The sequence below is a fragment of the Amphibalanus amphitrite genome, unplaced genomic scaffold, assembly GCF_019059575.1.
Source record: "Amphibalanus amphitrite isolate SeventyFive unplaced genomic scaffold, NRLGWU_Aamphi_draft 000144F_arrow, whole genome shotgun sequence".
NCBI lineage: Eukaryota > Metazoa > Arthropoda > Thecostraca > Balanomorpha > Balanidae > Amphibalanus > Amphibalanus amphitrite.
Genome location: NW_024881639.1, coordinates 283,678 through 817,045, shown reverse-complemented (window position 1 = coordinate 817,045; position 533,368 = coordinate 283,678). Strand labels below are relative to the sequence as shown.

General features: G+C 51.1%; 26 protein-coding genes, 2 long non-coding RNA genes and 1 other non-coding gene across 94 annotated transcripts; 17 read left to right on the top strand and 12 right to left on the bottom strand.

The window, feature by feature from the left end:
- Positions 1-667: 667 nt before the first annotated feature.
- On the bottom strand, positions 668-4,059 carry LOC122382659 (dehydrogenase/reductase SDR family member 11-like). 2 transcript variants are annotated; one of them, XM_043368296.1, is made up of 6 exons: positions 3,734-4,059; positions 2,576-2,716; positions 2,050-2,331; positions 1,799-1,948; positions 1,333-1,473; positions 668-1,038 (listed from the first exon to the last, which is right to left on the bottom strand). In XM_043368296.1, the coding sequence occupies exons 2-6, from the start codon at positions 2,705-2,707 to the stop codon at positions 997-999; spliced, it is 747 nt and encodes a 248-aa protein (XP_043224231.1). In that variant the 5' UTR covers positions 2,708-2,716; positions 3,734-4,059; the 3' UTR covers positions 668-996. The 2 variants fall into 2 exon arrangements, with proteins under 2 accessions (XP_043224231.1, XP_043224232.1); XM_043368297.1 differs by having other exon boundaries at positions 3,817-3,889.
- Positions 4,060-4,650: 591 nt separating this feature from the next.
- Positions 4,651-45,752, top strand: LOC122382657 (protein yippee-like 1). The gene is made up of 5 exons (XM_043368295.1): positions 4,651-4,881; positions 39,312-39,510; positions 40,587-40,630; positions 42,444-42,552; positions 43,380-45,752. The coding sequence occupies exons 2-5, from the start codon at positions 39,403-39,405 to the stop codon at positions 43,467-43,469; spliced, it is 351 nt and encodes a 116-aa protein (XP_043224230.1). The 5' UTR covers positions 4,651-4,881; positions 39,312-39,402; the 3' UTR covers positions 43,470-45,752.
- Positions 45,753-45,813: 61 nt separating this feature from the next.
- On the bottom strand, positions 45,814-58,399 carry LOC122382682. Its single transcript, XM_043368345.1, has 8 exons — positions 58,376-58,399; positions 56,762-56,829; positions 52,426-52,596; positions 51,822-51,916; positions 50,426-50,672; positions 47,786-49,865; positions 47,261-47,416; positions 45,814-46,078 (listed from the first exon to the last, which is right to left on the bottom strand). The coding sequence occupies exons 2-8, from the start codon at positions 56,810-56,812 to the stop codon at positions 45,990-45,992; spliced, it is 2,889 nt and encodes a 962-aa protein (XP_043224280.1). The 5' UTR covers positions 56,813-56,829; positions 58,376-58,399; the 3' UTR covers positions 45,814-45,989.
- A 14,947-nt stretch (positions 58,400-73,346) lies between these two features.
- LOC122382656 (vacuolar protein sorting-associated protein 29-like) lies at positions 73,347-82,229 on the top strand. 4 transcript variants are annotated; one of them, XM_043368291.1, is made up of 2 exons: positions 73,347-73,435; positions 81,114-82,229. In XM_043368291.1, the coding sequence occupies exon 2, from the start codon at positions 81,144-81,146 to the stop codon at positions 81,690-81,692; it is 549 nt and encodes a 182-aa protein (XP_043224226.1). In that variant the 5' UTR covers positions 73,347-73,435; positions 81,114-81,143; the 3' UTR covers positions 81,693-82,229. The 4 variants fall into 4 exon arrangements, with proteins under 4 accessions (XP_043224226.1, XP_043224229.1, XP_043224227.1 ...); XM_043368294.1 differs by having other exon boundaries at positions 73,383-73,451; XM_043368292.1 differs by having other exon boundaries at positions 73,394-73,478.
- Positions 82,230-83,251: 1,022 nt separating this feature from the next.
- On the top strand, positions 83,252-107,306 carry LOC122382655 (putative ferric-chelate reductase 1 homolog). The gene is made up of 11 exons (XM_043368289.1): positions 83,252-83,535; positions 88,336-88,704; positions 94,647-94,797; positions 95,696-96,022; positions 96,531-96,608; positions 102,852-103,085; positions 103,396-103,509; positions 103,708-103,855; positions 104,294-104,901; positions 105,140-105,268; positions 105,907-107,306. Exons 2-11 carry the CDS (start codon positions 88,520-88,522, stop codon positions 106,027-106,029), a joined length of 2,097 nt encoding a protein of 698 aa, XP_043224224.1. The 5' UTR covers positions 83,252-83,535; positions 88,336-88,519; the 3' UTR covers positions 106,030-107,306.
- A 1,512-nt stretch (positions 107,307-108,818) lies between these two features.
- On the top strand, positions 108,819-112,993 carry LOC122382654 (WD repeat-containing protein 18-like). Of its 3 annotated transcripts, none has more exons than XM_043368286.1 (2): positions 108,819-109,132; positions 111,240-112,993. In XM_043368286.1, exon 2 carries the CDS (start codon positions 111,316-111,318, stop codon positions 112,537-112,539), a length of 1,224 nt encoding a protein of 407 aa, XP_043224221.1. In that variant the 5' UTR covers positions 108,819-109,132; positions 111,240-111,315; the 3' UTR covers positions 112,540-112,993. The 3 variants fall into 3 exon arrangements, with proteins under 3 accessions (XP_043224221.1, XP_043224222.1, XP_043224223.1); XM_043368287.1 differs by lacking the exon at positions 108,819-109,132 and adding an exon at positions 109,143-109,313; XM_043368288.1 differs by lacking the exon at positions 108,819-109,132 and adding an exon at positions 109,362-109,606.
- A 575-nt stretch (positions 112,994-113,568) lies between these two features.
- Positions 113,569-155,936, bottom strand: LOC122382678. 3 transcript variants are annotated; one of them, XM_043368337.1, is made up of 8 exons: positions 155,617-155,936; positions 149,377-149,529; positions 129,492-129,641; positions 119,092-119,355; positions 117,150-117,375; positions 116,564-116,928; positions 115,979-116,202; positions 113,569-115,149 (listed from the first exon to the last, which is right to left on the bottom strand). In XM_043368337.1, the coding sequence occupies exons 2-8, from the start codon at positions 149,515-149,517 to the stop codon at positions 114,711-114,713; spliced, it is 1,809 nt and encodes a 602-aa protein (XP_043224272.1). In that variant the 5' UTR covers positions 149,518-149,529; positions 155,617-155,936; the 3' UTR covers positions 113,569-114,710. The 3 variants fall into 3 exon arrangements, with proteins under 3 accessions (XP_043224272.1, XP_043224271.1, XP_043224273.1); XM_043368336.1 differs by lacking the exon at positions 155,617-155,936 and adding an exon at positions 155,420-155,531; XM_043368338.1 differs by lacking the exons at positions 113,569-115,149; positions 155,617-155,936 and adding exons at positions 115,495-115,643; positions 155,420-155,531.
- LOC122382679 lies at positions 120,567-126,330 on the bottom strand. Its single transcript, XM_043368339.1, has 2 exons — positions 125,073-126,330; positions 120,567-120,638 (listed from the first exon to the last, which is right to left on the bottom strand). The coding sequence occupies exon 1, from the start codon at positions 126,018-126,020 to the stop codon at positions 125,100-125,102; it is 921 nt and encodes a 306-aa protein (XP_043224274.1). The 5' UTR covers positions 126,021-126,330; the 3' UTR covers positions 120,567-120,638; positions 125,073-125,099.
- A 13,713-nt stretch (positions 155,937-169,649) lies between the features above and the next one.
- LOC122382681 (E3 ubiquitin-protein ligase RNF220-like) lies at positions 169,650-214,392 on the top strand. Of its 4 annotated transcripts, XR_006256717.1 has the most exons (10): positions 169,753-169,965; positions 171,386-171,487; positions 179,007-179,394; positions 205,975-206,135; positions 211,458-211,607; positions 211,834-212,038; positions 212,437-212,518; positions 212,774-212,948; positions 213,276-214,071; positions 214,117-214,392. XR_006256717.1 is itself a non-coding variant. In XM_043368341.1 (9 exons), the coding sequence occupies exons 2-9, from the start codon at positions 171,386-171,388 to the stop codon at positions 213,345-213,347; spliced, it is 1,335 nt and encodes a 444-aa protein (XP_043224276.1). In that variant the 5' UTR covers positions 169,650-169,720; the 3' UTR covers positions 213,348-214,392. The 4 variants fall into 4 exon arrangements, 3 of the variants coding, with proteins under 3 accessions (XP_043224276.1, XP_043224278.1, XP_043224279.1); XM_043368341.1 differs by lacking the exon at positions 169,753-169,965 and adding an exon at positions 169,650-169,720 and having other exon boundaries at positions 213,276-214,392; XM_043368343.1 differs by having other exon boundaries at positions 169,740-169,965; positions 213,276-214,392.
- Positions 214,393-214,684: 292 nt separating this feature from the next.
- On the bottom strand, positions 214,685-225,438 carry LOC122382651 (protein SEC13 homolog). 4 transcript variants are annotated; one of them, XM_043368280.1, is made up of 9 exons: positions 225,150-225,271; positions 222,531-222,591; positions 218,412-218,456; positions 217,877-218,005; positions 217,185-217,457; positions 216,906-216,965; positions 216,453-216,577; positions 215,946-216,210; positions 214,685-215,489 (listed from the first exon to the last, which is right to left on the bottom strand). In XM_043368280.1, exons 2-9 carry the CDS (start codon positions 222,531-222,533, stop codon positions 215,376-215,378), a joined length of 1,014 nt encoding a protein of 337 aa, XP_043224215.1. In that variant the 5' UTR covers positions 222,534-222,591; positions 225,150-225,271; the 3' UTR covers positions 214,685-215,375. The 4 variants fall into 4 exon arrangements, with proteins under 4 accessions (XP_043224215.1, XP_043224216.1, XP_043224218.1 ...); XM_043368281.1 differs by having other exon boundaries at positions 222,531-222,603; positions 225,150-225,235; XM_043368283.1 differs by lacking the exon at positions 216,906-216,965 and having other exon boundaries at positions 225,150-225,438.
- On the top strand, positions 219,154-220,965 carry LOC122382653 (probable 28S ribosomal protein S16, mitochondrial). Its single transcript, XM_043368284.1, has 3 exons — positions 219,154-219,345; positions 220,428-220,593; positions 220,761-220,965. Exons 1-3 carry the CDS (start codon positions 219,259-219,261, stop codon positions 220,871-220,873), a joined length of 366 nt encoding a protein of 121 aa, XP_043224219.1. The 5' UTR covers positions 219,154-219,258; the 3' UTR covers positions 220,874-220,965.
- Positions 225,439-225,829: 391 nt separating the features above from the next.
- Positions 225,830-247,066, top strand: LOC122382648 (cyclin-G-associated kinase-like). Of its 3 annotated transcripts, none has more exons than XM_043368264.1 (24): positions 225,830-225,849; positions 226,377-226,523; positions 226,796-226,917; positions 227,390-227,504; positions 227,846-227,985; positions 228,348-228,473; positions 228,598-228,823; positions 229,150-229,296; positions 229,414-229,693; positions 230,345-230,460; positions 231,158-231,243; positions 231,989-232,111; positions 232,373-232,506; positions 233,488-233,604; positions 235,585-235,690; positions 235,922-236,079; positions 236,446-236,639; positions 236,980-237,140; positions 237,466-237,822; positions 238,099-238,312; positions 238,561-238,782; positions 239,162-239,325; positions 239,550-239,723; positions 245,770-247,066. In XM_043368264.1, the coding sequence occupies exons 2-24, from the start codon at positions 226,397-226,399 to the stop codon at positions 245,878-245,880; spliced, it is 3,720 nt and encodes a 1,239-aa protein (XP_043224199.1). In that variant the 5' UTR covers positions 225,830-225,849; positions 226,377-226,396; the 3' UTR covers positions 245,881-247,066. The 3 variants fall into 3 exon arrangements, with proteins under 3 accessions (XP_043224199.1, XP_043224200.1, XP_043224198.1); XM_043368265.1 differs by lacking the exon at positions 225,830-225,849 and adding an exon at positions 225,865-225,997; XM_043368263.1 differs by lacking the exon at positions 225,830-225,849 and adding an exon at positions 225,925-225,963.
- Positions 246,944-279,198, bottom strand: LOC122382649 (mediator of RNA polymerase II transcription subunit 28-like). Of its 13 annotated transcripts, none has more exons than XM_043368274.1 (5): positions 279,144-279,198; positions 249,257-249,359; positions 248,668-248,847; positions 248,261-248,410; positions 246,944-247,933 (listed from the first exon to the last, which is right to left on the bottom strand). In XM_043368274.1, the coding sequence occupies exons 2-5, from the start codon at positions 249,335-249,337 to the stop codon at positions 247,760-247,762; spliced, it is 585 nt and encodes a 194-aa protein (XP_043224209.1). In that variant the 5' UTR covers positions 249,338-249,359; positions 279,144-279,198; the 3' UTR covers positions 246,944-247,759. The 13 variants fall into 13 exon arrangements, with proteins under 13 accessions (XP_043224209.1, XP_043224210.1, XP_043224208.1 ...); XM_043368275.1 differs by lacking the exon at positions 279,144-279,198 and adding an exon at positions 255,949-256,049; XM_043368273.1 differs by lacking the exon at positions 279,144-279,198 and adding an exon at positions 254,540-254,578.
- On the top strand, positions 268,282-276,046 carry LOC122382650. Its single transcript, XR_006256716.1, has 3 exons — positions 268,282-268,881; positions 269,849-269,981; positions 275,374-276,046. It is a non-coding gene; the product is annotated as an uncharacterized LOC122382650 (long non-coding RNA).
- A 2,067-nt stretch (positions 279,199-281,265) lies between the features above and the next one.
- Positions 281,266-344,582, top strand: LOC122382646. Of its 2 annotated transcripts, XM_043368254.1 has the most exons (30): positions 281,266-281,528; positions 288,827-288,936; positions 289,663-289,863; positions 294,067-294,193; positions 301,318-301,535; positions 306,543-306,713; positions 308,215-308,382; positions 312,086-312,281; positions 313,128-313,216; positions 315,435-315,562; positions 321,336-321,491; positions 331,139-331,313; positions 331,497-331,665; positions 332,694-332,863; positions 333,385-333,493; positions 333,866-334,038; positions 334,484-334,648; positions 335,578-335,716; positions 335,923-336,179; positions 337,713-337,899; positions 338,324-338,487; positions 338,715-338,927; positions 339,192-339,446; positions 339,735-339,868; positions 341,616-341,808; positions 342,111-342,257; positions 342,608-342,722; positions 342,965-343,111; positions 343,488-343,638; positions 343,837-344,582. In XM_043368254.1, exons 1-30 carry the CDS (start codon positions 281,518-281,520, stop codon positions 343,996-343,998), a joined length of 4,800 nt encoding a protein of 1,599 aa, XP_043224189.1. In that variant the 5' UTR covers positions 281,266-281,517; the 3' UTR covers positions 343,999-344,582. The 2 variants fall into 2 exon arrangements, with proteins under 2 accessions (XP_043224189.1, XP_043224190.1); XM_043368255.1 differs by lacking the exon at positions 334,484-334,648.
- LOC122382647 (DNA-directed primase/polymerase protein-like) lies at positions 344,539-353,249 on the bottom strand. Of its 6 annotated transcripts, none has more exons than XM_043368256.1 (2): positions 353,033-353,249; positions 344,539-347,265 (listed from the first exon to the last, which is right to left on the bottom strand). In XM_043368256.1, the coding sequence occupies exon 2, from the start codon at positions 347,233-347,235 to the stop codon at positions 344,986-344,988; it is 2,250 nt and encodes a 749-aa protein (XP_043224191.1). In that variant the 5' UTR covers positions 347,236-347,265; positions 353,033-353,249; the 3' UTR covers positions 344,539-344,985. The 6 variants fall into 6 exon arrangements, with proteins under 6 accessions (XP_043224191.1, XP_043224193.1, XP_043224194.1 ...); XM_043368258.1 differs by having other exon boundaries at positions 353,128-353,166; XM_043368259.1 differs by having other exon boundaries at positions 353,135-353,158.
- Positions 353,250-353,635: 386 nt separating this feature from the next.
- LOC122382668 (DNA topoisomerase 2-binding protein 1-like) lies at positions 353,636-369,810 on the top strand. The gene is made up of 21 exons (XM_043368324.1): positions 353,636-353,678; positions 354,742-354,854; positions 354,988-355,133; positions 355,492-355,627; positions 355,932-356,039; positions 358,717-358,918; positions 359,199-359,296; positions 359,545-359,680; positions 360,056-360,184; positions 360,778-360,854; positions 361,661-361,791; positions 361,858-362,069; positions 362,265-362,476; positions 363,648-363,787; positions 364,037-364,592; positions 364,882-364,998; positions 365,332-365,488; positions 365,714-365,935; positions 367,925-368,328; positions 368,677-368,797; positions 369,092-369,810. The coding sequence occupies exons 2-21, from the start codon at positions 354,744-354,746 to the stop codon at positions 369,421-369,423; spliced, it is 3,747 nt and encodes a 1,248-aa protein (XP_043224259.1). The 5' UTR covers positions 353,636-353,678; positions 354,742-354,743; the 3' UTR covers positions 369,424-369,810.
- Positions 361,006-361,087, top strand: Trnas-cga. Its single transcript has one exon. It is a non-coding gene; the product is annotated as a tRNA-Ser (tRNA).
- A 690-nt stretch (positions 369,811-370,500) lies between the features above and the next one.
- Positions 370,501-382,302, top strand: LOC122382645 (glutathione S-transferase class-mu 26 kDa isozyme 47-like). The gene is made up of 3 exons (XM_043368253.1): positions 370,501-371,521; positions 380,995-381,195; positions 381,595-382,302. The coding sequence occupies exons 1-3, from the start codon at positions 371,417-371,419 to the stop codon at positions 381,952-381,954; spliced, it is 666 nt and encodes a 221-aa protein (XP_043224188.1). The 5' UTR covers positions 370,501-371,416; the 3' UTR covers positions 381,955-382,302.
- Positions 382,303-383,091: 789 nt separating this feature from the next.
- Positions 383,092-389,849, top strand: LOC122382644 (cell cycle checkpoint control protein RAD9A-like). 7 transcript variants are annotated; one of them, XM_043368249.1, is made up of 9 exons: positions 383,092-383,154; positions 385,649-385,705; positions 386,518-386,723; positions 386,998-387,162; positions 387,387-387,543; positions 387,940-388,111; positions 388,362-388,500; positions 388,830-388,953; positions 389,268-389,849. In XM_043368249.1, exons 2-9 carry the CDS (start codon positions 385,672-385,674, stop codon positions 389,483-389,485), a joined length of 1,215 nt encoding a protein of 404 aa, XP_043224184.1. In that variant the 5' UTR covers positions 383,092-383,154; positions 385,649-385,671; the 3' UTR covers positions 389,486-389,849. The 7 variants fall into 7 exon arrangements, with proteins under 7 accessions (XP_043224184.1, XP_043224180.1, XP_043224186.1 ...); XM_043368245.1 differs by having other exon boundaries at positions 383,114-383,154; positions 385,593-385,705; positions 388,809-388,953; XM_043368251.1 differs by having other exon boundaries at positions 383,125-383,333.
- LOC122382643 (ubiquitin conjugation factor E4 A-like) lies at positions 389,759-397,765 on the bottom strand. Its single transcript, XM_043368244.1, has 10 exons — positions 397,717-397,765; positions 395,036-396,357; positions 394,462-394,705; positions 393,878-394,178; positions 393,415-393,615; positions 392,951-393,089; positions 391,863-392,117; positions 391,176-391,338; positions 390,713-390,917; positions 389,759-390,381 (listed from the first exon to the last, which is right to left on the bottom strand). The coding sequence occupies exons 2-10, from the start codon at positions 396,350-396,352 to the stop codon at positions 390,240-390,242; spliced, it is 2,967 nt and encodes a 988-aa protein (XP_043224179.1). The 5' UTR covers positions 396,353-396,357; positions 397,717-397,765; the 3' UTR covers positions 389,759-390,239.
- A 329-nt stretch (positions 397,766-398,094) lies between these two features.
- Positions 398,095-412,305, top strand: LOC122382641. 2 transcript variants are annotated; one of them, XM_043368243.1, is made up of 10 exons: positions 398,095-398,135; positions 402,427-402,696; positions 402,955-403,150; positions 403,511-403,660; positions 403,865-404,062; positions 404,334-404,516; positions 404,800-404,907; positions 405,057-405,223; positions 409,902-410,061; positions 410,433-412,305. In XM_043368243.1, the coding sequence occupies exons 2-10, from the start codon at positions 402,461-402,463 to the stop codon at positions 411,864-411,866; spliced, it is 2,832 nt and encodes a 943-aa protein (XP_043224178.1). In that variant the 5' UTR covers positions 398,095-398,135; positions 402,427-402,460; the 3' UTR covers positions 411,867-412,305. The 2 variants fall into 2 exon arrangements, with proteins under 2 accessions (XP_043224178.1, XP_043224176.1); XM_043368241.1 differs by having other exon boundaries at positions 398,134-398,210.
- A 4,061-nt stretch (positions 412,306-416,366) lies between these two features.
- LOC122382667 (unconventional myosin-XIX-like) lies at positions 416,367-421,016 on the bottom strand. The gene is made up of 4 exons (XM_043368322.1): positions 420,871-421,016; positions 417,547-419,501; positions 417,001-417,131; positions 416,367-416,853 (listed from the first exon to the last, which is right to left on the bottom strand). Exons 2-4 carry the CDS (start codon positions 419,449-419,451, stop codon positions 416,367-416,369), a joined length of 2,523 nt encoding a protein of 840 aa, XP_043224257.1. The 5' UTR covers positions 419,452-419,501; positions 420,871-421,016.
- LOC122382639 (NADH dehydrogenase [ubiquinone] 1 alpha subcomplex assembly factor 3-like) lies at positions 420,867-430,834 on the top strand. 19 transcript variants are annotated; one of them, XM_043368229.1, is made up of 6 exons: positions 421,936-422,006; positions 428,110-428,359; positions 428,879-429,131; positions 429,430-429,574; positions 429,894-430,059; positions 430,200-430,834. In XM_043368229.1, exons 3-6 carry the CDS (start codon positions 429,073-429,075, stop codon positions 430,427-430,429), a joined length of 600 nt encoding a protein of 199 aa, XP_043224164.1. In that variant the 5' UTR covers positions 421,936-422,006; positions 428,110-428,359; positions 428,879-429,072; the 3' UTR covers positions 430,430-430,834. The 19 variants fall into 19 exon arrangements, 15 of the variants coding, with proteins under 15 accessions (XP_043224161.1, XP_043224164.1, XP_043224168.1 ...); XM_043368233.1 differs by having other exon boundaries at positions 421,937-422,006; positions 428,070-428,359; XM_043368236.1 differs by lacking the exon at positions 428,879-429,131 and adding an exon at positions 429,184-429,260 and having other exon boundaries at positions 421,937-422,092.
- A 76-nt stretch (positions 430,835-430,910) lies between these two features.
- On the bottom strand, positions 430,911-440,933 carry LOC122382638 (muskelin-like). Of its 2 annotated transcripts, none has more exons than XM_043368223.1 (15): positions 440,794-440,933; positions 439,507-439,580; positions 438,910-438,979; positions 438,494-438,636; positions 437,437-437,635; positions 436,669-436,968; positions 436,000-436,134; positions 435,321-435,434; positions 434,946-435,112; positions 434,459-434,630; positions 433,940-434,140; positions 433,282-433,361; positions 433,004-433,115; positions 432,520-432,659; positions 430,911-432,255 (listed from the first exon to the last, which is right to left on the bottom strand). In XM_043368223.1, the coding sequence occupies exons 2-15, from the start codon at positions 439,575-439,577 to the stop codon at positions 431,982-431,984; spliced, it is 2,178 nt and encodes a 725-aa protein (XP_043224158.1). In that variant the 5' UTR covers positions 439,578-439,580; positions 440,794-440,933; the 3' UTR covers positions 430,911-431,981. The 2 variants fall into 2 exon arrangements, with proteins under 2 accessions (XP_043224158.1, XP_043224159.1); XM_043368224.1 differs by having other exon boundaries at positions 440,854-440,927.
- A 270-nt stretch (positions 440,934-441,203) lies between these two features.
- On the top strand, positions 441,204-453,494 carry LOC122382637 (pre-rRNA-processing protein TSR1 homolog). Of its 2 annotated transcripts, none has more exons than XM_043368221.1 (14): positions 441,204-441,325; positions 446,044-446,159; positions 446,452-446,722; positions 447,003-447,219; positions 447,462-447,671; positions 448,004-448,225; positions 449,240-449,405; positions 449,571-449,792; positions 450,171-450,388; positions 450,760-451,020; positions 451,185-451,295; positions 451,709-451,821; positions 452,284-452,378; positions 452,542-453,494. In XM_043368221.1, the coding sequence occupies exons 2-14, from the start codon at positions 446,063-446,065 to the stop codon at positions 452,742-452,744; spliced, it is 2,406 nt and encodes an 801-aa protein (XP_043224156.1). In that variant the 5' UTR covers positions 441,204-441,325; positions 446,044-446,062; the 3' UTR covers positions 452,745-453,494. The 2 variants fall into 2 exon arrangements, with proteins under 2 accessions (XP_043224156.1, XP_043224157.1); XM_043368222.1 differs by lacking the exon at positions 441,204-441,325 and adding an exon at positions 445,699-445,782.
- A 205-nt stretch (positions 453,495-453,699) lies between these two features.
- Positions 453,700-460,699, bottom strand: LOC122382636. Its single transcript, XM_043368220.1, has 5 exons — positions 460,447-460,699; positions 456,634-457,509; positions 455,961-456,261; positions 455,412-455,673; positions 453,700-455,001 (listed from the first exon to the last, which is right to left on the bottom strand). The coding sequence occupies exons 1-5, from the start codon at positions 460,549-460,551 to the stop codon at positions 454,698-454,700; spliced, it is 1,848 nt and encodes a 615-aa protein (XP_043224155.1). The 5' UTR covers positions 460,552-460,699; the 3' UTR covers positions 453,700-454,697.
- Positions 460,700-466,588: 5,889 nt separating this feature from the next.
- On the bottom strand, positions 466,589-469,094 carry LOC122382635. 3 transcript variants are annotated; one of them, XR_006256711.1, is made up of 3 exons: positions 468,587-468,664; positions 467,837-468,065; positions 466,589-467,008 (listed from the first exon to the last, which is right to left on the bottom strand). It is a non-coding gene; the product is annotated as an uncharacterized LOC122382635 (long non-coding RNA). The 3 variants fall into 3 exon arrangements; XR_006256710.1 differs by having other exon boundaries at positions 468,569-468,660; XR_006256709.1 differs by having other exon boundaries at positions 467,837-469,094.
- Positions 469,095-469,422: 328 nt separating this feature from the next.
- On the top strand, positions 469,423-479,468 carry LOC122382633 (thiamin pyrophosphokinase 1-like). 3 transcript variants are annotated; one of them, XM_043368217.1, is made up of 2 exons: positions 469,423-469,467; positions 478,020-479,468. In XM_043368217.1, exon 2 carries the CDS (start codon positions 478,021-478,023, stop codon positions 478,786-478,788), a length of 768 nt encoding a protein of 255 aa, XP_043224152.1. In that variant the 5' UTR covers positions 469,423-469,467; position 478,020; the 3' UTR covers positions 478,789-479,468. The 3 variants fall into 3 exon arrangements, with proteins under 3 accessions (XP_043224152.1, XP_043224153.1, XP_043224151.1); XM_043368218.1 differs by having other exon boundaries at positions 469,424-469,705; XM_043368216.1 differs by lacking the exon at positions 469,423-469,467 and adding an exon at positions 475,988-477,535.
- Positions 479,469-533,368: the final 53,900 nt, after the last annotated feature.

The following is a 533,368-nucleotide window of genomic DNA, read 5'->3' as shown; positions in this document are numbered from 1 at the left end:
AACAATGCTTCATCAACGCTAGATAGTGAATATTATTGATGACGTCAATATAAAATTTATAGTTTTGCAACCGACCAAATCAATTCACCCAAAGTTTCTAATTCCCGAGTAAAATTACAAAAGAGAATAGAACGAATAGAACGAAGTTTAGCTTGCCGTGAACTGAGTCGTACGTAATCATAATTTGTCAATGATTTGTTCCACCGAGAGAAAGTCGAACGATAGCGGTAGAGAGAACGGTTGTGACCTGAAATTAAAACCATGTTTTAAGTTGGAGCAGCCTGACGACAATGCGGGCGGTGCGGCGCGGGAGGAGCTGTGTGGATCCAGTTCATCCTCCAGGATAATAATGTTCGATTCGACCGCTCGGTCTGATTAGCTTGCGGAGGGTGTGATAAATCCTGCTCTTGCTCCGTGACCTGCCACCAAATGTCATTGCCATACTAGCAAGAACTTGGGAGCTTGGCTGCTTTCCGCATCCCGCCCGGGCGCACGTTGCTCGAGGATCTCCAGGGTCGCAGACAACAAGGGCCGCTACGGGGCTAGGTGTCAGGCCGGTAGAGCCCGCAGACCAAAGTGGCGCCCCCTGCATGCCTGCAGTCCACCGGCAGCGTACCAGCGCGAGCGGATGATGGCACACACCCCTCCGGTATCCGAAACCGTTGCAGAATGCTAGTGTTTATATTTGGTGTTATTAGTGTGAATGCTGAATGCTGTCGCTCGATAGGGGCGATGGCCTGAGCCACATGCATTTCACCACTCATACCTGGCAATATATGACTGAAGAAGGTCTCAGGTCTGTCGAGGTCTGCACATGTATTTAAATCGCGTTCAACGGCGCCACAGCGCATAAGCTGTTCCGGCTGTGGCAGGAACGGAACAGTCGCGGTCGGCGGAGACGGGATGGCAGTTGACATCAGGAGCTAGGCACCGTTACAACACTGTGCCGTCCAGGCAGCTGCGCGAACCCGATCCGGTCTCTAGCAGCCTCTGAAGTTAGGTCCGCTGCGCTGTCGGTCGTAGGAGAATGTCGTGGACCTGAAATGACAGTAGACGATTCTATAGAGGCGACATCCTGTGACAGCATGGTATCGCAATTTATCAACAACGAGCTTGTGGCTGCTGGTCAAGGGTGATTATAGCGTTAACTCGATTAACTCGTTGCGTTATCGAGATAGAATTATTGCGAATATTTTCTGATTATTGAACATGAAATGACAAACTCAGCACCCCGTTGATGCAGGTCTGACGACGACCGCCGTCCTCCAGATCAAAGTGGACCGAGCTATTTCCTGGATGGACGAGGTGGTGGATAGCTGTTTGTCGTCTCACCTGGAGCTCAGGTGGGGTCGACAGGATGTACAGCACGGCGTCGGCGATGTTCTTCGCCTCGACGCCCAGCTCCATGACTCGACCCGGCTCGTTGTGTGCCCGGGCCGCTATCTCGGTCTGCACCAGACCCGGGGATATTTGCTGGGAAAAGAGCGTGTTACCGTTTAATATCGTAACAGTCGATATTATTGAAAATAGGGCAATGATAAATTAAAATGGATATGCATTTTTAACAGCAAATTTGCAAAACGTCAATTATGCAAATATGTGCACTCGCAAAGCGACATGTCATCCAGTTTTGTCGTCTAAGTTTGGACGGGTTTTAACTAGAGGAAGGGTCGAATCATCGTTTTAAAACGGTGTGCCGATGCTGTTAGATGGCCTGAGCTACGGGTAGGTTGGAGTCCAAACGCTAGTTTGAATGCATCGCCGCAAGAATGCAATTACTAATTAGGCCTGTACATACGGCCACGCGGATTTTGGTGGGCGGCTCGGCGGCGAGCTCCTGACGCAGTCCTTCGGTCAGCGCCGTCATCGCGTACTTGGAGGCCGCGTAAAAGTGCACGTCCGGGTTCGGGGGCACCCGGTGACCGGAGAGACTGCATATGTTGATCACCTGCCGGCGAACGGTGCGGTCAGGGTCATCAGAGCACAGTGGACGGGGGCAGTGCACCTCTGCACGGACACTGACGCGCTCTCCGCGGCGGCTCGGCTCACCTGTCCCTCGTCGACGTTACGGTCGCGCATGCTGCGGATGGCCAGCTGGGCGCAGTGCGCCACGGCCAGCACGTTGACGTTGAGGATGGTGCGCCACTTTTCCACGTCTCCGTTGAGCAGCGAGCCGGTGAAGTAGAGGCCGGCGTTGTTGACGCACACGTCGATGCCGCCGAACTGTTCGCGGACGGTGGCGAACAGCGTCTCGATCTGGTCCGAGTCGTTCAGGTCGCAGTGGAAGGCCACCAGGGAGCCGGCCTGGCCGGCCAGCTCCACGGACAGCGCCTGGGGGAGATCGGGCGCGCGTAATCCAACGGCTAACTCGGTGGAACGAAAAGTGATTGGACGGTACGTGGTTAATTCAAATTTAATTTGTTCATTCACGTAAAAAAATCACTTCGCAGAGAGTTCATCAGCTCGTGTTCACGGAGAGAGAGATCGTATTCATTTCCCTTAATAATAACAATGTTGTTTTAACGGTGTACAACCTTTAGTTAGGCATAGACAGTAAGCAGAAACGGGTCCGAACCTCGATTTGTTTGTCGTTTCTTGCGCAGCCGATGACGATCATACCATGTTTGACGAGCTCCCTACAGATGGCGGCACCGATACCGACGCTGGCACCGGTGACCAGCGCCACCCTTCCGGCCCACCGGTCCATCAGGTTACCCTGGGGGTCAGCACAGAGGTCACACAGGTCACCAGCGCCACCCTTCCGGCTCAGCAGTCAATCAGGTCACCCTGGGGGCCAGTGCAGATGTCACACAGGTCCCTTTCCATGACTCTGAACTCTGAAGGGTCAGGTGATGCCGTCACTCTAAAGGGTCAGTAAAAGGTCATTGTCACCAGCGCCACTCTTCCGTCCCACGTGGGACGCCTATTGTCCCAGGTCAGGTGACGCTTGGGTTCAGTAAAGGGTCGCCGGTCATCAGCGCCACATTTCCGGCCCAGGTCACTTTGGGGGTCAGTACAGAGGTCACAGGTCACTTCCCGACCCAACGCCCCATCGGGTCACCCTGCAGGTCAGGATAGGGCCGGGGGACAGGGGCGTCACCAGCGTCACCATTGCGGCCCATCGCTCCATCGGGTTGCCCTGAGGATCAGTAAAAGGTCACCGGTCAGCAGCGCCATCCTCCCGGCCCAGCGGTCCATCAGGGCATCTCCGAGGGTCATTACAGGGTCACACGGTTTCCGGCCCGTCGGTCCATCAGGTCACCCTGGAGGTCAGCACAGGGGTCACACAGGTCACCCTCCTGGCTCACTGCTCCATCAGGTCACGCTGGTGTCAGTAAAAGGTCACCGGTCACCAGCGTCACCGCCGGAAGCTCGGGTGACGATGGTGGTCTCTGACACAACATGTGAATGTACAACAATCTACTTCACAGTTCACAGCGTAGACAAGCTTACAGTATCATGCTTACGAAATCGAGCGATAAAAACGATAGCGACCGCGTACATCCGCAAAGGGCACTATTTCATCACTATCGAAGACGTTTGCCTCTTCGGCATTGTTTCCCCTATGAAACTTGTAAGAAGCTTCATTTGTCTAAGCATATCAAATAAGCACATTGAAACGGCGTCGCCACCGATGACTTTAAAATCAAATAAAATTCAAAAATATGTATAAATCGTCTGACGCCTAGTGTCGAACACCACGAGCTGATCCGTCGAACGAGCTCGGCCTCACCCGTCAGATGCGTCTCGCGTAGCTCCAATACTTTTGGCCCGGGACCCAACCGACCGGCGACGATCACCTGCGAAACTGCTCACCGCTACGTGTAAGCTAGCCTGCGCTGCTCACGCAGCCGTAGGCGCTGCCTGGCTCAGGGGCGTTGCTATGTGAACGCGATAACAAACAGTTGTTTTGCGCATTTAAGCAGACCACCAGCGGCTTATCATGTCAGGGTAAGCTGTGAGGTGATCTTTGAGTCAAAAGTAGGCGAACCAAGGGCATCCATCAGTGGTCGACGTGCATCCGATATGCGGGATCCGACCTGAACGTGCACCGCCACTGGACCGTACCCGATTGGGACACGCCCAGATAATAAACACTTGGACTTTTGTCGCTGACGGTAGATGTCACTAGGAGCCATGTTCTGGCTATCATCTCTAGATGTCGCTAGCTGTGACTGTCTTCTTCGATGACTGATAGATGTCGCTGGCGTATCGAAAACCTTAGTACTGATCGGTACTGATATATGTACTTCTCAGTTGTGAATTTTCCCCTTAAAGCCTGTTTATATTCAACATCTAGACAGCATTACAAAACTTATCTTGTTAATGGGACTTCTTTGGCCTAGTTTCCGACTTATCCTTGATGATCTTTTTCGCTCAAGGACACCTACCTCGAACAGCTGAGGGCTGTTCACGGGCCCTGTGTGCGGTGGACCGCACACAGCCTCCAAGCTCCGCCCACTTCGTCCCTACGTCACCCTTCCGTCACCGCACACAGCGACCGCTGTGGCCGGTCGGGACTGGCCACAGCGGACCGTCCACCGCACGCAGCCGTGACGTCAGAGCCGCCTACCCATCCCCTACCCCCACGCCTGCTGGACGCACCGTACACAGCGCACGCAGCAGTGTGCGGTGCCCGTGAACACCCCTATCAAAACAAAGGAGATCGTAGGAAAACATTGCGCAGTGGCGGCGTCGCGCAGAATGCGCATTTCGATTCAGAAGGGAACTGGCTCCCATAGAGTAGGGATGGGTTCTTAACTGATACTGCCAGTTTTGTAACATTGAAGATTCCATCAAGAAGAGTCTGAAGTAAATTGCAGATATTGGGACTGAGCAGTATCACGCTTGAACCGTGGAGGTGTGGGGCTCAATCGTTCGGTGAGTACCCATGCCAGTAATGCTTTCGTCTCTAACTTCGCTTTTTCTGTCTGTGTCTTCAAATGTGTTGTATCATCCAGATTCTGGCACTGTCACTGGTTTTTTTCTAAGCCGCCTTGAGCCAGTGCATGCGAGAAAATATGATCTTCGGTGTTGAATGGCAGCAGAGTTCCGCCATGATGGTTTTGGAGGTTACGACGGTTACGACTATGCCTACTCTGCGTAACGTTAATGCGAAGTGTGAAAATTTGGAAAGGCCTTTACACTATTCAGACAGTGGCCACCCAGTCATGGACCCGTGTCAGTGTGCGCGCGTGGTAGTCATGGCCAAGGTCATGGCACTTGTGAGTTGTGCATCGCCGTGTTTTCTCGCGAGCACGTGTACCGCGGACCAGAGGCGCATTCAGGTCACCGTGGAATGGAGGGCACCGTCATTAGATTGGATCGCCGCTCTTTTGGCAAACTATTATGCATTTAAATTTGTTGCCTGATAGGAAAAATGGACTGGCACCAACTCATGTTCCTCTGAATGACCCATTTTGAAGTTTGGGCTCCTCTGATCTGATCTTGCAGCCTTACTCAGACTTGACCTCAAGTTTTATGAAATTTGAGTTCTAATCACTTGTATGGGGGACTTTTTCTTGGCATGTTATGTGAACAGTGACTCCAAATAATGTGTCGCACAACCACAATACCCACCATATTCAACGGTCGGTTTGTGATGACCGGTGTCCTGACCTGACCTTGACTGTGACATTGACCGATGTATGGTGGGCCGCAAGCACACTTTCTTCGTAGGGTGCGTTGTGCATGAGATCCATGAGACGATGTTGTGACGAAGAGACCTGCAGATGCCAAAAATGATAAAACGTTTGATTTTGACTTTTGACCTGCCACGTGACCTTTACCTGACCCTTGACCTGCTTATTTATTGTTTGGTGAGTTTTTCTAGGTTAGGCAGGGGCAGACAGACCCCATTCCACGGAACTCGTTCTTTTGAACGCTCAAACAGGCTTGGGTTTGGTGACCTCAAGAAAATAAGTAAAGGCTGACCATAGTTACGACGACTTAACTTTTATTATGAAACTCATTTTGCATACACATTTTGACTGAAGGAAATCGGGCCCTCTGCTGGCAAGTTACGGCTGCTGACGCTCCACCATTTACGCTGTTTTTCAGCTAAGTAAATTTCATGTAAATCTCTGGAAAGTTTCCGTTCTCCACATTTGAATCTTATGTGGTTACACTTACAAATCTCATTGACGTTACGGTTCAGGGTTCTGGGCTGGAAAAAAAATCTTCTGCAGTTTGAAAGAAAATTGTACTTTCATGGGTGGCCGTGGGTTGTTTACATGTGACATGGATAAAATTACGTTTCTTGCATTGCTTCCTTATACACCATCATATCTACCAGCCAGCATAAGTATATCGGCCAGTGTATGTACTTTTAGAGATATTCCTCGTATGAGCTGAGCGGGCGCCTTCAGTGATCTGGAAGCCGCACAAAGCCGGTTGGGTCCGAGAACACCGGTCTGACGGGCGGCGGCTGACGTCGGCGGCGGCTCCGTCACGGCCGTATACTGCAGGCACAGACGGCGCCAGTCGCCGGCCGGACCCCGGCTCAAACACCGGGCACAAACGGCATCAGTTCCCGGCCGGATCCCGGTACAAACAGCGCCAGTCGCCGGCGGGACCCCGGTACAGACGGCGCCAGTCGCCGGCCGGACCCCGGTACAAACTACAAACACCGGGCACAAACGGCATCAGTTCCCGGCCGGATCCCGGTACAAACAGCGCCAGTCGCCGGCGGGACCCCGGTACAGACGGCGCCAGTCGCCGGCCGGACCCCGGCACAAACACAAACAGTCGCCGGCTGGATCCCGGCACAAACCGCCCCAGTCGCCGGCCGCCGGTACAGACGACTTGGACCGCAGTACAAGCAGCGCCAGTCGCCGGCCGGATCCCGGCACCAACAGCGCCAGTCGCCGGCCGCCGGTACAGACGACTTGGACCGCAGTACAAACCGCGCCAGTCGCCGGCCGCCGGTACAGACGACTTCGACCGCAGTACAAGCAGCGCCAGTCGCCGGCCGGATCCCGGCACCAACAGCGCCAGTCGCCGGCCGGATCCCGGTACAGACGACTTGGACCGCAGTACAAACAGCGCCAGTCGCCGGCCGGATCCCGGCCCGATGGGTCCTGGGGGCGGCGCTGGCCGTCGATGGGGATCGATGGTGGACGGTGGCGGGGCGGGGGGAGGGGGCAGAGCGTCCGATCGATGTGATCCGCTCGGCCGGGCCCACCGCCGGCCAGGTACGGCCCGACCGCCGCCGAGCCGCACAAAGACACATACCGGTCATCGATCGGCGGCCCCGCGCCGGCACCGCGCAGCTCGCCAGGTTTTGTCGCTGTGCCGGGACTGCGAGGTCGGCAGGACGCGCGGCCTTCCCCGTCACTCCGTCTGACTGCTGCTCCCCTCCCCGTCCCCGTGCTGGCTGACTCTTACAGCCTCCCCGTCAGGGAAGTGCGGCCCGCGGCTGGTATTCATGTTCGGCGTCATCAGTCCCCATCAGACGTGCCGTCTCGCCCGGCAGGAATTCCACTCAGGCCGTGCTGCCGACCGTGCCATTGTTTGTTTGCGGCTGGCCGCGCGCTGAATATTGCTGAACGATCGGTATTCCAATGGCCACCTGGGCTGGCGCTGTTGCAACGGGCGTGTCCTGCTGGCGATGTTCGTGAATATTACCGCGGTTCATTGTTCAAAAGTTCATTGCAAATAATTGGCAGTTTGTTTGCTCATCCCACCCATTCATGCCTACAGGTGGCATGTGAATTGTGAATGTTTCAGCGTTTTGTGTTGAACTCTGTAGGTAGGCTGTGGAGCGTCACTGGGCTGTTGGCGCATGAGCGCCGATTTCCATGGATGCTGTCTAGGATGGGGAGTTGAACTTGGAAAGAGCGATCGGCGAGCGTTAGCACCGTCGGCTATAGCAAAAGCAATCGCTAGCTGGCTGGGCATTGAGGGTGTGTCAACGTCCATGCCATTTGCGTCCATAAGCTTCGATAGCAAATCGGCCCAGCTGAATGGGACAGCCTTACGGCTTTTTTCAGAATTGGCGAATGTTTCGGGCCTTGCATCATTCCTTACTATAAGCTGCATGCCGGGTGCATTATGGCAGAGGATCATGCAAGCGACTCAGGCTTCATCTGACACCCGAGCTGCGGAATCCAATCTCCGGGATGTCGGAAGGTCCTGCTGCGGTCGCTTGGATCAAAGACATTCATTTTCATCTGGTGTAACCTAAGCCCGGACCATACCGTTCGCCCGGCGCTAGTGCGGGCAACAGATGGTCGCCTGCGCCGCTCTGCCGAGCTCGGCTCGCGGCGCGGCCCGCCGCTCCGAACGGTCACCAGGGGCGGAGTGGAGCGCCGACCGCGCAGCCGCCCGGCCGCCACTGCAGGACAAAGAGCCGGCCGGCCGGCCGGCAGCCCGGCCCGGCCCGTGCCGCTGCCGGGCACCGGACGACCAGCCTTTGTTTGGCACGGCCGGACGGAGCGGTCCGTGTCCGCCCGGTGACCTGGCCGGGCAGAGACAGAGCTCCTGAGGTCTTCACTTCTAAGAGGCGGGCCAGAGGGATAGTTGCCTGCTTTCTGACAAAGCTGTTGACGGTGCACAGAGGAATTGGCTGGCGTTGCAAAGACGAAGCTTTTTGTGCTTCCCGAGATTAAAAGATGCTTATAAAAGAGAGTTCCTCACAAGCGATTTTGAAAGAGTCGAATCTCCCGTTTTTGCGGGATTTCATAAATAACTCAACAAATAAAACCTCGCCAGAAATCCGGGAAACCATTAGCAACCAGCCCTCTAGGTCATAACAGTTTCATGCATCTCTCACAAATTGCTTTTACGTACTGGGTACTATTCTGGAAGGAGACATTTAAAGAAACAAAAGCATTAGGCTCCAGCATAAGCGCTGAGCAGTGCGGAGACTGTGCAGCTGGCGTGTAGCCGTTCACTGTCCGGTGCAGTGGTCATGCGGCCCTCCCCGCTCCCCGCTCCCCACTCTGCGGAGCCGCGGCCGGTCGTCAGTGTCCAGCGCCGGCTCTAAGGACGGCCGGGGGAAGTGGCGGGCCGGTCGGCAGTGTCGCCTGGATCAGACCCGGTTTCGGACCGGGCCGCGGCGAATGCGACTCCACCGTTGCTGTGGGAACCGGCTGCGCCGCTGGCGTGGCCGCCGGTGCATGTTGGACCGCCGTTGACCCTGTGTGACGACCGGGGACCGCCGGAGGGCCGGTGAACCCGACCCTGTTGATACGATGGATCCGGCTGGCAGCGCTCCGGGCAGCTGCCCATACCGACGGCGGGATGGAACGTACGGATGGGGCCACCAGAGCTTACATGTGTGATACAAACAACTCATAACTTCGACTTGCTTAAATGTATGCCGATGTTTTACACCAAATGCGTCAAGCTCGCAAGTGCCTACTGTGCTATTTTCTTATTCGCCTTGCCTCCAATATGCTTCATAGTTCAAGCAACCTTGGAATACGGTCGATAAGTGCTGGTTATTCTGGTCATTCTCTTCATCCTCCCATAATTCGGGAGCGTTATGTTTGCTGACTGTATTTGGCCGTGACGACGGCCTTGTCGACTGCCTTCCACCGTTACTCTGTCCACATTGCCTCAATTTATAACAGCCACACCGACATTGCTCCTAATTCTCACGGAGACTGGCCAGCTAGCCGCCAGTACCCACCAGGATCAGGTTTTGTTTCAGCGGAAATCCCTCCCGGCTGACTCGGTGTGGGCTCACAGCTGTTCGCCGTCCGGGCACCCCCTCTCCGTGGGGACGGCCAGTCGTGCCGGACAGTGGAGGCGCGGCCCGCCGCTCCCCCGGGCCGGATGGAGCGGCTGGCACCGTCTGGCCGGCCCATGACGGCGCTCGTGACCCGATTTCCGGTCCCCGACGGGCCGTCCGCGGCGGCGGAATAACAAGGCGCGGCCGGCGGCGGCCAGGTTTTGATGAGAACTCTGGGAACTGGCTGCCAGCCGGCGCCGGGACCTGCCGACGCCAGCCGAGCTGAGTGGATTCGGATGGCGCGACGTGCTCGCCCAGAAACGACGGCCGAGCGACCACAGAATCCTCTGATGTTGTCGGCAGAAAACTTGAAGACAAAGATAATCTCCCCGATATGTGCAATGTGTCGTGTTTCTGAGTCTGTGTTTCGGCAGATCTGTCTCTGTGTCTGTCCTAGTCACCCTCCCCAAATTAGAGTTGCTTTGTTTCACAATCTCGGTTGATCGCCAGGTCAAAGGTTACATGATGAAAGATTGCAGTGCAGGCTGCCACGGCTGCGCAACCATCTGCGTAGGGCGACGATCCGATCTTCGGATGGTGGGTATTTCGCGAATTAATAGTATTTCGCAGTTTCGGGAAGTAGGATCACAAACGAAGCATTGTATGTCTATTCTGTATGTGTAGGTCCGCCATTCGTAGTTCCATTATTTATGGTAATCGGCACTATCGGGGCAGTCTGCGGTCATGCAAATCGGTCGCGCTGATATGTTATGTTAGGTATGTAACAAGCCAGAAGTTATTTTGGGAAGTCGTCGTGCGGGCCGTCTCCCACGCCTTATAAATACAGTGGCGCCACAGTGTTGCTGCGTTTCCCGGGCGGGTTGGCGGGGTCGGGTTGGTTACCCAGCTGCCGCCGCGGAGCACTGTCCGACTCCGGACGGCGGGCCGTCGACCCGGGCCGGGCGGTGCCGGTCGCCGCGCGCCGAGCTGCCGACCGGTCACCGTGGCCGGTGCGGCGGAACGGGCCGGGCGGGAAGCGCGCCCCAGGCGGCGCTGCCTGCTGTTACCGGGCGCGGCCGGACGGCGCCGCAGCACCGCGATGGCAGCGCAAGAGGCGGGCCGAGCTACGCGCCGGTCCGGGGACGGAGACCGAGAGTGCAGAGACTGAGGGTTTCGCGGCTGGGCCGGCTGGGCAGCGGCTTTCTCTGGCCCGGCGCCGTTCGTCGGTCCGTTCTCTAAGCGGTTCTCCAATACCCGAACCGAAGGTGACCCCGCGACCTCTCTGACCTCCCCGACCCGGGAATCGGCCCCAGTCGCCCGTGGATGCTCGTGGCCAATTTATTCTCCCAGAGTTTGTTCTCTGAACCGAGGCCAACAAACTTCCGAGCCGGCTTGTCGCCGTCGCAGGCAGGCGCGCGCTTCATCGCCGACTGTGGCCCTCGGACGGACGTGCTCCGTCGGGGTCGTGTGATTGAGGCCGACTGCGGTCTACAGTAATTGTCCCCCGGATCGGCGCTCTGTCGTGCCCGACTCTGATGGGCGGTGGCGCCGAGGAACTCCTCGCGGTGTCAGTGAGCTGTTACGAGCTCTCCAGCTGTGACTGCGGCGGGCAGCCGGCCATAGCTGGCTCATGGATGGCCTCTGGCTCGTCTACGAGGTGCTATCAAAAAGTTCCGGGACTCTGCTGTTTTCGTTCGAACGGGTTGACGGGTGGCTACCTGCACATAGGGATATGGACTAGCATTCATTGGGACGTGTCGGTGCAAGTTTCGAAGCGCTACGATTATTCAGTCCTGTGCAACGCGTGTTTGAGTGACACCCTCCGGACGCCGTCCTGCGATGGAGACGATGGACCTGAAAATCGAGCAGAGATCGAACATCAAATTTTGTGTGAAACTTGGAAAAAACAGCCGCTGAGACACTTATTTTGTGAAGACAGATGTACGGTGACGATGCTTTAAGCAAAACAAGGTGCTATGAGTGGCATATGCAAGGTTCAGAAATGGAAGAACCTCACTGGAGGACGATGACAGACAAGGACGACCCTCAACATCTGTAACGCCTGAAAATGTTGAAGAAATCGGACGAATTGTGCGTCAGAATCGTCGGATAACTATCGAAGAGGTGGCTGACATCGCCAGAATCTTATTTGGATCCGCTCAGATCATCTTGACCTCTAATCTGAGCATGCGACGCATCGCCGCCAAATTCGTCCGAAGGCTTTTGACTGCGGATCAGAGGCAGGAACGTGTTGAGGTTTGTGAAGATCTGCTTCAACGTGTTCAGGAAGATCCACATGATGTCAAGGCTAATCACAGGGGACGAAAGATGAATTTTTGTCACAGCCGCTGTTTTTCCAAGCTTCACACAAAATTTGATGTTCGATCTCTGCTCGATTTTCAGGTCCATCGTCTCCATCGCAGGACGGCGTCCGGAGGGTGTCACTCAAACACGTGTTGCACAGGACTGAATCATCATAGCGCTTCGAAACTTGCACCGACACGTCCCAATGAATGCTAGTCCATATCCCTATGTGCAGGTAGCCACCCGTCAACCCGTTCGAACGAAAACAGCAGAGTCCCGGAACTTTTTGATAGCACCTCGTATAGGTGTCTCCTTCAGCGGCAACAGCAGCCAACAACCAACAATAGATATGATGCTTACCACAGACCATAGCCGGGGCTGGCAGTCCACTAGCTGCCAGCTGAGGGCTCTGACCTGACCGTCCGTCTTCTGTCTGCCGGGACTTGGCGAGCCACCGAAGTTGGGCGGCCTCCGGGACAATTTGACGCGTCCGTTCACGGATCGCTGCTGGGACTCTGACGATGGGATCGCCGGGCTTGACAGGCGTCTCCTGGCGCCTGTCGGTGCAGTTCCGGCGGGCGACAGGCGAGCGCCAAATCAGGATTACAGCCGAATAGCTCTGAGATGGGCCCGTCGGAGCGGCAGCGGAGCGCGGCCCGAGAAGGATCAGAACACGGTCGGGGCGCGTCCGCCGCACTGCCAACGGTACAGAGCCGCGCCCGGCCGGATCAACTCTCACGCGACGTGGGCCGGGCTGACAGGCCAAACCGTCGGGAAGATACGCTCACGCCCCGGCAGATGAGATAGACGTGTCTGATGAGATGGCGCCGCTCACGCGAGGTGACGCCCGCTCCGGGCGTCGTCCAATCGTCTCGGGTGAACCACGGAGCCGCGCCGTAATTGGTCCGTCCGTTGCATTAGCGCTGCTTCGTTCTGGGTCACCGCTGACGGCGGGTCGGCCAGAGATTCTCTCGGCTATTAGAATAGGCTGGTCTGGCCTGCCCGTCCTCTGGGGTCGGTCTCTGGCGGTCACCCTCTCGCCCTCTCTCCTACCGCGACCAGCTTCCGCCCGGCATTGCGAGGAGCAACGCTGTGCTGACGACCTATTGGGCAACGCCGGACGTCGGCCGCAGAGGGCACGGTGACTGCCGTGACCGCCGCGGTACAGCGGACGGACCGCCGCAGCTGCCCTTCAGCGGTGCACGGAGCCGGACCTCGCCGACCACCGCGCGGGCCTGCGCTGGATCAGACCGGCCTGAGCCCGCAGCGGGCTGATCCGCCGCTGTTTGTCCAGGGCCGGTCGGACACGCGGCCGCTCCCCGAGTCTGGAACGGTCCGCGGCCGCCGCGCCGTTAGCGGCCGGCTGTGCACGGGGGATGCCGCTTTATCCGCGGAGCGGCGCTCACTGTCCGTTCCGCCGCCTCCGCGCTCCTCATCCTCGGCTGGCCAAGTCGCGGAACGTGGCTACAGCGCGGCGAAATGCTGCCTCTGTGCCAACGACGCCCAACGGGCCAGCGCCCAACCGCCCGGACCCGCGGAGGTATCGGCAAACAACACATCGGCGCTCAGTGTGTTATGTGCCCGCCGAATGGCTGAGTGTGTGTTTGTGACATTGAGCCGGCGAGTACGGAGCGCTGTCGTTGTGTTTGTGGTGCCGATTGTCCGGCGGCCCGCCCAGCAACAGCCGGTCTGTCGGCGAGGCTCTGTTTTCCCGTCTGCAAAGTGCACGGCGCAGTGCACGATGCTGCACTGCACTCCGTGCAATGCCCCGGCGCTGTCAGCTCACTTGCGTCAGCGCTAGACTACATAATCGCCGCACTAAGTCCAGACATAACACCTTGCAACATTTGCTAACAGAGCGTGCGGTGCAAAGTGCACGATCGGCCTTCGGCCCAAGTTTGGTGCATTGGCTGCTTGCTTGTCCGGCTGCCCATCCGGCTGGCCGCCGGGCTTTAGGACATGTTTGGCTCTCGTGGCCTGCGGTGTTTTTACTATGGCTCATCTTGTACAAACGATTGAATGTGGCTTTTTCTTTGTTGACGCTGTCCCATCTCGGCATCCCAAGGCTACTGGTAATCAGCTGAATTTTTCAGATGTGGGATGGATATTGAGGCGAGGGCCCCCGTGAGCAATACAATGCCATTTTTGCTTCCCTTCAATCCTTCGACTTTTGGCGTTGATTTGGGTATTTTCCGGCATGATGCAGCCAAGATTCCGTCGCTGCTATTAGAACTGGGGGAAGGGGAGAGATGCCGGTCAGACTAATCCCGTTCCACGTTCCCAATCAAAACAGACGTGGTCGGCGCCGGTCCCGGATCTGGTCCGGCGCCGAGTGTTGACACTGCGGCAGCAGCGCGCCGCCGTGCTGGTGCCGTGCTGGGGTCACCGCGGTGCGGGCTGCGGCCGCAGCGCTGACGGAGCTCGGGGCCGGGCCGGGCCGCGCGGCCCACCGGCCGTCCTTGAACCGGCGCGGCCTCGCGCCGTGGGAAACGGAGACGGCACCGGCCCGCACCGCGGCCAGGCGCGGCCAAAGGACGGCTCTGTCGCTGATCAGGCGGCTGGCTAATTTCCCCCGTGCGCCCTCATGTTCCAGTGTATATTGTGGACGGTGGAGCTGCCACTCAGCTGAGGTGGCCTGGCTCTGCAGCTAGCCTCGGTAGCCGGCTGTGGTGGGGACGGGGGCTCAGGGACCGCCCAGCGCCGTGGTGCGCTGGACCGGGCAGTGCAGTGGTGCGCCGCTGGCGGCTGAGTGGCGCCGCTCGCTCCAAGCATTATTGGCGAGCTGGCGCGCTGCAGAACAATCTATACGGGGAGCGGCGCTGGCCGCCGGCCACGGCAGCTCTGGCCTTGGACCGAGCCAAACGCAGCTCACGCAGCTTGCCCTCCCCGGTCCCGATCCCGACTGGCGCCTCCCTACGTCACCCAGACAGAGAACCGCCGGCGCTGGCAGACCGCCACTCGATCGAACAACCAGCCATGCTTGATGTCTCATCGAGACTTTCAAAAAGGGCAGTGCCGGTAGTCTGGGTGTGTGACAGTCAACAGGACATGCCAGCTCTGTTTATTGAATGAGTCGTGTTGCTTGTATGATTGCGCCATGGACACTTCGCTTTATCCTGACTAAAGACGAGTAGTTTCGGCGTTATTCACTCGTAATCTAGCTGCGCTCTAAGCCAAGTCTAATCGTTCGCTCGTCCTAGCCAGGTGCAGAGGCGGACCGGGCCGCAGGTTTTTGTGTCACCTCGTGCTGCGTCGATATCGAGTGGGCCAGCACCGGTCGCGTTACAGCGTCAGGCGGTGCGTCTCACACAGCCCGCTGTGCCACACGGCAGCAGGCAACACCTGAGGAGGCAGCCTGCAGGTGACGGCCGGCCCTGAACCGCGCCCCGCCCCGCCCCGCCCCGCTCCGCCCCGCCCCGCCCCGCCCCGCCCGGGGGACACCGCTCTGCAACTGCGCGACTCGTCCGCCGCCGGCCGCCGGACAGAGGAGGGAGGGTGTAAATATTTGGTGTTGATAACGAGGTCAGGGATCGGCCTGCTATTGAGCCGGTCTGTCTGGGTGCTGATGACGCTTCACAGCTGGGTCGGGCGCTGATACGTCCCGGGCTGTCCCACTGAGTTCCCTCGTTTTCCTTTGACATGGCGGTGGACTTATCAGAACATTGTGCAACGGTTCCAGAATCGGTGTGGCGTACCCTGTGTCTATAGTTGAAGCGCCCGGCTGGCAGTTGGTGGGCTCGCTCAGTATCGCTGATGGGCTGGCACATTGGCCCGTGGGCGAAGTCCGGTGTCAGAAATAGTGCACCATCGATCACGGCGACTGACTGTCCGGGTCATTGTGGCGGACGGCGGCCGTGCTCCATCCGTGACCGGTCGTGCCTGATCCGTGACCGGCCGGGTCACTGATAGGGGCGGCCGTGTCCGACCCGTGACCGGCCGGGTCACTGGCAGAAGTGTCCGTGCTCGATCCGTGACCGATCCGTTCGTGCGCTCATTCTTTGCTATATATCACTCAAGGTGCATGCGTGATGTGCGTATATGCATACGCATCATTCAGGATGCGCAGTTGTGCAGTGCCTGCCATAGATAGTCGGGCCAACTTAATGAACACAATGGCCTGCTAAGAAGATTGGTGTCACGTTCAAGCGCCATCGTATGACGCATAGGCATTGTGACGGTCGATCTGTCTACCCCTACTCTATGCGTTGCCTGTTGCGCAGACGGACGAGCGAGCCGTTCAGTGGCGCGGGAACTTCTTCCAGACTGGGGGGGCTGAACCATAACAGAAATCAACCTAGGGTACCCCCAAATCTAGTTTTCTCACCGATTTTAGGCCACTTATTTTTCAGACTTTGGCCTTTTCAACAACAACAAAAAAATCACGAAAATATTTTCAAAAAGTGAGGTATTCCGTCTCAGCTGAGTGAAGAAACTACCGTTTTGGCAACCTGGAGTAAAGGTTTTAATCTGCCAAATGAGTTGCCGAGCCAGTGAAATAGGTGGATTTTTCACTTACATGCTTTCTTCCTTTGTGACCCACAAGTCACAACCCCTATTTGGGGAAGACAAGCTGCCCAACGGTTCCTGGCCTCATGAAACGTTGTGGGGTACCGCCCCCACGGCCGCAGAGTTGTGGGGGCAAGCTTCCCCCACTGCCCCCTCCTCCGGTTCCCGCGCCCAATGTATGAATCTATGAAATTATGTTGGTAGATTTCCTATTTCGATTCCTCCAGCTGGGGGGGGGGGGCTCAAATACATTACGAGCCCCCCAGCCGAAAAGCTGGGGGGGGGGGCTCAGCCCCCGCTAGCCCCCCCGGTTCCCGCGCCACTGGAGCCGTTTCTACATCATTGTTCGGTAGGGCAGACAGGCGAACCGACCAATCGCAGTTGCATAAGGGGTGTACGCCGCGTTCTAGTGCTCCACCCGTCTTATAACGTATTTCCCACACGAATAGGTATACGGGCGAGACTTCGAAGCGCAGTTGCTTACATTTTACAATTGACGTGGGAGCCTTTCGAACACCATATAGATTATAGGGCATAGTATGATGCAAAGACGGGTGAGCCTCCTAAACGCGATTCCCCACTGAATATCCGGGTTAACCGTCCCAGTGCCTGCCTTTTATGGCTGGCCGCGCATATGACACTGCCAGTGATGATGCCGACAAGCCATCAAAACACCATTGTCCTGCTGCTTACACCAAAAATGACTGGTATCCCGTGAAAAAGCAAGCACTGGGTCCGGTCAGTGCCCTCAACTGCGCAGTAGCCTCGTTTAGGTTCATCAGTTCTATGACGTTATACTGCACCAAAGCAGAAATAACCTTGTCTGATAAGCCGGCTGATTTTTCCTCATATTGCACGTGATGTAACCTTAGTTTGCATGGCGTTTTTACTGGGTACCCGGATCAGGATTGTGTGAAGTGGCGGTGCTGGCGTTGTCACCGCCGAGCTTTGTTTGTTTGTTTTGTTGGGTTAGGCCCTTTCGGTCGACAAGACCATTGCAGAGCCGGAAGGATGATAGGAATTAGGGGGAGACATTGGTCTGGGCAGGCACCCTAGTGAGTCGCCGGGGCTGAGCCCGTCCAGAGGACAGGCCACCCAGCCCCAAGGCACTCACTGCACCCGGCTACGGGGTGCGCTCCCTCAGGAGCAGCGGTGCCGCTCCAGGGGAGCAGCCCGCATGAGATAAAGTTGCCTGTCCAGCCCGGAAGGGGGTTGCGGCGTGGAGGAGAAGGATTTCTGTATCCTGAGGATAGAAGCACGGATAGGTGACCGCCGAGCAGTGTCCGCGATGCGCGGACCGCCGCGCCGGGAGCCGGTGATGCGCGGTCAGTGCGGATGGCCGCCGCTGTATGGGTTAGTTCGGAGAACGGTCCTTCCTGCCGGCAGCGGGAACTGCGCAGCCCGCAGCGGCCTCCGTCGGCCGATCGATGGGCGGCCGGCCAGCTCTGTCGACGGAGCGTCACTGGCGTCCCAGCTCGCCGTCACCGTACTGCGCAGTAGGAGGCGCCGCGGCACGTGGTGGGCCACCACACCATGCACCGCCACACCGCGCCGCGCCGCGCCGCCCAGCTGGGCGCACAGCTGAGCGGCCCAGCGGCGCGGCGTCCAGCCAGCGCGGCGGCCCGCCCGACGAACGGGTCTGTCCTGTGTACTCAGCTGGCGGAGCCGCGGTGACGGCACGTCGGTCACCGTCCCGGGAACCTAATGTGACCGTTCCAGCCGAGTCGGCGGCCCGCCGGTCATACCGCCCGACCCCGTCTTTGTGCGGCGGCGGCCGGGCCAGCTGGGCGGCGAGCGGCCGTCGCAGCTGGGCCGCCGGCGCCGGTCGCACGGCTTTGTTTGGGTCGACCCCGGACGGCCGCCCCCGCCCCAGCCGCGCCACGTGGTGAGGAGGAGCCCCACGCGGCGGCGGCGGCCGTCGGTCGGTCGGTCGGTGGCGGCGGAGGCCCACGTGACAGCCAATTTGGTCCGCGCGCCCATCTGTCTTTGGTCGGGATGGGAAGAGGTGCCTAATGGTCTTCCGTGGTCGCTCCCATCAGTTCCTGAATCATCTCAGCCCTGCGCCCGCTGAGAGAACATCCATTGGCCTACATAAGTCGGCCAGCGCCGGACAACTAATGCAGGCCAATGGCTGTCCCTTTTTTGTTATTGCGCATGAATTACGCGCCTATGTGAGCTTTCCTGCAACGTGACTACCTGATTGCCAGAGTTATATCAGTGGGTCGTTTCTAAATCTGCCGTCGTTCGTCACGTTTTTGGCGACAGCGAGTCGCAGGTGGGCGCGGCGCCGGCGGCCGAGTGGCCGTCCAAGGTGAATGTCAAGGTCAGAGGAGCCCCGCGGGCTGGCCGCCGGCCGGTGGGACTCGCCAGCACCGAGTCGGTCCCCGAGAGACCGCCGCGCCGGGCGGCAGGCGCGGCCAGCTAATGGGCCGATATTGCGCAGTTGCTCGGCCAAGCCTGGATCAGGTCCCCAATTCAAGCGGCGCGAGCCGTCGGCAGTCCGGCGCCGCGGCCCGATCCCCCCCCCCCCCCCACCCGTTCGTTGAGGGCCGACTGCGTCATGAGCGGCCGGCGCCGCGCCGTCGCGGTCTTTGTTGTGATCATACGTCATCGGGAAGCGGTCGGTCGGCCGTGTGGCGCGGCACGTGTCGCCACCGGCCGCGCGGGCGTTGTGTCATCGGCTCGGGGTAGTGTGGCTTGCCGACGCCGGCACGTGACCTGGTGACGCCGTCCGACGGATCGGGAGGAGTGCCGTCACTCCCGAGAAGGCGAGATGTTTCAGAGAGCGATCATCATAGAGAGCGATCATAGTAGCCAGTTCTGGTCTCATGCCCCAGGCGCAATTCTTTGAAATGTGGTGATCTGTTGCCCGGCATGCACCTTTGTCGCGCTACAACGATGCTGTGCTGCACGGCTCAACCTGTTTTCGGGCCGGGCCGTGCTTCAGACGAAAGAGACCCTTCGGCGGTCGGCCCAGCTCAGTTCCTCTCCGCTGACCTCAGCTGTTTATGACAATGGTTGGAGCCCCTGTTCTATTTGTGGAACGTTGCCGTATAGATATGCCATCCCATTCGTTGTTGACTCCTCTGTGACAGAGAGCTCTGTTCGTTCCGTCATCACAAAGCAGGGCACGTCTCGCGCCCTGCGATATCATGCAGCTCGGCGGCGGCCCTTCCCAGTTGCGCTGAGTCACACAACGGAGGACGGACATTGCCTGTCAGCGCCGGCCGCGCCTCTGTGTTATGATTGCGCCACCGGCCGGTCGCCCGGCAACGGCCGCCGATGCTGCCGACCCGGCGCGGCGGCCGGTCACGGTCGAGCCGCGCTGCTCCCCGACCCGCGGCCGCAGCGGGCGGTGGCCGCGATGGACCGACGTCCGGCCGATTTGTGGGCCCGTTCGGCCGCACCCGGTCGTCGTTTGTCGCTGATCGGGCGCCGCGGGCGCGCTGTGCCGCCGTTGGCATGCCGCTCAGCCTCGGCGACTGCCGACTGCGTCTGCACTCTGCAGGCGGTGCAGCTTCTCAGGGGGCGGCGCAGGCCAGCAGCTCGCAGCACCAGTGGCTCGCCTTGAACCCGACCGGACAGCGCGGTCAACGGTGACCATCAAAGGAGACGGCCGTATCGGCATCACGACCGCTCCAGAAATGGTCATGTTGGCTGAGTGTGATTGTTTGCCAGCCCTCATGGCACAGCTTGCAACGTGGCGGGCGTGAGGCGGGGGTGTAGGTATCTGACCCAGCCGGCCCTGACCCAGCGCAGCCGGCAGCCTTGTGTGTGTTCCGCTCTGGCTGTTCATGTTGGTACGGTGGACCAAACAGTGTCTGCTGCTGTGCGCCATGTCGTCAGTTCATACACAATACGGTGGGCCTGGCCGCAGGGCACAGGATGCCATCGGCGTCATATGGGGTCCAGCGATAAGGCCGCGACTGTATTATATACCAGCTCTGTCCGTCGGCGCCGTTTGCGGACCGGCGCTCGAGAAGTGACCCAGAGCGGGCGTTTTCCCTGGCTCCGTTGTTCCCCAGGCGCCGTCGGAGCGCGTGGAATCGGAGCCGGGCTGTGGAGCCGACTATTGACGCCCGGGGAGACCACGCGTGGAGAGTTGTGCGGTATGAGCTGGGAGGAGGGAAAAGGCGCTGTCTAGGAGAGGCGCTAGTGAGTACGAGCGGAAAGGTATTCATGATCAAAACGTTTGTGGAAGTCTGCTGTTGTGCATCGGATGACGCGGATGACTGCTAAATGTAAAATGTGCGTGGGTATTAAAGTTTTCAGCTATCCCTTTGTCCTAAATGCTGTGAAGCACTACCCACTGACAGCTTCATAAGCCCCGGTGCTTTGAAGATTTCTGACAAAGAGAATCATGTGGCAGACCATCCGTCAACCGGCTGGATAAATAAAGTAACAGTATGCTAATAAAGTTCGGGGAAGCGTTGATGGGCCCGGCGGTGAAATGTTGCTGGTTTTCACCGGCTCGCGGCGCGATGCTGCGTCGTTCCGCTGATAGCGAATGTAGGTCGTGTTTGGGCGGCTGCTCGGCTGTGTGTGTGTCGGCCGCACATGTCGATGCCGGTGACCCGTGTGGCCGGCACTGCGCCATGGCGTGTGGAAGTGACGCGGGGCGGCCGGCCGATACCGTATCGGGCGGCACGGCGCCACCTGGGGCCGCCGCCCGTCACGACCCGGCCCGGTCCGGGCTGCCTGCTGTCCTGTCCTGTATCAGCTGTCTGCTGCCGCGTCACGGCCCGATCTGGGCTGTCTGTTGCCCGTCTGGGCGGCCAACCGCTGCCCCGTCCCGCTGCCCCGTCCCGGCACGTCACGGCCCGGACTCTGCCGCTTGCCGTCCTATCACGACCCGGCCTTATACCGTCCGCTGCCGTGTCTCGGCCACCTGCTATCCCGTCGAGACTTATACAGTTATCGCCGCCTGCCGACTGCCCCGCGACTCGACCCACCCACTGTCTGTCACCTCCCAGCAGTCCTGCTGACCAGGCCCGGCGCTGGACTCCGCCCGTAGCGCCCACGCGTCTTGTGCGTGAGCCGTGCCGGCGCGCCGCAGACGGGTCATATATGGCATCGGCTGCCTGCACGCTGCATACAGAACTAGCCGAACCGACAGGCCACCCGGTGCTGCTGTCCAGCCCCACCCATATGATGATTCGCCCGTGCTGAGTGCTGGGGTTGGCCCGCTTCTAGTATGCTCGTTCGGGTAGCGGTTAACTTTCGCCCTGGTCGTGGTTACCTGGCCGCGACATGCGGACCGTCTAGATTTGGGGTCTGATTTCAGCGTTGACTGGTGGGTGCCGTGACCCGTTCCGCAACCTCTCGAGGTTGGGGGGGGGGGGGCAGTCTGGGCCAACCACCCTAACCCGCCAGCAGTATGTCTGAGACCGAGGGAGCGGCGGGTTTTCTGAGTCGGTGAGACTGACAACCTTTGTTCTGTATAAGGTATGAAAATAGAGGAAAATGGTAAAGTACCGTGTCAAGATTTGCTACCTTTTTGTTTCATCATCGATGTTCAAATATAGTTCATTGTATTCAAAAACTCCATGATGTCACCAAAAATATTAGCTTATTTCGCCGTCGCGTTGCACGGCCTGTGTGGATTCTGACCTGAAAATTGGCAGCCCCGCCACTCTTCCGAGCAGCCGTCAGAGTCGCACGGCGCCGTAGTTCATGACAGCCGGGCGGGCCGTGGTTTTGAGGTCACTGACCGCTCACGTGCCGCCGCTGCCAGCTCGGTCCGATACGGGCCGCTTCTACGCACAAGGCGGCCGGTGGGCGCGGCGCGGCGCAGCTCGTCGACCGCCTATAAATAGACCACCGGCGCGGCGCCGCCGCCGAGGTCCGCTTCCAGCCGACTCAACGGCGGCGGCGGCAGCCGCGGACGCCTGATTGAGGCCCTGTTTGGTATGGGGCGCGGGCGACTGGGACGGGCGCACGGGGCTGTTTTTTGTTGGTCCTCGGAGGCCCAGTGACCCCGCTTTATCCCGGTCGATCAGGGCCGATCGGATGGAGTGCCGCCGTTTTTAGTGTCTCTCCTCGGAGTCGTCCGTTGGTCGGCTGCGGTGGAGATGTGATGGACGTGAGAGAAGGACGTGCTCCCTGGCGCAGGGATGTCGAGCGCCACGCCCCTGGGGGCGATAAGTAATACCCGGCCAACGAACGGTCGTGATCAATGTTCATGAGCTCCAATGCAGCGAGACGGAGCGGGCGTGCGCAGAAGGCGGTGCCTACTGCGCAGTTATCCGAGCCGGCAGTGTCCTGTTCGACATGCTCTGTGCCGTGACGACGGTCGCAGCTCCGGGAAAGCGGCGGAAAACGACGGTGGTTACCATTTACGTACCGGCTCAGCGAGCCCCGGCCGTCGGCGGCGGCGGAGTTTCCCCGGCGGGCGGCCGCCGTGACGGCTCCGCAGCCGCAGCGCAGCTCCGGCTGAGGAGTAGGCTCCGCAGCGCGGCTCCGGCGGTGAGACGGCTCCAAACCGCAGCTGCGCTTTGGAGCCGCGGCTGTGCGCAGCCTCGGCGCGGCGGTGAGACGGTTTCCCATTACGCAGCGCGGTTCAGCGAGCTTTGTGCTAGCGCCGTTTACCTACCTGTACTGAGGACGGGACCGGACCCGCCGGCCAGCCTGAGCCTGGCTTACAGTGCCACGCCGGAGAGCGATGACTGGTGTGACCTGGCCTCAGTGACGTTGTCATACCATCCCTGCAGCCCATTAGCGTCGCCACGGGGGGGCAAGCGGGGCAGCTTGCCCCCCCAACCTCGGACCGGGCACCCCCTGAGATCGATACAGATCCGATGAGATTTTGGAGTCGGGAAAAAAATGGGGGTACCTTTCTGAAAATGCCTGTGAGGTCAGACTCGATTGGAGCGTGCAGTTCAAACCAGAGTCTGACTCGCAGTCGCCAAAATCTTCAAGACTCCGAGTCCAGAGTCAGACTCGGAAATGTCAATGCTGTGATTCATTACATGTTCCTAGTTCGTTCTTTATTTTATTTTACAGCTGATTTTCATAAGTTTTGGAGTGCTGACACAATTTTCGTTCAAAGCGTGAAACGAAATCTTCGGGGCCTTTCTCAACTCAGGCGACAGACTTTGCCAACCCCAAGCCGGCATCTGAGGGGTCACAGCTCACGTGTCCCTCTGAGGTCCGCAACACATGTTTATTATGTCCCTACGTAGGGTCCTTAGGGATTCGACACAGACCCCGAGGGTTCACACTGCTATCCGAGGGCTCCAGGCTCACCCTGGGCCTAGTCTCTTAGTGCCCGCCGCCCACAATGGCTTCTGAGGGCCCCACCTTGGGCTCGATAAGCCCTAAAGCACCACGTACAGTAGGTCTATTAAAAAAGTCCCCAGCACCAGTGGGCGCTGCCTTCGCTGAGCCGAACCCCCGTCTGCCTGTCCCATATCGCGCCGCGCTCAGGTCAGGTAGGGTCAGCGGGACCGCTCGGTCCGGCCCGCGGGCGGTGGACGGGCGGCCGGTAACGCTTTCCGCCAGCCAGCTGTAGAATCCAACAAACGGGACGGCCACCGCTCAGCGCAGTGAAACCGGTGTTAAAGAATGGCAGTAGATGTTCATGGCCACAATGATTATGAGATAGTCATTGTTAGCTCGTGCCCCACAGGAATGCCTAGACTCTCACGCCCTGTTGGAGGGGAAATGGGGATTGAGCATCATTCTTATAACTCAGCTTTGGGCATTTAATTGGCATTCGAAGTAGCGCCAAAAGAAGCAAAAATAAGAAAAAAAATACTTCAGCCAATTTTGGATCGGGTCATAGGCATAGCCAGAGGTCATGTCACTAGAGGTCATCGATGATAAAATTTTGCTTAGACAGGGTGCGTTGCGCGCACCGGTGCATTAGGTTTCCAATTTCCATGGGAACATTAACAGACTCGGAAGCTCGCAACGCTAGCGTGGAGCCGAATTCATATCAACCGCCGCAATAATGCAGCAGCGCAGCGCAGCGTGCTGCAGCGCGGGGCCGTGAAACACCACCCAGGGCTATCCATGTGTCAGGGCAATCCAACCCACGTGATGGGCTCGGCCCCAGCGGAGCATGAGGTCCAGGACTCCCGCCCAGGCCCCCTGTCTCCCCCTAATTCCTGTCACCCTTCCTACTCTGAAATCGACCGAAAGAGCCTAACCTAACACAACAATCGGCTCGTTTACCGCTATGTCTGACTCTGAATAATATTGCCAGATTTAATTAAGGTCAACGGCTTAGCATGTAAATAACAACAACTGCCACCATCGGTATTATGAGAAAACCAATTGCTTTTCCACAAACACTTAAAAGTTTTTAGCTTAAAACTTGCATGAAATTAATTTTACCAGCCTCGTGTTCCTCTTATCAAAACGCTTCGAATGAATCAAAAGTTGATCTTTAAAGGTCATTTGAAAAATTTGGCCTATGTTCAAAGACATGACCTGACCAGAAATGGTCATAATGCATAGCAGGATATTAGATCCGTATCGTGGAACTTTACAAACACTTCAGATGATTTCATAACTTAAGCATGTCTATCAAAAATAATTATTACATGGCTCATATGTAAGCTGGGTGCGTGAACATGCTTATGAGTATGTTGAACGCAACTGATAATGTTTTGCTGGCCACAATTTCTATATTTAATTTATCCTCCCGGATTTCATATTTTTGTTAATGACACCTTGACGATGTCGAGAAAAAACGCTTAGGAGATTTAACAGCCTGAGATGCATTCAGTATAAGGAAGGTTCAAAGGTGCTAGATTCCTTCCGTCCTCGCTATCCTCAGGAAAAACCAATCTGCATCGCCCCTAGTCTTCATGCTTCCCTCTCTGAACTGGAAGTCACCTCACCAGCCAACCTGTAGTGATGTCGGATCCATTCCAGGACACATAATCCTCTACGGGTGACCGTTTGGGAGACGGCTGGACCGTCCCGACAGGGCAATCGTCCCACGGGAACAGTCTCGCTTCCGCAGATCACTGTCGCTGGCTCGCACAACCCAATTACTACACCAGAGCATAGTTATGTCGTAGCTCTGCAAGGGCCTTTTCAGACCGAAAAAGATGGCCCCCAACAAAACAAACAATTTCCTCATTCGGTATTGTATCTAATCAAGCACCACATGTTTTCAGTGTTTATTATGCGTTCCGTCCAAAAAAGCGCAGTTCAATTTTCTCCCATTGACTTGAGTGATCTCAAAATTGACCCGGCCTTTCTGTCAACAATGTCAAACTTGCAAAGTAAACGTTTCAAATACATATACCTACTGTTGCCCATTTAAATCGCTGAAAGTTCTGAAACGATCGGTTAGTGGGTGTATTTAGATATGATGAGCACATGAACTTTCCTTGAGGTAAGGTCACTTGACGTGACGTGTTATGACCCTGAATTGAAAGACTTGGGCGGGAAAAAATGGGCCATTTGAAATCTTAAAATGCTAGATTTTAACAATAATTGCAAGCACTATCCCGGCCAAATTGTGAGTGAGAAGGGAGCGATTTCCCGACCCCATGTTTAGCTCCTATAATTGAGCTAGCTGCTAGAGCCTCGCGGAAAAAAAACGAGCGCTTGCATCGTTACGTGACGCAGCGACTAGTACCCCATTTTAAAATATCAGTGACCTCTTAGGGCAGGTCAAGGGCCCCAAGGCATTTGATCGGTTTTTGGTAAATAACTAAACGCATTATCGTCATTTCGATACAATCGTGTTTTCTGTTCTCAGACGCGTCGATTTATATGCTTTTTTGTTTAGGTGAAGCAATTTAGGATGTTTACCTCAGGTTAATGTCATGTTAGGGCAACGTAGGTCACGAAGCTGTTGAAAGGAGGACATGTTGCATAACATTTGATTCGGCAAGTCTTGCAAAGTCCATTGATGGCTGTCCCGACTGGCTAGCTCATTTTGATCGGGAGTTATTGACGAAGCACTCCTATGACCCTAGTGACGTCATAAATGACGTCACGCAAGGTGAACAATGCAAAAGTGAAGCATAAGACCTTGCCAAGAATGTATGAAGCCACGATTTCATGTGCTTGAGGTATAGTTTCAGATCATTTTCGACGCCAAATTAACAGTTTCCAGTTTCCACAATTCCCCATTATGCTTATATGACACTAAGTGCATTGCGGATCACATCATTTTATAACCGACAACCGTGCAGAGGTTTACTTAAGACGTCATAGTTGAGTGATCTGACCTGAAAACGTGGTTGATGTCAAGTGATCCGGCTTGAATCAAATGTAAGGCATATGAAATGTCAGCATTCTATCATCAGTGTGCTTTGAGCTACCGCAAAAAAAAATACATGGCCGCCACTTCTTCTCGGCCGGCGAGGGTTAAACCTCGCTTCGAATTATTGCAGATGATTATGCGACCGAAAACAAAGCATTTATCTGTGTCTAGAACGGCCGCTGACTTATTGGACAAGATCCCCAATCTTAATTCGCTATATGGTAATAAAATAATCGGTATGTGATACATATAGACATATAGTTAAGGCCTGGCTACAATATGCGTTTTCTGCGTGCGTTTTTGCAGGTTTGCGTGTTTTGCGTAATATCGTTCTAGGAAAAAAGTTATAAACAATATAATTTTTACTTTGGTTATATACAAAACCTAATATAACTCTTATGTAACTAAAATTTAAGGTGAAAAACATCACAAAAACGTAATATCGTTCTTTTTTCTAGAACGATATCACGCAAAACACGCAAACACGCAAAAAACGCACGAAGAAAACGCATAGTGTAGCCAGGCCTTTATACCCCTCGATTTGCCCTCGCGCTAAGTCTATTATAATCATCACTGACGTTTTTTTATCCGAGATGATGTCGCCGCTAAACGGGTTGTTTTGTTTGCTTGCTTGCGTTGAATGGCCATTACGGATTATTGAAGGATTATGATAAAATAGGAATGGGGCAAGGGAGGATATGCACTGCAGTTGTTTAATTTAGATCACAAAGGCATCATTTCCGGCATCGTGCAGAGTCATTATCTTCCCCTCCTCTGCACTGCGGCATCTCTGCGCCCCACACACGGCGTCCTCGCTCCACAGCCGGCCACCGCCAACTGACCCACTCGCCGGGCGCCGCGACCTGACCCGTGTCGCTGCCGTGGCCTGCGCAATAGAGTCGGGGCTGGAATCCGGGGGTTCGGCCGGCCGGCCGCCTCTGGAGCGGGGGACTTTTTTAGTAGACCTACTGTACACGTAAATATTTGAGGTGACCCACGTCGATCTCCGGGATCCTAAGCAGGCTTCTGAGAGTCAGCACTGACCCTGAGTGGCCTGAAATGGCCTGGAAGTCACAAACCTATCTCTAAGGGATCCCTTGCCGCTATGCCGTGCGTAACTTTTGGTTCCGTTTAACAGTTTTTGTTCCCGTTTGCAGCGCTTCCCTTCACACGAAAAACGAGAAACTTTTGTTCACACTCGAGTGAACAAAACATTTTTCTCTCACTGGAGCAAAGATGAATTACTTCCGATTCACACTTCCGACATTCACTCTCCGCCGAATGCCCAACTTAGCTACGATCGGCGGCTGGGATAAGCCCTATGCATTTCACGTAAAACCTCTGCATGCATGCGTGAATGGAGGTTTTAGCAGGGTGATCCGATTAAATGGAGCGTTTTTCACCTCTTAAAGGGACCCTCCCACCTTCAAAAAAGTTAATGAATTGGCATAAAAGCAGGGATGCGGAGCCGGAGCCGGAGTCGGAGCCGGAGCCGCCGGAGCCGGCATATTTTGCCCGGAGCCGGAGCCGGAGCCGGAGCCGTGAAACAATATAGCCCGGAGCCGGAGCCGGAGCCGGAGCCGCCAAAAAAGGGGGCGACTCCGGCTCCTTTTTATTTTTTGAAGAGGAAAAAAATAATTGACCTAGTTCGGTTTGACAGTACAAGGCAGTAAAACATATGGTACTTACGTCATGGGCCATCAAGTGAATGAAAAAATCCGAATATCCCCAGTATCCCACAGTACGCAAACAACTTCCTGTTTGCTCTTCCCCCCCCCCCCCCCCCACGTCTACTGCATCCCCAGAACATGAGGACCAGTCATCAGGTGACGGCCATTGTTTTCAAACCAGTGCAGTGGACTGCGACTCCCAGCACCGTCTCATCCCACACACCCCCCTACCCTCACCCCCCAATGCAGCCGAGACGGGTGTCAGCTTCCGATGGTTCACTGAACTCCGATTCGCGGCGACTGCGTTTCCAATGCCATCGCTTCCTAGCCCTTTGTTCTGCCAGTTCTCTCCGAGGTGCGTTTGCGCGGGGACGCGGTGAGCCGGTCATGGCAAAGAGTAACGCGTATAACCAATCCAATTTTTCTTCCACCCGTATTTAATTGATTGCGTAGGGGATGTACTGAGTCGGAGCCGGAGCCGCCGGAGCCGGAGCCGCCGGAGCCGGACCATTTTACTCGGAGCCGGAGCCGGAGCCGGAGCCGCCATAACATTTCACCCGGAGCCGGAGCCGGAGCCGGAGCCGATTTTTTTCTCCGGAGCCGGAGCCGGAGCCGGAGCCGTCTGAAATTTCCACGGCTCCGCATCCCTGCATAAAAGTGATGTAGCGTGAATCACAAAGAGCGAAAATGAACATCTACCAAATTTTACCGGAAAATATTCACCCGTTTTCGAGATATAAGACTTTTATTTTTGTTTACTTTTTGGGAAATCCGCTGTTTCTATGACGTCACATAAAGGTTTTCTTTGCGTCGGCATTTGGAAGCAATAGTTTGGTATCAAAGTGCGACAAATATTGCGCGAATGATGCGTTTATCTTATCAAGGTCAATATATGATGGCCAATAAAGCAGGACAATTCTTATGGCATTTCTTCGTCTGCAAATCTTCGTCAGGGCATTTATTCGTACCTATCGCATTACTTTGTCTCGCACCAGGGTATATGAAAATCGGCTCGCATTTCTTCTTCAACGCAAATATATGCAAGAGTAAGCATTGAGGGACAAATAAATGCACCGACGAAGATTTGTAGACGAAGAAATGCGGACGAAAAATTGTGCTACGAAGAAATGTCATGCGAGGATTCGTTCGGGTACCATGACATTTATGTGATTTCAAAGTCAAGGTTCACAGCTGATCTGCTAAATCAAGCCAAGAATCCAAACTATAAAAAAACTATAAATATTTGTTTGTCTGTCACAGAGGTCTCAAGCAATATAAGGTTGACATATGTTGAATCAAAAATCTACTGCCACAACTCACATCTCCTGCCTTAGTTTATCATTGTTGTTTTAACTTGCTTTCAAGACAGTGGCGGCGCCACGAATTTTCGCCTGTGGGGGCAAAATTGAAGTGACCCGACTGTTGTCTGATACGCCGATCTGCAAAATCCATGAGCATCGCGGGCCCGGAAGAGGGGGGGGGGGGGCGTTTTCGCCTCCCCTGGCGAATATTTCCGATACCTCACGAACGCTTAGGGATAGAAAGACGGAACTTGCTGTACCTTGTCTCCCATTAATTTGACATCTTTTGAAGCAAAGCAAAATTGGACCTAGCCTCCTTGATAACGTCTCAGGGCCGATTTTTCTATACTCCTGCACGGCAAACTTCGGCGTCAGCAGACGTGAACTTCAACCAGATGCCCAAAATAGAGCTTTAGAGATAAATCTTTGATTAAGTTCAGCGTTATGAGGAAAATCATTGTTAATACTATATGAGTCATTTGACCTTATCCTCAATCCTAAGTAAACTGTTATGGCAAAAATGTATTGTATTTTTTGCCATTACAGTTTACTTAGGGGAAGATGGGGGAACACCGCCCACCCCGATATCAGAAATATAAAAAGGTCAAGGGCGACAGTTGACTGTCTTTTGGCAGCGTGACGACAACAGAAGTGCAGGTATGGGCAGTGCACCGCATTGGTTTCGGTGATTTGCGAGAAATTCTTAATTTTACCTTTCGTGAATGCGTTTTATACTTTTTCTAGGATAATCAACAGAAGAAAACTGATCTTATTTGACAGACTTTAGTCCTTAAGTAGTATGTTATGCCGTAATTGGGACTCATCGAAGCATTACGTGCTCCTGCTCGAGCGAAATTTTTGTCGTGCTGCCATATTAAAGGATTTTTTTTAGAAAATGCAGACACTTGGGTAACACCACCCACTTGGGAAATTCGGTATTTAAAAGCACATTGTGATACCTAACCCAGGAGTGGCGCATTTCAAATAAAGAAAGAACGTTGTTGCTATGTTTTCTTTTCAGAGGATTATGAAAAATTTCGAGAAAATGAAATTTTTGAACTTTAAGTCGTCTAGTTGTATAAATGAGTACTATATTTCCCCAGCGATATAATAGTCGTTTCCACTGTATTTTAGAAATCTTCTAAAACGCCTCGAAATTTACGATAAGAAGAACAACTTATAGTCCAGCAATCTACAAATTTCGTTGCCTGCTGAACTCGGGCGGTGTTACCCAACGGTCGGTGTTACCCCGAAAAATATAGAGATTTGCTAAATGTGGAATAATGCAATAATGAACGACACTTCAAGAAAACGAATTGGTTGGTATGCATGTACAATTGATGCGACAATCTAATGAAACTGAGAGATTGATCATTTGGCCAGAAATTACGTGACTAGACCCTAAAAGGTAAAGGGGGTCGGTGTTCCTCCATCTTCCCCTAAAGGATTGAGGATAAGGTCAAATGACTCATACAGTATTAACTTTATAGATAAGGCAAATTAGTAAGTACGAGCACGGTTGTGTAGCATTTGACCTAGAAAAAGTACTTTGCCTTTATTAACGTTGTTAGTCAAGGGGGGAGAGCTACCCCCAGGCTGCGGTGGTTGGGATTACCCCCCGGGCCCGGCCGGGAGGGTCGCGAACAAATAAAACTATAAAACTAGATTGCGAGACACAAACCTGTGAACACATAGTCAGTACCTATAGTTCTCTCTTTCCCGTAGTACGTATATGTGCGATTCTCTCACACGCGATTGATACCTTTACCAGAATAAGCTCCATTAGGGCGACCCACATACATTTCTAGATAACCCGAACAATGAACATACATACCTATCACATTTTGTCATACCTCCCTGAGCTCAGTCTCAGTCTAAGGGTTCCCAAAAGAGGGTGATCTCTTCTCTGGCCGACTTTTGACAAACTGCCTCTCAACCTCCACGAGGTCAAGCTCGAGGGGCGAGGGCAGCCTTCTGGTGAATGAAAATGAGTAGGAGAATGAGTGGGAGTAGGAGATATGCGACGGGCGGTCCGAGAACGAACGTTCTGCTGATGCACTTGATACGGGGACCGTCAAAAACAGGCGTACTATTATAACCGCCTATCATGAATGTTGCACCGGTCTTCTGTTCCCTTGTGAACATCAGCCAAATTTTGTGGGGGCAAAAACATAGTCTTGCCCCCACGGCCTCCTGCCAGTGGGGGCAGTCTGCCCCCACTGCCCCCACGGTGGCGCCGCCCTTGCGTGGGGGCAAGACTATGTTTTTGCCCCCACAAAATTTGGCTGATGTTCACAAGGGAACAGAAGACCGGTGCAACATTCATGATAGGCGGTTATAATAGTACGCCTGTTTTTGACGGTCCCCGTATCAAGTGCATCAGCAGAACGTTCGTTCTCGGACCGCCCGTCGCATATCTCCTACTCCCACTCATTCTCCTACTCATTTTCATTCACCAGAAGGCTGCCCTCGCCCCTCGAGCTTGACCTCGTGGAGGTTGAGAGGCAGTTTGTCAAAAGTCGGCCAGAGAAGAGATCACCCTCTTTTGGGAACCCTTAGACTGAGACTGAGCTCAGGGAGGTATGACAAAATGTGATAGGTATGTATGTTCATTGTTCGGGTTATCTAGAAATGTATGTGGGTCGCCCTAATGGAGCTTATTCTGGTAAAGGTATCAATCGCGTGTGAGAGAATCGCACATATACGTACTACGGGAAAGAGAGAACTATAGGTACTGACTATGTGTTCACAGGTTTGTGTCTCGCAATCTAGTTTTATAGTTTTATTTGTTCGCGACCCTCCCGGCCGGGCCCGGGGGGTAATCCCAACCACCGCAGCCTGGGGGTAGCTCTCCCCCCTTGACTAACAACGTTAATAAAGGCAAAGTACTTTTTCTAGGTCAAATGCTACACAACCGTGCTCGTACTTACTAATTTGCCTTATCTATAAAGTTAATACTGTATGAGTCATTTGACCTTATCCTCAATCCTTTAGGGGAAGATGGAGGAACACCGACCCCCTTTACCTTTTAGGGTCTAGTCACGTAATTTCTGGCCAAATGATCAATCTCTCAGTTTCATTAGATTGTCGCATCAATTGTACATGCATACCAACCAATTCGTTTTCTTGAAGTGTCGTTCATTATTGCATTATTCCACATTTAGCAAATCTCTATATTTTTCGGGGTAACACCGACCGTTGGGTAACACCGCCCGAGTTCAGCAGGCAACGAAATTTGTAGATTGCTGGACTATAAGTTGTTCTTCTTATCGTAAATTTCGAGGCGTTTTAGAAGATTTCTAAAATACAGTGGAAACGACTATTATATCGCTGGGGAAATATAGTACTCATTTATACAACTAGACGACTTAAAGTTCAAAAATTTCATTTTCTCGAAATTTTTCATAATCCTCTGAAAAGAAAACATAGCAACAACGTTCTTTCTTTATTTGAAATGCGCCACTCCTGGGTTAGGTATCACAATGTGCTTTTAAATACCGAATTTCCCAAGTGGGTGGTGTTACCCAAGTGTCTGCATTTTCTAAAAAAAATCCTTTAATATGGCAGCACGACAAAAATTTCGCTCGAGCAGGAGCACGTAATGCTTCGATGAGTCCCAATTACGGCATAACATACTACTTAAGGACTAAAGTCTGTCAAATAAGATCAGTTTTCTTCTGTTGATTATCCTAGAAAAAGTATAAAACGCATTCACGAAAGGTAAAATTAAGAATTTCTCGCAAATCACCGAAACCAATGCGGTGCACTGCCCATACCTGCACTTCTGTTGTCGTCACGCTGCCAAAAGACAGTCAACTGTCGCCCTTGACCTTTTTATATTTCTGATATCGGGGTGGGCGGTGTTCCCCCATCTTCCCCTAAGTAAACTGTAATGGCAAAAAATACAATACATTTTTGCCATAACAGTTTACTTAGGATTGAGGATAAGGTCAAATGACTCATATAGTATTAACAATGATTTTCCTCATAACGCTGAACTTAATCAAAGATTTATCTCTAAAGCTCTATTTTGGGCATCTGGTTGAAGTTCACGTCTGCTGACGCCGAAGTTTGCCGTGCAGGAGTATAGAAAAATCGGCCCTGAGACGTTATCAAGGAGGCTAGGTCCAATTTTGCTTTGCTTCAAAAGATGTCAAATTAATGGGAGACAAGGTACAGCAAGTTCCGTCTTTCTATCCCTAAGCGTTCGTGAGGTATCGGAAATATTCGCCAGGGGAGGCGAAAACGCCCCCCCCCCCCTCTTCCGGGCCCGCGATGCTCATGGATTTTGCAGATCGGCGTATCAGACAACAGTCGGGTCACTTCAATTTTGCCCCCACAGGCGAAAATTCGTGGCGCCGCCACTGCCCCCACGGCCTCCTGCCAGTGGGGGCAGTCTGCCCCCACTGCCCCCACGGTGGCGCCGCCCTTGTTTCAAGAGAAACAGAAGCCAGTATCTGATATCACTTCAGATGATTGTTTCAAGATCTGAGTTCAAATGGAAATAAAAGCAAGATCAAGATGAAACAGGGATTATTGCTGTTAAAGTTGTTTGGCCATGATACAACAATCACATAAATCATTAGCCAAATCAAATACTGGTTGGTTTGCCAAGATGTTTGTTGTCTGTCGTCTGTCGAGCTGCTATGAACACTGAACGCTCTCACTCTTACTTTAAAGAGAGTAGTTTAAGTTGAATGGTAGTGAGCTGTAATTAGACAAAGCAGCTATTCAGTGCTCACATCAAGCCAGGCTAGGAAATGGCATCAACTGTGGTGGGAGGAAGCAGGTTCGGCAGCCCTATGTTGTAAACTTCTGTTATGTCTTGTGTTTGATCAACTGATGTTTTCTGCTCTGTTTTGTGCAGTGATAGTAGCAGGTAACTGCATGCTTGTCAAATTATGTGAATAAACGAATTCATAACATTGCATTTTTCTCTCCATGCAAGGAACAAGTAAGATGTTGTAGAAAATGTAATAGAGGGCTGCATTGCTGATTTTGCACTTTATCAGAGCTTTATTTAGAATTGCTTTCCTGAAAGCTACACACAGGCCACAGTGCTGAAATTCACAATGTCATAGCTTTTGGCAGAAAAAAGAAAAGACTTACCTAGGTAAAATTGGCTGAAAGTATGGCAGAGCAGGTCTTGATGCGTATGCCCATCCGTGTGCTTGCCGAAGCCGAACTGACTGCAACACATTTAACTCTGACCCACCATGGTGGCTGGCATATCCTGAACTTTCACCACTCTAAACAAGACAACTTTCAGCCCTCAGCATTGTATTAAAACACTGTACAAAACACTCAAAATTTGTTTCAGTGCCATCCACGGACAACATCAGTCGCCATTCACCAGGCCAGTAAAAACAGAATAGATAATAGCTTCAAACCCATGTAGTCAGAGTTACTAGGTCTGCACCTCAAAACAAAATCCAGGTGACATTCACCACGCCAGTAAAAAACAGGTACTTAGGTAACGTAACAGCTTCAAATCTGGTAACATGTTGGTCGGACTTTACACTACAATATTTACATGGAATAATATGATACCAAACAATAGTGCAACCATTCTGGACAACAAAAGTGTATGATAAAATTAATTTAGAATACTCTGGCAGCATGATTTACGAGCACAGGGAGGTGTTACCTACCAGCCTTCTCAATGCTCGTAAAACCAACATTGTAGTTTTGATTTTACCTTACATGATAACACACTTAGCTGCAATGGCACATTTAATTTAATACTGTGAAAAGACCAGTTATAACCACTTCACAAGCACAATTGCACCTCATGCCGACATCCTTTTCCAAAGACAGTCAGCAGCGTCTTTCGTCAAAACTGGAAGATAAATCCCCTTTCAACTGTTAACATCAAAAATATTTCTTCATGGTGTGACTGTGATCTCCATGTGGAAACCTTGCAGGAAAAGAATTAATGTCAATTGTCAGCTCTTCAAATTTCTTTGGACTTCAACTTGCAGTACCATATCCAGTTTGCTTTGATATTTTGTTTTTTATTCCATGTTGAAGTTGAACACCAAGCTCCAGATATAGCAGGCAGCTTGATCATCTTCGGCCTTGGTATAATATCAGTCCAAGTTCCAGTGGTGGGTATCTTCTAATATTCAAATTAAAATGAAAAGCAATAGGCTTTCTCAGCGCCGACGACGGATTTCACGTTGATAAAAAAGGGAGCTCAAGGTCAGCAAAACTCGGGTTCAAGGAATGGCGGGCGTTGAAATGACTGCTGACGTCATCAAAAAACCGCTAATGGTTAAGAGATAGGGACTAAGCTGGTCCCACCCTGCAAGTAAAGGGAAGAAATTTCTTGAACACCATAAAGCTGCGGGGGTTGCGACCAGGATAAATGGTGGTTTCTGAGCCTGGCCGCAAACTTGGCTATCTCAACTCAAAACTAATGTTAAGGTGGGATGGTCCCTTTAATGGGTAATGATCATGAGCGCCGAGCGTCTGCACAGGGACCCTGTGCAGTGCGTCGGCAATCGCAGCCACTATAATTCTACCAGTCGTATTGTTATTAAATTTCAAAATTTCGATTTTTTACTGTAAAGAATTACATGTCATAGCTAGAAGGAAACTTTTTTCACCATCGGATTCCTCGCACCATTGCGCGTCGAATGATATGTAAAACGAGTGAGTAAAGACTGGGGAAAGGCAAGTTTTGACACCAAAGTTGATTTTGCCCCCCCAACCGAAAATCTCTGGCGACGCCTATGCTGCAGCCAACCGGAGCGGAATCGTGTCACGGTATGACCTGTCGTCCTCTCCATCTCCACGTCTCCATCGTCACAATGTAGACGAGAAAGAATGCAGCATCGCAGTGCTAAAGTAATGCTGTCATTACACGGGACTGGCAATAGACGGGGTCTCCTGCTGGCTGGTATGATACGGCGTCCCTGACGGCCTCAGTTGGTCAGCACTCAGCTGACATGCTGACCCGGCACGACGATACGGCGTCCCTGGCGGCTTCAGTTGTCAGCCGACCTTATGACCCGGCACGGTGACCCAGGTGGGGTACTGGGTGTCAGCCCAGATCAGCAGGCGAGATCGTGTCGCGCCGACCGGTCGCTCTCGGTGTCCGTCTGGTATCCGCGCGGTAGCTGTCCGGTGTCCGCCTGGTGCCCGCCTGGTCTGATCACGGTCCGCTCCCGGTGTCAGACCGCTCCGGTGTCCGCTCCCGGTGTCAGACCGTTCCGGTGTCCGCCCGGTGTCAGACCGGTGTCCGGCCAGTGTTCACCCGGTGTCCTCCCTGGTTCAGATCAGACCGGTGTTCGCCCGGTGTCAGACTGGTGTCTGCGCGGTGTCCACTCGGTGTCAGACCGGTGTCCGGCCGGTGTCGGACCGTTCCGGTGTCCGCTCGGTGTCGGACCGGTGTCCTCCCTGGTTCAGATCAGACCGGTGTCCGGCCGGCGTCAGACCGTTCCGGCGCCCGGTGTCGGGCCGGCCGACACCAGCTGCGCCGCAGCGCGCCGTCGGCGGTTGCGACGCCAACGGCCGCGCCGCTGCCACCATGAAGCTAAATCAGTCGGCTGTGGCAACTGTTGCGACCGTTGACCCGCTCCAGTCAAGGCTGCTAGAGGGCGACGCAGTTGATGGCTGATAAACATTTACGTTGGAGCTCGCTATCGGTGAAGATCGTGTCCGAAATGTTATTGTGTCACGTGGCGAAGCGTGCTTACGACGCGTGCGATGGGAGCTGGTGTGATCGGGCGCTCTCCGCACCCCTGCCAAACAGCCGACCTGGAGCCGAATAATATTGATATTAGCTTTTGAGCTCCTGGCGCTCGGCGCCCCGGTGGCGCTGCTGCGTCGCGGGAACTGCGAGTGAGTTCTAGTCCTGCCGGCGCTGTCACGACCGCTGCGTAGATCTGATGAGAATTCTTGCTGCACGACTACCAAAACTCGCCAGCTCGAATGACGTGCTACTGGCGCGGAGCCTTATTGCGTTCCTTCTTGGAATTCAGAGGATCTAGCCTACACGAGCTATGAATGTTTGTCAAGGGCGACTATTACTCCTAATAAAATCGACAAGACTGCTCGTATAAGGACGTTTGATGCGTGTCAGCGATGTTCCTGTTCCACGCAGTACATGCAATAACTTTTCAGCTTCCTAAACCATACCTATAGTTTTTTTTTTACCGACTCATACTAGCCCATGTGCAACTTAAAATATTTGGGTGAATGAAAACTATGAAAACTAATGATGGTTCCGGACCTGAAGATTATCGCCTAGGTATACCCACGGTAGATAAAGTAAATAATTTCGCTTCATATATCGCTGGTTAAGTGATCTGCAGATCGCTGACACAAATGCTCTTTGGACGACCGACCGCGGCGAAGTTGCATCATTTACCGGCTGTATTGGCGGTCGACCTTCACGTACCGTGATGTCGCAATCAGAGGCGGCGCTGACGGCGCAGCTCGTGCCCCGGAGAGGGATTCTGATGGACGGTCGGCCGCGGCTGCCCATGAACGGCCGCCGGCACTCACTGCGTCGTACTCGACGGTTGCGTCAGTCGTCAGCGGTCGGCAGCTCGGCCTGTGCGCCGCAGCGCACTGAGCCTGCTCTCGTGCTCTCACCGCCGTGGCTCACACTCCCCAGTCGTTCTCTTTGGGGTAGTCCGGTCGGCTGCCCCCTGCACATCTCCAATGTCGAACTGCCGTCCCTCCCAAGATCCCCTCATTCCTCGACCGGACTGACGGCCGTTGATCGGTTCCTCCGACCCTCGAACCATGCCTCCACTCTGCCGCCTCGCCCCGCTGACGACGACTGCTCTCTGTCCAGCGGCACGGAGAAGCTGGGCTGCAACTTTGACATGTACCATTCATCGTCCGCTCGTTTGAAAGGGATGGGCTAGGCCTGCCAAAGCTACGATTTTTATGTCGAACAAATATCAGATACAGAAAGCAGACAGCAACTAGAGAGCACAGTGCACACAGTGAGCACACCCTATTTTACCCATGATTGTTTCTAAACTCTACCATTTGCTACTCCTTTATGTAGGTAAAGCAAGTTAGTTAAGTCAGAGTTAAGTTGCTCCTGCCTGGAAGCAACCATTGCTCGGCTTTCTTCATTGATCTTTTTTTCTTCTTCTTCTTCTACCCGTGTCTGCAGTTGCACCGGCGTATTTATGCCATTCGTCATCCTGAAGTGCCGCACTGAAAGTGTCCTTCATTGTCTGTCTCTCCTCCCGTTTGATTTTTGTCCCACTGCGGTAAACGGTTCGCCTTGGCCCTATTCGCTGTGTGTGTGTGTCAGGGTGCATAGCTCAGCTGTTCAAAGTGGGTGTGGTGTGCTCCAGGGTACGGGCATCAGTTGTCCGCTATGTGGGTGTGTTCCGGGATGCGGGGCTGCGCCAGTGCCGGAGCTGCCTCCCTCCCTCGGTGCGGGCTCGGTCGTCGGCTGCGGGCGCCGCGCGACGGTCGGGGGCGGAGCGGCGCGGCGCCGCCGTCAGCTGATCGGTGCGCGCTGCGCCGCTCCGTCCCGGCCGCCGCCGCCGTCTCCGCCGCTCGGCAGTGTTGTGCTGCTGGCGGCCGAGGACGGACGCCCCACCGCGCTGGCTGCGCCGGCCGCTGACAGCCCCCGGTGACCACCTTTGCTGCAGCACGTGCAACCCGTGTGAATGGGTGGTCGGAGCGTGCGGCCGACCGACGTCGTGCGCACTTGACCGCAGCGAGCCGGCCGCGCGCCGGACCATGGTCAGAATGAAGACGTTCCAGGCGTACCTGCCCAGCTGCCATCGCACCTACTCGTGCATCCACTGCCGCGCGCACCTGGCCAACCACGACGAGCTCATATCCAAGGTGAGCGGGCCGACCGGCCGGCCGGCGCGGCGGGCTTGCAGCCCGTGCCGGCGACTCGGCGGGCTAAAGGCGATTACGGGGCCGGCCAGTTGAGCTGCGGGTCAGAGAGCCAAGTGGACGATGGGCGAGCGCTGAGCTCACGCCTTGGACGTGCATGTGTTTGATCTCAAAGCAAAACAGTCGTAAACAGCGCTTGACTTCATGACCTAAATTGTGACGGGAGATGTTTATTTTTTGCTGCTGGCCAAACGTTCCACGTTATGTTTACCTGGGAGGTGACGACACGGTCGAAATCGCTCCGACGAGCGGCCCGCGAATCAGTAAAACTGCACGGCCTACTGCTGATTGTGACCGGCCGCCCCGGCCCCGGGCCTTTCGTCGTTAGACCGCTTCGGGTTCTGCGAAGCTCTCTGACCCGCAGCTCGCGAACTTCTTTGTCCGCCTTTCGAGGCAACCATAAACCGAAAATTGCGCGGTAAATCGCTGACGGCTGTCGGCCGTGTGATTTTGTTGCCGCTCAGCGGTAGGTTTGAGTCGCCTTTGTCCGTCGGGCGGCGGGGACATGCTGGTCGGGGGATTGGCAGAGGCGGTAGCCGGAACCGAGTGGGATCGGCTGTGCCTTTCTGGGTGTTGGGAGACCGGTGCAGGTACTACGGCCGTGCTGGATATAAATGAAGGGAACGGGAGGACTAGTTCGTGCTGGGGCTGACCTGTTTTGCACCGTATCATCAGGGCACTGCCGCAGTGTTGCGGAACCGTCATCAAAAGTTTTTGCCGGATACTGCCTTTGTAGCTATGAAATGTCGAGCCTTTGTTATCGAGTTTCTTATCGCTGTGTTATTTTGGCGCCCTCGCACGTACTATGTGTGTGGATATCATCAGGGCACTGCCGCAGTGTTGCGGAACCGTCATCAAAAGTTTTTGCCGGATACTGCCTTTGTAGCTATGAAATGTCGAGCCTTTGTTATCGAGTTTCTTATCGCTGTGTTATTTTGGCGCCCTCGCACGTACTATGTGTGTGGACCGCGAACCGTGCCGTATGCCATGTAGTCTGACCCCCTTCTCTCGTGTTTCAGTCGTTCCAGGGAAGCCAGGGCCGCGCCTACCTGTTCAACTCTGTGTAAGTACTGGGGGACGGCTGTTGGCGGCCTCTGGGGTCCGCCTCAGTCCGTGGCGGGCACGTGTGCTGTCACCACGCGGCCGCGACGGTGACTCAGGCCCAGCTGGGAGTGGGACCGTACCGCCGCCCCACCGACTACCCCTCAGCCGCGGCCGTTCCGGTGCTGCCCTCTGCGGGCCGGTCCGGTGCCGGTTGCCACCGCGCTCGGGCAGCGCCCCCTGCCGGCCGGGCCACCGACCTCAGCCGGCTGTGTGTTTGGAGCCGGTGGCCGGTGTGTTGTTCCTGGCGGGGGATCAGGCGGCAGACGGTGGAGCACGCCGCGCACGTGCCACCACCCGGGCGGCCGCCAGCGATCCCCACCCACTCGGCGGGTGACGCCGCACAAACATCGCCGCTCAGTGGGCGCGCAGAACCGAGCCGTCCCTTTTGGGGCCGCTGGCATCCCGTTTGATCCGTGGAAGCAATGATGTAGCTCTCTTCGTTTCAGTTTCAGCCACAATTCGCTCTTCCCAAATATCCCTATTTCCATTGTACTCAACATCCACGCTTGAGTCATTCCTCCGACGGCGTTGCTGCAGGCGCTGTCTTGCAGTGTCTCTTTCACAGTCTGTTCAGCTGACCCCACTGGTTGCCGGACAGCCTGCTGGCCCTTGAGGGGCAGAGGGGAAACATTTGTGTTCAGAAACCTCCCAGCGGCGCCATTGTCATGCAGCAGTGTTCCTAAGCGCACAAACGGCCCATGCGATTGATCATGCATGAATCCTGGCTAACGAGAACGCTTTGATATGCGCCGTAGCATGTAGAATTCATCATCTCGAGCGCATTATTCAGCCGATTCCAGCAGCGAGCAGACCATTGGAGGTCATCGTTACGCTGCTCGGGCCATCTGGTGATTGTACGGAAGTCAAAATTGTGTGGGAGATCAGGGAGGGTCGAAGGAAGAAAGGAGAAGAGAAAGAGAAGGGAGGGAGGGAGGTATATAGAGGAGGAGAATGAGAAGGAGGGAGACAGACGGGCTGGGTTTGAGATTGCGCTATGGCCGGCGACCGCCTGCCCTTCGCCTCTCGGTACCGGTTGACATTGCTGTATTGATCTGTAACCTCTCGGCCTGCCTCCGTCCCGTCCGGGCGGCGGCGGCGGCGGCGGCGGGGGCGGCTCTCGGTCGCATCCAGCCGTCATCAGTATTGATCGGAGAGTTACATCAGCAGGAAGGAGCGGTCGGCACCGGGCCAGAACTGGCGATCGCCGAGGTTTTGTGACCTAACGCTGTGGCTTCCCCAGCTCCGCCGCCGCTCCCCGGTTCCGAGACTCCGTCGCTCCGCCGTTCCCCGGCACCGATACTCCGTGCTGCCGCCGAGCGCTGGAGAGTCAGTACTAATCACTGCTCCGCCCCAGGCCTGGAGGTTTTGCCGACGCCCGGCCACGAATGCGCCACTTGTATTGAACCTCTCTGAGTCAGCAGCGGACGCCGACTGCACTGCAGCGATAGGCCATGGTGGAGGCCATTGTTTTGTACGATGTGGTTGGAGGCCAGTATTTTGTGTGAACTTGCCAAGAGTTGCGGCTTTATTCCTCAACAAATGGCATTCAGAGTATAGTGCATTACGTCACGCCTTTCAATTCATTGTTTGTGATGACATCATAAGGATAGGGTCATTTGATGCTCTCCCTCCCAGTCCTTATCAGCTCTGTATCCAGTGCCACCTGTTTGAAAACTGTCCCTCCGCGCTACCCTGTGCCCTGCCTCAGTGTGCTGTGTGTCGGATCTGTGCGGTGACCGGTGCTGTGACCTCCCTGTCCCGTCCGTCCTCAGGGTGAACGTGAGCTGCGGCCAGGCCGAGCGGCGCGTGCTGCTCACCGGTCTGCACGCCGTGGCCGACATCTTCTGCGAGTGCTGCAAGACAAACCTCGGCTGGAAATACGTGAGTGTCGGCCGGCCGAGCGGGACTGATTGGAGGGCAGTGGTTTTTCGGTGTGTGCGTGTGTGTGTGTGTGGGGGGGGGGTGGTTGGTCCCGTTGCAGCTGCGCCGAACGGTGTTGTGGCGAGAGGTTGGGCAGGCGCGGCGGTAGCAGCTGCCGGTGTCCTGTACCGCTCTTTGTCCAGCTCCTGGCGGCGTGTGTGGTTAGTGAGTCGGCTCCCGCTCCCCCACCCTGTTTGTCTGTTGGCTCACTGACGTGCCAGTCAGCATGTTGTGTGCCGTGTCCGTGCGTTGGTCCCCTCCTGCTGTCGGTGGGGAGGTCCTGGCCGCTCCGGCACCGCCCGGTGGCGGGACACTGACGCACCCCCGTCTGCGTCTCTGTCGCCGGGAGCCGGCTCGGTCGGCGGCCGGCGGCCTCTGTTTTGCAGCGCAGTGAGTCCGATCAATGCCCGCAGGCTGTGTGTCCACGCAGTCTCTCTGCCGTCCGGTGCGACCGACGTCGAGCGGCTGTGTGAGGGGAGGGGGGCAGGGAGGGGTGCGTGGGTGCGTGTGTGGAGGACAAAGGCGACCCGGGGTGACCCGACTCTGCCCGAACGCCTGGCTCTGTCCCTGTGGCGTGTGGCTTGTGCGGAGTACTCTAATGCAGTGCTGCCATGTACCGCGTGTTGTACAGCGTATACGTTGTGCCCCGTATTGAGTGTGGTGTACCCTGACACCATATGCCGTGTGACTGCTAACAAAGGCGATGGATAGCTCTCGGCGAAGCAACGGTCGAAGCGTGACCCCTCAGGGCTTGGAGCGGAGCATGACTCACCGTCCACCTGTTGCAGGAGCAAGCGTTCGAGACCAGCCAAAAGTACAAGGAGGGCAAGTTTATCATCGAGCTGGCGCACATGATCAAGGACAACGGCTGGGAATGACGGCCGCCGGGTCCGCCGGGCCCCTGATCTCTGCGCCGCCGCCGCCGCCGCCGGCCCGCCGGGTCCGGCCGGCCCGGGCCACCCGCCGGCCGCGCCCCCCGAGCGCCACTCCGCGCCGATCTCTCGAAGCTTCACTCCTTGTACTTATGGACAGGTGGCAATGCCGGCCGGCCGGGCTCGCTCTCCGCGCCGGCCGCCCGTGGTGTGATTGTTGGTGATTTGTGTTCGCTTTAGGCGTAGAATCAGGCTGTTTTGCCGCGCAGGTGCGACCGTTCGTGTAGACAGTTCAGTTTTCTGTTGTCCGCGATTTGTCGGCTTTCAACCAATTTGCGCGCGTCATTCTTTCACTTTAAGTGCATACCAAAGACAATCCGCGACCGTGGCGTACTGAGACAGGCAATAAGTGTTTCGTTTAATCCGGGATCTGTTATGTTTGTGCATGATCTAGTCTTTCATCCGGCTTAACCAGGGGCCCGCACTGAGCGGGCCGGCGCGGCGCCGCCTCCAGCTAGCTGTGAGTCGAGCCCCACCTGTCGCTACTAGGCCGCCGCGTCAGGGACGCGCGCGCCGCCCGGACGCAGCAGCTCGCACGGCCCGGCGCCAGCTTGCCACCGCGCTAACAGATCGTAGAGCGGGCGCGGCTATTTTTGTAGGTTGGAGCGTGTCACATTCCGCAGTGTATAAGTACGTGCCCCGCTGTCTGTCCCCGGGTGCCGCTGGCGGCCGGTGGTGGTTCTCCCCGTGTCTGGCCGTCGGTTCCCCGTCTCCCCTCTCCGCGTGCCCTGACCGTCCCTGCCTCCTGTCCCGCTGGTCGCGCCGCGAGCCGCAGTCCACTGACCGTCCGAACCCAGCGGTCGGCTCGTCCAGCGCCCCCGCGGGCCGACCCCCGTCGACTGACGCGTGCCCGTATCAGTGTCAACGAAAATGTACCATGCAACTGGCCTTGATCCTTCTAGCAGCGCGGTTTCTCCGATGGATTAGAGGACTTACCTAAATAGGTCTTTGAGCGTTTAAAAATTGTGCTGTTCGCTGTTTGTATAGGCCCGCGCATTATTGGGGATAGTATGCACCGTGATAACATATTGTAAACCAGTTCTCGGCATTCATTCAGTCTCGTTAATGCGGTCTGAAAAAGTCGCAACCTGTTACGTTTGGGACGTCATGTCATGGCTGTTCAAACGGGGATCGGATTTGCTACTGTTGACGGGATGACTCGAAGTAGTTTTAACCACTGGCGATTGATGTGGACGTTTTTGAGACGTCTTCCTCGCTGCTGCGTGTACCGGCGGACATCCGGATGTGACTTGGGACGTTCTGCAATATCTGACGGCGTGACCCTCAGAGGTAACAGAGCGTCCTGAGCGGGACGCGAGTTTCCGCCGGTCTAGGGCGGATCGGAATAGCGCTCTCGACCCCTGACGCCGCTTCTTTGGTCCTGTCGGCGTCGGATGTTACTTTGATGGAGATGCGAGGTTGGAACGTGAATACCTGTTACTGTGAGGTGCAGGGCACCCATAGTTTGTACCTGACATACAGATCTACGTAGCGTCAGGCTACGAAGCACTGCATGTCAGACGTACTAAGTGTGAGGTGCCCTGGATTTCGCACTTGCACTGTTTGGTGTCGAGCTCGCATCTCCGCTGAAGTAAGGACGTTCGAAGGGCCAGAGTGGCGGCGTCCGGCGCCGAAACCACCACTGGATCCCGGGGTGCTAACTCGGTCCAACCGGGTGGCAGTCTCTCCGGGGGTCGCGCACTGGCGCATGGAAGATACCATCAATGGTCACAATGATACTACCATCTCAGCGTGGTTTCCCTTCGCGTTTGTTGGTCAACAGTGGTAACAGTCTTCTCATTTTGAACAGCCATTGAATTACCCCAGCTTTGCATCAGTACCAGCCCGTGCAAGGAACAACTGCCAGGCAACACTTGTATCTGAATTAGTGTTTCTACTAAAGTGACTAACCAGCAATCTCGTCGGCGCCCCTGGCTCCTATCTCCTTGCGTTGTCCTGTCCTATTCCGGGTCCTGACCGCGCAATCCCTATACGCGCCTCATATTCATCTGTACATAGTCGTTTTATACGTGATCTGCGCGGAACAACCGGACGCGTACCGCCGCCGCCGCCGTCAGAGACTGAAGTACCGACCCAGCAGCCGCGCGCCCGGCCGCTCCGCGGGCGGCCGTGTGCCGCCGCGCATTGTGTGTGTATATGGTGTACGTATATGTATGTATATGTGTGTTTTCACCGGGCACCCAGAAATACACGGAGGAACACAGTAAATACTGGCTCTCACTCCGCGCAGAGGACGTCCGGCGGCCATCGTACACACAGAGACAGCGTAACTGGTGATCACTGCATATATTGGTCATGGTCGTCCTGGACTGGACCTGCCATGCTGGAATAGCTCATCTCACAGGGCGCCTCGGCCCGAACACGGAATGCACACACGATGGCCACCATTCACAGCCACTTTCCCGCTCTCAATTGCGTCTTTTTGTCGCACCGCTGGCGGACCGACTAGTCTTCGATCTGCTCGAAGTGCGTGGCCACCCACTGATATGGCTCGCCCGGGCCGGCCGGTATACACTCGAACGACACGTCCGCTCCTGAGGGAGGACAAATACACGGTCAGCCTGGTCCCTCGAACGACACATCTGCTCCTGGGGGAGGACAATGGTCTCACTGACAGGGCGTCAGTGAGACCGCTCGAACGACACGTCGGCTCCTGGGGCAGGACAATTACACAGGGCGTCAGTGAGACCACTCGAACGACACGTCTGCTCCTGAGGGAGGACAAATACACAGGGTCAGCCTGGTCCGTCGAACGACACGTCCGCTACTGGGGGAGAACAAACACTAGGGTCAGCCTGGTCCCTCGAACGACACGTAGGCTCCTGAGGGAGGGCAAACACTGGGGTCAGCCTGGTCGCTCGGAACGACACATCTGCTCCTGGGGCAGGACAATTACACAGGGCGTCAGTGAGACCGCTCGAACGACACGTCGGCTCCTGAGGGAGAACAAACACTGGGGTCAGTGTGATCCCTCAAACGACACGTCGGCTCCTGAGGAGAAAAATTATCAGATCGCATGAACGACACGTCGGGTCCGAGGACGGACACGCAGAGCGTATCAGACCGCTCGGCTGCCGGACCAGGGACGGGGAGGGTCTCTGACGCTGGAGCCGACCCTGGCCTACCGCGCAGCGCCCTGATGACCGGACACCCTGCCGAGCCGGCTGAGGGCAGGGTTGCGGTGGGGTGGAGACCAACTGCGCCATTTGCCGCCCTGCAGTGAGCCCTGATCGATCAGCGGGGCCGCCGCAGGGCGACCCGTCAGCAGGCGCCGCTCATAGCGCCGACACTACCGAACACTCGTGACCCGGCCCATCCCATACTAGGTGTTTGTGCTCGGCGCGCCAGGCCGGCCGTCCAAACGGGGTCCTGCTCCTGGGCGCCCAGCCAAACTCAGCGGCCAATCGCTACACCCACTGTTACACACTCACCGCTTCCTTCAGTGTTACACCACTGCTAAACTTCACGCACACTCACTGAGACACTGGGTGACACGTCCGCTCATACATTCCAGAACCACTGCTAAACCCACTGCTAGGTACACCAACATTAACTTCTGCACTCACTGCTACATTTACTGCATCACCAGCTGCAGCTACCCTAGAAGTTACATCACTGCACTACACCCACTTCTACACTCACCACTTAACTCACCACACTCGCTGAAACACTAACCGCCACACACACCGCTAAGCGGCACCCACTCCTGCACTCACCGGGCGTGTAGCAGTCGGTGAGGTCGAGCGTGTCCATGCGCGCGCCGAGCCAGTAGCAGACGGCGCGGTCGAACATCACCTGCTCGATGGTGCCGTCGTGGTCCCACTCGGCCAGACCCTGCGACTCGTCCACGAACGCCAGGATCTGGCCCTTCCCTGGGGAAGAGCCAAACGTGACGGAGGTTAGACCAACGGGCAGGAACCACCATGAAGTGATCACTTCAGCGGGACGGAATAAAACTAAGAACCGAGCATTAGTGTTGGCCTTGCATTAGAAGTTCATCTTTGATCAGGAAATACATCAGTTCAACACTAAAGAACCTTGAAGAATAGCACCATCACATAACTGGCAACATTATACGATGTTAATCCTCATTATGTGAGAGAAAGCAATCCAATCAACAGTAAACAATCAACACACGAACGAACAGAAAAAAATGAGTTGTGCCAGACCCTCCAGCTGAGCCTGTCTACCCTCACAGAGCAGCCCGCCCTCTGCCGGCCGGGCGCCGTGTCCGATCTCACCTGACACTGGTTCGACGGGCGGCGGCGGTGACCGGTCGCCGCCGTCGGCCGGCCCCGTCTCCAGCCGGTCCAGCTCGTCGTCCAGGCTGCCCTCCGTGCCGCTCTCCGAGCGCTGCACGTCGTCCCCGAGCTGGACGGCCGCCAGCCGGTCCGACACAGAGTCCAGTCCCGGCGCCTGGCCTGGGAGCCCGCCCGCAGCGCCGTGCCGCAGCTCCAGACTCTCCAGCGTCGGCGAGCTCTCTGGCTGCTGCGCCGGGGCCGGCGGCGGCGGTGGCGGCGCCGGCGCCGGGTCCACCTTGAAGGCGGCGGCGGCCGCCTCCCAGTCGGCGTCCGGCACCGAGCGCTTCTGCTGCGCGCTGGGCGCCGGCGGCACGGCGGAGGTCGGCAGCGGACCACCGCGCACCATCCGCTCCAGGCTCTCCTGGTCGACCGAGAGCGGCGCCATGGCCGGGGGCGGCAGCCGGCCGCCGAACAGCAGCTGCTGAGGCGCCAACGGCTGGTGCGCCAGGTGCGGGTGGCCCAGCGCCAGGCCGGGCGGCCAGTAGGCCGGCTGCCCGGCCGGGTACCCGTAGAAGGCGGGGGGCAGCGGCGGCGCCGGCAGCAGGCCGTCCCTGTGCGGCACCGGCGGGGTGCCCAGCAGCGAGGACGAGGCCGCCGCCTGCTGCCGGCTGTAGTTGGCCGAGGCCGCGGCGGCCAGCGCCGCTGGAGACAGACCGGGCGGGTTGGCCGGCCGCGGCGCCGACAGGCCCGGCGGCGAGCGTCCCTGCGCGCGCGCCGCTGACGCGGGGGTGCCGTGCGGGAGGCCGGCAGGGGACCACGAGGCCAGCGGGTCGGGCGTGGGGAGCAGCGGCGACCGCCGCGGCTCCGGGTCCGGCAGCAGCGGCGGCCGGGCCGGGTCGGCCGCGCTCGGGCGCGCCGCCCGGCTCGGGCTCGACACGGGCCCGGGCTGCTCCGGCGAGGCTTCGCTGAGCGGCCGAGACGGACCGGAGCTGGCCGACCCGGCCGGCGCCGCCCGGCCCAGCAGCTCGTCACCGTCGTCGTCCGGTTCCACCTCCTCGTCCCACTCGGCGTTACCGTCCACGGCCGCCATCCAGTCCGCCCCGGCGCCGGCGTCACTGCCGCCGCCCGCGCCGCCGTCCATACCCGTATCGAACGCGTCCAGCTCGGCCACCATGGAGGCGCGCAGTCTGGGCGTCTGTTTGTCGGCGCGAGGGCCGCGGTCGCCGCCGCCCAGGTGGGGCCTGGCCATGAGCGGTGGTACGGTCCCCGTAGCCATCGGTACCGCCCAGCCGTCCCCGCCGGCACTGGGCGGCGCCGCCGGCAGCTCAAAGTCGTCCAGGTCATCGATACGCGACTTGGCCGACTTGGATTTCTTCTGTTTCTTAACGACGGAGGCCTCCGTGCGCTTCTGGCTGGCCTCAACGGTGGGCATTTCGCCGCGCCAGACGCATGTGCAGCGCCAGTCGGCCCCGCGCGGCGCCGAGCCGGGCACCGCGTTAAAGTGCACCCGCTGACCGGACTCCAGTGTGTCCGAGAGCCGCCCAGCGCACGGACGGCCGTTAATGAACACCTCCTCGTCGGAGAACCAGGCCACCTCGCGGCGGCCGGCCAGCACAAAGTGCAGCAGGCCCTCTGCGGCCAGTACGTCCTTGACGGTGCCGATCTTTTCGTAGAGGTGTCCGCTCTGCGAGTAGCCGGCCTCCCTGCCGACCTGCTGCGTCGTCTCCAGCCGGACGGCCTCCATCACCCACCAGCCGCAGCGGTCAGTGCCGTTCGGCTTGTCGTACTCGTGGCACGTGAAGCGAACCTGGTCGCCGCGGCTCAGCACCTTGGTCAGGTCACGCCGCTCGGCTGCCGTCGCCTTCTCGGGGAATGTGTATTTGCCGGTGAGCAGGAGGGCGCGCTCCCGCTGGCCGTGGTAGTCGAAAGTCAGCACCGCCTTGTAATTTACTACCAAGTCGACGCGGCCGACAATCGCCTTGAGCGTAGTGCGTAAGATAAACTCGCCGCGCTCGCCGCCCGGCAGTTCACAGTCCTCGTCCTCATAGTAGGAGTCCTCCGAGGCGGCAGGGAACCACACCTGACAGGGAGGGAGAGCAACGGTCAGAACCGGTCCGAGCTCACACAGAAACAACAACCAGCCGAGGGAGGAACGGAACTGAGTAAGCTCATCTTGGACAGAACGGCCAGAATCAGACACACGCTGGGAACCGGAGAACACATCGCATTGCCAGCCAGGAAACCACAGGAGCTTACTCGGAAGCAGCTCAGTCAAACAGCGTGAGTCAGTGATTGTTACGGCCAAGACAATATTCTATCGGTACCATATTAGCTCTTCAGCTAGCCAGAGGCTGCGGTCGGTCAAGGAGCGAAACAAGAAGTGTACAAGGTGCAGGCCAGAGCCAGACCGGTCACGGTAATTCACTGGCCGCAGTCATGCTCGGGAATAAAATCAGAGGTCTGGGAGCAGGGTGGTTGGTCGTGGTTTATCTAGGAGGAAACGGGTCAGTCAGGGTGTGCTGTGCGGCGGTCGCCGTACCTGTTAGGCCAGCCAGTGGCCGAAGTTAGCCCCGGGGAGGGAAGCAGAGCGGTTTGGGAGGGGGAGGTCAGTCAGGGTGAGCTGTGCGGCGGGCGCCTTACCTTATCGGCCAGCCAGTGGCAGTTGGCAGCGGTTGTGGTGGGTCGGCAGTCAAACACCACCGTGTCGCCCACGTCCAGGTGGTTTGAGATGGGCTCGGCGGCCGGCAGTGGCGCGCCGTCTGGCTGCACGGCCGCCCGGCCCAGCGCGCACCGCTCGCGACAGCCGGCCGGCGTGACGAACAGCAGCACGCCCGAGTCTGTGCCGACCTCGGCCACCATACCGGTGACCGCCGACAGCGGGCCAGACCTGACACAGACAGACGACAGACAGGTCAGCAGACGGGAGAGTCTGTGCCGACCTCGGCCACCATACCGGTGACCGCCGACAGCGGGCCAGACCTGACACAGACAGACGACAGACAGGTCAGCAGACGGGAGAGTCTGTGCCGACCTCGGCCACCATACCAGTGACCGCCGACAGCGGGCCAGACCTGGCCGGACAGAGACAGACAGGTCAGCAGACGGGCGAGTCTGTGCCGACCTCGGCCACCATACCAGTGACCGCCGACGGCGGGCCAGACCTGGCCGGACAGAGACAGACAGGTCAGCAGACGGGCGAGTCGGGCCCGACCTGACACAGACAGACGGATCAGCCGACAGCGGGCCCGACTTGACACAGACAGACATCAGCGGGTCGGACGTCCTGACACAGACAGACATCAGCGGGCCGGACGTCCTGACACAGACAGACATCAGCGGGTCGGACGTCCTGACACAGGCAGACAGACAGATCAGTAGACAGCGGGCCCGACTTGACACAGACAGACATCAGCGGGCCGGACGTCCTGACACAGACAGACAGACAGGTCAGTAGACAGCTGAGCGGACCTGCCACAGACAGACAGGTCGGCAGACGGGTGAGCCGGACATGACGCACATACAAACAGAGAGTCAAGAGGGACACATCAGTCGACAACAAGGACCTGTCACAGACAAACAGGCATATAGACAGATAGCACAAAGCATCATGTCAAGTTATTACGTTACGCTTCATTACAATTGCATCGTGATAAGTTTTGACAAGCACGACAGTCAAACAAGTTCGTGTGCAAATACAACATGTCATTCGGTTTAGACAACTTTGTAATTACATGCCTGGAAAAATAATTCGGGCAACTGATTCACAGCAAACTGTACTGTGTAAACATGCTCTAGCCCTCACGTAGCCCGGAGTTTATCGGGGATATCTCTGAACACCAGACACACAGCTGTCACGCCGTGGAGAACTCTCCCAGCCGTGACATGGCGCGTCGGTTATTCCAGCATCACGATCGAGTACCATCTGCCGTGTGCTCTGCATTCCCCGGCTTACGGAGGCCTCTTACAGAAGTGTGCTCACTGCTCAGTCAGTGGCAACAGTACTAGGGGGATGATACGGGTCACCACTGCGACTGACCTGGGCGCCGACTCGAGTTTTCCCCTCCAGGCGAAGGCCACCAGCCATTGTGCGTTTACAGTCTTGTTATCCACCGGCGTCATATCACAGAAAAGCTGAAAACAGCCACAGTCAAAGTTCAGTATACACTATACATTGGGTACAATCGTTTTGGGGACAACAGTACGCTCACGAGGACGATAAACCATATTTGACCTGTCTCGCTAAAACACTCAGTATGCTTGCTCACTCAATGTCACCTCCTAATTGAGCTGCGCTACGAGAGATAACGAATAGCCAACCTCAAACAGACACCACTTGCGGGCAAAAGGCGTTCATATAATCAAGACATTGAGTGTGTTGCGAACCCTCTCACAAATCACTCTCATAAAGCTGTCAGGGCAATGGGGGGACCGGCAAAAGTCCGCAATCATCGGACAACAGACCGTGGTTGATCCGTGTCAGCTGCTTGCACGCCATATCTCCCTTATCGACAGCGCTCACTCCGGATGATTCAGGCGGTTATCGGAGCCGGCGTTCCCCACACACCCAGCCGAGCTCCGCCCGACAGCCGGTGAAGGCGTCCCGAGCGAGGGGTATATGGGGTGTGGGGTGCGGGACTGACCTTCTCACCACAGACGGGCGGCCGCAGGTGCGCGCACGGCCCCTCCTCCGAGTAGAGCCGGTCCAGCGGCAGCACGGCCCGCTGTGTGGCGCCGCGCAGTGTGAAGCTGACCACGCAGCGGCTCTGGTCGCCCTCTATCACCTGACATTGCCGACCGTCTGCCCTGGACGCCTGCGGAGAGATGTGGGGGTCAGCAGGAGCCGCGGCGCTCATACACTATCAGCTATGCAGCCTCCCGGCCACCAAGGAGCCGGCAGCTGCCAGAGTCAAATGTTGACCTGTAGAGGTCAGTCGGAGCCGCGGAGCTACATAATACATTAGAGCCTCCTCCTCCGCCGGCCGCCGGGAGTAGGGGTTGGTCCACCATACGGTGTAGCCTGTCACCGGGACACGGTACGGGTAACAGGCCATAGGCTAATTCAACTCCAAGCTTTAGCTAGGGGCTTATCATGGTAATATTCATCGAGCAGAAAAAAACGTCTGTGAAACATGCGCCAACCCTTTAGTCTCTGATAAGCTGAAACAACAGCAAAATAGCCGGACATTTTTATGTTATAGCGGTATCAAAAGCCTTAATTTTTTTTATCGAAACCAATTCGCATCTCACCATTTCAGCAGAAACGGTAATAACTAGTAATAAACATTTGAACATTTGAACTTGAGCATTTGAGCATTGACCCTGGTTCAAATTTGGCGAGGACGACACAAACGAAGGTCATCCGTGATCCGTGAGTGGAGAGCATCACATTGACTTAAAACCCATGAGCTGAGCCAAGCATAAAGAGTTATACTCCACTACCGGGGGGGAGGGGGGGGGGATAGGAGCATGACGCCAAGCAGACTGCGATTAATCACTTTTCTTTTCTAAACTTCATCAGTCACCGGAGGCTTACAGCCAGATGTGAACCTCAAAAGCTCAATACGACTTGTCAAATTGACCGAGCATTTGTATCATGATAAGCACCTATCAAAACGCAAAGACGTGTCATCGCACAAAAACAAGTGTGTCCAGAAGAGGGTCATAAAAATTACATCCCTTGCCGTTCAACAAAGTTCGCCCTTGACCCCTCTAAAGCAAAAAGGATACAAAACTAGCATGGAGCCGCTTCTATGTGAAAAACGAGCGTGGATCACCGAGCCGAGCAGACACAAGCCAGTCATAAACGTGTGACAAAGGGCGCACAGGTGGCAAGCGACAGTCGCGGCTATGGGCCACGATAACGGCGGCTGAGTTTCACGGCACTATCCACCAAGGTCGCGGTGGCAACTTGCACGACCAGCCGCCGGCGTTCGTCACGGGGGGAACCTGGACCAGCCCTAAGCAGACGGTGCCAGCCGGGTGGCGGGGGAGCGCTCGGGTATTTACCGCCGTACTACCGCGACAGCGCCCAAGGCCGAAATCCGACACCCGTCCGCAGATTGTCCGATGGCGGCTGGCGCCTACCAGTCGACTCGAGACTGGCCCCGTCCCCAGGGGAGACAATAGCATCCACAACAGCCTCGTCCCAAACCCGCTGCACTGAGATCGCTGCCACCACGCCGGCGCGGCGCGGACGCTTCAGAAATGCTAAGCAGACCTCGGGCAGTGGCGGGAATTCAGGGCTGTGGATTCAGAGTCGGCGTCGGTCGGAGTCGACGGCTCTGCCCGGAGTTGGAGTCGGAGTCGGTAAAATCCTACCGACTCGGACCCCGGAGTCGGAGTCGAAACTGTATGGCTCAAATTCATGCCCTAGACCGGTTGCTTGACGATATTACGTTACATTGAGACGGGTTACACAGCACATTGGGTGGACGCGTTTCGTCTAAATGACTTTTTCGACACCCTCTCGGAAATTAAAACAATACAAACACACAAGAATAAAACTAGCACAGCAGTCTCACACTCTGTTGAAATACAGCATGCTAAGAATGCGCATTACTACAAATGATAACCTTCGATAAAAACTATTTGTCGGTACACAGCTACTGTTACATAATCATCGACGAGAATGAAAATAGCACACCTATAACGACTCGAACGGTAAGTTTTTTAAGTCAAGTTTTTAATGCTGAACACTGCTGCTGATTTTGCCCACTTCATAATCAAATTAATCAGCAGCATCAGCATTAAATCAGCAGCAGTGTTTAGCATTAAAAACTTGACTTAAAAAAACTTACCGTTCGAGTCGTTATAAGTGTGCTATTTTCATTCTCGTCGATGATTATGTAACAGTAGCTGTGTACCGACAAATAGTTTTTATCGAAGGTTATCATTTGTAGTAATGCGCATTCTTAGCATGCTGTATTTCAACAGAGTGTGAGACTGCTGTGCTAGTTTTATTCTTGTGTGTTTGTATTGTTTTAATTTCCGAGAGGGTGTCGAAAAAGTCATTTAGACGAAACGCGTCCACCCAATGTGCTGTGTAACCCGTCTCAATACATATATTTGTCTATTACTACTCAACATATTACGTTACGTTCGTTGAACTTTCAAAATAAGATTCTGTCGACGCTTAAGCCTACCCCTGTTTTGTACGAGCGTTTTCCGTGAAAGGGCAGAAGACGGAGCCTGCATTTACCTACTACTGCATATTATTTGAAAGGCATAATACATTTTGCAATGGAAGGCCTTGGAACGCGTCGATTCATTTCAGACAAGAAAGAAAGATCTCCGGCACGAACTTTACTTGTCATTTTATGGACTTTAAGAGCAATGTCCGGAGTCGGAGCTGGAGTCCCAATTTGGAGTCGGAGTCGATTTTGGAAGTCGGACTCGGAGTCGGAGTCACCAACAAATCTATCGACTCCGTACCGTAGCCCCTGGGCAGGATGCCACTTACTCGTACAGCAAATACACCAGTGTACTTAATTTAAATCCACAACGCAGCTTTCATACCTACACAAGTCGCAACTTTATGCAATGAACGGACCAACAACTGTGCAACACTTGGTTCATCAACACCATGGCCCATTTGGATTATGCCGTGAGCTCGACGTAAAGTAAAATTTCATATCATTCTACATGCTTCATTGAGAGAAATATGATGCTGGTAAAATGTTTCCCATAGCTGGAAAAGTTGCCGCAGAGAAACAGCATCTGCATAAATCGGTCAATTTTGCATTGTTGTTTATACTGTTAACAGTTTGAGCCTCTGTTGATTAAAACACTTGACCTGATGTGATGTCTGATCTGCTAGCAAAGTAGGGAAAGGACGTTTAATCAGCTGTCGATTGCTTTTCTCACGCCCTCTAAGTTCCTTTAGTTCGGCGGCCACCATGTTGGATATTGGTCTCAGTCGCAAAATCTCAACATTTGATCTTTGATGACCCTAAGTGACCAAAGCCGAAAGAACCGACTTGAATGAAAAATTACACGAATACTTCCAAGTTCCAACAGTGGTCGGTTAGAGCTATCAGCACTCTATCCGTAGAGTGCGGTAGGTAGTGCTATAGAGTGCTGTAGAGTGCTCTTCACATGCGTTTGTCTTCCTTACGTTTTCCGGATGCCCAGGTGAAGCCAAATAAGCCACCCCCACCTACGCCGTGCTATCAGCACTCTCCGTAGAGTGCGGTAGGTAGTGCTATAGAGTGCTGTAGAGTGCTCTTCACATGCGTTTGTCTTCCTTACGTTTTCCGGATGCCCAGGTGAAGCCAAATAAGCCACCCCCACCTACGCCGTGCTATCAGCACTCTCCGTAGAGTGCGGTAGGTAGTGCTATAGAGTGCTGTAGAGTGCTCTTCACATGCGTTTGTCTTCCTTACGTTTTCCGGATGCCCAGGTGAAGCCAAATAAGCCACCCCCACCTACGCCGTGCTATCAGCACTCTCTCCGTAGAGTGCGGTAGGTAGTGCTATAGAGTGCTGTAGAGTGCTCTTCACATGCGTTTGTCTTCCTTACGTTTTCCGGATGCCCAGGTGAAGCCAAATAAGCCACCCGCACCTACGCCGTGCTATCAGCACTCTCTCCGTAAAGTGCGGTAGGTAGTGCTATAGAGTGCTGTAGAGTGCTCTTCACATGCGTTTGTCTTTCCTACGTTTTCCGGATGCCCAGGTGAAGCCAAATAAGCCACCCCCACCTACGCCGTCAACGTGGCGCAGTTAAGTGATAGGTGCCCCACGCCACGCGGGTTTTGGATGAGGAACACACGCTGGAACACACCGAGACCGTTCATTGGAACACACACGGAGCCACCGAGCCGCTAACAATGGGTGGTAATAATGGTTACGTGACACGGTGCGCAGTGTTGTAACCACAAACGTGGATACGGTACCAGTGGCACCGACTGCAGAAGCACAGTTGAGCGCGGCCCGAAACGCCGTAACAAAACAGGCGTAGGATAAAATGCATCGGACTTACCTTGGACTTCGCCTTGGCTTGGGGATGGTTCAGTCCCGGAATGTATGACATGTTCCCGAGCAGCAAATCTGACGAATGGCAGAAAATGTCACATGATTACACAGTCGAAATTATCATAAACCATCAATAATTCACAACTTTACATTGCATTGCAGATGAATCAGAACTCATCCAATTATATGCTTAACCCTCGCCCTAGCAGGACATTTTTCATAATGCGGCCTGGCACGGGGGGAGGGGTCGATGCGACCCCCCACCCCCCCAGCGTTTCGAACTAAGCGTCGTAGCGCTTAGCAACGAAGACCAGTCGATTGCTCTCAAAGAGTGCTCACGATTGGTGGTAATTTTTTGACCCTGGGTCAATATTTGACCCAGTTATGGCATGTCAAAGGTCAAATTTTTGGGGAAAAGCTAGAATTTTCCAAGTTACTTAGCCAATATTGGTGAAACTATGAAAGATAGCGACATGAAACTTTCACGACCGTGTTTCTCAACGAATTAGCAGCAAAATGATGTATAGTTGACCGCATTTCAGTCATTACTGGCGTGATGTAGTCCGCAGGAACACGGGGGTCACACCCGCCGCCGGCGAGGACGGTCCTAAATGACCTGGATGGACCTCGTAAAGGTCAAGGAACAGTTTTGAAGGCATTTAGGTGAAAATTAAACCACAGATTCAGATTCAAGACCTCAAGAAACCCCACTAAACACAGCTCATATCACAAAGGTCATCGTGTGAACATGTGAGGTCATTGACCTTGGTTGACTTTTGCAGTTTTGAAAGGTCACTTAGTGATCTTTCCCAAAATTTGCCAGTTAGGGTGGGAAACGACGTCCAAGTCAAAATAATTTTCCACTCTCACCTCCAACTTTCCAGGGCGATTTTTCACTCCGTGAATTAAGAGCATCTGCGGACTGCGTGTACGTTTTACCTCCCTCCATATTTGATTCAATCATCTTATAAGGCAGCTCCCGCATCCTCGAACATTCATAAATTCATTGTTGATCCCTATTTTCAACTCTTTTCAGTGCCTTTCTGACTGGCAATCTTCCACTCTCAGCCCTCTTTGCAGTGACGAATATTCCCCTCCGTCGTCTCCGGCACCCAAGCCAACATACAATTTTGGGACACTCCGTCACTATTCAATATAAAGATTCATGTCCTGTCAAAATCTGACATCAATCCACGAAACAGTTTTGTTCTTGTCAATGAGGTCACGCACAGTTACGCGGAATGTACGATTGAGACCGTTTGAGGTTGTAACTAATTATGACGTCATAGCTCGGTGACCTGACATGACCCAAAAATAATTTTTACCAAAAGTTGCGCAAAGGATGCCCCATAGGCTATTGTAAATTTCAGCACGATCTGACTAATGGTTCGGCGCCCACCACAAAAAAAAACCTCAGGGGGTCGCATCGACCCCCTGAGTGCGACCCCCTGAGGCCACCTTGCCAGGGTTCAAACAATGTTCTGCACCTACGTTATCAGCAATAATTGAATGTTTTTGCACTAGTACGCTCATTCTCCATTCTCCTTTTCTCAGACTGTTACGCATTTGCATATATACCCAGTATATACCTGCCTCTCCGCAGCGCTAATATTGATCTCACCGTACAAACTCCGAAACGCCACGCGCCTACGCGCCCACCCACTTTCCAGCGCAACAAAGAGTGCACAAAAACAAGTACATCATTCAACGTGATGGGTCTGAAAATCGTTGACGTCATTATCCTTACACAACTTTTCCTGCATTATGAAACGGAAAGAAAAGCAGAAAAGCAGTAACACTTTTGAGTGCATTGAAAATGGTATCATTATTATAAAAACAGTCAATAGCCTTTGTCGCACAAAAAATATGCGATTAGAATAGAATGAAGAGAATATTTTCCTTCACTCTTATTGGTGAATGTGAATGACGACATACATCGAAACTTCACCTCAAATAAATGAGGCAAAAGCGGCAAACCCTGCGCGTGTGTTTTGTTTTGATGATAATAATAGGCGCGGAGGGCAAGGGGATTTCACAGGGGGGCGACACGATGTAACGGAAGTTAGCAGGGATTCAGCAGGGGTTCAGCAGGGATTCAGCAGGGATCGACGGCCCCTACGATTTCGCTGAATTTTGGTGGAGAGGTGCAGAATGGTGTCCTCTATCGAAAATCCTAGTGCCAAAATGCGGGGAATCCATCAGGGGGGCAACAAATCCCAAAAAAACAGTATGCCCTCAGGGCACAATCGACGAACTTTGAAAACCCTACTTCTAGCCGTCAAAACAGCTAAAAATGCACGTCATTCGAAAGAGGACAAAATTTTACGTACAACGGTACCAAATTTAGGGGGCTAGCGCCCCCCTGAACCGAACAAAACAGCTTCAAATATATGGGCCCGGGAGTATGCCCTCGGGACATAAATAAACGTTTTCAACAATTTCAGGCCTATAACATCGACAAAATCCAGCAATATGCACATCATTGGAAAGAGCGTAATTTCCCAAACAAAAAACCCAAGTACCATTTTTCGATGGGGCCCATCTGGGGCCCACGGGACCCAATTGAAATTTGGGGCCCAATGGGGCGGCCCCTACGATTTTCTTCAAAATTTGCACAGACACTCTCCTGGGCCCCCTCTTCAATCTGGCTGAAGAAACCTACCGGGGAATCCAAAGGAAGGGGCCCAAAGAGGGCCCCAAAGAGGCCCTTTCTAAGTATTGCCCCTAATTTCGCGACCAACCCCGGCAATATGCACATCATTAAAAAGAGCGTAATTTCCCAAACAAAAAACCCAAGTACCATTTTTCGATGGGGCCCACCTGGGGCCCACGGGACCCAATTGAAATTTGGGGCCCAATTGGGCGGCCCCTACGATTTTCTTCAAAATTTGCACAGACACTCTCCTGGGCCCCCTCTTCAATCTGGCTGAAGAAACCTACCGGGGAATCCAAAGGAAGGGGCCCAAAGAGGGCCCCAAAGAGGCCCTTTCTAAGTATTGCCCCTAATTTCGCGACCAACCCCGGCAATATGCACATCATTGGAAAGAGCGTAATTTCCAAAACAAAAAACCCAAGTAACATTTTTCGATAGGGCCCACCTGGGGCCCATGGGACCCAATTGAAATTTGGGGCCCAATGGGGCGGCCCCTTCGATTTTCTTCAAAATTTGCACAGACACTCTCCAGGGCCCCCTCTTCAATCTGGCTGAAGAAACCTACCGGGGAATCCAAAGGAAGGGGCCCAAAGAGGGCCCCAAGTAGGCCCTTTCTAAGTATTGCCCCTAATTTCGCGACCAACCCCGGCAATATGCACATCATTGGAAAGAACGTAATTTCCCAAACAAAAAACCCAAGTAACATTTTTCGATGGTGCCCACCTGGGGCCCACGGGACCCAATTGAAATTTGGGGCCCAATGGGGCGGCCCCTACGATTTTCTTCAAAATTTGCACAGACACTCTCCTGGCCCCCCTCTTCAATCTGGCTGAAGAAACCTACCGGGGAATCCAAAGGAAGGGGCCCAAAGAGGGCCCCAAAGAGGCCCTTTCTAAGTATTGCCCCTTATTTCGCGACCAACCCCGGCAATATGCACATCATTGGAAAGAGCGTAATTTCCCAAACAAAAAACCCAAGTAACATTTTTCGATGGGGCCCAACTGGGGCCCACGGGACCCAATTGAAATTTGGGGCCCAATGGGGCGGCCCCTACGATTTTCTTCAAAATTTGCACAGACACTCTCCTGGGCCCCCTCTTCAATCTGGCTGAAGAAACCTACCGGGGAATCCAAAGGAAGGGGCCCAAAGAGGGCCCCAAAGAGGCCCTTTCTAAGTATTGCCCCTAATTTCGCGACCAACCCCGGCAATATGCACATCATTGGAAAGAGCGTAATTTCCCAAACAAAAAACCCAAGTACCATTTTTCGATGGGGCCCACCTGGGGCCCACGGGACCCAATTGAAATTTGGGGCCCAATGGGGCGGCCCCTACGATTTTCTTCAAAATTTGCACAGACACTCTCCTGGGCCCCCTCTTCAATCTGGATGAAGAAACCTACCGGGGAATCCAAAGGAAGGGGCCCAAAGAGGGCCCCAAAGAGGCCCTTTCTAAGTATTGCCCCTAATTTCGCGACCAACCCCGGCAATATGCACATCATTGGAAAGAACGTAATAAAAAACCCAAGTAACATTTTTCGATGGGGCCCAACTGGGGCCCACGGGACCCAATTGAAATTTGGGGCCCAATGGGGCGGCCCCTACGATTTTCTTCAAAATTTGCACAGACACTCTCCTGGGCCCCCTCTTCAATCTGGCTGAAGAAACCTACCGGGGAATCCAAAGGAAGGGGCCCAAAGAGGGCCCCAAAGAGGCCTTTTCTAAGTATTGCCCCTAATTTCGCGACCAACCCCGGCAATATGCACATCATTGGAAAAAGCGTAATTTCCCAAACAAAAAACCCAAGTAACATTTTTCGATGGGGCCCACCTGGGGCCCACGGGACCCAATTGAAATTTGGGGCCCAATGGGGCGGCCCCTACGATTTTCTTCAAAATTTGCACAGACACTCTCCTGGACCCCTTCTTTAATCTGGCTGAAGAAACCTACCGGGGAATCCAAAGGAAGGGGCCCAAAGAGGGCCCCAAAGAGGCCCTTTCTAAGTATTGCCCCTAATTTCGCGACCAACCCCGGCAATATGCACATCATTGGAAAGAGCGTAATTTCCTAAACAAAAAAACCAAGTAACATTTTTCGATGGGGCCCACCTGGGGCCCACGGGACCCAATTGAAATTTGGGGCCCAATGGGGCGGCCCCTACGATTTTCTTCAAAATTTGCACAGACACTCTCCTGGGCCCCCTCTTCAATCTGGCTGAAGAAACCTACCGGGGAATCCAAAGGAAGGGGCCCAAAGAGGGCCCCAAAGAGGCCCTTTCTAAGTATTGCCCCTAATTTCGCGACCAACCCCGGCAATATGCACATCATTGGAAAGAGCGTAATTTCCCAAACAAAAAACCCAAGTAACATTTTTCGATGGGGCCCAACTGGGGCCCACGGGACCCAATTGAAATTTGGGGCCCAATAGGGCGGCCCCTACGATTTTCTTCAAAATTTGCACAGACACTCTCCTGGGCCCCCTCTTCAATCTGGCTGAAGAAACCTACCGGGGAATCCAAAGGAAGGGGCCCAAAGAGGCCCTTTCTAAGTATTGCCCCTAATTTCGCGACCAACCCCGGCAATATGCACATCATTGGAAAGAGCGTAATTTCCCAAACAAAAAACCCAATACCATTTTTCGATGGGGCCCACCCGGGGCCCACGGGACCCAATTGAAATTTGGGGCCCAATGGGGCGGCCCCTACGATTTTCTTCAAAATTTGCACAGACACTCTCCTGGGCCCCCTCTTCAATCTGGCTGAAGAAACCTACCGGGGAATCCAAAGGAAGGGGCCCAAAGAGGGCCCCAAAGAGGCCCTTTCTAAGTATTGCCCCTAATTTCGCGACCAACCCCGGCAATATGCACATCATTGGAAAGAGCGTAATTTCCCAAACAAAAAACCCAAGTAACATTTTTCGATGGGGCCCAACTGGGGCCCACGGGACCCAATTGAAATTTGGGGCCCAATGGGGCGGCCCCTACGATTTTCTTCAAAATTTGCACAGACACTCTCCTGGGCCCCCTCTTCAATCTGGCTGAAGAAACCTACCGGGGAATCCAAAGGAAGGGGCCCAAAGAGGGCCCCAAAGAGGCCCTTTCTAAGTATTGCCCCTAATTTCGCGACCAACCCCGGCAATATGCACATCATTGGAAAGAGCGTAATTTCCCAAACAAAAAACCCAAGTACTATTTTTCGATTGGGCCCACCTGGGGCCCACGGGACCCAATTGAAATTTGGGGCCCAATGGGGCGGCCCCTACGATTTTCTTCAAAATTTGCACAGACACTCTCCTGGACCCCTTCTTTAATCTGGCTGAAGAAACCTACCGGGGAATCCAAAGGAAGGGGCCCAAAGAGGGCCCCAAAGAGGCCCTTTCTAAGTATTGCCCCTAATTTCGCGACCAACCCGGGCAATATGCACATCATTGGAAAGAGCGTAATTTCCTAAACAAAAAACCCAAGTAACATTTTTCGATGGGGCCCACCTGGGGCCCACGGGACCCAATTGAAATTTGGGGCCCAATGGGGCGGCCCCTACGATTTTCTTCAAAATTTGCACAGACACTCTCCTGGGCCCCCTCTTCAATCTGGCTGAAGAAACCTACCGGGGAATCCAAAGGAAGGGGCCCAAAGAGGGCCCCAAAGAGGCCCTTTCTAAGTATTGCCCCTAATTTCGCGACCAACCCCGGCAATATGCACATCATTGGAAAGAGCGTAATTTCCCAAACAAAAAACCCAAGTACCATTTTTCGATGGGGCCCACCTGGGGCCCACGGGACCCAATTGAAATTTGGGGCCCAATGGGGCGGCCCCTACGATTTTCTTCAAAATTTGCACAGACACTCTCCTGGGCCCCCTCTTCAATCTGGCTGAAGAAACCTACCGGGGAATCCAAAGGAAGGGGCCCAAAGAGGGCCCCAAAGAGGCCCTTTCTAAGTATTGCCCCTAATTTCGCGACCAACCCCGGCAATATGCAAATCATTGGAAAGAGCGTAATTTCCCAAACAAAAACCCAAGTACCATTTTTCGATGGGGCCCACCTGGGGCCCACGGGACCCATTTGAAATTTGGGGCCCAATGGGGCGGCCCCTACGATTTTCTTCAAAATTTGCACAGACACTCTCCTGGGCCCCCTCTTCAATCTGGCTGAAGAAACCTACCGGGGAATCCAAAGGAAGGGGCCCAACGAGGGCCCCAAAAAGGCCCTTTCTAAGTATTGCCCCTAATTTCGCGACCATATTCTCTTTGGGGCCCTCTTTGGGCCCCTTCCTTTGGATTCCCCGGTAGGTTTCTTCAGCCAGATTAAAGAAGGGGCCCAGGAGAGTGTCTGTGCAAATTTTGAAGAAAATCGTAGGGGCCGCCCCATTGGGCCCCAAATTTCAATTGGGTCCCGTGGGCCCCAGGTGGGCCCCATCGAAAAATGTTACTTGGGTTTTTTGTTTGGGAAAATACGCTCTTTCCAATGATGTGCATATTGCCGGGGTTGGTCGCGAAATTAGGGGCAATACTTAGAAAGGGCCTCTTTGGGGCCCTCTTTGGGCCCCTTCCTTTGGATTCCCCGGTAGGTTTCTTCAGCCAGATTGAAGAGGGGGCCCAGGAGAGTGTCTGTGCAAATTTTGAAGAAAATCGTAGGGGCCGCCCAATTGGGCCCCAAATTTCAATTGGGTCCCGTGGGCCCCAGGTGGGCCCAATCGAAAAATAGTACTTAAGTTTTTTGTTTGGGAAATTACGCTCTTTCCAATGATGTGCATATTGCCGGGGTTGGTCGCGAAATTAGGGGCAATACTTAGAAAGGGCCTCTTTGGGGCCCTCTTTGGGCCCCTTCCTTTGGATTCCCCGGTAGGTTTCTTCAGCCAGATTGAAGAGGGGGCCCAGGAGAGTGTCTGTGCAAATTTTGAAGAAAATCGTAGGGGCCGCCCCATTGGGCCCCAAATTTCAATTGGGTCCCGTGGGCCCCAGGTGGGCCCCATCGAAAAATGGTACTTGGGTTTTTTGTTTGGGAAATTACGCTCTTTCCAATGATGTGCATATTGCCGGGGTCGGTTGCGAAATTAGGGGCAATACTTAGAAAGGGCCTCTTTGGGGCCCTCTTTGGGCCCCTTCCTTTGGATTCCCCGGTAGGTTTCTTCAGCCAGATTGAAAAGGGGGCCCAGGAGAGTGTCTGTGCAAATTTTGAAGAAAATCGTAGGGGCCGCCCCATTGGGCCCCAAATTTCAATTGGGTCCCGTGGGCCCCAGGTGGGCCCCATCGAAAAATGGTACTTGGGTTTTTTGTTTGGGAAATTACGCTTTTTCCAATGATGTGCATATTGCCGGGGTTGGTCGCGAAATTAGGGGCAATACTTAGAAAGGGCCTCTTTGGGGCCCTCTTTGGGCCTCTTCCTTTGGATTCCCCGGTAGGTTTCTTCAGCCAGATTGAAGAGGGGGCCCAGGAGAGTGTCTGTGCAAATTTTGAAGAAAATCGTAGGGGCCGCCCCATTGGGCCCCAAATTTCAATTGGGTCCCGTGGGCCCCAGGTGGGCCCAATCGAAAAATGGTACTTGGGTTTTTTGTTTGGGAAATTACGCTCTTTCCAATGATGTGCATATTGCCGGGGTTGGTCGCGAAATTAGGGGCAATACTTAGAAAGGGCCTTTTGGGGCCCTCTTTGGGCCCCTTCCTTTGGATTCCCCGGTAGGTTTCTTCAGCCAGATTAAAGAAGGGGCCCAGGAGAGTGTCTGTGCAAATTTTGAAGAAAATCGTAGGGGCCGCCCCATTTGGCCCCAAATTTCAATTGGGTCCCGTGGGCCCCAGGTGGGCCCCATCGAAAAATAGTACTTGGGTTTTTTTGTTATGGAAATTACGCTCTTTCCAATGATGTGCATATTGCCGGGGTTGGTCGCGAAATTAGGGGCAATACTTAGAAAGGGCCTCTTTGGGGCCCTCTTTGGGCCCCTTCCTTTGGATTCCCCGGTAGGTTTCTTCAGCCAGATTGAAGAGGGGGCCCAGGAGAGTGTCTGTGCAAATTTTGAAGAAAATCGTAGGGGCCGCCCCATTGGGCCCCAAATTTCAATTGGGTCCCGTTGGCCCCAGGTGGGCCCCATCGAAAAATGTTACTTGGCTTTTTTGTTTGGGAAATTACGCTCTTTCCAATGATGTGCATATTGCCGGGGTTGGTCGCGAAATTAGGGGCAATACTTAGAAAGGGCATCTTTGGGGCCCTCTTTGGGCCCCTTCCTTTGGATTCCCCGGTAGGTTTCTTCAGCCAGATTGAAGAGGGGGCCCAGGAGAGTGTCTGTGCAAATTTTGAAGAAAATCGTAGGGGCCGCCCCATTGGGCCCCAAATTTCAATTGGGTCCCGTGGGCCCCAGGTGGGCCCCATCGAAAAATGGTACTTGGGTTTTTTGTTTGGGAAATTACGCTCTTTCCAATGATGTGCATTTTGCCGGGGTTGGTCGCGAAATTAGGGGCAATACTTAGAAAGGGCCTCTTTGGGGCCCTCTTTGGGCCCCTTCCTTTTGATTTCCCGGTAGGTTTCTTGAGCCAGATTGAAGAGGGGGCCCAGGAGAGTGCCTGTGCAAATTTTGAAGAAAATCGTAGGGGCCGCCCCATTGGGCCCCAAATTTCAATTGGGTCCCGTGGGCCCCAGGTGGGCCCCATCGAAAAATGGTACTTGGGTTTTTTGTTTGGGAAATTACGCTCTTTCTAATGATGTGCATATTGCCGGGGTTGGTCGCGAAATTAGGGGCAATACTTAGAAAGGGCCTCTTTGGGGCCCTCTTTGGGCCCCTTCCTTTGGATTCCCCGGTAGGTTTCTTCAGCCAGATTGAAGAGGGGGCCCAGGAGAGTGTCTGTGCAAATTTTGAAGAAAATCGTAGGGGCCGCCCCATTGGGCCCCAAATTTCAATTGGGTCCCGTGGGCCCCAGGTGGGCCCCATCGAAAAATGGTACTTGGGTTTTTTGTTTGGGAAATTACGCTCTTTCCAATGATGTGTATTTTGCCGGGGTTGGTCGCGAAATTAGGGGCAATACTTAGAAAGGGCCTCTTTGGCAGTGGTCGATAAAACTTCCAACGTGCCAACGCTCGTTGGAGCAAGATATTAGCAATGCTTGGAAGAGCTGGAGACAGTCCGCCCGTCTACATGGATGCTTCCTTACGGGCCTAAAATACAGCATTGACTTATGACTTTCTAATCGTCCAGTGCTGTTATCGGCTGCTCGGTACCGCGTGGCACTCCTGGTCACCCTTCGGTCACCCCTCGCTGGGTTGGGCCAGTCGGCTATTTTTATCCTCTTTCCGGCTAGGCCACCCGCTAAGCTCCCGCCGTGCCGCGCCGTCTGCGAGGGACCTGACCCTTCTGCCGGCAGAGGTTTCTCCAGGTGTCTCCAAGGAGCCATCGTAGCGCTAAGGGTGTGCTCCGCATACACATACATTGATTTTCGCCCTTACTAGCAGGGCCGCTGGCACGCGTTGGCAGCGCCCCGCGGGCATTTTTTCGCTTAGGGTCATTTTGTGGTAAGGAGGATCAGAAAATCACCCTTCCAACTTTCTCCAGGCCTGGGTGTTTTATCGAGCGCGCCTGAAAACGCACAGTGGACCGAAATCACACTTCAATTGCGTTACTTCATAATAGGTAATACGATCAAAAGTGTGCTCTTTTCTCAATCAATAAGGACAAGTGCGTTAAAGGACACATATAAACTTTCAAATTAAAAGCTTTAAAATGCTAAATTTCAACATTTCTACGCTGATGATAATCGTTAGTTGTTTCAGACTTTGGCATGAAAACGTAGGCATTCAGATCCACCATGTGACCGGTCACCGTATGCAGTAGTGTGATGGTGGGAGTTTGGGAGTCAAGGCCGTGTGGGGAGAAGGTGAGGAGATACCGGTGTGCCGACGCGGCGGATGGCAGTGATTAGACAGTTGTGCATGCATTGTTCATCTAGCATATCATTTGCTTGGGCGAATTTATAGGCATGGCGCCTGTTTATTCGTCTAATTCAAAGGAAACTGGAAAGGTGTGAGTACCAATACTGGTCGTACTTTTCATAGTCTCAAAGAGAGCCTGAAGAAACACACGGAAGGATTAGGTACATAAGGACCGGCCTATTCGGAAAGAAAAATGCTAGCGCCTAGCGTCGGCATTGTTGGGCACTGGCCAATATCAGTCTGGGACACAACCATCAGGTAAGAACGACGTTTAAATTATCGCTGGTTGTGTACGTGCATTCTTGCATTGTTGCGTTTTCTAATGGTGGTCATATACATTATGCAAGTTAGTGTAGTTTTGATGTTTGTATGCTGCTCCAGAACGTTTCGGTACCCAAGTAGATATCTTGGTCGAAACGACACCATCATATAGGAATTAGTCACGGCTTAATTAACCCTCGCACTTAGAGAGGTGGGGCCTGAGGGGCGTGTCGAAAGCCCCCCCCCCCCTCGTTTTTTCGCGAATAACTCGCGCAAACAGTGGCTGATCGCGACAAAACTTACAACATCTACGAGTGAATTCATTTTGTACACATACCATAAATATTTCATGACCATGACCCAAATGACCCAATGTACCGGTTTTTACCTTGGGATTTGACCTGAGGTCACAGGAGCTCAGTGCTCCCAGGACACGTGTCAAATGAATGCTTCAAATTGTGTCTGATATTTGGTAGCGCTACGTTCCACGGCACTCACGTCGAAAAGCTCTTCATTCGGTTTCGGCTCAATACTCGTATGTCCAATTCTAACCTGACCTTGTACCGATTTGTACCGGCTTTTGTGACCTGGGCCCGATTTCACCAAGTGAATATATTCCATTACGGCGGCGTACATATTCACTTTTGGCATATTATGACATATTCAGTTTCACCAAACTCCGTACAGGGATACTTATTCAAGACAAAGACAAAGTATGACTGCATAAGTCCGTCGTTTTTTGGCATACTATTACATTTGAGGTACCTCTGGTACGCCGATCTGCTTTTTCAACAGCTGTTTGCCGAGTTTGCTGGCATTGAAAGTATGCTACTTTTTGTGGCATACTTTGAGAAACAGCTTGGCATACATCAATTTTTTTGTATGATAATGTTACAAATTTAATGACTTCGTCGATACAACGTATGATAAAAACATGCCACAGGCTACGCAAAAAGTTTTTGATGTCATAATGGTTATTTCTTGCTGGATATATAGGGTATCGTGTGTCAGGGCTTATATTGAAATTAAACCCCAGAACAGCTATTTTTATAAGGCTTATCTCATCGTGGCATCACTGCGATTAAAATCACCCCATCATGCAGAAACACAAAAGGGAATTCCTTTTTTTATTCGCATTCCCGATTACATTGAGTTTTCCACTAAAAAAAAACGACAGTTCACATTGTATTTTGATAACACAAAAGCCAAAAGCGTTTCAAATCTTTCTCACCGTGATTATTACACCGTGCTCTTTATACAGCGTTTTACCGAAGAGGAAGTAAATAACTGGCGAGGGCGAGAGGAAGGACTGAAGTCCAGTCCAGCAACGCCTTGATTGACATGCCCAGCATGTTGCATCACAAGTCACAACGCATTCGTTTACATTCGTTTTCATCGCCCACTTTTGCTATTTCTTTGCAGTACCCATATGCTGTCCAATGTCCATATTTTTTTTTGTGTGTGTTGTGGCCAAATGATTCAATTTATCACCGGCTTCCCGCTTCCGTTCAGGTTCAGTCTGCCGAATGATTCCGAAATATTCTCCATATTTGAAGTCGTCGGTAGACCCTTCGATTATTTAAAAACTTGATTCAAGTTATATTTCAGATAACTTGTCGGCTAGTCGGCCGTGCTCCTTGTTATCGTCAGTGATCGGTAGTTAGACATAAGATAGGTGCCTCAAGTAATGCCATTTCTTGTTCGACTTTATTTATAGGTATTTGCTTTGAACCACTCCAGAATTGCGTAGAAGATGTGAACAAATATTGAAGCAATATCTAATGAGAAGTAACTTGGAGGAAAAAATTAATATCAATTCAAAATCCAATAAAACCCACACACGCCAGTAACGTCAACTGTGCCGCGCGGCTTGCTGCCGATTGTTTACATTTTTGGCTTTGGAATGTCATGCTCCCAGCAAAAATCAAGAGAAGCAATATTTGTTTAGGTACTTCCTCTTGTATGATCAGCAAATTTAATTCTTATTAGCGTAGCTAGAAATTTTTTCCATAATATTGTATATCTGAGCATTTAAGCTCGTCGACTTTAAATACGGAAAAATATAGTGACTGCATGTCTCCGACAAGAAAAGATATATGCATGCGCGCCGGTGGCTCCTAAAGTACGTAAAGCGGGCGTATTGAATATATTCCTGTGGCGAAACCGAATAGTATTATCGTCGTACTTTGTCGGTGTACTTTTCCAAAGTACACCAAGAATATATTCACTTGGTGAAATCGGGCCCTGGTGTCCTGTCCTGAAATGACTGACACCTGAAATTTTCAGGATATGTGGCAAAAGGCTCATTCCCAGACGTTGTGCCAAATTTTGCGGCGCTACGCGACACCACCTTTTACGCTATTCGCGAAAAAAAAAACTTTAGGGAGGCTGCATCCCCCCCGCCAGGCGAGGGCTAAGCTGGAGACAGTGATGAGACTAAGATGTTCGTTGGAGCAGCTCCAAGCATTTTATCGACCTCTGCTCTTTGGGGCCCCATTTTGGGCCCCTTCCTTTGGATTCCCCGGTAGGTTTCTTGAGCCAGATTGAAGAGGGGGCCCAGGAGAGTGTCTGTGCAAATTTTGAAGAAAATCGTAGGGGCCGCCCCATTGGGCCCCAAATTTCAATTGGGTCCCGTGGGCTTCAGGTGGGCCCCATCGAAAAATGGTACTTGGGTTTTTTGTTTGGGAAATTACGCTCTTTCCAATGATGTGCATATTGCCGGGGTTGGTCGCGAAATTAGGGGCAATACTTAGAAAGGGCCTCTTTGGGGCCCTCTTTGGGCCCCTTCCTTTGGATTCCCCGGTAGGTTTCTTCAGCCAGATTGAAGAGGGGGCCCAGGAGAGTGTCTGTGCAAATTTTGAAGAAAATCGTAGGGGCCGCCCCATTGGGCCCTAAATTTCAATTGGGTCCCGTGGGCCCCAGGTGGGCCCCATCGAAAAATGTTACTTGGGTTTTTTGTTTGGGAAATTACGCTCTTTCCAATGATGTGCATATTGCCGGGGTTGGTTGCGAAATTAGGGGCAATACTTAGAAAGGGCCTCTTTGGGGCCCTCTTTGGGCCCCTTCCTTTGGATTCCCCGGTAGGTTTCTTGAGCCAGATTGAAGAGGGGGCCCAGGAGAGTGTCTGTGCAAATTTTGAAGAAAATCGTAGGGGCCGCCCCATTGGGCCCCAAATTTCAATTGGGTCCCGTAGGCCCCAGGTGGGCCCCATCGAAAAATGGTACTTGGGTTTTTTGTTTGGGAAATTACGCTCTTTCCAATGATGTGCATATTGCCGGGGTTGGTCGCGAAATTAGGGGCAATACTTAGAAAGGGCCTCTTTGGGGCCCTCTTTGGGCCCCTTCCTTTGGATTCCCCGGTAGGTTTCTTCAGCCAGATTGAAGAGGGGGCCCAGGAGAGTGTCTGTGCAAATTTTGAAGAAAATCGTAGGGGCCGCCTAATTGGGCCCCAAATTTCAATTGGGTCCCGTGGGCCCCAGGTGGGCCCCATCGAAAAATGGTACTTGGGTTTTTTGTTTGGGAAATTACGCTCTTTCCAATGATGTGCATTTTGCCGGGGTTGGTCGCGAAATTAGGGGCAATACTTAGAAAGGGCCTCTTTGGGGCCCTCTTTGGGCCCCTTCCTTTGGATTCCCCGGTAGCGTTCTTCAGCCAGATTGAAGAGGGGGCCCAGGAGAGTGTCTGTGCAAATTTTGAAGAAAATCGTAGGGGCCGTCCCATTGGGCCCCAAATTTCAATTGGGTCCCGTGGGCCCCAGGTGGGCCCCATCGAAAAATGGTACTTGGGTTTTTTGTTTCGGAAATTACGCTCTTTCCAATGATGTGCATATTGCTGGATTTTGTCGATATTATAGGCCTGGAATTGTTGAAAACGTTTATTTATGTCCCGAGGGCATACTCCCGGGCCCATATATTTGAAGTTGTTTTGTTCGGTTCAGGGGGGCGCTAGCCCCCTAAATTTGGCACCGTTGTACGTAAAATTTTGTCCTCTTTCGAATGACGTGCTTTTTTAGCTGTTTTGACGGCTAGAAGTAGGGTTTTCAAAGTTCGTCGATTGTGCCCTGAGGGCATACTGTTTTTTGGGATTTGTGGCCCCCCTGATGGATTCCCCGCATTTTGGCACTAGGATTTTCGATAGAGGACACCATTCTGCACCTCTCCACCAAAATTCAGCGAAATCGTAGGGGCCGTCGATCCCTGCTGAATCCCTGCTGAACCCCTGCTGAATCCCTGCTAACTTCCGTTACATGGCGACACGGCTATTCGCGCAATGTATTCATTTATGGGCCGCGCGGGGCCTCGCGATGACGCGGCTGGAGGCAACTGCTCAGCGCGCTAGGATACTTCTGGCGGGGCCGGGCGATGAACGGTGTGCAATGAATGGGTTATGGTCGGGCAGACAGAGATGAGGCATTGAATTTGAATTGACATCAGCAATCGGGTGGGGAAGGAGAACGTTTCTAATCGAGCTTGGGATGGGGAAAGCCGAAAATATCACGATCGGCTCATAGCTCCGACAGGGCCGGGTGCTGTACCATGTGTAGTATATTTAGGCGGGCAGACAGAGATGAGTTATTGGATTTAAATTCACCTTACCATCGGTTTCTGGTGAGGTTTGAAGACGTCTTTAATCAAGCTCGGAGTGGGGCAACGGCCACTGGCGGATCCAGGGGAAGGCATTTGGGGCAAATGTCTTCCCCAACAACCAGGGCAGCGCCCGAAATCGATTTTCGAGAATAAATGAAAACTTCAAAACTTTTCTGAGGAAATGTTGGTTAATCACACCGCAAAGCAGTGCGCAAGGAATCGAAATCCGAGTTTTTTAAATTAATTCCGAGAAACCTTTATGGGGTAAGCCCCCGCAGTGTCCAATACCGCTTCCTGGATCCGCCAGTTGTGAATAAGTCACGGTCGATACCGAGCTTCGGCGGGACCAGGCGCTGTACACGTTGTTCTTTGAATGAAGAGGTGGACAGACACCTAGCCCCACATCCTACTGTTATGCCCGTGCTTCTGTGGGTGAAGCACTAAAGCATCACGGAATCCCAGAGGACCTGCGAGTCGACGAGGTGGCCGCTTTGGCCGCCGGGTACTGCAGCTCCCTGGAGTTGCCTGGGACCGATGGCAAAACAACAGCTCCGGCGGTGCCCCTATGGGCCGTAGTAATTAGTGAATTCCCGTAATGTAAAGATCATATCCTCAATGATCTCCATTACCATTTTATATTCCTAAACAATATGACAGACCAATTATGCTTGCCTACGTTCAGGCATTACCTCTGATGGTCAAAAGCCCAGTACAACATGTGTTGTCTGTCAAACAACAATCGACGACGGGATCCCTTCTCATCATCTCTTAAGCCATCGGTTGTCAATTCACCCACCCCGTTTCCCTAAAAATAGACGGTCAGATTCGGCCTGGGTCCTTACGACCCCTCTAAATTCGCCAGAAACGGGATCGGATCGCCGTTATTGCACCAGTCTTAGTGTCTTAAATACTATGACAGGCGACAGCTTCGACCACGGACGTCGGACGGGGTGATCGTTCCACGAATGTACGCACCATCCAGGCCTAGGATGCATCGAGGTTTAAAAGGATGCAGTCTGTAGATCAATCAACAAACAATGGTGGTATGCAACCACTTTAAAATATCTCCCTGGCTCCCGCAACGTTCCAACGCCCCTCCGTTATGCATTCGCCCTGTGTGTCCGCCGAGCCGGCTTGCCTCCAATGACGTCATCGGCCGGCCGGCGGCGTTCAAGGTCAAACGGCTGGTGTCCTTACCTGGAGTTCTATAGCCTTGGGATTTCATTACTCAAGGCTGGTTTTTGGGATTACTTAGCAAGGCCTTACTTATAGGAGGTAATTCAAATCGCAGGTGATAGCATTTCTGGATATTTCGTATGTATAGGTATAAAGTTTTTTTCTCGAATTCACGAATAAGTGCTGGGACAGGATGTTAGGTACCTTAGCACGGATGGTACACCCATTTCATTTTATTATTGCACTTCTTGTTGTTTGTAGTGTAGCGTCACACGAAGATTTTCCGTATTGTCATGTTTTGGAGCTAATGTTGGCCCTAACTTTTGATTTATTCATGTCACAATTAGAATTTTCAACCTGTTCGCTTGTAATTAGTGGCTATTTTAATTTATTTCAGTAGAATTTTGACCAATTTTTGTTGGCTTGCATTGGGCAATACTGCCGGTATTGGTAAGCCTGGGGTCCCAGGAAGATGCCAGATTGGGACGATGGAGATATATAGACCAAAACAAACCTAACCTGACCTGACAACCTTACCTACAGGGTGTCCCAGAATTGAGCGAATATTTATTTCCTGGCTAAAAGTATGATTGCGCTCGATTTTAGTTAGATACAAGCATTATACTTTTATAAGACATACCTTGGCTATCGAGCTTTGAGACTGTGTTTTTGGTGACCGGTCACAACTCGAGTCAATTATTATCCAGAGTCATGAAAGAGTAGTCCCTTTTCGTTTTCAGCCTCAGCAAACAAAATGCAATCATGGTGAACATTAGCGTCGCCACGGGGGGGGGGGCAAGCGGGGCAGCTTGCCCCCCCCCCAACCTCGGACCGGGCACCCCCTGAGATCGATACAGATCCGATGAGATTTTGGAGTCGGGGAAAAATGGGGGTACCTTTCTGAGAATGCCTGTGAGGTCAGACTCGGTTGAAGCGTGCAGTTCAAACCAGAGTCTGACTCACAGTCGCCAAAATCTTCAAGACTCCGAGTCCAGACTCGGAAATGTCAATGCTGTGATTCATTCCATGTTCCTAGTTCGTTCTTTATTACATTTTACAGCTGATTTTCATAAGTTTTGGAATGCTGACACAATTTTCGTTCAAAGCGTGAAACGAACTCTTCGGGGCCTTTCTCAACTCTCGTCAAATGTCTGCGACAGGCTCAAGTACCGTACAAGTGTCGCAGGGCTCATGAGGTTGCTTTAAACTAAGGCTCCTAAGGAGCTCCACTGAGCCCTAAAGAAGCTTTCAGAGGGCCCAAACCGGCCTCTGAAAGTCCCACTGGTGTCCATGTTCTCTGAGGGCCCATACAGGGATCTTTGAGCGTTCAAACATTTATGAGAACCTTAACTGGCCTCTGATAGTTCAGCCAAACTTTTGAGGCGACAGACTTTGCTAACCCCAAGCCGGCATCTGAGGGGTCACAGCTCACGTGTCCCTTTGAGGTCCGCAACACATGTTTATTATGTCCCTACGTAGGGTCCTTAGGGATTCGACACAGACCCCAAGGGTTAACACTGTTATCTGAGGGCTCCAGGCTCACCCTGGGCCTAGTCTCTTAGCGCCCGCCGCCCACACTGGCTTCTGAGGGCCCCACCTTGGGCTCGGAAAGCCCTAAAGCACCACGTACACGTAAATATTTGAGGTGACCCACGCCGATCTCCGGGATCCTAAGCATGCTTCTGAGAGTCAGCACTGACCCTGAGTGGCCTGAAATGGCCTGGAAGTCCCAAACCTATCTCTAAGGGATCCCTTGCCGCTATGCCGTGCGTAACTTTTGGTTCCGTAGAACAGTTTTTGTTCGCATTTGCAGCGCTTCCCTTCACACGAAAAACGAGAAACTTTTGTTCACACTCGAGTGAACAAAACACTTCCTCTCACTGGAGCAAAGATGAATTTCTTCCGATTCACACTTCCGACATTCACTCTCCGCCGAATGCCCAACTTAGCTACGATCGGCGGCTGGGATAAGTCCTATGCATTTTACGTAAAACCTCTGCATGCATGCGTGAATGGAGGTTTTAGCAGGGTGATCCGATTAAATGGAGCATTTTTCACCTTTTTCTGGGTAATGATCATGAGCGTCGAGCGTCTGCACAGGGTCAGGGGCCCTCTGCAGTGCGTCGGCAATCGCAGCCACTATATACTATAATTCTACCAGTCGTTTTTGTCATGAAATTTCAAAATTTCGAATTTTTCTGTAAAAAAATTACATGTCATAGCTAGGAGGAAACCTTTGTCACCATCGGATTCCTCGCACCATTGCGCATCGAATGATATGTAAAACGAGTGAGTAAAGGCTGGGGAAAGGCAAGTTTTAACACAAAAGTTGATTTTGCCCCCCCCCCCCCCAACCGAAAATCTCTGGCGACGCCTATGATGGTGAATAAAGTGCAATTCTGAAGTTTGTAAACAGACCTTCGGCATGGAGTTCGCTAGAGAGCTCCAGTAGCTCATTTGCAAGCAGGCAGGGGTGAGCAAACCGCAGTTACATCAGTGAGCGAAGCCAGAGAGAGCAAGAGATAACCTGATTGACAAGCCTGGGTGAGACCAAAAAGGAGCATGCACCAGTCGTCAAGCGGGTTGTTGCCATATCATGGACAACAAACGCCACCCATCTACCCAAAAACAAGCTAAACGACAGATCAGGGTTAGCTACGAAACATCAGTCTACTTTTGACCACTATCTTCGACAAAATTTTGGAAGTCGGGGCCCCTCATCTGAAAAATATGCCAAAACTAACGGAATGACAGCGCAAATCGCTACAAAGCAGCCATAAATCATAACATATGCAACAAAAAAAAAACTGAATGGAAACCCACTTTGTGGTCTTACGAAGGTATTCTGCCCTTTGAAGCGACACAAAAAAAAGTTGTGTGTGGACGTCAGATGTTGACAACGCCCCAACAGCCGAGACGGCCAGACACTCGTCGAAAATCAAAGTGTGAGACATTTTGAGCCACGGTGCGCTCCTTCAGCTTCACGTGATGCCTCAAAGACGACCTTTAACACAGATTGCTACTGCGGTAATATTCAAGCATTACAAAAACTGGTTGTCGTGAACTGAATGGCCATAAACGGGTTTGTTCTGGAAACCAAATCTGTTGGAAGCCAAAGGTCACGCCATGTTCAGGCATGGAGGTTCTCCACTTCAGATGTAAAAAAACAGCGCAACAGAGGTGTAGGCAGAATTTTTGGTTTTGGGAGAGAATGCCTTATTGCCTGGGAACAGTTTGGATGCAAAGTTAATCGAAAATATTTATAGTGTCCACCGGCAAGAGGTCAATGAAAACCGTCTTACAACCAGTTCGGGAGACCCGTAAAACAACTGAAGCCAGCATCGTCTGGCATTTAGCTACAATTGTCGGCTAATGTTGTAGCTAGCTCGTGTCTATTGCATGTGCCATTTCGAAGCTACCCTTATTGGCTATATCGGACGATTAAAAGAAAAAAAGTGAAATTATTTTTCCCCTTATCTTATGCGCTGAGTAACAGTGTTCGGTCAATTTTGGGACATGCTGTACAACCTACAAACCTACAAACCTACAAGCTACCCTACAAACCTATACAAACCTACAAACCTACAACCTCATTACGGAGCGAGCGAAGCGAGCGGAGTCTCATACTGAGTATGAGCCTCTCATTACGGAGCGAGCGAAGCGAGCGTAGTCTTTCCTTAGATTAAAGGGACCCTCCCACCTTCAAAAAAGCTTATGAATTGGCATGAAAGTGATGTCGCTCGGTTCAGAAAGAGCGAAAACGAATATCTACCAAATTTCACCGAAAAATATTCACCGGTTTTCAAGATATTAGACTTTTACTTTTGTTTACTTTTTTGGGATCTCCGCTGTTTCTAGCGATTTTATTTTAGAAGTGCGGCGTTTGCGGCAGATGTTGCGCGCAAATAGCATATACCACCGCGTGCTACAAAACGTTTTAGTCAAACATTTGAAAATCGTTAGATATTTGCGCTGACGTCACACATTCAGAGGGGTATTCCTAAGCATTAGCCCCTCTGAATCAAAATGCTGCAATTTTGAAATTCAATATTTCCGATTTAAGGCATTTCTCGATGTTGTGAGTGCCGAAACCGGTAATTGTGAGCCAGGGACCCCATTTTGGCTATCTCAACTCAAATCTAATGTTAAGGTGGGAGGGTCCCTTTAACGGAAATTTCTGAGTATGAGCGGCCGGCCGGCCGGCCGTGCGGACGCTTTTGCGAGGCTTATATCTCAGCAACCACTTGACCGATTTACACGGGGTAATTTTTGTAGGGTAGCTTCATTCCTTCTACCAAGTATTGGACTATTCCCGATGCATGTGGGTGACCCCTTATGCACGTGCCACGCGCAAAACGAAGAGGTGTCAGTTTTGCAATTGTTGCAATATCTCGGTAACTACTTGGCCGATTGCGCTGAAAGTTGGCATGTAGGTAGGCACTATTGGTGCCAATCGGAATTTCTTTTCTTGGAATTCCAATTTTTGTCCAATTCCAATTTGGAATTTGGACGGAATTCTTAACATTTTTTGGAAATTAATCGGAACACAAGGCCTTTAAAATTTAAAATTTTAAAACGGAGGCCTTTAAAACGCTTTTAAACACTTTTAAAATTTACGCAAAAAATGCAAAAAACGCTAAAAATTGGAATAGCCCCCGCTTTGGACAAAATTGGAAATTTACTTGGCAATTTCTTGGAATTGGATCGGAATTGGAATTGAAATTTCATGAAATTGGCACCACTAGTAGGCACCCTCTAGGCACTGCATATCCATGTGCCAGAGTTGGGGTGCTGCTGCACGTGCAGGGGTCGTTTCCAGATCTCGAGAACGGCTGGACCGATGGCGCTCAAATTTGGTACACGGTTAGGGACCAGTTAGTAGGGTGCCGTGCACAAGTCAGTTGGGACCCATTCTGCACGTGCGCACGTGCAGGGTGCCGCTTCCAGATCTCGAGAACGGCTGGGCCGATTGTGCTCAAATTTGGCACATCGCTAGAGACCCGTTAGTAGGGTGCCGTGCACAAGTCGGTTGGAGGTACCCCTCGAAATTTCGCACGTGCAAGGCTCGCCCTCTCGCTCGCTCCGTTAGTCGCCGCAAAAGGCGCTATACTGGTCTGAGTATGATGAGAAAATCCTGAGTATGAGCGGCCGGCCGGCCGGCCGGCCGTGGGGACGCTCTTCAAAAGCTAATATCTTAGGAACGGGACATCCTATTGACAAGCGGTCTTCTTTACTGAATGTCACTTGGACGTAAAAGTTCTGTGGTGTGATGGCCACCATGCGTTCTTGCCAACCACCGCACGTGGCGCGTGGTAAAGTTGGACATTTTTTAAGAACCCCCAAAATTGCAACCTCAATAACGGCACAACGGTTGGGCCGATTGAATTGAAACTCGGTACACAGTTAGGTCTCCATCAGATAATTCATCTGCATGTGTTAAGGGTGGGGTGCTACAGCACGTGCGCACGTGCAGGGGGCGCTCCCAGATCTCGAGAACGGCTGGGCCGATTGCGCTCAAATTTGGTACACGGTTGGGGACCAGTTAGTAGGGTGCCGTGCAAAAGTCAGTTTGGACCCCGCTTGCACGTGTGCACGTGCAGTGTGCCGCTTCCAGATCTCGAGAACGGCTAGGCCGATTGCGCTGAAATTTGGCACATCGCTAAAGACCGGTTGGTAGGGTGCAGTGCACAAGTTAGTTGGAGGTACCCCCTCGCAATTTCGCACGTGCAAGGCCCATCCTCTCGCTCGCTCCGTTGGTCGCCCAAAATGCGTTTTACTGGTATCATAAATCATTATGTTCCAGATACCGTTGATTACAGTCATATTACCGTTGATTACCGTTGCCAGATACCATTGACCTACAACGGTATCTGGCATCTTCCTGGGACGCCAGGCTTATTTATATCATACTGCCTAGGTACTTCGCTAATGCAAATCTTTGCCCTTTATCCTTGCTGTTGTAAAATTTAAAATTTCCACAATAGGGTTGGGGTGGAACTACAGTTATCGTAGCAGTAGTTCTATCTTGCTATCATAGCTATCATAGCCACTCCTACACTATCTCTAGCTATGACATGTCAGATTAGGTATGGCTAGGTTAGGTTAGGTTCAGCTATGTTATGTTCATTTCCTTTTTCTGGTTTAAAAATTGTCATACAATAATTTGTCAGCGACGAAGGTTTGTCCTGTAACTCGAGGGAAACCCTACTGGAATCCTATTTTATTTCCTATTTCCTATTTTAATATGAGGTGCTGATGACCTAAATAGTCCAGCCCCAAGCTCAGAAGCATTTGCATCATTGCATAATCATCATTATCATCATCATGACTTGCAGCCATTGCACTTTGCAGCAGGTTCAATGGTCATAACAATCTAAGGTATACCTATGCCTTGATTTATCTACACTTAACCCGCGCCCCGTTGGGCTCTGCCGAGCAACGCGCCCGGTTGGGGGGGGGGGCCATTTTGGCCCCCCCCCCCCCTAAGATCTCGAGAACCACGCAACATAGCGACAAGCGGTAAACGGCGTTGGATAGCCCCAACGGGGAACTACCTTGTGACCCAATTTTATTGACCTAGGTCAAACCGATGACGTCACAGGTCAGGTCAAAGGTCCAATTTTCACCGTTTACAGGCACTTCAAGAAATGCGTTGTAAAATCGAGTAAAATGCATTTCATTGAAAATCATCGATGGGGAAATGCTCTTCAAACACATATTTTGCTATTTGAGGTCACTGATACCAGGTCAGGTCACAGAGGTCAGGTCACGGGGGGGTCACAATATGAAAGTGTCGTGTGATACATGTTTTATGGTCCATTTTACATGACAAATGCGATTATATGTGTCAGGCAGCCTTTGGGGCCAGCTTAGATCACGTTTTGGTCAAGGTCAGGTCAAGGTCAGGTCAAGGTCAGGTCAAATTAGGTCAAATTTTAAAGTTAATATTTTTGCATAAAATGGGTATCGAATCGATGCAGCTCGTCACGGGGAGTTCAATGGTGGTCTTTGTTTTGCCGTACGTGGTCTAGAATTGCTAAAAATTGAATTCAAAAATTTGACGTCATCATTTTTGAACAGTTTTTTCGCTATAACTTGGCCAAAAAACGAGATATCGATCTGAAATTTGGTATGTATATAGAAGAGCGCCGGTACTATCACATATATTCCGGTTTTTTTCGAAATTCGGAAAAATATTGGATTTTTTCAAAGTTTTTCTAAAAAAATCAATTTTTGAATTTTTTTTTTGGTCAAAAACCAAAAATTTTGAAAATCCGAGATAGCAGTTTTGTAGCGCCGCTTTTTGTCTACTAGACCATGTAAAGAACTTTGAAATTGCTTGATAACTGTAGATTTGGTGAGCGTTTCAAGATTGCATGTTTTTTGCTCATTTTTGCTCGAACATGACCTCAGTTTGACCTCAATAACTCCTGACCTAAGGTGACCTAAGACTTGAAATTTGGTGTGAAGGTGTCAAATTGATGCCCGGGAAGGTACTGAATATTTGGCGGCGCTGCGCGCCGCCGTTTTCTTGCTATTCAGGAAAAACCACAGGGGGGGCCAAAATGGCCCCCCCCCAACGGGGCGAGGGTTAAATCAGAACATTTTCATTAACCACTACTTTTTTGTGTCAATTTTGGCTGAAGAATCCATAAAATTTTAGACAATGCCACACAAAACTAATGCACATCTGAAACAAGCTGAACACACATGCAAGTATTGACTCGGGCTGCACAGGGCACCGAGTAGAGTGATATGACAGTTTGTATTCCTGCAGCGCTCGGCGTCGCCGCAACCATCTCTCACGATGCTCGTCCTGGTACTGGGTGACCTGCACATCCCCCACCGCTCCAACGGACTGCCGGCCAAGTTCAAGAAGCTGCTGGTTCCCGGTCGGATCCAGCACATCCTCTGCACAGGCAACCTGTGCACCAAGGAGACACTCGACTACCTGAAGACGCTCTCGACCGACGTGCACATCGTGCGAGGCGACTTCGACGACAACATCTCGTACCCGGAGCAGAAGGTGGTGAACGTGGGCCAGTTCCGCATCGGTCTCTGCCACGGCCACCAGGTGGTGCCCTGGGGCGACACGGAGGCGCTGGCCCAGGTGCAGCGTCAGCTCGACGTCGACATTCTCATATCGGGGCACACGCACAAGTTCGAGGCGTTCGAGCATGAGAACAAGTTCTACATCAACCCGGGCTCGGCGACGGGCGCGTGGCACCCGCTCGACAGCAGCGTGGAGTCGTGTTTTGTGCTGATGGACATCCAGTCGGGCACTGTGGTCACCTACGTCTACCAGATGGTCGGTGACGAGGTCAAGGTCGAGCGTATCGAGTACAAGAAGAACTGAGCCGCCCGGCGATCGGCAGATGCTGTGGGAGACGGTGCTGCCAGCCGGCTCTAGCGCCGTTGGCAGTGTGTGGAGGACAGAGAATGGGTGGTATCGGCCGGTTGTTTTGATGCGAAACCCGTGTTGCAGATGCAGGGCGTGATGGGTGTCCGTGAAGTTGCAGTCACCTGAGTCCATTAAATGGTTGGGAAATGTGCTGCTTGCTACGTCCGTTTTTTGTTGTGAATCCACCTTGCATGTCCTAACGTTTCGGTTCCATGACCTTATTCAAACACGATCTGAACGTAGGTAACATTATGTCCAAGACTGTTTCGGTTGTTGAGGGCTAAAAAATGTGCGAACTTTGCTTATACAGCTGTATTGTGTATTACTTCTTGAACATTTGTTTAGCATGCTGAAGGAGTTTGTTTCGTTTACATGCTGTATTTTGCTGCGATCAGTTATGTATTTATTGTAACTGGGTGATAAGAGATATCGCTTAGCATGCACTATATTCCAATATTAGATGTCAAATATATCAAAATGTATACTATGCGACGGTATTATCTTAAATCTGATACGTAGTGCGTTATCCATATGTGCACTCTATCCCAATCGTAGATCACTATGCAAGCGGAAGTGCCGAACGCCGGGGCTGTTGTAACAGAAACCCGCCTTAGGAAGCCATTAGTCTCATGTGTTCCTGGCGGCATTCAGCATGGCGATTTTGCCAACGGGTAAGTGATGTCCTACTGCGCCTTGTGTAGACGCTCAGAAGACCATACTATAATCCGAAGCTGCTGTCAGGCTACAAGACGTTTTTTATGGTTAACCTTTTATTTCGGGTCCCCGTGCGGCACAATATCTTGGCCAGATGAGCTGACAGCGACTTGTATGCTGATTTCGATTGAGAGTCGGATGCCTAGCCTCGGCGTAACCACGCGGTGTCGACCAACGAATCGGTGACAGCCTCTTGAGTACACATGTGTCACATTTGACACCCAGGGCCGGCGTTACCCCTGTTGACGCCTGATATCACTGTCATTTGACGCCCGGTATAAATTGTTGTCGGTTGACGCTAATGCCACCTGTTGACGGTTGACGCCCGAGGCCGCCTGTGGAATAGTTGACGTTAAATCACCTGTAGGTTGACGACCGATGTCACCTGTTGACAGTTGTCCCAGAAGTCACCTGTTTACTGGTAAGCGCTATCGCCTGTCGTCTGTTGACGTCTCCTTTGTATGAATTTGTTTTTTTTATTGAAACCGTTATCCATATCTGGGAATCCCCTCCGACAATACTGTCTCGTTTGTTTGATTTCAACGCATGTCTTGTTACTGAAACGGTCGCCTGCACAGATGTTTCCTATACATATCTTTTTTAAGCTCAAATGTATCGACCCCTCCCTGACCTCAGTTTAAGTCAGGTGCCTACGCTACTGGTGCTTATATCCTAGCTCCTAACGCGGTGCTCATTTGTTCCCCAGTGTTGCCGTGGGGTCCTTACGTCCTTACCGACTGGCACGGCGTCCAGTCATCCTGGCGGCGCGTACCAGCTGCTGCGAGGCGGCTGCGTGGCGCACTCTCGCGGAGCGGCGGCGGCCGGCCGGCCCCGCCTCCGCGCGGCCCGCGCCTGGAGCCGCCTGGAGCCGCCGGCCGCGTCGTCTCGGCCACCGCGCGCAGAACGGAGCCGGTCGTCGCGAGGGGAGGACGCGCTCGCGGTGCTCGGAAGTGAACTTGGTTACCCGTTGGTGGTACCGGGTCAGCGTTCAGACGAGAGTGCGCTGTGCAACGAAGACGTCGGTAGCGGAATCTGCGACCGGACGCCACTGGAGCAGGAGCAAGGAGTGCACGGAGAAGCAGAGGTGAGTGTGGAATGTGGGAGAAAGCGGCCCGACTGGTTTGAGCCGCCTGGCCGGGCCCCGACCTCAGCCCGGCTGGAAGATGGCCTCCACCGGCACCGCCACGGGAGTGCCGGCTTCTAAACAGCTGGTGTGTAAGGATGGTCCAGCTGTTTGTGGTAATTGTAGGGCCGAGTGGGATGATTTCTGGCGAGCTATCTGCGATTATGGTCCAAAGTTTGCCGGATGGTTGGTGTTAGTTGCTCATAGTTGGTAGTGGCCGAGCATTCATCTATATCTTAGATAGATCCCTCAACGGTATGAATTGTTTTACACCTTCTGGCGCGGACTTTTTTGCTGCGTCCCACTCTCATACCTCGGCGAATCCTCTTCAAGGTCACACGCAGGAATGCGGCGCGTGGTGGCGTCCCCTCGAGTCGTGGATCGTGGCTCGGCGGGCGTTCGGCCGCGGCCCTGCCACCTGGGGCCGCCCCCGGCTGCCGGGCTGCAGCGTGTCCTCTTTTCACGTCCGAACTCAACGCCGTTGAAAGATGTGAATACTTATTTTTCGTTACCGGCAGATAGGCGACATTGCCTGGATGTTGACTCATCTCCATCGAGATGATTCGGCTGTCTCGCGAGGTGCGGTACCAAAGTAGCGGTCAAAACTCCCTATGACTCATAGCGTATGACAATTCTTGGCATTATGAACAGCTCATACGATTGGTGGTGTATGTGGCTCTGCTTCGCTCAGATTTCTGCCCTCTGATTGAGCCGAGAAAGAAAAGAAAAAAGGAAAGAAGGCCGAGAGGTGCTACGAACTATCTCAGCGTCGCCAACCCAATCAAAAGCATTTGAGATCTCTCCATTCGCTAAAGTTCCGGTTCGGGGTCATTAAGGCCTGCAGGCGTAGATTTGCCTCCAAGCCTTAGCACACCGAGTGCATATTTTTTGTGCCTCCTAGACTTATTCCAGCCAGGGAAGGCTCAGCGACGTTTCTCTTCTCTTGCGGCTCCACCAGTTTCCCGTTCCTCCCTTGGTCGCCTACAGCTCGGTGCAGCTGGACGGCGGCCGTGTGCGTCGGTCGATCGGAAGTGCGCCGCGCCGCGCCGGCGGACCAGGACAGTCCAGCGCTGCGCCGCCGCTCGGGCTGACTCACTCGCCGCGAGTTTCTCCGGCCCGGATTCCGGCGCGCCGCCGCGGCAGGACTCGGCCAGCGCCTATCGCAGACACACATCCGCGGGGCTGCCCGAGCGCCGGGCCCTACTTCCGCGCCGCAGGTTTTGGAGTTTGGGTGAAGGCAAACGTGAGTCAGCATGGCGGAGTTTTTCTTCTTCTGGACTCGAGACGAGGCTGCGGCGCTGCTGTCTGTGTTATCACCGTGACGCACATCACCTGAGTCATGGTTTGCTGAGTCAACATGACGCCCAGAGAGCGGAGAAAGAGGGAGAGCCTTGGAGGCGCGTGGTGCGTCCTTGGTTCCACCTTGCGCTCCCACTCACGGACGCTGGCGCTATTTATGCGGCCTCGCATCGGCTGAGGGCTTATTTTCTCGGTTTGGGCATTAACCTGCGCTCGTTAACCTTTGCGGGCATTGTTACGCCAACCAGCTATGACGATGCACTTGATTTGCTCCGCGTGCTTTTTGAAAGAAAACGGAAGGTGTTAATAAAGCTTAACGTTTTCGTCCACTGCCTATGACACAGTTTTGCTTTTTAGTACTCGTATCTAGAAGGTTCTCTCTTTTGACACACTTGTTTTATTAAAACGACGCTATGGGCGCAAAATGACCTAAGTAGTCGGCGCGTCCTAAAGCCCCAATTAACAAACAAACAAACACAGTATGACAGGCATGCTTAATTATGTACAGCGGGAATTCGCAGTTTTGACGGGAACACTCATCCGAAGTCCGCCGCCGATGTCCGTAGCCATCAGGCACGTGTTGCTCTGCTGTGAATCGTCCATCGCTGCGGTGGGCGGCCCCCGCGGCGGTCGACTACATTCAGCGCACCTATTGGAGCCCCAGGTGGGCGCGTCTGAGAGACGGACGCCCGGTGGCCATCCCGCCTTCCGGAGTACGTCCTGAGCGGCTCCCGGCCAGTGAGAGTGTGTCGCCGGCCTGGCGGGGGCGGCACCGGCCGCTGAGCGGCGCGTGATCCGCCGCCCCCGGCCCCGCTGCCCGGTCAGAGAGGAGGCTTTCTCCGACCCTCGGCCGGCGCGGCGGGGCTGAACGCCGCCGCCCGTGCAGCAGGCGTCCGCCGAGGGCGGGATTTGTGCCGGCCACCGGCCGCCGAGGGCGTTTGAGAAGCCTGGACCGGAGACGTGTTGGGTGAAGCCAGTGACTCGCAATGGACATGTCCTGAACTCAGCTGCTAATCGCTCTATACAGACAGATATCGCTCATACGTGAAGTGGTGCAAGCCAACGGGTTCTAAGATCGGTCGTAGAACTTTCCAACTTATTGTCAATTTATCTGCATCGAGAATTGTGGTGTTTTTTCTTCTCTTGCATGCTCTTCTCTGAATCGTGCTGCGGCGTCACGAAGATGTCTCGTCCAGCTGGCCCTCGGGGCGATCCCGTTGGTCCTGCGGCTGTTTCGCCGCGGGGTTTGCGGCGCCGCGGTCGGATCGTCGAACAAACACCGGCAGATGGCGTGACCGACCGCCAGATGGGCGCTCATCCACGGTCCGGTGGCCTGCCTACCTGCCCGTACCGCACCGGTCGGCGGCGGGGAGACATCCAACGACGTGACGGGTCCATTCGCAGCCGATAAAATAGCACACGTTTCGCCTTTATCGGCAAACGTAACCCGTTAGCTATACCGGTTCAATCGAGTGTTCTGGCATTGTTACAACTGTTACAAGTGTTCGAGGTTCCTTGAGTCTGAGGGCGTGATATCGGTTGAGGCCAACATTTCTATTGTTGGTTCAGCGCTTGGTTCGGCTCTGAAGCCGGCATTGAACCACCACCTGCCGCCTGGCGAACTGTGACTGAGTCTGTGCCGCCGACTTCAGGTTTCCGGTGCCGGCTCGGCCGACTTCCGCTGTCGGTGGCCAGTGAAGGTCGGCTGCTCGAGCGGAGACAGATGCAGAAGGCCGGTCTGGAGACGGTGGTTCCGGACCGTCAGATCCGGCCCCGTGCTGCAATAAAACATTTCCTCGTCGCCGTGGCACTGTCCGCGGTAATGACAGTCACGCTTCCGACCGTCTAATCCGATTTCAGAAATTTCTCTGCAATCTGGAGTGCACTCACTGGTTTCGTTAGTTCGCCGTAATATCCTCTAGTCACTCTCTCTCCGGAGAGTCGACTCTCGCGTCATTTCCGCCTTTGTGTGGCCTGCACGCCGGGGAAACAGCGATCTGTCTGGCGCGGCTCGGGGGCTGCTTAACTTTTCCGCCTTCGGCTGCTGCCGGTTTACGACATTGGCAGGAACTGTTGGCTAAGAATATTCGTGACGTTTGAAGCGTTTGTAAGTATGACCCACGACTTCACAGCGTGCATGTCCTCTTGTGCAGTAGGTATATCCGAAACCGTAATGTCACACTGCGATTGTTACGTGATCCGTGCGATGTTACGCCCTGGAGGCTGCGGAATCGATAAATGCCAAAACAATAATTTAGCCGACGCCATTCTCTCGCTAGCCTTTTTTTCGCCCGGGTCTCCCCGTTGGCTTTTCTGGAGCCTGTATCCGTTAGAGCTAGCAGTCGTAATACCGGCCACCACGGAGCTGCAAGCTGTGTGACTGTCGTCCATCTGTCCCGTAATCGTGACCTGCGACTTTGCCATAGCTGTGTAGTGTTAGGTGCCGACTGTCCATGCCGTTTATTTTGCCAGACCGATGACCTTGGTGTGTACGTTTGTGTGTGTATTCAGTAGAGTTGGGTGGTGATTTTACACTGCTGAGAGTACTGTGTGCCCATGGACGTGGTGTGGTAAAGTGCACTGCGCAGTGAGTAGTGCTCCTTCAGTTACGATGGCTTCATTAGGTTCATGTTATATGGCAGTGCCTGATCCTTTGATCGCTACAAAGGATCCCCTCGTCCGGTTACCGGTTTCCAGTGTTTTATCACCCTTCTTCAGTGTCCTGTCTGCGATGTCCGGTCTGCCGGTCGTCCTGTCGCCTGGGCGTGTGCACTCCCTGTTGCCCGATATTCACTGCTCAGGCTCCTTTGTCAAATTGTCCCCTGGTCCGTCGTCCTATCTCGTGCCGTCGGCGGCTGGTGAGTATCCGGTCGCGTGCCGGCTGCTCGAGTAATCTTGGGCTGCTCGGGCCGGACGTGTGGACACTGGACAGCACGACAGCGTCTGGGCCCGATGGGAACCAGCACTGCCGGCTGACAGTGGCTAGTAGTCGGGCGCACACGGGACGCGATCTAGGCCAGCCGCGCTGTGGTCCGGCCGGCGGTACCGGCCGGCCGGCCGTGCGCCGTACCTGCCTGCCGAGTCGCCGCCGTTTTCCTGAATACCGGAGATAGGGATCGCTGGGGCCGGCGCTTAGTGCGGCACGGTGACAGGCCATGGACTCAGTCGGGTGACTGCTCTCGGCTATCTGTTCTCTTGTGTCAGATCGGTCGGCTATACTGGTCTTGGGGCAGCAGAGAACAGACATCCGGTTCCCCATCCCTCTCCATCCACCCGCACCGCGCTGGTCATCCATCGCTCGCGATATTCGGGCCCCTTACCGCCAATAGGTTGACCCTTTTGCTTGTTTGCATGCTCACTGCGCAGCTGTCTGCCGATGCCGCGTCAGGTATGCTGTGTGGGTGGGTGTGTTCATCTGTACAGTCGTCGTCCGACCTCTGACCCGTCACGCCCCGTTCTCAGGTCTGCCTCGGAGGTTAGCTCGTCACCGGCTCTCCAGCGGCGCAGTTGGCAGACGGTGCCGGTGCCGACTCTGACGGAGAGGGAGCGCCTCTCGCGGTCCGGGTGAGCAGCGGCGCGCGGCGCACCCCACCCGGCCACTGACCGCCCCACACAGAGCCTGCGGAGAGCGCGGCCAGCACCGACCATGCGCGGCCGAGTGGCGCGCCTTCTGGCGCTGGCGGCGGCGCTGGCCGTCTGCGGCGCCTACCAGCGCGGGGCGCCGTCCACCGCCTGCGGCGAGATGACCCCGGGCCACGGCCCGCCCGCCCAGCCGACGCCCATGCCCTACAACATCACACTCTCCAGCACGGTCATCAAGGCGGGAAGGAGGTGAGTCATGCGGCCGACCCCGCGCTATTCGTGTTTGGGAACTGCGGCGTGCGACTCCGGCTGTGTTTGGCAGCCAGGACACGGTATACGTGTTTGTGTTGGGTTTTGTGTTAACCTTGCAAAATGTCCTGTGCAACGTCTCATTTGGTGGTAACTACTTATTTGTATGCGTATTTATAATGTATCTGTGACTAATTTATCCGTGACACATTCTTGATGGTGTAAGGAATGGCAGCGTCCACACGCACAACTGATTTTCCGCCTAACTTTTCCACTTCTATGGCATGCACTAGTTGTAACACTACCCCTCGGATTAATTGATTTACCTGCTGTTTTTCCTGTAATGCGTACCTATCCGTGGGAGAATCAAGAGCGCCTCGTGGCGGCTCGGTGTGATTACGGCCGTGTAGGTAGGTCGCTGCCGCTGCCTCCGCTGCCGCTCCCAGCGCCGTGAGTGTGTGTGTAATGGATGTCGCTCCGCCGCGTCCCCATTCCGAGCTGAGCCGGTGCCCAGTGCCGGCGGCCGCCGCGACGGCAAGGTGAAAGGCCGCCATTGCCGCCACTGCCGCCGCCGCTGCGCGCGCGACACGACGGTGCGGCCCACGCCAACCGCCGGTTTTCCTTGCTGCTGCTACGCTTGAGCGGTCGGGGCCGCCGTACCGCCGAGCGGCCGGGCAGCCGCCGATTTTTGGCTAGCTGCACTGTGTTATTGTCGGGAAGCTCGATGTGGCCGGGTAGCTTTCCCTCTTTCTATCAAGAATATCTGATTGTGGAGCTTAAGCATGCAGTGCTGTCTAGCTTACCGTTTTCGGGCGCCTGATAGTGGATGACGCGATAGCTGATAAAAGAATGCACGGTGCAGCAGTGTCCTGCGGCGGCTGCTTTTATTGACCTTCCAATGGAAGCCGAGATACCGATAAATTGGCTGTTTATATAATAGATGCAATCTTAAGTTGCGGACTTCAATCTTATCTGGGTGTGCATAACGGTACGTTAGGCGCATACCTTCACGGCACTGCATACCTTTGCCAGCGCACAATGCACAGGAGCGTGCTGTGAACTTGAGTCCCACGCTCTGCCCGTGTCGAGGTCGTTTGTCGGCGGGGGCGGAGAGGGCGCACCGACACAGGGTCACGGTTGACACGCTCTCCGGCGCCACTCATCCCGGGCAGCCGGCGCCCGCTGAGCGCTGATGACGGCCCGCTGAGCGCTGATGACGGCCGAGGTACCGCGTGACCGGCCGTCACGGCGTGGTCGCACGGGCCGTTGACGGCGCGGCACGCTCCCAGAGCTGCTGATTATGGTAGCCGCCCGGTGGCGGGCGCGGCCGGCCGGTCTGGCCCGTCTCCCCCAGATGGGACAAGGTCGGAGCCAATGAACCCGGGTCACAGCGGGCTGCGGCCGGGCCGGCCCGGGGTCTGAAGCGGGTCAGGGTCGCCGATGCGTGAAACACTGCCGGCGGAGCCCGGCTTCTGTCTCGCAGGTCGGCGGAATCCGTGACGGCGGACTGGCGAAAGCCGCAGCGGCGGACTGGCCGGTAGGTCGGCACCGGCCCACCCCATCCGTGCGGCTTTAGGTCGAATGGCCGTTGCTCTGCTACTGCAGCGCGGTGCGCGCTACGGACAGCTGCACTGTGTGTGACGACAACTGAGCGTCTGTAGCGGCAGCCGAACGAAATACCTGGCATGCTTACTACATTGTTACGTGACCTCTGCAATGTGTTGAGGCCAGGAAAGAGCCGTGGGTCCCTCCTACCTATAAGTAAAGTAATCTTGCCTCCTACCCAGTGCCGTCAGTCGCTGGTAAGAGGGAGCGTTGCCCGGCGTGTCGGTTTGGAGCGGTCTCCGCTCAGTAATACCTCACATCCGGTATCAACTCTCCATAATGGCCGACAGTGAACCCGGTCTCAGCTCGGAGACCGCTCAGGGAATGTGGGCGTCGAATGGGCGGCTGGCCGTGTTCGGACCTAACTCTCAGCCCGCTTACTGAGGTGTGTCAGAGTCTGTCGGCGGTCTGCTGATGGCTGTGGCGCCCACCAAAGCCGACTCACCGGTACTGTTATCCCCGCCGCGGTTCGTCTGACATCTCAGGTAGCCTTGGCTGCCGGTGACTCGCCGGCTGTGCCGGGCGGTGACGGCAGCGGCCGATTTGTGGTGGTGACGTGAGCGGCGCTGACGCCACCTGGCGAGCTGCTGCCGCCCAATGTCGGGTTTTACTGCCCCCAATACAAGGCTATATAAACCAGGTAGAACGTTCCCGACGAAAAAGTGGTGACAAGCGATAATTAGTAGCCGCGACCCTCACTTGTTCAAAACTATATCCGCAAGCAGCATTTACAGGCTAGCGGAAATCGACCAATCGGCGTTCGGCAATACTCGACGCTGATTGGCCCGATGCTCGTGACGAAATTGCGGGGGACTGTAGCTATTCCCCTATGGCGTTTAATAGACTTACGGCTTTTGAAGGGGATTTATACCAGTTTTTGTTGGGTTTGAGGCCATTTTTGAGCTTGGATATTCTTTCTGTGACTTTTGACTGTGTAATAACGACATTTAATCATGACATTCTATATACTACCGGTGTCACATCGGCCAAAAAGACCGTAAGTACATGGGATAGACGGACCACTGCTGATGGGGCCACACATGTCGGCGTGTGGTCATCGGAGGTCCGTGAGGGTTCGACATAGACCCTTCATGGGTCGGTATAGGCCCGGTGGGTCCAGTGTGCAAGCCTATCGGGGGCCGGTGCTGACCCAACAGGGCCCAGTGGCATATAATGTAAGGCTGTCTAGGCCGACGTTGAGGGCTCATGGGGACCATATAGGACCAATAGGGACCACATCAGTCAATCAGGGGCCATTTAGGCCAATAAAGGCACTTCAGGGGACTTGAAAAGGTCATTCAAGAGCTGTGGTGGGCCCATGAGGGGACGGCATTGGTCCAGCAGGTGCAGTCAGGGGATGTTGTACGGGTTTCTCAGTGGCCCATTTGGGCATATCAGTGACCAATTTGGACCCAGCAGAGGGCTTTGTAGACCTATCAGGGGCTGGTGATGGTTCATCAGGGGCCAGCGTTAGTCCATCGGGGCACGGCATATGCCCATCAGAGGTAATTGCGAGCCCACGCTGAACAATGATGGCCCTTCAACGGCCCCTAATGGATCTACATTGACCCATGGGCCATGATGTGTCATGTATGCCCCTATGACAGGCCTACTCAGACCCCTGATGTACATTCCCGGCCTCTGATGACCCTATACTGAATGCTAAAGGGGCTCTAAGTTTCTCCAATAACCCTTCGTCAACCCATTATTACCATACGCTGGCACTAGGGGCCCCACATCAGCCGCAGGGCAGTCCGTGCCATGACAGCATGTCTTTTCGGCCGATATTACATCGGTAATATTTATTAAAATCATGATTTTATGGTGTCATTATATAGCTAACAGTCATAAGAAATATATTTCAACTCGAAAACAGCTCCAAACAGCATATAATTTTAAAGAAACTCCTCCGAAATCCAAAAGCCTATTCGGGTCCATAGAGAATAACTGCGGTCCCCCGCAATTTCGTCACGAGCGTCGGACCAATCAGCGTCGAGTACTGCCGAGCGCTGATTGGTGAATTTTCCGCTAGCGTGTAAGTACTGCTCGCGGAACAAGAGTTCGTCGACAATCCTCCACAAACGTCTGTCACCATTTTTCGTAATGCTAAACAGCCGGAGCGTACCCCCCTGCCCCAATAGCGGCGCTCAGTACCACTACCCACTCAGAGGCAATGTCTATACAGCCTGACGGTGGACACTGGAAAACTTGGTCCACTCCGCCTTAGGATGTCAGTCGGTAGAGATGAGTCCACGCGCGTAATGGCCGTCCCTGTACCATCTGGGTCAGGTCGCCTGAGACGGACACCGTGGTGCCCCCGTAATGTATTCATCAGATGCGCTCGGACGGATCACGTGCCACCGAGCGCCGTTACCAGAACGGGTCACCTAATAGCGGCCGCTCGGGGTGGGTTCATCTGCCGCGGCACTGGCGCACACCGTCGAGTGATACATGTGCGAATAGAGCCGGTTTGGAGTCGTGTCTCGGTTGGACTCGCGGTCCGTTCTTCGCTCACGGTGCGCCTGGACTAGTTATTTCGTAGTGGACACCTAACCCGTCTGAACCAATACCCGGTTCGAACCCATGGCTCGGTTCGGTTTTGCAGTTGCAGGCCAATAGTCTGGTCTGGTGGCTCGATCAGTCCTCGTCGCCTGGTCTGGAATGAGATCGCCGGTCTGTCTAGTGTCTGCACTTGTGGTCGGTCTGGACTCGGCTGGTCACACGACTGTGGTCACCAGCACGTGACGCCGGGCCCGTCTGTTCTCTGTATAAATAGGGCAGCCGTGGCTGCTGCCCGTGCCGCCACACGCCGTCTGTAGCGCACGTCCAGACGCCGCGCCAGGCCGGCCGCACCGAGTTCACTCAGATCGTCCACGGTATAAAATGCGCTGATGTCAGGCCGCTCCCACTGGCTATGCCTGTGCGCCGCTGGTTTCGCTATGTTTTGCAGTTTGCACAATGAACCGAGCCTAGCCATGTGGTTAGGTAAACTGACCGGGTTATGACAGGCTGGAGCTTTGAAATTTTAACAGCGCGATCCGATCATTCCTTAGCCATGGCTGGATTCCGTCCGTTTAAAGAGTGGATTTTTCTCGTGGTTGAGCGAGTTCGGAGAACAGGGTAAAGCTGAGAGATCTGGAGGTGGTGGGTGGCCGCGTCACGGCCCGGTCTGCTCTCACGGCACTTACGGGACCGAGCGAACGCCTGTTTGTCCTGGTGTGACGCAGTGCGGCCGAGTTTTCTCGTGAACCACGAATAATTGAACAATGGACAATTGGCGCTGATCAGCGGTCACGAGGGCGATTGTGGCAGCGATCGGCGGGTCACCGCTGCTCGTAGCGGCACTCGATGGCGATGTCAATGTTTTCCCGCCTCGCGTCGGCGGTGCTACCGCTAGGCGAATGTTGACATCTGTTCCTGTCACTTACTTTGTCTAACTGTGTGCAGAACCCCTGTTTTTTTTTACGAAGACGGCTATGTCGCCTGATCGATTGGTCGCCGTGGAAGCACGCAGTTCGGTGATCTAGTTCAGCTCGCGTGCGGTGCTTTACGCGCACCCGGGCCTAAAAGTCTGAATTGGTCACGGCCATGCTGTAGGGAAAAGTGTGATATCATGTTCATAATGTTCGGTGCATAGTCACGCAACGTGAGAGTGCATAGGACGATACGGTCAGTGACAGTGGCGAAACCATCATGGTTCCCAGGCCCGGTGCCCCAACCAGTACCGAATAAGACACTTAAAACTATCAAAATATTGCAGCAGTGCCTGATAAGTGTGTCATGCCTCGATGCCGCGTCTGATTGTATCTGTGAGGTCCTTTGAGATCCGACTGCGAGATTCAGTGACGGTTAGTGCGAGATTGGGCGACTGCGCTCATCTGAGCTGGGTAGAGAGTGGATGGATATCCCGGGGGCCATGTCGAGCTGGTGGAGAGTGAATGGCGACTCTGATGACCGATTAACTCAAGGCGAGTGTTGCGCGCTGCAGTGAGAGTGGACGCAGCCGGGCAGCACTAATGGCTGGCTCGTGTGATCATGAGCCTTTCACGGCAGGGGAGGCAACATCCGGCAGGTCGCAAGACGCAGCCCGCGGCGTGGTCATTCGGACCGCAAAATCAGCCACTGGCTCAGTCAGGGGATTAGCCACTGAATGTTTCCGTTTGCAATCGAAAGCTGCCATTCACTGTACATGTCGAAAACTACGCTGGAATTTATTGGTTGGACAGGAAGACATCTCGGCGTCTCATCATCTTGCTCTGAACTGAGAACACCCGTTCTGGCCGCGTCCACCTGTCGTTACTCGTGTCTGACTCGCCGTTTGTCTCCGCGTGTTCCAGGATGACGATCACGATCAGCCGCGGTAACCAGCTGCCGTTCAAGGGGTTCTTCGCGCAGGTGCGCTACGCCGACGATCCGGACTCGTCGCCGGCGCTGGGTCGGTTCATGACCCGGCAGCACACCACCGTCAGCTGCCAGCCCGGCGAGGAGGTGAGCCGCCGACCGCGGCCTGCGAGGACTCGGGGCTGAGGGACGGTACTTAGGGACGGCATTGAGGGACGGACTGCGGGCCGGGCTGAGGGCTGGTCTGAGGGCCAGTACTGATGGCATGACTGCGGTCCTGTAAGTAGCAGTGCTGGCACGACTAGGCTGTGGTGCTCGCTGTGCGGTGACAGAGTAAAAATGCGTCAAACGACAGACAGATTGATGTGTTACGTGTTGTCCGAGCGCGCTCAGTACATGACAAAAATGCACCGCAATGGCAGGTCAGACAGACAGACAGACTATGTGTTACGTGTTGTCCGAGCGCGCTCAGTACATGATAAAAACGCACTGCAGGTTGCAGGTCAGGATGTAAGTACTTGGTATCCGGGAGCGCTCCCTGATCTGATCGTAAAGCTGATAGTCGATGTGGAGCTGAACGGTGTAAAAGTTTTCGGGGATGGGGGGCAGCAGCCTTGTAAGAAGGATTCACTTTCACGGCTGGGTGCGACCTTTCGTCAGGTTAACGAGCCTAGCACGCCTCCTGGGCGTTCTGTTATCTTCTAAATGGTCCGCCATTTCCTGGTCTCTCTTTAAAATGTCACTCCCGTCATTCCCCACTGCCGGACCATGAAGCTCTGTTGTTCTCTGGTTCCCGCGTTTCTGTCTTGTTCGAATCGTTTGTAAATGTCGCTATCACTGACCTCGGCCTTTACAATCCGAATTCCCGCCTGCCTTTCCCTCTCGCCACACCAGGTAACTTCTTGCGTCAAATTGTGGAAGACTACGTGGGCATTTGGACGGGCTTTGCTCACGCATTCCATCCGTCTCGCCACCCCTTCCCTTTGACCGTTCACCCGAGTCTTAAGTGTGCTCACACCGGTGCTCTTTTCGTTCGTGCCCGCAGAACGGCATCAGCCACGCGGACAACAAGGTGAAGGAGTCGGTGACGCTGCTGTGGCTCTCGCCGCCCGATCTGGACCGGGACGTCCTGTTCCGCGTCTCCGTCGTCCAGGAGTACAGCACGTTCTGGGTGGGACACGACACGCCGGTGATCCGTGTGCTGCGCGAGGCGCGGCCCGAGGAGCCGGCGGTCGAGGTGCCGCCCGTGCCGACCCGGAGTCCTGTCCCGGCACCGACCCAGCCGGCGCCGACACCGACCGAGCCGGCCCCCACCGCGCCGCCGGCCCCGGCCCCCACCGCGCCAGAACAGGACCTGCAGCAGGAGGACCGGGTGAGTGGTGGCCGGTGACGTCATAGACCATGTCTGACTTCACTGATCTCTGCCGACGGGATGTTAGTTCTGTTGGTGGGGCTTCACCTGAGCTAGCCGCGGGCTGTATGGTTCGTGTCTGCCAGTGGGATAATGTTATACGTGCCCGCCCTTAGATCCCCGCCTTGCGTGATTCACACTGAATGAGAATGTCCGATGAGTCATCCTTTGTAGTTTTCTACAAAGCGACGACGAGAAAATGAATGTGAATCAACTTGCGTGCTCACAATCACCGGCGGCTTACGAACCGGTTTGCTTTGTCATGTTGATCATGTCGTGTTTCTTTTACCGTGTTTCGTGTTATGTTATTGCTACATAACTATTTTTCGACGCCAGAAGAATGTCTGGTTTCTCCGATTTACGTCATTTATGGACTGCTGTTTTCTCCGATATAGTACATTCGCGGACTGTCTGTTTTCACTACGTCCGTGTTCTTTTGGACACTCCCTGACGTGCACCGACCTTTCAGAGGGTGGAGGAGTCGGCCGCTGTGCCCACCGTGCCCGCCGAACCCGCTGAAGAGAACACGTCCGCGCCCTGCACTGAGGTACGTCCCGCTCACACCAGGGGCAGCCGACTGGGAGCTGCTGATGTCCCGACAGGCGCCTGCGTCACTCCAATGTTGTAGCTGTGAACCGAGTGTGCTGTATCGGTGCGTCTGGTGTGCGACTGTGTGCTGTCCGTGCGCTGGTAATTGTGTCCGTGCTGGTAGAGCTATCAGCGTTCGGACGCCGGCGTCTCGCTCTGCTGCTCCCCCTGACGTGTCATGTCTCGGCGTGTCACGCCGTGCCATGTCGTGTCAGTGGCATGCTGCACGCTCCCGTTCTGTCTACCGGACACCGGAGCTGTGTCACCGTCCCGGCCACTGCCCCCTCCCGGGTCCCGACTGCTTCCGGCCCGCACTGCGCCGAGAGGGCCGCTCACAAAATATCCTTACTTTTTTCTTAAAAAGTACCTACACCATGTTTGATGGTCAAGTGTAGTTGCTATTCCAGTTTCGGATAAGGCACCCTGCTAAGTGCAAACGCTAGATCCTTTTTTTTTTACTGGAACCTGAACTTCACTATGTGTTTTGTTGCCCAGTGACGGGCCCAAAGAAAATACGTCACACCTCACACCATGTTTGATGGTCGGACATTTTCCGTGCCCACTCCCTGTGCAATGTGCACGTCCGACTATGCACCGCGGCCGGGCAGTCCAATGTCCATGACCTGGCACGTGCCGTTAGGCAGCCCCACCTCCTACTCGAGCTGCGGTCACGGCGGCAGCCGACCACCGGCACCTGACCGTAACAGCCGCCAACGCGCGCCGACTGCGGACACCTCGGCCGCCCGGGGTCTCCAAAGCCCGGGGTCTCCAAAGCCCGGGGTCTCCAAAGCCCGGGGTCTCCAAAGCCCGGGGTCTCCAAAGCCCGGGGTCTCCAAAGCCCTGCAGGATGGCGTGTCGGCGATCGTAGGCTGATTTTCAAACTCCGGGCAAATTTGTTGTCCCAGTCAAGTGACTGTTCTAAATTGTTGTGTTGCCTCTTCACTGTGGCCTCGTGAGAGGCGGGCGGCCGAAAACAATCACCGGAACTGCCGGACATGTATTCTGGCCGCCGCACAACAAGATGCCAAAAACCCACGTGACCAACGCCTACGCCGCCATTACCGGAAGTCCACCCCGGACTTAGTAGTGGGCCGATGCCGTGACTAAACACAAGACGAGAGGGCGGTGAGCATTCTTACAATTATAGTGCCTATCAAATAAGAAACTAAGCACGACTACAACGCGTGGGCATGAAACGTCTACATTTTACAAATCACATTGGCGCCGGTTCGGAATTTGCAATCAGCTGACACGACTTGGGTCTTCCCTAAAAATAACAAAGCAACCTCGCACAATTCTGGCGCAGCTGATACGAACACTGAACAGCGCAACTAAATTCACGACACAACACCACCCCTCTCTTTGAGGGAAAACACACCCTATGAAAACACCCAGGCACAGGTACGGTGCTGAGCTAAACTGTACACGCGCAAACTCGCCTAACCTACGGCGAGAAACGCTTCCGCGGCCTACGCACCCTACGGCTGCGGCGCGGGGCCGCATGCTCGTCAGAGGCGGCACCGACTGGCGCCGCTGGGACAGGACTGGTACCCCTGGGCGGCTCGGGACACACATCATCGGTAGGAGCGGGGTCCACGGTCACAGGGGCTGGGTCAGTAGGCTCGGGCTCGCCCCCGACTGGGTAAAAGGTCACCGGCACCTCGCGATCAGCTTCCCCCGGGCGGCCCGGTACCAGGCGCCTGGCATGCACCCGCTCACCTGTGGCCAGCCTGTAGCTGACCGGACCGGTCCTGCGGCTCACCTGCACAGAGCGCTGCCCCTCGACCCGGCCCGTCCCGGGCTTCCGTACTCGCACCCAGTCGCCAGCTTCCCATCGCGGGGCGGCCGTGGCGGTGCGGTCATACCGGGCCCTGTAGGTCTCCTGGTACGACTGGTGATGCTGCCGGACAGCTCGATCCTCGGCAGCACGGCCGGACGGGGTCACATCGGACGGGGTCACATCGAGAATCGTCCGCGCCTCCCGCCCCCTCATCAAAACAAAGGGCGACACTCCGGTCGCCGGGTGGACCGTGACCCGGTACTCACCCAGGAACTTTCTGACAAACGTCGAGCGCGGCTCCCTCGCCAAGCGAGCCGACTGGATGGCTTCCTTAACCGTCCGGTTCAGCCGCTCGACCATGCCGTTGGTCTGCGGCGAATAGGGCGAACTAAACGTCTGTTTGACGTCCATGCGACCCAAAAACTCGGCGAGTCGGCCCGACCGGAACGCAGGGCCGTTATCTGACAGTAGCTCCAGCGGCACACCTTCGCGAGCGAACACTGTCTCCAGGAACTGGCAGATACTGTCTGCCGTCGCGTCCTGGCAGAGCGCGACCTCCGGCCACCGGCTGTACATATCGACGAGCACAATGCCGTAGCGCTCAGACGACGAACCTCTCATGGGACCGATCACGTCCACCATGAGGCGCTGCCACGGTCCATCTGGGAGTGGGATGGGCTGGAGGGGCGGCCTCTCCCTCCGCACGTGCCCATCGTGCTGAGAGCAGACCTCACAGCTCTTCAGCAGGTCACGCACCTGCCGGTCCAGGCGCGGCCACCAGAAACGCTCACGAAGCCGCTGTTTTGTGCGGACCACCCCCTGGTGGCCCGCGTGCGCGTTAGTCAGAACGCGCTCGCGCAGCGCCGCTGGCACCACCAGCCGGTCACCGCGGAGCAGCAGCTGGCCGTGTACGGACAGCTCGTCCCGTACCTGAAAGAAACCAGCTGCTCGGGGGTCAACGTCCCTCTGGCGGGGCCACTGCCCGGACACGTACCCACGGACGACGCTGAGACACTCGTCGGCCGCCGAGGCGTCACTGAGCTCCTCCTCAGAGATGGCTGCTGCCACCGTCAGAGCTGCAATCTGGAGATCGTCATCATCCGGCCACCAGGTCTCGGCTACCGGCAGCCGTGACAGGCCGTCGGCCACGGTGTTCCGCTCCGAGCGGACGTACTCAACGTCGAAAGAAAACTCGAGCAGGCGGGCCTCCCACCGCGCGACACGCCGGCCGACGCGCGTGGAACCCTTGGGACCGAAAATGGTACACAGAGCCTGATGATCCGTGCGCAGAGTGAATTTCCGCCCCCAGAGATAGTGGCGAAACTTCTCACAGGCCCACACCACGGCCAGCGCCTCCTTCTCCACAGTGGAGTAGTTACGCTCGGCCGGAGAGAACGACTTAGACGCGTACGCGATGACCCTGGGCGACCCCGAGGCGTCGATCTGCGTCACACACGCGCCTGCTCCGACGTCGCTGGCGTCGGTCGTCAGCACCGTGGCGAGCGCGGGGTCGAACATACCCAGCGCCGGTGACTGACGGATGGCGTCCTTGACGCGCTGGACGGCGCTGGACAGCGCCGGCGACCACTCGAACTTGTCAGCGCGCAGCGCAGCTCGCAGCGGCTCGACCAGGTCCGAGTACCGCGGCATGAAACGGGCGTGGTAGCCCGTGGCTCCCAGGAAGGCGCGGAGGCCCTTCTCGTCCTGTGGCTCTGGAGCCTCCAGCAGCGGACTGATCCGCCCTGGGTCGATCTGCACACCGGCCGCTGAGATCCTGTAACCGAGGAAATCAATGTCACGGCAGCCGGTGGCACTCTTGGACCAGTTCACTTTCACACGGTGGTCCTCCAACCGCCGCAGCACCTGCTTCAGGCGAGCGTCATGCTCCGCCTGGGACGGTGCGTGGATGATGATGTCGTCGAGGTACACCTCCACCCCGGGGATGCCCTCCAGCATCGACGTCATCACCCTCTGAAAACAAGGGCCGGCACTCGCCAGACCAAAGTTTACCCGGCGGAACCGGTACAAACCCTTGTGGCTGACAAACGTGGTCAGGTTCTGGCTGTCGGGATGCAGCTCCAGCTGGTGGTACGCGTCCTTCAGGTCCAGCCTGGAGAACATCAGCGAACCACGGAGCCGATCGAGAACGTCCTCAATCCTCGGGAGAGGATGACCATCCGTGATGACCGCCTGGTTCACCCTCCTCATGTCAACGCAGAGGCGGATGGCACCGTCCCGTTTCCTGCCAACGACCAGTGGTGAGATCCAGGGAGACGCGCTCACCTTCTCAATCACGCCCTGGGCCTCCAGCTCATCAATCCGGGCACTCACTGCGTCCAGCACAGCCAAAGGCAGGCGGCGCAGTGGCTGGCGCACTGGTGGTACCCCTGGGTCAACTGTCACTCGGTGCTGGTACCCAAGGATAGCGGGTTGGGCCCCCGGAGAGGCTGGTAGCTCGTCAGGAGGGCTGGTGGGTTGGGCAGGCTCAGGAGAGGACACACAGGTGGGGTTGGTGGACACACTGCACACACGGTTGCCCACAATACAAACATCAAACACTTCCATCAGGTCAAGGCCCATCAGAGCGCGTCCTGACGGCACAACATACACTTTGACCAACTCGGTTTTCCCCCGGCATGACACATGAACACTTTTCACCCCCAGCACATTTAGCACGCTCCCCCCGTAGGCACAAAGGCTCTCCTCGGCTGCCCCGAGATCACCCTGCACCGAGTCCCTCGGCAGGATGGAAACTGGAGACCCTGAGTCCACAGTGAAAGTTACCTTGAGCCCCTCTACCTCAGCATCAAGGGTCAGCGGCACGGCACTAGCCCCAACAGCTAGCACCTGGACACTAGAAACCACACTAGCACCGCAGTGCTGGGCAAAGTGGTTGGTCTTACCGCACTTGGAGCACTTCCTACCGAACGCTGGGCAGCTGCGGTCACCTCTGCGATGTCCAGGGCGCCCGCAGCCCCAGCACTCAGGGCCTGCTGTCTGCTGCTGTGGTTGCTGCCGTCTCGGCTGCTGCTGCCTCCCCTGCGGAAGCTGCTGCCGTCCTTCCTGCTGCTGGGCTGGGACCGGGCCGGAGCGTCGGCGTCTGGACCCCCCTCGCTGAAACTTCTGTGGCTGCAGGGCCTGGACAGGCACAGGCACGGCTGGTCCCTCGATCACCCTTGCTTCTCGTTCAGCAGACTCCAGGGTGTCGGCCAGAGTCAGGGTCTTCTCCAGAGTCAGACCTGACCCTTCCATGAGAAGCCGCTGCCTCAGCTTAGAGCTCACGGTCTTCTCAATCACCTGGTCCCTGATAAACTCGTCCATCTGGGCACCGTACTCACACGTGCTGGCCAACTGGCGCAGCACGGAGACCCACTGGCTGGTGGTCTCACCTGGTTGCTGCCCCCGGCTGCGAAAGCGGTAGCGCTCAACACAAACATTCTGTTTGGGAGCGAAATGGGCCTCGAGGCGGCGCAGGCACCATTGGAAGTCGTCCTCGCTTTCCAGCTTCTCCATGGGTGGCAGATTCTCAAACACCCGCTGCCCCTCCGTCCCTAGACAAGTCAGGAGGACAGCTTGGCGACGTGCGGGAGGGAAAGCGTCACCTCCGACCGCACACAAAAAGTTCTCAAACATCCTGACCCACCGAGGCCAGGGAATCGCCGGCTCAGCTCCAGCGGTGGGCAAAAACGGCGCGGGAGCCGCCGCGAAATCCATGGTGAAAAATCACTGTTCGAAGTCCTCAGTCGCCACTTTGTTGTGTTGCCTCTTCACTGTGGCCTCGTGAGAGGCGGGCGGCCGAAAACAATCACCGGAACTGCCGGACATGTATTCTGGCCGCCGCACAACAAGATGCCAAAAACCCACGTGACCAACGCCTACGCCGCCATTACCGGAAGTCCACCCCGGACTTAGTAGTGGGCCGATGCCGTGACTAAACACAAGACGAGAGGGCGGTGAGCATTCTTACAATTATAGTGCCTATCAAATAAGAAACTAAGCACGACTACAACGCGTGGGCATGAAACGTCTACATTTTACAAATCACATTGGCGCCGGTTCGGAATTTGCAATCAGCTGACACGACTTGGGTCTTCCCTAAAAATAACAAAGCAACCTCGCACAATTCTGGCGCAGCTGATACGAACACTGAACAGCGCAACTAAATTCACGACACAACATAAATAATTATGAAATTCGACACTGCACAATACTGACAAGCATAAATTGAGTGAGTAGGTAAATCAACGAACATAAAAATGCACATAGCAGAGGATTATCCGCTGATCGGTACTGGCTGCGAGTTGGAATGCTTGCCGTGTCCCATCAGCCCCTAACAACATTGTGAGTCTGTGGCCCTTTTTAAAATCCCCGTGCACTGAAGATCCGCTGTTATGTAACTCCCGCTGCTATTTTCCTGCGCAGGACTGTGACGGCGCCGCGGCTGACGGGGACGGCGGCGCTCTGGCGTCCGTGTACGACGGCTGCGGCCGCTCGGTCGGCTGTTTCGCCGACGCTGACGGCTGCGTGGAGTCGCGCAGCTGCGAGGTGCTGGTGACGTACGCGCTGCGCCCGGACGGCCGCTACCAGCTGCAGCTGTACGGCGGCCACCAGGCGCCCGGCTACCTGGCTGTCGGCTTCTCCACAGACCAGTTCATGGTGAGCGCGCCCGCACCGACATCTGACGGCGGACAGAGCAAGCTCAGTGCTGGCGGGGACTGGCGGGCAGGCGGCAGAATACCGGTGTATATCTGCGGTCTGTGGTACAGGAATTGGGGGTTTGCCATTACCATCCTGGCTAATTTACTGCAGTTATCGCGGGGATGAGATGAAGATGCCATCTGGCTCCCATGTTACCTCCGTGTGGTTTCATGGCATTCTAAGTACGATGATACTGACGGCTATCCGCCGCAGGTACCGACGTCGTGAGCTGCCTTTGACCTCGCCCTATTTTCTCTCCCCTCGTCAGGGAGACGATGATGTGATCTACTGCTCCGACGACGGCGCGGGCGGCTTCGCGGTCAAACACGCCTACAACAACGCCGTGCCGAAGCGGGCCGTGGTCGTCGAACCGGAGTCCGAGGTGAGCTTTTGTCCGAGCGCGCCACGGGCTTGGGGCGACAGTATAGCCTACGGCATTTCGGCGGTGGCTCAATGGTGAAACGCTCAACTCGTTCACTGCATTCATTAGGATTGTGAATTTGTTGTTCGTGAAATTTATGCGTGCTTGCCCCGTGTCGGGCCGATTTTTCATGTTATTAAACTCTCGCCCATTCTTCAGGAGGGCGACCTGGTGTCTGACGTGCGCACCGAGTACCGTGACGGCTTCCTGCGCTGCGAGTTCTCCCACGCGGCGCGGTTCACGGTGGACCGCCGGCCGGTGGATCTGTCCTCCTCGGACCTGCACCTGATGGTGGCCAGCGGGCCAGGTCAGTACGGGGAGAGTTGGCGCAGGCTGGATCAGTACTGGAGCGACCAGCGGTCCAGGCTAGTAAGTCGGTGCGGGCTGGGTCAGTATCGGAGCGACCAGCGGACCAGGTCAGTTATAGCAGGGTGGTCAGTGCGGGCTGGGTCAGTACGGGGAGAGTTAGCGCGGTTAGGTCAGTACCGGAGTGGCCTGTGGGTGATCTCTGCTGCCGTCCTTTTCCACGCCTTCATCATCTGGTGTTGGCAAGCGGTTTACGAACTCCTCTGTCAGGACCCTTATGCTTTGATTATGGACAAGGTGTTTTCGTGAGTGCTAAAAGCAGACCTGTTTTAGTCACGTCTGCACCCGAATCACATTCGCCTGTTATGCCTCGGCTGCAGGTCCCGTTGAGTGTTGGTGTGCCCGTCTCTAACCCCTGCCGTGTCGTGTCCCTCCGCAGCGCACGCGGGCGGTCCGGGCTACCACTCTGTGCGCCGGGCCAGCGGCGGCCCGGTGCAGCTGCAGTCGCGGGCGGCCGCCGCCGGCCAGAGCAGCCTGCTGTTCCGGCTCCACGGAGCGCTCATGATCGGCGCCTGGATCGGCACCGCCAGCACGGGCATGCTGCTGGCGCGCTACTACAAACAGACGTGGGCGGGCCGCAAGCTGGCCGGCCTGGACCTGTGGTTCCAGGGCCACCGGACGCTGATGATGCTGACCGTGCTGCTGGCCATCGGCGGCCTGGTGTGCATCGTGCTGCAGCTGGGCGGCTGGACGAGCACGCCGCTGCTGGGCGCGCCCGGCGCCAGCCCGCACCCGCTGCTGGGCGTGTTGTGCGTGGCGCTGGCGCTGCTGCAGCCGCTGATGGCCATGTGCCGGTGCCACCCGGGCGCGCCGCGCCGCGCCATCTTCAACTGGCTGCACTGGATGGTCGGCTCGGCGGCGCACATCCTCGGCGTGGCGGCCGTGTTCTTTGCCGTCGAGCTGCCGGCCGCCAAGCTGCCCGACTGGACCTACTGGGTGCTGGCCGCCTTCGTGGTGTTCCACGTGCTCACCCACTTCATCCTCTCGGTGAGTAGACGGAGTGGACAGAGATGAGTGGGCGGTGCGACGGGCGCACTGGGAGTCACCAGTTACGTGCTATGTCTAATCATTTCATCAGGGGGATTGTCTTAGCCGCTGATCTGCGTAAAAGCTGTCGCACAAATAGTGTGAAAGGACTGCATCAGCTAATGATGGCCCATCTTGTGTTTCCTGCTGATTTGTCTGGGGTCACTCATGACGTCTAATTTAACCCTCTGTTTTCCAGCTGGCGCAGTGCTGCTCGGACCGCGCGATGAGGAGCGACAAGGGTCGCGGCGGAGAGGCGTACAATATGCGCGACATGGGCATGAACAGCTACCACGTCTACCAGGCCGACCGGCCGCAGGAGGCACCCGTGAGTGAACCTGGCTGACGCCACAGCACAAGTGTAGGATGTTGTATTCCGAAATCATATCACTGATGGGTGATATAGGGGTCTAGGGGCTACGATGCCGCCTCAGTTCAGTTTACCGCATTAGCGATACCGTTAAAGGGTCTGGGCTTAACGTGGCCATGCTCTATAATCTTGCGCGATGGTTCGGGGTGGAAAGGGTCAAAGCTGGGTGAATATTGAGTTTGGCCATATTCACAAAGCGCTGGGTGTGCCGTGGCTAGTCCAGTAGCAGTATGTGCTGTGACAGTTATACGGCACCAACTCCAGTTTCGCGGAGTTTCAGAGACATTTCCGGCGCCAAGCGATATTCTCTGCTCGTAAACGCTACAGTAGGTGGAATTGTTGACACTTGACGGCACGTAACATAAGGAACGTTTTGCATTGCGTTCCCACGTGTTATTGCCATTCTCACGGGTTTGTTCACCTCTGTTGCATTCGAAGCCGGGCAGTCCCACATAATATCTTATGTTCGACTTATAGCAACTCCGTATCCGTGTCTCCGTCCGTGTCTCTGTTCGTCTGATAGCGTAACCCTGTGTCTCCGCTTGTCTGACAGCGTCTCTGTTCGTCTACTGATGTGACCTCTCGTCCTGCCGCAGGGCTCCACGCTGCGCCGCACCGTGCTCGGCATCTACATCGTCATCAACATGCTGTTCGTGGCGCTGCTGGTGTGCATGGTGGTGCTGGCGCCGGCCGACAAGTGGCTGGACGCCATCATGTAGGTGGCGCACCCACCATCGTCAGCCGGAGTTCAGCGGATGTCACCCGGCGGCAGAGTCTCAGTGTTTGAGACGGACGGGTATACCGGGAACCGCTCCGCGCTGCCACACACGAACTGCTGAAAGGCTGCCGTCCGGCTGACTGGCTGTGTCAGTGGACAGAGCGCGTGTCGCCGAGGACCGTCCGAGCGGCTGTGGGGGACGCTCGGACCACTCAGCTTAGTGTCGCCGCCACTATCCAGTCCAGCAGTGGCCCATGGACCTGTCACCGGACGGTGGTGTCGGTGCCGGGCGCTAATGTCGGCACAGTGCGGTGCGAACGCTGTGTGTGAGCCGGTCGCACGGACCGCAGCTCCCGTGTACGCCGCGCCGTGCGCCCTGCGGTGACGTGAACGGGGTGGACTGACTGACGCCACCTGCGCCCGACTGGGTACAGTGCCGCCAGCGCTGGCTGGCTGGAAAAGTGCTCGATAGTCGGCGGCATTTGTGTCGGGATCGCCTAGTGACGGACTAGCCTCTGGATTTGGTGACTGTCGCTAGACGGAGTAACCCTCTATTTGGTGGAGCGTCACTTTCAGCGAGATCCCCGTCAGCCGTGGCGGGGCCCGCGGCCATCGGCCTGTTCACGCCCCAATCATACTCATCTTGACGGTGGGGTCATCAGACGGCCCGAAACGAACAGTCCATGATCTGATTCGGGTTCGTACAACGTATTTTTATTAATTGGCTACAAGTAATCGAGTACAAGTGTTGTACTGGAAGTTCTATAATGTATTTACACTGGTATTTTTACAAAGCAGCGTTACAAATGTGATCATAAGATGGATGATTCCCCGGTAGTGACAACATGTAGTGACTGGCCGATAGAGCAACCGTACAGTAACCTTTCTCGTGATTCGTATGTCGGGATCGTTGACTTACCAGCGCAGGACTGTAAAGAATGTGAATATCATGCGCGATTTAAGCCGATTTATGTAAGCTCGTCTTGTGTATGTATGATATGTACGATAACTTAAAGTGTGGTGCGCTGCGAGCTTCCGTTCGTTTCCGATGCTCAGCATTCCATGGTAACTTTGCCGTCCATCGTATTCCGCTGCGAGGTGCCGGCGCGCGAGTCGGCCTCGCCCGTCACCTGTTCAAGGAGATGGTATTCCAGCTGCTTGTTAGAGCGATATTTTTCACTGGTTTTACCGGGTTTGTAAATGTGTACTTAAAAGTTTCTATGAATATTTTTACAGATGTTTCCTATGTACCAACAAATACATCGGTTTTACAGATAACCCCACTGTATTACAAAATCGTTGTCACTCTAGCGGCAGAGTTGCGTAATGCAGAAAGTGGTCCGGAGAAAATGCATTTGTTATCGTTGAAAGACAGGTGGAGTGAATAAGGTTGTGGCTACTGGCTCGAGTTGAGGTCAGTGTATATGTGACCAAGGCTTATGCCTCCCTACGCTCATAAGGTGCCTACTTCCTGATGCGGACAGTAGGTAGGCTTTTAGCCCAGCGACCGGGACACTGAACTTTGACCTCCCCGAAATTACGAGACGGTGGCGAACTTCAATCATTACCGAAACCCGGCCGGGCGGCTGCACGTTCCCGAAAGTTCAGCTTATCGATTCAACCTTTTCACACTCGGACGCACCCGGTGGCTCTCGGAGGGCGGGGACCGGGTTGGTCGAAGGAAGGGGTGGTCAAGTCAGGTAGGGCAGGCCGTCTCCAGGCCACAGGGTGGCGAGAGGTGGCGGCACGGCGGCCGGCGGCGCCGGCCCCGGCAGACGGCGGTACCGGCGGCCACTGCTGTCGGTCCGCAGCACGGACCGCCGCCGGGCCGGGACGGCGACCAGCGCCGAGTGCAGCAGGCTGCTGTAGAGGAAGTCCATGCTCTGCGCCTGCGCCGCCCCGCGCCGGCCGCCGCACCTGTCCGGAGAGCCGCACGGTTACCTGCACTGGGCGGCACTGGAGACGGACATGAACCGGCGCATCAGGGGTTTTGCGCTTAGCATCAGACGGACGCTACGCAAAGGACTGCTGGTTACTTACCAAGCTTATCTGGCTACTTACCTTACCTGGTTACTTACTCAGACAGAGCTGTTAGTTTACGAACATTAGAGCTTACAACTCGAGGAAACGCAGCAGTCAGCACTCTCGCTATCAAATAATCGATTTTTCAGACAACCACTAAGCGCGAAGGCACAACTATTGTAATCAGCGATCTTACGTACCTCGGGGGCGTGCAGCCTGCACGAGCAGGGCACAGCGAGTGACACTGGAGTGGTGTCACAGCTACCAAAGGACGACAACAAGCTGCATCCTTCAGCGCCGAATGTGCAGGATGCGCTACATTGGCTCAATCGAAGTCAGCCAGTGAAACCACGCAGTTTAAATGGGCCGAAAGGGCTAAGAGCGCACAAACTTCACTGGCACCGAGGATTGGTGCTCGTCGGTGTATCACAATTCACAGTGGTGAGCGGTAGACAAAACCAATAGGCAACAATAGTAATAAGATGGTCTTACTACTCTCTGCCCATCTGCACCCGGTTGATAAAAACACAGCCGGGACAACGACAACTGCTATTGTAGCAAATCTTGTTGAAAAAACTTCCAAAAATACCTGTGTTATACTGCCCAGAAAATTTATTTGACTCATAATTATCTTGCAATTCGTTATATTTTGCAACATTCCTTACATGTAAACTTCACAATTACAAATTAGCTACTTCGTATTAAAAAAAAGATAAGATGCTACCTGCGCAGCTATGACATTCACGAAGCAGCTATTTATGTTTGAAAGCGTTTTTTGCTGCTTATTTTTGGAGAGATGACTTAAAGCAGCGTAGTTGATTGCACAGTTGGTGGCTAAGAGCGCCCACAAGCGAAAAAAGAATACATATAAGAAAGTTTCATCCATTGTGAGGAAAAAGGAATGCAATATTTGTGCGAATGCGGTGAATGCGTAGTACACGTGGGTCGTTTTATGTCGGTTCGGATGCAGTTATTTTTTAATGGGCTCAATGAGTCGTGACTTACATTTGCTGAACAGTATTAGCAATTAGATTTAAAATTTGTAGTTTTTTATCTGAATGCTGAAGCCTGAACCGAGTCAGGTGAGATCAGTGGAGCGAAGAATGAGTGGCCATGAATTGTTTTTGCTTTGATGTTTTGATCTTTTGTTTGTTTTTCCTTTATTTTCTCCTCTAAGTGACATGGGATACAAGACTGAGACTCAGATTTCTTGTGGGACTTAACTGATCTTTTTTGTGTTTCTGAGATATCTTGATATGTGAAGTTTGTGATTCCCCGTTCCCAGGATTGTGTATGCTAGCTTGGCAATTAGGTAGCAAGTGGTGGGTTCATGGACATGGACTGAATGTGTCTGTTATCTTAATATCCTTGACTGAATAGATTTTACTTGCAATGTAGCCAACTCTCCTTGTCCTGATTCCCTCTCAATTGAACTTGCGAAACCTGCTTTGCTTTCGCACGAAGCCTTCCTAGTTCCTTGAAGGATGACACCAATAAATGTTCACAATGAAGTGCTCTTTCAAATTATACATGAATCTAATATCATTCTTTAAAAGGTGAGAGTTTTACTCAGCAGGTACTAGTACTGGGCTCAGGTACTGTCAATGAAACCAAGTAGCTTAGTCTTTAGGGCTGAATTGTTTTACATTCATACATTAATTTCATCTGTGAAGATTGAAGAGCATTTTGTAACCTTTTCAAGAAATCACAAATCACAATAGTTCAGTCGGGCGCACTGTGGTATCTCCGATTCATTTATGGAGACGTTTCTATTATTGGAAACGTTTCCAATTTTGACTACTCTTCTGTTCCAAAAATGGAAACGCTCGTTCCATAAATAGAAACGCTAACATCTCCGCTCATATTTTCTTGCCAAGGGTGGCTGGATTCGATGTATAACAACTGTTTCGCGTAAAACAAGCTCAGATACACCAAAAGCACTTGTCTTCTTGCATGGAAAGCTGTCGTATGCATTAAAATTCACGTCTTTAAAATGCTCCTGAATCGTATCCATTTATGGAGACTTAGTTTCCAAAAATGGAAACGCCGATGTTCCAAAAATAGAAACGCTGAAGTTCAAATGTGTGCAAACTTAGCTTAAATGTGTTCTTAAAATTCACATGCAACTAAAAATTTGATGTTTTGGGACTGGTTTAGCATCTCGGCTCTCGGCAGTTACCTTGGACGTCGGGATCGATAATAATACCTTACGCGCCGCAACTTGAGCACATTCAAAAGTCAACTAAAACTAAGATTTCCCAGAAACTACTGGACAGATGTGGTCCAAAGTGGGCAATACATAAAGCGTAGATATCATTTCAATATATAAAATTAATATCAATGTTACACATGAGCTAGAATGAAAAAATTCATCGTCAGAATACAACGGTATTTGGTGTGACGACGGTGCAGACCTTATTTCCATCCTGCTTTTTACGTATTTGCACGGAGATTTACGTTGATCCAAGCCTACGATCATACTCAGCACATTTGAAATATCATAAAATGCCCACTTAAGTCTCCAAATAGGGCTTTGCAACAACTTTCATGCGATTTAATCAAAGATTGACGACCACCAGGCCGCTGGTACACCGGAAAACGCAGCGTGAAAATGAATGAAAAAATGAAGTTCCCGGTGATCTGGTTGTTCCAATCAATGGGTCAGTCTTTCAGTAGTCTGTTAAAAACGTTATTTTTTGTTCAAAACATTCATAAATGTTATTATTTTCGATTAGAAAAACGTGTGAATTTTTTATCACGTCAACATGTTATAAGCATCGCCTCGTTCGTCAACTTTCGGTTTTCTGATCGGAAAGTCGGAGAACAGGAACATAAACTAGAATGCTGGCTGTCGATTGGTGGCATCCTGCGCATGCCAAATTGCACCAATCAATGCCCAGTTTGCTTTAAAGGTAGCGATGCACACAGCGTCTCCATTTATGGAACAGATCGTTTCTATTTTTGGAAACGGCGTATCCATTTTTGGAACATTGTTCCAAAAATGGAAACGTTTCCATAAATGGATCGGAAATACCACAGTGTGCCCGACTGAGTTGGTAAGATGTAGTAACTTACACTCTAAGTAAGTCTTTTTCCACATGGGAGCAACTGTTCAAAACTCATGCAAATAGTTGTTGGAAAGAAAGATGACATGTTTTATCAGCTGATAAAGTTTCTCTTCTCTCCCAGCCCTCAGAGTGCTGCCAGTCGGTGCTGAGGACGGATCGGACCGCTGCCTTCTGAGCCGCGCCCTCTGCGCCCCGTCATGTCGCAGCTGGAGCTGCTGCTCACGGCCGATGCCGAGTCGCCGGCGCACAACACGGTCGCCTGGGACCCGGCCACCGGCACCCAAGTGGCGGCGTTCCGCGGCGGCCACGCCGCTGCCGGCACCCTCTGTTCGCTGGCGGGCCACTCGCTGGCAGCCGCCGAGCGCGGCCGGCCCGGCGTCCAGCTGTGGCGGCTGGCGCGCCGCGACGCCGTCCACCAGCGGCTCAGCACACCCGGCCCCGTGACCGCCCTGGCCGCCGACCCGGCCGCCACGTGGCTGGCGCTGGCCGTGGCCGAGCGCGTGTTCGTGTACGAGCTGTCGAGCGGCCGGCTGCTGGCGGTGCTGAGCCGCCACTACCAGACGGTCACCGCGCTCCGGTTCACTGACGACGGCTCGCACTTTGTGTCGGCGGCCGACGACGGTCTGGCGGCCGTGTGGCCGGTGGCCGGCTGCGCGGACCCGGAGTCGGCGCGCCATGGCCAGCCGCTGCACGTCTGGGCCCACCACTCGCTGCCCATTACCGGCCTGCACGTGGGCGGCGGCGGACCGCGCGCGCGCGTGCTCACCTGCTCTCGGGACCAGACGTGCAAGGTGTACCAGCTGTCGAGCGGCGAGCTGCTGCTCTCCGTATCGTTCGATGTCGGCCTGACTTCGGTGGCGCTCGGACCGGCCGAGACACGTGTGTTCTGTGGCACCGCCGGCGGCGCCGTGCTCTCGTTCTCGCTGACCGAGCCGCCGCGCTCGCTGGAGCAGCACGTGCCGACAGCAGCGGCGGCGGCACTGACGGGCCACACGGGCCGCGTCACGTGCCTGGCCGTGACGCGTGACGGCCGCACGCTCGTGTCGGGCTCGGACGACCAGACTGTGCGGCTGTGGCACGTGGCCAGCGGCCAGTGTGTGCGCACGCTGCCGCAGCGCGGCGCCGTCACCAACGTGGCGCTGGTCGGGTGGCCGGCCGCGCTGCGAGACGCCGGCGCCGCGCCGCCGCCGCTGCACGTGGGCCAGCTGCAGCGCGCCCAGCCGGACTCGGGGCCGCTGGAGCTGGAGCTGGTGCTGCGCGACCGTCCGGCACTGCTGGAGTCGCCCGCCGACGGTGAGGATGACGGCGGCCGAGCTGACCGGGACGACACCATCGAACAGCTGCGCAGACAGATCGCCGCCTGCGAGGACGTCAACGCGAGCATGTACCAGTTCATGGTGGACAAGGTGATGAAGGTGTAGCCGTCCCGAACGCTAGACGATACAGCGTGCAGTGTTTGTGGGACGGGTTTTTGATCGGTGCGGCGCCAAAGTCCAGTGACTCTGTCACTCCAACGATGCTGCTGGAGGCATGTTGTGCTGTCCATCATTCCGGTGTTCCTGAGCGTGTTCCAGCGAAGGCTGCTGGCTGGAGGAACCAGACTTTTGGAGGTGTTCTTTCCATGTTTCTTGGAAGCATCCATGATTGATGACGTTCGAAGCCAGCATCCAAGGAGGTTGAATAACTCAACTGTGCGGTGCGATACATCACGCGCTTCTTGCAAAAGAGACGTGACTGCAAATGTTGTCCATCCCAAGGAGCTTATCGCCCGGGGAGTGTACGTCTTCTACGTGTATAAAATCTTATGACGTGTATGCGCTGACTCGCTTTGACGTTAAATAAATGTCAGGTCCTTTTCGACCACACTCAACAGAATGGCGTCTGCCATGTAATGTCGACCGCTATCATCAGACCATCACCGACCCGTCAACCAAAATGGTCGGTATTTAACGAAAAAACTGCTTATTTCAACCGATGAACTACCGTTGATATAGACCGTAGAGAAGATGTCGACCCTCAAAATCACTGTTTTGAATTTGTAGCTGCTGTGAATAGCAAGCAACGGTTTTACTGGTCAACGATGCAGTCATAGATTGTTTCCGCTAAACGCAACTGCGGATGACGCGTTGCAACTGTTTTTGATAGTTCCTGGACAGCCCTTGACCAGCACATTCCTGTTAGTTTAGTTCCGCAGAAGTACACTATTTAGACCCGTCCCTGCTGACGTCCAGCCCACGAACTCATTAGCCGGCAGTGCCGAGCGGCTCGTAGTTCCTCTTAGCACAAAAATAACGCAAATGACTTCAGTGTCAGCGAAAACAGTGACCTACTCCCCGCTCCCTCCACCCTAACGCGATAGCGGCGCATTTCGAGGGAGGAGGGGAGGAAACAGACGACCCTTTCCCTGTCCCAATCCCCGACAAGCATAGTGTGCCCGACCAGACACCATCTATAGATACCGTCATGTATTTCATACTTAACTTAGGTCGACCGTGGGTATCGCCGAGCCAACCGGCGGCCGGCGGTGCGCGCAGAGCCGTGCACGATTTGATCGAGGCCTCCGCTCACTTCTCCCAGTCCATCTCACGCACGCTCTCACCACAGTCACAAAGTTTCCCACACGCTCACTGCGCCGGACCCGGGAGAAGGCCCGCCGGTCCGGGCTACCGCCGAACACAACACTGTACAACAGGTTCTCGGCCCTCAGCGGCCGGTCACACACCAAACACAGACCGCCGCCACACATGGATCGTACAAAACAAAGGCCGGTGGTTCGTTTGAAAGCAATCAGGAGTATATACGGGTGTAAATAACGAACTGCTCGGCTTTGTGGACGACGCGCGGCCGAGTGAACTCAACCAAAATATCAGACGTCTACCTAGAGGCCGGACAGCCAGAATAACAGTGTACGCGAGAACAGCTAGCCCAACGAACCTTAACGCACCGATCGACATTAATACTGTTTGACAGAGTAGAATTGTGAATATAAATACAGGGGGCGAGGCGGACAGAGGCGGGCCGCCGCCCCCTCGCCGGCCGGTCGAGGGGCGGCGGCGGCCGGCCCGGGCGGGCGGACGGGAGGCGGCCGGCCGGCCGGCCCGCCGGCGGCCTCCGTGGCCCAAGACACGACAGTAAGGCACTAGGGGTCTGACGGCGGCGGCTGGCAGGTCGCCGGCGCCGCGCCCGTCCGCCCGCCCGTCCACCCGCCTCTGGCAGTGTCTGCCAGTCGCGGTACGTGCCGACGACAGACACCGCCCACCCTCGCCCACACAATCCCAGTCACAGGTGCATGGCGGTAGAAGCGGGCGTGCAGTTCTATGTACAAAAGGTGATAGCGTCCGAATGCCTATGTACAATCGGTTATCGTTCCGCGTCGGATCCGCGGGCCGACTTTCGGCCAACCTCTCTCCAGTCTCTCCAGTCCACCAGCAACACGCGTGTCAAATAAACGGCGATCAAAAGCCCGGGGAGGCAGCCCTCCATTCCTACCGAGACTGGAAGCAACATAAAAATATACCAAGCTATCTTAAAAACGTGTACCAAAGTGGAATATGTTGGGGCGCCTGGGCCGTGTGGCGCGGCGGCGGGCGGCCTACTCGGCGCCGGCCTCTGAGCTGCCGTTGGCCGGCGCCGTGGCGGCGTCCTGGCCGGCCGGCGGCGGCGGCTCGGTGCCGGCCGGCGCCGCCGCCGGCTGCTCGGCCGCCGCCGGCTCCGCCTCGGCCGGCGTCGAGTCGCCGCTGCCGTTCTCGACCCGCGCGCGCTTGTCACTGGGCTCGGCGGCGGGGGCGTCCAGGCTGGGCCGCTTGGTGAGCAGGCCGGACGGCGGCCCGTCCTCCAGCCCCGTGCTGGCCACCGACGAGCTGTTGACGGCGCCGTGCATGTCCATCAGGTTCAGCTGGTACTGCAGCACGTAGTAGTCGACGCCGAGCTTCTCGGCCGCCTCGTTGATGGAGACCTCGCCGCCGTTGACGCGCCGCAGCAGCTCCATGGTCTGCGGCTCCTCCCACAGACTACCGGCGCCGATGCGGCGGCTGTGTGCAGAGCGACACACAGTCAGGGGGCGGCGTGGGCTAACGTGTGGCCGGCTACACGACAGGCACGGGCGAAATGCAGCAAATGGCAAAATAATGTCCGCGCAAAATACGTCCTGAAGGAAACGTTTATTACATTTACATGATTTATAGCACTACGCAAATAGACTTTCAAGATCAGCCAGCAACATAAAAAGGCCCAAAGACCCTCTTATCAACACAGCGACAAAGGACAGAGATCTCAGGACTTGCTTAACCAGTATTTAGATCCCATAACTCTTAGGTTGGGAGGCTTCTTTAATTAACTCTCGCGAAAGTTTGGCATAACCTCATATCGTAGGAGGGGTAATATGGCCGTGGGATGGAAGTAGCTCCCCAGGTTATCTACCGGCTGTCAGCGCTGGTCGATCGTGGTCGCCGGCTGCTCACTCGCTGGTTCGGGGCTCGATGGAGGAGAAGGTACAGGAGACTGGGCTGGGCTCGAGGAATTGGAACTGAAAGAGGAGAGATTGATGGTATGTAGCCTCCACTGACTCAATCATTCAAACATACCACGTTAAAATTATCTGAGACGGCGTGCATGAATGAAGAGGATTCAGGGTATCATAAATATTTCTGTTTAAAAAAGCAAGACCGGTAGCCTGGTCGAAAACATGGATCCAAAAAGAAAGGAACATAAAAAACAATTATGGGCTAGCGTTTAAACAATCATGGGCTGGCGTTATTCAGCATCAAAATCGACAGGTCCATCATATAAAACCCAAAGGAATCAATCTGGGATTCTAGCACTGAAGGTTAACAGGCGACCACAGTCCGCGGCGGCACTCACCTCTGTTTCCAGTTGGCCTTGAGATAGCCGTAGTTTTCGCGGTAGCGGCCGTACAGCGTGCCGTACGACACGCCCAGCAGCTCTGCGCCGAACTTCATCTCGATCGACTTGTCTCGGATGGCCTCCATCACGGACTTAGTGGCGTCCAGCTCCCAGAACGAGGGCCGCGAGCCGCCGCTGTTGACGTACTCGTTCATCTGCACAATGTTACCGAACTCGGACGCCTGCAGAACACACGCAAACACGAGCAAACGTCAGGTCAGGTCAGGTCGGAATGAACGGCTCGGCCCGTTGGCCGGGCAGTGCAGGAAGGCGCTGAAAAGTCCTGTCGGGGAGAGTTGAAGAGATGTGAAGTTTTTCGCGTTCACAAGGCCCACCAGATTAAGAACTGACAACAGATACAGAATTTCGTCCATCCTAGCAAAATATAGCGTGCACCGCTCAAGCACCGCTCAGATTACTTTCACTTGTCTCAGTCACACATGAAACCATAGTGACAACATTGCAGCAGCAGCAGCAGCCAGACAACACATTCCGGTTATTGGATACACTCCCAGAACCTCAGTTTGCCCCCGGCCAGCTCACCTTCTCGGAGAGGCGGGCGTCGCCGCCGGCGCGGCCCTTGACGGGCGTGGCCGGCGTGCCGACCAGCTGCTGCTCGCCGGCGGCGGGCGCCCCGGTCGGCGGCGTGCTCTGCGCGGCGGCGGCGGCCGCGCCCTGCGCCTGGGCGCGCGCCATCGGCGAGTCCGAGAGCAGGCCGTGCGCCTCCCGGTAGCGCCCGTAGATGGTGTTGTACGACACGCCCAGCAGCTCGGCGCCCGTCTTCAGGTCGATCTTGCGGTCGCGGATCGACATCAGCACGTACTTGGTCGTGTCCTGTTTCCAGAAGCTGTCCTTGATCGGCGAGGTGAGCATAAACTCCTCCAGCTTGGGAATGTTCTCGAAGCCTTCTGTAACGCGCACAATGTGGGAAGCGCCGGTCAGATGAGCAGGGACTGGACAGCGGTCACGGGCGAATTCAGAGCCGTCAACGGCCAGCTGCAGTGCGGTACATTTTCAGCCTGCAGTCTTTGAGACCAAATAGGAACGACATAGGCGGCGCGGCCGGTCGGTATCTCGCGGCGCGGGGCCCCGCTCGGCCGCGGCCGTCGGTCGCTGGGCGACCACTCACCGGGCACCTCCTTGTGCTCGCCGCGGCCGCTGGAGCCGCCGCTGGACGCGCCGCCGTTGCTGTTGCCGTCGTCCAGACCAGCGTTGCCGGCCACGCACGAGATGACGGGGTTGAAGTCGGGCGCCGGCCGCGTCTCCAGCATCTGGCCGCCCCAGGTCTTGGGCATGGCCAGCGGCGAGCCGATCATGGCCATCATGGGCTGCGGCACGATGGCCCGCTGCCGCACCTAGCCAGCACACAGACAAACAGTCAAGGATCGAGCAGCACTCTTAGAAGCACAACACGCCAGCGACCAACCCACTGCGTACACTAACAGCAGCAAAATGTTATGACACTGTAATGTTATACCTAAATGACCAAAGAATAAATATATAACCAAATATAGCAAACTAATCAAACAATGCGGCAGCCGGATAAGGGCTTATTCGCCTGCGCTTAAGCTGCTAGCAATGTGGCGTTCTAAGCCACGCGAAAATTCTATTCAAATAAAAGTCAATTTTATTCGCGATTGGCTGGCTGGTGAGGCCCACTGCTCAGGACCTGATTCTCGTCGGCCATACATCGCCCGACGAGAATTCCGGCAGCATGCCGGACAGATCTGAGCAGGACGAGACTCTCGGCGGCGGGCGCGCACAGAGTAAACACCGCCAGAGCTGGGGTACCTCCGACCAGGGGAAACTATCCAAATGAACACAGTCTGTTTACTCATCTGCGTACATTATAGCAACGCGTCCTTAGCAATTTCCACACGGGTTTCCCGCACAATATGGCGACGGCCGCAGCCCGCGGCTGGCCTACCCAGCATCCACTACCCAGCCTCCTACATATCAACTATTTTTCATAAAAACTGTGGCATCCCCGCCGACCATTTGATAAACAAAATAAAATAAACCGCTGCCGAGATCAATAGCACCGTGCCTTGTGGCCACCTACAGCCAATATGACTGATGCATTTTCTTTTTACCTTCGTATTTTCAGCTTCCAGTCACGATCCAAACTAAATAAAGCTAAGAGGCATCGAGCGGATGCAAGACAGGCAGAGAGCAAAGCTTTTAACACAGCGAAGTGCGCCATTTTATCGAGTAGCGCCGTCTCAGGTATGGGAACACAATCATTCAAGGCTGCCGAGTCGATGGATTTTCGGTGACTCCGACTCGCACTCAGACTCCGGCTTCTAAAAATCGACCCAGCTCCCACTCCATTTCCGACTAAGGGCATCTCTTTAAATCCACATCATGATAGTTACGTTCACGTCGAAGATGCTTTTTCTCTTGTCAGTTGCCTAAAACAATCCCTTGTACGCCCAAAGACCTTACATTGCAAATATACTTTATAAATAACAAAGTGAACTAGAAGCAGGTTCTGGCCCAGCCCTAGTCTTCTGTTTACGCTCAAAGTGCTCGTCCAAAACAGGAGCATGGTATTAGCGTCGACAAAATATGTCTTTGAAGGGTGAAGGAACGCAATATCTCCAAGCAAACAGGCGTACAGCAATATTTTGCTCCATGCAATATTAACTCTGACTTCCGAGTCGGAGTACGTAAGATTTTGGAGACACCGACTCATGTTCAAGGCTGAACTATCGACTCCGAATAACTCCGAATCCGAATCCACGGTCCCGACTATAATGATAGGCCTTGTTCAGTGGCCTTAAGGTTGCTCATTTTTTTTTTTTAGCCTAGGATTGACGGTTCACATCTAAAGTGTAGACTGCCATCGCATCATATCAGGTTGGCGGCCTCCCGCAATGGTTGGCGTGGAACACTTTTATGCCTTGTTTTTCCGCACCCCGTGGTCTGACCCGACCCACAAGGAGCGTCACATGGCGGCCGGGGCCATGGCCATGTATGGAGGGCGATCGGGCTCGATTCAGACGTTCCAAACACCACAAAAAGCGCGTCGCATCCCGTCCTGTTGGGGCCGGCGGCGGCGCGGCACTGACCTGCTTCTGTAGTTCGGACGAGTCGGCTATAGTTGGCGCCACCATCGAGAGCGGGATCGACTGGGGCACGGCGGCGCCGGCCGGGTGCTGCGCGAACTGCGGGTGCGGCTGGGGTGGCTGCGGCTGCGGCGGCGCCGGCTGCGGCGGCTGCACGGGCGGGCCCTGCGGCACCGGCGGCGCCTGGCCCTCCGAGCCGGTGCTCACCTCAGCCAGGCCCTTCACCTTCAGCGTCTCGGCGGTGCGGATCAGCGAGGGCAGCTGCTCCTGGGGACGCGGGCACCGGAGGCCGGCGTCAGACCTCATACGCACACACACGCACGCACCATGGCACGGCACACTGATCATCACTGTGAGCGCCCTCGGCCGTCAAAACTCCGGCGTAAGCCGGAGTGTCACCCTGATGAGTCCAACCAAAGCCTCCGTCTAGCCACTCCGTCACTTTACAGCGCGCTATTAGACCTACACAAACAAAAGACGTAGAAAGGCATGGTTGTATGCAAAGCCCCCCGGCGGAAATACGACTAAACCCGTTATATCGACATAGGTGGGTTTAAAACGTTCCCATCCGGCGCTGACCTAAAATGACCCTACGGCCACGGTGCCTACATTACATAGTTAGATGAGCTCAGTCAACACCAAAAGGAGTGATCCGCACCGGCAGCGATCCAGCAATCCTTTTGGAGCTTTCTTAAGCCAGTTGGGCTGAACCAAAAGACCAAAGCTCAATGCATCAAGATTTTTGGCGAACCAACCAAGACAAAGAACAAAGGCATCCTCAGGATACATGGCATATATATATGTTCTAGTAATCTTGGGCATATCCACCAATAACAGCGGGCCATCATTTATTATTGTCACTTGCACGGGCCGATCACTAGGCGATTACCGTCATTTAGGAGGGCGGCTCAAACTCTGTATTGCCCTCAAAATTAAAGCTGTCGGGCCAATAATGGTCATTATCCGCCCGACAGGTCATTAGCGCCCGACAGCTCAAATATGTTCAAATATATACAGTGGCGGCGCCACGAATTTTCGCCAGTGGGGGCAAGCTTGAGGTGACTACTGTTGTATAACACCCCGATCTGCAGAATTCAGGAGCACCTTGCCCCTAGCCGTTGACATCCAAAATTGTCCAGATGAAGGAAAATTTATGGCAAATAAAGGAATTTCATTGCCATCATCACATCACCACCGCTTTGCATTGGAGTTTTGTAGCCTTGTTTGCATCATCACATCCTATCCTATCGGGAATATTGCACAGGTCTTGTTCCCTTTCCAACTTCAGCCAAGTTTTGTGAGGGCAAAACCATAGTCTTGCCCCCACGGCCTCCTGTCAGTGGGGGCAGTCTGCCCCCACTGCCCCCACGGTGGCGCCGCCCTTGAATATATATTCTCATACGAATACCACAAATTATTTTAATGAAAATTGCGGTTATTGCAACTGAAAGAAGTAGGCGGTTCTGTACAAACAGTTGTTGATTTATATTTTATTTACAATACTTGTCATAGACCGATGCACGACCGATTGCACATTTGATGCGTTTTAGCTATGGGGGCATTCCATGTCAACCGGGACAGCCAAAATCGGCCACCTCTTTGATTTTGTTCAAACTTGGTATACTTGTTGGCTATTGGGTAAAACCTCTGAGGGTCAAAGGATTTTGTCATATGCCCTCGGGCTACAGAGATACAAGCCGCTAAACTTCTGCTTTTTTAGCAGAATTGGACGTGTATTGCAATCTTGAAAGATCTATAGCTTCAACATTTTTGAAGCTATTAATTTCAAACAAACTGAAACGTGTACATAAGGAGTTATGCTATTTAAATTCGGCAGTTTTAACATTTTTTGTTGATTCTGAATTTATTTTATTTTGAATTAATTTCTTAAAATCTAATTTCTGAAAAATGGGTACCCTTCGATTTTGCTCAAATTTAGATATTATCTTCCACCACACGTAAGGCATACGTGCTGAGAAAATTAGAGTGGGCCAACGATAACTTTGGATGATATAGCAACAAGTAGTGCAACGTAGCACGGGCGATGGAAGGGGCGGATTTCGCAAACCCCACCTGTTTTTCGCCAATAACTCACGCCATAATTATTATATTAACGTCAAACTTTCAGCATCTGTCCAGAATTGAATTGCAAATCCTCCCGTGCAAACAATAGGTAAATCGGTCCACAACTTTTCTAGTAATAGCGGTGTAAAGTCAAACATCTTGCCGGAGCTGGCCGGAGCGGCGCGGCGGCCCAGTCGGGGAAACTATGGTAAAATCTGCTATTTTTAGCAGTCTGCTATTTTTAGCAGAAATCTGCTAAAAATGGGTACGCATGTGACGTCATCGTACCCAAATATAGCAGATTTGGGTACGGCCCCCGACAAAAGCAGATCTGCACCCTAATTGAAGCAACACTGTAAAAAAAATCTTACAAGCCCCTTGTAGGAAAACCGCTGGCGCAAAAATGAGCATGCAGCGACGTGTAAAAATCGCCTCATATTTAGCTAGTAAGAGGGTACAAGCTTGTTTCGTTAGTAAATGACAAGCCCACGCCTCATAAACCGAGCGCCCCCGTGTCAGCCCCTCGTTTCGTTATTCGGTACCTCGTTTGAAAACGAGGGCAAAACCAGCAGATCGGTATGCCGATTAGGCTCCTTAGCAGGACTCGCCTGGTAACCCAACCAGCTAGCGCCTGCTATTGCTGCCCAGTAGTAATACTAGCTCAATTGCGTCACCCCCTTCCTCCCCCTCCTTCTCCCCAGCCGCCCCTCCGACTGGTGGACGACCCGGCCAACGACAGCCACGACAGCGTGCCAGCCACGTTACAAAAAAAAAAAAACATACACAAAAATAACGTTTATTACTTATTAGCATACGATACAAAATATCTAAAGATATACATATTACAATATCATAGCGGAGTGGTGCAAAAGCTGATTCGAGTCACCACCAATAACATTCACAAAATAATACGGTTGCATGAGACACGATCGGGCACTTCCACGGGCTTTGACGCAACGGCACTTACAACAGGCGAGTGAGCAAGTTGATCCTGCCATGTCAGGTACATTGTGCACTGTGCAGTCCATCAAATATTTGCCATACTTTGCAGATTCAAGCAAGTTTTTTTTTCTGGGCGAGGCTTACCAACAGAAATATCGCTGGCTTCCGGTATACCTTCATGCCTCAGTCTCCCACAACTTTAAGCAACTCTGCAAACAGAAAAGAAAATTAACTGCTGATTTTAAAATATCAGTGAGGATGGCTTTATTATCTATATCAACTGACTTTTGTATAAGATAAATCAATGTGAGGCAATATGTGTAGCTTACACATTTGGAAAAAAAGGCTAGACAGCAACTGAAAGAAAGTCCGTCTTCCAACAGTCGGAATTCAAACGAAACAGTGGCCCACAACGGTCAAGGGGTGAATTCTATGACGCAACATGTGTTCAGAATATTACAAAATAAATAAAATGTCCCCCATTGCTACGTAAATATCATACAATATAACGTACCTTCGAAATATCCCAGCCCGAGAACTTCACAACGCACCGTGCCACAACACAACCGCACCAACCGCCGGCAGCCGCAGAACTGAACAATGGCGGCCGGAAATGACGGCCCCGCGCCGGAAGTGAAGGACGCGTTTTAGAAGCAGTCTCAGACTCGTCGCTGCTCACCGTAGCAGGGATTTATGAGGCACTACCGAATCAAAGTCGTTTCGCCTCATTCGGCAACACGAAAACCCTACCAGGACTAGTCCGATGATGAGTTTCCGACTAGGTGGCGTGTGCGCAGGATTATATTTAAAGCACGTGCAGGGCGGTGCCTCATTAGCCGACATAATAATAATATGACACGATAATGAAACACGCATGTAACTAGCATGCAACAAGCTTCTGGCGGATTTAATTATGAGACTATGCGTAGTTTTCCGACACAGCGCGAAATCTGTTGATAAGCAGGAAGGGGTGTTAGGGAAGCATTTAAGTTATTAGGTTACCGTTTGTAACCAATTGTTTCACGAGGCCACTCTTTAACTAACAACCCTCAGGCTGATAATGTCCCTATATATAACAGCAAGGTACAATGGACGACCGTGTAACCCACCCCTTGTCATAGAATTGGCTCGTGACATTTTTTTACAGTGAAATGCGCATCAAATGCCTGGCAGATTCATGATGAGAATAGTGCTGAGAATGTCCTCTGATATTTTTGTTCAGATCCGACTATTTTCAAATAATGAATTTGAAAATAGTCGGATCTGAACAAAAATAGCAGAGAACACTCTCAGCACTATTCTCATCATGAATCTGCCAGGCATTTGATGCGCATTTGCTTCAATTAGGGTGCAGATCTGCTTTTGTATGGGGCCGTACCCAAATCTGCTATATTTGGGTACGATGACGTCACATGCGTACCCATTTTTAGCAGATTTCTGCTAAAAATAGCAGACTGCTAAAAATAGCAGATTTTACCATAGTTTCCCCGACTGGGCCGGCGCCGGCCGTTGCCGCCTGAATGGTAGACTGAGCCGGCGCGGGACGGTTCCGTCTTTGCACTGCGGAAGACTTTTTCTTACCGCTATGCTCGATTCGTGTCAAATTTTGTGTTAAGGCTTAAAAATGTACAGGCAATCTAATAGTCAAATAAATACGAAAATCAACTGGTAAAAATTGAATTATTAGGGTGCAAACACAATCTGTGACTGAAACGTTTCCCGCGTCGGCCGATCGCCGCCTTTGCCGGCGACATCTTACTCTTAGCAGGCCACTAACTGCCAAATTTATGGTTAGATTAAACAGAGATTCTCATAACACTACAAATGTCGTATAAAGGAAGAAATAGGAAAATCGGCCAGTAACTCTTAGAGCTAGGGGCGTATAAACGCAAAATAGTCACTATAGCAAATTTCATCACGATTAACCTCATTTGATCTTGAAGATATTGATCTAGGGTCATGAAATTGGCACACGATAAAGTTCCAATCCCAACCGCCCACCTACAATTCAAATTCCGTTTTTTTATACCTTTTTTTGGCTAAACCGGGCCTTTCTCCCCTAGCGCTGGGAGAGTCAGGCGTATTTCCTTTTTGCAACCAAAGAGAGGCGCTGCCCGGAGAATGCACAATTGCATCATTAAAAAAAAAAACTGGCTTACATCTCCGCGATGACCAGCTATCTTCGTGGCGTAGTAGTTAGTGTGCCGAGTGTACCCACCTCGTAATCTAAAGGTGGCTGGCTCGTGGCCCGTCAGCCTCAAATGATTTAACACGCATTCGTTTTTTAAGTAGCATCTGGCCAGCCGGCAAATGTGAGGGCAAATGTTCGTATCTAAGTAGCATTTGGCCAGTCGGCAACTGCCGTGAGGGCTGTACATATTTACGCGTGTTAGATTAGGTCAGGTCACGTCAGGTCAGGCTAGGTTTGCTTTGGTTTGGGGCAGAAAGAAGCATCTCCGAGTAGCGCCTCTCCTTGGTTGCTAAAACGAAACACGCGAGTGCCAGACATTACGAAGTCCAAAAGACAGATACGTAGACGTCGGCCCATTCTAGATTTTTTATATGATGTAGCTAATGTATAGGAGAATAAAATATGTAAAAATCAGCAAAATCGAAGGGTACCCATTTTTCAGAAAATCAAAATTTATATTTTGAATTTTAATTTAGTTCATTAATTAGCTAATTACGTCAATATCGTTATCCTCAAATTAAAGCCTGATCTATTCCCTCCATTTCACACTTTGTCTCATGGTGATATGTCTAAAAATTCAATGGTTATGACGCTTTAAAGATGATAATGTGCCTTCTCTAAGTCAATGTTTGATGACGTGTATCTCGGAAACGTGACGTCATATCTTGACAAAAACATGTCTCCTTTCTTTTCACATATAGATGAGTAGTTTCACAAAGTTTCGCAAAAATCGGAGGAGGTGAGGTTCAAAATGGTCATTTTTTGTCTCACTTGACGTGGAATGCCCCTATGTAATCGTACGGCGTACCTATCCTTACGCGTGAAAGTTCACATTGATAACGCAAGACCCGTTGAACGTTGCATTCGGGAGCAGTGACGACAGAGCTGTTCTCGCCGTTACCAGTTGCTGGCTTTGACGTACTTCCGATGGGTCAGGCACCCGATGTTCCTGTTCGTTCATGTTCAACCAGTCATCCACTTCCATCCCACCGATGGTCAGATTAAAGTTGGGCTTTTCTTCGCACAACCGTCGTGAGGTAGCAGGCCCTCCGTTCTGTATCACCGTGGCGCTGCACCCTGGGACTACACTTGCGGCTGTGTCGGATTGCCTAGTCATCGTTTGTGCCAATATCTCAGAGCAACGCCTTTTTTGAGGAACTGTCATGTCGTCAATGTAATGTGAAAGGCTTGCGGTCCTTTTGTGTTTTGTTACTTTAACGATATCTTCAGCTGCCACTCCAGCTTGATGCAATGTCGTGACGGTGGTGGCACGAACGCTATGACATGTATAGCGTTGTGATAGCTTAGCGCTATCAGCTATCCTCTGCATGATTGTTGACAGGCTGTTCTTCCCCATTGCTTCGTTTCTGAACCAACATTCATCTTGCGTCCATGCTCTCTTTGGTGTTTGGAACAGCCTATCACTATCATGATTGATCTTTTGCTGGTACATCTTGAAAACTTCTACACCAGGCCCGTACATCCTCTGATCAGAAAAGTCTACATCTCCCTGCTTGCTTCCACCCTGATGGTTTTTTGTTGCTTCAGTTTTCGAAATAGTGACATATTCCTTTCCGTCTGGGTCTTCTCTGACGACGAAATGATCTTTCCTCATCTGAGCCCAACCTTCTCGACCTCTTCTCCCGAAGAAAAAGCAGAGATAGAACCATGTAGCCTGCAGGAGGATGGTTGGATTTGACGCGAAATCCGAGAGGTAGTCACCCAAGCGCTTCATATCGTCCTCTGTGATAGCAGCCTTATGCTGAGGCTTGGGGTTGCCTGCCTTTACGTACAGTTTGCAGCGAGCGTCAAAAATGTTGTTTGCTGCAATAAACTCTCTATCGGTTATGATGTTGATCGGTCTGCTATGTGGAGCGCTGGTCAGGCAGCGATGGATGGCCGCACGAATGCAGGTCAGTGTACTGGGCGTTAGAGTTTCCCCCGCTTTCTTCGCCTTCACTTCAGCGTAGAACCTTCTTAGTAAACTACACAGTTCTTCATGAGTAACTGTTCCAAAATCGCATGCACGGTCTCTCAATGCAAGCCATTCATTAACCCGCGCACCGACGGGGGTCTGCGCCAACTTAGTACCGACGGGGGGGGGGGGCGGATGACCGCCCCCCCCCTGAGATCTCGAGAACGAAGCAAGATAGCGACAAGCGGTAAACGGCATCGGATACGCACGGTCAAGATCTACAATTTTTACTAAGGTCATTTTCAGGTCAGGTCAAAGATGACGTCACAGGGGTCGAAAAAGTCAAAATGGCGGCGCTAAATATGGAGAGAGTTTTTCCCGAATAACTTTAGAATTAGTCAAGATAGGAACGAACTAAGGGCATCATCGTGATCCTCTCGTCAATCCGCATCGAATGATATATATGTTGACCTCGAAAGGTCAAGGTCAAAAGTTGACCTCAGGTCACGTGACCTCGAGGTCATCATGTATATCATTCGATGCGTCTTGACGAGCTGAACACAATGAGACCATCCACGCGTCTGTATCTTGTTCCTGTACGGAGTTATTGGCCAAAAACCTTTGGTGACCTTTGATGACGTCACATGACCTCACAGCTGCCCAACAGCAAAACAGACCTCAAGGTAGTGAAGGTTGATCGTATATGAAGTCATGTATGGTATATGGGGCCATTCCGACCCGTTTTAGTGGTAAAAACAGGGAGTTGATTTTTCCCCCATTGACTTATAATGGGGAGGTCGCGAAATTGACCTGACCTTAGGTCACCGATATCAAAATTCCGAGATATACAAATTGTAGCTACTAATGACCTAATAACATCCTGCGACTTTCAAAGGCCTCCGACATCTACTGTAGCTCTGGCACGGTGACAAAGTTGCAAAAAAGTGACTTGAGGTTGGGTCATTCAAAGTGACCTGGTGACCTGACCTTGAAAGGTAGGAGGTTCAAACTTGCACACCATGTGTAAAATTGATAAGGGAATAGTCATACCAAATTTCGCGGCGCTACGCGCCGCGGTTTTTCCGCTATTTGCGAAAAACCTCAGGGGGGGGCGGATATCCGCCCCCCCCGTCGGTGCGCGGGTTAAATTTCTTCATCCCATACTGAGTGGCCTTCGATGTGTTGTCAGGTACAACACTTCTTTCCAGCTCTATTAATTCACGCTCCGTTATTTCGCTATCCATCTGGCGTTTCCACGCGCAAAGGAGACAGAGCTATTATTACCTCAGAAGCTAAACCGAAAATGATGCACCGTTCGCTCTGACCTGCCTTATATACTCTAGTGGTGAGTGCTCGCCCTAAATTCCCGAAAAGTCACGTGCTTAACAATAACAGTATTTTACATTCTCGCGCACTACGAACTTGCTGACCGACCTCCAGAAGATTTGACTACAGCGACTACAGCAAGCTATTGAGAAAATGGTTAATTATGAACTAGATAAGTGACAATAATACAAATAACGTGACTTTTGTCGGGCGATATGAGTTTTGAACGGCCCTTCACCATTATCAGAAGCCCTTCATGATACTTAGCGTCCCTCGCTACGCTCGGGCCGCTCAGCATCATGTCGGGCTTCTGATAATGGTGTCGGGCCGTTCAAAACTCATATCGCCCTCCAAAGTCACGTTATTGTACTATTATATAGCTTCATCTAAAGTTCATAGGCCCAGTTACGACAAACATAAGTTTGGATTCATGAGGTTACGACCCGCCGTTTCGGCTGCCAGTGCTCAGTTACTGCGCAGTAGCTGAGGTAATTTTGCTCATGGCCGACAGCCAAGCATATCATGATAGATATTTCAACCGTGACATACCTACCTAACAAAACTTGCAATGAGTTCCAGATAAGAGAAAGGAAAAATCGTATTAGCATCAGTTACCTTATGTGTTACCATTCTATACGTTTTCAAATTAATATTGCTCTTGGAATTCATGTCACTTTTATTCCTGCATTGATAAACGGGAATATTGGAGGATTAAAAATATTAAAACAAGGAAAATCTATTTTCTTCAGATTGTAACGACAGATAATTATCGAGGAGCCATTTATGTTGCAGAGTTTTCACATGACGGTTTCAAGGCTGCAGTCGCGATGCGTCATACAAAAATACGAAAACATCACTCCAACGAGTTGATACCAAAATGGCTGCCATTTGAGCGGCAAACGGGTCTATCGGCCCAAGTCTGTAAAAAAGAAAACACTTCCTCATCAATTCGGTGCCACTTGCCAAATGCCGAGAAAAAAAGAAAACAACAGTCAGGTATTTCCGCTCCAAGAAACTAGATAAGGAAAATAAAGTTACCCGTCCATCGGGTCGCCGCCCAGAGAACTTTCTCGAGCCGCGCAGCTTTACCCCACAATGGCCGACGGCGGCGGCCAAATACATTATTTCTGCAGCCGAGCGGCGGGGCAACGGCCGCCCCGCCGACCTTCAGCCTCTCCGCCAAAACTTCTAAATCAATTTGCGGCGCCGCGATGGCGGGCCGGCCGGCCGCCGCGCCGCCAGCGCCACCGCCGCCCTAGCCGATCATCATTTTCCGTCCAAATCGGCGGCTCGGCGGCGCGGCCCGCCGTCGCGGAGGTACGGCCGGCCGGCCGGCAGGTCAGCCGCCGCGCCCGCCAGCCAGGCCGGCCGCCCAGTGCAAACTCGCTGGCACCGCGCCAAAATTGCACCCCGCCAAACCAGCGCAACGCTCGATTTGCATCAGCCGCGGAATAATCACGAAAATCGGCCCGGCACAACGACCGCATATTAGATGATGCAGACGCCACTTACGGCGCTTCATAAAGTCGTGCAACATTTTACGGCGCGGCTCCATTCCTAGCGTCAAAAAAGCCTGGGGAGGCGACTTCGTGCAGGGCCGGGTGCCCGACGGAGAGTCGGCGGCGGCCGGCCGGCGGGCACAGAAAGGAGCCGGGATGGGTCAGCCAGGGGAGAGACAAGAACGGACACAGCTCAGCTCAGCTCAGCTCACGGAGCGACATGAAAGGGGCTGTCTTTCCGGCTCAGCCAACGAAGGCACAGCAGGATGGGCCAACCGTCGGAGACAGGAAGGTACCCAGCAAAGCTGAAGGACAGTCAGAAAAGTTCGAACTTAATAAATTGGGTGTATCAGGCATCAGCCGACAAAGAGAAAAGGGATTGAATTGCATCGTCAAACGAAGTAACACAGGAAAGGGCCGGGGCGAGTCCGGCGCCTCGCCGGCCGCCGGCAGTATGTTGACCCACCTGGGATATGTTGATCTCGCCCTGGTACATGAACTCCACAATGGCCTTGATGTCCTCATATTTGATATCCTTGAGGATGACCAGCGGCGCCTTGTCCGGGTGCATGGTGAAGAGGTGCTCGAAGTAGGAGCTGCAGGCGGACAGAACCAGCTGCGGACGGCGCGAGGCGGGCGGCGTCAGACGTGGGGCGAAGCGACCCACATCGCATTCAGTTCAGTCACATACACAAATATAAAAGCTATATAGACATAGGCATAGACATAGACAAAGACATAGACAGACAGACAGACAGACGGACAGACAGACAGACAGACAGACAGACAAACAGACAGACAGACAGACAGGCAGGCAGACAGATAGACATACATACATACATACATACATACATACATACATACAGACAGACAGACAGACAGACAGACAGACAGACAGACAGACAGACAGACAGACAGACAGACAGACAGACAGACAGACAGACAGACAGACAGACAGACAGACAGAGATGGAATTCGTTGTCGGTGCAGCCAGTGCACATTGCAAAACTTGTCAACAGGCAATATGACAAACAAGAAACTGAGCACGGACTCCGTTGGTTATATGTCGCAGCAAAAATATTTCCGAAATAGAACAGAACGTAAATAGCAGTCAGTAACCTTAACTAAGTGGTGCATCTGTTGCAAGCAACAAATGACTGTGCATAAGATCGGATCACGTCGCGTCAGACATCAGTACGTCTAATGAAGGTCGATATAGCCTTGAACAGTGTTCACAACGTTTCTAGCACACAAGCGTCTCAGAAACCCTGCTGTTGCACTTCTCGCTTTATCTCGCTTTTATTGACTGACTGGACTGTTTCTTTTTCATACGAGTAAAAATGAGTTAGTGTTTGAATTATCCAGAGGCCAACTTCGGCTCATTCTTTATTCTTTGCTTCATAACAAAAAAGACACAATAGGCGCAGCATTTTTTAGTTTAATCAGAAGAAAAAAATGGCAAATAAGATATACGAAAACAACATTCCAAACATCATAAGTCATACAAGAAACTAATTTATGAGAAAAATCTTGCGAGAAAACCGTTAAGCAATGAGCCAATAATTCAGCCCCGCATAGTGCACACAGATCGTGAGTATCGCTATCGGACGGTCACGCAGGTCTTCTAGCTCGCTCTGAAGTAGGTCGAACTTCAGAGCGCCCCCGAGGGAGAGCCTTTAATCACATAGGTATGTCTGATGTACAATCGTCAGACATATGTGATTGTATGTATGCTTCAAAGGACTATCCGACTGAACTGACGTTTCGGCTCCTACGCCGTGTCCCTCTCTCCTTCAGGCAGTCATTTCCACGACTTGAATTCACACTGGCCACTACCAGAGGTTGTCCTTGGGATAAGCACCTCCCCAGAGGACCTTGTACTATTCTCTTTTCCACTCTCATGCAAGAAAAAGATTGCATGGTATGAAAGGTATGACCAATATCAAATACACTGCCTTTATCCACAGGTTGTTTTGATTTATGACCAGTAACATATTACCCAATTGTTACCTTCAAACCCCTTCCCCTTCAAACACCGCAACAATGAAGATTAAACACCAGTCCTTGTCGGTTCGCTTTAATTTTGGTATGGCAGTCACGCAAAGAAGGGGTCTTAGAACTTCAACTTCAACAATATCAGTAGCGGCGGAACACCTTCAATTAAGGGGGGGGGGGGCACTGCCGACTTTTGGTCCCATTCTTTCCATGCAACGCCCATAGGGCTAATGTTAAAATGCTTAAATCAAGGGGCACGGTGCCCCCGTGCCCTCCCCGTTCCGCCGCCTATGAACAATATGCCATCTTTCTTGGTGCTAAACTCAAGCTATTCGGTACTTCATAAAAAAGAGCATGTATTACTTTTACGTACTTACTACTTAACACACCAATATGGAGATCCAAAGGCTAAAAAGCGACTATGAAGCAAGCCCACTTTCCTATATTGCTATTTAAATATAGGCATGCACCTGCATGATGCAGGCCAGTTCATTTTTTGGGATTATTTCTTTAAAAAAAAAACACACATTGGCGCAAAGGCAAACCGGCCCTCCCTGTGTGCCACATTTTATAAATCACAAGTCGTGGGCCGTTTTCTCGGCTGGTATTTTCTTTACGCCGGCGGTTATTTTTCGCGTGGGAGATGAAACTCCTGGCTGATTTTCAGGCCAAAAATAGCTGCAGCCGGCGATTTTCACCCGACTATGAGGTTTGAGCGCAAGTAAGCCAAAACACTGCTGCTGCTCTTGCCCTTGCTGTTAGCCTATAGCTGCTCCTGGCAGAAGACAATTGGTTAGAAAATTACGCGAATTTGGAGCGGCATCCACAAAAGAAGTGCAGCCTATCACCCGGATGGAGATATCGAATTCGAGCTCGACAAGGACAAACACGATTCTGCTAATTCAAATTTATGACTGATTTATGGCGCCTACATTATTTGCCATTACCACTTCCATGCACAGCACAGCGCTGTGTGAAATAAAGATTTTCCTGATTCAGAAACTGGCATGCATATAGTCCAGCTTAGTCGTAAAGTGACATTTTCCTGGACAGAAATTATAGGATATCGAGATAAAAGATCACCACACAGACATAGCCTTGATAGTGCGAACCACTTTTGGTGTTCGTTTGCCTGTCTAGGGCGGAGCGGCGGGGTCTGGCTGCTCGCTGCGGCCTCTGTGGCTGGTATTGGCTGACCCCGGGCACAGCAGGACTCCGGCCACAGCACACAGGCTACCAAACGGCGGTCAACGAGTGCCACGGGACGATACCACATATCAGCCACATTCCGAGTCAGTCGGAGCACCCCACAATTACAAGCTCGACAGTGACAAAAGGACCCACTCTAAGAGCACTACCTATAACGGAATCACGTTTTACCTTAGCTTTCCTAAATAGGCATAATGGGAAAAAAAATATTCAAGTGTGCCTTTGATAAAAGGCGTTAACATAAAAGAGCATGTCGCTGTAACGAAGCCCCACAGGAAGTGGTGTTTGCCGCAAACTTTGTGTAGCCGGATGTAGCGCGCGACGCGGCCGGCGGCGCAGTACAGGTTTGGGGATCGGCTGCCCGGCCGAGGCGCTAATGCCCCGGCCATCCGGCAGTGACCGCGCCGCGCCGCGTCCAGAACACGCCGGCAGCATCACACTGACCCATCAAATCCAGTACTGGAGTGAAGTATTTATATATGTACATGGATACAAGTACATGGATACATATATTACATATAATTTATTTAATAATTTAGCTAATATATTACTCCGAAAAAAAAAATCAATCGAGGTGAAGTCATCAATGAAGAAACATTTAGGCACGATATCCATCATCACAAAATAACAAATGATATAAAGAGCAGACAAAGCGTCGAAGGAGCGCCAGCGCCCAGTCCCTTCGACCAGACAAATATGGGAATCTTGAAAAGCTTATTGCAGACATATCTGCAATTGTTAATATTAAATTAAGCTTGCTCTTTGTGCGCACGCTAGACGTTCCAACTGGTATGGCAAGCGATAATAATGATCAAAGGTGACGCAATACGAAAGCCCGCACAATGGCCGAATGCAGGACCGGCTGACGCCAGTTCACCACACAAAAAAAAAAAAAAACGTTAGGAAAAGATACATGGTTTGTAAGAAACCAGACACCAAAAGCGCACATTAAATTTTGGTATCAGGCACTGCTCTTTCCTGTTCCTGCAAAGTCAAGGAAAAAGATTAAGCTTTTCAGTTTTGCCGGTTCAAAACACGAGACATTCTGCTGAATTAGTGAAGCAAAGCCGACCTTACAGCAATCAAACTAGATATCATCAATGACCTCGCTAGAAAAAAAATCAGGCGAGTTTCACGTCGCTGAGACACCGAGACTGCCTTTGTTGCAGTAAGTCGCAATGAAAAGAAACAAAGCTCAACTTCATCAATTCAAATGAGGTGACAATTTGCCTGGAAAAGGACTGGTAATGATACCCCATGTTCGTTATAATTGTTCGTTTAGTTGCGCTCCGCGAGATCAGAAGGATCATAATGTCCGATCGATCGTTCGTCGGCACTTGCAAGAGAGCCTACAGGAAATGTTCGGAATGAAGTTTAATAGCAAAAATAATTGGATATATTCTTCATAATGCTGGCTGAGCCTCCGCCTGGTCTCGATCGAGCGCTGTTGACGCTGCGTCGTTCGGGGGCAGCGCAGCGTCGTTCGAGCCCTCACGGGAACGGCCGGGAGTGGGACCCGTCCCGTCTCAACCCTCCTGGCACAAGGGGGCAGGGTCCATACAGCACACACGTGCGCCGGCGCGGAGCGGCGTCTGATAGTACTCGCCATACCTCGATACAACGAACAGCTGCATTCAACCTTCAGAGCACAACCCCAGTCGGGCCTTACGACTTACGAGAGATATCAGAATCCTTTGTCTGACAGACTGCCCAAAGCTTTCCATATAACTAAAGATGCATTGATAAGCTGACCACAGGTACAGCCCACCGCTAAAGTAATGTAGGGTTTTACCAATCTCAACGGTTGGCTTTGACTGACGATTGTTTAATGCGGAGTGATTTAAAAGAAGATGTCAATAGCTGAAGTTGCAGCTGCAAGGGTGACGATACCTATAAGCTACATTCAAAGTTTCATTGTAGTCTGGCTAATCGTTCCTAAGCTTCAGAAGCAGAACATACCCATGACTGAAACCCCACATTACTTCTGCTGTGGACTGTACCTGTGTCACCAACAAAGACGTTCAACGGGTCTCATAGTCTCCGACTCGAGTCGGTCTAAAGGGAACTGTTATCATGCAGTCGAGCAGGCTAGACAGAGGTGGCATAGCGGCCGCCATCCATATTGACAGGAAGCCTATAGCGCGAGTCAGTCCGGCGATCTTTGGCATAATTCCCGATGGTGATGTGGCAGAACCAAGTGGGACCCACGGTCGGTAGACTAAATATCTTCCCTCCGTACGCAGCATCAGAGGATAGGTAAACGCAGCAGACATGTGCTTGGATCCGGAAAAATGGATCTGAGATCGGATCCCATGGATCCCGATCCGAGATCCATTCAGATCATAGATCCAACCCCTCAATTTTGTCGAGAGATCTACTGGGATCATAGATCTGACCCTTCAATTTTGTCGCTAGATCCACTCGGATCATAGATCTGGCTCCCCAATTTTGTCGTGAGATCCATTGGGATCATAGCTCATAGGTGCCCAAAATGTTAACAACTTTCTTTCATAAGAAGTTATGAATACCAAAGTATGGTTAGAAACAAACAATCTTATACAAAGACCATATTAGTAAAGGCATCCAGTTACATTATACATAATACAAAATAAAGAAGGCTCATGACGGTCACAACTTGAGAGAATTGAGTGACATGAAGATTGTTCACAGTTCACATACCAACAGAAAAGTTTGCATTAACAATTAACATAGAGGTAAGTCAAAGTAATGACTAATGAACAATACATAACTAGGTACCTACCACATCACAATTCATGTTAGAATCTACATAATGATATTGATAAGACAATCTCATTGATCTTGCATTAGACAACCATGAGGCTTTCCAGTTTCCAGCTACCACAATTGATTGATAAACAATGAAAGATGATACTGACACATGTAGCTTGGTTAGGTAAAGGTATTTCAATCTTGATCTATTGAAAGAAATATTTGATAAAATAAACTGAGATAAACAAAAGTATAAAAATATTCAACAGCCTGCGGAAGCGATGGGAAGCGAAATATCAATTGTAATGGCCTTGGATATTTACTAGTGGTGTCAATCGGTTACCGAAAATTTCGGTTACCGAAAATATATGCTGACCGATTTGGTAATCGGTCGGTCAGGCCCCCCAAAAATCGGACACTTTCGGTCACCCTGCCAGTGAAACCATTTTCTAAAAGAGAGAGTATTCCAGTTTTGTCTAGTTAAAATGAAATTTATTGGGATGTTAACGATAAAGTTGCAAAAATTCCCCCAGATGCCAAATGCCACATTTTGGCATCTTCATTAGCCATCCCACCCAGCAGCAGGGCTGCGGAGTCGGAGTCGGAGTCGGAGTCGGAGTCGGTCGGAGTCGACAGTTGTGACCGGAGTCGGAGTCGGAGTCGATATTGGAAACCCCAGCCGGAGTCGGAGTCGGAGTCACCGAAAATCTGTCGACTCCGCAGCCCTGCCAGGTGTGCGGAGTCGGAGTCCGGAGTTGGAGTCGATCGGAGTCGACATTTCTGCCCGGAGTCGGAGTCGGAGTCGGAGTTGGTTTTTGAAAGCCGGAGTCGGAGTCGGAGTCGGAGTCACCGTAAATCCATCGACTCCGCAGCCCTGCCCAGCAGGCAGCAGCCACCCATTGTCCAACCACAACTACAAGCAGCCAAGCAGGCTGATTTTGACTCAGGTCTCAGTTGACCTCACAAGTACACACAATTTTGAAACTCTATTCCAGTCTAACTGTTAAAATTTCACCTGTAATCAAAGAAGTATTGCCTACAAAAAAATCATCATACAGTCATCAAAAATGCAAGGACAAAAATAACTTGAATTACTGAAATGTGTTTCTGAAGACTGGACAGTTAGTACTTTGCACTTAGCAGTGATCACATTTACATTTCACAGGTGTTCTACTATTCCACATTCTCCTTAAATATTGCAGGTACCAACCAAATGTTTGAAATCTAGATGACCACAACATACATTACAAACATAGGAATCTTGACAAAAACTACATATTCGGCCCATGTCCGATTTCTGGAATCTTCTCCACATTCCAAACACAAGGAAGGATTTCGAAACAGATGCGCCATAACAGAGACTTTAAACCAGCTGATTAACCCCGCGTTCGATGTCTCTCGGACGACGAAGATTCTACGTCGTCCGACCAATCCCGTTCAAGGTTAGCGGGGGCTCGGCTGCGGTTATGGAACGTGATTGGCCGGACGGCGTAGAATCTTCGCCGTCCGAGAGACATCGAACGCGGGGTAAGTTGCTGCAAAAAAAAGTTTTGGATCGTTACATGCTGCCTCGTGAATTATTTTATTGATGTAAATGATCCAACACGATATTGAATTCTAATGAAATCAACATTGTGAGTGTAATTCACTACAGGAAAATTAATTTCCCCTCAATAATTCGACCAAAAGGGCATATAAATAAATATTACGTCATCATCATACATCCTTTCGTTAGGGAAGAGAGGATCTTAAAAGTCAATCCTTGGTTCTTCTATTACTTTTTGCGCCACTGTATTAATCAAGATACCTATAAGAAACAGGTAGATCCGATGTTTGAAAGTAAAGCCCCAGTCACAAATTTGACGCACCTGTGACATTTCCTGACACCCACGTGACTATTGTATTAACTTTTGTGTTTTGCGATGTTTTGACCTTATTTAACCCGCGCGGGGCTGGGGTCTCCAGCCGAACGCGCGGGGCTGGGGGGGGGGGGTAAATTTTACCCCCCCCCCCCTGTTATCTCCCAAACTAATGGTCCGATTTGGAAAATTCAAACGCCAATCGAAAGCTCTCATCACGAACTACTAAAAACATGTACTTAATTTAAAGTTTGAGGTCAAGGTCAAGGTCAGGTCAAGGGTACAAATTGCAAGTTTCTACAGTATCGGCCTTGCACCGTAGTTGCCGAAGAATGGAGTCATGGACTGAGACTGATCGCCCAAAACGTGTTCTTAGGCTACCAAGACAATATTCGTTGCATACAATATCATTCAGAGGTCAAGGTCAAGGTCAGGTCAGGTCAGGTCAGGTCACCAAAAAACAAAATATAGAAAAGGGCATGTGCGACACATGTTTTATGGGTCATTTTACTCATAGAATTCAATAGGCACACTCAATAAGTGATATGGACCACCTCTGGATGAATTTCAGGTCGAGGTCAGGTCAAGGTCAGGTCAAGTGAGGTCAAATTTTGAAGTTGGTTGTTAAGGCCTAAAAAGGTGTCTATCTGATGCAGTTTTTCACGGCGAATCGAATGGTGCTATTTTTGTTTCCGTACGAGGTCTAGAACTTCCAAAAAAGTCATTTTTCAAAAATTTTGTGTGTCGTGACGTCATAAAATTTTGAATAACTCCCACATTTTTGAACCGATTCTTCTAAAATTTGGTATGTAGGTGCACATAGACCACTTCTCTGACATATATTCCGGTTTTTTCGCTAGACTCAAAATTTTGGATTTTATAATGATTTTCCCAAAAAAGTCAGTTTTTTGAAAAAATTTAGGCCAAAATCCAAAATTTTCAAAAAACCGAGATAGCCATTTGATAGACAAAGTAAAATTACGTATAACCTTTTTTGTCACGTCTTGATTCCTTTAAAAATGAAGATGTTAGCGGCGTTTGAACTTTTGCCGTTTTTGAGGCGAAAATGGCGAACATGACGTCACTAAAACGTCAATTTCTCAAAAATTTTCCGACGGATTTCGCTCAAATTTTCAGGGAACGTGTCAAATTGATGTAAGAAAAGGTACTGAAAGTTTGGCGGCGCTGCGCGCCGCCGTTTTTGAGATATCGCAAAAATTCGCGAGGGGGGGTAAAATTTACCCCCCCCCCAGCCCCGCGCGGGTTGAAGTACTGAAAGCTCAAAATGTATGATTTATGTTGTTTAAAGCAGCATATTAATAATTATGTTTGTAAATTATCGCTAAGCTGCTTATAGCAGGTCACGTGATTGCTACCAGATTATGTGCTCAGAAAGCATCTTTTCAACTTCGATTTTGAACAATTTTTACCTCCTTTGAGGCCAAATGATGGACGGTTTGAGGCACACGATGAAATGCTGAATATATTGATGCCAAAATTTGTTCGTTTTTTGCATTTTTAGACTAGTATATCCTGGCTCAAACTTTGACCAGTTTGTGTGTAAACCCTATGGTGAAGGGAAAACTTCACGCCCAGCAGGCGTCCTTACAGTGCTGCAAAATCGTGTTTGGTGGGGGTCGGTATTAATTTTGTTTGCATATTTTTTTCTTGTAAAGATAAGATTAACAAGAGATAAGACAAAGTGCCTGTTTAATGAATTTTCATTTCATTTTTGGGACAAAATTCAAGCTCGGAGCTACCTAATACCTGCCTTTTCAGCTGGATTTTCAGTGTCAAATTCTTTGTAGAGTATCTCAGACCACATCTCAAGACTCAAGGCAAGTTTCCAAGCAGTTTTGATGTGTTTTGTGGTGTTTTGATTCCGCCTTTTCTCCTAGGGAATGTTGTCATGAACATACATATTACCAACCATTTGACTTACTAATTGATCTTGCTTTTGCAACATGAATGAGCATTCTTCCTTACATAGACCACAGTAGATTCTTGACAATTCTAATTAACCAAATCTGTGAAATGCTGAGGTCCATGTGTTGCTACCCTCAGCAATGTATTGTAACTTCTACCACAAAATGTATTTTGCAGTGGCTAAGAATTGACTGAACTTGGACTGAAATGCCATTTCGCATTATTTTCCATCAGAATTTACCAAATATTTTAATTTTGGGGTAGAGTAATAGCAAATAGAATTTCGGTCAAATTTCGGTCAAATTTTGGCTTGGGATGTTATCGGTCGGTATTCGGTCGGAAATTTTTCCCAAATTTTGGTTTCGGTCGGTATCGGTCAGACATTTTTTGGAAAATGACATCACTAATATTTACCGTAAAATGATTATTCAGTATCTAAATTGAACTCGTGACGTCATTTCAAATAACAAATGAGCAAGGCGTTCTACCTTCGAGTATAATGAAAATAAATAAAAAATCAAACTGGGAATTCAAAAGTCTGGAGCTTTTTTTTAAAGAATGTTCATTTTTTCTGCCTCACATAATTTTACGATACGATTGTTTGTGAATATCATCTTTGTAGCGTTGAATTTAATGACGTAAACGTAAGCTGAAACGGTATTATATGGCCCTGAGCGGTGTGCGCCTTGCATCTTTATTTTATTCACTTTTTAAAAGAATAACAATATCTTACGTCATTAGTTTAAAGGGCCTATTACGGGGAATCTTTTGGAATCATTACGGTCTGGGTCAAATTAAGATTTTTCATTGGTCAAACGATAATGACGTAATAAAACCATATTACCAAAACGTGAGCTGTGAATTTCGTTTGTCTTTTTTTGGGAGGCTCTCTCATAACAAAAGCACAGATGTCACCACACGTGGCACGACGCCAAAAGTGGCCAAAAGTATGTAATCTGAAGAAGTTGATGCCATTTTTGAACTTTTAATTTTATTAGGAAAGTATTAGAGGTTGGTTGCTATTCTTACTAAATCGAAATTGTGTTGCACATACTAATAGCTCATATGAACATTCTGGATTGGGATTGGTCTGGCAGAAGTGGACTGCTGGATTATTTTTAACAAAACTGACCTATTTGGCTTCCAGGTTTGATTTCCTAACATCTGTCCATAGGCGGCAGAACAGGGGGGGGGGTGGCACCAGGGTACAGTGCCCCCCATAGATTTTGGCATTTTAGCATTAGCCCTACTGGCGTTGCAGAAAGAATGGGACCAAAATGAAAATCTGCAGTGCCCTGCTGCCACTGCATCTGTCTGTACTGTTTGTTCTTTGAATTAAAGTGGCTGTAGCTTGTTGATAAGATTGTCATCAGTGCTGTCATGAAAAAGTTACAATTGGTCACAAAAGTAGCAATATGCATGTTCTTGGTTTATTTTAAATGTAGTACAAACGTTGTTTATTTAAATTCAAATTTAATGATGATACCTAATGATCACAAGTGGTCTTAACCAATAACCATGTCCACAAGTGATAATTCTCAATTGTATTGCACTGTAAGGTGTACAATTATGTAGGATAAGGGTTTCATTGGCTACATGTTGTCGTGAGATCCATACAGATCATAGGTCCTCCACAAATTTTTGCCCGCTGGATCCACAGAGATCATAGATCCGACCCCTAAATTTTGTCGAGAGATCCATTCAGATCATAGATCCAACCCCTGAATTTTGTCGAGAGATCCACTCGGATCATAGATCCAACCCCTCTATTTTGTCGAGAGATCCACTGAGATCATAGATCCAGCTCTCGGATCCAAGCACATGTCTGAAACGCAGCATCGGTTTCTTCCAGTGGCGGATCCAGGGGGGGGGCTGCGGGGGCTGGCAGCCCCCACCCAAGGAAAACTGGCGCCACTGCGCCGAAGGCGCAGTGGCGCCAATTTTCAATTCGCAACTCATCGGAGTGCCGCATACTAGGACTAGGATGCAAAAATCAGTCGAATAACGTCGTTTCAGTACGCTCCGCACCGATATTTCCAATCGTGTGGTGTCACTGTACATACTGATCCTGGGCGCCTCTTGTCAGGGCCACTGGGCGCCAATATTTCAGCGCCAATATGATGCGACTATGGCGCCCATCCGGGGCGTGGCGCCCAATAATGACCTGCAGCCCCTCCCCAGTGAAAATCCTGGATCCGCCACTGGTTTCTTCATCTTTTTCACCAAACAAGTGCTCGAGCATCTGAAGCATTGGTGAAACGCTTCTCCCTGGCATGGCGAGAGCGGTACCGGCAAGCGACACCAAGGGTCCGACAAGAAATGTCTGGATCCGCCTCACAACAAGGCATCTACAATGCACCCCAGCGTGAGCGTGCCGGTCGGTCATTTACGGCTGGAGCGCGGCTACGCCCCTCTTCACACGGAGCCAACGCTACGAACCAGCGACGGTTCCAATGAGAACCGTCGTCATGTAGACTTCGGTATATGTAGTAGGACAGCCTGATCATAAAATGACTAATTTAACACTCGTCTATTACCCTTCCGAAGCCAGGGGTCCGAGGACGATATTCAGCTTTATGTAGCCTTTCATTGCCAAGGTATTCCCCAGGAAGCTGTCCCAGCACTTGTTACAAATTCAATGGTAAAACGGAGCGCAACATTCATGCCTCATCCACTAAAACATGTCATTGCGAACACTACTAGGGACCGGCAGCGCTCGTGCGTTGCCTTGAACTAGAATTGGAGCTGATGCATTGTTGGGGGGGGGGGGGGGTGAGGGCGGCTGTTTGACTTTAGACTGCACATAAAAAACTATTAGACAGACATGTGCACGGATCCGAGAGCTGGATCTATGATCTCAGTGGATCTCTCGACAAAATAGAGGGGTTGGATCTATGATCCGAGTGGATCTCTCGACAAAATTCAGGGGTTGGATCTATGATCTGAATGGATCTCTCGACAAAATTTAGGGGTCGGATCTATGATCTCTGTGGATCCAGCGGGCAAAAATTTGTGGAGGACCTATGATCTGTATGGATCTCACGACAACATGTAGCCAATGAAACCCTTATCCTACATAATTGTACACCTTACAGTGCAATACAATTGAGAATTATCACTTGTGGACATGGTTATTGGTTAATAAGACCACTTGTGATCATTAGGTATCATCATTAAATTTGAATTTAAATCAACAACATTTGTACTACATTTAAAATAAACCAAGAACATGCACATTGCTACTTTTTGTGACCGATTGTAACTTTTTCATGACAGCACTGATGACAATCCTATCAACAAGCTATAGCCACTTTAATTCAATGAACAAACAGTACAGACAGATGGAGTGGCAGCGGGGCACTGCAGATTTTCATTTTGGTCCCATTCTTTCCATGCAACGCCAGTAGTGCTAATGTTAAAATGCCAAAATCCATGGGGGGGGGGGCACTGTACCCTGGTGCCACCTATGGACCCTGTTCCGCCACCTATGGACAGATGTTAGGAAATCAAACCTGGAAGCCAAATAGGTCAGTTTTGTTAAAAATAATCCAGCAATCCACTTCTGCCAGGTATGTAATCCCTATCCAGAATGTTCGTATGAGCTATTAGTATGTGCAACACAATTTCGATTTAGTAAGAATGGCAACCAACCTCTTATACTTTCCTAATAAAATTACAAGTTCAAAAATGGCATCAACTTCTTCAGATTACCTACTTTTGGCATCGCGCCAAGGCCATCGTGCCACGTGTGGTGCCATGCTGTGCTTTTGTTATGAGAGAGGCTCCCAAAAAAAGACAAACGAAATTCACAGCTCACGTTTTGGTAATATTGTTTTATTACGTCATTATCGTTTGACCAATGAAAAATCTCAATTTGACTAAAAGCGTAATGATTCCGAAAGATTCCCCGTAATAGGCCCTCCAAACTAATGACGTAAGATATTGTGATTCTTTTGAAAAGTGAATAAAATAAAGATGCAAGGCGCACAACGCATGTAATACCGTTTCAGCTTACGTTTACGTCATCAAATTCAACGCTACAAAGATGATATTCACAAACAATCGTATCGTAAAATTATGAGAGGCAGAAAAATGAACGTTCTTTTGAATAAAACTCCAGACTTATGAATTTCCAGTTTGATTTTTTATTTATTTTCATTACACTCGAATGTGGAACGCTTAGGTCATTTATTATTTGAAATGACGTCACGAGTTCGATTTAGGTACTGAATAATCATTTTACGGTAAATATCCAAGGCCATTACAATTGATATTTCGCTTCCCATAGCTTCCGCAGGCTGTTGAATATTTTTATACTTTTGTTTATATCTCAGTTTATTTTATCAAATATTTCTTTCAATAGATTGAAATACCTTTACCTAACCAAGCCACATGTGTCAGTATCATCTTTTATTGTTTATCAATCAATTGTGTTAGCTGGAAACTGGAAAGCCTCATGGGTTGTCTAATGCAAGATTATCTTATCAATATCATTATGTAGATTCTAACATGAATTGTGATGTGGTAGGTAGCTAGTAATGTATTGTTCTTTAGTCATTACTTTGACTTACCTCTATGTTAATTGTTAATGCAAACTTTTCTGTTGGTATGTGAACAATCTTCATGTCACTCAATTCTCTCAAGTTGTGATCATCATGAGCCTCCTTTATTTTGTATTCTGTATAATGTAACTAGATGCCTTTACTAATATGGCCTTTGTATAAGATTGTTTGTTTCTAACCATACTTTGGTATTCATAACATCTTATGAAAGAAAGTTGTTAACATTTTGAGCACCTATGAGCTATGATCCCAATGGATCTCACGACAAAATTGGGGAGCCAGATCTATGATCCGAGTGGATCTAGCGACAAAATTGAAGGGTCAGATCTATGATCCCAGTAGATCTCTCGACAAAATTGAGGGGTTGGATCTATGATCTGAATGGATCTCGGATCGGGATCCATGGGATCGGATCTCAGATCCATTTTTCCGGATCCAAGCACATGTCTGCTATTAGAGCTTTAGTAGCTTGACGTTTCCTGAAAGTAGAAGACCCCCTGACAAAGCAGAGGATCTCTGATCCCCATTCCACCTTCGACGCGTGCCAAGCACATACCGAAGGGTATGGCATAACCAAACGAACAGGGTGCAACGCATTATGCGTATAAAGTGCAATTTTACGATTGAGTGGTCCAGGCCTTTGGCTTCCGAACCTGATTACCAATTCAACTGTTTCAAGGGGTACACATTGGGTTGACGGGCGCGCACTATGCACCCTTACCTGCCATTTATAAATCACCTTTTAACGATTAGCATGCTCCATCTATGCATAAAATTTCCTGTCGCTAACTCTATATTAACCCTCGCCCGTAAACGGCGATCTGCCACCTTCGCCCATGCAGGGGGGGGGGGGTTGGTGCGACCCCCCCCCCCTTGGCGTTTGAAAACGGAGCGTCGTAGAGCTTAGCGGAAAATACCAACGGATTGCTCTCGCCGAGATCTCGCGATTGGTGGTATATTTTTTGGTCCTAGGTCAACATTTGACCTACTTTTGACCGGTCAAAGGTCAAATTTTCGGAAAAATAGACTTTTTCAACTTTCCGCGGCGATTGCGGCAAAACGGTGGGAGATATCGACTTGAAACCTTCACTATCGTGTTTCTTGATCAATTCTCTATCGTTTGATATGTATTTCGTTTCCCTAGCTCTAAAAATGGCGCGTTGGGAGCGCCGGAAGTCGGCAAGGTCACAGTCGGCGGCAGAAATTCGAAAAATCAAAATTTAAATTTTTGAAATCTGATTGTATTTTTGGATTTGGGAGGTCCATTTGTTCCCTATAGAAGCTAATATTGCTGCATATTCCCATTGAGGTGACAAGAATTAGCAAAATAGTGGTTCGGGCGCTTTACAAAAATAGTACCGGACGCTGTTCCTCTTGTGACGTCATAGCTCCGTGACCTGACCTGACCCGGTCAAGTTTCTTATACCATAAGATAGCCAATACTTGCCCCAACATGCATGGGAAGTTTCATCACGATCCATCAACCGATGTCCGTACCACCGGCAGGAAACCTCGGGCGTTGGCACTCAGTTTGTGAAAATCCGGCCGGAGGCTGTTCCCTTTGTGACGTCATAACTCCGTGACCTGACATGACCCGGTCAAATTTTTTTTTATCAAAAGATGCGCAAGGTTTGCCCCATAAGGTACCCAAAATTTGGCGGCGCTGCGCGCCGCCGTTTTTGCACTATTTCCGAAAAGCCTCAGGGGGGGGGGGGGGTTGCACCAACCCCCCCCCCCCCCCTACATGGGCGAGGGTTAACCAAAACGATACGAACGTTTGTAAAAAAAAGAAGTTTTCCGTCCAAAGCTGATAATCTCTCACCCTACCAGCTACGTCATTAGAAAATTCTAGCACCATTACAAAAATGGATCTGACCCGACGGCATTCCGAGGTGCAATTCCGTTTCCCATATCCAGTGCGCCAATTTGCAGCTCCCGGTCCGGATGGTCGGTCTGAGATAACGCCCAGCTGGTTAGAGACACCACCATGCCCACGACAGAGAGACACCTTCGTGACGGGATGTCAGCAACAGCAGCTGAAAAGGGCGCCGCTCGCATACAACAACGGGCCCAGTCTGAGACCACATCTGTCGGAGGAGACGAGCGGGCGCGGTCCGATAACGTGCCACCGATGACCTACGCTCAGCAGTGCAGCAGTACCCCGGGAACACGAACCAGATACTGCAGATACCACAGCAGCCCAATGTCGTGATGATTACATTAATCTGCCAATTAAACAGGCAGATGCATACGAAATGTCCAGTAAAATAAGACACTTCAATCAAGATTAAATGAAAAGTCCTGCTTGAAGCTCTTTGTGGAGAACACCTTTGTTTTCACTTTTTGACGTAAGAAGACGTGTGGTGCCATTTGAAGTTGAGAAAGAGAAGTGGGAAAAGTCAGAAATTGGTAATGTCCCGTGTTGCTGAGAATTGTGACGCTGAAGGATTACGTGACCTTTGCTGGCTAATATCATTTTACAGTCTGCAAAAACATTAAAAAGGTTCAAAAGGCGAAATGACTTGAAGGATGATGCGAGCAAATCAAATATTCTTATCTGGTCCATAGGTAGCATGAATCATAGATAACATGAATCATGTTTCTATGCATGAACCCATGTCTAGTCAAAAGAAGAGAATCCTGAATATCGAAATATTTTGCTAAAATATACAACTCAGGTTTGCTTTTTAATAGAAAAACATAGCTAGCGAATACCCTTTTATAATAGCTATTGAACACAAACCTCACATTGTTTTAAACAAACTGAAACAACACTTAACATAAATACGTGTGTTGGGTGAGATTTCCATTATTTGGATACGTGCGCTATTAATTACACTATGCAACAGTCATTTTGTTCCTGAGTAACGACCAATTTTTTTGGACTCATTGGGTCCCATTATAACCGAAATGGGCATTTGTTTTGATCTGAAAATGCTTTTCCGGTTTTCAGAGACGATTTTCGATTTTTGGCCCCGAAATTCGGTTTTTGGCCCACTGTGTCCGGTGTAATTGAGTAAGGACGCCATTTAATTGCGTCCCAGAAAAGCTATTTCTGGCACCTAAAAGCTGACTCGCCCCAAAATTGGTCCTCAGCACCTATTTGGTGGATACCAGCACCAATCATGGAAAATGACCTTAATTAGCTGTTTCTGGCACCTATTCATCGGTACGCCTTACTCTTTTTTCTGAATCTGGCACCTAAATGCTGAGCGTAGCACCAATCTAGTAGAAAAATGAGCTACTGGCTGGTAGAATCATGTTGTTCTGGTATAATGACCCCTGGAGTCTAGCCTAAAGGTTGCCAGTGCAGCTACACTCTAAGACAGCCCCGTAGTGATCTCAGCATTGTATATGACGTTTAAGTAAGCAAATAATATTGATTTGTTCGAAAAAAACAATGTCATTTAAATGTTTAAAAGTATTTATTTGTAATGCTTAAAAGGAAACATTTTTGTGAGTAATTGTCTCGATTTTCACCATTAAAACGGGTATTGTATTTTTTGACGTCATCAAATAGCTCCAAAAAAGAAATGTAATGTTTTCATTCCGTTCAAGGCCGCTGAAGAAACGCGAGATCTTGCGTGGGACATTGTCCGTTGTTTGCCGCGCAGAGTTGTGCCGTGGTTGTGCCTTTTTTCATCCGTTTCTTACTTATGTGTGCATGAAGCTTTGATTTTGTTTTTGGTTATTGTGTGGCCGGTCAGTCAAACGCCCCTGTAGAAACCGGAGGCTGCGTTTGATCGAGATGGAGTCAGACGATGATTGCAGAAAGCTATTGAAAAGAGGGCCAGTTGCGTGGCATGTCTGTTCAGAGTTGACATTTTGCTTTACTCCAGTTTATGACCTGAGAGCCTGGCTGGAAGTGACGGATCCAAACTTTTCACGTTAAAATGGCTGAGGGTGCAATAATCTCTACATAGCGGGCTGGTATAGGAGCGTCTTGCCATGCTGCACCATAGCTGGCTAGTGATTCTCTTTTGGCTAGAAATGGCATTAATCATTATCTCCACTGGCGAAAATGGCACTTGACATCACCGAATGCAACGTTCATGTTTGTTAGGATACATAAAATCAGGAAGATTACGCGAATTAGGTAGGCAAACGTGGAATAAAATAGGTGCTGGATGTTTTGGTTTTGGTGCTGAATCAGCAAACAGCAAATACGGAGTTCAACTAGACGATCTGGCAACTTTAGGCTGTGTGGAAGCAATTAGGTGCCAGATTCAGATATTAGGGTCGAGTAAGCATTTTGGGGCTGATCAGCAATTAGGTGCCAGAAACAGCTTTTTAGGGACCAGAAACAAATATTCCCCATTGAGTAATCGACTCGCGGTAACTTTCATCGCCCTTCCTATGCCACAAGCTTTCGAATGATATCCGGTTTTGCATATTTGCGTGTAAAAATAACGTCATAAATCTATGTTAAAGTAAGAAAATATTGAAATTTTGTAAAAATTTGACATTTTTTCGATTTCATTTCAAAATAGAGAAAAAACTAAAGGCCCTATCCAAATTCTGAGCCCAGTTCCTTGAAGAGCATTCAATTTCCGTTCGGAAGGTACTATTTTAGTGCATTTTATCGGTTTACTGTGGCGTCCAGATTGAGTCACTTGAAAAACGGGCCCCCAACAGATCAAGATTCTGAGCGACAGGACTGCTCAAAAGTAAGTTCCTGCGTGTGACCCGAGGTCACAAGGGGTCAACAAAATGACCTCAGTTGACCCCTCGTTGATCCTATGGCGTTAACATACGTTATCAGGTTAATGCTATGTGATATGACTAAGGATATGTGTTTAGGTTAACTCAATCTGGACGCCACAGGAATCCGATAAAATGCACTAAAAAGGTACCTTCCGAACGGAAATTGAATGCTCTTCAAGGAACTGGGCTCAGAATTTGGATGGGGCCTTTAGTTTTTCCTCTATTTTGAAATGAAATCGAAAACAATGTCAAATTTTTACAAAATTTCAACATTTTCTTACTTTAACATAGATTTATGACGTTATTTTTGCACGCAAATATGCAAAACCAGATATCATTCGAAAGCTTGTGGCATAGGAAAGGCGATGAAAGTTACCGCGAGTCGATTACTCAATTGCATCGGACACGGTGGGCCAAAAACCGAATTTCGGGGCCAAAAATCGAAAATCGTCTCTGAAAACCGGAAAAGCATTTTCAGATCAAAACTAATGCCCATTTCGGTTATAATAGGACCCAATGAATAAGAAAAATTCGGTCGCTTTCCAGGAACAGAAAATTTTTCATTTTTTGTTGCATAGTGTTATCATAATTGCATCTACCAAACGGTAATTATGCATTCAAAGACAATCCAAAACGCACCCTAGTCTCGCCACACCGCGAACTGCCCGGCATATTAAAGATCATCGTATCTCGTTTCCAGTTATGTTCCGGCGAGCGGGCTCCAGGGCCGACCAGAGCGCGTTCCGAGCCACATCGCCGCCGCGCGAACACGTTCAGAGAAACACTTTGACGCCAATGTCCAGGGTGTGCGGCTCCGAGCACAACTTTATCCTACATACACTCACCACCAGGAAACGAGTCCGGTCGACCCACGACGATCGAGACAAGTACGTTGTGACAGACAGTATAGCAATGTACTAGAGGTGTACTTTTGTGAAATATCTCAAGTGACTGTCACTTTGTATGGCATTATTATGTAAATTATTCAATCAATAGCGCAAGGATTTAGAGAGTTCAACTTCTCGAGAGCAAATATAAGCAAATAGCGATATAGTTAGTCTGCATATGTGCAATCCCGGCATGGACACGCCGAGCGCCACTGACGGACTGGGCAGCGCACTCCCCTCCCTTCCCCCGCCCACGGTGCTAGCCGCAGTGGCACGCCCCCACAACACAGTCGGCTCCCGCCCAGTGGGCCGCATCATCGGCGCGCCGCCGTGGGAACCGGCCAGGGCGCGCAAAAACCGTCCCCAATCGCGGCGAGCGGCGCGCCGGCTGCACGGCCGGTGTCATTACCCGGCGCTGACCGTACGCTGGGGGCGGCTGCAGACGACAGTCGGCGAGATGGCCCGGCCCGGGGACTGACCTTGTGCGCCTGCAGGGCATGACCCTCGCAGGCCAGCGTGACGTCCGTGAAGATCTCGTTGCGCAGCAGGCGGGCGAACACGCGCTGCAGGTTGGTCTGGTGGTTGTTCCATTTCAGACAGTACTGCTGCTGGCTGTTCATGGCGGCACCGCCCTGCCGAGACACGGAGACCACCGGCCGCGTCAGTCCGCGCCCACAGACGCTCGCACGGCTGCCTTATTGCACACGGAGCAGGACGGCTATCTGTTCAGCATCGGAGCCGGCAGAGCGGCTAGGCGCCGCACCGTAACTCACAGCGGTGCCAGTGCCGGCGGCGGCAGGCGCTCCGCTCACTGCACGCCGTTTCACACGTGTCTGCCGCCGCCACTGCCGCCGCGCCGGCCACCTTCCGGCCGGTGAGCAGCCGGCCTCCCACCGCCACCGCCCGCCGCGCCGGCCCGGCTCCGCCGCGGCGGAATTCTTGGCGCGCCGCCAGCATCGAAATTTTATATCAAACTTTCGAATTGAGTGGGGAGCGGCCCCATTACCCGGGAGAGCCAATAACAGTTCGGCTAGGCGGCGATATCGATTGGTGACGACGTGACGTCAGAATAATGAGAAACTTTTGGCGAGCGGGTCGGCGCGGCGGCAGCAATGCGCGCCGGCCCGGCAGCCCGGCCGACGACACGGCAGTCGGGGCGCAAACGCCGCCGTGCCGCGCCGGCCGGGCGCCTCTTTGTTTGGGAACGAGGCCGAGGAAACCTTCGGGCGGAAATAATATCGCCAACAAACGAGTAGGTACCGTGAAGTCAGGTACTCAACTCAGAAAGAGAACAATTTTGGCTTCCAATAAACAAAAGGAACTACACTAAAGCAATGAATAATGCAACCACCTAAATGCTGCAAAACGTGCACATTGCACAAATCATTGATTATCGAAAGCCCTGGTCGTTTGAGGTGCCAGCTAAGCAGAAAATATTCCGTGTCCCAAAAATTATCGTTATCGGCCGAGTGGTCGGTGCCAATTTTGCGGAAGCCGAGAAATAAAATCATTAGGACGCAAGAAGAAAGAAAATGCCAGAAATACAAATTGCAAAATCATCTCTGAGACTGAAATTTTAAATTTATAACAATTATTTACTTCTAAGTTCTAAAAAATACATGCCGAAGTGTGCTATAAAAATGATATTTTTCAGGACAGTATCAGACGAGTAATAAAAGGGGTATTTAAATATTTTTTCCTCAAAACAAAGTATTTTTTCAAAACCGAGAGAGGAGAGCAAGACAGACAGGATTTGTAGTTTTAGGCAAGTCCATAACACATCTTTTCTGCACATGCCAAATTTTCATTAGCAGGCCATTAAAGGTCAAGTCCCGCCAGGTGATCAACAACAAAGTCTAAACACCCGCCGTAGCTAAACCACAAGAACGATCGCTAGCGAACCTTCCGTGACTGATAACGGTGACACGATATGGATCAAATAGACATCGCGGATTTCTTTCATAATGGCAACTAGGGCCAGGTCCATTTAGTGACCTTTCTATGTCAAATCCTTGTGTCAAGATAGAAAAGGGATCTGCGCCTCTAACTGACGTAGTTCACACGAGACCAACTTAATCATCACTTATCGAAAAGCATGGAATACTGAACACAAAAATTTCGTCTATGACAAATTAAAGTCATCCACAGTTTTCGATAATATCTTTTGATACACAAACCAGGGCGAAAATGCTACATGATCTTTTTACGGCCAGAAAAGTAAGAAACTAAGCATCAAGTTAAATTTGCAAGTTGACCTTTTAACATCAAAATATACCTGTTCATAAATACCTACATTTGCAAAAGAGCTCTAAAAAGGCACGACTGTTTTTACGATACCTACTCTAAGTCTGTCATTTAACGACCTATGACCCAATTCGTCCCAGAGAATAAGACAAAATATCCTTCTTGATGACCTATTGTGACCTAACTAGCCCTTCCCCGTATTGGTGTTTTGCCAACCGATAGCGTATAAGGAGTGTGTGTGTGGGGGGGCGGGGGGGTCCGTCCCAAGATCCTTACGTCCGTCTGACCCCTAGCCGTTCCTCCCCTGATCGAGCTGGGGCCTAGCGAAAAAACGAGCGTGTTATTCGTGACGAGAGGAAGCCGATGATAACCAATTTCAAACCACACTTGCCTGAGCCTCCAGTCGAACGCCACAGACATGGGGAGGGGGTTAACAGTTAACACTCCCCCCCCCCCCCCCCCGAGATTCTTCGAAACTAAGCATCGTAGCGAGATGGCATTGGAAAGGTCTCACCAAGACACATGAGAAGCTATCTTGAAAATGGGGATTTGATGTCACGTGATGTGTCTATAGTGTCTATTTGCAAATCCATCACACATTATGCCTTGTAGGTACAGAGTTAAAAAGTCATCCTGCTTCCGGCTAAAACATAAATCGGCAAAAAAAAAAACGAGAAAAAAACGAGAAACTGACACGTCACAACTTTAACATACGATGCAAAATTGATGCAGGAGAAGCTATGGTGAACTTCAGGGCCATTGTGTGATTAGTGCTTGGCGCATTGTATTTGTAACCTATCCCGGGAAGTCGGTAGGGGGCGTGAACCCTCACCCGTATTGGTGTTTTGCCAGCGACTAACGTATAGACGGGAGGGCGGTCTGTTGGACCCCTTGCCATTTGGCCCCTGATCGAGCTAGAGCTTCACGAAAAAAACGAGCGTGTTGCCCGTGACGAGAGGAGGCCGATAATATCTCATTTAAAGGTCTTAGGTCATTGATTGACCTTCCAGGTCGGGTCAAAGACCTTAAAGTCAGGAAAATTAGGACCTGCTAGAACTTTGTAGTAAGGTTGTCACAAGGTTCTTTTCAGGGTGCTGATAACAAATTTCGTGTCAGATTTGATCACAGATGATGTCTTCATGCATTTAGGCCCAGACGGGTCATGTCAGGTCAGGCCAACCAGCAGGCGTCCAGCCGTTTATCCATAATAGGTGTCTACCACCAATGAAAGCTTCGTAACATACTACGAAGGCACCAAAACTACTTCTGGTTGGCGAATTTGAAATCAGCAGAAACGTGTAAAACTCAAAAAAGTGAACCAAGGCCATCAAGGGAACTGACCTTGACATGACCTTCAAGTGACCTTAACACCATTTCAGATGTTTGAAGGTTTACAACCACAAGACTGGAAACGTGCACATAATGTGAGCTGGCATATGCCAAATTGCAATTCTGGCCAAACATGGTCTCAAGAATCAGGTCTTAGGTCAAAGGTTATTTGGGTCAGGATCATGAAATTTTCAGGATATGTTTAAAATTGATCAAATCGAGGGTACTGAAAGTTTCATCAGGATCAACTGCTTTTGGCGCAAGTTATTTGCGAAAAACCAAGAGGATCCATTCGACCCCCTGATAAGTGTGAGGGTTAAATGCCCTCCCCTCAGTTACAACAGTTAACCCTCAACAGTGGGTTACAGTCCTGGGTCATTGGCTAACCTTACAGGTCAGGCAATGACACAAAAGTTGGGAGAATCAAAGCCTGCTAGACAATTTTAATGTGAGGTTGACTTGTTACCTACCAATTATTTTGGAGTCCTGATTTCAAATTTTATATTAGTTCTGCTCAAAGATGATATATTCATGCATTTGGGGTAGGTCAGGTCAGGTCAGGTCAGATCAGATCAGGCCAGGTCAGGTCAGGTCATGCAGCAGACATCCCACCAGCTATCAAAAGTAGATGTAAACCACCTTTGACAGATTTGTAACAGGATGCATAGGCACTAAAAACTACTTCTCAAATGATCAAATGAGTGCTCAATAGTCAATACGAAACCAGCTAAAAAAAATCTACCCCACACCTTTGTACAATTAAATTATATGACACCAGACCTTAAAGTAAACTTAACACCCTTGATAATGTATAGCACAAACATCAGTTTGCATGTTGGTATGCTTCTAATCACAAAGTCTTAATTAACCACAGATAATGCGCTCAGATATATGCTGAATCATGATCGGCCTGCTATGGTCTCAAGAAACAGGTCACAGATCAAAGGTAATTTGAGTCAGTCATTAAATTTCAAGGGCAAGTGTAAAAATGTACCTAGCTAGGGAAAATTATGATAGTTTTGTCCCTAACTTCTTCTTTTTGTACTGATAATTTCCAAGGAAAAAGGGTGTTAGCGTGAGAGTTGGCCCATCACCAAACATAATTTTGACCATAAGCTGTAAACTGGATTCACCTTCTCTATGACAGATTTAAATATAAAAAATGAATAGCAAAACACCAAACTTTGACAAACTTACCCCCAAAAAATAGTTTTCAATGCATTAGCTAATAGGGGAGCTACACAGCAATGTAATGTAATGAGCCAGTTACATAAAGGTATATGGGGAGTCAAAAATTCAAACTACACCTAAAAATGAAGCAAAATTTGGATAGATAATTGTAGAAGGGTAGGCTTCTAGATGTCCATAAGTAGGGTTTAGGTAAGTAGGTTGGGATTTAGTTAAGTTATATCAAGTTAGGTTTTGAAAATGAGAAGGTCTAATTTAATAGCCCTGTTAGTGTACCTATCAATGTAACTTGTTGTTTTTGTTCCTGTATTCTGCCACCCTTCATAGGTAGGTGGGCAAATGTCCTGCACAAACCTAGAAATAGTGTCCTCATATTACGGCATTTAGGAATTGATCATATTACCGTAAAACGGGGTGTTAAGGGACACTTTTGAGGTGTTTTGTTATATAACTCAAGAAGGGTTGGAGATAGAAGCATCAAATTGTCAGCATTTTATGTGGAATTTGGTGCTTTACATGCCTGCTACATTAAAGTTTTAAAAATATATACATGCATATTATTTTTATTATTTTTCATCACTGTCCCTTAGCACCCCAATGTGGGGTGTTAAGGGACACCTATATTATTCCAAGAAATGGTCATCAAATGCCCACAATTGGGGTGTGGAAGGGCACACAATTTATTTATTGAAATGTTTTGCATATTCTGTCACAAAACAAGTCAGGTTCATTCACCACTAATGACCTTTTTAGCCAGTTACGTGTAATGCAGTTTACGCTTGTGGAAAATGTGCTAATTATAAGGTAAACATAACCAAAAAGTAATCTTCTGTCATCAATAAAAACCCATGTTGAAGCTAGTCACTTGTCATTATGTTGCCCTCTTTGTTTTAGCCTTTTTATGATGACATCACATTTACCTACATCAGTCTCCATTGACCCATCATTGTAAAAGAGAGTGCTGAGATGTTTTGTTACATAACTAAAGATGTGTTAGAGATGTGTTTTCCATGCCTACTTAATTAAATTATATTTAGATATTATTTTTTATTTTTTCTTCCCTGTCCCTTAGCACCCCACATCCACCTCAAAATATGTGTGTATCCGGAAAAGAGGAAGAGGATGATGAATGAATGGGTGGATTTGCCCAAGTTTTTCAGGAAACATGTGCAATACATGTGACAATACACCTATGCATTCATTTTCCCTGTACACCCACTGGTTTATGTGGTACACACAGAGTTTTGGAGATGTTTCAATTTTGTGAAAATGTAGCGTGATTTTCAAATCCATTTTTGAACCAAATCACTTGCATGAAAAACCATACCATTTTCTCCTATGGTTAAGAGCAAAACAGTGTCAACTACCACACTGAAGTTTTTATTGAGCCTTCTCAAATTAGGAAGTTAATATGACTCAAAGTTTTTCCCATGCAACTGTCCCTTAACACCCCACTGTCCCTTAACACCCCATTTTACGGTAATATTGTACATTTTACTTGTCATATTATTAAACGTGATCATCCGTTTAAGCATTTTCACATAAGTGGACATGCTATTTGGAACACAGAAGTACATTAACAAAATTTCCAATTGAAAGGTATACCTAGCTCCGTACTTTCACCATTACAGCATACAACTAGCAGCAACACGCAAGTGAAACAACCAAAATGCTAACACCAACCAAATTATGTCTAAAATGAAGTTCACATAAAATGAAGACAGTTGTTGCTAGGAGAAAAATCATGCACAAACTAATTACCATCACATCAACTACAGTGATCTTGAGTTTAAATACAGCATATTGCATGGAAGAAAGTTACAGCTTTCCATTCCGCGTCACGAATGCCGCAACTTCGAAATTCCGAACTTTCTGTCCAAATTTTGGTTTGACGATATCCTGACGCCGGTAAGCAAAGAAAGCACACGCAGTGACGAACAAAATATAAAATGTCTCACCTTTTGGACGCTGCACTTCGAATATCCGACACAAAGCGCCTCACCCCTTTCCCATCCAACTCCGCATCAAAAATGGCGTTTCGAAAATTTTCTGCGTGATGGCGCTAGTGAGGGTTTTTTGCAAAATCTTTCGAAGGAGCGATACTAGGCGTAGACAGAAATGGAATTTTACTTCTAAAGACAACGAAAGTTGACTTGTAAATAGATATATTTGTGGTTGGATTTACTGTTCGTAGTTTGGCATCATCATAAAGTAACAATCATACATCATATTTTATTATAATTTTGCGTAGAAGAGGAGAGTAGGCCCCCCTTGGGTCTCCCAAATAAATCCGCCATTGACAAAACATTGACCGAAAGGAGAACTCGTTTAGTTCGGTTTTCTTCCTTACGTTTCCTTAAAAACAAGGTATTTGCAGTAAATTCATCGTAAAATAAACATTCCACAATATTTTTTTATTTTCTTGTTCGTCTTTTCTTTTCTTACTTTTATACAATAAAGAAGAACATATTCAATCCGTAATTTTCTGCTGCATACCCTGGCGTATTTACAAATTGCAACCGAGCTCCGCCGTGGGGTAAGGTGGGCAGGGGTTTTCGCACTACGGCTGCGGTTGAACTACCGTCTGTGGTAGAAACTTCAGGACGATGGCGCGTTTCATACGAAATGTGGCGCAATGTTTTTACGCGCCCTAACCCATAACAACGCTGTGAATTCTTGAAGTGGGAGTGTTTCAATAACAATTTGTGGATTATTTGAGTTTCTTTATATAAACATAGAATAATATTATGAAACATTGTGTGGAAACTGCAAATACTGATATGATCAATTACTTAGTTTGGGAATTGATACACATTTTGTAGAGATTTGTCTGGCAAATGGTGTAACAAACCTCAAGCCTATCATGATCTGAAGCTGTTGTAACAAATCAAAATTGCTTTGATGTTACATAGTACCTTGTTGGAAAGACTGGAGCATCGTTCAAGATGATGTGTAAAAATTCAAGATTTGTGGGAAAGCTTGTGACTGAAGAACGAAAACAGTTCTATATGATGGCTCAATCAAACATGGAAATGGATGACAAAAGTAGAGTTTCAACATTCCAGCATGTGAGAATAACTTCAGAAATTCATAATTCTTGTAGTATTGCATTCTTCTTATGTACAGTTATAGGTTTTGTTAGGGTATTTGAAATTCATTGTGTCAGTTGAGAAATAGATGGATTGCGGACAAATTTTAGAATCATTGCATGGTAGCTAGGTATAAGGTACTTGTTCGGTAAAAGGGTATGTGATGAATGCCATGGGAAGGTTTTTTATGATTTAATATATGGTCGTTGTTGTACCTACAAAAATGCAAGCTTACTAGCAACTAGTTTCTGAATCAAATCGAAAGTGTTTGCCATGAATGTAAATATGTACCTGCAAAGTATGTCAATAAATTTGTGTGATGTTGACCAGAGAGCTTTATCATCTGGGCATTTATGTCGCTTCTTAGTTCTTAGTTCTTACATTAGGTGTTAAGCATAGTAATTACGGATGAACTTTGTGCCAATATCTTCAATGCACAATGTATGTAGCATGTCTACAACCCTCACTGATCCTGCTATAGCTATAGGCATTTGGCACCAGCAAGACCAAGGGCATGAACTTCACAATTGCTCAACCTTTTGTCATGCACCACCAGTCACTTTTTTACTTAAGGTGCACATAGCAGTGCACACAACAATGTACAGAGGGCCTACACAAAAACAACATGATTAGACATTAGTGTGCACTATGCACAGGATTGTACCCTGATTATTTGAATATTTTGACCACTCAACAGTCAACAGTCAGGAGATAATTATTCAATATTACATTTATTATACATCACTTGTCAAACAAGAGCATGATGACACACATTTTGACAAGCAATCATGGTAGTATTCCAATAAGTTGGACAGTCATCTCCCTGGGTGTCATTTTTCCAGGAAGGTACCTCTGCAGGTGTTGTGGTAGGCTAGGTTGAATTGGGTCAAGTTAGGCGAAGTAAGGTCAGGTGGTTAGGACCCGGTCAGACCGTAAGGGCTGGTCAGGTTGATTTTAATCTTTCATTCTAATTTGACATAGATAGGTATCTATTACCTATGTTTTTGCTCCAGCCTGAATTTCATTAGGTAATGAGTTAATTTTGCTTTGTTTTTATCTGTCTTGTTTTGTGTTTTTGTCCCTTATAATTTGCCCCATAGGCAAGGGTGGAGCTTTTCCAGAGAAGGTGGTGGAGCATGATTGGAGGCGCTCAACCAGACGGCATAGGAGGGCACGGTTTCTGAACGCGCACTGATGCCTGATTCAAGCCACGCTGTCTTCATGCGTGGCGGCGCGCTACTTAAAAGTCCCTATAAGAACGGGAAGTGATGCCGATAGAACCTTCAATCATTCTGGGCTAAACGCTTATGACTTGGAAAAAGTCGCGATCCCAATTCAATCGAAAACCTGTGGGCTCTTGTTTAGCAGGAGGTGTATGAAGAGCCACCCGCCATAAGCACTGCTCAACCGCAGGCACAGGTTTAGACGGCGTTGGTCCGCATCAAAGCCAGTGTGCTGGAGAATCCATTGGTTGAAATGCTCCAGAACATTCGCCACTGTGTGGGTTCCTCATTTCCTCTCTGACTGTCCTTTGAAACCACTCCAAAGATATGCAGAAACCAACGAGGTGAGTAAACGAGGTCAGTAAACTGTGTTTTTTATGAAAGGTGGCTACAAGCTCAGTTAAAAGAAAAAGTACCAGATTGTTTTGTTTTTTTACAGCGGGAAGCAAGGTGTCCGGATAATTTCGTTACACCCCCTGTGATGTTCAAATGGTTGCTAAATTCGAAATCAGCTCCAAAAACTAGCCTAGAAACATGTAAAACTCAAAAAAGTGAACCGAGGTCATCAAAGATCATTGAGCTGACCTGACCTTCAGGTGACCTTGACACCCACCCTAATGCATGGGACCAGCATCATATCACATGTCTCAACGCTTGAAACCACGTGAAGACTGCAACCGCGCGGCTAATGCGAGCCGACATACGCCGAATCGCGATTCGGGCCAAACATGGTCTCGAGAAATAGGTCACAGGTCAGAGGTCATTTGGGTCAGGGTCATGAAATTTTCAGGGTAGGTGAAAAATTTATAAAATCGGGGGTATTGAAAGTTTCGTCGCGATCGGACGGTTTTTATGCGAGTTACTCACGAAAAACCGATAAAGCGTACCCAAAAAGGCAGAAATATGCACATGCGATATCCTATACTGCGAAAAAAAGGTGCATCATTTTTGAACGTCGCCGACAAATTGTAATTACCCTAAGCTCAGGCAGATGTATGGTAGAAAATCCCCCAAGTGAAATACACTACGGCGGAAATAAAATACCCTACGGCGGAGCTCGGTTGCAATTTGTAAATACGCCATACCCTGTATTACGTAGAGATGGGAAGGCGAAGTACTGGATAAACCCAGTACTTTATTACATATTTGATTTTATAACTCAAATGAATTTATCACAAACTTGCATGTGATGACGTGAGCAACATAACAATACGATTTGATAAATAAATTATTTTTTGTTTCTCATATAAAAACTCCCTTCACAAGGTGCTTATAGTTTTTCTAGAAGCTGGAATAAAGGTTCTGTGATGCCAGATGACTAATACAGCGCTAGGAAATTATATGTGATCCTGTATATGTGTATGTACATGCACACACATTACGAATTCAGTACCTACAGATAGCAAGTAATCTACTGAGTCTGTAATTATATATTACATCACAGAATAAGAGGAAGAAGACAGTGCCAAAACTTCTAAATCGATACTTACAGCTTCTGCCTAATGCCTATTATGCCAAAGGTGGAGATCTCGGGGGGGTCAGGACCCCCCTGAATTTCAGGGGGCTGTAGGTACTACTAACTACGCATAATAATTATGCGTAGTACCTACAGCCACTCAAGGGCAGAACGATGGCGTTTATTCGTCCAGTCATAACGAATGGCCTCATAGAGATGAATTTGAAAAATATTGGTCATCAACCATGACTCTTGATTTTGACATACACATTACATAGGTGTCGCTTGATATGAAATTCATTGCTGATGCTAGTCTAATCGCCCCGCTGTATGTGGAAGACTTGTGATGTCAATACATAATACAATATCTGAAATACAATAGGTTATACCAACCTAGTCTACAGCTTACCAGATTAGATTGTAATTCTGATATTAGATATATAAATTCGCCTTGTATGCTAGTTTCAGGTAGCGAGATGGGTGTCTCGAGCCCGTAACCCGTTGGCTCTGACGGAGAAGCGGCATTTTCTTACTCCATGAGTTGTATAGAGACGGGTTGTATAGAGACGTAGGACGGACTCGGTGGTGCAGCCCTGCCTGCCCCGTCACCGGTGCCAGCCGGTAGGGACGTCGGCATCGGGGTGTGTCGAGACTGCGGACTCTTTGGTGCAATAACCCGGTTAGAGCGATATTGCTGGCTGGTGAGCAGTAGCAGCGGAACACCTTCAATTAAAGGGGGGCACTGCTGACTTTTGGTCCCATTCTTTCCTGATGCAACGCAACGCCCATAGGGCTAATGTTAAAATGCCAAAATCAAAGGGGGGTACGGTGCCCCGGTGCCCTCCCCGTTCCGCCGCCTATGCTGGTGAGACAGGCGGAGATGGGGCTGACTCTAAAATGTGGACTTTCGGTGGTAAACTGTGGCGTGGTGCCGAATAGCGAGACCCCGGTCATCGCTGGAAGAACGGGAGTGTGGTGATTTGTCCCAAGCATTGATGACTATACACAGCGTCGCTCTGTGTGACCCGTGAACCGCGATGGTCATATGAGGCTTGACCTCGACAATGCTGTCTGACACCTGTACAATCCCAGCGGCCAGCTGGGAAGCCTGGCCGGCTGCTGGACGTCGATGCACGCGGCGAAGGTTCAAGGTAGGATGGTACAGGAACACGGCTGTATCCGGCTAAGTTTATACGTCCCGACGGTTAGTCTTCGTCTGTGTGGCGGTGTTTTGAGCCGCCCGTGCCGGGTAGTTCTGCGCCAGAGGTCGAGAGGCAGGAAGTGAATTCCTTTGACGCAGCCATCCACCCAGCATAGGTGGACGGCTGCGTGACGGCATCGCGCGCGCCCACCGGAACGTCGTCTCCTGTCCATGGTAGGAAAGCGTGGGCTGAAACGACTTTTGCAAGCGCTAGCAGCGACGCGAGTGGATTCTCTGTTTACAGTCTGCACGACCTTCTGTTTCCCAGCCAGCAAAATTGATCTGGGACGTATCTGGTTTTCAATTCTGGCTAGCTCCGGCCGAAGTACGGGCAAGGTATGGAGCTCTACTGGCCAGGCTCCGTCAGCTCGGAGCTGACACAAGATCCCGGAGTTCACCCGTACCATAACCGGTGTTAGCGAGCAAATTACGCCTTTCCATGGATATCTTGTCGAAGACAACCGGCGCTCGGAGCGCGGCGGCCGGTCCGCCGCGCCGCGCCGCGCACACATGTGTCATCCGGCCCCTGTCCTGGTTAGTGGTTCTCAATTCTCATGCCCACGTGTTGTGCTACCACGAGGGCTGAGACAAGACGGGGGCCCGACAGTCTTCAACGTGGCTCCGCCGGTGCGACACGGCGCCGGTGTATACCTACGACGTGGCCGATGCGGCCTGACGACTGCGAGTCTTCGACGCGACTCCGCCGGTGCGAGGCCGCGCCGGTGTACGACGTGGCCAACGCGGCCTGACAACGTGTGACGGATGTATAGGCGTATCGATTCAACCGTTTGCTTGATAATCGAGAATAAACTTATACCTATATGAACAATAGCTTTATGGTCTTCCGGGTGACGAAAGAGAACGAGAACGAGAACGAGTGAACGATCACGAATGTAAATGAACATTTCTGGTCCTCCCGGCCGGATAACGCACCGAACGGTGGAACTGTACGATTCTGGCGAACAACCGGACTTATGCCGTTTCAGCGCCGTGCCGTACCTCAACCGTGCTTCGACTACAGCCAGAACAGCTAAGAGGCAGCCGGACCCGGCCGCAGCACGCGGTACAGGGAGCCGGACTTGAGCCGGACTTGGCGGTCCGAAACCATACCAACTCCGGAGCGCTACGGCAAAGACTGGCTAACCGAAATAGAGCCATATCGACCCAAACCCGTTTTCCGACGGCGTTCCGTTTAGGTATGTAGGTACATCGGCCCAAATCTGGCGTGTCGGAGCTGCCGAGGAAAAATTCTGCCTCAACTGCCGAGGCAATTGAGCCGAAGCAATTGCTGGCTGGGTGGGTGTTGCTAGTTGCTACCAGTCATACCGAGTCGCACCTCCCCTCGGCCTGTGGATCTCGGAGTCTCCCAGGCCATTAGTAGGACCTGCATACAAAATACGAATTATTTCGTCGGCGTAGTCCTGTACCTATGGCTCCGTCTGCGCCCACACCCCTGTTGGCACGATGCGGCTCTTGTACCTTCTCAAACTGAAGCCATGCCTTGCCTATCAGGCGTGCGACGTGCTGCCGGATATAGGCTCTCCGGGGTCTTTTACGGTGATTGGAGAGGCCGCACTGTCGCGAACAACCTCTCTGGATCCACCAATAGCTGGAATCGCGCTTGTTTTTTCCTGTAGTGACTCCTACGAGTTTATAATGAATAAATGTAAATAGTAATTCATTCATGCCAGGGCGTATTATAAGGGATCTTCACTGGGTCGGCAATCACAATTAGGGGCGGCATTTTGCACTCATAGGGGCGGCACTTGGCATCTGAGGGGGGCGGCATACCTACTGATATTTAATGACCAAAAAAGTCATGTTCGACGGTTCTTTTATAAATCTTTCTAAGTAATGATTTCAGATTCAACCTAAGCTCAGCGGTATTACGTTTATTTTTCCGGGATATAGTATTTCTCTCATCATAATGCGATAAATGAACTATAATTTGACTACAAAAAATAATTTTAGAATTCTAACTGAGGTCAAGTTCATGACCTCACCAGAAATAAAACATGTTGCATACCAGTCGATCCGTATCGTCAGCTTAAAATATTCACGGTGTTTTATGGCTCTATCTAGAACAGTGGTCAGCAGGTCGCACGAGTGGTGCCCACTTTATGGGCGCTGGACGGGGCCATTACCCCCACTTGTCATACCCAATTGCTTACACGGCAAGGGTCGCTGATATTCGGCCATATCCTTTGACGCCTCTATTTTTCTGCATAGGTATAAATAAAATGCAACACAATTAACTCTCTTTTTTATGGAGAGGGAGAGCGGGTGGAGTAAGGATGAACTCGTACATTTTTTATTTGTTAATTACTCGCGTAATGTACAGCGTATTGCAACGATACGTTCATCCCTCCCCCCCCCCCACCAAGTAAATGAATGTTATACCTAACTACTCAAACATTTTCGTGACCCCAGTGACATTGTCATTGAGTTTTTGAAATTTGAATGACCTTCACTCGGTAACTTCTCTCCGGCTCGGCCGGCGGACAAAACGCAAGCGAACAGGGGCGTCGCCACGGATTTTTGAGTGGGGGGGTCGGGTTTCTAGTCTTCACCCGATGGGTAGGGGTGTTTTTTTTGCCACACTTCCCAGTTTTGTGCGTGCGTATGTGTGTGTGTGTGCGTGTGTAAAAAATCGGCGCGCAGCGCCGCCAAATTTGGTATAACCTATTAGGTAGGTATACCTACCTATACATCACTTGCGTAAAAATTATCACTGGTCACTTAAGGTCACGTCGCCATGTCAAGTTCAGTTATACGGTATACCTCTATAAAAACTTTCCCCTCTCGCCATTCTTGTAGCTTTTCTCCCATAACTTCGAAATTTGGTACACTGTATACTGTATAGGTACCTAATGTATGGGGTTATACGTGTCAGCAATTCATGATTCTAACTGAGGATTTACATCTATGATCTGAAGGCAGGTCAAATACGTGACCTCATCATTAGAAAATAATGAGAAATTAGAAAAAGCACGAATGCCTCCTGCTTTGAAAAAGTTCGACAGAAACGCAAAATACCTTTGGAGCCATGACAAATCAGCTCATCATTGCCAGGGACAGGGTGCAACTTATGGCGAGTGATGACTCGAAAGGTCATTAGTGGAAATGTCCATCGATGGCCACCAGCATTTTTTCCTACAACTTTTGACGAAGACGCGGTAGAGCGATGACAGCACCTGGAAGGTGTTCACTGTTCAGCTCAACAACACGGATCCATTCATATGCAGCAGGAGGTCCTTTTTCGATCAGGACATAACGTTGACCTGAGGTCGTTTTAACGTTAATTCTGAATGGTCAAATTTTAACTCATGTGACGCGTCTCAAAGAGATCAAGACGGTGGTGACAAGACAACATATGTACAGCCCTCAGCAGACTGCGTGGTAGGTATTCTTTATTCGACAAAACCGATAATAACTCAAAGGCTATGCTATCAGTCGGTCAGAACTCACTGCAAATAGATGCGCCATGCTCCACTCCTTCGATTAGGTCTATCACTTAACAAGGTAAACGCCTTGTGTGGCAACAAAATGCAAAAGTTTGTTTTGGGGGCAAATATAAACTTTTGGGTTTTGTTGCCGAACTAGATGGAAAATGAATACGGCGATGATGTCAATTTAAGGTGCGGAGTCTCGCGCGTCTTGCTGTCACGATTTCCGAATGACCAATAGCATAGTATTCGCGTTATGCTCGTTTTTGTCGAAAAAAGAATACCTACCACGCAGTTTGCAGAGGGCTGTACATACCATACAAATTCACGGAATCGAAAGTTATTGCAAAGCAGATGTTTCGACAGAATCTGTCCAGTTAGCTGTTTGCCTTCTTATGGGCCAAACATAGACCTGAGATGAAATCTAACGCGAAGCTAGCGAAAGAGCGTTAAAAGAGCTATCGAATAGTTTTCTGCTTCACTGTAGCCCTTCTATTGGTGGTTTCCCAGTCGCTAACGTATAACGTATACTAAACTAACGCTGAGGCATGCTTTCGACCCCTGATCGATCTACAGGTTTGCGGATAAAAGAGCATGCTGCCCGTGACGAGAGAAAGCCGATGATACCCATTTACAAGTTTTCGGGTCATCTCAGGACTCAGGTCATCGCCAATAAGTAGAGAAACTCGGGACCTGCTAGAACTTAACGAATGTAAGTTGTGATGGTTTTTCGAGGTTCTGATTACGAATGTTATCTTAGTTTTGAACGAAGATGATGACTCCATGCATTTGGGGTAGATCAGGTCAGGTCAGATCGACCAGTACCTAATAGTGGATGACCACCACCGATTGCTTCCTAGCATGTTTTATGAATAAGCAACACAACTACTTCTTAAATGTTCAGATGGGCGCTAAGTTCAAAATCAGCTCCAAAAACTACCCTATCAATTAAAAGCACGTTATGAAAAAGTGAACTAAGGTCATCTTTATTTGAATCAGGGATATCGATTTATTTTAAGTAGGTGATTTAACTCGAGCGCACCGGAAGTTGCAATCGGCTCCTTTTTGCGCGACTTCTTTGCGAAAGCCCGAGACGGTTCCATCTGACTCTCTTTCCCCTACATGTGCACTGTACAGCTAGTTGTGACGGTAGCCATGGGGCTGAGGCTAGTTTGTAGTTTTGTAGTTAGGTACTGATCCGACGAATCGACTGCGACCATTTTTTTAAAACGATCAGACGAACGCTCGGGGCAGTTTTGGCGCGTCCAATCCTTTGAGGGATAAAAAGGTACTAGGATGGGGGCTACTTAAAAACATTGTTGTGCTGGTGTTCCCCGCCCACAGCTAACTGACCTTTAGGTAATTGGCTAATTGGCTTTAGGGAGCTCTTGAAGTGATTTTGAATCTGATGTATTTGTTGGTGTTGCTGACTCCTGCTTCACTGACATAAAAGCTAAAAAAGCATATACTCAGCATCGCAAAAAGTGGGGGGGTCGACACCCCCAGTTTTCACGAGTGGGGGGGTCACGACCCCCCCGACCCCCCCGTCGGCGACGCCCCTGCAAGCGAAGACAATGCGGGGAGTCCGGTGCGGAACAGGCAAATGCTCACCATAGATATACCGACTGAACGATCCCTTTATAACTTCAGCGATTGATAAGACAAACAGTGTGTAACTGTATATATAAAATGTAAGTCTCGAAATTGCGATGTCTTTGACCTGACCAAAGGTAAGGACAATTTTGCGACCCTTTCATTAGGTATAATGAAATGGGAGGAAATCAGGGCATGTGCCTCTTTTTATAGGTAGACAAATGTCAAAGTTAACGAATTTAAACATAACATAAGAAAACAATTAAAAATGACACACTTAATCGGAAAATTGCCACCCACGACCCCTCGTTATGTCCTTGAGGATAATGTCAGGTCATGGAAGGCCTCCAGCAGTTTTTTTTTTCAATAACTTCTGATAGAGACATGCGATATGCCTGAGCGATGAAAACACCTTAGATGATTTCAGTTTGGCGATACAAATCGACTGATATGCAACATGACCTTTACCAGTCAGGTCATACCCTGGACCTGAGCGCTAATTTCCCAAATGACATTTGAATGTCAAATAATAGTTCATTCGACGCATCTCGACGAGAGGAGCACAGTACTAAAAAAAAAAACAATGTCATAACTTTCGTGAGTCAATAATTATTACAGTAGAAAGGTTCCTCATTAAAACAGCTCAGTAGAGGGGCGGAGGGGGTCCACTGTCCCCTCGAACCCTCCCCGGCTCGGCACGGGTTAAACAAGTTGTGCTCTGGAGGTTAAGCCGTTGATGTTAGGTCAAGTCTGATGACTTTATAGGAATGTTGAAGAGCTATCGAATGCGCTTTTTCGCGGTGCTGTAGTTCTGTTCTTCCCCGAGTTATGCGCCAGTTTGTCAATAAATGTTGAAACAGACAACATTTCACCCACATTTCACCTTTGATGACCTCTGGTTACCTGATATTTGACATTTGACTTGACCTAACCAAAGTACGGTTAACCAACTAACCCAAGTAGTTTTTGACACTTTTTCGAATGCCGCTTACCGCGTGTCGCTAAGTGGCCCAGTAGCCAAGTTATAGGGGTCGGGCGGGGGGTTCAAACAGCCTCAGCCCGGCGTCGGTTAACCCTCGCCCAAGGCCCTATATACCCTCGCCCGCACATGCCATTTTCCCATCCTAGAACGCACATGGGGGTGGTTGCCACCCCCCCCCCCTCGCCATTTCGTTCCTGTTGGAGATAGAGTTTAGCGGTAAAGACCAAAAAGATTCTTTGGGAAGAGACGAATCCAATGATACCCAGTTTTACCTTCTCAGGTCAGTCATTGATCTTCCAGGTCAGGTCAAACTAAAAAATGTTGCTGTTTTGGGTCACCGCTGGATATCAAGTGCGCTGCTTATCATATACCGATGACGATGCTGTTTTCTGGTGCCAAGCCAGCTAGAACCTCTTTGTCACACTACCCGACCAGATTTTTGCTGCTGAGGTCATTTCAGGTCAAGTTAGGTCAAGGTCAATTATATGTGTTTGTATGTCTGTGTGTGTCTGTGTGTATACTGATGTGTGCACCGATTGTTTTTGTGTCCATATTACACGAAATCATGATCTGAGAAGCTTTTACCAAAAATGCAGTCAAAAAAAAAAAATCACAAGAAGTAAATTCAGCTTGCCTAAAACGCAATTATCTTAGATGACCTAGGTTGACCTTGACCCTGACCTTGACACCTGTACCTCGTCGAACAACATGTTCCATGATAGGTGGGAGGTAAGACTGGCAAAAAAGACCGAAATCAAGGTGTCAAAAGCTCACAAGGCCCATGGCAAACGCAAGATGTTGAGAATTGGCCATTTGGGTCATGACATGACCTGAAAAACAAGGTCATATCTCCGAAACCAAAAATCACAGAAACTTGAAATTTTCAGTGGACCTCAAGAAAGGATAGAGGAGCAGCTATACGAAAAAATCAGCCTTCTAGCTCTAAAAATGTTTAGTGCAGAGCAGAAAGACTACCTGGGGGGGTGGCAACCCCCCCCCCCCATGTGCGGGCGAGGGTTAAGGGAAGGCACTATCATTTTGGGGGCGCAGCAGATATGCTAAGGGACGACAACATCATTTCGAGACGCGTCACCAATTTTTTTTAGGGCACTTTAACCACTTTGAGGGGCACCGTCGACACTGTGAGGAGCGCAATTATCTCGTTGAGCGTTGAGGGGTGGCACCATTACATTGAAGGGCGCCATGTGAGCAGTGATGTGGGGCAAAATGACAATGAGGAGCGCCTCCGATACTTAAAGAAGAGATGCCACCATTACTCGGGGGGGGGGGCAACATCACTTTTATTTTGAGGACGCCACCCACATTGTAAGGGGCGGCACTGTAACTTTAAGGAACGCCGCGGATACTTTAAGGGGCGGCTCCATCATATGGAGGGGCGCTACAGATCGTTAATGGACGGCAATAGGTATGATAGTTATTTAGGGACTCCGACACTTCGAAGGGCGCCACCGTTTGTTTGAGGGTGACATCATCACTTTGAGGGGCACCACCGATATTGTTCGGGGCGCCACCGACATTATAAGGGGCGCCACCGACACTGCCAGGAGCACTTTGACCGGCGTTACTATCACATTTAAGGGCGCCGTGAGCACATTGGGGGCGGCACCATGACGTGGAGGGGCGTTACGGAAGTTTTGAGGGGCGGCAACATGACATTGAGGAGCGCCTCCGACACTTCGAGGGACACCAGCATTTCTTTGAGGGGCGGCACCTTGACTTTTGAGGAGACACCACCGACACTGTAAGGGGCGGCACCATCACTTTGAGGGGCGCCACGGATGGTTTGAGAAGCGGCACCATTATGTATATGGAGGGGTGCTATAGAAAGTAAGAGGGCGGCAACATTGTATTGATGAGTTCCTCCAAAACTTTGAAGGGCGCCACAGACACTGTCAGGGGTGGCACCAGCACTTTTAGGGGCGGCAGCATCATTTTGAGGGGCGCCAACGACTCGTTGACAGGAGACACCATCACATTTAGGGGCGCCACTGGCACTTTGAGGGAGGCACCATCACATTGAGGGGCGCCACCGATACTGAAAGGGGCGGCATCATCTTCTTGAGGGGCGGCATCATCTGCTTGAGGGGCAGCTCCATCACAATGAGGGGCTATGTGGATACCTAGAGGGGCGGCACCATTATATTGGTGGGTTCCTCTGACACTTCGAAGAGCGTCACTGACACTATAAAGGGGCGGCACTAACACTTTTAGGGGCGGCAGCATCATTTTGAGGGGCGCCACCGACTCGTTGGCGGGCAGCACCATCACATTCAGGAGCGGCATCATCTTCTTGAGGGGCGGCATCATCTTCTTGAGGGGCGGCATCATCTTCTGGAGGGGCGGCATCATCTGCTTGAGGGGCGGCGCCAACACTTTAAGGGGCGGCAGCATCATTTTGAGGGGCGCCACCGACTCGTTGGCGGGCAGCACCATCACATTCAGGGGCGCCAACGGCACTTTGAGGGCGGCACCATCACATTGAGGGGCGCCACCGATACTGAAAGGGGCGGCATCATCTTCTTGAGGGGCGGTATCATCACATTGAGGGGCTCCACAGATGCTTAGAAGGGCGGCACCATTACATTGAGTGGGGCTACTAACATATTTAGGGGCGGCACTGTCACATTGAGTTGCGGGATCATCACTTTCTATAGACGGCTGCTTCACTTTAAGAGGCGGCATTATCATTTCGGAGGGCAGCAGCCTCACTATGAATGACGGCACCTAGCCTGCATGTGCGTGCTGCATCCTAGAGGGGGCGGCAACTGGGTCGGCAAACGGCTGTCACTGGGTCGGCATTCTCCGTGACTGGGTCGGCAATTGCCGACCCAGTTAACATGTTAAAATACGCCCTGATTCATGCGAATTGTACAAGGAGACTAACGCGAAACGGGAGCCATTTCACCCGCTAAAGTGCCCACTCTAAAATGTATACTATCTACTAGGTGATTCTAGTTGTATTCTAATCTGGCATCTGTTTATACTCTCCTCGCGCCGGCCACCGTGACCTCGAAGCTCCGCCCGATGTAAACAATAGGACATGGAGGATGGGTGAGTGAGTGCCGGCGGTCAGTCGTTGGGGAGTCGTGGTGGTGGGAGTATGCTGCTGGTATCATTTTGAAAGTTGGTCTTCTAAGACATGTTATCGTGGTTGCAGTAGATGCTAGCGAACTGCCTGTAATCAGATACCGGTCTGGCGAACATATGCGTCATTTTTGTCTCATGTAGTATTTCTAGCATTTCGCTAAGTCGTTTAATCTGAAATGCAAAATAATCTAACAAACGCATCTGGAAGGGTAAGCATTTCAATCCTTTGGTGATAAAAGCATGCGGTTCAGGTTGGAATAGCCAGTCAGTGCACCGTAACATGGTTGAAACAGGATGTCTTCTGTTGCGACTTGCAGGTACCTACCTAGTCCGAGTTTGCCATTTTTATTTCATCAATATTCAAGTGATATCCTCATTCAGCTGAGACTGATTCTAAACTAAGGGTGAAGTAGCAAAGTTTCTCCTTGTAGCATCAGCATCAGTGTGTTACTGAACTCTTAGTATTGATCAATTGAGATGTTAAGATTGTTTGGAAAAAGAATCTTTTGGATATTAGGTATGAGTTTTTGATTTTATACTTTTATAGATTTTTCTTACTCATAGGTACTAATTTATTATTAATAGACATATATTTTTCATGCAAATGGCTGTAGGGCTAGGAGAAAAATATATAACTTACCTACAGTTTGTACTGTCAAAAACCTCAACATATTCAGGTCATTGTCATGGGTTGGAGTCTTGTCACCTAGGTACCAGTCTGAGTCTTTGTTGGAAATTATTTTGACATGCTGTGCTTTAGCCACTTGATGATTAGTCTCTTCTTTTTCAAGCATCTTTCAAACTAAATTTGACTGAGTGGCCTACTGCTAGTTGAGTTTTCATGCAGTACTGAAGCAGGACATTTGGTATGGAGCTTCTAAGGATATCGTAAAGTAGGGAGAGTTGCTGGTTTCCCTAGCACTTCTATGGATTCAAGGTTATAAGAATCTCTGGTTTCCATTCGGAATGTACAGCCACAGTGGCTAAAGAGATCAACAGGGTGGTTACAGGTGATTGTTAGATATTTTGCAGAATATGATTGGATGAGCTTGCAATGGCCTGCATGCACCAGTGAGATTGCTTTGCCCTGGGTGTCCTGGACAGGCAATTTCGACCCTTAGTAGCATGGTGCTGGTGTAAATCACCCTGGTGTTCAGGCAGTACTTGAGCTGGGGGCTTCCAGCTGTTGTTTATTGCTGTAGATGAGGGGGAAAGGATACCCCAAATTTTGATTCTATGTCTTCTGGGAATAATTCTGATTATTGGGGAAGCCCCAGGTTTAACCTTGGGGAAGGTGCTTTCTAACTTGATCCTCATCATGTGAGTGGTTGCTGAAATGAGAAAAATACCAGGTGAAAAATCTTCCTTCAAGGACCCTGGTGTTTGCTTGCTCGAAATTGATATAAGCTGAAAGAACTATTCTTACCTATCACTGTAAAAAATGGCATGAAAGACACAGTGGCCTAATCTTTCCTGAGAATGTAGTGCTGCCCAAAGCGAACTGCCATTTAGGGTGGTGCTCTAATATTGGTGGCTCAGTGACCTAGCCTGGGCACTCAGGGCAGTGACCTGCCCCGGCCGCGCAGTGACCTAACGCCGGCGGCGCAGTGACGTTCCCCCGTGCCGCAGATGGAGAACCCGTACCTGACCACGCCGGCGCTGCTGGGCCTGTCGCAGCACACGGCCGGATTCTCGGAGGCCCTGAGAATGTCCCGCACCTTCGCCCCTCAGGTGAGAACTCAGGAGTGCAAGGGGCGTCGGAGAGTTAACGCTGAGAATGCCTCGCATTTTTGCCTCTCAGGTGTAGGAGTGCAGTCTAGTGCGCTCCAGGGCGTATTTTAACATGTTAACTGGGTCGGCAATTGCCGACCCAGTCACGGAGAATGCCGACCCAGTGACAGCCGTTTGCCGACCCAGTTGCCGCCCCCTCTAGGATGCAGCACGCACATGCAGGCTAGGTGCCGTCATTCATAGTGAGGCTGCTGCCCTCCGAAATGATAATGCCGCCTCTTAAAGTGAAGCAGCCGTCTATAGAAAGTGATGATCCCGCAACTCAATGTGACAGTGCCGCCCCTAAATATGTTAGTAGCCCCACTCAATGTAATGGTGCCGCCCTTCTAAGCATCTGTGGAGCCCCTCAATGTGATGATACCGCCCCTCAAGAAGATGATGCCGCCCCTTTCAGTATCGGTGGCGCCCCTCAATGTGATGGTGCCGCCCTCAAAGTGCCGTTGGCGCCCCTGAATGTGATGGTGCTGCCCGCCAACGAGTCGGTGGCGCCCCTCAAAATGATGCTGCCGCCCCTTAAAGTGTTGGCGCCGCCCCTCAAGCAGATGATGCCGCCCCTCCAGAAGATGATGCCGCCCCTCAAGAAGATGATGCCGCCCCTCAAGAAGATGATGCCGCTCCTGAATGTGATGGTGCTGCCCGCCAACGAGTCGGTGGCGCCCCTCAAAATGATGCTGCCGCCCCTAAAAGTGTTAGTGCCGCCCCTTTATAGTGTCAGTGACGCTCTTCGAAGTGTCAGAGGAACCCACCAATATAATGGTGCCGCCCCTCTAGGTATCCACATAGCCCCTCATTGTGATGGAGCTGCCCCTCAAGCAGATGATGCCGCCCCTCAAGAAGATGATGCCGCCCCTTTCAGTATCGGTGGCGCCCCTCAATGTGATGGTGCCTCCCTCAAAGTGCCAGTGGCGCCCCTAAATGTGATGGTGTCTCCTGTCAACGAGTCGTTGGCGCCCCTCAAAATGATGCTGCCGCCCCTAAAAGTGCTGGTGCCACCCCTGACAGTGTCTGTGGCGCCCTTCAAAGTTTTGGAGGAACTCATCAATACAATGTTGCCGCCCTCTTACTTTCTATAGCACCCCTCCATATACATAATGGTGCCGCTTCTCAAACCATCCGTGGCGCCCCTCAAAGTGATGGTGCCGCCCCTTACAGTGTCGGTGGTGTCTCCTCAAAAGTCAAGGTGCCGCCCCTCAAAGAAATGCTGGTGTCCCTCGAAGTGTCGGAGGCGCTCCTCAATGTCATGTTGCCGCCCCTCAAAACTTCCGTAACGCCCCTCCACGTCATGGTGCCGCCCCCAATGTGCTCACGGCGCCCTTAAATGTGATAGTAACGCCGGTCAAAGTGCTCCTGGCAGTGTCGGTGGCGCCCCTTATAATGTCGGTGGCGCCCCGAACAATATCGGTGGTGCCCCTCAAAGTGATGATGTCACCCTCAAACAAACGGTGGCGCCCTTCGAAGTGTCGGAGTCCCTAAATAACTATCATACCTATTGCCGTCCATTAACGATCTGTAGCGCCCCTCCATATGATGGAGCCGCCCCTTAAAGTATCCGCGGCGTTCCTTAAAGTTACAGTGCCGCCCCTTACAATGTGGGTGGCGTCCTCAAAATAAAAGTGATGTTGCCCCCCCCCCCGAGTAATGGTGGCATCTCTTCTTTAAGTATCGGAGGCGCTCCTCATTGTCATTTTGCCCCACATCACTGCTCACATGGCGCCCTTCAATGTAATGGTGCCACCCCTCAACGCTCAACGAGATAATTGCGCTCCTCACAGTGTCGACGGTGCCCCTCAAAGTGGTTAAAGTGCCCTAAAAAAAATTGGTGACGCGTCTCGAAATGATGTTGTCGTCCCTTAGCATATCTGCTGCGCCCCCAAAATGATAGTGCCTTCCCTTAACCCTCGCCCGCACATGGGGGGGGGGGTTGCCACCCCCCCAGGTAGTCTTTCTGCTCTGCACTAAACATTTTTAGAGCTAGAAGGCTGATTTTTTCGTATAGCTGCTCCTCTATCCTTTCTTGAGGTCCACTGAAAATTTCAAGTTTCTGTGATTTTTGGTTTCGGAGATATGACCTTGTTTTTCAGGTCATGTCATGACCCAAATGGCCAATTCTCAACATCTTGCGTTTGCCATGGGCCTTGTGAGCTTTTGACACCTTGATTTCGGTCTTTTTTGCCAGTCTTACCTCCCACCTATCATGGAACATGTTGTTCGACGAGGTACAGGTGTCAAGGTCAGGGTCAAGGTCAACCTAGGTCATCTAAGATAATTGCGTTTTAGGCAAGCTGAATTTACTTCTTGTGATTTTTTTTTTTGACTGCATTTTTGGTAAAAGCTTCTCAGATCATGATTTCGTGTAATATGGACACAAAAACAATCGGTGCACACATCAGTATACACACAGACACACACAGACATACAAACACATATAATTGACCTTGACCTAACTTGACCTGAAATGACCTCAGCAGCAAAAATCTGGTCGGGTAGTGTGACAAAGAGGTTCTAGCTGGCTTGGCACCAGAAAACAGCATCGTCATCGGTATATGATAAGCAGCGCACTTGATATCCAGCGGTGACCCAAAACAGCAACATTTTTTAGTTTGACCTGACCTGGAAGATCAATGACTGACCTGAGAAGGTAAAACTGGGTATCATTGGATTCGTCTCTTCCCAAAGAATCTTTTTGGTCTTTACCGCTAAACTCTATCTCCAACAGGAACGAAATGGCGAGGGGGGGGGGTGGCAACCACCCCCATGTGCGTTCTAGGATGGGAAAATGGCATGTGCGGGCGAGGGTATATAGGGCCTTGGGCGAGGGTTAACCGACGCCGGGCTGAGGCTGTTTGAACCCCCCGCCCGACCCCTATAACTTGGCTACTGGGCCACTTAGCGACACGCGGTAAGCGGCATTCGAAAAAGTGTCAAAAACTACTTGGGTTAGTTGGTTAACCGTACTTTGGTTAGGTCAAGTCAAATGTCAAATATCAGGTAACCAGAGGTCATCAAAGGTGAAATGTGGGTGAAATGTTGTCTGTTTCAACATTTATTGACAAACTGGCGCATAACTCGGGGAAGAACAGAACTACAGCACCGCGAAAAAGCGCATTCGATAGCTCTTCAACATTCCTATAAAGTCATCAGACTTGACCTAACATCAACGGCTTAACCTCCAGAGCACAACTTGTTTAACCCGTGCCGAGCCGGGGAGGGTTCGAGGGGACAGTGGACCCCCTCCGCCCCTCTACTGAGCTGTTTTAATGAGGAACCTTTCTACTGTAATAATTATTGACTCACGAAAGTTATGACATTGTTTTTTTTTTAGTACTGTGCTCCTCTCGTCGAGATGCGTCGAATGAACTATTATTTGACATTCAAATGTCATTTGGGAAATTAGCGCTCAGGTCCAGGGTATGACCTGACTGGTAAAGGTCATGTTGCATATCAGTCGATTTGTATCGCCAAACTGAAATCATCTAAGGTGTTTTCATCGCTCAGGCATATCGCATGTCTCTATCAGAAGTTATTGAAAAAAAAAACTGCTGGAGGCCTTCCATGACCTGACATTATCCTCAAGGACATAACGAGGGGTCGTGGGTGGCAATTTTCCGATTAAGTGTGTCATTTTTAATTGTTTTCTTATGTTATGTTTAAATTCGTTAACTTTGACATTTGTCTACCTATAAAAAGAGGCACATGCCCTGATTTCCTCCCATTTCATTATACCTAATGAAAGGGTCGCAAAATTGTCCTTACCTTTGGTCAGGTCAAAGACATCGCAATTTCGAGACTTACATTTTATATATACAGTTACACACTGTTTGTCTTATCAATCGCTGAAGTTATAAAGGGATCGTTCAGTCGGTATATCTATGGTGAGCATTTGCCTGTTCCGCACCGGACTCCCCGCATTGTCTTCGCTTGCAGGGGCGTCGCCGACGGGGGGGTCGGGGGGGTCGTGACCCCCCCACTCGTGAAAACTGGGGGTGTCGACCCCCCCACTTTTTGCGATGCTGAGTATATGCTTTTTTAGCTTTTATGTCAGTGAAGCAGGAGTCAGCAACACCAACAAATACATCAGATTCAAAATCACTTCAAGAGCTCCCTAAAGCCAATTAGCCAATTACCTAAAGGTCAGTTAGCTGTGGGCGGGGAACACCAGCACAACAATGTTTTTAAGTAGCCCCCATCCTAGTACCTTTTTATCCCTCAAAGGATTGGACGCGCCAAAACTGCCCCGAGCGTTCGTCTGATCGTTTTAAAAAAATGGTCGCAGTCGATTCGTCGGATCAGTACCTAACTACAAAACTACAAACTAGCCTCAGCCCCATGGCTACCGTCACAACTAGCTGTACAGTGCACATGTAGGGGAAAGAGAGTCAGATGGAACCGTCTCGGGCTTTCGCAAAGAAGTCGCGCAAAAAGGAGCCGATTGCAACTTCCGGTGCGCTCGAGTTAAATCACCTACTTAAAATAAATCGATATCCCTGATTCAAATAAAGATGACCTTAGTTCACTTTTTCATAACGTGCTTTTAATTGATAGGGTAGTTTTTGGAGCTGATTTTGAACTTAGCGCCCATCTGAACATTTAAGAAGTAGTTGTGTTGCTTATTCATAAAACATGCTAGGAAGCAATCGGTGGTGGTCATCCACTATTAGGTACTGGTCGATCTGACCTGACCTGATCTACCCCAAATGCATGGAGTCATCATCTTCGTTCAAAACTAAGATAACATTCGTAATCAGAACCTCGAAAAACCATCACAACTTACATTCGTTAAGTTCTAGCAGGTCCCGAGTTTCTCTACTTATTGGCGATGACCTGAGTCCTGAGATGACCCGAAAACTTGTAAATGGGTATCATCGGCTTTCTCTCGTCACGGGCAGCATGCTCTTTTATCCGCAAACCTGTAGATCGATCAGGGGTCGAAAGCATGCCTCAGCGTTAGTTTAGTATACGTTATACGTTAGCGACTGGGAAACCACCAATAGAAGGGCTACAGTGAAGCAGAAAACTATTCGATAGCTCTTTTAACGCTCTTTCGCTAGCTTCGCGTTAGATTTCATCTCAGGTCTATGTTTGGCCCATAAGAAGGCAAACAGCTAACTGGACAGATTCTGTCGAAACATCTGCTTTGCAATAACTTTCGATTCCGTGAATTTGTATGGTATGTACAGCCCTCTGCAAACTGCGTGGTAGGTATTCTTTTTTCGACAAAAACGAGCATAACGCGAATACTATGCTATTGGTCATTCGGAAATCGTGACAGCAAGACGCGCGAGACTCCGCACCTTAAATTGACATCATCGCCGTATTCATTTTCCATCTAGTTCGGCAACAAAACCCAAAAGTTTATATTTGCCCCCAAAACAAACTTTTGCATTTTGTTGCCACACAAGGCGTTTACCTTGTTAAGTGATAGACCTAATCGAAGGAGTGGAGCATGGCGCATCTATTTGCAGTGAGTTCTGACCGACTGATAGCATAGCCTTTGAGTTATTATCGGTTTTGTCGAATAAAGAATACCTACCACGCAGTCTGCTGAGGGCTGTACATATGTTGTCTTGTCACCACCGTCTTGATCTCTTTGAGACGCGTCACATGAGTTAAAATTTGACCATTCAGAATTAACGTTAAAACGACCTCAGGTCAACGTTATGTCCTGATCGAAAAAGGACCTCCTGCTGCATATGAATGGATCCGTGTTGTTGAGCTGAACAGTGAACACCTTCCAGGTGCTGTCATCGCTCTACCGCGTCTTCGTCAAAAGTTGTAGGAAAAAATGCTGGTGGCCATCGATGGACATTTCCACTAATGACCTTTCGAGTCATCACTCGCCATAAGTTGCACCCTGTCCCTGGCAATGATGAGCTGATTTGTCATGGCTCCAAAGGTATTTTGCGTTTCTGTCGAACTTTTTCAAAGCAGGAGGCATTCGTGCTTTTTCTAATTTCTCATTATTTTCTAATGATGAGGTCACGTATTTGACCTGCCTTCAGATCATAGATGTAAATCCTCAGTTAGAATCATGAATTGCTGACACGTATAACCCCATACATTAGGTACCTATACAGTATACAGTGTACCAAATTTCGAAGTTATGGGAGAAAAGCTACAAGAATGGCGAGAGGGGAAAGTTTTTATAGAGGTATACCGTATAACTGAACTTGACATGGCGACGTGACCTTAAGTGACCAGTGATAATTTTTACGCAAGTGATGTATAGGTAGGTATACCTACCTAATAGGTTATACCAAATTTGGCGGCGCTGCGCGCCGATTTTTTACACACGCACACACACACACATACGCACGCACAAAACTGGGAAGTGTGGCAAAAAAAACACCCCTACCCATCGGGTGAAGACTAGAAACCCGACCCCCCCACTCAAAAATCCGTGGCGACGCCCCTGTTCGCTTGCGTTTTGTCCGCCGGCCGAGCCGGAGAGAAGTTACCGAGTGAAGGTCATTCAAATTTCAAAAACTCAATGACAATGTCACTGGGGTCACGAAAATGTTTGAGTAGTTAGGTATAACATTCATTTACTTGGTGGGGGGGGGGGGGGGGGGAGGGATGAACGTATCGTTGCAATACGCTGTACATTACGCGAGTAATTAACAAATAAAAAATGTACGAGTTCATCCTTACTCCACCCGCTCTCCCTCTCCATAAAAAAGAGAGTTAATTGTGTTGCATTTTATTTATACCTATGCAGAAAAATAGAGGCGTCAAAGGATATGGCCGAATATCAGCGACCCTTGCCGTGTAAGCAATTGGGTATGACAAGTGGGGGTAATGGCCCCGTCCAGCGCCCATAAAGTGGGCACCACTCGTGCGACCTGCTGACCACTGTTCTAGATAGAGCCATAAAACACCGTGAATATTTTAAGCTGACGATACGGATCGACTGGTATGCAACATGTTTTATTTCTGGTGAGGTCATGAACTTGACCTCAGTTAGAATTCTAAAATTATTTTTTGTAGTCAAATTATAGTTCATTTATCGCATTATGATGAGAGAAATACTATATCCCGGAAAAATAAACGTAATACCGCTGAGCTTAGGTTGAATCTGAAATCATTACTTAGAAAGATTTATAAAAGAACCGTCGAACATGACTTTTTTGGTCATTAAATATCAGTAGGTATGCCGCCCCCCTCAGATGCCAAGTGCCGCCCCTATGAGTGCAAAATGCCGCCCCTAATTGTGATTGCCGACCCAGTGAAGATCCCTTATAATACGCCCTGGTGCGCTCGAAGAAGTGATGCGTTGACGTGCACGCCCGAAGATTAGCCGGTCTTTTGTACTACATTATCCGTATGCTGTGTGGTTTTGCCCAGCCATCCTACATCGCGTAAAAAAAGTGGAGAATGAGAGTCCCCGGCAGGCGGCTGGCAGTAATGAGTAGGAGCGTCCCCCCCCCCCCAGGAGACTGACCCTGCCCCTCCACCCCGGCAGGCGGCTGACAGCAAGGAGTACGGCGGCGGCGCGTTCGGCGGCGGCCCGCTGGCGCTGCGCTCCTCGTTCGACTTTCCCTCGCTGTCCGGTCCTCTGTTCCTGGGCTCGCCGTTCCTGCCGGCCGGCATGGACCCGCGCCTGCCGTTCGCCGGCTCGGCCTTCCACCCGGTGACCTCTGCAGCCGCCGCGGCCGCCGCCGCCGCAGCCGCAGCCGCGCCGTTCGACAGGAAGTTCTTTTCGCCGGCGAAACGGGACCCGAAGCCGGAGCCGACGGGCGAGTACGGCGAGGTGTCGTCGACGGCGACGGCGGCGCGCCGGCCGGCCGACGACGAGGAGCGTGCCAGCACGGCGTCGGACCGCTCCAGCCCCGAGGAGGCCAGGGCCAGGAGTGAGTACCGCGGCATCCGGAGGGATGGGTCAGCAGAGCCTAGAGGGGGACGGGGCCCGTCCTTGGCTGGGTGGGTGTGTTCGGTGGGTGTCTGCTGTGTGCTCGTTGAAGGTGATGCCTGCTTGCAACGGTTTTGCGTGACTGGCCAGTGGTCAGCGTTTATGTGCTGTATGTGTGTCGTGTCCCTGTGCCATAAATGGGGCTGGCTATGCGTGGACGAGCTGCATGGGTCAGGCGACCTCCATCCGGCATTCGACCATGACCAGCCTACCGTCAATGTCTCCTGGACTGTCGTGGGTCTGGCGATTGCCCACCGACATTGGGAAGCAGCGGCGTTTCTGGCCACGGTTCGGGTGGACAGCGGATTCGCGACTCGGGTGGGCAACAGATTAGTCAGCTGGATCGCGAGAGGCCAGGCTGCGATCCGCCCGACTTACAAGTCAGACGGGACGCGACGGAATTTAACTTTATTGCGTGATATTTTAAGGTACCTACGTTCTTTTCGGTAGTTGAACGCAACTGCATTTCAAGCGGCGGTAGCTGGCTCATTACCAATTTTATGTGATTATCATCGTTTTAAGGACACCATTAGCTGATGAGCCATTGCCAAATCTGCATTTTTATTTCACTTATTGGCCATTTCGTACGTTTTATGAATAATTGAACCGCTAAACTACTTTTCAAGCTCAAAACCTTCCCTGCGAATCAAACAGCAATACCACGATTTTTTTTTGTGAATTCCCAATTGTCATCATAGTAATTGAAATAGAAGAAAGCAGTAAGCTTTTCATCAGTGAAATTCTGCTACGGAAAAGTGTGCAAGCTACATCGCACATTTAGTTAGCGATGTTTCGGTCATGTAGCTCTGTTATCGGTCACCACCACCACCAACAAACTGCCCCCGTCGCCAGTGTGCCTTGTCCGCCCGTTTGTGGGCCTCTGGCCGGCGGGGCTCACGGGGCAGTTTCCAGTGGGTGCTGGTCAATGGGTCTCGGCGGGCTTGGGACCCGCTGCCTCCGAGACGGACCGAGAGGTCGAGTCTTCTGGTCCCGGAGTCAATACTGAGCAGCCTTCCTGGAATCTAGTCTGTCAGTCGCTAGCCAGCCCTCACAATGTCTCGCTCGGGACCGCTCGGGAGACGACCAAGGACTGCCACCGGGGCACCTTGAGCTCCGGCGGGTGCGTGGTGTAATGGGTCGTGCTTGTGCGTCCTGGTACGCTCCTCGAGGTCCCATCCGTGTGATGGATCTCCCGCTGAGCTCTGCTGGCTGAACTGCGGTATCCTGTCGAATGGTCAGTCTAGGTTCTACCCTATGTCTTTCTTACTACAGTTACCTGTCTCTCACAGTTCCTGTCATTTGGTGTAGCATTCCTTCAGTTGCCGACCACATTCCGCTGCTCTGTCAAGAACCATCTCCATTCAATCAGCCGCCGGCAATGCAGCCCTGAGCCGACATTTCGGGTGATAGCATTCGCCGTTAGCGGCTCTCAGCCGGTGCTAGTCCGTTGTCAGGCGCTGTCCCCAACCGTCAGCTAGCCTGCTATCCGTAACTCAGCCCGTCAGTATACAATTGATCGTTGGGTGCCCTGTGATTATCAGTCTTTCAGGTTCTGTCAGTTTGTCAGGCTCTGCACCAGCTCGTCATCCCATACCAACCTTCATCAGCTCGTCATCCCACATCAGCCCGTCGGCCTCCAGTCCCTGTCCGCCTCCATCGGCCCAGTCCGCCTCCATCGGCCTCCGTCAGCCTCCGTCCGTCTCTGTGGGCCTCCGTCTGCCTCTGTGGGCCTGTCACTGTCTGGCCGGGTGGCGCCCGCATCTCTAATACGGCACGGCGGGGGCGGTAATTGGCGCTGTCCACGCGCCGCGCCCGCCGCCGACGATGAATACCGCGCCGCGTTCGACACGGCCGTCATCGGCGCCGGCGCCGGCCCGGGCGTCCCGGCGGACCCGGGAGGCGCCCCGCCACACGGCCAATTATCGCCGCGCACCACAAAAAGGCGGCGCGCGCCGATAGCGCTGCGCTAAGCCGCCGACGCGCTAACGACTGGCGGCTTTCAGCGGCGTGAATCGGCCGGCTTTGCGGCCGGTGTCATCGCGCGATCGGCCGCGCCGGACGGCTCACCGGGATCACGGGCCGCCGAGCCGGCGGCGCCGCGCGACCCGGCTCCCCAGCGGCGATATAGTCCGGCGGCCAGACGCTATCGCGCATTACCATACTAATGGGCCGGCGGCGGTCCGCGCCGCGCCGGCCGGCCGCCGTAAACTGCGTCGGCACCGACAGGCCGCCGTCGGCCACGCGCCGCGCTGAGCCGCACGGGGAGCGCCGCCGCCGACGCGGGGTTATCTGCGACCCCGGCTGGTCGGGCCGGGTCCCGCCCCGCACACGGGACCTCCGCAGGCTGGCTCAGGCAGTGGTGCGAGTGATAGGTGTGAGGGGGAAGTGACTCGGGGCTCCAGTAGGCAATGACTGCGACACAATGCGCAGTCGAATGATTTTTGTTGGACCAGCCAATTGCATTGCAGACACTTTGAATCACGAGTACTTTCCCAAAGTTATACATTAAAATGACTTCACTCGACATTTCCGCTTTCATGTTGTCAACATTCTAGCAGTTAACCTTGCTGTTGACTATGCGATGGTAAGGAACACTGTTGACCATTTTAACTAGTAGGTACCGGGTGTTCACTAAAAAATGGGACAAATTTGTTTCGTGTGTATTTCGTGAAAAAATCACGCCAGTGAAACAAGTTCAGCACCACTACATTATCCTTCTTCTCCTCTTTCGAACTCTACAGCTCTCGAAGGCCTGTGTTCCCCTTGTCTGCCACAAAGCGGATCTTTGTCCGCGTGCGCCTCCATAGCTTTTGGCACGTGTCCGCCGTAATGGCAGCCATTTGGCGGCGGATTCGCTTGGTCAGCTGTTTCTTGGTCTCTGCTTCATAACCACCAGCGTACACACGTGACTTCAGGAGAGCCCAAAGTCGTTCGATGGGGCGGATTTGTGGTGCCGCTGGTGGGTTATCCTCCTTAGCCACAACAGGTATTTTCAGCTCTTCGAGGGTGGCAAGGACGTCCTTCTGGTAGTGCGCCGGAGCGAGATCTGGCCAGAAAATAACCTTTTTACCACGGTAGTTGGCATCTACAAACTCCTTGAGCCTCGGTAGGCATTGGGTGCGGTAGACGTAGGCGTTCATTGCGCCACTCTCCATGATGAAGGGCTTGCTCAGCCCGTGTTCAGAAAAGGCCACCCAAACCATGACTTTTGGCGTGAACTTCTCCACTGTGGCGAACCGCACACCATCCCCGGCTCCAGATGCATCATCTGTATAAAATCCAACATTTCCCGGCTGACTGTGACCTTTCATAGGGAAATATGACTCATCGTCCATGATAATTTGAGTTTTGTTGGTGGGCTTCATAGCGCTCCTTCGAAGCTTGCCACACCTGGTCTTCTGCTTTATTTTTTGGTCCTCTGTGGCCGCCGGAACACGCTTTCGACGTCTGTAGCGTAACTTCGTCTTAGTGCTAAGTATTTTGCTGATGTAGCTGAGGCTTACACCAAACTTCCGTGCAGCCTTTCGCTGTGAGGCGCCGATGTGTTCCTTCATGTACCTTTGTAGGTTTAAGATCTCTTTTGGGGTCATTTTTTTCGCCTTCCGACCACTTCCCGGCTTCCTGCTAAGGGAGTCCCCTGTATCAAGCTTTTCCATGACGCGATACAGTGTTGTTTTCGAAATTCCCATCTTTTGGAAGTGTTTGTAAGTAAATGACTTCCCTTTGGACCAGTGCTCTTTATAAAAGGTGCCAATGAGCTCCCTTCGCTGTCTGCCTGTTAACCCGTCCATTTTGTCTGGGGGCTGATCAAAAATGAATTCAAGCGCGGTCATGTGTTAAAAATGTTGTATTTTCCACGTGCACTAAAATGCAGTAATCTATCCAGACGCACTTTCAACTGACAGCGCACAGAATATTGTCCCATTTTTTAGTGAACACCCTATATATTCGTTGATAGCCAAGCTATCAAAGCTAAAGCCAAGAAACCATGCCGTATTATATCGTCTTCAGATTTCATACCTGATGCGATTGCCTTTCTGTTCAGTTACGAACTGCGCCAGGCCGTTATCTTTGCTCTCCGACGGATTATGGTTACGGTTATGCGGCCTCCGACCCGCCCATTTCTGCCGTCAGAGCGCGCCTCTCGATCACGGCGCGATGCTCCGGTATCGCCCCGTCAACTGTGTATCCGTGGCCCTCGGCGGCCCGTATCTCCCGCGGCCTGTCGCCGAGCCCGATTAAACCGTATCCCGGTGACGGACGATGATGTGTTATTGCGTCGGCCGTCTGCCGGCAGCTGCCGCCGATCGGCCCGCTATGCATACTGCTGTGAATACACGGCTCCGTATATCGGCCACAACGAGCGGCCGGAACGGCACCGAGCAAATTGGCAACGGCGCTCGGATTGTGTCTGAGGAGGAGTTGTGGCACCGCCTGTCAGAACGGGTGTCATAGCGGCGCGATTTATCGCGATTGGCCGCCGCGCCCGCGTATTCGGCCGGCGCGGGGTTGTGCGTGATGGCCGCTCCCCCGGCGCGGACAAAGTGGCCGCCAGTTATTGGCATACCGCTGTCAGTGGCGACCGCCGCCGACCGACGGCCGGGGGCCGATAAATGGATAGCCGACGACAAACGCCGGCCACTCTGAATAACAGCCCCGCTGATGCTCGCTAACATCCTATTCATCCGGTGGATTTGTGACTATAATGTAATGTCATGGCTGGCGGGAAGGGCTTGTGACGGCCGATTCTTTGCATTTAGATATGACGTTATGGCTGCTCTTTATATTTCCTTTTAGATGGAGTGGCTTTGCTGGTGCCGTTTTGATAATCCAGCTATGTATTTGCTGTGCGTAACTGCAGCGAGTATATTTTCTTTTTAAACGCATCCATTCAGCCGTGGCTCTCCTTGCTCGAGGGCTTTATCGCCTTGGCCCCTGCCAGCCGAGCAAGAAATCCTGTAAAAGAATCGGCTTCAGTAATGAGTGAGAATTTAATTAACTGACAACTGTTTCCCGATTTTTTAATGGCCAAGGGGAGGCGCCAGGGAAGTTTTGTCATTTTTGTTGTCGGCGGCTGAGGAGCGACTTCAGCTAATCTGTTCTCGGAAGGAGATTGGGAAGGGTGGCGGAGACAGGTCCAGATAGTTTGCCGGGACTGCTGGCTAGTCGGAGGAGGGCCGAACGATCCCAATTCTGATTGGGGCTAGGGTGAGTTTAGGCGTGGAGGCGCGTCTTCAATCCTCAGTCTCACATTAGTTGATGCCTGGTAGCGGGATGCTAGATAGAGACTTTTATTCTTTTATTTTTTTAGGTCTTTTATTATTGACGTTTTGTTGTTTTCGCCCCAGAGTATATTTGAATGCCATCACCCATTCACATCAGCCTCGGTCCGCTGCCGATCGCCTCCTGTCCGTGTAGGAGCGTCACAAATCGGTGGGATCACCATCAGCAGAGGTCGTCCGAATCTCCTCACATTGGCTGACCCCAGCAGCGCGTCGCTGGCTATGACCGGGCGGCTCTGCAGTTTGCAGGTCAATCGGCTCGGCGGTGGCACGTCGCCCACCACTGCCATAGCTTCATATAAGCCCTGGAGCTGCTTGGGTAGGGCTGGAGCTGGAATTGGAGCTGATCCTGAGATTGGAGGACTTATCGGTGGCGTGACGGCCTGGTTGGGCCAAACCTGCCCTAGACACGGTGACGCTTCACCACCTGCCAGCCGACCGACGCGACGCTGCCGCTCCCACCACGCACACCCGGCCGGCCGGCCTGCGGTTTTATCGACTTTTGATTCGTGTTTGCGTGTCGCTGGCGAATGAAGACCTGTTTGCGCCATCCATTCACATGGAGCGCCTCGTCACATGATAAACTGCGCCTCTGAAGGCGCACTCGGCCCGGCTGTATGGCCCCGCCGCTAATCCCGCGGTGAGGCGACTGATCCGACTGCTCGGTCTCCGCCGCTCTTCAGGCGGTGCTGACTTGGAGACCGGTCGAGACAGCGGGACGGAAAAGTCAGAATTCACAGCAAGCTTACGTTCTGCTCACAGGCAAATGTGTAAGGAGTTTTGGTCATACAGAACGGACTCGGGAGGCTGTTGCGTTGAGTTTATTCAGCGACACTGCCGACACAGTCGATCCCTTCAATCAGTGTCCTCTGAACAGATGGGGTTGAGACCTTTGTGTCCGGTCCCACACTCCACCGTTTCATGGATGGGATGGCTGCGGCTCCGTCGGACCGCAGTCGGTACCGCATTGATCCCGGTCAGCAGATGTGACCGGAGCCGGGCGGCTGGGCGGGTCCGGCGGCCATTGGAGCGACTCTGACCGCGCACCGACGGAGCACCGCCCACCCGCCCCCGCCCCCGCCCGGCGGCCACGCCCCATACCCACTGCATCCGGCGGGGCAGCGGACGGCGCAGGTCGAGCCGCGGCTACCAAATGTCGGCGGAATGAGCCTCGGGCAGACTGGACCCGAATGTGCTCACGGTTCAGTCTTCAAAAGAGGGTCGTTCCTAGTCGAACGGAAATGTGTTTGAATCCAACTGTGAGGAGCGGGTCATCTCACCAAGCTGCTCAATTCATACATCATCCGTCGAATTTCACCAACCGCTGGTCACTAGAGACATGATACCGCCGATCCGTCGAGGCTGATCACTGATCGCAGGGAGACACTGATATGAATGAAGCGAAACTTATTCAGCTTATGGTCAGGGGAGCTATGGTTGGTCATCGGCTAGAGGTCCGAAACGTTTATCCTGCAGGTGAAAGCACACGCTCTTTCCCTTTCACTATAGTCACTTGTACATTTCAAGGCAGTAGTATATAGTATTCGTTTTAATACATGGTGAGCAGAAATAAATGTTTTGGACGTTGTGGTTATGTAGCGGCTTAGCCGTGTTCTGATCTGCGCCGTGTCAGCGTTAGCACAGTGTATGTACAGCCCTCAGCAGACTGTGTGGTAGGTGTTCTTTATTCGACAAAACCGATAATACCTAACTCAAATGCTATGATATCAGTCGGTCGGAACTCACTACAAATAGATGCGCCATGCTCCACTCCTTCGATTGGGTCTATCACTAAACAAAGTATACGCCTTGTGTGGCAACAAAATGCAAAAGTTTGTTTTGGGGGCAAATATGCACTTTTCGGTTTTGTTGCCAAACTGGATGGAAAATGAATACGATGATAATGCCAATCTAGGGTACGGAGTCTCGCGCGTCTTGCTGTTACGATTTCTGAGTGACCGATAGCATAGTATTCGCGTTATTCTCGGTTTTGTCCAAAAAAGAATACCTACCACGCAGTTTGCAGAGGGCTGTACGCTGTCACACCGGACAGTGGTTTTGAGCTGTGTAACCGTTCTATGACCTGTCGGCGGCAGTGGGTCCGTTCCCCGCCGTCTGACTCGGTGGCGGCCCGACCCAGGTCTGACCCGGGTTCCTTCGGTGGCCCGGGTCAGACCGAGGCGGACCGCTCCTTCGGTGGCCCGGGTCAGACCGAGGCTCCTTCGTTGCGGGCGGCCGCCCCCGACCGCTCTTTATCAGCGGTTTCTTGTTAATTGGCACGCGGCCGGCGGCGCGATGCGATCTGGCGGCGGCGGCGGCGGGTGCCGACAGCGGCCGATGGCGTCCGTCGGGGGTGGTCTGGTGCGGCGCGCCCCTGTTTGTTGTATTTCCCGGCGGCGTTATTGGGCGGCCACCGGGCGGTGGCGGCCGGCGCGCCGGGGAGCCGCCCGTCTCAATGACGGCCCCCCGCCGACACCACGCAGAGATATTATTGGTCCATAAACTTATCTTGTTAGGGCGGCGGCCGCCCCGCTGCGGCGCCAGCGCGTGTTTTATTGGTCTGATCCGTCAGCGCGAGACGCGCCGGCCCGGGACAAGCTCCCCGCGGTCGGCGGTCCGGCCGGGCGGTCCGGATCGGTCGGCCCACTGGCACCCTTTCTCGGCGACGAGCCGACTCCGGCCTCTTCCCGTTCTCGGCCACCTCTCCGGCTCGCCCATCCCCCAGTTCCCAGCCCCCCCCCCCCCTCTGACATTGCAGGTGGTCCGAGGGAGGGGCATCCGTCCGGTCCGCGGCACAACTGATTAGCGGCCCGACCAGCCGCCGGCCGCTCCCGGTTTGCTTTGCAATTAGTGCGCTCCAATTTGAGTGGCGGGCACGTGCATGACGCGTGCGGCTGCCGTCGCCCCGCAGCATTTCTGTGAAACGCCGCCGACAGCAAACACATCCAACACCACTTACAGCGGTGATGAGTTTCGGCGTGCGGCACGATAGGGCGGTGGCCGTTTTGGAACCGCGCCGCTCAAACGGTGCCGCTATCGGCGGGGCGCGATCCGGCTCCGGTCACTGCGATGGGTGCCGGACGCTGATTGTTTTAGATAGGCGGCACTCCCGTCTGCCATCTGGACATTGCCAGTAGTCGTATCTGTGCTTATTTCTGTCACATCGTCCCTCGCTCCGTGTGTGCGCTGATGCTGAGCTAAATTTGAACACACACGCTTCTTCAATGTTTACAGCGACAATCTGTTGTTGAAGTATTGCTAATTCTCATTTGCTATGTTTGTTTTTACGGTCAGCGGTTGTCAGATAACTTCACCGAACATCGGATAAGCCAACCAAACCATTTCGAGCCAAAAATTGTTTTGCGTTTTTGACGCTCTTTCCAAGCTGAGGGACTCAGATGTAGGAATGACGAATCATGATACAAATTTAGAACTTTGGTTGAGGTGCCCATTAGGCCATAACAGAGGCAACACTGTATTAGTTTCATTCCATTAAAAAAATGAACATAATCGACTATTGGGATTATCAGTTGCAATAAGAGAATGTACCTACCATCACCTATTTCGTAGTTGGTGACAGTTTAAATCGCTGATAATCATGTACTTGATAACTTCGCGGGATAAACCAGTAATCCTTTTTGCATTATAGCCATTTCTTTCCGCTAATTTCGCACATTGTTTTCCATCTCTTCTCGCGCTGACCTCTCGGTGGTGCTGGAGTCCACTGCGGCAGGCCTCCCGCTCCCGGTTGGCTGGTCGTGCCGCAATGGAATAGATCGGAGGAGGTGCACCGCTCACCGGAGATGGACGGGAGGACAGCTCAGCTCCCGGTGGGTGCTGCCTTGTGCTGTCCCCGCCCCAGCCGGTCGCGCGCCTCCCTCACCCCTATAGTGTGCCCAGAGCTGTCTCGCCGTGTCTTCGCGCCGTCTTGTAGCGTTTTATCCCATTCCGCGTCGTCGACAGGCCGGTATGGAGCCCTTTCCGTGCCATCGAACCGTTGGCTCGCAGGTATTCGCTGCTTCGACGGCGTTCTGATCCGCGGGAATGTCTCCTCGACGCTCTCCCTCCCCCCCCCCCCACCGCTGCTCGTCCCACGCGACTCCGTTTTTAAGCCGGCTCATAAAAGTGTTCTAGCTTGGCTGGAAAATTCTAATCATCGCGTGAAACCATGCTTAAAAAATTGAAATGTGCCGGCGGTGTCGTTTTAATAGTGGGCTCGGGAGCGGTCTGGCTTTGAATCAATTAGTGAGGCTCGTCGAGCCGCGGCTGGTGCCGCGTCTCTTGGTCGGGCGGTGGGCAGAGGCTGAGAAAAAACGGCCCGTCCCGCCGCCGGGCCCACCGCGGCCGCTTACCGGATCAGATGGAAATTGTTCAAGTTGCGAGGAAAATAAAATTTAGATAGGATGTAATTTGATGAGAAGTGGCTGGAACAAAGAAGTTAGGCCGAGTTGAGGCGCTGGGATTGGAGTGGTGACAGCAGAATATGGCCTGTTGACGGGGCGAGACGCCGCCGCCGCCGCCCGTCAGCGATCACATTTATCTTGGTCGCAGGCGTGTTTTTACACTCGTCGGAAAGCTTTCTGTTTTTATCTGAGTGTCGATGGAAATGTGTCGCCGCGGGCTGTTGGCTGAGAGGCGCACAGGGAGGCGCGCGCGGTAAGTTGTATTAATGGCCGGCCGCCGAGCCGAGGTGACGGATGCTACTGACATTCTCCGGCCGTGATCGCTGCGCCACAGATCCTGGCCCAGTGCTGCCTCTGTCCGCCGCGATCTTTTTGTCGAGAGGCGCTCCCCTCTGGAGAGCTACCGAATTCAGCCATGATAGCCGGCGCCGAGCGTTTTACACCCGCCGTTTATGGCCCATAACTGACTACTCAAATGTTAAGAGCTTCAATTTTAACTTGATAATTCGCGGCCGAATATTTATACGCTCTGTAAATCAGTGGGACCGACAATGGCACCGCTGCGGCGCGGAGGAGTTGTGTCGTGGACGCTGCTGCCGCACCACCGCCGGTTTACGAGCCGCGCTGCAGACGCTCTGCTGGTGTCCAGGTTCGGACAGAGGCCGGCCGACACTGGCGCCGTCCCGCTGAGGTGTGAGTCTGGTGCCGGGATGGCTGTATGCAGTACTGGAGTGGGTTTACAGCGTCCTGCTCCGGTCAATGGAGGTGGCTACCTCGGACCATAGGCGACTTGGAGATACGACAATGACAAATGTGCGGGCCGCGCTGAGTCACTCCTGCTCCTCCTCGTTGGACGGAGGCACTGCGTCTTTTTTGGGCCTTGCGATAGTGCACACTGCACATCTTTCTGGATGCCGTGAAAGTGCAGCATCTTTCTCAAGTTTCAACCTGGCGGCGGCATAGCATCTTTGCACAGATCCCGTTGTGCTCAAGTGTGCATTCAGGTGCGCCTTTTATGTGTTCAATAAGAGACCGCAGTTTCAAATCCAACTATTTTCCCCCGTTGCTCCACTATCGGCCTGCCACCCTCCCGCCCGCTGTGGGTCAGACCGCGGCCGTCCCCTCACCCCGCGCCCCGGGGCCAGCCGGCGTCTCCAGGCGGCTCTGCGGTCGACAAGCTGCTGTAATCGACAGCTTTGCGCCGCGCTCTGGCCGGTGATCCGGCAATTTGCATCGGCTCAGCGGCGGCGCGCACCATCTGATCCAATTACAGCGGTGTCGGGACGGAGGCGTTTTATCACGGCGGCTTAGGCGGCGGCCGGGACCCAGGTGCCGTCGGCTCCGGCGGTGATTTGTCCGGATGGAGCAGCAGCGGAGGCGGCGGGGGCCGGCCCGGCACCGATCCGGACGACAGCCATCAGCCATATCAGTTCCCTCGGATTGTCCCCTCTCTGCCGCCGCTGGAGTGGCAGTGTTCGGTGATCAGTGGGAAGGAAAGGGAAGGTGACGAGAGATTTGAGATCGGGCTGGAGCGGCAAAGTGACGCTTTCCCGGATTTATCAAATCATCGCTGTTGAAGCGATATGCGTGAGAAACATGACTCGTTTGTTGTCAGCTGCCAGGCAAACCTGACAGACAGCAAGGGCTGTCTGGTCCTTTGGGAGCCTCGGCTCTCGCCATACTCCTTGGCCGATGTTCCCGGGGAGATCTTGGCGGCCGCCCCATCAGCCGTGTCTGTCGCCGAAGACACACGGACAGTGTACACTTTTGGCTCGTTAGCGTCAGAAACGACGGACCGATGAGCTGTGCCAGCAGCCAGCTGACCGATCGACGCATCATAGAAACCAGTATTTTGATCCTAGCCCGTCGGGCGTCGGAAAGTGTGATGGAATTAGTTAGTGATGTTTAGCTGCAGTGACAAACACATCGCATTTGACGTGTTTTGACGATCTCTAGGCGACCATTTCCACTCCTCGTCATATTGCCTGCTCAGTTTGTCTCTCTGCATTTGTAATGCCTTAGTGTCGCTTTCCTGTGTCTTCTGGCGCCCTGTCCCCTCCTTGCGGCGCTGCCCGTCGGCCACCGTCTGTCTCCTGGCCTGAGGAGTGTTTGATGGAGACGGACGACCCCCGGCCGAGATGAGGTGACCGCCGTGTCCTCTCCGACTCCGCCCCCGGCGTAATGAAGTGTCAGGTGCGGCCGGCGGCCGGAGCCGCCCGCTGCCGGACGCGCTGATGACGCGGGGTCGGTGGACGCCCAAAGTCACCGATAGGTCCTCACCGGAACGAATATTGGGCGGAGCATGGAAGTGTGGTAAGGTAGGGCTTCACCATACCAAATTCGCAATATTTATGCGAAGGAAGTTATCATGAAATGACAATCGCATGAACTGATGGGGATACTGTTTAAAGATCTGCGACAGTGTCTTGGCTGGCCGATTTTTGAGCTCGGCGTAAACGCATAGCCTCCGTTGCATTGAAGACTTAGTTAAATATAAAGTATTGCGAAACTCAAACACTTTCGTACATTGGGGTGCCAACTTTCGGGTTGACATGATTTATATCTGCTCACAACTGGTATAGGTACCTTGAATCATCCAGATATTATTTGTGCTAGCAAACAAGTCCAATCTGGCCTCATGGGTGGATGTTCAATTTGGTTCTTGTCGTGACATGGGTTGTTTGCGTACGTTCCGTGTCATCCCCGCGTTTCAGGGAATATTGTCAGTCTGGATGTTGAGAGCATTGCAAACAGTGTATCGTAATGAACAGGGTCTGCTATCTGGTGTCCCACCTGGCGCCGGTACGTGGAGGATTGATCAATGATCACAGATCACGTACCTACTGGTGGCGTACCCGGCTGGCCGCGGTACCCTGGGGATTGGTCTATGGTTATCGATCAGTAGTTGGGTACCCGGTGGGCCGCGGTACGCCACGGGCGCCGATCATCCCTGGTGGCTGGTCAGCTACACTCACTGGTCGGGGTACAGTCGCTCCCAGCAGTTGCAGCACCCCGCGGATTCCACTGAGTTCCGTCAGGGTACTGGTCCATGGCTGTCCGCTGTCGGCTGTCGGACACGCCCGCCAGTCCGGATGGCGTGTCCGCGCCGGCCGTGTCCGCGCCGGCCCTCTGTGTGTACTGTGTACCGGGCAGCGCGCGGCGCACTGTGATTATGGTGAGCCGGCTGGATAGTGGATACACAGCCGCTGTTGACCGGACGCTGTCATATGCCAGCTCATCAGCGACGCCCCCAGCCTGAAGCAATACACCTATCGGCCGGCGGGCGCGACACAGCCGATTAGGTGGACGTCGCTTTATGACCTGCTCCGCCGGCGGCCAGCGGCAACAGGTGCGGCCGAGTTTGGCCAGCCAGATAGCCGCCAGGTTATTAGTATGTGGCCGGGAGGCCGCACTGACTGCGCGGATAACATCCGGTCTCCGGTGTGATTTGGGCCGACTCTGAATGTTCAGGCACCGCCGTTGGTGGAGGGGGCAATACGCTAGTCCCCGGTCAGTTGGACAGAAAACAACATAAGTCACGAGCTACGAAATTGTTGGTTGCTGTTCTGTTCGTAACTATTTTTTTTTGGACGCCATTTAATTGCGTCCCAGAAAAGCTATTTCTGGCACCTAAAAGCTGACTCGCCCCAAAATTGGTCCTCAGCACCTATTTGGTGGATACCAGCACCAATCATGGAAAATGACCTTAATTAGCTGTTTCTGGCACCTATTCAACGGTACGCCTTACTCTTTTTTCTGAATCTGGCACCTAAATGCTGAGCGTAGCACCAATCTAGGAGAAAAATGAACTGCTGGCTGGTAGAATCATGTTGTTCTGGTATAATGACCCCTGGAGTCTAGCCTAAAGGTTGCCAGTGCAGCTACACTCTAAGACAGCCCCCTAGTGATCTCAGCATTGTGTATGACGTTTAAGTAAGCAAATAATATTGATTTGTTTGAAAAAAACAATGTCATTTAAATATTTAAAAGTATTTACTTCTAATGCTTAAAGGGAAACATTTTTGTGAGTAATTGTCTCGATTTTGACCATTAAAACGGGTATTGTATTTTTTGACGTCATCAAATAGCTCCAAAAAAGAAATGTAATGTTTTCATTCCGTTCAAGGCCGCTGAAGAAACGCGGGATCTTGCGTGGGACATTGTCCGTTGTTTGCCGCGCAGAGTTGTGCCGTGGTTGTGCCTTTTTCATCCGTTTCTTACTTATGTCATATGTGTGCATGAAGCTTTGATTTCGTTTTTGGTTATTGTGTCGCCGGTCAGTCAAACGCCCCTGTAGAAACCGGACGCTGCGTTTGATCGAGATGGAGTCAGACGATGATTGCAGAAAGCTAATAATATTGAAAAGAGGGCCGGTTGCGTGGCATGTCTGTTCAGAGTTGACATTTTGCTTTACTCCAGTTTATGACCTGAGAGCCTGGCTGGAAGTGACGGATCCAAACTTTTCACGTTAAAATGGCTGAGGGTGCAATAATCTCTAGTCTCTACATAGCGGGCTGGTATAGGAGCGTCTTGCTATGCTGCACCATAGCTGGCTAGTGATTCTATTTTGGCTAGAAATAAGAAATGGCATTGATCATTATCTCCACTGGCGAAAATGGCACTTGACATCACCGAATGCAACGTTCATGTTGTTAGGATACATAAATCAGGAAGATTACGCGAATTAGGTAGGCAAACGTGGAATAAAATAGGTGCTGGATGTTTTGGTTTTGGTGCTGAATCAGCAAACAGCAAATACGGAGTTAAACTAGACGAATCTGGCAACTTTAGGCTGTGTGGAAGCAATTAGGTGCCAGATTCAGATATTAGGGTCGAATAAGCATTTTGGGGCTGATCAGCAATTAGGTGCCAGAAACAGCTTTTTAGGGACCAGAAACAAATATTCCCCTTTTTTTTATCATGCAACGGGACCTAAATGACCATGGACAGAAAACCGTCAGATATTACCGGATAATTGACCAGCCTATCACCCGGCAATTGGAATCGACCTGGTCATCCAGTCAGCAGAGCGCAATGGAACATCCCCTCTCTGATGATAGACTGTCCCATGGTTTTTGGATACTATTGGAAGGGCTGTGGGCAGCACTCGCCCCGAGTGGACGTGGTGGTCGGACTCGGTGTCTACTGTCCACTGACTGCAGGCCACACTAAGTCACAAAACACCGGCTCGGCTCGCCGTTCCCTTGTTGATCAGACCGCGCTCTGCTGTCGGTCGGATACCAAAGCACTGCGGCTCGGCGACCGCTCGCTATTCTTTCGCGACTTTAGGAACGGACCAAGCACCAGCGGCGCCCATTCGCCGGCTTTAATATGGGACAGTTAGCGAGTTAGGGGCGGCGTGTGCGGCATTCCTCTGTGCCGCGCCCGTTTCATCGTCCTCGACTGCGGCTCGTAAACATGGGACGGCCGCCGGGAAGGGTAGCTGCCGGATCCGGGTGGCTACTGGGTGTCTGCTGAACCCGGCAGCGGGTCGCGCGAGCAGCCTTTGCAGCGGGATTGGGCACGGGCCTGGAGGATACAATGGAGTCGTCTCTGGACACTGCCCGAGGTGCAGTTAGGTGTCGGCTTCTGTTTCGGTGCGCCGTGCTCATATTCGAGGGCCAGACCTCCGCCTGTTCTTTCGTCACATGCATGACATGTCTGCAGTGTGCGGCTGTCGCGCTGACACCCACGCTATGCTGGGGCCCTGGGGTGGTCCGGATGTGAAGTTACCTCATACACCATCCCGCCGTTAAAGAACTCTACGTTCGGCGAGGAGTCGGGCTGGTCCCGGACGGCTGTTGAACCCTTTTGTGATGACGAGTGACGAGTGTGTCGACGGGACCACCGCGCCGTCCGACCGGATCCGCTCCCACACCGGGCTCCAGGGACCGCCGGACCTGCCCAGGTGTGTGTGACCGGCCTGTGGCGGCGGCGGCAGGGTGTCGCCGCGCGGCGGGGGGTTCCGGCCGCCGCGCTGTCTGCCCCGCCGTCACCCTGCGCCGGGCGGCCGGTCCCCGGTCCGGTCGGCCGTCCATTGTACCCCTCCGGCCGGCAAACAGGGCAGTGGAGCGGCGCGCGGCGCCCATTGTGCGCCGGCCGGCGATGGCCGCCGCTGACCGCCGATCGGTCACGCCGACACGGTCAGCGCCGGCCGTGATTAGTCAGTGGTCGGCGGCCGGAACTAACCGACAGCTGCCCGCCGGCCGGACACTGGTCACCGGCCGACGCCGCCGCGCTGACAGCTGCTCGGTCAAAGGCCACTGGACCGCGCCGAGGGAACGAGGACCGCCCGTTGTCAGCCTGTCAACTGCCGGCGGGGGGCAACTCGACAAGGGCACTGGAGGACTACTCGGTATTGATTTCGGCATGGCAGTTGCCATGACAATGATTATTTGTCGTCAATCATGGCTCAAATGTTCCGTCAACTTTAGGAGCTATGTCCTTGGGAGATTCATACCAGTTATGATGGGACCTAGGATGGATAGCTTACAATAAGAACAGTTTTTAAGCCTCAAACGAAAGTGGCACTTTTCAGCTGTATTTTGTTTTCCTCTGGTAACAGTTCCGAGGCTGACGTTTGACCAACCCTGCTGTGCTGTGTATTTGCCCGTGACTTCGCGCTTGACTGCCTTCCTTTGGGCCTCTCCCCGCCTTGTAAAGGAGCCGCAACTAATCTGGTCGCTGATTCCGCTCGGTCCGGCCGGCACCCCTGTGCTGGTGGCCCGGTCAGCCGCACCCGGTGGCAGCGGAGGGGGTGGGGAGTCGGTGCTGGTGGCAGTGCCGTGCCGTGTCACTGGTGTCGGCGGGCTGGTGCTGGTGGTGCCGGGCGCTGGTTCCGGTGCCGTGTCACTGGTGCGGTGTCGGACCGCGCCGCGCTGACTCCGGGGACGCCACATTCCGGCGCCTTTGTGCGGCCTCCTGGCCCGGCCGACACCCCTGTGTCTGCGATTAGCCGGCAGTCAGTTGACCCGGCCGGTGCACATAATACGTTTATGGACAGGTCGAGCCGACTGGCTTTGTCGCTGCGTGTTTGCCGCCGGCCGGCGAGCCAAAGGATTAGGACGGCCGGGCCGGTCCTCTGCGCGCCTTTATGTGCCGCCGACTGCGGCCGGTGGTCCCCCCAGTCCGCCCGGCTCCCCGGCCGTCAGTCACTGAGTCAGACGGCTCCGGCCGCTCTCAGGGCCGTGGGTGGTATCGGAACTTCACTGGACGGTAGGCGAGAGCTCTTCTCGGTGTTCAAGATGAGCCAGCATGGACGGACATCACGCATAAGACGACCTCCCAGTAGTAATGACAATATCATACTGTGTATATTGTAGGCTGCACTAGTCTACGGTCCCAATTTTAGCCGAAGAAGGGTCGGTTCTATGACCACTCCTGCCTTTACGTTACCGTACTTGCATTCGTGTCTGTCATTGCAAAAGATGTGCGGAAGGGATGGACAACACGTTAACTTCTGTTCCATGTGACCTTAAAACGAGCTTGGAGGATCATCTATCCAACTTCTAACTTCTAACTATGTTGGAGCTTTAGTGGGCCAGTTCTTGAACGTTTGAAAATGCATTTGTCATTCCTCTACCATGCGTGCCGCCGTTCCATTATTGGTTCTGAGGAATCTCTTTTTGCCTCTCCTGAGCTTATACGATGCAATATAACTAATGCAGTAGGGTTGAATGGTTTTCTTTTCGAGGAAATTTTCAGGGTGTGAGCGGCAGTGCCGGCTCTAATGTCAGTTTGTCCAGCATTGTTCAGCAGTTCGGACCGCTCCGAAATGAGAGATGGCTGTCTGGAGGTACAGCTTTGTTTGCGGACGGTGGTATGTGTGGCGGGCGTGATGGACTGAGCCTGCGGACAATGGCGACCCGGGTCGGTATCTCGGTGTCTGGCCGGGGAACACCTGTTCCCGCCGCGTCTCGCCGGCCGCTCGCCGGTGTGGGGGGCGGAGCTGACGGTGTCGTCGCCGAGACCCGCCTGCTGACGGATCACCGGGGCCGGTGAAAGCTACCCTCCGCGCCGCGTGGAGCCGCCGACACCCCCGCCGGACCCCGCTCCTTGAGATCGGGTAGCTCAAGTGGAAAGGTATTTCCTGGTCAGGGACAGGGAGCGTCCAGTGATGATATGTGTAGTTTGTGGTAGGAAAGGTTCCAATCCGCCGGCCCGCTGCTGGGTCCATGTGAAGGTCCGACCGATGACCACCGTACCGGACGGTGTCGTCAAGGTCGATGTCGCATTGAATAGAGGGTCTGTTGAACTTAAAACTGCTCGATAAGTATTTGCTCGAGAAGGCAGAATGCACTCAACTATGAGATGTGCTGGGTTGTCGTCTTTACCGCATTTCTGGGGAAGGTTTCCCTATGCCCTCTAGTCGGTAATGTTCGTGGCTCGTGCTAACGTCCGGTATCTTCGCGCGATACAAAGTCAATATCTCCTTAAGAATACTCGTATATTTACGCTGTCTTGTTTTACGCAGTTTGACATTTTATGACCTTGTTATAACAACTCATAAGTTTTGCATCGAGTTTTTTTTTTATTGAACATCATCTTCAGTATTACAAAATATACAAAGCAGTTTCAAGCGAACATACATCACTGACAGCACTTGGTATGTACAGTCTGTCTTAAAAGTACCGCGCAAAGTGACGGTGGATCCATCAAGCCTGACCGAGGAAGGGCCTGCTATAATTTGAAAGTCATCGAACCAATTGACTTGGGAATGGACGAGGACGTCCATTGCTTCGGTGACTCAAATTTAGCCGGCCCTTCCTCGGTCAGGCATAATGGATCCACCGTCACTTTGCGCGGTACTTTTAAGACAGACTGTACATACAGTCTGTCTTAAAAGTACCGCGCAAAGTGAGGGTGGATCCATCAAGCCTGACCAAGGAAAGGCCTGCTATAATTTGAAAGTCACCGAACCAATTGACCTGAGGAATGGACGAGGATGTCAATTACTTCGGTGACTCAAATTTAGCAGCCCTTCCTCGGTCAGGCTTGATGGATCCACCCTCACTTTGCGCGGTACTTTTAAGACAGACTGTACATACAGTCTGTCACTATCACTGTACATACAGTCTGTCTTAAAAGTACCGCGCAAAGTGACGGTGGATCCATCAACCCTGACCGAGAAAGGGCCTGCTATAATTTGAAAGTCACTGAACCAAACATACATCACACTCGCGACCAACCTCGATATAGTACGGTCTGGGACGGAGCCGTTGGCCCCCGCCCGCGCCGCCTCGCACCCACGTGCGTCTTTCACGCGAGGCGGCGCCCCCTGACCACCGGCTCACCCCACGGGCCACAGGCGGTCCGAGGGATGCCTCGGAGGCGGGCCTGTGGCCCGCCCCACGGGCCACAGGCAGTTTTGCATCGAGTATAATGATTTCCTTTCAAACTATTTATTTTTGACGAATCTATTTTTCAATCGACAACGGTTAGATGAACAAAAATATTTTCAAACTTTTTCTCGTGCATCCATTTGTTTGTGTTTACAAATCTGAGGCATATTCACTTTCACCCTGTTGTTCCCTGCTCTGTGTGAATCGGCTTCACTAAATTGATTCACCACAGTGATACTTGCCCGCTTGGGTACTCCTGTAATGTGATGTGAAACTCGTTGCATGTCTTAGTTGTCCAGAATCTTAGACGTTTGGCTTATTTACGAAATGATTAAGGATGCCGTCACGGTGACTTGTGTGAAAAGTCCGTCTACAGTCTAAGCTGCTGAAAGTCTGACTGAAGTTGCTTCTGCTCTTTGCATCGTAGCGTGGGCATCGTCCTATTGTGTATTTACCATTTCTTTCCATAGATGGCAGTAGTAGTCCGCGCCTGAAGTTAGGCTGTGCCGCAGTGCTCGAATCCGGCTACTGCCGCTAGAATGGCTATCATTGTAACGACTCGATTCTGCTATCGAGGGCTCAAGCTTCCTGAATCATTGCGGTCGTCTAGAGCCCAACCAATGTTCTGGAGGTGTGTGGGATGGACTTTTCGTTCAACAGCGTTGATCTCCGACTGGAGCGGGGTATTTGAAGGTTCCGGGAGGACCGGAGTCATATCAGTGCCGCCTGACAGGCTGTGGGGAGGTCGGGGTGAAGGGGGCCGCCAATAGTTTCCGACTCGGGAACAGTCGGCCACAGCGGTCGGCCGGTCGGTCGACGACGGGTCAGCGCGCGCCGCCCCGGCCGCCGCCGCCATTCGCCGCCGCCGCCGGCCGGCCCCGCCCACACCGCCCGGGCGGACCAACCAGCGGCCGCGCCGCCGACAACGCCCGAATTAGATAATAGACGAGCCGGCCGACCGCGCCGCCACCGCCGCCGTCCGGCCTCGGCTGATTGGGACGACAGCCGATCTGCTTGACTTGCTCTCGGCCAGGATTATATTCAATTGCCGACTCGACTTCTAATGGCCAGCCATTGATACCATTATATAAAGGCGAATCTATCATCGGCCGGACTAAGTGCTTGTAATGGTTTCAGCAGCGGCCGGTCCCGGCGTTTTAACGCTGCTTTGGTGGAGATAAATGATGGAAGCGCCGGCGGACAAGTGACAGATGCCGTCGACAAATTAATGGGAAACTCGTCTGGAAAATAGCGCTGCCGTGCGCTGTAATTCAATCGCGGCGCGGTATCGGCGCCGGAGTGGGCGGCCGGCGCGATGGCATCTGCAGACCCGCCGCCTGCGGTGGGGCCGAGCAAAGGCGGCGAGGGACGGCCGTGGCGGGATGGGAATCGAGACGCCAGAGGACGGAAAGTGGTGGGCCAAAACATGGCTCGAGAGGATTTAGCAAACGCCTGAAGACTGGCAGCAAAGCGATTCAGTCTTACCTATGTATGAGATGAAGGTCACGCGAAGAGTCATTAATCAAACGCACAACCGAAATTGATCTTGTAAGCCTTATGACAAAAAATATGTCGTTTTTGTTAATTTTTTTGTTTGTTTGTTTCGGTTTTTCCCATGTCTATTGAACTGTCCACCATGTAAAACACAGCGGAACGGGTATGCGAGAGTATCCCTTCCGGCCCAGTTAGCATCCAACCGTTTGATTCATATATATGATAAGTATATTTTCAATGTATGTGTTCAATTTTCATGAGTTTCCTTCATTTCCGATTTTTATGTGTTCAGTTTTTATTCATCGTTTCCTTTCAGCATGTCCGATACTTTACCGTTATTCGGAACCACTGCATGGTTCGATGAGTCGTTGAAAGCACCCTGGTGGTACACTCGGGGGCAGATTGATGTTCCACCACTCCCTACCCATCGGGCTCCCATGGCTCCCGCACTGGCTGCTGTCAGTGGCAGGACTGGCAGCACTGGCATTGGCAGGCAGTGCTGAGCAGTGCTGAGGGCAGGCAACATTGGCAGCAGCCACTGCTGATCCATGGGAGCCCGATGGGTAGGGAGTGGTGGAACATCAATCTGCCCCCGAGTGTACTCTGGTGAACAAAAGTGGCAGCTGAGGCCCTGAAGGGGTCGGTTCTTCGAGAGTCAAAACTCAGTGAGGCTCAGAAACACCATTGCGGCCCCCATTCAAATCCATGGTCGGCTGCAGAGTGTCCGTGACACCAGCTGCCGTCATTGGGGTGGAGGCACCGATGGCGACGGCCGAATGGAATGGAGACACTCCATAGGGAAACTCGGTCATCAACTCTTCACTCGGACCGGATCCACCGACTGGCACTTGGGGCTTACGGAACTGACTTTGTACTGCTCACTGCTTACGTGGCTAGCTCGCGGTACTCGCTTAGAACTCGCTCTCGCGGTACTCGCTCTCGCTTGGTGCTCATAGCTCATAGCTTTGCTTTTTGTCGGATGTTATATCATCATCTCAGCAGAGATATCCGGCTGCTTCCCGACGTTCTAACAGCCCTGCAGCAGCAAATACAGGCATCTGCACCCCGTCCCTGGTGATGTCTACCGGTTCGTAGCAGTTGTCTACGCCGGCCCGCGGCAGATAGCCTGTGAGCCGGCGCGGCGCCGCTCCGGTCCTAATTGGCCGGCCGATGAGTAACGAGCCCGGTGCCGGCCGGTCCTGTTTTATCACCGGCCGACGCGCCACCATTTGTCTCGGCCGCCGCATCGATTGTCGACACCGGCCGGCGCGCCGCTTTGTCCGGTGGCGGCGTTTCCGGCGCGGTGGCGGCGTGAAATGTGCCGCTGACGCGCCACTGTGCGCCGCTGAGCGATCACTGGAGAAGTGGGCCACGGTGACGGCCGCTGGGTCTTGAGACACTCTGGTGGCTGACTCCGGTGACCGACCGGTGTCGAGGCGCAGCGCGGAGTCTGATGAGCCACGGCGGGCTGCGACACCACCGCTGGAGAACGTGACTGGTGTACCGCGCACCAGAGATAAATGGATACATGAAGTGGCTCGTTTTTCAAAGCGATAACCTCGTCGACACCATGTCGTGCTGGACACGTTGCTGCGGAGAGGCAACTAACGGCTTGTTGAACAACTCGGTTGAACGGGAGGTTGAACGGATTTAGTTGGCGAAACACAAACAATATCTAGAGAAACATCTGCCTTATTGCCGTCAGCACTCAGCGCTGATCATTTTAAATTTCAATCGCATCAGATATTTATGTACTTAACTGTCTGTGTATTTTCATAAGTTACGGCAAGACAACAGGGCACAAGCTTCACGAGCCACACATGTTTTAAGCTTGTTTTCGATCGCAAATGTTTATCTGCCATTCTTTTTCTCGCCTTATCAGCGCAATTGTCATTTTCCATGGCTGCCCTGTTATGTTGGCTGCCGAATCCACAGCGGCCTTCGAAAAGCCACACTACCTCTCTGGCGCCTTTCTGGGTAGCCATTCATACTGCACCCAGCATCACTGCCGTCCGCTGCAGCCCACGTCGCCGCCGCCCGTTCGAGCCCTCGCTGCCGCCGTGGGCCCCTGGCGCCGGCAGCGCCCGGCGGCGGGCTCGGCGGCGGCTCGAGAGGCCGTTTTGTCGCGGCATTCAGCAGGCGGCGCTAATGGCCTCGGCTGACATTCAGCGCCGGGTCCATTTAATGCCGTTTATCGAGTAGAATGGTAATTTATTGTGGCATTGAGCGGCGCGGCCGGCGGCTCACCTGGCGGTGACTGCAGCCGGGCCCCGTGTGACTGACTGCCAGTGTGCGCGCCCGGACAGTGACGGCGCTGTGACTCTGGCGGCAGCTGCACGGACGCCGCATTCACCGGACGCGCACAATGGAGCCGCACAAGGTGTCGACGGGACGGGACCGAGGCTGTCGGCGGGCCAGGGTAGCACGCCGGGGACGGTCCCATAGTCAGAGGCCGCGGCCAGGACCTGCTTAGAGAACGGGCCCGTCAACTTCACAGGGAAAGTCAAGTCGTGTCTGGCCGCAAACCAAGCAACAGCGAGTGAAATCAATGGATGAAGTACATGTTGATGGTGATGAAAATGAATTGAATTGGTGAAGAAAATGAATTGATGGTGAAGAAAACGTAGCACCCTGCCCATCCACCAGCGCTTCAATATCTTCAGCCTTACCTATTTTCCAAGGGACTTTTTGCGCTATGTAGGGCGCCACGCTCGCTCTTCTGCCCCATTTTTTCCGCCACATTCTTTGCTCTCCCCCTTCTCTCTGTCACTCTCCCAATTTGTCACTCCTCTTTCTCACTCAACGGCTCTAGTCTCCACATTCTGGAATCGCCGCTGACAGTTTCGGTGACGATCCAGGACGTCACCTTGGAGAGGTGGTGAGCTCCATTACGCCTCTTATGGCACCTGCCAGGAGCGTAGCTGCTCGAGCTGGTGCATATGGTTGATCAGCCGCCGTAGGATGGGTGATTGCCATCTGGAAGGAAGGTACTACCATTCACGGCCCGGCATGAGGGAGGCCTCACTGGATGGATGTCAATCCCTTTCATATGCATATTGATAACGACTCTTTCATCGCGTTTATTTGTGCCGCTTAAACGATTGGCCTTTTTCAGCTGGCATTCTCATCGGTGCCATCGACACCGGCTAATTGTTTGTCTGCTGTTTTTGTTATTATGCACAGGCGACCAAGTGGCACTCTCCACAGGATGGTGAGTTGTGCGAACGTCTCTGTGATTCGCCCCTGTGTGACGCGACCAGAGGCCATCAGGACCGCTGTACCGTCTCCGTGACTCGACTCTGACCGGTGTATCTCGACTGCGACGCATCTCTGGCTGTGACGGCCGTGACGCCTGCTGGGGCGGCGCCGCGCCGTGACAGTCTTTACCGATCGTTCGTCCCGCTGACGGAGCCCGTCTGGGACGGCGGAGGGCGGCGAGATGGGGTGGAGACGGCGGGGAGGGCGGTGATTGCGGCCGACCGATTGCCGCTCGCCTTTTTACCGCGCCGCCTGCCGACTTAATTCGCGCTCAGCGCCACTTGTTACCACCACATCATCAATTGGCACCTATGACAAATTGTGTGGAAGCCGATATGAGGTGGCACCATCTGCTGTTCGGGGCGCCGGAGACGCTGAGGGGCGGCAGAGAGGCTGCGGGCGGACGGACGGAGCGGCCGCAGCGGCGGACGACACAGCGGGACTCCGACACGCTGATTGTAATTACCGACACAGCCAGGGCCTTGGCGCATCATTCAATCATTCACGGTCTCTTCACTTCTGTTTTTGTAGAAAATAGTTTTTTCTGTGCTTTGTTTCCTCAAAACCAGTCGCTGTTTGTTAGACCACGAAAGGCACTTGCGGTCAAACACATCAATATGGGTTGTTCTTGAGTCTTGGTGGTTGGCTATTTTATTTTGATTGTTGAATGTGGGGACTTACAGTTGGCTCTGTTCCGGAAACAGGCATTCTCTTATGAAGCCATTCCGGGAAACTGAATCATCTCGGTGCGCAGCGGCTGCCGGCCGCACGGGTCACTGAGGACCGCTGTTTCTGTGAAGCTCGGCGGCAGCTCGGCCGGCAGCTCGGCCGGCAGATACGGCCTGTCGGCTCCCACCAGCGGCCGTCGGTCAGCGGTTTAATAAGGCCACTGATGGTCGGCTGGGCGGACCCCGCCGGCCCACTGACGGCTCTGACGGACGACCCTGGGACGTCGGCCGGCTGGGGACTCGGCCGAGGCCCGCCCGAGCAGCTCGGCGCGCACTTTTATTAAATTCTTTACGAGCGGCCGCCTTTGAGAAGGTGCGGCGCGCGGCGCGGCGGCGTGTGTGATGTATGGCCGCGGCGCGGCCGGCAGGCGGCGCGCCTCTCAATGGCAGCGCTGATGCCGGCGATCATTTGCTGGGGCCCGGAGCGGGCCCGCCGCGCGCTGATACACGGCATTACACGGCGTTACGGGGCGCGCGCTGCCAGACATCCATTCGGGGGCGCCGCGACACGATGAGATGGGCCTCAATTTGAGCTGCGTCCCGACCCGGCAGGCGCTCGTTTGTTTGAGGCTGTGGAGGCGACACTCGGATTGTTTCGTCGCTCAGCACCCCGCGCACCCGCTCAAACAAATGTTTATCCGTCGCTCTGTGTCGTGTGTTTGTCTTTCCGTTCGCCGGTGTGTGCCCTCCTTGTCAGGAGTGTCAGCAGATGGAGGTGCTGATCGCGCCAACGCTGCAAAGGTAGCTGTGTTTAGCTTAATTTTCGCACTTGTGAGTCCTTTGTGTAAAACGCACTTCATAGACAAGCGACTGCTCTTGTCTAGTCTATGATTACCGGTGTCTGCTGTTCGTATATTATCGTTTATCTCAGTAGTGAACTTTCAAGTGATCCAACACTCTGCCTGTGATTCTTTCAGTAATCTCAAACTAGCGGGTATGGGCGTCATTCATCGTCGCCTGCCTGAATAGTGGCCACCCTGCGCTCTCCGTCCGACCGTGCGCTCCCCGTGTCTGCCTACAGAGCGGGCGCTGTCACTGGCTTCCCATCAAACCCTGTACTCTATGTGCTCCCCGTCTTACCATGCTGCTCCCCGTGTCTGCCTACAGAGTGGGCGCTGTCACTGGCTTCCCCATCAAACCCTGTACTCACTGTGCTTTTCATTCATTCATTCATTCATTCAGTGTATTTTGGTAACCACGAACAAAAAATATCGGCGAAAATAATCGCGGATCGGCGCAAAAGCAAAATGCTTAAATCAAAGCGCCTTTCCCACAAAACATAAGCACAAAAAACACACAAAAAAGGAAATATTAACACGAAAATTAAGTGCAAAGTAAAACCACCTGGCCACAGGTCACGACGGCCCCGCCAACAGCCCGCCGAGCAGCCCTCCGGACATAGTCCTTTGTGTAAAACGCACTTCATAGACTGCTCTCCGTCTTACCATGCTGCTCCCCGTGTCTGCCTACAGAGCGGGCGCTGTCACTGGCTTCCCCATCAAACCCTGTACTCACTGTGCTCTCCGTCCGACCACGCTGCTCCCCGTGTCTGCCTACAGAGCGGGCGCTGTCACTGGCTTCCCCATCAAACCCTGTACTCACTGTGCTCTCCGTCCGACCATGCTGCTCCCCGTGTCTGCCTACAGAGCGGGCGCTGTCACTGGCTTCCCCATCAAACCCTGTACTCACTGCTCTCCGTCTGACCATGCTGCTCCCCGTGTCTGCCTACAAAGCGGGCGCTGTCACTGACAGTGGCTTCCCCATCAAACCCTGTACTCACTGTGCTCCCCGTCTGACCATGCCGCTCCCGGTGTCTGCCTACACAGCGGGCGCTGTCGCTGGCTTCCCCATCAAACCCTTTACTGACTGTGCTCCCCGTCTTACCATGCTGCTCCCCGTGTCTGCCTTCAGAGCGGGCGCCGTCCCCGGTGTCTTCGTTTAACTCTGTACTTTCTCTGTTCCCCGTCTGAGTCCTACAGAGTCTGACTCCCTGTGCTCCCCGTGTCTGCCTGCAGAGCGGGCGCCGTCGCCGGTGGACCCATCCAGCTGCCCGATCTGCTGCGAGGCGCTGCGGCCTGGAGAGGTGGCCAGCCACTGCCGCGCAGAGCTGGAGCGACTGCTGCAACAGACCATCGGCGCCCGAGAGCGACACGACCGTGACGGACTCGGCTGGGAGGTAAGGTGCGGGGCGAGCGACACGACCGTGACGGCCTCGGCTGGGAGGTAGGTCTGAGAGACGAGCGACACGATTGTCACGGCCTCGGCTGGGAGGTGGGTGCGGGGCGAGCGACACGACCGTGACGGCCTCGGCTGGGAGGTAGGCGCGGGACGAGCCATACGGCCCCTCGGCTGGGGGGTGGGTGCGGGACGAACAACTGGGCCCCTCGGCTGGGAGGTAGGCGCGGGACGAGCCATACAGCCCCTCGGCTGGGAGGTGGGTGCGGGACGAACAACTCGGCCCCTCGGCTGGGAGGTAGGCGCGGGACGAGCCATACAGCCCCTCGGCTGGGAGGTGGGTGCGGGACGAACAACTCGGCCCCTCGGCTGGGAGGTAGGCGCGGGACGAGCCACACGGCCCCTCGGCTGGGAGGTGGGTGCGGGACGAACAACTCGGCCCCTCGGCTGGGAGGTAGGCGCGGGACGAGCCATACGGCCCCTCGGCTGGGAGGTGGGTGCGGGACGAACAACTCGGCCCCTCGGCTGGGAGGTAGGTCTGAGAGACGAGCGACACGGCCGCGACGGCCTCGGCTGGGAGGTAGGTCACCGGTCGGATATTGTTGCCCGTCAGTGGTCACAGGTCATCGGTTACCGGTCACAGCTCAGTGTGTCCAGTGTCCACCATACCTACTGTTGGTCGGAGATGTGGAACACCGCGCCCTCTCATTGACTGGCGACTTCATGTTTGTAGCTGATATCAATATATTTTATTTACTGACAGTACGTAACAATAATCAATCAACGCTCGGGTAATAAAGCTCTGAAGTGGTTTACAACAAAGATCAAAACAAAGATGTCCCATCGTGAAATCCGCTTTGCTCAACTGACGGGTGAATCAGTAGCCTCGTCTTTGATGCAATTGATTGAACGTAACGGAGGCTGAGGAGTGAGCCAGGACCGTTATTAACCTTCCGAATAAGACATTATGGTTTAAATGGTACTGTTTGCTTCTTTAGGGCGCGCGCTTGTTTCCATACATTTATTTCCTGTGATATTATCGGCGTTGTGAACATGTTTGTTCTCGTCGTTAGTTCCGGCCGCCGCGTGACCTCTCCCCCGCCCGCCGCCCGCCGCTCGCCTCTCGCTGCCGACACGGGCCCGCCGCCGGCCGCCCTCTGACATGTTTGCCGGCCTGTTGTCTCGTCAGCCGGCGGGCCGCAGGCAATCTTCGCGACACGATTTAAGCGAAACTGTTTAAAAGAAATCTCCTGGCAACTTGGCGACTCATTCTTTTAATCGCGCTATCCAATCTAAGCAAAAACCCGGACGCAGCCGGCGTTTTCTGTCGCGGAGAATCCCTTTGACATCGCAAAATAAGGCAAGCATAAAAGCGGACGCACCGTCTAACTGGTGCTTTTAATTAAAAAGAGCCGGGATCACGGACTCTGCCCTAACTAACAATTTCCCTCGTTTAATTGGAGCGTAATTGAAAGAACTTTGGAGAATTAGGGGATGATTATGAGTTTGTTTTCCGGAGCTTGCCAAATGAGCGTCAACCGAGGTGTAAAAGTCTGTGTTGGTGTAATGCCTCCTTCGAACCCTCCATTCCATGAATGCTTGGCCGGAGGGAGGCGTCGACATCCAACGTTTTAATGAGGCTGAACCGAGCGGTGGCTGGTGGGCGAAAGGGTTCGGTGCGGACCCGACACCCTTCAGAAAATCGGTGTGACGTTGAGAAAATCGGTGTTATGGTGAGAATAGAGGTAGTCGTTCTGTTTAGCAAGTGCCTTTTCCCTAAGCATTGACATGAAGCGTATGATGAGATCCGTGCTCAATGTGCTGCGTCCGTACTACGGTACTACATATCCAATTTGCAACTTTGGTCATGGCTCGAGCTGGTCGAGCTGCTATGACGGATTCCCTGCATCGCGCACACCGGTGATTTGGCGGCGCTATCGCTTTACAGCCCGGCCCCGTGTTTGTATACCTGTTGAAGCACACGTCCTCTGTTCCACACAGCTGTGTGCGTTGCCAGCGGTCGCTGATTGTGTTATACGTCGCCTAGTATCACATCTGTCCTGGCCATAAAGTGTCCGCATCTGCAGGACGACCGCTCGTAAAGCACCGGCGGACACTGTGGAGCTGCAGGTTTTACGGTCTCTCGGACACGGCCTGTCGCTGTTCCTGTCACCAGCGACGCCAGAAACGCCGCCCCGCCCCTGTCTGCCCATTGAGCGCAGTATCGCACCTTGCAGGCCGCCGCTGGGCGGTGAATAGGGAATGTCTGGCCGTTCAGTTCCCAGGTCCATAGCTCAGGAGGACGTGTCGGGTGGGGAGCTGGTGGAGGTTTATCACCGCCACTCTCTGTGTTCGAATACTTCAGCGCGGACGGCACCGACTAAAGGGTCACGGCGTGCGCCTATGTCGTTAAATGTGTATGCAATGCTGGGTTGACGCGGGAACGTCTCCGAACCGCGAACGCCATGGCATATTGGTGAAATTTCCTGCGACCGCCACATGAGACTGTCAGCGCACAACTTACGATGCACTAGCCTTTATTTTCAAAGCTATCTGCGCTTCTGAACCTGCGCTGCTTTCGGCTCCAACTTATGTTCTGCTTGTCCTCAACAGCCGGTGATTTGTTGTCATTGCTCCGTACCCTGAGCCCGTGCCCTGTGCGCGGTGAGTCCGTATCCCGTACCTCTGCGCCGTACGGTGCCAGCCGCCGGCCGCGGGTCCGTGCCACTCGATTACTCGCAAACACGTGCCGGGTAATGGTAATGGTTTTATTGAATTAAAGCCCGATTGTCGCCCGTGTTAATCTCGGCGGTCAAATGTGCCACTTTACGACGGCCCGGTGCATTTGGCTGGAGCCTTTCAATCGATTTTATTGTTTTATGGTTTTATGGCTGGCGGCTGGGCCGGCCGCTCAAATGGGTCCCCGTGTGCTCACCATCGGCCGGCCGACCGCTTTTAAAGACTAACAAGGGGATAAAGAGTTCCAAACACAATAACACTAAACCAATCAAACGCGGCCGCCTATAATTGTCGGCACTTCGTTATATCTTAACCATCTGCTCTGGGAAAGGCTGGCGGCTGGCGGCCGGCTCGGCTCGGCTCGGGCTGGCGTGGCGCTGGCCCGATGGCGGAGCGTCCTACCCCGGGGGTGTGTAACACGTGTCACCTGCAGTGGCGGGCTGGTAGGAGCGGGGAGAGATAAACTACACGGCGCCGGCGAGCCGTCAACACCTGCCGCCGGCCCCGCCCGCGGTCCGACGGGGCGGGCAGGCGCACCTGGCCGGCTCCCGACTCGGGGAGTCACAGCACATCCTGACTCTGGACCCACGATGTCCGACTCTAGGACTGTCCGCGGATCCAGAGATGCTGGATAGCGGCGGTTAGTGTATGTGATTGGCTCATTCGTCTTCGCCATCGCCACTCGATCAATGCATTTATCCGGACGGTAATGGGAATCAGCCACTCACGCTGCGATTTCATTTGAAGTCGTGCCGCCGCCTGGCCGGGAGGCTGAGGGCCGGTGGTCGAGCCGCCGCGCTGTGCGTGCTCTCTGTCCTCTGCGGTTTGTTGGGGTGCACCTTCCGGCCTCCACCTGATACTAACCGATCGGCCCGCTCCGGGCGCCGGAAACTGGGTGTGCCCCGCCGCCGGGCCGGTCTCCGACCTGGCCCGTAACCCCATCCGGTCTGCAGGAAACGCCGACTGCGTTTTACCGGGGCGGGAGCTGCGTATGAGAGAACGGGTGGCCTTTTTGTGCCGGTTTCTGTGGGAGTTTGATGCGGAAATACGCGACCTAGCTGAACTCTGCCTTGTTTTGTATGCTCCGAGCTTAGCTGACTCGGTTGTCAAAAGTGTTCTTTATTCCGTCATTGTGCTGAAATTGAAAGGCTTTTTGAGAAAGTTACTGCGTTATCTCACATATTGAAATTTTGAAAGTGTCACATTGCGATCATTTTTGCTATGGAGAATCTTGCCGTTTATTCGACTTCAGTGTCGAATACCGCATATATTTGAACTGTGAAGTCGTTGAATCGCCGGCAACTGTTATCAAAGTTTTTGATTGATAGGTATTACTTGTAGAATGCTTTCTGTTTCTGATAGTATTTTGCTCTCAGATAACTTTCATTTACTCCTTTATGCTTCTGGGATTAAAACGCTGAAATTCGGATAAATGATGATTTGGTGCATCATATTTGCGTCTGTTTTGCGTTGTTTAGAACCCCATATTCCCTTCAGCAAACGCAACTCATTGTGCTAAAAGATGATGTAAGATCATCTGGGCAGTATTGTTATTTCTCTGGTGCCCCAGGCGTGTAATTTGCCTGCGCCCGTGACCGTGCCGGGCTGGCGGCCGATTATTTACCGCGCTCCCTCTCTTTCATTGCACTCGAACCGGCCCCGTCCCCGGCGCGGCCAGGTGATATCGGACCGCTATTGTCAGCGCCCGGCCGGCTATTGGGAGAGTAAATCGGCCCCGGGCGACCAGTTGAGACGGACCCGACTGGCGGCCAATACAGACGCCACAGGCCGGACGGGCGCAGCCAATACAGCCCCATCAGGCCAGCCAGCTACCAGGCCGGACTGCACATCGATGGAGCGGGCTGACGAAAGATGAGCAGCAAATCACTGAGGATGCATGGCGCTCTTGGCATGACGGCCATGCTGCCGTGGGGTTGATGGTTAGGTACAACGCCTATCCAGACCCCTCTGATAAGAGTGGCGGCTCGCGGAGGCTGGCTGACCTCGACCAGCCGAGTTCCTGCGGTCGCTTGGGCTGTTTTCAAACAGCAACTCTATAAACCCGGTCAGAGACAGCTCAATGCCACTGCGGGTAGATGCGGGCGGCTTACGGAGGCGACACTGTGTAAAGGCGCTGTTTTATGATGCCGCCCGGATTTGGTGCGCGTGGCTGATAACAGACCATTCAGCGATGAGCGACTTCACGAGTTTGGAATGTCCTCTTCGATAGTTCAAGCTCTGGTGTTGCCTGCGCCACATCAAACAAGAAACAGACTCCAATTCAAATTCAAACAGCACATATTTCGATATTTGATTGCGGTGAGATGACTCTTGTTTGCTCACATTTCGGAAAAGCATGCTTCGAACAAACATTCTTACCTGCCAATCGACGTCTTGTCCGACCACCCTACCTTGCCGTCCATCGTCATTCGTTCGTTACGAACCTTTGTAAGGGGTTGCGGTTCTGCTGCCTGTGATGATCGCAGTATTGGCGTCTATGCTGACCAGTATGAACCCGTTGTTGACCCCGATACTGACCCTGTCGTTAACCCTGGCTGACCCGTGTGACCTATGTGCCCGGCAGACATACCACCGGGTGCGCAGTAACCGGCAGCTGCGACTCCGCTGTAAGATGCGCAAACGCCGCGGCGAGGACCCGAGCGACTGCGGCGGCGGCTGCGGGCCGGACCGCGCCGACCAGCAGCACTCGACCCGGCTGGCGCCACCGGCCAAGGTAACGTCCGACGAGACACGCCAGGCGGCCTACTGGGCACACCACTATTTTTCGTCAGCCTGCTGTAGTATGATGACTGGCGGTCTCGATATTTTTGACTTACATATGCCTTGGCTTGTTTTATAGTCATGCTTCAGTTAATTGCTGTTTAGGGTCGTTTTCTGTCCGTCTGCGTCTGGCTGTGTCTCAGTACCCCGGCCTCTAACCGTGCCTTCCCTCCCCGCAGCGCCCTGCCACGGCGCTGGGCGGCGCCGCGGTCCCGGCCAGCCCCGGGAAGCCGGCGCCGGCCGTCGCGCCCGACGATGACGAGGAGGTGGATGTGCTGGGAGACGCCGACTGTAACGGCGGCGCCCCGGCCGGCGGCGGTGGGCCGGCGGCCGACTGGCGGCGGCCCAGGGACGACTCGGGCGCCACAGACCTGCGGACCACCGGTCAGTGAGGGACCAACCGAGGGGAGGGGGCGCCACAGACCTGCGGACCACCGGTCAGTGAGGTGACCTACCGAGGGGAGGGGGCGCCACCGACCTGCGGACCACCGGTCAGTGAGGGGACCTACCGAGGGGAGGGGGCGCCACCGACCTGCGTATGACTGGTCAGTGAGGGAAGCAGCGGGGATAGTGGAGCTTCAGGGCGGTGTGCTGGAGCTGGGATGATGCGACTTTCTGGGAGTTAAGACTGAGCTGCTGAACGTTTTGAGTCAACAACGCCGTGTCCCGGGCCAGGCCTATGGACATAGTGGCCCGCTCCAGTCCTGGGTGCGATGATTATCTGACTCACCTACTGAGTGAGTTAGCGAGTTACTGACTTTCTGACCCTTGTCTCTGCCCAGGTGTGGACGTGGCGGCCCGCGCCAGCCCCGTGTATGAGGACGGTGTGCCGGACACCACAGCAGAGAAGGGCTCCGCGACCAGGTCAGTCGTAAAACATTTCTGGACAGCACTTCTCTCTTCAGTACCGGCGCTGTGTGACCCGTCCAGCTAAACTTAACTTGTTCTGTGGTGTTGCCGTTCTTACTTGGCTGGCGTTACCTTTTTTGTGACAAAGCCTCTCAGTCCCAATAACAGGGACAGCTACAATATCAAGCCTCATAGCTTTGACGGGTTCCCCTCAGCCCCTTCCCCCTGCCGACAGTGCCCTGACCTTCCCTGTATGTGTGTGTATTTCAGTGACCCGTCGGCGCCACTGGCCGCTGAGCTGGAGCGGCTGCGCGCCCAGCTGGCGGCGCTGGAGCACGAGACGAGCCGGTACCGGTGCGGCGTGTGCAGTCGCGCCTTCCGCCAGCCGCTGGTCTCCACACACTGCTGGCACGTGCACTGCACGCCCTGCTGGAACGCCGCGCTGGTCAGTACGGGTGCGGCGCCGCGCAGAAGGGTTCCCAGCTCAGCGGCTTCACCGCTACTTAAGTGTTAGTCGTCGTAACAAGTAATCTTTATGGTCGTGACCAGACTGTTGGTGGACTTAACATCAAGGGAAGGACGGAAGTCTTAAAAGCTGGATTACTGACTTATAACGCACTTTGCCAAATGTTAAACGGATAAAAAATAATCGTTGACTTAGGATGGTGAGTTAAGCTCGCCGAAGTAATGGCAGAAGCTTTTTTCTCCCTGGCTCGCCCTGTGTGTCATGCGTGCCTGTCTTTGCGCTGACCACCCCTCCTCTCCGTTTCAGGGCGCCGACCGGCGGTGTCCTCAGTGCAGTGTCCACGTGGACGCCGACGACTTGAACGCCATACATGTCTAGCTTCCTAGTCCCGATGGCCACGTGCGGCACCATCACGTGCCGGGCGCGCACGTGCATACGAGCTGATGTTGTAGACCCTTTACATACACTTGACTGATGTGTGTGAGCACATAGACACACATGCGCACATGATCGTTTGTCGGGTCCGTTAGATTTCCCTATTTGTCCAAATCGCACGGTGCCAAGATATTGTTCAGGGCAACACATCCAGACCACCCCGAACTCTGTAGCAGCCCGGGACGCCAGTCTGGTTTCGCCGCACACAGGTGTGCTGGCGTGCGGCGGTTCCGATCGCGGGTCGACAGGGTGTCGCCCGCCGGCCGCCATTCCGACGAGTGGGGGGCGGACTTCGTCCGCCTCTGACGGGGTTCTCGCCGCCCCATGTCGTTCCCCAGGAGCTTCTCACACTGTTACACTGTATGTGCTAGGTCTGGACTCGTGTAAAGTCGCCGGTGTTATATCCAGTCACTCGCAGTGTCACTGCGGCCGTTCGTGGTACACGTGTACCCTGCGCTGTTGCCACTGATGCGGCCAGTATCGGCAGTGAGTCACACGAGGCGCGGGCCGCCGGAGAATATACTGCACAGTACCGTGCCGTGCTGCTCGGCAGCTCAGGCGTAGTAGCCGAGTCCGCGCTGTGCTGTCTTATCTGGCTGGTCTGGTGCAGCTCCAGGCGCGGCGGGTGCGCCGGGCGCGCCGCTGGAATGGTCAGTATGGGAGCGAGGTATGAGCGCAGGCTCCCCTGTTGTGTGGTCAGTATGGGAGCGAGGTATTGGCGCGGGCTCCCCTGTTGTGTGGTCAGTATGGGAGCCAGGTATGAGCCGCCGCAGGACTCCCCTGTTGTGTGTTGATGTTACCCGCCGCAGCGGGCTGATCCTATTCGTGCCAAAGACAGTTGTTCTGTGCAGTGGTCCGTTTGAGAGCGTGTGTGCGTGTGCGGCCTCCATAAAGAGCTCACCATTCCCGTGCTACTTGGCGTTGTGCGTGCGTGGTGTATGTGTGCTTAATGTACAAAGTAATCCAGAATACTACGGTACAACCCTGACGCTGAGTCTGGATGGGCGGTGCGGGGAGAACTGGGGTCAGTTGGCGCTTGGGGAGGGTCACAGGCGGGCTGAGCGTGCTGAACCAGATGCCGCAGTCAGGGGGAGGAGGTTGGATACGATTGAACTAAAGGCTGGGCGACTCGAGCATCGTAGTGACACCGATGAATTAGGAGCCTTTGATCTGATTGAGAATTGAGCCGTTCTAAAAGTTAAAGCGGCCATAATTCGACTGATTGGCCGATTGTAGAAAAATCCTGTTCGCTAATCGCTACCTAGACCACACAAATGGAATCCGTTTTGTATACACCTTTATTACCATCGTAACAAGCTGTCTACGCTATTTACCGCGGCGATTCTTTTGGACACAACTCCCGTTCAAAATAAGATCCCAATAGCAGCACACCGGTCACCGGCGTGGCGCTCCGCACGGAGATACATCCCAGATCACATCCGCTCCTCACCGGGCCGCGAGGCGTCCTCGGGTACCCGGCCGGTGTTATTCTCAGACGCCCACCGCCCACCGTACTCTCCCAGTGGCAGCTCGTTCCGAGCGCCAGCAGCGGTGCGGCAGGGTCGGGCGAGACGGAACTGAGGCACTGCCGAGAACACATTTCAGAGAATGTATGGTAGGTATCACCAGGATCGGCGCCGCCAGATATACTCTATGCTATAGCGCCGTCACACACGTCAGCACGCGACACCGGCCACTCTAAATGTGAACTATGACATCATCGCACGACGCACGTCAGTGCCTGACGTCATCGACCAGCCTCAGGATGGGATGTATTGACATCTCCATTCTCCAGTCATGACAGGGGCTCGCCGCTGCAGTCACCATCAGTCAGTCTTTTGACGTCACAGGCTGCACCGTGTGACGTTATATCCCACACCATGGCGTCACCGATCCGCATCGTGTGATGTGACATCACATTCCGCATCACGCGACGTCACCAGTCCTTCAGATGGCAGTTGTTGCGGAGTCTTAGAGTGTCTTGGTACCGGCGTCGCCCGGCATGCTGCCCGCCTGGCCCTTGCCCAGGTTGACCTCGTTCAGGCAAACCCACTTGCCCTCCAGAGTCTCCTTCCACAGGCTCGCCTGAGGACAAAGAGACGACGGGTCAGAGCACTGGGGACTGAGGGGGCGCCAGCTGAGACCACTGGGGACCGAGAGAACGAGTCAGAGCAATGTGGACCGAAAGAACGAGTTATAGCACTGCAGATGGAGAACATGGGTCAGGACAACGCGGAAATAGGGGACACGGGTCAGAGCACTGGACGGGCGGAACGGATGTAAATTGTAACTAATATAGACCGGTAAGAGTACAGGCTATCTGCGATCGTTCAATACATGCATCACACATGCTCATGAAAGTAATAAAGTGCAATCGAGAGCTCCCTCCCAGCCCGCTCCTCTCATAGATCCACCAGTCTCCGGACGGACGGCCCCCACCCCACCACCCGTCGGTAACCTAGCCGCAAACACCTCCACCCGGCCGTCGGTACCTTGTTCGGTACCGTTGTTACCCCTGGCCCGCTGTCCGTCGGCCCGTACCTTGTTGTCGCCGCCGCTGACGGCCAGGATGTTGCCGGTGACGGCCCAGCTGACGTGCCAGATGACGTCGCTGAAGGTGGGCAGCTCGTGCGGCGTCCAGGCCGTGCCCGTGCCGTCGTTGGACCAGATGATGACGCGCCGGTCCTGCGAGCAGCTGGCGATCAGCTGCCGTTTGAGGCCCACCGAGGGCGCCCAAGCCACGTCGCGCACCCAGTCCGAGTGGGCGTCCAGTTTGGCCTCCTCCACCCACTGGTCGTCCTCCTCCCTGGCAGAGAGCGGACACACAGACCGGTCAGCACGCCCTAGGCCCGCGCACGGATACATCGGCCAGTGGGCGACAGGCCCTCAGTCCTCACCCGTACTTAGACAAATGAAAGGGAACACACTCTGTTGACCACTCTAAACAGTGCTGTTGTATATTCTAAAATAAGGAATTTTAGGTAAAAAAAGCGAAATGTCACTCAGGCTTGTGCACATCTAGCATTCGGGAGCATGAACGAATCGTACCTCCAGATTTTGACGAGGTTGTCGCAGCCGCCGGAGACGAATCGTTTGGTGACCTTCTGCGGCTGGCCCTCCAGGACGCTGCCGGCCGACACCTCGGGCGCCCAGCTGACGGCGTTACAGCCGATCTGAGGAGGATGGAGTCGGGTGTGACCGGTCAGTCTACAGTGGCGGCAGTGCTCGACGGCGGGTCAGCCGCCTTCGACCGCACCATGTCAGGGAGCCGCGTTTATTGGATATGTTATACCAAACAGTACGATTATTCAGTAACTATCTGGTACATTGCAAGGCATCCTCCAATGGCAAGGTAACGCCCCTAGGCACACAAAAACTTGTTGACTGGGAAGACATTCACAAAAATGCGTGATAAGTATCATGTGCAACATTATCTGTCAATCACGGAATCGTGAGCTTGGCAGTGGGAAGCTGATAACGAATGCAAATATCAGGACGAACCTGATTGGATTGAGAAGGCTGACTCCTCCCAGCACTCGTAGTGAAAGGAATTGAGGATCTCTGAAACCAGGATCGACCGTTTTCAGGCAGGATGTGCCAACGGAGAGACAGCGCACGAGCAGAGCTGATATCAACCTCCATAGAGCACATGCTTACTAAACTTATTCAAATAATGGCTTATTGCGTTTCCAGTGTCCGGCCGCCTCAAATACCCTCAGACCTCTAGCCATCTACTTGTTCCTCCTCCCCCCCCCCCCATGCAATCCATTCGAGACACACCGTGTGGGCGTTGTTGATCTTCTTGAAGTCCCAGGTGCCGGCGGCCGTGTAGGAGACGACGGACACGGAGCCGTCCGAGCTGCAGCAGACCAGCACCAGGCCCAGCTCGTACGGAGCCCAGCACACAGAGTTCACCGACGAGTCGTGGCTGGCGTGCTCGTGCAGCTTGCTCCAGCGGCCGCCCGTCTCCTTCCAGATGATGACGCGGCGGTCGTAGGAGCACGACGCAAGAATCGGCCCGTACATGGGGTGCGCCCAGGCCACCTGCCACACCTGGCGGCGCCGACATACGGATAGATGGTCAGAGGGCTGTCGCAAGACGCGGACAGCCGCGGGTCAAGGGGTGTCACACCGGAGTAAGTACAATATCGCCGCCATTTGGGAGCACCCTTGAGTCGCGTTTCCAACCTCTCTAAATCATCCCCACACTTCACGGCTCTGCATCTACCCATTCACACTGACGCCCCACCCCACTGACCGGTCCCTGGCTCCCTGGTGCCAGCCACTGACCGGCCCCCGGTACCGCCGCGCACGACAGGCCCTGAAGCTCGATACCGACCGGCCCCTGGTGCCCGCCATTGACCGGTGCCTGGTGCCCGCCATTGACCGGTGCCTGGTGCCCGCCACTGACCGGTTCCTGGTGCCACCCCGTGCCACTGACCGGCCCCTGGTGCCCGCCCCGTGCCACTGACCGGTCCCTGGTGTTCGCGCAGCTCGGCCTCCAGCGTCTGACTGCCGTTCCGCACGCTGAACACGCGCACTGTGGCGTCCGATGAGCACGTGGCCAGACGCGTGCCGTAGAAGTCGATCTGCGCGTCATGCTGAGGAAGCAGAGCGTTTGTTGGTCAGCGAGGCAACATTCGAAACATTCGTATTCGTAACGAGGCAACATTCGTTACGGAATTTGCGAGTTAAATAATGGCTACTAAATCAAACGCTAACGACATTGGTTATTACTGAGCGTTTACAAACCGTTTTACCAGCAGAAAAAATAACCGACTGCCGGATTTTTTTTTTTTTGGCCTTTAGACCGCTTCACATACGGAGCGTAAACGCGCTTGGCACGTAAGCGAATAGGGCTTTACCGTTTACGCTCCGTATGTGCAGCGGTCTATAGTAAAAAAAAAATCCGACAGACGGCTATTTTTCTGTTGGAACGGGTCTCTGCACGACTTATTGCAGCACAAGAAGTTAGCGAGGAGAGGAGTTCAGTTTCCTCGTACTTACAATCATGTCTTCATGTCCGGTATCAACGGTACTGATGAGAGACACCTGGAAAACAAAGTCATGTGTCATTTTTGTCCAAGCGCGTTCCCAAAACCACTACACCTCACCGATCTCACATATGGAGACTGCCGAGGTCAGGTTAGGTCAGGTCAGATTAGATCTTTTTTAGCGTGAATACTTACCACTTCTGTCTTTACTCCTTACGTACTTACTCGCTTCCGTACTTTTGCGTACCCATTTTTGACGTAGGTACAGTCCACAGCATAATTTGCGGTTTCAGTCCTGGGTATGTTCTGCTCCTGACGCTTAGGAATGATTAGCCAGACCACCCGCAGGTGCTTGGTGGAACTCATTAGTCATAGGTAAATGTCACGATACAGTGAACAGTCCAGGGAGTGGGAGTCCGGTGCAATGAATCTCAGTATCCGTGCAAGAGGCCTCCACCAGCATAGGTGGCGCTTCACAGCACATGAGGATAAACGCGAGGTAGATGGCGTTAGAAGGCGCAGTAAATAGCTCGTTAGCCTGTAGTCGCATTTCTCCATATTTAATTGTTTTTAAGCATGCCATTCGATAACATAATTATTTTTTAGGTTATCTATTTTTAAGGAAATATGGCCAAACGGACATCAAGCAGAGCTGCTTCATGAAACAGCGGGACCAGCAAGAACAAGTACCAATCTTATCATCTTGCCCACCACTATCATTGACCATGTATACATACATGGCGCTTTAGAGACAATTATTGGAGGAGTGAAAAACGTTGGCCGTTCTTGTTTGCCTGGGATAAAAAGAATATTACAAACTTTCGGGCTCTATTTTGTGTAATTTTAGGCTCTTAATTAACATGGGAAGAAGCAAAGCAGCACTTGCCATACGGTTTGGCTACCACGGTTGTGCGAATCGACCATTCTTCCACATTCAGCTTCAGAAGGTAGGTTGGCAAATTCATCAGTAAACATCAACATCTTACATCGATTGAAAATCAATGTCTGAAAGCATTAAAGGGACTATCCCACCTTCTAAAATGTTGTTAAAACCAGTCAAATTGTGCCCGACTTTATAGATTGGATGACCAGGAACACGGTTCTGGCATTTTTCATTAAACATCTTAGGCTTCCCATATTCCAAACACAAACTTTCAAATATGTGACGATAAATATGTGACTTTTTTTTTGCTATACACAGCTTATGTTTTGCAAATGTTAGGCAGACTTGTTAAGAACTGGATACCATCAGCTGGCTGGCCAGCTGACAACATATGATAGACGTATATAAATATAAGCATTGTACTAGATGGACATACACAAAAATAGCACTAAAAGGGAAATTAATGGATAGATATTTAGTCTTTTATATCTAGCATTGATATATGCCAAGCTTTGCTAGCGCCATCATACGGCGCTAGCTGGCAAATAATCCTTTTAATAGTATGGCCCATCTGAGGGACTCACTTATAACCTTTTTAATGTGATGTTCATTTGTTAATATATTGATCATCAGAACTTAGCTTCCATTTTGATATAGCACACTGACACTGCTTTTGATGACTTAACTTTTTATTTTGTGCCTCATCTATCTTGTATATTAAATCTAATCTAAGGATCATAATTGTTGTGATAACTGCAAGTTCGAACATCCAGAAGTGTAGTACCTACCTAATGCATTGATTCATAAATGCTCTGTGCCACTAGATCCTGTGGGAGAACAGCTTCCTACGTTCTGCAGTGCAACAGTTGATGAATAATCTTTAAATGGGCTGTGAACCAGCCTTAACTGATTGCAATAAATACAGCTGGTACCCAAATCTATAGCCAGCACCTCCCACTCATTAAACATCCACACAAAATCATTTTGGAATTTTCTGAAGAAGCTCAAATAATTTTGATGCATCAGTATCATCTGAACAAAATTATCTTTCGAATCTGCCTGTGCCTTCATATTTTCCTTCGCTTTATGGAGTATCAACGCCAGGTCAGTTCCCCAATGTGACAGTGTTTCCCGGGCTGTGCACAGAAGCGTCAGGACCGCGCCGGGCCTGTGATTGAGCAGCTCGGCGTGTACGATCCGATGCCCAACATCAACAACGAGCGCCTCGTGTCCATCAACTTCGACCGCGTGCGCCACTGGCTCGGTCAGAACAAGACGGTCGAGATCACGCCTGCCGTGCAACAGCTATTCGGTGAGAGCCCGGTCGGGGAGTCGTGGTCACAGCCACGAAACTAATGAAACATGAAAACTGCATTATGGAAGAATGAAGATACCGTTACATCTTGATGCTTTAGATTAGCCGTCAAACATTTCAAACACTGGTATCACGAACGCAGCTAACTTGTGTTTCCGTTGCAGGGCTCGTCGGTTTCTTCCCGGTCCACCCCAGATCCTACATACAGGCGTGGAGAAACAGGCGTGAACAAGAAACGGCAAAACAAGAAGCAGAAAGCGGAGAGGTGAAAGGCTGAACATTTTCATTTGATAACAGCCATTGGGTACTTGTGTAGTGAACTGTCATCTATTGAAATGTTAAATGACCAAATATATCTTGTGATTGAAACTCATTCCATTTCCGTTCAAAACGCATAATTTTTACCTCTTTGTGCCATTCTTGCACACGCACAGCTCTTAACAAGCCAAAATACAAACGGACCATAAGCTGACACTTCCTTCTCATTTAACAACAGTATCAACAGTCTAGTGCAATAATTACTGGCTATCTACATTTGATTTGCTTCCCCCTCCCCCCCCCAAAAAAAAACACACACACACACAAACCTGCTTACAGAAGTGTTTTTGGGTCCTTGGAAAAGCATTAAATCGCATAACACATGCTAGCTTAACATCAACAACTATTGTGCACTGGCCCCTAGAAAGGCCTCTAAAGACTTTTTACAAAACTCAAGACTCAAAAGACTTTTTGGGTATCATATAAGTGTTACCTTGAACCATAAAATAAGTGCAATGACACATTCCTTTGAGTCACCTAATTTCATTACGGAGCGAGCGAAGCGAGCGGAGTCTTTCCTTAGATTAACGGAAATTTCTGAGTATGAGCGGCCGGCCGGCCGTGCGGACGCTTTTGCGAGGCTTATATCTCAGCAACCACTTGACCGATTTACATGCGGTAGGTAATTTTTGTAGGGTAGCTTCATTCCTTCTACCAAGTATTGGACTATTCCCAATGCATGTGGGTGACCCCTTATGCACGTGCCATGTGCAAAACGAAGAGGTGTCAGTTTTGCAATTGTTGCAATATCTCGGTAACTACTTGGCCGATTGCGCTTAAAGTTGGCATGTAGGTAGGCACCCACTAGGCACTGCATATCCATGTGCCAGAGTTGGGGTGCTGCTGCACGTGCGCACGTGCAGGAGTCGTTTCCAAATCTCGAGAACGGCTCGACCGATTGCGCTCAAATTTGGTACACAGTTAGGGACCGGTTAGTAGGGTGCCGTGCACAAGTCAGTTGGACCCATTTGCACGTGCGCACGTGCAGGGTGCCGCTTCCAGATCTCGAGAACGGCTGGGCCGATTGTGCCCAAATTTGGCACATCGCTAGAGACCGGTTAGTAGGGTGCCGTGCACAAGTCAGTTGGAGGTACCCCCTCGAAATTCCGCACGTGCAAGGCTCACCCTCTCGCTCGCTCCGTTAGTCGCCCCAAAAGGCGTTATACTGGTTAGGTACAGTCCACAGCAGAAGTAATGTGGGGTTTCAGTAATGGGTATGTTCTGCTTCTGAAGCTTAGGAACGATTAGCCAGACTACAATGAAACTTTGAATGTAGCTTATGTGTATCGTCACCCTTGCAGCTGCAACTTTAGCTACTGACATCTTCTTTTCGATCACTCCGCATTAAACAAACGCCAGTCAAAGCCAACCGTTGACATTGGTAAAACCCTACATTACTTTAGCGGTGGGCTGTACCTACTTAATTCTACTCGTATCAGTTATAGTCGATAACAAAATAGCCCAAAACCTGTGGAAATCAATATCAGGCGTCTACGTAATGATGCTGCTGGATACATACCGGTGTATGAAGCAAACACCAACTATCATACATCACTTGGTAAGAAAAATAACACTACAGACCACAACATTTATATTTCATCCCAAAGGTAACTTACCATTGTTGCTTATATTGAAGTGTAGGTCCAGCTATCTTGAAATGTTCTATTTCTTCAGAATCTGTAACCAGACCTTGATATCAGGTATGAGGTACACTGTAAACAATGTACACAAGGTATGCTTAACTGAGACGGCAATACCAGAAGATAAGCGTTGTTATGTCTACTTAAAATCAACATTAACTTTGATTAGACTTTGAACATGGCACAATCCTTTAGCACTGGTTAATTGGGTACTTACTACTTTCATCAAACTAGTTTGGCTGCTGGTTTAACATTTTATCTTATCCTTATTACCTAAAAAGGAACAGTTGATCCAATTTACAAGGACCACAGACACAGACATCCTGAAATTCATTGAAGTAAAGTAACCATATGGAAAGCCGGTAATTTCTCACCAATATTTCATGTTGATTTACATGCCCAAAATTATATGACATTGATGGGCAAATTTTGCTGACACCAATCTTCATTAGTTATGATTTTATGTAAAACTTCTGCATTGGGTCAAATTGAGGCTATGACGTGCCAGATTAGGTTTGGCCAGGTTAAGTTAAGTAATGCTAAGATTATTTCATTTATTCTGGTTGATAACAATCATGCAAAGAATTATCCAGATAAACATTTGTCCAGGAATCGTAATATCAAGACCGTAGTTTCGTGCAACTTTGACCACCAAGGGCAACTTTGGCCCACTCCTGGAAAACTTATTTGTTTCGCTGTAAGGTATTACACTGAAGGGAAAGTGGGGTAAGCCAGTCAGGGTAGGCTTCCCTGACCGTTTCACCCACTTTCCCTAAGTGTAAAAAGTTATGGGCAAAATAAATTAGTTTTCCAGGCGTGGGCCAAAGTTGCCCTTGACCAGTCTGCAAACTATGGCAATTTCGACGAGATCTCGACGGTGGGGGCTTGTTCGGCTAGTGCGGAATTGGTGCGGTGCGGAAAGTTGATTTTGGCTTGGTGCGGTGTGTATTTAGTGTAGTGCTGTGCGGAATTGGCTTAGTGACTGACATGACAGACCATACGAGATAGATTAAGAAAATTGAAGAAAAAAACATTGTTGGAGCTTCGACGTGTACTTCAGTGTGCTCTCGGGTCTATTTGAGTGTGCGGTGGTCAGAACGGACTGTGCCAGCACTGGTGGTCCCATCAATCACGTGGGTCGCTCGCAAGTTCGCACTCTTCACTTTGTTACAACACGAAACGCACCACTCGGCTCTGAGAGGCGCCGGCGGTAGAGTGAGAGAGATGAGCAGGGCGATGGGACTGGGAGGGACTCGGAGATGTGCACGGCCGATGGCATGGCTACATCACCGCTCCACCGCTTCATAGGGTGACAGGGTCCATGCGAATGATGTATCGGGTATGCTCCGTGTTCGACGCAGCTAATAAGTTGCATCGAAAGAATCTAAGGTTGTTGCATTCCGCAGCATTCGTAAACGAGATGCGCTCGGCTCATGTGAGAGTTTAGCATTGTCCCTCGGTGGTAGGGCGAAATGCACATGGCTGATGGCACTATCAGGCTTTGAGGACCACCACTTTGCCGCGGCTAAGTGGTCAAATCCACTGTGAATGACTTGCCAATCAGATTTGTTGTACGATACAAATGTTGACCCAACGAAAGACGCCGAAAATGTATTCATGAGATGATTCCATGTTTAGCCATTAATATCTTTATTTTTATAACTGGGTATATGTTGCCTGTCCCGTAGCTCAGTAATTGGTAGAGCATTGGACTCCCGGTAGTGAGAGCCCGGGTTCGAGACGCTCCGGCGCTCGATATTTGAGACTCCTGACGGGATGGTCTGTGGTTGGTGGGAGTAGCCGCAGCCAGTTGAAGTCAGTTGAGACTTGAGTGGGACAGGCCGTGTCCGGCTTTGAAGGGCACGTTAAACTTTGGCATATAAATTCTCCCGATACCCGGAATTGCGCGATCGGATGGTAGGGGTCGGGGTCTACACAAGAAGCTCTGCTTAGCGTGGGCTCCGGCTCTGTCAATCCGTTCATTCAAACATTCGAGCTAAATTTATAAGAAAAAATGTTGTCAAGCCATTTAGCTACATGGTGTTGTCACTAAATGGGGCCATCATGGTACATCGCACGATAATCACCTTGAAAGAATCATCAGGGGCGGGTACTGAATGAAGTTCTTGTATTGGTATGGCAATGCTTTTTGTTTGAATTGTGTGGTACATAGGTATTTCTCATTTTGTTTCCATAGAACCGAGAGGGCAGGCTTGCGGCTCATGTCACTAATTGAGGTCAGTGCACATGTTAACTGGTAATTTTTTGGTATGGTGCGGTTTATGTATTCTTTGAAGGTTTTGGTGCGGCTTATCTGGTTCTGGTTCTTTCTGAAGGGTTGGTGCAGATTTTGAACTTGAGCCAGTGCGCCTCATCAACCTATGAACCATACTTTGCAGTATGGGCCCTTAGTGGTCAAAGTAGCACGAAACTACAGCATCAATAGAACATGATGCATGACATGTCAACATGTTATGCATCATGATGTGTCTGATGCATGCATCAACTTGTTCCCATATCAATATTAGCATGCCATTTTGAACGTCTGAAACGACGGCAACGGAAAAAAAAACATTCAGTACTAATTAGACTTACCTGAATAAATGGGCGTGACCCGAACCCAAGCATTCAAACCGAAAAATCTAGCCAATATTTGGACCTATTGCTTTATCAGCCGGTGGCCTGTGATGATAAACGGACTCGTGGCTAGTGTTTTTGTAAATGCGGCAAAATATCGCGCCAAAAATGTATAGGTCGGTTTTAGTTCCACGTAGCGAGGAAAAATATAAAAATATTTTGATTTTCAATTGATACTTCTCCACAAAATTTGTTTTAGTGCCAGATAAAAAATTAAAAATGTTGCGTTTGGCTACTGATAAATAAATCATCAAGCTTTGGAGGGCATCACGTGGTGTCCAATCGAAATATTGCGTAATAATTCGCTCGAATTCTGTAGCCAGCTGACAACTTTGGACGAATGCGCTACCACTTATTTATGCATTACGGGTACCCCTATTGTTTGTGTACTCGTCACTCAGCTGTTGTGGGATGGGGGCAGGGGGGTGTCACTACTTTGCTTCGCCATAGGTCCAGTACTGATGTCATTGGTTTCGGACCCGGTGACGTCAGTGCTGGCTACATCCGGGAACTTCTTGCACTTGGTTCTCATTAGAGGTGGCCATATTGTTTTGTCCCGTGACGACACATTTGCGTCACTGAGTCCGAAACTGGCTGTAAACAAATCGCTCAGTGTCGCTACCTCCTATATATGGCCTTGGATGGGGGTTTTGTGTTGGTGTGGATTTATATTGATATTGTGCGGGGATTAATTGATGAACTTATATAGTCTTGAATTGATGTGCTTAGGAATTGCTTAGGAAGAACTTGGGCTTAAAATTATTGAAGTTGTGTATACCTTTCTGGCTCCTTCATGTTCACACTGGGTAAATTCGGCTTTCATTTTTGTTTTGGCACTCATGTGCAAGGCTGTACGTTTTATATGCCAGTGATTGGTGTAAAGTCGAACTCTTCCTCAGCTGAAAGTCAGAGTCCATGCCTATGCTAATTGCTATTAGCTATTGTTTGCTTTGTCCACAAGTGTCTGACTGGATATTTTTTGTGCACAAGTTTTCATTTTTCAAACAGTTCTCATGAGCTGAACCATTAAGTCATTAGATATTAAACCAACTTTTCTTGACAAATCAAATTTGTCAAATTTGATTCATTTTTTGAAATACAAAAGGGTATTTCAAAAAATGAAATACCCTTTTGGTTTGTGACTTGTGTTCCATCATCTGCTAATTAATTTTCTTTTTCCTTCAGGCATTTTGTAATTGCTAATAATGTCTATGTTCAAGTCAGCCTTAAATTATTTCAATGATTCTAGTACAGTGCAAAACAATGAATTTGTTGGGCAAGTCGTGGAACTTGGGAACGCCAAGATGCGTGTTAAGAAGCAGATTGGAGAAGGTAAGTGGGAGACTTACCTTCATGCTTAGACATCTGTTGAGTTGTCCATTTACCACCTGCTGTGCTGTGCATTTTATGTACAGCTTTTAGGAAAGGCAGACTCCTGGCCTTGGTCTTAATCAATGTGTTTTACATGAATCTTGAATGGCTATGCTATTTAACTTTTGACAATTAGTAGACTGTGATATGCCTTTCATGATAACTGAAATTGCCTGTTTAAATTCCAAATGATCTGATACATGTTGCAACTTCTTTTCACATTTTCATTTCAGGTGGATTTGCTTTTGTTTATGTCGCTCAAGAAGTAACCAGTGGGAAATATTTTGCCCTGAAGCGCCTGCTCAGCTCTGATGCTGATGTAGACAAGGTTATAAGACAAGAGATTGGGTTACTTGTATCCTTGTGAGTGTTGACAGTATAAGCAAATTTAGGCCTTTAAGTGGTTGGTTGCAGTTGTATGTTTTCATTGATGTTCAGTTATTTTGATCAGATCAGGTTCAGTTACTTTCGTCAGTGATTAAGTAATGTCCTGGCTCAGCATGTGTAGGTAAAATGTCAAATGTCATCAGGTAGCTTTTCTGTTTTCAACATCATAAATGGACAAGAACTTGATGAGTGGTCTAGTTACTCAGCTTCTGAGTGCTAAGTGGGTAGCTAGACCAATGTGAAATAAGTTTTAAGAATGATTGAGTGAACAGTTTGCTGAACAGTTACTGGCTTTGTCAGGACTATGCTGTTTCCTATCATGTTGACAGTTTGTAAGCATTGTCTGGCTAGGACTTGCATAAAACTCTAGGTATGTTTTGTGAAAGTTACTTCAATCATGTTGTATATGCCAAGTCCAATTTCCTTAGCAGTATGCTCAGAAAAAGCTGTCAGGCCATCCCAACATCATCCGCTACCTGACTGCTGCTGCCATCGACAAGTCTCAGTCTGGCCATGGCCGGAATGAGTATCTGGTTGTCACAGAACTCTGCACAGGTTTGTGTTGCCTTATCTGTCTGAAAATTATTTTTGCCCATTCCTGGATTCTGCAAGCATTATCTTACTCAGTGTTTGTGTTTGGAATTTGATACTTAATTGGGAAAGACACTTAAATGTTCTTTTTATTTCGATTTATAGTTACATGATTATTATACTAATAAAATTGAGGAACTGATTGTATTTTCGGTGGCCTAGTTACTGTTGTAGCTGCAATTCTGCTCTGTGATGTTGGCTGGTTTAAGGCTAATGTCCCCTGGTTCCCTGAAAGTGTCATTTATTGTGTGGTGCTTATGTTGTGTTTACCCTTCCTTCTTGGCACACTCCGGCTGCCTCTGCAGGTGGCAACATGGTGGACGTGCTGCGCCTGGCGGGCCGCGCTCTGCCCGCCGACCAGGTCTGCCAGATCATGTACCAGACGTGCAAGGCCGTCCAGCACCTGCACAGCCAGGAGCCGTGCGTGCTGCACCGCGACCTGAAGGTCGGTCGATCGGGGAGCACGGGGAGCTGCTACAGCACCGGGATGTCGTGAATCTGATGTCTGATAATATGCTATAACTGGCCTTAGTTAATAGCTTAATTGGGACTCTCATTCACAAGAAATTGTGCGGGTTGGAGCTTTCGAATTGTATTACAATTTTTCGTCAGCGTGTCGTAACCGATCTCGGGGTTATCGGCCTCAAAATGACCACTGGCCATAATTGTTTGGGGTGTTAGCAACAAAGAGTTGTGTGTTTAAGTGGTGTGATCTGTCTCTATATTGCGTGTTCATTTGCTCTAACTCTGGATCTGTCTCTATATTGCGTGTTCATTTGCTCTAACTCTGGATTGCTGCTACCTCAGATCGAGAACCTGCTGATCGGCGACGACGGTCTGATCAAGCTGTGCGACTTTGGCTCGGCCACCACTCAGATGCACTACCCGGACCCGTCTTGGTCGGCCATCCAGCGCTCTCTGCTGGAAGACGAGGTAATGGCGTCGTCATCCCGGCAATGCCTGCTGTCAGAGGACGGTCCTGTTCCCTCCCCTACCCCGCCTGTCGTACCGTCTCGCCGCTTCGCCCGGCACTGACCCTCCCCTCGGCGCCCGGCAGATGGCCAAGCACACGACACCGATGTACCGGGCGCCCGAGATGCTCGACACGTGGAACAACCACCGGATCGACACGCAGGCCGACATCTGGGCGCTGGGCTGCGTACTCTACCTGCTCTGCTACAACCGGCACCCCTTCGAGGACTCGGCCAAGCTGCGCATCATCAACGGCAACTACACCATACCGGAGGGCGACACCAAGTACCAGCACTTCCACCAGCTGATCCGTGAGCTGCCACTTCATCTCCGCACTCCAGCTGATCAGCTGATCGGCCATACGCTGTATGAAAGAACAGTACCGCCTTTAGTGGGAATTCAATGAATGAATGGCGAATTCGGCTGATATCAAGGGATGCATTTTTGTTTCGTTTGAATTTGATACGATTCCATGAAATTTTAATTCACCTCAATCAAATGCTGATGCCACTGTAAATGAGAAAATGTTACTGAAATCTTGTGCATCGTTGGAAGTTGGAACCACACATTTTTTAGCTTTCCTGATGTGTTATCGTCGTTGAATCAGTCGAGCATTGACCATGTTTTCGGACGGCAGGCGGGATGCTGAAGGTGGACCCGGGCGAGCGTATGACGATCTCGGACGTTCTGGAGCGACTGGTGGCCATCGGAGAGTCGTTCGACCTGCCGCTCAAGGAGCCGCTTCACCTGAAAGGCGCCAAAATCGACACATCCGGCGGTCCCGGTGAGAGCCGCGCCCACACATGGGTTTGATTCTATTTTTAATTGAGCTGTAATCGTTTTCATTCATATGTGGATTATAATTGTTACGCATTATTCTGAATATTTCCTGTTCTATCAGGTGGAGCGGGCGCTGCGGGGGCCCCGGTCCAGGGCAGCCCCCAGTCGGCGCGGGCCGCGCCCGCCCCGCCGCGGCCTGCCCAGCAGAGCGCGCCGCAGGGCTCTCCGGCCCGGCCGCCGCCCCCGCAGCAGCAGCAACAGGCGCCGCCGGCCGCCGCCGGCGCCTCTGCCGGGTCCTCCGGCCAGGCCGCCGGACTGTTCTCGTCGCTCCGCGGTGGCGCCGGCAACCTGTTCAAAAACATCGTCGACACCTCCAAGAATGTCATGCAAACAGTGCAATCGTAAGTGAGGCTGGTGTTGGGAATACATCTGGATGAATGACCATCTTTGAACATATATGAACACGTCCTGAAAGGGGTTTAAAAAGCACCCCATCTTGTTTCTTATTCTTAATATCCTTGTTGGATTGTGTGATGGTTTTAATGTGTTTTAATTTTTAATGAAGTCTCATGTTATGTATTAGTAGCAATTGAGGACCGGATACCGGTTTGCTGTCTTTTACGGAATGGTATGCAGGGTGTCGTTTCGTTCGTTTTTTTTCCGCCAGTGAGCGGAATGTGCGGCGGGCGGGGAACTTTCCTGGTTGGCTGGGACACGGTCGTGTTCAAGGTCGCCCGCTGATCGTGATCCCCGCCCCGGCAGTGGGGGGTGGTGTGGGGCCCCGATGATTACGGAGAATTATCCCGAGATATCAGAGTCTCAGCCTGATAGCGATCTGCAGTTGGCTGTTAAGTGCAATAGCACGTCGGCAGTATCGTGTCTTGTATTTGCCCCTAGTGAGTCACTTGTTGCTAACCGTTGCTGGGACGTATCGATTTCAACTGCAGCGATTGAATGTCAGAGTCAGCGTAGTCACATATTCCATATATGTATGTCTGTTGATTGATAACCGTGACATCTTCACTACTTTATCGTGTGTATCTGTGTGCCAGGTCGATGGGTAACCGTGACCTGGACATCAGCTACATCACGTCTCGGCTGATCGTGATGTCGTACCCCGCCGAGGGCATCGAGTCCGCCTACCGGAATCACCTGGATGATGTGAGGGGTGAGTGAGCCGAATGGACGGCGGCATTACTGAGCAATAGTGCCGGAGGGCGGCTGTTCCAGAACGCTACTGCCGGACGCTGGCCGTTCGCTAGTGTCTCGCGGCGGCTGTTCCTTGAGTACAGTAGTGCCGGATGACGGCTGTGCCAGTACGTTAGTACCGGACGGCGGTTGTAGTCAGCCGAGGTGGGTGGTAGCACTGTCGGAGTTCTGGTCGGTTTCAGCGATAGTCCTCTGCAGTTTCACCCTCTCGGACGGGGGGCACTGGAGTGCGGTAAAATGTAACGGGGCGGAAAGTGAAATGATGAGATTGGGTGTGATTGTCTTGGCTGACCTGGCTGGTAATGTGTGTCGTTTTCTGAACAATGGTTCACTTGTGACAGTGCGTCGTCTTTGTTTGTCGTCCCTCTGGCTTTCCGATAAACATCGCATTTTCCTTTGTGATCTAGGTACTTGCTTATCTTAAATGTGTTTCCCTTTTATCACTTAGCGTTAAATTTGCATGGTATCCTGCAACCGTCCATGTGCGTGTGTGTGTGTGACGTGTGTGCTCGTCGTGGCCGACCCATGACGGCTAGGTGAACTGTACCTGGTGTCCGGTCTCCCGTCCGTGTATGTACCGTACGTGTGACCTGTGTGTGTGTGCCCTCCGCGACCGACCCACTGACGCGCCTCGCCTCTGTGCCGGCCGCCGGCAGCGCTGCTCGACAGCCGACACCCGGGCCACTACTGTGTTTACAACATATCGGGACGCACCTACAACCCGGCCAAATTCCCCACCAAGGTAACCGGAGAGTGCGGGCCGCTGGGGCACGGCGGGCAGCGGACCGGTGTAGTGTGTGTGAGAGGGGAGGGGGTGTTGCGTTCTGTTTAAAAGAGAGCAGTGAGATAATGGCGGCGCGCATGTAACCTCAGATCAGAATAGATAGAGGCCCTACAGTAGCTAACAGTCAAACAGTTTCACTGATGATAGATTGCATCAGTCCTTTCCTGAGTGTTATCGGCTTCTTGGCTGTTATCCTTTCGTTTTGCCATTAATTGATGCGTCTGGCATTGCAGTTCATCGCTTAAAATTACTTTGCGCGGTTTTGACGCCAACTATAATTGTGGTAGGTTATGTTGAGCCTGCGTTTTAAATTACACAATCTCGTATCTACTGTGGCCCCTGGTCTTCATCCGATCAATGTGGGGAGTCTGGGCTGCTCTCATAAATCACGGCATGGTCGGCTGGCTGTTCTCGATGACGGGGCTGTAACGGTTCGTGATCTGACGCTGGACATTTTTCATTTCCACCGCTAGTCGCGACTGATTTATTAGAGGTCGTTGGGTTAGAATCCGATGCGACCGATGGATGGTTGCGAGTTGGGACAGATGGGACGGATTCAGGGGCAGCCTGAGGTAGGGTTGCCACCTGATGTACCTGCTTTGTGTCGATGTGGGGCATCATCGTGTCTCCACTCTCCAGCGCGTTACCTGCTGCACTTCCTTGTCCCCAGTGGTACCACCCGACATGATTTCTGTGCCCACAGGTGGTGGACAAGACGTGCCACCCGGGCCGGGCACCCACCATCTTCGCTCTGTACTGGCTTTGCCAGGACATGTACGCCTACCTCAGCAAGGACACGCGCAACGTCTGCGCAGTGCACTGCATCGTAAGGACGCCGACGCCTCAGTTTCAGTCTGTTGTCCCTCATAAATGCCAGAAAGCAACCGTTCCATTAGCAACATGACTGCTTAAGGTCATTGGGGCCGGGCAGCAACCCCGACGAACCGGTAGATCGGCGAACTTTGCGCCATAACCGGACGCCATTTGCCGCCGGCCCGGGTCGTCCGGGAAATATTGACGTTTGTCGCGGTCCCGTGGACCCGCCCCGCGGCGCCGACCGTGACGCCCCGTCCGTGTCTGTCCCCAGGACGGCAAAGCGACGTCAGCCACCCTGCTCTCCTCCCTGCTCATGTTCTGCCAGTTCTTTACGTCGCCCGAGCAGGGTCTGAACCTGTTCGCCGTGAAGCGGTGTCCGCCCGGCCTGACGCCCTCCCAAATCAGGTCAGTGACGCGTACGCTGCACAGGCATGCTTGAGTTGTGGGCGAATCATCCTCTGCTATAATTCACCATCTAGTTAAATTTCTAGTCTTGTTGATCATCTTCGATGTGTTTTATTAGTTTTGTTTTGTGATGAAATTATTTATATTGTATGAATAAATAAACATGTTAAAGGGACCCTCCCACCTTCAAAAAAGTTAATGAATTGGCATGAAAGTGATGTCGCTCGGTTCAGAAAGAGCAAAAACGAATATCTACCAAATTTCATCGAAAAATATTCACCGGTTTTCAAGATATTAGACTTTTACTTTTGTTTACTTTTTGGGATCGCCGCTGTTCCTAGCGACTTTATTTGAAAGTGCGGCATTTGTTGCGCGCAAAGCAGCATATACCACCGCGTGCTACAAAACGTTTTAGTCAAACATTTAACGGACGTGCGAAAGCCTGATGACGTCATCAGATTCCCGTAATGGTTAAGAGATAGGGACCACGCTGGTCCCACCCTGCAAGTAAAGGGAAGAAGTTTCTTGAACACCATAAAGCTGCGGGGGTTGCGACCAGGATAAATGGTGGTTTCTGAGCCTGGCCGCAAACTTGGCTATCTCAACTCAAAACTAATGTTAAGGTGGGAGGGTCCCTTTAACCCGAGCCCGGCACTTCGCCTCATTACTGTTGCGCTCGAGGGTAAGCAATTCATATCATGTCGCGACTTTTGCATGATTAAATGCGGGATTCATAATACCATGAAGCAGTGTTGTGTTCGTAACAAGGCCACGTGTTACAAGTGTTAGAATCAAATCATGCAAATTATGCAAATAGCTAGCTCAGCCATTGGAATTGCAATTTCTGTTCCTCGGGTCTGGTCGACGAGCGCAATATCTATGTGAGTACGATTTCACGCCGACGCGTCCTCGGCAGTTGCCCGAGGCGCCCACTTCGTCTGCCGTTCTAATTCGCACCCCTGCCCCGCCAATCGACGGCAGGTACCTGGGCTACATGCGCCGTATGGTGGTCGGGCCGGAGCCCAAGGTGCCGCACCTCCAGCCCGTGACGCTCACCTCCATCACGCTGCAGCCGGTGCCGCTCTTCACAAAACTCAGGTCAGTGCTCAGATGCAGTATTCGCCAGCCGCCGTCAGGCTGATAAGCGGTCTCCGGCGGCCGCGATACGGTGATAGGTGTTTTTCATTCGTAACCTCGATTTCACTTTCAAATTCATTCGTTTCTTCATTCGTTTCTCAATTTGCTTATTCTTAGTTTAATTCGTTCGGCCGATTCGCTGGCCCGCGTGCCGATCGGTTTAGTCGTTTCTCGCGGTTCTCTTTCTGCCGTGGTCTCTGGGGCGCGGGTTGTCGTGGCGCGTGTGCCGCCGATCAGTCGGCGCGCCGGTCCGTCCAGCCTGACGCGGCCGCGCCGCTCAGGCTCCCCGCTCTGGCCTGGCCGCAGCCGCGTCCTGGGCGCCTTCTGGTCCAGTGTCGAGGGCCACCCGTTCGAGTACATGGGTCCGGCGCTGTACGAGGAGATGACCTATGCCGAGCAGATGCATTCGTGAGTGCGCCGCCTCTCCCGCTCTGTCCCGCCTCCTCCGCCCCTCTCTGGGGCGTAGTCTGCCGTGCCGTGCCGTGCTGTGAGCCCCGTCCGCCCTGCCAGCCTCGCCGCCTCGTTCGCAGCAGAGCCGGCCTGAGTGCTAGTCCTGTCCACAGCAGCTGGGCGCGCCCCGCCGCGCCCGCCGTGCTAGCAGCGCTAGATCCCCGTGTGCACCCTGTGGCGTTTGGGGATTGTGGAGTGGAGCTGGTGGTTCGCACCTGGGTGGGGTGCGCACTGCGTTCGCTCTGGGACACCCGTTGCTGGGGTGATGCTGGATCTCAATGGTGTTTTAGCACCGGTGGCGAAGCCCTCTGCAGGGTTAAGACCACGTCATGTCATTTGAATATATCCTGTTGAAATGTCCAGCTTTTCTGCGTGGGTCGCTGTTTGTCGTTGAATTTATCACTGTCGACTGTCGACTCGAGGTTATCAACATCATAAGAATTAATTCATGCATTTACATTTGACCACTCAAAATCGCAAGGCAAGCGGCACGGCCCCGGTTCAGATACTACAAGTGTATTAGCTTTGAAAACAAGTTATTCGTTACAGTCTTGCTAATAGCTTTATTAGCAAGACATGGAGGAAAAATTATGTGCTAGTATCACCTCAATAACCAAGCCAATTACTATATCACCATCTATTACAGAGCGGCCAGATCGCTTCAGCGATATCATCCGATTAAGTTTTTCAAATCCTTGATCGTCTAAAAGGGGATGTCTCTGGTCCTCCTTCCGCCTCAGTTCGGTACACCCGGTCATGTTGGGACTATTTCCAGTCTGCAAGTGTTGTGTGTGTTGTTTTGTGTTAACACGTCGGTCAGATGACTGGAACACTCATTATTCAGCCAGCAGTTGATAACAACTGGCTTGGGGTCTTTCTGGCATGGTCGTATCGTACCATACCTATTTGGGGGATATTGTGTTAGCTTGCGGTACCCTGGTAAGAGACACCAGTTTGAGAGGCTCCCCGCTCCGGGTACATACTTTCGACAGCACAGATAAAACACGACTAACACTCTAACAATATTTGTCTTTGGTTACTTACGATGCAAAGCCAAGTCCAGTTATATAGTGCCTTAGTATTATCTTGTATTTTTCGGTGTTGAGTTTTACAAATAAATACCTATATTTATATAAAGTGACAATCCCAGTTATTCATAGCTCCTTGAAAACGTCCTTTCGTTTGCTTGTTCTTGCTTGAAGCGCTTGTTGCCAGTTCCATCCTAAACATTGCTTCTGCAGCCAGTATTTTTCTTTCTCTTTTCGTCGTCTCTGCAACTTTGTGACTCCATTTGCAAAATAGCGCTAGACCATCGCGTTTTCCCACATGCTTCTGGTATGTTTAAGGGTTTTCAGATGTATAGTATCTGACAATATTTTGAGACGATCGGTTTCTGCTGTGGGTAAATGTCCTGAGCCAGAGCCCGGTGTGGAGCCCCCGGTCCGTCGGCCTGTGCCGGTCGTCCCTCTGACTGCTTTCGCTGCTCCGCAGGGACGGCTGCCGTCCGTACGTGGAGATCTGGCAGGGAGGTGAGATCATCGTCAGCACGCTGCAGGACTACGAGAACCTGCGCCACTTCAACCCGGCAGACAGAAAGGTGAGGTTTGGGGCAGCGCCGGACGACGAGGGAGGCACCAGGTGACGACTGAGGCGGCCGGCCGGTTCGGTATCGTCCTCCGTCTCCATTTCTTGCCAGTAGTAGCCCCAGTAGTTTCTGTACTCAGTACACTCTGTACCGAACAGGTCGTGCTGCCGGTCAACTTCAGCCTGTGTGCCGCGCTGTCGCCTGTATGAGTCCTCTGTACTCAAAACGCTCTGTGCCGGACAGGTGGTGCTGCCCGTCAACCTCAGCCTGTGCGGCGATGTGACGGTGGTGGTGTACCACGCGCGCCGCGTCATGGGCCGCGTCACGGGCGTGCGCATCGCCCAGCTGCAGTTCCACACCGGCTTCGTGGACGAGGAGGAGACCAGCATCCGGTTCGCCAGGTGAGCCGTGGTTGGTGCGTTAGAGTGAAACGGCGAGGCAGCGCTGAACACCTGTCACCGAAGAATGTTTGTGTTGGCTGTCGTACTTGCTAATCATGTCTGGTTTGCTGGGAGAGGGATATACTTCTAGACATGGTAGAAGTATCGTTTGTGTCATTACAGTGTGACAGTGACTTAAATAGTGGCCTAAACGAACTTATGTAATGCCTGCACAGATGCTTCATTTCGCTGCTAAAATTAAGTGGAGCAATGTTCAGTTCATGGCTATCGTCCAGTGAAGACGCTTTTCGGCAGACCCTCCGCCTCACCCCTACCCGGCCGCCTCCCCCGTATCTGTGCGTCTGACGGCTCCCGCCCCCGCCGCAGGTGTGAGCTGGACGACGTGACCGAGCCGGACCGGTACCCGCCGCAATTCGTCACCACCGTCAATGTGTTCGTCTCGGACACGGAGAAACAGGCGCGCTTCCCGCTACCCTGGAGCGGCGCCCGGCCGGCCGACAACACGCCCGACGTGCTGTTCGCCAACCGCACGGAAATGGAGGAGACCCTGGACAGATTCGGTCAGTGGCGCAGCCTCCGGGAACGTATTTCGTTTGGGGTTTCGTACATGAATGTACAAGGTTTTTTATGTAAACGCAACACAACTGAGCTCAGCGATGACCGCAATATAGTTCTTTACCTTTAGGGAATTACTCATATACTGACGTTAGTTTGTCATGGTCATGAGGTAGTTCGAAAAAATGAGTCCACGTTCTTGTTAGACCTAGTGGAATATGGACTGGAGTACACCTGCTGGAGACTTGGCCTGTTGTTTTTACTGAAGTGTGGCGCTGAAGATTCGGATGCATTAGCGCTGACCGCTCTGAGCAGTTGCTGATTGTGTCCCCGTTCTCCTGACAGCCGATGTTCGTGAGATGGCGCTGGGCCGGCCGGCGCGGCCTCCACCCCCGGCCCGTCCGCCGCCGCCGGGCACAGCCGCCGCGCCCTCTTCCAGTCCGGGCCCGCAGCGGAGGCCGCCGGCCGACATCATATCCGGCCTCAACTGGCAGAAACCGGAGCAGGTACGAAGCGCTGGATCACTTATCGCTCCTCATCTCCAGCCTTAGCTGGCAGAAACCCGAACAGGTAAACGGAGCGCTCTCTGATCCTTAACTACTCATCCCGTCTTCAGCCTCAGCTAGTGAAAAGCTAAGCAGTTGTACTTTCGTCTGTGTGATGTCCATCCTTATCTGCCACACCGCACATTCAGTTTAGCGTGTCTGCCGTTGTGTTAGAAGTGAAGGGAGCTAGTCTGACAGTGTTTCCGATCGCGCCCGGCAGGGCGGGGCAGGCTGTGTTGTGGCGTCAGTAGCTGAGTGTGACATTGTTTCCGATCCGGCCCGGCAGGTGGCAGCGCCGACAGAGCTATCGGACGACGAGGAGCCTCCAGAGCTGCCACCGCGGAGCCGGCCCCCCGAGCAGGCGCTGCTCGACCTGGGCACCTCCACCGACGGCGCCGCCCCCGCCCCCGCCCAGACCGAACAGCTCAGCCAGGGCATCGACCTGCTGGGTCTGGGAGAGACAGCTCCGGCAGCGGCCGGCACCGCCCAGCCGCCGCCGCCGTCCAATGTGGACCTGCTGTTCGGCGGCGGCCCGCCCGCCGCCGCCGCCGCCCCCGCTCCGGCCGCTCCGACCACCTCCTCCAACATGTTCGATCCGTTCGGACTCAACACGCCGGCACCCAACCTGGCGCCGCCCGCGCAGGTAAGGACAAGTTACCAGAAGCACGCCAAATCAGTGTCTAACGATATTTTGACTTTGCTAGCGTCTTAGCATGCAAGTCTAGTATGTTTTGCCGCTGAGAATTGTACAGCAGCTACCGGCTAGCGGACTCTGATATGGATGGTCTGCTTGTGTGCTACGCCACCATTAGATGTAAAATGGTTCTGTCACGCTCTTGCACGGGCCGTCAACCCAACATTTGGCTCTGCCACGCCGACTGCTATCCCTGCTAACCGGTCCTCCTCTCGCGTCCGTCAGGCGTCTCCGCTGCACCAGTCGTCGAGCACGGGCAACTTCCGTCAGCAGGCGGCCGCCGACGGTGACCTGATGGGCGACTGGGGCAGCACGCTGACGGCGCCGGCCGCCAGCGCCATGCACCGGAACGCGTCGCAGCCGAACCTGCGCACGGCCGCCGGCCAGCCGCCACTCCAGCAGCAGCAGTCGCCCGTCCGGGACCCGTTCGCCGATCTCGGTCAGTGGACGGGGGACGGAGAGCACGGGGCGGGACGGGGAAACTACAGGTGTAGTTAGGGGGTGGGGTTGTGTCTTGCGCTTGCGGCAAGCTAGAACATCTTGTTTAAAGTAGTTTTTATTGACCTTCGGTCATGCTGATAGCTGGACTTCCCTCTCCTCGGTAATTATTATTTTGTGTCACCCGTCTATGCATGTATTCTGTCCCATCACTTGCCACCTGACCTGTTGCGTGATCCGTGCGCCCAGGTAACCTGGGCGGAGCGCGCGGCCCAACGCCCACCTGGGGTCAGCCGTCGCCGGCGGGCTCGCCACACCACGCGGCCCGTCCACCGCGGCCGGCCGGGACGGCCACCAACGGCCAGCCGGGCGGCTGGGCCGGGGCTCAGCAGCCGCAGCAGCCGGCCGCCGGGCCCGCCCGACCCAACTACTCGCGCAGCGCCTTCGACGCGGCGAACAAACCCGACGACGGTCAGTGGAGGGATGGAGGATATCGGGAGGGAGCGGCTAGGGTCAGAGAGAGAGGTTAGCCGAGTCGCCGCGCCGGCCGACGCTCGCCGAAGACATGATACTGCAGGGTCGGGTGGCGAGTGCTCGGCGCCGACTGGCGGGCCGGCGACGGCCAGGGCTAGTTCTCAGGTGGGGCAGGAGCGGAGTTGCTGTGTTGAATAGACGGGCATTACGCGAGTATGGTTTACTCCCTAAGCTGAACCGGCTGACACGATGTGACTATCTGAATTCTGTGGTTTTTACACCAGCTGCAGCAAGTGTGCAGTGTGTGCCATTCGCTCCGCGTTCCCCGGGCTGTGAGCGGCGGCGCCTTTTGACGGCGACGTTCTGTTCTGTGCAGCGACCGGGACCGGCGGGCGGCAGAAGGTCTCGGCCGACACCTTCGGGGACCTGCTCGGCTCCCAGGGGTTCAACTTCACACCCAAACAGGACGCCGGCCCAAAGACCATCAACGAAATGAAGAAGGCCGACATGGCCAAGGAGATGGACCCCGACAAGCTGAAGGTGCGTGTGATCGGGAGGGATATTAGGAGTTGTTACACTCACTGTTTTGGTTCTAAATGTATACGGTTATCCGTGCTTTTGACTGTCGGTGAACATGGGTGTGGGGGACGGGGGTATATTTTTTCCACGTGATTGAGATTTGTGAATCACTTTTGTAGTGGGTCCGTCGGATACCGTGTTCTGAGCACCCATCCAATATCTGACGGTCACTGCTCTGCTCTCAGATTGTGAACTGGACCGAGGGCAAGCAGCGCAACATCCGCGCGCTGCTGTGCAGCATGCACAAGGTGATCTGGGACGGCTGCCGGTGGCAGGAGTGCCAGATGAACCAGCTCGTCACGCCCACGCACGTCAAAAAGATGTACCGCAAGGCCTGTCTGGCGGTACATCCAGACAAGGTGAGAGGGGGCTGGCAGTCGTGACGAGGCGAGGGACGTTGGTGCCACAAAGACAGTGTGGCGGTTCAGAATCCGTGTGCAGTTCGCACTCATGGTGCGCGTATGAGATATAATGTCACTGGTCGTATGTTCTGATAGCGGAAACGAGTGTCACAAAGAGCCCGACTAGGCCGTATTGAAACGGGAGCAGCTGGATCAGCTGCAGCAGAGGGAGATGCACGGCTGGCTGGTGTTCAGCGGACCGGCGACCGCCCGAGTACCACGCTCCAGCAGAGGCGAGGACACAGCCCGCCAACTCCGAGACTTGATCCAGAGCCTCATGAACTATGACCTGGACATGAGTCAGATCGGAGAGGTGCAGCGCGATGAACGTCAGATCCGAGTGCACTTCACCACAGTGGCAGCTGGTTCGGACAGATTCTTCCTAGTGCGCAACAAGACGAGACTGAGAGGCACGGGCCTCTACATCAGGGAGCGCCTCACCCCATTCAGGCAGTGGCTGTTCAACGAGCTGATGAAGCTGAAGCGGAACAGCCTGATTAGCACGGTGTTCACCAGGGAGGGCACCGTGTTCGTAGTCACCAGCCAGCACGACCGGCCGCGTCCGGTGAGGTCGGAGGCTGCGCTGGAGCGGCTGTGGAGGCACCTGGCCGAACAGTCTGCCAACCAGAGGATCGAGGCATCACATTCACCACGTCAGTCTCCGCGGGTCTCACCGGGAGCGGCTGAGGCGACACCTGCGGTGGAAGGTGGAGACTCGGCTGACCCAGGGGGAGCGGCAGTGGCGCGTCTCGGAGACTCAGCCCCGCGATCAGCGGCACGGCGGCGAACGCTGAGCCGCAGCCCGCAGGATGTCAACACAGAGCGGCGGCAGCACATGTACGCAGACGGTGGCGGCAGAGAAATCGGAGAAGAGCGGACCTGGACGCAAGTCGTTTCTGCTCCGTTGGACCGTGGTCTCCCGGCCGCGGCGACTCTCCCGGCGGTTTCCGCCGCCGCGGAGACCGGCCCGGATCCGGCGGCGATCGGCTCCACCGCCACGGGAGCTGGCTCCGACGCCGCGGCGGGGACCGGTCCTCAGCCTGGTGTTTCCGAGAGTGACGGCGGCTGCGGTACCGGTGACAGCGCAACTTCTGCACCGGACAAAGGTAGAGGTCGAGCGGCCGCTGGCGGGGGGACTTCGGCGGGTCGGGTGGGAGGTAGCCGCGATGTGATGGCGTCGGCGTCTGGGGCACGTCACCGCTTCGGTGGCGATATTCGCAAATTCGTGCGAGGGGGACACAGTAAAGTAGACTAGAGGGGGAGCGAGTAGAGGTAAACGTGCAAAAGTCGCAGTTATGCAGGTGTACATACCGACTAAGGAGGGAACCAGTGGCGATATGGCATGTAGTGTCACTGACCAAACAACTGTATGCCACGATGTGCCGCGCTTTAGATATAAGGTACTCAGCGCAGTAAACGTGTGTTGCGTGTGCATAAGTGCGCGCGTTAGCTATGATGTATTGTTAAGATTGTGTATACGAGTGAACATTAGAAAAGTGCAAATGTATGGTGGCATGTATGGCGTGGGTATGAGTGCTTATACCAAGAGAAAAAGTTTATGTATAGGTAGGAGAGGAGCGGTGGTAACAAAAAAACTAAAAAAAGAAAGAAAAAACTAAGATGCTAAACGTTATAACATTTAACGTTAACGGTTTGGCCAGTAACGATGCAATGGTGCCCAAAAGGCGTAAAGTATTCACTTGGCTGAAGGCTCAGCGTTGCGATGTGGCTTTATTACAGGAGACGCACTGTTCTGATTCGATGCAGCACATTCTGTCGCATGAATGGGGTGGAGATAGTTACTTCTCTAACGGTACTAGTAACAGTAGGGGTGTTTGCATACTCATGCGGCGAGGTCTTGATCTTGAGATAAAAGAAATTCGAAGAGATGATCAGGGCAGAGCCCTATTCATTAAGGGGATATTTGAAGGCAAATCGATTTTGATCGGAAATATTTATTGTCCAAACACAGACGAGATCGAATCAATCATGCTCGCGAACAACTGGTTGACTGAAATGCAGGTGGATAATATAGTTATTGCAGGAGATTTCAATGTAACGTTAGATCCCAATCTGGACCGAGATGGGCAAAATCAGAGAACGGTCCGAGACTACTGTCGGCTAAGAAGTAGAGCTCTGAGAGAGACTTTAGATGAGTTCAGTCTTGTTGATATATGGCGCAAACTGCATCCTACTGCCGCGCAATTTACATTTTCAAGGGGGTCTTCTAGATCTCGATTAGATTATTTTTTTATATCAGAAAATTTATGTTTGCCAGAAGCGCATGTTAAATGCAGCATATTGCCACCTTTCCTAGCTGATCATCGGGCTGTGCAGCTGACAGTTTGCCCCATGAGTCAAACCAGAGGTCCAGGGTATTGGAAATTTAATAATTCGTTACTGACAGACGAAGCTTTTGTCGACGAGACAAGCGTTTTCATTCGAGAAGCCTTAAGAGAGAACGATACAAATGAAATATCCCGTACGCTTCTTTTTGATACAGTGCTTTGCATGACACGTGGTAAGGTAATTCAGTACGCGTCACGGAAGAAACGACTAAGAGAGGAACGACTGAAAAGGCTAGAAAATATAATTTCTGTTAAAAGTGATGCAAACGAAAATGATGAGCAACTGCAAGGAGCTATAGAAGAGAGGAACGAGATAATAGAGCTTAGAACAAAAGCGAACATGTTCAGATGCAAAGTCAATTGGGCAGCGTATGCCGAAAAGAGCTCGGCTTATTTCTTTTCACTAGAACAACGTAAAGCGAGGTCACGCTCTATACCATCTTTGTTCTTACATCATGTAAGAGATACTGGAGAACTGTCTGACAGCGCAGATCAGATATTGAACGAATGCACCGCCTTTTATGGCAAGCTTTATAAACGTGTGCCGAGGCCAGAAAGAGAAACCGTTTCTTTTTTAGAGTCGATCGATGCAATTACGGAAGCACAAAGAGAGGAATGTGACATGCGGTTTACAGAGGCGGAGTTGACGGCTGCGCTCTCCTCTATGAAGTTAAATACAGCGCCTGGTCCTTGCGGTTGGACAGTTGAATTTTTTTAAAACTTTTTGGGACATTTTCTGTCCGTTGCTGCTCGCGCTGATAGCTGAAATTTATGAACGCGGTACATTACCAGACTCTTTTTCCGGAAGTATAATAACGCTAATCCCAAAGAAAGGCAAAGATAAAAGGTGTGTGGAAAACTTAAGGCCAATAAGCTTACTGCCAGTACCGTACAAAATTCTTGCAAAAGCTATGGCGCTACGCTTAAAGAAAGTAATAGGTGACTTGATCCACTCTGACCAGACTGGGTTCATGAAAGGACGCTATATCGGAGAAAACATAAGACTGATTATGGATTTAATGGAATATGCAAAAAGAAAGAAAATTAAAGCGTTGCTAATGCAATGTTATTTTTTGAAGGCCTATGATTCTATAAGCTGGGACTATTTGAATGAAGTAATTCGAGCGTATGGATTTGGAGAAACTTTTCAAAGATGGATAGCTATGATTTATCCAACCACTTCGTATAGTAACAGTAGAGTAAACGTGAACAACTTTCTATCATCGAATTTTCAAATAGAGCGCGGTATAAGACAAGGATGCCCTTTGAGCTGCTTGATATGGTTGTTGTGCATCGAACCGCTTTTGAGAAAAATCCGTGCAGCTGAGCGGATTAAAGGGATAACAACTTCCGGAAGAGAAATAAAATTGTCGGCATATGCAGACGATCTAACTCTTATCTTAGATGGATCGGAAAGCTCCTTAAGGCATGCAGTAAATGTGTTGAATGAATTCAGAGTGGTCTCAGGTCTACAGCTTAATATGGGAAAGACGATCTGTTCATGGATGGGTGTTACAAGGCATCGGGGTGCCCCGATTTGTCAGGAGTTAAATCTGAAATGGTTAAAAATAGGAGAGCCTTTAGAACTGCTAGGTGTCAAAATACTTCCCGATAGTCAAAGTACAAGAGATATAAATTATAGTTGTAAGCTTGAAGAAATAGAGAAGGCCATGTCCCCATGGGTACAAAGGAGTCTAACGCCACTTGGCAGAGTATTTCTAGTGAAATCACTCTTGCTCTCTAAATTTGTTCACGTTTTCGCTGTAATTGAGAATCCTGATAAGGCCTACATAAGAAAGTTGGAATCGTTGTTATTTAAATTCATATGGGGAAAGAAGGATAAAATAAAACGTGGAATAGCAAAGAGACAGTTCTTAGAAGGTGGCATTGGGGCGCCAGACGTTGAATCGTTCGCAAACGCACTTAAAGTAGCATGGATCAAAGGTTGGTTGGACCCGAAAGAATCGAGCTGGAAATTATTTGTAAATGAGTACCTTCAGGTCAGCGACAGGTTAAATATCTTTCAATGTAACATTGGCGTCTTGCAAATCCGACGGAGACATCTCCCGATGTTCTGGGACCAGGCACTGTCAGCATGGGCCCAGATACTACAGAGCAGTGGTGAAACAGACGAGATTATGACACAGGTTTTGTTTTTAAATCGGAACTTAAACATTGAATCATCATTTACGAACTATCAATTGCGAGTAATGAAGGCATTGCAGATCACACAGGTAAAACATTTGTATAACTTTCCGTCAAAGAAGTGGTTTACTGCACTAGAACTAAAACAGAAATGGAGTGGTTTGGACACAATGACGTGTAACTCACTGGTCAGCAAGATACCATCGGAATGGCGATCGGTGCAACGATGCTCTGAACCTGCGTCAGATGCTCATATAACATTGGAAAGGTTATTCAACGTAGAAAGTACTACGAAATGGGCTTATATAATTTTAGTAAAACCTAAACTAAATGAAACGTGTTCATGCGAACGTAAATGGGTTGCAGAACTTGGTTTGGCTCCGGACTGGAGACAGATAACGAAATATCTAACCGAAAGTACAAAGAATATTGATCTAAGATGGCTGCAATTTCGCATCTTGCACAGAATATTGCCAACGAGAAAAATGTTAAAGATGTTCGGAATGGTCGAAGATGACCAGTGCGTGTTTTGTAAACGAGCTGTAGAAACAGCATCACATTTATTTGTACATTGCCCAAAAGTTGAGGCTTTTTGGGATGAAGTATGGAGAGCGTTTAAAAGAGGAAACCGGTCATATAACAATATGGAGCTATCTCCTCGTAAGATATTGTTTGGTGTTGATTCAAACAAACATTATGGTTTAAACCTATTGCTATTACTGGCCAAATCTTTTATATGGAAACAAAGTAAAAAAGGAAGTGATGTAACGGTGTGGTTGTTTTTGATTCATTTGCAGACGTTTTTTAATGTGCAGGTAGGTGTACATAGACTAAACGATAAAGCCGAAGAGTTTAGCACACTCTGGTGTGCTACGGCAAAAACCATTGGAGTGCTGTCTGGGCGATCGTGAAGAAGCGATCAATGATGTATCTGTATCAGTGGAAAAAGATGTGCGCGAAACAAGCCCCCGCCCCTATGACCCATCCGGGCCAACCCGGGACTGGCCCCTACTGTGAGGGGCCGGTCGGCCGGCCGGGCGTGCGGAGCGCCGACCTAGACGGGTCGACGTTTCGCTCGCCCGGTCGGCGGTTAGGGGGCACCGCCCGGGGTTGCTTGCCGGGCGGTGCGGGCGGGGGCTGGCGGCCCGCCTGGAGCGCCGGGGAGGTAGCCATCAGATCTCCCCGGCTGGGGAAGCATCCCCCAGCTCTCCCCAGGGCCGTGGACGGCACCGTCCCGGCCTGGCCAGGCGGGTCGCCGATGGTGACCACAACAATGTTTCATGCCGGTGTTTTTATGCGAATTATGTAAATAAAACTGTGGAAAAAAAAACGGGATTGGGTGACACAGACGCAGGACTGACAACGCAATAAACGCAATCGTTGAGAGTTCACTGAAGGTTGGCATGTTATGTTAGGAGGCTATCCTTCATTGTACAATACCGCTGGCTTTGTTGCCTATCACATCCATATGTTAATGGCAACACTGTATTCACAGCCGTTTTTTTTTACAGCAAACTGGCTCGGAGAACGAGAAGATGGCCAAGCTGATATTTATGGAGCTGAACGACGCGTACTCCGAGTTTGAGAACGACGAGACGCAGCAGAATCTGTTCGGCCACTAGTCGGCGCCGCCGCCGGCCGCCGCAGTGGTGCGTAGAGCGTAGTGCAGTGTAGCGGGCCGCCGAGTGGCCTTCGGGCCCCCGGCGCGCTCATTTTGTGATATACGAGCGTCATCTCTCAGTCATTATCGTTGTTTTAGAGATTGTTTCTGACCATTGCCGAGGTTGTTATGTATGGGTGTGCGCGGCGCGGCGGGGCGGGCCTGTACCAGCGGCAGTATTCACTATACTCCAGAGCAGTCGCCACCATCATTCCAGCCTGTGTCCGAGCCGCGACTGAGGGCAGGCCGGTCGGGTCCACTAACTGCAGGGGAGAGACCCACCCATCTGAGGGGAGGACCCACCCCGTCTGCAGGGGGAGGGCCCACTCTGTCAGCGGGGAGGCCGGTCGCGCCGCAGGCGGTTCCTCGCGTGGTCAGCTCTGTTAATCGATGGGTAGTTGATGGCCGTGTTGTCGACTCGGAGACGTGGTTATTTGTTTTATATAGATTATTTACCGTGTGTAGCGTGGTGCCGTAGCGAGCTGTGTAGCGCCGCGGCCCAACAGATGTGCGTTTATCCGTCGGCAACTCCAGCAATTCCATTGTGTTGTAGCGAGTGCAGGGGCGGCCGAGAAACACGGAGCTTGTGCGGGTTGTGTTACCTCGTTGGAGGTCACTGAACTGATCAGACCCCTGACCATCGACGCCCAGAGAACCCCTTCACGGGACCCGGGACGGAATCGCGCCCCCCCCCCCCTCTCCTCGGCAGCAGCTGCTATGCACGACGCCAGTCGCCAGCAGTGAGCGCAGGCGCTGCATATCCGCGTATACGGGGCACAGAGAGTGACCGTTGCTGGTCCAGTCACAATAATCGTCTGTCGCCACGGCGATCGGAGTTGTGGCTATGTGGGAGTGAAAGGCGGTGTGCGGACGGACGAATGTTGTACGTGACGAGCGGACGGCGTGCGGTGTGGATGTGACGTGCGGCGCAGCTCCGCCAGCTATGCTCTCGCTGAACGGCTTCAGTGCTGTCCCTCACCGTCTCTGTGAACTCGCCTGGCGCGGCGCAACTCCCAATAACGGCACACGGCGTCGGTGACCTGTATTTGGCGCAGCCGTCGCCGGTAGCTAGCGTCTCTATCTCTGTGTGGTATGTAGACAGTGGCCCATCCTTGTGACACGTCCCTGAAATATACCGTATGAGCAGCGCACGCCTCTCGCCACACACCTGGCGCCGGGGCCCGGCCACCAGCGCGAGCGGGCCGGCGTGGTCCGGGCGCTCCTACCGAAGAAATTGTCAGCGACGACCTTCAGTAATCACTGCACTGATGGGACATTATTGGTGGCGACACCGCCGCTCGGTCGTCCAGGCGTCACCTGGCTGCCGGACGGTACAGCTGCCAGGCGGTGTGGGCGGATCGTCATGTCCTGTCAGTCGAGCGTCTCCGCCCACTCCGTGCCACCTCCAATGCTGGAAGGCTGACGGGGAACACTGCCACGGCAGACAGAAGAGCTGTCCAGTGTCCATGTCTTCTGACTGGTGATGAAGCCGGTGGAATGTAGCTCAGAACACTGCAACTCACTGCATTGCAGTCTCACATGCGCACAAGTGAAATCACAGATCACACTGTCGACGGGCCGACAGTCACGGCCCGTCAGCGGGGACCCCGGTTCGACTTTGGGCTTAGTCACTGTAAGCTTCACCACAGTGCGATAGCGTGTTGGCTGTGAACTGTATGGGCAGGCAGACGGTGAGATCATGTCAGTCCTGCCGCCCTCAGCCACATTCAAGTATCCGGAGTCCATGGTGTTTGGACGTCGACCCAATACAGGGCCTGGCCCAGTACAGTTCATATCACTCTCTCCCCCCGCCTCGCAGCGGTCCCTGCCCTCGGCGGCCACTAGGCGATGTTGGAGGTGGTCTTCTCCAGGTAGGCGAGGTGTCCGTGCAGAGGGCCGCCCTGGTGGCCGGGGAACGGCGGCGCCGGGCCGCGCGCCATGTAGCCGCCCGGTCCCATTGGACGGTACTGCTGCAGTCCCGGCGGTAGGCCCGCAGAGCCCGGCGTCGGCACACGCTGGGAAAACGGGAACGGTCGTCAGCCGGGATAAAACAGCGACGCAGACAACGCCGGAAACATTGACGCCGAGTTCAACAAAAGATGTCACATTATATTGCCGAAACGATCAAAAGCGGGAAAAGACATGTTGGTACTACAGGTATTTTGGGAACTCACAACACAGATAAATCAAACGAGTTATTAGTCGTCAATCAGGTCAGTACCGGTTTAAAAGCACATCGGACCCAGTCCCGCCCCGCCGGCCCGCTGCCACCCTCCCCGCCTGCCCCGCTAGTGCCCTCCCCCGCCGGCCCCGCTGGTGCCCTGCCCGCCGTCCGTATCTACCTGGCCGTCCTGCAGCTGCGGGGGCAGGTCGGCCGGCCCGCGCGGGTGCTGCACCTCTGCCAGAGTGCTCTTCCAGAAGGCGATCTTATCCTGGGTCTTCTTGATGAGCTCGTCCTTCCGTGCCAGCTCGGCCTTCAGGTCCAACGTGTCCTGAGCAGTACGGAGAGAGGAAGGTGACGCGGGGCCACAAACAACAGCGAGCCCTGACCGGCCATACGGCTAGAGGGGCGCACACAGGGTCACAAACGGGGCAGTCAGCTCACCCTAACCGATAGCTGGCGAGGAACGATTAGCCAGGGCAATAAAATGGCATCATGCCCCGACATGCGGTACGGCGCAGGTGACGGCGCACGGGGTCGCGATGGGATGTGCTCCTACCCGCTCGCGCCCCACCCCTCCCTGCTCACCTCCTTGATGATCCAGTCAGGCCGGTGAGCCGAGAGCAGCAGCCTCTTCTGCAGGAAACTCTGGTCCACCTGGCGAGCGCAGTCCATGAACTGCAGCACGGACGCCTCCGCGTGCGAGCGGATGTCCTCCCGGTCCTGGGTATTGAAGTTATCCTCCTTGATGAGGATGCTGAAGCAATTCTAAAAAGAGGCATAAGTGTTACAAATAGCCACATTACTCATCATATGCAAGCACACGCAGTACTCGTGTATATTGGGTGTCAAAACTTCCTTAGCTATGAAATATGTAGCAACATAAATTGAAACTCAAAGGAAACTAGCTTCCCTCCATCATGGTGCCATGTACGAATCTCGTAAACAATTACCATGTTTAACAGCTGTCAAACAGAAAATATTACCCTTCTTATAGACTTGAACATAATGTCAAAATGATTATAAAACAAAGTGAAATGAAGTGTGTACATTGCAATATACATTATACACCCATGTATGAAAAATGAAAATCTCATGCCTTGTTGGTGAAACAAGTACAACTCAACAGTATCACATAAAAATGATAAAACAACCATTAGAAAAGCATGAAGTTCACCTGGAAAGCTGCTTCCAAGTTGTCTATAAGCATATTTGGGCCATTGGCTGAAGAACTCGTCCCATTCTCTGAAGAAGCCATTTGTATATTGCTTCAGTTTTAACTGTGAAAAAGAAATATCATAATTCATGCAACATTTGTAGCTAGACCCGCACGAATCAACATACAAATGTCATTTTAAAAAGTTTACTTTGTTTTATCATTGACTAAAAGCACAGAAGATGAATAATTGTTAATGACTGAAATATCTAACACACTGAAGCCATCAGATGATATTATCTGTTCTAGAGTAAATATAAGAATAAAGATCCATTCCATTCCAGCAGGCCTACACACTTCACAGTCCTCAAAATTCCATGTATGAGGGTAGTTGAGAGCACCCTTCACTTTGACAATCACCCCCTGAAATTGGGAAGTTCAATAGAATTATGATTCTAATTTACCATCTGCCAAAACTGAAACCAGTCATGTTAAACACATGTAGGTAATTAAGCAGGCATAAATTTTAGAGTTCCATTCAGTCACGGTCGAAGGGCACCCAGTTTTCATAATGCTCCACCTATGTTTCTTCAGGAGGGATGTTATGTGGATGGAGGTTTGATCACCAAGACCAATGGTAAGTTGTTCCTTTTTTCCTTAATTCTGAGAGAAATGCAACATTATATCACCAGCCTGGGTGAATAAACCTCAAACCTGGGTCCACAGTCAACAAACCAATGGATGAATGAATGAATGAGTTGGACTATTTAAACACAACACGCATAAATAAATCACGGAAAAAAATGTGAAAATCAGTTGTATTGTTTTCACTACACAAATCAATCTTAAAGTATATCCGAAAATAGTGATTATTTGTGCTTAAAAAGTACCTAGCTAAAAAAAAACTAAGTAAGCCGTAGCAGTCGGGGAAACTATGGTAAAATCTGCTATTTTTAGCAGTCTGCTATTTTTAGCAGAAATCTGCTAAAAATGGGTACGCATGTGACGTCATCGTACCCAAATATAGCAGATTTGGGTACGGCCCCATACAAAAGCAGATCTGCACCCTAATTGAAGCAAATGCGCATCAAATGCCTGGCAGATTCATGATTAGAATAGTGCTGAGAATGTCCTCTGATATTTTTGTTCAGATCCGACTATTTTCAAATAATGAATTTGAAAATTTGTTCAGATCCGACTATTTTCAAATAATGAATTTGAAAATAGTCGGATCTGAACAAAAATAGCAGAGATCACTCTCAGCACTATTCTCATCATGAATCTGCCAGGCATTTGATGCGCATTTGCTTCAATTAGGGTGCAGATCTGCTTTTGTATGGGGCCGTACCCAAATCTGCTATATTTGGGTACGATGACGTCACATGCGTACCCATTTTTAGCAGATTTCTGCTAAAAATAGCAGACTGCTAAAAATAGCAGATTTTACCATAGTTTCCCCGACTGGTAGGGGTCGTGGGGCACAAACAGGCATAAAACGGAAAACGATTTCGAGAGTATGTAAAGCACTATAAACAGTAGGAAGTTCTCATGTCTCTGATGACAAGCAAGAACTACATAATATTCGATAAACCAGTTTATTACTATTTGTTTTCCATGAAAAATAATGATTAACAAAGTCAAAGTGAAGAGCCCGGAAGAGAGCCACACGCCATATATGTATTTCCTGCGCCCATAGATATAAAGACTAGATAGGGCACCCCCATGTCGGGAGCGACTCGCGAATACGTAGCAGCGGCCGCCATGTTGGTGAGGGCGAGAATCTGCGGCGCTGTGTAAACACTATGGGAGGAGGGGGGTGTTTGGGACAGATTTTGTGGCATTTTTCGACCGAAAAGTGTTAATCTTTTTTACCTATGGCATTCTTTGGAATGAGTAGATTGTGAAACAAGGGCAGAAACATGTGTATTTTTAGTAATGTAATTACATCAGCCCTAGACATATAGCCCTGAAGACGCTGATAAAGGATATGCGGCACCGAAGGTAGATGCAATTGGCATGCTAATTTAAGATTAAATTCGTTTCCCATTATCGCTACCATACTTTATATCAGGGATGCGGAGCCGGAGCCGGAGTCGGAGCCGGAGCCGCCGGAGCCGGCATATTTTGCCCGGAGCCGGAGCCGGAGCCGGAGCCGTGAAACAATATAGCCTGGAGCCGGAGCCGGAGCCGGAGCCGCCAAAAAAGGGGGCGACTCCGGCTCCTTTTTATTTTTTGAAGAAGAAAAAATAATTGACCTAGTTCGGTTTGACAGTACAAGGCAGTAAAACATATCGTACTATTGGTCTCCATATAAGTGCCCAGGCGACCTGTAGTTTTGATGCGGTGAATACCCTCACCCTCGCCGCAATGCGAGTGGGGGTGGCGCTGGCTGGGAGGAGGGGTGCACTCGGCCCGAGTTGTGGCGAGGGTAAGGTTATTCACCGCATCAAAACTACAGGTCGCCTGGGCCCTTATCTTGAGACCAATAGTACGTCATGGGCCATCAAGTGAATGAAAAAGCCGAATATCCCCAGTATCCCACAGTACGCAATCAACTTCCTGTCTGCTCCTCCCCCCCCCCTCACGTCTACTGCATCCCCAGAACATGAGGACCGGTCATCAGGTGACGGCCATTGTTTTGAAGCCAGTGCAGTGGACTGCGACTCCCAGCACCGTCTCTTCCCACCCCCACCCCCCACCCCCCACCCCCCAATGCAGCCGAGATGGGTGTTAGCTTACGATGGTTCAGTGAACTCCGATTCGCGGCGACTGCGTTTCCAATGCCATCGCTTCCTAGTCCCTTGTTCTGCCAGTTCTCTCCGAGGTGCGTTTGCGCGGGGACGCGGTGAGCCGGTCATGGCAAGAGTAGGTAACGCGTATGCCGTATAACCAATCCAATTTTTCTTCCACCCGTATTTAATTGATTGCATAGGGGATGTACTGAGTCGGAGCCGGAGCCGCCGGAGCCGGAGCCGCCGGAGCCGGACCATTTTACTCGGAGCCGGAGCCGGAGCCGGAGCCGCCATAACATTTCACCCGGAGCCGGAGCCGGAGCCGGAGCCGATTTTTTTCTCCGGAGCCGGAGCCGGAGCCGGAGCCGTTTGAAATTTCCACGGCTCCGCATCCCTGCTTTATATCTATGTATGCAGTATGCAATGGACAATGATCGACAATAAGTGCAATTTTAGCCCTCACCCGTTCGTAGTTTGTCAGCGTCTTACGAGTAGGGGAAGCCAGGGTGAACGGAGTGAACTCCAGCCGTTCGCCCCTCGACGGAGCAAGAACGGAAAAAAATAGGTATGCTGTCCGCGATGTGAGTAAACCAGTGATACCAAATTTCAGGGTACTAGGTCAACGGGTGAACTCAGAGGTCAGGTCAAACACTGGAAATCGAACCAGTAAAGTCACTGGAGTTTGAGATCTTTCGCTATAAAATCGACCAAAACGCGTGAACTGTCGGCGAAATGGGTTACATCATTCCCAATCAACCTCATCTCGAAATCTAGCGAACCGGGTCACATAAGGTCATACAAGGTCAGCGACCTTAGATGACCTCGGATGGCCTTGACACATGGCGGGTCATGTGAAGTGTATTTATGGGCGCCGATCTCGAATCCCGTGTCAATCTTACTTTAAAAAATGATTTGCGGGCACAAATCCGCAAACATAATTAAGGATTACGAATAAAATGAGCAAGATGCTCCGAAAACTGCCCATATGAAGCGCAGCCTTGACCTCGAGGCAAATGCACGTATTGTTTTTTACATGTACTTTGGAGCCTATAATGGTGGCCATGCTGTCAATTCATTTGTTTAGTGTCACTGACTGCTTAAGCAATAGACAGTTCCCTAGTAAATAGGCAATGTTCTGTATGATAGTTTTTAGGCCTTACCATTCACTGATCCTTGCACCATGCTTTTGGCATTAGGTCATGTTTGCTACAGCTTCTCATAAAATTGAAATTGGTTTCTTTATTGAAGCTGTCTCCAAGACCTTTCATTCCATAAACCACCCATGTAAACAACTAGTTGTGTAAAACACTGCAAATAAAAATAAAAATTTGATATTGATACAGGGTGATACAGATCAAAAATGAATCACATAAAGTCAACCCCCAGGAAAAAACATTACAAGTTAGCATGTAAAATTGAAAGGTGTGTATAGAAAATGTGAAGAGAAGAAGCAGTTTAACCCAAGTGATGTTACGACAAGTTAACGTAAGTGGCTTTTATCATGTTGGTGCACACTGGTTTAAACCGGGGTGGCTTAAATTAGTTTATGCCAGCCGGTTTAATCCATGGATTAAACCGGTTTAAACCGGCTGCTGGCATAAATTTGCCAACCCTGGTTAGGTTAGTAGGTGAGGTTAGGTCAAGTAAGATTATGATTTTTATCTTCCTTGGACTTCATATTTACTTGTTAGCACTTAGCATTGATGGTAACGCCAGATTTACTAATACCCTATTTACTGATACTGATAACAGGTGAGCCAAAAGAGCATGAAGTGTAGTTTAAGCTTTACAATGTGAAAACTAATTAGGTAATGACAATCTGAGTTTAGGTGCTCCAACTAACGCACATTTTTACGTCACCCCTGTGCTGTTCATTATTGGGATCAAATGTGCGACACGGTTCACTGGTGCAGATATCACGACGTCTGGCATTTTCACTATCTATCAGCTCTGGTTGAGGGTGAGCGTGGTATGCCACTGCACTCTGAACCCAGAGCGGATAAGAGCCCCCGAGGCATCTGGCATAGTGCATGGATTTTTCGTTTGGCACTGAACTACTATTTAATACTAACTGATGACATTAAGTAAAGTACTTATTTAAAACCTATAATCATAAAACCTTCTTACTTCATAAATATTGTCCATTGAAGGCAACAGTAGAAAGTGAGCAGGCAAAGCAAGTGTAGGTAATGAGTCTGCTTTCCGCTGCCAATGTTCTGGTACCTATCTAGGTAAGCTTTCTTTGTGAAAAATCATATGACTGATGCTCTATCCATGCAAGAATAATTAAAGGATTGTGGTGTGCACAAAAAAAAAACATGGGAACCGAATTAAATCTAAAACAGGCATGCCAAGCAAATCTACCTTTGGTGCCGCCTATTCTTCATCAGCGTCAACAGTGCAACATGTCTAAGGCTAACGTAGCCAAATTACAATAGATAAGCATATTTCAGCACTTGTTCCACAATCTACACATTCCAAAGAATGCCGTGAGCAAAAAAGATTAGCACTTTTCGGTCGAAAAATACCACAAAATCAGTCTCAAATACCCCCCTCCTCCCGTAGTGTTTACACAGCGCCGCAGATTCCCGCCCTCACAAACATGGCGGCCAGTCGCACGCGGCCCCCGCCGAAGTTAGTTGGTAGCACTGCTGCTCCACGGCGTACATTTCCTACCAGCCCATAGGGTTTACATGTTAAATGGCCTGTTTTCGGCGAGCGATATCTCGGTCAACCTTTGAAGGAATCAATGGTTCTTAGTCTCAAATGATAGATCGATGAATTTTCTTTCGACAATTCTTCTACCATTTTTCACGAAACCCAGCCGATCTTCTACGGCGTACAGGGTAAAGATTTCTCTGCACGCCAGCACCCGCGATCCGCCTCTCCGATCGTCGGCGCGCGGTCCTCGGTAGCGCAGTCGGTAGCGTATCGGGCTACGGATCCGAGGGTCGTGAGTTCGAATCCTGGAAGCGCCGCGTGATTTTGGCTATTACTGTATGCCTGGCCTATTCAAATACATTAGCCAGAGGGGTGTGGTAATAACTGGTGTAAGCAAATTGACCACGGTCAAAAATGCATTACCAGAATGCACTTAAGCCAACATTTTGGGATGGTCTCGTTCCTAAGTCGGATAAGAACTTCGGTCCAGAAAACGAATTTATCGTTGGCATACAGTAAAATACATACCAAACTCGGCCGGTGATAAATTTTCAAGACCTCAGTCCTTACTGATTTTTGAACTCGGCCTTCGGCCTCGTTCAAAAATCCAGTAAGGACCTCGGTCTTGAAAATTTATTTACACCGACCTCGTTCAGTATTATATAGAATTGAATGATGTAGATTCTTGATTGTTTGCATAATCAATTATTAATAGTTAATTGAATGTATCTGCCCACTAATCGGCCCCTTAAACCTGTTATTTAAGAAATTTAAGAAATGAATGTCACGTGCGCGTCACGACTGCCAACCATAAGCGCTACCATATTCTAGTTTGAATTAACTTTTTGCTAGTCCCGACCACATATAGTAAGTTTTCTAGTAGTTATACTAGAAATTCCTACCAAAGTTCGTCCTACCCTTCACTCAATATACCCTGAGTCGCACGCACTAAAACACTGCCAATGTCCCATCTAGTATTTTATATCTATGCCTGCGCCATTCTGATATGCAATATGGTAGCAAAAATATTGAAGAATTTTTATCTGGTGAAGGAATTTGCATATCAGAACCTTTGCATTTCGGTGGTCCTTTATGTAAGGAATCTTGAGTCAAATCCTCCTCCATGTCACCAACCACCCCTGTTCCCGGCTGGAAGGGCACAGGGCAACCCGTCCCATGCGAATAGCTCCCATAGGAGCAGGCCTGTAACCGGGTGCGGTGACTGTCAGGGGGATGGGTCATAAAGATCTTAGAGATCTTGGGATGGGTGGCCACTGGCCTCAGGCCTGTCCTCGTGATGGGATTAGCCCGACGACTCACCAGGGTGCCCGCCTCGACCAATGTCTCTCCATAATTCCTATCATCCTCCCGGCTCTGAGATGGTCTTGTTAAAACGACTAAAGAGCCACGTCTGTCAAGACAGCCTCAGATTCAGATTCACTTTCAGAATCACATTCGGACCCCCTTAGATTTTCATACAAACTGGTCCATGGGTACAGTTTTGGACGCTGATTCCAATGGTGAAGTCTGTTTTTCGCCACATATTATACTTTGGCCCCTAGAGGCATTCAAAGTTTTTTTGGGGCGAAGGGGGACCCCCTTAGATTTTCATAAAAACTGGTCCATGGGTACAGTTTTGGACGCTGATTCCAACGGTGAAGTCTGTTTTTCGCCACATATTATACTTTGGCCCCTAGAGGCATTCAAAGTTTTTTGGGGGAAGGGGGACCCCCTTAGATTTTCATAAAAACTGGTCCATGTGTACAGTTTTGGACGCTGATTCCCATGGTGAAGTCTGTTTTTCGCCACATATTATACTTTGGCCCCTAGAGGCATTCAAAGTTTTTTGGGGCGAAGGGGGACCCCCTTAGATTTTCATAAAAACTGGTTCATGGGTACAGTTTTGGACGCTGATTCCAACTGTGAAGTCTGTTTTTCGCCACATATTATACTTTGGACCCTAGAGGCATTCAAAGTTTTTTTGGGGCGAAGGGGGACCCCCTTAGATTTTCATAAAAACTGGTCCATGGTTACAGTTTTGGACGCTGATTCCAATGGTGAAGTCTGTTTTTCGCCACATATTATACTTTGGCCCCTAGAGGCATTCAAAGTTTTTTTGGGGGCGAAGGGGGACCCCCTTAGATTTTCATAAAAACTGGTCCATGGGTACAGTTTTGGACGCTGATTCCAATGGTGAAGTCTGTTTACGCCGCATATTATACTTTGGCCTCTAGAAGGCATTCAAAGTTTTTTTGGGGCGAAGGGGGACCCCCTTAGATTTTCATGAAAACTGGTCCATGTGTACAGTTTTTGACGCTGATTCCAACGGTGAAGTCTGTTTTTCGCCACATATTATACTTTGACCCCTAGAGGCATTCAACGTTTTTTGGGGGAAGGGGGACCCCCTTAGATTTTCATAAAAACTGGTCCATGTGTACAGTTTTGGACGCTGATTCCCATGGTGAAGTCTGTTTTTCGCCACATATTATACTTTGGCCCCTAGAGGCATTCAGATTCACTTTCAGAATCACATTCGGACCCCCTTAGATTTTCATACAAACTGGTCCATGGGTACAGTTTTGGACGCTGATTCCAATGGTGAAGTCTGTTTTTCGCCACATATTACACTTTGGCCCCTAGAGGCATTCAAAGTTTTTTGGGGAAGGGGGACCCCCTTAGATTTTCATAAAAACTGGTCCATGTGTACAGTTTTGGACGCTGATTCCCATGGTGAAGGGTGGGACTAAATGCTTACTTCGAAATCTAAGCTGCGTTGCGGCATTGGCGGTTATGTGCGGCGTGTATGCCGCATGATTAGTAAGCGGCGACCACTAAATTAAAGACTCAAACGCTCCGACCGGTTCTCAATGAATAACACTGCATACCAAAAAATGCCAACTGCTCTCGTCATAAGATATTTAGCTTTAAATAACTAGGTTATCTATATCATCATTTTGAACCAAATTAATACTTTCAACTTAAACCCGCGCCCCGCTGGGGGGGGCAGAATCTGCCCCCCCCCTCCCGTTTTTCGCCAATAACTTCTAAACGCGTTACGCCAGCGACGTCAAACTTTCAGTACCTTATCATACATCAATTTGACACGTTCCCTGAAAATTTGAGCGAAATCCGTCGGAAAATTTTTGAGAAATTGACGTTTTAGTGACGTCATGTTCGCCATTTTCGCCTCAAAAATGGCAAAATTTCAAACGCCGCTAACATCTTCATTTTTAAAGGAATCAAGACGTAACAAAAAAGGTTATACGTGATTCTACTTTGTCTATCAAATGGCTATCTCGGTATTTTGAAAATTTTGGATTTTGGCCCAAATTTTTTCAAAAAACTGACTTTTTTGGGAAAATATTTATAAAATCCAAAATTTTAAGTGTATCGAAAAAACCGGAATATATGTCAAAGAAGTGGTCTATGTGCACCTACATACCAATTTTTAGAAGAATCGGTTCAAAAATGTGGGAGTTATTCAAAATTTTATGACGTCACGACAGACAAAAATTTTGAAAAATGATTTTTTTGGAAGTTCTGGACCTCTTACGGAAACAAAAATAGCACCATTCGATTCGCCGTGAAAAACTGCATCAGATAGCCACCTTTTTAGGCCTTAACAACCAACTTCAAAATTTGACCTCACTTGACCTGACCTTGACCTGACCTCGACCTGAAATTCATCCAGAGGTGGTCCATATCACTTATTGAGTGCGCCTATTGAATTCTATGAGTAAAATGACCCATAAAACATGTGTCGCACATGCCCTTTTCTATATTTTGTTTTTGGTGACCTGACATGACCTGACCTGACCTTGACCTTGACCTTTGAATGACATTGTATGCAACGAATATTGCCTTGGTAGTCTAAGAACACGTTTTGGGCAATCAGTCTCACTCCATTCTTCGGCAACTACGGTGCAAGGCCGATACTGTAGAAACTTGCATCTTGTACCCTTGACCTGACCTTGACCTGACCTCTGACCTACTTAAGCAAAAAAATTTGGGCTCTTAAGATCCGCCTTGTTGAGAGCTTTCGATTGCCGTTTTCCCCGTCTTTCTACGACCATCGGTTCGGAAGTTAGACAGGGGGGGGCAGAATCTGCCCCCCCCAGCAGGGCGCGTATGGCTGAATAGCCCAGCGGGGCGCGGGTTAACTCACTCATTCCTTCCTTTGTTGGCTCCAAACAGTCTTTCGATTGTCTGGAAATCGTATGCTAAATCCCGTACCTGTATGCGACTGGTGCATATAAAGGCCGATAAAAGAATTTGAATAGGCTCTGGCATGCGATTTCCTGGCTACCCAAAAAAGGCTGTTTCAGTCTTGCTAGCAAAACATGACCTCGCCCGCACAGGAGGGAGGGGGGGGGTTGATGCAACCCCCCTAAGATTTTTCGCGAATAACTCGCTTAAAAAGCGGCTGATCGCGACGAAACTTTCAGTACCCTCGCATTGATCAATTTAACACCCACCCTGAAAATTTCATGACCCTGACCAAAATGACCTTTGACCTGTGACCTACTTTTCAAGACCATGTTTGGCCGGAATCGCGATTCGGCGTATGTCGGCTCGCATTAGCCGCGCGTTTGCAAGCTTTTCGTGGTTTCAAACGTTCAAACATGTGATTTGATGTTGGTCCCATGCACAAGGGTGGATGTCAAGGTCACCTGAAGGTCAGGTCAGGTCATTGACCTATGGTGACCTCGGTTCACTTTTTCGAGTTTTACATGTTTTTATGCTAGTTTTTAGAGCTGATTTCGAATTTAGCAACCATTTGAACATTTACGAAATAGTGTTGGTGCATTCGTTACATGTTACGAAGCTGCAGAAGCGGTGACACGTATTACGAATACCCATCACGACCCCTACCGGTTGACCTGACCTGACCTGACCCGATGCTGGTCTAAATGCTTAAAGACATCGTCTCCGATCAAAACTAACACGATATTCGTGATCAGCACCCCGGAAAACCCCATGGCAGCCACACTACGACGTTCTAACAGGTCCCAATTTTCCCGCCTTTTGGGTCATTGACCTGACCTGGAAGGTCAACCGATGACCTAGGACCTTAAAATTGGTTATCATCGGCTTCCTCTCGTCACGGGCAACACGCTGGTTTTTTTCCGCGAAGCTCTAGCTTGATCAGGAGCGAAACGGCAAGGGGTTATACCTTATACGTTCGCGGCTGGAAAAAAAACACCAATACGGGCGAGGATTAACTCACAGTCCGAACTCCGGACAAGTTCGGTCTTGTTTGTGAATTTGTCGGAGCATCACCTAAATCTAGTGGAGAGTTGATGGAGGGAAACTAGGCTTTTAAAGAGGGAAGGGAGTCGGTGACGGTCAGGGGCACTACAAGCAGAGCAGTCATAAGCTGGTGACAGGGCTGACATACCATGTTTTGATAGCATGAATGAAACAGACTTTTTGGGTAGCCAGGAAATCGCATGTGAGAGCCTATTGAAATTCTTACATCGGCCTTTATATGCACCAGTCGTATACAGGTGCGGGATTTGGCATACGATTTCCAGACAATCGAAAGACTGTTTGGAGCCAACGAAGGAAGGAATGAGTGAGTACTAAGTTGAAAGCATTAATTTGGTTCAAAATGATGATGCAGATAACTTAGTTATTTAAATCTAAATATCTTATGACGAGAGCGATTGGCATTTTTGGTATGCAGTGTTATTCATTGAAAACAGGTTGGAGCGTTTAAGTTTTTAATTTAGTGGTCGCCGCTTACTAATCATGCGGCATACACGCCGCACATAACCGCCAATGCCGCAACGCAGCTTAGATTTCGAAGTAAGCATTTAGTCTCACCCCATGGTGAAGTCTGTTTTTCGCCACATATTATCAGTGGCGGCGGAAGCAGGGGGGCAAGGGGGGCAGCTGCACCCTAAAGCTATGGAAAGGGGCGCCTCGAAAATCTGTAGAGGAGGCAGGAAGTTAAGAGGTGCGGCAGCCATAAAGCTGAGCAGTGCGACACCGCAACTGATAAAGGCACTTGTGACACGAAGAGGGTGGCAAAGACGTGGGAAAAGTATCTTTTGATATGCTGAAGAGTGGAGGGCATCCTTATCTGAAACAAAGGCAGATGCTGCCGACCCTGTCGAATATAATCTTGCCAGGCGATAAAGGCTAGGAGGGCGCAGCCACTCGAGAAGCGCGCCATGCGGAAGAGGGGCGCCTGCATGCGAAAGAGGGGCGCCTGTGTGTGGGACGAAAAAGAAACATTTATGGAGACGTCTTTGAAGGCGAAAGCCTCCGAACACCAACACGAACATATGAGGGCTTATAGCATTGCAGGCTCCATGCGACAAAAAGGGGCGCCTGATGGCCGATATGCGAGAGGAAATTAGTTTGTGTAACATTTATCGGGGGCGGTTTGCCGTTTACAACATATGAATGTTAAGGGAGGTCCGAGATTGGGGCCTGTAAAATTGCACTGTCCGTATGGGCGGTTACACCCCTAGTGCTAGGGCGTATTTTGCGTTTTTTTTTTTTTTACTGGGGAGATGATTATGACCAGGAATAGCACTCTGCAAACTTCTATGGGCGTCTGCATAGGGGCGAAACTGATTTTCCAGTGCAGGGACGGCCATCGGCATTGTGGGGCGGCATTCATTCCACTGGGGCGTCTGCCAGTGTTGAAGGGCGGTATTCATTTCAATGGGGCGCCCGTTGGTGTTGATGGGCGACATGTATCACCTGGGGCGCCTATCGGAGATTGGGGCGGCATTAATTTCACTGAGGCGCCTATCGGCGTTGACGGGTGGTATTTATCCATCCGGGGCGCTTATCGGTGGTATAGGCCGGCATTCGCTTCACTGAGGTGCCTATCGGTGTTTTAAGGCGGCAGTAAATCCACTGGTGTCTGGGGCGCCTACCGGCGTCGAAAGGCGACATTCATAATTCATTTCACTGGGAGGCATATTGGTGTTGATGTATAACATTCATTCTCCTGGGGCGCCCGGCAATGAGGGGGCGGCATTTATTCCGTTCCCCTGGGATGGGCCCCTATCGGTGTGGAGGCGTCGCCGTCGTATTAGTTTGAAATCGGGGCTCCTCTGGGTGGTAATAGATGCATTCATTTCGCTGGGACACCTACCAGCGTTGATTGCCTGTATTCATTCATTTCGGGCTCCTATCGGTGTTGAAAGGCGGCATTTATTTCACTGGGGCGTCACAAACCTGCTACTCCCACCATAAACCTCAGCCTATTCACTTCACGTTAGCAGTAACTATAGAAGTCTCTTAGGCGGCGTTCGATGTCTCCCGGACGGCAAAGATTCTTTGCCGTCCGGCCAATAACGTCCAAGGTCAGCGGGGGCTCGGCTGCGGTTATGAAACGTGATTGGCCGGACGGCGTAGAATCTTCGCCGTCCGAGAGACATCGAACGCGGGGTTAGTCTCGGCATAGAGTCTCGGGTATCATTGCGTCGCGTCGGAGCGATTAGAAACCGGGTTCTAAAGATAGAAATTTCGCAGCTCTAACCAACTTGCCGGGAGGACGGATGCAACTTAAACGCAATTTAAATGAGTGTTTGTTGTTTTTTTTAGCGCCGAATGATGTTTCATTAAGAAATAGTCTCTTCACTGTTTGTGTTACTACAACCGTGTATATGGTAAGGGGCGCCCAGCGGGAAGGGGCGCTTCAATATCGTTTGCACCCCTATCCTAGAATACCTTCCGCCGCCACTGCATATTATACTTTGGCCCCTAGAGGCATTCAACGTTTTTTGGGGCGAAGGGGGACCCCCTTAGATTTTCATAAAAACTGGTCCATGTGTAGGGGAGAGTGGGGTGGGTTGTATCAGTTTTTACTCCGAGACCCATAACCTCGTAACTATCCGTGATAAACTCATTATTTCCATACTATCCCCTTCCTTGATTCTTCTGCTTTTTTGTGCAAAGTAACTTTTCCGCTACCTCTACCAGTTTTTCTTCTACGGTCTGCCGAATAGAACAATGTTTTTGATACAACTTGCCCCATGGCTTGGGTGAGTTGTATCACATGGTGGGGTAATTTGTATCACTATTTCACGTTTCAGGGAGTGTGCTTGCTACTGGTTTTGAACATTACAACAACATTAAATGGGGTTAATACAATGTATAGGTATGCTCAAAGGCTTCACTTTATTAGACCAAACTTAGGTCAATGCAATCCGAACGAAACATCAACAGACTAGACGCAAAAGTGGCCCGTTAAGAGCAAAGAAGCCAACACATTGTGCCGAAATGGAACGAGCATTGACTAGCTACCTACAAACGCGAGCCAGGGCCTAGCTTTCGCGATCAAAAGCAACATACCCATACATACATACATACATACATACATACATGATACATGTTACAACATACCCCACCCGGCTCTGATACAACATGTACCTAGCCGCCATTTTGGAAAAACATCCTCGTGCTTAAAAAAAACAGCGGACAGCTGGAGAAATCCGTTTTCACTCACGCAGCCTTAGAACCTACCCTCACCACCGCTACGGAGATTTTTCAAATTCGTGCACATCTAAATGCCCAAAACACACATTTTCTTGCAACTTATTTTTTTAGAATGACATTAAAAAAACATAAAATCGGCTCTCACCTCGAGACGCGTCCACTCAGCCACAAGACAGAACAGGGAAAGATGGCGCCCGGAAAACCTCGTCGGCTGGTCGTGTCGCGAGCGCCATCCATTGGATAAGTTTGGCACAATTCGCCCTGATACAACTTGGACATGATACAACTCTCCCCGCTCTCCCCTACAGTTTTGGACGCTGATTCCAACGGTGAAGTCTGTTTTTCGCCACATATTATACTTTGGCCCCTAGAGGCATTCAAAGTTTTTTTGGGGGAAGGGGGACCCCCTTAGATTTTCATAAAAACTGGTCCATGGGTACAGTTTTGGACGCTGATTCCAACGATGAAGTCTGTTTTTCGCCACATATTATACTTTGGCCCCTAGAGGCATTCAAAGTTTTTTTGGGGAAGGGGGACCCCCTTAGATTTTCATAAAAACTGGTCCATGTGTACAGTTTTGGACGCTGCTTCCAATGGTGAAGTCTGTTTTTCGCCACATATTATACTTTGGCCCCTAGAGGCATTCAAAGTTTTTAAGGGCGAAGGGGGACCCCCTTAGATTTTCATAAAAACTGGTCCATGGGTACAGTTTTGGACGCTGATTCCAATGGTGAAGTCTGTTTTTCGCCACATATTATACTTTGGCCCCTAGAGGCATTCAAAGTTTTTTTGGGGCGAAGGGGGACCCCCTTAGATTTTCATAAAACTGGTCCATGGGTACAGTTTTGGACGCTGATTCCAACGGTGAAGTCTGTTTTTCACCACATATTATACTTTGGCCCCTAGAGGCATTCAAAGTTTTTTTGGGGGGAAGGGGGACCCCCTTAGATTTTTATAAAAACTAGTCCATGTTTACAGTTTTGGACGCTGATTCCAATGGTGAAATCTGTTCTTCGCCACACATTATACTTTGGCCCCTAGAGGCATCCAAAGTTTTTTTAGGGGAAGGGGGACCCCCTTAGATTTTTATAAAAACTAGTCCATGTGTACAGTTTTGGACGCTGATTCCAAAGGTGAAGTCTGTTTTTCGCCACATATTATACTTTGGCCCCTAGAGGCATTCAAAGTTTTTTGGGGGGAAGGGGGACCCCCTTAGATTTTTATAAAAACTAGTCCATGTGTACAGTTTTGGACGCTGATTCCAATGGTGAAGTCTGTTCTTCGCCACATATTATTCTTTGGCCCCTAGAGGCATCCAAAGTTTTTTTCAGGGGAAGGGGGACCCCCTTAGATTTTCTTAAAAACTGGTCCATGTTTACAGTTTTGGACGCTGATTCCAATGGTGAAGTCTGTTTTTCGCCACATATTATACTTTGGCCCCTAGAGGCATTCAAAGTTTTTTGGGGAGGGGGACCCCCTTAGATTTTCATAAAAACTGGTCCATGGGTACAGTTTTGGACGCTGATTCCAACGGTGAAGTCTGTTTTTCGCCACATATTATACTTTGGCCCCTAGAGGCATTCAAAGTTTTTTTGGGGGAGGGGGACCCCCTTAGATTTTCATAAAAACTGGTCCATGGGTACAGTTTTGGACGCTGATTCCAACGGTGAAGTCTGTTTTTCGCCACATATTATACTTTGGCCCCTAGAGGCATTCAAAGTTTTTTTGGGGGAGGGGACCCCCTTAGATTTTCATAAAAACTGGTCCATGGGTACAGTTTTGGACGCTGATTCCAACGGTGAAGTCTGTTTTTCGCCACATATTATACTTTGGCCCCTAGAGGCATTCAAAGTTGTTTGGGGGAAGGGGGACCCCCTTAGATTTTCATAAAAACTGGTCCATGTGTACAGTTTTGGACGCTGATTCCAATGGTGAAGTCTGTTTTTCGCCACATATTATACTTTGGCCCCTAGAGGCATTCAAAGTTTTTTGGGGCGAAGGGGGTCCCCCTTAGATTTTCATAAAAACTGGTCCATGGGTACAGTTTTTGGACGCTGATTCCAATGGTGAAGTCTGTTTTTCGCCACATATTATACTTTGGCCCCTAGAGGCATTCAAAGTTTTTTTGGGGCGAAGGGGTACCCCCTTAGATTTTCATAAAAACTGGTCCATGGTTACAGTTTTGGACGCTGATTCCAACGGTGAAGTCTGTTTTTCGCCACATATTATACTTTGGCCCCTAGAGGCATCCAAAGTTTTTTTTCAGGGGAAGGGGGACCCCCTTAGATTTTCATAAAAACTGGTCCATGTGTACAGTTTTGGACGCTGATTCCAATGGTGAAGTCTGTTCTTCGCCACACATTATACTTTAGCCCCTAGAGGCATCCAAAGTTTTTTTTTTAGGGGAAGGGGGACCCCCTTAGATTTTTATAAAAACTAGTCCATGTGTACAGTTTTGGACGCTGATTCCAATGGTGAAGTCTGTTCTTCGCCACATATTATAATTTGGCCCCTAGAGGCTTTCAAAGTTTTTTTGGGGGAAGGGGGACCCCCTTAGATTTTCATAAAAACTGGTCCATGTGTACAGTTTTGGACGCTGATTCCAATGGTGAAGTCTGTTCTTCGCCACATATTTTACTTTGGCCCCTAGAGGCATCCAAAGTTTTTTTTTTGCGAAGCGAAGTAGTTTTGGTGCCTTCGTAACATGTTACGAAGCTGTCAGAGGCGGATGACAGGTACTACGAATACCCGTCATGACCCCTACCGGTTGACCTGACCTGACCTGACCCGACCTGACCCGACCTAGTCTAAACGCTTACCGACATCATCTGTGATCAAAACTAACACGATATTTGTGATCAGCACCCCGGAAAACCCTTGAGCGGCCACGCTTTACGACTTTCTAACAGGTCCCGATATGCCCGATTTTGGGGTCATTGACCTGACCCGGAAGGTCAACCGATGACCTAGGACCTTAAAATAGGGTATCATTGGCTTCCTCTCGTGACGGGCAACACGCTCGTTTTTTCCGCAAAGCTCTAGCTCCATCAGGGGCCAAACGCGAGGGCCCCCCCTTGTGCCGTCGAAGGACTCAAGATGGCCCGTGCCGGCGAGGGTTAATTAATTTTACACCTATCCTAAAAATTTTTATGAAAAAGTTTTTATGAAAATCTAAGGGGGTCGGAATGTGATTCTGAAAGTGAATCTGTTCAGTGGCGGATCTAGGATTTGAGTTTAGGGGGGGGGGGCAAACATTGCGCCGCCAGGCAAGTCGGCGAGAATTTCAAATGTCCACACTGAAAACACTTTGGAAGAACGTTAAGAACGTACAGGGGTATTTAGACCCCTGTGGGGTAAAATGTTATGCCACCGTTTTTCAGAACCCCCATGGTTCTTCACGTAGACGGCTTTGCATTCTCATGAAAAGAACCCACACGATTCTTCCAAAGACTCTTATGAGGTTTAGGGTTTATAATAAGAGCGTTCCTAGCACATAGATAAGAACCCCAAAGGGTCTGTGAAGAAGTCCCTGAGGTTTATAGGGAAACCACCCTGTGTTCTGAATATCGGTTGTAGAACCCTTTCAGTTCTATTGCAATACCGCAAAATCCCCGTTCATTCGTCTATTAAACCTCCCATGCAATTGCATGGCTATCGACCTGCGCCGTCACATCTGCTGCGCAAACACAGTATTTGATACACCTTAAAATGTATTATCCTTCCTCTTTACTCTGAGCAATCAGCCTGCAAGTCTCCAGTCAGGAGCAACCAGCCCGCAACCAGCCCATGCGATCAGCCCGCAACCAGCCCGCATTCAGCCTGCGATCAGCCCGCAATCAGCCTGCAAGAACGCTTTCCCCTCGGCCGTGTCACTTGCCTTACACATCCAAGCCAAAGAACTCCAGAGCCTTTCGGGCATGGTTAATTATTCAGGTTGATTCCTTCACGCTCAGGGTTGCTTTCTGTACAAATATGAACACATTTTTAGCTTTAGAAAAATGGATGTTTTCCCAAACACAATATGCGGTATCGCCCATGTCAGCAGCCGGGTGGCGATATCGCATTCTCCCAAATCACATACAGTTTCTCCTTGGCCACCACCAGCTTCAAGCCAGCGTTTTCGACGATGTCGACGTCTCCGCGCGCCAGGACGCTCTCCTCAGACTCCAGGGCCTCAATCAGAGCGGAGATGGCCTCGTCCCCTAGAATGAAGAGTCGGGCGGATGCGTTATTCAACAGACAGGGAGTAAAGAAACTTAGATTGACTTCAGAGACCATGAGCCTACTCCAAAAATAAAATAATGCACTTAACATATAAAGTGCAGCTAGATATAATATTGCACTTATCAGCAAGAACATATGTTTATTAAAATCAGCCAAATTTATACCTAAATCAGTTGACCCCAAAATGGCAAGCTGATTCTATTCCTGATTTGTGTTCATTTGGAAGATTTGTCTAAATACCACATGCATAATTTAAGCTATGGGGCATTTATACAACATATAAATACTTACTGCATTGATTGGTCTTGCATATGAATTTTCTTCATCCAATGCATTCATCCATGCATTTGGAGAGCGTTGTGATATTGCTTATCATTGTCAATCACAAGTAATGTAAATAATACACAACACTTGACAAGCCAAAAATTAACCTTATTTCAGTTCTTTAATATTCGATTACTTGCCATTCACCCAATCTTGCACCAGCCGCTCGGCACTGCACAAAGCGTGATCCAACTTGGATCCAACGCGATCGAAAAATGGCGATCGCTTCCGGTGGACGCTAGAACGTGGTACCGCGGACGTGGTCTTGATGAAAGCCATTACACTGATTAAGCCACAACCCATTCTTCTTAAACCCGATGCTAGTTCCTGTAAAACCTTTAAAGGGTTTATCTTTCGCGCGCTTTGTGTGACGTAATATCACGTGACTATAGGGAGAACCAAGAAGAACCGGTGTTGGTCGAGTTGAAGCCCCCTGGGGCCGCTAAGACTGCACGCGAAGAAGCAGCACGTGTCTTCGGTCTATGTGAAACACTGTGTGTGTTCTTCATGAACCAGACGTTCTGCTTCGCCTCTAAGCCAGTTTACCCTAATACCCAAAAAACCTAAGTGTGGAATATTTTAAGATGTTTTTGCATTACGTTCTTTCAACTTGTTTTCAGTGCACACTGAAAGAAAAGTACACCTTGGTGGTATTTTTGGGTGATATTTGTAACCACTTAACACCACTTTCCAGACTATTTGTACCACCCTTAGCCGAAAATTCAGAGTTAAAAGATGACTAGGTGCATTTTTTACTCAACTTAGGTGTAATCCATCCAGTACTTTAGGGTTTTCTTGCAACTATGGTGTAATTTCAAGTTCTTATGTTTTTTACACCTCAGCTTATTGGTAGTAAAATTATTACCCAAGTGCATTTTTAATCCCATGCGGATAATAAATGGCTAGTTGGTAGCATAAATTTACACTTGCGTGGTTCAGCTGATTATCGCAAAACCTAAATGGAGTAAATTTACACTGTGGACTTGATAAGCGAGGGATTTTTAGGTGTGGTTTTATGCTACATGGTTATTTCAGTCTTCAGTGTTGTATTTTTACAGCTCGGGGCGTTATTTTACTATGGTGTTCCACGTGGCCAATTTATACCGCCATTTTGTACCGCCATTTTACCGTTTGTGTCGAAACTTTGAACTGGATGGATACATGGTGAAGCGTGGGGTGGCGTGCAGGTGAAGCGTGCAGTGTCTACTGGACGACCAAGACCGCGGCAAGCAGTGAACAACAAAGGTAAGACTTAAAATGTATCTTTTGGCCAGGATATTGCCTTATATTAAAGGGACTATTCCACCTTTAACATGGGGTTTGAGTTGAGATAGCCAAGTTTGCGGCGAGGTTCAGAAACCACTATCTAGGTATCTAAGGTTGCAACCCCCGCGGCCTCTTGGTGTTGAAGAAATTCGTTCCCTTCATTTGAAAATGGGCTTGTACAAGGCCCTATCTTCAACATAGAGCGACCGTTAGTGTGACGTCACCTCGTTTAGTCATTCTGATTTAAATGGGTTTGTTCGTTGAAAAATCGCTTAAAACTTGGTCTGAACTTTGTTGTGGTGCCTACAGAGTAAAAAGAATCAGATTTATGACAGTAATGTGGCCTGGGGAAGGAGGTAATTTTGGGCTGTGACGTCACATATTTGAAAGTTTGTGTTTGGAATATGGGAAGCCTAAGATGTTTAATGAAAAATAAATGCCAGAACCGTGTTCCTGGTCATCCAATCTATAAAGTCGGGCACAATTTAACTGGTTTTAACAACATTTTAGAAGGTGGGATAGTCCCTTTAACCCATTTTTGGTCACAGTGAAAGTGACTTGCTGGTCAGACTGACCATTATCAATTTACAGCCAAAAAATGTGATATAAATAGTTTTCCTTCTATTTTTCGCTGACAGCTGGGGTCTTTCTTACCACCTGGGGCCTCCTGTGAATAGCCGATGGTATCTGTGTCTGACCAGTGACCACTAGGGCCCCTCGGCCCTCTGACTCCTCAAAAGAGATGATGCCCTCTAGATCGGAGGCCTTTTGTAGGTAGGAGCCAGCCACACAGGAATTAAGTTAAAATCATGCTCAGCAGGTGGTCACCTGAGCTCGTTCGATGCGACACCAGAGTTTCCCGGCTCCTATAAGATCCCATTTTAGCGACGCTACTGGTGATTGCACGCTCTATATTTGCCTAATATTTGTTTTCCTTCCATTTCAGTTGTGGCACGATCTGACCCTGATTATGGGGACTCGTGAGGAGCCAGAAGAGCTAAAGGAAAAAGTTACGAACATCCAGCAAGTGTGTGAGCAGTATGCGGCCAACGTCCTCCCTGATACGCCAATCACCGACGGTGAGTTTCGATCACTTATCACGCGCACCGACGGGGGGCGGATTCTGCCCCCCCCCCCTGAGGTTTTTCGCAAATAGCGGGAACGCGAAATTTGGTACGACTATTCTCTCATCAATTTTACACATGGTGTGCAAGTTTGAACCTCCTAACTTTTTTTAAGGTCAGGTCACCAGGTCACTTTGAATGACCCAGCCTCAAGTCACTTTTTTGCAATTTTGTCACCGTGCCAGAGCTACAGTAGATGTCGGAGGCCTTTGAAAGTCGCAGGATGTTATAAGGTCATTAGTAGCTACAATTTTTTTATCTCATAATTTTGATATCGATGACCTAAGGTCAGGTCAATTTCTCGACCTCCCCATTATTAGTCAATGGGGGAAAAATCAACTCCCTGTTTTTACCACTAAAACGGGTCGGAATGGCCCCATAAACCATACATGACCTCATATACGATCAACCTTCACTACCTTGAGGTCTGTTTTGCAGTTGGGCAGCTGTAAGGTCATGTGACGTCATCAAAGGTCACCAGCGGTTTTTTGACAATAACTCCGTACAGGAACAAGATACAGCCGCGCGGATGGTCTCATTGTGCTCAGCTCGTCAAGGCGCATCGAATGATATGCATGATGACCTCGAGATCACGTGACCTGAGGTCAACCTTTGACCTTGACCTTTTGAGGTCAACATATATATCATTCGATGCGGATTGACGAGAGGATCACGATGCTGCCCTTAGTTTGTTCCTATATTGACTAGTTCGAAAGTTATTCGAGAAAAACTCTCTCTATACCTAGCGCCGCTATTTTGACTTTTTTGACCCCTGTGACGTCATCTTTGACCTGACCTGAAAATGACCTTAGTAAAAATTGTAGACCTTGTCCGTGCGTATCCCTTGCCGCTTACCTCTTGTCGCTATCTTGCTTCGTTCTCGAGATCTCAGGGGGGGGGGGGGCAGTCATCCGCCCCCCCCCCCCGTCGGTACGAAGTTGGCGCAGACCCCCGTCGGTGCGCGGGTTATGGTATTGTGATCGTGAGAGGGCGCTATTTTTTTTTTTACATTTTCAGATGTAGCAGGCCAATCTACGCGCCCCCCCCCCCCCGTCCAATTTGTAATCTGTGCTGATAGCTCCTCGGACCGCAAGGCATGCGCCAATCTGATCGATGATTTTTCTCAGAATGTCCGAGGACCGACGAATATCTGTTGACTGTTTATACAACTGTGGGCTTTGATTTCTGGTAGCCACAGCTATAAGGTCTATTGTAAATAATCATTGAGTTTTATTCACGATCGATGGCAACACAAGTCAAATTCCTAAAACCAGACGTTTCGGCCACAGGGTGCCTTCGTCAGTGGATACTAGTGATTAATTAACCCTCGCCCGCACATGGGGGGGGGGGGGTGGTTGCCACCCCCCCCCCCCCAGGTAGTCTTTCTGCTCTGCACTCAACATTTTTAAAGGTAGAGGGCTGATTTTTCGTATGGCTGCTCCTCTATCCTTTCTTGATGTCCACTGAAAATTTGAAGTTTCTGTGACTTTTGGTTTCGGAGATATGACCTTGTTTTTCAGGTCATGTCATGACCCAAATGGCTAATTCTCAACATCTTGCGTTTGCCATGGGCCTTGTGAGCTTTTGACACCCTGATTTCGGCCTTTTTTGCCAGTATTACCTCCCACCTATCATGGAACATGTTGTTCGACGATGTACAGGGGTCAAGGTCAGGGTCAAGGTCAACCTAGGTCATTTAACCCGCGCCCCGTAGGGCTACCGGCGGACCCTACCACCCGTAGGGGGGGGGGGCCGTATCGGCCCCCCCCTAAGATCTCGGAAAGTTACCGGCCGATTTTCAAAATTCAAACGGCCTTCGATAGCCCCACCCGGGAACTACCTTGTGACCAAATTTCATTGACCTAGGTCAAACCGATGACGTCACAGGTCAGGTCAAAGGTCAGATTTTCACCGTTCACAGGCAATTCAAGAAATGTGCTGTGAAAGCGAGTAAATTGGTAATTTATTGAAAACCATCGATGGTACATTGTTCGTCAAACACATACTTTGCTATCTGAGGTCACTGATACCAGGTCAGGTCACAGCGAGGTCAGGTCACGGGGGTCACAATATGAATGTGTCGTGTGATGCATGTTTTATGGTCCATTTTACATGACAAATGCGATTATGTGGGTTAGGCAGCCTTTGGGGCCAGCCTAGGTCACGTTTTTGTGAAGGTCAGGTCAAGGTCAGGTCAAATTAGGTCAAATTTCAAAGTTGATATTTTTTGCATAAAATGGGTATCGATTCGATGCAGCTCGTCACGGGGAGTCTAATGGTGGTCTTCGTTTTGCTCTACGAGTTCTAGAATTGCCAAAAATTGAGTTTGAAAATTTGACGTCATCATTTTTGAACAGTTTTTTCGCTATAACTTGGCCAAAAAACGAGGTATCGATCTGAAATTTGGTATGTAGATAGAAGACGGTAGGCACTATCACATATATTCCGGCTTTTTCGAAACTCAAAAAACTTTTTGGATTTTCGGCGAATATATCCAAAAAAATGCTTTTTTGATTTTTGGGGGTCAAAACTCAAAAATTTCAAAAATTCGAGATAGCAGTTTTGTAGCCCTGTCAATTCTACACCTTTTATGTCTTGATCATTTTTCTGTATCTTCAAAGCTGTAGTCCTGACAGGTCTTCTCGCGAAGGTCTTTTTTCGGTCGAAAATGACAGAACATGACGTCACTCTGACGTCATTTGTGGCCAACCTATCATAGCCTCTGGAAAAATTTTTGGTCACAATGTGTAAAATTGATGCCCGGAGGGGTCCTGAAAGTTTGGTGGCGATATCTCCAGCCGTTTAGGAGATATCGACCGAAAAGGACAGGGGGGGGCCGTTTCGGCCCCCCCCCCTACGGGGCGCGGGCTAAGATAATTGCGTTTTAGGCAAGCGGAATTTACTTTTTGTGAATTTTTTTGACTGCATTTTTGGTAAAAGCTTCTCAGATCATGATTTTGTGTAATATGGACCCAAAAACAATCGGTGCACACATCAGTATACACACAGACACACACAGACATACAAACACATATAATTGACCTTGACCTAACTTGACCTGAAATGACCTCAGCAGCAAAATTCTGGTCGGGTAGTGTGACAAAGAGGTTTTAGCTGGCTTGGCACCAGAAAACACCATCGTCATCGGCATTTGATAAGCAGCGCACTTGATATCCAACGGTGACCCAAAACAGCAACATTTTTTAGTTTGACCTGACCTGGAAGGTCAATGACTGACCTGAGAAGGTAAAACTGGGTATCGTTGGATTCGTCTCTTCCCAAAGAATCTTTTTGGTCTTTACCGCTAAGCTCTATCTCCAACAGGAACGAAATGGCGCGGGGGGTGGCAACCACCCCCCATGTGCGTTCTAGGATGGGAAAATGGCATGTGCGGGCGAGGGTTAAATTAAAAACACAGTATCAAAAACAATCGGTATAAATCGTTTGAAGTCGACACATCGGGCACAGGTTTCGAAATGCATTCTTTGATTCAACCGAGAACGGCATTCATCACGCTATTGTTCTTGTCGCGTTCTTTTGATATGCTGAAAATTAAATTATATAATGAATGTACCTACAGGTCACAATGTCAATGTCGGAACGTTTAATTCGCTCGCCTTTTCTCAGAGTCTTTCAAAGTTCGCCAATCACCTTTCGTTTAGAAATCGTTTAAGATTTTTTTCCTAGTGCCAACATTGCAGCCGCTTTTGCCCAGGTGAAGAATCCAGGTTTTTCGTTCACTGTATCTTGGAAACAGATGTGAGCTGCTTCCAGAGCTTTTCTCACCGATTTTGACATGCCTTTTTCAATGACATGAGCACTATTCCAGTTTGGTAAATTTTGACATTTTTCGATATGAAGGACGAGTGCGTTCGATCTATTGTGGTTCCGAACATCGCGTTTGTGACTCGACACACGACTGAAGGAACACAAACGCGATGTCCGGAACCACAATAGATCGAACGCACTCGTCCTTCATATCGAAAAATGTGACTCGACACACGATTGAAGGAACACAAACGCGATGTCCGGAACCACAATAGATCGAACGCACTCGTCCTTCATATCGAAAAATGTCAAAATTTACCAAACTGGAACTGGAAAATTTGTAATGTTCGTGAGCTTTCCAAACTTTTCTCATATCATCCATTTTCGTGATCCAGACTCGGAAATGGGTTCAGCTTTTCAAAATTGGGGGCGAAGAAGCTCACTCTATTCACGGAACTGCTGCAAACTTGTTTGTTGAAAAAGTGTCATTTTTTCAACAAGAAGTTTTGAAATATATTACAAATAACGTTGTGGGGCAGGTTAGTGTACGCACTGCCTGGGGGCACATTCGTGCATATTTTTTTAGTTTTTGCGATTTATGACTTTATCTGTAATAGGTTTCACTATAATGACGCTCGCCTGACTCAGTCTCGGCTGCTTGCGACGTCGTGACGAGTAGTTCACGCGAACTTGGCGAGGTCACGGAGGCCGGCACATTCTTGTTGGCCACCCCATTCTGTCTACATATGTTGTGCAATGCATTCTTGTCGAAAGGAATCAAGTGAAATGACCCCCTGCCAATTTCCTTTGGTAAATTTCTGGTAATGCCCGGTAATTTCTCGAACTTTGCACTTGCAGGATGCACGGAAGTGCCCCATCCCTTGCACGAATGTGCCCCATAGGTGGGGCAGTTTCGTGCAAACGTTCAGCTAAAAGTCATTTTTTTCTAATAGAAGCAATAATTTTAGAGGATAACTTTTAAAGAGGAAAAATATCATGCAATAGTTCCTTTCCATACTATAATCAACAATTTTGCCATTGCACTAACCAAAGAAAAGATATATGGATTTATCTATTTTTTGCACGAATGTGCCCCACTCTCCCCTACTTTCTCATCCTACCTACGTATAACGCACATGGGGGAACGGTCAACGGTGGTTGCGGAATGCGGGGTCATTGGTTACTTTATGTCCCTCTTTACAGACAAGTTACCAGCGTTGGCATTGTGGCCTTTCTCTGGTCCCGGCGAAATTAGTACACTATGTTCATTCATGACTTGAAGATGCGTAATTATAATTAAAACTTTATGTGATTTATCATTTTGATTCTATCCGTATACAAATATCTGAGATGTATCTTTACTCAATAGTAAAAGTAATGTTACGTATTGCATCCTGAACCGGTGAATACATGCAGACAATTTATATCTCACTCAGTTGCACCACGGAAGGGCAGCGAGCCGCGCTCCTGACGGGTCCCGAAGGGCTGAGGCTTCAACGGGAGTAACCATACAATAATGTTTATTCTCCTGGCTCCGCTGTGTCGGGAAATCATTGTTAATTTATTTTCCTCTTCACAGGTGACGAACTGGTGGCGCTACCCGCCTACGGGCGCGGGGCGACGCTGGACGATCTGAAGAACGAGCAGAGCTCCGTGAGTGTTCAGTCGTCCCGCCTCAACGTTCAGAGAGCGAGTTCGAGCTGCCACAGTCGAAGGTCGGTGAAGTTGCCACAATCCTTGCAACTCATGCCGTGTTTTATCTTCCGTTCTGTTGACCATGCAAGTGCCTCTTCGAGGTGCTCTACAAGAAGGCCCTAAACATCTATTTCACTAAGTAAAGCATCGTAGAAGATAGTGTGCTCCCTGGCTGAGTAGAGTGCAAGATGCGCGTGCGAGAGTACTGGCAATTGCGGTACGCCACTCTTGTCATGTCGGCAGCTCAGATCTAGCACAGACCCACAGACGAAGAGTGTATACTGTATACTGCGTGGTCTGCGTGCGTTTCATGTTTCAAAGTTTTTCATGTTTAAGCGCCAAGAGTACAAAGTACAGGGTGGCGCACGGAAAACCCCCGAATTGAAACTTTAATACCTTCCATGATTATTAACCAAATTTGATGATATTTTCACACAATGTACATACGTAGATACACGTTTGGGATGATATTCATCCAAGTTTTAGACAAATGCATTCACGCTCAGCTGAGTTGTGCACCTTAACGTGACCACTATCGTTTTTCAGTACTTTCTCGAGGCGCTCGCGGTACGCCAGCGCTGCTTTCTAGCGCATCTCGACGGTGATCTCTGCGAAGGCGGCTCTGAGCCGACCGTGTAACTCCGGAATGTTCGCTGTCTGCGTCAAGTATGCCTACGACTTCACAAACCCCCACATGAAAAAATCACACGCGGGGTGAGGTCGGGCTAGCGCAGTGGCCAGGGCAAATTGGGCGAGTGCGGTGGCCAGGGCAGTTTGGGCGAAGCCCAACCTCACCCCGCGCGTGAATTTTTTCATGTGGGGGTCTGTGAAGTCGTATGCATACTTGACGCAGACGGCGAACATTCCGAAGTTACACGGTCGGCTCAGAGCCGCCTTCGCAGAGATCACCGTCGAGATGCGCTAGAAAGCAGCGCTGGCGTACCGCGAGCGCCTCGAGAAAGTACTGAAAAACGATAGGAGTCACGTCGAGGTGCACAGCACAACTGAGCTGAACGTGAATGGATTTATCTAAAACTTGGAAGAATGTCTTCCCAAACGTGTATCACATTGTATGAAAATATTCAATTTGGCTAACTATGCTGGAAGCTAACTGGGCTAACTATCCCTTAGCCAATTCAAGTTTCAAATCGGGTATTTTACGTGCGCACTGCGCAACCCCATGTACATATAGAACAAAGTGATTGGGTGGTTTGTTTGTGATCAAAGTGTCTGTGATATAACGTAATCAAACTCATCGAGATCGAAGCCAGTGATTGTACTGTGATTGAACTATGATCAATACATGATATGTGTTAAACATGATATTTCTTAATTACTATTTGCATTATTAGCAGTCACGTTTTATTGCACCGACTGGCAGACATCACTGTTTTATTTATTGTACATAATTTCGGATCCCTCGTACCGCGCGTTCACAATGCGTATCCTGCCCATAGCGTATCTGACATCTCATGGTTACACGATACTATCCGAAATGGTCATCGCATGCCATCCGTTTGACTTCATCATGAATTTTGGTTCAAAGTATGTATAAGCAGACGATATACCATTACATTGCAGCCTAGACATAGAAATACACCAGAGGGTAAACTGAAACAGTAGCGTATATTTAACTCGGGGTAATTTTACTCCAAGCCTTTTCAGTCATAGAATTATCTTTTTGAGTTTTTGTTTCAACGTGAATTATAATGTGATTTATTTTTACTCCTTCAACTTTTTTTTACTCTGGTGTATTTATGCTATTTACTTTTTTTTACACTCAGAAGCAGGGGGTGAAATGCGATTTGATATTATTACACTGGGAGTGCAATATTACTCTCGTAAATCGCATGCTTTATTCGCCTTTACTCCCCTACACCGGGGGTGTAAAATAATTCCTTAGGGTTGGACTTTTAGGCACCGTACTTTTACTCCAGAGTGGGTGTATTTTTAAGCTCATGGGAGTTATTTGACAACACCCGGTGGTAAAAATAGTCGCTAATCGCCCATGTTAAAGCAGTTTACACGGGGGAGTAGAATGATCACTTAGGGTTGGAGATTTAGGCACCGTAAAATTATTCCAATTTTGGGTGTACTTTTCTTTCAGTGCAGTCTTAGGAACAAAAAAAAAACGAGCTACCCCTATTTTTCTCCTCGGATTTCGGGAATTACTATTTTTTTTATTTTTTACATTTTTGTTAGTCCGGCCAAGCCAGGGCAGCGCAAAAAAAAATTGCAGCCACCCTGACTCCGGGAGATAGTTAGAGAATAGCTCACCGGCGCTATGGACGGTCCGTCCTCTACCTCCCGCATCACCTCGGCAAGACCTCGTCCGAAAGGTCCGCCCGCGCCGGTTCTCAAGGGCTTCTGTATCCGGAGACCGATAAGGGTGGCAGCAGCAGGTTCATGTGTAAATGCCCACGAGTACGACCAAAGGCCACATCAGCGTACGTACCTGCGATACTATACGCAGTCAGGGTTGCCACGTAGTTAAACGTATTAACAGTTGTTTCCGGTAATAGAAAATGAGATCAGTCGATTAAGAATCCCAACAAGAAATAGACGAACAGCGCATTTGTTTTCGGTCCTGCATTTATTGATGCAATTACAATGAACATTCCTTAACTTTGGGACTAAACTTCGCGAGCTAGCAAAATTATACAATAAGTGTTACTTTCGAGAGGAGATAAACGATGCTTCTACAGACTACATAGGACCACAGCGCAACAGCCAACGGAATCACACTGAACAGCGTTAAGTTCCCACAACATACTGAGCTTCTCGAACACCTCGCAAACCAAAAGCTCTGACTGAGCCCTTCTGTGTTTGTCCCCGTTACACGGCCTTTACACTGCCGAATTTTGGTACACGAGTGTGCACGAATATGCAAGTCATCCTATGTCGCGGACCGATTCGGGATCTTTCTTCCACGGTCTTGGCATTTCGCAGACCAGTCGGTGTCCACCGCGCGACTTTTACGGTTCGTCACGACCGCCACGAATATTTCATGAAAAATGAAAATTTCGTGGCCGTTCGCCGAATTTATAATAAACGAACATGATCGCCAAACAGTCGCCGAGTCGCCGCCGACATGTCGCTGCGTGCGTCGACTTGTTGCCAAGGTATCGCCGACTATTCGCAACAGATTCGCCATTCATTCGCGATGTTCGCCGAATCATGGATCAGCTTCGACCCGCGCACGATTAGGGGGGCCCCCCACCCGTTTTCTGCAAATCGGGCTCTGTCGGCGAACTGTTCGCCTCTGTCGGTAAACTGTTCGCCGATTTCCTACACGACGTGATTCGGCGACAGGGTCGTGGCCAAAATTCGGCAGTGTAACACGGCCTTTAGATAACGGTATGGCTCATGAAAAAGCCGCGATTGGTAATCTTCTTTACGTTATTCCTCTCAGAAACCTATCTCGCACTTGTTCTCAAAGGCACGCAGTACACCGTTCTTTCTGGCCATCACTGAGTGACACAGCGGCAGTAGCTCAACCATATCGTTCAGTGGAAATGCTAGGTACTAATGGATATTTAGACCCACCAATATTTTTTCAGCTCCTACGACCTACACCCATGCTATCTAGCAATAAAATATTATGCAAACACTTCTTATATACCCATGCAAACCCACCACTGTCCAACCGCTCACCAGTTGTGGTGACCCCTGACCCCACTGGCGTCTGGCGGTCTGCTGTTGACGGTTTGTTTACTTGGTTCAAGGTTTCAATAAATCGCGTTATTTTTTTTTTTTTTTTTTGGTAGCAGTAGCAGTAGTAGCACTGCTGATGGATGATGGACTGACATTCATGGGGCGGAGGACTTTTTATCAGCTCACAACTTAATATCACGAATATGACAACCTTCTAGTCCTCCATTTATTTCACATTTTCTTTTCAAACACCATATTTTTAGTATTCAAGTTGTAGTTTTTTAGGGGGGGGCAAAAAGATATGTTTGCCCAGAGGTTTTCCGTTTAGGGGGGGCAATTGCCCATTTTGCCCCAACGTAGATCCGCCACTGAATCTGTTGCCTCTAGGGGCCAAAGTATAATATGTGGCGAAAAACAGACTTCTTCGTTGGAATCAGCGTCCAAAACTGTACATATGGACCAGTTTTTATGAAAATCTAAGGGGGTCCCCCTTCGCCCCAAAAAAACTTTGAATGCCTCTAGGGGCCAAAGTATAATATGTGGCGAAAAACAAACTTCACCATTGGAATCAGCGTCCAAAACTGTACCCATGGACCAGTTTTTATGAAAATCTAAGGGGGTCCCCCTTCGCCCCAAAAAACTTTGAATGTCTCTAGGGGCCAAAGTATAATATGTGGCGAAAAACAGACTTCACCATTGGAATCAGCGTCCAAAACTGTACACATGGACCAGTTTTTATGAAAATCTAAGGGGGTCCCCCTTCCCCAAAAAAACTTTGAATGCCTCTAGGGGCCAAAGTATAATATGTGGCGAAAAACAGACTTCACCGTTGGAATCAGCGTCCAAAACTGTACCCATGGACCAGTTTTTTTGAAAATCTAAGGGGGTCCCCCTTCGCCCCAAAAAAACTTTGAATGCCTCTAGGGGCCAAAGTATAATATGTGGCGAAAAACAGACTTCACCATTGGAATCAGCGTCCAAAACTGTACCCATGGACCAGTTTTTATGAAAATCTAAGGGGGTCCGAATGTGATTCTGAAAGTGAATCTGAATCTGAGGCTGTTTTGACAGACGTTAAAGAGCCTAGCCCAACAAAACAAAAACAAATAAACCATAAGACAATTACGTTGCGTATTCGTCCAAACCGACTCTTATTGGTACCCGAGTTATGCATTTAGGATGGCCGATGGCGTTGTAATAAAGCTGTCCCCGGACAGTAAAGGTGCATATTGCACCTTGCATCTTGTCAAATATCTGGCATCGTCAAGAACGGTTTATTGCTGCACCTAATTGTTGATGCAGAGAAATGCGTTTCGAATATCACAGCTAGACGGATGAAGAACCGGGAAAAGAAAAGGCAGAGCGTCGTACTGACTGCCAAATGAGGCATCGCTAATTGACACGAATGACCTGCATTCGCCCATGTCAGAAAAGCTCTACGGAAGTTGAAGCCCCAACGAGCTCGTTTCACGGGCCTCAGCTATGTGAGTGTGGTCGATGATCTCCAAGGAGAAGGGAGCCCCATGGCCCGCGCACAGTGAGAGCGATGAAAAGGGCGGGCACTGCAGTGCAGTGCCCCGACCCACGCCCGGCCCGGCCACCAGCCCGGACGGACGACGGACGGCTCGCCAGCCTGGGGGGGGGGGGGGGGGAGGGGGCAAGGGCGGGGATAGACATCCACCCAGCTGAGGAGGGGGGGGGGGGGGGGGGGCAGTAACAGACTGGGGAGAGCGGTCGGCATGTCCGCCAGCCCATATCTGCCACTGAGTTAACGTGTAGGTACAGTAGCGTATACCCGTCCTGGCGGCACGCATTGGCAGATGCAGCCCTCTCGGCAGCGTATGGTAGTGTCAGTGGGAAAACGGGTAGATACCGATACATATAAATATGAGGAACGGCGCAATTAATCACACTGCCATGATATGTCACCATTTCACCAAACAGAGTCCGTTTACGAGCGAAATGGAGTGCCGACAGGCGACACTGCTCCTCGGTCAGTACCCGAGAAAAGAAACCCGACCACAGGAGCAGTCCGCAGGTGTAATGTTACCACGGCGGCTGGGTGCCCGGGGCGCCCCTGTCGGCGGCCGGTCGAACCGCGCCGGCTGCGGCCCGGCAGATGACTCCGGGACAGCCGCCGGGGGTCGCTCGCCTCGCCACCCAGGCCGGCCCGGTGAAAGCGAGGCTGCCGAGACTCTCCAGTGGTAGCCGCCAGTCGCCGCCGAGTCATTCGCCGTCGGACAGTCGGGCCGCACGCAGCGCAGAGCGAGCGGGCAGTGTCGTGACGGAGGACAGTGTGGCAGACACGCGAGACCGATCTAGCGCGAGACTCCTGATCGCAGTGGCGCACGTCGCCACTAGAAACGCAGCTGGGATGGCGGAGCGGTAAGTTGAATCGTGACGGAGCAGTGGTTCGTGAGCGATAAGCCAATGTTTGTATTGCCACTTTTGTTCTCTATCAAAGTTTGGTCGTTACAGATGATGCAATACTGCATCTAAATTTGTATTCTTCCCCTGGCTCTGTGATCAGACGTGTGCCTGCGTTGCCAAACATCGACTACTTTCATTTGCACCGGCTGACATTGAACTCGGATGGTTTATCCGCCGGGTACCGTGGGCACTTCTCTCGGCCCTCACAGCGCAGTGTCGTGATCGGCTTATTCGGCACGCGCTAAGAGCCGGAGCTATGCAGGCGTCTTACTTTCGTCTGCAGGCCCGTACCACGTCTGAGGGCGCAAGTGCTGTCTATAGTCGTATACTGTAAGGCGTCTGTAGGCATAGGTATATTTTATCTGCAATCGTACGATATAGGTACAGCCCACCGCTAAAGTAATGTAGGGTTTTACCAATCTCAACGGTTGGCTTTGACTGGCGATTGTTTAATGCGGAGTGATCGAAAAGAAGATGTCAGTAGCTAAAGTTGCAGCTGCAAGGGTGACGATACACATAAGCTACATTCAAAGTTTCACTGTAGTCTGGCTAATCGTTCCTAAGCTTCAGAAGCAGAACATACCAATGACTGAAGTCTGAAACCCCACATTACTTCTGCTGTGGACTGTACCATCTGCAATTGCACCGCATGGTCAATGGTCATACTGCACCGTACCGTGTCATCTGCAGTTGCAGGTACTTCACCATAATGATAAAATGTCCTTGAATTATCCCTAGCTGTTACCATCTTCAGATAGACTGTATACAGCCTAAAGGCGTACCATAGCGTACCATAACGTATGCCGTCTGCAGGTGTATTGCATACCGGCTGCAGGTGTATTGCATACCGGCTGCAGGTGGATTACGTACCGGCTGCAGGTGGATTTATATGCCTGCCGTCTGCAGGCGTACCTTATAACGTCTGCATGCATGTAAATATAATATACCTTGTGAAGGCGTATCGTATACCGTATGCGGATGTAGCATACACCGTCTGTAGGTGCACCGTATACGGTATATCGTGAACAAAGGTGTCTTATAATGCATTACGATGTAATGCATAGTTTGATAATCCACGAAGTTTATATTTAGGTGCGAAATTGATATTTATATTGATATATGTATTGATCGGTGACCAAACCCCGAAAGAGTTTAAAGAAGCTATATGCATTTATATGCATTTTCTCCAGTTATTAAATGTTTCAATTAGCATGATACCATCGGCAATATGGACATTTTGCATACCTAGGTATATTTTAAAATGATTAATCTAAAACGAATATGCCTCAGAAGTCAGAACTTGATTACGGTGGATTTTTTTTAAACGTTCCTTACTTGACATAAGACTATCGTACCTAATATAGGTGTCTGCTATCTGATCAATTCCACCTGCTACCTTTGTAAATTTAAAAGCTTGATTAAATAAAACGCCAATTGCAAATACAGACTTAAAACCTATTCAAATCATTGGTGATCATATTTGAAAACGCATGCCTATAACAACCGATTGTCTGTTTGCTTTCAAGACTGGCGACATATTTTCCCTTTTGTCATAATTGGCATGCTTATAACATACAGCTGTATAATGTATATTTAGTCCTGCTGGAATCACAATCAACGTTTTAGTTTTTAATCACGTTTATAGTGTTATATAATTTAATAACGTTTATAATTCATAATGTTTTATTTTCGTTTCCTATTTGTAACACATGTGCAATATTTGTCGTGGAACGCTTTGAATGGCAGCTCATGACAATAGCACCCATGTATGGTTATCAGCTTTAGATAATTTGCAGCTATTATCTTCTTTCCGACGACCATCGATACGACTGTTGCCACGCACGACACAATTATTCTAGCACATGTTGCCACTATAAACCATGTTACGCTATTGGTAGGCTCGACGTTGCGCAGCCAGCCGTTTCGCACTCTGGCTCTGTGAGTCGCTTTTTCATTGTCGAAAAGACGCCGGCGCGAACAGAGACAGTCGATTGCTCTTCACGCCAGCAGGAGAGCCTCTGGGAACACGTTGCGTAAAAGACGCTGAGGAACGATCGGTAATGGCTTGGTACAGCTGACGCTTGTGGGTCGGTCTTAGCCGCGCGGGCGTAACAGACAGGATATAGGACCTGAGCAGTGCGTCGATGTTCACGGGTGCGTGGTCTTGGCGGACGCCGGTCACCACGAGAGGAAGATTGAGCAGCTTTCACGCACCGACTATTTATATTAGATGGATGACTACTAATGGGAAGTGTATGACAGGGTGTCATCACATTAGAGCCAGGGAAGAACAAGCATCGCTTCCACGGGTGGAGAATTGTGCTGGACTGGGGGTGCTCGAGCTCTCCCAATTCCACGCCGGCCACGCCGGCTTGGCTTTGGAGCCGCGGCCGGGCGGCGCGGGTCAAGGTCACCGCTAGGCGGCGGCGGATTTGCTGCGCCCGAGCACCCCCAGCTGGTCACAATTCTCCACCTATGATCGCTTCAGAAGTTTTGTATTGCTGGCCCCAGTGAGTAAAAAGTTACATTCTGCTGAAATTTCTATGAATTGAGAATACTAAAGTCAATTTTCCTGCTTGCGTATTTTTCCAAAACAATGATGGTGAAGTCCTCCAGAGCATAGATTGCTCCGGTTAGCTATGTGAAGCATAGTACGAATAGCTCTCTACGTGAGCGATAATTGATGTTGTTTCGCCTGTCAGACGTCAAATGCCATTGTTCGTCGCGCTGCGTTGCAGTCCCGTCTTCACACCGTGGAACCAGTCATCTTCGCGGTAAAATCTGTGCGCAAGGCCGTGGTGGGTCGGCCGCACTCCCAATGAGCCGTTAGTGCACGGGGAGGCGTGCACAGCTGAGACGAGGGGCGCCGTCGAGGAGTCCATAGGGCGCCGTGGCGGCTCAAACCGGTCTCATAGGTGATACAAACTGAAATTTCCGGCGTGGTCAGTGCTGCCGTAACTGAGCAGAAATTGCGGTGTCATTTGTCCACAGCTGAACAAAGGGCACGAAGCTAAGTTTGCGGAAGATCCGAGAACCCAACCCAACCGTTATCACTATCACACCCTTGGCCATGAGACGGCAATGGACGCATGGCGGCTGCGAGAATACTGCGCCGCACGTCTCTGGTGTAATGCGGCACAGCCTACCTATGCTCTCTTTTCTTCCGAGTGAAACTGGTGGCGGGCAACGCCCACCTTGGTTCCCATTTTCACTTCAGCAAGAGGTTCGTCAGCTAATGAGGTAAATGCATCCTATCTTTTGAAGGTGGAGTGACTGCGTCCCATGGCATGACACGTCACCTATGTACACCCAATCTCCCTTCCCGAAGGACTGCGTCATTGCATCCTCATTAGCGCACTGCACAGCACAGAACGTGCCGCTTGAGCGTGCCGTGACGTGCGCCATAGGCTGTCAGGATTCGGGACACGCCACTTACTCATCACCTCTGTAGATTACGGGCTTAGAACAACATAAATATAACAAGCGTTTTTGTGAAATATTTATTTAAAATTATATTGACGCGTAACATATATTGATAACTGAATCGTTTATGAAACTTACCGTTAGCCGAAGCTAAACTTACGAGTATGCTCGTAAGCAGGCGGCACCAACCGAAATGCCATTTATTTTTTAAGTCGAATGAAAGGTTTACTTGATTTGATTTACTTATCAATGGAGATACTTAGGTAGGTAGGTGACCTACACTAAGCCGTCTGGTGTCTTTATTCTGCTAATCAATTCTGTTTAGACTTCATTACGTTTAGTGAGTGTTTAAAGTCCGATTTTTTTAAGGCCTGTCTGATCACTTAAAGTGCACAAGTAAGTAAGACACAAATCGAGCTATTGCAATGAACGGAGAGTCAATGAATAGTGACATAGAAAAGCTTTACGGCCTTGCGTGGCATGGCATCAAGGCAGTTGATGGAATTTTTTAACGCTTTGAGCTAGTTCCTGGCTAAATAAACCAAACGTTCATATATGTAGAAACGCAAACAACCGGAACCATACAACATATACATCAACACAACATCTAAAGGTTTATCCAACGTTTGAGTAGGTATCCAGCCACCATTTAATTCTTTCGCACCTCGCTATCGCATTTGCTTGACGTGACCGGCCTCTTCCAGGCCTCTTGTAGATCCCAGCATCACACAAGTATCATATAGACTGCACTAGTGAGGCCATTAGGCACGGCAAGTTATGTATCCATGGAGCCGAGGAGCATCGGACCGGGGACAGGGAGATATGAGCTGAAGACCCGGCGGGCTCCGCTGAGACCCGGGCCGAGCCGGGGATTCATGTGCGGCCTCCCGCCCGACTATTTGTACCGTCGGCTCTAATCTGTTTACTGTAGCCGGGGTGGGCGTCGGAGGCACAGTGCCAAGGTCTCTCGCTCGACCCTGCAGCGGCATTGTGCCGGCCCTCTCTGGAACAAAAGCCGGACAGACGGCTGGTGTCCACCGCTGCCGCTGAGCCGGGCCGGGACGAGCCCCTTCTGTGCGGCGCGGCGGCCAGACAGCCGTGACCGGTGGGACGCGGCCGGTCGGCCTACATCGGCTGTCGTGACCCGACCCGCCGCAGAGAGAGGGGAGAGGCACGGAGAGTCGAGAGTCACGGCTGTCACAGCAGCCGGCGCGGGCCGTGGCGCGTCACTCGGCTGGACACCCTGACACACTGACCTGGGAGGGCCGGCCGGCCGGCGCACCGGCGCCGGCTGCTGGGGCGGATCAAACGCGAGACGGTAACGCACCGGTCCGCCGTCACTCACATTGAATGAACGACCCAGTCCAAATCAACTTCAACACCCTCTTCAAGCACAGCTGAGATAACTGTTGGTTCCCTTGCTCGAGCTTTGCCTTTGGATGAAAATCCGCCAAGCAAAAATATCATTGGCTCATAACAGCATTCCCTCGTCAGACTGGCTCTCCAGAACTCCACTGATCTTGCATTCATCCGGGGAAGTAGCAGCGACACCGTGCCTTTGCTGTTTATCTCTGGTGTTATTTTCCTGTGCACCGCTGCAGTTTCCAGACTCCATTGCGATAGTTTCCTGTGCTATGCTGCAGTCTCCGGTCCCTGCTGCATGGCCTGCCCTCGACATCCACATGAGCCATCTTTCTGTGCTACATTGTAGTCTCCTGGCTTATCTCACATCTGCGCTAGTGAGCTGATAATTAGCTATCGGTTTTCCTTTTACTTCAAAGTGTTGTCCCGAGTGGATTATTGATTAATTGTGATAGGTATGGTGCAAGGACAAGCAATTGCCAGCAGCTCAGTATATACCTAACTCCTGCCTAGAAGTTACTACATGCTAGAGGTCTATCAGATGCACAAACCCCAGACTGGATATATGTAATTGGACGCTGCACAAGCACATACATACGCCTGGCCGATAATGTGCAGTGTTCTCAAAGTGCCTACGATACAATGCAATCTGACCGACGCCCGCCATCCCCGGTTATCTCCGGACTGAGGAGCGAAAGTACTGCGATGCGCCTGGTCACGGCTCAGTGGCGCCGAGACGTCAGCTGACCCGTTTATAGTCACCGTCACCAGCCACCAGCCTGTCCGGGAAGAGGCACAGCCGGTCCTCTCGCTCGACCGACTCCGACTCCTCCCCCGGAGAGAGTCAGTGACTCGGAACCGGGCGCCCCAATTCAGCAGTAGCGAGACAGAGGGACGATTAGTTAGCTCTCAGATACGGCCGGACGATGGCCTCCGAGCTTAAATCGGCACACCCACCGGACGGCTGATGTCGTCACGCTTATGTGCCGCATTATTTCTGCGCAATTATCTGCCATAAACTATCTTCAGGAATGAAGTAACAACGCTCTGATATATTGCCATTCTGTTGTTAATACTTTATGCATCGCTGCATGAGCTTAACTAGGTGAGGGCGAGCTGCTATTTCGGAATCACTAGGGTGCACACTGAAACAAAACTGATTATTATTGACCAGTATCGTATATTATAACCTAATAATTGTGCCTCCGTAGGCATGACATTATTCTATGATTATCACTCAAGCTAATGTACTGAAGCCACTTTACATTACTAATGGATTGTCGAAACTCTGAAAGTGATGCCGAGACTGCTTGTCATGGTTCGCTGGCTGTCGTGTGAAGTGTTCCCTAATTTAGAGCTGTGCGAGTACGCTTTGTGTTCACTGTTAAATTAACGTTTAATGAGTCTTTAAGCGAAAATCCACCAACGTACTCTACACATTGTTCGGAAAGTTAATTAAAGCCAGGTAAGACGTTATGGCTTTTGGGCATGTCACTTCATTCTCAATTAGTAAGCGTGCTTATGACATACATTATTTGAAACTGCCTAACTGGTATTGTATTTCCGTTTACACAAGGCTGGGGCTACGTAATTGAAGAACGTTCTCATATTCATTTAAAACCATGAAGTGACGAAAAAATTGCTTTACTTGCGCTTTTAATGCACCTCTTAAGCGTGTTACCTGAAAAATATAGCACACAAATATAAGGACCAAATTATATCGGCTCGTCCTAGATACATTTTTTTTTTCTTGGCCATCGTATCTATCTGGGCTTGAGCCTTGGGCTTGAGCCTTGAGCCTCGTATGTTCTTGTGAAAATTTTGGTATCACCGCCAACTGTGAGTTCCTCGCATCAGCAGATGGTCTCTTGCCTATGGCTCTCCATCCGTGCGGCCTGCAGGACCGGTCAGGCGACACCCCAGCTCCATGTGACCTTGGTGCAGACTCCAGACTGGGAGTCACGTGACCTCGGTACCCGTTGACCGATTCGTATTCGGTACTGAGCTTGTTGTCACTTGCCCAAGTGTCATCAGAATTGGCAAACTGCACTGCGCCGCCGCATTTCACACTGCAATCTACCCGTAAAGTCAGAGTCCGTCCTGCGCCCGAACGAATCACCAGAAACGTTCCGCAAATTCAGCGGCTTCCTCATGCTGACAGAACTCCAAAAATTACCGCTAAAAGCATACCAGTAAGCTGTTCAATGCACGCCGTGTCGGGAAAACCATCTCAGATATTATAGGGAGACCGGGCGCAGCGAATGCCGGAACAAACAAAAGGGAAAGCCGAGGAAAGCATCCGGCTGAGGTGTCACAGCAGCGTTCCGCTCCGGCAACGCGTCCATTGTTGGTGCGTCACGACCGTTACGTGACGGTCTGCCGTGACTGTGGCACGTGTCTGACGTCCGGCCGACTGATGTTACGGTGACTGATGAGGCCGCCACTGACTGACTGGTGTGACGCCGCAGGCGAGGATGCCGGTACCTGGCGCCGCTGCTGCTGCTGGCCGCCGTGTCAACGGTGACTGCCATCGACCTGGTGGACGTCGGAGAAGCTGGCAGAGTCGTCATCGACTCGGGTAAGTCATCAACCTTCCTGTTCGTCGGACTCCGTAGGGCTGGTGGAATTGGAGATGAATCAGTGGCGAAGGAGTGAAAGGGTCAACCGCTTCACGCCCGTTGTGATGCATTTATTCTCACGGCCTTGTCGGTATTCTCCCAGCATGACATGTGTGCGGTGTGATGGTTTGCTCCAATGCGCCGTGTGCGTCCCTGGGTCGGCTGTGCCCAATGTAGTTTTTGGTCAGCATGACCGGCCAAAGCAATGCGCATATGCATGCCTCAAGTGTCACTGGCTGCCACAATGATTTCGCTCGTCTGTGATTGTGAGATATGTCCACTGACCGAAATGGCCGGTCACAGCGGCCTGGCCACGGCCACAGGCTACCGTCACTCGGGCATGTCCGTGTAATCGACCAGAGAAAATATCGGTCACCGCGTCACCGCGCTCCACAATGTATTCAAACTTCAAAACATGAAAACCCCGATTGATGAAACATCTGCCGGTAGATCGCCGCTGGACATCTCAACTCAGCTGTCTCACATTTTATAATTATATTTTGTAACTTTATTTAAAAGACGTACCGTTAAAATCAAATTAATCTACCACCACAAGCAGAGACACTACTCGTACCTACATTGCAAACACAAATTAGGTATAAGTGCATTTAGGGTTAAGAATGACGTCGACTCTCTTGCTTGACCCTCTGCAGCTGTCTGACCATTGGAACGTGCTCTCCCCGCAGGCAAGTCTGTGCGGCTGCACAAGCGGCAGGCGGTGCGCACCGGGCCGCTCCGGCCGGCCGTCGAGATCCCGCCGATCCCGGCCGGGCCGCGGTTCACCATGCCGCACATCTCGTTCCGCGAGCTCTCCCGGGACGTGGCCGACGCCGTGGCCGCCGTCGACCAGCGCTTCGACGTCATCGAGCCGGCCATCTACAACAGCGGTACGTCAAAGAGGGGTTGGGTCGTCTGTACATACCTCAGCGGTGGGCCTCAGCATAGGGTCCCATGGCGGGGTGAGTTTTAGCGACGGTCATGTAGAGGGGATGGTGGGTTGAAGCCATTAAATCTGCCGGAGGCTGACATCCGGCGTCTTTTTCACAAACTTTTTATTTGCGATCCATGTTGTGCAGTGAAATAACCGTAAGCCGTGAGCTATGTTTAATGAATAACAAGGAATTTACGAGGAGAGAGATGTTAGTGGTGAAGGTGAGCTCGCATATAACGGTGGCTAAGCACGCACCTGACATTCGGCGCAAAAGACCCGAACGTGTTTCAAAATTTTGGTGATGTATCACACATCAAGTACATATCGTCTAAATTGCCATCCATCTGTGTCCGTCGGATGCACTTATTGGAAAGTGAATACAATTGAAATCGTGGGTAAGATTACACAGCAGCTCTACTCTAGCGACGCACGAAACCGATCGATTTCCGAACAATAACAGCTTCGACGGCCGATTAAGTTATCATCGGTCTCACCACCACACCACAGAACAATCAGTTCTCGTTATATATCGACACAACGTCCAATGGTGCGTGGGCCTCCCATTGTTCGGATTTCAGTGTGAAAACGCCCGCCATGAAGCGGGCCGTAAAATTGATGGTTTCGACTCCGGCTGGTGGGAGGTCGGGGGGGGGGGGAGAGATGGAGTGCCCGCGCTCCGGGCCCAGACACTCGAAACCTGGCTCTCTTGGCCCGGCGGCACCGGTAGGCGGGCGCCGACACCGTGCGATTTGGGGTGAGCCATGAGATGTTTTATTTAGTAGGCGGCATGCGTTCGGAGATTCCTCCCAAGGCCGTTACCATGCTGACGGCCTGATGATGACGGGTGGTGACTGTCGTTTCAGTACGCTTTTCATTTCAGCATTCAGCACATGACTGAACGTTAATTTTTATATTTTTGATAGCAGTTGTACCTTGATCAAATGGCATCGTCTATCTGTGGACGGTTCGTTGCAACAGAAGCGCATCTCATATCTGTCAGGTCGCATGCTGTTATAATTTCGTTTTTAATCCATAATGGGATTCCAAAAACAAGAATAAAAAAGTGTTTACCGTGCCTGTCCAGCCAGTTCACAGAACGGTGCCAGTCAGTGCCCACTTATAAGCTAATGTCAGCAACGTTGAGCTGGACAGAAAAACCTGCACAGTCATCCGTCTATCATCAAAAACCTTCCATGATGTAACTACTCTAGCATTGCCGGCGCTGCCATCGCAGTCACGAACCTGAGCATTGTCTGCGGAATGATAGCGGTATACGTGAGAGGACGGGCGGGTCAGGCGCCCGTGCGGTTTGAGGGGGGAGGGGTGATGGGGGAGGATCCGGTCCGCGATGGTCGGTGGAACGTCCCGCTCTTGGCACCACCCCACACGTGAGAGGGGCGTTGTATGGCGGTGCGGCCAGCCTTGGCGGGTCGGCCCACTCCCTGTTACTCGGGGGGGGGGGGGGGATAACAGACCATCGAGTCGCCGGACGGAGCGGGTTAATGCTCCGCGTAACGTATTACACCTGTGTGCGGCTCTGCAGCCGCGGGCGTCCAAGTTAGGTACTTCATCTCGAACAAACGTGCAATTCAAGGCCCAGTGGGCGTCGCCCTCACTGATCCAAATTGTTATTTCCCTTAAACGAGACATTGAATTCGTCCCATGGAGCATGCCTGTTCCTTATTTATGTCTACAGCCGAATTGCCTGCTTGTAGTGAATGCACGAGTTAGTGCGCCATTAAACTAGTTACGTGCAGCATTTCAATGAACTTGTTCGTGACTTGAGCGGAAAACTTAATCGACAAATGGCACGTTTAGGCCAGCGGCAATGTTGTCCAACTCATCGCCGTGTTGTTTTTCCTTCACCCGACTCTTCAGTTCGTGCCGTTAGTTGCAAGTGGCCAGCTCTCGGGCGTTATTGACGGCTCTCGGGCCGTGGTGACGGCGCCGCGCCGGGAACATCTGCGGTCGGTCCGGCGGCTCAGCGGTACTTTCACCGTCCCCGGCGGCTCGTCTCCGAGCTGAGCCGGCGGGCTGTCGGGCCGGCGACAGCCGTCCCGTGGGGATTCGCGCCCCCAAATTCCGCCACCCCACCGCACTGCTCGTCAGACGGACAGACTGCGGTCCAGCCACTCGGTCCGGCGCGGCGGTAACGGGCGGCTGGCGCGGCTGGTCCCAGCAGCACGGCCGGCCAGCGGCTGGGGGACAGCGCGGCCGGCCAGCGGCTGGGGGACAGCGCGGCCGGTCAGCGGCTGGGGGACAGCGCGGCCGGCCAGCGGCTGGGGGACAGCGCGGCCGGCCAGCGGCTGGGGGACAGCGCGGCCGGCCAGCGGCTGGGGGACAGCGCGGCCGACCAGCGGCTGGGGGACAGCGCGGCCGGCCAGCGGCTGGGGGACAGCGCGGCCGGTCAGCGGCTGGGGGACAGCGCGGCCGGTCAGCGGCTGGGCCGAGCAGCACGGCCGGCCAGCGGCTGGGGGACAGCACGGCCGGTCAGCGGCTGGGCCGAGCAGCACGGCCGGCCAGCGGCTGGGGGACAGCGCGGCCGGCCAGCGGCTGGGGGACAGCGCGGCCGGCCAGCGGCTGGGGGACAGCGCGGCCGACCCCCGCTCGGAGGCAGACGGGCTCATCTGCCGAGCAGCAGCCCTGGCCGCCGCGCCGTCGGCAGCAAGGCCGCCCGGACCGGCTCCAGAGCCGTCTGCCGACTGCCGGCGGGGTGGCTGAGCGCGGCTGGCGGCTCGGCAGGCGCGGCGCCCTCCGCCGCCGCTGGGATCGGACGCGCCGCGATCACGGCGGCCCCGCGCGCCGTGCCGCAACTGGGTTACAGCCGCTGCACGGCCGATACCAACACAATTATTTGGAGCGTCGGTTGCACAACGCGGGGGCGGCGGCGCGGCGGCGTCCCGGCCGGCCGACTGAGCGCGGACGGTGATTCCCGACCTTGGCCGGCACCGATTACCGCCATGGAGAGCCATTCGGTATCGCCGGACGTCAGGAGCCACTTAGCTGGCAGCCTTGCAGGCGGCAGCGGCTGTCGTCGCTACCCACAGAGCGGTCCTTTACCGCGCCCCGTGTGGCCAAATCAGGGCACCTGCTCTGATTTGATGATCTCGGAGATATGAAAATTGCTCGGCGCTACCAGACACGGGGTCGGAGATTCGGACGTGTACTCGGGCCGTGGGAACTGGGAGGGGCGGTCAGCGCAGAATGCAAATGACCGGGACCTGCTGGCCAGCGTCTCAATGGACCCCGGTGACCTGTTTTAATCACATATAACCATTGCCAGCTGCCGGAGAGGCTCCTGCTGACCCCATAACTCAGCACCCGCGCCCGCGCGCCTCTAATTGCGATATAAAACCAAAGTAACCCGCCCGTATCAGTAAGGCGAGCTCTCGCACCTGGGCCGCACGGGCCGTGGGAGACCGGGCGGAGCCTCCCCTAGGGCTGGCCAGCTCTGATACTGCTGATATGCCCCATTTCAGCCCAGATTTGCAATGCATGTATGACGGTGGCCTAATTATTCATCTGAACCAGTTGAGACTCAGTATATGTAAAGCTAGGACCAAATCTAATAATAAACTTTTACGACGGGAGGGCGCCGATACCATGCTTTTCAGAACAAAGGCCTATAGTTTCCCTTGGCGTTAGTTTCTTGCACGACTCTCCCTAACGAACTTTCACACCATCTCTGGGTCGTTGACATTCTTGGGCATGCATCGTTTCTTGAGCCAGACATCGTTCGCTATGTGCCCTCACCGCAGACTAGCGCGATGGGTCGTCGTCGGCTCTCCGCGGGCTCACGGTCTCTCTTCCGCGAGATTGACTCTCCTCCCCACCGACTGCGCCGAGTGCCTCTCTCTGACGTTGGTCCCCATCCCGCTGACTACACCGAGTGGTGCTCCCCGAGGGTGGCATCCAGCCCCTCCCCGCGCCCACGGCGCCGGGTATGGCTGGCTCTACTCCGCTGGAGTGGTGCCCCTCCCCCCCCGCCGACTACGCCGGGTATGGCTGGCTCTACTCCGCGGGAGTGGTGCCCCCCCCCCCCTCCCCCCCCGCCGACTGCGCCGGGTATGGCTGGCTCTACTCTGCGGGAGTGGTGCCCCCCCCCCCTCCCCCGCCGACTGCGCCGGGTCATGACCCGTCGCGGTGTGCCCGTTTCCAGGATCGCGGCTGGTGCCCGGAACGCCCGCCTGGTTCATGGCTGCCTCGCACAAGATCAAGGTGGTCGCCAAGAACATCTCCCGCATCGCCTACATCGCCGAGGAGGCCACCAAACACCTCGCCGAAAAGTAAGTCAAGATCTAGAAACACTTGCTATCGTGTCTCCTTATCCAGTATTTGATTGTTAATTGGCAAAAGCAGCGATATCCGTAAAAAGGTGAGATATCGAAAACTTAGATAAAGAACCTAAATATAACCAACTTCAACAGTAACGAGGAAAGATTATAAGATGTGACTCAAATTTCTGTATTGACCCGTTTACGTTTCGAGTTCCACAATTTGTACGGTACCGGTATCAACACCTCCTTCCGTACCTAAAAAAAGCAAAGCAATTAAGCATGGAGCAAATGCTTACAAAAAATGATCGGCGAAATGTGAAGACGTCCCTTTAGTTCAACTTGCAGCTAGAAGGTTCAGAAGACCGACATCTTACATACCGAAGTACCGTCGGGAGCTTGCTATCGAGTAAGGCACTCAGCCAACCCTTTGTTCCTATGGTGCGATTTATGTGTGGCGGCTCCACATGACGCTATTTTCAGCCAGCGTGCACGGTGGGCCCTTTGTTGACACCATCTGCCTCTGTATTACCCCACGGTCGGTTAGTGCGGGAGCCAGCCAGCAGCCTAAACCATCGCAGAAGACAAGTGGACCCATTCGCTGTTTGTGCGATCCGACAGCGTCAGAGGGGTACGCACAACTGCACAAAGACCGGCATTGAGTTACGAAATATTTCCGATCACAATTATTCGTCCGTCCCAATTTCGGTCAGCGCCAACTTCATAAAATCGCCCTGGGTTCATAGATTCATTAGATGGGTCAGATGTGCAATCAAACGTACTCCTAAATTAGGTACGTGAGAACTGAGAATCGAGTGTGCTAATCTAGCAATTTGGCCTAATAGGATTTCCATTTTCGTCCACCAGCGAAAAACATTTATATACCTATGCATAATATTGCTCCGTATTTAGGTATATCGCCGATGAAGCTAAATCGTATAACTATGTTTGTCATTATCGCGCACAATCGCGCGATCTTTTATAGTTTCAGCGGTCAATACTCCTTGCCATCACTATTCAAATAATATTGATCACACGATCGGTCACTACATGTTAGATTCGCGACCCTTACATGTTTGCCTATTTGGCCGATTCAGAATAATTCCATGATTGTAATTCTTTTGGAGATAGATTCGGACGGGTCTAGGAGAATAAGTTAAGCATCGTCACATTAGTTGTGTCCTAATAATTAAACTCTCAAAATTGAGCCAGTTCCGTTGACTGTTGTCGTATGACCCATTTGTAGCTGGAAGTCGTGTCGCCCCACACTCCCGGCGCCGCCTCCGTAATTGTCACATCTCGGCCGGTCGTGTCAGTGGCGGCGGGATGACCAGTTCAATGTCACGCGCTGACCTCCGCCGCACTGCCCCAGATGTCGACTCCCCTAATGAGGGTGTCCGGTCGGCCTCTGCCCCTGGCACGGCCCTCCCCGGCCTGCCGAGGCACCGGCCAATGTGACGTAACACCGCCCGGCCCTCGTACCCAGAGAGCACCACCCTGCATCCGCGCGCTCTTGCAGACGCGGCTTTCTTCGATTTGGCGGCCTTGGAGCGGCGCTCGGCCATTGTGGCGATTGCGGCGCAGCGCGGCCGTGACATGGCACGCCCCGGGCGGCGGGACCCGGCGGGCGGGCGGGCGGGCGCGTCCGGGGGCTCCCGCCCTGCCGGCTCGCCCCGCCCGCCCCGCCCGCGCCTTCCATTGAGAAACAGTCCTGAAGGCAGCCGGCGCAGTGCAGAGATGATTTGTACGGCCTCTGCAGCGGTAATGGAGGACACTCCTCTCCCGGCCGGCTGGGTCAGTGGGCCGAACCGGCCACAGCTGTCGGCCGCGCCGGCGCACGTTTCGTAAATGGACCGGCCGGCGCGGGGCGCCAGATGTTGGTTCGCGGCGACATTGCCCCAGCGCGACAGGCGCGCAATGACGACGCTGGCCACTCGCTGCCACTACCCTTGAGCCGGAATTCGCAACGCTGTACGGCGGTCCGCAGTTCGACAACAGATTGCCGCCGCCGTGGCCTTGGTGTCGCCGAGACTGGGCGAGCCTCTCCCGCCGCAGCGAGGCGGACAAAGCCGACAGCAGGTGACAGCCGGTGGCTGCCACCCGGCTGGATGCCGTCTCAGAGCCGACTACCGTCCGGGCGGTGGTCAGATGCCGGCCTCAGGGCTCCGGTAAGCTCCCGGCTGCGTCGGATGCCTTCGACAGCGCGGTCTCGAGTGATGAGACGGCCGCCTCCTTGGCCGCGGATTTATTCTCGGACGACAGACACCAGTCCCCCACCGAGCAGCGCGACTCGCCTTGGAGTATCGATCATCCGAGAGTGACAGGCACACCTCGGTGGTGAATCGCTCCGTTTCTGAGCACACAACTTGGTTAATGTCTTCCCACTTCCTCGGCCTCTAAAGAAGTGGCGCCGTCGGCGAGTCTTACGACCGCCGTGATACCGGGTTCCGGGAGCTGAGTGCTTACAAACCTCTCCCTGGCGTTCAGTTTCGCTGACTAGACAAAACTGCCCAGTGTCCCTTCTTATCAGGACGATGTGAGTGACCCTTGCCATTTAACGGACGATAACGAGAAAAAAACTGAACCCAGTTTCTTTTAAACGGCCTAAACAAACTTACCACATACTGAAATATCCCGACATGTTATATAACATTCGACAACCTGTGATCCACTATAGATCCGAGCATCGTTTACTTTTTATATGTAATTTTAAGTTTGATTGTGACACTTTGCTTCATGTTTTCTAATGTTTGACGATTATTTTACTAGATCTATAAAACACAATAGAAAACAAAATCAAAATTCCACGGCTTCAACCGTTGAACCGTTGAAACAAACTTTGGGTTACATAACATAACATTGAGTTACATTTGAGTTGAGTTATAAAGAGCAAACGATGCTCGGATCTATCGCTGATCGCACTTTACATACAATTGGTTGCAATAAACTGCTAAACGTCATTTTCAAAGTGGCGAAATGGCACTTCTCTATTCCACATGTAGGCAAGTATATACCGAGCCCGCTGAGCACGAGCACGGTGCCGTAGGCCACGGCACCCTCTGTCCTGGCAGGCCGTCCGTGACATCACGTGCTGGCCAACGGTAGCGTCCCGGTGTACCCGAGGACAGCCGAGTAGGATGTATGCACCGGCCGGCCTTGTCTCGCCGCCGCACAGCCATCTCTTCATCTCCAGCGGCGGTCACGTCCAGTTCCACTCATGACACCTTTTTGCGTCTCTCACCCCTCTCCCGCTACGCATCGTCCAGCGATCTCATGGCTCCGCCTCTCTCACCGGAGGGGAGCTTCGTCGGCTCGGAACAGCCCCGCCATACCCCGCGGAGTGCGGATGATCGGCTCTCTTAGCCCCCCTCCCCCTCCCCGCCGCCGGCGGGGCCGCGGTGTCGGCTGACGGACGGCGCCGTTAGCCGGAGACGTCCCCCGGCCGTTTTTGCCGCCGCGCCGCGCCGCGCTCGCCGTGTTTTGCCGCCGCTCAGAGTTTGTCTCCGCTTACCGAGCCGTGTCAGGTATTCGGGCCGCGAGCTGCCGGCGCCCCAGCCGCGACCTGTGCACCTTGAGCGCGCGCCGCCGACCGATCTGGGACGGCCGGAGCGCTCTGACCTCGACACCGCCAGGTCGACCCGCCGTGCAGCCGTAAATACGAGCACCAACTGCAGAGCTGTTGATGTAATTTGGCCTCTCGGAGGCGCGGCTAAATAGCGGCGAGTTTAGCCTGCTCAGCCCCGGGCGGCCCCAAAGGAAAGCTCCGGTGGGAGCTGGGTCATAAACGGACAGCAGCTCGGGCGAATCAGCCGAGATGGCAGAAAACACGAAAGCAATGTGACTGGAGCACGGCTGCCGGTCCAGACTGCAAATACAGCAAATGACAGGCATTTCAAGGAGGTACAACACATATACATAAATACACTAAAGAAACAGTCCATATGATCTCACTCTGATATATGACACTGACAGTCAGTGTCATATATCTGTATCTATATCTGTAACTGACACTGTCAGTCAGTTACATAGTTATTTATCCCGTCCCGTCCTGTTTCGGGGCAGGGAATTCCCGCATCCCCTGGGTCACTCTCGTACTCACCGTGCTATCGTCCACCGCCGGAGAGACGGAGATCAAGAGATGGCTGTCCGTCGACGGGGGCAAGGCCGGCCGGTACATCCTATGGCTGTCCTCGGGTCAGCTGCCGTCGGTCAGCACGTGATGATACGGACGGCCCCGGCCTGACGGACAGAGCGAGCCTCACGGCACGGTGGTCGCAGGGCTCTGCAGTATGGCGGAGCACGGAGGAAGCAGGACGATCACTGTGTGAAGCCGGTACTGCTGCGCTGGGCTGAAAAAAGAAATATCCAAAGCGCACCATTGTATTGGTTCGTATCACGCATTCAATTTTGTTAGGGGAAGCCGGGGGAAGCCCGGGCGCGGGGGAAGCCCGGCCACCCCGTTTCCGGCTAAATTATTCACAATAAAATGCTCAACTGTTTGTCATTTCAGCGTGGCAGCTAAGGTAACGCCAGCAAAAAGTTGAGGCTAACAAAAATTGCATATTGTTAAAGTTATAGCGCAAAAATGATATTTTAAGGGTTTTTAGCTAAAAAGTGAGATATGTTGCACTGTTAATGTTATACCATACAGTACTAATATTTATACGAATGTTATGTAAGGACCGTTTAAGTGTTTGTAGTGAGGGGTGACGAGGCAGGCTGGCTTAAGTATGACATTTTTTCGAATATCGCTGCTCTAAAATAAAAATTAGCACATTGGGGTAACCCCGGGCGAGTGGCCAAGCTTACCCCCAACCGAGAGCAATGCCACTAAACCACTGTTTTCCATGAGATAATAGGTACTGAGCAGGATTGGTTTACACCTAGATCAAAGATAAATTTCGAAAATAAACATGTTATCATAGACAAAGCCAGTCATGTCACTTAAGGTCAACTAGGGTCAAACTACGTTTTTGCAGATAACGCGACAGACAATGAAGCTAGAGCTTCAAAAATGGTGTCGTTGTGTTCTTCTTCATCAGCCGAGTCGAATGATATGCAATATGATGCATTAAGGTAAAAAGAAAAATAAATTTTCAGGAATTTTGAAATACACATTTTTTGTCAACTTTGCATCACGATTTTCATCGACCTGTACGGTATATGTGGTAGACCCTAGCTAAAATACCAGTAGTGACATAAACTCTAAGATGTCCAGAGCTAATCAGTACCTTAATATTTCACTTTCCGTTAATGTTTGGAAGACACATAATGGTTTCATCAACTCGTTGTAAAGCGCTTGGGAGGTGGCCGGCGTTACCCCTATGCCGTGCTTACCCCAGAAAAATCAACACTTTTTTAAAACTCGATTTTCTCAACCTTATACTTATTCCACGAAACCGAATTTTTGGGAAAACACGGCCAATGAACTTAGCTAGCTAACAGGATATCAACATTTTATACAGCACGTATGGTATGTAATAAAAATGAAAAAGAGCTTACTATGCCGGGCTTCCCCCGGCTTCCCCTATATAATTCGCGTAACAAAATTTAATTCAATTTTTATGGCCGAAGATGGTGCGCAATCGAGGGCATGATTAACAAATATGGGTTGGTTGCATCATTATGTTGCATCAAGTGTTTGCATCGAGCGATCCGAAAGACGGTGATAATTTTTTTAATGGCATGGCTCGCCGACCATTATTCTACGGTGTGAGACTTTCTACCATTGTCGATAAGTAAAAATAACTACAAAAGAGTACCGTTTCACCTTGCGTCGTGGCTGCTCTCATATGCATGTGCAGAATTAATGACGTGCGAGGCGTGAATCGGACCAGCTGTAACCTTGTCAGAGGAAGAAACATGGGTAGATGAGATAGTGAACTCAGCAGGGGCATGACACCGGATAATTTACTGCCCGGTCACAAGCGGCGCTGGATCCCATAGCGCATCTGATTGCAGAATAATGGTCCTCATTGAAATCGCCTCTGTGACCTCAACGCCGGCATATCAGCCCGTTCGTTCTGCGGCCAGGCAATGTCATCAAGAAAAGACTACGTTGAAGTTTAATAATAAGGGAAACTTTTCAACTGTTCATGATCAAGATAAAAATGTAAAGACTTTAAATGTAAGCTCTCCGTTCGCTTCAGTGCATCAATCAATTTGAGAAGAAAGCAAAAATCTCTAATTTATATGACATAAATGAAGAAGTGGGGTCGATAAGAGGAAAATAAAAATGAACTAATGTCATAGGATTATTATACGTATACAAACGAATTACACATATGATATCAGGGGCCGTATTCACGTCGACTTCGTAAGTCGATTTTCTTTCGTAAGTATAATTTGGTATTCACGTCGACACTTCTTAAGTTTTTATCGACGGAGTTCACGTGATTAAAAAAATTTACTTAAGAAGTAGGTCAAACTTAAGAAAATTCTTACGAAAATGATCGACGTGAATACGGCCCCTGGCCATACGTGTAATCTATGTAATAAAATTCCGTCCTGTGCCTCTGCTGGTTGTTCTATTGATCCGTCCGCCCTCCCGCATCAGAGCGTAACCTCATCTTCCAGGTGAAGTGCATTCCACAGTCTTCCAGTGATACTAATAAGCCGTCGCCCTCAACCCCGGTACCGTGACTCGGCGTTCACAGCGTGCCTGTCTCGAGGAGAGGCCATTTCACCTCGAAAACCGACCTCAATCGTACACAAAACATCTCCACCCTCCCGGCACATTCTTGGTCCAGGCCGACCTCGAGACCATTACTATGGCCCTGGCTGTCTCGCGATCAATGAATAGTGCTTCAGATATGTCAGTGACTCAAAAAAGCGCTCGAATTATAAGTTATAAAATAAAAACAGAACCATGACAAGGATTTTCATCAGCATGATTTATGAACGCTTTACTGCGACTTAATTTAAAGCATGAATGCCATACATTTCCTGAAGTTCATCTCTGCGACCTTCAGGATACGATCTTCCTGTATGTAAATTACGGCAAGGTGCAATTAAGGTACTTCCTATATATGCAGCCCACCATCTTACACCGTTACAATACATCCCGTCAGACCGCCCGGCTCCGTTTCCTGATCACCGGCGACTTACCTTGGCCGTTCTCACCCGTTCTCCCGCAGGCACAAGCTGGACAAGGACCAGATCACCTACGGACTGCCCACCGCTGACGTGCGCGGCACCGTGCTCGGCGACTCCTGCCCCGTCGAGGTCGACTTCCCCTGCCAGCCGCGCAAGTACCGCGCCTTCAACGGCTACTGCAACAACGTGCAGAACCCCAAGTGGGGCAACTCCAACACCCGCTACCTGCGCTTCCTGCCGGCCGCCTATGGATCGGACGGTGAGTACCAAAACCGCCAGTCATTGTCACAGCGCACAGGGATACTCGGTGACACCTCAGGCCCTCCGCGGTCCGGGCCAGCCCGTCTGCTGTCTGCCTCCGCGAACGGATTTAGACGGGAAGTTGATCCGATTCGCGGCGGCGGACCTTGGCTCCGCTGCCAAGTGATGCATCGGCCGGCGTTTTTACCGGTCGTGCTTACTCACTGAGTGGCCGGGAGCGGGTATTGTGCCAAATCTAAACGAGCCTTTAGCGGCACCGAAGGGCAGCGTCCGGCCATTGTCGGCCGGAACCGGAGTCGGTCTGGCCCGATATCGTTCCGAACGGCCCTGGGCGCCGGCACGCGGCCGCGGCTCCCTCCCCAGAGCGCTGCATTAGCCCACGAGGGACAGCCGGGCGTGAGCGATCGGTGGACGGGTAACATCAATCACCATCGAGTGCTGGTCCTATTGGAGAGACCAGTCGGGACAAGTGTGGAGAGCCGCCCAGGGTCCCCACGATGGTGACATTTGAACGACATATTTTAGCAGTTTGTGCCGAACTCTATCACAGCTGCTGAGCGCCTGCTTTTCTATGTCGTGGTTGGTTCAGATGTGGACCCATTCAGATGCTGCGAGGCGCCGGGTCGTGACCGAACATCACGTCCGGCGTCACGGCTCTGCCGGCCGGCCGTGGACCGATCACGGAGCGCCCGTGACGGCGCACGACCGACCCGGCGTGACCGAGGAAGGCCGACCGAACCGACCGCCGACGGCCAGCCGGTGACGGCAACAACTTCATGGATGGGTCTGGTCCATATAGTTGCTGAAGTAGATGATGCATAGTCCAAGTATGCCTAACCTGAAAATGCCTAGCCGAGCAAAGAATCGTTGGATGCAGATAACAGAAAGCAATGGCGAAGTTAAAAGACAGAAGTGGTGGGTTGGATTTAGGCTATAATCTTGTGAATTTGAGCGGACTGAAATTTGCTAGTGGTCAGAGATCAAGTACTATTCGTGAATTCTGTGTGTGTAGTTTTGAAGCCTTGCTAAAAGCAGGAGCTCAGCGAATAAAAGCTGACGGTCGGCGCTCCGAAAAGTGCATGGGGGTCAGACAACTCTGCTTGACTGTCACGTTCTACATATATCGCATGACGACCGGGTCGATGAGCTAAACACGTCAATTAACTGAATTTCGGCTGCGGAGTTTCGGGCGGTAACGGGGACCAATTGCAGTCTGAGGCGCGGTGCAGGTTCCAGGGTCGGCCCCTGTGACTCAGCTGACGTCAGATGCGGCCAGACCGGTCGGTGGCGGTCAGACAGTTTAGTCCGCCCCGCCACCGTCCATGAACGGTCATCAGCCGCCCATTCCAGTCTCTCAGCCGGCCATTCCGTCCGCTCGTCCGGCCATTCCGCCGGCTCTTTGACTGCACCTGTACGTACTCCGGCAGAGCTGCCGTCCATTCTGGCGGCGTTTTAAGGTCTCCCATCCCTGTGGCGAGTCCAACCGAGCGATAGCCACACAGACAGATAAACGGACACGGTTGCGAAATTGACTTCATCGCCCCGGAGACCGTGAAGCTATGCAGCTGACCCCGCCGTCCAGCGGTAATCCAACTGGGTCATACACGGCGAGCGACGTCGGGAGAACGACTCTCGTTAACCTGATGAACTCCAAATGGTAATCTCGCGAGAGTTTCCACAAAACAGGACCAAACGGCTGTGCGCGCGCTGTAGACACGACCTTGGCAAATCGAGACGCATACGGCCAGTGAACGGAAAAATCGTGATCAAAACCACTCCCAAACATGAGAACGGCGGCGGGCGTGCGCGACGGCCTTTCAAAACGAGAAAATAATTACAAAATGCAAATGCGACCTTGCCGGGCCATCGAGGCGTGGGTGTCGCAACGGATAATGGCGCTCTCCAGCGGTGCCTGCCAGGACTCCTGCCACGCTGAGTGGAGGCAGTATGTTGCTACGGCACTGGGTGGCCCGGTCAGACCGGCGCCCAGTGGCGTCCGGCGCCGGGAGGTGAACTGGCCACCTCTCTGAACAACTTGACTGGCTTAGCAGGAGGAAGCCGCCATCATAGGACTGACATAGTCAGAAAACGTGCTGAGACAAGGAGATGGGCTTATGAAGAGAGCAAAGCAGTCGCATAGACGACGAACGGATGAAGAGACGGTCGGAACAGGCGGGAGCACCCTGCAGAAGCTGGGGCGAAAGACATTTGCAAGAATACAGAAACGCGGACTGATGGGACGGGCGGATAGAGCTACCTAAACGGACGGACGGAGACGAACGGACGGCCGCTGGAGATGTGTGGAGCCGGTTGGAGCGCCCACCGCCCCGCGGACCGGTCCGCCCATATCGGCCCGGCCCGACTCACTGCCCTCCCACGGCCGGCGGTGACGTCACGGGCCGGAGCGCGGTGTCGGCAGCCAGGCTCAACTCCGTCGGCAGCCACTGTGTGTGTCGGATCACGGGATGGGGGATCGTATCAGCGCTGGCCGCTGCTCCCCACTCCCCAGCGACGGAGAGGTACCTACGTGCATCGACTCTCGGCAGCCGTCAGCTAATGGAACAATAAGCTGAGGGAGCAGTGGATGACGGAGCTTTAGCCAGGCAGTCTGCTAGATAATCAGAAAATCCAATTCATTAGATGAAAGGGTTATAAGATCCACAGTTCCACGTTGGTCCGGTTTCGAGTTGAGAAAAAGCTCGGTCGGCGAGCAGAAACGGCTTCATCGGCGCTCGACGCCGCCGATCAGATAGCTCCGTTATGAAAAGCCACTTCGTCATACAGAGTGGGTGGAATATGTAGCAGAGCGACTGAAAAACTCCCTTTCAATAGCACAGCCAATGCACTGTAGCGATCACTTGTAATGGGCTCTGATCAAATCAACAAGACAAGAACTAACGGAAAAGGCAATACGGTACCTTACATGATGTAAGCGTTCCAAACACATAGTTCCAACATTAAAAAACTGTATCGGCACAAAAGTGACGCATCGTAGTACGAGTACTTAATGATAATTAAAAAAAAAAAACATTAATACCCCGTGTATTGAGAAGCACATCAAGAAACTCAATCGATCAGTCAAATCTCGATATCAAATGCGTTATTTTTGTGATTTTCTTACCTTCTTGTATAGGTACATACTTGGCAGCCAGGGATGCGGAGCCGTGGAAATTTCAAACGGCTCCGGCTCCGGCTCCGGCTCCGGAGAAAAAAATCGGCTCCGGCTCCGGCTCCGGCTCCGGGTGAAATGTTATGGCGGCTCCGGCTCCGGCTCCGGCTCCGAGTAAAATGGTCCGGCTCCGGCGGCTCCGGCGGCTCCGGCTCCGGCGGCTCCGGCTCCGACTCAGTACATCCCCTATGCAATCAATTAAATACGGGTGGAAGAAAAATTGGATTGGTTATACGCATTACCTACTCTTGCCATGACCGGCTCACCGCGTCCCCGCGCAAACGCACCTCGGAGAGAACTGGCAGAACAAAGGACTAGGAAGCGATGGCATTGGAAACTCAGTCGCCGCGAATCGGAGTTCACTGAACCATCGTAAGCTGACACCCATCTAGGCTGCATTGGGGGGTGGGGTGGGGGGTGGGAAGAGACGGTGCTGGGAGTCTCAGTCCACTGCACTGGCTTCAAAACAATGGCCGTCACCTGATGACCGGTCCTCATGTTCTGGGGATGCAGTAGACGTGAGGGGGGGGGGGAGGAGCAGACAGGAAGTTGATTGTGTACTGTGGGATACTGGGGATATTCGGCTTTTTCATTCACTTGATGGCCCATGACGTACTATTGGTCTCAAGATAAGGGCCCAGGCGACCTGTAGTTTTGATGCGGTGAATACCCTTACCCTCGCCACAACTCGGGCCGAGTGCACCCCTCCTCCCAGCCAGCGCCACCCCCACTCGCATTGTGGCGAGGGTGAGGGTATTCACCGCATCAAAACTACAGGTCGCCTGGGCACTTATATTGAGACCAATAGTACGATATGTTTTACTGCCTTGTACTGTCAAACCGAACTAGGTCAATTATTTTTTCCTCTTCAAAAAATAAAAAGGAGCCGGAGTCGCCCCCTTTTTTGGCGGCTCCGGCTCCGGCTCCGGCTCCGGCTCCGGGCTATATTGTTTCACGGCTCCGGCTCCGGCTCCGGGCAAAATATGCCGGCTCCGGCGGCTCCGGCTCCGGCTCCGGCTCCGCATCCCTGTTGGCAGCAGATTAATATCAATCTAGGTACAAAAAAAAACAATCGTCTGTAATAAAGAAGCCTTTTTAAATGTCGCACAGCATACCACAATGCGTCCATTATCTATCATGGACAATGGTGTTTGAAAGCTGATTGTTTTTAGCCTAAGTGTGGTCCGCGCGACGCACCCATTCATCCGCGTTCGTTTATCAATTATCGGTCGCACGAGATCGTGCGTTCTGAATCATTGTTCGTGCCGCCTATGACCGGTCTTTGCAGCGTTTGACCTCTCCCCCAAATGTCTCGGTAGTGACCTCATTAATCTGGCGATGAATGCGTGACACATGCTTAATGCGTCTCCTGTGACCCCCTGGCCTCGGAGTGAGCGTTGTCCCGCGTAATATACGTCTAGCTTGTACGCTTCTTCATTAGTTAGGTACTGATATGCTTTTGAGTAGTTTTTTTTTTTAACATCACACCTAAGCAGGATGGAATTATCTATAATGAACAATTAACCAAGTCACATGTCTCCTCTGGTGTCTCTGTCACGCATCTTCGACATTCTAACGTCTCATGTGTCTCCACCGTTTTAACTGCAGTCCCCTGTGCCACGCTATTTTTATATCACTAGTCACCGCGTGTCTCCGCCAGGCATCTCCGTGCCGCGCCAGGCCCAAGCGACCTACCTTTGCCTCCTGTGGCTCCACTATTCTAACCTCCCTGTGTGTCTCCGCCAGGTATCTCCGTGCCGCGCCAGGCGCGCAGCGGCCAGTTCTAACCTCCCGTGTCTCCGCCTCCATTCTAACCTTCCTGTGTGTCTCCGCCAGGTATCTCCGTGCCGCGCCAGGCACGCAGCGGCCAGTTCCTGCCGTCGGCCCGCTCGGTCACGCTGGCCGTCCACCGCGACGGCAAGACCACCCACCGGCACATGAACGTGATGGCGGCCGTCTTCGGCGAGTTCATCTACCACGACCTCTCGCACACGCCGCAGATGGCAGGTCAGTCCCGCTGGGCGGGTCAGGTCAGAGGTCACATCAGGACCAACTGGGTGGGGAGAGGAGTCGGATGAATAGCTAGGACCAGGAGTTTCTAGTCATGTCGTATCAGGCTGGTTTTGATTTTTGACTAAAAACCGAAAGTCGCTGACTGATTGGGTCCGATCATTATCCGATGGATCGAGCTACCAGTGATTGAAGTAAGACATGAATTTAGACAACAAATAGGTAAATAAAACAAATAAGATAAACAACGAATTCAATAGACAGCAAATACTTGAAAACGGTCCATTAACTTTTCTCAGTCAGCGCGGCTGAAACTTGAAAGATATAGTTACCTATCTTAGTATAAAGGGACTTCGTCCACTATTTAAAGCCATAATTAACCCGTTTGCAAGGCTCGCTTGGATTGAAACATTATTGCACTTATCAGGTGTTAGGAAAATTCCACCGGCTGTGAAATGCGTAGAATGTCCGAGAAGTTTAACAGGTTAGGTGGCTTACTAAATCGTCTTAACTTCATTGAGATCGTAAAGGCCCATGCTTGGCAGTTACTGCGAAGGTTGACTGCCGTGATGTGAACATGTTTTAGCACACACGCATAAACACACCTACTGGACAACCATCAAGAGGTCTTAAAATTGCAATACAATTTGATTGGGAAAATGTGTGCACGCTTATGAAATTACCTAATGCACGCGCAGTTTGGTTTCGTTTTCACATGGCCACGGTTGGTCTAAATTCAGAGCACATCGGGGCGCCGCAGGGAAATGCGGCCGTATCGCGGGTGACGGCTGCCGCGGCCGAGATGTCAACACCTCATCTGCGGTGCCGTTTCGGTTTGGCCGCTTGTCCGTGTCACAGGCCGCGATGGATACATCACGCACTGTATGCAGACAATGTCACACCGAGGCATGAATATGCCGGCGGCTTTACGAGCGCGGCGCTGGGGACGCGGACGCCGGTTTCGTGGCGCGCGGCCACCCGGTTTGTGGAGGCGCGTTGCGTCAGTCGGCGTGGGAACCGCCGCGCGTCGACCGATCGCCGCCCGGCCCGTGGCGCAACCGTGACGTGCCGCCCGGTATTTGATACGGCCGCCTCCCGATTCACGGCACCTTCCAATCCTATTTACCAACAGTATAACAAGGCACAATCATACCAACTCGAGCCTGGAGGGGGCAATTTTCAGTGTTTATGCTGCCACTAATGTGCACCGCCTCGATTACGGCATTATGGTAATCATATGATAAACAGCAAACTAAGTACCCTGCCGAGTGTTATATCAAGGCTGTCAAGGATGCTTTGGAACCATTCGAGTCTCATCTTCCCACTTTAACTTACCGAAGACAGCGTTGTTAATCAGCAATCATGTTTTTCCTACAGAAAAACACTGTTTTCAAGCCTGAGCACATGCCCAAGCCGCATGCCCATTTCGGTCGTGACCTCCGAGGCGCGCCCTGACCCGCTGACCTGAGGTCAACTCTCACCTCGGCCCTGCCGACAGGTTTCATCGGTCAGCGTCTGAAGTGCTGCGACGTGGAGCTGGCCAACTTCCACCCGGAGTGCTACCCGATCCTGATCTCGGAGAACGACCCGTTCTACGGGCGGCTGAAGCAGCGCTGCCAGGAGTACGTGCGCTCCGGGGTGGCGCCCCGCACCGGCTGCACGCTCGGTACGTCACCAGGTGACAGTTACGTCACGTCACCCCATGTCAGAGTCACCTGTCCACACGTCATAGAAACACAGAGCCTTATCTACACTGGATGCCCAGAATCTACATTACGTGAGAAACGTGCGTGTCTCGAGCCCATAAACAGGACGCTGGTCAGCGTGCTGGAGTCTCATTTCTCTCAGTGAGAGATACTGATCAAAATCCCCACCATGCATTCAATTGGTACATACTTTAATTTTATCTCCTGTCTCCAATACTAAGCTTTTAGCTTTTTGTCATAGACGATAAATGGTCTGTTTATCAATGTCCTAATCTGTACTAAATTTCCCGGGTAATTTTAATTAAGCATATGTAGGTCGTCGTAGAGGCGCACATTATCTCGATAGTGGATATCGGCTAAGCTCAGTCATGCATCGTAAAAGTAATCCGTCAGAGTAACCGAGCCGCGACCGGCACATTCAAATATCTGTCATCTGAAGTCGAACACATGATGGACGCACGCCGGCTGCACATAATCACCGTCCCAGGATGAATCCGGGGCACATAACTCAGCGCTGCTATAGGACGGCGGCCAGTTCATAGAGAGCGTCACCGGCCCGTGGCGGCCGCCCGGTGACCGTGGCAGCCCAATCACCGGCCGCTCCCACACACCCCCCTAATTGGGAGGTGATGCGGCGGCACGGTTACGGCACCGCCGCCGTCGCTTCCGTTCCGCTTCACTTGGACAATGATTGGTTTATCGCAACCTGCCAGCGGCGGCGGCCGAGGGGCGCTATTCCGTGACCGCAGTGCCGGTGACTCCGCCGCCGCCGGCGACACAGTCACACGCACTCTCTCCCACTCTCTTCTTCTCTCTCTCTCTCTCTCTCTCTCTCTCTCTCTCTCTCTCTCTCTCTCTCTCTTTCTCTCTCTCTCTCTCTCTCTCTCTCTCTCTCTCTCTCTCTCTCTCTCTCTCTCTCTCTCTCTCTCTCTCTCTCTCTCTCTCTATCCTCTTGCCCACACGACCTTTTCCATATGTCTTTGTCCTCTCTGATGCCTTGACTCTGCCTCACTATTCTGTCTTCATGCATTAATAATGTGCATACCTATGCATTAGAGCACTTCATGGGCCGGATAAATCCGTTATCCACGGATAAATCCGTGGACCGGATAGGATTGGATCCCAAATTTGGAAAAATAGAACGGATCTGGGCGGGCCGGATTTGGGAATTGAATGTTGAACACGGATCAGAACGGATAAAATTGTAGCATTCAACATTCGCGTCAAGAATTAACTTAACTTGTTAAGCAGCAGCAGAAGTATTAATTGATTTACATGAAATTTCTAAGCATACCTATGTGAGTCATGATAGTCTGTAAGGTATGTGGCAGCACCAACCATTTTTTTTTTAAATATAGGTCACAACATAAAATGGTAGTCGTAAAGCAGGCGTCACATTTCTTTTTCCAACCAAGGGGTGGCATCCTATCCGCCATGGCTCGCTGGTTGCTGAATAAGATACGAATCATGTAAAAATATGTGTTAATAACTCACTTGTCCTGAGAACAGTCACCATATAATATGTATAAAAACGATAACGCCTTCTCTTGAATTTTTCAATCTTCCAGGCAGGAACAGACACAAGAAGAGGGCTGTTCACGGGCCCTGTGTGCGGTCGGACCGCACACAGCCTCCAAGCTACGCCCACTGCGTCCCTACGTCAGCCTTCCGTCACCGCACACAGCGATCGCTGTGGCCGGTCGGGACTGGCCACAGCGGACCGTCCACCGCACGCAGCCGTGACGTCAGAACCGCCTACCCATCCCCTACCCCCACGCCTGCTGGACGCACCGCACACAGCGCACGCAGCAGTGTGCGGTGCCCGTGAACACCCCTAAGGTTATCAATCTCCAAGTATCTATGATGTGGGCACCGAATAGCCTGTCTAAAACAGCCCACTATCACTAAACACCGGTTTCGAAACAGATGCGCCATAACAGATGCTTTTAACCAGCTGAGTAAAACGCTGCAAAAAAAGGTTTTAACTTAACGCAATGCCTCGTGGATGATTTTTTTTAAACAAAAATGATTCAACATGACATCAAATTATTATGTAATTGACATTTTCAGTGTAAATCACGCCAAGAAATTTATTTCCTGCTCCGAAATTCAACTTAAAGGGTAATCGAATCGATATTACGTCATCAGCTTACCTATTTCATCAAGGGAGAGCGGATCTTAAAAAGTCAATCCTTGCTTGCTTTTTTGCGCCACTATCGTCAATTTTGTCTGTGTATTGTTGTCGTCTGGTTTAACTTATTTTTATTTCATTTTGGGACCAAAGTCAGGCTCAGGGCTATTTAATACCTACCTTTTCAGCTGTGTCTTCAGTGTCAACTTCTTTGTAGAGTACCTATCTCAGACCAAGATACCTTCTCAGACCACATCCCAAGGCTAGTTTCCAAACAATGTGTTTTGTGGTGTTTTGATTCTGCCTTTTCCCATATAGAATGTTGTCAATTTCATGAACATTTATTTATTAATTGTATTATACCTATTACCTACCATTTGACTTACTAATTGTTTGTGGTTTTGCTATATGAATGAGTGCTCTTCCTTTTATAGACCACAGTAGATTCTCGACAATTATAATGATAGCCAACCTTATGAAGTGCTAAGGTCCATGTGTTACCCCTACCCTTAGCAATGCAGCTTATACCACAAAATGTATTTTGCAGTGGCTAAGATTGCTGTTATTACAATTTGATAGCCTCTTAGTGTCCAAAGTTTGAATCTTATGGCGATATGCTGATAGTCTCACAACCGGTTTTTGATTAAATGGATGATTATGGATATTTTTTGGATGTATGGCTGAGATACGGGCCATGGGCGGGCCGGATTTGGAAATTCAAAGAAAGATGGATAATGGGCGGATCTGGATATGACTTGCCGGATATGGGCCGGGCCGGATCCTGAAAAGCCTATCCGTGAAGTGCTCTACTATGCATACCGCGTACTCCTATTCGTAAGGGATGGACCGGAAACTTTGATCTTATTCTTTGTACTCCCGCCAAACATCTTCCAAACTGGACAGTGGAATAGTCTTTAGAAGCACCAGACACTGAAGCTAATTGATTGCACATTCGGCATAGGGACCTGATGACGGCCACAATTTGTCATCCTCAAAACGTCATTGAAAACTGCAACGCAGCACGCAACAATACATGACCTTAGCTCCACCGATAACATCCCTGCCCCGCAGGGGAAAATTAAGAGTTACAGGTGCTGTGTGTACTGTATGTAGGTATACTACAGCACGGAGCCTGTTACGGACTTGGTTACGGACAAACGGGAGACTGCATTGTGACGTGTAAAGATATCCGAGAGACTGCAGCGGTGCATGTAAAGACATCCCGAGACTGCAGCGGAGCATGTGCCGCTATCACGCAGCGTTGTTCCCTATGCGAGTATCTCGCCCGGGGCAGTCGTCTCGGCGCCGGGCTGCCGTCGAGGCCGCGGCACGAAGCGGCACCATTGTCATTCCGCCGCCTCTCCCTCGGCCCCGGCTGCCCCTCCCCGTCCGCGGCCGATAGAGACAGCACCGTGGTGGTGCCGCCGGCGACCGCCCGGTGTCATCACGGAGCCATTGGCCAACCGTGGCCGATCGGCCGGCTCTGTGGTCGGCCCGGCCGTGACGGCACCGTCCCCTGTCCCTGTCACCAGGACCCCGCGAGCAGATCAACCAGGTGACCTCGTTCCTGGACGGATCGGTCATCTACGGCAGCAGCAAGGAGGAGAACGACGAGATCCGCCAGTTCAAGAAGGGCCAGCTGAAGATGCAGCAGGGCCCATCCGGGTCCAAGGGCCTACTGTCGGCCGACCCCACCCAGCTCGACTGCAAGGCGCACCCGTCCCTCAGGTGAGGGGAGCCAGGAGATGGGCCCCTGCTGCACCCGAGCGCAGCCGGCCGCACTCTCAGCTTCAGTGTAAAACACCTCCAGAATGAGCAGTAACTGTACCTCTCGATCAGGATACATAGGTATTTCCCTACAGAAAGTACCAACATGAAGTCGTTTGTTACCACAATAGCCGACTTTGCGCTACTTTGTCTACCTTTATTTATGGTGGGTAGGTCTTTGGAATTCCATATATAGACAAGTAGAACGGCCATTAACCGTGTCATTTCGTAGAGGTTCAGTCATTATCTTCATGCTACCAGGGCTGAATGAGCTTACGCTTCCAAAAATGGAGACTGGGAAGGGTGGAATGCATGCCATCTGCACCTAGTTCGTGAGCGTCAAACATTGCCAGTGAGCAAAAATGAGTGACAGCATGCTAGGACCGAGCTCGCCACAAACATTTAATACGTGACTGCGGCACAATGGAGCGGTTTCTTCAAATCGCATTCCTCAGCGGAACGTGCCACGGTTCATATTTACCGCGAAAAGTCGGCAATACCGACGATAAGTGGCAGTGCTTTACAAGTTTCATTGCAACTAGCTAGTATGAACTATCTCAAATATGTGTCATATGTGTCATTAATCTAGAAATCAGGTGAGTGAGGTGAATCACGCTGCGATCAACAGGCGCAAATAAATTAATCCGTCAACAACAGCTATGGTCGTGATATGAAGATGATATGAACTTGTTCCTGCTTTCAAAGTACTCGACATGACAGCTGAATTTATGAGACTATGAACGTTTTATGCAAGTTTTATGCACGTTTAGATCCCCTCACACTGACCGTGTCCCATTCTGTCGACAGCTGCTTCCGCTCCGGAGATGTGCGAGTGAATGAGCACGCCGCCCTGGCCACCATGCACACCCTGTTCGCCCGCGAGCACAACCGAGTTGGTGAGTAAAACTGCCGCACTTGCACCAGAGCAGCCGCCGTAACGCTGTCAAATGCACTCCGCCGGACGGCAGCAGCCTGAACTGATTATTATATTGTCCCCAGTCCCCCTGGATGTCAAAGGTACGTTTCGTTCTCCAAAAATCAGAGCGGCACGTACACTGTAAGGTATTCAATTGGCAGTTGGTTTATACCAAAATTTGAAGTCCGGTTCGGCAAGGACCGACGCTTCCAGTTTCAAGGCTAGCAAAGAAATGAGAAAACGTTTATCTCTAGGCCATTCCCCCGTCAGCTATGCGATGCATTGTTCACATTAGTAAGAGACAGCGTGAACCCACCCAGCGGGGTTCCTGTCAGTGCACACACGTCAGACACTAGACAGTGCAGCGGGCGACCTATAAATGGCACGCCACAGACCAGCACACTCGTGGTTTCTTGGCAATGGGATGGGCTTACGAGCTGAACACTCCTCGAGCCCACTAATCTGAAGGATCATCACCTTATCTGTGTCGGCATGACGGCGGTGCGTGCCTATGGACCGTACCCGATTATATGTCTCCGTTTAATTCATGCGGTATTCTGCAGTATCTCTGTGGCGATCTCCGCCGCTCGGTGATGTATCGTCGAGTACGTGACGAAGGTACGGGATCGTGCGCGGTGTGGTCCAAGGCCAGCATGGCCAGACGGACATTATTCATGCGCGGGCAGTTTGCAGTCAGCCCACTTCTCGTCACTTCCTACACTCGATGCTTAAAAGCTGCGTAAATGGGATATCAATACAGATGAATTGAAGAGCTACAGTATGTCTTATTGAATCAAACAAATTTAACAGAGCCAATCCCGCGCGTCTCCAAGGACAACTGGACATCCTCTCCACCTTTCAAGGCCACCGTCCGAAGGGCTTCTATTTAGGATCTTGACAAGTGATTTATCAGCTGGATTTACTTCTATCACACACAGCAAAAGCGCTACTTTATCCACTCAGAGTCCAGCTAGCTTGTTTGTGACCACGGGTGATCACTGTGAAGATGTGCTGCAAACTGCTCGGGAGAAGTGTCAGGATGCTGTTGGCTTACTGGTAACCGGCAGGACCGCTGAAGGGTCCGTCATTGGTTAGTGTCCCTCTCCTCCCCTCCCCCCCCCACCGGCTGGTGGCTAGCAAGTAGCCGCCCCTCCTCCCCTCCCCACGCGGGAAGGCCACTCTCGGCCGGTGAATCTCCGCACCGGGGGAGTGGAGAGGAGCAGAGGGAGACGGCCGTGCCGGGTGGCAGGGTGCGTCCCGTAACGTACCGACAGACCCTGACCCAGCCGCCAGGACCACGTCACAGCGATCTATGGGCAGAGATAAGATCGAGTTGCACGCCGCCAGCGCGGCCGGCCGGGTAAAACGGCGCGGCGATCCGCCTCAGGTCGCCGCTCGGTGCCAGGAAATGGCTCCGCGGTCAGCTCTATCACGGAAGTGGGTCGGGTGCCGTTCACTGGAATCAGCTGCAGATTGGTCATGAGATTGAAGTTGGAAGGAATAAGCAAAATGCTTCAATGCCAGACTTGCTTCAAGCCTTCAAAGACATTCATTTTGTTCATTACATATCATTGATTGAAGAACCAGTTATACATGAACGACTAAGATTATTATCAAAGCTCCATGACGGGTCAGACATGACTGCAGTGACTTCTCAAAACCGACATTTATTGCTGACGCCAGAACAAGCCCAGCTATAAAACCTTGTCTGTGTTTGGCCATCGCGGTTTGGTTGCTGCCCACTAACCACAGTCAAGTCACTGTCTTTTGGTATTACGGATTCTACGACGCTACACAGTAGTGGATGAAAAGTCTTGTTTGTTTTAATATCAGATTACTCAACGTTCGTCTGCCCTTTTCCAAACAACCGAATTCAAGCTAGGGGCTAGGTAGGCACTGGTTCGCACCTATGAGGTCCGTCCGGGATTAGGCTTGTTGCCAATTAGGTAGGCAAAATGGTGTCGGTAGATAGCTATTATAGGAAATATTTGTTTTGAATATGTACTTGAACAGCAATGGCATTTCCATAAATCTTTGTCTGCCCATCAAAAGTACGCTTTGTTGTGAAAACGTCATTGAAAGAAAGTGCCTGTTATATAACGTACCCCGCCGGCCGACTCCGTGCCGGTGGTCTGCAGGACCGAGCGGCTCCCCACCGCAGCTCTCCCCGGTCTGACACCGGTCTGCCGTGCTCACAGCGCTGGCGCTGGCCGAGATGAACCGCCACTGGACCGACGAGCAGCTGTTCCAGGAGGCGCGCCGTGTGGTGGGCGCCGAGCTGCAGCACATCACCTACAACGAGTTCCTGCCCGTCGTCCTCGGCAGCGTGAGTGTACAGCGGGGGATGAGATGGGATAAAGGACGAGGAGGGAGGGCATGGGAAGGGACGGGATGGACACTGGACAGGGTGGAGCACGAAATGCTGGAAGTTGAAATGGGTTTGCGCAATGCACCGCGCAACGCGAGGTGCATCGGAATGAGGTAAGAAGCGACAAAACTGAGAATGACCGCATGGCTTTTCATAAAACTGTTAGAATTAAACGAGGCACTTATAGAAAGGGAATGTGTCAAAATCATGAATTATAATCGGTGTTCTTTCTTCTCTGGAAGGTGTTGTTATGCATCAGACTATCAAACTTGACACCGCAGCCGGCAGCCGTGTAGTACCTATGTATGGTATGAAGCGGTTTATTTCAACGCGGCCCCCTGGTGCAGTGGGTTAGGCGTTAGCTCTCAGCCACACTCGGCATGTCTTCCCCACGCTATCAGATATGTCGTCAGGAAATGCCTGCAGTCAGCTGTGAAGGCATGCCGACTTCAACATGAACTGCGCTGTTTTCCCTGAAAGGGAGATGGAATCTAGGCATAGGCAAATAAATTGCAGCATACTGCAGGGACGGCACGGATGGTGTTGAAGGGAAGACGGGCGGGATACCTCACCATGAATCACGGACGGTGTCACTGTCACAAAACGCCTGTAGGTAATGCAGTCAAGAGAGAGTGTTCAAGGAATGACCGAAAACAATGGTCGTTTCCGTACCCTCAACCACCTGCGCTGCCCATATCAGAATTCAGAACCACCTGCCTGTATCAGTTTCACGAGAAAATATGCGCACCTGACATACCGTGATGAATGGTTCACCTGGGCGCCGTTTCGCGAAGACGTCATTTATTTTAGGCAAGCGAAAGCTGTGGTTTCAATTCTCTCTCGACTTCGTCCGACTGCCAGAGGAAGTATTGCGATCCTCACTGTTACCCACTATAAAATGTCTAATTTGATAAAGATGACTCGGGCTCCCTGGAATCGGGCGTCTCACGTCCCATACCTCTTCACCTGGTTAGGTCCTCCCGGCGGTATGTCGGCACCCAACGATTCACGCTGCCAGTGATAAAATGACACCCCCGCTCACCGTCCGCCACCCTTTGTGAAAGGGAATCGAGGATGCGGTTATCACCCATCCTTGGAATCAGCCACAATGAGCTGTTTTGTCAGCGGCGCGCTGCCGCTCGGACAGTAATGATAGGTCGTCCCCTTTCGACCGCGACCTTGCCCGGTCGTTCCCGTCTGATTTGATTTTACATAACACAGTCAGTTTTTGTGCCATCACAGACAGACGTACGACCACAATCGTCATAAAGGCGCCTCGTGTTTGTTCAGAGATGCCGTCGGTTGCCGAGTCGAGCTGAGTCTCAGGACCAGCGGCACTACCGGACTCCGGTAAAAACCTCCGCTCAGTCCACCAAGGCCGAGCGCGCCTCGCCGCCCGCCGGCTTTCCCGGAATAGGAGAAGAGCGCCACCGGCCGACGAATTAACGGCGTAGTGGGAGAGAGGAAGGGAGGGAAAAGAGAGACAGAAGAAAGACTGAGAGGAGATGAGGAGAAGAAGAAACGAAACTCAAGCGTTACAGTAGCAGCATGGTTGTGCCGGGACAGCCAGAAAGAGACTATTAACTAACGTTACAATGGAGACGAGTGAAGTAATTACGATGAGGGTTTGGTAGGGAGCACATGTAAAGCGGGTATCTCCCCCAGACAGATAAAATTCACGATTGTTAGGGTTTGTGACATAATTGTGGTAAAATATTTATACAAGCAAGCAAACCAATGGCAATAATCCCTTCTCGATCGGAGAGCTCCTCATTTCTATTTAAAGGGACCCTCCCACCTTCAAAAAAGTTAATGAATTGGCATGAAAGTAATGTCGCTCGGTTCAGAAAGAGCAAAAACGAATATCTACCAAATTTCATCGAAAAATATTCACCGGTTTTCAAGATATTAGACTTTTACTTTTGTTTACTTTTTGGGATCTCCGCTGTTCCTAGCGACTTTATTTGAAAGTGCGGCATTTGTTGCGCGCAAAGCAGCATATACCACCGCGTGCTACCAAACGTTTTAGTAAAAGATTTAAAATCGTTAGATCTCCGCTGACGTCACAAATTCTAAGGGGGCATACCAATGCATTAGCCCCTTAGAATCCGAAAACTGCAAGTTTGAAATTCGATATCTCCGAATTAAAGCATTTTTCGATGTTGTGAGTGCCCAAACCGGTATTTTCAGGCCATGGCCACCAATTTGGCTATCTCAACTCAAATCTAATGTTAAGGTGGGAGGGTCCCTTTAACCTTAGACGCCCGGTGGCTGTATGGCTCCCGACTCAATGCACTCCCGCTGTGTGCTGTGACCCGTTCTCGCCGGCTGGGGCAGCACCATAAGACGATAAACACGCTGTACCGCAGCCGCGCTGCCGGCGCAACAACAAACATCTCCGCGGCAGCCGCGGGCCGGCCGGCCGGCCGCGTCAAGGCTGGGCTGCCGAGCCGCCCCCGCCTCGTGCATCCCGGGGAGCCGTAACCAAACCGGCCCCAGCCGCTGGAAGTGGCGCCCACCAGCGGCCCTTTGTTCAGCCACTGTCACTTCCTTTTTGTAGCTGCGTTTAAGTTAACACCCGTGTGCATGCAATGTTTTTGGAGCCCCTTCTAGTGCTGACAGTGAACTGCTAAGTGCGAACAGCTTATAATGGCGACTAAATCACATCGCCACGCGGAACAGCCGCTACCTACTTGTTAGCTTATTACGATGCTGAACAACAGCTTCTCTGTTGTTCGACTTTATCGTCAGATAAAGGACGGGAGGAATAACGATGTCATTACACACTCTCTAAAGGCTATCTGAAGCGGTCAGGTAAGCAAATCACAGGGCGTGACGGCCGGAACTCATTAGACAGTGCGGATAATCCCGATCTGTGGTACTACACAGCATCACCGTGTCCTAAATGCGATCTCCGCCCATCTGCCAGCTCGGAGTCTGTGTTCACCTGGGGAAAATTGGTCCTTTAATGACGCGGACAAGTGCTTTAATAGGACACCGGACACCTGCCGCCGCTCCCGCTGCGTATCCAGGCCCGAATCAACCACAATCAGCCATCAGGCGGGCCACTTTCTCGGGCCGTGGGCCCATTGTCGGCCGGGCTGCGGCAGTTTTCCGGCGCGCTGGCCCATAGGGTGGTGGCCGAGTTTTCTCCGGACCGTGATGGAACCGATGGCGGTGGTGTCGCGCCGAGCTGATCAGTGGGCCGGCGCGCCGGGGACAGCCCCGGAGTCCCGGGTGGCCGCCCACGGGCCGGCCGAGCCGACACAGTTTCACCCCTTCCACGCAGCAGGACGGAAAGAGTCCGACACAGAATGGACCGCTGTGACAAAATTGGGCGGCACGATGTCATGATGCTGACACTTTTTCGGTGAAGGACTGTGCTCCATGGTGACCAGAAAAAACCAGTGTCGTAATCATCGGGCATAGGGGAGAGTGGGGTAAGATGCCCAGGGTGGGAAAGACGCCTCTAGCGGCGAAACAACCCCCTCTAGCGGCGAAACAAAGAATCGGACCTGGAGATTAATGTTCTTAGCGTAAAGCGGAAGCCTGCCTTGTTGGGTCCGTATCAAAGCGTCCAAGACCGCAGCACCCAAAGTACGCAACATCCAAAACCGCAGCGTCCAAAGTACGCAACGTCCAAAATACGTCCAAAATCGGGTTTATAGGGGGCAATCACAAAGTCCAAAACCGAAACATCCAAAACCGCAACGTCCAAAAACGTATCATCCAAAAAACGCAACATCCAAAGACGCAACATCCAAAGTACGTAACCTCCAAAACCACAACGTCCAAGACCACGACATCCAAGGCACGCAACATCCAAAACCAACCTAACCTAACCTAACCTAACCTAACCTAACCTAACCTAACCTACTGATTTTTGCCTATCCCTAACCCAACCTAACCTAACCTAACCTAACCTAACCTAACCTAACCTAACCTACTGACTTATGCCTACCGGGGATAAGGAAACCTAACCTAACCTAGCCTAACCTAACCTAACGGTTTTGGATGTTGCGTACTTTGGATGTTGCGTACTTTGGATGCTGCGTACTTTGGATGATGCGTCCTTGGATGTTGCGTTTTTGGATGATACGTTTTTTGACGTTGCGGTTTTGGATGTTTCGGTTTTGGACTTTGTGAATGCCCCCTATAAACCCGATTTTGGACGTATTTTGGACGTTGCGTACTTTGGACGCTGCGGTTTTGGATGTTGCGTACTTTGGATGCTGCGGTTTTGGACGCTTTGATGGTCCCCCGCCTTGTTAACTGCACAAAAAATTGCGAAGCTCAGTTGGGCAACGGCTGGCTGATGATTGCATGTTTTTTATTTGCTGTTTTCAAAAAATATTTTGGTGTCAGAACATTGTAAATATCAAGGAAGGTAAATAATTTTTGCGTCCCTTGCTATAGTCGTGATACATTAGCATGCGTGTACTGTGTCCCAAACAGTTTGTTTCAGGGTGTAGTTTTATGGCTAACAAATTGTACTGATTTAATGTTACTTCGGTACCTTGGGGTAAGATGCCCCCTGTCCTGATGGGGAAAGACGCCCCCCCCCCTAAATCCGTAGGCTGTCCTTCAAACAGCCCGTCAAATCGTTTATTACATACTTGTGATGTAGACAAAAGCCGATCTGGGACTATTGAGAGTCCAGTACGGTCGGGTGCTCCCCATGCCGGTCTCTCGGCCCACATAGCGACTTTTTGGGCGGCATCTGACTCTGAGAGCCCTCACGACGGCCTCTGTGGGCCCCATTATTGGCTCCAGGGCCCCTCACGACATCCTTTGAGGGCTCTCACGTTGGCCCCACGGGCCGCGCTGGCATCGGAGGACCCCACGATGGGCTCGAGGGCCCTCGAGCATCATGAAGACCTATAAGAGCCCCACAGTGGTCTCCGAACGCCACCACGGAGGCTTGTTTGGCCGCGCTGGACTATGATGGCCCTAACGATGACCTCTGAAGCCCCTTACGACTACTTTCGAGGACCCTTATGATGACGTTTGGTGTCTACTGCAGGCTCGAAGGGACTACTGATTCGTTCAGGCGATTCACGTGCCCATTTATGTCACTTATAGTGCAGGGGGCATCTTTCCCAACGTCAGGGGGTGTCTTTCCCACCCTGTGGGGTAAGATGCCCCCTTTCACTTCTTCAGGAAAATGCTTAATAGCAAAAAAGTTATAATATTTCAGGCACGAAAGTGTGATATTTTTGGAGAAAAATGATGTCGGCTTCCGTTGAAATTCCAAGTTTTTGCTTTCCCATCGTCATTTTCGAATAACATATGACATAGCAAAACCCTGGGCATCTTTCCCCACTCTCCCCTATTAAATGCGTGTCGTAACGCAGGCCATTGACCAAATATGAGCATTCGCTCATTGTCCACGAATCTTAACAAGCAAAAATGTTTTTTATTGTAAAAGGGAAGATTACCTTCTTTTTGGGATCATGTGTAACATTTACGGTGACCTCAACGAGTGCCTTGAAACTCGATTCGCGAACCAGATTAGCACGTTTTTGTTACAAAGACGAGGAAAACTGGTTCCATTACCCGGGCTTTAATTAGTCAGGCATATTTCACCGTCTAACATTCAATGGTGCAATGCTCACAAGCCAGATAGGTTATCATCTTCCCATCTACCTATCCCTGTAATATCTGTAGGTACTATGACTATGACCATCCGTCCGCTCTCGGTTGACCGCGCCCGTGACCGCCGCTGCCGCAGGGCATCGTCTCCAAGTACGGCCTGGAGGCGGAGAAGGCCGGCTACTTCACCGGCTACGACATCAACATCGACCCGGGCGTGGCCAACAGCGTGGCCACCGCCGCGCTCCGCTTCGTCGCCTCCATGATGGGCAGCAGCATCGCGCTCCGCAACGGCGTGAGTTGGTGCACGGGGAGAAGGGGATGGGGCCGGCCGGGCTGGGCCTCGTGCCACTCACACGGTATCCAGTGGTACTGCACTCGGCAGCGGCGGCCCGAAACGCAGCGTGTGCTCAACGTTCCGCATCGCGCCAGTTATGGTTTACTTAACGATGCATATTGCTGCACAACTGTGTAATTACACAGAACAGAGGCCGTTATACATTCATTACATTTTAGCGCCGGCGCCACGCTACAGTGGGGGGCAAATGACCATGACAAGTTGAGCCAAGCATCCGCTCGTCTTCAGTTTCCGAGCTGGCGATTTTTGAATCAGTTGTGATCGCCAAACCCAGTCCCGTCCTGCACGCATCGTTGGAGAGTTGGCTAGAAGCCACTCCCACCGCGGGGGCCGCGGGCTCGCTGCCGTGGGGTGGGGGCGCCGGTGACCTGGTGCCCTCGGCGGCGCGTGCGGCCCAGGTCGTGACTCTGCGGAAGGAGGACCGCCCAGATCGTTCACACCCTTTCCATCAGCGCACACCGCCCCACCGCTCGCACTTTCCCGGTACCCGGCTCACCGAGCTCAGTGCTGGAACGGCCTAATTGGCCAGAGATATTTCATAGTTATGCTATGAGGCATGCATGCCCTGCTGTTTTAAATGTGTCATGAATTGATGAATAGCTACGTAAATGTGGTACTGTAGTTACAATTAATTACCTGGTAAGAATTATTGCGACATCGTGTAGTCATCCACGCGCCTGTAGACGCATCAGCAGGATGACTTACTGATCCCACGGCTGGAAAATGATGTCGCCAGCAGATTTTAAATTTAGATCTGATGAGTCATGATAAAGGCTCCTGCTGACCTCAAAACATCAGTCAGACACACAGTAGATTGTAGCATAAAGAGCTTTTTATAGGCTGTACAGTGCACAGTGCCTTTCCGCGCTATTCAATGTAACATTATTCTTAACGTGAACATTTGTAGAATATGTTAAGGCATTATGTCAGGAGCGATGCGCTTATAGGAAATATGACGTTCTTCTTATTCACCGACCGAAGCCCATCCCCGCCCCGTACCTCTTCACCTACCCACATCGCCAAAAAATGCTCGAGACCAAATTGTTACGTGCATCAACGTCAACCCCCCAAATATCTCTGTGGTACATGTCCGTGAAGTTAGCGTCAGCAACAGCAACGAATACAGCGTCGGATTCAGAATCGCTTAAAAAACTCATATTAGGGCAATTGGGGGACGGGGAGCAAGAATATGACCTTTATTTGGCCCTAGCTCTTACCCCTTACCCCTTAATCGGCCCTTAAAGGACGGGGCGCGTCAAAAGTGCCTCAAGGGTTCGTCTGATCGCCAAAATAAGGGTCGCAATCGATTCCCCGGGTCAATATCTAGCCGCAGCCTCGGGTTCCAGATGTGTGCAACTTACCCCTTACCCCTTAATCGGCCCTTAAAGGAAGGGGCGCGTCAAAAGTGCCTCAAGGGTTCGTCTGATCGCCAAAATAAGGGTCGCAATCGATTCCTCGGGTCAATATCTAGCCGCAGCCTCGGGTTCCAGATGTGTGCAACTTACCCCTTACCCCTTAATCGGCCCTTAAAGGAAGGGGCGCGTCAAAAGTGCCCCAAGGGTTCGTCTGATCGCCAAAATAAGGGTCGCAATCGATTCCCCGGGTCAATATCTAGCCGCAGCCTCGGGTTCCAGATGTGTGCAACTTACCCCTTACCCCTTAATCGGCCCTTAAAGGAAGGGGCGCGTCAAAAGTGCCTCAAGGGTTCGTCTGATCGCCAAAATAAGGGTCGCAATCGATTCCCCGGGTCAATATCTAGCCGCAGCCTCGGGTTCCAGATGTGTGCAACTTACCCCTTACCCCTTAATCGGCCCTTAAAGGAAGGGGCGCGTCAAAAGTGCCTCAAGGGTTCGTCTGATCGCCAAAATAAGGGTCGCAATCGATTCCTCGGGTCAATATCTAGCCGCAGCCTCGGGTTCCAGATGTGTGCAACTTACCCCTTACCCCTTAATCGGCCCTTAAAGGAAGGGGCGCGTCAAAAGTGCCTCAAGGGTTCGTCTGATCGCCAAAATAAGAGTCGCAATCGATTCCTCGGGTCAATATCTAGCCGCAGCCTCGGGTTCCAGATGTGTGCAACTTACCCCTTACCCCTTAATTGGCCCTTAAAGGAAGGGGCGCGTCAAAAGTGCCTCAAGGGTTCGTCTGATCGCCAAAATAAGGGTCGCAATCGATTCCCCGGGTCAATATCTAGCCGCAGCCTCGGGTTCCAGATGTGTGCAACTTACCCCTTACCCCTTAATCGGCCCTTAAAGGAAGGGGCGCGTCAAAAGTGCCTCAAGGGTTCGTCTGATCGCCAAAATAAGGGTCGCAATCGATTCCTCGGGTCAATATCTAGCCGCAGCCTCGGGTTCCAGATGTGTGCAACTTACCCCTTACCCCTTAATCGGCCCTTAAAGGAAGGGGCGCGTCTAAAGTGCCTCAAGGGTTCGTCTGATCGCCAAAATAAGGGTCGCAATCGATTCCCCGGGTCAATATCTAGCCGCAGCCTCGGGTACCAGATGTGTGCAACTTACCCCTTACCCCTTAATCGGCCCTTAAAGGACGGGGCGCGTCAAAAGTGCCTCAAGGGTTCGTCTGATCGCCAAAATAAGGGTCGCAATCGATTCCCCGGGTCGATATCTAGCCGCAGCCTCGGTTTTCAGATGTGTGCAACTTACCCCTTACCCCTTAATCGGCCCTTAAAGGAAGGGGCGCGTCAAAAGTGCCTCAAGGGTTCGTCTGATCGCCAAAATAAGGGTCGCAATCGATTCCTCGGGTCAATATCTAGCCGCAGCCTCGGGTTCCAGATGTGTGCAACTTACCCCTTACCCCTTAATCGGCCCTTAAAGGAAGGGGTGCGTCAAAAGTGCCTCAAGGGTTCGTCTGATCGCCAAAATAAGGGTCGCAATAGATTCCCCGGGTCAATATCTAGCCGCAGCCTCGGGTTCCAGATGTGTGCATTTTACCCCTTACCCCTTAATCGGCCCTTAAAGGAAGGGGCGCGTCAAAAGTGCCTCAAGGGTTCGTCTGATCGCCAAAATAAGGGTCGCAATCGATTCCTCGGGTCAATATCTAGCCGCAGCCTCGGGTTCCAGATGTGTGCAACTTACCCCTTACCCCTTAATCGGCCCTTAAAGGAAGGGGCGCGTCAAAAGTGCCTCAAGGGTTCGTCTGATCGCCAAAATAAGAGTCGCAATCGATTCCTCGGGTCAATATCTAGCCGCAGCCTCGGGTTCCAGATGTGTGCAACTTACCCCTTACCCCTTAATCGGCCCTTAAAGGAAGGGGCGCAACAAAAGTGCCTCAAGGGTTCGTCTGATCGCCAAAATCAGGGTCGCAATCGATTCCTCGGGTCAATATCTAGCCGCAGCCTCGGGTTCCAGATGTGTGCAACTTACCCCTTACCCCTGAATCGGCCCTTAAAGGAAGGGGCGCGTCAAAAGTGCCTCAAGGGTTCGTCTGATCGCCAAAATAAGGGTCGCAATTGATTCCCCGGGTCGATATCTAGCCGCAGCCTCGGTTTTCAGATGTGTGCAACTTACCCCTTACCCCTTAATCGGCGCTTTAAGGAAGGGGCGCGTCAAAAGTGCCTCAAGGGTTCGTCTGATCGCCAAAATAAGGGTCGCAATCGATTCCTCGGGTCAATATCTAGCCGCAGCCTCGGGTTCCAGATGTGTGCAACTTACCCCTTACCCCTTCATCGGCCCTTAAGGGAAGGGGTGCGTCAAAAGTGCCTCAAGGGTTCGTCTGATCGCCAAAATAAGGGTCGCAATAGATTCCTCGGGTCAATATCTAGCCGCAGCCTCGGGTTCCAGATGTGTGCAACTTACCCCTTACCCCTTAATCGGCCCTTAAAGGAAGGGGCGCGTCAAAAGTGCCTCAAGGGTTCGTCTGATCGCCAAAATAAGGGTCGCAATCGATTCCCCGGGTCAATATCTAGCCGCAGCCTCGGGTTCCAGATGTGTGCAACTTACCCCTTACCCCTTAATCGGCCCTTAAAGGAAGGGGCGCGTCAAAAGTGCCTCAAGGGTTCGTCTGATCGCCAAAATAAGGGTCGCAATCGATTCCCCGGGTCAATATCTAGCCGCAGCCTCGGGTTCCAGATGTGTGCAACTTACCCCTTACCCCTTAATCGGCCCTTAAAGGAAGGGGCGCGTCAAAAGTGCCTCAAGGGTCCGTCTGATCGCCAAAATAAGGGTCGCAATCGATTCCTCGGGTCAATATCTAGCCGCAGCCTCGGGTTCCAGATGTGTGCAACTTACCCCTTACCCCTTAATCGGCCCTTAAAGGAAAGGGGCGCGTCAAAAGTGCCTCAAGGGTTCGTCTGATCGCCAAAATAAGGGTCGCAATCGATTCCCCGGGTCAATATCTAGCCGCAGCCTCGGGTTCCAGATGTGTGCAACTTACCCCTTACCCCTTAATCGGCCCTTAAAGGAAGGGGCGCGTCAAAAGTGCCTCAAGGGTTCGTCTGATCGCCAAAATAAGGGTCGCAATCGATTCCCCGGGTCAATATCTAGCCGCAGCCTCGGGTTCCAGATGTGTGCAACTTACCCCTTACCCCTTAATCGGCCCTTAAAGGAAGGGGCGCGTCAAAAGTGCCTCAAGGGTTCGTCTGATCGCCAAAATAAGGGTCGCAATCGATTCCTCGGGTCAATATCTAGCCGCAGCCTCGGGTTCCAGATGTGTGCAACTTACCCCTTACCCCTTAATCGGCCCTTAAAGGAAGGGGCGCGTCAAAAGTTCCTCAATGGTTCGTCTGATCGCCAAAATAAGAGTCGCAATCGATTCCTCGGGTCAATATCTAGCCGTAGCCTCGGGTTCCAGATGTGTGCAACTTACCCCTTACCCCTTAATCGGCCCTTAAAGGAAGGGGCGCAACAAAAGTGCCTCAAGGGTTCGTCTGATCGCCAAAATCAGGGTCGCAATCGATTCCTCGGGTCAATATCTAGCCGCAGCCTCGGGTTCCAGATGTGTGCAACTTACCCCTTACCCCTGAATCGGCCCTTAAAGGAAGGGGCGCGTCAAAAGTGCCTCAAGGGTTCGTCTGATCGCCAAAATAAGGGTCGCAATCGATTCCCCGGGTCGATATCTAGCCGCAGCCTCGGGTTCCAGATGTGTGCAACTTACCCCTTACCCCTTAATCGGCCCTTAAAGGAAGGGGCGCGTCAAAAGTGCCTCAAGGGTTCGTCTGATCGCAAAAATAAGGGTCGCAATCGATTCCTCGGGTCAATATCTAGCCGCAGCCTCGGGTTCCAGATGTGTGCAACTTACCCCTTACCCCTTAATCGGCCCTTAAAGGAAGGGGCGCGTCAAAAGTGCCTCAAGGGTTCGTCTGATCGCCAAAATAAGGGTCGCAATCGATTCCTCGGGTCAATATCTAGCCGCAGCCTCGGGTTCCAGATGTGTGCAACTTACCCCTTACCCCTTAATCGGCCCTTAAAGGAAGGGGCGCGTCAAAAGTGCCTCAAGGGTTCGTCTGATCGCCAAAATAAGGGTCGCAATCGATTCCCCGGGTCAATATCTAGCCGCAGCCTCGGGTTCCAGATGTGTGCAACTTACCCCTTACCCCTTAATTGGCCCTTAAAGGAAGAGGCGCGTCAAAAGTGCCTCAAGGGTTCGTCTGATCGCCAAAATAAGGGTCGCAATCGATTCCCCGGGTCAATATCTAGCCGCAGCCTCGGGTTCCAGATGTGTGCAACTTACCCCTTACCCCTTAATCGGCCCTTAAAGGAAGGGGCGCGTCAAAAGTGCCTCAAGGGTTCGTCTGATCGCCAAAATAAGGGTCGCAATCGATTCCTCGGGTCAATATCTAGCCGCAGCCTCGGGTTCCAGATGTGTGCAACTTACCCCTTACCCCTTAATCGGCCCTTAAAGGAAGGGGCGCGTCTAAAGTGCCTCAAGGGTTCGTCTGATCGCCAAAATAAGGGTCGCAATCGATTCCCCGGGTCAATATCTAGCCGCAGCCTCGGGTACCAGATGTGTGCAACTTACCCCTTACCCCTTAATCGGCCCTTAAAGGACGGGGCGCGTCAAAAGTGCCTCAAGGGTTCGTCTGATCGCCAAAATAAGGGTCGCAATCGATTCCCCGGGTCGATATCTAGCCGCAGCCTCGGTTTTCAGATGTGTGCAACTTACCCCTTACCCCTTAATCGGCCCTTAAAGGAAGGGGCGCGTCAAAAGTGCCTCAAGGGTTCGTCTGATCGCCAAAATAAGGGTCGCAATCGATTCCTCGGGTCAATATCTAGCCGCAGCCTTGGGTTCCAGATGTGTGCAACTTACCCCTTACCCCTTAATCGGCCCTTAAAGGAAGGGGCGCGTCAAAAGTGCCTCAAGGGTTCGTCTGATCGCCAAAATAAGGGTCGCAATCGATTCCTCGGGTCAATATCAACCCTTATTTTGGCGATCAGACGAACCCTTGAGGCACTTTTGACGCGCCCCTTCCTTTAAGGGCCGATTAAGGGGTAAGGGGTAAGTTGCACACATCTGGAACCCGAGGCTGCGGCTAGATATTGACCCGGGGAATCGATTGCGACCCTTATTTTGGCGATCAGACGAACCCTTGAGGCACTTTTGACGCGCCCCTTCCTTTAAGGGCCGATAAAGGGGTAAGGGGTAAGTTGCACACATCTGGAACCCGAGGCTGCGGCTAGATATTGACCCGGGGAATCGATTGCAACCCTTATTTTGGCGATCAGACGAACCCTTGAGGCACTTTTGACGCGTCCCTTCCTTTAAGGGCCGATTAAGGGGTAAGGGGTAAGTTGCACACATCTGGAACCCGAGGCTGCGGCTAGATATTGACCCGGGGAATCGATTGCGACCCTTATTTTGGCGATCAGACGAACCCTTGAGGCACTTTTGACGCGCCCCTTCCTTTAAGGGCCGATTAAGGGTTAAGGGGTAAGTTGCACACATCTGGAACCCGAGGCTGCGGCTAGATATTGACCCGGGGAATCGATTGCAACCCTTATTTTGGCGATTAGACGAACCCTTGAGGCACTTTTGACGCGCCCCTTCCTTTAAGGGTCGATTAAGGGGTAAGGGGTAAGTTGCACATATCTGGAACCCGAGGCTGCGGCTAGATATTGACCCGGGGAATCGATTGCGACCCTTATTTTGGCGATCAGACGAACCCTTGAGGCATTTTTGACGTGCCCCTTCCTTTAAGGGCCGATTAAGGGGTAAGGGGTAAGTTGCACACATCTGGAACCCGAGGCTGCGGCTAGATATTGACCCGAGGAATCGATTGCGACCCTTATTTTGGCGATCAGACGAACCCTTGAGGCACTTTTGACGCGCCCCTTCCTTTACGGGCCGATTAAGGGGTAAGGGGTAAGTTGCACACATCTGGAACCCGAGGCTGCGGCTAGATATTGACCCGGGGAATCGATTGCGACCCTTATTTTGGCGATCAGACGAACCCTTGAGGCACTTTTGACGCGCCCCTTCCTTTAAGGGCCGATTAAGGGGTAAGGGGTAAGTTGCACACATTTGGAACCCGAGGCTGCGGCTAGATATTGACCCGGGGAATCGATTGCAACCCTTATTTTGGCGATCAGACGAACCCTTGAGGCACTTTTGACGCGCCCCTTCCTTTAAGGGCCGATTAAGGGGTAAGGGGTAAGTTGCACACATCTGGAACCCGAGGCTGCGGCTAGATATTGACCCGGGGAATCGATTGCGACCCTTATTTTGGCGATCAGACGAACCCTTGAGGGACTTTTGACGCGCCCCTTCCTTTAAGGGCCGATTAAGGGGTAAGGGGTAAGTTGCACACATCTGGAACCCGAGGCTGCGGCTAGATATTGACCCGGGGAATCGATTGCAGCCCTTATTTTGGCGATCAGACGAACCCTTGAGGCACTTTTGACGCGCCCCTTCCTTTAAGGGCCGATTAAGGGGTAAGGGGTAAGTTGCACACATCTGGAACCCGAGGCTGCGGCTAGATATCGACCCGGGGAATCGATTGCGACCCTTATTTTGGCGATCAGACGATTCCTTGAGGCACTTTTGACGCGCCCCTTCCTTTAAGGGCCGATTAAGGGGTAAGGGGTAAGTTGCACACATCTGGAACCCGAGGCTGCGGCTAGATATTGACCCGGGGAATCGATTGCGACCCTTATTTTGGCGATCAGACGAACCCTTGAGGCACTTTTGACGCGCCCCTTCCTTTAAGGGCCGATTAAGGGGTAAGGGGTAAGTTGCACACATCTGGAACCCGAGGCTGCGGCTAGATATTGACCCGGGGAATCGATTGCAACCCTTATTTTGGCGATCAGACGAACCCTTGAGGCACTTTTGACGCGCCCCTTCCTTTAAGGGCCGATTAAGGGGTAAGGGGTAAGTTGCACACATCTGGAACCCGAGGCTGCGGCTAGATATTGACCCGGGGAATCGATTACGACCCTTATTTTGGCGATCAGACGAACCCTTGAGGCACTTTTGACGCGCCCCTTCCTTTAAGGGCCGATTAAGGGGTAAGGGGTAAGTTGCACACATCTGGAACCCGAGGCTGCGGCTAGATATTGACCCGGGGAATCGATTGCAGCCCTTATTTTGGCGATCAGACGAACCCTTGAGGCACTTTTGACGCGCCCCTTCCTTTAAGGGCCGATTAAGGGGTAAGGGGTAAGTTGCACACATCTGGAACCCGAGGCTGCGGCTAGATATCGACCCGGGGAATCGATTGCGACCCTTATTTTGGCGATCAGACGATTCCTTGAGGCACTTTTGACGCGCCCCTTCCTTTAAGGGCCGATTAAGGGGTAAGGGGTAAGTTGCACACATCTGGAACCCGAGGCTGCGGCTAGATATTGACCCGGGGAATTGATTGCAACCCTTATTTTGGCGATCAGACGAACCCTTGAGGCACTTTTGACGCGCCCGTCTTTTTAAGGGCCGATTAAGGGGTAAGGGGTAAGTTGCACACATCTGGAACCCGAGGCTGCGGCTAGATATTGACCCGGGGAATCGATTGCGACCCTTATTTTGGCGATCAGACGAACCCTTGAGGCACTTTTGACGCGCCCCTTCCTTTAAGGGCCGATTAAGGGGTAAGGGGTAAGTTGCACACATCTGGAACCCGAGGCTGCGGCTAGATATCGACCCGGGGAATCGATTGCGACCCTTATTTTGGCGATCAGACGATTCCTTGAGGCACTTTTGACGCGCCCCTTCCTTTAAGGGCCGATTAAGGGGTAAGGGGTAAGTTGCACACATCTGGAACCCGAGGCTGCGACTAGATATTGACCCGGGGAATCGATTGCGACCCTTATTTTGGCGATCAGACGAACCCTTGAGGCACTTTTTACGCGCCCCTTCCTTTAAGGGCCGATTAAGGGGTAAGGGGTAAGAGCTAGGGCCAAATAAAGGTCATATTCTTGCTCCCCGTCCCCCAAATGCCCTAATATGAGTTTTTTAAGCGATTCTGAATCCGACGCTGTATTCGTTGCTGTTGCTGACGCTAACTTCACGGACATCTGTGGTACCTAATTAAAATCATGTGATAAAATCACTTATCGCTTCAGGCTTACCACATTCTATTAGCCCCTTACCCTCAGTACACATAACATTCCGGAATCCGGGCTGTCTGTTTCGTGTCGCAGGACCGCGTGACGGGCGAGCTCGACCTGACGCGCACCTTCTACGCGCCGTTCGACCTGTACGCCAAGGGCAAGATGGACCAGGTGCTGGAGGGCCTGGTCCACGAGAAGGCCATGGCCGAGGACGTCTTCATCTCGGAGGCGATGACCAACAAACTGTTCGAGGACTCGGCCGATGGTAAGGAAAACGGGACATCTCGGATCTAGGGTAGACCATGAAGAAGGGCTTCTGTCTTCATAAGGATCGTAAAGCAGGACTGGGGTGGAAATTGGCCGCAAAACCAACATGGCACGAGTAATGATCACGCTTATGTTTCCGTCGCCCGTGACACCCACGCCTTCCTCGGTGTCTGTGCCGCAGGTTTCGGTCTGGATCTAGCCGCGCAGCTGATCCAGCAGGGCCGCGACCACGGTGTGGCCGGCTACAACGAGTGGCGCAAGTTCTGCGGCCTGGAGCGGGCCAAGTCCTTCCGCGACCTCACCGACACCATGGAGGCATCGGTCATCGAGGCGCTCCAGCGCGTTTACAAGTGAGAACACCACGCACTTTGCACTCGATGTGATGTAGGTCTCCGTAAAACAGGCTCGTAGACCTGCTTGTTGTGGGACTTTTAATTCAACAGTCATTCTACACATATCGTGTTCGTCTTACGGTTCTGCGGATGATAGCCATTTGGCGGGAAAAAAGTGTTCAGTATTATGGGACTCCATTGGGTCTTTTGACTAGTCCACCACTTTGCCGTTAAGCCCTAGGTGTCTGGGTTTGTAGGCGTGACCTAGAACGCTGCACTTCAGGTGGCTGTTTGTCAGAGGGTGGCTGCGATCTGATGTACTCGAGTCAACTCAGCGTGATGAGAGCATGACGATCTTGACGAGCCTGATTTGGTTAATCAGCCGCTGAATTATTCATGATGGCACGCCACGGACGAATGTGTCGGCCTTGTTGCATCCGGGTGGCTTTAGCCGCAGTGAAAGTCTCAATCACAATCGCAGCCTCATCTCTAAACTCACGTCTCAGGGCCGGTGTTTCATGTTCATCCCGCCAGACGAAACTGCATAGTGCATAGTGACACCTTTGACTGTGGCTGTTGCACTGCCACTCTAACAAATGGCGTTCAGTGTAACACTCGCCGCCAGCCCATGTGCATGACTCGCCCATCATGCCACGCTGTGCTCGCAGCTCCAGTGCGGCTCTGCAAAGACAGCTGGTGCTTGTGTCGAGATCCAGATAGTCACTCAGCCCACCGTTTGTCTACGGGTGAAAGCGAACCCGCCATGGCCGTTTGTTTTCCTCCTGGTGACCGGTGGGCTCTGTCTTTGCCGCGTTTCTCCCTGTCAGACTTTTGGCAATATCTCCCTGGCATCTGCATGCCAGCAGCACAGCTGCTGATCAGTGGCAATATCTGCCTATCGAACCGTGTCGGACTCTCGGCAGCGTCTCCCTGTGCAGTCAATCCTATGACGGAGTTCCATGCCTGTCGGACCCTGGACCAGTGCTGACTGACTCACTTCCTGTCGCGCACCCAAGACCACCCCCTGACCGCGTCTCCTCCAACAGTCACGTGGACGACATTGACCTGTTCACGGGTGGCCTGGCCGAGACGGCCAACATCGGCGCGCTGGTCGGACCGACGTTCGGCTGCCTGATCGGCCGTCAGTTCCACTACCTGAAGCGCGGCGACCGGTACTGGTACGAGAACGACGTGCCGCCGTCCTCCTTCAGCAGAGGTCAGTATCATCTCGGGACAGTTCGTCGTCACGGGCGCAGGATACAGGGCGGTTTGGTAGTCAGCGGTCATGCCCAGTACACACATTCAGTTCGTATCGGTCTGCCGGCAAGCAATTCGTATTTGGGTTTGTTATACCGCAGGTGCTCTCATTTCTGACTAAAGCATTTGCGACGTTGCGTTGCTTACATGCATTACTGAGATTCGAAACGGCTCTATCCATACAAGCCACTTTGATATATTGCAACGTTGACATTCCTTAGCGGCGTTTGGTAATTCATACCCTTGGCGATGATATGTACTGCGGTAGTTTTGAAAATTATTAGCATTAGCGGTAAGCACGCAGGTTCAGCCATCCCATCATGCGACCAAATTGCTAGCGCCGATGAGGTGCGACACGGGAGGTCAGCTTCATATGACGCCCCAACACGCGACAGCTCGTGTCCTTATATGGGGAAGCGTGAACGTGGATGCGCGTGCTATCGAGTGCCATCGCGAATGCGATCTCCTTGTCCACCACAGACCAGCTGGCCGAGATCAGGAAGACATCGCTGGCGCGCATCATCTGCGACAACGCCGACGCCATCGAGTTCATGCAGCCGACGGTGCTGCTGCAGACAGACGAGTTCCTGTGAGTTAGCACCGAGGGTCCGTGGGAGCACCGGAGTTCGCTCCTGAGTTTCAACTTTGCGAGGTTCAGTGCAAGGTGCAGAGTGCGTGGCTTCCATGGGAGCACCGTATATAATCCCACAGCTTTTTATTGTCACAGAGGCACCGTTTTACACTTCGACCTTGCAAGGTTATTCGTATCATCGTGACTGGTCTCTTGTATCAGATAATCGCTTACCAGATGATGAAACAAGCTTGTGGAATGCAATCGGCCAACATTCGCCTCACTTGTCCAAAACCACTACAGCTTGTTTTCACTTTTACTTTAACACTTTGTTCCCATTGCACTGCCGTTGTCTTCTTTTTCCGACATCTATCCATTTCTATCCTCCAGGAACGCGCGCATGGACTGCTCGAAAGACATGATCGGCCGGGTGAACCTGGACCGGTGGCGGCAGCTGTCGCCCAACTTTGTCGTGCCCGACGAGATGCTGCACGAGTCGATCGAGCGCGCCAAGCGCGACCTGGGCGAGATGCGCCACACCGAGTGGAACCTGCACGAGCACCGTGAGTACCGCCCCCGGTGCCGGCCAGGTGGGCTCGGCCTGGTGCCGGGATAGGAGACGGACGCAGCCGGGACCGAGAGCCAGGGTCTGCAGGAAGGCTCACCCAGCGCATCCCGTTGAAAGACGGGATCCCCCATAAAGTAGTCGGAAATGCTCTGCATAAATAAGATACTTGTAGCTGACAAGATAACTGCTTGGCTTTATATGTTTTGTGTAAAAGCTTGCTAACCATATATATGTAAATAACACCACGTAGCCAGGCATGCCACGTCACCGACCCAGCCCCATTAAAACCAGAATGTAGTCACCGACAATACTCGATAAACGGCGACTGCTCTCGTCGCCACCCAGTCGACTGTTAGTCCCAGTAACCTACTAACCGAGACGTGACGCACGCCGACGTGACGAGCCGTGACGCCGTGTGACGTGTGACGGGGACGTTGCAGCGGCGCCCGAGCTGCTGCGGGCTCTGGTGCGCCGGCCGCGGCAGGCCGGCGACGCCGACTCTCGAGTGTTCCAGGAGGCGCTGGCGCTACTCTTTGACTCTGTTGAGGTGGGCCAGGCGGCCTGGAGCACCCTCCGACACCACGAGGAGAAACTGTACAACGACCGTGAGTAGGGACGGCGACACTCTGACACCGGGACCGAGCTGACACAGACTCGGTGACCGAGGTCCCGGGAGACCTCCGACACACGCGTGACCTCACCTGACCGACCCCGCAACGACGTCACAGCCAACGACCTAGGTCTTACTCAATACTCACACCCGTCTGAGCAACCTTCTGAAACTGTCTTCCGGCACTCCTTTGTATTTTGACCAGCTTCCAACTTGTGGACCTTTCACATGTCTGACATTAACGTTTCACACTCTGACCAGCTTCGTTTCAGCCACAATATCGCAAGCATGATCCCAGCCGGTGATTATAGATCTAGTATTGCATGCTAACGCTTCCGCTTCTTCACCAGATTATTAAAGCGCTATCACCAGATCCAGACCAAGCGGCAGGTCCGGTGGCACCGGTGGCTGATTTATCAGATCCATGACGGGTCACTCGTGTAATACAGAGTCGTCCACAAAGCCGTGGCATTCTTAGCGCCCAATGCCAATTTCCGAGCCCCGCGGTGACGGCTACACGCTAGGGAGTTGTGAGTGGAGGTGACACGGCTCAGGTGGCGGGTCAAACAAGCACGCATGGCACGGTCATCCTCCTCCCGCTCATGCGTGCACACAGCATGCCTCGTATCTCAACATACGGCATCATAAGCTCATCACGTGAACGTTCGCTTGATTAGTGCTTATGTAACAAGTGCCGGTTATTTTCTGGAAGCGATAACCGGTTAGAACATATCGTGCCATTTACAAACTGCATTCGTCAGCATTTGTCGCAGCTGATTCGAATCTCATTAGGCCCTAAAGAAACGCTACTGAGGTGTTCATTTAGAGTGGGGGTCATATGACGACATAGATAAATCGTTCATATATGTAGATCCGTGTACGAATTCGTGTCCGCGGTTCGTCGACACGTCCGGCCGTTCACAGACCTGGCCGCCGACCCGAAATCGGCCATCGGCTCTGCTTACGCCTTCATGAGACCCAAGCGGCAGGCGCAGGATATCTCCAACACGTCCATGGTGCTGCAGTTCGCCTCGCAGAGATTCGTCAACAACTTCCTCAACGGGTAAGCCTTCGAGGTAGTGCGTTATTGAGCAGCCACGAGCATTTTCCTTTGATGTTTGCCTGCGATCGAAAGCGCTCAGACCGAATGACGTCGCAAAACTGCAATGGATAGAGAGTAGAGGAGTGCACTTGATATACTTTGTCCTTGGAAGACTGCCTCGTGTGAGTAAGCCTGATGCCTGACCCCGCTCGTCCTTCTCGCCGCAGTAACGCTCTGAAGGACCGCGAGTCGGGCAGCGTGGCGCCGCGCGACATCCACGAGCTGGTTCAGGTGCTGCCCAACATCGACGTCTCTGACGTGATGGAGATCCCGAGCGTGTTCGAGTGCGACGACCAGACGCTGCCCTGCGACCACACGTCCAAGTTCCGCACCGCCACCGGCTGGTGCAACAACCTCAACAACCCCGGCTTCGGCAAGGCGGTGCGCGCCCTCAACCGGCTGGTGCGCCCCCACTACGGCGACGGTGAGTGGAGGGAGAGGACGGGGAGAGGACGCGGGGTAGTCGAGTGACGTAACAATCTGTGCCAGATGGTGTGTTACCTTACCTAGAGTGGCATGTGCCAGCTGTGCATGTCAATGGCCAATTTAGGTATTAATCCGAGCGGTGGAAAATAATCGCAAAAAGGTGGAGCTTGTAGTCATCCATGCTTCGTCCGACCAACCCCATTTTTCAGGTGCATTGAACGCTCTAACCACTGGGACGGCGTTGCACTCGGACGGCTTGTCATTATGTAATAACCGCTGGCCGTGTTGGGCAGAACTGAGTGTACCGCAGCTGTCCGCCCTGCGACAATTGAGTTCGACAGTAGGTAGTGGATTGCCCCAGTCCCGAGACGCGCTCATCTGACGCAAACGGCCGCTGTTTCACGCCCCACGGCTTGGCGACACCACTCATGTCGTGCGGCCGCATTTCAGAGCGTTCACGGTACATTCCCATCAAACATCGCTCGGGCGTCTGCGTTTAAGGTCGGCTCGGTGCCCTCAGTTTCGCGCTCTGCCATCCCGCGGAGCTGGGTACCCTCAGTCCCACGTTGTGCCTACACTGGCCGTCCCGGCCCTATTTGCTAAACACGGCCCCCGGCTGCAGCTGTCACGGCTGCAGCCGTGTTACAACACGAGACGCCCGGGGATGGGTCGGCGCTCCGCGGCCCGTGAGTCGGCACGACTCTCCGCCGTGAAAGTGTGCCGCCGAGAGGAGCGTGAGCGGCTAACAAGGCCGGCCTCTCGCCGCGATCGGACCGGATCGATAGCGTCGACACCCTAATTAGACGCTAATTTATTGGAGCCAAAGGTGAAGTGCAGCACTAATCAGCATTCATGCAATAGACATCGGTTTCATGTTCTCATGCTTCCTATCGTAGCGATCGTGCCGACCTCTCCAGGTCTCGACTAGGTTATATAAATGTCTAAATTGAACTATTTACTGCATGTTCATGTTTTCAAGCTGGGAGTTCGACGGGCTGCAATGCCCCCATATGTCATGCTCAACTGATCATCTGACCACACAGTAACGGTCAACTGCAAGGGCAGGCGAGATAGCATCTCATCCACCAGATGCAGACCCAAGACAGTTTCGCGATATAACTAGTCTGGGCGAGCGACCTAGCGACTAATCGTTGCAATCGTTCCGATTCCGGTTTAGCGTTCCATACTTTGCGGAACTGTGGTTAGTGATCGCGGATGAATGATATCATCCTAATGGACTCGGGTGTTCCGTTCCGGGTACGAGCGGTCAGTCACCTATCGGTGACTCACCAGTCCGCGTCCCGCAAGGCCGGGACGTGATATTGACACCGCTCGGTGGTCAGCGGCGAGGGCGCGGCTCGCAATCGCCAGTGGTGAAGTCAGCTCTGTGACATGCCATGTATAGGCTCCGTCATCCGCTGTCACTATGTCGGTCAGTTCCGTCATCCATTCGCACCATGTTTTTCAGTTCTCATCAACCGCTGACGCAGTATCTGCCACTTCCCTTCACCCACTGACGCCGTGCCCCCAGGTCTAATGTCACCGCGCGACCGCTCCGTCGCCGGCAACCCCCTGCCCTCGCCGCGACTCATCTCGGTCAACATCCACAACGACGTCTCGGCGCCGCACGTGCGCTACAACCTGATGGTGATGCAGTGGGGACAGTTCATCGACCACGACATCACGTTCACGCCCGTCAACAAGGGCTTCGGAGACAGGTGAGAGACCGCGAGCCGCGCGGACCTGTTTGGCTGAACCGTTGACGTGCCACACCAGAACACGCAGAGAATGTGATAAGAGACTTCCGATGGCTTAGCGTGTGGTGAATTCGTGTTTGTAAAATGCACGGAAACCACAGCGTCATTGTTTGACCAAACACTGTCTGAGGTCCCCAATAAGGAGAGTTCACGGTGTCACTGGCGGTCCATTTCTACAGGCTATTGTTTACCAAACATCTGTTCCGACTTCCGCTGCGCCACGGAGGCATACATGTTTGTTTCCCGTTTCCGGTAGCGTCGCCTTTGTACACATCGGTCATTATTCCTGCGGCTGTGACGCCGTTTGTACCGGCGTATTTTCTTTGTGTTGAAATCTCCCTGTGCCGGTCGGCATTCAATGACATGATCTCTCTGTATCCGTCAGTATCCTGGACTGCCGGCGGTGTGACTCTGCGCTGACCATCCACCCCGAGTGTCTGCCGATCCCGGTGCCCGAGAACGACCCGTTCTTCCCGCGGAGGAACGTTACCAGCGGCCAGCTCTTCTGCCTGCCCTTCACCCGCTCCATGCCCGGACAGCTCACACTCGGTAAGTTACCGCAGACTTCAGGAGCTGGTTAATTCTTCATGTCAGTTGATTTCTGTTCTTTACTGCAATATTCTAGTTCGAATGTACGGTAAACGAGACACAGTCCACAACTCATTCAATCACTACAATATAGATAAAGTTATATCCGAGGGCCTAAAGACTACCGGAACGCTGGATCCCCGACTTTAGACGCTGTTGAACGCTGACGCTGTCCCTCCCTCTCTCAGGCTACCGTGAGCAGATGAACCAGGTGACAGCGTACGTGGACGCGTCTCACACGTACGGCTCGGACAAGTGCGAGCAGCGCCAGCTGCGCACGTTCATCGGCGGCCGGCTCAACGCCACGCGCCACCCCACGCGCGGCAAGGACCTCCTGCCCCAGGAGACCGCGCACGATAACGAGGAGTGCAAGTCCAGCTCGGGCGTCTGCTTCACCGGAGGTCAGCGTCGTGATTCGGGCAGAGCCGTGAAAACTCTGGGTGCTATTTCTCTATCAGCCCGGATTTGCTCAGAGTTCCTATAGTGCGGATGTGAATGATGTTCAGTGGATGGAATTTCACTAGCAGCCTTGCGTAACATTTACTTCATTCGTGCATGCATATTTTATTACGCACCTAGAAGACTAGTTAAATAACACACACCAGCCCAATCATTGCAAAGTTGCACCAGCACCCGCCTAACCGACCACCCCTCTCCGTGCGCAGGCGACACGCGCGCCTCTGAGCAGCCGGGCCTGGCAGTGATGCACACACTGCTGATGCGCGAGCACAACCGCATGGTCGACTACCTGAAGCGCATCAACCCGCACTGGAACGACGAGCAGCTGTTCCAGAACGGCCGGCGCATCCTGTCGGCTGTCAACCAGCACATCACCTACAACGAGTTCCTGCCGCGCGTCCTCGGCTGGAACGCCATCAACCTGTACGGTCTCAACCTCGACAGCGAGGGCTATTTCAACGGTAAGCGCTGGACAGGAGCGGTCGCTTGGCGGTGTGCAGCGACCTGTTATCGGCAGAGTATTGCCTTTATTCCTTGCCTTATTGTCTTAATTCGACATTACCTTGAATGTTCGTTATAAAACCAATAGAAAAGTCAATCGACTTGTTAGAAATGCAGTGGACTACTAACGTATGAAAACGAAAAATGACTTTCGCCTATATAAAATACAACGGACAGCGGAGCCGAGCGATGCTTCTCACGTCGTCTGACGCAGAGTATATAGGTCTGACGTTTCCCGACGCCCGCAGGCTACGACCCGTACTGTGACGCCTCCATTCTGAACGAGTTCGCGACGGCCGCCTTCCGCTTCGGCCACTCGCTGCTGAAGCCAAAGCTGGTCCGCATGGACAACGCATACCAGCACACCGGGCCTGATATCAAGGTATGTATGAGACCCCGTGAGGTCGTGAGGCTGAGACCACTGTGTATCGTTATATCCAAGGCTGTGCGACTACAGAGTCTGTATGAAACGAATGGAGACCATCCAAACCAGACCACAGAGAAAAAGCCCGCTATTGTAACGTAAACACAGGCATTATGTAATTGCCATTGTGCATTGTGACCTTAATATAATTTCTAACTTTGGTACAGATTGGCTCATCAGCTTTAGTGCGGCTAAAACCAAACAGGTAATTTTTAGTCACGTGACGTCTTCTCACCCACCATCGTTGTCATTCGATGACAGTTGCATACCTCTGTCAAGTAGTCACACTCACCTCGGTCTTACACTATCGACGGATCTGAGATTTCACAACCACATCAATATCATAATTAAAAAGGTAAATACTGCGCTAAGTCCCCTATATCCAATCGCTAAATATTTACCACGTGACATCCTAAACCAGATATACAGCACCTATATACTTCCAATATTTGACTACAGTGACATTGTATACGACGGACTAATAACGACCAAAGACAAACTACGACTAGAACGACTACACGCAAGGGCAGCACGTCTAGTGACGGGTGCGTTATTTAACACATCTCATAACAAGCTCCTTTTAGACCTAGGCTGGGACACCTTAGAAACACGACGAAAAAAACACCGACTGATATTTTACAACAAGCTGATAAATCATTTCGCTGACTTGCCGCAATACATAAGGGACATACTACCACAAACCAGACAAGACAACACGGGTCGTGCTCTTCGCAATGCCACCAATCTCACACTCCCAAACAACAGAACATCACTTTTTAAACAATCTTTTATTCCTAAGACGACCAGAGATTGGAACATTTTACCAGAATCCATCAGAACCGATCCCAGCCTCAAATCCTTCCAACGAGCGATAGAGACCAGACTTTGTGCAGGGACCGTCCCACCATATAATAATACTGGATCAAAGTTTGGAAACATTCAGCATGCAAGACTTAGGTTGAACGCAACTGTCCTAAAAGCTCATCTCTACCAAATCCAAAAATCTTCTTCTCCCTGCTGTGAGTGTGGGAGCCCAAAAGAGACTGTAGCACATTTCGTTCTAAATTGTCCCCGTTTCCAAGTGCTACGCTCTGAACTTTTCGGACAAGTTTCAATAATTATACCCATATTTAACAACTGTAACAGCGTATCTAAACTTAACTTATTGCTGTATGGTAGAGGCCTCAACAAAAACGATCAGATCAAAGTAGCGAAATTATTCCAAAATTATATTATCAAAACTAAAAGATTCCAGAACCAATAGCATCCAGCGGCGGACGGCGGGCCGGACGGTTCGTCGTGTCGCCTGGGGGTAGCAAGTTTAATTTCAACCAGCGAGCGGTGGGTGTGGCGCGGCTTGGCGGTGGTCAAACAGACTTGTTTTCATATTATGTTGTGTTTTTTATGTAATACTCATGTTTATTTTATACTGATTGATTAAGAGAGGTGCTTTAATTTAAGAATTTTTATTCTTTTGCACCAATCTTATAATATTTTTGTGTATGTTTTGCTCATTTGTAATGTTGAAAATAAATGTGTATGTATGTATGTGTATTGATCAATTTTGCGGTTGTGCTTGCATTATGCATAACACGTGCAACCGTCTTATCACACAGATCTGCGGGAGCCGCGTGCCTCAGCTCTCCTTCCACGTTGTACTTTGTGGTCGTCTGCTAACGCCCGCCCCCGCCCACACCGTTCGCAGCTGAAGGACACGTTCTTCAACCCGGACCCGCTGTACGAGCCGGGTATGATCGACCAGGTGATCCGCGGCCTGGCCACCACCTCCATGGAGACGCTCGACCAGTTCATCACCGAGGAGGTCACCAACCACCTGTTCGAGGACAAAAAGGTGCCCTTCTCCGGACTCGACCTGGTGGCGCTCAACCTGCAGCGAGGTGAGCCAAACGGATGGGTGGCGAGCCTCGAGCAGACGATTCCACGGCCCTGACGCGGTAAAGTGTACGGACCGGTCTTCATCTCAGTGTACTGGAAGAAAACTATTCAGTTGTTCTGCTGATTGCGAATCCATAAACGTTGTCAATTACGATACTGGTAAACATTTATCTCAAAGTAGAATGGTTCGCAAGGTTGTGTTTTCCACACCACAGCCGTACCAAAACACGTCCCGATGTCTGAGCTGGGAGTGTAATTGCCAATGTGCATTGTCTGACATCTGACATGCGACCCCTCTGCGCAGGACGCGACCACGGCCTGGCGCCGTACAACCAGTACCGCTCACTGTGTAACCTGACGTACGCGCGCGACTTCAACGACCTGACGCGGGAGATCTCCCCACCGATCCTGGAGCGCCTGCGCAGGACCTACTCCAGCGTCAACGACATTGGTGAGTCCGCTGACCGGTAGAGATAACTGCACCTCCAGGCCAGAGCGTCATTAGTTTTTGTTGCAGTTTGTTGAAGTCGCATACCAAGCACTGTAAGTTGCGAAACGGAAAAAATTGCTCGTCATTCGACGCAAACGACCATCTGTACGCACAAGCGTTCAGGTTTGAATCGTGAGCTTTTCTGTTCATTGATGGGTCTTGTACCATGCCACTGTTATTTAACCTCGCTGCGTTCTTCAGACGTAGCCGAGCGCGTATATCTTCAATTTCACTGAATAGAAGTAAAGGCCTCGTTACGTGTCGTTCGAGCTGTGTCCGACCCGACCTGACGCCGACTACCTCCGCCGCAGACCTGTTCACCGGCGGCCTGGCCGAGACGCCGCTGCACGGAGGACTCGTCGGACCCACCTTCGGCTGCATCATCGGCATCCAGTTCCGCGCGCTCAAACGCTGCGACAGGTTCTGGTGAGTGAACCATGCCGTTCAGCGCCCTCTGCGACATATTCTTATAACACAGCTGACATTCTTTTAAATGGATGATATCCACTGAAATGTCTGGAGCTCTCACCCAACAACAATCAACCCAGAGACCTTCTATCGGAATTGTTTTTGTCGACATTTCGCAGCCGACAGTACCCGATGGACGATAATTACACGACCTATCCCGTCACCTGCTGTCTTGACCGATGACCTGCTCCTCCCGACAGGTACGAGAATGACGACCCGCTGGTGCGCTTCACCGAGGCCCAGCTGGCCGAGATCCGGAAGTCGACCCTCTCCAAGATGGTGTGCGACAACTGCGACCAGGTGGACGTGGTGCAGCGGTCGCTGTTTGACCTGCCCGACCCCTTCCTGTGAGTGCCACCGCGCCGCCTCTGACAGACAATCTAGGGTGTGCGTTTTGAGCTACGGTAGCTCGACCTCAGAGGCAGTGCTACTTCACCCATTTGCCGCTAGATGGAGTTAGTAGTGAACGCCTGGAAGAAGGCTGTTCCGGAAAGCACACACCAGCGCTTTGCAGTTAGCAGCTTGAACCAACCGATCGCACGCAGATGATGAGTTCGTTACATCCACCATGGTTAGGAAGCAACAGCTTGAAAGGGCTTGCAAAACTTATCCGAAACTTACAACAAATACAGCCAATAAAAAAACTTGACAAATATCCATAAGTAGCGAGTTGCCTGCGATTCCGGGAGCCCCGACTTGCGTGTGACCGTCGCCATGCTACAGGAACCCGCGTGTCAAATGTGACAGCATGAAGAGCCTGGACCTGGACCTGTGGAAGGAGCGGGTGAGCTGCTCTGTGGGCAGCCTCACCATCGACATCGGCTCGGCGGAGCGCGTCTCGCCCTGCGTCATGTGCACCTGCACCAAGGAGGGCGTAAGTACCGGCACCGCCGCGCCCCCACTGCAGTCTGCACTGCAATGTGCTGTCAACAGCGATCAGCTTTGATGCAATGTCTCAGTAGATTCTGCTATTGGGTGACCATTGGTAGTTTTGTTATACGTCTGTTATTGGGTGACCATTTTTCAATACTGAACAGTGGGCTAACCAGTGTGTTCGCCGTTTCATCCTCAGCCGGTGTGTCAGTCGCTCAAGATCGACAACTGCTTCCACCTGGCGAACAGCTACTCGCCCGAGGACATCCTCAACGACCACGTGTGTAAGGTGCAGTGCGCGTTCGCGTTCCGCGCGCTGCCGGAGGTGGACAGCCACCGGAACCAGCTCGGTTTCCAGTGAGGACAGCCCGCCGGCCAGTCAGCTGGAACCAGGCGGTGCTCCGCGCCGCGCCCAGAGCCGCGTCCCCGCGGCCCGCACCACAGAGAGCCGCGCGCGGCCGCCGGAGCGGCGCCAGCCGAGACAGAACTGAGTGGGCGCCAGGCGCGCCGCACTGGGCCCGGCAGCTCCGAGCCATACACGACTCTGGGCGTCCGGGCCGCCGCGACTTAGGTAGTGACTAGTGATCATGGCACGGTGTGGACCATTCCGCTCGTCTCCCGGCCGAGCGGTGTACATTAATCATTACATATGTGTGGGAGGGCGTGCACGAGAGCGTTGTGTGCGTGATGATTAAGTTAACTTGCAGTAGAGGACGGAAGTAAGAGGAGCGTGTTATCCCTCCAGCGAGTGCGGAGAGTGGAAGTGAGCGTCATTGTGTAATAGCGCTATTGCGTTATTGGTGCGGCGAGCACACGGGAACCGACGGCGTTATGAGATGCGCTGCTAAAAGCGCAGACGGTATGCGTCATGTGACTATTCTATGATAGATAAGCGGTGTACTGTTGACGATGTATGCAATATATATTTTCTGTCTATCGATGAAAGCCCGACATTTCTGTTGAAGACAACGATCACTGAAATTGAACAATAGAGTTCAGCAAACCACAACAACATAATCGTTCACGTTTACAAGAAATAACCAAACACGCTGATAATAATCTAATAAATAACTAAAATGATTAAAATAACGTGACATCATAGAGTCAAGGAAACAGTGATCAACTAACTAAAAAATATATGGTTCTATACCGTAGCGCTTATGAAATCTATATCCAATGTGTACGCATGAAATGTGGAATTTCGATCTATAAGAATCTCGGAATTTCGCAATATAAAAGGGAACCGGTAAAACAATGTGGATATCCTAATAATGGAATGGTTCTGAATACCTAGCTCGCTATTTAAGGTGATGTACAACAATCATTGTCGGGCAGAAGAGCTGGGCAGCTAATACTCATCGGTGAACTCCCAGTCAGACGCGAGTAAATCTGCCTCTGCCAGCTGGTCCCACTCCCAGACCTCAAAGTTGCAGCTGGGTGAATGCGCCGTGTGGTACAGCTGGTCAGAGTCTGTGCCCGGGGTGGGGGCCGTGTGCGCCTCGGTGCCATTGTCGGCGGTGTCGGCGGGGCGGGGACTGGCGGCGGCGCCGGCCGGCCCACCCACCTCGAGCAGCTCCCAGTCGCCGACGCCGCAGTCGGGGAACGCGTCGGCCGAGTCCGGACCCCTCTGGGACCCGCGGTCCGCCCGGAGCCGGTCCCGGTCCCGGTAGGGTGTTCCGGTCGGCTGTGGGCGACTCCGAGTGCCGCTGCACGGTCCCGGCGGCAGCTGGGAGTCTGCCACCCCGCAGTCCGGGAACGGGTCCGACCCGGCGTCCCACAGCCATTCGTCCTCGAAACCCTCGAGCGGCATGGACTCTGTCGACTGATCATCTTCGGGCCCGTCGCCTTGGATCGACAGGGGCTCCGTGGACACCTCTGCCAGTATCTCGCTGTCCCCCATGCCGCAGTCTGGGAAGGCGTCGTCACCGGTCGGCGCGGGATCGTCCGGCGATAGTCTGGGCTCCCGCCCGTCACGGCAGTGCTGAGATAGTGCCACTGAGGTGGGCACAGCAGCCAGCTCCCCGTCCTCCACTCCGCAGTCCGGAAACAGGTCCGGCTGGCTAGGCTCGACCGCCGCCAGCGCGGATGTGAACTCATCGTCGGACAGTTCGCCGGTCCGTCCGAGCTCGGGGTCCGCTCCCCCGTCTGTGCCTCTCCGCTGGGCAGACGGCACCGGGCTGAGCTCGGTGGCCGGCTCAGCCAGCGCGGCGGCGGACAGCATCTCAGCGTCACTGGCACCACACTCGGGGAACTGGCCGCCGCCGCCATCGGGCTCCCAGTCGTCGGCCAGCTCCCGCCAGGCGAGCAGCTCGGGCGGCAGCGGCAGGCTGTCCGAGCGGAACGCGCGACACGCCGGGTCGTGGCACTTCTGGTAGAAGCAGGCGTCGCGCAGGCTCACCACGATGATGATGTTGTTGCTGCGGTGCCAGCGGCCGATGTTGCGGCAGAAGCGGAACCCGACGATGTCGTAGACGAGCAGCTCGGAGGTGTCGAAGTAGTTCCAGCAGCGGATGCCGCCAGGAGAGACGAGCTCGCGCACGAACGCGTCTACATCAGGGTACGGTGAGGCGGTCAGAGCTCCCCTCGGCACGTGGAGTCTCTTCATACCGGACATGGCGGTGCAGACCGAGGCGCCTTCTCGCGGTGGCGGAGCGCCGTACTGCAGAGGCTCGGCGACGCTCTCAATGTACGATACCAGAGACGCCAGGAAAAATGCTTCTTCAGCGGAGCCATGACAATTTTTCCGATCGGTTCTGCTTTCTGGAGCGAACGAGTTATGAGCGGATTTGACAAGCGGTCGCCGCTTTCCAAATTTTGAAGATTTATATGTCCGGAAGTTTCGGTTCTTCGTATACACAGCCTCGTCGCAAAACATGCTGCTCCCATCCTTGGAGTTCACCATGAGCGCTTTCAGTTCATCTTTGCCGAATCTCTGAAGTCCCAATCGCTGAAGGTCACTTGTTTCACCACGATTCACGAAGGCTCTGATAGCATCACAGATATCTCTGACTACATTACCCACCGCAACATTGTCACAAAACACTAGACCCTTGCAGCAAAATATCAAATGTCTGCTAAATTTCGTCTCCGACGAAGCGCACATGTCAATGATATCACATCTTGAACATTTCACCGCAAACAGGCATCCTACGGCACTTGTTACCACTTCAATGAGCGTTTCCACCATTGCGTCGCCGTCTCTGTCCGGGTTCAGAGTCTTGTCATACTCCAGATCAAAGTACAGTTTACAGGGCGCTCCCTGGCGAATCACCTCATACGAACAGCGCTCGTCGGGGCTCTTCTGTTCGTCGCAGTGCCAAAACACGCTGGGGTGGCAGACGAGGTAGCTGCGCCTTCCGCCGCCGTCGGGCACCTTCTCCTCACAGCCGAACACCATGAGCCCGAGTCCGGGGCTGGCGGCGGCGGCCTGCAGCGCCGCCGCCTGCTGCCGGAACACCTGCCAGGCGGCGGGCGGGCCGAGCAGCGAGGGCCGCGGCGGCCGGCACAGGGTGCGCGCCGGGCGCCCCGGCTGGGCGGGCGCCGGCGCCGCGGCCGACCGGCGACCGTAGAAGGCCGCAGCTGGGATCGGACCAGCCATCACTCAGCGCAGGTGCGGACTCAGCATCTCCTGCAACATGGAAACACATGTGATGTATGGGGATGGAGCAGCAGGATTCGAAGCATGACATGTCAAAAGTACATGTTTGGTATAAGCAATCATACCATGGAACCAAGGTTAGATAAGTGATTTGACAAATTGATGTCATTAGAAAACTAGTGCCATTCATTCATTCATTCGTTTATTGACCTTGGGTATCGGGGGGGGGGGGGGGGGAGAGACACAAACGCAAACATGGCACATTAAAACGATGCAAGCAAGACAGGATAAAATACATTAAAAAAACAACCCTCAGTCCATCAATGATCTCTAGCGATTCGGCGCGGCGCGGGCTAACCGCCCGTGGGACCTCGGAAGTCGGAACCATCTCGACTCCGGGCCTAGATATTTGTAAGCAACATATAACGCGCTATCGGCAATCGATGAGTACAGACGAAACGTTCGGCAAACGGCGGACACTACATGAAGGCTCTAAGGACGTCGTAACAGAGTTTCGGGGCATTAACATTCGTGTACATTGATAGAACGTCGGGGAGGGAATCGGCCTCGTTAAAGCTTGAGACGTTGCGTGTCAGCCTACATTGTCGTATGACATGATCCTCATCCTGTACGAACGGACCACACGAACATAGGCGTAGGTCTCTCGGCGTGTGAGACCATCTCCCCGTCTCGACCCGGAGGCGGTGTGAGCCCAGCCTGAGGCGAGAGAACGCCAGCCGGTGTGGTTCGAATGTGTGCGAGTGTGAAGACGTTTTTGTTTGGTAGATAATTTGCGCATCTAGTGAGGGATTTATCGATTTGTACGCGACTGCTCTGGAGTTTGTCGCACCCCTGATGCGCGCCTTCACCTCGGATAGAGCGGCCACGGGTGAGCTCAGGTGCGGGGAGCCCAGAAGCTTCTCAATATACTGGCCCATGGGGCAGGCATGCACGCGCGCGAGCTCGATGGCCTTCTGCACAGGGCTACCCTCAAAGTGTGTGCTGGCTTGGAGCTTCAACAGAAAGTTTCGCTGCATCTGGCCTACCCTAGCAGAGAGAGGTGGGATGCCGGTCTCGACATAAATCAGATCAGACGGGGTCTGATACCGTACCCCGACCAGATCCTTCAGCGTGTGCTGGTACATCTGATCCACCGGCTTAAGGGAGCCCGTCATCCACGTCTCGCAGCTGTACAGAATGCTGGCGTTAAGAGCGCTGTCCCACACGGCCTTCTTTACGGTGAACGGGGCCTCATTGTTCTTCCGGAGAAAACTGCGGAACTTCCTAACCTGACACTGCTTTAGCTCCATCTGCTCGCTGACCTGTTTGTGAATCGAGGCGTTCGAAATCGGAGAACCGAGGTACACATATGATCTGGTATGCTGGATGGCAATGTTGTGAACCACGAGTGGCTCTGTGTCTCTAGTGTGTACCGTCATGAATTTGGACTTATCTGGATGTAGCTGCATGTTCAGCTCGTTACAAGTGCTGATGAGAATGTCTAATTTACGTAGCATGTTGCAGCGGGAGGTCGCAAAAATTACAGTGTCATCCATCAGTAGCAGAGAGTGGAGGTTTCCTAAGAATCCATCGGGACCCAGCTCTTTCAATTTTCTGATCGTATCGTTAATATAGAACGTGAACAGGGAGCAGCTAGTCAGACCACCCTGTCTAACACCCGTAGTGGCTCGGAAACTATCATCCCCTATCATGTTTATGGTCTGGTTAAGAGTCTGTGTGATTGCTCGAAGATATCTGAGACCGCAACCGGCCGCTGCAAGTTTATCGACCAGCAACTGTCTGTTCACCTTATCGTAAGCGGTGCGGTAGTCTACGAACACAATATACAAGGTTTGTTTGGATTTTCTTGCGATGTCGATCAAAAGGCGAAGGGTCAGAAGCTGCTCTTGGCAGCCTCTTCCCGCCTGCGCCCCCGCCTGCTCTACATCCGGTTTAAACCATAAGTTAAAACGCTCTGAGAGAATGCCGTCGTACACTTTATACATGGCGTCAAGAATTGATATGCCTCTGTAATTGGCTGGGTTGCGAGAGTCTCCCTTTTTGAAGATATTACACAGCTTGGCCAGGTGCCACTGAGCCGGGTAGGAGCCACTGAAGATCACGTTGAAGAGGCAAACCAACAGGGGTACCCAGGCAGGGGGGACGAACTTCAGGATGCCCGGAGGGATCCCGTCCGGACCCGGAGCTTTATCTGTGCGCAGTCTACTGATGCTCCGACAGACTTCGGTCTCAGTGATCTGGTCATCCAGGACGGGACAGTAAGTTCCCTCATCGGGGCAGACCAGTTCGTCACTCTCCGTGAAATCGCTGTTCAGAAGCGCCCTGTAGTGTACAACAAAATCACGCTCTGAGGGGGTGGCCGACGGCTGAGAAGATCTATAAACGAGTCCTCCTTTCCAGTTAATGGCGTTCCATAACCCCTGGTGGTCCTTCTGATCCAAAAGCCTGAGCCATCGCTCGTGGGCGTTGTGTGGGCCCCGAGGTTGGGTTTGTGAGCGGGGGGACTGTCTGGCTGATCTGCACGCGCTGTACAGCGCGTCTGAGATTGCGGCACACATGTCTGCCGGACAATCCTCCAACGTGGTCATGAGAGCGGTGGGGTCGGGCAAGATCCCCGAGAATGTGGCTACATTAACGCTGTGAAATCGAATTGGTTTGCGACCCTCGTGAGTACTCCTCGCGACTGCCTCGTCCCGGTCGTCGTTCAGTCTCTGGGCCCTCTGCAGCACTGCTGAAGTCAGGTGGGTAGGGAGGCTCAGTTGCAGAATGATTGGCGCATGGTCTGAGGGCAAGTTTGCATCTCTCAGGATTTTAAACCCCTTGATAGAGTTCACTAGTGTGTCTGAGATGAGTGCCCAATCGAGCTGAGAGACCCAGTTACCGCCTCGCCTGAATGTGAGGCCGCCATCACACACAACATGTGGACACACAAGGTGATTCACTGGGACGATATTACAACTCTTACAGAGGTTGACCAGTTGCCTGCCGTTGCTGTTAACAAGCAAATCAGGGTTTGTCGTATGGGAGTATCGATGCAGGGCAGCATGAGGGGACAGATCACCAAGCCGAGCATTTAAGTCACCAAGAATCAGCACATCATGTTCGCCTTCTAAACACACTTCTTGGATGTGGCTCAGTGCAGCTGGATCAAAGAACAGTGAATCGGATGGAGCAATGTAGCATGCACCAAATGTAATGTTGAAAGGGTGGACCTGGAACCACACCTGGTCCTTCAGCACATGCCTAATCTGAACTCTCGGCCAGAGGTAATTCTTAAAAAGCACCAGCACGCCACCCCTAGCACTTTCATCCTTGACTACACTGCTGCGCACTGATACAAAACCAGGTGCCTCTACTTTGTACTCTGTTTTGAGCTCGCTGAGAATCACAATATCACATGGGCTGAAAGCGCTGAACACAGAATTGAGTTCGAGTTTGGACACATTACCATTTATGTTCCAGGCAAAGAAAGACAGACTGTGACTCACCCCACTGTCTCAGAAAAAGGTTGGGCGAAACTCATCAACCACCACGTTGTCCACCAGCACTTGACGCTTTGCTGGGTCATAGGTCACTTGGCGACCCTGGTTCTCGGGCTTATCTTTCTCTTCTCTAGTGACTTTCTTTAGCCTCTGGAATTCCCTGGACACCATGGGGTGCATGTCCTTCTTCATGTAGATCTTGTTGAAGGAGGGGCCTGCCTCTTTCAGGTTACTACTCTTCCTCAGAATCCTTGTGCGACACTCAGGATTGTTCAGTTGGACCTTGATGATCCTTGGGTGTCTTGCTTCACCCGAGCCAGCTGGGGCAGGCTCTTTCCCTAACCGAGACAAGTCTTTGATGACTGACCTGTCTTCATCGACTAAGCGGAGCAGAGCCGAGCACTTTTCCAGATCCGAGGCAAGAGTGTCACCGTTCACTACCATCTCACCTTCTGGGACCCCAGTTATGATCAAGTTTGAGGCTCTTTTCTGGGCTTCAAGGCTTTCTAGGTATTTCTGATGTTCGGCTAGAGCCATGGTGACCTTCTTGAGGTCTTCTTGTTCAGAGCATCGACGGTCCAGAGTCGAGAGTTCCTCCTTGATGAGAACCCGAACTTCCTCTGTGGACACCTTTTCCTCGATCTTATTTTCTGCTGCTGTTAATCTAGCCTCTATTTTCTTGCAGTACTCTGCACAACGTTCTTCTATCTGCTTTTCTGTTTTTATGCAGTCCCTGGCCTTTCTCTGACAGGCAGCGCAGAACCAACATGTTCCAGGTACAGCAGAGATGATCTCATATTGCTCATCTGACAGGTTGACACAATCGGTGCAAAAATAGAGATCACAGTAATCACAAACCAGGAGCTTGCTGTCATCCTTTGTGAATTTCACCTTGCACCCCTCACACGTCCACGCTGCGTCATCCTCGCCGCGGTTATCGGAGGCCTGCGATTTTGAGCCTCGCCTTGGTCTTCCTCCGCCGCCTCGGGGTCTGCCTCTCCCCGACATTATCAAATATCAAATCAAATATCAATACCAGCTTATCTACTTAAATTCGCTTTGAACTCTAATTAAAAGCGGGGGTTCGCTATCCGCCACGCCGCGCCGCGCCACGCGTGATTTGTGATTATCCACATGTTTGATTATCCACATGATTATCCACATGCCACATGTTTGAGTGAAAATTAGGTACATAATTAATAGTTAGTAATTACTATCATTATATTTCACAACTGACATAATTACCACATCACCCAAGTGTATCAGGGTCAGGCATCAGCAAACTTGAAGCATTATGGTACCTATACCTACAGCTTAAAACATAACATAGAACATAATATAGGTTTCATAAAATTCATGATTGCTTCTAAATAGTTTTGCCAATAAAATATGCTTTTTCTTCAAATGCATGTGAACGCTCATTGTGAGGTATAGCATAACTGTAATAAAAAGTGGAAATTATGAAAAAACAAATACCATCCATACATTTTTAGTTCACTATAGGATTAAAAGTTTCTCAAAGGGATTAAATCAATGGATTCAGGCAATTTATGAATTTGCCAGTTTCACTGACTGATAAAGGAAAAGGGGGAATTTCAAACACATGCAAACCTCCACAACCATTGACATGATGCAATATGGGCAAAATTGCTTGAACCAGCCTATGCAATGTCATTTGTGAATCTTGCTTTAAAGTGCTCTGTAATAGATGAGCAAGCAGTTTATCTTCTTTAAGCTCTCAAGGAAATCAAGGACATGATCATAGAACAGGTATGATTAATGTCATGTCAGCAAAGACCTATGGCACCACACATGGGACGACGGTGAAAACAGGGCGCCTGGGGCGATTTGATCAAGGTTCGTTAAATTTACACGTGATGTTTGGGATATAGAAGGCCCATGAAGCGGGAAAGTTCCAAATGTCACGTGACTAATATGCCCTCCGGCGCCCTGTTTTCACCGGCGTCCCACACATGCACTTCACTTCCACAGATCTTATGCCTTCATAAGCCTAAAAACCTGATAGCATAAGGAAAGACAAGATACCTAACATACAATCCATCTTTTCATTCTGCTTTTGGAAAGCTGAATTTCAGGTAAAAGTGCCTGAACGATCATTGTTGCACTTCTTAACGCAGCAATCCCTACCATGCAAGTGGGGCTACCGTTGGGCTACCGACACACTCCACAGGAAAAGAAATAAAATGAAAGCAAGATTAAAATGGGGTCACTTGACAATTCATGAGGAACAATGTGTCAAAATCATTAATCCATTAATTCTGGCGGGCACTGACCATTGGCAAAATGAAGACCCTATATACCGGCAAAATTGAAATGCATTGAAATCCGTAATAACCTTAGGTAATAACTAAGATCCTAGATAACTAACAACGAACACCGCAAACGTTTTTTTCATTTGTTTCTTGATTTTTTTTTCTCATATTTCAAGTGCGGCAGGAATGAAGCAATTGCGCCACAAGTATTACATTTGGCGGCAATTCCAAGGACCTTGGATGAAGAAGTTGTGATAATCCTAGTGGTATGACTTTTTTTAACAGCCTTTTTCCCATGATGTTAGCTAACTTGGGAATTAAGTTTTTAATTTTTCAATAGAATATTTTTTTGATGTTTTTCAAGGTCAAAAATACATCAAAACAAACATAATGGCTTTGTTACTACAAATCTCAAATTTCTACCACTACGGAACCGATTATAATGAAACTATTTACCAGTAACCAGTAACCACAAATGCAAATTGAAATGTTGTGCCCAAGGGTTGTGCCACTGCCGACGAATGTTGTTGGGGTCGGATAAAGCTAAAATTGAAATATAAATAGCATTGGGTCTTGGTGTTGGCACTATTAATTAAGGCATCATAATAGAGGCGTCAATAAATCGTTCTTTGCCTGTGAAGCTTATTTTGACCTTGACAGTAATAGTGTAAGTGGTTCCGTTATGCGAATTACCTTGACCTATGTAGTGATTATTTCGGAAATCTGAGGGCTGTTCATGAGCCCTATGTGCGGTACTGCGGTTACAGTAGGACTGTACAGTTACACAGATTCTAAGCTCCGCCCACTGTGTCCCTACTTCAACCTTCCGTCACCGCACACAGCAACCGCTGTGGGACTGGCCACAGCATTGGCTGTGTACGGTCCACTGCACGTAACTGTGTAGTGTGTGACACGTCACACCGACTACCCCTCCCCTACCCCCACGCCTCCTGCACACACCACACTCAGCAGTGTGCGGTGCCTGTGAACAGCCCTCAAGTTTCAATTTCAATATCAATAAGTACCTGATGCTGATTGCTGAATCAGAATGTGTAAGTTTTCATTTAGCTTTCATTCAGTATGCCCAGCCTGCAAGATGTGAATGGTAGGCGGCTAGGTGCCATTCAGGGGTCAGTTGTACGAGCATGCCATAGGTGTTCTCAAGGTTATATAAACAGTTTTTCCCATACTGACATGTTTTACCAGTCACCAACCTATGTGAATACAACTTGAACTTGCTGATATTTCATGACCTCATTGTTTGTCCACTGCATTGGAAAAATTCCATGGCAAATCTTTGTTCTAGCATTTTTTTTTGTACGAGTATGTTCAAGCAGATAAAATGGAATAAACAAAAGATGACCTAACCTGGCCTTAACTAATCTAGGCTGCCCAATTTAAATATTGTAAATTAACCTTACCATACATACCAAAGATAGTTTGATTGACCCAATAAAAAAGTTAAAAAAGCATGAATGCAGGGCTGAGAATACAAATTTTGTCTGTTTATGTGTAAGGAACAGTTTCACATTTTGCATTTTTTGTAGTTCACACACCAATTCCACCAATAAAAAATGAGAAATGCGTGCCAGCTAACTACATTATTGATTTTAGTGATTTTAAAATTTTAAACTGTCTCTGGATGACAATGTTGTGCTTTTTTGCAATATTTCTAAATGACTTCTTAGTTTGTTTCTTGAAAAAATAATATCAATGTCTTCTTTTTTCAGAAATGGAGTCTCTCTTGTCTCAAGAAACCCAGGATCAAGTAAATCTCTATTTTGTTCTTCCTAAGGACACTACAGAAACTACTTGCAGTGAAAAGTTGGCATCATCCTATCAGGTAAGGTTTTATGATTATGATGTACTTAGTACTTACTGTTTGCTGAAATCTTTTTACACATGTTTACACTTTGCCACATTTAATGTGAGTATATCCTGACTGTGAATTAACTGATTTTCTAAATGACCCACAGGCATGTCTGGATGTTGGTTTTCCAAGTCAGTGGATAAAAGAAGAAGATGTGCTAAAAATGCAACCAGTCAAGCAAGATGTGTTCATCTGTGACCCATTTGAAGGACTAGGTTTTGACCACTTATCATCTGGAAAATTCAAGTGTGTGTAAGTGTTGATTGTCTGCTGTCCAGTCATTCTTCTCCAGCAGCTTTTGATATGTCAAGTATGATGTGTGTTTGTGAGTGTTTGTGTGCTGGGATCTGTTTGACAATGCTACCATTGGAATGTTTGACAAGGGGATGTAATAGCCATCATTAACCACCAAATGACACCAATGCAAGAATGAACATTATGGTTCCACTGTTATGAAGTATGTGTATAATTGTGTAAGTAGGTTAAGTAGCCAGCTAATGACAGGGTGGCTGTCATGTCGGGCAGACATTGTGCTCTAAGCACACAAGTGTTAACACATCTATGTTGTCACTTGTCAGTACTGACTGGGTTTATGGTGTTGGCTGTCCAGCAGAGTGCTGGGCCCACCATGCCTGCTGGCCTGTCTGAGTCGCAGCGAACCAGTGCCAGAGCATCCCTATCCCCTCTACACAGCCGCCATGAGAGGCATGGTGGTCACTTCAACTGGATTCCAAAAAACAGAAAAGGTGAGAAATGGACTTGCAATTGTTGTTTATTGTGTCAGCCTGTTTTTAAAATGCATGTTCTCAGCTTCACCATAAGCTGATGCTTCAATAGAAGCTGTTGATATTTGATTGCTAATAGCTGAGTTTGATGTTTTTTAGTCAGTGATCAGAATCAATGGATTTCTTAGTACCAGATCCGGCTCTGAGCCGAGGTTACAAGCCACAGCTCTGATTTCGTCTGCCTACTGTCATTGTATTTCCTATTGTTTGCCTTCATACTGTTCAATAAGGTGTAATTCTCACACTCTCCGACCACCCGTTTCAGAACCGTCTGCAGCGGCTGGTGCGGCAGATGTCGGGCGTCTACTCGTCCGACTTCCACGAGGGCATCACCCACCTAGTGGCAGGCGTCGTGGCCAGCCCCAAGTACCAGGTCAGTCAGGTGGAGAAAGCTACCTCGTCTGGTGTTACCGTTACTGCAGTGTCCGTCGTAACCTGGCGTTCACTGTGCCATCGGAAGGGTTGGTGTTTCGGTAAATCCCAGTTCGCTGATGTTCGCGACAAATGGCTGTATCCCCCATAATACCAATTTCCCGATATAACGGACAGCTGGTGGCGATTCCAGGACAAAAAGTCAAAAGACAAAATGTCAAAAGACAAAAAGTCAAATGCAAAAAGTCAAAATGGATAAAAGTCAAATGGAAAAAAGTCAAATGGATAAAAGTCAAAACGGATAAAAGTCAAAAGACAAAAAGTCAAATGGCAAAAAGTCAAAACGTCCAAAAGTCAAAATGCAAAAAGTCAAATGGCAAAAAGTCAAAATGGCGAAAAGTCAAAAACGCAAAAAGTCAAAAGCAAAAAGTCAAATGGCGAAAAGTCAAAATGGCAAAAAGTCAAAAACGCAAAAAGTCAAAAGCAAAAAGTCAAATGGCAAAAAGTCAAAATGGCGAAAAGTCAAAAACGAAAAAAGTCAAATGGCAAAAAGTCAAAATGGCGAAAAGTCAAAAACACAAAAAGTCAAAAGCAAAAAGTCAAATGGCAAAAAGTAAAAAAAAAAACGCGAAAAGTCAAAAGACAAAAAATGAAAAAATGGCAAAAAAGTCAAAATGATAAAAATCAAATGGAAAAAGTCAAAGAAGAAAAAGTCAAAAGTAAAAAGTCATATAGGCATCTAAAAAACCATAAGACGCCGCTCGCTCGTATTTAACCCTATGGCGTTGCATGGAAAGAAATGAGTTCAAACTGCCTCGAGCCCGGCTCCAACATTGAGAAAGTTCCAGCGCCAGTGCTCCCACATGTAATAATAACCTGTGAATCATTTTCATTTTATTACTTAATGGATTCGTCAATTAAAATATGTTCATTTCTTTTAACCAAATTTCTATAAACCCAGCGCGTTGGATGCTGGACCAGTCAGCGATGACCGTACAGAGACCAGAGAGCGTGAGTGGACGGAGGGGACCGCGTCCAGTCTATCGGGCACGTTTAAACTTTCAGATAAAACTTTGCCATAGCACTGGAATTGCACGATGGGGCAGTGGTGACCCGGGAACGTTTGAAAAGTTGATGGGGTAGGTTGAAAGTTGAGGGGACAAAAATTGCAACTCAAAATTTTGAAATTATCTCGTCTTTTGTATTTTTTACTTTAAGTCCATTGACGTCATATAAGCGTTAATCACATGGTATTTTTTTATTTTGAGGTTTTGGCTTTTCACCAGGGCCTCCTGGCTCCTCTAACATGTTAACTGCGGGAGCTGCAGCCCCCGCAGTCATCCTCCAAACTGGTCACTGAGGAGTACCTTAGTCATTTTTTAGTCTTAGACGTTTTTGATAGGGGTTACCTTAGTCATTGCCCGTGATCGGGCCCCCCAGTCAAAACTGCTTAGAGAAGGCACTGCTTTTCACTCGCTCCCATGGGGGAGGGGCTGCCGCCGCCCGGTGCTCCGCGCACCACGGACGCCACGCGAGCGCTGCTGGCGCGGCGGCGCGCACTGCTCGGCCCGCGCGCCGAGTATACGGTGGTGAACCGGCAGTGTCGAGCGGCCATCAGACGTGACCACGCGGCATACTATGCTGACCAGCTGCGTGAGGCAGGACCGGCGAGGATGTGGACAGTGCTGCGGCCGGTGATCGGGGCGGGGAAGAGTGCCACTGCTGCTGCGCCAGCGTGCACGCCGGAAGCGCTCAACGCGTATTATGTGAGCGTGGGCCCCACCACCGCAGCCAGCGTCCCTGCCCCGCTGCTGCGGACCCCGGTACCTGTCAGAATCCCTCGCGTACTCACATGTTCCTTACAACTTCAGTGGGTAGGGTACGTTGCGCTGTATATTTTTCAAAAGATGAAAAGATCGATGCTTCGACTTTTATCCTTTTGACTTTTTATTTCAGACTTTGACTTCGACTTTTCTATTTTATACTTTTTTCATTTTTTGACTTTTTGTCTTTTGACTTTTACCCGTTTTGACTTTTTGCTTTTGACTTTTTGTCTTTTGACTTTTTTCCATTTGACTTTTTTGTCTTTTGACTTTTACACGTTTTGACTTTTTGTCTTTTGACTTTTTTCCGTTTTGACTTTCATCCTTTTGACTTTTTGCATTTTTGACTTTTTGTCTTTTGACTTTTTTTCGTTTTGACTTTTATCCTTTTGACTTTTTGCATTTTTGACTTTTTGTCTTTTGACTTTTACACGTTTTGACTTTTTGCTTTTGACTTTTTGCATTTTTGACTTTTTGTCATTTGACTTTTTGTCTTTTGACTTTTATCCGTTTTGACTTTTATCTTTTTGACTTTTATCCCGTTTGACTTTTTGCATTTGACTTTTTGTCTTTTGACTATTCGTCTTTTGACTTTATTCCTTTTGACTTTTTGTCCGGTTACCGCTGGTGGCGTCCACCGTAAGCTCAGCTTGCCGGTGTCGGCGGCATTTGGCGGGGTCAGCCGTAAGCTCAGTTATCCGGTGTCGCTGACAGGTGGCGGTATGGACCGTTGCTCAGTTCCTCTGTGTCGCCGACAGGTGGCGGTGTCCGCCGTAAGCTCAATTTTCCGGTGTCCGCCGTAAGCTCAGTTTTCTGGTGTCCGCCGTAAGCTCAGTTCCCGGGTGTCGCCGACAGGTGGCGGTGGCGCGCGACGTGCCGGTGATGCGCGCCGCCTGGGTGGACCGGGTGTGGGAGGCCAGCCGGCAGCAGACCGTCTCGGCCACGGACCCGCAATTCGCCGACCTCGCCTGCCCGCCCTTCCAAGGCCTGTTCGTGTGTGTCAGCCAGATCAGCCGCCGGGACAAGGAGGCCATCAAGCGGCTCATCGAGACCAACGGTGCGTCGTGGGGACTCTCGGTGCTCCGGCTGGGGTTGAACGACGTTCGGTGGGCCGTGTGGTTCCTCGTGCGCACGACTGGTGCGCGTGTTTTTTTTTTGGGGGGGGGGGATAATGGGGTAGAACCAGATGATTGGGATTCGACCGGACCGGGCATGGGAAGGTGATAACGATGCTAGCGTGCTTCCTCAGCTTGCATGACTGTTCTTGATTGTTACGCTTATAGTATGTCGACCAGCAAATCGCTAAGCATTCGCCATTCGTCCCTGTCTTGCTACAGGTGGCAACTACATGACTCAGCTGGAGTGTGAGAAGACCAATGTGCTGATCTCACCTTCAGTCGAGGGTGAGAAGGTCACTTTCGCCAGACGCTGGAAGGTGAGAGGACAACACTTGCTCACCTTCCACGTGTGTAGCTCAGCTTATTATTGTAGTTCACGGTGGCTGGCTGAGCTGTTTGAGGCAGTGTGCTTGTCATGTTGACTTCCTCCCGAGTAACTGTATAACGGCATATTCTCCTGTCTCCTCAGTCCTCCAGATACCGTGCGTGGCTCCCGAGTGGCTGTCGCCGTGTGTTGTACCGGACTCCGGAGTTGCCGTGTGACAGTGTCTCCGGTCTCCGTCAGATTCCGTGTGTGCTTCCCGAGTGGCTGTATGACAGCGTGGAGCGCGGCTCCTGCCTCCCGATGGAGCAGTACACGACATCGGACAAGATGGCCAAGCGTTCCTCCACGCCCACCAAGAACCACACCATGGCGAGCGGTAGGTCTCGCTTGTCAGAACCGACTTAAATTAATATTGTTTTGCTTTCTTTGCCAGTTGAAAGAAGTAATAGAGAAGTCACACACGATGTTAGCGAGTGATATTAATGCAGGATAATATATCTGTGTAAATTTGTACAACATGACACCTTTTCGGGCAAAGTAAGCGGATGCATAGGTGGTGATAGTTTGTTAGTAAACCTGATTCTCAAACATTGTAACATAGCATGTGATTGCCCAACGATGTGCTGCGTGAAGAGTACACATTCGGAGCTTGTTACAAGTTCCGTATCGCATCGGCACAAAGAGCACCGGTCTGATTTCTGTCTGCTGGTGCCCGCCTGACGGCTGACTGATCGCTGGTCCCCCTCGGCAGGCGAGCTTGCTGACCTCACCATGAGCACCATAGTGGGTTCCAACGAGAGTCGGTTGAACCCCGTCAACGAGACGTTGATGAACGAGACGGCGTCGTTCGCCGTGCCGGCACCGGCGCCCTCGCCCGCCCGTGAGTCCGCCCGCCTAATCAAACACACGCTCTCGGTTGTAGTTGATGTTTGCTGATTGCTAAATGTGCCGTTATTTCACCGTAGACTCACGTAGTGCTGCGCTTGCTGGAGTGTTTGCCTCATTTTTCATAGTTTGTGGCTGAAGCCTAACACTGAACAGAAACCTGTTGTTCGTCTAACCAGCGGGTCGTTGATTGCCGTTTTGTTTTTTTTTTTTGTTTTTTTGGGTTAGGCCCTTTCGGTCTGACAAGACCATTGCAGAGCCGGAAGGATGATAGGAATTAGGGGGAGACATTGGTCTGGGCAAGCACCATAGAGAGTCGCCGGGGCTGAGCCCGTCCGAATGGACAGGCCGACCAGCCCCCCAAGCACTCTCTGCACCCGGCTACGGGGTGCGCTCCCTCGGGAGCAGCGGTGCCACTCCAAGGGAGCAGCCCGTATGAGATAAAGGTGCCTGTCCAGCCCGGAGTGGGGTTGCGGCGTGGAGGAGAAGGATTTATGTATCCTGAGGATAGAAGCACGGAACGGTGATGATTGTCATACGTTGTAAGAAATGCATTACAAAAGCTCATTTATGTTTGATTATCTGCAGAGGAGGAACTGGCTGAGCTGGACAGGGTCGACCTGCAGGAGGTGGCCAAGGCAGGCGAGTTCCTGGACGGATGCAAGGTAAGCAAACTGTCTCATGTTCAGCTATGCTAATCGTGGTCTTCACGTATGTTTGATGCATTAGGAGGGGGGGGGGAGTGGGCTCTCAACACATCGTTTTAGGAGGATCCTCCCTCCGTCCTCGATAACGCTTTTCTGTCCTGTATTTGTGGCAGTCGTGGCCGAGTGGTTAAGGCGTCAGACTCGAAATCTGATGGGGTCTCCCCGCACAGGTTCGAATCCTGTCGGCTGCGCAGATCTTTTCAATTCTTGGGGTTACCAGACCAATCGTCGCGGCTATCACGGTATCATCTGGTCGTTTTCATATTTCGTTTTTCACATTTTGCCTTTGTTATGGACGTATGTGTTGTGCGGGCTCCATTTGGAATCTGCATTGTCGGAAATTTTGCCTTTGGTTAGACGTAATTACAGTGACTTACACATCTTGGGGAGCTCACCAAAATGTACCGTTATTCTTGTATGCCATAGAAGCTAGAGCGCTGCGAAGTGGGCTAGGTAGACAAGTTTCAACTTCAGTATGGCATGGCATTCATCTTTCAGCTTGTGACAGCTGCGTTTGGCATCTACGGGTGAAAGTGAAAATCACAAATTAAAAACCCGTCTCCATAGAAATGTGTTTGCCTCTGACTGCGTCTAATGGTCCACAGGATCACCCACAGGAGTCGTGTGTATCGGTGGGGACGTCAGCTCAGCACCCTTTGGCCTTTGCTGAGCAGTGATTACCCTCCCTCCTATCCCGCAGGTGGACTGTATCGGTCTGAGGTGTTAGGTCCCTGGCTAACCGTCCTTCCCTCCCCGACTCGCAGGTGCACTGTATCGGCTTGGACGCGCGCCGGGACGACAAGCTGCGCCGGCTGCTCAACACCTCGGGCGCCATGCGCTTCTCCCAGCTGCTGCCCTCTGTGACGCATGTGGTGGTGGCGGGCGGCGCGGGCGTGCCGGAGGCGGCGGCGGCCGCCGCCTGGCGCCCGCACCTGGTCACCTTGCGCTGGGTACTGGCCAGCTGGCGCGCCGGCCGGCCGCTGCCGGAGGCCGAGTTTCTGCCGCCGGGGGTGGCGCCGCCCGAGCCGCCGGCCGGGGGTGGCTCCGGAGCCGGTCAGCCGGGCCCGGAGCCGGAGCCGGACCCGGCCGGAGAGGAGACGGTGCTGCCGGGCGCCGAGACCACCGCCGCCGGCGAGGATACCATGCTCGAGGCCACGCAGACTCTGTTTGGAGGTGGGTGGGCAATGGGCGTAGAGAGCCCGTTGGGAGGCGTTTGTAGGTCACGCGCACTTTGTTCGGAGGTGCTAGTTTGGTCGGGGGAGGTGCGGGCGGGCACGCAGACCGGCTCAGTATGTAGCCACAGTCAGACTGTGGCTGACTGTGACTGCGGCGGGTGAATGTGACTGACTGTGACTGCGACTGTTGCAGGGCTGCGGTTCCACCTGAGCCGCCACCTGGACGACCAGTCGCTCCAGGAGGCGGTGTACATTCTGGAGGAGCATGGCGGCCGCCAGGTGCCGGAGCCGACCGCGGCCCGGTTCACCGTGGTACCGCTGGTCCACCCGGCCTCGCCAGACGACCCCGAACCCGACGCTCTGGTTACACTGGCCTACCTACAGCACTGCGTCGAGGCCGATAAGGTGGGTCCCGCTGCCTGCGTTCATGATTAAACATGGGCATAGCTGAGCGAGATGGCAATGGTTGATAATGTCTTCAACCTTTTTTTCTCCCGGGTTCCTGACTAATGTGTAATGGTCGTAACCAGTTTTAACGTGATGTTTTAACCCTCGCATGTGTAGGGGGGGGGGGGGTCGGATGGACCCCCCCCCATGGTTTTTCGCGAATAACTCGCGTAAAAAGCGGCCGATCGCGACGAAACTTTCAGTACCCTCGCATTGATCAATTTTACACCTACCCTGAAAATTTCATGACCCTGACCCAAATGACCTTTGACCTGTGACCTCTTTTCCGAGACCATGTTTGGCCGGAATCGCGATTTCGCGTATGTCGGCACGTATTAGCCGCGCGTTTGCAAGCTTTTCGTGGTTTCAAACGTTCAAACATGTGATTTGATGTTGCTCCCATGCATTACGGTGGGTGTCAAGGTCACCTGAAGGTCAGGTCAGGTCATTGACCTTTGGTGACCTCGGGTGACCTCGGTTCACTTTTTCGAGTTTTACATGTTTCTAGGCTAGTTTTTGAGCTGAATTCGAATTTAGCAACCTTTTGAACATTTACGAAGTAGTTTTGGTGCCTTCGTAACATGCTACGAAGCTGTCAGAGGCGGTTGACACGTACTACGAATACCCGTCACGACGCCTACTGGTTGACCTGACCTGACCTGACCCGACCTGGTCTAAATGCTTAAAGACATCATCTGTGATCAAAACTAACGCGATATTCGTGATCAGCACCCCGAAAACCCCCTTAGCAGCCACAATTTACGACTTTCTAATAGGTCCCGATTTTCCCGACTTTGGGTCATTGACCTGACCTGGAAGGTCAACCAATGACCTAGGACCTTAAAATTGGGTATCATCGGCTTCCTCTCGTCACGGGCAACACGCTCGTTTTTCCGCGAAGCTCTAGCTCGATCAGGGGCCAAACGGCAAGGGGGGGGGGGTCCAACCGACCCCCCCCCCCCCTACACATTAGAAGCTGGCAAACGCCGCACACATGCGAGGGTTAACGGTTCGCGTATCTCTTTGTGTTGTCCTCTATTTTCGTTACTGTGCTGGTCGACCAGAGTTCTGTGGGCGCCGGCGCGCACGACCGCTGTCTAATGAATGCGTCTGCGCGCTGTGTTGCCAGCTGCTGGAGCCGGAGTACTTCCACCGGCCGATCAGCACCACCGAGCATGACATACTCACCGGCTGTGTGCTGGGCATCAGCTCCTACAGCGGCCGCGAGAGGCAGTACCTGGCGCTGCTCGGCGAGAGCATGGGCGCAGAGTGAGTCATGGCGCAGACGCTGAAACATACTCGTAGATGGCAGCAGGGGAATGGGGATGCAAGTGGTGTCGCACGTGACACTCACGGGCTTACTAGGGACGGGATATCTGTGTGGATTTCAGTTTAGCTGTGTCGTGTTTTGCTAAGCAGATATGAAACAGCATGATAGTGGCGTCTGATGGTCATCGCCATGCCATCTGACCGTGTCGGATGGTCTGTGTGTGACGTCGATACTGCCCGCGTCCGCAGGTTCCAGGAGGTGTTTGCCCGCCGCGACAACCCGTCCAAGCACGCGCGCGCCTCCACCCACCTGGTGTGCCAGGCGGCCGAGGGCCACAAGTACGCCGCCGCCCGCAAGTGGGGCCTGCCGGCCGTCAGCCGCGAGTGGCTGCGAGCGTGCGCCGCCGCCGGCCGCCGGCTGCCCACCGACGAGTACGCCGTGGAGGGCGGCGCCGAGTCGACGGTGGCGTCTGTGACTTCCAGCGCCGTGTCGGCGGCGCCGGCCCACACCCCGGCGCCGGCGCCGCCCGCCCCCGCCGCCGCCGCCGCCCCGGCCGGCTGCCTGCCCAGCTTCATGCAGCCGCCGGTGGAGCTGACGCCGGTGCGGCCGCCGCAGCTGCCGCCGGCCGACTCGGTGGCGCGCGCGGCGGCGGCGGACGGCACGGCGGACATGGCCACGCCGCAGACCCCGTACGGAGCGCTGGTGGCCGGCGCCAACCCCAGCAGATCGACACGGAAGGCCTGGAAACGCTGGGTGGACGCCATGGAGGAGACGCCCGAGAACAAACGACGGCGCGTCAGCACGGTACGGCGAGGGGAGGGACAGGGCCGGGGAGCGGGGCAGAGTGAACCGGGGCTGGCGGAGGGACGAGATGGGACGGGTAGGAACCGGGAGTGGGACGGGGTAAGACGTCCGGGAATGGGAACGATGGGGCAACAGCTGGCAGTGGGATGAGTTGGTATGATAATGGGACGATTAGGTGGGATGATCGAACGACCTTCCGTATGTGGGATGAAATGATATTGGATAACAATTTCGCTTTTTTGGGGTGCTGGTTGAGCAACACACCGTCTAACGATGCCTGTGTTTACAGCCCATGTCCCAGCTGGTGGTACAGTACTTCAAAACAAACTTCAGTCAGAGGGACAGCCAGGCCGACCCCAGTGCGTCCACTGAAAACAGTCCCGTCGTCAACTCGGAAGATGTCAACGTAAGACCGTGAAATCACCCGATATTTCGGTTGATGACAATTATTAACATTTTGTTTTTCTCACTCAGAACTGTAGGTACTCGGCAACATGGCTCGAAATTTGAAGACATATAAACAGCACTGTATCATTATCAGTATGTTGATGGCCTCTTGTAAACATGGTTGAAAATTTAGTGTTTCTCATCCATGGTTGTATAATTGTTAGGTCAGTCTGCTTTCGTTTAAACCTTGTATCTGAGGAGTTTTGATTGATTTATTGCAGAGTTCCACGTCATTGTTCGTGTTCTGCCCAGCCGCACTGTGTTGACATGCAGTTTGCTGCCGTCCCGCCAGGCGGCGCTGCAGTCTGAGGCGGCCGGATCCGGTACCCCTGCCTCTGCCGTGAAGAGCTCCAAACCGGGCCCGTCGACGGGCACGGCGCCTCGAACGCTGCCCAAACGGGGCCGTCCGCCGGCGGCTGAGCTGGGCAGCAGTCCCTGTCTGGGGAACGGTGAGCGGCGGCTGGGGAGAGGCAGAGGGTGGCGCTGTCTGTAATTCTGTTTATTGGGGAGAGGCAGAGGGGACGCGACTTTCAGTAATTCTGTTTATTGAGCCACTTGGCTTCGTTTCGTCGTTCATTAACCACCACTTGGCGCTGAGTCACTGTCTGTGAGTGGCTGGTTGGTTGTGTCCTCGCCGGCGTGGCGCCACAGCTGACGGCTGCCCTGTCCGACAGGCTCGGTCCGGGACCGGGGCGCGACCGCCGGGCCGCCGGCCGCCGACCGCACCGTCACAGAGGAGGGGGAGGCGGCCGGCGACGTCAGCCGTCAGCTGGCCGAGCTGAACCGAATGGTGTCGCGGCGCAGCGCCGACGGCAGCGGCGCCAGCGGCGAGCACCGCATGCCGGCCGGCCTGCTGGACCCGCCGCCGGCCGTGGGCGGCTCCGAGTCGGCGCCACGTCAGTACCCCGTCTGCTCCTCCCTGACCCACCGGCAGGGGAGAGGCCGGGGTCCCTGTCCCACCGCCGGGGGAGAGGCCGGGGTCCCTGCCCCACCGCCCGGGGAGAGGCTGGGGTCCCTGCCCCACCGCCAGGGGAGAGTCGGAGTCCCTGACCCACCACCCGGGGGAGGGTATGGTTCCAGCCCAGCCCGCCATCGGGGTTCCTCGGCCCACCGCCGCTGTGAGGCCCCTGGCTGCACCGTCTGCCGGGGTGGGGGTCTCTGGCTGCACCGTCTGCCGGGGCGGGGGTCCGTGGCTCCACCGTCCGCTCTACTACTGTAGTCACGCTAGTCGCTAGTCACGGCGCGCTGTTCCCTGCCGGTCTATGCCGTGTCCGGTTACCTGATATCGTGTCTGTCCTCTGTCGATCCGTCCGTGTCCGGTTACCTGATATCGTGTCTGGCCTCTGTGCCGTGTAATTCGTGCCGGTCGGCTGGTCGTGTCACCGACTCCGCCAGCGCGATAGACCGTGTCGGTCGGCACGATCCGGCTCGGAAAGGCCAGAACACTTTCCGAGCTGTATCTTTTACCGACACTGCATGCTGCCGTGGTGTGCATATGGTGGATGCGGTACCAAGTGTCCGGTCCGTACTAGGAGCTAAAAACAAGCTGGTCAACACCTATTCCAGCCATTCATCGACGAAGGACAAGACCCATAAGCCTCGCCTATTAATGAACACCACTTAGCCCATTGAGGTTACGCTGGATATTTAGTCGCAGCTGTAGGCCCACCGTTTAGGCTAATATGCCACAGCCTGTCCTTGGACCACAAGCTTCCAGTCCTAGGGCGACGATTTCCGTCAATGGCCATCCGGTCCTGATAGGTCTGATAGCGGGAGGTGCTCGCCGCCACGTCGGGTCTTTAGGTTGTAGAGAGCTTATCTATTTATTGACAGACCAAAGCCTCGGTCCTTGGACTGATACCCACATCAGAAAACGACTTGATCAATCGAGTACGTACCAGCTGGCTCATCCGGTCTCTTCTCTGCTTGTCTTTGACACGTTGCTCTTGTATAGTAAGATCAGAGCTGGTGCTGAATTACTTTGATGAGAATCGTGTTTGTACATTTGTTTGGTTTTTGTAGTGTTTGTTGTACACATTTGTAATTAGGCCCTGCGTATTCCGCTACAAACGAATGATTATAGGAAACAATTCAGTGACTTCCCACGAGCATTATATGTTGCCCTATTTGCTTTTTTTATCAATTTACCCGCGTTCTCTTGGACGAGGAATATTCTACGTCGTCCGGCCAATCCCGTTCCATACGATCGCGCAAATCCGGTTCTGTGGCAGAATTTGGAGTCCAAAGTTGAACGTGCGCATGTAGTCGCGCACGGCCGGTCCCCTAACTGACTTCGCCTGGCTACGGCCTGCCATCAACCGCAACCATACCTGTCAAGAGGCCCATAAACGTCAAGCGCCCGTCGCGCTTCGAACCCGGACTGTTGTGACCGGAAACGCGTGCTCTCACCACGCGGAGTCCAACGCTGTACCGACTGAGCTACGGGACCGCTATTGGGAATTAAAAGCAAGTTTTTGTGACCACGAAACAAAGCACATCACATAAGCTTATGATCAGCACACTATTAAAGGCAATCGGTGTCAAAAACGGTGGCCACTCCGCGTGTCAGAACTGTGTGCCGTTGTCCCGTCCTACTGCTGCCGAGGAGGCTAGGCGGATCTCAAGATCGGCTATTCTGTCGCTGTGTAAACTAAGGTGAAAGGGTGTTTGTTCGCGGTACTGTGGTATGTTTGCCCATTTATCAAAGCTGTTTGATTGTCGCGTTGGAGGTTCGGGTTATGTCAACAGTCAACAGTGTGCTGTTTCGTTCACGCTTCTGTATTTATATGCGTCATCCTTCCTCCCAGCCCGTGTCGTTTCAACTTATGAAACGGGGCTCAACGCATATCCCATGGCCGTGACCTGGGCTGACCATGGTGTTCCAGAGGCCATGGAGCTCAACACGCAGGGAACAGCAGTGACCTGGGACGACCCGCGCGAACGGCAGGCTCGTAACAATCTCATGCAAGAGGAGGCCGCCCGCCAGGATGCCGAGAACGTGTCTCCCAACGTTCCGGCGGCGCCGGCCGCCGCTGCCGCCAAGTGTCCGGTGGCTCCGGTGCTGGTGTTCTCGGGCCTGGAGCCGGCGGAGCGGAGCCGCTACACGGCGCTGGCCGAGCGTCTGGGCGGCTCCGTGCTGGACTCGGCCACCCTGGAGCCGAGTGCCACACACCTGGTGACGGCGCGGCCAAACCGCAGCGAGAAACACCTGGCCGCCGTGGCCTCCGGACGCTGGCTCCTGCAGCCCGGCTACCTGGACGCGTGCGAGCGCGCCGGACGCTTCCTCAAGGTGGGACTGGCGGGCGGGACTGGCGGGCGCCGCGCAGGGAAGGATGTGGAGTCACTTGTCAGGCTGATGGGGCGCTGTACTTACCTCGAGGGACACTGAGTGTGCTTAGGAGAGGCGGAGTAGGAGTGATGAATGTCTTCACTTGCGTAGTCACTCGTTTGCCAGCTGGAACTTGCAAGAATGTTCCGATCACCATTTAAACAACCGGAAAGGATAAGTCTGACGCCTTGCTGACTTCGGCGTGGAGGCAGGCACCCCTTGGTGTTTAGTAAACGCACACAGCTGACCCTATGCCGTTTTTAGGGCCCTGAGCTGACCTGTTCTGATCGCTCCGTTTGCCCGCCACAGGAGGACGGGTTCGAGTGGGGAGACCCGGAGTGTCTGCGGGCGGCCGGGCTCTCAAAGGACTCCACCGAGTACAAACTCTCCACCGCCGCCTACAGGTGGCGACGGAAAATCCAGGACGAAGGTAACTGAGTGTCAGGAGGATCCTCGTGAACACGCGATAATCGTCTCTCGTTTTATAAGCCTCGTATTAGTTATTACAATCGCTAACTAATGGTTGGGACTATTGCGCTGCAGCTTCAGACTCTTAACCGACCTGTCGTGTCCCGAATGTTCCATTCAAAGTGACCTGCCCTGACCGTTGCCAGCTATCCCGGGCGCGTTCCACTCGATAGTGGCCTGTCCTGACCTTTGGCAGGTATCCTGGTCGCGCTCCATTCGATAGTGACCTGACCTGACCTGCCCTGACGTCTGGCAGGTATCCCGGGCGCGTTCCACTCGATGGTGGCGGTGCTGCTGACGGCCAGGGAGCGCAGTCGGGCGTTCGAGCGGCTGGTGACGGCCGGCGGCGGCCGCGCCGCCTCCCTGGACCAGCTGCGCCGCCGGCCCACGGACGTCACCCACGTGTTCATCGAGCCGGCGCGCGCCGACAAGCGCCAGCTGACGGCCGAGCTGTGGCGCGAGCTGGCCGAGCGCCGGCTGCCCTGCCTGCAGCCCGTCTACCTGAACGAGTGCCTGACGGCGGCCGCGGCGCCCCGTACCGAGGACTGGCTGCTCGACGAGTACAAACGGCTCCTGGCCGAGACGTGACGCGCCGGGGGCGGACAGATGGGGCGGACGGACCGCGCCGGGACCGTCGGACGGGGCACCGTCCCTGGCACCGGCTGAGGAGTGACGTCTTGCTCAGACGGTGGGCGAGTTCCGTCCCTGTGGGGAGCACTCCGTGAGCGGTAAGCGCCGTGCTCTCACGGACAGGGTATCTCCCCAGCCAGCCATGTGTGTATAGTTACATTGTGTACCGATTGAAGTGTTTGTGGGTGTGGAAATACCGGATGTCGCCTCTTCACTGCCTGTCCTGAAGCGTTATGGTTCTTTTTCCATAGGCTTCGTATTTTCGCGAATGAAGCCGTGATATTCGTTCTCATGCTTTCCAGTATGAATGAGATTGGGATGAAAATATAGCAGGTATACCTTTTACTAATCTACCCTTACGTTTGAGCATATTGCATCACTATTGCAAAGGGCCGCACAGCCAAGTCAAGCGCTCCTGGAATGAGATAAAGGTGGCACTGTTGGTGAAGGAAGAATTCTACACATCGCGGTTTTAATGGCGGGTAGCGATCGGATAAAATTCGAAAACATTTAGAACTTCCGCACAGTAACAGCGTTGAATAAGCGAACACGTCTTGTGCTGCTCGGCACGATACACTGATGCGGCCACTTACACTCGCGAGACCTTCACGTAGCATTCCTCATCACACTCTAACTCCGTGACCACAATGGCGGACACGACACAGTGACAGCATGTTCGTATCGGTAGCCGTACAGGGGTATCCGGGCTCTAATGATTGGCCTGGTGACGGGACGGCTCTCGGTACCTGCTCGGTACACCGCTCGGCACTCCCGGACACGGCGGGTGTACAGTCCATAGCAGAAGTAATGTGCGGTTTCAGTCATGGGTATGTTCTGCTTCTGAAGCTTGGGAAAGATTAGCCAGACTATAATGAAACTTTGAATGTAGCTTACATGTATCGTCACCCTTGCAGCTTGAACTTTATTTTTTGGCGTCTTCTTTTCGATCACTCCGCATTAAAAAATCGACAGTCAAAGCCATCCGTTGGGATTGGTAAAACCGCACATTACTTTAGCGGTGGGCTGTACATACGCCATCACCTCTGACTACACCGCCACTGATCGCTCACAGACGTGCAAACATTGCGGAACCCGCCGCACAGGCAGCTGCTTAACATACCGCGGAATGTTCTGTGTTGCTGATGCAAGCTGATGCCGATATTCGCCTAGTACCAAGGTCGGCGAGGCTTAGACATCGCTTACATCGACATATGTATCGATCAGATGACACCGAATTTGTAACCCAAAACAAGTTCTGATTGAGAGCCGGTCGTGTTACGCGGTTCACCAGACTGGCGCGTGTTAAACTGCCGCAATAGGAGAATGTTTCGGTGGTGCTGTACTGACGTGTGTACATAGCTATGGCACATAGGCAAGCTTGTGAAGAAAGCGCTTCTGCTATGGTTAGCAAAGATATGATAGTCGACGACCCTCGGAGTTATGCGTTTGAAGTGTGGCCCTCCCGGATCTATTTTGTCATCGATATTTGTGTCAGTGATGTACGGTATAACTGCAAGGCGATTGCCATTATTGCCCGACTGAGTCAGCCAATCTGCAATCACAGCCGTGAACTCGGGCTGCGATTCTTATTTCGTTTGAAATTGAATGCTAACCCCGGGAGGGCTGAAGACGCTTGAATTGGTATTCCCGCCGGCTCGCAGTGCTTGGACCCCGGTATCATTTATAAGCGGGCGGCGCGGACAAAAACCGGGGAGGCGGCGACGGCGTGGCCTTGGTGCTGGCGCTAGGGAGGTGCGATGACCGCCGCCGCCGCGCGTCCCGCCCGTGAGTCAGCACGTTTGGAGTGCCGGCGCGTCGTCAGGGGGCGGGGCCAGCGGCTCGGCGCAGGAGAGCGATCGGAGGTGTGCCGCCGCGACGCGGCCCAGTCCGACCGGAGCCGACCGGCCAGCCGCCCGCCCGACCGACCCAGTCAGCGCCAGGAGCTGTCGCCATGCCGTCCATTTTCGGCTACTGGACTCTGAGGGGACTCGGCCAGGCCAGTCGCTTCATCCTCGAGTACACTGGCGAGGAGTACCAGGATGTCCGCTTCGACGCGGTGAGTAGCACCCGTGTGCCCGGGTGGGTACCGCGGGCCCGGCGCGGCGCGCTTACGATTCTGCCGGGCTGCTGACCCATCCCTAAACCAGGAACAGGAACAGTTGTAAGACTGAATTTCCCATCTTTGCACTCCATACCTGAATGTTCATGGTTCCTCCAGCGTGATATTGCATCTCCAACGCTTATTTTCATTATCGTGTTGCTGTCCCGTAATTACCAAAGGCGACAAAAAATAAGCGATATCCATTCCACCTACGACAGGCTATTGCCACGTCATGGCGCTATTCGAACCGGGGAACGGCGCTTACGATTATGGTGAGGCAGGCCATCTAATCGATACCATGACTGGGTGACACCTGCCGAGCTCGTCCTGCGTCCCCGTGGCAATAGCCGTGTTTGTACGCACACCTCTCCCCTCCCCTTCACCTCTCCCCTCGCCCCGCAGCGGAAATGGTCTGTTGTGTTGTGCACCGACGAGGGATCCCCGCGGTGGCAGATCGCTGGGGCCGGGACTGGGGTCACCTTGCCAGCCGAGCGGCAGCGACGGAGTACAGCGGTGGCCGCTGGAATCCGGAATGGGGCCCAGGGACAACCGGTGTCCGTAGAACGCGGGCGCTCTGTCGGGGGAGGGGCTTTGGTCGGGTTAGTGGAACGAACAGACGACGCAGGGAAGCATGGAAATGGGGATTAAATCCGTATCCAGAAATGATGTGTTTTATCCCTGCGACTGATTCACGCGGAATATTCCAACAAAAACGATTTGAGAGAGGGCTGCTTCAGATAATCTTTCGGGTTGAGCGTTTGGCTCAATCTGCGACTAAAATTTCACTGTCGAAGTGTCGACGGCTGATATTCACGGTACATAGAATACTAGGTAACACCGGTTTGTCCGCTCAACACAGGGCCAATGGTCACCACTTTCTTCAGCTGACGTCTGTGACCTTGAGCTGACCTAGGATGATAAACAGCTGACAATTTAGGCCATTTTGAGCTCACTTGACAGCTGAAGAGCGTGATTTAAAATATAAATATTTGTCAGGCACTGACAAAAGATATTATTCACCAGTCATTTTTTAAGCACATTCTGTCATAAATTAGCTGACTCCCTCTGGTCTTCCACACGGCAGAAAATGCAAGTGCAAATTCTGCCGTCTTGAAGTGAGCCAAACGCTTATGATACACATGATCGTTTCTCTCAGAGCACAACGGAAACTGCGAGAAAACAAGAGAGAGTCGGACTCTACAAATGAATGTATTTGGAAGAAAAATAGCTGTATTTTTTCCTGTGGAAATGTTGATTTTGAAAACATTGGCCATCAACTTTAAAATTGCCCCCAAATATGAAAATGTGTGAATTGACAAAACAGGCAATCTTGCTGTTTTTGCCCAAATTCGTTCATGATTGAGAGAGATTCGATGCGAAAATGCACTGATATATACTTTTGATAGCGAGGTCTCGATCAGTGTATTAGTTTTGATTTTTAACTTAAAGGGACCCTCCCACCTTCAAAAAAGTTAATGAATTGGCATAAAAGTGATGTAGCGTGAATCACAAAGAGCGAAAATGAACATCTACCAAATTTTACCGGAAAATATTCACCCGTTTTCGAGATATAAGACTTTTATTTTTGTTTACTTTTTGGGAACTCCGCTGTTTCTATGACGTCACATAAAGGTTTTCTTTACGTCGGCATTTGGAAGCAATAATTTGGTATCAAAGTGCGACAAATATTGCGCGAATGATGCGTTTATCTTATCAAGGTCAATATATGATGGCCAATAAAGGATTCCAGGACAATTCTTGTGGCATTTCTTCGTATCGCAATTCTTCGTCTGCAAATCTTCGTCAGGGCATTTATTCGTACCTATCGCATTACTTTGTCTCGCACCAGGGTATATGAAAATCGGCTCGCATTTCTTCTTCAACGCAAATATATGCAAGAGTAAGCATTGAGGGACAAATAAATGCACCGACGAAGATTTGTAGACGAAGAAATGCGGACGAAAAATTGTGCTACGAAGAAATGTCATGCGAGGATTCGTTCGGGTACCATGACATTTATGTGATTTCAAAGTCAAGGTTCACAGCTGATCTGCTAAATCAAGCCAAGAATCCAAACTATCAAAAAACTATAAATATTTGTTTGTCTGTCACAGAGGTCTCAAGCAATATAAGGTTTACATATGTTGAATCAAAAATCTACTGCCACAACTCACATCTCCTGCCTTAGTTTATCATTGTTGTTTTAACTTGCTTTCAAGAGAAACGGAAGCCAGTATCTGATATCACTTCAGATGATTGTTTCCATTTCAAGATCTGAGTTCAAATGGAAATAAAAGCAAGATCAAGATGAAACAGGGATTATTGCTGTTAAAGTAGTTTGGCCATGATACAACAAGCACATAAATCATTAGCCAAATCAAATACTGGTTGGTTTGTCAAGATGTTTGTTGTCTGTCGTCTGTCGAGCTGCTATGAACACTGAACGCTCTCACTCTTACTTTGAAGAGAGTAGTTTAAGTTGAATGGTAGTGAGCTGTAATTAGACAAAGCAGCTATTCAGTGCTCACATCAAGCCAGGCTAGGAAATGGCATCAACTGTGGTGGGAGGAAGCAGGTTCGGCAGCCCTATATGTTGTAAACTTCTGTTGTGTCTTGTGTTTGATCAACTGATGTTTTCTGCTGTTTTGTGCAGTGATAGTAGCAGGTAACTGCATGCTTGTCAAATTATGTGAATAAACGAATTCATAACATTGCATTTTTCTCTCCATGCAAGGAACAAGTAAGATGTTGTAGAAAATGTAATAGAGGGCTGCATTGCTGATGCACTTTATCAGAGCTTTATTTAGAATTGCTTTCCTAAAAGCTACACACAGGCCACAGTACTGAAATTCACAATGTCATAGCTTTTGGCAGAAAAAAAAAGAAAAGACTTACCTAGGTAAAATTGGCTGAAAGTATGGCAGAGCAGGTCTTGATGCGTATGCCCATCCGTGTGCTTGCCGAAGCCGAACTGACTGCAACACATTAACTCTGACCCACCATGGTGGCTGGCATATCCTGAACTTTCACCACTCTAAACAAGACAACTTTCAGCCCTCAGCATTGTATTAAAACACTGTACATGACACTCAAAATTTGTTTCAGTGCCATCCACGGACAACATCAGTCGCCATTCACCAGGCCAGTAAAAACAGAATAGATAATAGCTTCAAACCCATGTAGTCAGAGTTACTAGGTCTGCACCTCAAAACAAAATCCAGGTGACATTCACCACGCCAGTAAAAAAACAGGTACTTAGGTAACGTAACAGCTTCAAATCTGGTAACATGTTGGTCGGACTTTACACTACCATATTTACATGGAATAATATGATACCAAACAATAGTGCAACCATTCTGGATAACAAAAGTGTATGATAAAATTAATTTAGAAAACTTTGGCAGCATGATTTACGAGCACAGGCAGGTGTTACCTTGACCTACCAGCCTTCTCAATGCTCGTAAAACCAACATTGTGGTTTTGATTTTACCTTACATGATAACACACTTGGCTGCAATGGCACATTTAATTTAATACTGTGAAAAAACCAGTTATAACCACTTCACAAGCACAATTGCACCTCATGCCGACATCCTTTACCAAAGACAGTCAGCAGCGTCTTTCGTCAAAACTGGATGATCAATCCCCTTTCAACTGTTAACATCAAAAATATTTCTTCATGGTGTGATCTCCATATGGAAACCTTGCAGGAAAAGAATTAATGTCAATTGTCAGCTCTTCAAAATTTCTTTGGACTTTAACTTGGAGTACCATATCCAGTTTGCTTTGATATTTTGTTTTTTATTCCATGTTGAAGTTGGACACCAAGCTCCAGATATAGCAGGCAGCTTGATCATCTTTGGCCTTGGTATAATATCAGTCCAAGTTCCAGTGGTGGGTATCTTCTAATATTCAAATTAAAATGAAAAGCAATAGGCTTTCTCAGCGCCGACGACGGATTTCACGTTGATAACAAAGGGAGCTCAAGGTCAGCAAAATTCGGGTTCAAGGAATGGCGGGCGTTGAAATGACTGCTGACGTCATCAAGAAACCGCTAATGGTTAAGAGATAGGGACTAAGCTGGTCCCACCCTGCAAGTAAAGGGAAGAAATTTCTTGAACACCATAAAGCTGCGGGGGTTGCGACCAGGATAAATGGTGGTTTCTGAGCCTGGCCGCAAACTTGGCTATCTCAACTCAAAACTAATGTTAAGGTGGGATGGTCCCTTTAACGCTAGTCCCACTTTTCCCTCCAAGAAAATATATTTGTCAATTTTTCAATAATCATATTATGCGTCATTGCTTTAAAAATAAAGAGAGTCGGACCGTAATTCTTTCAAAATGACTGATCGTGCTCAATATCTATCGGAATATATCAACAGATTGGCCAGACTCACTGGCTAAATATGTTTAAATTGCATTTTTCTTACTTTCTGCAGATTTTCCTGCAAAATTTTACTGTAGTTTAAGCTGCGTTTCCTGCAGATTGTGTTCACAAACCAATGGGAGACAAGTATTTCTTCATCAACAGGTTTATTCGCCATCAATTGGTCTAGCGGGTGTTTTTCGTATGCGCAGCTTATGTCACAGCTGCGTAAGAACACGTTCGCTTTAAATCATTATGATTTTTCTTTTCGGAATATCAGAGGCAAGGCCCTATATCAGAGGTCAATGTTGATGTGTTTCATAAGATTTGTGGTGGCGGGATTATCGTCATTAACTTAGTACTTGATATATCATAATGGGGAGTGGTGTGTAATGCCCGCACTAAATATTTGTGCGGGCATTACAAGTTGACTTTCATTGTAATTGCTTGAGCTGATTCCTGGGCCGCCTCAGATAGCAGGATGGTGTGTCAAGTATCATGGCCTGACACGAAGGTGGGTACCAAGACCCCCAGCTCAATATTAATCTCAGATGAAGCCCGTATATATGTCTTAGAGCTTGTTAAAGTTTTAACCTCACCTACATATAACCTAACATAACCTGAAATAACCAGACATGCTAGAACCCTTATTTTGGTCAAATGCTGATGAGCAGAGAAATATTAACTTTTTGACGATTTGTCATGCCTACCTATTGCTATGTCTGGACGAGGGTTTCTCGGTTACTGTGTAGATAAACTATGGTGAAGATAAAAAACATCATCTACCCTAGCCTAACCTTTGCGTACTAAACTACCACTTTTGGTAAATGTTCAGAAAGAGTGATTCACTTTTCAGGCATACATTTTGTACATTCTTGCACTATTTGACATCCTGAATCCAGATATGATATTTACATGTGATACAAATACAAAACAAAAATCAAACCTTACCTAACCCCATGCCAGACTGGAAAACATCCATACACTACGCCGGATGCCCGTGAGACCATCTTGCGCCGAAATTCGGCGCAAGCGATTTTGCGCCGAAATTTCTGAGTGATTTGCGCCAAAAATTAGGTGCCTATTTCTGCGAAAATTAAGCCCTTTTCATATAAAGCACATGTGCACATATACTGATCAAGGCTATATCAACCAGGCAGAGTGTTTCGGGGCTTTGTACGCTATCCCATGTTTGAGCGTCCGAATTAGTTTTTATTTCCACGTAAACCCAATACCTCGGTGGGAGCCAGCGAGGGCCCGGCAGCGGAGCAGCACGTGCTCCGGCACATCAGCCTCTTCTCGGCTCACGGTGCAGAGCGCCGCTGGGCACCGCTTGTCTGGGCACTGCTGACACGCGGCGGAGTGGAGACAGCCGATTCGGTGCCGTATTGGAGCGAGCTGCCCCGGTGGCCCGCCCTCATCTGGTGCACCGAAATGACATCCTCTCGGTCCTCTCCGGGGAGAGGGAGCGCCGAGCGGCGGCGTGCTCCCGAGGAGTGGCTTGAATAGTGATTCTGAGCAGTTGTCGCGCCACTGATGCGAGGCCGCACAATGAACCGCCCTGGTCAGCGATCGGGCGTTTGAGGGCAGGGCGGCCGCCAGTTTTGCCAGATCGTCTACGCTCTCATTCCCCTCGATACTGCAGTGGGCAGGAACCCACTGCTATTGCTTAACGACGCTTAGCGACGTTCAACAAGGTTTTCCATGCCTATCTCTACGCCGAAGGTTGAAGCCTCACCTGGGCGGCCGTTCCTCCGTTGAGTAGACTCAGGGCGGCTCGCCAGCTCGAGCACGCGACGACCGGGGCGGGGACGTCTCGTCCCGCAACATCTCCAGAGCTGCCCACGGGGCGAATCTGCTGCTAGATTGACCAGCGCACCGCATAAATTCGGTGACTGTCTTTCGCCAAAAAATTATGCGACCGCCCTGCACCGAAAAATTCGTCCGCCGCCATGCGCTGAATTCGGCGCATGCGAAGTTACGCCGGACGTGCGCTTAAATTTTCGGCGCATTCCCGCCACTACGCCGGACATATTCGGCTTAACGTGTATTTTTTTCCAGTCTGGACCCCATGTTGCATATTCATATGAACTGTAGATCATATATTTTTTGAACAAAATACCCATCTTTCATCCTTTCAGCATGCATATAACCTACTAAACAGCCTTGGTATCAACCTACCATTCATACTTTATCTACACATACATATCGATATATGGGGTATGTTTGGTTCAGTAGGTTATAGTAGGTCAGGTGCCTACAATCTACATGCTATCATTTGTCATGCTTTTATTTCAGGTGGTGTCCTGTGGGCTTTATAGTGGGCTTTGTGGCCCTCTCTAAGTGCAAGGGTTAAGTGTTGATGCACATAATGCAATGTGTTTTTTCCATGGGCGCAGGAACCTCACGTAAAGTGTGGGGGGGGGGAGGGGGGCAGAGAACTTCAATGTCACTTTGTGGGAACCCCAATACCCCTATGAACAAATTCTTTGCAGTTTCGTGCTTATCTCACCTTGCCGAACAATTTCTTGCTCTTAGTTTTGAATTTAAATGAAAAAATAAATATTTTACTTTAAAAATTAGCATAGCTGAAAAGTGGGGACATCCCCCCCCCCCATCCTAGGCCTATGTTTTTTTCTTAATGGTACAAATCATCCAGATTCATATGAGAAGGGTAGGTAGCTACCTACAAAATCAAATCAATGCCTCAATTGTTTATTGTTTTATTACAATAAGTCCCTCCTCTGCCAATCACACTAAACTATCTACTGTCACAATGCAGTGTGCGTCATGATTTCTCAACTCTATGCATACAATATATTTCCATTTGTCAATCACATATTTTTTTTACAGGCTTTCCGGTTATGACTGAGGCCAGCATCTCACGTGTCCTGGCTACGCCAAATCACTGCGGATGCCGGATGCCAAGGACCGGAGAGCCAACCGCTTTGAGGCGTGAGCTCTGTGGCGTGGCTCGAGTGATCACCAGGTTCTGACGGCTACGGCGCCGTCGACCTGGTTGAATAGCTCTGGGGCCTGGACGAGGGTGCCCTTAGTACGGTGGTCAATCGGTTACGTCCGAGGGGCGCTCGAACACGCTGCCGTCGCGTGGCTGCCGGCGGCCGCCCCCTCGCACGTGAATCTCCTGGAGCGAGGACTGCGGGAGGCGGCCGCATCATCACCTGTGTCCGCGCTCAACACCGTGCCACGCACTAATGGCGGAAGCCCGACTTTCTCCGATGGAGGAGAGAAGCTGGACGCTGGCTGCCAGGCTGCTGGGGAGGGCGCTGGGTCTGCCATCAGGGGACCCCCTGCGCGCGACCGCCGAGGTCTCGGCACCGGCGCGCCTGCATTCGGTCCGAGGCTGGAGATTGCGAGGCCGCCAGGCCTGGGCGAGAGCGAGAATCCCACCGTGGCAACAGACGGCTGGCGTCACCTTCCGGTTGGACGTGTGCCCGATCCGGGCTGGGGCCACGGCGGCGGAAAGGGAAAGCGTGGCTACGCTGCACCTCGCGTTCCTGCCCCTGTGTGCTGTCCGGCTTTGGACGGACGGATCTGTGGAGGGCGGAGTCTTCAGGCGCTGGGCGGGAGCCGTGCTGGTCTGGCTGGACGAAGAGGTCGAGGAACTGCGGGCCCCGGCCGGAGAGCTGTGCTATAGCTACCGCGCGGAGATGGTGGCGCTGGTGACCGGTCCGGAGACCGTACTCGGAAGAGACAGAGACCAGGACCTGCGGTCCGTACCTATCTGCTAACTGCGCGGTAGTGCTGGTGTAGTGCAACATTTTTGGATGGCTAGCTACATTTCACGATTAAATAGCTGGTACGTTTCAGTGCAGGTGGCGTGACGAACAATGCATCTGTTGGCCACTTCTGCGGCCGCTGCCATTTCCTACTCGAAAGCGGGCGCGCTGTTTGGCTGGGCCGGCAGGATGTTCCCATTATGTGTCGACGACAAAGCGATTATATTCATGTTCTTTTAATGCACAGAAGTCTGTTGTATATTTGAAGTTTTATTTTAGGTTGACGATTGCGAAGGGCAGATTCATCTTCTCTCTTTCATTTGTGTTGCCACTTTAGCGTTCATGTTTGTCATAAGTGTCCTGGTCCGGCTTGGTTGTCATCTTTATTCGTGATTTATTTTATTTTACGAACATGCTGGTGATCAATGCAATACACTTTTGATTAATAATGCTGCTTCAGCTCTGATTCTTTGTGGTAGGTATGTCTTGATTGTACTACTGCGATAGTGATTTTTCCTCACCAAAATATGCAGGCAACAAATGTAAATGCTGCCAAAAGTTTGTCATTGCGTGATGTATCTAAAAGACATCAAGTTTCTGGACGTGGTCGTGTACTACGTAACCGGAAACTCAATAGGACGTGGAATGCTGTGAAGCAAAACTACAGAAGTGAGGCTGGCCACGCCAAAATCAAGTGAGATATGTCTAGCCTTTCTTCAGCCGCCAAGGCTTCGACAGACTATCCGCGGGTTCGGTGTCTCTCGAACTACGAAGATTCAACGTCGTCCGGCCAATCCTGGTTAAGGTCAGCGGGGACTTAGCTGTGGTTATGGAACAGGATTGGCCGTCCGAGAGACTCCGAACCTGGGGTATGTTGCAGCACAGCTATGTCGACCGAGTGTCGTCGCAAGCTGCCCCACTCGACGAGAAAAAGTAAAACCGTCCCCTCCTAGGCTGACTAGGCTTAGCTAGGTGGCAGCACAGTCGCGCCGGCAGGGGGCAGTGCCACAACCAGCCGACTGATATTTTCGTGTGACGTCAGAACCGGTGCCTCCCTGCTGATATTTATCGGGTCACTAGTCACTATCAGACATGTCACTTACCACTTTTTAAACGAAATGATGAAAAACGCACCCGTAGGTATAGTGAATGGTTGCGTTTTGCGTTGATGCATATCGTCTGTAAGTTTTTTTTTGTATCATAGAAAAAAGCGTGCACAACACGTCATTTCTATCCTTTTTTTGGGTACGGTGATATATCCATTGTTGATTGTTCGCCACCTGTCATAGCAAGTAACGTGTGATCTGTTTCTGTAATTTGCAGATTAACGCCAAAGAGAAATGGCAGGAGGAGAAGACCAAGAACCCGCACGGACTCGAGTTTCCCAACCTGCCGTTCTACGTGGACGGCGACATCAAGCTGACCCAGAGCGCCGCCATCCTGCATCACCTGGCCAAGAAGCACGGCCTGGCCGGTGCCAACACAGAGGAGGAGTGGCGCCGCCTCGACTTGCTCGAGGGCGTGGTGAGTGCTGCAGCGGAGGGAGGGGTCGGGGGTCGCTCGCCGCACATCGGTCGGAGGCGGGACCCGGTGTGTCTCGGACTCTCCGCTCAACACGGCGGACGGCTGTATATTCATCTCTAGCTGTGGCTGCAGCGCTAAATGCGTCGTCTTGTCCCGATACGGTCCCGACATCGGATGCTGGTTCAGTGCCGAGCCTGAAAGGCTCTCTGATTATATGTGCTGTCTTTTCTCAAAACCTCGAATGGTTCGTGATTCGTCATAATACAATGCCGTCTCTTCGTACGACGAATTAATGCTTTACTTTCTCCTCCTTGTGGTGTGGTTGCCCAGTATTTAACGGCACCCTGACCGCTGCAGCTTCTGTATGCTCACTATGCGCCTCTCTGCCGCTCGTTCCAGCTGGGTGACGTGCGGATGACGTTCGCGTGGCTCTGCTACGGCTGCCGGGACGAGGCCAGCTTCAGCGCCCAGCGGCCCGTCATGAGGGAGCGCGTCACGCCCGTCATCAAACAGCTGAGCGCCTCGCTCGGCTCCAAACAGTGGCTGCTCGGCGACAAGATCAGCTACGTCGACTTCCTGCTGTACGACGTGCTCTCCAACTGGCTGGAGCTGGAGAAGGACCTGCTGGACGAGCTGCCGAACCTACAGCAGTTCAGGGCCCGTTTCGAGGCGCTGCCCGCCATCAAGGCCTACATGCAGTCGGAGCGTTTCATTAAGTGGCCGCTGAGCGGGCCAGACGCCTTCTTCGGCGGCAAGTAGGGTCGTCGCCGCTGGGCTCTCACGCCGAGTGCCGCGCTCCATACCCGACTCCATAAGCGGCTTCAGTGGCGCAGCGAGCAGTCGAGGCCACTCCAAGGCTCACCGCTGCTTCACCAACTGACCGAGCCGGCCGGTGTGCCACCGCCTCCATCGTACTGATGGAAACACTTCCGACCACCCATCGGACTGATGGAAACACTTCCGACCGTCCATCGGTGATCGGACTAATGGAGACGCCTCCGACCACCCACCGGACGGTCTTTTCTATCACCTCACCGAGCTCACCGAGTGGTCAGTGGTATCGTCACTATCATTTGAATTCGATGTTAATAAAATGTCTTCGGCAAATTTGTGTTTGAAGCGTGGATTTTAAGACTTCAGGGGAGCGACTCGGTTGGCATGCGTCCACCGGACCGACTGGGACCTGGGCCCTGTTTCACGACACTCCGCCGCCTGACGCCACCCAAGATTCCTTTACTACTCGATGCCACCGGGTATTAGCCTTCGGTTTCCATGGACCATGGAGGCGCAAGCAGGGGTGTCGATATTTGCTTACGTTTCGCGTGTCCTGCACGGCTGCGATCGAATTGCTTGAACTGCGAAGGGCATCAGAGAGCGCATCGATCGAATGAATACGTTCATGCACGCAAGCGTGAACGAATGATATTTTGATTTCTTTGTAGTGCCTTATCGAAAGGATATGGCAGCGTAACAGAAGGTACCAAATTTTCCAAATAATGGCGCTGCAAAGACAAACTAACTTGATGAAGTTGCAAAAATATAGTGAATATTTGACGTATATGAATATACATGCACAAATTTTCAGTGATAATCTTGACATTTAGAATCATTTTGAGGCAACAAAATACACATTCTTTGCAAGAGCGTTATTTGAAATTTCAAAATGTAATGCTTGTGCTTCGGTGCTTCAAGCCTTGAATGTACGGAATAATACTGTACGTCATTTTTCTGCAATTTCTTTCGATGATTGCTTGCTGTGAGCAGGCTGTGAGTTCAAGTTTGGGACGCCGGTGAAAACAGGGCGCCGGAGGGCATATTAGTCACGTGACATTTGGAGCTTCTCCCCCTTTGTGGGCCTTTTACATGCCAAACGTCACGTGTAAATTTCACGAACCTTGATCAAATCGCCCCAGGCGCCCTGTTTTCACCGTCGTCCCAAGTTTGGCTTTGCTGTGTTCGGTTAGTGCGGTAACTTTGGAGTATTTTCTATTTTTTAGATATGGTGCGACGCGTTTTTATGCTCATTTTTTTGTGATTTTCCACGGTGCCTATAAAGTGCTTATTCCATGATAAACTCAAACTGTATACTTACTATGCACTCTATGAACAATATCAATATAGGGTACCTACACTACACGGTAATCAATCTCTGTTACAGGTGCCGCATATTGGTATAAATGGAATTATTCAGGTTTGAAAGCAGAAAGGAATTAGTATACCTAACTCAAATTTGCTCAATGTAGAAGTGGCTGCCATCTGATGAGAAGCATATTCTGCATATAATTGCTGAGCACTTAATATTGCTCCCTGATTTAGACGTGATTTTGATATCAACCTGATATCAAATACCTACTGTTAATGCCAGACCCCTTGAGACCCTAATTTTTCGCGATTACTTTTAAATGCGTGAAGGAATTTCAACCAAGCTCAGGACATGGCCGTTTCAAGACAGGCCGAAACTTTTACAATTTAGATATTTTATCGCCATTTCAATATTTCAGGCACTTGTCATTGACTCGTAATGTTAACTGTTTTTCCATCCTGGATAGAGGCTTTCTACGTCATATGACATTAGGCTCCACCCACGACTGCGCATTGACCCGTGCCCATCAGCGACCTCTGTACAAACGACACCCCTGCCATCTGTGAAGGACTATGAATTTCGCTGACGCTTCACGTGCTATGAGTCAATTGCAGCAGACGGTCAAGTAAATGTTAGGCTCTTGTTGACTCTTGTATATAGGACCATGAGGACCATCACTCCTCAACCTACTACTCAGTCGTGCTTCGAACAAACGTTAACGATTCCTAACAAATACGATTTTCGATGTAGGGTATCTGTTTGAAATACGAGCGAGCCGTATGATGTGAAGCTCAGGCAATTAACTTATTATTGCGTTGTTCGATGGTTGCATAGCGATGTACAAATCGGCAGCTACTTGGTGACATCCGACATCCCATTATCGCATTATCTGCAACGCCATAGGCTTTAAATACAGGTGAATATTTCCTAACCTTATGTCAGTTATATGCCATCTGCCCGTCATTTGCAGCTTATAAAAAAATATATCAGCGAACATATCAGCATTGTAGAAGCAATGCGCATTGAGCATTTATGACTCCTTAGTCATCATGTCGCTCTCTGGGCACTGTCAGCCAAGACGCTACGCACAACTCCGCCGGCTTTCGGCACCGCTCGACCGTCGCCCGTCCCCGCTCCCCGCCACAGCGAGAGTGACCGCGCGCCGGCCCGAAACCGCCGCAGGCCAAGACCACAGAGGCGGGGCTTAGCTGTGACGTCATAACGTATCACAGACTGACTGGTGATAGCCTCTACACACCGGATGAAAATCTTGCTCGAAATTTAACATTCAAGTCAATGACAAGTGCCTGAAATATTGAAATGGCGATAAAATATCTAAATTGTAAAAGTTTCGGCCTGTCTTGAAACGGCCATGTCCTGAGCTTGGTTGAAATTCCTTCACGCATTTAAAAGTAATCGCGAAAAATTAGGGTCTCAAGGGGTCTGGCGTTAACAGTAGATTTGTTTGAGATGGTGTGTGATTTGCAGTCAACTAGAACCAGGTGCTGAATAATTAGCTGATAGTGCCTTATCATCCATTTGGCATTGGCTTGGCACACATATCAATATGTTGCAAATTTGCAATCAGTACAAAAAGAGCATGGTCCCAAAAACAACATAACCTTCCTCACCTGACCTAACCAAATCTAACTGGCCGTAATCTTACCTGGCCATTTTTGACCATTTTTCACGGGGCCATGGCCATACTCTTTTCATACTGGATTTCAATGCACACATTTGGCACTGAAACTGCAGTTGGCCCGCAGCCTATATTCTGTAAAGGCATTGTACCTATTCAGTATTCAAACAGACATACGTAACCAGAGGACGGTCTGCCTTATGCCCTCAACTCAGCCAATTCAGCCAATTTATTTATGTGCTATACTATTTGTTCTGTATTTTGTTGTAATAATGGTATGACCTTTTTTACATTGTATGTCCAGTGAAAATACTGAATGACAAACTTGCTTTGAAGTTTGAGGTCTGTCTTTTACACCTAAAATTGCACAATACCTCTTAGGCCCTAAGCTTGTGAGTCTGTGACTCTGTGCTGGTGTAATGCTGTGAAGCTGAAACTGTTAAAGGAACATTGGCAAATGGCAGGCTAGCTATCTTAGTACCTATCTACTTGCTAATCAACCTAAACTTAAGGAGTAATTTTTTACATGTGCTCTTGTTCCCCTTTTGTGTTGTAAATGTCAAAGATAAGTTGTAATTGGCATGTTACCTCAAGTTTAACACTTTTTGCATACTAATACCAAGCTTTACCTTAGGTTTACTTGTAAGTAAGTTATATTTGCTAATGACCTTTCAGACTTATCCATCTTTTTAGTGTAATTTCTCCTTCATTGTTATCACTTCTGCCATCAGTTTGTCTGCAGAGAGCATTGACAATGCAGTGTATTATACCGGGATCAAACATCAAAGGTGAGTTAAAGGGACCCTCCCACCTTCAAAAAAGTTAATGAATTGGCATGAAAGTGATGTCGCTCGGTTCAGAAAGAGCAAAAACGAATATCTACCAAATTTCATCGAAAAATATTCACCAGTTTTCAAGATATTAGACTTTTACTTTTGTTTACTTTTTGGGATCTCCGCTGTTCCTAGCGACTTTATTTGAAAGTGCGGCATTTGTTGCGCGCAAAGCAGCATATACCACCGCGTGCTACAAAACGTTTTAGTCAAACATTTAACGGACGTTCGAAAGCCTGATGACGTCATCAGATTCCCGTAATGGTTAAGAGATAGGGACCACGCTGGTCCCACCCTGCAAGTAAAGGGAAGAAATTTCTTGAACACCATAAAGCTGCGGGGGTTGCGACCAGGATAAATGGTGGTTTCTGAGCCTGGCCGCAAACTTGGCTATCTCAACTCAAAACTAATGTTAAGGTGGGAGGGTCCCTTTAAATGCTACTATCTAGAAACACATAGTATGTTATGTTTATTATTTATTCTTTTTCTTTTTCCCTGTTTAAGCCAAGTTGTTCTTTATAGTGTTAATATTTTTCACCCATTTCTTTTCAGCGTCTGAAAGCATTTTGATGTCTCTTGGGTATCTTTCATTGCTAAACTTTGTGAACTATGTGATGTCTCTCAGATGCATGTTATTACTGTGATGTCCAGTGCTCATGATAGTTTCGCTTAGAACATCATCACGGATGTAGGTAGTCCTGCTCTAGCCTCTAATAGCACTTGGCTGACGGCCCGGCGCCTCTGCCGGTTCCGCCGCCGTCCGGCAGTGTTTGGCCGCGCCGTGCACGCGCTGGCCAGGATCGGTGACGAGCTGTACGTGGACCCGGAGCGGACGGCCGTCTCGCTGCGCACCGTCAACTCGTCACGATCGGCGTACGCGTCGGTCGAGTTCCAGCCGACCTTCTTCGCGCAGTACCAGTGCGGCGCTGGTGCCGGCGGCCAGGAGCCCGTGAAGTGCAAGGTGGCCCTCAAGGTAAGATATACTCTAGGACCAGGTCGGGTGTCCTAACTATCACCTATGAACCCAGTTGGTCAGTCTGGATAGATGCGCCAGTCCATGGCATTTGAAAACATTTCTATGAGGTACACATGTCAGAATAATCTACATTTTCCTAACTATTGAATGGTCTTGTATTTGAATCTAGTGGACATCCTAGGATAAATGAAATGTGAAACACTGGTGTTTGTTATTTCTAGGCGTGTTTTTCGGTGTTGGGCCTGACGGCAATATTCGCCACTGTTGTCAGGCATGTTTGTCGGTTTTTCGGTCTCTGGCATCGCTGGACAAGTCAGTGGAGCGTTGCAGAATAGCCCTGGAAGAGAGCAACTCCCGCATGGTCGTGCAGCTGGAATGCAAACACAAAATAAAGAAAACCTATCACATCGCCTTCATAGAATGTGAAACACTGCAGGTATGTAAAATACTGGATTGGATGGATTGCTACAGTCATCTGTGACTGGAAAATACGCGCACTAACAATATTTAGGCGTCGTAGCACCATGCTAACACAGTGCTATCAGTCTGTTTCCGCGGTGTCTGGCATCTGTCGGCGAGTTTTACCGTTGCTCTGATGGCGCCGAGTCCACCATCCCGCCGAGCCGTTTGCTGGTCCGACGGTCCCGTCCGTCTCCGCAGGCGGTGTACTCGCCGAGCGAGGCGTCCAACCGTCTGACGGCGGCGCCGCGCCTGCTGGTGGACGCGGCGGCCAACTTCCTCACCGGCCAGGAGGAGGTGACGCTAGCCGTCTCCCACCGGCAGCTCGGCCTCCGCAACTACACCGACGACGAACCGGGTACGACCGCTGCGCCGGTCACCGCGGGTGGGGTACAGGTACTATACACTCCATAACGATAGACACGGCGCATCAGAGGCGGACCTCGAGCCGCATGGTGTTGGGGGCTGGGTTACATTGGATTGAGTATTGGAAGCGCTGTCTCTGTTGTAACCACGATACGATAGGTTTAATAATGACTTAGCTTCCGTGATTGGAGCTGTAATGGCACTCGGGACTTGAAGCTGTTAACCGCAGCAAACGACCGTACTCTTCCGTTGATGTGCCCCAGATCCCCTTACCCCCAACAAACAAACAAACAAACAAGATGTGCCGCAGATCCATCCACAGCGGTCACCCATACTGATTGTCGCACCAAACCGTCACGGATTCTGACCTCGTGTGTCCGTCCGGCAGACCCGGGGAAGGCGATCCGCACGGCGCTGGCTCTGAACCCAGCCGAGTTCGACGGCTACTCGATCGGCGCGGAGTGTGAGGTCACCTTCTGCCTGCGCGAGCTGCGCGCTGTGCTGCTCTTCAGTGAGCCACTGGCGGCGCCCCTCACAGTCAACTTCGACGGACCAGGACGGTGAGAAGGGGAGGGAGGGGTGATGCGGAGGATCGGACTGAGAGTTAGAAAGGGAGAGAGGGGGACGTGGTACGGGTAGAGAGGGAGGGGGAAGTGAGTAGTAACGGGAGAGCTGGAGGGGGACTCTTCTTCGGATCATCCCGTCAGACCCATCTCCCAGTAACCGGCTGTCCAGGCCGACCTTTTCCTTCTGACCTCTGCCCCGGCTACTGACACCCCTCTCTTTCTGACCGTCCCGTCGCTCCGTCAGGCCCATCGTGTTCTGCTGCTCGGTGCCGTCCACCCTAGAGGCGCACTTTGTACTGGCCACCCTGGCCGAGCGGACCGAGTCGCAGGCGGGCTCCCAGCCGGCGCCGGCCGCCGGCGTCACAGCCCACACGGGGAACGGGGTGAGTCCAACGGCCCGAGTGTGCTCCGATTGCCGAATACGGTGTCTTATGTTACAGCTCAGCGTCACTTGCGGATAAGGTAGGGTTCGAAATTAAATTGCTTTCAAAATATCGAGTTAAATGTTGTACCCAGAGTTGTGATGGTGGCAAGTGATCAAAATTACAAGACATCGCATTGACCATTCAATGCATTATTCTCCTTCGGCCACGTTGTGACGTTGTGATGACTGATGAGTTGGTATTTGGTAGTGACTGGTGACGGTGGTAACTCGTGATGATGGTGATGACGCCGTGATGGTCCTGTGAAGGTCGGCCTGTCCGTCTCCCAGGATCACGTGTCGGCGGCCGCGACGTCCCACAACGGGACTCTGAGCGGCACTGTGCGACCCAACAGCCGGTGTAACGGACGCGTCTCGGACACACCGACCCCGCGCCTCAACCCCGGACAACCAGGTGAGACTCCCCAGTGGCGAGTGCTCACTCTCCGACAGGGAGTGAAATGTTCGGCCATTCCTCTTCTCGGCATTTTAGATTCTGGACTTGCAGGTTAGGTGCCGTAAATGAGTGTAATTGGATCTCATTCCATCTTGCTCCAAAGCTCTTTTTATATTTAATTCTGTACTGTATCGCTACCTCATTCTGCCGTATCAACGTCCAGCTGACTGCATAAACCGCGTGCGTGCCATTTACGCCCGGGTGTTCTGACCTCACTGTCCACCCACGATGATGGCTGTTTGCTGTGTGTGACGTCTCCGTCTGTCTGGCAGCGTGCACCAGCACACCTCTGGACCTGGAGCCGGGCGCGGGCGACGGTCCGCCGCCGTCACCGCCCCCTGCCGCGGCGGGCGGCGATGACGCCATTCCCGGCACGCCGCCGGCCAAGCGGGCCAAGTTCACCTTCCAGCGGTGCTTCAACGTGACCATGGATCCGCTGCGGGTACCCGGCCACGAGCGGGTGCTAGCGCCCGACTCTGACGAGGATTGACGGACCGGCACGCTGTCGGGCCGCGCGGCACAAGGCGTGCTCCGGCCCGCGGCGCAGGGGATGAGGGGAACGGGGCTGTGATTCGTGAATCGTGATACCGTGGCAGTACAAAGAACGGCGGCGTGGGGGGAGAGAAACCACGTCCGCCACCGGGTGGGTCTCACAGCGAGGTCTGGTCGGTGGGGGCGGCGCATGGTCCCCACGGTGTTCTTGCGGGTAATGTCGATATTAGTAAAATCGACTTTTTTGTCGCCATTATTCCATTTTCATGCCTTGTTCACCAACTTGTTGTGTATTGTCTCATAGATAATCAATTTTCATACGTGATGTGCACTCCACACGTAATAAACAACATAAAACATAACTGCAACTGACTGCACCAGCGATCTGAGCCCGCCGTCACACAGCGAAACCGATCCCCCACGCAAACACCGGCTCCAGGGCTGCCACACGCTCAGAGCGCTGCCACACGGACCGACCAGCGGCCTCCGACAAGTACTCTAGCAGCTCAGAGACGCGGCGGGCGGCACATAGAGTTGGTGGATGGCAATATCTGGCCTCATAACCCGGGAAACCACGCACCCCGGCTGATAATCTGAATGTTACGCTCACAGGCCGTATATACATTTTCTAGTAGACCCTCTTCGGTTTCCAGGCCACGTAGGCTGGAATGTTTCTGCGGTCACTGTGAGCGGCCGGCAGCACGGTACGCGCACCGATCACCGGTCACAGCTCACCAGTCACGGGTCACAGGTCACCGGTCGCCGGCGGAGCGCTCGGCCAGCTTCTGTCGGCGCCACTCCTCGATCTCCGCCTTGAGCTCGGCGGCCGGCTCCACCTGCTCCATGGTGAGCGGCTTCCGGTTGAACGGGTCCGACTGGTCCGACAGCAGGTGCCTGCGGCGGCGGACGGAGAGGGGCGGGTGCCGTGGTATACCACCAACACAAAGCACGGTGATAAAGCGTAGGTGCTTTGCGAGATGGCATCGAACGGACGTCTCGATACGAAAATAACTAAGGAGTAAACCCATCAGCAGGACATTCCCTCATCGCAACATAAAGCCTCTGAAGGTTATCGTCTGGCGAAGGTCTACCTGTCAGATTTAACTGACTTCAGTGAACCGGTTACAGACTCATCGGGATGGGGCGTTAAATACCTGACAGCTGTAGCGATGGTGAACTCGTCACACAAACTCACCAGACAATAGTGCTTCTGTCGTAAACTCACCGTGCGATGGTGGACCTGTCGCAGATGATGCCGGACGTGGGCAGCCGTACCGGGTCCGCCATCAGGCTGGAGATGATGGGGTCCAGGAAGTGGTCGGGCGCCTGCGCGGCCAGGTCCTCCTCGGCTTTGAGCGCGGCGCCCGAGCCGGCCACCTGAGCGGCCACCGACTCCACGGCAGGGATCAGCTGGCCCTGGCCGATCCGCGCTGGTGGGACACACAATCACAGAGTCAGTAAAAGGTACAGAGTCAGTAAAGGTCAGTACAGCTGAGCATAGAGAGACAAACAGCCACCGACTCAACTTACGACCGGGATCCACTGGCCCTGGCCGATTCGCGCTGCCGGGACGCACCGATTCACAGTACGAAGTACAAAACAATTGAGCATTCCACGGCCGATACCACCCTAGTCCCTCTAATCCCTCCCCGGGCCGGTGAGCAGTGACAGCGGCCGCCTCCTCTCACCGAGCACTTGGATGGCGTCTGTGAAAAGCTGCGGCGAGTAGGAGCGCTCGTCGGCCGCCACCGCCGCGCAGAATTGCTCACACTCCAGCTGGGTGTAGATCTTGCAGATACCAGTCACCAGCTCGCCCGGCTTGAAGTCGTAGTCGTCAGAGGTGTCGCGTACCTGGCAGTGGAGGGAGCAGACGGGTGTCACTTGCACATCTCGACCGTTAAGTAGCTTTCACGATCCCCCCTCCCCGACAGTCTTTTGGTACCGGAAAAGTGTCAAAGCTGCAACCTACCTACCGACTAAAATATGTTAACACCTTTTTGCTCATGACGCGCACACGTATCATCTGCAAGCGTCCGCCAGAGTATTTAGAAAGGCAGTAAGTCAAGTATTGTTCATCTAAACACTGGTGTGAAAAAAGCTGAGTGAATTGGAAAAAAAAACTTCAGTCACGGCTCCAGCTCAATTGGATCGTAATGCTGCTCACTATTGGATTGGATGCTGCTCACTATAACTGACCATGAGCTCCCTGTGTTTCGGCCCACCCCGAGCTCCCCGTGTTTGGGCCCGGGCCCACCCCGCGTTTGGGCCCACCCCGAGCTCCCCACGTCTGGACGCGCCCCGAGCTCCCCGCGTTTGGGCCCACCTTGAGCTCCCCACGTCTGGACGCGCCCCGAGCTCCCCGCGTTTGGGCCCACCTTGAGCTCCCTGCGTTTGGGTCCGACCAACTGCAGCAGGAAGTAGTTGAGCATGGCCACCACGCGGTCCACGATGGCCGGCTGCAGAAAGATGGAGCGGATCCCCGAGGTGAGCATCTCCAGCGCGCTGATCGTCTCCCGCGCCATGATATTGTGGAAGCGCGCCAGCATGCCCATGTGCCGGAAGTTGGCCTCCTGCTGGTGTCGCTGCTGGGCCGGCAGGGCGCTGTACTCCTCAGTCTGACGATGCTGGACCTGGACGTGGGAAGGGGAGGTGGTCAGGGCGCTGTACTCCTCCGTCTGACGGTGCTGCACCTGGTGGGAGGGGATGGGGGGAGTATGGTCAGGGCGCTGTACTCCTCCGTCTGACGGTGCTGCAGCTGGTGGGAAGGGGAGGTGGTCAGGGCGCTGTACTCCTCCGTCTGACGGTGCTGCACCTGGTGGGAGGGGATGGGGGGGGGGAGTATGGTCAGGGCGCTGTACTCCTCCGTCTGACGGTGCTGGACCTGGACGTGGGAAGGGGAGGTGGTCAGGGCGCCGTACTCCTCCGTCTGACGGTGCTGCACCTGGTGGGAGGGGATGGGGGGGGAGTATGGTCAGGGCGCTGTACTCCTCCGTCTGACGGTGCTGGACCTGGACGTGGGAAGGGGAGGTGGTCAGGGCGCCGTACTCCTCCGTCTGACGGTGCTGCACCTGGTGGGAGAGGAGGGGGGGGGGGGGGGGTCAGGGACCCGGGAGGGCGCTGTACTCCGTCAAACGGTGCTGCATCTGGTGGAAAAAAGGGAATGGTCAGGGACCTGTGCTGCTCCGTCTGACGGTGCTGGACCTGGTGGGAAGAGAGGGGGATGCGCAATGCCAAAGACCAGGCATGGCGGTGTACTCCCCTGTTTGACGGTGTTGTACCAGGTAAGAAGGGAGATGGATATTCAATGCTCTCAAGGACCCGGCAGGGCACTCGCTGTACTCTTCGGTCTGACGGTGCAGGACCTGAGTCCTGAATACACTGATAAAACCGTACATTCCGGGTTCCCGCCGGTAATCTGCCGGCTAATACTGTCGCGTAGCTGTGTTTAAGATCGAGTCTTTACCTGGTCCCTGAGCTGCGTCATGTAGCTGAGCGCCTCGTCCAGCAGAAAGACGGCGTCGTTCATCAGCAGGTTGATGAAGCGCAGGAAGATTGGAGGTGTCGCCGAGTCCATATCACGTTCGGCCGACTCCGACAGAGAGCTGCAAGGAGCATCGGAGGGTAATCGGCGATGATCGACCCAGCACTAGTGCGTATAAATCAGTTATAAGGAACTTAGAAACTGTTAAGAGTTCATTTCAGTTGGGAAATGTTATAGTCAGCAGTAAAATATCAGCCTTATGGGCATGTAATACAATTTCAGCAAAAACGCCGAATTTATCAGCTAATCAAACAATTACAGACTTAAAAAAATTCAGCGAGTACGAATGCTCAGCTGACACACTTGCGCTCCCCCTTCAGCCTCCTGACTCCTAGCTTTGCCCTAAAAAAGAATCGCGTCATACATAATACATACAGCGTACTTACAAGAACATGTTTCGGTGCCGGTCGACGCTCCAGAGGTACTTCATGATGACGTACATGGGCCGCCGGTAGTTGAACTTCTCCTCGAACTGCACGCTCTGGCCGGTCATCTCGATGCTGACGAACACGTGCAGCAGGGCGGGCACTACCTGGTCGGCCAGCTCGTGCGACAGGAACAGCTGCTGTCGCTGGTAGCCGGCGCTCCTGCGGCCGGACGTGGGGTGGTCACTGGAAGTCACCGGCTGGGACTGCATGTACGACAGAATGGAGGCGCTTGTTGTTGAGCTTCTGTTTCATACAACTGCTGACTGTAGCCGTCTTTGACATCATTGAACAGGTTTATCACCCCTGTGAAAACTGTCAGCAAACACAGTTTAACCGACTTAACCCTATACACTACAGCGGCATCTACCTCGACATCGCGCAGACGACCTCCTTCGCCCCACACTCGCCCTTCCCCACTCACAATAGGCCGTGGCCGTGCTCCTCTCCAAAGTCGGGCAGCAGCACCTCCAGACAGGCGGCCAGCTGGGCGCGCAGGTGCGGGTTGCGCATCCGCTCCGTGGAGCCCATAAAGACGAGGATAAATGAGAACATGTGTCGGCAGGCGTCGGGCGCCACGCTCCACTGTTCGGGGGTGAAGCGGCCCACGGCCAGCAGGTGGGAGGTCAGGTTGTCGGCCAGCATCTCGGGGATGCAGGAGAGGCTCGGGTGGACTGGGGACGGGAGCGGGAACGTCAGCTCGCGGCGGCTCCGCAGCGGCTCGTCTGCGAACGGAAACGGACCGAGTCACAACCGTGGAGGCTGATATATGAAACACAACCAGATGTTCACGGGTGATTGAGGTAAGTCGTATTGGAAGAAATCACTGGAACCAACAGATATCCACATGGAAGCAAAGTTATTACAATATCATCGATCAATCTAACAGATAATCACAGAAGATTGCGGCAGGAGGACGTCTGCACGTCTGTCGCGCCGTACCCGCGCCCATCCCGGTGCCCACGGCTGCTCGGCTCGCCCCCGTCAGAGCGGGTACCTACTACATACCGTCTGCGGGCCGGGCGGCCTGCTGCGTCAGCCACACGGCCGTGGCAGTCAGGAACTGCGAGGCGTGCTCGGTGCGGCTGGGCTCCGTCAGCGCCGCCTTCAGGCACAGGTAGCGCTGCATCAGACCCTCGAAGCGGCCCTTGATGCCCTCCAGCTCGGCGTCCTGGCCGGCGGCCTGAGTCAGCGCGTCCCGGTACACGCGCTGCATCCGGCCCAGCTCGCCGTTCAGCTTCGACAGCTTGTCCTGGCGGCACGGACGGACCGCGGCGGCACGGTCAGTGACCGGTCGGGCTAACCCGGCAACGCAGCTGTACGGGGGAACACGGGCATCAACACAAAACACTTGATTCATGGCCGCAAAGCTATATAACACTCGGACAGCAAATTAATAATTTTCTAGCAAAAGATTGCAAATAGAACATAAGAACAAGAACGAACGCATTGAATGATAGCTGATAACCTGATAATGGGTGGCGGCTTAGAAAAAAATAGAATAGTTATATAAAGCATTGACCAGGTTTAGCAGAGTACCGAAAATTCCTAATACAGATCCCACAGCGGCGTCAGTCATTACCTGCAGCACCTTGAGTCCCAGCTGGAGCGTCTTATGACAGAGGTAGAAGCACTCGGTGCGGAAGTTGAACTTGCCCGGAGCGGGCGGCGGCGCGTCCTCTGGCCTCGGCACCAGGCACGTCTCCTTGTCCAGGTCAGCCAGGTGCTGCCACCGAGCCGCCTGCTGCTCCTCGGAGGTGGGCAGCGGCGCGGCGCAGTAGGTCGGGTCCACCTCCAGCAGCTTGGGGCTGTCCAGGTCGCGAACGAACGGCAGCGACAGCCGCAGCAGCACCGAGCCCAGGTTGAGCATGAAGCCGTCGGGCGCCATGTGGCCGCCGCTGCCGTCCATGTCCGTGTGCCAGATTTTGGCGCGGCCGGCGTTGGCGCGCAGGCAGGCGGCGATCCAGCGCAGCAGCAGCTGGCGCGCCCGGCCGCCGCAGCGCAGGATGTTCTCAAACACCTTGTGCACCGTCTCGGCGATGAACCGCTCCGACGTCCAGATGCTGCTGTTGACCACGTCGACGCTCTGCTGGGTCAGCGTCACCGGCTGGTCGAAGAACTCTCCGACCGGGTTCAGCGCCGAAGGCCAGAGCAGCGAGCCGAGCGGCACGCGACAGTAGAGCACGCCGCCCAGCGACAGCGTGTCGGGCACCTCGCTCAGGGAGACCAGCGTCTCGGCCAGCGGCGCCATCGTCGACATGAACGTGGCCAGGCTGTACACGAACCGGTCCATGTTCATCAGCGAGCCCTTGGTCTCGCCGACCACCCGTTGGATGTACTGGAACGTCTCCTGGAATATGTCGCGCAGCGGCGCCTCCTCCTCCACGAGCCGCAGCACCACCGCGCGCAGGAAGTCGTCGAACCAGCCGTCGATGGCCAGGTGCGCGCGCAGCGACTCGAAGAAGCTGCGCCGGTTCTCCATGCCGAAAATATCCGGCTGCTGGAGCACGGTGGAGCCGTTCTGCACGATCAGCTCGCGGACGGCGGCGCGCTGTTCGTCGGGCAGCTGGGTGGACGTCTCGGCCGCCACCCGGCCGCTGCACCTCACCAGGTAGGTCCAGGCGTCGCCCTCGTCTGCCGGCCGGTCGGTGACCATGAGCCGCTCAAAGACCGCCTCCTGCAGCGTGTCCAGAGAGAGCGGCGCCCCGGAGGCGGCCAGCTCGGGCAGCAGCAGCGGCGCCGGCCCGGAGCCGGCCGCCGCCAGCCGCCGGCCCGTGACGCCGAACAGCCGCTCCAACAGCAGCGTGCTGCGGTCCGGCGCCGGTCCAGAGGAGCAGGCCGACTTGGCCGGCAGCTCGGCCGCCGCCCGGTCCCGCGGCTGCTGGTCCTGCTCAGACATCCCCTCTGAAATGCACCAGACAGACACTACAATCAGAGGGAGGTGTAGACTAATGCAGACAGATGTGGTGCTCATTCACATTGGAATTGTCACCAGAGAACAAAAGCAGCGAAGTCAAATATATTTATTATTCATACCCAGCTATGAGCTAGTGTCTAGAGGGTATGTAATACAAACTACTCTGTGTAGTTCATTTGCCCCTAGTCTGATAGGAACAACCAAAGTCTGTACTAGTAACTAACCATATTAAGTTGTGAGTTGATCAAACATTCACAGACTTAGGTGCTTACTATGCCTGTGGACATGTTACACTTAAATATTCCCTTAATTGCTATAGAATCAGTGCAGCTTTGGTTCCAAACCAGAAAATATCCAGTAAAGATAAATGCCACTGAAAATACACTATACTCATTTTTCCCCACTTTAGTTTAAAATGTTAGTGCATTCTGCTAGTAAGCTTCTATTCTTTTTAGAGACCAAATTATGAATGTTAAGCTGAAGCATACTGCATAGGTATGTTATGTACTAATCATGGGTGTCGTTTTGTATAGGCATGGTAGGGCCCGAGCCCTACCAATAATTTTGGAAATTTAACATTATGCCTATGGCGTTGCGTGGAAAGAATCGCTTTGAATTGGCAAAAATTTACATTAGAGCCCTACCTATAATTTTCGGAAAGTGTCGCCCCTGGTACTAATTGTCCTTCCAGTTATTTACTGATTAAATACCTAAATGCACTAGGTACATGACATATAACTAAGGTTATTGACACATTTTACCATTCAAAATTTCCATGGATGAAAATTACTAAGCAAAAACTTGTCATAGATCAATCTAGTTTTGATACTAAGAAAAATAACTATAACATCTGACGAGCACATTTTCCTATATAAAATTTGTTTGAAATTCTTTCTATTCTTGAAAAACAACAAATTTTCACCATATTATGGTGCAGCTAGAGCCTAGAAGGCGTTTGCCCAAAGGCCTCCCTCACACACCACATCCCTCACTCCTCAGGTTTGGGTTATGATCTGCCAGTGATGAGTGAATATCATTCAGCAATAACAAATCACAATATCCTGGGCCAAGAATTCTTACCAATGCAATAAGTGTTCGCCTATTTACGATGGTTATGTTTATCTTCCACTGATAATCCAAACTGAAATCATCTATAACATATCCATTTTTGATATGGTGATGGTGAAAGACAGAACACTTGCAGCTGCAAGGCAAGCTGTGGCTTTAAGATACTTTGGTATGGACTGGTCAGTTTAAGTGTCTGTATGTAAAACAACAAGCTTATTTTGAAGATTACTGATGATTCACAAATACGCACATCTGTCTATAATTTGCAAAAAAATTACTCCTCTTGCAAGGCTCCTCGTGCAGCAAGTAAGCAATAATGTCGACAATCACGACGCAAATGTACTGTCATTTTTGTCTTTTGTTTCATTGCTGCCATATCTCCGTTCGGCGTATTAAAAATTAAAAAATGGGGGAATATTATCCGGAATCACTGGTAATCATCTGGTATTGCAGGGACCATCGAAGCAACTCGCCACATTTTTATATTTATTTTGCTTCACTAATAGCTCTCATTTTCATGTCTGTTTTGCACGGCGTCAGACACATACAGCGAATGATCCGAGTGATCCCGAATAATTATCCCTTATTTTCTAGATGCCGAACGCAGGGCAAGCTGCTTTCGTGTTTATTTTGGTCATGGACATGGTGCAGGCATCCATGGTGCAGGGTCGTTAGGTATTTTGGTTGTGTTTGATGGGTAGGTGTTTTTGGCCATATTTGGCAAGTGTTTAGATGGTATTGGGTATATGCGGTTTCATTTTGATATTTTTCTGTAAGTTAACATTCCTAAGAGCTTCTGAGAGCAGTCTCAGAACCTGGGTCCTGGTCTACCTGGGTCTCAACTTGAATGCACGCTATTCAGTCGGTGACACTCCAGGGAAATAAGCTAAAATTAGAGCGCTCTATTTATTGCTCCCGCTACTTCACCATCTCCCATAGGGTCCTGTGTTGAGCTGGTGTCGAGGCTCTAAAAATGACGCCGATTTTTGCACCCTTCTCACGAAAACCGCTCGGACCGCCTGGAAACTAATTGTTCCGCTCTAAAAATTTCATGATCGACGGGAAAATGAATGAGGAAAAGATTGGTCCTGAAATAATTCTGAACTCCCTGTAGAACATATCGAAATATGGCTGCAAACTAGGAGCATGTCAAAATCGACAAAACAATACAAATAAACTTACCGGGATTTTTTTATTTTCCATGCATCTGTGTATGAAATCAGTCGGTTTTTCGGAAAGATCATCTTCTGTTTAATAAATAATTCCACAATTGCAATCGAGAAAAAAAAAACATTTCCGCTGTGACAGCAGTTTTGGCATTGTGCCAGTAGTGTGGCGTGCGCGGTGCTGCGTGGTCGTCGGGACGGAGTTGTGAGTATTTTCGGTGTTTTAAATGGTTGATGGCCATTTGAACCAGCTTTATATTATTTCCTACAAATTTTTGCATCAAATTATTGCTTTGAAAGACCATTGAAACCCCTTATCTCTTCATGAAACACGATCATATTCATCGTCGACGAAAATGGCGCGGGACTCCCTGTGCATTCCGATCGAAATAAATCGTAAATTAAATAACATTCGATGATAAGTATCATATTCTAGTGACACATTTTCATAAAATAAGGCATAAACTTTGCAAGGAAGTCAATATTGGATAATTGGATTCGTATTTTGCTCACATATCCTTGTAGTAGTCAAATGGCTCAATTGATAGATTAATGTAAGTATATGTTTTGGCTTGATCTTTGCTGTGAAACCACCCAGCCACTTGCTGGTTGAGTGGTTTTCTGATAATTACCTGATAATCATTTCTCCTTTTCCTTAAAAGAAACTGAAATTCCTTTCAAAGTAATCCATTTTTAGGAAAGGCGGCTTGCTCATTGACATTTCATGTTCTTGTTTTGTTATTGCTGGCAGTATTTTGATACAATAATGCAATATGAATTTTTGCAATAATAAAACCTAAGACAAACTTAGTTAATGCGTCAATCAAACACCCAACAGAAAGATTGTGAGTCCTTGTGACGTGAAGTAGAATATTCTATGAATGTGTTTTATAGAATATGCCAAATATTAAATTAATTATTATTTGATACTGATAGCTGAGCATGTGAATTATGCCACAATATAATTTCATTTTCTGGTTTTGAAATAGCCAGCAGTATTTTACTTCAACAAATGTAATATACATGGAATACATGTTGTTATGTTATGTTAAAAGTTTAATAACAGCCAACAGAAGGGGCTGTTTCAGCAGATAATGTTTGTACCTTATGCATTACCTTTCTTTTCTGCAGGACCATGCTTCCGCTGGGTGGTCGACATTTGCCTCCTGAAGAAGTTGAGCAACATGAAGACCACCAGATGAGGTGTCTGCAGTTCATGTGGAACTCTGCAGACTACAAGTGTTATGCCAACCACAACCAAAGTGCTGTGATCATGGAGGCATGAACCTCATGACAGCACTTCAGATTTGCAGTTAAACCAAAGTGTGATTCAAACCACCTGTGGCATCTCACTCAATGTGTGAACAGTGTGATTATTGTGCAGTGTTCAGCTGCAACTAAGACATTTATTAGTGACTTGTTTTGCAATTAGCCACCAAAAGCATTTCTTGGGCTGGCTGCTGTAATTTGTTGTGCACTGCGCAATAGTGGTAGTGTTTTGTCACTTGTCAAGTTGTCAGTTGTGCATGTTGCATGTTTCTCTTCCCTCGGCCCTCATTATCAGTTAAGTGGTGAATTGGCATCACTCAGTCTCCCCAGATCTCCATTGACTGTCTGTCAACCACCTAACTTGAGATGGTATTTGCTAATAGTGTCAGAAAAGAAGTGATTGTAGACATTTTTAGGAATATGAGCTCCGTTTCATGCGTGTTCCATTTTGTCACATGTCCCATAGTCAGTTGGGCAAACTAGACCTTTGGAATCAAAATATGGAGGCATCAAAAGATTGATTCCTTTTGGGCATAAATGCAGACCATTTCTAACTTACTAATCACATAAAAATAGGAGAGTATTTCAAGAAGGAGCATGCCTGATCTTGAACAGAAATGCTTGAACTATCTCCTAAGCAAAATAATATTGCTCCTATCATAACAATTTGAATTCTATAGGTAGTCAAAGGCAATCAAGGAATTGATTCACTTTAAACAGATAATCATAATATTGATTCCCATTCAGCTGGCTAATCATTATTTTGATTCACAGGTAATGTTAACAGATAGGCAACAATGACTCGCAAGAATACAGCATTTATCTTGCTATTATTCTCATTTAGTAGTATCCTCAGCACCACAACTGATACCTATAGCATTGTTGTACTTTACCTTCACTACATTTGATAACAATTCACAATTTTTAAATGTCAAGAATACAAAAACTGAAGCAACAGGTAAAAACCATATAAATAATATAAAAGCACTACAACAATGATAATTAGGGGTTTAAAAATTTCATTTTGCCATTTTACACAAATACTGATTGGTTAGTATGTGATTCATGATACAAAAATAACATACAGTGTGATTTCCTCAAAACAGCTTTTACGTGATGGACAGTGGCTCTGTCTTTTTTCCATTCACAAGGCCAAAGGGACAATTTCTTAGCTTTGAGGTAACACTTTTTGCAAACCTACCACATTTTTCTACCTTTTAAAAGAAAAATCTCACCGTCATGGGCCTTTTTTCAACCGTAACGATTCATTTGAAGTCAAAAGTGTACCCAAATGAATCAAAAAATTGATTCCATGCCCATATTTGGTCATGGCTCCTCCCACCAGAATCAAATTATTGATGCCTCCATATATTGATTCCAAAAGTCTAGTTTGCCCAACTGTAGTGTAATAAATGGAAGCTGTTGTTCCCTTTTGAAGGTACTCGCGGATGCAGAAAGCGTTGGGCCTAATTATTAAACGCACCCTCCTATCAGCGACGCACGAAATCGACAAATATCATCCTTTTTAGAACAGGAGGAAACGAAAACTTGTGAGCATAGCTGTACCTACAACAGTGCATAAGGAATTGAAATTCTGGGAGTTTTTGAAATTCGGAGAAACTCAAGTTGTCGACAGGTATGCCCCCTTGCACGTCAAAGACCGCCTAAAAAACAAACGTCTACTAATGAAGGCAGTATTCGTATGTTCGTTGTAATTGCAGCAGCCTAGCAACATGCATTGCGGTCCGATGGCGAATTACACTCGTGCTCAAAAACTATGCCGGTAACTGCCAATGCACTTAGGTCATAGGCGAGGAGAGGAAGGGTTATGTCATATGTCAACATCATAGAAATGGCTTCATCTGAGCTGTGCCTATTGTACATAATTCAACCAATCTATGCATTTCGTTTCTTGCAATCTACTCATGCTTTCACTCCAGCTTCAGAGTAATCATCCCATATTGTACGTCTTAAGATATTGATTTCTATGGCGGTTTGCAATTGCTAGCCACGTCTCACCTCAGTTTGGTGGCCCCGCATCGGCCCACTCGGCCGCTCTAAAATTGACTTACGGAGGAGGATGGTGGCTTTTATTTTAAGCTTCTCCGCTGACTGCGGGGAGCGCCGTCGCCGAGGTAGGAGCAATAATTAGCTTATGTTTGGGACTAATTTCCACGCTTAATTAACATTTTAATGTTATTTTAATTAATTCATGTTAATCTTTGACGCATTCTCTTTCTATTGATACCATCCACCGGTCTGAGAATTACTGCCTTGCTGCGTAAGGGCCGATAAAAGATCACGCTTTTAGGGGTATCTCTTCAACATGGGGCAGGAGCAATAAATAGAGCGCTCTAATTTTAGCTTATTTCCCTGGTATGTCACCAACTGTATTGCTTTTTTGATATTCTTATAGGTACAAATCAAGGCACAACATCAACATGACATGAAATTACTTGTTACAGCCTCAGATTTAGGGCATAAACATGTATATTGTACAGATAGTATTTCGTTCACTCCACCTTCCACTTCCCCTGGTACTTGAAATTACAGGTGTCCTGTCTCAGCTATACCTACTGCGTAAGTGATGCTGAACAAGCTGCGGGTGGCAGTGTATAGCGCTGTTGGTGGACAGGAGGAGCCAATTGCTGCGGGGCCTCGACCACCAGCCGATGAGCGTCTGCCCAAGTTTCCCTACAGCCGGCCATCATTCCTGCGGCTGGCTTCAGAGGATGAGGTCCAGGTGGCGGCAGACAGGTCAATCAGACCCATCATGGTGCCCAGAGATATCTCCTGCATGCCCTGGATGGCTGGATATGCAGAGTGAGTCACTGTGATCATGAAAAGTCTTGTAACCAGGACCTTGTGCTGCATGAAATATGAAAAATACATTCTGAAAAATGACTTCACCAATGTTAAGATATTTTGTGGAGCTTTGCATAATAAGTAAGTGTTAGGTGGCTGGGTAAAAAAGATTAGGCAAATTGGATTTGCTGAGTTTTGAAATAATGTCAGTTTGGTAGCTAGGTGTAATGAGATGTAGGGCTGGCAGTTCACATAGATTTGCTGTTTCTTTTACAGGGCAGTGAATGCTGGGAAAAGCAAGCGTAATGAGGACACTGCACATCTGCACGTGGGCTCACTGCACCGGCCGGACGAGAGCGGCTCTGACACAGGCGCTCGCTCCGTGCCCTACTACTACTTTGGCCTGTTTGATGGTCATGCTGGCCACGGGGCGTCAACGGCTGCCGCCAACCAGCTCCACCACATTGTGCATGTCAGTTAAAGGAATTAATTGGCTCATGGAACATCCCCTTGGCAGGGGGCTGTTTCCTAGCAATCTTACTCATATGTTTCTAGGAATGATACGGGGCTGTAGTGTAGCTAATGTTTGCAATACTTCTGATTCATAAATCATACCAGTTGGTTATTGATTCTAATAGTGCTGGAATTGGGCACCTGATGGATATGGATATGCTTTTATCTGTGCTACCAATATAGTTACAAAAGGAGTTATAGTTTTCTGAAAGTCCCCGCATCAAAGACGCCGGTAAATGCCGAATTCACAGCGGCCTGCCCTAGCCGTCTGTCGCCGTTTCCGCGTTTTCTGACCGCCTCTGACCGTCGTGTCCCGCAGGAGCGGCTGATGGACATAGTGGAGCACCTGCTGCCGCCGGACGGGGCGCCCGAGCCGGCCGCGCGCACAGACTTCTTCTGGGTGTCGTCCAGAGAGCTCTCCGTGGACAAACTGGTCACCGGCGCGCTCGAGGCCGCCTTCAACGAGATGGTGAGTGACGACGAAAACATAAAATATAACATCTGTCCTCTAAGCATATCAGTTATGTAGAGATAAGTTAACACATCAAGCAACTACATAACTTTCAGCGCCCCGCATCATGTTTATTCATTTTTTTTTCATTCGTGCCACTCTCACATGTCGCACCCTCTGTTTTAACGCTCTGTTGACTCTCGCGGCGCCGCCACCCGCCAGGACGAGCAGATTGCCGAGGACCGCCGCCGGTACGACATGCGCGGCGGCTGCACGGCGCTGGTGGCGCTCTTCCTGCTCGGTCGGCTGTATGTGGCCAACGCAGGCGACTCGCGCGCCGTCGTCTGCCGCCGCGGCCGCGCCATGGTCGCCTCGCACGACTTCACGCCCGAGACGGAGCGGCAGCGCGTCAGACAGCTGGTCAGTGCGGATGGGGAGGGTGTCGGTGGGTCAACCAGCTGGGTAAGGGTGGCAGTGGGCAACCGGGGGTTCATGGGAGTATGCTGGGTAGCCGGTGAGCAGGCGGACACCGCCTGTTGCTGCTATATTCTAGAAAGTTTCATATTTGCTTATACTCTGATGTATTTTCGATTATGTTTGCCATTCTCCGGTAATTTGTACGCGTCTTACATAAACAGGTGCCGTGCGTTGGACACTGACCTTTCCTGTGCCATCCTCCGAATATCATCAGGCGAGTCGGCAGCCGTCACTGTGCGGTGGCGAGTTCACGCACCTCGAGTTCTGCCGGCGGCTAACGCGGCGCGACCTCGGCCAGCGCGTGCTCTACCGGGACGCCCACATGACCGGCTGGGCGTACAAGACGGTCACAGAGAGCGACATCAAGTTCCCCGTGGTCTGCGGCGAGGGCAAACGCGTAAGTGAAGACAAAAGTGGAAACAGATACGTCGCATATATTCTGAACTCGGAGCGCGGCATTGGTGATAATTATGTGTCTAAGAAAATCATGCTGATGCTTTATTCGACTGTAGATGATATTCTGTCATCGATCGAATCATTTGTTAGTGTGCAGTCAGCAGTGTGCACTATATCTGATAGCACCACCCAATCAATCATTATTTATGTGTCAAAATGAACGTCGTGCCCCCGGTGGCCGTGCGAGCATCCATGACTGTTGACCGCGCCCCATCCGCCCCCAGAGCCGCGTGTGCGCCACAATTGGCGTGACTCGCGGGTTCGGCGACCACAACCTGCGCGCTCAGAACACCAACGTCTACGTGAAGCCGTTCCTCCTGTCACAACCCGAGGTAAGTTCACCGAACACCGCCGGTACGAGACTCGTCAACCATGGCTTCTCACTTTTTTGGCGTCTCGCCACGCTGCCATTTCGATTCGGTTTCTGTTCGGTTAGCTCACTACCCCTGGATGACCCTTGTCCCCTGTCTCCCGGTGCCAGGTGCTCATCATTAACCTGGAGGAGGAGGCGGCCGTGACCGAGTCGGACGTGCTGGTGATGGCCACCGACGGCCTCTGGGACGTGGTCTCCAACCAGCGGATGGCCGAGCTGGTCGAGCGGGCGCTCAGCCACTTCCCGGCGCACGACCAGAGCATGCGCCGATACAGGTGAGCGGGGGCGGGGACAGCTCAGCACTCCTGCCGGCCAGTCTGCTGCCTTATAGGAGGACCGGGTAATGCACTGCACTGATCCCGTCAGGACGTGTATATCGTAGGGTGTCGGCGGTGACTGGTACGCTGTGTGTGCTCTTCAGCTGCATGTCGGCCAGGAGCGTAACTCTGTGTTTTTCATTGTTGACGTTTTACTGCAGTGCAGGGGGGGGGGGGGGGGTGCGCTCTGGCCTTTCAACATTACGAAAAGTGGAGACATTTGCGCTAGCGCTGTCATGAGTGCCGTGAGCATTCCGAACAACAAATGCAGTTATCCCTCCAATCAGCGCAAGTCAATACTTGACGCCCATTGGCTGATAACTGATAAGCCAGTAATGATTTTGGGGGCCAGAACGTTAGAGGTAACCTATGGCAGCATGGGCGTTCAGCTTAGGACTTGATTTTGATATTATTTAGGTCAGTCTGATAATAACTTGGATCGCTTATGAAAGCTGCAAGTCAATCTTGGAGTGGTCCAACAAGTTTTTTTTTTCTGAAATAATTCGTTCAAAAATGCACAGTGCATATAAATAAATGAGTTAGACAGGAAGCAGTTGGCAGGATTTAATGGCAGGAGTTAGACAGGAAATGAGACAGGAGGAAAAATGAGTTATTAGATGCATACTCATGCCAAATGTGCCCCGTTACCATGGCGACCCGAGTTTGTTAATAGTATAGTAGACAAGACAAGCGGTTGTGCCACTTGCTCCGCGACGTGGTCATAAAATGCGGCAGCAGCCAATTTGCTTTCGAACGGTGTTCGTTTCAAATTGATGTGTCGCCTGTAAGCAGAGATACAGACGGATACGCGGAGAGGAAAATGTAGAACGAAAGAACTGTTCGGAGGGCTAAGTTGGATAAAATTTGGGTGATACGGGTCAAGTCAGGGCAAGGTGGTTATCCCTCTCACATTGGGTCAGGCCAGGTCACCTTCGGTCATGCCAGGTCGTAAAGGTTACCTCGTGTCACATTGGATCAGTGTGGACCACACTTCTCCTACTTCTACCCCTACCACTACCCCTACCCATAACGCTACTCCTATAAAAAAAAACAACAACAAAACAAAAAAGGAATGATTCGCGTTTGATTCAGCCAAAACGAGTGAACGATTCTTTTTTCGATTCAATTAAAAAATCACTGATTCAGGAATAGTATTGTGTTTGTTGTGCTCTTTTTGTTGTCATGCAATTATCATCACATGGCAGTATCGTTGATAATGAACTACGTTAACTTCACTTTTTTAGTTCATGAACTTTTTTGATTCAAACCCTGATTCCCAATGCGTTTGATTCAATCATGGCTTGTGAATCGAACAGTCCTGACGGTGAATCAAACCTTTTTGATTCAACAAATTTTGTTTGATTCAATATTCAATCCAATCGATTCAATCACGGGTGAATCGAACACCAGTCTGGTCAGAAGAGCGCTAACTTCGGCTGCAGAGGCACTTTTATGAACTGGTGAGTGATGGGGCGCTCCATCTAATCTAGCCAAGTGTGCCGTTTTTTACAATGTTAATGACATATGGCCTAACCCGGACGGGCGATAGCAAGAAACCGACGCGCAGAAAAAAAGAGGAGATATGCCGACCCTCATACACATGATTTCATAAACAGTTTATGCTCTCCGCCTATCACAAGTGCAAAGTATTTGACGGAATCCACACAGCACGTCTGGCATATCCTTTTATCCGCATACGTTTCTGATAATATAAACGTTCTCCGGACCGTTATGGCTATACGGCTCGGTATCTCATGGTATAAACAGCGATTCGTCCTTGGCGCGGCGGGCGCTTCTCGTCCCTCGCGGGCAGTCTCTCGCGATGTCCAGTCACGGTAGCGTCATGCTCCGGGCCCTGCTGCTCTGGGGGACGCTCGGCCCGCTGCTGTGCGGGCCGTCAGCTGCCGAGCCGGTGCCGGCGGCCGTCACTCTGGAGCAGCTCAGCTCTGAGCTGGCCCGGCTCGTGGAGAGCTCGGTCAGCTCGGCGGCCTCCGAGCCCCTGCTGCGGGTCGCCGAGGCACTCACCGGCCTCCAGTCGAGCCTGGCGGACATCTCGTCCCGGCTGGATGCCGCCGCCGCCTTCCAGCTCCGCGTGGAGCAGGCGCACGCCGAGACACACACCCGTCTGCGCTCTCTGGAGGAATCTCTGCAGGGTACCTACGGCACGGCGGCCGGCGGGTCGGACAACCTGGCTGTGACGACTGAGGTCACTCTCGGCTCTGACGAGATCACCCCGGACAGCGCGGACGTCACGGAGTCCGGCTCGAGGGGTGTGGACTGTCCTGACGGGAATGGCACCGCCGGCCACCAGACGACGGCCACCGCGGCTCCATCGCCACCCAGCAGGGTAGCGCTGGGCCAGCCGTGTTTAAGCGATACTGAATGTTCCGAGGTGCAGCCGAATACGGAGTGCGGCGAGCGGCGCGTATGCGCGTGCGTGGCCGGCTACCGCCAGGTGTCTGCCGGTGAGTGTCGCCGCCGTTCCGAGCTCAGCCAGCCCTGCGCCGAGGACGCCGACTGTCTTTTGCCCGACGCCGTATGCGCGGATGGCGTTTGCGATTGTGTTTCAGGCTTCTGGAATCGACTCAACACTAGCTGCCGGCGCTTATCTCAGTCATCAGAGGGCGGGAAGTGCGCTGGCGATCCAGACTGTGGCACCGGTCTCGAATGTTTATCAGGAAGATGCAAGTGCAAAGCGGCCGTCCACGGTCAATACGAGTTCCGCGTCGCGGGCTCGCACAACTGCTCGGTCGGCACAGTGGAGCTGCGTGTCAGTGGTGGCGACTGGGGCTTCGTGTGTGACGACGGGTGGGGACTTGTGGACGCCACCGTGTTCTGCCGCTCGCTGGGCTTTGAGTCGGGCAGGGGGTACGGCGGAGCGAGGTACGGCCGCGGCTCCAACTTCTACATGGACGAGGTGGACTGCGACGGCTCGGAGCCGCACCTCCTGCGCTGCGCCTACGACGGCTGGGGCCGCCACAACTGCAACGCCGGCGAGGTGTCGTCCGTGGTCTGCTCGCACTTTGCTTGAGCGCACACTGTCTCACTCGTACGTGTGTGTTCGTGCGTACAGCCTTCAGCACACTGCGTGGTAGGTATTCGCTTTTCGACAAAGCCGATGATATCCCAAAGGATATGTTATCAGTCTGTCAGAAATCATTGCACATAGATGCGCCATGCCCCACTCTTTCGATTGGGTCTATCACTGAACAAAGTGTGCGCCTAGTGTGGCAACAAAAAGCAAAAGTTTGTTTTGGGGGCAAAGATATACTTTTGTGCATTGTTGCCAAATTGGAAGGAAAATGTATACCATGATAATCTAAATCTAAGGTACGGAGCCTCTCGCGTCTTGCTGTTACGATTTCAGAGTGACCGATAGCACATTATTCGAATCATTATCGGTTTTGTCGAAAAAAAAGAATGCCTGCCACGCAGTGTGCAGAGGACTGTACCTATGTGTGGCCGTGCTAGTGTGCATGTATCAGACCCAGACTTTGGGTCTGGTTTTGGAGGCTATGTGCAATAAACTGAGGTAAATAAATAAATGTAGCTAAAAAAGGACTCGAAGGGGAACCCTAGAATCGTTAGGGTCACGCGCTGCAGAAGGGCGCCAAAACTGGCTCGCGGGGCGCCTTCAGGAACCAATGGGACAACCTGCCGGCCTAGAGGTGCTGCTCTAGCAACAGCGATGACAAAAGTATTGGCCAAAGGGGCGCTTCAACCGTCTCGTGGGTCGCGTTAATGAATGTTGAATGGGCCCCGCCCTGCCGGGCGAGGGGCGCCATGATTTGCCAAATAGATTGGTTTGTTGGGTTAGGCCCATTAGGTCTGACGAGACCATTTCAGGGCCGGAAGGATGATAGGAATTAGGGGGAGATATTGGTCTGGGCGGGAACCCTAGTGAGCCACCTGGGCTGAGCCCATCCAATGGGACAGGCCACCCAGCCCTCTGTTACTCAGTGCACCGGCTACGGGCGTGCTCCTGTGGAAACTTCCCGCATGGAATACAGGTGCCTGTCCAGTCCGGAACGGGGGGCTGAGGTGTGGAGAATGATTTGACTGTCCTGAGGATGGAAATGATGGAACGATTATGCAAAATAGATGTCATCATTCACTAGTATGGGGCACTAATTTTGGTTTGAGGAGCGCCTTTTTAACCAATGGGGCGCTTAACCTAGCAGTTTTAGTTCTTATGTGCGCTGTTCTTACAAGAGGGGCGACATAAGAAGCACTACTCAGAGCGGCGATGGCAACGACTCGAGGAGGCCCTTATGAGTCGGTGGGTTCTTTTCCCTCTTGCAGGCGCCTTTCTGGGCTTAAAGCGCCTGTGTTGGGGGGGGGGGAGGGGGGATAAAAGTCGCGATGGCAAACGGAGTATTGGGGCGGCAGACTGCTTCCCCAAAAGTAGGTATACAAAGCTACGCTGCTAATATCGGCCGACTGCCGGTTCAGGTAGTTTAGGCACTAGACGTACCGTGTTTCCGCCAGGTGTACGTAATACGTATGTCACCCGGTAACGGTACTATACGGATAGCGGTACTATGTGTCCACCAGGTGTATTCATTGGCCGATAACAGAGGTACTGTGTGTCCGCCAGGTGTATATCGGGCGATAATAGAAGCATTGTGTCCGCCAGGTGTATATCGGCCGCCCAGGAGCTGGTGATGGCCGCGCGCGGAAAGCTGCGGGACAACCGCCAGTGGCGCCGATCGGACGGCTCTCCGGCCACCGTGGACGACATCAGTGTCTTCGTCATCCCGCTGCTGGCCTATCGGGAGGAGCACCTCCAGTGGAAGGTACGTCCTCGTGCTCCCCCTGTTGGCCTACCGGGAGGAGCACCTCCAGTGGAAGGTACGTCCTCGTGCTCCCCCTGCTGGGAGGAGCACCTCCAGTGGAAGGTACGTCCTCGTGCTCCCCCTGCTGGGAGGAGCACCTGCAGTGGAACGTACGCCGGCGGGGCCCGTACCGCGGGGCTGCCCTACAGTGTCTGCTCTGACAGAGGGTCTATGTTACGTGTTGAATGTTGTGTTTGCTCAGCACTGGGTTATGCAGATTGTGTTGCTTATATGTCAAGCGCGTTTAATAGACACTAGGGTCTCTTTGCCATGCATGTGTTGGTCCTGGCTTCTGCGGGGCGGTGCACTGATTCGTTGTGCCCGTTTGGCAGGCGGCGAATGCCCCTTCAGCTCCGGTGCTATGTCCGCCGCTCACCAACGGTCTGTGCCCGGAGCGGGCCACCGCGGCTGGCGAGGGCTCGGCGCCGGACCGGAACGGCCAGCCGCCGGCCGCTGACGGTCAGCCCGAATACGACCCCGCCGCGGCCGCGCCGCCGCTGGACGCCGGAGACGGGGGCCCGCAGGAGCTGGTGCGTCCCGCGGTCCCGCGGCCGGCGCACACGGTGCTGGGGACAGTGGGCGGGTCTGACGGCCGGCCGACCGGCGACGGACCGCCGCCGGTGAGCGGCGGGCCCGCGGCTCCGGCGGACGGGCCAGTGGGGACTGCCCTGTGTGGTAGTGCAGTGAGCACGCACCCCGCCACTGTCGCGGAGACAGTCCCGCCCAGAGCAGTGGGTACTCCGTCTGCCGGCTCAGTGACACAGCCAGTGCCTTATAGTCCAGCGGCACCGGTGCCCACTGTCTCAGAGGTAGCTGTGTCCTCTGGCCCAGCTGCGACACCCGTGTTCCCCAGCCCAGCGGCGCCTGTGCTCCCTGTCATTGTGGTGCCCACCGCCCCCAACACATTGGTGTCGTCCGTTCCAAGCAGTGCCAACGTTCGCGATCCACCCGTCACAGCAGTGTCTGCATCATCCACTCCAGCGGCAAGTGCCTCAGCGGCAGCAGTGGCGGAGTCCGTTCTCCCTGCCCCCGCGGCACCACCTGCATCAGTTCTCCCCAGCAGCCCCGTGGTGGCACCGGTAGTGCCCGCTCTCCCCGACCCGGTAGCGTCACCTGCAGTATCCGTTCTCCCCAGTAGTCCGGCAGTGCCACTGGTAGTGCCCGTTCTCTCCGACTCGATGACGTCGGTCGCTCCGTCCAGCTCAACTGATCACACCCCGCCCGACCCAGCTGCGTCGCCCGATACCATTCCAGCAGTGCCGCCTCTCGCTGCCGCGGCGGCAGTGTCATCTCACGGCTCAGTATTGGTTGACGCATCTTCTCCGGCAGTCTCTGACTTTCCCACCGCATTAGGTTCTGCTCCCTCCTCCTCAGTAGTCCATACCAGCTCATCTCCGGTGGTGAACGTCCCCTCTTCCCCTGTAGAAGCCGCTCCTCCCTCCCCAGTAGTACCTGTCCCTCCCTCCCCCGTAGTGCCAGTCCCCTCCGTCCCTGGAGTGACCGCCTCTCCGTCCCCAGTAGTTCCGGCCCTCTCCGTCCCAGCGGCACCGGTCACCGCCCCAGTACCGTCCTCCGCTCCCAGTCCGTCCAGTCCTTCGGCACTCCCGCCCGGGCCGGAGGAGCCGTCTGCCGCTCCGCTGATCGTGGGCCAGACCGTCCCGCCGACCCTGGTACAGACTGTACCCCGGTCCAGCGTTCAGCTGCTACCCCCTGCCCCGGCCCCGGCGCAGGAGCAGGAGCAGTCGCCGAGCGACCCGCCTGGCTAGGGTTAGGTCATATCTCACCGGGGAGTCGGGGGCTGCGGGAGCAGTGCAGTGTGATACTGTATTCCTATTAAACCGTGCCTTATCGAGACAGCCCTATCAATAGACAGGCATATCACAAACACCTGTGTTGGTAAGCGTAGTCAATTTATTTATTACAGTCGCCTAGCTCTGCTGTGTCTCACGTTTCGTGTTCACATCTTGTAGCATGTTCTGAAACTCAGAATTCTCACTACTTACACGGTTTGTGTTGTTTTTATGTCTTAGATGAAATAGCGAGAGGTAATTGAAATGGTCGCTTTGGCAAGTTGATCCACAGAGCTCAATGAGCAGTTTTTTTGCGTGCTAAGGACAGACACTATCGATTGCTTCACTTATGATTTATGAACGCCTTTGACAAGTTTATGATCCTACTTTCTTATTGGCTCCATGTTGTTGCCGATCGCTGTTTATTTTTGTTTGTTAACCCGCGCGGGGCTGGGGGGGGGGGGTAAATTTTACCCCCCCTCGCGAATTTTTGCGATATCTCAAAAACGGCGGCGCAAACTTTCAGTACCTTTTCTTACATCAATTTGACACGTTCCCTGAAAATTTGAGCGAAATCCGTCGGAAAATTTTTGAGAAATTGACGTTTTAGTGACGTCATGTTCGCCATTTTCGCCTCAAAAACGGCAAAAGTTCAAACGCCGCTAACATCTTCATTTTTAAAGGAATCAAGACGTAACAAAAAAGGTTATACGTAATTTTACTTTGTCTATCAAATGGCTATCTCGGTTTTTTGAAAATTTTGGATTTTGGCCTAAATTTTTTCAAAAAACTGACTTTTTTGGGAAAATCATTATAAATCCAAAATTTTGAGTCTATCAAAAAAACCGGAATATATGTCAGAAAAGTGGTCTATGTGCACCTACATACCAAATTTTAGAAGAATCGGTTCAAAAATGTGGGAGTTATTCAAAATTTTATGACGTCACGACACACAATTTTTTTGAAAAATGACTTTTTTGGAAGTTCTAGACCTCGTACGGAAACAAAAATAGCACCATTCGATTCGCCGTGAAAAACTGCATCAGATAGACACCTTTTTAGGCCTTAACAACCAACTTCAAAATTTGACCTCACTTGACCTGACCTTGACCTGACCTCGACCTGAAATTCATCCAGAGGTGGTCCATATCACTTATTGAGTGTGCCTATCGAATTCTATGAGTAAAATGACCCATAAAACATGTGTCGCACATGCCCTTTTCTATATTTTGTTTTTTGGTGACCTGACCTGACCTGACCTGACCTTGACCTTGACCTCTGAATGATATCGTATGCAACGAATATTGTCTTGGTAGCCTAAGAACACGTTTTGGGCGATCAGTCTCAGTCCATGACTCCATTCTTCGGTAACTACGGTGCAAGGCCGATACTGTAGAAACTTGCAATTTGTACCCTTGACCTGACCTTGACCTTGACCTCAAACTTTATATTAAGTACATGTTTTTAGTAGTTCGTGATGAGAGCTTTCGATTGGCGTTTGAATTTTCCAAATCGGACCATTAGTTCGGGAGATAACAGGGGGGGTAAAATTTACCCCCCCCCCCAGCCCCGCGCGTTCGGCTGGAGACCCCAGCCCCGCGCGGGTTAAATGATGTTTATCTTATTCTACTTTCTTTCGTGCTATGAAGTCTCTGCATCAGTACAGCATATCAACATATTCTGGAAAACTTTTTGATTTTTGTGAAATTGAAGATGTGTTATCGCTCAATGTTTTATATATTGATATTTTCGTTATGTTATAGTAAGACGGTTTGGGTATGGAAAATAGCGATTAGCGAACCATCCGCTACGTGCACTGAGGTGTCATGTTATTTGCCTGCGTAACAGTTAAGTGCAGGCCTGTGTGCCGCATTTTATACCGTGCTTATTTCTTCAGTTTGCATTTATACATATATACGCCTTTTGATTATTAATGAACGCGTAAATGAACTTGCCATACTGCACCTGTTTATGTACGTTTATACTCCAAAGCCAGAATACCCGTGGGCCGTGTTACTCCGCGTACCCGAGAACTGCAACTGATTTTACGTCGTCAATAAACAGTGCAATAAACATATGACATATGGATGTTCCTTCCAGGCCGGATTAGGAGTAAACTGAACAGTGGCACAGGCGGTGTGACACAAGACTGCCGTACACGTTCCGGTTCATCAGTCGTCACTGGATGTGTCTACTGATGGTTTGAAGACTATCATAATGGTGCTGTCTTATAACCATGGTCCTCAGCATAAACTGATTGATCATCCACATTCCACTTCCGGTTGTATAGGACTATTGCTAAGAAGAATCTTGAATGTAGGCTACGAGAGCTCAGCTGTGCTCCCAGGTCCCGGGCGTGACCTGTCTTCATAACTATAACTTCATAACATAACTTCATAACTAACACGCCAACAAAATATTCAATTATTGTCCACTACATATTGACCGTAATGCCGCAACTATATTAAAACGGGTCCGAAGCTGAAAAACTACCAAAGCTCCTCTGTGGAAGCTTCGGGGAAATGTTCGCCATGTGGCGCTATGACTTGCCTTTCGGCGAATAGAGCTAACCAGTATGCCTTATGGGGCGACTAACGGAGCGAGCGAGAGGGTGGGCCTTGCACGTGCGAAATTTCGAGGGGGTACCTCCAACTGACTTGTGCACGGCACCCTACTAACCGGTCTCTAGCGATGTGCCAAATTTGAGCACAATCGGCCCAGCCGTTCTCGAGATCTGGAAGCGGCACCCTGCACGTGCGCACGTGCAAAATGGGTCCCAACTGACTTGTGCACGGCACCCTACTAACTGGTCCCTAACCGTGTACCAAATTTGAGCGCCATCGGTCCAGCCGTTCTCGATATCTGGAAACGACCCCTGCACGTGCGCACGTGCAGCAGCACCCCAACCTTAACACATGCAGATGAATTATCTGATGGAGACCTAACTGTCTACCGAGTTTCAATTCAATCGGCCCAACCGTTGTGCCGTTATTGAGGTTGCAATTTTGGGGGTTCTTAAAAAATGTCCAACTTTACCACGCGCCACGTGCGGTGGTTGGCAAGAACGCATGGTGGCCATCACACCACAGAACTTTTACGTCCAAGTGACATTCAGTAAAGAAGACCGCTTGTCAATCGGATGTCCCGTTCCTAAGATATTAGCTTTTGAAGAGCGTCCCCACGGCCGGCCGGCCGGCCGGCCGCTCATACTCAGAAATTTCCGTTAATCTAAGGAAAGACTCCGCTCGCTTCGCTCGCTCCGTAATCACGGATCACCTCCAGTAGCCACTGATGCACACAGAATCCACCAAAGGACTGAGCGATCACGGCGTCGGCGTCCGTGCTTACCGGGCGCAACAGAAACGCGTCCTCGCACGGTGCGGTCACTGGTGGCACCGGTTGTCGTCTGAGGCATTCGCCAGGGCAAACATCGGACACTATACAGCGAATATATTGCAACAACATGTCTCGACATAGCAGCGTACGAAAAATAAAGTTTGGCACAAGACAATCTAAGGAATCATAGATTACCATTGGTCGTAATTCGGCACAACGGACATCGAAGATAACCACATCACTCACTACTGAAAGTGGCTACCGCCCAGGACGAGACAATATCAGTATAAATTGCACTTGCCTCTCTTCCTAAAAATAGTGCTGCCAGCTCACTGGAAATAGTGCTGCCAGCTCACTGGATGGCAGGAGTGAGACTTCTCCTATTATGACTTCTATTATGACTACATGCTGCCACTACGCCTGGCATGTAAAGCAACTGAGCAAACTCTCTGGCACAGACTGTTCCCATATTCATCCACATTTGGACCCTGCGTAAAGCGTGTGGCACCATGCACCTCACATCTCCACTTTAAGTACTTACCGCAGGCACTGACGGCGATCGCTCGATTCGAGAGACCCCGTCGCCGCGCAGTTACGGGCCGACCACAACTGACCTGGTTAGTACACACGCGAACAACGGCAAGGGTGTCACCGACTACGGGCCGCCGGTCTACCCACTGCGGCACCTGCACCCGTCTCCAGCTCGACTGAAAGCTCACGTCAAAAGGCAACTGGTATCCATCATTTCGCAGTGCTAACATTAGCATACTAATTCCCTTAGGAGAGGTTTCATAAAGCACGACATAGCTGGAAATGGATAATTTGATCATGTTGACAATTTGATCCTTTAAGAGGTTACTCGACCAGGGTGTAAAAATATTACCCACACAGCCTACAACCAGTGCGCCACTTGAGCAATTAAAACGGACTCATCAAACTAAAAGCCAACGGCAAAGAATACCAGAGACAGAATACCCGACTTCGGGTGTTAGTAATAGCTACAAATGGCAGATATCGACTTGGTCACCGATCTACATAAAACCGGACCCGCACAGCTTCACGCATCACACAGCACTAGTCACCTACACCTCTAGCCTCTAGCGGACGACTACGGCGCCTGGGGCCGGGGGCCGGCCGCGGTCACACCAAGTCCACCAGACCGGCCGGAACCAGGAACCGCGGCAGCTCGCAAGAGAACGGCAGGCACGTGCGCCGCGTGTGGAACGGCAGGCGGTCGGCGAACACGTGCCGCACCGACACGATGCCGCGTGCCATGTGCAGCGGTTTGCCGGCCAGCAGACTGTCCGGGGGCAGCGGCCGGAGCTGGGGCGGCGCCGCGCCGGCCGGCGGGCTCGGCGTGCCCGCTCCGCTGCCCGCCTGCCAGCGGCGCTCCTCGCCCGGCGGCGACTCCAGACTGCAGACTCCCGAGTCGAGGCAGCTGACTCCCGAGTCGGCGCCGTCCGACACCATTGAGTCGGTGAGGTCACGCCGATGCCGGCGGGCCGCCTCCAGCCGGCGCCGGTAGCAGCGCTGCAGCACGGCCGCCGCGCGCTGCCGCCGCCGACCGGCCAGCCAGGCGCGCACGCACCGCTGTAGTGTGAGCGCGGCGCGCAGCCGGCGGCACTGTCTCCGCGCCAGCCAGCCGCGTGTGTGCCGCTGCAGGGTGACGGCCGCCCGCAGCCGGCCGTAGCGCCGCCGTGCCAGCCAGCCGCGCACCCAGCGCTGCACGTGCAGGGCGGCGCGCAGCCGGCGGCGGCGGCGCCAGCAGCGCTGCAGTCGACCGGCAGCGCTGCGGCGCGCCAACTGACACAGGTCGCCCAGCCGGTACCAGGCGCCCCGCGTCAGGAACACGTGACCGGTGCCGACACGTACCCCGGGGTCGTCCGGCGTCCACCGCTCGATCGTCTGAAAACGGACACACGAAACGTCTCTGAGATATCAGGCAATATGCATGATTATGCGGCAATTATCACATTAGCTCAGTAATTCCAGGAGAGATGTTAACCGAATTGGTCTCCAATCATGTCCAAAGGCAAAACCCATTATGTTACATTGACCTGTGACCTAACATAATGGTTTTTGCCACTGGACGGCATTATGACTGTGCGATATATTTGATCTCTTATTGGCTTATGGTGCACCAGGCCTATTTGGTGACGGCCTATTTGGTGAACGAACTATTAGGAGTTCCGCTGTGCTAGCAGCTGGTTACCGGTTGGTGGCCGTTACTTGTCATACAGTTCATGCGTGATCAGTTATTTGATGGACTGTGAATTGCCAAATGGTTTGGTCCGAATGCACAGAATGTAGGAGTACGCACCTGTGTGAGTAGCTGGTTGTTTGGCCGCGGCTCGGCGCGCTGTCGCAGCTCCACCAGCTCCGTGTAGCGGGCCACAAACTCGGCCGGAGTCAGTCGGAACGGGAAGCCGGCCGCGCTGAGCCGGGCCGTGGCCAGCACTCCGGCGGCGCGCAGCTGGCGCCGCATGTACGCGTCGGCCACCAGGCCGGGCGCGCCGGCGCCGTTGGGCCGCACGCAGCGCACAAACTGCACGTCGGAGCCGTCCAGCCGGCGCAGCAGCGCTCCCACCGACAGCTGCAGGCGCGCCAGCACCGTGTTACGGCGGCGCGCGCCGCGCGGCGTCCCCGGCGCCGCCGCCGGCGACGGCAGCTGGCGCACCAGCCACTCCGAGCTACCCGCTAGCAGCGCCGTCAGCGTCGCGTCCACCCGGTCGCGGTTCTTGGCGACCAGCGCGCGCGCGTCGTACGACACAGGTCCGCAGAAGTGGCGCACGGTGAAGGTGTGCTCGCCGCCGGCGCCGGGGGCCGCGCAGGCGGCGCGCTGCGCCTCGGCGCTCAGCTGACTGGCCGGCACCACCTGACGCAGCCCGCTGGCCTCGTCCAGCGCGCCGAACACGGACGGCGCCGGCCCGTCCAGCGCCACCAGCAGCCGGCCGTTGTCCGGGTACTCCAGCCTGGCGCCGATCAGACCCTCCTCGAGAAAGGCGGCCTCCAGACGGCGCAGAAAAGACGCCAGGAAGAACTGTTGCAGCCGCTCGTTAGCGTAGTTGATACACAGCTGCTCCAGACTGTTGGTCTCGAGACTCTCGAACCCGGAGATGTCGAGCAGCGAGATGGCGCGCGGCGCCGCGCTGCCCGAGGCGATCTGGCCGTTGATCCACTCCACCAGCCAGCGGAACAGGCCGTCGTATAGCTCGCGCACCAGACAGTCGCGGCGCGCCAGAACCTCCTGCTCTGTCTGACAGGGCCGGCGCACCACGCTGCTGCGGCCGGCCGCCAGCTGCTGCTCCGTCAGCGTCTCGGCCAGCTGGGGCGCGCTGACGCCCAGCAGCCGGACCGCCCACTGCAGCGCCGCGTCGTCCTCCACCTCGAACTGGTCGTCTGTGCGCGCCACCACCCGCAGCCGACTGAGGTGCAGCACGGCGGCCAGCACGGCGAACACGGCTGCGCGCTGCTCCCCGCTCAGCCCCAGCTCGGCCATCGCCGACTCGGTCACCGCGAAGTCGGTCGCGTCCGCGTCACAGGCGTGGCCCGAGAGTTCGCTGAGCGAGGCGTGCCGATCGAGTCCGAGCGCGTGCAGCGAGCCGGCCGGCAGTCCGGCCACCATCTGGTAGAAGATGTGGAAGCTGCGCTCGCCGGCGCCGCGCCACATGACGCGCGTTTTCTCGAACAGGCAGGTGTGCACGGCGCCGCCACGCAGCCGGCCGCCGCCGTACTCCAGCCGGAACAGCTTGCAGAAGCGGCTGCTGTTGCCGTTGTTGGTGGTGCGCGCGTTTCCGAACGCCTCGAGCAGCGGGTTGGAGACGTTCAGCTTCTGCTCGACGGTCCGGCCGGTGCCCTGACTGCCGCTGGCCTCCAGCTGCACCAGGTAGTGCAGCAGCCGGTGCGCCGAGAACGTCTTGCCGGCGCCGCTCTCGCCGCTGATGATGACGGTCTGGTCGGTGCCGGCCTGCAGGCCGTGGTGCGCCGTCTGCGCGATGGAGTGCACGTGCGCCGGCAGCGGGCCACGTGCTCCGTCCCGGCGCCGGATCAGCTCATTCAGCGCCGGGTCCTCGGCGCCGGCCACGTCCTCGAACGGATTCACGGCGATCAAATTGGAGCCAGCCCATGTGTAAATGATCTTGGAGAGCAGTCTCCTTTTCAGAAACTCAATGATGCTCTCCTCCGAGACACATGGAAGCTTCCCGAGGTCGGACGTTTCGGTCATGGTGCCTGAAGTGATTGAGTTTCTGACAGCCTCGCCGTTCCTAGTGTCACCTAAAACAAACATATCATGGGAATTACAGATGAGATGTTCTTACTGCATATGCTAATGCTAGATATGCCTTAACTAAATGTCTACAATTATACAAACACAAATTATGCTTACACCAAACTCAAGGCAGCATGTCTATTGCTGACATTGACATATAAGTTGGCAAGTATGCTTAAATATATCAAGAAGCCTAACAGCATGGTTTGAATGAAAAAATAAAAATTATAGTGAGTTGAAGGCGATGTTTACATACCTAAGAAAGTGGATATGTAAATTTTGAATGTATCACTTTATAGGTAGTGGATGTTATCCAAGTCATTAAATTCACCAGAGCTACATAAACACTTGGTAGCTCTAACTGATGGTTCGTTTTTAAGGCTAAAATCCAAATGAAACTAAAAAAACAAACAAATACAGTGCAAATGCAATTATTATTTCAATATCTGGATCAGGCAGATGGTGAAAATTGCCCTTTCCACTCTGACACTGGGCTCAAAATTGATTAAAACACATACTTTCACTTACCATATAGTGACCTAGAAAATTGTCCATATGAGCACTGACCACGAAAAACAGGTATATACTAGCAGGATTCCAGAATTTAACCTAACAAAAAATAGGCACCTAGCCTGGTATATGTATAGATGGAGTAAGAATGGTAGGCAGGCTAGTAGGTTGCAGGTTGGAATGGTGGATTATAGGTTGTGGGCTTCAGGTTGGTAGGTGGTTGTACTTGGTAGGTTGTAAGTTGTAGGTTAGTAGGTAGGGTTAGGTCATGCATTGACCTCTAGAAGTCTTTTTCGTCTTTTTTGGGTCAATGAGGTCAGGTTAGATTGTTTTTTTCTTCACCATAGGTACCTAATCTTCACATTTAACCCTAATGGACCTAACCTTACCACACTCTGCAGGTGGTTAACTGTTAAGTGTAATTTATCAATATTCTATGTCAATGTAAAAAATTATGGTATCAATTTGTTGTGTTTAAGCTTAGAAGGATGTGTTCTACCCTTTCATTCTTATTTTGAGAATTCCTACTGTTCTTAGAGGGTACTTACGGCTCGTACCGTACCATCGTACCTACATTAACTAGCAGCAATGAAAAAAATCAATAGACCAATTTCGAACCTGATTCCGAATTCAATCAAACTCGAATAGGTGGGCGCAAAATGACCTCACACTTCACACTAGGCGCGCACCTAACCCTAACCCCCAACAAACAAACTCGAATAGGTAGGTAGGTACCTACTCCAAGATTCTTACAGATAACCTACCTAGTACCTACGATTTGTATCTGATTGCCTAAAAATTCAAATCGCCTCAGCTCAGCTCAAGCCTCGCTTGAGCTCAAGCCTCGCTTTGACTTTAACTTACCGTGCGATGAATATCAGAATCAACCACACTTTTAAGGTGATAAAACAAGCTCAAACATCTACATTAGAATTCGTTGAGATAATCACATCTCAGTATAAACCTGTGTAATAAAAATCAAATAAAACCAACGCCTTTCACATAAATTGAGACAAGAACGCATCAGGGTTACCAACGGGAATTTTTCTAAATCCCAAGATCGCCGCGCGAATTTCCCAAAATCGAGCTCCATATCCCAAGGTCGACAGGATCAAAGCCCAGTGTGCATCCCAAGGTCTATAGAAACCAAATATAGAGCAAATAAAGTGTATTTGACGTATTTTCAAATCTTTGGTTGACTAAATAAATCAATATCGTTAACATAACTTGCATTCGGCACAGTTACACACGCAGGCATAGGTACAGAGCTACAGCAAGTTACCTGTCTGGGTTTTACGAGTTGAAGCATGATCCGTCGCAGTGGCGGATCCAAGGGGGGGGGGCAAAATGGGCATTTGCCCCCCCCCCAAACGACATGATTTTAACATTACGCCTATGGACGATGCATGGAAAGAATCGATAAATTTTATGGTTTGCCCCCCAAAACTCTGAGCTGGATCCGCCTCCGATCCGTCGGGCGTCACAATTCGCAAACAGGCGGCCAGGCCGGGTGTTAATCGACGCGGAAGCCACTGGGTATTTCGCTAAATGCCTCACTTGAGAGCTGAGACGGGAGAAACAAAGTGAAGACGCGTCAAATAAGGAAAGGTAACTTATTCGTGCTTCGTTGGTTGCTTGGTAAGGTACAGTGAAACCAAACGAAAGAACGCTCGGTTGTGTTCGTCCAAAAAGGACGGTTTACAAAAAAAAACAAACAATTAAGTTGTGTTAGATGTGTTCCTGATTCCTTTGTTTGGTCTTTATTAATACTTTTCCTTTTTCCAATGATTAAAAAAATGTGCTAAAATTAGCGGGAGTCGTAAGCTCGGGACAAATCCCAAGGTTTGCTGTTGAATCCCAAGGTCCCAAGGTCGGGTTCAATATCCCAAGATCTTGGGACAAATCCCAAGCTTTGGTAACCCTGGAACGCATTCTTGCGAGACACGTGGCAGGGTGAAGGCGTATCTGGCGAACTTGGACGTTCGAGAAGATTCGAATCCGTGAGCCTAGTTTCGGAGTTTAGGAGTTGATTTGGTTTGTTTCTTTTCCTTTGTTTTTGGGCTCTGGCTCTGAGCCGAGGATCGGGGTGAGTCGTTCCTGGAGTCTTTTTGCACGGCAAAAGACTTGGTTAGGTTTCTCTTGATCTCTGTCACCGATGGGATAGATCAGGAGGATGGGGCCAAGTAGGGCCAGTAAGAGAGTGCGAGAGGACGACACGGTTGTTAATTTCTGGAGTGAGGATGATGATTCTGGCAGCTATCTTTCCGTTAAGTTGCAGTCCGGGCAGCCTCTGAAGGAAAGAGGGTGGCCATGGATTCAGATGTGTGTCCGTGGGATTCTAGGATCCAAAGACAAAGTGGACAAAGCAAACTTTTTGAATGATGGTAGATTACTACTTAAAACCAAAGACAGTGCCCAAACCGAGAAACTATTGAAAGTGTGTAAGTTCGGAGATGAGGCGTGTGTGATCGAGAAGGATGAAAAGCTAAACCAGAGCCGGGGGACAATCAATGCCCCTGATCTCATGGGCCTTCCTGAGGATGAAATCGTTGGTTGGTTGTCCAGCTTCGGGGTGGTTGCCGCCCGTCGATTCACTCGGAGAGTGGGCAATCACACGGAGAAAACCCCCATCATTCTACTGACATTTGACAGGCCCACATGTCCTTCCAGACTTGAATTTGACTATGTGGTATACCAGGTTCGCCAACACATTCCCAACCCACTTATATGCCTGCAATGTGGGAAGTACGGCCATATGCAGGCAAGGTGTCAGGTTGAGGCAGTGTGCCTTAAGTGTGGTGAGCAGAAGCACGAGGGCACATGTTCCCAAACATGCATCCACTGTGGGGATGGCACACATGACTGTCTTTCCCGGCAATGCCCCAAGTGGAAAAAAGAGAAAGCTATTTGTGAAATCAAAGTCACCAGGGATGTCTCCTACGCCCATGCGCGTCGATTGTATGACAAGGAAAATCAAACCCCAAACATTAGGCCCTTCACCACAGTGGTGCGGGGCAACAGTGTCAGTGATACTCCGTCGGATCCATCCCTCAAAGCACAAGTGAGCACTATCGAACAGAAACTGGACAAAATGATCACCCTCTTTGACAGGTTCTTACAGCTCCAGACAGGACCAGGGAGGAGTGATGTCAGTGCACGAGAGGAAAACCAAAGAGGGCAGGGAACCCCGGTCTCTGGACAACCCCCTACTCCAGCAGCTACAGCCCCCAGGCCTTCGGTGCAACCCAATATTGACCAAGACAGTGAACAACAAAGGCCCTCTGAGATGATGGACTCTCAGGCTCTAACCATCTCCACCATGTCCCACTCGGATACAGCCCAGGATGTCCCTCAGAACAATCCTGACACAATGGACTCGCAGGCTGTAACAGGTGGTTCCCAGGAATCCCTGTTCTCAATGACGGGTTCCCCACCCTCTGCAGTGCCGGACCCGGAACCCCTGACTGAACCATTGACCGATGATTGGGACACAACCTCACAGCAGAGTGCCAGGCAGAGTTGGAACCCACAGGAACCCCAGTGTTCTGAGGCAAAGCTAACTCCTGAACACTCCAAGGATAGACACAGGGAATCTTCATCTCCTGGATGGCTAGGAGGACTCTCCGACGAGAGTGTCTCCCCATCCCCTCCAATAGGACTCAGGCGACAGGGAGGCAGTGCAGGAAGGGGCCGGCGTATGCCGAGCCTCACCAGGAAGCCCCCCGCCCCTACCTAGTTCAGAGGGAGAGAGAAAGGAGAGAGAGGTAGAGAGGCAGGAATTTACAGAAGGCAACTTTTTTTTCTTCTTCTTTTCTTCTCTTTCTCTTTCTTTTCCTTTTCTTTTTTGGTGACAGGGGCCTGCTGTGGCAGGGCCCGTGATCTTGGTGTAACTAGTGAGCATTTATGGTGTTAAACATACTACAATGGAATGCCTGTGGCCTGATTGGCAAATGGGCTGAGGCTAAACATATGTTTACATGTGATCCATATGAGGTGATATGTGTCCAGGAGACCCATTTCATCCAAAACGATAAATATTCTTTCCACATCCCCTACTGTACAGAATACAGTGACTTTGCTCCACAAGGTGACAGGCGGGGCGGTGTCACTATATATGTGTCTGACAGGCTGCCTCACCGTAGGCTTCATATACAATCCACGTTACAAGCGGTAGCTTGCACGATTCGGGTGAACGATCGGAGCATAACCATGTGTTCCTTGTATTTGCCACCTAATGACCCATTCTCATTCCAGGATTTAGCACACCTGCTCTCTCAGCTCCCTACCCCATATCTTATTTGCACTGATGCGAATAGTAAGCACTACTTGTGGGGCTCAGATCGCTGTGACCCTCGAGGTATAATTTGGATGGATGTTGTGAATTACCATGATCTTCGCATTCTCAATGACGGCCAGCCGACTCGACTGGATGAAGCCACTGGTGCAGAGTCCCATATTGACCTGACCCTGGTTTCCAGTGAAATTGCTCACCTGTTTGACTGGACAACAGACAAGGACTTGCACGGCAGTGATCATTTCCCGATACATATTCGTCATTGCCAGTCTTACCCCTCCCCTAGTTTACCACCCATATTCACCGGGTGGAATGTGAGGAAGGCTGATTGGACGATGTTTCAGATGAGCTGCGATCTACAATTTGCTGACAGTTTGGGTCTCCAAAACTGTGCGAATATCACACAGACTATCATTGACACCGCGATGACGTACGTACCCATCCGGAAAGGGAATTCCAAATATCAGTGCCCCTGGTGGACAGACGCCTGCAGGGAGGCGATAAGGAACCGACGTAGGGCACATAACCGAATGCGTCGAGACGTTCATTCTGTATTTCTCCGATTGGAGTACCGTAAGGTGAAAGCGCAAACTAGACGGATCCTTCGGCAGGCACAAATGTCATCGTGGAGAGAACTGGTATCACTGTTTAACCATCGTACTCCGATGAGTAAACTATGGGATATCTTGAGGAAGTTCTCTCACAAAACCAGGCTAACTAGACGCTTACCAGTCCTTGTCCAACATGACAGAGTTATTGATGACCCCACAGAAGTGGTTAACGCCTTCGGGCAGTTCTTTGAGGAACTTAGCTCGCCAGCTAACTACTCCAGGGACTTCCTGCTTAGAGAACGAGACATGGCAAGGTCAATGCCAAGTTTTTGCTCGGACAACCAGGAAGTTTACAATAGAGAGTTTTCACTCAGGGAGTTAACAGAGGCTATTCATCGATCAGGTTCAACCTCGGTAGGACCAGATCAAATACATTATGATTTCTTTCGCCATATGACTGACCCTCAGCTTCGGCAACTTCTGAAGCTGTATAATTATATTTGGACAAACGATGTTTTCCCCTCAGAATGGCGCCATTCTTACCTGATTCCCATTCCGAAGCCAGGAAGGGATGTCAACCAGGTTTCATCTTACCGACCTATACAACTTACGTCGTGCATGTGCAAGTTAATGGAACGCATGATTGGGAAGCGTCTAACGTGGTGTGTGGAAGAGCACGGGCTACTCACCAAATATCAATGTGCGTTTAGGCCTGATAAATCCACGGCTGACCATCTTGTCCGTCTGGACACACATGTACGTGACGGTTTTCTTCACCATGCCAGCACTTTGGCTGTGTTCCTCGATATAAAATCTGCATATAACTTGGTCTCCCCTACGGTATTACTGCATCGCATGTATGCTGCGGGTTTCCGAGGTCACATCATGCATTTCATTCAGAATTTCTTGAAAGATCGCACCTTTCAGGTCCGCTGCGGCACATTATCTGATACATTTATGCAGAATTATGGCATAGTGCAGGGGGGCGTGATTTCACCTATCTTATTCAACCTTGCCATCGATTCCATCGCCGACGTGCTACCCCCAGGAGTTTCGTACGCAATTTATGCTGACGATGTCACCATATGGGTGCAAGGGCGACGAATCCCGAAGCTATTTCGGAAATTGCAAGATGCCCTTAACAATATTGGTGAGTGGGCTTCAGGCACTGGGTTTACATTTTCTAGTACCAAGTCTAATGCGATCCTTTTCCGACGTGGATTACGAAGGGTCGACCTATCAGTGTTCCCTCCTTTGTGCATCAATAATGACCCCATTCCCATTGTGGATGAGGTGAAATACCTTGGAGTTATTCTCGACTCCCGAATGAACTTACATTCCCATGTAGAGTATATTAAAAGCCGGGTCCAAAAGAGGATGGCCGTGCTTAAATGCGTCGCTGCAAAGAGCTATGGGGCAGACCGAATCATATTGACCCGAATGTATAAAGCAATGATTCGACCAATCTTGGAATACGCTTCATACATTATCGATGGTCCACACACGCGACGAGTCGAATCTCTCGAGACTCTTCAGAATGCATGTTTGAGAGTTGCAACGGGGGCCTTACGCACCTCTCCTGTTCGAGCATTGCAGGTTGATGCCGATATTCCCCCGTTATCTCTCCGTCGCAAAGAGTTACTCCTTCGGTATTTTCTGAAGGTTTTGAGTGATGAACACCACCCTTGTCACAGTATAACAGACTTGACCGCCTCTGAGGAGCTCTACCGAGGATTATCAGACCAATATCTTCGCAGAATTTCTGGATTCACGGTGTGCTTACGCCTCCAGCGCATGATTGCCGACTTCGATTATGAACCACCGACAGGCCTTGTCAAACCCTCAGCGCCTTTGGCACCGTGGATTCTGCCGTGTGTCACGACGCGCCTGCTAACTAACCAGGATAAAGCGAGCCGCTCCACGATAGACGTGCAGGCCGAGTTTCAGACTCTTATCAGCGAGTACCCTGGATATCGGATACTGTACACAGATGGATCCAAGCGGCATGAGTCGGTGGCTTGTGCATTCACCATTAACAATGCTTTCTTTTCGTTTAAGTTACCGGAAGGTCTTTCTATTTATACAGGCGAACTAGTAGCTATACTAGAAGCCCTGAAGTTTGTCTGCACCCATCGCATTCCACGTTCCTTGATATGCACCGATTCTCAATCGGCTGTGAAAGCGTTAGGCATGGCGCACGGCACCACGAGGCACCCGTTACTTACCTCTATATTAGAATTAAACCATCGCATTGCCGAGGATGGAATGAGGTGCATTCTTATATGGGTACCGGGACATAGCGGTATAGCTGGAAATGTGCGAGCTGACTATTGGGCCGGGAAAGCACATGACAAACCAGAGGTTACACCGGTCGCAGTTGGTTATCGTGAATATGTCCCAGAGGTCCGACGGCGCGTTCGAGACCAATTTGCTACCTTATGGCAAGAGTTTCGGCCCACTCACCTTAAGACGATTAAGCCTACCATAGGAAGGTGGACGTCCGGCGCTCGTGACAGTCGCCAAGAAGAAGTAGTGCTGTGTCGCCTGAGACTTGGCCATACACTCCTTACGCACTCGCATGTCATGGATCGTGCTCCACCACCGTTATGTACACCTTGTCGATGCATTATCGATGTCAAACATCTCCTAATTGATTGCCCTCAATATCGCACGACACGCCAACGTTTGCGACGAACATGTGGAGATGCTGGTCTCCCGTTCACAATTGCGACTCTGCTCGGTGATACAGAACCTAATGTATTGGACGCAGTGTTTCTTTTCTTGCGCGATTGTGAGCTGCTTGACAAACTGTAAATGCGGCGGGTTCTATTGATATTCCGGAATTGACAGTACTTCTAACAACTGTGTAATGTTTGATTGGCGGCTACTTACTTGCCGCCCCCACTGATGATGTTACTTTTGCCTGTTTTTGTGTGGTGATTCTAGGCTTTGGAAACTTTCTTTCGGTGTGTTTTGATTACTGATTCGTCTCTGTGGAGGTCTAATGTGAACGGTACGGGAGGTCTAAGTGAAACAACAGTGCACTCTGAGCACATGTCCTCTGTGGTTCGTGTTTTCTATTCTCTCTTTTATTTTAGTATTTGGTAGTATATAGCTAGCTCGTAGAGTGGTCTGAATTTCTCTCGCTCTCTCTTTCTCTGATTACCTGGTAACACTCTGACTAGAAGAGTATTGATCTTTCTTTCATCATTTTGTAGATTGCTGCCCAATCAAACTAACACTAACACTGCTACTCAGGTCTGTTCCTTCTGGCTTAATCCTTCCCCGGCAATTTCCTCCCCTGGCATTTGTCCTTCCCTAGGTTTTTTCCTTTTCCGGCTACCCACAACCCTGCTTAGTTACCGCTTAGTACCTACCAACCCCGACACTACATCGTGGAAGATCGGACAGTTGAATGCAAGAAACGAAGAAGTTGGACGCTAGGGCCTGACGGCTGCGCGCCCTAACCCACAAAGAAGAAGAAGAAGAAGAAGAGACAAGAACGAAAGTTCGTTTCTGAAAAATGCCTGAGGCGAAAATCCTTATATCCCCGCGTTCGATGTCTTTCGGACCACGAAGATTCTACGCCATCCGGCCAATCTCGTTCAAGATCAGTGGGGGCTCGACTACAGCTATGGAACGTGATTGGCCGGACGGCGTAGAATCTTCGTCATCCGAAAAACATCGAATGCGGGATATGACTCGTACGCGTCATTAACGTATAGAAAAGTAGAGGTAGGCGTGTAGTAAATTGTTATACTGATTATATCAAATTGAAATATTTCAACTCCTTTGATTTGTTCCTAGCCTTTTGAATGTCATAAATGCAGCGATACTTCCAGTGTGTACTGTAAACGAATTACTGATAAAATGTCAAACTACTTAGGTGCATGGCATTTAATTCGTTGCAGGTTTTAATTTTTAATCCTCATTTTTTTCATTATTCTAATTCTTTCATCTTGCTTCCAACACCTTGGAAGCTTGGTGGGAGTTCATTTCGTTCATTTGGTTCAACACTTCATTTCAGAGTGAATAGAATTCTATTTTTCGTCAAATTTCCACCGAAGTTGGATAGAGGAAGGCGTCTGGCACACTGCTCCACTGTCCTTAATTGAAATCGTCTTGCAAATATTGCCTTCTCTGAATGATTCACTCTCATTGCTGTTACATAATTGGCCAAGGAAGATTGTCTTGTTTTTTTGTGATAACTGATTTTCAGTTATGATGCTGAGTAGATGGAAATCGTTTTCCTCATGCATCTATGGTGCAGCAAAGCAAAGGTAATTTTGATGTTTATGAGAGTATTTGGTTGTGACTTTTTTCTGTTTGCAGTTTTAGTGTGAATATATTTTACTCAATGTTGAGAACCCCGAGACTCTGCTCACCTGACAATAGGTGATTTTATGACAGTAAGTTGAGCACAATTATTCAAGAGTCTAAATCAGTTATTGAATATGCCTATAGTTATTGATGATAAGGTGACAGTTACCTAGTCCTGTTCGCTGTGCTCAACTTTGATTTGTGTGAAGATGGCCAATTGTGCTTTATAGTGAGTGTTAATTGATCTTTTCTCTGTAGTGTTTGCAGCTCAGTGAAGACAAGAGGTCTTTCTGTGACACCTCAGAGGCTTGAGTACTCAGAGCACAATGAAGACCAGAAGACCACAGTCACATTCCTCAACAGGGAGATGGGAGACATGATCAGTGTGGATGGAATCAGCCAGGTACCTAAATACCATCCCTGATCTCTGAATGGACTGTTAGTAAAATGTGGCATTTGCTCAGGCAAAGAGATGTAGCTATCATATGATATCAAGGCCTACTTCTAGTTTCTCTGAGCTAAGCATGGTTTCACTTCCTATCTGGCTCTTATCTGAGCTAACTCAATTGCTGAGTCAGCTGATGTGATGCCTTGTTTTCTAACTGAACTGACCTTTCACCAGGACATAGGCTCAAATTGATGAAAATCCTATCTAAGCACTTACTTTGAAAAGGCTAAGGTGTTTTGACCACCAGTTATCACTGTTCTCCTACCTCTCACAGTATGGATTTCACCTGAACTCTGGTGTGGTGGTGCTGGGGCCGATGGCCGTCTTCCCGCGCACGGTGCTCGGTTGGAACGTACCCTCGGCATCGCACATCACGCCCGCCTCGCTGGCGCTGTTCGCCATCCTGGAGCCGCGTCTGGACTGCCTCGTCATCGGCACAGGTCAGCAGCTGGAGCCTCGCTCCACCGGGCCCAGCGGGCGTGGGGTCCCGACGTCTGTTACGATATTATTAGAAAGAACATCTGCCATTGACTGTTGACGGGATACCGGTTGCGTTACCAACCCCGGCCGTTTTTCACAGGCGACCGCGGCACCACTGTCAGCAAAGAGGTGATCGCCTTCCTGCGTCAGAAGAAGATCTCGTTCGAGATCCTGCCGACGGAGCAGGCGGCGGCCACGTTCAACTTTATGAACCTGGAGCGGCGCTGCGTGGCCGGCGCACTCATCCCGCCCGTCGACGTGCGGCTGGTGGATCGCGACTACGAGCAGCACCAGAAGAGCCAGCGGCAGGCGCTGCTCGAGGAGCCCTAGTGGCGCCGGCCGGCTGGAGTGCAGTAATAGCGAATGATAGTGCCGCGGTGGTGACATTGTGTGGCCCTGGAGCGGTATGTTATGAGACGGCCGGGGGATGCCTGATAGCCCCAGCAGCGATGGCGCCCCAGAGAACTTTTTAGCCGTTGACAAAGCGCGGAACGCCGAGTGTGCCTAGTCACAACGGCCTGCCGACAACTCCGTAATGCCTGTTCAAGGACATTTATGTACTTTTCGGTCTAATGTTCCATGAGCATTACTGACCTCAGAATATGTTCTGTGACATGAGTCAAATGTGTTGCCATCTATCGTGGGTGTGCCGCTAGTTCACAACTAGGCGCCTGGTCGGAAGGCTATATTTATAAAATGCCTATTGCCTACGAGTATAAACGTGTACCCAGGTTTGCAGTGTGGTGTGCGTATAATTTTGCTCATCGTTTTGACGCTCCTAGTCTGTCGAATACCCAGTAAGACAGCATGCTTATGAACATTGCAATTCGATGTATTTCGGCACGTTCGATAGAAACATTCCGCTCACACGCAGGACACAGTCTCCTGAGACCAGTGGCTCAAGCGACAAAAACAGTCGTGACTCCAGACTGACTAGTCTCGCACAAACATTCGAGTCGCCCTTTCACAAACCATGAGCGAATAACTCGAAAACGAATCACTTTTAAAGCATCGCAGCCAGCTGCAGACATTCGCCATGCCAGACGTGCCAGCTGCCAGACATTTGAAAAATGAGATTACTGGGCGGAAGAAGTCCGGTGCTCCGGAGATGGCATCAGTTATGGTTTGTCGACGGAGCGCACGTCTAGCCCAGTGCATTGTGGTTCGGTCGAATGACAGTAAAGCTCTCTTTTTATCACCGAGAATATTCGATAGACAATTCATACCGTTCAGTCGTGCTGCAGCTGACACATGACTCACGCACAGGCACAACGCGCAGGCTTTTACTCGACATTCAGTCCGCTTAGTCATACAACCTGCGTCACCGGCAGCCGGTAGGAGGCGGTAAACGTGCCGTTGTGTGGCAATCTCGGGGCAGGCCCGCGTCCGTGTCTGAAATGTCGCAACACCACAAATGTCGCAACGTACGTCGACTGCGTTAAGACCAGATAGCCGAAACTGCGAGGCACCGGTCGTACGTACTACATCTCCACGAGGCAGTACATATTTACTGGAAGGACAAGGCCGTTGCGAGTTCAACTCTCGCTAAGCTGACTCAATGGTCAATTGAAGTCGACCTCGAACACTCCAACCCAGAGGGCGACGTCATTCTTGCCTCATCCGTGAGCATATGTAACACCCCGTGGAAGTATGGCTCGAACAACCGAAACATCTCGCACGTATAGTCCGAACAGTCAATGTAACCGTACAATTCTTCTCAGCGCTCGTTGAGTCACACCGCCAGGTATCAAACAGTTGGGTCTCGCAATCCCAGCGCTCGAGCAGAGGTCGAAGCCAGGCGATCGCTTTGCTCCCGGATCGGAGCAGCCGCCCGTGAGGTCGTTTGTGCCGCTCGGTCCGACAGATGTCCGTGCGGCAGCGCTCACTTGTCCAGCCGGATCAGGTCGGTCAGGTTGGAGCGCGGCTGCGCCATCTCGGCCGGAAAGAACACGGTCAGCTGGTCGAAGAGTCGCGAGCGGGCGGCGCGGCGCGGCTCCGGGTCGGCCGGGTCGGCGGCCGGCGGCGCGAACAGCCGGCCGGCAAGCAGCTGAAACTGGCGCTCCTGCTCGGCGTCGGCGTGATCGACGGCGGCGGCCACCTCCGTCTGCAGGTACTGCAGCGCGGCCACCGGGTCCGACGGCACCAGCTCCTCGAACCTGGCCCGACGGCAACAACACGTCAAAGAGGGCCAGGTCATGGTCAGCTTAGGCGAAACAGCACACCTCCAGGAAGAGCCAGGGCTAGTTGAGGCGCAACCAAGTACGGTCAGCGTCAGGTCATGTGCCAGGCTAAGAGGTAACCTTTCTGCGTAACTCGTACACAATAATTCTACGAACAGAATGAAAGAATTCTATTGGTCGCCCGATACATTCGCTCACAATCCGTTCCAGCCCATCGGACAGGCGACTGTGGCGACCTACCTTTGTTTCCTGAGCAGCAGTCTGCACTGCCGCAGGACTTCCGAACAGGTGGGTCGAGTGAGCTTCAGACGCCAGAAATCGTCCAGACGCATCTTTGGGTTGCCTTTGCGGCCTGGGTTGCCACCAAACAGGTAGAATATCTATAAATGGACAGATAAATACGACGTTAACGACTAACGTCAATAAGACGACATATTTGACATCACAGACACAAATCAGTTGACACACGGCCCACGCCGCTAATTGATTTTCATTGCCCGTAGACACTCGCCACTCGTCAACATACACAATGCTTTGAACGCATTCTTTGTCGACAACCTTTTGACAGCTTACAAAACGAAAGTACCTAGCTTTATTTTGGAAGCTTAGTGAATATCCAATAAATTGTCACCCACCTGCACGTTCCGAACATGGATGTTTTTTTTTTTTTCGCTCGGACCCACTGTCCCGTGTCAGTGTCAGCAATTGTTTCGACAGGACTTACCTTTCGCATGTGGTCGAACACCAGCTGGTGTGCGAACCGAGGGCACGGCTCCACCAGCGGTTTGGAGTCGTCCGATCCGCTCGGCTCAGCACGGTTTCGGTAGATGCACGACCTGACGGAGCATTATAGGAGAAACCGTGAACGGAACGGCAACAATCGTTGGATCAGAACCAAGTAATCAGAACACTGTGCTAGGCACAACAGGGAGTATGGTTGGCGGAATGCGCAGACCCGGTAGCTCGGGGATGAAAATCAAACCAGGTGCTACTAGTACTCACCACCTATTCTGTTTGATGTCATACACCCAGAACGAGTTCTTCAGGTTATCCTCCTTCTTTTCTTTGTCTTTGCTCAGCCCCTGAAATGATAACAGGAGCTAGTAAAAATGATAACATCTGACCATTTATCGTGGATCATAGACCTCTGTACACCTCAGCGTACAGAGGTGACTCATGGATATTCATCAAACATTCACTTGTTAGTCTCTGTTCCACATGCTTTACTTACAGTAAAAAGATGCAACTTTATCAGAAGTACTACCATGACGCATGAAACAGCGTTGGAAATCCACGTGAAATACAGTGTACTGTGTAACGCACCGTCCTGACGGAACCCGTTCCCTTTCTTGTCCACTATCTCTCCAAACCACCGAGAGGAAGTGTATCTCGGCCTCCCTTCCCTTCAGTCTCCCCCTCTCAACCCACCGAGAGGACGTGTCTCTCGACCTTCCTCTCCGTCCCCCCTCTCGCGCCCACCGAGAGGACGTGTATCTCGGCCTTCCCCCGCCCCCACCCGTCAGTCAGTACTCCCTCTCTCGCGACTCGCACCCACCGAGAGGACGTGAATCTCAGCCTCCCTCCCCTTCAGTCTCCCCCTCTCGCGCCCACCGAGAGGACGTGTATCTCGCCCCCCCCCCCCCCACCCTCTCGTACCCACCGAGAGGACGTGTATCTCGGCCTGCTGGACGTCGATGGTGGCGCGCTGCGTGGTGCCCGCCGCCGGTACGTCCACGCTGCCGTCGCCGCGCGTGCCGTCCGATATCATCGTCAGCTCGTCTGTGTCGGGCGAGTAGGTGAAAAAGTCGTTCAGGTACTCCTTGCTCCGCTGGCCAGCGAGGATGTACAACTTACGACTCTTCTGCCGGGTGGGCGGAGAGAAGGCGAGGTCAGAATTTTTGTGGGCTACCGGACAAGACTAGCAGGCCGAGCGGGTGGTGACTGAACCTCAGGGGCTTGATGTTTCAGGTGATTTGCGGTAATTCATTGTTACAACCTATATACGGCCTTGGTTACAACTACGGATAGTCGGTGGAAATCCCTTTATTATATCTAGACATCAGAGGTTGTTCAACTACATAAATAACCATGACGAAAGCACCGAACCAAACAGATATAAGCATACAGAAAGACATAAGCATGCCCATCATGAGTGTCGAGGGGCAGACACCTCACCCACCTGGTCGAAGAGCATGCAGTGGGAGACCCGGGAGCGGATCGTACCCGGTCCCGGGTGGTACGAGTCGGCACGCAGGCGGGTCCACGTGCTGGTCGCCACGTGGTACGCGTACAGGCCCGAAAACACCGGGTCCACTGAGCTCAACGTACCCGTCCGATCATCCAGCGAGCTCCTGAGAATGGCATCACATCAGAGTTCAGGGGAGGGACGGGACACGGTGACCGACCAGTGAACTCCTGGAGACGTCTCAAGCACTTAGTGCCAACATCAACTTCATTAAAAGCTATCTCTGGGTGTAAATATGTAATCATTGAAAAGGTTCCATGGCTTTCCATATGCATACTGTACCGCACCTTTGAAACAGAATCGAATCTCTGTTATAAGTTCTCTTGACTCAACACGTGAATTAGCGCTGATGATAACTGCAGGCGACACCCAGGCAAACGGAGTCCCTTAAAATAAGAAACAAGCGGCTGAACGAACTCACGGCGCGGTACAGGTCAGCTCGCGGCCGCCGAACACGTAGAGCGTGCGGCTCACGGGGTCCAGGCACATCTGGTGGTCGAAGATGAGCGCCGGCCCGCCCATGCTGGCCGTGTCGTCTGTGATGAGTGTCCACCGTCCGCACGGGATGTCGTACATGTAAAAATCGCCCTGTAAACGGAGCCAGGCCGGAACGTCAGCTACTATACGGTAAGACAGCAAAGGCATTGATTTTGGATATCCTACATTCAATAAAAATACATCGAATGATAAGTAAAGCCTTGACTTCAGAGAACTTCATGCAGATCGATGGTCGTGTTAGAAACCATGATAAGCGCCCGGTGGGTCCACTAAAGGTACACCATCGGCCTCTGCGTACCTTGAGGTTTTCGGGGATGCGCTGCGCCGAGTCGACGTATCGTCCGAGCGTGAACAGCTGCTGTCGCTCCACGTCCAGACACATCTTGTGGCAGCTGCGAGCGGTAGGACCGCCCTGGAACCACGACAGCACGGCTCCGCTCAGGTACGGGGTACTCCACTGCGACGGGCGGACTTATAGAGGTCTGACACGGTAGTGGCGCCTCTCAGATACGGGATTTCTACGGCGATCGGAGGACTCTGGGAGACCTGACACGGAATACGGCTCCGTGTAGCGAAGGCGGTGATAAGTCGTACTGTTCTCGGCCTGGGCGGCCACCAGACTGAAATAACGGCCTGTACGCATTCTGCACACTGTATGACGTATACCGTGTATAACCGATGACTACAAAACAGGGGCCGTATTCACGTCGATCATTTTCGTAAGAATTTTCTTAAGTTTGACCTACTTCTTAAGTAAATTTTTTTAATCACGTGAATCCCGTCGATAAAAACTTAAGAAGTATCGACGTGAATACCAAATTATACTTACGAAAGAAAATCGACTTACGAAGTCGACGTGAATACAGCCCCAGGTCTGGAGACCGGCGATGACCACTGACCTCTGGCCCACGCCCACTGACCTCTGACCTCCACCCACTGACCTGGTCTAATCTGACCTCTGACCCTGGCCCACTGACCTCTGTCGAGGTGTCGGCCGACAGCCTGGTCCACTGTCCCTGTCGGATGTAGAAGGCCCACAGGTCGGACAGGTCCTGCGTGCCGTCCCAGCCGCCGAACAGGTACATCACCTCGTGGGTCGGGTCGAAACACATCTGAAACGAGGCCCGACGTCACCCTATCGGTGGTCGCTGCGACAGAGAACATAGCGCCGCAGTTCCCGTCCGAGGGAGATGAGAGATGAGCACGGCATACACAGCACGATGAGGAGGCAGATGCATTCGGCACACACAAAGTCAACTCATTGCGGAGCTCCTGTAACAAAAGCGAAAAGATATGAGCCAGTAGGTTGGTGCTCTGACGTGGTGTCCGCCGCGCATGCCGGGTCGCCCGGCGACCCCTGTCCCCCCTTCCCCTCCCCACTGACCTGGTGCCCCCTTCCCCTCTCCCCACTGACCTGGTGCCCCCCGCGGTCGCTCGGTGACCACTCCAGCCCCTTCTGCCCCTGTCCTCCCCCCCTCCACTGACCTGGTGTCCGCCGCGCATGCCGGGCCGCTCGGCGCCCCCTGCCCCCCCCCACACACTGAGCTGGTGTCCCCCCCCCCCACACACACACACTGACCTGGTGTCCGCCGCGCATACCGGGCCGCTCGGCGCCCACCCCCGTCCCCCAGTCCCCCCTCACTGACCTGGTGTCCGCCGCGCATACCGGGCCGCTCGGCGCCCGGCTCCGGCACGATGGGCCGCCACTCTGGCCGGTACTCGTGCTGGTTGATGTACTCGCTGAAGAGGCCGCTCTCCTGCGCGCGCTGGACGGCCTCCTCGGTGGCGGCAAAGTCTCCGCGCTCCACCAGCGACTCGAACAGCTCCGTCAGCAGCGGCGCCTCCAGCTGGACGCGCGTGCGCTTCTGCAGCGAGCTGAACGCCTCGCCGTAGTTGTGCTGCCGGAAGTGCTTCAGACACAGCCGGATCGCCTCCTTTTCCCGGTACTGCGGCGGGGGAGGGGGGGGGGGGGTGAGGCCGTCAGCTGACGAGGGACGTGCGACACCGGGATGGGACGGAAGGGCAGTTAACGAAGGGCATTTACCAGATTAGTGCGTCAAACTCACAACTGTAAGATATGACGCCCCGTGATTTAAGTGAAAATAATTATTGATGAAAATGAATGCACTTATAACTTAAACGACCATTATTCGCGCAGAAATGTTGCGCATATCTTATGTTAAAAAAGCGGGACATAAAATCACATCAAGCAACTACAACGTAGTGATCAACTATACCAGAGCAGGAAATAAATTGAACAACCTATGAAACTCATGAATGCAGCTGCTCTTTGACATAAAAAACACCTCGCACTTTTAACAAAGTATTTTCCCGAGCAGGTCAGCACTATCCGAATACAGTGACCCCTCCACGGAACACAGCGACACTTCAGGGCTGTATCTTTCTCGACTTACGGCGTTGAACCAGTTCATGTGGGGCAGCACGGTGTCGTGGTCGTCGACGCCCCACAGCTCGACGTACCAGATGCTGTAGTTGAAGCTGGGCCCCCACGAGTGCAGCGGCACCACCTTGATGTACTGGCAGGGGAACGGGTTGTTCTCCAGCTTGTAGCGCAGGTAGAACGTCTCCGGCTGGTTGTCATTCTTCAAACCGCTGTCAACCAAAAAGGCACTATGAGCCTAACAGCTTTTTTCGTCTGGTAAAGCTTATCAGCCATCTCTAGACATACGTCTACCACCCTAGTATGCAAGGACCTACCAAACGGGACACGGACACAGCGACCAGATTCTTATAATATCAAGAAGCAGCAGGGCAAAACGCTTGATGTTTGGATTTTCCCATGTTTTTGTTACACCAGCGACACTAACAAAATGAAGTGTTTGTGCCACCATCTCCAAAAGCTGCGGATCAGGAGGTAACTGACCGATGTTATTCCAGCCCTGCTCCCCCCCCCCCCCCCAGACACTAACGTCCAGGGTATATTAACACGCCGGCCGACTCGGGTTGGTAGCGGTAAACGGAACCGACAGTGAAATCCGAGTCGACAGCGCAGGAGCAAAGCAATATCAGCCGCCACGATCGTGGCGGCGGAGGGGAGGGGAGGGGGGAGCGGGTGACGGGAGAAGGGGCAGCTGCAGTGGGGAGGGGCACCGAAAGCTGAGACCACACGCGAGCGAGACGACGCACGGCGGTAAGACAAGGACGACTGACGGAACCGCTGGTCAAAAGGATGAGACCGAAATGTCAATTCGATGACGTTGAATGTAAATTAAATGTTCGAAAGAAGATATTTAAATATCTGAAAAATAATGTCACATGCAATAACATAATGCTGTCTGAAAAAGGTAAAATAACGATATGCATGAAAGAGGCAGCGAAAGTGTACATCATGCGGCATCCTCCATGCCTAGAATTGCTCAAACAAAGAAGTAACAAAAAGTAATACCTTCCGCCTCCTCCTACATTCCAGCAAAAGTGGATGTGTGAAAGCGATTTAGTAATGTCACCCACCTGTCCAGAAGCTCAATCAGATTGTCTTCGCAGAGACCACCGTACACTTTGAACTTTTTCAGATTACACACATGCGTCTTTTCGTACTTTCCAAACGTAATGGTTCTTACAATGGCCGGCTGTTTTAGCTTCAGGGTGATGTACTGTAAATAAACGAAAAGTAATCAGGCACAGCCCGCCTAGCCAATGCAAACGAACAATTATGTGATATAGCTGATTATAAACAACACCAAGGACATGAGTAAATAACGGACTGCTATCGCTAGTCTTCCGTACCTCTTCGTACACATTCCTCATACATCATACATTAGTACCTTTAGATACCTGGCATGCATGATGTAAATATGTAAGACAATTTGAAATGGGGAAATCAGTGGACCGCAGTCACTGCAGTGCAAACAATGACAGGATCATACCTGAGGTGGGTTGTTGTTTTCTGATGACCATCTTGAAGCCTGGTCGTTTGGCTTGTCCTCAGCAATATTCCTGAAGAACAGAGTTAACATGCTAATTATAAACACACATGTACTCAGAAGTACTGAATGAGTGCAGAATGAAGTTAAATGAAGAAATTGGCGAGTACATGCCCTACAGGACATCGTGCCTCTTTCCCCTATTACATGAAGATGAGAACATGATCCAAAATAAACTTTTGTTACATGTAGAAAGAAATGTGGCTGAAAAATCAAATCCTGAGTAAGCTATGACATTCACTTTTCCAAGCAGTCACTGTAAACAGTTGATATCTTGTTAATGCTTAGGATGCTGACAAGTATATCTGTTATCACCATTGTTAAACAGGCTAATATTGCCACACTACTGCTATCATGCAAGCAACTAACATTTCAGTAATCTATAATAACGTGTAGTAGGTATACAAAACTAAGCAAATGTGGCTGAATGCATTAGGAAATGTTGATTAAAAAATCAAATCTTGAGTAAGCTATGTCATTTAGCTTTCCAAACCCAGTTGACACAACACCAGTAGACTAGAAGGATGAACAGCACTTTACTTTGGCAAATAACTCCCAGAAAAGCTTGAGTAATCATGGATGGAGTATGTGAGCTTCACAGTTTGATCCATTTCCTGGAAAAAAAGGAAACACAGTGTACAATCAGCAGTACCTATTGATCACTACAAAGTTGGCACCTGGCACAACAAACCTGAAACCACATCATATCATTTCAGTGCAGACAGACAAAAAGTCAGTGAAAATATGGCATCTGCCAAGCTGTCAATTGCTCCTTCTTCAGCAGCTGCATGTATGGTGTTCAGTTATGGAATCAGAGCCCTTGGGTGACTGCAGATATTGACACCAATCTGATACACATGCATAGTCCAGCATTATTTGACCACAGAACTTGTAACCCATTGCCATAAAAATTTGTTTATCTCAAGTATTGGGTAGATGTTAGGTACCTATAGGAAAAGGTGTTAGTGTGTGTTCACCCAAACAACAAGACAGGGCAAATTTCAACAAGTTCTTAATCTCAGAAGTCAGATCACAGATGTGAGCCCCAGCCTCCACTAGCTCTTGCTTAGGTGCATAGTTGGAACTTTGTGCTGGATTGGGGATGCCCAAACTCTACCTATTCCAAACTGGCTTAGCTTTGAAGCCATAACAGACAGCACTAGCAGAGGTCAAGTTATCTGCTATGGCGGCAGTAACATTTGTTGCGCCAAGACACTCTTGGCTCAGCAGAGGTCTACCTATGCTCAGGTGTGTGTTGACATTCATTCATCCATTCATTTGTTTATTGACCATGGGTATGTATTGGGGGGGGGGTGGGAGAGCCACAGACATGGTATTTAAAAATGATGAAAGGCAATACAGGATAAAACACAAACAAATATTGCACATGCAATTCAAGACCCAGCTCTTAGCTTACCAAGTGACAGGTGTGCACCCCATTCCTGAACCAATTCATCCAATTCAACAAAATCTGGAACTAATTTCCTGTTCCTTAGCCTCTATGCATTCAGGAACCTACATAGGTTCTTGGTAGGAATACCATGACACCAGAAAATGGCAACTTTTCCAAGCTTGCGAATTGCAACGCGCATCAGTAGAGTACCTAGGTAGCTGCACGAGCAGCAACTGTCACACATTTCAAAAGCCATATGTACCAAAAGGCATGAGCTTTAAGGAATTAAATAATAAACTATTGCATCACAAGCACTTAGCATACTCGCGCAGTGCAAACTGCAAAGTGCCCGTTAGGCGTCGAGGCCGCCCGTATGGCGTATTGGTATACGCGCTTCACCATTGATATTGATTGAAAATTGAAATAAACTTTACCTCAGCTTCTTTTTCCTTAAGTTTTGCAGTCGGTTTTCTAAAATTCCTGTGTTTTCAAACCTATTGAAATTTGAAACTGCAGCCACAGCTTGATTCGTTATCCGTTTTTCCAAGGTTTTCTCAGTGTTTCACAATCAAGTTCTTTCCTTTGATATTTCGATTATTTGTGAAGTTTTTACTGTAAATGACGTCATTTTCAACAAAATAAAATGGTTTGACTAAATTCAGACAGTGATTTCCCGCAAATTAAAGCAAATATTAAACTGTAAATACATTAGCACAAGTTAATCACTTTTTAATGTAGTAGATAATGAAAAACATAAAACTACCGAAATAAAAAGTATAAAACGCTTAACCCTTACAACATGTAACCTTACAATTTATTACACTTCTTGCGCAGGCAAGACAATATGCTGTATGCTGCAAGCGCCAACCACGTGTTACACAAATTTCTTGTGTTTCCCATGTTGATTCGTGTGCTTGTTTGTGTGGGAGCTTACAAGCGCTGCGTATATATTTAATGATTTTCAGAGTAAGTATTTTCATTTTTTCCCTATATCGTTCTGCATTTTTTCTGTAGCGGCTGTGCCATATTCCGTGTCAACTGCAAAACAGAACCTTACTCTTGATTTGTCTTTCACAAATTCAATGATACCTACATTTGTGTTTTGTGTCAATGGCTGTTAATATTTTACCATATTGGTTGCATGCATAGAATTTGTGTACATCATCACCTGTAGAACCAGTTAATTGGCTTGAGGTTGATGATTTGAGGTTGATATTAATAATAAGAATTGAGGTTCTGTGGAGTTCAAACCTTGACCTATACTTATGAGAATGATTGAGATAGGCTTGAACTGAAGGCCAAGCTACACTATGCGTTGTCTGCATGCATTATTTGCGGTTTTGCATTTTTTTGTAATATCGTTCTAGAAAAAAAGTTAAAAACCATTAACTTTTACATTAGTTATAGGCAGGGTTACTTTTAAAGGGGGGGAAGAGGGGAATTTCCCCCCTTCGAAAATTCCGCTCCCCCTTTCAAATCGTGTCTGAACGGCTAGGGAGGGAAGGGGGAATTTCCCCCTTTCAAATTTATTTTGGAGCCCATTTTCAATCAATTCGCTATTCAGATTCTACAGGGTGATTTTTTTTAACTGTTAAAAAGTAAACGTCAATGGTGGTCCCTAAATCGAAAAATCTTGTGCAAAAAAGCAATGCACGTGATAGATAAATCTAGGACATTTTGTATGGTGTCATGATTTGTCCCTTTTAACCGAAGGCCTCGGCCCCAGTGGAGCCTGAAAATGTCCCACCAATCGGGCACGCATGGTCCACCGCCGTTCAGTAAGGAACGACACAAAACGATGATTTTGAAGCATTGAGGCAGTTCGAAGCATACGATCATCAAGGGGATACCTCAGAAAGACGTTAAATAATGCACGAACAAGCTTGTAGTCATAAATAACCTTCAAACGGTCCATCTGGCGTATGTGCATCCTCTGAAGAATCAGTCTTCAGGGAGAAACAAAAACAGCGAATCAGACACCACCAGGGCCGCCAGTAGCAAAATCCCCGACCTGCCCTTTCTAGACTTCTAGTTTTTGGACCCAGGTATGGCAGATATAACAAGAAAACATTGGAAATATCTGGCAGAGCTGAAAATGGGTGATAGGAACCTTTTCAGTCCGCCTAATGAGCATGGGAGTCCATGGTGCTGTTCAACACGTGCTCAGGCGGGCTGATTCGTGTCGGTGAGAGAGGGGGTAACTTCAAGCACAAGTAAAATACACGATGGACGTTCCTTCACATCGTGTCTGCATGAAATCAAAATGTCCCAGAATGCTCGTCATGCTGGTATATAATTTTACAGCATAGGTATATTTGCATTTTGACGCCACTAAACCTCATTACTTTTTAACAAGTAAAAAAAATCACCCTGTATAGTCATCGTTAATCAGATTCTCGTCATCAATCAACGTTGCTGGCGTTAAGATAATTATTAATTTTCAATTTTCGGTTCCATCCAACCATTTTACGTTCAGTGCAGCAGGAACTCCAGATTTGACCCGATACCGATCGGATAGTCAGTGGGACCGTCTCTTGTCTTGTCTCTTCCGTCTTTTCGCAATCACTGACATATCGGTACAGGCGTCGGCGTAGAAACCGGCGGGGGACGGGATTACCTCTCCGAACCAAGGGTGGATACAGGGGGAGGGGGGCAATGGGCCATGGCCCCTCCTTTGACGCAAAAAGAAGGTGACCCCCTTTTGGACCCCCTTTTATATTCTGTGTTCTTTCTCAGAAACGACCCATTTATTCACGATTATTTTCACTTTTTCATCGACGCCAAGGCCAGACATCTAAAATTTTTGTCCCAATATGACAATGGCCGTGTTTAACCATCCTCCAAACCGGAATCATTGAAGGAAAAACAACGTTATTTTTGTCCCATAGGCATCAAAGCTTTGAGTAATAAATGACTTTTCTCTTTATGCAGCATTCACGTTCATCTGCTTTGCATGCAGAGCAGGGCGCAAAAAAAATGTACCTCATCACAGCCGGCTTTCCCAATGGAACTTTCACTGCTCACTAATACTAATAGTAATAATTCAAGTTTTGTGCTTCATTAGTTTTTGTTCGGATATCACTGCCCACCTTGTAGTTGTAGAGGTTGCAGTTTTGTAGCGCCGTCGTTTCTCTACATACACGACCACACAAAGAACTTTGGAATTGCTCGTTAACTGTAGCTTTTGTGAGCGTTTAAGAATTTCATGTTTTTTGCTCATTTTTGCTCGAACAGTTTGACATCAATTACTCCTGACCTAAGGTGACCTAAGACTTGAAATTTTGTGCGAAGGTTTCAAATTGATGCCCGGTAAGGTACTAAAAATTTGGCGGCGCGCCGTTTTTCGCTTTTCAAGAAAACCCACATGGGGGCCAAAATGACCTCCAATCAGGGCGCAGATTAACCTCTCTCTTTAGAAAGGCGTTACCTAATGTTTGGCCGGGGTATACCTACTAGTTATTGATACCACTGATAGGTTGATACTACTGATTGGCATTTGCAAGGGCGCAGTCAAGTTGGGACCTCCCCCGCCCCTTACAGCCAAGGTAGGTGCGTATATTTTTTAGCAAAATTATTTTTTGGCAACCTTCCAAAATAAAGTGGCTGAAAACCGAGGAAAGAATAGGATTTGGGGGTAGGTAAGGTTCTGCGGGCTCCATCCTAACGAAAACCCTAATGGTATTGCCGCCCACCCCCCTTTCAGATGCCCCTGGATCCGCCTTTGCCCCGAACTTTATTCCCCCTCTCAACTTTTCCTGTAAAAGTAACCCTGGAACTATTCAAAAGTTAACCCGCGCCGTGCTGGGGGGGGGCGTTTTTACGCCCCCCCCCCCCTCAGGTTTTTCGCGAATATCTCAAAAACGGCGGCGCTGCGCGCCGCCGTTTTTGGTACACGTGTTCCTACATCATTTCCGCACATGTTGTGAAAATTTCAGACCTAGGCCGTTCAAGGTCAGGTCACCAGGTCACGTCAAGTGACCTTACCTCAGAAAAAGTTCAAAGGCTCGCTATAGCTACACCGACTGAACGATCACTTTGAAACTTTCAGCGATTGATATGAGTAACAGTATGTATAAAATGTATATCTCGGATTTTTGATATCTGTGACCTAAGGTCAGGTCAATTTTGCGACCTCTCCATTATAAGTCAATGGGAGAAAATTGAAATGCGCCTCTTTTGGACGAATATCGTTCAAAACGCTCTCAAACATCGGTTCATAGGTAAACATGACACACTGAATAGGAAAAATGCACCTGTGACCCCTCTGTGTGCCCCTGAGGTCATCTCAGGTCATGAACGGTCGCCAGCAGTTTTTTGGCTATAACTTTTGATAGAGACGTGCTAGAGCGGTGAAAACACGTCAGATGTGTTCAGCTCGACGATACGGATCGACTGATATGCAACATGACCCTTTTCGGTCAGGTCATGACCTTGACCTGAGGTCAAATTTTCAAAATGACCTTTCAAGGTCAACGAATAGTTCATTCGACGCGTCTCGACGAGAGGAACACGATGCTGGCAAAAGTAATGTCATGGCGCTTATGAGTCAAAAGTTATTGACGAAAAAACGTTTTTCGTAAAAACGGCTATTTTTGGAGTTTTTGCCCTCTGGAGGCTAAACCGTTGACCCGAGGTCAAATCTGAGAACATTACTCAGAAAGGTCTGTAAAAGGGCTATCGAATGCGCTTTTCCGCGGCGCTGTAGCTCTATCGGTTCCCGAGATAGCCGTTGGCAGTTTCCAAAATGTTGAAATAGTCAACATTTTACCTTTGGTGACCTCTGGTGACCTGACCTTTGACCTGACCCAAAAAATGACCGAAGTGTTTTCGTCCTTATTTTTGACGCTCTTTCGATTGCCGCTTACCGCGTGTCGCTACGTGGCCCAGGAGCCGAGTTAGACGGGGGGGGGCGTGAAAACGCCCCCCCCCCCCAGCACTCGGCGGAAAGTTCAGGCCACCAGCACGGCGCGGGTTAATGAATCTTTTATTAACTAAAATTTAGGGTACAAAACACCACAAAAACATAATATCCTTCCTTTTTCTAGAACGAGCAGAGTGTCACTTGTCAGTGGCTTTAATATGAATCAATAATCATGATATGTTTTGTTAATTGTTTGTAATACTGTTAAATTTTGCCTGCCAAGATTTGCAATACTCAGATAGCCTGGGAATCTAAGAATGAAATGTGTGAAATAAGATTAGTGATAATCAATTCATGACTAATCTTACTTCACACATTTCATTTTGACTATGACTATATGACTATAGTATAATGATGACCGTAATAATGTATAGAGAATGACTATATTGTAATCTCTTTACATGAGTTCCCTTCTTCATACCTCATACTTGGTTACTCAAGGTCTGCTCAGTTGTTTTGTTATACTGAAAGACATGTTTTGTTGGAATATTGCTTACAACTGGTGAGTGGTGATCAGTAAATGTGGTGAATAAATGTGCAAAAGTGGTATCTTGTGTAATGCATATGAGTACCTGGGTAGGTAGGTACATCTAGCATCTTGGACCTGGTTCCTAACCAATCTTAATCAATGGAAAGTGTAGCAACTGGCAAGGAATGAATATCAATCTAACCATTGGGAGGGAATCTGAGAATATGTCTAGATCATAACTGATGCTGTTTGCTAGAAGTAAGCTGATTAAACATTAAATTCAATTATTTACAGGTAATTTAAAACTTGAAAAATGCATTCTCATAGAGCATCAAATTTGAAACAGCAAAATAAACAACATAAGACTGGGAGACATAAGAGCAACAGGTCTCTAGACAACATCAGCAAGGGTAAGTTATGTCTGGTCTGCTTTCACATTATCATATACATTTTAGTGCATCCTACCCATAGTGTTGCTGTCATAATATCAGCAACATTCTTTTTTCATTGAAAATGAACTGATCCTGCTTAAGTCACTTCATTTATATTATCTTTCCTTTATTTTTGTGGTGGTATATATGACACACTTTGTCTCAAGAAGAATCCTTACTTCACTTGAAGATTGAACTGATATGTGATGAACCTTGGACCACATGCCGAACAGCTGACACTGACATGGTGTGACGCGACGCTGACTCACAGGCAAGGTTCAGCTGAAGGCGCTCACCCGGCGGAAGCAGCACGAGCAGAAGCGCCATGAGCGCCGGCTGCTGGCGCGCCAGCTGCGCGACAACAAGCGCCGGGAGGCGCTGCAGCGCGGCCGGTGGCGCGGCACGGCCGACACGCCGCCGCTGCTGGTGGCCGTGGTGGCGCTGCACCAGGCGGCCGCCGCCCAGTCGGCGCTCCGCCTGCTGACGGCCGCCGACCCCGACGTCACCGTCACCCGCTCCGAACAGGGCGTCACCCACATCAGGTCAGCGAGCGACAATCTGGGGGACTGGCTGGGAAGAGGTACATCTCTGTTGCGATCCTCTGGCTCTGAAACACCACTGCCAGGTGTTACCATCAGTTTTGTTATTAGTGTTATTTATACATATACGGTCACTGTTCAGTTGCAGTGCAGAGCTGTAGGTGTCTCATACATTGTATTTTTATGGTGATGGTGCGAGTCTCTCAGTCTCTGTCACACGTTTCTTGTCCGTGGCGAGTGGCCTGCTCTCCGCCCTGACCGGTCCCTGGCCCGCCGTCGGCAGTGTGCCGCGCCTGAAGAAGCGCGTGGCGCTGCTCTGCCCGCCCGCCGGAGACCTGTACGCCGTGCTGGACGCGGCCAAGGTGGCGGACGCAGTGCTCTTCCTGCTCGCTCCGGATGGCGCTGACGAGGCCGGCACGCGGCTCTTGTCGGCTGTGTTCGCGCACGGCGTCTCCTCGTGCGCGCAGGCCGTGCTCGGGCTGAGCGAGGCCACGCCAAAGGTCAGTGGTGGGGTAGTTTAGGGACAGCTAGGAATGGTGACTTACTGCAGCCCCTGTCAAATGAAAACGGCGTTAGAGGCTCTGTCAGCCCTCGCCGTCCTGGAATGAACTTGTTCCAAAGTTTTAAGACGTTCAGTTTGCAACTGTTCTTGCGACTGTTTTTCATGATCCAGTATGGTGTATGTGCCTCACGTGATCATGGAGCCCGCTGTGTGAATGACGCCGTCCGTAATTTTCGCCAGCGTCAGAGCGAGGCCAAGAAGGCGATCCAGAAGCAGCTGGAGCGGTGGTTCGCCGGTCGCGACTGTCGGCTGCAGGCCCTGTCGGCGCCGTCGGACGCGGCCGCGCTGCTGCACCACCTGAGCAGCGGCCGACTGCGGCCGGTCACCTTCCGCGAGCGGCGGCCCCACCTGCTGGCCGAGCGGCTCGAGTTCACGCCGGACCCGCAGCAGGTCTGTGTGTGTGTGTGTGGGGGGGGGGGGTGGAGGTGCACTCCGGACCCGCAGCGGTTCAATGGGGAGGGGGGGGGACACTGAGGACCCTCAGCCGGCCAGTGGGGAGAGATAGGGCATCCGATCCCGCAGCAGGTCAGTTGGGATTACACTACAATCTGAACAGATCAGGAGATTATGAGTTCCTTAGCATCTCCTATTGAATTCCGTCTGTTCTTCTAGATCATTCCTCTGGAAGTTGAACCATAGTAACTGATGTCCGTTTCAGCGAGATTAGGCTTTGTTGCGTCCTCGCGGACTGCGCGTTACCAACCAGTGTGCTCTCTGCGCAGGCTGGCTACGGCACGCTGTCGGTGTCCGGCTACCTGCGGGGCCGGCGGCCGCTCTCCGCCAGCCGGCTGGTGCACGTCAGCGGCTGGGGTGACTTCCAGATGTCGGAGATCACGGCGCCCAGCGACCCGCACCCGCTGACGGTGCGGCGACGGCCCGACGCCGATCAGGCTATGACCGAGGCCGGCGAGACGGTGCTGAGCCGCGCCGACCCCGCCACCCAGGTCAGTTACAGTGTACAGATCAGACCAAACACAGGTCAGTCACAGATCACAGACCCGCCACCCTGGTCAATTACAGACCACACATGACACTGGTCAGTCACAGACCAGACCATCCCCTACCATACAGGTCAGTCACAGCCTACAGACCCACCTCACAGGTCAGTTGGAGACCTTGCCAGACTACTATGGACGTCAAACCCCTTGAGACCCTACTTTTTTGCGATAATTTTTAAATGCGTCAACTCTTGTTGACAATATTCTGGCAATGTGTGTTTCAGAACCTGCCGAAACTTTTATTACTAAGGTATTTTGACGCCAAATGATTATGAAAGGTACTTCTCATTCACTCGTAATGCTAAGGTCAATTCAGGCCCGGGCAGAGGCTTGCGCTCGGCCACACTCGAGCCCCGCCACCAGCGCCATCTGCTCTTAATGTCATCTACCAGCGCCCGCTTCCGCTACCAGCTACCGCCCACCATCAAGCCTGAATGGAGCGAGAGACGCGAGTGAGCGGTCGCCGGGCAAGGAGCGCCGGAGGGGTAGGGCGGAGCTTAGCGCTGACGTCATTACGTGGCTCCGCCCAATGAGCGCGTAGCCTCTACCCAAACAGCAATTTCGTTCCGTGAAATTTAACATTACGAGTGAATGAGAAGTACCGTTCATAATCGTTTGGCGTCAAAATACCTTAGTAATAAAAGTTTCGGCAGGTTCTGAAACACACATTGCCAGAATATTGTCAACAAGAGTTGACGCATTTAAAAATTATCGCAAAAAAGTAGGGTCTCAAGGGGTTTGACGTCCATAGTAGGTTATGTTAAAGACTGGGGAGACGGTGCAGAGCCGTTCCGAACTCGCCACTCAGGGCGGCTACACCCGGTCATCTCCCTGCCTCACCACCTATCCCAGAGTACTACTGCATGGCCATACTGGTGCCCTTTTGGTTGCATCCCTTCCCACCCTGGCCTCACCCCTACCCACCTGACCGCACCTGCGCCCGTCCGTTGCCGCCGCCAGGAGTCGCTGCAATCTGAGAACGTGCCCGATGACGACATGGATGGCGACGATCCGTGGCCGGAGGATGACGCGCTCAGGGACGCCGAGACACTGAACAAGGTGGCGCGCAAGAAGCGCGTGCCCAAGGGAATGTCCGAGTACCAGGCGGCCTGGATCATCGACAGCGGTTAGTGCGACTCCCCTTCTCCTAGGGGAGCGGGTGTGTCAGTCGCCTACGAGCATTGAGTGGACAGGCTCCGGTCCTACGAAACTATTTTGCCCCCGCTCCACAGACGGTGAGGAAGTGGGCGCCAGTGATATGACCTGTCCTTCCTCTTCCCCCGCTCCACAGACGGCGAGGAAGTGGGCGCTTCCGACTCCGACGACGGTATGTCGTGTGACGAGGAGGGCGGCGAGGCGGGCCCGGCGGCCGCCGACGAGCCGGCCTCCGACGGAGAGGAGACGGGAGACGCGGCCGAAACGGCCACCGTCTCCGAGGCGCCCGTCGACGACGACAAGTACGACCGCGACATGGACATGGACGAGGAGGAGGCCACGCTCAAACGCATCAAAGGTCAGACACGTATCTAACATTAGCTGACGATGACGGGGACGAGTCATCGAAGACGAGGTGATGCCGAGTGTGTGATTGTCCCCGCTTGACAATAATTACAGAGGACGTCTGTTACCCACTTATCGACTGTGGAACGGTGTCGGCCAGCTGCATTTAACGACATTGACAGCATTATGGCAGTTTCGGGCATCATGTAACATTGTTTGGTAGCATCGGGCGATATCGGGTGACCGGGTCATATCTGACAGTGTCTTACGGCATCTTGCGACGTTCGTCAGTGCCTAACAGTGTCTGCCGTCTGGTTAATCAGCTGGCGGTATCTTGTCTGTTGTTATATACCGCTGTTTGTGTCTGACTGGTGCCATCGTTTTGCGACAGAGGCGCGTGAAGACGAGATGTTCCCGGACGAGATTGACACGCCCAAAGAGGTGCCGGCCCGGGTGCGGTTCCAGAAGTACCGCGGCCTGGCGTCGTTCCGCGGCTCTTCCTGGGACCCCAAGGAGAACCTGCCGGCAGAGTACGCCCGCTGCTTCCAGTTCGCCAACTTTGAGCGCACGCGGCGCCAGGCACTCAAAGAGGAGACCGATGGTGCCCAGGTGAGAGGACAGCGGGGGGCAGAGGGGCGGAGTGGCGGGAGGACGGCAATGGGTGTGTGTGTATCGGGATGGTGCCGAGACTGATTAGCCGCGGCGGTGCAGGTCAGATGTCAACTCTGAATTCCGGGCACTCAAAAATCACAAATAATCGTCATCATCAGGCAGCGTCATTGGTCGACGTCTCTCGACTTGCTTGACCCGATCTGACGTGACTCCTCCCCCAATTACAGCCGGGCCAGTACGTCACTGTGAAGCTGGTCCCCGCTCTGTCCCCTGAGCTGACCTATCCCCCAATTACAGCCGGGCCAGTATGTCACTGTGAAGGGTCGTTGTACCGTCCCGTGACCAGCTAACCCCGCCCCCAATTACAGCCGGGCCAGTACGTCACCGTGAAGCTGGTGTCGGTGCCTTCGCACCTGTGGCTCAGCCGGGACCCGGCGGCGCCGCTAGTGCTGTTCGGACTGCTGGCCCACGAGCAGAAGATGTCTGTGATCAACTGCGTGCTGCAGCGCCACTCGGCCGGTCACCAGCGGCCCATCCGCGCCAAGGAGAGGCTCATCTTCCACGTGGGCTTCCGGCGGTTCGGCGCGGCGCCCATCTTCAGCCAGCACACCAACGGAGACAAGCACAAGGTAGCGCCGAGTTTAAAACTACGGCGTCTGGACTATATAGACTATTGACTTGTATCTTATGAGCGTCTGATAAATATCTGTTGCTAATGTCAACCTCCCCCCCCCCCCCGCTGTTCGTTAGCACGCTGTCTGACCCCCTCGTCTGATCTCGTGGTGTGCCGCAGATGGAGCGGTTCTTCCGCGCCGACCAGGCCGTGGTGGCCACGTTCTTCGCCCCCATCACCTACGGACCGGCTCCGGTGCTGGTGCTGCATGAGGACAGGGAAGGAAACCAGGTACGGGACCGGAGATTAGGGACTGTAAACCAGGTACGGAGGAAGGGGACAGGGACGGGAACCGGGCACGGGACGGAGGTACAGGGGTGGACACCAGGCACGAAATAGGGGACAGGGACGGGAACCAGGTACGGGATGAAGGAGCATGGATCAGGTACGGAATGGAAGGACGGGGATGAAAGCCATAAATGGACCGAATGGTCACATCGACGAAAAAAAAAATGAGCTGAGTAACCCACACCGATTTAAGGATATGAAGCCAGGCCAGGCTCTGAGGGGTCGCGCAAACTATATATAGCTTTGATGATTGTGTGGGGTTGACTGCGGTGCGGTTTGTCGGAGAGCTTGTTCGGAGTGTCCCCCTTCCGACCGACCTCTCCACTGACCAGCTGTGTTTCGGCCGGCACCGACAGGACCTGGTGGCCACCGGTTCGATCCTCTCCGTCAACCCTGACCGGATAGTCACCAAGCGCGTGGTACTCAGCGGACACCCGTTCAAGATCAACAAACGCTCGGCGGTGGCCAGGTAACGAATGACCGAGGGCAATGTAGGAAATAAGGCCCTTTGCTGGTCCCAATCGGGTCCAAACGATTTTGTTCTCCTTTACAAATGTATACTCCGGCACCTGAAATCTCTTAAACTTCCTGCCTATGCGATGAAAAACTGCTATTATTTTGCCTAAAACATGCAGTTATAGCATTGAGAGAACACATTTTAACAAATGTCACATTTAGTAGGCCAAATATATGATTTTCCTGTGGAGCGTTCTAAAAGCTGGCCGGTTCTCCGGACAGATTTTATTTTCCGGGACCGGGACCAAAATTCACAATTCCAACATTGGCCGAGGGCGAGACGGAGGCGTTACACTAGGGTTTTGACTTGCGTTGGTTCACAGCCACATAAAGTAGGAAGCTCAATGATGAATATGCCATAGTGGAACATGGAGACGACTGCATGTTTTGACCGGGCCACGTGTTTCGTTTGCAGGTATATGTTCTTCAACCGGGAGGATATCCTCTGGTTCAAGCCCATCGAACTGAAGACCAAGTACGGCCGGAGAGGAAACATCAAGGAGCCTCTGGGTAAGCACTAGTCTATGAACTGCTCCCAGCGCCTTTTCACTTCAGCTTTTTCACCATTGCTGGTTTGGTCTCAGTTATCCCAGATCCCTCATTCTTGGCGTCCCCATGGCGTTCCGACAAAATTTGCTCGGCCCGCGTCTGACGCCCCACCTCGCTCCGACAGGTACGCACGGACACATGAAGGTGGTGTTCAACGGGCCCATCAACTCGCAGGACACGATCCTGCTGAACCTCTACAAGCGCGTCTTCCCCAAGTGGACGTACGACCCGCACGTGGCGGCACCGGCGGCGCTGTACCGGCCGGGTGGCGCGACTGGCGCGCTGCCGGCGCTACCTGAGGGAGATGAGGACGAGGATATGGAGTGACCAGTGTGGGGTCATTGGTGACCGGAACAGTGCTGCCGCCCCTCCCTGAGGGAGCGGAGGACACGGAGTAATTACTACGACAATGTGGCGTTACCAGTGACGGCAGTGAGGTGTGGCGCACGGTGAACATCACATCTGGTGACTCGGCCTGCCGCCCTCCGTCAGCTGCTGAATGAAACCGTGGTGCTGCGCGCCGCAGGACAGTCGTTATGTGGCACGGGAAAGGACTTGTGTCAGGTGACAAATATGTCGGTATTTACCATCAAGAACTATGATGACGTGCCTTCAACGCTATGTGGCTGTTACGCCAGTTTTATCACCAGCCTGTGGGCGTGGTAGGTTGACATGTCACCCGACTAAAGACTGACGTGAAGTTTGATGTGCTGCTCACCTAGTTGTTCCGTGCCCTAGCGAGTTGGTGACATAATCGGCTTACTGTCTAGGTGTGACGCCACTCGCATCACAATAGTACTGCCGATGCAGCTGAGTGGCGTCTCCACTCAGTATACGCGCAAGCCGTCTGTACAACTTCACCGTACAACGCGGTGAGCCACCGACGGAGTCTGCCACATGCTGAGGTCGTTTGATCAGGTCGGTCGTATGAAACGTTATCTGGTTGCGCGTCAATGTGTGTTTGTACGTGGCAGGGTTTGCTGGGCTGCAGTGCACTTGAACAGGTGGGGCGGGCTCTATTGTTGAACATATGTACGTGGAGCGGATGTTGAAATATATGCTCCGTGCCGACCGTTCCGTACAGGATTCCCGAAGAGTGGTTGGAAGGGACGGTGAGAGATAGGGTGACGAAATGAAGTGATATTTTGGTTTTAGGGGTGCCCGAAAGGCGTTGTTTATCGGCGCCCGCTTAGATGACAGAAGAACAACTTCGTGAAACCATCGTCATTCAGCTGCCACCAACTACAAAACTAGAGGCTGAGTTAAATATGGAACACATTAGTCAGCCCCGCCCCGACTATATTCAGTCAATGCCAACAACGTCCATATACTGGAGAATAAGTTAACAATTCGCGCCACAAAGTAACAACGCACAACACCCAACCAAGGCGATGGAAGCTGCGCTATTGTACAGCTTTGCACAGCCAGCAAATCGCCGGGCCAATTCGAAAAGCCTAGCTTCGGTCGCATCCCCACTCTTCACTTTGTCGGATCCCAATACCAACACAGTAGCTCCAGGTATCCTGTGTGTACAAACGTACTGGCATCGCCGGGACATTACTCTGTACTCGGAACATTCACAACCCATAGCTTGTTGCCCGGAAAAAGACACCCTGTTGGCCCACATAGTCCCGTGGCCATATATCGTATAAAATTACTCCTTACAAAAATAGTTCGGTAGTTAGTGATACACCACCAACAACACCGAATCACTGGCAGACATTACTAAGGCACAGCGCGCCGTTACCTTTAGACGGGATACCGACAGAAACTGCCCCACTAGGTGGCTGGCCCGCTGACACAGCGGCAGTAACCTACTTAACTCATGTGTCCCCCCAGCGCCGCATATAGGATCACAAGAAGACACATCTGTCCACGACTCCACGCCCCAGAAGTCGATATTCGGCGAACAACTTGCCCATTGTGAAAAGGGCTGTAATCATACGAATATCAACAACATTCAGCAAAACTGACTGACAACCACAAAGCTGCTCCCGTCCTAGGCAGACCAGTCGCTTGTCTAGCCTCAAAGCTATCACCCAGACCAGGTTTGGTGTTGAGCCCTATAATGAAACTGACCTACTCTCTTTATCTGCCGGCCCAACCGATCAACCAAATCGGTTAGCCCGTCTTCAGAGACTCACCAAGCTGCATCAAGATCCTGCAAAACCTACACAAGGATGCCTCACCGAGCCCAGTAGACACTCAAATTCAGTCGGGTTCCGATCAGTCCCGATTCCCTCAGCAGTTTGTCTGACGGCAGCCAGCCCTCAGCGGCTCCTAGAGCGCCATCAGGTCCAGCAGGCTGTTGAGCTTACCGCTGAGGTACTCTGTGTGTGCAGGCCGTAGCTGGGACAGCAGTGTCGCCGGCAGGCCGGCCAGGCCGCTGCGCGCTCCCAGCAGCGCGCCGCACAGCGTGCCCCGCACGCTGGCCCGGCCGCCCTGCAGAGTAACCAGGGTGACCAGGCGGCGCCAGTCGAGCGGAACCGCGGCTGACGACCGCTCCTCGCGCCGGTAGCCGAGCCGCAGCGCCGCGACTGCCACCGACAGCGTGGCCAGGACGCCGCCTTCGCTCGGGTCCACACTGCCGGCACCCAAGGAGATGGTCACAACAGGGCACCGACAGCAGCGATCGAAAACGGGGACACACTACTGAGATACCACTGGCCCATGACGATTTTCATCTCAGCTGTAAGGAGGAAATGACAATGAACATAATCCTGGGATACTGAGTCCATTCAGTGATGACTATGTCATGGGATCCCGCCGAGCAGTAGAATGACAGTCCAGAATTTATAACACGGAATGAACGTAGGACTGAGGAGGCACGTTGTATCTAGGAATCGTAAGCAAAAGGGCTTTAATTTTCAGCAGGCTGTGAATGATTCAACAGCAGAGCAGAACGTCACCACAGAACGCTTTCCGAGTTCCGAGTTCCGAGTTCATCAGCAGATCCCACTGGTCTGGCCGCCCGCTCCGCCGCGCCGGTCTCACCTGCCGCCCTCCGTGTCCAGCAGGCTCTGTTCCAGGGCCTTCCGCTCCTCCTCCGCCGCCGTGAACTCTCCGGCCAGCGAGGCGGCCGTGCGCAGCGCCTCCTCCAGCTGGTCGGCAGAGTACGCGGCGCCCTGCAGCAGCTGCGCCACCAGCGCCGCCAGCGCCACACACGCCGCCACGCACACGGGCGCCGCGTGTGTGGTCAAACAGACCCGCTGCGCGTTACCGGCCACCTCAGAGAGGTCGTGGAACCGCGGGATGCCTGTCAAGGAATGGACCACGCAAGTTCAACGAGGCATGCGAGTCCGGTCACACGCCATTGTGGTAATGCCGGCAACAACATTACATCATTTATCTATACTTTTTTCTACTGTTGCGTGGTGACGCAAGCGAAAAGTCAGCGTAATCACAACACCCAACAATCAGTTTCCGACATATCTCCACTTCTTTGGTTAAACAATGTAAAAACGGGTCTAGAATCTAGATCATAGACCAGCATTCACCATCCTTAGTCTGGTAATTGACCCCTAATCGTTCGCAGCCACTCACCGCAAATGACGGCCATCGGCAGGCAGCCGTCGTCGGCCGCCGCCGCCGAGGTGCCGGGCCGCGCCGGACTCAGGTTGTTGTTGGCCGAGCTGGCGACGCCGGCGGCTCGGCGTGCGGCCGCGTGCGGCGACTCTGTGAAGCCCTCTGTGTCGATGGCCCGCACCACGTGCAGGTCTGCGGCCGGCCGGCGGGCGTCGGCCACCTCTGGCAGGCCGCGCTCTCGCCAGCTGTGCAGCCGCTGCGCCAGGTCCAGCTCGTCGAGCACGCCGCCCCAGTGGAGCAGCGAGTCGAGCGCCACCAGCTGTCGGACACCGCGGGCGGCACCCGGCGGTCAGCAGCCGCGCCAGACACGGAGACATTATCACAGAACTCAGCGCCTCAGACTCTTATGACAGAGTTTAGCATTATCGTCTGGTATCAGCCATTCAACTGATGCCGGCAGAATTAGTTGCTACTGGGTACTGGCAGACGAGGAAACTGCTGTACCTTCCGGTAAAATAATGAACTCACTACGGCAAATACGGCTACGCTATCCATCACCAAAGAAATCTAGCTAGCAAGACAGAGAGAGACAAGACCTGTCGTGCATAGGTCGTAAGTACAGCACTGAATTTAGCAGAGGTGGATCATCCAGCCGACAGGTGGACTCACACGGCTCCATTCGGCCACTCACCATGAGGTCGGTGTTGCTGGTCCAGTCGCCGTCCCTGTAGCGCACGCGCCGCTCGTCCCGCACCGTGTCGGCCAGTGTGTACTCGGCCGAGTAGTGGAAGCGGCACTGGTCGCCGCTCAGGCCGTCCGTGGCCAGGCCGAGCGCGTCGCCTAGCGCGCCGCCGTACAGCAGGCCCACCACGGCGTCCCGCAGTCGCTCCGGCTCCAGCCGCGAGGCGCCCGACGGCGGCAGCAGCGGCGTGCGCGTGCGCCGGCCCGTCTCCACCTTCTGCGCCTGCAGCTGGGCGAACTGGCCGCGCGCCGGCGCGTTCTGGCGCGTGAACACGGCCTGCGCCGACACCGGCGGCGCCACGCTCGGTGCCGGCGCTGCCTCGCGCAGCTGAGCGAGCACGTTGTCTGAGCCGGCCTCGTAGATGGTGCTCAGGAACTTGTTGCCGTCGACGAGCAGCACGTCCAGGCTGGGGCTGGTGCCCAGGGAGGTCGGCAGCAGCGACAGCTGGTTGTGGGAGGCGTTCAGCTTCTGCAGGCCAGGAATATCGCCGATGTCGTCCGGCAGCCGCTGGAACTGGTTGTGCGAGATGTCGAGCACACAGAGTTTGCGCATGTTTGTGATGTTGCGAGGCAAAGCCGACAGCAGGTTGAACGACACATTCAGCTCTTCCAGGTGGAAGAAGAGCGCGATGCTCTCAGGCAGTTCCTTGATCCGGTTGTGACTGAGGTTGAGGTGCTGAAGATGTGGCAGCCGCAGTGGTAGCTCCACGGGCAGTGTGGTGATGAGGTTGAATGACACATTGACACGCTCGTAGAGAGACACCTCGTCCACAATTTCCCAGGGAAGATCGGTGAGGCAGCCCTCGATGTCCTCGCCTTGGGTGTGCTGCGAAATTAGGATTGGTAAGCCAGGTGTGTACTATTGGTCTCAAGATAAGGGCCCAGGCGACCTGTAGTTCGGGTGTGGTGAATACCCTCACCCTCGCCACAACTCGAGTGGGCTGGGCGAGGGTAAGGGTATGGGTATTCACCGCATCAAAACTACAGGTCACCTGGGCCCTTAACTTGAGACCAATAGTGCATGAACAAGACTCTAACATCACTTTTTTGTTTGGCGACTACTGATAATCCTCAAAACCATTAGTCATTTGCTAAAGTGCAAATAAGCACAAAGAAATGCAGAGTCAGAGTCGATCAGGGTCGACAGTTCTGTCTGGACTCTGGAGTTGGAGTCAGGATTACATGGCTCAAGGTCATGCTTGGCAGCTGTCTGCTAGAAAGTTTTGCTTTCGCTGACCTCCACAAAACCGATCTTGTCACAGCTAGGGCTATACTTCTGTTTTGGATAAGCATTTACAGCAGGGTTACAACTTACAGAGTAGATTTGACTCTGCAGCTCTGGTATAACCATATATGGTCACAGGTCACACCAATTACTCAAGCTATAATGATAAAAGTTTGGATGGTCACAATATGGAAAAATTGAAATTATTTGAAAACATCTGAATGGCTAGTGTCACATATTGACCTGGTAGTAAGAGACTCTGCAGCATACCCGGCCTTGCATGATACAGGGAGGCTCTGCCATGGATGCTGTGCTGTGAGATAGGCGTGTGTGCAAGTGTAACTTTAAAGCTGATGCACCATGTCCATGTGACTCTGTGACTGTGTTGCTGAGCCCAGCACACCCTTCCTAAGTGACTGGTGAGTGGTGAGAAACAATCGACAACACCTCAATAGATGGCCTGCATCTGTGAGGTATAGAGTATAGACCCTGCTGCTCCCCACCCAGCCCTCCCTGTGTGTAACTGTACAATATGTGGGCTCCACCATAGTATGGTGTGAGAACTGAGAGGTTGTTATAACTCAGTATGTCACTGGCACAGACTGGCAGGCTGCACCTTCCTCTCCTTCGTGGATTAGGGCGCGTAGCCGTCAGGCTCAAGCATCCAACCAGGCTGCAGCACATTTGACTCAACTAAAGAGACCCCCAAACTAGCCTGCCCCATGTGTACAGGAGCTGGGCTCCACCATTCTCATGATTTAGACTGCCATTGAGACCAATCTATACACAGTACATTTTTTTGAAAGCTCATGACCATCCATCACTTGACAATGGCCAATGGAGTCTGAGGAGATCAGGGACCCCACGGCCCACCCCTGGCTGGCATAATGAGTCATTGTTAATGACTTTCAATTCTGATTCCCAAACTGAATACGGTAAGGTAAGGTTAAGTAAGCACAAGTTGTTAGAAGTTGGTGAAATGTTACAAACAGACAAGCACAAGTTTTCTTGCATCAACATTTAACCAGCATTTACCACACCATGTTTTCAGTTTTGTTGTATAAGGCAAACAAGACACTAGATCAAGATACCTAGTCAAAAAATCAACCTACAGTCCTACAGTGTAAATTTTGAGCATCTCTGACACACGCATACTAGCAAGTTAAGATATCCGCAATAACAGTCGGGCGCACTGTGGTATCTCCGATTCATTTATGGAGACGTTTCTATTATTGGAAACGTTTCCAATTTTGACTACTCTTTTGTTCCAAAAATGGAAACGCTCGTTCCATAAATAGAAACGCTAACATCTCCGCACACATTTTCTTGCCAAGGGTGGCTGGATTCGATGTATAACAACTGTTTCGCGTAAAACAAGCTCAGATACACCAAAAGCACTTGTCTTCTTGCATGGAAAGCTGTCGTATGCATTAAAATTCACGTCTTTAAAATGCTCCTGAATCGTATCCATTTATGGAGACTTAGTTTCCAAAAATGGAAACGCCGATGTTCCAAAAATAGAAACGCTGAAGTTCAAATGTGTGCAAACTTAGCTTAAATGTGTTTTTAAAATTCACATGCAACTAAAAATTTGATGTTTTGGGACTGGTTTAGCATCTCGGCTCTCGGCAGTTACCTTGGACGTCGGGTTCGATAATAATACATTACGCGCCGCAACTTGAGCACATTCAAAAGTCAACTAAAACTAAGATTTCCCAGAAACTACTGGACAAATGTGGTCCAAAGTGGGCAATACATAAAGCGTAGGTATCATTTCAATATATAAAATTAATATCAATGTTACACATGAACTAGAATGAAAAAATTCATCGTCAGAATACGACGGTATTTGGTGTGACGACGGTGCAGACCTTATTTCCATCCTGCTTTTTACGTATTTGCACGGAGATTTACGTTGATCCGAGCCTACGATCATATTCAGCACATTTGAAATATCATAAAATGCCCACTTAAGTCTCCAAATAGGGCTTTGCAACAACTTTTATGCGATTTAATCAAAGATTGACGACCACCAGGCCGCTGGTACACCGGAAAACGCAGCGTGAATATGTATGAAAAACTGAAGTTCCCGGTGATGTGGTTGTTCCAATCAATGGGTCAGTCTTTCAGTAGTCTGTTAAAAACGTTATTTTTTGTTCAAAACATTCATAAATGTTATTATTTTCGATTAGAAAAACGTGTGAATTTTTTATCACGTCAACATGTTATAAGCATCGCCTCGTTCGTCAACTTTCGGTTTTCTGATCGGAAAGTCGGAGAACAGGAACATAAACTAGAATGCTGGCTGTCGATTGGTGGCATCCTGCGCATGCCAAATTGCATCAATCAATGCCCAGTTTGCTTTAAAGGTAGCGATGCACACAGCGTCTCCATTTATGGAACAGATCGTTTCTATTTTCGGAAACGGCGTATCCATTTTTGGAACATTGTTCCAAAAATGGAAACGTTTCCATAAATGGATCGGAAATACCACAGTGTGCCCGACTGATAGTGATAAAGTTATCAGTAGGTACTCACTCTAACATATGAAGAATGAGATAACTTCTTGCTTATATCCAGTTCACGTTTATTGGCCAATGAAGCCATCAACACATCTTGTTCGTGACTTTGGTTGTTGCCCATGGTCAAAAAGAATGAACAACTTAATTGCTCATCATCACAACAACCTCATTCCTTTCGGAAACGGACGAAAAATGAATTGTTTATCTTCTTCCCAAAAACTCAATGAGAGACCCCTACACCATCCCCTTGCTTCCCCTCACTTCCGCACCTTGACCATGCATAAGCACACGTCAAATGATGAGGTATTATGTCAAATGTAAATCAGTTGGGCAAACTACGGGGAGGTAATCAAGAACTTGATTAATCAAGTTCATGATTATTTTATGCCCATATTTGGTCATGTTTGCAGCCCGTCACGAAAACGGCCGAATCTCGATTCAGGGTCTACGGAGATGCACGAAAATTTTAAGACCGATAGAGAAGAAGTCACTCTACAAGTGTAATCTTTGAATGATTCAAGTTGAAAATCGTGAGGCGGTAGATTGCAACCAAAACGTAATCAACAACTTGATTACGAGGCGTCGTCCCGGGGGTGAGACTAAATGCTTACTTCGAAATCTAAGCTGTGTTGCGGCATTGGCGGTTATGTGCGGCGTGTATGCCGCATGATTAGTAAGCGGCGACCACTAAATTAAAGACTTAAACGCTCCAACCTGTTTTCAATGAATAACACTGCATACCAAAAATGTCAATCGCTCTCGTCATAAGATATTTAGATTGAAATAACTGAGTTATCTGCATCATCGTTTTGAAACAAATTAATGCCTTCAACTTAGTACTCACTCATTCCTTCCTTCGTTGGCTCCAAACAGTCTTTCGATTGTCTGGAAATCGTATGCCAAATCCCGCACCTGTATACGACTGGTGCATATAAAGGCCGATGTAAGAATTTCAATAGGCTCTCGCATGCGATTTCCTGGCTACCCAAAAAGTCTATTTCAGTCATATGCTATCAAAACATGGTATGTCAGCCCTGTCACCAGCTTATGACTGCTCTGCTTGTAGTGCCCCTGACCGTCACCGACTCCCTTCCCTCCTTAACCCTCGCACGACCAGGCCATTTCTCATAACACGAACGACCAGGGGGGGGTTGTTACGACCCCCCCCCCCTGGCGTTTCGAAACGGAAGGTCGTAAAGCTTAGCGGAAAAAACCAACGGATTGCTCTCAACGAGATCTCGCGATTGGTGGTATATTTTTTGGTCCTAGGTCAACATTTGACCTACTTTTGACCGGTCAAAGGTCAAATTTTCGGAAAAATAGACTTTTTTCAACTTTCGGCGGCGATTGCGGCAAAACGGTGGGAGATATCGACTTGAAACCTTCACTATCGTGTTCCTTGATCAATTCTCTATCGTTTGGTATGTATTTCGTTTCCCTAGCTCTAAAAATGGCGCGTTGGGAGCGCCGGAAGTCGGCAAGGTCACAGTCGGCGGCAGAAATTCGAAAAATCAAAATTTAAATTTTTGAAATCTGATTGTATTTTTGGATTTGGGAGGTCCATTTGCTCCCTATAGAAGCTAATATTGCTCCTTATTCCCATTGAGGTGACAAGAATTAGCAAAATAGTGGTTCGGGCGCTTTTCAAAAATAGTACCGGACGCTGTTCCACTTGTGACGTCATAGCTCCGTGACCTGACCTGACCCGGTCAAATTTCTTATACCATATGACAGCCAATACTTGCCCCAACATGCATAGGAAGTTTCATCACGATCCATCAACCGATGTCCGTACCACCGGCAGGAAACCTCGGGCGTTGGCACTCAGTTTGTGAAAATCCGGCCGGAGGCTGTACCTCTTATGACGTCATAACTCCGTGACCTGACATGACCCGATCAATTTTTTTTCGGCAAAAGATGCGCAAAGGTTGCCCCATAGGGTATTGAAAATTTCAGCCCGCTACAACAAGCCGTTTAGCGTGCACTTCGAAAAAACCTCAGGGGGGGTTGATACAACCCCCCCCTAGGCGTTCTAGGGTTAAAAGCCTACGGTTTCCCTCCATCATCTCTACTAGATTTAGGTGATGCTCCGACAAATTCACAAACAAGACCGAACTTGTTCGGAGTTCGGACTGTGAGTTAACCCTCGCCCTTTAGGGGGGGGGGGGGGTCGAACGGACTCCCCTCGGTTTTTCGCGAATAACTCGCGTAAAAAGCGGCCGATCACGACGTAACTTTTAGTACCCTCGCGTTGATCAATTTTACACCTACCCTGAAAATTTCATGACCCTGCCGCAAATAACCTTTGACCTGTGACCTACTTTTCGAGACCATGTTTGGCCGGAACCGCGATTCAGCGTATATGTCGGCTCGCATTAGCAGCGCGTTTGCAGTCTTTTCGTGGTTTCAAGCGTTCAAACATGTGATATGATGTTGCCCCCATGCATTAGGGTGGGTGTCAAGGTCACCTGAAGGTCAGGTCAGGTCACTGACCTTTGGTGACCTCGGTTCACTTTTTCGAGTTTGACATGTTTCTAGGCCAGTTTTTCGAGCTGAATTCGAATTTGGCAACCACATGAACGTTTACAAAGTAGTTTTGGTGCCTTCGTAACATGTTACGAGGCTGTCAGAGGCGGTTGACACCTACTACAAATACCCGGCAGGACCTCTATTGGTTGACCTGACCTGACCTGACCCGACCTGGCCTAAATGAAGACATCATCTGTGATCAAAACTAGCATGATATTCGTGATCAGCACCCCGAAAAACCCATAGCAGCCACACTACGACGTTCTAACAGGTCCCAATTTTCCCGCCTTTTGGGTCATTGACCTGACCTGGAAGGTCAACCGATGACCTAGGACCTTAAAATTGGGTATCATCGGCTTCTTCTCGTCACGGGCAACACGCTCGTTTTTTCCGCGAAGCTCTAGCTTGATCAGGAGCGAAACGGCAAGGGGTTATACCTTATACGTTCGCAGCTGGAAAAACACCAATACGGGCAAGGGTCAAGTTGAAAGTATTAATTTGGTTCAAAACGATGATGTAGATAAGTTAGTTATTTAAATCTAAATATCCTATGACGAGAGCGATGGACATTTTTGGTATGCAGTGTTATCCATTGAAAACAGGTCAAAGCTATCGAGTTTTTAATTTAGTGGTCGCCGCTTACTAATCATGCGGCATACACGCCGCACATAACCGCCAATGCCGCAAAGCAGCTTAGATTTCGAAGTAAGCATTTAGTCTCACCCTCGTCCCGGGAGTCCGATGATCAACTTCTTGATTACGCAGCCAGCTGGCTAATCATGATCTTGATTTCGCATTCAGCTGGCTAATTCGCCTCGTGACTCAGAAGTGGCTGACATCTGGTGGCCGTTTCCTGAACTACTATAGGTAGGATCCGGCGGCCGCTCCGCAGGCAGACCGGCCGGTCTAATCTCACGAGACCTCGGATTTCGAATACTTTTTCTTTCAAAATTGGAATGCAATGCACATATTTCGACGACAAATTCCTCATAGATCACGAATAATGATTCTCATAGCCCATCATACATCCTTTCACAGTCAAAAGCAAGTCAAAAGGGCCCTGAACAAAGCGTCCCGTGGCACTTCGTAAGCAGTATTGGTGATTACAACCAATGTTAGGGCGGTAAGGGCGGCCGATAAGGATATTGCAATCCGCCGAAAGAGCAAGGTTCCCGGCACATTGTCTGAACCCTCGCCGTAACGGTTTTCTACGTAGGTAGGTACCGCCAGATGCTTTGGAACCGCTCTGAGATCTTAAGAGCATTCATATGCCGGCATAAGACATTCACCTTTTATAGCCCGTCACAGGCCGACGTGGGGCCCTCAGAAATAGGCATGGAGTTCTCGGAAACCTGCATAAGGTCCTCATTGACTACCGTCGGAACTTAAATCTGCGATGGGCCCCAAAACGCCACCGTGGAACCCTCAAAGACCTGTAGATTGCAGCCTTCAGATTTCAGAAACCAGCGTGGACGCTCGGGTGCCGATTAGAATGATCAGGGATTGGTGCGGGCCAACGGTGAGTTCAGTGCGGGTTCGCTCAACCTTTCAAATGACCTGTTGACCAGTGGGATGGAATGGAACAGACTTACAAAACCAGCTGCTCGAACGGCGCCCCGGAAGGCGAAGGGACATGTTCATTTCACATTGCTTTTTGCTAATGATATCTGCATGTCAGGGCCAAAAGGCAGTAGCTACTAGCCTGAGCACTGAGCAGGGAATGAGGGATGTATTCGGTTCAGAAGAGGCTGATTCTGCTCCCAATGATAGGGGGGGGGGGTTGGATATGTTATCTGTGTAATTCAAACTCAGTTCTGAGTTATCACTTCAGATTCATAAGGCTTCAGAGGGTGGAGCCTTATGACCAGTGACACCAAAAATTTGTGACTTTTACATTCTTCCATTCAGTCATCAGTTACATATGTGAAAGATAAATGGCCCTGGCAATGAAAATAACTTTAAGGGTACCCCAGGCTTGTTGAAGGGAAGGTATGAATGAACACCCGAGGACATCAGATTGCTTCCCCCTCCCAGGTAGTATTCTCACACCATTGATCATATGATGTTGATATAGTTCAGGAAACAAAAGAGATATATGTGCAAATTCAGGCCAGCTGTGAACGTATATCATTGATTACAATGCCTCTAATGCCACCAATACTGCACCAACTTCTAAAGCACTGAGCAGAGGTTGTAACTGATAGAGCAGACCATTTGTCGATTCAATGCTGAGCAAGGGGGTGACTGAGGTGAGGTGTAATGAGCTAAATATGTTCTGTGCTCTGCTGGACACATGTGCAGAACATATGTAGCATATTGTGCTGCACCACACATGCCAACAACAGACTTAATTGTAGGTCTAATCTCTTCAGCTACCTCCTTGAAACAAACAGCCATCTCAGCAGCAAGTGGGTTTTGAGGGTTGGCAGCAAGACTCCTCAGTTCCTTCCTTCCAGGGCTGCAGCCTGCTGCTGGAAGCTGCCTCAGAAACCCTAGCATAGTGGAACAGCTGCTGTTAGCAGTGGAATCGGGTTGGCAGCCATCACTTCTGACTTCCAATTTCGGTCAAATGCCACTAGTAGTTGTAGTCTGAGTCCTGTCTTTTGTACTTGTGTGGTCATGTCATTGTCATACCATGCTATTGCTACAACATGAAAGATTGCATATGCACCTCATTGCCTGAAATATATCCATTCTAATAATGGAAACAACTCAAGATCATTTAACGAATTGCCATGCGTCTTTGTAAGCTGCTTCAGACTGAGATTAAAAGTCAAAGGTCATAGCGATTTCTGTAGCCAAATGCTGTATGATATTCACTAGCGATAGCAGGGTAATTTACTCCAAAGGTCAAAAACCCAAAACGTTACATAAAAGGGATCAAAATCGATAATAATCAGCTTCCCCCAACCCCAATTTCCACTGAAAAGCTGATACAGAAATACACGGTCCCTACACGTTTACCGGTATTCGTAACTCGTGCGCCACATTCGCTATCCTATCTATACGGTTCTACGGTGCTGCCACCTAGCGAGGTGTCACGAGGCGAATCACGATTTTGATCGCGCTGATCGTGCTACTGGCGAGCGTTGAACAATGCAGCTAATTAAAAGATACAATGATAGTGGTGCATATGATAGACAAAATCAATCAGTTTTGGTGGGATGGAATTTATGTTGCAGTTAATGTTTCTCATGAATGACTTGACCGAGCCTGTTCAAATTTTGTGTGTGGCTGGAAGCGGATTAGCTATAAGCTTTGGACGAATCGGGGATAGGATAAATTGGCACACGCGCACCTTATTTGTGTATCTCCGGAACGGCGTCACCGATTGTTTTTCAATTTTGGTGGGTGGCTAGAGACTCAATAGCTGTAAGCTTTAGACGAGTTAGGGATGTGGCACACACATGTGAACTTGTGCACGAGCACACCTCTTCTCGCGCTTGCTCGCTCACATTGCCGAACACGGAGCTGAAATAAGACCACCCCGAGCAAGAACTCCGCTGTCCGCGATAAGCGGCCTGACCATAAGTCAGCTCAAATGATAATCGGCATACGACCGTCGACCACATATATTGGACGAATAGCGTCACAACCCAGAGCCCGTGTAACCAAGCACAGATCAAAGATATATTTCAAGAAATGTGTATTTATAGTCCTGCTGGTGGAAGGCTCAAAGAATTGGCAAACGCTTCCGACACCCCGCAGCGGCATGCTCTACGGGGATCTCACTCCACTTGCTTCACGGTCGCAATGGCCGCCGCTGATGGCGGCACATCCGCCTTCACCCCACCAAACACTTTGGTTCTCAGAAACCAATTCAGATTGACCATGTTTTTAGGAGTTTTGATGTTAAAAATCCAAAAGGCGGCCTGCCACAGCAGGAATGCTTGGTCTGGTGGCGCCGATACCACCTCCTGGGCCTCGACGAATACCGCGTCTTCCCCGCCCAGCTCTCCATTCACGATTATGGGATGGAAAGTTTTGCGGGCCTCCGTTGGCTTCCGTCGTCTCTTGGAGAATGCGCTGCAGGTTCTCCAGCTCATCCCCTGCAAAATGTTCATAACCAAATTATAGGTACACCTAACATTGCGTGGGAGAAAATGGAGGAGAAAGAATAGGAGAGAAGGAGGGAAAGAGTATAGGAGAGAAAGAGAGAGAGAGAGAGAGAGAGAGAGAGAGAGAGAGAGAGAGAGAGAGAGAGAGAGAGGGAGGGAGGGAGGGAGGGAGGGAGGGAGGGAGGAAGGGAGGGGAGGGGAGGGGAGGGGAGGGGAGAGAGGAGAGGAGAGGAGAGGAGAGGAGAGGAGAGGAGAGGAGAGGGGAGGGAGTGAGGAAGGATGCAAGGAAAGATGGAAGGAAGAAATGATGGAGGAGAGGTAGGCGGATGTAACAAGGCGAACAAGACAAGACATGGACCTGATGAGTTGGCGCAGGGCACTGATAGGTACTACATTTCGGCACATGATGTGAAAATAATGTACAATGCCTCAGACTCAGCAGTCTGGAAAATGTAGGTACAAATTACACATGCATTAGTGAAGAAGTTTCTGCATTTAGATTAGAATGAATTGTTTTGAAAACATTAGAAACAGACAATGCCTGTATCTTGAAAAAGGATTAGATTGGGCTGTGTCAGGACAAAACTGGGGATGAGTCTTGTGAGCTCGCAAAGTTCCAAAGTTGTGCCAGGCAACTTCATGAGATCACACTGAAGGAGCTCCAGCGAATTATTTTCAGCATGCCCAGCTTGAGTGTGCAAAATGTACACTGGACTGAACCACTGTAGTGTCTGAACGTGATGCACAAAACTGAACGTGACACACCAGCGACAAAACAAAACACTACAACAATCTATTGCAAAAACAATTCATACATACCTGCAGCTGTGTGTCCCTGCATCCTGGCCTGCTGTCTTGCATGAGCGATGCACATAATACAAATGTAGCTGTACTTAGTCCGCTTAATTCCAAAGAAGTTCATCATATCATTTTTTGATTGAGCGTTCCTCAACGTAGGACCATAAGTACCATTATCACGAGCTTCCTGAACAATACTGTGGTGACGGCGACGCCCACTGCTACAGCGAGGAGGTGGTGCTTTGATGAGCTGTGGAAAAACAGACACATTTGCAGTCACCACTTCTATTATTGTTCTATGAATCCATGACAAAGCCACTTAGAATGCAGGTATGAATAACCTAGCATAAGCCCAAATTTAACTTTTCATTAAAAACTAAAAGATATATCCTATTGGTCCCTGCTTGCACAGACAATTGACTGAATAAATGATATGGCCACACTTTTGCACAACCTGCCAGGCCATAACATTTCTAGCTACTGTGGGCAGTTAAATGTGCCTCTCTAATCAACAATTGCCCCAAACAACAAAATAGGTCTATTATTTGCTTTAAGATAAACTATAACCCTGTAAAGAGCAATACATTTCGTAAATATAAAATATTATACCGCGGAAAGCATGCGCCATGATAGCCTACAAAATCATCATAAATTTTATCGCGATATTTCAACATTTATACCGACGCACATGAACGTTGAGGCTATTCAAATTTACAAACATGATCTAAATTATTGAAAAAATGCTAATTTTACCTATGAGAACCAAATTACCAATAATTCGGCGCTAATTTCCGGCCTCACCCACACACCAACAACACGACAAATGGCGGCGTGCTAACAGGCGACGGTGCCTTTTGGAAGAAATGTTTATTACGACCAATTTAAGACGTGTGTAAAATGAATGTTCAATTATTTATTTTTAAATTAGAAACGTAAAAATGTGGATAAAAGAATAATATCCGCCTAAAAAGGGCTTTAAAAAATATCACTTTTCTGAAAAAGTTAGGCCAGCAGTTTATCTTTCGCCATATGAGCTAAAGTCCATATCCCACTGCTACCGGTCCATATCAATTCGGGAGAATAGAATATTGCGTTTCACCTGGTAAAAAATCGTGTCGAAACGGACATTATAACAATCGAAACGAAACACTTGAATAGTTCGGTGCACGAAAAGTAATCAAAATCTTGATTACAACTCCTTATATGGTCATGCCACGCCCCATTTTCATGACGTCATAATCATGAACTTGATTAATCAAGTTCTTGATTTCCTCCCCGTAGTTTGCCCAACTGAAATACAAAATAAGATCACTATTGCGTCATTGAAACAATAAAAACAAGACAATAAGAACTTCATTGGAACCAGGAACAGAAAAAAATAGATCATATCTTAGTTGAAATTTTGGCTAAATTGAAAAAATCGAAACTTTAAAAATATTTTTGATGAATCACGTTTCTATTGAAAAGCATTGGTTCAAATTCATGCAACTATTGGATCGATAGCTATGACGTCATTAAACTTTTCATGCTGTCGTATATTTTTTTTCGGTGAAACTTTGAGTTGTTGCACTTCTGACGCACACGAGACGATGAACGCCGCAAAATAACGCAATGTGGGCGCTTTTTTAGAGGCGTCGGTTGAGGACGCACGTGTGCGATTTTGCTCTTAGGCTTATTAGATATTAGATCTTAAGCGATTGTTGTTGCGTGGCTACTGGCTAGCTTTCCCAGTACTTTCTCGAAATTATCATTCTCGGTATTCTCTTTTTGGCGCTCATCGTTGTGAATTTCTGCTGAATTCTGGCGGCGGCGGTGCTGCGCCGCGCTCGGTCCACGTCGGTTTAGTGTCGGCCATTTTCCCACCTGGAAAATCGTGATTTGAACAAACCGGTAAGGTTCTCTGTTCTCTCCTTACTGTTACGTCTCTGTTTTGTTAATTTGCTTCTTTCTCCATCAAAAGTTTCCTTCATACTCGTTTCTTGGGTGTGCCTCCTGTGAGATCTCGTTTTTTCAACCCTCTTCGTGCGTTTGGCACGCTTTTTTCGGCGCATTTCCAACCATCTACATTCTCTAAACATGGCCCCTCCCCTGTCCCGCCCCCGCCCTCCCCTGACCCGCCCCCTCCTCGAAGATTCGGTATTTATATACATAAGATCCGATCGCCAAAGTGATTATAACAAACATACCACACGATGTATTTTGGCCTCCTGATTTCATATCAGACAGTTATTCATGGCGCAACCAAGTTTTAAAGCACCTGTAAAATATTTACCGTCACCATCGGCCACTACCGCACTCCACCAGCCGTTTGCGCCACGTGGAAAGGATCGAATGAATAAACTCCAAGGTTGAGTTAAAACATTACGCTATTCGATTTTGTTATGAAAGTGACGTCATAATAATACTCGTGGCGGAGCAGTGCAGTGCCGAAGGCGATGCCTTAGGAGAGATTACAGGCAAGAGTAAATCAAATATTTTTAGGTTAAGTGGTTATGTATCTGGCTTCAGGCCGAAGGCCTGAAGCCTGATGGCAGCAAAAAAACTTCATATGGCAGCGCTAAAACGGCGGCGTTTTTCTCTCGTCGCATTCATTCGCGTCATCGGTGCGTGCACGTGTGGGTATGTATCGTGTTGTGAAGGGGTGTAACAGGTTGTTATTTTTGTGTTTTTTGATTTTTCCGCCGCACGTAAGTATGATATCTGGATTCAGAATGTCAAATAATGTAAGAATATGCAAAATTTATGCTTGAACAGTCAATCGGACCTTATGTAAATATTTACCGAAGATTCCTCTCCGGGCTCACCTGGTCGAGGCTGGGAGCCGCTAGATGACGTGCCTGACGGGCAGTCGTTTATCATCCTGACTAGTCCTGATCGGTCCCTCCAGGGTCTGTCACCGTTTCGAATCAAACGAGAACTCGACACCTTAATCGGCCCGGTTGTCACCGCAAAGGTAGTCCGATCGGGATCTCTTCTAATCCGGGTTAAAAACAAGGCTCAGGCCTCGCTGGCCCTTTCGATCCAGACTTTCCTCGGCAACGAAGTCGCCGCCAGCCCTGCCACCAAACTGAACTCGGTGGCCGGCACTGTATTTGCCCCATCACTGAAAAACATGGACGAGACGGAGCTCCTACACGAACTGCGGCCGCAGGGGGTCACCCTCGTCACTCGACTCCGCTCGCGTGGCCCCACCCCAAACCCGAGGATCAAAATCCACTTTCTGGGCCTTACCTGCCCACCGGCTATATACGCGGGATATGAAATCTTGGAGGTCAGGGAATGGGAGCCCAGCCCCCGCCTCTGCCGACAGTGCGGCAGCTTCGGCCACAACCAGACGACCTGCAGGTCAAAGCGACTGAACTGCCTGAAGTGTGGCACATCCGGCCACAAGGTCGATGAGTGCGACCGGGATCTCTACAGGTGCGGCCACTGTGGTGGCCCGCACCCAGCCTGGGATCGGATGTGCCCCGCATGGGAGTACCAAAAAAATAAGCTCAAAGCCAAGCTGGCGCCCCCACCCCCGCCCCCACCGTTCCCGCCGAGTTCCTACTCGGAGTCAGGTGCCTCTGAATATCCGGCGCTCTCGTCCTCTCCACGCAGGGCCTCACTCACGGACACCGTACCGAGTCGCGAAAACCCGCCGGTCCAGAGTCGCACCCCGAAAGCCCCTGTCCGTCGACAGCTGAGCGCGCCCGAGGCTGTGGAGACCCCCGCGTCTGAGCCGGAGCGGGTGACTGAATCGCCCCTCAGCCCGGACGGAAAGCAGACGGAGACGTCGGCCGGTCCTCCGGCTGTCACCCCGGGACAGGCGCAGTGCGACCGCGGCGACGACGAATCGGTTCCAAACAGCACCGGCAACATGGTGATGGAGTCATGGGTCGACAGTATCGTGGACACAGGGGCGGACTCAGACGTTTCTGACACAGAGACCGTCTCTACAATCGTGGGTCCGGTGGCCTCTCCGCCCGCCGACTTAGAGACGGATAAGGCCGCCCCAGCGGCGAGCCAGCATGTAAACGCAGACACTCAGCATCCGCGAGCCACGACACGCGCCCCGTCCCCAACCCCGTCAGAGGGGATGAAGACCAGAGCCGCAGCGGCGGCTGCTCGTGAAAAATCTGTTTAAAACTCAACACACATAAAACATGCATCGATCTGATGAATTCGTCCTCCAGTGGAACACTTCCTCTCTAGTGAGCCACTGGGGCGAATTCAAGAACTATATATTAAATAAAAAACCGTTGATAGCCGCCATTCAGGAGACCCATTTTCTGGACTCAGATTCCTCTAATTACAACTTTAACATACGTGGATATACTTTATATACAAATAACGTAAATGAAAAACCCCGCCGAGGCGGCTCGGCCCTTTATATTGCTAATAACCTCTTGCACCACGAAATTCAGCTCCGCACCACGCTTAACGCGGTCGCAGCTCAAGTCAAAATAGCGCAACATGACCTTGCCATCCTTTCCCTGTACCTTTCCCCAAGCCACAGCTTTTCCTCCTCTGAACTCCGCCAATTGTTTGTCCAGCTTCCCCACCCCTGCCTAATACTAGGAGATTTTAATGCCCACCACAGATCCTGGGGCTCAACAACGAACAACGCGCGCGGAACACTAATTGATAAGATAATGGATTCACTTGATCTCATTTGCATTAACCTTCGCCCTGGTGGGGGGGGGCCATTTTGGCCCCCCCCTGTGGTTTTTCAGCGATAACTCAGAAACCACTTGAGTTAGCGCCCTGAAACTTTGTATAGCTGTTTATTCAACATTTTTACATCATGTCCTTTTTTGGGGGGTTCGGGTCAGGTCAGGTCAGGTCACAAGGTCACCAAAACTGACACCACCTCTAAAAAAGTTCAAAGCTCTCTCAAAGGCACAGCTTTTATCCGATCGATGTAAAATTTACAGTACTTGAAGATGTCACCCAGCTCTACAAAATGGCTATCTCGGATTTTTTATAAATGTGACCTAAGGTCAGGTCAGGTCATCGCTGCTCCCCATTATAAGTCAATGGGAGAATCGAAAAGTAGTTGTTTTTCAGCTAAATCGGGCGTGATTGTTCCTATATTTCGTTATTGAAGTGTCTTGGGTCAGCAAATCACAGCCCATGTGAAACCATTTGCTTGTGACCTCGCTGAGGTCACGCTAGGTCATCTCCCTGGTCACCAGAGGTCACCAGCGGTTTTTCTGCACTTACTTGTTATTGAATAGAGATAGAGACTCCGTTCGACGTTTATCGTGTTTGTCTCGTCAATGCGGATCGAATGATATGCAGCATGACCTATTTCGGTAAGGTCATGACCTTGACCTGAGGTCAAATTTTCAAAATGACCTTTCGAGGTCAAACTATATATCATTCGACGCGTCTCGACGAGCCAAGCACGATGGTGCATGAATCGTTTCTCTATTTTCTCGTGAATGCATGCTATAGTTAAAAACATTTTCAACGAAATTTGCCAAGTTGACCTTGCATGACCTCTGTAGGCCAAACCGTTGAGCTGAGGTCAAATCTGACGAACCTTGGCGAAAGAGCTTGAAAAGAGCTATCGATTGCTTTTTTCCGCGGCTCTCTAGCTCTTCTAGTTTCCGAGCTACAGCGGAATATGTCCGGCAACACCGAAAACACTGAAATTTGACCTATGATGACCTCTAGCGACCTCAATATTGACCTTAGCGAAAAAATGACCGAAATACTTTCGAACGTACTTGTTATGGGCTTTCGTTTGCTTTTTTCCGCGTCTTCCTAGCCCTCTTCGTTTTCGAGTTAGACGGGGGGGGTCATTTTGGCCCCCCCCCCCACCAGGGCGAAGGTGGCTCAGACCCACACCAGGGCGCGGGTTAACAACCGCACACCCACTTTCACCAGACGCAACCAAGGTCAAGTCATACACTCCGTCATCGACTTGGCCTTCACAGACACTAACACCGCGACACTTTTCACTCAACACGTCGGAGATGATACATTGTTTAGCAACCATTATCCCATTCACTATCAACTTAATGTCCCTTCAGGACAAGCCAATTTTACATTTCTTCCTCGTTGGAACTTTAAGAAAGCTGATTGGGCCTCCTTTCAAAAACATATAGATGAACACACTCCCACCCCTCCCCCTGACATCAACACCTTTTTAAACGTGATTCTCGCTGCTGCTCACCAAAATATTCCCCATACCCACCCCCCACGTGAAAACAAAGCTGCCCCTTGGTGGAACGCTGACTGCAATCGAGCTGTAGCTCTGCGGAAGCGTGCCTTACGAGTCTTTAACAAATGTATTTGCGATTACCATGAAAATGCCCTCCGGAAGGCCCGATATGATGCTTCACAAATAATACTTAAAGCAAAACAAGAAGGATGGCACTCCTTCTCTAACAGCTTTAATAGATTTACTCCCCTTTCTAAAATCTGGTCGCTAATTAGAGTTTTTTCGACAAGGCGCAGCACAACTTACAAAATTCCTCATCTCTACATTAACAACACCCACTACACCACTCCCCTTCAAGTTGCGACACAATTCGCCCAACATTACGCACGAATATCTTCTGCTCAACAATACACACAAGTACAACATGACAGCTTTAACACAACACTCGACACCCTCTCCTTCGACTCAGCAAATACTGAAAATTATAACAAGCACTTTGACTTGTTCGAACTTAGACACGCCATATCTCGATGTGGTGAAACGTCGGTAGGGCCGGATCAGATAGCCTATCCTTTCTTCAAAAACCTTTCTGAATCCGGCCTTGAAAACCTTTTGATAGTAATCAATAATCTATGGGAAAACAATTTGTACCCCGAGAGCTGGAGAAACAGTACCATCGTCCCCATCCTTAAACCCTCCAAACCACCCTCCTCCCCCTCTAGTTATAGACCTATATCCCTAACCAGTTGCGCTGCTAAATTGACAGAACATATGGTCAATGGACGGATTAGGGCATATCTAGAAGGTAACTACCTCCTCTCTCCACATCAAACAGGATTTAGGTCCGGCCGCTCCACGGCAGACAATATAGTCCACCTCATTGATGACATCCAGAAGGGCTTCCAAAATGACATGTATACATTTGCAGTTTTCATTGATTTTCAAAACGCCTTTGATAAAGTAAATAAACAAGCCCTTCTGATCAAACTTCATAAGACAGGTATTCGCGGCCACATGGCCCATTATATCTCTAATTTCCTCAAAGATAGAACATTTAACGTACGATGCGGTAACACATTTTCTCCCAATCTTAATCAGGATCACGGCCTCCCTCAGGGCAGTGTCCTCTCCCCAACCCTCTTCCTTATTATGATTAACGACCTTTTTCAAAACCCACCTAGTAGCCTTAAGCATTCTGTTTTTGCCGATGATGTGGCCATTTGGGTAACGCGAAGAAACATTGACTCGGCTTTTGCCTCCGTTCAAAACGCAATGGAGGATATTCATAGCTGGTGCGATAAATGGGGCCTAGTCTTGTCGCCCAGCAAAACAGTAGCACTTATATTCTCCCATAAGTCCCGTTTTAAATTTGATACCGAACTTAAAGTAAATAACCAAACTATCAAATACGTTAAAACGTTCAAATACCTCGGCATCACACTAGATAGTAGACTCTCCTTTAAACATCACTTTGAAGACGTTAAAATGCGTTGCACTAGGCGCCTCAACATACTTAAGTGTATAGCAGGAAAGGATTGGGGTGCTGATCGCAGCACCCTCCTTAACCTATACACGTCCCTAATCCGTCCTATCCTGGATTACAACAGTTTTCTATTTGATGATATAGCTTCTAATCAGATCGAATCACTTCAAGTTATACAAAATAAGGCCCTGCGTATAGTTACAGGAGCCCAATGCACCACAAATATCAAGGCTCTCCACGCAGAATGTAATATTCCTCTTCTCTCTCACCGCCGTAAACTCCAACTCCTTCGCTTCTATGCGCGCACTTTCTTGTCCCCTTATTCGCCTTCGCACCGCATTGTCTCCAATCGATATACGGACGACCCTCCCACAACGGCCCAACTCAAATACCCGATAATCGCCTATCGCATAGAAAGGACACTCAGTGATTTCCAGTTGGATTTTCCATCTATTTTTCATCGGCCACCCATCTCTTCTTTCTTTCTGCCAGCCATAGAGAATATTGCATTCCTGTACGCAGAGGCAAAACCAAAAGTCACAAAAGAAGAAAGCATTCAACTTTTCTATGAGCATAAAGAAGAACATAAAGACTATGCATACATATATACAGATGGTTCAGTTTGTGACGGGAGGACGGCAGCCGCTGTCACATCTGACCATCATAACAAAACAAGTAGGCTACACGACGACCATAGCATATTTAGTGCTGAGTTGATAGCCATTCACTCAGCACTCAAATATGTCTCATCGAAAAACATAGAAAAGGCTGTGATCTGCACAGACTCAGCTTCATCGGTAAAGGCAATAGCTCACAGAAAAATGGAAAAAAACGAAATCGTTTATAAAATAAAAAAGATGATTATTGGCTTTACCGATGAAAACAAACACGTCATTCTCCTGTGGATTCCGTCCCACGTTGGAATACAGGGGAATGAAAAAGCGGACAAGCTAGCCAAAGAAGGTCTTCATCTCCCATCTCGAAATCATCTCGCTCTCCCCCTTCCGGATTTTCTGTCTTCGCTCTTCCGTGCCTTCCAGAGATACCGCCAAAAATGCTGGATAGATGATCATACACCACATCTCTTCTCCATTAAACCGAAACTTTGCCATTTCTACTCTTCCCATCAAAACACAAGGATCAAAGAGAGAGTCCTAGCCAGGCTCCGGCTCGGCCACACACAACTCACCCACAACTACATCCTGGACAGAGCACCTCCACCCATATGTCACCACTGCCGCGACCACCCACGCTACACCATCTCACACTTCCTCCTCCACTGCCCACACCTACACCAACACCGCAGACATATAGTGCAATACATTAACACACATGGACTCTCTCTCGACCTTCCGACTCTCCTGGGCGACACTCATCCGGATATCCACGACCTTCTGTTCGTCTTTCTCGCCGACGCTCGGATCATCAAGAGCCTTTAGCGTGTTAGGGCCGCGGCTGCCGCCCCTAAAACGCTAATCAGAGCCCTCGTCTCCCGGCTCACCCCCAAACTCACACATTAATTAATCGCGGTTACAGGGCTTTTTCCCTCGCGCCGTTTTGGCTTAGGTGCGAGGTTTTTGCCCTTTGCGTTAGGCGTCGGGTTTTTTATTATTTAGGACTTTTTCTCCCGACCATTACACCCCACAACAAGGCCCCGCCGGGGGGCTGGAGCCTAGAAGGTCTTATACCTTCTGTCAGTGCGATGAAAGCTTCCCGGCTCGATTACACTGACACCAGCTCACAAGTGTTCATGTCTATTATGTATTGTTAATAAAAGTCATTCCCACTGTTGTGTTTGCGACTCCAGACATCTCGGCTCTTTGGCTATACACGTAAGTACCTCCCTTAGCTTTGATTCCACATTAAGATAGGATCCCACGTTGTTTTTGCTACCGGGTTCACATAAACCGGTTTAACGTAAGACTTGCTGCCCGGCGAAAATTGCCGGAGTAACTGCCCCCTGCTCGGGTATGGCACTAGGCCGACCGAGCAAAAAAAAAAAAAAAAAGCAATGTGGGCGGGGACGGCGGGGGATATCCGGTGCGGTGCAGAGTAAAGATCCGGTCATCAGAGTGCTTGGAATTGGGTGAGTTGTATGTAGTTACCTTATGTTGCCGGCCCTCATAATTATTACAGTCATGGTCAAGACATCCAAGTGTCCGTTAACGGTTGCTGGTACAACACATCAGGTTATCACTTACCTATCTGACGCTAATTGTTTGGTTAGGTATGCTTTCACTGATTTGCCAGTTCAAGTTGTGCTCATTTATTTCAAGATTCTCATTATTTATAGACATTCCTTATCTATGTAGCCCCAACAACACTAGGCAGTCAAGTTCTTTTGTTAGTGTCCATCTCGGGGCCGGAAATTTTCACCTCCAACTCTATGCGAAGCGGGGCATATACCTAACATCAGGCAGGCAATGCGCGTTGGTTTCCTCATCCTCCTCTACTCCCCTTCCCGGTCTGAAGTTTCCAATGGCAATGCCTTATCTCTATGCTACGCACATTCGTGTGGTTCTGTATAACTGTCATCGAAACATCTGACCTAACCCATGTTTCATCCACAGCATGTCGACGAACGACGCGGAGAAAACCGCAAGGGTCTGGCGCCCCGTCGAAGTCCTTACGTACTTGGGCGCCCCTGGCGGAGCAGAGTACGCCTGCCTGCTTCTGAACCGTCCCGTAGATGGCAGGGAGGTGGAGGTTTCGCGCGTTTGGAACCGCGCGAGCCTTCGCTTGTCTGTGGACGGCGGAACAAACGTGCTCAGGAAATTAATAGAGGATCGGGACAAGCTCGCGCTGGAAGCCGCCAAACTGCCGGATTTCATAACGGGGGATTTCGATTCAATCACGGACGAGACACGGGCGTTCTTTAGCGGGTGTCGTTTCATCGCGACACCGGATCAAGACGAGACGGACTTCACCAAGGCGCTGCGAGTGGCGGCGGAGCGCGGCCCGGCTCACCTGGCCTGGGTGACCGTGGTGGCGGAGAACACTGGCCGCATTGACCAGGTGCTGGCCAACATCAACACGCTGTTCACGGCGCGCACGCTGCTGGCGGCGCCCGTCTACCTACTGGCGGCCGAGTCGCTGTCGTTCCTGCTGCCGCCGGGCCGCCACGAGATCCACCTGCCGCCCGAGCTGCGCTCCGACTGGTGCTCGCTGGTGCCGGTGGGCGCGCCGGCGGCGGCCGTCACCACCAGCGGTCTCCAATGGGACCTGGCCGGACAACCGATGGCGTTCGGCCAGCTGATCAGCACCTCCAACCGGCCCGTCAGCGAACTGGTCACGGTGGACACCTCCGAGCCGCTGCTGTTCTCCGTGGCCCTTCCCTGACCGCGCGGAGCCCGGCCGACCGCCGCCCACCCGGCTGTCCCCGGGTGGGCGGGGTGACCCGACCCCGGCCGGTCGTCCCTGTAGTGTTACTCACCATGTAAACTCGAGGAACGTGCTGTCCCATATAATTGCAGGGGACGTAGTGATTTGTAAATTAAACTAGTCATTTACAGCGTAACCATCACTCGATGGGATTCATTATGAACTCGATTTGAGGTGTGATTGTTCGGTGATCTCGCTTATGTACGACATATCGTGCGTTATCGTTCGCAGGGGCTGTTATTGAGTCGTACTTAATTGAAAGTTGCGCAACATGCCGTTTACTGTGTAGTCTTCCGTTTAAATTGTTAAGGAATTCGGATGCTTTGATAATTGTATTTTGAAGTGTGCATAACGTGACTTTGATAAAAGCATGTTATTCATAATCATGTACGTATCATTCGTGCCCACTCATATACAGGCCGGCATCTAGCGAGTAAAATTCACTTCAGTAAACGCCAGTCGTTCTGCTCAATCGTTCGCCGTGTCTTACGATGGCAATGAAGCTGATTTAATGGTATGTCGGCAACTGATATAGGGTACCCACGTACCTATTCGAGAGCTGCTTTGCTTGCCATTGGTTGATTTCGGAATGATATGTTGCATGATTGAGGCAAAGAATAAACGGTCTGGTCGCTTGACATCAGTTTATCTTACGCAATTTTTCAAAGCAATATCAATTTCAAACAATAGCAAGCAACAGTGGCGGATCCAGGGGGGGGGGGGGGCAAAATGGGCATTTGCCCCTCCCAGACGGCATAATTTTAACATTACGCCTATGGACGAGGCATGGAAAGAATCGATAAATTGTTATGGTCTGCCCCCCCCCCCCCAAACTCTAAGCTGGATCCGCCTCTGGCAAGCAAGATTCAAAACAATAATATCTTGCTTGCTGCGAGCGGTCAGCTACGCTCGACAGGCCGTCAAGTCGCCCAGTCAAGTCAAGAAAGTCAAGTCGCCCAGTCTAACCCGGAATGGGGCATACCGTCTGCAGGTGACGTGGTGCAAGCCGAATTATGTGCCCCTTCATCGCTTCGCGCTTCGTCCCTTTTGGACTATAGCTCTAAAACGAGTGTGGTCGCTTCGAGACGCAGTGCCTTGAAACTTAAAGGGGCATTAAAAAAATACAATTTTGTTTTTAGAACCTCCAGTCAAACGCTGACTAAGGAAAAATCGTCTCCGGATTTCCGGATACAAAACGCTTTCGACAAAACATAAACAAACCGTTTCAGTGTTTCCCCGTTCACTGTTCAGTTTATTTTTATTTTTATATTCCAGAGACGGAAGGAGTATAGGAATTAGGGGGCAGACATTGGGCCGGGCGGGCACCCTGGTGACTCGTGGTGGGGCTGAGCCCACCCAGTGGACAGGCCAACCAGCCCCCCCCCCCCCCCCTAGCAGTCACCGCACCCGGCTACGGGTCTGCTCCTGCCTCCTGGAGAGCTACCCGCATGGCCCATGCGGCATGGGATAAAGTTCCCTCCACGGTATATAGAGAACTGTTCCCTCCAGCCCGGAACAGGGGATGGAGGTGTAGAGAAGGATTTGGCTATCGTGAGGATGGAAACGACGGAACGGAGGATTCAGTTAAAAATATCTAGGGAAAGGTCATGTGAGTCGACTCGAGACTGACCTCAGGTGCCGATTGCCACGATCCATCCGCGCTCCATTGTTCCAAACATCATGAACTAGAGCTTACAATTTAGACGATAGATGTCGCACAAGGACAGCGCCTGATCGATGCTGTGCCGGATGGCTCGTGCGCACACTGTTCCAAGTGTTCCAGGCTATTTGGATAAGGTTTCAGAATTCAGATGCGAGCAATTAGCAAATGCAATAAAATGTAACCACTAACTAGATGACATATTGGGACGACATTTTCAGGTGATGAGGAGCTTTCCATCAAGTTACTAAGGCTTAAGCTCATCATGAGACCTATGGCATTAGGTAGGTATCATTTTGAACAGCCTATAACGTCTGGCCGTCACCAAGACCCAAGTGGAAAGTTTGCTGAAGATTTTGTAAATATCTTAGGAACTGCAATGGATGGACTGCAATTTCGTACCTTTTATGTGCTCTGTGTGCACGTTTCCTACATATAGGTATCTTTCAAAATTCAGATGTTATTTAGGACGAAAAACTCCGATGACCAATTACCTACAATAAGACCATATTAGAATTCAAAGGTCAAGGTGGAGCATCGGCCCTTGCATGTAGTGTATAAAACTTATCTAACTTGCGTGATCATTTGCGTGATCATTTTAACTAATCATTTGCGGCGTCAAAATAGCAGTAGGTAGATATCCATATTTCCTCTACTCCCATAGTTACTAACTTCCGACAATAACCCGGTTTACATAGCATATTTGACGAGGCTCTAGCTCGTTAATTTGGCGATAATTTCGATGCAGTGGTCTACAAATATTTAAAGGGGATCATTTTGTAAATTGTTAAGCACCATTGGCATCTTTTGCAACATCACGGACGGAGATATAAGCTTGCAACAAACCCTATGTAAACCGGGTTAATGATGAGCTCACGTGGCCGATCTGACGTCAGGTTGGTAGGTATTGCCATGCATTGCCTACCAGACATATTCTACCAGACCAGCTAATGCACGGGATGCGGGGCAAGTATATACGACAACTTTACGGAAAGTTCATCATTTGTGGTAGTCATGAGCTTGACGTGTAGGCTTTAGCCTTTATGCAGACTTATAATGGCTGATATCCTACGAGCCAGTGTGAGCATCGCCCATGCTCGCAGTTGTGCTACGCTGCCTGCGCTGTACCTATACCTATATACAAATATGTCAGCTACTGCAGTATCCGTCTCTGCATTGTACATCAGCCTTGGGGTGGCTGTCGTGACAGATCGCTCGTCTTTCACAGCAAGCTGTTGTGGTTGTCTTAAGTTACTGTTGCGCGGAACCATCAGCATTCATTGGCCGTAACAAAGAACTCCGCCTCCGTTAAATTTACGTTCGAAGCAAGCCTTAAAATTAGTGGTGGTCTGAGCGTCCGGTGGCCGGCCCGGCCGGCCTGTCACCCGATTGTAAGAAACCCACCGCCGGCATGAGTTGTGGTGACTGTGAAAAATATCTCGGCCCAAACGGCACTACAAAGTGGACTGGAAATGTTCGCCACGGCAAGCAAATTGGAGCTGCATTGTACCGCATGAAGAAAGAGGCTTAGATAGAAGTTACAGATGTCTTAGAAAATGAGACGTTTTGTACAGAAGTTCCACTTACAACAGCAGCTCATTGCATGCAACGACACGCCTTGCAGAGCCATCCAAAACATGCGTCTGAGGCAATAAACATACAATTGCAGATTAGCTCTCATGGAGCGCACAGCCCTCCAGCAAAAGGGTGGTTAGTTAACCGATGTGTTTATGGCTATAACTTTGAATGACAGAGACGCTCCAATAAAATGACCCATTACCCAATAGAAATGATAAGAGGGTTCGTGTGGACACTTCGGCAACGGTTTTCAACAACCATTAGACGTACTTTCATGAACGCAGATCGAGATCGACTATTGTGAAGTTGGCAACTAACCACTAGTGCCTGGAGGGCCGTATTTAAATAGCCCGAACATTAATCGGTAAGTAAGCAGGGGAGAGTGGAGTAAGACTCTCATTTTCCCTTTAGGGAAAATGAAAACAATCTCCGCATAATTGCATCCACGATTAAGATATGTGTGCATTAGGAGACCAACTATTTTTCCTTCTTTGCGAGCTGGAAATTGTGCATTATCACCTAGTAGGTACAGTGTAGGTGTATGTAGGTGTAGTGCGCGACACAGATGTTTAAAAAAAAGTCTTGCAAAAGGGCGTCTTACCCTTTGGGTGGGTAAAACGCCCCGAGGAGGGGCGTGTTACTTTATACTAATCTTATATACTTACTTATACTAACCTCATTTACCTGATACTTACCTTATCTTATAGTCAACTTATAGTCGGAGCCGATTATGGAAGTAAAGCCGGAGCCGGAGTCGGAGCCACCGAAAATCCATCAACTTTGCAGCGGTCATAGCCTTGTTCGCAGCCATTCAAGGTCTGCCGAGTCTGAGTCGGAGTTGGAGTCTATCAGAGTCGACAGTCGGAGCCCGGAGTTAGAGTCAAAGTTTTTTTTTTTTAATCGGAATCGGGGTCGGCATTGGAGGCGTCGAAAAGGCATAGACTCCGCAGCCCTGACACAGTGAATTTTATGGGGTCTTACCCTCAACTACTAAATACGTTTGAGCTCCATTTTTTTCTCAAGTGAATCAATCATGAGGCACAAACTAGTTGCAACACGTAAAGCGCCTCTATGAGTTATTGGCAAAATGCATCGGCAACATAATTTTAAGGCCCTCTCCCAGTCATTAGATGGAAAACAGTGGGACAAAAATTTATATAAAAAGGTCAGAACATAAAAATGCACATCGCCTGCAAACGACATCACCTCGGAACCGAAAATATTACCACTAGAAACAAAACGCAGAAACAAACGTTGCAAGAACTTACAAATATACCTACCTAATATATATTAACGGTTTAGGTACCTGCTAAATCGAAATGGCGTCTTACCCCCACCTTGGCGTCTTAAGGTCAAGCTACACGGGACACTTTTTCGGTTTTTGATTTTTCGGTTTTTCGCTTTTTCGGTTCGATTTATCGCTTTTTCGCGTCGGTTTTTCGCTTTTTCGATTTATCGCTTCGTGACTTGAGTTTTTCGAGTTTCGCTGATTTTTGTTTAGTTGGAACGCGCTGTGCAACCGCCAGCTCTTTTTATTTTGTTTGCAACCAGTGCAATGCTTTGGTCGCAGTTTTGCCTAGGGGCTTTAGGGGTCTGTTTTGTTGTCTGTTTTAACAGATGGAAATTACTTAAACTAGATCTCGTCTGTTTTGTAGTAGGAAACTGGCTTGACTAAACTTCCAGCAGCTCAGCTACTAACCGGCGCCCCGCTGGGACTCCTGGATTTCCACGCCCTGCTGGAAGGGGGAACACCCCTTCTAACTTGGCTCCTGAGCCACGTAGCGACACGCCGTAGGTGACACTTGAAGAGCTAAAGAATAAGGAACAAACTGCTTCGGCCATTTTTAGGTCAGGTTTAGGCCAAAGGGCAGGTCACCAATGGTCATCGAAGGTAAAATGTCGCCAATTTCTATAGGTCAAACTTCGACAATTTTCGACAAATCGGTCCATAGCTCAGGAATGGAAAGAGCTATAGCGCCGCGGAGAGGCGCAATCAAACGTTCTTTTAACGTTCTTTCGCTAGCATGACCTCAGATTTGACGTAAGGTCCACCGTTTATCCTGCAGGGGCATAAGCGTCCAAAATATACGATTCTGCAAAAATAGTTTTTTTCCGCAATAACTTTTTACTCTAAACTTGCACGAGCTTTCCTTCACCAGAAACGTGTTTCTCTGGTCGAGACGCATCGAATGAACCTTAACCCTCGCCGGACCTATTGTTTTCTACATACGCGCCGGCCGAGGGGGGGGGGCGGGTACGACCCCCCCCCCTCGCCGTTTCGCCCCTGGTGGAGCTAGCGCGTCGCGGAAAAAACGAGCGTGTGCGCCGTTACGAGACGCAGAGATTGGTACCCGATTTTAAGGTCCTAGGTCAACCGGTGACCTCTGAGGTCAGGTCAAGTGCCCCAGGGTACGGTTCAGTTTTTGGTGAATAACTTCGCAAAAAACGGCCGCAGAGCGCCGATTTTGGCAGCATCGTGTTCGCCTCGCTCAGGCGCGTCGAATGATATACTTTTCGTCCGGGTCAGGTCAACTTGGGGTGTTGACCTCAGGTCAAGGTCAGGTCAGCACCCCCAGGTCACGAAGCTGGTCGAAAGAGGTCATGTCGCATATCATTCGATTCGGCAGGCCTTCCTGAGTCCATTGGTGCCTTTCCCGACTCGCTAGCTCAATTTGATCAAGAGTTATTGACGAAAAACTAATTTGACCTTGATGACGTCATAAATGACGTCACGCAAGGTCAACATTGCAAAAGTGACGCATCTAACCTTGCAAGGAGTGCATCAAATCACGATTCTGTGTGCTTGAGATAGTTGGAGATCGTTCCCGGCGCCAGAATAGCAGTTTTCATTTTTCCCCATTGACTTATAACCCCACTTATTGACCCCACTCTTCCCTATTAATCGGAGCCTTTTTAAGGACTTGCCTTTTTAGACACCTAAGCATTTTTAGATTTGGTAGGCATAGTGCAGTCTTCTCACTTTTTCGATTTTTTTTTTTTTGTATTTGATGAGCCTATTCGCGTCCGACTTCCTCCGTAAGTATCTAACCACTGAATTGAAAATAGTAATGATAGAAAATCATAAAATGTACTTTTTCTGTGGTGCCATATAAACCAAAGTGCAGAGTCATACCAGATCACCATAAAACCACAAAATATTTTGTTAACAAAAATTTGAATCCACTTTCTTTTTTGCAAAAGGCTGAAAGGCATCTGGCTGTTCCCACGCCCTCTCCAGGATGACAAAAACGGCCTGTTGGCGAGCTGTTTCGGTGAGCGGACCACCCACCGCGGTGGCGCCCGATGTTTTGTGCGGCGGTCTGTCCGACCCACGGTGTCCACTGCGCCCTCTCTGATTGGTCGAGCTCAGGTGGCCCGGGTGGACTGTGAGCAGCCGCCGCACGTCGCTCCCCGTAAATGATTAAGTAGCGCCCGGGCGACCGTCCTGTGGTCCCAGTGTGTCCCGCTGGGCCCGACACCCGCTCCCTCCGCCCATCTCGGCGGGTACCGGCCGCATGGCGCAGCGATGGACAGAGGACAGAGCTGTGGGTTTCGGCATGTGTGCCTGACTGTACCCGACTGTAGTCGAGTCATAGATAACATGATTCATGTTATCTATGGTCGAGTATATACAGTTTGATCTATAGGAACTCATCCGCCGGTCACCTATGCCTCAGCAGTTCAGCACTGGCAGCAGCCGCCTGGCACTGTTAGACTGTGCCGCATGACACAAGTGCTTAGCGGTACAGCCTATCCACGCCGAAACGCACATGTGCTAGCGGACATGGGCAGTTTGTCAGCCACGAACAAAATCGTCTTGGCATCCAAATAAATAAGGACTTAATCAGGGGCGTAGGATCCTATACAGTTGGGGGGGCTTCAGCCCCCCCAACCTGCTGGTCAGCCCCCCCAACTTGCCAGGCAGCCCCCCCAACATTATAAAATATGGACAAATTAAAGAAAGCTCAACTTGGCAAAGTTACAATTTTGGGTAGTAGTAAAGCAGGCGTCACACTTCTTTTTGCAACCAAGGAGATGCGCTATAGGTTAGACTGTAGGGTGTAGGTTTTAGATTTTAGGTGCTAGATTTTAGGTTGTATGTTGCAGGTTTTTGGTTGTAGGTTGTAGGTGAGTTTAGGTCAGGTTTGGTAAGGTTTGGTCCGATTAGAAAGCATCTCTGGAGTCTGGGTAAAGCGCCTCTCTGCTTTACGACTAACTACCCAATTTTGGCCTTAAAACTAACTGGGGGCTTTGAAAATGTGCATTGCAATGGAGGGAGTAAATCAAATTTATAAAATGACTTTCGAGTCATTTGAAAGAACATACTAGCAAAACAAAACCAGGAAGGTACACATAAAAATCAACTGTGGTTTTAGCAAGCCTGAAAAAATCAATTGGTCATGTTAGGACACCAGTACAGCAGGCGTCACCAAGCAACTTCGGTTGCGGTATTTTACAAGAACGGTTATCTTTATATATTTATGTGGGTTATCTCACCCAAGGCCATCTATAGATCTCACCTCCCGAACGTTGTCACACCGTTTTTGTAACAAGACTGGTAAAATAGAGGTGAAATCAAGGCCGGTGAAATAGGGTGGGACTAAATGATTACTTCGAAATCTAAGCTACGTTGCGGCATTGGCGGTTATGTGCGGCGTGTATGCCGCATGATGAGTAAGCGGCGACCACTAAATTAAAGACTCAAACGCTCCGACCGGTTCTCAATGAATAACACTGCATACCAAAAATGCCAACCGCTCTCGTCATAAGATATTCAGCTTTAAATAACTAGGTTATCTACATCATCATTTTGAACCAAATTAATAATTTCAACTTAACTCACTCATTCCTTCCTTTGTTGTCTCCAAACAGTCTTTCGATTGTCTGAAAATCGTATGCTAAATCCCGTACCTGTATGCGACTGGTGCATATAAAGGCCGATAAAAGAATTTGAATAGGCTCTGGCATGCGATTTCCTGGCTACCCAAAAAAGTCTGTTTCAGTCTTGCTATCAAAACATGACCTCGCCCGCACAAGGGGGGGGGGGGAGGGGGGGGGGGGTGATGCAATCCCCCTAAGGTTTTTCGCGAATAACTCGCTTAAAAAGCGGCTGATCGCGACGAAACTTTCAGTACCCTCGCATTGATCAATTTAACACCCATCCTGAAAATTTCATGACCCTGACCCAAATGACCTTTGACCTGTGACCTACTTTTCGAGACCATGTTTGGCCGGAACCGCGATTCAGCGTATGTCGGCTCGCATTAGCAGCGCGTTTGCAGTCTTTTCGTGGTTTCAAGCGTTCAAACATGTGATATGATGTTGCCCCCATGCATTAGGGTGGGTGTCAAGGTCACCTGAAGGTCAGGTCAGGTCATTGACCTTTGGTGACCTCGGTTCACTTTTTCGAGTTTGACATGTTTCTAGGTCAGTTTCTTCGAGCTGAATTCGAATTAAGCAACCACATGAACGTTTACAAAGTAGTTTTGGTGCCTTCGTAACATGTTACGAGGCTGTCAGAGGCGGTTGACACCTACTACAAATACCTGGCAGGACCTCTACTGGTTGACCTGACCTGACCTAACCCGACCTGGCCTAAATGAATGAAGACATCATCTGTAATCAAAACTAGCATGATATTCGTGATCAGCACCCCGAAAAACCACATAGCAGCCACACTACGACGTTCTAACAGGTCCCAATTTTCCCGCCTTTTGGGTCATTGACCTGACCTGGAAGGTCAACCGATGACCTAGGACCTTAAAATTGGGTATCATCGGCTTTCTCTCGTCACGGGCAACACGCTCGTTTTTTCCGCGAAGCTCTAGCTTGATCAGGAGCGAAACGGCAAGGGGTTATACCTTATACGTTCGCGGCTGAGTATTAATTTGGTTCAAAACAATGATGTAGATAAGTTAGTTATTTAAATCTAAATATCCTATGACGAGAGCGATGGACATTTTTGGTATGCAGTGTTATCCATTGAAAACAGGTCAAAGCTATTGAGTTTTTAATTTAGTGGTCGCCGCTTACTAATCATGCGGCATACACGCCGCACATAACCGCCAATGCCGCAACGCAGCTTAGATTTCGAAGTAAGCATTTAGTCTCACCCGGTGAAATATCGTCAGCTGATTATGTTTATAGTTATGTCAAATTTTTAAAATGATAACGTCATAATGAATAAAAATAAATTGGCATTATCTTAAAAGGATTTGGTGAAAGAAATTTGCACATTCACTAACTTTTAACTGTTTTTTCATCTTTTTTTCCAAGATATCTCTTATGTCTCGCCTTCAGAAGAAAGCCAAATCCTTTTTACGGAATTTGACGCCATCGCAGACATTATCAGCTGACGATACAGCACAAAACTTTGCCATGTTACTATGCGTGCGTTCGGCATCCGGATAATCAGGGAAAATTATCCGGGATCAGCGATAATTATCGGGGATTACGTTCGGTTTCGCGATAACGAGACATGTTGAAGATAGGCACTCACCAATCATTTTCCGGCCGAGAATATCCAAACGATATTTTCCGAATGCCGAACGCACGCTAAAGCGGCGCAGAAAGCAGAAAAAAACAACAAAACAAAGGCACGACACTTGACGGCTTCGTTTCGTTTGTTTAGGGGTGGGTGCAAGGCCATGTGGGTGGAACTCGGACGGTAGGACGAACGATGAGGACAATTGTTCAGGGGCGTACCCAAGATGGACGGGGTGCCCCACCCCCCTCGGGGTTTTCAGGAGGCCCCGTGGGCCGAAGGCCACGGGGACCAAAATCACGTCGGAGGCGAAAGAAATTCAAGGGAATCCCAAAAATCACGTCAGGATATTCAGGGCCTCTGACCAGCCTGACAGCTAGGGTCCTTCTTACTTCCTGGGGCCTCCTGTGAATAACTGCTAGTGTCTGTGTCTGACCGCTAGGGCCCCTCTGACTCCTCAGTAGAGAGGAGGCCCTGCCCCTCTGTAATAGAAGGCCCCTCTGTAGAGAGGAGGCCCCTTTAGAGAGGAGGCCCTCTGTAGAGAAGAGACCATCTGTAGAAAGAAGGCCCTGTGTAGAGAGGAGGCCCCCTGTAGAAAGGAGACCGCCTGAAAGCAGAAGGCCCTCTGAAGAGAGGAGGCCCGCTGTAGAGAGGAGGCCCTCTGAAGAGAGGATGCCGTCTGTAGAGAGGAATCCCTCAGTAGAGAGGAGGCCGGAGGCCCTTTGCAGAGATGAGGTCCTCTGGTAGAGAGGAGGTCCCCTGTAGAGACTAGAGAGGAGGTCCTCTGAAGAAAGGGTGCCCTCTGAAAGAGATAAACCCTCAGTAGAAAGGAAGTCCTCTGTAGAGAGGAGGCCTTCTGTAGTTGATAGGCCCTGTGAAAAGAGGAGGCCCACACTGTAGAGAGGTGGTCCTCTCTAGAGAGGAGGTCCCTCTGTGTTTTGATTTTTTTTTTTTTTTTTGCAAATTTGTGTACGTACAGGTAGGTCAAGTCAATACTAGACCGTGACTGTAATTACACCAACCAACCGTGTCAAATTGAATCGGAATTCATATGTGTACTGTGGAGTGTGAAGGAACTCCGGCTTGTACTACCATACTAAAAGAGTTGTAAAATTTGTGATTTGGAGCAGTGTTTTGACAAATGCTTTTGCAAATTTTCTCGGCGCTCCGCGCCTCCGATTCATACACCAATCAATAAGAAAGGTAACTGTTATAACACCAACCGTGTCATATTGAATCAAAATTCCCTTAAGTGTATAGTCGACTACAGAATGATGTTCCACTCCTCAGAAGCTATCAGTTGACTGGAGCGCTAGTTGTGCCGTTTATCACGCAATTAAACGCCTGTCGATTGTGAGCATTAGGACAAAGTTATAATTTGTGAACTCAGCCCGTGTGATGCGGCACAGCCTACCACTCCAGGCAAATATTTGCCTGTGAAAAGTGGAACATCATTCTGTAGTCGACTACCTATACTGTTAAGGAACTCCGGCTTGTACTAGCATACTAAAAGGGTCGTAAAATTTGTATTTTGGAGCTGTGTTTTGACAAACGTTTTTTTGTGCAAATTTGCGCAGCGCTTCGCGCCGCCGGTTCGTTAACAGGTCAATAAGAGAGATCGCTACTGTATGCTACTAATGCATTAGGCTAAAAGTGCGGTTACAATATCAACTTCTGGGTTTTTAAGTCGGTTGATACGCCCCCCCCCCCCAGTAAGAAATCCGTGGCGACGCACTTGTATAGGTGGATTTAACTTAAACTACTGAGCCGAGTGACTTATAACGATAAAGCTTCATCTTAGAAGCGGCGAAGACGAAATGCCTTTTGATCTCGACATACTCGCTCCCCCTCCCCCGGTCGTCAGAATTCATCCATCAGACCCGGCATGTCGGCCGACCTGTAACCCCCCCCCCCCCACAAAAAAAACGTTCGCCTAGATCCTCCCTTGCCCTCTGTAGAGAGGAGACGCCCTGTAGAGAGAGGCCCCCGGGATCCTCCGCCCCCCCCCCTTGGCCAAATCCTAGGTACGTGCCTGCAATTGTTTCGTGCATTTTGAGAGTATTCGTGTGGCTACACGACCTACAACTTTAAAAACAAAATTATGCCTCCAATGCTATGCAGAATGTGGGGGTTTTGCGAAATACTACAACATAAATTGTTCTGTCACTGTCCTGTTTTACCGATCACAATCCGCCTAATTTGTCGATACCGCTATCGTGGCCCTAGAAGTAGTCGAGGAGGTCCCTGAAACAGCCAAAAGGGAGCCATTAAACAGTCTACAATCTTTACACAAAAACTTGACCCTTCCGAAATGAAGTGGGTGATTGGTGAAAAATGAGTACCTAGATTTTAGGAAAGTGCAGGGGTACCTCCAAGGAACCCCTGAAACAGTTTGCCAAACTAGGGGATAGGAATCTAAATACTGAATCAATCAAGAAATTGAATCTCTCATCAGCCTTAAGTATAAGAAGAGCATACATATACCGTTTTAGTGGCATCACTTTGCATTTGAAAAGAGCGGGAACATACACTGCATAAATGTGGTTGCAAAACGTTGAGCCGGAATATAAATACCTACCTACGCCTTATTTTATAAGCCTGAACTTGGATCCAGGGGGAGAAAAAGTCATATCACTCAAGTCAATAGTCATAGACCCGCTTTTCACCACCATGGTCCACGCTCCTAACGTTGAGCCGGAATATAAATACCTACGCCTTATTTTATAAGCCTGAACTTGGATCCAGGGGGAGAAAAAGTCATATCACTCAAGTCATAGACCCGCTTTTCACCACCATGGTCCACGCTCCCTCCCCCCCCCCGGTCAACACCTTTTCCACTGCTGTTCCCCCCCCCCCGCTCAGCACCTTTCGTCGCCGCCACACCGGCGTCCGGGGTTCAGCCCCCCCAACCTATTTTGCGATCCTACACCCCTGGACTTAATGCAATGTAGATCGGAAGCGGCATCAATGCCGCGGTGAATGCATGGAGCCCAGTGACCTGGCTCGGATCGGCGGCTGGCGCGGGCCGCGGGGCAGGGAGTGAGTGGTTCGAGACGGGAACGTGGACCGGGGGCTGGGCGAGTGTGATCACTTGTCGCGTTGCGTACATACGTCGTCTATTCAAAGTGCTCTGCAGACTTTGTTCAGTAAGATGCCCAAAAGATTAAATATCACTTAGTTACATAACCGCAGGTTGTTTGAAAAGACAAACACTATTCGTTAGAATTGTGTTTTTCTATTGAAAAACAACCGGAGCGGTCGTTCTCCGGGCTATGTTTTGCAAGTCTGGCAGCGAATCGAGACATCTTGATTGGGGCCTAGACGAAATGTACAATCTTCGTAAAAAGTTCAGTGTATAGGCTCCCGGAGGCGATCTACCTTATGGCATCGGTCGCTACTCGCTTAAAACCTCGTGGCACGTGGCACGTGCGATTCCATTTTCCCCGTGTTAAGTGAACGGGGTTTTGGACACTTTTTGCGCGATCGCCAATAGCGGGAAAACGAGCCAAGGAAGAGGTGGTTTTCTTCCCAGCATTTTATGGCAAACACGTTTGGGTACACGCTAGTGTGCGCTGTATACCCCTCAGAATCTCGGAACGTGTCTTTGCACGAGGTCAAAGTTGGAATTTTGCTGTGTCCCATGTTAAGTCAATGGACGGCGATGTCGAGACTTTGCAGAGACATTTTCATTCGATCTTTGTACAAAATTTTAGAGATAGATTTCGCCCAAACTCTTATATCTTGTAAAGGAAAGAGCATAGTACATGCCGTTATGCTTCGTTAAGCTGGCAGAAATCGTTTTTTCTAATAAAGTTCGTTTGAAAATGAAAATTTTTAACATGGAAAGTCAATGGGAGCGTCTTTGTTGCTTAATAACTTTTTACGTTACAGATATATCAAAGTGAAAAGTTAATAAAACATACAACTTTCGATGCTCTTTCCAATAATGTATAGAACGTCACTGCACGATGTGCCGTTTTTAAGAAAAGTTGTAAAAAAGCAGGGCTCGACTGTGACTTGAACCCAACCACATTAGAGTATACGAATAGGTGACGGCGATACCTCCCGTGTGCGGATGCGACACTGATTATTGCTAAATATTAGCAGTAGGCCGCCTGTGGGGTGCCTGTACAAACCTTATATCTCTGCAACCACTGGACCGATTCACTCGCGGTCTTTTGTGTGGGATAGCTCCTTCCTTTCTTACACGTAGTGTGCTACTCTCGATGCGTATGGGTGACCCCTAATGCACGTGCCACGTGCAAAACGAAAAGAAGTCAGTTCAGTAACAAGTCTAATAACTCTGTAGTTAGTTTGCCGATTGCGCTGATACTTGGCATGGTTGTAGGCACCCGCCGCGCAATGCATTTCCATGTGTCACGGTTGGGGTGCCGCTGCACGTGCGCACGGGCAGGGTGACGCTTCCAGATCTCGAGAACGACTGGGCCGATTGTGATCAAAGTTGGCACACCGTTAGGGCTCGGCGAGTAGGGTGCCGTGCACAAGTCAGATGGGACCCAGTTTGCACGTGCGCACGTGCAGGCTGACGCTTCCATATCTCAAGAACGGTTGGACCGACTGTGCTCAAATTTGGCATACCACTAGAGACTAGTTAGTAGGGTGCCGTGCACAAGTCAGTAAGTATGTATTTTCATGTGCCGCGGTTGGGGTGCAGCTGCACGTGCGCACGTGTAGGGGTCGTTTCCCGATCTTGGAAACGGCTGGGCCGATTCAGATTAAATTTGGTACATCGCTAGAAACCGGCGAATAGAGTGCCGTGCACAAGTCAATTAGGGCCCAGGCTGCACGTGCGCACGTGCAGGGTCACGCTTCCAGATCTCGAAAACGGCCGGGTCGATTGCACTCAAATTTGGCACACCGCTATAGACCGGCGAATAGGGTGCCGTGCACGTCAGTCCGTAGCACACCGACTCCGGTCTGCACGTGCAAGGCTCATCCTCTCGTTTGGCGGCGGGCGTTTTTGCTGCGTTTCCAAAGGTGCTTGCTCAAACAACCTGCGGTCCAGCGATGCGGAGCCCAGCATCGCAGATGCTGGTAACCGCAGGTTGTTTGAAAAGACAAACACTATTCGTTAGAATTGTGTTTTTCTATTGAAAAACAACCGGAGCGGTCGTTGTCCGGGCTATGTTTTGCAAGTCTGGCAGCGAATTGGGGCAACTTGGGTGGGGCCTAGACGAAATGTACAATCTTCGTAAAAAGTTCAGTGTATGGGCTCCCGGAGGCGATCTACCTTATGGCACCGGTCGCTACTCGCTTAAAACCTCGTGGCACGTGGCACGTGCGATTCCATTTTCCCCATGTTAAGTCAACGGGGTTTTGGACACTTTTTGCGCGATCGCCAATAGCGGAAAAACGAGCCAAGAAGGAGGTGGTTTTCTTCCCAGCATTTTATGGCAAACACGTTCGGGTACACGGCAGTGTGCGCTGTATACCCCTCAGAATCCCGGAACGTGTCTTTGCACGAGGTCAAAGTTGGAATTTTGCTGTGTCCCATGTTAAGTCAATGGACGGCGATGCCGGGACTTTGCAGAGACATTTTCATTCGTTCATTGTACAAAATTTTAGAGATAGATTTCGCCCAAACTCTTATATCTTGTAGAGGAAAGAGCATAGTACATGCCGTTATGCTTCGTTAAGCTGGCAGAAATCGTTTTTTCTTATAAACTTAATTTGAAATTTAAAATTTTTAACATGGAAAGTCAATGGGAGCGTCTTTGTTGCTTAATAACTTTTTACGTTGCAGATATACCAAATTGAAAAGTTAATAAAATATACAACTTTCGACGCTCTTTCCAACAATGTATAGAACGTCACTGCACGATGTGCCGTTTTTAAGAAAAGCTGTAAAAAATCAGGGCTCGACTGTGACTTGAACCCAACCACATTAGAGGATACGAACAGGTGACGGGGATACCTCCCGTGTGCGGATGTGACACTGATTATTGCTAAATATTAGCAGCAGGCCGCCTGTGGGGCGCCTTTACAAACCTTATATCTCTGCAACCACAGGACCGATTCACTCGCGGTCTTTTGTGTGGGATAGTTTCTTCCTTTCCCAAACGTAGTGTGCTACTCTCGATGCGTATGGGTGACCCCTAATGCACGTGCCACGTGCAAAACGAAGAGGTGTCAGATCGGTAGCAAGTGTAATAGCTCTGTAGTTATTTTGCCGATTGCGCTGATCCTTGGCATGGTTGTAGGCACCTGCCGCGCAATGCATTTCCATGTGTCACGGTTGGGGTGCTATTGCACGTGCACACGTGCAGGGTGACGCTTCCAGATCTCGAGAACGGCTGGGCCGATTGTGATCAAACTTGGGACACCGTTAGGGATCGGCGAGTAGGGTGCCGTGCACAAGTCAGATGGGACTCATTTTGCACGTGCGCACGTGCAGGCTGACGCTTCCAGATCTCGAGAACGGCCGGGCCGATTGTGCTAAGATTTGGCACACCACTAGAGACTGGTTAATAGGGTGCCGTGCACAAGTCAGTAAGTATGTATTTTCATGTGCCACGGTTGGGGTGCAGCTGCACGTGCGCACGTGTAAGGGTCGTTTCCAGATCTTGGAAACGGCTGGGCTGAATGCGATTAAATTTGGTACATCGCTAGAAACCGGCGAATAGAGTGCCGTGCACAAGTCAATTGGGACCCAGCTTGCACGTGCGCACGTGCAGGGTGCCGCTTAGAGATCTCGAAAACGGCCGGGCCGATTGCACTCAAATTTGGCACACCGCTATAGACCGGCGAATAGGGTGCCGTGCACGTCAGTCCGTACCACACCGACTCCGGTCTGCACGTGCAAGTCTCATCCTCTCGTTTGGCGGCGGGCGTTTTTGCTGCGTTTACAAAGGTGCTTGCTCAAACAACCTGCGGTCCCGCGATGCGGAGCCCAGCATCGCAGATGCTGGTAACCGCAGGTTGTTTGAAAAGACAAACACTATTCGTTAGAATTGTGTTTTTCTATTGAAAAACAACCGGAGCGGTCGTTGTCCGGGGTATGTTTTGCAAGTCTGGCCGCGAATTGGGGCAACTTGACGGGGGCCTAGACGAAATGTACAATCTTCGTAAAAAGTTCAGTGTATGGGCTCCCGGAGGCGATCTACCTTATGGCACCGGTCGCTACTCGCTTAAAACCTCGTGGCACGTGGCACGTGCGATTCCATTTTCCCCATGTTAAGTCAACGGGGTTTTGGACACTTTTTGCGCCATCGGGAATGGCGGAAAAACGAGCCAAGAAAGGGGTGGTTTTCATCCCAGCATTTTATGGCAAACACGTTTGGGTACACGCCAGTGTGCGCTGTATACCCCTCAGAATCTCGGAACGGTGCTTTGCACGAGGTCAAAGTTGGAATTTTGCTGTGTCCCATGTTAAGTCAATGGACGGCGATGTCGAGACTTTGCAGAGACATTTTCAATCGATCTTTGTACAAAATTTTAGAGATAGATTTCGCTCAAACTCTTATATCTTGTAGAGAAAGGAGCATAGTACATGCCGTTATGCTTCGTTAAGCTGGCAAAACTCATTTTTTCTTATAAAGTTCATTTGAAATTTAAAATTTTTAACATGGAAAGTCAATGGGAGCGTCTTTGTTGCTTAATAACTTTTTACGTTGCAGATGTATCAAAGTGAAAAGTTAATAAAATATACAACTTTCGATGCTCTTTCCAACAATGTATAGAACGTCACTGCACGATGTGCCGTTTTTAAGAAAAGTTGTAAAAAAGCAGGGCTCGACTGTGACTTGAACCCAACCACATTAGACTATACGAACAGGTGACGGCGATACCTCCCGTGTGCGGATGCGACACTGATTATTGCTAAATATTAGCAGTCGGCCGCCGTGGGGGCGCAACCTTATATCTCTGCAACCACTGGACCGATTCACTCGCGGTCTTTTGTGTGGGATAGTTTCTTCCTTTCTCAAACCTAGTGTGCTACTCTCGATGCGTATGGGTGACCCCTAATGCACGTGCGACGTGCAAAACGAAGAGGTGTCAGTTCGGTAGCAAGTGTAATAACTCTGTAGTTAGTTTGCCGATTGCGCTGATACTTGGCATGGTTGTAGGCACCTGCCGCGCAATGCATTTCCATGTGTCACGGTTAGGGTGCCGCTGCACGTGCACACGGGCAGGGTGACGCTTCCAGATCTCGAGAACGGCTGGGCCGATTGTGATCAAAGTTGGCACACCGTTAGGGATCGGCGAGTAGGGTGCCGTGCACAAATCAGATGGGACTCATTTTGCACGTGCGCACGTGTATGGATGTAGGCACCCGCCGGGTAATACATTTCTGTGTGTCACGGTTGGGGTGCCGCTGCACGTGCGCACGGGCAGGGGGACGCTTCCAGATCTCGAGAACGGCTGGGCCGATTGTGATCAAACTTGGCACACCGCTAGAGGTTGGTTAGTAGGGTGCCGTTCACAAGTCAGATGGGACCCGTTATGCACGTGCGCACGTGCAGGCCGACGCTTCCAGATGTCAAGAACGGCTGGACCGATTGTGTTCAAATTTGGCATACTGCTTAATACCGATCAGTAGGGCGCCGTGCACCAGTCATTAAGTATGTATTTCCATGTGCCACGGTTGGGGTGCAGCTGCACGTGCGCACGGGCAGGGGTCGCTTCCAGATCATTAAATTGGATGGGCAGATTGAGCTCAAACTAGGTACACCGCTAGAGACCGGCGAATAGGGTGCCGTGCACAAGTCAATTAACCCTATTAGTGGCAGGCTCCTGGCTACGGGACAGCTTGCACGTGCACACGTGTGGGGTGACGTTTTTAGTTTTCAGGAACGGCTGGGCCGATTGCACTCAAATTCGGCGCATCGCAAGAGGCTGGTTAGTAGGGTGCCATGCGAAAGTCAAAGTGACGTTTGTGCGCTTGTGCGCTTGTGCGCTGATAGGTTTAGAAGGCGCATTGCATTACGCAAAACAAAGCAATGCATTTTCGGCTGCTATGATAAGACCCGCTGGAGAATCGATATCAAATGTAGAACCGCCAAGTTTGGCATAACCTCTGGGGCAACTTTTTGGCACCTTCCCTGAAAATCTAAGGTCTTTGTTATTTCAGGTCAGGTCACCAGGTCACTAAAACCGCTGGGTGTGTGTGGTATTGCGGAACAGTATGCATTCAAGCGGTTACTTACGTCAGAGGCGGCAATGCGGCACAGCATGCATTCAGGCGTCTGACACTTCTGCCATCTAGCGAGGAAAAAGGAATGTTTACCTAAGATGCCAGCCGCATTTACCGCACTCGGTAACCGGCATGACAAGCTTAAGTGGTTCGGGAATTGATATCGAGAAAGTGGTTGATATTGGCACAAACGGTCATAATTCAGTTTGAGCAGTGGTCGGCTGGTACTTGCTTAGGGTGGTCCCTCATTTTTCGGACGCCACATATTGAGGCGGCAATGCGGCACAGCATGCATTCAGGCGTCTGACACATCTGCCATCTAGCGAGGAAAAAGGAATGTTTAGCTAAGACGCCAGCCGCATTTACCGCACTCGGTAACCGGCATGACAAGCTTAAGTGCTTCGGGAATTGATATAAAAAAAAGAGGTTGATATTGACAGAAACGGTCATAATTCAGTTTGAGCAGTGGTCGGCTGGTACTTACTATTTTTACGCCCTTACTTGCTCGACGGGCCAGGGGAATTGATGCCACCCCGAAAGTTTTTTCCGTCCGCATTATGTACCGAGTGGCCCAGAAAAAAACGTTCCCAACTTTAAATCAATATTTCTCAGAAAGTGATAAAGATACAACATTGAAACTTCCAGCAGTCAATGCGGCATATATTTTTAGTAAATGGTAAGATTTTTATGTTATTCGGTCAATTACTTTTTAAACGGTTCGTGTTTCTAGCATGCCATGTAAAAATCACTTTTTTGCTCAGAAGTTTACTAAAAATGTGAGTGAACGGGCCACTTCCATCTCGGCACCACGGCCTGCAGCCATGACTGCTACTGGCAACTAAACTCATTGATGGTTCAGGCCTCAGGGTGACACATTCCTTCAAGTTTTTTCCCTTATTCGGTCAATTTACTATTCGATCTTCTTGAAGGGATGGCGATCAGCAGTAACCCATGCACCGTGCCACTCCTTCTCCTCGAAACAGGACTTGTGTTGAAACAAATGGCATCCATTAACACAATGTTGGCTTAGTATTTGAATATATGGCACATAAGTGGGACAAAAATATTTAAAGTAACAATACACGTGCTGGTATCATTCACGTCTAAAGTTGAACCCAAAAATAGAAAATGACCAGGTGGACAAGGTCACGCGCTATTTGAAGAATGGAAAATGCAGATGAAGTTGTTTACGCTGCTTCAGGAATTAGGAATTTGACGGTTACGGTTAATAATTGTGCTGTCAATTTCAATAGAGGCGCATACATTACTCGGATTGACGGATTTACACACATATATACAGTTCGTTACATTGATCATTGTTCTATCACTGCATCGGAACTGTTGTTTGTGCTTGGTTTGTTAGAAGACTGGGACGAGACCAGGATAGACACGGTGAGTGAGATGCCGCCGCACTGTACCATCGCTGTCGAAGCGGCCGATTCTTTCAGCGTATATTTTTTTTCGAAAAATAGGTAGGCAATCAATGTTAGTTTCACAAAAAGTCATCTTAAGTTAAAGTCATTCTGGTCTGCGCAATGGATTATAAATCTCAGTACGATAACTGATTGCGGTGTCCTAAAAAAACTGCGCATCTGAGACAAACGTTGATTGTTTACAGCTTTGATTCATGTTGCTAGGTGGTTGCTAGGGAGCTAGAGACACCAAGAAAGATCATAATCTAAGAAACATTGCAGCATTTACGGTGTTGTGCAGCGTGTACATATGCCGCATTGCTAGTGAGGGCCGATAAGAATAAGAAAAAGAACGACTTTTAATCAGATTGGTATCGGTTACAAATTCGACACCGTAAAGGGGGGTGACTGCCATGTTTTCAACTTTAGACGCTTGTTATTTTTTAAACTTGTTAACTTATTGGGATGACTCTATGTTTAAATCACGGATGACGATTAGCTATTTGGGTTTCGCCATTATCGTAGTTATATCACGCCTAAAAATATAAATTTTTAAGGGAAATGAGTCGTGGCAAAGTTAAACTGAAAAAGGGGTGACTTTGCCACTATGCCAAATAATGGTTTTTAACGCTAACAAATACTTTTCAAGCATTTTTGTTCCATTGTATGGGGAAGGGCAACCATCCTTTATTGTTTTATAGGAAAAAAAACAAAGCAATTCGAGGTTTTAAGCAATTCGAGGTTTTTTGCTCTTAAACGATGTACAAATACCTTACTTTTTATAATGCATTATATTTGTTGAGAATCATTTATTTTGATAGTAAATTGATACTGAAAATGGATCAGAATCGATAAATAAGCAAATATACTATTGTATCGGTACTCTAGGATCTTGCCGCTTTTTAGCGGCATTAAGAGGAACTGAAAGAGGACGTTCTTGTGGGAACTGACCGACACAATTGTTATCATCGTTTTTATCTATAAATGATACAGATTTCTTCAGTCAGTCTTACTGGCAAACTCAGGAGTTATAGATGATCATGGCTGTGCTGAAAAGTTGGGTCCAGCTTCATCCATTTTTTTTCATTTTGGTAATTTTTGCCTTTCTATACTCCCACTGTGCATTCCTGTGCTAACTTTCAACATATAAACTTTTTTACTTTCTAAAAACTAGTTTGGAGATCAAAATGATGCTACATTAAAAACTTATTTTGAATTGCATCGGATAAGTATTTCATTTTTGCATTAATAACATGGTGGCAAAGTCACCCCATGTGGCCTGCGATTCACTTGGAAGAATGATGCAATTTGGTTAACTTTGACTGCGACGACTAATCGTTGACCCCTGAGGTCAGGTCAAGTGCCTAAAAATAGGAGTTTGGTTTTTGATAAATAACTTCGCCAGAAGTGGTGGTAGGACCGATAATGTTCTTAAACATTACTCACGAACTTTTCCCATTCGCCGAGATATCCCTTTAGCATTATCCTAGCCGTGCGGGAAACATTTGCACGTGATCTTTCCTGCACTGTTTTCCGGCACGGGTTGATGACCTACAGTTCTGGTGATTTTTTAATAAAAATCTTAAAAAAGGTGATTTCAATAATTAAATTGTGAGTATCTGAATAGATATTAACCCTAGAACGCCTAGGGGGTAACCGCAGGTTGTTTGAAAAGACAAACACTATTCGTTAGAATTGTGTTTTTCTATTGAAAAACAACCGGAGCGGTCCTTCTCCGGGCTATGTTTTGCAAGTCTGGCAGCGAATTGGGGCAACTTGGTCGCAGCCTAGACGAATCGTTCAATCTTGGTAAAAAGTTCAGTGTATGGGCTCCCGGAGGCGATCTACCTGATGGCACCGGTCGCTACTCGCTAAGAAGTCTTTTGCGCGTGGCACGTGCGATTCCATTTTCCCCATGTTAAGTCAATGGGGTTTTGGACACTTTTTGCGCGATCGCCAATAGCGGGAAAACGAGCCAAGAAGGAGGTGGTTTTCTTCCCAGCATTTTATGGCAAACACGTTTGGGTACACGCTAGTGTGCGCTGTATACCCGCCAGAATCTCGTGGCACGTGGCACGTGCGATTCCATTTTCCCCATGTTAAGTGAACGGGGTTTTGGACACTTTTTGCGCGATCGCCAATGGCGGGAAAACGAGCCAAGGAAGAGGTGGTTTTCTTCCCAGCATTTTATGGCAAACACGTTTGGGTACACGCCAGTGTGCGCTGTATACCCCTCAGAATCTCGGAACGTGTCTTTGCACGAGATCAAAGTTGGAATTTTGCTGTGTCCCATGTTAAGTCAATGGACGGCGATGCCGAGACTTTGCAGAGACATTTTCATTCGTTCATTGTACAAAATTTTAGAGATAGAATTTGCCCAAACTCTTATAGCTTGTACAGGAAAGAGCGTAGTACATGCTGGTATGCTTCGTTAAGCTGGCAGAAATCGTTTTTTCTAATAAAGCTCGTTTGAAAATGAAAATTTTTAACATGGAAAGTCAATGGGAGCATCTTTATTCCTCTAACACTTTTATCATTAGTAAGATATAGGTGAAAAGTTAATATAATATACAATTTTTGATGCTCTTTCCACTGATGCATAGAACGTCACTGCACGATGTGCCGTTTTTAAGAAAAGCTGTAAAAAATCAGGGCTCGACTGTGACTTGAACCCAACCACATTAGAGTATACGAACAGGTGACGGGGATACCTCCCGTGTGCGGATGCGACACTGATTATTGCTAAATATTAGCAGTCGGCCGCCGTGGGGGCGCCTTGCAAAGCTTCTATCTCCACAACTGCTTGACCGATTCACTCGCGGTCTTTTGTGTGGGATAGCTTCTTCCTTTCTTACACGTAGTGTGCTATTCTCGATGCGTATGGGTGACCCCTAATGCACGTGCCACGTGCAAAACGAAGAGGTGTCAGTTCGGTAACAAGTGTAATAACTCTGTAGTTATTTTGCCGATTGCACTGATACTTGGCATGGATGTAGGCACCCGCCCCGCAATGCATTTCCATGTGTCACGGTTGGGGTGCCGCTGCACGTGCGCACGGGCAGGGTGACGCTTCCAGATCTCGAGAACGGCTGGGCCGATTGTGATCAAAGTTGGCACACCGTTAGGGCTCGGCGAGTAGGGTGCCGTGCACAAGTCAGATGGGACCCAGTTTGCACGTGCGCACGTGCAGGCTGACGCTTCCATATCTCAAGAACGGCTGGACCGACTGTGCTCAAATTTGGCATACCACTAGAGACTAGTTAGTAGGGTGCCGTGCACAAGTCAGTAAGTATGTATTTTCATGTGCCGCGGTTGGGGTGCAGCTGCACGTGCGCACGTATAGGGGTCGTTTCCCGATCTTGGAAACGACTGGGCCGATTCATAACCGCAGGTTGTTTGAAAAGACAAACACTATTCGTTAGAATTGTGTTTTTCTATTGAAAAACAACCGGAGCGGTCCTTCTCCGGGCTATGTTTTGCAAGTCTGGCAGCGAATTGGGGCAACTTGGTCGCAGCCTAGACGAAATGTACAATCGTCGTAAAAAGTTCAGGGTATGGGCTCCCGGAGGCGATCTACCTGATGGCACCGGTCGCTACTCGCTAAAAAGTCTTTTGCGCGTGGCACGTGCGATTCCATTTTCCCCATGTTAAGTCAATGGGGTTTTGGACACTTTTTGCGCGATCGCCAATAGCGGGAAAACGAGCCAAGAAGGAGGTGGTTTTCTTCCCAGCATTTTATGGCAAACACGTTCCGGTACACGCCCGTGTGCGCCGTATACCCGCCAGAATCTCGTGGCACGTGGCACGTGTGATTCCATTTTCCCCATGTTAAGTCAACGGGGTTTTGGACATTTTTTTGCGCGATCGCCAATAGCGGGAAAACGAGCCAAGGAAGAGGTGGTTTTCTTCCCAGCATTTTATAGCAAACACGTTTGGGTACACGTCAGTGTGCGCTGTATACCCCTCAGAATCTCGGAACGTGTCTTTGCACGAGGTCAAAGTTGGAATTTTGCTGTGTCCCATGTTAAGTCAATGGACGGCGATGTCGAGACTTTGCAGAGACATTTTCATTCGATCTTTGTACAAAATTTTAGAGATAGATTTCGCCCAAACTCTTATATCTTGTAGAGAAAGGAGCATAGTACATGCTGGTATGCTTCGTTAAGCTGGCAGAAATCGTTTTTTCTAATAAAGTTCGTTTGAAAATGGAAATTTTTAACATGGAAAGTCAATGGGTGCGTCTTTATTCCTCTATAACTTTTATTGTTAGTAATATATATATAGGTGAAAAGTTAATATAATATACAACTTTTGATGCGCTTTCCACTGATGTATAGAACGTCACTGCACGGTGTGCCGTTTTCAAGAAAAGTTGTAAAAAAGCAGGGCTCGACTGTGACTTGAACCCAACCACATTAGAATATACGAACAGGTGAAGGGGACACCTCCCATGTGCGGACGCGACACTGATTATTGCGGAATAATAGCAGTAGGCCGCCTGTGGGGTGCCTTTACAAACCTTATATCTCTGCAACCACTGGACCGATTCACTCGCGGTCTTTTGAGTGAGATAGCTTCTTCCTTTCTTACACGTAGTGTGCTATTCTCGATGCGTATGGGTGACCCCTAGTGCACGTGCCACGTGCAAAACGAAGAGGTGTCAGTTCGGTAGCAAGTCTAATAACTCTGTAGTTATTTTGCCGATTGCGCTGATACATGGCGTGGGGGTAGGCACCCGCCGGGTAATACATTTCTGTGTGTCACGGTTGGGGTGCCGCTGCACGTGCGCACGGGCAGGGTGACGCTTCCAGATCTCGAGAACGGCTGGGCCGATTGTGATCAAAGTTGGCACACCGTTAGGGCTCGGCGAGTAGGGTGCCGTGCACAAGTCAGATGGGACCCAGTTTGCACGTGCGCACGTGCAGGCTGACGCTTCCATATCTCACGAAGGGCTGGACCGACTGTGCTCAAATTTGGCATACCACTAGAGATTGGTTAGTAGGGTGCCGTGCACAAGTCAGTAAGTATGTATTTTCATGTGCCGCGGTTGGGGTGCAGCTGCACGTGCGCACGTGTAGGGGTCGCTTCCAGATCTTGAAATTGGCTGGGCCGATTGAGTTCAAATTTGGTATACCGCTAGAGACCGGCGAATAGGGTCCCATGCACAAGTCAATTGGACCCAGGTTGCACGTGCGCACGTGCAAGGTGTCGCTTCCAGATCTCGAAAATGGCCGAGCCGATTACACTCAAATTTGGCACACCGCTATAGATCAGCGAGTAGGGTGCCGTGCACGTCAGTTTGTAGCACACCGACTCCGGTCTGCACGTGCAAGGCTCATCCTCTCGTTTGGCGGCGGGCGTTTTTGCTGCGTTTACAAAGGTGCTTGCTCAAACAACCTGCGGTCCCGCGATGCGGAGCCCAGCATCGCAGATGCTGGTAACCGCAGGTTGTTTGAAAAGACAAACACTATTCGTTAGAATTGTGTTTTTCTATTGAAAAACAACCGGAGCGGTCGTTGTCCGGGCTATGTTTTGCAAGTCTGGCCGCGAATTGGGGCAACTTGACGGGGGCCTAGACGAAATGTACAATCTTCGTAAAAAGTTCAGTGTATGGGCTCCTGCAGGCGATCTACCTGATGGCACCGGTCGCTACTCGCTAAAAAGTCTTTTGCGCGCGGCACGTGCGATTCCATTTTCCCCATGTTAAGTCAACGGGGTTTTGGACACTTTTTGCGCGATCGCTAATAGCGGGGAAACGAGCCAAGAAGGAGGTGGTTTTCTTCCCAGCATTTTATGGCAAACACGTTCAGGTACACGCTCGTGTGCGCCGTATACCCGCCAGAATCTCGTGGCACGTGGCACGTGCGATTCCATTTTCCCCATGTTAAGTCAACGGGGTTTTGGACACTTTTTGCGCGATCGCCAATAGCGGAAAAACGAGCCAAGGAAGAGGTGGTTTTCTTCCCAGCATTTTATGGCAAACACGTTTGGGTACACGCCAGTGTGCGCTGTATACCCCTCAGAATCTCGGAACGTGTCTTTGCACGAGGTCAAAGTTGGAATTTTGCTGTGTCCCATGTTAAGTCAATGGACGGCGATGTCGAGACTTTGCAGAGACATTTTCATTCGATCTTTGTACAAAATTTTAGAGATAGATTTCGCCCAAACTCTTATATCTTGTAGAGAAAGGAGCATAGTACATGCTGGTATGCTTCGTTAAGCTGGCAGAAATCGTTTTTTTTCTAATAAAGTTCGTTTGAAAATGAAAATTTTTAACATGGAAAGTCAATGGGTGCGTCTTTATTCCTCTATAACTTTTATCTTTAGTAAGACATATAGGTGAAAAGTTAATATAATATACAACTTCTGATGCTCTTTCCACTTGTGCATAGAACGTCACTGCACGATGTGCCGTTTTTAAGAAAAGCTGTAAAAAATCAGGGCTCGACTGTGACTTGAACCCAACCACATTAGAGTATACGAACAGGTGAAGGGGACACCTCCCATGTGCGGACGCGACGCTGATTATTGCTAATTATTGGCAATCGGCCGCCCTGGGGGCGCCTTTGCAAAGCTTATATCTCCACAACCGCTTGACCGATTCACTTGCGGTCTTTTGTGTGGGATAGCTTCTTCCTTTCTCACACGTAGTGTGCTACCCTCGATACGTATGGGTGACCCCTAATGCACGTGCCACGTGCAAAACGAAGAGGTGTCAGTTCGGTAACAAGTCGAATAACTCTGTAGTTAGTTTGCCGATTGCACTGATACTTGGCATGGATGTAGGCACCCGCCGTGCAATGCATTTCCATGTGTCACGGTTGGGGTGCCGCTGCACGTGCGCACGGGCAGGGTGACGCTTCCAGATCTCGAGAACGGCTGGGCCGATTGTGATCAAATTTGGCACACCGTTAGGGATCGGCGAGTAGGGTGCCGTGCACAAGTCAGATGGGGCCCAGTTTGCACGTGCGCACGTGCAGGCTGACGCTTCCATATCTCAAGAACGGCTGGACCGACTGTGCTCAAATTTGGCATACCACTAGAGACTGGTTAGTAGGGTGCCGTGCACAAGTCAGTAAGTATGTATTTTCATGTGCCACGGTTGGGGTACAACTGCACGTGCGCACGTGTAGGGGTCGTTTCCAGATCTTGGAAACGGCTGGGCCGAATGCGATTTAATTTGGTACACCGCTAGAGACCGGCGAATAGAGTGCCGTGCACAAGTCAGTTGGGACCCAGCTTGCACGTGCGCACGTGCAGGGTGCCGCTTCAAGATCTCGAAAACGGCCGGGCCGATTGCACCCAAATTTTGCACACCGCTCTAGACGGGCGAATAGGGTGCCGTGCACGTCAGTTTTTAGCACACCCACTCCGGTCTGCACGTGCAAGGCTCATCCTCTCGTTTGGCGGGTGGCGTTTTTGCGGCGTTACAGAGGTGCTTGCTCAAACAACCTGCGGTCCCGCGATGCGGAGCCCAGCATCGCAGATGCTGGTAACCGCAGGTTGTTTGAAAAGACAAACACTATTCGTTAGAATTGTGTTTTTCTATTGAAAAACAACCGGAGCGGTCCTTCTCCGGGCTATGTTTTGCAAGTCTGGCAGCGAATTGGGGCAACTTGGTCGCAGCCTAGACGAAATGTACAATCGTCGTAAAAAGTTCAGGGTATGGGCTCCCGGAGGCGATCTACCTGATGGCACCGGTCGCTACTCGCTAAAAAGTCTTTTGCGCGTGGCACGTGCGATTCCATTTTCCCCATGTTAAGTCAATGGGGTTTTGGACACTTTTTGCGCGATCGCCAATAGCGGGAAAACGAGCCAAGAAGGAGGTGGTTTTCTTCCCAGCATTTTATGGCAAACACGTTCCGGTACACGCCCGTGTGCGCCGTATACCCGCCAGAATCTCGTGGCACGTGGCACGTGTGATTCCATTTTCCCCATGTTAAGTCAACGGGGTTTTGGACATTTTTTTGCGCGATCGCCAATAGCGGGAAAACGAGCCAAGGAAGAGGTGGTTTTCTTCCCAGCATTTTATAGCAAACACGTTTGGGTACACGTCAGTGTGCGCTGTATACCCCTCAGAATCTCGGAACGTGTCTTTGCACGAGGTCAAAGTTGGAATTTTGCTGTGTCCCATGTTAAGTCAATGGACGGCGATGTCGAGACTTTGCAGAGACATTTTCATTCGATCTTTGTACAAAATTTTAGAGATAGATTTCGCCCAAACTCTTATATCTTGTAGAGAAAGGAGCATAGTACATGCTGGTATGCTTCGTTAAGCTGGCAGAAATCGTTTTTTCTAATAAAGTTCGTTTGAAAATGGAAATTTTTAACATGGAAAGTCAATGGGTGCGTCTTTATTCCTCTATAACTTTTATTGTTAGTAATATATATATAGGTGAAAAGTTAATATAATATACAACTTTTGATGCGCTTTCCACTGATGTATAGAACGTCACTGCACGGTGTGCCGTTTTCAAGAAAAGTTGTAAAAAAGCAGGGCTCGACTGTGACTTGAACCCAACCACATTAGAATATACGAACAGGTGAAGGGGACACCTCCCATGTGCGGACGCGACACTGATTATTGCGGAATAATAGCAGTAGGCCGCCTGTGGGGTGCCTTTACAAACCTTATATCTCTGCAACCACTGGACCGATTCACTCGCGGTCTTTTGAGTGAGATAGCTTCTTCCTTTCTTACACGTAGTGTGCTATTCTCGATGCGTATGGGTGACCCCTAGTGCACGTGCCACGTGCAAAACGAAGAGGTGTCAGTTCGGTAGCAAGTCTAATAACTCTGTAGTTATTTTGCCGATTGCGCTGATACATGGCGTGGGGGTAGGCACCCGCCGGGTAATACATTTCTGTGTGTCACGGTTGGGGTGCCGCTGCACGTGCGCACGGGCAGGGTGACGCTTCCAGATCTCGAGAACGGCTGGGCCGATTGTGATCAAAGTTGGCACACCGTTAGGGCTCGGCGAGTAGGGTGCCGTGCACAAGTCAGATGGGACCCAGTTTGCACGTGCGCACGTGCAGGCTGACGCTTCCATATCTCACGAAGGGCTGGACCGACTGTGCTCAAATTTGGCATACCACTAGAGATTGGTTAGTAGGGTGCCGTGCACAAGTCAGTAAGTATGTATTTTCATGTGCCGCGGTTGGGGTGCAGCTGCACGTGCGCACGTGTAGGGGTCGCTTCCAGATCTTGAAATTGGCTGGGCCGATTGAGTTCAAATTTGGTATACCGCTAGAGACCGGCGAATAGGGTCCCATGCACAAGTCAATTGGACCCAGGTTGCACGTGCGCACGTGCAAGGTGTCGCTTCCAGATCTCGAAAATGGCCGAGCCGATTACACTCAAATTTGGCACACCGCTATAGATCAGCGAGTAGGGTGCCGTGCACGTCAGTTTGTAGCACACCGACTCCGGTCTGCACGTGCAAGGCTCATCCTCTCGTTTGGCGGCGGGCGTTTTTGCTGCGTTTACAAAGGTGCTTGCTCAAACAACCTGCGGTCCCGCGATGCGGAGCCCAGCATCGCAGATGCTGGTAACCGCAGGTTGTTTGAAAAGACAAACACTATTCGTTATTGGCGGCGGGCGTTTTTGCTGCGTTTACAAAGGTGCTTGCTCAAACAACCTGCGGTCCCGCGATGCGGAGCCCAGCATCGCAGATGCTGGTAACCGCAGGTTGTTTGAAAAGACAAACACTATTCGTTAGAATTGTGTTTTTCTATTGAAAAACAACCGGAGCGGTCCTTCTCCGGGCTATGTTTTGCAAGTCTGGCCGCGAATTGGGGCAACTTGACCGGGGCCTAAACGTGCATTGCGATTTTCGTAAAAAGTTCAGTGTATGGGCTCTCGGGGGCGATCTACCTGATGGCACCGGTCGCTACTCGCTTAAAACCTCGTGGCACGTGGCACGTGCGATTCCATTTTCCCCATGTTAAGTCAATGGGGTTTTGAACACTTTTTGCGCGATCGCGAATAGCGGGAAAACGAGCCAAGAAGGAGGTGGTTTTCTTCCCAGCATTTTATGGCAAACACGTTCAGGTACACGCTAGTGTGCTCCGTATACCCCTCAGAACTTCGTAACGTGTCTTTGCACGAGGTCAAAGTTGAACTTTTTTCGCTCCCCATGTTAAGTCAATGGGCGTTTTTGCAGAGACTTTTTCATTCGCTCATTGTACAAAATTATATGATACGATTTTGTTTAAACTTTCAGGACATGTTGAGAAAAGACCATAGAACATGTTGTTATGCTTCTTTAAGCTGTGCAAATTCGTTTGTTGTCTTTAGGCTTCTTTAAAAATGAAAAATTTTAACATGGAAAGTCAATGGGAGCGTCTTTGGTGCTTAATAACTTTGTACCTTGAAGACATATTCAAGTGAAAAGTTGATATTTCATACAACTTTTGATGCTCTTTCCAATGATATATACAACTTTATTGCACGTGGTGCCGTTTTTGAGAAATATAGTAAAAAAGCACGACATTACCGAGATTTGAGCTCAGACCTATATCGTTACGGTGTCAGGCGGACACGAGGACAGGTGGCGCCGCCGCCGCCCGCATAGCGGCGGGAATGTGAACTAACCTGTTTACCATCTATGGTATGGTACACTCGGGGGCAGATTGATGTTCCACAACTCTTTATCCACCGGGTTCCTATGGCTCAGCATTGGCAGCAGCCGCCTGGTACCGGTAGACTGTGCCGCTTCACTTACTTGTCATGCGGCACAGCCTACCCACACCGTATGACACCGGTCTGGGTCGGTGGCTGGAAGGCGATGTGGGCCGCCTGTGACGTCAGCGCAGCGGTGGGGGCCGAGCCCGGAGGCATGGCTCGGGTCGGCGCAGCGCGGCGGCTGGCGAGGGCTGGGGAGTGAGGTGGGGTGGGAGCACGGACATCGCGCGGCTGAGCGAGTGTAGTTAACTTTGGCGTCTCAAGGCGCCAATTATTCTACCTAACAATTGTGCTAAAGCAGTTGTTAAAATGTCCTATCCCCAAAACAGCGCCTATCATCATACTTGCAATGCACATTACGACACACTTAAGCGTGGCAATGGGACAGCCGATAGAACTTATGTCACTCGTGCATCGAGGTGCGGAGCTATATTTTGTATAACATATTAGTATTAAGGTTTTGATTGAGCAGATTGGTGTCTATTGTTTCGCACGGCAATCGTCCAGAGCCGTGGGAACTGGGGGTTAAGAGTAGTGCCGCAGCCAACGCTCCAATTTAAAGCGATTATTACTGTTGCTCTAATATGTGGTCGCAGCCTCCAATAGCAAACCGTTCCAACTAGGAGCCAAAAAGTCGGCCACTCAGGGGGGCTCGAACCGGGCTTCTCCCACCGGCCAATTCACGACACGAGCGTTCATCCACTGAGCTACCGAGAATGGTCCTCGTCCGCACAAAACAAAATGACATTCACCCGCTGACCGCCAATGACAGTATTGTGACATTTGATCGCGTTTGACCGCGGCGGGTGGTCGCTGGTTTCGGCAGCTCAGTGGATACACGCTAGCGTCGTGGGGTGACCGGTTGGAGAAACCCGGTTCGAACCGTCCCAGGTGCGCGACTTATTTGTTCCTAGATGGAACGGTTTGCTATTGGTGGCTGCGACCACACATTAGAGGAACAGTAAGAGTTGCTTAAAGTTGGGACGCCGCGCTATCCAAAAACCCCAGTTCCCACGTCTCTGGACGATTGCTGTGCGAAATAATAGACACCAATGAGCTCAATCAAAGCCTTAAAGGGACTATCTCACCTTTAACATGGGGTTTGAGTTGAGATAGCCAAGTTTGCGGCGAGGTTCAGAAACCACTATCTATCTAGGTTGCAACCCCCGCGGCCTCTTGGTGTTGAAGAAATTCGTTCCCTTCATTTGAAAATGGGCCTTGTGCAAGGCCCTATCTTCAACATGGAGCGACCGTTAGTGTGACGTCACCTCGTTTAGTCATTCTGATTTAAATGGGCTTGTTCGTTGAAAAATCGCTTAAAACTTGGTCTGAACTTTGTTGTGGTGCCTACAGAGTAAAAAGAATCAGCTTTATGACAGTAATGTGGCCTGGGGAAGGAGGTAATTTTGGGCTGTGACGTCACATATTTGAAAGTTTGTGTTTGGAATATGGGAAGCCTAAGATGTTTAATGAAAAATAAATGCCAGAACCGTGTTCCTGGTCATCCAATCTATAAAGTCGGGCACAATTTAACTGGTTTTGACAACATTTTAGAAGGTGGGATAGTCCCTTTAATACTTATCTGTTAAAAACAATGTAGCTCCGCAACTCGATGCACGTGTGCTATAAATTCTATCGGCTGTCCCAATGCCACGGTTAAGTTTGTCGTAATGTGCATGGCAAGTATGATGATAGGCGCTGTCTTGGGGATAGGACATTTTAACAACTGCTTTAGCACAATTGTTAGGTAGAATAATTGACGCCTTGAGACGCCAAAGTTAACTACACTCGCTCAGCCGCGCGATGGTCCGTGCTCCCACCCCACCTCACTCCCCAGCCCTCGCCAGCCGCCGCGCCGCACCGACCCGAGCCATGCCTCCGGGCTCGGCCCTCACCGCTGCGCTGACGTCACAGCCCACAGGCGGCCCACATCGCCTTCCAGCCACCGACCCAGACCGGTGGCATACGGTGTGGGTAGGCTGTGCCGCTTGACAAGTAAGTGAAGCGGCACAGTCTACCCGTACCGGTACCAGGCGGCTGCTGCCAATGCTGAGCCATAGGAACCCGTTGGATAAAGAGTTGTGGAACATCAATCTGCCCCCGAGTGTACCATCGGGGGACCGGCCGCCGTCGGCACCATTTCGGGACTTTGCATCGCAATAAAAGGCTTATTTACAATTGAAAATGGACTAGCGAGAGTCGTTATGGAATCAGAATTTGATGCTGTACAAAACTAGGCGCCTATTTTCATTGTGATGGCATCACAGACTACACCGCTAACCCCAATAAAGCAGATTTATGTCGCGTCATCGATGATTACATATAATGTTTCTTTGATATATATGTAGTCGGGTCTTTCAGCTGCGTTCCTCCCCTCCCTCGCCGCGCCGGCGGGTCGGCCATCCGCGCCCTGCCGCCCGCCGGCTGCTGGCCGGTCAGCTGGCCGGTCAGCTGGTCGCCCGCGGCTGTCGGTGCAGTGCGGGATGCCTACTTGCGGGGGGCCGTCGTGGCGGCGGCCCGGGTGGACTGGGCGAGCAGTGAGTTGGGGAGCGCTGCGCTGTCGGTGCTCTAGTTTGCATTGCGTTCGCATGATACGGCTTGAGCCAATACAGAGTGAACTGATTGAGCTGAGCAAGTCTTTATATACATTGAAAAGTAAAGCACTTTTTACTGCATCTACGGTGAGATGCTAGATAAAATTTATGGTCTACCTAATGGTACCCATTACTTAACAATTAAGTGAATCATTTCGTCGCTAAACTCTCGTAAATTCGTATGTCCGCCTCACTATGGAGTTTGGACCGTAACGTATGGTCTTTGCTCAGACAGTATACGAACAGGTGACGGGGATACCTCCCATAGAAGGATGCGACACGATTTTACTGCTAAATAGCGGCCGGCCGCCGTGGGGACGTTTTTGTACGACTTATATCTCGGCAACCACTGGGCTGATACACGTGCGGTTTTTTGTGTTGGGTAGCTTTTTTCCTTCTTTCACATAGTGTGCTACTCTCGATGCATATGGGTGTAACCGCAGGTTGTTTGAAAAGACAAACACTATTCGTTAGAATTGTGTTTTTCTATTGAAAAACAACCGGAGCGGTCGTTCTCCGGGCTATGTTTTGCAAGTCTGGCCGCGAATTGGGGCAACTTGACGGGGGCCTAGACGAAATGTACAATCTTCGTAAAAAGTTCAGCGTATGGGCTCCCGGAGGCGATCTACCTTATGGCACCGGTCGCTACTCGCTTAAAACCTCGTGGCACGTGGCACGTGCGATTCCATTTTCCCCATGTTAAGTTAACGGGGTTTTGGACACTTTTTGCGCGATCGCCAATGGCGGGAAAACGAGCCAAGAAGGAGGTGGTTTTCTTCCCAGCATTTTATGGCAAACACGTTTGGGTACACGCCAGTGTGCGCTGTATACCCCTCAGAATCTCGGAACGTGTCTTTGCACGCGATTAAAGTTGGAATTTTGCTGTGTCCCATGTTAAGTCAATGGACGGCGATGCCGAGACTTTGCAGAGACATTTTCATTCGTTCATTGTACAAAATTTTAGAGATAGAATTTGCCCAAACTCTTATAGCTTGTACAGGAAAGAGCGTAGTACATGCTGGTATGCTTCGTTAAGCTGGCAGAAATCGTTTTTTCTAATAAAGTTCGTTTGAAAATGAAAATTTTTAACATGGAAAGTCAATGGGTGCGTCTTTATTCCTCTATAACTTTTATCGTCAGTAATATATATAGGTGAAAAGTTAATATAATATACAACTTTTGATGCTCTTTCCACTGATGTATAGAACGTCACTGCACGGTGTGCAGTTTTCAAGAAAAGTTGTAAAATAGCAGGGCTCGGGTGTGACTTGAACCCAACCACATTAGAATATACGAACAGGTGAAGGGGACACCTCCCATGTGCGGACGCGACACTGATTATTGCTGAATATTAGCAGTCGGCCGTTGTGGGGGCGCCTTTGCAAAGGTTATATCTCCACAACCGCTTGACCGCTTCACTCGCGGTCTTTTGAGTGAGATAGCTTCTTCCTTTCTCACACGTAGTGTGCTACTCTCGATGCGTATGTGTGACCCCTAATGCACGTGCCACGTGCAAAGCGAAGAGGTGTCAGTTCGGTAGCAAGTCTAATAACTCTGTAGTTATTTTGCCGATTGCGCTGATACATGGCATGGGGGTAGGCACCCGCCGGGTAATACATTTCTGTGTGTCACGGTTGGGGTGCCGCTGCACGTGCGCACGGGCAGGGTGACGCTTCCAGATCTCGAGAACGGCTGGGCCGATTGTGATCAAAGTTGGCACACCGTTAGGGCTCGGCGAGTAGGGTGCCGTGCACAAGTCAGATGGGACCCAGTTTGCACGTGCGCACGTGCAGGCTGACGCTTCCATATCTCAAGAACGGCTGGACCGACTGTGCTCAAATTTGGCATAGCACTAGAGATTGGTTAGTAGGGTGCCGTGCAGAAGTCAGTAAGTATGTATTTTCATGTGCCGCGGTTGGGGTGCAGCTGCACGTGCGCACGTGTAGGGGTCGCTTCCAGATCTTGAAATTGGCTGGGCCGATTGAGCTCAAATTTGGTACACCGCTAGAGACCGGCGAATAGAGTGCCGTGCACAAGTCAGTTGGGACCCAGCTTGCACGTGCGCACGTGCAGGGTGCCGCTTCAAGTAGAGTGCAGTGCACGTCAGTTTGTAGCACGCCCACTCCGGTTTGCACGTGCAAGGCACATCCTCTCGTATTCGCGGTATTCGCGATAACCGCAGGTTGTTTGAAAAGACAAACACTATTCGTTAGAATTGTGTTTTTCTATTGAAAAACAACCGGAGCGGTCGTTGTCCGGGCTATGTTTTGCAAGTCTGGCCGCGAATTGGGGCAACTTGGGTGGGGCCTAGACGAAATGTACAATCTTCGTAAAAAGTTCAGGGTATGGGCTCCTGGAGGCGATCTACCTTATGGCACCGGTCGCTACTCGCTTAAAACCTCGTGGCACGTGGCACGTGCGATTCCATTTTCCCCATGTTAAGTGAACGGGGTTTTGGACACTTTTTGCGCGATCGCGAATGGCGGGAAAACGAGCCAAGGAAGAGGTGGTTTTCTTCCCAGCATTTTATGGCAAACACGTTTGGGTACACGCCAGTGTGCGCTGTATACCCCTCAGAATCTCGGAACGTGTCTTTGCACGAGGTCAAAGTTGGAATTTTGCTGTGTCCCATGTTAAGTCAATGGATTTCGCCCAAACTCTTATATCTTGTAGAGGAAAGAGCATAGTACATGCCGTTATGCTTCGTTAAGCTGGCATAACTCATTTTTTCTTTTAAAGTTAATTTGAAAATTAAAATTTTTAACATGGAAAGTCAATGGGAGCGTCTTTATTCCTCTATAACTTTTATCGTTAGTAATATATATAGGTGAAAAGTTAATATAATATACAACTTTTGATGCTCTTTCCACTGATGTATAGAACGTCACAGCACGGTGTGCCGTTTTCAAGAAAAGTTGTAAAAAAGCAGGGCTCGACTGTGACTTGAACCCAACCACATTAGAGTATACGAACAGGTGACGGCGATACCTCCCGTGTGCGGATGCGACACTGATTATTGCTAAATATTAGCAGTAGGCCGACTGTGGGGGCGCCTTGCAAAGCTTCTATCTCCACAACTGCTTGACCGATTCAATCACGGTCTTTTGTGTGGGATAGCTTCTTCCTTTCTCACACGTAGTGTGCTACTCTCGATGCGTATGTGTGACCCCTAATGCACGTGCCACGTGCAAAACGAAGAGGTGTCAGTTCGGTAGCAAGTCTAATAACTCTGTAGTTATTTTGCCGATTGCGCTGATACATGGCATGGGGGTAGGCACCCGCCGGGTAATACATTCCTGTGTGTCACGGTTGGGGTGCCGCTGCACGTGCGCACGGGCAGGGTGACGCTTCCAGATCTCGAGAACGGCTGGGCCGATTATGATCAAAGTTGGCACACCGTTAGGGATCGGCGAGTAGGGTGCCGTGCACAAGTCAGATGGGACCCAGTTTGCACGTGCGCACGTGCAGGCTGACGCTTCCATATCTCAAGAACGGCCGGGCCGACTGTGCTCAAATTTGGCATACCACTAGAGACTGGTTAGTAGGGTGCCGTGCACAAGTCAGTTAGTGTGTATTTCCATGTGCCAAGGTTGGGGTGCAGCTGCACGTGAGCACGTGTAGGGGTCGTTTCCCGATCTTGGAAACGCCTGGGCCGATTCAGATTAAATTTGGTACATCGCTAGAAACCGGCGAATAGAGTGCCGTTCACAAGTCAATTGGGGCCCTAACCGCAGGTTGTTTGAAAAGACAAACACTATTCGTTAGAATTGTGTTTTTCTATTGAAAAACAACCGGAGCGGTCCGTCTCCGGGCTATGTTTTGCAAGTCTGGCAGCGAATCGAGACATCTTGGTAGGGGCCTAGACGAATCGCTCAATCTTCGTAAAAAGTTCAGGATATGGGCTCCCGGGGGCGATCTACCTGATGGCACCGGTCGCTACTCGCTTAAAACCTCGTGGCACGTGGCACGTGCGATTCCATTTTCCCCATGTTAAGTCAACGGGGTTTTGGACACTTTTTGCGCGATCGCCAATGGCGGGAAAACGAGCCAAGGAAGAGGTGGTTTTCTTCCCAGCATTTTATGGCAAACACGTTTGGGTACACGCTAGTGTGCGCCGTATAGCCCTCAGAACTTCGTAACGTGTCTTTGCACGAGGTCAAAGTTGAACTTTTTTCGCTCCCCATGTTAAGTCAATGGGCGTTTTTGCAGAGGCATTTTCATCCGCTCATTGTACAAAATTATATGATACGATTTTGTTTAAACTTTCAGGACTTGTTGAGAAAAGACCATAGAACATGTTGTTATGCTTCGTTAAGCTGTCAGAATTCGTTTGTTCTTTTTGAGCTCGTTTAAAGAAGAATTTTTTTAACATGCAAAGTCAATGGGAGCGTCTTTGCTGCTTTATAACTTTTTACGTTATAGATATATTTAAGTGAAAAGTTGATAGGTTATACAACTTTTGATGCTCTTTCCAATGATATATAGAACGTTATTGCACGTTGTGCCGTTTTTGAGAAATATAGTAAAAAAGCACGACATTACCGAGATTTGAGCTCAGACCTATATCGTTACGGTGTCAGGCGGACACGAGGACAGGTGGCGCCGCCGCCGCCCGCATAGCGGCGGGAATGTGAACTAACCTGTTTACCATCTATGGTATGGTACCATCGGGGGACCGGCCGCCGTCGGCACCATTTCGGGACTTTGCATCGCAATAAAAGGCTTATTTACAATTGAAAATGGACTAGCGAGAGTCGTTATGGAATCAGAATTTGATGCTCTACAAAACTAGGCTATTTTCATTGTGATGGCATCACAGACTACACCGCTAACCCCAATAAAGCAGATTTATGTCGCGTCATCGATGATTACATATAATGTTTCTTTGATATATATGTAGTCGGGTCTTTCAGCTGCGTCCCTCCCCTCCCTCGCCGCGCCGGCGGGTCGGCCATCCGCGGCTTGCCGCCCGCCGGCTGCTGGCCGGTCAGCTGGCCGGTCAGCTGGTCGCCCGCGGCTGTCGGTGCAGTGCGGGATGCCTACTTGCGGGGGGCCGTCGTGGCGGCGGCCCGGGTGGACTGGGCGAGCAGTGAGTTGGGGAGCGCTGCGCTGTCGGTGCTCTAGTTTGTATTGCGTTCGCATGATACGGCTTGAGCCAATACAGAGTGAACTGATTGAGCTGAGCAAGTCTTTATATACATTGAAAAGTAAAGCACTTTTTACTGCATCTACGGTGAGATGCTAGATAAAATTTATGGTCTACCTAATGGTACCCATTACTTAACAATTAAGTGAATCATTTCGTCGCTAAACTCTCGTAAATTCGTATGTCCGCCTCACTATGGAGTTTGGACCGTAACGTATGGCCTTTGCTCAGACAGTGTACGAACAGGTGACGGGGATACCTCCCATAGAAGGATGCGACACGATTTTACTGCAAAATAGCGGCCGGCCGCCGTGGGGACGTTTTTGTATGACTTATATCTCGGCAACCACTGGGCTGATACACGTGCGGTTTTTTTGTGTGGGGTAGCTTTTTCCCTTCTTTCACATAGTGTGCTACTCTCGATGCATATGGGTGACCCCTAACGCACGTTCCACGTGCAAAGCCAAGAGGTGCCTGTTTTGTAATAAGCGCAATAGCTCGCGGTAATTACTGGGCCGATTGCGCTAAAACTTGGCATGGAGGTAGACACTTTCCAGGCGATGCATTTCCATGTGTCTTGGTAGGGGTGCAACTGCACGTGCGCACGTGCAGGGTGACGCTTCCAGATCTCGAGAACGGCTGGACCGATTGTGTTCAAATTTGGCATAACGCTTGATACCGATCAGTAGGTTGCAGTCATTTAGTATGTATTTCCATGTGCCACGATTGGGGTGCAACTGCACGTGCGCACGTGCAGGGTGACGCTTCCAGATCTCGAGAACGGCCGGGCCAATTGTGCTCAGATTTGGCACACCGCTAGAGATCGCGTAGTAGGGTGTGTTGCACAGGTCTGCTGGGCCCCAGGTTGCACGTGCGCACGTGCAGGGTGACGCTTCCATATCTCAGGAACGGCTGGGCCGATTGCATTCAAATTCGGCACACCTTTAGAGACTGGTTAGTAGGGTGCCGTGCACAACTCAGTTAGTATGTATTTTCATGTGCCACGGTTGGGGTGCAGCTGCACGTGCGCACGTGTAGGGGTCGCTTCAAGATCTTGGAAATAACCGCAGGTTGTTTGAAAAGACAAACACTATTCGTTAGAATTGTGTTTTTCTATTGAAAAACAACCGGAGCGGTCGTTCTCCGGGCTATGTCTTGCAAGTCTGGCAGCGAATTGGGGCAACTTGGTCGCAGCCTAGACGAATCGCTCAATCTTCGTAAAAATTTCAGGGTATGGGCTCCCGGAGGCGATCTACCTGATGGCACCGGTCGCTACTCGCTAAGAAGTCTTTTGCGCGTGGCACGTGCGATTCCATTTTCCCCATGTTAAGTCAACGGGGTTTTGGACACTTTTTGCGCGATCGCTAATAGCGGGGAAACGAGCCAAGAAGGAGGTGGTTTTCTTCCCAGCATTTTATGGCAAACACGTTCAGGTACACGCTCGTGTGCGCCGTATACCCGCCAGAATCTCGTGGCACGTGGCACGTGCGATTCCATTTTCCCCATGTTAAGTCAACGGGGTTTTGGACACTTTTTGCGCGATCGCCAATGGCGGGAAAACGAGCCAAGGAAGGGGTGGTTTTCTTCCCAGCATTTTATGGCAAACACGTTTGGGTACACGCCAGTGTGCGCTGTATACCCCTCAGAATCTCGGAACGTGTCTTTGCACGAGATCAAAGTTGGAATTTTGCTGTGTCCCATGTTAAGTCAATGGACGGCGATGCCGAGACTTTGCAGAGACATTTTCATTCGTTCATTGTACAAAATTTTAGAGATAGAATTTGCCCAAACTCTTATAGCTTGTACTGGAAAGAGCGTAGTACATGCTGGTATGCTTCGTTAAGCTGGCAGAAATCGTTTTTTCTAATAAAGTTCGTTGGAAAATGAAAATTTTTGACATGGAAAGTCAATGGGAGCGTCTTTATTCCTCTATAACTTTTATCTTTAGTAAGACATATAGGTGAAAAGTTAATATAATATACAACTTCTGATGCTCTTTCCACTGATGCATAGAACGTCACTGCACGATGTGCCGTTTTTAAGAAAAGCTGTAAAAAATCAGGGCTCGACTGTGACTTGAACCCAACCACATTAGAGTATACGAACAGGTGAAGGGGACACCTCCCATGTGCGGACGCGACGCTGATTATTGCTAATTATTGGCAGTCGGCCGCCCTGGGGGCGCCATTGCAAAGCTTATATCTCCACAACCGCTTGACCGATTCACTTGCGGTCTTTTGTGTGGGATAGCTTCTTCCTTTCTCACACGTAGTGTGCTACCCTCGATACGTATGGGTGACCCCTAATGCACGTGCCACGTGCAAAACGAAGAGGTGTCAGTTCGGTAACAAGTCTAATAACTCTGTAGTTAGTTTGCCGATTGCACTGATACTTGGCATGGATGTAGGCACCCGCCGTGCAATGCATTTCCATGTGTCACGGTTGGGGTGCCGCTGCACGTGCGCACGGGCAGGGTGACGCTTCCAGATCTCGAGAACGGCTGGGCCGATTGTGATCAAACTTGGCACACCGTTAGGGATCGGCGAGTAGGGTGCCGTGCACAAGTCAGATGGGGCCCAGTTTGCACGTGCGCACGTGCAGGCTGACGCTTCCATATCTCAAGAACGGCTGGACCGACTGTGCTCAAATTTGGCATACCACTAGAGACTGGTTAGTAGGGTGCCGTGCACAAGTCAGTAAGTATGTATTTTCATGTGCCACGGTTGGGGTACAACTGCACGTGCGCACGTGTAGGGGTCGTTTCCAGATCTTGGAAACGGCTGGGCCGAATGCGATTAAATTTGGTACACCGCTAGAGACCGGCGAATAGAGTGCCGTGCACAAGTCAGTTGGGACCCAGCTTGCACGTGCGCACGTGCAGGGTGCCGCTTCAAGATCTCGAAAACGGCCGGGCCGATTGCACCCAAATTTTGCACACCGCTCTAGACGGGCGAATAGGGTGCCGTGCACGTCAGTTCGTAGCACACCCACTCCGGTCTGCACGTGCAAGGCTCATCCTCTCGTTTGACGGCGGTCGTTTTTGCGGCGTTACAGAGGTGCTTGCTCAAACAACCTGCGGTCCCGCGATGCGGAGCCCAGCATCGCAGATGCTGGTAACCGCAGGTTGTTTGAAAAGACAAACACTGTTCGTTAGAATGGGGATGTTCGCGCTAAGAGTTCCGAAAAGTCTCGCCAGGTGGCAGCACGGTATGCTTTGGACACAACGCGCCGGCCGGGCGCCGGCCGGGCCGGGGATAACACTGCGGGCGGCGACGGCGGCCGACGCGCCGCGAACGGAAACTGCGTTTCATGTCTTTTTCAGGTTCACCATTTTGCTAAAATGAGTAGCTACAGTTGATTTCGATATTAGGAAGACAATGACGCGTGTGAAAGGCAAACTACTACATCGTCATTGAGCGGAAGGAAAGGGAGCTAGCTGATCGAATGGTCACCAAAAGCTACGGAGTACGAAAGATACGATGTTATCACATATTTTAACTTACACAGTTGAAATTAAAAACCTTATTACATTCAGACATATATTCACACGCATGAAACAATCGATTTACAGCACACATTCCATGACAAGAACGCATACCTACGGTCTTAAGTTGACCTCTAGCGCTCGTCACTGTCAGATAAGTCAATCACATCCCTGTAGTTTGTACCTACAGACTATTGACATAACCCTTCATCCGGCATGCGTTCATTCTGCAATGATGGGCAACGAATCACCGGCGATTTCTGCGTGGCTCTATATGACATCATCGTCCGTTCCCCAGGTCAATTGGTTCGGTGACTTTCAAATTATAGCAGGCCCTTCCCCGGTCAGGCTTGATGGATCCACCGTCACTTTGCGCGGTATACTTTTAAGACAGACTGTAGTGACTGTACCTTCTACCAACACGACTGACTGATTACAATCTGATGCGAAAGGGACAATATCTCGTCGGTCTATCCGTTAAAGTTAAATATTCAGCGACACAAGTGTGAAGGCTGCCTGGAAAACTTGCAACAAACTAAGTAAACTAAGCTTGGCTTGTAATGGGCTCAAACTTGTAAAAAAGAGGTACTTAATTAACAAACCCACAATGTTCTGTTCAGGCAAGTAGCCTTCACATAAAGCATTGCTATGACTACTCTTCTAGAGCTGATTGATAGCTTTAGAAGGAAGGAGCTGAGTGGCTGAGCCCTACCATTCACCACTTATCACCTTCAACAATTGCTTAAGGCATGCAGTTCTCTATCACTAGTAAATATCTGACAATTTGTTGGCTCTCATTTGAGTATGATGCAACACACTTTGCATCAGTGATACTATGACACGAAATGTTGAACACTAGCATAGGTTGCAATGTAGATCCAAGGTGTCCCAGAAGCCAGAGCAAAAATTGACACATTCATGATTGTGGCAAAACTCCACTGCTTGACTACACAGAGCACCAGCTGTTTGCTCCTCTAAACTTTCACCAAAGAAAGTGTTGCTGATGTCATTTGTAGCAGCAATGACACTGGTAACTTCAAATCACAGGATCTGGTAGCATCCATGCTCTTGAATCTGGATCTTATCAATGCAGCATTGCACCTGTGAATAAATGAAAAATGGCATAAGACAGTACAATTACCCATAGTTACCTATACAAATATTCTAGAAGGTGAAAATTTATTTTAAAAAAACAACAAAATACTTGCCCGCATTTAGTTGCTAAAAAAGCTGAGTGAATATTCTAAAATAGTGTTCACTTCAGTGTGAATCAAAACTTAGAGTAAACAGTTATTTACCTGATGAAATTAAGATATTATATCAATAATGAGTAGCTTTAGGTGGTGATGAGTTAAAAAAACATTTTGCAAGAAAGGCTATCAGTTACTTCTGAATGATATACTGCAGTGCACAAGCTGTTCACCAACTCCTACCTGGTCTTTCAGTGGGATCCCTCTGTATGCACCTCAGAACTTCATCCGCAGGGCTGGTTCCTTCATACGCAGGTCCTCTGCCTTTCTTGATTCCTCAGACTCCATCCTGACAACTCCGCACCAGAAGCATGATTGCACTGAGCACCTGTAACACCATGTAGGATGATCAATACTTGCAACAATTCATAAATAGTAGGTAGCTTAGTGTTCTATTACATATACCTCCTGGTTGCTGGTGTCAAAATAGATCCTATTTGTCTTTTTCCATCATAACCTTTATCTGCATGCAATATCTTTGGTATGTACCAGACAAAGTAGAACACTGCTAAAATGCTTGCAATGAATCATATAAAAATGCATTGAATTTACATAATCATTCTCAGCAGCATGTATCATCTTATTATGCCTTTCTCAAAGGGCAGGTCAATTTCCTATATTGATATGCCCATTACGATATGCCCATTATGCCCACGTAAATTACCTCATAGGTATGGGCAATACAAGATCCAGCTATGAGTTCAGTTAGACTATTTTATACTCTTAGTTATGCTCGCCATAAAAAAATGTCGGGAAACGAGTTACATCGATGGAATTACCGTTTGGAGTCCGTCTATCTTCGGCTTCTCGCCTCTCTTCGGCCACGTCAATTGAAGCCTCTCTAAGTCTCCTGTCCTTTGTAAACTTGCCTTTCCATGTTTGTGACACTTGCTGAATATAAATTCACAACCCATCTGAGCAAATTCAAATCAATTGCTATCAAATTCACCGAAATTCAGTCCCTCGGACCGACACCGCAACGGACTCCACACAGTGCAAAACACAGTGGCGCATTCGCCGCCACAGTTTCTGTGTCCAAAGAAGGCAGTGCTGCCACCTGGTGAGAAAATAAGCCGAACATCCCCATTGTGTTTTTCTATTGAAAAACAACCGGAGCGGTCGTTCTCCGGGCTATGTTTTGCAAGTCTGGCCGCGAATCGAGACATCTTGGTCGCAGCCTAGACGAAATGTACAATCTTCGTAAAAAGTTCAGTGTATGGGCTCCCGGAGGCGATCTACCTGATGGCATCGGTCGCTACTCGCTTAAAACCTCGTGGCACGTGGCACGTGCGATTCCATTTTCCCCATGTTAAGTCAACGGGGTTTTGGACACTTTTTGCGCCATCAGGAATGGCGGAAAAACGAGCCAAGAAATGGGTGGTTTTCATCCCAGCATTTTATGGCAAACACGTTTGGGTACACGCTAGTGTGCGCCGTATACCCCTCAGAATTTCGTAACGTGCCTTTGCACGAGGTCAAAGTTGAACTTTTTTCGCTCCCCATGTTAAGTCAATGGACGTTTTTGCAGAGCCATTTTCATTCGTTCATTGCACAAAATTATATGATACGATTTTGTTTAAACTTTCAGGACCTGTTGAGAAACGACCATAGAACATGTTGTTATGCTTCGTTATGAAATATAATGGCCCGTTTTGGGGTAATCGGCACGTGCATTTTCCCATAGGGTTAACATGGGAAAAAATTAAAATGCGATTTGCGAAAAATTTCGTCAATTATATTTGCTGATATTTTTAGGGTCGGATCTCGGGCTGGCACCCCAACTGACGGTGGTAATTACTTAAAATATAATTGACAAAATTTCGGGTAATCGTCACAAACAGTTACCCCATGTTGAGCCTATGGCGATTTCGAAATATTATTTTCAAATCGATTTTGTCAAAAATTTCCACGTTAGATTTTGAAAATGTTCCAATATGTTGTGCCCCGGGGTATCGGCTACCACAAGGTATGGGTCAGATATGGGGCGATTGAAAAGCACGTGCCACGTGCAAACGTGTTTGATGGGGTAACCTCCGGGAAAATCCGACATTGGCCTACTTGGGGTCCTATGGCGTGGAAACGACTTTAACTAGCGACACCAAATCAGTGCAGCCGGTGAACAGATGAGTCCAGCTTGTCGTACTAGTGGTCACGTGTCGCACGTGCTATTGCACGTGCCGTGGCACGGGGTCAATTTTGGTGCTTAAGTATACTAGCATTGTGAAATGCAAGGAGTGGGGGAAATAGCCGTCAGGCCGTCAGTTTTTGTGATAGGGTCGATCTGAAAACCGGTTTAGGCACAGAATGAAGGGGGCTAAAAAACTGCTATCTCGGATTTTTTGTAAAATGAAAAATTTAAAATTTTGGGGAAATTATATGTTCGAAAGGTGAAATTTCCTAAAATTTTCCCGTTTTTCGAGTTTAGCCGTCCACTGTTCAGAGACGGTGACACCGGCCGGGGTCATCTTTTACATGCTGATGGCCACGTCGATGGGTCATCACGTGGCGTGAACGGTAAAGCTATCAGAGGTCCGGCACGTGCCACGTGGCCACGTGTTTGAGTCGCGTACCTCCCAGATTATCGTGTGTTTGCCGATTTGTGGCCTTATAGCACGAAAACAGCACAAGCCAGGAACACTGAAATAGTGCAATCAGTGAGGGGACAAGTCCTGCTTACACTAACGGTGGCCACGTGGCACACGTGCAAATTTGGGCACCTCCGTTGCGGAGATATTTTATAGTGAAATATTCAAATGAACATAACTTTGTCAGTTTAAGTCCAATTGGGCTAGACTTTGGTGGGTGGATAAAATTGTTAAGCGACAGGAACAAATGCGCCACGTTTGTCGCAGTGCGCCACGTTTGTTTCAAAGCGCCATTTTTGCCACAAATCACAGAATGTGCGTAACTTTATCGAACATGGGACGATTAGGATGCGCTTTGATTGAGGGATGGCTGCTTAAACGGCAGATATGAATACACCACACTTGCCCCGCAAGGCGCCATATTTGTCTTAACCGCAGGTTCTTGTTTCATTAGATTCAAGATAGCACACCGACTCCGGTTAGCACACCGACTCCGGTTAGCACACCGACTCCTGTCTGCACGTGTGTGGTATCGTGATCCTGTGTTGGGAACTTTCCATCAGGCCGTGCCTGTGTGCGCCGGGCGGCGCCGGCCGAGTAGCGCGGGCGCGGACTCGAGCGCGCGGACCAATCGGCAGCCGCCACGGCCGCGGTGACCCCGCCGAGCTGACCGGCGCGGCGGTCGGGTCAGACTGTGCGCGCGGTGCGGCCGGTCGAGGCTGATGTGTTCTTGGCGCTTATTTGAACTCTTTCGTTACGTATTTCATTCTTGCTTTTACGTTAATATACTACATTGGCGACAAGGATCAAGAATTAAGTTAATAGCGCGCAAGATATCAAGATGTATCAGGCACCAGCTCCGCCGGAGTTCCTCTCCAAGCCGGGACAGCGTCCTGGTAACTGGCAGGCGTGGTTCGAGGACTTCATCATGTACGGTGAGGCCAGCGGGTGGTCTGATTGGTCTGACCTCCGCAGGTCGGCGTTTCTGTTGACATCTGTCGGTGCAGAGGCACGTCGTCTGTACCGCGCTGCAGTCTCAGTTGACGATGCTGACCTTAAGAGCGAAGGTAGTGTGTCTGATGATCATTCCGGAACGCACCTACGTTTTGATAAGGCCGTAAGCGTTCTCAAGAAACTGTTTGCCAGTGACGCTGATGTTCGTTCGGCACGTTTGCAGTTTCGACAGATTAAGCAGCGTCATGGAGAGTCCAATGTCATTTTTCTGGCAAACCTGAGGGAGGCAGTCGCAAAATGTAATTTTGGGGAACTGACTGATGAAATGCTGCGCGATGCTTTCATTGAAGGATGCATGTCTGATCCGTTACGTGACAAACTGATCATGACTGACCGACTGACCCTCTCCCAACTGGAGGAACTGGCCGCCGCGCACGATCGTGGTCTGCAGCGGAAGGCCTTGCTGCAGGGCACCGTGAGCTTCCAGTCACCAGCACCAGTGGAGGTCGCGTTCGCCGGACGCCGGAACAGCGCCCCAGCGCGGAGGACACCACAGAAACAGCTTGCAGGTGGGAAGTCTGGGACATGTCGAGCATGTGGTATGAAGGGCCACTGGGCTAAGGATAAAGTCTGTCGAGCCAAGTCTCAGAAGTGTTGGAAGTGTGGGTCTCTGGGCCACTTCAGCAACTGTTGTCCCAACCAGAGTAAGAGTGTCGATGCTGTACAAATTCTGTCAGTGTCTGCCCAAGATGTCAATGCTGTTCGTGAGGTGCCATGTCCGTACTACACCGTGACCATCAACAGACACCCAGTGAGGATGCTAGTCGACACCGGTTCTGCGGTGAGCATCATTCCAGCGAGGCTCTACCACCAGAACTTCAGCAGCGTTCAGCTGCGGCCAGCGGGTCCGCTGTCTCAGTGGAACGGCAGCGGCATCAACGTCCTGGGGAAGATGACGGTGACCGTCCGTGGATCTGACTCTGGAGAGGTGCTCGCAGACATCTACGTCGCGGTGGGACAGCTGCCACTCATGGGCAGGGACCTGCAGCAGCAGCTGGCACTGACCGTGCGTCACGGCAACGTGGTCTGTCAGGTGAGCAGTCAGGTGCTGCCAGCGATCCGAGGGTACGTGCACAAGGTACGTCTTCGACCTGACGCCGTCCCCGTGCAGCTGCCGCTGAGGACAATGCCGTACGCTCTGAGAGATGAGGTAGGTGCCCATCTGGAGGACTTGGAGCGGCAAGGTATCATCGAGCGAGTGGATCGTGCTGCATCTCCATGGCTCTCACCGATCGTAGCCATCCGTAAAAGGGGAGGTAAAGGTCTACGGATTTGCCTCGACTTGTCTGAGGTGAACAGAGCTGTCATCTCAAATGGTCATCCAATTCCTGACATGCAGGAGATGCTGGAGAAGCTGCGTGGTGCGAAGTGCATGTCGACTCTAGACATGAAGTCGGCGTACCACCAGTTGGAGCTCCACGAGTCGTCCAGGGACCTGACGGCGTTCATCCACGACGGTCAGACCTGGAGGTATCGAAGATGTTGCTTTGGGTTGAAGAGCATGCCGCAGTGCTTCCAGAAGCTGATGGAGTGTGTGCTGACCGGTGTGCCAGGGGTGCATGTGTACCTCGACGATGTGATCGTCACTGGGTGCAGCCGGCAAGAGCACGATGACCACCTCCAACAGGTTCTTCGGCGACTGGAGGACCACAACATCACGCTGAACCGTCAGAAGTGCAAGATCGGAGTGACGTCGGTGGACTTCCTGGGTTTCACCGTGACTGACGGCAGGATCTCCGTGTCGTCTGAGCGCGTCCAGGGCCTGCGTAGCCTGGCGGTGCCGAAGTCGAAGAAGGAGCTGCAGGCTGTGCTGGGTTCCCTGGGCTTCTACTGTAAGTTTGTTCCAGGTTACAGTACCCGCGTCGAGTCTCTCAGACGCCAGCTGAGGAAGGACGCTCCAGAGTTCGCCTGGACTCCAGAGATGGATGCGGCGTTCAACGACGTCCGGCAGGCGATCCTCGACTCTGACGCCCTGTCGATGTTCGACCCCAGCCTGCCGACCGTTGTCACGACGGACGCCAGTGACGTCGGCTTGGGAGCCGTCTTGAGCCAGGTACATCCTGAGGGCGAGAGAGTCGTCGCCTTCGCTTCGTCCACGCTCAACGCTGCACAACGGAGGTACAGTGTCACAGAGCGTGAGGGGTTAGCGTGCGTCTGGGCCTGCGAAAAATGGCACAAATATCTGTGGGGTCAAGAGTTTGTGCTACGTACCGATCATGCTGCCTTGAAATCGCTGTTGACTGTCAGGGGTGTTGGTCGTGCCGGCATGAGGATGTCTCGCTGGGCGGTGCGCCTGATGAACTACTCGTTTGCAGTGGAACACGTCAAGGGCCAGCTGAACCCGTCTGACGGCCTCTCCAGACTGCCGGGACCGGAGCAAGAGGTCGAGGATGACGAGTCCGAGCTGGTGGCCTGCCTCGCCGACGAGACGTCAGCCGTCAGCCGTGAGGAGCTAGCAGTAGCGGGACGGGAAGACGCTGAGGTAAGGGCCCTGATGGACCAGATCCCTCGGGAGTGGCCCCGTCGCTTCAGTGATGTTGATGACGTCCTCAGGCCGTATTTCCGCTGTAAGCAGGAGCTAGCTATCGACGGTGAACTGGTTTTGCGTGGTGAACGGATCGTGGTTCCCACTGTGCTCAGACCTCGGTTGCTGACGCTGGCACATGAATCCCACCAGGGTATCGTCCGGACCAAACAGCGGCTTCGAGCGCTGTTCTGGTGGCCCGGAATGGACGCAGCGGTGGAGACGACCATCAAGGAGTGCCCAGCCTGCATCGTGGCCGACAAGACGGCGAAGACGAGGTTCGCACCACTCAGTCCTGTTCCCCTGCCAGCTGCAGCCTGGGATAAGGTGGGACTTGACTTCATCGGCCCGATGACAGGACCACCAAATCAAAGGTATGCGATAGTCCTCGTAGACTATTACTCGAAATGGCCAGAGATGGCGTTTGTCCGTGAACCGTCAAGTGATGCTGTCATTGACTTTCTGCTGACTGTGACGTCACGGGAGGGATGGCCAAGGGAGGTTGTCACTGATAACGGTACTCACTTCACGTCTGTGAAGTTTGGACAGTTTCTGAAGAAGCATGGTGTCAAGCATGTCAGAGTGTCACCGTATCACCCTGCGGGTAGTGGTGCTGTAGAGCGTTTGAATCGTGACATCAAATCTGCTCTCCAGATGGCGGACCAGCAGTCGGTGGACCGCCGACAGTACCTGCAGTCCTACCTCCGCACGTACCGAGCGACGCCGCACGGAACGACCGGCCGGAGCCCGTCCGAGCTGCTCCACGGCCGGCAGATGCGGACGGACCTGGACAGCGCAGTCGCACCGGAAGGTGGCAGCACCGGAGACGCCGCCTTGCGACAACGGGTCAGCCGAAAGCAGCGCCAGATGAAGCGACACTTCGACAAAAGGAAGCGGGTCTGTGCACCGACCATCCAGGTGGGAGACTGGGTCCGGTATCGGGTGATGCCGCGGCCACGTAAAGGACGCCCGCGTTTCTCGTCACCGTGTCGTGTAACTGCTCGTCGTGGACCTGCTTCGTATGAGCTGGAGGGTGGAGTGCGTGTCCACGCGGAGCGCCTGTCTCGCTGCTCACCACCCGATCTTCCCAGGTCTGCACCGTCTCCTGGGTGCACTGGAGTACCGGAGGCCGAGGTGGACCTGCCCTGTCAGCCAGTCACAGACTCTGCTGCGTCGTCGACCGTCGGGCTGCGACGGCGAGCGCCAATCGCAGTCGACGCCGCTGCCAGCGCTGCCACTGGTGACGTGACGTCGGAGCAGTCGTCCGTCGCCGGAGCAGCCGCAGCGCCTAGCCTGCCTCGCGACGCTGGCGATGGTGCTGTTCATCGTGCTGGAGATCACCAGGCGGAAACCGGGACGACGACGACCGAGCGTGCGGGTGACGCGTCGGCGTCATCTCCTGAGCCGGCTTCGCCGTATCGAACGCGTAGTGGACGTGTCGTACGTGCGCCGGATCGCTTTGTTTAAGGGGGGAGAAAAGTGTGGTATCGTGATCCTGTGTTGGGAACTTTCCATCAGGCCGTGCCTGTGTGCGCCGGGCGGCGCCGGCCGAGTAGCGCGGGCGCGGACTCGAGCGCGCGGACCAATCGGCAGCCGCCACGGCCGCGGTGACCCCGCCGAGCTGACCGGCGCGGCGGTCGGGTCAGACTGTGCGCGCGGTGCGGCCGGTCGAGGCTGATGTGTTCTTGGCGCTTATTTGAACTCTTTCGTTACGTATTTCATTCTTGCTTTTACGTTAATAACCGCAGGTTGTTTCTTCATTGACAAACACTATTCGTTAGAATTGTGTTTTTCTATTGAAAAACAACCGGAGCGGTCCTTCTCCGGGCTATGTTTTGCATGTCTGGCCGCGAATTGGGGCAACTTGATTGGGGCCTAAACTTGTGGCTCGATTTTCGTAAAAATTTCAGTGTATGGGCTCCCGCAGGCGATCTACCTGATGGCACCGGTCGCTACTCGCTTAAAACCTCGTGGCACGTGGCACGTGCGTTTCAATTTTCGCCCATGTTAAGTCAATGGGCTTTTGGACACTTTTTGCGCGATCGCGAATAGCGGAAAAAATCGCCGATCAAGGTATGGTTTGCTGCACACCATTTTATGACCGACACGTTCAGGTACACGCCCGTGTGCGCCGTATACCCGTCAGAATTCGTTAACTTGAGTTGCACGAGTTTGAAGTTGAACTTTTTTCGCTCCCCATGTTAAGTCTATGGACGTTTTTGCAGAGACATTTTCATTCGTTCATTGCACAAAATTATATGATACGATTTTGTTTAAACTTTCAGGACCTGTTGAGAAACGACCATAGAACATGTTGTTATGCTTCGTTAAGATGTCAGAATTCGTTGTTTTGGGGTAATCGGCACGTGCATTTTCCCATAGGGTTAACATGGGGTAAAATTAGAAATTCGATTTGCGAAAAATTTCGTCAATTATATTTGCTGATATTTTTAGGGTCGGATCTCGGGCTGGCACCCCAACTGACGGTGGTAATTACTTAAAATATAATTGACAAAATTTCGGGTAATCGTCACAAACAGTTACCCCATGTTGAGCCTATGGCGAATTCGAAAAATTACTTTCAAATCGATTTTGTCAAAAATTTCCACGTTAGATTTTGAAAATGTTCCAATATGTTGTGCCCCGGGGTGTCGGCTACCACATGGTATGGGCCAGATATGGGGCGATTGAAAAGCACGTGCCACGTGCAAACGTGTTTGATGGGGTAACCTCCGGGAAAATCCGACATTGGCCTACTCAGGGTCCTATGGCGTGGAAACGACTTCAACTAGCGACACCAAATCAGTGCAGCCGGTGAGCAGATGAGTCCAGCTTGTCGCACTAGTGGTCACGTGTCGCACGTGCTATTGCACGTGCCGTGGCACGGGGTCAATTTTGGTGCTTAAATATACTAGCATTGTGAAATGCAAGGAGTGGGGGAAATAGCCGTCAGGCCGTCAGTTTTTATGATAGGGTCGATCTGAAAACGGGTTTAGGCACAGAATGAAGAGGGCTAAAAAACTGCTATCTCGGATTTTTTGTAAAATGAAAAATTTAAAATTCTGGGGAAATTATATATTCGAAAGGTGAAATTTCCCTAAATTTTCCCGTTTTTCGAGTTTAACCGTCCACTGTTCAGAGACGGTGACACCGGCCGGGGTCATCTTTTACATGCTGATGGCCACGTCGATGGGTCATCACGTGGCGTGAACGGTGAAGCTATCAGAGGTCCGGCACGTGCCACGTGGCCACGTGTTTGAGTCGCGTACCTCCCAGATTATCGTGTGTTTGCCGATTTGTGGCCTTATAGCACGAAAACAGCACAAGCCAGGAACACTGAAATGGTGCAATCAGTGAGGGGACAAGTCATATGCTTACACCACCGGCGGTCACGTGGCACACGTGCAAATTTGGGCACCTCCGTTGCGGAGATATTTTATAGTGAAATATTCAAATGAACATAACTTTGTCAGTTTAAGTCCAATTGGGCTAGACTTTGGTGGGTGGATAAAATTGTTAAGCGACAGGAACGAATGCGCCACGTTTGTCGCAGTGCGCCACGTTTGTCTCAAAGCGCCATTTTTGCCGCAAATCACAGAATGTGCGTAACTTTATCGAGCATGGGACGATTAGGATGCGCTTTGATTGAGGGATGGCTGCTTAAACGGCAGATATGAGTGCACCACATTTGCCGCAGGGCGCCATATTTGTCTTAATGCGTTAGTGTTTGCGTTTTGCCTACGGCGGGCGTTTTTGCGGCGGTGTTTGCGTTTTTTGGGTGTTTGTGTTTGGCGGCGGGCGTCCGTTTTTGCGTTTTTTTTTGCGGTGTTTTCGTTTGGCGGCGGGCGGCCGTTTTTTTTGCAGCGTTTTGCGGTTGGCGGCGGGCGGGCGTGCGTTGCGGGCGTATTTTGCGGCGGTGTTTGCGTTTTTTTGCGTTTTTTTTGTGTTTGGCGGCGGGCGGGCGGGCGATGCGGGTGTTTTGCGGTGTTTGCGTTTGGCGGCGGGCGGCCGTTTTTTGCGGCGTTTTGCGGTTTGCGGCGGGCGGCCGTTTTTTGCGGCGTTTTGTAGTTTGCGGCGGGTTGCCGTTTTTTGCGGCGTTTAGCGGTCGCCGGCGGCCGGCCGTTATTTGCGGTGTTGCGGTTTTAGGCGGGCGGCCGTGTTCTGCGGCGTTTTGCCTTTGGCGGCGGGCGATGCGGGCGATTTTTTGTGGTGGTGGTATTTGCGTTTTTGCGGTGTTTGCGTTTTGCGGCGGACGAGCGTTTTTGCGGCTTTTTTGCGTTTTTTCTGTGGTTTTGTGCCTGCGGGCGATTGTTTTTTGTTTGTTTTTTTTTGCGGCTTTTGCGTTGGCGTTTTGAGCGTGCGTTTTGCGAGTTTTGCGGTTTTGCGTTTTGCGGCGGGCGGGCGGTTTTTCACAATTAAAGTCCCAACCTTCGGATCCGCAGTGCTGTTCGACCAGCGCTGCCCGTGCCTAGAGTGCAGTGCATGTCAGTTCGTAGCACACCCGTTCCGGTCTGCACGTGCAAGGCTCATCCTCTCGTTTGGCGGCGGGATTTTTTTTTCGGCGTTACAGAGGTGCTTGCTCAAACAACCTGCGGTCCCGCGATGCGGAGCCCAGCATCGCAGATGCTGGTATACTACAACGTGCAAGGCTCATCCTCTCGTTTGGCGGCGGGCGTTTTTGCTGCGTTTACAAAGGTGCTTGCTCAAACAACCTGCGGTCCCGCGATGCGGAGCCCAGCATCGCAGATGCTGGTAACCGCAGGTTGTTTGAAAAGACAAACACTGTTCGTTAGAATTGTGTTTTTCTATTGAAAAACAACCGGAGCGGTCCTTCTCCGGGCTATGTTTTGCATGTCTGGCCGCGAATCGAGACATCTTGAGCGGGGCCTAAACTTGTGGCTCGATTTTCGTAAAAAGTTCAGGGTATGGGCTCCCGCAGGCGATCTACCTGTTGGCACCGGTCGCTACT

Bases quoted from the DNA above. Each gene is read 5' to 3' on its own strand.
- LOC122382638 (XM_043368223.1), bottom strand. From the start codon at position 439,577: ATGGATCAAACTGTGAAGCTCACATACTCCATCCATGATTACTCAAGC. The intron at 437,636-438,493 runs GTGGGTGACATT...TTTGGTTGACAG, and splicing joins CTGATTGAGCTTCTGGACAG to CGGTTTGAAGAATGACAACC. The intron at 435,113-435,320 runs GTACGCAGAGGC...CTCCGTTTACAG, and splicing joins GCATCCCCGAAAACCTCAAG to GGCGATTTTTACATGTACGA.
- LOC122382646 (XM_043368254.1), top strand. The intron at 315,563-321,335 runs GTGAGTGTACAG...CCGCTGCCGCAG, and splicing joins TGCCCGTCGTCCTCGGCAGC to GGCATCGTCTCCAAGTACGG. The intron at 338,928-339,191 runs GTCAGCGTCGTG...CTCCGTGCGCAG, and splicing joins GGGCGTCTGCTTCACCGGAG to GCGACACGCGCGCCTCTGAG.
- LOC122382681 (XM_043368343.1), top strand. From the start codon at position 169,933: ATGCAAAATAATCTAACAAACGCATCTGGAAGG. The intron at 179,395-205,974 runs GTGAGTACCGCG...GTCTGCCTGCAG, and splicing joins CGAGGAGGCCAGGGCCAGGA to AGCGGGCGCCGTCGCCGGTG. The intron at 206,136-211,457 runs GTAAGGTGCGGG...TGTGCCCGGCAG, and splicing joins GTGACGGACTCGGCTGGGAG to ACATACCACCGGGTGCGCAG.
- LOC122382647 (XM_043368256.1), bottom strand. From the start codon at position 347,235: ATGGCTGGTCCGATCCCAGCTGCGGCCTTCTACGGTCGCCGGTCGGCC.
- LOC122382644 (XM_043368245.1), top strand. From the start codon at position 385,672: ATGCAGTGTATTATACCGGGATCAAACATCAAAG. The intron at 387,163-387,386 runs GTATGTAAAATA...CCGTCTCCGCAG, and splicing joins TAGAATGTGAAACACTGCAG to GCGGTGTACTCGCCGAGCGA. The intron at 388,501-388,808 runs GTGAGTCCAACG...GGTCCTGTGAAG, and splicing joins CAGCCCACACGGGGAACGGG to GTCGGCCTGTCCGTCTCCCA.
- LOC122382679 (XM_043368339.1), bottom strand. From the start codon at position 126,020: ATGAAGCGCTTGGGTGACTACCTCTCGGATTTCGCGTCAAATCCAACC.
- LOC122382657 (XM_043368295.1), top strand. From the start codon at position 39,403: ATGGTCAGAATGAAGACGTTCCAGGCGTACCTGCCCAGCTGCCATCGC. The intron at 39,511-40,586 runs GTGAGCGGGCCG...CTCGTGTTTCAG, and splicing joins ACGACGAGCTCATATCCAAG to TCGTTCCAGGGAAGCCAGGG. The intron at 42,553-43,379 runs GTGAGTGTCGGC...CACCTGTTGCAG, and splicing joins CAAACCTCGGCTGGAAATAC to GAGCAAGCGTTCGAGACCAG.
- LOC122382653 (XM_043368284.1), top strand. From the start codon at position 219,259: ATGGGAAGAAGCAAAGCAGCACTTGCCATACGGTTTGGCTACCACGGT. The intron at 219,346-220,427 runs GTAGGTTGGCAA...GGCTGTGCACAG, and splicing joins TCCACATTCAGCTTCAGAAG to AAGCGTCAGGACCGCGCCGG. The intron at 220,594-220,760 runs GTGAGAGCCCGG...TTTCCGTTGCAG, and splicing joins TGCCGTGCAACAGCTATTCG to GGCTCGTCGGTTTCTTCCCG.
- LOC122382649 (XM_043368274.1), bottom strand. From the start codon at position 249,337: ATGGCTTCTTCAGAGAATGGGACGAGTTCTTCAGCCAATGGCCCAAAT. The intron at 248,848-249,256 runs GTGAACTTCATG...GCCTCTTTTTAG, and splicing joins ACTTGGAAGCAGCTTTCCAG to AATTGCTTCAGCATCCTCAT. The intron at 248,411-248,667 runs GTGAGCAGGGAG...CGTACTGCTCAG, and splicing joins CTGACTGGATCATCAAGGAG to GACACGTTGGACCTGAAGGC.
- LOC122382643 (XM_043368244.1), bottom strand. From the start codon at position 396,352: ATGTCTGAGCAGGACCAGCAGCCGCGGGACCGGGCGGCGGCCGAGCTG. The intron at 391,339-391,862 runs GTGGGCCCAAAC...CTCCACTGCCAG, and splicing joins CCAAACGCAGGGAGCTCAAG to GTACGCGACACCTCTGACGA. The intron at 390,918-391,175 runs GTGAGAGGAGGC...GTGTCCCACCAG, and splicing joins AGACGCCATCCAAGTGCTCG to CGCGGATCGGCCAGGGCCAG.
- LOC122382667 (XM_043368322.1), bottom strand. From the start codon at position 419,451: ATGACCGAAACGTCCGACCTCGGGAAGCTTCCATGTGTCTCGGAGGAG. The intron at 417,132-417,546 runs GTGCGTACTCCT...GTCCGTTTTCAG, and splicing joins ACAACCAGCTACTCACACAG to ACGATCGAGCGGTGGACGCC. The intron at 416,854-417,000 runs GCAGCGCTGCTG...GCTGGCGCGGAG, and splicing joins CGCAGCGCTGCCGGTCGACT to ACAGTGCCGCCGGCTGCGCG.
- LOC122382668 (XM_043368324.1), top strand. From the start codon at position 354,744: ATGGAGTCTCTCTTGTCTCAAGAAACCCAGGATCAAGTAAATCTCTAT. The intron at 358,919-359,198 runs GTGCGTCGTGGG...GTCTTGCTACAG, and splicing joins GCGGCTCATCGAGACCAACG to GTGGCAACTACATGACTCAG. The intron at 364,999-365,331 runs GTAAGACCGTGA...CCGTCCCGCCAG, and splicing joins TCAACTCGGAAGATGTCAAC to GCGGCGCTGCAGTCTGAGGC.
- LOC122382639 (XM_043368229.1), top strand. From the start codon at position 429,073: ATGATGCTGAGTAGATGGAAATCGTTTTCCTCATGCATCTATGGTGCA. The intron at 429,575-429,893 runs GTACCTAAATAC...TACCTCTCACAG, and splicing joins GTGTGGATGGAATCAGCCAG to TATGGATTTCACCTGAACTC. The intron at 430,060-430,199 runs GTCAGCAGCTGG...CGTTTTTCACAG, and splicing joins CTGCCTCGTCATCGGCACAG to GCGACCGCGGCACCACTGTC.
- LOC122382645 (XM_043368253.1), top strand. From the start codon at position 371,417: ATGCCGTCCATTTTCGGCTACTGGACTCTGAGGGGACTCGGCCAGGCC. The intron at 371,522-380,994 runs GTGAGTAGCACC...TGTAATTTGCAG, and splicing joins AGGATGTCCGCTTCGACGCG to ATTAACGCCAAAGAGAAATG. The intron at 381,196-381,594 runs GTGAGTGCTGCA...CGCTCGTTCCAG, and splicing joins TCGACTTGCTCGAGGGCGTG to CTGGGTGACGTGCGGATGAC.
- LOC122382637 (XM_043368221.1), top strand. From the start codon at position 446,063: ATGCATTCTCATAGAGCATCAAATTTGAAACAGCAAAATAAACAACAT. The intron at 449,793-450,170 runs GTCAGACACGTA...GTTTTGCGACAG, and splicing joins CACGCTCAAACGCATCAAAG to AGGCGCGTGAAGACGAGATG. The intron at 451,822-452,283 runs GTAACGAATGAC...TTTCGTTTGCAG, and splicing joins AAACGCTCGGCGGTGGCCAG to GTATATGTTCTTCAACCGGG.
- LOC122382648 (XM_043368264.1), top strand. From the start codon at position 226,397: ATGTCTATGTTCAAGTCAGCCTTAAATTATTTCAATGATTCTAGTACA. The intron at 228,824-229,149 runs GTGAGCTGCCAC...TTCGGACGGCAG, and splicing joins GCACTTCCACCAGCTGATCC to GCGGGATGCTGAAGGTGGAC. The intron at 229,297-229,413 runs GTGAGAGCCGCG...CTGTTCTATCAG, and splicing joins CGACACATCCGGCGGTCCCG to GTGGAGCGGGCGCTGCGGGG.
- LOC122382641 (XM_043368243.1), top strand. From the start codon at position 402,461: ATGCTGAACAAGCTGCGGGTGGCAGTGTATAGCGCTGTTGGTGGACAG. The intron at 403,151-403,510 runs GTCAGTTAAAGG...CGTGTCCCGCAG, and splicing joins AGCTCCACCACATTGTGCAT to GAGCGGCTGATGGACATAGT. The intron at 404,063-404,333 runs GTCAGTGCGGAT...GAATATCATCAG, and splicing joins GGCAGCGCGTCAGACAGCTG to GCGAGTCGGCAGCCGTCACT.
- LOC122382651 (XM_043368280.1), bottom strand. The intron at 217,458-217,876 runs GTCAGTGGCACG...CGGCGCCGCCAG, and splicing joins TGCGCGAACACCAGGGACCG to GTGTGGCAGGTGGCCTGGGC. The intron at 215,490-215,945 runs GTACGGGCCGAC...CTTTGTCCTCAG, and splicing joins TCAGCGGCGGCGACAACAAG to GCGAGCCTGTGGAAGGAGAC.
- LOC122382659 (XM_043368296.1), bottom strand. From the start codon at position 2,707: ATGGACCGGTGGGCCGGAAGGGTGGCGCTGGTCACCGGTGCCAGCGTC. The intron at 2,332-2,575 runs GTTCGGACCCGT...GATCTCCCCCAG, and splicing joins GAAACGACAAACAAATCGAG to GCGCTGTCCGTGGAGCTGGC. The intron at 1,039-1,332 runs GTGAGACGACAA...CTGTCATTTCAG, and splicing joins CGACCCCACCTGAGCTCCAG to GTCCACGACATTCTCCTACG.
- LOC122382678 (XM_043368336.1), bottom strand. From the start codon at position 155,467: ATGCAATATGCTGTATTTAAACTCAAGATCACTGTAGTTGATGTGATG. The intron at 149,530-155,419 runs GTAATTAGTTTG...GTGTCTCGGCAG, and splicing joins TCACTGTAGTTGATGTGATG to GGCGGTGCCGCCATGAACAG. The intron at 129,642-149,376 runs GTCAGTCCCCGG...CGCCGTCCGCAG, and splicing joins ATGCCCTGCAGGCGCACAAG to CTGGTTCTGTCCGCCTGCAG.
- LOC122382633 (XM_043368216.1), top strand. From the start codon at position 477,420: ATGGCACTAGGCCGACCGAGCAAAAAAAAAAAAAAAAAGCAATGTGGG. The intron at 477,536-478,019 runs GTGAGTTGTATG...TTTCATCCACAG, and splicing joins ATCAGAGTGCTTGGAATTGG to CATGTCGACGAACGACGCGG.
- LOC122382654 (XM_043368286.1), top strand. From the start codon at position 111,316: ATGTCGCAGCTGGAGCTGCTGCTCACGGCCGATGCCGAGTCGCCGGCG.
- LOC122382656 (XM_043368291.1), top strand. From the start codon at position 81,144: ATGCTCGTCCTGGTACTGGGTGACCTGCACATCCCCCACCGCTCCAAC.
- LOC122382636 (XM_043368220.1), bottom strand. From the start codon at position 460,551: ATGGGCAACAACCAAAGTCACGAACAAGATGTGTTGATGGCTTCATTG. The intron at 457,510-460,446 runs GTGAGTACCTAC...CTAATTTCGCAG, and splicing joins CTCATTCTTCATATGTTAGA to CACACCCAAGGCGAGGACAT. The intron at 455,002-455,411 runs GTGAGACCGGCG...GGGTGCCGGCAG, and splicing joins CTGGACACGGAGGGCGGCAG to TGTGGACCCGAGCGAAGGCG.
- LOC122382655 (XM_043368289.1), top strand. From the start codon at position 88,520: ATGCGCGGCCGAGTGGCGCGCCTTCTGGCGCTGGCGGCGGCGCTGGCC. The intron at 94,798-95,695 runs GTGAGCCGCCGA...TCGTGCCCGCAG, and splicing joins GCTGCCAGCCCGGCGAGGAG to AACGGCATCAGCCACGCGGA. The intron at 103,856-104,293 runs GTCAGTACGGGG...GTCCCTCCGCAG, and splicing joins GATGGTGGCCAGCGGGCCAG to CGCACGCGGGCGGTCCGGGC.
- LOC122382682 (XM_043368345.1), bottom strand. From the start codon at position 56,812: ATGTCATACATTCCGGGACTGAACCATCCCCAAGCCAAGGCGAAGTCC. The intron at 50,673-51,821 runs GTCAGTCGCAGT...TGTCTGTGTCAG, and splicing joins AAACTCGAGTCGGCGCCCAG to GTCTGGCCCGCTGTCGGCGG. The intron at 46,079-47,260 runs GTGAGTGCAGGA...GTCCTCCCTCAG, and splicing joins CACCGACTGCTACACGCCCG to GAGCGGACGTGTCGTTCGAG.